At 39.1% G+C, this 576716-nt stretch overlaps 16 protein-coding genes and 1 long non-coding RNA gene across 45 annotated transcripts in view; 7 read left to right on the top strand and 10 right to left on the bottom strand.

The window, feature by feature from the left end:
* The window catches only part of lrmda (leucine rich melanocyte differentiation associated), a 397076-nt gene extending 378539 nt beyond the window's left edge, over positions 1-18537 (bottom strand). Inside the window, exons 1-2 of the mRNA XM_042336602.1 lie at positions 18238-18537; positions 8640-8740 (exon numbers count right to left, since the gene is read on the bottom strand). Of these exons, the coding sequence (XP_042192536.1) occupies positions 8640-8740; positions 18238-18279 (143 nt within the window). The 5' untranslated portion in view covers positions 18280-18537. The remainder of the gene's footprint in view (positions 1-8639; positions 8741-18237) is intronic.
* A 7314-nt stretch (positions 18538-25851) lies between these two features.
* Positions 25852-28456, top strand: znf503 (zinc finger protein 503). Its single transcript, XM_007898510.2, has 2 exons — positions 25852-26413; positions 26951-28456. Exons 1-2 carry the CDS (start codon positions 26171-26173, stop codon positions 28430-28432), a joined length of 1725 nt encoding a protein of 574 aa, XP_007896701.2. The 5' UTR covers positions 25852-26170; the 3' UTR covers positions 28433-28456.
* Positions 28457-117221: 88765 nt separating this feature from the next.
* LOC103181830 (elongation of very long chain fatty acids protein 5) lies at positions 117222-135654 on the bottom strand. Of its 4 annotated transcripts, none has more exons than XM_007898557.2 (5): positions 135551-135654; positions 134582-134683; positions 132696-132759; positions 127980-128150; positions 117222-117783 (listed from the first exon to the last, which is right to left on the bottom strand). In XM_007898557.2, exons 4-5 carry the CDS (start codon positions 128139-128141, stop codon positions 117229-117231), a joined length of 717 nt encoding a protein of 238 aa, XP_007896748.1. In that variant the 5' UTR covers positions 128142-128150; positions 132696-132759; positions 134582-134683; positions 135551-135654; the 3' UTR covers positions 117222-117228. The 4 variants fall into 4 exon arrangements, 3 of the variants coding, with proteins under 3 accessions (XP_007896748.1, XP_007896740.1, XP_007896758.1); XM_007898549.2 differs by lacking the exon at positions 135551-135654 and adding an exon at positions 135176-135270; XM_007898567.2 differs by lacking the exon at positions 135551-135654 and adding an exon at positions 134836-134932.
* Positions 135655-136490: 836 nt separating this feature from the next.
* On the bottom strand, positions 136491-153015 carry erlin1 (ER lipid raft associated 1). Of its 4 annotated transcripts, none has more exons than XM_042336591.1 (12): positions 152951-153015; positions 149423-149545; positions 146414-146495; positions 145721-145767; positions 145234-145306; positions 143723-143861; positions 142987-143060; positions 142220-142278; positions 141911-142002; positions 141657-141746; positions 140644-140723; positions 136491-138763 (listed from the first exon to the last, which is right to left on the bottom strand). In XM_042336591.1, exons 2-12 carry the CDS (start codon positions 149533-149535, stop codon positions 138557-138559), a joined length of 1056 nt encoding a protein of 351 aa, XP_042192525.1. In that variant the 5' UTR covers positions 149536-149545; positions 152951-153015; the 3' UTR covers positions 136491-138556.
* A 1711-nt stretch (positions 153016-154726) lies between these two features.
* chuk (component of inhibitor of nuclear factor kappa B kinase complex) lies at positions 154727-196653 on the bottom strand. 7 transcript variants are annotated; one of them, XR_006085235.1, is made up of 24 exons: positions 196576-196649; positions 190301-190409; positions 188229-188354; positions 186596-186690; positions 185772-185889; positions 185463-185532; positions 184776-184864; positions 180179-180268; positions 178818-178945; positions 177905-178012; positions 177110-177245; positions 175443-175637; positions 174298-174400; positions 172417-172540; positions 168580-168731; positions 166641-166702; positions 166343-166452; positions 163902-163951; positions 162991-163090; positions 161097-161244; positions 160275-160417; positions 159329-159425; positions 156119-158394; positions 154727-155762 (listed from the first exon to the last, which is right to left on the bottom strand). XR_006085235.1 is itself a non-coding variant. In XM_042336731.1 (23 exons), the coding sequence occupies exons 3-23, from the start codon at positions 188331-188333 to the stop codon at positions 158347-158349; spliced, it is 2271 nt and encodes a 756-aa protein (XP_042192665.1). In that variant the 5' UTR covers positions 188334-188354; positions 190301-190409; positions 196576-196649; the 3' UTR covers positions 154728-158346. The 7 variants fall into 7 exon arrangements, 5 of the variants coding, with proteins under 5 accessions (XP_042192665.1, XP_042192666.1, XP_042192667.1 ...); XR_006085234.1 differs by having other exon boundaries at positions 154729-156175; positions 157832-158394; XM_042336731.1 differs by having other exon boundaries at positions 154728-158394.
* An 8112-nt stretch (positions 196654-204765) lies between these two features.
* On the bottom strand, positions 204766-230839 carry LOC121849465. Of its 2 annotated transcripts, XR_006085233.1 has the most exons (4): positions 230780-230839; positions 214334-214378; positions 210275-210447; positions 204766-204825 (listed from the first exon to the last, which is right to left on the bottom strand). It is a non-coding gene; the product is annotated as an uncharacterized LOC121849465 (long non-coding RNA). The 2 variants fall into 2 exon arrangements; XR_006085232.1 differs by lacking the exon at positions 204766-204825 and having other exon boundaries at positions 210210-210447.
* On the top strand, positions 204815-215706 carry LOC103181893 (tissue-type plasminogen activator). 2 transcript variants are annotated; one of them, XM_007898677.2, is made up of 12 exons: positions 204815-204892; positions 208261-208374; positions 209667-209721; positions 210074-210199; positions 210308-210418; positions 211700-211874; positions 212692-212783; positions 213242-213434; positions 213624-213760; positions 214262-214402; positions 214787-214935; positions 215269-215706. In XM_007898677.2, exons 2-12 carry the CDS (start codon positions 208321-208323, stop codon positions 215419-215421), a joined length of 1386 nt encoding a protein of 461 aa, XP_007896868.2. In that variant the 5' UTR covers positions 204815-204892; positions 208261-208320; the 3' UTR covers positions 215422-215706. The 2 variants fall into 2 exon arrangements, with proteins under 2 accessions (XP_007896868.2, XP_007896870.2); XM_007898679.2 differs by having other exon boundaries at positions 204815-204901.
* Positions 230840-231550: 711 nt separating the features above from the next.
* Positions 231551-284341, top strand: vcla (vinculin a). 4 transcript variants are annotated; one of them, XM_042336714.1, is made up of 23 exons: positions 231551-231792; positions 248377-248447; positions 252369-252519; positions 252691-252799; positions 253303-253425; positions 254142-254302; positions 256717-256719; positions 262159-262249; positions 262559-262706; positions 263007-263160; positions 263660-263835; positions 265065-265255; positions 266545-266744; positions 267854-267982; positions 268835-268984; positions 269882-269990; positions 270731-271033; positions 271734-271858; positions 272391-272576; positions 275658-275876; positions 279596-279799; positions 280025-280129; positions 280933-284341. In XM_042336714.1, the coding sequence occupies exons 1-23, from the start codon at positions 231625-231627 to the stop codon at positions 281077-281079; spliced, it is 3423 nt and encodes a 1140-aa protein (XP_042192648.1). In that variant the 5' UTR covers positions 231551-231624; the 3' UTR covers positions 281080-284341. The 4 variants fall into 4 exon arrangements, with proteins under 4 accessions (XP_042192648.1, XP_042192649.1, XP_007896872.1 ...); XM_042336715.1 differs by lacking the exon at positions 256717-256719; XM_007898681.2 differs by lacking the exon at positions 275658-275876 and having other exon boundaries at positions 231552-231792.
* Positions 284342-284612: 271 nt separating this feature from the next.
* Positions 284613-293988, bottom strand: LOC103181902 (adaptor related protein complex 3 subunit mu 1). Its single transcript, XM_007898680.2, has 8 exons — positions 293514-293988; positions 293092-293263; positions 289069-289206; positions 288086-288171; positions 287789-287922; positions 286957-287164; positions 286060-286204; positions 284613-285736 (listed from the first exon to the last, which is right to left on the bottom strand). The coding sequence occupies exons 1-8, from the start codon at positions 293784-293786 to the stop codon at positions 285636-285638; spliced, it is 1257 nt and encodes a 418-aa protein (XP_007896871.1). The 5' UTR covers positions 293787-293988; the 3' UTR covers positions 284613-285635.
* A 599-nt stretch (positions 293989-294587) lies between these two features.
* Positions 294588-383479, top strand: adka (adenosine kinase a). 6 transcript variants are annotated; one of them, XM_007898683.2, is made up of 11 exons: positions 294592-294682; positions 306785-306859; positions 312393-312446; positions 328169-328247; positions 339452-339657; positions 341870-341978; positions 363251-363421; positions 367782-367817; positions 369928-370042; positions 380591-380677; positions 382610-383479. In XM_007898683.2, exons 1-11 carry the CDS (start codon positions 294630-294632, stop codon positions 382732-382734), a joined length of 1110 nt encoding a protein of 369 aa, XP_007896874.1. In that variant the 5' UTR covers positions 294592-294629; the 3' UTR covers positions 382735-383479.
* Positions 383480-391902: 8423 nt separating this feature from the next.
* kat6b (K(lysine) acetyltransferase 6B) lies at positions 391903-478236 on the top strand. Of its 4 annotated transcripts, none has more exons than XM_007898735.2 (17): positions 391903-392023; positions 393795-394712; positions 423941-424049; positions 430906-431021; positions 431686-431767; positions 432180-432312; positions 437244-438148; positions 438918-439039; positions 452649-452764; positions 453915-454056; positions 456935-457096; positions 461162-461255; positions 467601-467832; positions 469259-469418; positions 470533-470796; positions 472902-473223; positions 474484-478236. In XM_007898735.2, the coding sequence occupies exons 2-17, from the start codon at positions 394095-394097 to the stop codon at positions 476901-476903; spliced, it is 5997 nt and encodes a 1998-aa protein (XP_007896926.2). In that variant the 5' UTR covers positions 391903-392023; positions 393795-394094; the 3' UTR covers positions 476904-478236. The 4 variants fall into 4 exon arrangements, with proteins under 4 accessions (XP_007896926.2, XP_042192559.1, XP_042192558.1 ...); XM_042336625.1 differs by having other exon boundaries at positions 391903-392053; positions 437244-437299; XM_042336624.1 differs by having other exon boundaries at positions 391903-392053; positions 437244-437299; positions 438915-439039.
* A 6392-nt stretch (positions 478237-484628) lies between these two features.
* Positions 484629-490860, bottom strand: LOC103181981 (dual specificity phosphatase 29-like). The gene is made up of 4 exons (XM_007898806.2): positions 490686-490860; positions 489002-489233; positions 486849-487069; positions 484629-485261 (listed from the first exon to the last, which is right to left on the bottom strand). The coding sequence occupies exons 2-4, from the start codon at positions 489178-489180 to the stop codon at positions 485017-485019; spliced, it is 645 nt and encodes a 214-aa protein (XP_007896997.1). The 5' UTR covers positions 489181-489233; positions 490686-490860; the 3' UTR covers positions 484629-485016.
* A 3825-nt stretch (positions 490861-494685) lies between these two features.
* On the bottom strand, positions 494686-508729 carry dusp13a (dual specificity phosphatase 13a). The gene is made up of 4 exons (XM_007898777.2): positions 508528-508729; positions 498896-499078; positions 498285-498505; positions 494686-495339 (listed from the first exon to the last, which is right to left on the bottom strand). The coding sequence occupies exons 2-4, from the start codon at positions 499075-499077 to the stop codon at positions 495140-495142; spliced, it is 603 nt and encodes a 200-aa protein (XP_007896968.1). The 5' UTR covers position 499078; positions 508528-508729; the 3' UTR covers positions 494686-495139.
* A 3997-nt stretch (positions 508730-512726) lies between these two features.
* Positions 512727-518777, bottom strand: LOC103181954 (dual specificity protein phosphatase 13). The gene is made up of 3 exons (XM_007898764.2): positions 518382-518777; positions 517241-517449; positions 512727-513912 (listed from the first exon to the last, which is right to left on the bottom strand). Exons 1-3 carry the CDS (start codon positions 518546-518548, stop codon positions 513665-513667), a joined length of 624 nt encoding a protein of 207 aa, XP_007896955.2. The 5' UTR covers positions 518549-518777; the 3' UTR covers positions 512727-513664.
* A 3043-nt stretch (positions 518778-521820) lies between these two features.
* samd8 (sterile alpha motif domain containing 8) lies at positions 521821-550569 on the top strand. 4 transcript variants are annotated; one of them, XM_007898817.2, is made up of 6 exons: positions 521821-521911; positions 531429-532000; positions 537589-537684; positions 538778-538895; positions 539565-539715; positions 546240-550569. In XM_007898817.2, the coding sequence occupies exons 2-6, from the start codon at positions 531435-531437 to the stop codon at positions 546542-546544; spliced, it is 1236 nt and encodes a 411-aa protein (XP_007897008.1). In that variant the 5' UTR covers positions 521821-521911; positions 531429-531434; the 3' UTR covers positions 546545-550569. The 4 variants fall into 4 exon arrangements, with proteins under 4 accessions (XP_007897008.1, XP_007897033.1, XP_007897016.1 ...); XM_007898842.2 differs by lacking the exon at positions 521821-521911 and adding an exon at positions 522983-523003; XM_007898825.2 differs by lacking the exon at positions 521821-521911 and adding an exon at positions 526216-526270.
* Positions 550570-552189: 1620 nt separating this feature from the next.
* vdac2 (voltage dependent anion channel 2) lies at positions 552190-564262 on the top strand. Its single transcript, NM_001292782.1, is given in 9 exon segments — positions 552190-552268; positions 556923-556994; positions 557839-557888; positions 560483-560635; positions 560935-560987; positions 561091-561318; positions 561612-561762; positions 561850-561907; positions 563685-564262. Coding segments are annotated over 8 exon segments (852 nt in total). The 5' UTR covers positions 552190-552268; positions 556923-556927; the 3' UTR covers positions 563777-564262.
* A 4087-nt stretch (positions 564263-568349) lies between these two features.
* Positions 568350-575953, bottom strand: LOC121849483 (neurofilament medium polypeptide-like). Its single transcript, XM_042336992.1, has 3 exons — positions 574906-575953; positions 574699-574823; positions 568350-570426 (listed from the first exon to the last, which is right to left on the bottom strand). The coding sequence occupies exons 1-3, from the start codon at positions 575938-575940 to the stop codon at positions 568989-568991; spliced, it is 2598 nt and encodes an 865-aa protein (XP_042192926.1). The 5' UTR covers positions 575941-575953; the 3' UTR covers positions 568350-568988.
* Between the last annotated feature and the right edge of the window lie 763 nt (positions 575954-576716).

The following is a 576716-nucleotide window of genomic DNA, read 5'->3' as shown; positions in this document are numbered from 1 at the left end:
GCTGTAATAATTCCTATAAATTCCTATAAAAACACAAATGGTGAGCGTGCCGTCTCTCAGTTGTTTAAAAACAACAGAATTTGTGAACACAGCTTCTACTGGTGAAGTGATTTTACTTTCAGCTTCACTGCACTGCAACAGTAATGAGCTACTGTACAACCGTCATCATTAGGAAACAAATTTCATACCTACGTGCTCAATAAAGTACAGAATGATTTACTCCCCGCAGCACAAGCTTGACCTGCCCACAGGCATGGATCATGCAAATGTCACGCTCAGGGCAACTAAAAACAAATCTACTGTGTTATTCTGATCCAAACTAAAACACCCATCAGAGTAGGACAATATAATTGTCATTGGGAATTAAGTGGAGTTTCCACAGCACAGTCCACTGTCTGCCTGCTGCAAACCTCCAGTTAACAAGCCAATTGCTTGGTCCTTCACTTTCCCCAAGAGAGCTCTTCTCTCTGCACTGACTTCACTGTTTAATAAAGATGTTTGACATCATCTTTCAGACTATTAGGTGTGTAATTTTATCAATAATTCAAATGACTCCATGCATATAAATATTTCATTTGCTAAATTGATTTAAAAAATGAACTACTTGTTAAACGAAGCTATCAACTGAACTGGGAGCTAATGTACTGACTATTCATAAATGCATCTGTGTCTCGCTGCAGTTAAAAACTAAAATAATTGAGGTCTTCATGTTTGTACTGGACCTCGACTGAAAATTAGCAGGGCCAGAAAGCATATTAGTATTTAATGAAATAACACACATTAACCTTACATAATATACAACAATTGAATAGCGCTTAGATTTTCACCTTGAATATACATCAAAGACTAGGAATTATACACAATACATTTGATGCTTCTTCTATTCTCGATTATCATTATGCAACTCCATCTGACCCCCATTATGCACTTTATTTTCTGCAGTGGGATTTGCAGATTTGCATTTGTCAGGCATAAAAATAGGATTGAATTGAACAAGGTAAGGTTATATATCTTCCCTGAAAGCATGTTGATGTACCTTCTGCAAATGAAAAGGGCAGACAAGATTTCATGCAATGTTAGTTTCAAACCACTGGTTCATTAAGGATATTAATTCTCTGATAAGTATACATTTTAGCATGACACACCAGAGCTGAGGCTCAGAACAGGGCTTCGCAATTATTAATGTGTGACAGAATCAGACCCTAAGTGAATCAATTAAACTACAGCATTCACAATTTTAACAGAGATAACTGCTTCAGACTACAATTTTCACACGACAAAGGCGACCATTCATGCTCCTTTGAAACCTGACAGGTCAAAAAAAAACTTCGAAACAAAAGCACCTTATAACCATCATCTCTTCGCTTTACTTGTCAGATCGACTTTACTAGTGTCTCCACTGAAATGGCATCACCGTGCCAACTGCCACAAGGTGATTTTTCATGTCTTGTCAAAAAAAATCTTTTATTCTATTTGCTCTACATTAATGTGTCACATTTATTGATCAAGCCCTTTCTACAGCCACAGCAGGGCACTGCGCTTGAACGGGAAGGGCTTTGATGTCCTGATGGTATCGAAGGCCAAGATTCTGCAACTTAAATGCACGGAACACAAAACTTCCCTCCACATCCAAACCCATATTTCTGACATAAACCAAAGACCAACATACCACAACCAAAAAGAACAATTGAGTGCAGTTTATTTTTTAGTTGTTAAAAAAATTGCAAATTTTAAAATGCTAAATTTTACTGTGTTAGATATAAAAAATATATAAAATGGAAATGTTCCACTGAACATGATCCAGATTTTAAAAGCACTTAAAGTCTATTCTCACAGTAACAAGGGGAAGGGAATGAGAATTTTAAACAAGGATCTTGGAGATGCTAGAAATTACACATGAAAACTAGCAGAAATTCAAAACGGAACTTCACAGACCAAATTTTACCTAATATAACGCAAACATGCAAAGCTATGCTGAAAAAAGAAGCGCAGTTTAAAGTAAGGTTGAATCTAAACTGATGAAGAGTTAAACTCTATCATACGAAACAAGAATGATTTCACTATGTTTCACAAAGGCAACCATTAACACTAGAAATGTATAACTAAATGCATGGGTACCATCAAAATCAAAAACAAGTGAGAGTAATAAGGTAAAACAATGTTGATTTATGGAAAACCTGACAGATAGTGTAAAATACTGTATATGAAAACCAGGTTAGCAGAATTGTCGGCAGTGCATTTTATCAGACTAATGAGAAGATGTTGTGCTTCATTACTCTTTTCAGTTTCTTTCACTGACAGTGACATTCTCCCTTGTCCACAGCAAGTCATATGGTTAGTCACTTGATGCTTGCCACAGTAAGGTACATAACACATCTCATTAAATGCTTGTCCAACATTCACTATATTCCCAAACTTGCTGCCACATCGAATGAAATGCACTTTTGCATGTCACTGACTGTAGAACAATTAAGTATTACCAAAGAATTTTAACAGTACTAAACATACCGCTGTTTAATTGAAACACAATTCCACACAAATCCATCCAAAGCTTCCTTTAGAATTCATGCAAGACAAAACCATACAGTTTGTAGTTGGCAGACACCAGCATATTTCCTTTACGGTTACTATTCTCAGTTAGTACAGCACAAAACATCACACTTTCACAATTAAAAGTTTAATTAAATAAGCCATTTACTTTATCCCTCAGTTTTTGAGTCATCAGATTCAAAAGTGTACTGTGTAAAAGGACCTTTATAAAATGAGCAAAAACACATGTTTATCTAATACACCAGGTCATACTCATATCATAGAGTGCTTCTAGCTTTTATTTTGCATGCATATGTCAAATAAGCGGCAGCCATCTTCGAAAGACAGGCACAATCATAAAAATATCTCCCCTATCTTTGAGCTGCACACTGCGAAGATTGGGGACTTCAGTGGATTTAGGAGATGGCCATTTTAGTCTTGCGGTTAATTCAATTCCAAGACGGTGAACTTGGAGTTTTGTTTCTTCATTTAAAAAAATTATAATCATATGTTCAAAAATAATAACAATGATCCTTGCATTTGAGAAAACATCTTTCATGTCAAGGAAGACATGTCAAAGTGCTTCACAGGATTTACTGTGTCCCTGCATTTGTAGACAAATGCTTTTTTGTTAGTGTTCTGTTAGCCTATACAAACAAAATTGCTGCATTTCCTACACACACAAAAAACAATACAACCCTAAATAATAATAATAATCCTTGCATTTGATATAGCGCCTTATCACGTCTTCAAGACATCTCAAAGCGGTTCACAGAATATACTGAAAAGTGAATTGACTTTATATTTTGTGGACGAAACTCAGCAGTCAATTGCGCACAGCAGGAGCCCACAAATAGTCGTTGATTGAAGTGACCAATTTTTTTTTAAGGAATTATTACCCCCAGAAAAGCAATCCACCAATTAAGTGACAAACTTACATAACAAAAAAAATCATGTGAAGCAGCAGATACAAAGGGAGATTAAATAAACCCGTTTTGATTGTGTGTAACTCTTTGTAAGAAGACCTCCCAAAATTGATGAACCTTCGCTGGTGCCAACTGACTTGGCACCTCTTAATTCTAACTAACATCAAGGTTAACATTAATGCTCACCATTAAATTGCAGGGGAAAATTTTGCAGGCTCAACAACATCCACAAACATCATCTCCAATTACACATTTTTACTCATGGTGTTTAATACCACAGTGCTTTTGTTGCATTTACAAAGCATGAGTATGACACCAAAATGGTTTAAGTACACGATCCAAATGGGCTTAGTGGGAATGATCCCATTTGAATCGCTGTGTTCTCAAATCTGTCTGGATCCTAGCATTTCTGAGCAATCAGTCAGCCACCGAATAGGCCAGTACTATTATGAATGTTCAACATCAATAGCATGTAAATAACACCCTCTGGAACATTTTGATGTCCATTATTTTAACTTTTTTCTTTGTATTCACACATTACACGCAGAACATTTTGAAATGCATGCTTATTGAAATGAAAAGGACTGGGCACACGATGACGTGAATTGCTAACCAGGGAAAGAAGAGTCACTTAAAGAAAAGTGTTAAAACACAGTCTAAATATGCCAAGCACACTCACTTAACTTGATCACAGTAAAATAAGCTTTCATCTCCCAAATACACGACACAGCATTTCACGATCTATTAATAATACTCCTTTGGTTTGCTTTCAGAGATCTACAACCACCAATATTTAATTCAGAACCTCAGTCTTTTTATATTCAGTTACACACGGGTAATATCAGGACTCATTATGATGACAGTAAGTATTAGTTTTATGCCATGCATTATCTAAATCCACGAAAGGGGGAAGGAGAATGCAGGAAGTGCCAGTTTGCCTGGGTAGGTTATTTTCATGGTATATCCCATCTCAATACATCTAAAGTACAAAAGAAAAAATATATCTTATCCATCTTAAAGCATTGAAAGCATTCATGTTCTATTGTATCCTGGCTCTGGGCCCACTAGGCACAGTGTTGTTCTTATTCCATATTATCATCCATTTAGACTTGTAGGATGAGTCCTCCCAGACAGAATTTCTATACACAGCAAAATGAGTGGTGCCAAGAGACTGGAGAGTAGCTAATGTTACCCCACTCTACAAAAAGGGGCAGAAAGACAAGCCCGGAAATTACAGGCCAGTCAGCCTAACTTCGGTAATAGGAAAGCTACTGGAGACCGTAATCAGGGACAAAATAAATCTCTACTTAGAGAAACACGAGGTAATTAGAGACAGCCCACATGGATTTGTTAAAGGCAAATCTTGCCTAACAAATCTAATAGAATTTTTTGAAGAGGTGACTGCGAGGGTTGATGAGGGAAATGCAGTGGACATTATTTACATGGATTTTAAAAAGGCTTTTGACACAGTACCGCATAAGAGGATAATAAAAAAACTGGAGGCCCACGGTATTAAGGGGACAGTAGCCGTTTGGATTAGGAACTGGCTGAGTGACAGAATGCAGTGAGTGGTGGTTAATGGGTGTTTCTCGCAAAGGAAGGAGGTGTGCAGCGGTATCCCCCAGGGATCGGTATTGGGACCACTGCTCTTTCTAATATATATTAATGATCTGGACTTGGGCATAGGGAGCACTATTTCCAAGTTTGCAGATGATACCAAGTTAGGTAGGGTAGTAAATAGTGAAGAAGATTGTGACGGACTGCAGCCAGACATACACAGAATGGTGGAATGGGCTGACATGTGGCAGATGGATTTCAATGTAGATAAGTGCAAGGTGATACACTTAGGTAGGAAAAATGATAGGAGGCAATATAGGCTTGGTAGCTCAATCTTAAGGGGGGTGAACGTACAAAGAGACCTGGGCATTCAAGTAAGCGATTCATTGAAGGTGGCAGAACAGGTAGATAGGCCAGTAAAAAGGGCATTTGGTGTACTGAGCTTCATTAGTACGGGCATAGAGTATAAGAGTAGGAAGGTTATGCTTAATCTGTACAAAACACTGGTTAGGCCTCAGCTGGAATACTGCGTCCAGTTCTGGGCACCTTACCTCAGGAAGGATATTAAGGCACTGGAAAGGGTGCAGAGGAGATTCACGAGAATGATACCAGGAATGGGGAAGCTTAGCTATGAGGGCAGGCTGGAAAAGTTAGGACTTTTCCCATTAGAGCAGAGAAGGTTACGCGGGGACCTGATAGAGGTCTTCAAGATCATGAAAGGTTTCGACAGGCTAGATAGGGAAAAGCTGTTTCCGCTCCATTACTCATGGTCACAGTCTTAAGATATCTACCAAAAGAAGTAGAGGGGAGGTTAGAAGAATTTTTTTCACTCAGCGAGTTGTTAGAATTTGGAATGATCTGCCCGAAAGGGCAGTGAAGTCTGATTCGATAACAGCTTTTAAGAGAGAACTAGATAGGTATCTGGAGAAGACAGGTTTGCAGGGTTGTGGGGAGAAAGCTGGTGAGTGGGGTTAATAAAAGTCAGTTGCTCTGTCAAAGAGCCGGCACAGACTCGATGGGCTGAATGGCATTCCATGATTCTATGATTATTACTCATGTAAGAAGAGTTCACATTCGATCTTTATTACAAGTCAGTTTAATCACTGGAAACATCTCCGCTGTGAAACAAAAGGGGTCTGAAGTCTGAAACTCACTTTTACTTCGAATAAACTTAATCATACCTTGCAACGTCCAGATGCTAAAAACTATCACGTATTATCAAAGATGCATCAAAAAATTCTAATTCTATGAAATGTTACATTTTCGAACTTCGAATTGGCGTTAGTGTAAAACAATTTGCTATAAATATGGAAGACAGGGAGGACAAAAGAAACGAAAGGGGTTAAGCCCTACCTGTTGCTTGTTCAACTGATTAAATAAAGTCCCAAGCAACACAGCTCTTCACTCACCTTAAAATCGGTGTCCGATTTGGTACAAAGGCATTAAGTTGTCAGAGTTGTATTATTTTATTAGAAGGTACTAAAATTCTCCCAAAGAACAGCAATGCACATTTCATTTTAACAGCAATTTAAGCTTTAGATCAAATTACATAAATACTCTGTGTATAAATTCTTGGACATAGGATGACCGAGCTGCAATGTAGATCAGCTTTCTTATACAATGTCTTATAGGACAAAAGAAAATCTGAAATGGTTAATAGATGTTTTCTGAACCGTTTAATTACAACACAGCCTTAAATATTCTTCATATACATAGATATATAAATATATATAAAAGACATTCAAGGAGCTGCTTAGAATTTTTTTAGAGAATGGTTATAGATGGTCGAGTTGTTTATTCCATTGTTGATGTACAGATCACAAGCCTCAGCATTTTCCCACAGTTTCTATCTCCATTACTCAAGGTTACCGAGCGGAGCTTGATCAGTTTTGAAATTATTTTACCATTCCTCACAGTCTGCCTTTTACTTAGCACACTTGTGGATTTGTAACTGCAGCATTTGATTTTTTATTGCAAAAGTGGCACCCCTTGAGTGAAACTATTCTTCTGTGAAGGGGGAGAAGTGGGTGGGGAGAAATGAGGGAAGCAAGGTCCTCTGTAGTGTTCAACCTGTCTCTGTAAAATGACAAAGGGAAAGTGCAATGAACAACTTTTTTTGAGGGACTCTGTAATCTAATAACTGAGCCAGACTGGGCTAGAACATTTTAGAACACCTTTAATGACTGACCAAACTGCCTGACTCATTAATGGATATTGAAAGGGTTCACAAGGTTTCTGAGGGTCTTCTCACTTGGTTCTCCATGACCCTGCATGTGAACATTATAATGAGAAGGCTGATCCTAGGTGAATGAGCATTGGGAAGCCTGCCAACTTTCGTACTAATTTGCTACCTGTTTTAGCTGGTTAAATTCCAAAACACACTCTGGAGCCCTAAAACCTAGGCTTAGACTTGTAGGATGAGTCCTTCCAGACAGAGAGTGTGCACTCTAGAATTAGCAAACAAAAGTTGTCCTTTATGGGCTTTCAGTGGCTGGAACTGAAGACCTTTGTGTTTGTACCACATCAGGGTTATTCCAAGTCAAGACATCCGATTGATTCAAAAAAACAAGCAAATAAAATGACAGTATCATGACAAGCGCAGCAGATTACAAAAACATTTTTCATTTGCAATGTAGTTTTTTTTTAAAGAAGTGTAATACCGGGTGTTCTTCAAATTAATTGAGGGAAATAAGAAGTTTAGAATAATTTACAAATTCACCGATATACATTCCTTTGAACTGCATATTTCATCAATCAAAGTAGGGTGCAAATAACAGAGGCCTACACATAAGACGGATAAATGCCTTGGCTGTGTTCTCACTGGCAAATTCAATTTTACAGTGTACTTGAACATGTGATATGCTAACGTGATACAAACAGAGCAGCATTCTAATCACAAAAGGTTGTTTACGTGCTGCTGATCATCACATTGTCACAATTTTCTCAACACAAATGCTTGCTCTGGGCCAGTCCTGAAAGGACCAACTCTCTTTGGAAAAAATAAATTGGAAGATACATCACAAGTGACCAGGTTACCAGAATTCTTACTCACCTGCGAAAGACCCAGAACCAGTGAGCACTGCAGTAACAGGTGAATGATGAGGAGTCTTACACATGGCTGGAAACACACCTGGAACTCGGTCACACACGAGATGTTCTACTGATTCCACAATCATTGGAATCTCAGCTCAATTTTTTTAATCCAGTCTGATATATAGTACATCGTTCCTCTTTCGCTCTCTCTTTCCCTCCCCCCACTGTGAGAATATGGTGACCTTAAGCAAGGACACATATCATACATCACAGTTTCCAATAAAAATCTCTCTATACACAGGTCAGTCTAAAACGGCTCCCCTGCATGCATTTTACATTGAAACAATTGGAACAAATTACTCATTTATTAAGCGCACCAGAAAAGAAGATCAAGAGATGTTAAGATGTTGAGATGTTAAGATATACTACAGTGATTGTACTATGAAATGTACTTGATCTACAGGAAAATTAAGTGCATGCTGTGCACACAACATTCTGTTAATACAGCATGGTTAAAGTCTACATGTATTTCAATAGTTGTTTGGGGTGATGTTGCTCAATGATAGCAACTTACCTTAGCAGAACAAATCTTACCTGAGCAAATTGAAACTAAGATCTAGTCGCTTGGCGAAATCTCCATATTTTGTTCCCAGAAATTCTGGAATAGCTTCACAGTCCTGACCAATGTAAGAAACCTGCAGAAACATTAAAAAACACTGCAGTTAAATTTCAAAGAAAAAAAGGAATTTGATTCAATATTCTTCTGCAAATACGGATTTTTGTGCACATTTCATTCCTCCATAAGACTTCTGACATTTCAAACAATGCAGTTCAATCAATCATGAAAAATCTACACGTGTTATTCTAATGCAGATTAAAAGAAAATACCCGGCTGCTGGAAGTCTAATGAGAGTAAATGTTGGAGATTAGCATTATGCGAATCAGCATTTTAAAGAGAAAGATGGAGAGCTGCACTCAAATTTTTGCCTAGCTTTCTCCTTTGGATGTTGATTGACCTGCTGTACATTTTCAATAGATTCTGGACTGCACAGTGTTCAGCAAGATTTGAATTGAGAAGCAGTGAGAATTCCCCAGAAACATTCATGAGCTCTTCTGATGGCTCACCTTGGGACGTCCTCCCGACGTGAAAGGCGCTACAGTATATAAATGCAATTTGCTGTTGGACACCTGTTTTTGCCTAGTGTGAAACCAAATCACACAGTCTGGTACCTGATTTAGGCCCCAGTCTTGTCTGGGTTATCCAACTTGCTGGGCAGCAGTAGGGAAGCTACATGAACACATGCAGCATTAACTACTAAGGCTGAGTACATGGTCAATTAGACAGTGATTGGAGGACATCAATTTAAAATAGCTACCAAATAAGCAAACAGGGAGTTTAGGAGAAATGTCTTCACTGACGGAGTGGTTAGGATATAGAATGCCCTGCCGGGAGCTGTGGTTGAAGCAGAATACCTATGAGTTTTCAAAAGGGAACAAAATATATATTTAAAAAGGAGTAAATTACATAGGTTTGGGGAAAGTGCAGATAATTGGGACTGAACAGATTGTTCTTAAAAAGAGCCAGAACAGACCTGATGGCCTTCTTCTGTGAGGTAAATTTCTATAGTTCCATGCTGCATGACCACCACAGACGTGACATGTGATTCTCTTCTCAACACAAATTAATAATTGTACAATTATTTGAAACTGATGTGTGTTTACCATACAGACAATGTTATCGGCACATGAGGCAACAAACATCAGTTAAAACATTAAAGGACTTTCAAGTTGCTTGGCATAACTTATTACCTGTGTAATGTTCAATAGAATAATTGCTTAAGAGCAGAGTTGCAAAATGTAGGACTGTGTGTGAAATGTCATGGAAAACAATAGTCTACCACAAAAAATTCAATAAATGAGTAACCAAAAAATTCAGGATAAGTGAAAAATTACAAATTTCTAAGCAATCTATTTCTGCATTTAAACTTCACACATTTAAACACTTTTGAACTTATAAGCATTCATTTGAAGCCAACAGATGCATTTTTTGGGAGAAGAGAGAAATATAGAATTAATTTATTTATTCAGACAGATGTACAAAATTTAATAATGTGAAATTAAAGCATTTCTAATATTTCACACACGTTGCAGTAGTATTTTAGTATTCAACACAAGAACAGGGTGTGAAAATCATCATTATGCAGATACTGTTTGAATAAAACTTTGAAAATAGATAAGTACTAAAAGAGTTAACATCCCATGCACAACTGTGTTTTGTGATGACAAACAAATGCATTGATTCATGAAGAAAGTAATGAACAGAACTGCAAACACTTCAGGGGAGCTACAGAAATATTCAGCTCTGTACGCCCATTCAAGAAAGAACTGCTATGTTCTCCACAATCTGGGCTGAGTACATGATTGTTTCTAGGGCAAGGTCCTACTTCACCCAACCAGCAATTCTTTGTTTAAGCACACTGTCATAACCAGTTGGACCAAAAATAGTCTCATACCCTTAATCTTTCACTGAACAAGGTGTCAACAACACCCGCATAAACACTGCAGTAATTGCTAGTTGTATCCATGCTGTTGTTCATGGGTTTTAATTTCCAGAATTCCACTGAGATCAAAATCAAATTGATCTGCCTAATGTTTATAATTAAAGACTCCGCCTCTGCAACATAATGAACATTTAAGTTGCTCCCAACTACTGCACTCACATACAGGTTGTGGCAATTGAGGTTTAATCACATGTTGCCTTTTCAAGCTACAGAAGGAAGGCAGTGTTGAATAACATGCTGCAGTTCAGCTCCACAGACTCCAGCCTAGGAAGAGCCGAAACCAACCTGCCTCTGCACCGTGACAATTGTCTGCTCTACACGGCTATGGAAGAATGATTAAACCAAAGTCATATAACTAGCAAAAAAGCTGAAAGACAAATGTCAATTCATGTCAGCTTATTGATGTTACCAACGGTAAGAGAAAAGAAAAAAAAGTTCATTAGACAGCCTGCCATTGTTCACTATACAGCCTTTCACACATGAATAATGGCAACTTGCACAAGTTATCAGAGAACAGAATAATGCCCACTCGCCAGCTTCAGATGAGGACAAGTGATGGATAGAACATTTGAGGAAAGGAAATCATTTCATTATTTAGAATTGTCACGTAGCCTAAAAACGTGCAGATCCAAATTAATCTAAAATAAAAACTGCTTCAATTAAAAAACAAACATTTCACAAATATTTCACACATTTGCCCATCAATACACAGTTACTACACTTTACAGTATATGTGGTGAAGCCCTCTGGGTCGGTCTCCTGACATGAAAGGCACTATATTAAATGCAAGTTTCCATAACATACACTTGCCAAACAGATTTGAGATGGACCATAAAGGCAAGTTCTCACTGTCAGCAAATACATACAGGTGATTAATGCATCTTCAAGCCAAATGGTAGTGCATTTATGAAAGTTAGTAAAATTACATCTATTGTACATAACAATAATAATAATAATATATTTGAGTTTCCTAAGTAGCAACTTTTGCAGGTGGTTGATATTTTGTTCACCAGGATAATAATAATAATAATAATAATAATAATCCTTGCATTTGATATAGCCCCATAGCATGTCATTTATATATTTATATTTTAGTAAAATATACAATAACATTGTTTTATGTCCTTAAGAGGACACTCCAAAATATGTTGCTTCTGTATTTATACAATCCAGACTACATTTGCTTAGTTTTTGTGAGGTATTTAATTCCTTAACCTTTTTTGCCTCAAATGGATGTGCACTGCCCCCCACCCCACCAAGAACCTTTCTCTCTTCAGGGTAAAGCACTGAGTGCTGAACTTGCTGTGCCATCTATATCTGACATCCTGACATGTGTAATGAACAAAAGGTCACTGGACGTTGTTCATCCCAAGTACAAGTTTAAATTGAATAAATTGGTACAGAGCTATTAAAGTTGGATTTAAACACTGTACAAGATGATGTGGTTTACTTTCACTTTTTGTAAATTTCCAAAAGTCAACAAACAAAAATACCCAAACAAATGTGTATCCAAAACCCAAACACAGAGATCAATCAGTATCAAGGCTATTCCCAAATTAAACAAACATTCAGCTTCAGATAAAGCTTCTTCACTCTCTCTCTCCCCTTGCCCCCTCCAAAAGAAAGCAGATTTCCCACAGTCAGGTCAAGTGATGGTGACTAAAACTGGGTACCAAATTCCTCTCTGGAGCATACGGGATGCAATATTTATCCTAACAGCAAGTACTTTCTCAATTTGTCACTGAAATGGAACACCTCTGCTCCAGCAGTTCAACCCATTTGAAGCAGCTCAAACTTCCACTAATATTTCTCTCAGTCTGAAAGTTTAAACCTTACGTTCTACTCCAAGCTGTTTCTTGCCACACAACAATCAATCTTTTTTAAAACTGGTTTATCAAGGACTGAAATAGCCAAATTCAATTCAAGTCAAAATCTATCCCTGAGTGAAATGGGTAGATGTCTCCACATAAGCATGCTATCTTCAATCATTCCTACTGGATAGTGAGTTTGAACTGTGTAACAGAATTCAAAAGATCACAAGGTTAATTTGGATGCAGAAGGCCCTTCAGCCCGTCTGATCCCATCATTCTAGACCACCCTACTGGCCTCCTATCACAGTATCAAGCTACTTATTTAAATGAGTCAAATCACGGCTCAACTTCACACCCAACCATTTCATTCCATCCAAACAGCCATTGCACGGAAACTATTCAATTGATTCGTCTCCAACCATGCCTTCACTCTTTCCTTGGTTCGGGGATGAACTGGACCACTGTTAAGTGCTCCAAGAGAGTATTCCGTAGGAAGGTAATTATATACTTGCAATTTGTTTCTGTTGTGGGATATAATACATAATACAAAGATACACAGATCCGCCAGGATGAAGGAGAAATGGGGATATTATATAAAAACTAGACCTAATGCATGCTGCTGTTGACTCTTAAAGGAAAGGGCAAAAAAGGAAGAGTCACAGCAGGCAACCTTGCTACATTCTCCTGGGAAAGTGAGGGAGGTATACCTGCCAGGGGCATGAACTCAAAACAGCCAGCCAAAAGCCAATTTATGAACAGATTTGCAAAGCCAAGTCTTGTGAGAGCACAGCATAAATTGGGTTCCTGCCTTTTATTTTTCACGTTTCAGTGCCTAACTTTTAATCATTTTTGTTCAATATGAAGGTTTAATTAAGGCTTTATTATGTCATTAAAGCAAGTTAAAAATGAAGCAAAAATGAGCGACAAAAACGCTGTGCATCACAGCATTAAAATGAACTTTATCTTAAGGGAAAAGAACTGTAAAAGCAGCAAAACCAGTACATCATCCCTCCTCGTTGATACGAACGGCAAAGCCCTGTTGCAGAATGTCACAGTGTCCTTTCATTTTTCATAAATTGAATTTGTTGTAATAAATCACAGGGTACACGTTTAGTCTGTCCTTGGACTTTCTTACTCTGTCTCTTTCCAACCAGTAAAGATTTTGATCTTGGAAAATGTCCTTTCAATATTGGCACTTGACACTGGAGAGGCCAAGATGCACAGAAACCATTCTGACATGTCAGGCCAACTGCTTATACCTCCCCTGCCAGAACTGGTGAACTAGAAGACTCTGATCAGAAAGGTACTCAGAGAGCTGGGAATGTATCACAACATAAGCATTATAATGATGAAAATAAATTTGTACTGTTCAAACTTTGAAGAGAATTCCCACTCTCTGCATGTAACCATGACCTCTGCCAAGTTAGTGACACTTCACTTTAGAAGGAATTTCTTGTGACATTGATGGATTCCATTTACTATACATAGTGTCCAAAAAGTTATAAAACTGGCATCTCTAGTATAATGCTCACTATAGGTCAAAGCAGGTCGACAATGTAGAGGAAGTGACATAAGTGGCGGATGAAAATATTCTTGGGGAGTGGGGTGGCTGAGTAAAAGTCGGTTTGGTCCCCTTTAAGATAGATGACCTGTTGGTCACCAATGAGTTGTGAGTGGGGCAAGAGAAGGACTGCGGCTGCTGTAGGTTGGGGCTGCTCAGTGGACTGGCTGTGGTATTCCTCTCTCAGGTCCCCTTAAAGAATAGGCTGCAGATAGATTTGGGGAGGGGTGCCTTTGCTCCTTCGGGCCCTTGCCACCCCCACCTATGGGTAGAGACTAAACTTCATTCACTCTTCATCCAGTTTACTTAACCAACCACCACCACTTCATCTCAGCAAATGGTTTCTCCTCCCACCCTGGCCCAGTCACCTGGGGGTACCCCAGTGCTCCATCTATGGCTCTCTTCTTTTCATCATCTATATGTTGCCTCTTGGCAACGTCTTGACTCCTGTGGATCTGAACTCCTCAACCTCCCTGGGCTCTCCCTCAGACTCACCGAACCAGTGCACAATCTAGGTGTCCTTCCTCCCCCATACCTGGTCCCTGACCAGGACCGCCTTCCTCCATCTCTTCCACATTGCCTGTTTAAATTTGCCACCTCTTTCAGAACTCTGCTGCCCGCATACTGACCCAGACCAAACTCCGTACCCCCATCTCACCAGTTCTGGCCCAGGCTCCACTGGCTCCTGATCACCGAATGAATCGACTTCAAGATCCACACACTCATGTTCAAATCTATTCACTCCCTGGCACCTCCCCTACCTCTCCAACTGCCTCACTCCCCAAACCACTACCCGGCACCTCCGCTCGACTGGCACCGGCCTCCTTTTTGTCTCTCGCACCCTCCAATTGACCACTGAAGGTCGCGCTTTCATCCATTACGCCCCGAAAATGTGGAACACTCTCCCTCAATCCCTCCGCTTTGCCCCCTCGCTCAGCTTTTTCAAATCCCACCTGAAAACCTTCCTTTTTGACTGTGTCACCTCCCCGGCCCAGCTCGGAGTCAGGCTCCACCACTGTTAAGTGCCCTGAGACACTACCCTGCGTGGAGGACGTTATATAAGTGCAAGTTGTTGTTGTACTCTCAAATGACCATATGTCACCAGTGTCGATAATAATGAAAGCCTGATTCTTCCAGATTTCCACCACAGTTACATCCTGAAAACTTGCAGATTGCAGAAACTGAGTTTTTCTTCACATTGCTTTTAATACGGTCAAAGAGGGTTTCATATCTCTTTTCAGTGGTTTCTTCACTCAACTAAATTCTGTGAAGAGCATCATATAACATCAATCATTCCATTAACTGAATACCATCAGCTTTGTGTCAACAGTAGGGTTGACTAATGGATTCATACCTAGTCAACAGCAATCTGTACTGTATTTATATTTCAGTGCTCATACTTTCTGTAAATGAATGATCAACTCATGTATATTTGTGATTTGAGATGCTTAAAGGAGCTGCTTTAAGAATAGCATCAAGTAAATGGCACAACCTTAGGTAGGCTTTGTAAAATAGGTATGCAATTTCGAATCATATCTAATCCATCAGAGACAGATTAAAATATCACAGCAGGTCATACTTTGTCCTAAAATCTCACCCAGTTCCAGAGTCCAAAATAGCAAACCTCTTTCTTCTCAAACTGAACACCTGACACCTAAAGTACTTTTGGAAGGGCAAAATCAAAAAGTAAACAAGGAATTTCAAAAACAAATTCAAAACTTTTATGCAAGGAATATTAATGGACATTTTAGATACTGGGAATACAGTGCATTCTTTAATGGTGATCAAAAACAAACCCACAGTTCAAATATATAGTAAAATACTTTGTTCTTGTCAGTGTTACCTTGAGAGAAAATCTTGACCGATCTTGTTAATAATGATACAATTTTTTGAAGTTTTAGTGGTAAAACAGGCTTTAAAATTGCCTTTGGATTTTAAATCATTGTTTAAGTTTTTTTTCTGCTGAAAATTTTCTGGACAAATAAACGAAAACACAGTCTTAAGAAGGTGATTTTAAATCATAAATAAACTAAATAAACTAAATAAATAACAAATTTCAATAAAAATAAATTATATTTGTATCCTGCCTTTCACGTCGAGAGGCCGTCCCAAGGTTCTGGACAGTCAGGGATTTGGACCCGAGCTCAGGGTTGGAGACGGGAAGAGTTGGGGTAGGAGGGTGACCGAAGGCATGGACGAAGAGGAGAGTCTTGAGACGTGCCTTGAAGGAGAAGATGGATGGAGCAAAGCGAAGGAACTGTGGGATGGCATTCCATTGGGTGATAATAACTGTGCATTCATTCAAATCATAAATAAATGAAAACACAATCTGAAGATGATTTCAAATCATCAGGGACTGAATGCTAATTGCACAAAACAGAGACAGACCAAAATAAAATCTACCTTGCTGGTCATATGTAGAAAAGAAACATTGATGACCTTCAGTAAAGTACAGGAAGTGTCACTTCTTTTACAGTGTTTCTTACTTATTACTGTGCCAGTCAAATGGGGATCAGTCCACTTATATTCAATAGCAACAAAAAAATGAGGATAAACATTAAAACATTTATTAAAGTTTTTAATATATAACAGATTTGCGTTTAAGAACTACCTCTTACAGTCAGAAGTTTGTTTCAGTTACAAATCCACATGTGTTGATGTAGTATAAATGTGCAACATTTGTTGCCAGTGTCTTCTTTCCCTCAACTTCAACCTCCACCCATTCAGCCTTGATTTCGCAACACCAAACCCAACAACAACAAACTACATTTGTATAGCGCCTTTCACGTCCCGAGGACATCCCAAGGTGCTGGATATGCAAGATTTAAGAAGGTGACAATAATTGTGCTTTCATTTACAACATACTTTCAATTTAGCGTCAATGCTTCGGCCTCTGCATTCAACAGCAATCTTGGAATGAAGTGCAAAACTGATTACAAGTTACATTTGAGTAGGGTGTTCGTAATGCAACCGTCCACAGTACTCCACTATTACAACTAATGCCAAGTACCGTCCTACAGTATCAAATGGTCATCAAACAGCAACTGCTCACAAATCAGGGAATCTGGCTTGAAATGAGCCAAAGGCTCAAGACCGTACGTCTGAAGCACTTTGGGTTGATGGCTACCACTCCGCTTGTGTCGAAATCGCTTACACTGGTGGGCTCAGAGATCCCTCCTCCCTTGTTTACTGGTGGGAAGAAATTTCCACCTGGATCTAGAGGTGCTCAAATTACGTGGCACTTTAGAAGGTGCAAAAGTTGACAAGTTGTTGAATTCAGTCGTGACTTTGAAATGGGTTTTCTGTAGTTATGAAAAGAACTTGAGCAAAACCAACTTCAAAGTTAAGGCCAATTTAAGCATTTGCCAAATTGTGCACACTCTAAAATGCTCCATAAAATAGGTTATATTGAGACTCAGGTAGACATTTTGCCTGCTGGTGAGGTTATCAGCGCTCACAGTTTAAAGAAATAATAATAATCCTTACATTTGATATAGGACCTTATTGAGTCGTTGAGACATCTCCAAGCGATCACAGAATATACTGTAAAGTGAATTGACTGTATATTTTGTGGGTGAAACGCGGCAGCCAATTGCGCACAGCAGCGTCCCACAAACAGTCGTGGATTGTAGGACCAAATGTTCAATAGAAAGACAGAAACAAATAAGTTGACGTGATCATTATGTTTTTAAAAGTTACATTGAAACAGAAATGTCTCAATTTTACACAAAGGACGAATATCATAAATAGATGAATAGCAAGTGGAATATTGCTGAAGCAACTTTCGTCATGTATATTGGTACAGGACATCAGCCGAAATGTGGAGGAAGGAAACAAGTCATTTCCAAGATGTACCCAACTGCAAAAGCAAACGTTCAACGATGTGAGTGCACTTTTAAATTTGCTGTCAACAAAGCAAAATAACCGAAAGCTCGATTGCAATTTAAAAGTGAAGTCAACAAAATGCGAGGCTTTCCTGACAGTCCATCTGCGTTAAGAAATTCAGCATCTTTCGCAGGTCAACGTGTGGGTTGGTTTTTTTTTCTGCGCGCAACTCATCAGCTGACAACCCCGGAAAAGGAATTTTTTTTTACAAAAAAACTCTTCTCGATCAGGAAAACACAGACACACACACACACACACACACGCAGATACAATGATATTGTGCACCTAAAGTGTGAGATACTAACGTGAAACCTCTCGAGTCATCTCTGTAACGATGCAAATAAAGGCAGGTGTTTAAAATACTTCACACTTACTTGAGTTCCATTAACAACGATCCCTAAATCGTTGCTCTCCATCACTGACGTGTTAATTTTTTTTAGAAAAAGGCTGATAAAATAGCGTTGTCTTATTTTTGGGGTGGTGGGGGGGGGGGTAGGGCTTGTTTCTGGTTTTCCCAGCTTAAGAGAGGTGTTGAAAAAAAAATCGCAGTGTATATAGGTTTCTTTTTTTTTGCACAGGTCGTCTGTTTAAGGAAACACCGTTATAACGGCGGTGCCCGATCTGCACATGTAAATAGACGAGAAGGGGGACTTTGCGAAGGCTTCCGCACTCCCCGTCAGCTGATCGGGAGCGGAAGTCTGGAGCTGACTCGAAGAAAAGGCGGAGTTATCAGAGGAATTGGGTCCAGAAACTGCTCAATTGTACAGAATGCAAACCCCTGGCCAAAGCTTGTGTGTGTGTGTGTGTGTGTGTGTTTATGTGGGGTGGGGTGGGGTGGGGGCAGGTACTGATTTCATTAATTCATCTCTTTTCTCGCCAGTGCCTTGTAATAACTTTATAAACCCTCATGGTCCTAAGGAAGTTACTTCCTCGATGTGAGAAAGCTACACACACACACTCTCTCTCTCTCTCTCTCACTCACAGTCAGCCTGAAACCTCTGGTGGTGCCTGTGTCTGACTTGTGTGCGACTGAGGACATCCCACTCCTTGTCAGAAAGGCAGGCTGTTCAGATATATATATATATATATATATATATATACCCTCTTTCGGGGGTGTTTATTTGACCGAAATCCTACTCCCGTGTCTCTCTCACCGCTGGAGTAAGAAAGTGTTGCGTTGGCTGTAGACTGTACCATCAAATCATGGTCTCGCACCCCCTCCCCACCTCCCCCTGGGGGAAAAAAGGCAAACTTCCCCTTTCCCACCCCGTCGGTGGAGCGCATGCGGAAGTCTGGCACTGCAGAACACTGACCCAATCTCAGCTTCTACTAACTCCTAATGTAAGCCTCTATTACACTGATCTTTAACATAAGTAAGTTAGATGCATGGACTGTGTATGTGCTTCTTTTCATTGGTCACAAAAGAAAAGTGGTAATTAAAATTTAGGAATGAATACGAAATGCCTCCTGTGCCGGGCTGTGCGGAGACACTCGGGCAGCCAAGGGCAGGGATGTCTTTGTAACAGGAGGAATGTGTGTGTGCACCATATGTGCACTTCAGAATAGACTCGACCTTAAATTTGTTTTTAGCCGAGTAGTAACATTTCAGGTATGAATTTTTAGTATTTGTCCGCGCGCCTGAGAAATGCTATATATCAGCATATACAGCGTATCACAGTGTATACATATAAATATATATATATATGTATATTGTTTGCCTGTTGTTTAGTACGGACTGGTCCGAGCGCTGTGCAAGAAAGAGCCAAGTTGCGGGTATGAAGATAAAGAGTTGCCGTTTATACGAAACGATATGTTAATTTGTCAGAAATCGATCGGCTTCTCCCTGTGATAAGGTGATCGGTCTAATTGATTCCGTAGCACACTTTATATTCCCAGGTTTGAGGAATTATCGCGTTGATAAGGCTTCAGACGTTTCTTTTTTTGCTCTTGGAAATCACCGAAGCACCCTCTGGATCCCCAACACAGCAACTTTGTAAATAAATGTTGAATTGGTGTGTGTGTGTGTGTATATATATATATGTGTGTGTTTGTATGTGTGTGTATATATAAAGCTCTCCCAAGCCAGGGCACACTAAGTTGTTTGTCACTTGTTCCTGGCAATAATTATATTTGCATGCGGTGAATGATTCATAAAATATGTCAGCGGAATAAAATATAGGCACGTACTTCAAACTTTCTATTTAAAAATCATGAATTATAGCCACGAAAAATGTGTTCCCATTTAGGGTAATACGAAGTATTTGCTGTCTTGTACTGAGACCCATCTGTCATCTAGACAATAAAGAAAGCCGCTGTTACTTTTTCCTGACGTTTGAAAATTTATGGCCGCCCTACACTGCCCTAATAATTCAAGCATTGTGTCAATGTGTGACAGCCTTGCAGAAAAACAGCAACCCTGTTATCAATCAAACAGCCCTTTGCATATTTTTAGCTGTGCTCTGATCTTCAAGACACGTTTATGTATGAATTATATCATTATGAATCATTCTGCAGATTTACTGTAAGGCGGAACGTGATCTATCACGTCCCTCAAATCAACAAAAGAGGTTTTTTTTACGGTTTTCGGCATTTTTTTTGGGGGGGGGAACCCCGTGCCTTCGCCACTTGTGGAACTTAACTTCAATCGCGGAACAGACACCTTTGGTCAACGAACTTGATTCCCCCGATCGCTCCCTGATCGCCGGCTCGCACTCAAAATGTCAAGTCAGAACCCACAGTCTTAGGCAATAAACATTGTATTTCACCCATTCCTAAGGGGTGGGGGAGAGACCCCCACCCACCCACCCCACCACTACAGGTCTAAAAGGTTCCAGTAAACTCCACATAACAATTTCTGGATCGACACGCAACGAGCTGGTGGCTTGTTCCCCCGTTGTACTTCAGCTCAATAAGCCTTGTAAACTGGGGGAAGATGTATTGCACTTCAGTTTCAAGACACTTTGCCGAGATTCTCTCTCACTCACTTACTCCCTCTTGTCTCTCTCTCTCTCTCTCTCTCGCTGTTTGCGGATCAGTTTCTGAGAATTGTTTAGATTGGCCTAAAACCACTTTTTTTTCTTTCCCTGTGGCAGTCAGATCCAAATCCACCTCACTCCTTCCTATTAAGACGAGCTTTCTTTTCGAAGGCCTTTATTCTTAAAAAGTGGGCAAACGTCACATTTTTAGCGATAGTGCGTTTTATTTTATTTTTTTATGAAAAGGGAAACAGCCAGCAAATTCCTATGTGTCTTTCTTGTAAGTCAGTCCGCATTGCCTTGTTAAATCACGAGCGCCCGCAATGGGATATAAGCGGTTTGAAAATTCACCGTAAATATGATTTCAAGTTACCTTATATCTTAACCCAATTATCCAACCAACAACTGCCCTGAATGGTTTGCTGTAAACAATCTTTAGGGTGAGCTGGTAATTGCAAATTGTGTGTGTGTGTGTGTGTGTGTGTGTGGTGTGTGTATCTTATTTCATGAAATGTTTTAAGATTTTAACAGGTAATTGTTGGGTTGTGTACCCTGGTCAAAAGTTTTGATTCAGGTGTGGCCCGGCGGGGAAATAGTGAATCCTACGTTGACACTGATTTGTTCAGTGATCTGTGTGCTTCTATTAGCATACAATATACTGTGTGGGCACACATCTTCCCAGCACTGCGATTGGAGAAGATGTTAAATAGTTTTAAAACGCGAGCTGCCGCTTATTGCATTTTTTAAAAAAGTAATTGTCTTCTTTTGTTACCCCAAAAAACTCTGAAGTATATATATATATATATTGTATATAATTGTGCTTCCATTATTTCCGGAAACTTTCCCTCCCTTAAAACTTTTCTTCCGAAGGATGGATGGATGCAGTTATAACAATGTACAAGCCATTGTCAGCGCGAATTCAGGTGTCAGAGCCAAGGAAGGAACTGTACAATACTTTTTTCCCCCACTTACAATTGTCGGTGCACTCTCAAAATTCACCGGACGAAAAACGAATCAACATTTTGCACCAAACAGAAGCGGGACAATTGCATTATTCCTTCTCGTTTATTTTCATGGTTTTGCAAAGCGCACAGGTTTCTCTCTCTCTCGTTTCTTTACATCTGACGACGGGCGCATATGAGAGGGACAAATTGAGCAAGTCTCGTAATCTACAGAGTTTATGATCCTGCTATATATATGTATATATATCTCTTGTGAATTTCACAAGAGATAAGACAATTCACGGCTGAGCGAAAACCATTTTATCTGTAAATGTAACCTGGCACTAAGTGATCTAAACTGGAACCTGTGTGAATTTTACCTGGTTTATATCTTTTTTTTAAAAAAAGTATTAATTGTACGCCAAGGAATTTGGGGCATAGTTTCCTTTATAATAACGCTCCGGTTAGAACGTAATCCTGAATAATACTTAACTTAACCAGTCCGAGACTTAAATAAGACGGGTACTGACTACAGTATCAGATCTGCCACATATGAATTCAGAATAGCGTGACACGTTGAACATTAAATGATTTGTCCTTCTCCACCACCACCACCAACCCCCCCCCACCTCCCAGTCCATCTCTCCCCCCCTCAATTCGGTGCAAAACAACTACGATACGACACAGTTCGGTTTCTCTCTCTTTTATAGTTTTTTTTTAAAAAAACGAGTTTGCTCCACTCCTCATTCGGTTGAAATCCATCCCTGGGTTTACAAGCTCTGACCTGACCTGTCAAGCGGATTATCATACAGAGAGATTAATAGGGTGGGCGGGTTGCAATAATAATCGTTTTGTTTGATGTGACAAGTCTGATAGGCGTTGATTTACTTACAAACTGATAGGCTTTTAATTGAGCGCCTACATCCAAGTTTTAGATGAAAGGAAAGCGGCGGCGTTTTGTGTCTGAAAAGCTGCCCAATTGCCCGGGAGTCAGAATACTTATTAGCCGACTACGTGAACGGTCAAATACTTTTACTTCTCTCTCTCTCTTTTTTTTTGTGTGTGTGTGTGTGACTGTATAAGCTGCCACTTTGGTTCAACGATAAATCTTTTCCCATTGTGTGCAAATAAAATCGCGTTGACGGGTTCTGCCAATAGTTAGTTGAGAGGTGAGTTGAGTCGGAAGGCCGTCTAACTAGTGCGCGTATTTTTTTTCTCTCTCTCTCTCTCTCTCTCTCTCCAGATAAATTCAATTAAATGGACTCACTGTATCCCGGAGCAGTGATATAGACGCGTTTGTGTGGATGTCACCCACGCAAATCGCGGACCGTGATTTTTAACCGTGGGACGAGGCGCTGACACTGGTTTTTTTTTGTAGGCGTTGGGGGGGAAACTTCAGTGCACAGAAGATGTCTAACTGAGACAAGAAATCCGAGATACAAATTGAAAAGAGTGGGAATAAATAGGTCACCCTGACCCTAAATGTACTATTCCCCCCCCCCCCCCCCCCCCACCACCACCCACCCCGGTTTAGAAAAGGGCAATGCAAACCTGAGCCTCTCTCGGTCTGGCCATCGTTATTATTTTCTATTTGACTTCAACCGACGCTATTTGCGGTGAAACGCGTCTGTCGCGAAGTCGTGGAAGATTAACGAACGGTGTGCGTTAGTTTGGACGGTTCAAATCCTGTCCTTATTTTTTGCAGCAAAAAAAAGAAACACACGCACTTTGAACCAGGGCATTGCCCTGTGCATAATCCTGCCCTTCCTCGCAGATCTCTTGCTGCGCCTTCCGCACCGAAGTGAGCGCATTTCTTCCCACCCCACCCCCCCTTCCTCCCAACCCCTCCAACAAAAAAAACCCTCTTCCCAGTCCTCTTCCCACAGTCGACTCCACCTAAAGCAATTAATCTTTTAGTATTTCTCACCGGGAGGCAGGACAAATACAACGAGAACAGATAGTCGTCTCTATGGTATGGTAAGGAAAACAGCTGTTCCAAGCAGTTAATGCAAATGAACACAAATGAAGGTACAACGTTTCAATGTTTACTGCACTTCATCCATCAACCTGACGAGCCATTAAAAGAAAGCAGGGTTTTTTTTTTGTGCAGATCGAATTTACTCCCACCACTTTGGGACCGTTCACTTCTCTCCCTGCACCATTACACACCTGGACAAATCTGTGTTTTCCTTTTGCCACAGTATTTAAGCAAAATACTTCACAGGGATCCTATGCACACATTAGCGCGCGTTTTATTGCACTTGCATCAACCTACACATTCATAGAAAACCATGTAACGCACTTACTTCCCAGTCCATCACAGAACACCTTCATTGTTTTTACTATTTTGTTGTGATTTTTAGGAAAAAAATGGAGGTGCAACATTACCGCGCGGTGTAAGTTCTCACACGGGCTCGACAGCTTTTTGGGTGTGTAAGTTTTACTGTGTGAAGGGTTTTCAAACAGACCCGAGAAGCGCAAGTATTCTGGTTGTATTTCTATGCCAACTTAAAAATGGTTTTGCGGGTCGGTCGGTCTGATTCGATTAAAATCGAGCAATTTGTGTGTGTGTGTGTATACATATATTATATATACACAGATAGAAAGATAAATAGATAGATACACTTTAAAAATGGGCCTGATTTTTGGTGAGGATGTTTTTTTTAAAAAAATTATTATTGTTGTTGTTGTTATTATTATTTGCATTTATTGTGGGTTTAAGTTGAAAGTCAATTGGGGGGTGGGGTGGGGGGGGGTAAAGTTCGGTCCGAATTTCGGAGTCCATCTCATAAATTGCTGGCGCCCCCTCAGCACTTTCCGTGTTCTTCACTTGTCAAACGTGTTTTTATCTCCAAGTGACCTTTTGTTAATGTTGTAGATTGTGTGGGCCACCATGTCGAGGCCGGAAACAAAAGCAAAGATTGATTAGCACATACATTTGCCAGTGAAAAGAAGAAAACATCAAACAGAAGTCAAAATCTTTCAACCGTTAATAGTTTTTTTTCTCGAGCACCACTCCCCCCCCCCCCCCCCACCCATACACACACACACACACTACACACACACACAAAAAAGTTGTAACAATATACATTCGGCAAAAGAAAGTTCTCCCATTTGCGAGGGAGCGTAGTGGCTGTCGTTAGATTTATTTTATAAATGTATATATGTATGTGTGTGTATATATATATATAAGAAACTCTGCTAACGTTTGCTTGATTTGCAAAGTGCATTAAATGTGCAAAATCAGTCGGTGTGAAAAAAAACCCGCGACCGCAGTTTAAGCGTCTATTATGAACCTTTTACAGAAGTGACTTTGATCGGGCCGATCATTTGTTCCAGCTGTCAAGTTTAACATGTCAGGACTTTCAACGTGTCAATCTTAATCTTTTTCAAACACCACTACGTGTGACCAACTGATTGATTGATCGGTGATAAGATCTCAATAATACGTCGTTTTGTTTGCGTTGGGTGCGCGGTGCGGGTGGGGGTTGGGGGGTGGGGGGAAAAAAACACCCATCCGAGATTTCTCCGCTCGTCTCCTTCTGCCGAATCAAAAAAAAAAAGCCCCTTTATATTTTCTTTCAAACCGGAGAAAATATATTCAACAGGAAAGTAAGCCATTAATGGCAAGAAGTGAAGGTGGTATAATTCGTTCAAGCGGACTGAAGTGCGGTCTAGTGCGTCCGCCTTTTGTTCGCATACAAATTGAGTTTACTCTGAGAACGATTTATTTCCCTATATTGAATGCCTCTTTTCAAAAGCCGTTCTTTTTCAAGTCACACCAGGCTTGTAATCAGCAACAAAAGCTGACATAAATCAACGCAGATTGACAGGGCTGACAAATAACTGATTGATTGCGGTCGGGGAAATTGACAGTCTGGGGAGGGGAAGGAGGGGAGGGGAGGGCAGTGGAAAGGGATGGGGTGGTGGTGGGGGGGGGGGATGGATGTTGAGTTGAAAGCATGTGACACCCAGATCCATCGCAAGGATTGGCCCCTCATGTCATCACATGTTGGGAGTCTCAAATTTCGCCTCCACACACACAATAACTAACATACACATGAGAGACACACAGAGAGAGAGAGAGAGAGAGAGAGGAAAGTTAACGTCACATCCCCTTGACCCTCCAATCACCTCGGGCTTCGGTGCTCATTGTGTGATTTGATTGGAAGGCGGCAAAGGCTTTAATCTTAAAGTAATTCGGTGTTTGAAGTGTTGACGGCCAGATTGCGTGTTGTATGTTGTGTGTAGCTAAGCGGTGTGGAGCTGACTGCCTCCATCTGATGAGCGCCGTGCGGGCTGTGGCCAGTGTCTCCGTCAGTGTGAGTGAAAACAACCGCAGCGTCTGCCCAACGCCACAGTCCCTCTCGGAGCGCTGGCTGAGTTAGGTCATGATTACATCGTCTCCCGTCTCTACTCACAGAATTACAGCGACTGAAATCGGCAACAGCATCAGCAGCAGGGGCAACGGCAGCAGCAAACCTTTCTACCACTCCGTTCCCCCCTCAGACCCTTTAAGACAAGCTAATCGTCTTCCTATTAAGGTCCTGAAAATGCTTACTGCTCGCACAGGACACATCCTGCACCCCGAGTACCTACAGCCTTTACCATCGACGCCCGTAAGTCCCATCGAGGTACGTGCGTTCCCCATTTCTGATTAATTTTTTTATGGAACAAAAAAAAATGTAAAGCGAGTGGAGAAAGGGGGGAAAAAGTTTGGCTATTCTATACAGTATTCGAATGGGGCGGGGAAACGTGACATTTAGCATAATTCAATTTTTTTTCAAATGTATAATGTGTGTGTGTATATATGTGAGAAAATCGAAATACACGATCGCTAGAACGGCGTCTTCTGTTTGAACTTTTTTTTAAAAAAAAATAAGATTGTGAAAAAAGTGAACGGGATGATTTACTGTAATGAGTTTTTCCCAACCCTCCCCCACCCCCACCCCCCAAACAAAAAAAAACTCGTTTCAGTGTACGTGGCTGTTACATTGTTTGCTCGTCGTATATTCTCGGGGAGGTTTAATAGAATAAGCTGCAGATCGTTTGGGAATTTAGAGTATGAGTTTATTTCTCTCTCTATATATATATATGTGTGTGTGTGTGTGTGTGAAAAGACGGACTTTTTTTGATTAAAAATGCATGTCTTCTGTTGTGTCTGTTGATAGCTCGATGCGAAGAAAAGCCCTTTGGCACTTTTGGCTCAAACGTGTTCTCAGATTGGCAAACCGGACCCCCCTCCCTCCACCAAACTCTCCAGCGTCACCTCAAACGGTACCAGCGACAAGGACTCCGGCAAGTCTGCCCCGCTCAAGCTGAGCGACATCGGGGGAGAAGACAAGTCGAGCTTTAAACCCTACTCCAAACCCGAGAAGAAGGAATCCGGTGGCTCGGGATCTTCCAACGTTTCCGGGGAAAAGTCTGGTTTCCGTGTGCCGAGCGCCACCTGCCAACCGTTCACACCCAGGACAGGCAGTCCAAACTCTAGCACGTCCTCGCCCATGCCATCCGAGGGCAAGGGGGGCGAGAGCCAGGACAAGAAAGACCTGGACGGGGTCAAAAACGGTTCCTCCGACAGTTCTATCCTCAACACCAGCAGCAGCGGCGGCGGCGGCGGCGGCGGGATCAGCCACAGCCGGATTAGCGTTAGCTGTGCCGGGATACACGTGGAAGTCAATCCGCAGGACACCATTTCAGTGTCCAAACCTATCACCTCGGAGACCTCGGTTATGGGCTCTGGACTTGTGGCCCCCGTTTCCCCTTACAAACAGACCGTCTTCCCTTTGCCTCCCGCCAGCATGGCCTACCCGGGAGCTCTGGGGGGCTACCCGGGCTACCCGCACCAGTTTGTGCCGCACGGCGTTGCCCTGGATCACGCCAAGTCCAGCCTGGTGGGAGCGGCCCAGCTGGCCAGCTCCTTGGGCTGCAGCCTCTCCGGCAAACCCAACGGCTCCAGCCCCCTGGCCGGAGCCTCTCCGCCTTCCATGGTGACGGCCAGCCTTTGCAGAGACCCCTACTGCCTCAGTTACCACTGCGCCGCACACCTCGCCAGCACGGCCAGTAACTCTTGCACCCACGACCCTACTTTGAAGTCTGGATACCCGCTGGTTTACCCCTCGCACCCTCTACACGCCGTCCACGCGTCCATGTCCAACAACGGCGGCACCCCGTCCCTGGCTGGACACCCTTTGTACCCTTATGGCTTCATGCTGCCGAACGACCCCCAGCCTCACATCTGCAATTGGGTCTCGGCCAACGGACCGTGCGACAAGCGCTTTTCCAGCTCGGAGGACCTGCTCAACCACTTGCGGACGCACACGGCTTTCTCCGGGACTGAGAAGCTGATGGCCGGCTACCCCAGCTCCTCCCTGGGCAGCGCGGCGGCGGCGGCAGCAGCAGCGGCCGTGGCCTGTCACATGCACCTTCCGCCGACAGGGGGGCCGGGGAGCCCAGGCGGTCTGACACTCAGGAGCCCCCACGCTTTAGGACTGAGCAGCAGGTACCACCCGTACGCCAAGAGCCCTCTGCCGCCCCACGGAGCTCCAGGGCCGGTCACTACTCTACCAGTCCCCGCTACAGGGCACTATTATTCTCCATACGCACTGTACGGCCAGAGGTTAACCACAGCTTCTGCACTGGGCTACCAATAAACAAGACACTCCCAAAAAAAAAAATGCTGCACTGTGCATTGCCGATGGAAGCTTATGTCGTCGATCCAGTTTCGAAACTGTCTGGGGAAAAAAAAATATCAAGTGTGGGCAAACCCAATTTCCCTTTTTTTTTGTAAAAAAAAACACAGAAAAAAAAACAAGTCTACTTTTTGTTTTGCAAAATATGGTTTTAAAAAAAAGTAATCCTCAAGATGAACACACACATAACCCACCCAGCACCACCCCCGTTGAATTGCTTTGGTAATGCAGCTCTGTAAATAGGGTTCTTTTTTTTTGTGTGAAAGTGTTGAGGTGCAATCCAGGTACTCCGCACACAAAGCAAGATTGCATCTTAAAAATGGATTTATCTGGTGTTCACCAAAGGACTGGCTCCGTGAACGCTGTATTTATTTATGTTAGCTTCAAGCGGGGGAAACATAACAAAGTGCATTACTTAAAACAAAAAAAAACCTGATAGGTAAACGTGGAACACAGTGTAGAAAAAAATAGTTTTTTTTTCTCTCCGAAGTTTCTTTTAAATTGCTATGATTGTATTGTACGTTTTATTTAATGTCTCTTGGGGGGGAGGGGGTGGGGAGAAGAATTTACATGCATGTTTGTTACTAAATTTCAACTTGTCATTATAATTTCAAATTGCAATTATTTTTAAGGTGTATTACCATGGAAAGAGAATTGGTATTTTTTGTATGTATTCTGGAAATAAGAAGCAGTGCTATTCAAAAATATGATCGTCTTATTTTGTTATTAAATGAATACTTGATTACAATTTGTAATTTCGGTTCGCATTATATCGGTTTACTATTGTGCAAGGGTTTTTATTTTCTTTCTGCGAATCGTCGATTTTATTAGGAAGTCGTTTCATTTTAAGATCCAGTGATATTTGGCTTTGAAACCTTAATTCAGAAGTTTTTATAGACACATTCTAAAATATTTTACAGCTCATTTCGCCCTTTGTTTTCGTAAAAAAAAATCAAGCCACGGAAGACTTATTTTTAGGATTTCAAAAATAAATCAATTCACATTAATTTGAAAAGGAAGGGAGGTGTGAATTCAGGGAAAACGGCGGGCGTGGGGAGCTCACAGTCCGACAGAAATTAAAACTGGAGATACTACATGCTTTCCTGACTACCACACCGATTACGGTTTAAAACGCTGAAATAAAAAGAATAGGTTGATCGTTTCCTATTTAATACAAGTCCATGCGCAATGTTCTCTGTGTTTCGCTTAACAATTACGCACGTCACGTTTTAGATGGAAAATACATCAGTTCACCCATAACATTGCACTGAAGTGATCAAACGAATAGGAATCTGGAAACTACCTTTTTTTAAAAAACCCAAACATAAAACATCAACTTTTTTTTCTCTCTCTCCCTTCTCTCTACATTGAAAACCTTTGCAGTTCGTTTCCGACTAAAAAAAAAGCTTGCTTGCGACAGTGGGGGAAGAACATGTAAAACAGAGCCCCGTTGAAGATAAATGAATGTTTGCAAACTTAAGGAGGGTTTGGCCCTGGTTAATGGTAAACTAGCCAACTGCCTGGTATGTCCCCACTGCACGCTAATCGATTCTAAACGGGTATCTAACAGACATTTAACAGATCTCGGGTGCATCGTATTGGAATTTGGTTAGTTTGACCGTGGGAAGATTCGGGGGGAAAAAACTAAAAACTGCTCGCCAACTACATTCAGTTAAGACACGATGTTTCTGGTTCACAATTGCTACGCGTTAAACAAATACATTTTATAAGGATTTTAGGATAAATTAGTATCAATCTAAAACATTGTAAACGTCGGGCAATTAGGAGCATTGCGCTTTTGACACAAGAGCCGGTAAAGTACACATGGAAAGGAGTTAATTCCACCTAAACCATCCTTAAATCCAAGGGACGTTCACATAAACTTAATGGGTGTAAATTTCACAAGCACTGTATGGCGCCTGAAAAATTCACCTTGTTACCGGATTAACAGGAAGAATCAAACTCCGTGCGATAATAAATAGCCCCAGTGATCCCTTTTAACACTATGCTAACGGTGTTGGCGTATTCTTGCTTTTACAGAGATGTTACACGGCCAGTTTATTAGACGTTATAAAGGAGTTACGTTAATTGGTGTATTGGGAATGTGTCCAAACCTTTAGGGAAGTGAATCAGAAGGATGTTATGATGGCGGGTGTATAGTACCCAGCCTTTTAAACGAAACGAAACTTCCCTTTTGGTAACTTTTGCCAATCATTCAAGTGACAGGATGTTCCTATGGCGAAGACAGCGGGTGATGTGGTTGAGGTGCCGCTCTATCACTTTATTATGCCGATGATTTGCAATTTTACTGATGAAAGTTTATCATATCTCGAGGACTTATTCGGCAACTCACCCACAGTCTGGTACCTTACTTCCTGCTTTTGTTTCCAAATCAAACACCCCCCTCCCCAACACTCCCCTATGATAAATGAGCTGTTTAGTATAATTACTGCTCAAAGTTGCTTTCCTGTGGCGTAAATATGTTAATTGCAACGGAACCTGTTTCTTTCTAACCTAATTGAAACGCAGAAACTATTTCCAGAAAGTGTTTCTGCCTTTCAAATCGGTGCAGTTAAATTCACCCTTTTTCTAAACATAAAAAATGCTTCTTATAATTCGGAACCCTTGAAACTTGAACGAAACCAAGAACGTGTTCGTTAACAACCTTGTATTGGTTTGTCTTAACGTTGTTTTCTTTATTCCAAATATTCCCAGGCTATTCAAAAGCTAATCGCTTCACCAGTGCCCGATTCAGAAAAATTGCTGCAAAATCGATATTGATGAGTTCCGATCGTTCACTACTCGAGCAACTTCTGGGCACATTTTGAATTAAAAATGCTGCTCAAAATTTTTTTTCCCCAAATGTACTATTCAGTAGCGAGATAAGTTAGCCACCAAATTAATTTCGAATCGAGTACCTGCAATTATAATAATCTATTGAGAGAGAGAGAGAGAGATTTTTTGAAGGTTATTGGGGGCAGTCAGTGTGTTTGCTGTTCGTCTGGTTACTTGGAGGGGGGTGGGGGGTGGAGGGGGTTTGCAAAATAGAATCGGGGAGAGAGTGTAAACGTAAATGTAAATGGAGTGAGTGCGCCAGGTTTCTCTGCGTTTCTCGTTGCTCTGAGCGTCAAGTGTCGCAGCTCTCCCCAAAGCTGACAGCAGCCGCTGGTCGGCGTCACCCGCACGGAGCCGATCAGAGACCAGATCTGCTCCGGAGAAGACAACCAGCAGAAGGGAAGGGCACATCGCATCAACAGCCGAGCCGCGCAACTTCACATCAGCCCCGCCCGGAGATTCAATTCGGCGTCTCCGAAATGTTCGCTTCCAACACATCCGCCGCAATCAGCTCAACAACACGCACCAAAGCTCTCAACGCAATCCGAGTTGGATCCGACGACGCATAAATCTTAATGCCTCTCTTTAACGCGAGTGGGGGGGAAATCGATAAAGCGCGCAAGAAAGCTTCCTCAAATTTTTCAAACCCATTGCTGCTGGATTTGTTATTAGAATCCAAGTCTTTCAATCCTCTCCCCCCACACACACACACACCACCACCCCCACAAATGGCTATCTGTCCTCCCTCCGTCAATCAAAAGCAGTCTTAAGAACAGGATCAACTGTGCAGACGTCCAGCAAAATAAAGTCCCCACTTAAATTTAGTTTCAAAACGTAAATTGTTTTTTTTTTCTTTTAATTAATTGATAAAAAGAAGGGGGGGAAAAAAAGTGACTCGATGCTCTGGAAGACGGTGCGGTCGCAAGAAACGATGAGGTTTTTGAAAATTGAATTTTAAAAATATCTGCAAACGTTCCTATTTACATGAATTAAATATCCAGTTCCCATGGGTGGGGTTGGGGATGGTGGTGGGGGTGGGGGGGGGGGGTGAGGTCTAAGTCTAAAATATTTTACACATTAACATGAATCGGCTTACAACATTGTCATTCCTTTTCTCTGCCGGGTCAGGGAATCAGTAAACTAACTCAAGACATGAATGCAATGCAGTTGGGTTTGATGTGTTTGGTAACATCATTTGACACCTCGCTATATGGGTCAGCAAGCGAATAAGACAGGAAAGTGTTTCACAGGACCCAAGCCTGCTCGTTTGGATTAATTTACATATGTTATGTTGCAATTCAAACATTTCACAGGTAGTGCATGCTACGCTGCATCTGTTTTGACAACGTGTTAATGAATTTAAAAGGCAGTTCTTTTATCGCTGGTCCTCAAAACTTATAGGTTGGCTTCAGCACCTTTTTTTTTGCAACCCGCGCCTGGAGACTGCACAAGGCGTGTGTTTCCCCAATCGGACTTTTGCTCTGCGAGGAATGACGATTTAAGCGTTTAATTGTAAAAAAAAGTTAATCGCCGGGAAGCGAAATCAACGGCTTCAAAAAGGATACACATTCCACCCACTGATGCCAATCACCTCGAAACCGACAGTATGGCAATTGCAGCAATAAACAGAGCGAAGACGGGAAACTGAAGAACACATTGCAAACACTCAAGTGACAGGATGTTCCACGACTGCATCCCAAATCAGTATTATTATAGACATCCTTACGTGCCTATAATTGATTTCAAAACACTCTTTCAATATCACCCATATTTCGGATTTACTTGCTGACCAAAAGAGCAAACGACAGCAACAGCCGAACACTGATACAAGAATTGCAATGAATTAATAATTGGGTTCAGTAAATTTAAAGTTTTTTTTGAAAAAAAATAAAGAAATTAAAACGATAGGACTCCCCCACCCCCACCCCAACCATAAATTCGCCGAAAAAAAAGGTTCTCTCCCCAGGATTTGAAATGCTTCAGAAAAGAAACTCATCCCTTACCAAGCCAAAACCAGCTCGGTTTTGCATCCACCTCTATCATGAATTTTAAAACACTAATGTGCATTAAGATAAAGATTGCATATGCATCAGACGATTATTTTCTTTCTCTTAATGGAACAGTGCCAAGCAGGGGGGGGGGATCCAGATCTCAAACATTAATTACACATTTACATCGTATTTGCTCCTGACGATATTTCTCCTGTGAGAGACCTGAAACTATTAACCATTCTGTTCCAAAGTATTAATTCCACTGCACATCGAAATGTGCGCTCTGTGAAAAAAAAATATACACGTTCTTTGCCCACAGATTGTCATTTTTATATTGAACAGATCGAAAAGGATGTACTGTATTGTATGTGCCTTTTAACTGGTGAAAGTTTTGCGCCACTCCTTCACAGCAGTGCCCTCGTTGCTCCAGTTACTCAATCATTCTATAGATGTCGCTGCTGAGTCACAAATAGAGAGATCACTTACCTTTTAGGCCTGGGTCTTCCTCATTTTCCCAATGGCTGCATCCTCTGCACATGAAGAAGAACAAAGGATTTTTTTTAACAAAAAACACTGTTTAAGAGATTTCTCCAGCACCAACTTATCACATTCTAAGAACTATTCACAATTTGCTCCACTTGCATGATCTGGCCAAAATGGGTAAAGGCCAACTAGATTATTCACCATTAGTGGGCCACTTGCTTACGTGCTTGCATTTGATATGCTCCCTTTCTATTCTGCATTTTGTTTTGAAGAATACTGCGAAGGCAATGTTGAGAAACACCCCCCCCCCCCACACACACACCCCCGCCACTCCCCACCATATCCATGAGGAAGGATAAACAGTTTTCACGCAGTGTAGTCTAAAGTCAAACCTGAGACAACAAAAGAAAAACAAATTGACTGACACAGAACAGCTGGCTCTACACAGATTGCCAGCATATGATGTCTGTTCCTACAATACAGAGAGCACAGAATGTGTAAGTAGTTATCTGGATTGGTACCTGTTCCACAGGCTGGAGGAAAGAAACCAGACTCATGAAACAGTCACCAGTTAGCACATGCAGTCTTGGTGAATAACAAATAAAGCATACAGTAGGTAGGTAGTGGATGCAATTTATTGAGAGTGATAAGAAGCAAGCCAAAGGAATATTGTCAGCGAGGGGTTATGGGTTCAAACCCCACACCAGGACTTTGAATCACATAGTCTAAACTGACACTCTAATGCAGTGCTGGAGGGTGTGGGGTCTTATCTCATTGGAGATGCCATCCTTCAGATTAGGCATCAAACCGAGGTCCCGTCTGCCTGTTCAGGTGGACATCAAGGATCCCATGGAACTATTTGAAAAGTGTAGGCAGTTTCTCCTGGTGTCCTGGCCAGCAAATACCCCAAATAAAATTGGTGTGCAAATTGACTGCCGCATTTGTCCACAATCCACTTGCAGTATATCCTGTGAAGCACTTTGGGATGTCTGGACGACACGATAAGGTGCTATAATAATCACCCTTGCATTTGATATAGCGTCTTTTCACATTTTCGAAACTTCTCAAAGCGCTTCACAGAATATACTGTAAAGTGAATTGACTGTAAATTTTGTGGGCAAAACGTGTCAGGCAATTGCGTACAGCAGTGTCCCACAAACAATTGTGGATTGATTGACCAATTGATTTATTTTGTTTTGAAGGAATTATTACCCCCGGAAAAGCAATCCACCAATCGACTAACAACCGGGTTCCTACTTATTGCCAGGTAAACAGAGTCTTGTGGAGCATGAATATTTCTCCCAGGAATCGAACCCATGTTTCTCGCGAGTGCTCTTACCACTGAGCTCCTGTACTTCTTGTGCTATACCGAATGCATGGATTATTTATTATTATATTTATGGTAAACAGGGCAGGCTATTAGCAAACTTCACCAGGTAATAATTATATGTAGGCAGTTATTTGCTCATACTATGCACCACTTAAAATGGACAATTGATGATTTCTTGTAACTATAACTGGTCAACGTGCTTTAATAAAATGCAATAAGTAGTTGTTAGAACTTTATACCTATCTTGTTGTGAAATAACTGGTAATGGATGGTTATGAGCAGATGGTGTCTGCTCTGCATAATTACTGTTTGAAAAGAGAATGAAGAGATTTACCTGCTCTGCACATAGCATACATTTGGTGTTCACACATGGTGCCTATCTTACATGTTGAAAAGCAAGCAATGGGTAGTTATTAACATAGGTCAGTGGAGAATACACCCACAATGTGCTAGTTAGCATTTGATGCATGGTCCATCCCAGATCATGTTCCCACACAGGAGTACTGTATCGAAGTACTTGTGAGTGAGTACTCTTTAGTGGCTATGTAGCATTCTGTTGAATATAGAAAAGCATCATTAATGTCTCAATGCAAAAATATTTGCAAAATATTATTTCTTCCACAAAATGTAGCTGCATTATAGAAATGGATTGTACTTCCAACTCAAGTTCCCAATTCTGGCTTTATTCAAGATAGCCAGTGAAGGATAAGTGTCTATGCACTTTCTTTTAACATCACTTTCCATCAGCAAAAATGAACAGGTAGGTAAAAATACTTGACTTTTAAATGACAAAGTTGTTTGTTTTATTTAGAATTAAAAATTATTAATATTAATATAACTATATATTTATAATGTAATGATTTAAAATTAACAAATCAATTCCAAGTGGCTACTTGGCCCGAGGCACACCCTGGATGTTAGGTATTTCAAGATTTAAAATGTTCCACATCACTTCTACTCAGTGTGTGATGTGTGTATATAAACGGCGTGCATGTCTACTTTCAAGAATGTTTGTACATCAATTAAAGCTACCAATACTTGAGGGAACTATTGATTGTTTAAACAGAGCTAAGTCTGATATGCACTGCATTTCATTTGCCAAATAAATCCAGGCTGGATAAATTGGAATGCACTCAACATGCATTGGTTTACAGCACGATTGTTGTGATTTATTCTTGTTTTTATTCTTCAAACAGCCAGTGAAGAAACAAGTAAGAGACTATTCATTTTCTTTCTGTCTGCTGCGTATCATCATCATCATCTACCATAACAAAATAAAAGTATTTTCACCCATCCACTTCCTTGGCCAGAAAATAGTGGTTAGCATGAAAAGATTCAAATGGAAAAGAAACCTATTTTTATATATGGGAATGGGGGGAAAACAATGTAAAGAATATAATAATGTCACTGCTTATGAAAGCCTTCCTAAAAAATACTATTGTGTTGGTGCTCTAGAATGACCAGTCCAATCACCAGAGTGATTGAGATATTGTTGCAGAACCCTGTAATTCCCCAAGGTCTGTGTCCACTCTCCTCCCCCCCTGCCCCCCCTCCCCACACACACATGCACAGGAAATAATTCAAGCCGAGTGGAGGTGTATTACACAACTACAGTGAGGCCCTGATAAATTCCATACACAACAAACTGCAGTCTTTGATCTAGGTCATGCATGCAGGTACAGACTGCCTCACAGACTGATTGAGTGTTCTTGAAAATGGTCATTTGTGTTACCTGCACAATTCTTTGAAAAACAAAATGTTATGATTAAATTTACTATGTATAACAAATTAAATGCATGCGAAACTAAGGTAGATACTCAACCATCATACTGATGTTGCTACATTAATTTTATAATAAATTATGTTACTGGCCCAATATATTTGTGATTCTCTATATATGCCTAGGAGCCATATGTCATTATAACTAAGAGTTCTGGCTTACATGTCATCCTCACCTTGCCCTACATTTCATGCACGCTACTTATTGCAACATTAATTGTGTTATGAAAGACCTTTCTTGGCATATAAATACATTTAGTATATTTCTGTTGTAGAAAAAANGATTTGTGTAGAATCTTTGACTTAAAGCTGAAATTACTGCTTACAAACAGAGTAGAACCTCTCTTAACGACCACCTGTCTATATTGCCTAATTATTCTCTGTGCACTGGAATTTAACAATAAGCATTTGACCTGCATTTGGATATTGTCTGTCTCTAAAGGCCATCAAGTCAATACCAAGGCTTGTTGTGTTGTTAGGTTATGCCCTACACAAAGATTAGACTTGACGACAATACAGAAAAGGTAATGATTTATGTTGTAAATGTTGGAATTCTTTGAGCCACATCAAAATACGAATAACATGGTGCAGCACCGGATATGGTCCAATATATTAAAAAAAACTATATTTTTTTCCTACAATTAAGCACTAATAATGGAAATTTAGATTGCAGATCAGTTGGTTTAATATTATCAATAAAAAATATTGGGACATGGTTAGAATCATATGGCTGACATGCATCGCCCATTTGATCTCACATTGGAACGTACAGGACCCACAAGGCCCATCCCAATATTTGAAACCACACAATAGTATTTTTCATATTTCTCAATTGCTGGCAAATTTTACACTTTGTAGACTGCAAAGAGAGTGTGGGGAGGAAAAATTAGAACATGTGGCAAAAAGAATTTGTCGCCAACAAATATTTTAAAATATAAGCAGAGCACCAAACAAAAACAATATTTGGTAAATATTTGGCAGTAGGAAATAAAGAACTTTCATTTTTACAGAGTGTGTATCATCGAAATGTCTCAAAAAACATTTCCTAGGTATAATAATCCTTGCATTTGATATAGCGCCTTATCACTTCTTCGAGATGTCTCAAAGCGCTTCACAGAATATAAAGTGTAAAGTGAATTGACTGTATATTTTGTGGGCAAAAGGTAATAGTTGTCACGTGCAGTGATTGATTTTGTAAGCAAAAGCAGCAACCAATTCTGCACATTGAAGTCCTGCAAACAGCCATGAGATGAATGATTATTCTGGAGGGCAGTGAAGGAAGACTGAACTATAGGTTAAAATTTTATTTTTACAGTTCCATTATTTGACTACAGAAGCATTTCCAACACTTTAAACAAATCTTAAAAGTTGGATCACATTTTTTAAAATTTACTTCTCAAGAATTCATGGTCACATAGTTTGTGAACATTGGATGAGACTTTGGTTGACGAGTGATAATCACACATTATAAATTGACCTTAAGTCATTAGCTTCTTCTTTTACATAAGACAGTTTGGGAACAGAGAGCTCTCCATTCAGTAGCGGTCGCTATGTCAGAATTCAGTTGTTTTAGGTGTGGGAACACAATTTCATTCAGCACATCAACTCTTGAAGATGCAGGATAGAGGAAGATAAGGTGCCATGTCTCACTGCCTCATCGTTTCACCCATTACAACAATGGCTCGAAGTGCAGCAATGAAAAGTAATGAACAGAAGATTGGTGGTAACAGAAGGTGATCTCAGCCAGCCAGAGCTGAACAGCCTAAATCACTGAACATCAGTGAATGATAGCTGGTGAACCAGGATAAACAAACATGAGGGGAATGAAGAGAGCTGCAAGACCACCTAGTCATAATTTCAGATTAGTTTCAGATTAGCAGCGAGTTTCAAAGACATCACTATCTTATCATAAATTTTAAAAACATTTAACAGTTGAGTACCGTATAAAATAATAATGTTTACATTTGATATAGTGAGTTATGTAATTGAGCTGTCTCAAAGCGCTTCACTGGATATCCCGTTAAGTTAGTATTTGTGAGTGAATGCATAGTATTTGTGCATAGTAATGTCCCACAGACAACCATGAAGTGAATGAACTTTTAGGGTCTTGCCCAGAGTTATTCCTAAATATCATAGCATTCAATTATTACATTTTCTTAAAGTGTATTATAGGATAGTCAAGCTTAAAAACACACACGCTTATTTGTGTGGGAGTAATTGAAACATAAAGGACTAAACCAGGAGTGGGAACCTTACAGAAGTATATTGAGAAAGTAATCCCAGAATAATACTCAGATACACCAAAGCAGCAGAACAAGATGGCATAGTTAAGGGTTGTGGAGAGAATTTTCAAATCTCAAAGCTCTTCACAGAATATATTGTAAAGTGGATTGACTGTTTATTTGGGAAAGGGGGGGAGGGGGGCGAATGCAGCAACCAATTGTACACAGCAGTGTCCCACAAACAGCCATGGATTGAGTGCCCAATTTTTTTTTGAGGGATTATCACCCCCGGAAAGCAATCTACTAATCGGCTATCAGGTTCCTACAAGAGACGTGTGGAGTAAGAAAACTTGCCTAAGAGAACTGAACCCGGGTCCTCTCACTTGCGAGGTGAGCACACTAACCACGATGCTACAGGACTCCACATAAGAATAATAATCCTTGCATTTGATATAGTGCCTTGTCACATCTTCGAGACATCTCAAAGTACTTCACAGAATATATATTATAAAGTTAATTGATTGTATATTTTGTGGGCGAACATAAGGAGAAGGAACACAAGGCCAGATATCAAGAAGTATATTTTACACAGAGGGCAATTAACAGCTTGAACAAGTTACCAGAAAGTGTGGTGAAAGCCAGATTGGTGGAATCATTGAAAAAACAGCTGCATTTCGAAGAGGAGAAGGTGGCTATTCAGGAGGAAGAGATCAAATGGGTTGAAGTGCCTTCTACATTCAAACCTCTACTGGTGCCACCAGCTCATCTAGACAGCATGTTGAAAATGTTTTTATTTCATGGTTACTGACTTTAATTCACTTCAGTGAAACGGAAATAACTCGAGTTGTTTTCATTTCAAACAGGTGACTTACGACCAGCAACCATCCATCATACGTGTAACACTCAATTTAATATACTGATGCTTTCATTGGAATTGAAATCTGAATACAGCCATATTGAAAGTTTCTTTTTGCATTGTATAATTTTCCCAGTCTTTTAAATATTTTTAAAAGCTGCTTAAAAGTTGAACTGAGGGGCAGGTTGTTTGTCCAAATCGCATTACATTACCAGGGACCGCTGGCAAAGCGGAGTCTTGGTTACAGTATTCTATACACAAACGCAGCACGTTTGTAGCCCCAATGATGGGAGGAGATGCCAAGTCGACTTCCTCAGAGAGAGAGGGGAAATTGATGAGCATGCTGTGTTGGGCAACACCCGCACGCTCCATAAACAACCTGAATTTAAAGCCAACAGTAGCCGAGACCTGGTTCCCAAACATGAAACATGGTTCCCAAGAAGCCTCTAACCAAAATATATAGCGGGAACTGAAGTGAGGAACAACACTGATTAGAGCTGGAGAAACCTTTGCGGTACTTAATAGTAACTGTGCCACACAGCATCTGTCCAGCTGGGGCATGAAGTGATATTAGGTGGTAAGGATCAGGACATTCCTCCACTTCTTTGGATTACTGCCTGATGTGCCTTCTTGATGCTATATAATAGCCCACAACCATCCACCCAATATTAATGATGAACTTCATTTAGAGTCTTTTCAAGAAATAAAATCAGCACTGCGTTTAATTATTCTATATGTAAATTAAATGGTGCCTTCAGGTTAGTTCGACTTAGCTCGAACTATTTATTTAGAACAAATATTTCAAAAATGTGGCATGAATGCCTGTAGTTATCTTGAAACCTCCAAATAATTTCAATTTCCAAAAGAGATAATTTGTCCTTACGTTTAGGTTTAATTTCTCAGTGCAGTGCATGTTGAGTCAGACATTCACATGTATGTGTGGTTAAAATAACTACACATTTCCTTCTTTTCATCGAAGGGTTTTACCTTATTGCTTCTTAAATAAATCTCTATGATAAATTAAGATGGCATTTCGAAAGCAGAAAGCAGCTTTTGCAGGTCAGTATAAGTTACAATCAAATAGAGGTTTCTAAGACATTTCTAGGATCACTTGGCAAAAGGCTGGGGCATTAAAAAGGTAGGTTGAGATTTGATCTTTTGAATTACAGTTAAGGTAGGCCATCAGAAAGGAAAGCTCTCCAATTCATACAGGGAGTTTATTGCTTAGTGTACAGTCACTCTGATTTATTTGTAACATAAAGGCATGAGTTTGTGCAGCAAAATGTAAAGGGGTGGGGGGGTGGAGAAGTGTACCAGCACAATGCTTTGTGTAAGTGCCACTGGAAAAAAATGTTGTCTGCAACACATAACATTGCACCAGCATTAAAGAAACAAATATTGCTACATATATAATGTGGATACAGATATACTATACTTCATCTTGCCCAAAACTATTCTACACAGGTCAAGTTATAAGACTGTCGACCATTATTTACCCTTCAAATTGAGCAAATCTAGCACAAAAATGTCTGTTCTCCATGGGGATGCATCTATTCTCGATAAAAAAATTCTCTCAGCAGTAATCATTTTTTTTTGCAAGAACACGCTGGACTTTTATAGCCAGGAGATCAAAAACAATAGAGAGGGATAGGGGCAATCTCAATGCAATATTTGGCAGCCTATTTTAAATGGTTTTGACGTTAAACAGAGGAAATTTGGTGACTTATTACTGTGTTGTTGGGAAATTAATACGTTTGATTTGTAACCATCCTGAAGTGATCATATTGTCTGGCTGATTACTTGGTTACCAAAGGTACTGCATTAGCTGATTAATATTAAACTTCAAACAACGAGGCATGTTTCATAGGAGCAAGCACCATCACTGAGGGGATCAGGAAGTTCTTCCAACCCATTTGCCATGTAATATAATCACGCTTGTTCTCTCTTCGCAGGCTTCTGAGAGGTGAAATCAAGGTATCGAGTCCAGAGGTCAGGATACACATATGTATTTAAAGGTACAGGCATACACTAAGCATTCTTTCCTGCTATTTAGTATTTATAAATGCATTTTTACTCTTTGACCAAGTGAACCTGAAACACTGTTATGTTTCCACAGGGAAAGGTCCATATGTGGGCTAAACAGCCCAGGAAGTAAAACTGCAAGAAGCAAATGTGATAGCTGCCTGAGAAAGGAATCGAGGAGAGATATCAGGGACACAATCGTGCAAGGTTTCTTGTTTAACTTTGGAACCAGCGAGATGGACAACAATGGTCTTTTCTGGTCCTGCACATTGCTATGATTCCTATGAGGAAATTTGAGGTTTGTGTGAGAGGGGATGAGGAGGGTGGAGGCTGATGTAGAGAATAAATGCTGGTCTTGCCTAGTTGGGCTGATTGGCCTATTTGTGTGCTGTAACAGTCAAAGAAAACCCATCAGATAAAAAAAAAAAAATTTTCACATTGAGAGTGATTTTACATTTACCGCTATAAGTAACAAATGAACTTGTCACTAAGCTTTTAGATATTATTTCCAAATATGAAGTGTAACAATGGTGAGTTTATACGGTGAATCAAAGCAAAAATCCCAGAATAAATTACGTGTGAGAGGGGCAATTTCAAAGCAATTCCTGTTGGAGCCTGGCTGCCGAGACCACTTTGATTCAGACTGCTGTAGTATAAATACCAGCAGTGCAAATCGATTCAACTCACTCAAGAACCTTTAAGGGACCAGTTTTTAATGTTACAAAGAGTCGGTCACATAGCCAGCTCTTTAATAACATTTAAACACTAACACAGCTTTCAGATGCACAAAAGTCTTAACCCCTTGTGAGAGTAACTGAGAATGGTTTATACATTGTATGTCCAGTTTCCTGTTCTGAACCATTCTACTGCTGGAAGCTTATAGGTTATGTACATTTCAAGATATAATGTTTTATGGTTTTGACACATCAAAAGTTTTAATAAATTACTGTATTTACTGTACAATAGTTAATTACTCTGGTAATGTCATCAAATGGTAACACTGTGATGATTCTACCTTTAATACATATTAAAATAGCACCCAGACTGGTTTCATTCATTGAGATACAAGAGCAAAACCAGACTGAAGCAATATTTTCCAATCAATGGGATTTAGAGTTATCTATAAACAGTAGTTGGGCGTGTAAGAGAAAATACAGAAAAACAATTTTTGTCAACAATTTACAAGTCTTTCTGTGCATCCAGTGAAACATAAAATAAAATTACTTTTAACTAAAAAGAAACAAAATAAGTGATTTATATCACAAAATACATTTGGATTATTGCAAACAGTAAAGCATTCCAACTCTTTCTGGTCCTAATTTGATAAAAATGAATTTGTTGGAAATAAAATCCAAATTTTTTTAAAAAAAATGCTTTTATTGACTACAACAACAAAAAATTTACATTTGTATAGCGTTGGGAGGATGTCCCAAACTGCTTTACAGACAGAGTTATGGACCTGAGCTGAGGGTCAGAGTGGGGGAGGGGGGAGGGCAGGGGAGCAAGCAGGGGGATCGAAAGCACGGTCGAAGAGGATGGTCCTGAGGTGGGTCTTGAAGGTGGCGAGGGAGGGGCGAGATGGAGGGACTGCGGGATTGAGTTCCAGAGGGTGGGTGCAGAGTGGCGAAAGGCCCGCTCGCCAATAGTGGGGCGAGCAAGATGGGGGACATGAAGCAGGCCGGAGCCCGCTGAGCGGAGGGAGCAAACAGGGTGGTAGGGGGTTAGGAGGTCGGAGAGGTACGGGGGAGCAAGACTGTGGAGTGCTTTGAAGGTGAGGACCAGGATCTTGAACTGCATCCTCTGTGTGATGTGAAGCTAGTGGAGTTGGGCAAGGATGGGGGTGATAGGGTCGTGGAGCCTGGTGCGGGAGAGGACACGGGCTGCAGAGTTCTGGATGATTTGCAGCCTGTGGAGGGAGGAGTTGGGGAGGCCGACAAGCAGTGAGTTTGCCTCGATGTAATGAAGGTGTGTATAAGGATTTTGGCGGCCTGCGGTGTGAGACAGTGTCGGAGCCCAGCGACGTTGTGGAGGTGGGGGAAGGCGGAGTGGGACATGGTGCAGATGTGGAGTAAAAAGGATAGTTGAGGGTCAAACAAGACCCCAAGGTTCCGGTCTGGCTTAACAAGGTGGAGTGTGCAACCATGGATGGTGATGCTGTCAGCACCTGAGGTGAGGAGATGCTGACGGGAGCTAATCAGGAGAGCCTCAGTCTTGTTGACGTTCAACAGAAGAAAGTTAGCTTTCATCCAGGACTTGATGTTTGACTAATCAAACTCACTTGATTTACTTTTTATCGTCGATATTGGGGCGAGCAAGGTGGGGGACATGAAACAAATACAGTACATTAAAAACTTTGAGGATGATACCTTTAGAGTCCTATTCTCAGAATATATGGATATATGCAGACAACACACACACACTGTTAAAACATAAAAATGGTTGAATACTGTCCTGGTATATTTTCTTCAGCCTTACACCATTTATACCAACATTGGGGTAAAACAGTGCCTTAAAGTAATTACTTTATAAAGAATGTAAGAATCAAAACCTCCTAATCCAGGACATCTGGAAGCACATTTCCACTAAGCGCAATTAGATAAGGATCTCGACAGCAAAAGGATATTGATGTGAAACAAAGGATTAAATCTCTTCAGACCAAGGCTATACATTAATATATAAATGAATATTAGGCAGAAGGTCGCATACAAGGCAATTTGGCAGAAAACATCATTCCCTTACCAATATTTAATCTGAGTTGCATTATGGAGACCAGGACATTTTACTGTGACCAGCGCAGCCAGACATTGTGTGTAATCATTAGAAAGGGGGATAGGGGAGGGACTAGATCTTAACAGAACAAATTCACTGCTAATAATACCACACAACATTCCAGTAACTTCAAGCAAATACTGGCAACATACAATTAAAAAATGGTTGAAGAGTTGGGCGTCATAAGTTTGACCGACTTAACAGTATCCAGGGAATGACTGCTCCCAACAAAGTTTGACTGTGGCAACACAATAAAAGTCAATTCTAGACTCTCGTAGGTAAATATTCATTCTATGGACCCTGCTAGTATTTTACAGCCCCCAGTGGCGTCAATTCACACCAGTAAAAATAACATAGGATAACAAATAGCTGGCCATGAGTTAGAAGGCCATATTTCAATCAAGTTCTGGCTGGCGCACTCCAAAAGTCTAACTGAAGCGATCTGTAAAAGTCAGGATGGTTGAATTATAGCCTTAAAACAGTCTGACATCAATTTGTTATATCATATAACAGACTCCATATCCTGCTTTTTAAAAAAACATTAAACAATAGGTGTGCTGAGCAAGGATGCAATGGAGGAAATCCTGGGATGTGGAGGAAAATAAAAAAGCTGATAGAAACACTGGAGCGGAGACATGTTGCACTGGATAACAGATTGGAAGGAAACTTTGTATTTATTATTTAATCAATGATTAAATAATGCACACGATTGGATGCTAAACAATGGGCCAACTGGGCTCCCCCTGTGCATCGGTTTCTGTCATTAAATCATCATAGGATTATCAGGAGCCAGTTCACCTGAAATCACACACCCAACAGCCCCGTTTTTGATTATGAAGAGACATTTGGAGGCCAATGCACGAAAGGATGCCTGCCAGGAAATGCTCAGCACAATGAAAATGTAATTTGACAGAGCAAAATGGGGCTTCGGATAGGTCATAAGTGCAAAGATGATTTACAAAACAATTTAAACCAGAGTCAAGGTGTGCACAGAAGTATTGTACCAGTACATTGTCATTATACTTTCACTCATGAGCATGATCTTCAGAAGTCAATCATTCTTGTGCCGTTTACGGATTCTGAGAGTGCAACACCACTCAAAGACAAAGTCTTGGAAATTTATTTTTTAAGAAGCGAAATCAATGTGAACAGAGAAAAATAGTAAACTGAGCATCCACTCAAAAGGAAAACATCTTTTGAAACACAAATAAGAAAGTTAACATATGCACCTCCACATTATTCAATGTATAGGGCTCAATTTGTGGCACATCGCTTCATGCACAAAATCAGGGAAAGAGAGGGAGCGTACATCAAAGCCGTAGAGAATATGGGTAACGCAAGAGTGTTTTTTTCTGTTGACACTATGAAACATAGGTTGCCCTATCCTCAGGAGAACTGAGGCAAGGACTCATGCTGGGGTAATGGTTCCATCGGTTCAGCTGCCCTCAGGTGGTTGAACTGATTCAATGCTCATTAATGAGCCTCAACAATGAGTGTCAGCAGACCATTCAACAACAGAGACAGGCTTCAAAGTGAAGTATGATCCAACACAATGTCCAAGCACACTTGAAATAATAATAATCATCCTTGCATTTGATATAGCACCTTATCACGTCATTTAGATGTCTCAAAGCACTTCACAGAATATACTGTAAAGTGAATTGACTGTATTTTCTGGGAGAAATGTGGTAGCCAATTGCACACTGCAGTGTCCCACAAACAGTCATGGATTGAGTGACCAAATTATTATTATTTTATTTATTTTTTGTAGAGATTATTACCTCCAGAAAGCGATTCATCAATCGACTCACAACTGGGTTCCTACTTACTGCAAGGAAAACAGATGTACCCCAGTTCCTGCTGTATTCAGAAGAAGGAACCAGATATACTTTTTCTCTTGACTATCCAAGGACTTGAAGGCAAATTCTTCTGTGTCCATCACTATGTTGGCTGAGAGCAGCCGAATCTTCAGCTCAGAACAACTGATCAAATATGGGACTGTTCTGGTCAGTATGACTCAGTAACAAAGTGCAGTATGTGGTGATTTTATTCAGAGCCATCGGAAGCATGATTATGATTTATACTTGCAACTATAGCTTAAATTCAAGCTTTGGTTTCCAGTTCAGAGAACTCATTGACAAATTCACACCCAAGTTCCAAATTAACCTGAACCCTCAGGATTGAGCAAAAACATGATGGGAAATAATTAAGACAATAGACAAAAGAAATAACAGGAATCTGGAGGATATACCAGAAGCCAAAGATAAAAACTTGGATGAGAAAGATATACAAGGAAAGTGGATTTAGCTATTGTGCAGGTTTTGCCTGACAGTGCAAACACGATTCTAGAATAATAGGTTGCCACTTTTTTTTATATAAGTTCTGTGAATGACATGGGGAAATAAAGCTTCAAAGAATGCTCACAAATGTTATTTTCTTCTGGCAAATCTACAAAAGAATGGCTGGTTGAAACCCTATTTCATGGTTGTTCAAATTGTAACTTATAGCGAATCTGAAAGTTATCACTCTACCAACAAACCACCACAGTGAATGGCATTAAATTATGCCCATTTGCAAACAAAAATACTACAGTATCTATTTTTATTTTACCGTAGGACATTAACACAATGTAATATTATTTAAGGCTTCTATTAGGATACCACTAGTGGAGATTATGCTGGTAAATGAATTCTTAATAAACATTTTGTTGAGAAATGTACGGCGTATATAAAATGTAATTCAGCTCTTAAACATGGAGCAATCTTAAACAATGATTTATTGTGACATAAGATGTGAGACATTTCCACAGCTTTTGTGATTGCAGTAATGAAGCTGTAAACCAAATAGCATGAAATGAAGCAAGGTCTTACAATTTAATCAGCTCATAAACAGATCTACTGCATCAACCAAATGACATTATTACCCATCTGAACTAAATCATGCTAATCTCAAGAGATAAAATCAACATCATTAATAGTCACATGTCATATTCATCAACACAAAAACATCCCTTTTGACAGATTAATCCTAACTATAACTCCTGGGATGTATGGTAATAATGCTAGTACATAGCAGATAATTCAGCAAGAGATGACAGCCAACACCCACTTTCTGCAGTATTAAACATCGCTTTTACACAACAAAATCTTAGTAAAGTTTCTAATTATGCTCATAATCAAGCAATATGACCGAGGAGGGAGCAAAGCATTTTACTGGTTCTTACTATCTGTACATATAACACATTGCACTATATAATCAATCCAGCAATATATTCAGCTTTTCAAAAAAGCTGCTTGAGATTTTACTATGCAATGCAAGTGGCCATACAACCACTGTGATGCATTCCATCTCTTAGGGTCACAGAAAATACAGCAGCACATATAGTGACGGGGCATTTGCATATATCTGAATGCAAGACTGGTTAAGTGAATTGAATTGTTCTACATTGAATAATTAGTTTAAGTATGCAAAATTCAAGCTAAAGATTGGCTGTATTTTATTAGACAAATACATTCCAAAAAAGATAATTTTTGTCCAACTCAGGTCACTGAATAGTAATCAAAAGTAGGGACCCTGGTGATTTCCCTCTCCTACCTTGAGGCACCAAGACCAGCTGTAGCACTCCAACAGCTGCCTCAGCTGAGGAGAGACGCTAATAGAGAGTAGCCTTCTATTCTGTGTGGCTTACGATGGGCAATGTATTTACCCAGTAAGCTATTTAAGGCATTAAAAACACATTAGACCATCTCTGAAAGCCATATCAAAGTTTGTTATAGTGAGGTTCACATTGCACGAATGTGTTTTTTATTAAAGGGCCACCATTCTATACACCATGTTTATCTTCACAAGACACATTATATCAGGCAAGAATATAAGTCAGTGACAAGAGAATACAGAGAATTTCTTGTAAAGTAGTGTATATGATACACACTAAAGTTTAAATGTTTACTATGGAACTGAGCTATCATTCTTCAAAATGCTAAAATGCACAGAAGCATAGAACTCAAGTAAGCATTGCATGTGCAGCCAGCCAATTGTTTAATGTACAGTATTACCATTGTGCCAAAATGTCAGCAAACAGTCAAAATGATAGTTAAATTACTGTTTGTTGTTGTCAGTTTGTAATAAACATTTTCAGTTCACCTCAGACATGTGAACAAATTATATTGGCAGCCATACGGCTTTGTGATTAGCAATGTAGCCAGTAAATCCTTGATTGAGGAGTGCAGAAATGATCTGAAGCCTTGGTAGCACCGAGCAGCAACTGCTTAGAGCAAAGATAGATAGTAGACTTTTGATTTATGAACACTGCACTTTTTTTTCCAATGGAACACAAACAATTCAAGTGCAGCTCTCAATTGTGCCGTATCTACTGCATAAATGTAATTTATTACAACCCAGGTATTCAGTTGAAGAAGTGTTCAATATAGAATTTGTAAAGGTCACAAAAATAAATTCCACTAATACAATAAATAGCAAACTTTAAACTCTTCTGTCGCTGGGTCATTGGACCTCATAGAGTAACAGAAGACACTTCACAAAATGATGTCCCAAATGCCCAAACATCAGTTATTTATTTCAGTTTTTATTATTCTCTTCTGTTCTGAGCTGCAAAGGAATGTATGATGGTATTATAATAAGTACATTTTGTTCTCACTGATATAGATGCCTTGCATCGCAATATTGTTCACAAGAGTTATAATTCACCACCTAGGACTAGACAAATGAAAAACAGAAATCTAATGTGAAATGTCATTAATATCTTAGGAGCGAGTGAAAATTGTATTGGAATCAAAGCACGTGTGAACTTCAAATAAATTGCTTCAGAAGCTGGTTTAGGTTCCAGCAAGAGATGTGTCAACTTCATAAAACTCCACAGAGGCAGACCCCGTCAGTACTGCTGAAATTCAGAATGTTGCGGATATTTTAATGAAGAGCATTGTCAATCCCGTTTAATGACAGTTACGTTCTCCTGTCAGACTCACATGCACAACGCAAGGAATTATAATACATGCAGCATTAGTGTGCACTGCATAATTATGTTTATACATTTCAGTGCACTAATGCCATCAGATGAATCTCCTGCCATTTGTGACGAATGTGTTTTTCTTTTTGACATATCTGCTTTTCCCCCCTTTTTTTATTCTTGAACGGAGATGTTTGTCTTTTTGTGTATAATTGTGCAGGGTTCATTGAAATCCACATCCCAGACTGCTTTAAATTGCTGCTTTCAAGCCTTAAGAATGTAATGTGACATTATGATGTACGATACCATCTAGATACCTTGAACTACAAGAAAAGCAAGATGCCAGAACCTTAGGGAATTAAATAATCACAGGAAAAAGTGTGCAGTTGTCCTAAGTGGATCATTCTTAATTACTTGCAATCAATTTTTTTTGCTGACATCTTATTGAAATGATTTTCTACATCATTTTCGTCTCTGTCCCCCAAGTTCACAAGTATTTTTGATCTGATTATTGTGAGTAGGTTCCCAAAGGGTAACTCATCGCTGGGTAATTTATTGAGCATAGTAAAAGAATACACATAAAACCATCGATGTACAGTAATTTGATCACAGTTATGAATCAATTAATCTTTGGTTTATCATTAATTTTAAAGTTCACAATTAGTAAAACCCCAAGGAGGATATTTGTGATGTTAAATAGATGTAAATTCCTAATAGTGCAGTAACAATAACTTCATTAGCTCTTAGTAACGTCAATCTGTTCAAACTAAAAGCAACCACGTCATTTTCTAACAAGAGCCAATTACTGACAATGCGGCAGACATAAAATGAGAAGATACTAGTGGAAAGTTGGCTCCTATAGTGAGGAAGGTTGGAATGGAGAAATATTTCTGGAGAATTGTTAGCAATCACCTACACCTCCACGTGGACGTCACCTATTCATGGAAGTGCACTCTCTCTCCCCTGGAGGGTCCACACTGCTTATCTAATTCCAAAGAGCATTAGGCGCAAGTTGGCAAAAACCAAGGCTTGGACATCTCAGAATGTGCTTTGGGATACTGCTGGAGTTTAACCAGCTACTGTTTGGCAGGCTTCCTGCTGTTTGTCCACCTTAACTGTTCAGGCTTTGGCTTGTTGGGTTAAAGGAGTTGTGTGAGAACCATCTGTGCTCCAAGTAACCAGTTTTGGACAAACATATCTATTAGTTTGCTGTAGTGCTGCCAAAATTTAGTTTTGTATTCCTTTTTTATGGAATGGGAGGCGGTAGGAAACTGTAGGAGTTCCTGCTACAGATTTCACCTTGCAAAATCTCTCACACCACTGGAAAGTGCTTGTACGTTAACTTTAGGCGAGGAGAGGATTGGGTTCAACTGGGATAGTGCAGTGACCAAGCAACCGGCCTCATTGTGTCAGTTCATAGGTGAATATGAGTACTTGGGTGAGGTATCAGAGACCTGCCAGAACTCGTGGGTCCATGAATCAGCAAGACAAGAGGAGAGATTTTCTGCTAAGAAACAAATTTGGCAGTGATAAATCCCGTTACCATCGTGCATTAAATTTAGCATTTTCCTGACAAGATGGAAATCCTTGCTGTTCTCCGTTTTTCTTTGATCAGCCATCAAGAGTAACTCCAAATTTGATAGATAGCTGAGACTCAGACAATATGTACTAAGACCAGTTGTGGAGGTAGCTTTCCTCTTTGTATTCTGTATCTGATCTCGGAGTGCTTGATATGGGCGATGGTGTTTCCTTTTTTATTTCAGCATCAATATTCTTCAAGGTATAAAATCCCCCCTCACCCACCATTCCATTTAAAAAAAAGATAAGAAACTAATAAGTATGAAAAAAAACAGGCGCACAGATAACCTCATATTAAAATAATCCACAACAGACTGAAATCAAAAACAGAACAGTCTTATGATAAATGGAAAGAACACACAAAAAATACATGGAACAAAGACACACCAGAAAACTTTGAAAAGAGGTTGAATTCCCCATAATAAAGCTAAACTAATAACAGTTAGATTAGCATCTCCACATGTCAACCCAGGGATTAACTCGAAGCTCTCAGGAATTCAATTGTGCAATGGGAACTATGCAAGTATTCCATAATATTTTTACCAGTGCCAAGCCTGTAGTGGATGAAGATTTAAAGACAGTTGACTTCAGTATCTTTAAGTATGCAAGTTTTAACAATACAAAACACAAAATCTTTGATATTATATATTATACAAATATCGACAGTAGTTGAGGGCAAAAGCACTAAACCATTAACCTAATGATTTCATGATTCTGCTAGTCTGCATTTTTGTTCAGCACAATGCAATGTTTCACCTTAGATTCTAAGAGCTGCAATAAATATTTGTTCAATGTCAGCATTGGACTTAAATTCATTTTAACAATACAACAAAAATTGCCAGAGGCAGATAATCATGGCGATTCTGCACACCCTGACTCTTTAGCGGTAATCAATGCAGAATGTGCTCTATTGGAACAGAACGCTACCTCAACCAACCTTTTGCACCATTTTGTGCAGGTTAAAAGGTACATGGTAATAAACAAACACCTATAAGAATATGAGTTGATTTTCACTGACCGCTAACTCACTCACTCACTGGGAGGTTTTGTCCACCAATACTATTTAGTGCTAAGGTAAAGTTGGCAACCATAGCAATTTTTTAACACAACAATTTGCACTTATTTAGCACCTTTCACATCACTAAATGTCTTAAAGTGCATTACAGAGATGGAGTGGGACCCTAACCAGGGAGAGGGAGATATGACTGCAACTGCAGTGAAAAGAAATAGTATTTTTAGGAGTGTTTTGAAAGAGAAAAGGGAAGGTGCAAGGATTTCAGGAGAGATGTTACATGTATAAGATACATACTTATCCTTAAGAAAGGATTCATGTTTTCTGTTCATACCCAATATCCAGAGGTTACATTTACTGGCAAGCAGATTTCAGAAACGCTTTTCCGCAAAGTTCAGTAAATTATTGGACAATCACCACTCTTCAAAAGAGAGTTTAGACAAAATAAACATTTTGGTTGGTTATTCTGTGAGTTGTCTCAACTGCACAAACGTATCAATCAATGTGAAAGGCTTTTGCCTTAAATTAAAAAGTTCCACCATCCAACTTCCCCCACTCTTGGGCTCTCTCATTTACATCAAGTATTTGGTTGAAGAGGCAATGAGACTCACCTCAAATGTCTCTACCAACAGCACTCCATTTTCTCCTCCCCTTGGCCATGTGCCTGCCTTCTAGATTCTTCTCCCCTCATCGCAGGGTAATGACTAATCACATAATTATGGACACCTGTCATTCCTTCTGTACACATGTGTTCATTCATTCATGGCTCATTGTTCAGCCTATTGTTCAGACTTACACAGACAATCCTGCAACCCTGAATGCCCCATGAGAAAGCTTGCTGGGATTTCAAGAAGCCACACCAGTATGTTTTAAACATCTCACTTACTTCTCTTTTAGGTTTAGGGGCAAGCAGAGGAGTAACGTAGCAATCCCATCCAGAGATACCATAAATCAGACGCCTTGATTTCATTCTATTGAAATGCATATTCAGTCCAATGCGATGACGTACAATTGCACAAAATGACACAGTACAATCTTGTGAAGTGGTTTGAAATGTCCTCCTGACATGAAAGGCGCTATATCAAATGCAAGGATTTTTTTTCAATCCTTCATTTAGTGCTACTTCTGCACAACCGTTTGCAGAAAATGTGCACGCTTAGTGTTTAGCCATTTGTCATTTTGTGATATTATATTGCTTATAATAGAGCATACATCATGCTTTAGGTCATAAATATCCCTTCAGGTCTACGTGCACACTTTAGTCACCAAAGCACATACAAATATTCCCCAATGGACTCCAGCTAATTAGTAAAAGTACTCCTTGATGTGCCGAGCTCTCCACACAATGCATTAGACGATAAAATATGGAGACCACTTAAACACTTATTATGAGTTTTAATAAACTGAATGGCCTCAGTATTTATCAACCATTCAATAATAGGAAAATGACAGAGAAAATAAATGGTGCTCATTGTCGACTACTCAAAGTAATTTACAGTTCCACAAATGCATCCAAGGCCTTCTCATGGTTGACTTATCATGACCGAAAACCTTTGTAATATCATTGGCCAGTCTCATACATAAAGATTGGCCATTTGGTTCAGATGTCAGAGGATGGCCCTTGTTCACTGATACGATACCTCTGCATCAACTGGTAACTTCAGGAGAGGAGGAAAGGGAACTGGGGCAAGGGGGAAAGAGGGAACTCCAAATCGGAATCCAGCACACCAGATTTATCCAAACAATTATTTCACCTATTGGAAGTCAGTCAGTGGCAATTTAAGTTAAATAAATTTACAATTGGTTACAATTTAGGGTGGACTTGCTGTGATTCCAATTTGGATGTTGTTCTACAGTTAAATGTTTGCACCTTATTTCCTATCAGTTCTTACTGTAATCAGAACTGAGACTGACAAATGGATAGATGCAACCAGATAAAGTGTAGCCTCCTCCTATATCACCAAATTATTCTGCAGGGTGGAATATATTATCAGCACAGCACAGAATTGCAGACAAGAAGCAATCAACGTGTTGTTCACCCGATTAAACAAGATTGTAAAACACACATAGGCTGCTGTTGTGTGCTTTCTAGCTGTTGTATTGACAGAGGGATGGGAGTGGGTTGTCTGTCTGCCATCTTGGCTGCAAAACTGCAGGTGGACGCCAAAAGTTTATTGGGAGATAAAGTAGAGATTGTCTTACCACCGTGGAAAAGAAAATAACCATTTATTTTCAAATTTACACTCAACCATCAAATATCTCCTCTTCAAACATTTTACACCTCCTACAAAAACATCTCACATCTTTTTCTCAGCTTCTTAACTCTTCATGAACTAAAAATAAAATTTCAGCCCTTCATTCTCTATCACTTAACACTCTGGCTTCATCTTCCTTTCATTTTTGTTGAAAGCAACTTAGAATTTCTGAGACTGTTCACACTGCACCATATACCCTTAAGTTACCAGCTTTGTTGCTTCTGTATAAACATTATTTTGACTGTGATCATGTCTGGCCATTTTGTTGTGGGCTGAAACCACATCAGAACATTTGCACATTCAAAAAGGATGGCAGAAGAGGTCTGAAAACATTAATTCACTTCAACCTATATAGTACTGAGTTTTATCTTTGGAACTGACCCTTTGAATCAGTTTTACTCAGCCTCCCCAAAGAATATTTTCACCTGCTGCCTATGTGTACACCTCTGCAAGACTGGGCAAGATACAAAGTGGATCAGGAGCAGTCATTTCAGGCTCAGCCACTCAATTTCACTGAAACATCCACTCCGATTGAAATCACTTGGATCAGCACCAGCAATTTATGGGGAAAAATAACTTTGTACCATGGAAATAATAATGGAAAACAGAACTGACAAGGGAGGGAGGGAAGGAAAACATAAATCTTCTAGACTCACAGACAGACAGAGCAAAACAAAAACTCCTGAAGGCACCAAAGCAGAAAAATAGAATTCAATATTTTGGGAATTGTTGGATATTTTAAGTTGTCATCTGTCTAGTGTGTGAATGTCAGTTGGTTGCTGGCCTCTGTGCATCACCTATGTACATGACTCAGATGTATGGCACTGCGGTTCAGAGACGCTGCTGGAAAGACAATGCAGTCATGTCAGAGCAAAGATTTGCACTGAAGTGCATCAAACGCTCTGCCAAGAACAGATTTCAAGCTTAATAAGATTGATGGGCAGGTTCATTTCAGTTGTAGACTGAAGGGAAGAAGTCAAATATTTATATTCAAGCAAGTTTTTAAAAATTCATTCCCTTTTTTCCATTTAAATATTGTATTTTCATAAATCACGGATTACAGTTGGCTTTCCCACTTATTGAAACCAAATTTAAGCTGTGTGTTAATTTGGCTAAATACTGCACTCTTTTCCAGTTTCAGTTTTGTACTGGGTTTTCAAAATGAATCTCAACCAATGCCATTCATTCAAGAAAAAAAGTCACTTCAGTGACACACGCACACAATAAATTAATATTTACTTTGGCCTAACTTTATATGAAAAGGTGTTTCAGATGCTAAATACAAAACTGAAAAGAGGGCATTTAATAGAAATTAAAACTTATCTCTTTTGAACACTTTCAAGTATTTTTCTGCCAAACTTTTATTCTCAACAGCTTGAGTTAAGTTTACTAAAACATAAATGCATACTGTAAAATATATACTGGCAATAGAAAAAAAGAAACTCAGGTCTCGTCTCCTAACATTTATGATGGCAAGTATTGAAGGCAAATTATATTGCATGAAAATGAGCACAAATTGAAGGGAACCTGCAGGGAATTATGAGTGGATTGGTATAGGCTGGAGAATGCAGCACAGAACATGCTCCCACAGAAATCCCATGGAAAGGTAAAGGTCAGATTCTGATATTCTTCTGTTGTGGCTACATTTCCCCAAATTCTTCCCAACATCCAGAACTCATGTGAAATCACATGATCAGTTCGGCAAATTCCTATCAAATAGCAGAAAGTCTTAGTTCAGGAAGAGTACAACTCTTTGCAACAATAACCAATGGACAGAAAAGCTTAAAATAAGTAATATTCTAATTTTTACTGGGCCTTTGGAAAAACACTTGAGAACACTGGGTAGAGGAACCAGAGATACAGGGTGAGGTATAGCTTCTTGAGATAGAAAGAGAAAGTGAGAGAGAGATAAAGAGAATAACAGAACAGTGAGTGGGAAAAACAACTAAAATCCAACATTTTGGGAAGAAAACCAAGCAAGAATGGGTGCAGGAAGTGCATGAAAGTAACGGAGAGACAATTGTCATAGATAAGAAGAGAGAGAGCAAGAGGGAGAAAAAAAACAAAGACAAATAAACGAGAGAGCTGAGGAGACAACTTCTAATTGGTTAGTTTCTCTCCGTCCTTTGTGAATGTGTAACGAAAGATCTGATAATATATTCCTCTGTGCAATTGTTCAATTAGACAGTCCAGGAATATTAAACCATTCAAATTACCTGTCGACTCTTCACAGGAAACTCAGAAATCAGATAACCAATCCAAGCAGGTTCACAGTAATATGTGAAAAAAAATGTGAAATTTGCAATTTAATTGCAACTAAATAAAAGGTATTTATAACTTGGTCTTAGTTACAATCTTACATATGTGGTAGTTCTGTGAAAGCAACATTTGAAAACGGAATTGAATAACTATTTGAGGGTAAATGCGGTAACTATTAAATACCATGGGGTATAATTAGAGCTTCACCTGAAGGTTGCCATATAAATGCAAGTTGTTGTTGCTGCCGTATATTCTTCCCCCTCCTTTTAATTTATCCTTGCGCCATAATCTATGAACCAGCTAAACCCATTGCAAGAAGACAACTTGCATCCAGGCTTCTGCAAGGACTATATTTTGTCCAAGCACCAAAGACAAGTGGAGGATTAGCGCGGGTTAAGCCATCCTCATATTCTGCTTCCTCCCCAAGAGGACACAAGGACAAGCTTGACTCACCTCAAGTTGTTTCTTGAGCCCTTCCTCAGGTGAAGAGTGAACAGTTCATGTTTTTGCACATCGATACTCTGTGCCACCTGCTGCTCCAACGTGCTGCCTTTCAAATGTCACATATTAAATAGGTTATGATAATGATGGGCACAATATTGTAAAATGTTAGGTGTCCAATTTGATGAATTATCAGATTAAAAGAAGCCATAAAAATCAATGCATACTTGGCCCTTTATCCAGAAAACAGAGTAATTGAAAAAAACTCTTAAGAATTACGTAATAACTAACAATCTTAAACAGATTTATTGAAAATCAGATACAAGGTTAAGTCCTTAAATGAATGGTTATAGAAAACCTCTAAATTTCCTGTCTTACTTTATAGGGTATGTGAAATAATTATGCTGGACATGGCAGTACATTAGTGGTTATAAACCTGTTCTGTACATATATAACCTAATCATCAGGATTAGTGGTACATAAATTCACGTAGCAATTTGTCTTCAATGATCTGCATCAAAATAAATACCTACAGTAATTATGGCATATTCTGCAGCAGCAACTAACAGAAGTGTTTACAAAGTTACAAAAAAAATAGATTACTTTATGCACGCCCTATCAACTGTGAAATGTAAATGTAATTATCCTCAGAAACGCAATGGTTTATTTATATTTTATCAGGGATTTACAAACATCATGCAAATTAATCATTACTTCATCAGCCCATTCCAATGACATGCTATATTAACCTTTGCTAAGTGATATGTTAAATGTGTGTGCCTTTCCACTTCAAAGCAATTTGGAAATGCATGCGCTTGCTTTGGCCTAGAGAAAGCGTTTTTCAGGACCAGTGTCTATTTTTAACCAGTGTCTATTGGTGTTATAAATGTCGAGGTAGCTGGAGAACTTGTGATCATTTTGCAAACATTTTGCTTTAAAACTTTGATTAGATAAAACAGGTAATATATGTACCTGACCAGAAAATTTCCTTTGCATTCAAGCTCATCTATCTTTTACAGTCTGTTAGTCGACGATGCGACAAACAGATTTAAGCAGATCCTCCACCTTTTTCTGACACTCGCTGCTGTTTTTTTGTTAAGTCTTTTAATAAATTTATGCAAAAAAAGTAATTAAAACAAGACAAACATAGGTGAAAACTGTGGAGCTCGTTTTACAACTCCTGCACACTAAGAGAATTATTAACAGAAAAATCAGATAGTGTGACATGTGACCATTAGTTGACCCTTACGCAGTCTAAAGCAGCTTGATGGATAAGAGGTATATATAAAATATTCCAACTTTTATGGAACTTTTGGGAATCTTATCTTCCACTCTTTGCTTGGCTACTTAATAAAGTCCACTATTTTACACACTGCACAACCCACATCTGACATCACCTTTTAAAATACATTCATCTATGCTGTGCTCTTTTGTGGGGAATCTGCAGAAAGTTCACTGTTATAGGAAAAAAAACAATTTGCAGATGTGGTTTTATATTCACAATAATATATTATGTATTATGCAACATAACTTCACATCACTCAATCACTCAGTGGAAGATATTTACACTGACTAGACTCGAGTAAATAGATGAACAATTAACACCTTGGCTTCTCCAGTGGTGGTATAGTCTATAAGCTGAAACGTTACCCATCAGATAAAAATAATACACCAAACAGGATAGGCTCCAAGAGAAATGAATGAGCAGAAGAGGTGGCCATCTCCTGTATATGCTTACCAGTAACATACAGAATTGTGGCAAATTGTTTGAAAAGATACTGCAGTTTATTCTTTGACAATATGAATACTTCACTGTTCAATACCAGGACAGCAGAGACTACAGTGAACTCGGCCTTTATGTTGTTTGGTTGTGCACAGCATGTTGTAATTACCTGGCTGACAGCAGTTGAAATGTGTCCATCTTGATTGACCTGGTTTCTCAAACTAAGAAACATTGAGGCTTGGCACAACATGATGTCACTCACCTGACATCCATCACATCCATCTGTCTCTGTGGTCAGTGCACTGGTGCTAATATTACAACCTGAAAAAAGAACTCTTGTTGGCATACATACAAAGCCACTATACTTTACAGCAAGCTATAGCGTTCCCATTGCTTCATTCTAACTCAAGCAAAGAGAGACTATTACCTGAGCCCTGATATGAGATTAATTCTTTGAAACAATCTCTGGTATATGGTAATATGTGCAGTAAAGATCATGTGATTGTGGTTTTGTTCCACACTGAGCCAAATGTTGAGCTGATAGCAGCTGTCATGCGAGATACTGGCAGTCAATGTATTTGTCTCATTGAAGTGCAGCGATGTCCACACTGAAACATTAACAATTGTCATCCCCTCACTGTAGCTTGATGAAGTAGTAATGCACAATCAATTACCATGAAACAGCATATCGTATTGCAGATAAATAACATGTAATGCAGTGTTGATAAAAACTGATCAGCTGAGTATGCTGTACATGACCTAAACAACACTGATTTAATGGTTCACGTGTTGTTTTAAACCCATGCAATAAGGACAGATTGTTGTTTCCCTCTCCGAACACATAAAAGTGGAAAATAATTGTTTATTTAGAGTGGAATAATTTTCTGGTGTAATTAGGGCTGCGGTTCATTGATGTGCACAAATTGGTTGCCACAACACACACCGTCCCTATGCAGTGCAGTGTACTTTGCAGTGTATCCTGTGATACGATGCACCCCTTATACCTCATAAGATTCTTTGTTGCCCTCTTCTTACCTTTTAAGATCGTTCTTTGTTTCAAGCAACACCTAAATGAACGGCACTGCGGAACTTGATGGTTTACCACAAAATAAATCACCGGTGAGTTAGACCTAGGAATTGCAAACACAACGCAGGTCAACAGCCTCTGAAAGAGAAAGAACTAATCAGGATATCTCTGAAGCTCAGTTGCCTCTGAGGAGACACGCCTGACAATTGAGAGCCTATTTGGGAGTGGGCGCTAAACATCCCATGACACTATCTGAAAAACAATGGGGTACCCCTGACAAGCAGTTCTCCACAGTAACTGTTCACTCACACTCACAGCTGTTTTTAAGAATCTTGCTGGTGCAAATAGCTGCTGAATTTGTTCTTAAATGTCATGACTCTGGGCAGAAATCACCTACAAAGCAATTTGAGATAATTCAACTTCATAAAGCACCATAAAAAAATCATGTTTTTTTATTTCCAATTCCACTCCCCACCTCCTTCCTTATATCCAATGATATTTTCCATCATTATTTCTTCAAATTCCTTGTTATATACTGGTGTGGGTTAGCTTTAGCAACCAATTGTGTTAAGGCATCCCACATTATAACAACCGTCAGTGAGAACAAATTCTTCTAATCTCCTTCTTTTCCCTTCTGGTGATCTGCGTTTAAAACCTACATCGAGTCAATCGTGATATCTACCTGCGTTTGTCACTTTCGACGGAGACTAAATCTAGTAAATGTAGGAGGCTAAAACATTCAGGGACGATCAAACAGTCCAATTATAGCGACATTATATCAATAAAATCAGTCAGAGATCAAATCTTTCAAAACCTTGGAAGAAATTACATCTGCAGTCTGCGGAATGAAATTTGCAGTCAAATTATAGCCTATTACCATTTCACACATCTTAGCTTCCTTTGTAATTTTAAAATAACCTGAAGCATCTTGTCATGCAGCAGTATCAATTCATGGGCTGGCAGCTATCTGCTTCCTCATGAATACAGACAACTCTTAAGCCAGTACACATTCTCTTGTCCAACAGCTCTGAACATGAGGTAGCACAGCAAACATGGGGTCACCATCGATGTGTGAATTCCACGGATTGTCCATAGATAATTAATTGTTTTAAGGCACCGAGCTTTGAAACTGAAGTCAATTGAGACTGAGCAATTGAACTACTCAAAAACATGGTGCATAAGATGAGAGGGTGAAGCCATGTGCCAGAAGACAACATGGGCCTTTGATTTGCTTTGAGAAAGGAATATTTTTTTTAAAAAAGGAATCAAGGTCAGCTGACATTTTCTGAGGTCTGTTATGCTCGGGATACATTAGGAATTAACAATAGGTTAGGAGCAATGGAGACATAGAAAAGACAAGAGACAGAAGGGGAAAGTGAATTATAAATTTGGGATAAATTAAATGAAAATCCTTTCCTAAAGAGAGACTCTTTAAGAACACACAAGGGATTGGGAGAAAGAAAGGATAAGTTTAAGCCTGGATTCCTATATCATTTTAACCTTTCGCTTGCCAATCAAACAAATTCTTTTTTCATCACTCTTGGATTTCAATTTCTGTCTCTTCAGTTTTTGTACTTAAGAACTTTATTTTTTTCCCCCAAACATAATTTACTTTTATGGTTCTATCGGGGAAGATGCAGATAAATGAATGGATTTCTCTTTCAAACAGCCCACACAGACACAATGGGCTAAATGGCCTTCTTCTATGTCATGAATTTCTATGGTTCAATACTTGAGTCTAATTTGGAGCATTTCTTCATGGAATTCCTTATAAAGGAATCAGTCACACAAATAGGGTGTCCTTTGGAAGTAAGTAAATAAGAGGAAGTACAGGAACTCTGCTTGTTGGCATTATTCCGGAGCAGAGAGCCCACAGGATAACAAAGACTTCCTGTTAATAAATATCACAAATTAGACTCTACTGGATCTGGAGTTTCTAAATATCTGAACATTAAATGATCACTTAAGGCTCATATGCTTCTGTTTTTTTCTTAAGAGTTTTGTATATTTGGCAACTGAACTGTCACATTCTCTTCAGCAATATTATGACACAAGGGGCTGAATGATTCACTCCATCTTTCTCTCTCCAAGGATGGCCCAGGGTGTAAGTAAATATGTGTGATAAGACATCTGTTTCTTTATTAAGTATTGAAAAAAAAGAAACTGCATTTTATTGAAGTTGAAAGTCTTAAAACATTTTTCTGTAATAACAGTAAAATGCAGTGAGTGCTTTACTAGAAGGAAACAACACTAACATCCATTCTGTGGACTGGAAGTTCCCACAAATAGCCATGAGGTGAATATCTAATTTATCTGGAGGATTGGTGACCAGAAGACTGGGGAAAAGCACTATTTGCTTTTCAAAAATTATAGTAACATGGGATCTTTAATGTCCACTGAACAAGCAGACATGATTTCAATTTAATGTCTTATGCAAAGGATAATGCAGTGTTCCTCTGGTGACAAACTAGGGCTTCAGCCTATAAAGTGATCTCAAGACCTTGCATGGCTCGTGAACCCTCAACATGCTGACACAGAGGCAAGAGGACTGCTAACTGAGCCAGGCTGACAAATGCATAATACGAGCAAATTAGTGTAACATTTATGTGTAATTTGGCCACAATGTTAATTATTGTTGGGGGGGTGGGGGTGGGGGGGAGGCGAATGAAGCAAAAGTTCATAAAGATATCAGATCAGCATTTTTAAATGTTTTACTACATGCAAAATAATTAATTAATGCAAAATTAATAATTCCATGCAGATTCAGCATTAAAATAAGTCAGCAGCAGAATCAATTCATCATAAGAGCAGAACTCATTTTAAGACCAACATTTAGTTTCCACCCCACCCCCTCCCATTCTCTCCCATTATCCCATCATCCCCAACTCATAGACTGCTGAAGAAATCTCTATCCCGCGCCCCTCCCCCAACACACAGACAAATTCCATTTACCAATGGCTAAGCATAAAGTCCTCCACATGCACAAATTCTTGCATTTACAAGGGTCTCTTCGCAGCTTTCATATTCCAGCTACAGACCTACCTCATTCTATGAAAGCTGATGAGGTTGCGATGCTGAAATCACTTGGCTGCCCTGGTTCAGTTAACAGTCACTTATTCATCTGATTCCCCTGGACACATGGGCACCAGGTTTCTGATCAAAAACATTAATAAATCCTTACAATTGATATTGTGTCATATCACAGCATTGATACTACTCAAAGCGCTTCACAGCATTTACTGTAGAATGCAGTGAATGTGTACTTCGTAGTGAAGGAGTAAGGAATACATGAACTGAAAGTAAAGATCAACAAACATTATGACCTTCGCAGCACAATCACTGCCTTGGTCTGTGTTTTTTCTTAAGGAATGACCTCTTTTACGGCAGAGCCCATTAGTCAACCATGGATTCGAGGAACACCAGCCTTGTGTCACGCCAACAGTTGGATATGGAACATTAATGGAGTATTTCACTTGAAGGCAGGTGAAACAAAGTGACCTTAACCCTCTTGTCTAATCATAAGAGCATCTTCTGCTAGCTGATTGTGGCATTGGCAGTGGCCTCAATCAGCACCCACCCCCCACCACAGCCCCCGGGATTGGAGCAAAATGAATGAGAACAAGTAGCTTTGTAGGGGTTGTGTGAATGGGGGGAGGGGAAAGGAAGTACAAAGTATCCAAGAAGCTAAATGTTATATTAATGAACTAGCCTGCTATTGTAAAATGTGGTTATTGTGACGGTGGGGGAAAAAAAGCCTCTTTCAAGTTTTCTTTATATTTTTTCTAAAAAAAAGCTAAGCAGCAAATAGATTTACCAAGCTTCACTTGTAATCACCATTCTGTGAGTTGTGGCTCATTTATGTAGACGTTAAGATGAAAAGCAGAGCAGTAAAAATTCAGTCAGTTCCTCTTGAAGCAGCAACTGAGAAGCATGTTTTGCAGCTAAACAGAGGTCCCTCATCTGTCACCATTGGACAAGGCTCATAATTCATTCATTATTGACTATGTCTATGAAAGGCAATCTTGCAAGTTTGTAGTCCATCTCAGATGAAAAAACACTTTTCTTAAAATGTCGTGCATGGCGCTGACTGCGTACAGTTCATATGATTAATGACTTGCGGACTCATTGTGTAGAGCACCACTAATTAGCTGCAGACTGATTAAAGACATGGCAGGCAAACTTCTGCTGATAACCTGAACTTTTTCCCCTTTCACGAAACGTGGCATGTGGAAGCATTTAGAGTCTCGTTTTAAACAGTTTGGATATCAAGCCTGTAATTTCAAACAAATATGACAAAAAGAAAATATGAAACAAAATCTGGAGGAACGCATGACTACCTATTTACATTACAATGTTATTTCTTACATTCAAGCAATTAGCAAGGGTTCCTTTTCCTCTTTTGTTTCTGAAACTGTGGTGTATTGAATATCCTTGAACAATGTATCAACATGGTCACTGATATATCACACGCCTCACAGAAAGTAGCATCTTGGATCCATCAAAATACTAGAACAAAATGACCTGGCACTTCAGTGCCTGATACACAGGATAATTTATATGTTCAATTACACAAATCTTTGACCACTTCATGAAACCCAAATTTAGGTAAAGATAACTTAAAATTACCAAAAATATTAAACCCAGTGCCATACATAGAAATCCTGTCAACAGTTTAAGCTCATACGTTAAAAATAATGCTTATAATTTGGTACAATGTTGAAATGTCTGAAAGCGCTTCATATTTATTTTCTGCCAAGTGTAGTGACTGTGTTTTGTAAACAAAAATGGAGAGTTGTCTTTGGGTACAGTACAGTTGCCCGTTTCCATACACAGATATAGGTTCATTGTATTTCTTTCTGCTGTAAAGCATTATGGATGGATGAGGTGAACTGATTGCCTTGGCAAACCAAGCTGTGTATTGTGAAAAGTTTCCTATTTCATACATTTAATAATAATACATATATTGGATAGAGAGCCTTTCACGTGGGAATGTGTCCCAAAGTGCTTCACAGGAAGTACTGTAAAATGGAGTGACTGTTTTGTGAGTGAAAATGCAACCAATTTACACAGAGCAATTTCCCACAAAGTGAATGGCCAATAAATTGCCTAATGTTTCAATCTTTCCAGAGGTTTATTCCCATTAAATATCACCTCAACCACCCTCAATTATCCTCTTGTAATTTTTTTTTCAATTTTCAGTACCTCAAAAATGCTTCCTCTGAAAAAAATTGAGTTGTAAATTTGGTTGTACCAATTTATCTGATTTCTTGTACCTGTCGTTTTCTGTCAAAGGCTGGTGTGATATTAACAATCACTTTCACTTTCACCATGGCAACAGCAAAATCTGTAATGGAAAATTCAGAGATTAACACAACTGCAGGCTATAACATTGGACCAAGAAGGTTGCAGTGAAACCCAAAAGAGTCATCTATGATTGTCAAGATAAGAAATACAGTACATAGATTCACTGTAGCCCCCATAATTGAACAGTCGTTGTTCAGTCATACCTGCATCCCCCCTCAAAAAGCTTAATCACCTGACCATCAAGCTGAGATAAACCAGCCCAGACTGTCCACACACACAGACTCAAGGTGACACATTGAAGCAGAGGTCATTTACTCGGATCAGTCTCTGCTGATCTTGTTGATTGGACCATCAGCAAGTTGTCACTGCAACCAATATGTGCCTAAAATTGATCTAGTAGAGCGATGACCTTTTTAGGTCAAATTTTATTTGAAGCGAGATTTTAATCTAGTTATAATGAATCGAAGGGAAATGGCACAGAAAGCATGTACCGACACTTAACATTGTGCGTTCACTTAGCAAATAGCCTTTAAAGCAATTTAAAAGTGTGCCAAAGACATCCAGCGCTAGGTAACCAACTGCATTCCTATTGAATAAATATTAAATATTGCGCAGCTGCTAAATGGCAAATTTTAACAAGATTTTTGGGAGCACCATTGGTGCTTCAGCTTAGTGATGTAGAATGAGACAGTGCGGGTTTTTGTCTGTAGATTTTAATATAAAGAGTTTCCAATCTCAGCATGACTTCAGAGAGAGGTACATTGCAGAGTCAAAGGTGATGCTCTTCATGCAGGCAAGAAACATCAGCAACTCAGTCTAGATTGCTCCTACTTACCAACCAATGGGCAACAGTATTGTTATAAAACTGTATTTTTATATGTTTCGCCAACAAAATACAATCAATTCACAGTATATTCTGCTGTGAAGCGCTTTGAGCCATCTCGACCATGTGATAAGGCACTATTTCAAATGCAAGGATTATTATATTAGTCTCATTTCTCTCTGGGGCAACCTTTTCCCATTCTTTGTCCCATCCTCTGAAGGGACAAAAGCAGACAATGTGTAGAACAAGTTCCACAATACCCACTGAAGACAAAAATCCAGGAATGTAGAAAGCATTTAGCAAAGTGGGAAGCAACAATATCCTGGTTTTGTTGAGATTAACTGTTTCCAAAAGTTAAAGATGGAGGGGTAAGGTCTGTGTTCCAGGCTGATGAGTTGAAGGTCTCCTCTCCGTGTTGGATCCAGCAACTCTACATTGGAACTGTGCTCGCTTACATCCTGGATCCAGGGAATATTTGACACATAATTTAAGACCAGGAGATTAAATTGGTGAAGCAAAGTCCCCGATGGGGTAGACCATTTATGCTGCAAGGAGCAGACTCAATGGGTTGAAGAGCCTTTTCTGGTTCCATTTTTGCCCAATGTTTTGTATGAACAACCTCAATAATAACAATAATGACAGTTTGCATTTATATTTTTCCCTTCCTGCCAGATAGCATCTCAGAGCTCTGCACAATCTCGGGGTTGAACGCCAAGCAAGGGAGAGAGGAGGAGATGACCATAAACTTGGTCGAAGAAATCTCAATGTACTTCATGGTGGATTACAAGGAACAACATAAAAACTGGCTGTGGCTTGTTGGCTCTGACATTGGATTTTTCACTCAGAGAGGCTGAAAGGACAGCTGGTGCAGGAAATGTAAAGCATTCACACTTGTGCAATAAATCTTCTGAAGATGGGATTAGGCATGTTATTGGAACCAAGTGGAAATAGTTGTACCCTGCATCTGGTTGTGCCATACCTGACCTGGCAGCGTTTGACACTGGGTAACAATTTGAAAAAAAAGGTCTATTCCTCGTCCAGTAATCCCTCACCTTGCCAAGTGTAACACAGGAATCTTTAAATATTAATCGCCAGTCATGATGTGATTGAAATATGTGCTGCGGTCATGTTTTTTTTCTTGTTGCTCATCAATGTGACAGCACTGGGAATAGAATACTTTTCCATTTAGCACCCATGAACCAGATATGGTATATTGTAGTCAAGATGGAAAATTAAGCTCCTCTTAATCTGTTCCAAAAAATAACCTTAGAACAACAAATGCTTACTACCCCATTTGGATATTTTAACATTTTCACTTTAGCCATTCCAACAAACATTTTATGATGCACTTGCAACAATTAAGTCAGAGAAGCCTCTTTGTTGGCTGGAGTAGAGCAAGTTACACCAGATGAGGAAATCAAAGATATAAGGAAAAAAATATGATCTTGGTCTCGTTCACCTAAAGATCAGTGAACACAATACATCAGACTAAAGAAGGTACAATAACACTTGCATTTGATATAGCATCTACAGCAGCAAAACATCTCAAAGCATTTCACAAGCAATTGCTGAACTCTTTGTAGGCCAATGCAACAACCAATCTATGCATTGCAATAACCCACAAACAGTCATGAAGTGAACAGACAATTTTATCTGGAGGCTTTTTGGCCAGGGCACCAGGAGATAACTCCCTCTCTTTTCAATAGTGCTAAGGGATCAGTTAACATCTCATCCACAGGTCGGCAATGCAGAGCTGCCCTGAGCACTGCACTGGTGTCAGCCTAGTCTGTTTCTCATGTGGGAGTTGCATGTAACATCGACAAGAGTTTTTAGGGCTACAGATACAGTCATCTGGGAGAAGCATAAAGGGTCAGATAGTTTCTGCTATGGTGGCAGGAGAAAGTGCCTGGGGAAGAGCAGGCGGAGGAGGAGAAGTGAAGAAGGGTGTTGCAGAGATAGGTCACAGCTACAACTCTGTAACTAAAACAGTCACCCCAGGCCATTTGTACAAGAACACCAGGATAACTTGATTAACTGGTACCACTGGAAAGGAGAGAGGGGAAGGGAGGGGGAAAGATACATCTGGTCGTGGGATCATAAAGTAAGTCACAAAAAACAGAGTAAATCAACTCAGGCGGAAGCTGCTGGGATGAAAGGAAATGGTTGTGAGATGGGAGAAGTTGGAGAGCATTAAGGCAAAGGGATGTTTACCAAATATAGTATCTGTTTTCTGTTCTGGTCTAACTTGTGTTTCACTACCTCCAGTCCAATCGTTGGGAGTTCCAGTGAAGCAACATACCCCGAAATAGTAACCTAACCTATTCCCGCCCATTCAAGCACTGAGCAAACAACAACACATTTCCAGATTATATTTCTGATTTTATTTCAGATTTCCCTCAATTCTAATTTTCTTTTATTTAATCTCAACTGAGGGATTGTCTCATCGTTGTAACAATAAACTGACGTACATGCACTGCTGTGAAATATTAAAGTCTACTTCAATTTTTCAATCAAAAAAAAGTTCCAGTCAGGAGTTCCTCAATTCAATTTATATCCCCCCAAATACTATAAACTCATGCATCAAGAGTATAAGTGGACAAAAATATGTTGCTATCCACATTACCAAAGTATGTAGGCTATTCCTTATACGGTGCCAAAACCATTGTACAAAGACTGGAAGTTTAATAAAGTATCTTTATCTTGCTGTTTTTCTCACAATGCCTCAAAGGGGGTCATAGTATGCACATTTATGACCCAGCCGTAAGTGGCTACAGATGCATCAATGAAGAGTACGTTGGGGAATGACACAAATAAAAAAACAGTCAGTTTCTTAAAGCCACTTACAAAAGGGTGGGACACCTTCAAAACAGGCAGTTTTCAAAGCATGCACTTAAAACGAATGGGTGTGGGAAAGGAAGGGGCAAAGAAGGAGGCAAAAAATGTTTACAAAAGGTAGCTCGATTTACTAAAAAGGTAGCTTGGTTCTGTTTTCTGTGCAAAACCTCAGGTTGCACAGAAATCAATCGAATTAGCATTTGTTACAGTGCTGGCTTGTACCCAGTCATGTTGACTGCAAAGTTAATCAAGTTACTACTGTGTTCTTGTACAGATGGCCTGGGGTGACTGTTTTAGTTGCAGAGTTATAGCTGTGACCTACGTGGGAAAATTGGAGCTGTGTGCAAGTTTTACTTTGCCTCTGTGCGAAAAAAAGATTTAGGAATCAGTGACAATGATGGAAAACAGTGGGAAATAAAATGCTCTACATTAGTATAATACATGAAAAATGCATCGGAGATGTGAGTGGTATAACATGTGTTATGCTAGCTGGCAGTCCATTAGGCTTGATAGACATTTCACTTACCTAAGTCAAATGTAACAGTATAATATTCATTAATATAAGAAGGGGCTGTGGAATCAAGCCTACCATCTGGTAACAGCGACATTATAATCTACAACCCATGATTAGGTCTGAGGAGTGAAATTTCACTTTAATCTTTTCAGTGCTCGAAATTTCCATCTGCTCCTACAACACATCATTCCTCTTCAAGATAAATGTGGTGTTTTTTATGTTCCAAAATTAGATCAGAAGAAAGCGATTAATCATGTCAGTGGTTGGGAAAGGAAACAAAGCCCCTACATTTTGTCAAAACTGCTCACTCAGCCCCTCTCTCTCTCTCTCTCTCTCTCACACACACACACACAGACATAGAAAACACGCACACACACAAAACATGTGCACACACTTGTCACACACACTCACTTTTCCTCTCATTCTGTTCAGGGTTACTTTCAAAATTAAGAAACCCCCAAAAAAGGGGGCGTCATACATGAAATGAATATGGGACTACAATTAGCATATAGCCATTTCTCTTCCACACTGAACCCACTACAGCAAATAACAGATGGTGACCTGTTTGGATGTGACACTGTAACTGAAACTAAACTCAAGGAAACAGTCACCGGCTGCAAATTAGTGAGACCACACAACTGTCAGGTGGCGGTCTCCTCTGACAGTTGTAGGCCATTATGGGAACATTGATGTTTTCACAGTGTGACAAAAAAGGAATCCTTTTTTACAGCAGACCTGTCTGTCACATGGGTCTCAAGTCATAACAAATCACTAGCACTCAGCTGAGGTTGAACATTCGGAGCGTCGGGAGAATGATAAATGACCTGCAGGGCTTTGAAGTGCCTTGCCAGTTCAGATGGGTCTGCCGTGCTGACAGAGAAATATACACAACAGCGTAACCAATAATGAGAACATTAAACATTCCTGCCATGTGACAAGCTGACAGAAAAAAAACAGTCGGACATCAATCATTCTCCGATGTAACCTTGACAATTAGCCCCCTTTTCTGATACTCGCTGTCTTTTTCAAAAAAAACGTAATGTGATTATTAGAGAAAACATGTTAAGGGTTGTATTAATTTCTAAAAGTGATTTCCTTTTTGTGCAGCCCTCACACCCCACACCACACCGCACTACCCCCCCCCCCCCCCCCACACACACACTTCCCCCACAAACGTGAACATTTAAAAACAACAGGTGGTATATTTTAGGGTCGCCCCATGACCGTGTATTGCTTCACAGCCATTTCCCCTTGTGGGAAAGCTTTAAAATTGCTAAAGTTAATCAGCAGAGACATGATGACCCCCAAAATGCATGCACTCTCAGGTTTCAAGCATTTGCACGCTCCTTGCTGAATGTTTAGTTATAGGATGAAAAATGAGTTCTATGGAATGAAGACATTTCCCCTTTGACTAGCACATTTGCAAAAGGTATGTCAAGGATGTATTGCAGGGTATGGGCAACCTTTCAAGAGAGTATTTTTGCTTGCTTATTGGAAGAGCAATAAATATCTTGCAGACAGGCCTTCTCAGAGTTACAAAGCCTACCTGTAACTGAGCTGGATAATTAGCAGCCTTGAAGATGATATATGACTTTCATTACCCTTTGGGACTGGAGACTAAATGAGGACAGAGCTAATTGCCGTGCAAAGCAGTTTGGCATGAATGAGAAAAATGCAGGCACTGTCGCCAGCCAAAAAAGGCCCTGTTGCCGCTGTGATCTCATTGCTGGTTTGCCGCAGGAGTTCACTCGCTGTCCATAAATCATAGACTGCTTACAGCTGAAACTGCACTGAGTCATCAACATGCAATAAGCTGAGTGACAGATCCCATCCTGTCTACCTTAGAACTTCAAGCCTCGCGTTTTTTTTATATGCATATATATATAAAAACACACACACACAGCATGTATTTAACCGAAAATTAAACACAGACGATCCAGAATTCAGTGCTGTGTGAACACAAGGTGTTCACACGACAATTGTCTCGGAGATTAGCTTTACAGGATAGCTCCTTCAAGGATTGATTTAGGCCTGTTAACCTCTGCACAACATTGCTTAAAGAAAATCAGTTGGAAATCATTTAAAATCAAATTGGTTTTGGCTTTCACATTCAGTCACGTCTGAGCTTTCCATTTACCAATACTTATGGGTAATATCTTCAGTCTACAACAGTTTGAAATTGGTTCAAAATCAGTTCGCATGTTCTCATGGTTAGTGGAATTTTCTCATTTCCATTTCATTCAGGGACAATAAAACTCAGATTAGGTTTCTGAGGAACATGTCCCAGGCAGATTTGCCGTACACGTTAACAACAAAATTGTTTTTAATCATATTGCCAGCTGGTTGCAACACACATATATATATTTTATATAAAGTTTGATATCCTTATTGCATTTCATTTGACATTTCACACTCACCTCAAAGGATGTGTGACTGAGTCAGATCAATATATAACAACACTTCCATCACTCTGCGAGCATCAACCACAGCACCTAGACAAACAGGAGAATTCTGTCGATGAAGAGCACACAAAAAAAAATCAGGCTTTTAAATCCTTACTCACTTGAAGAGTTATGCATGCAATGTGCACTAGGTGTTGGAAAATAAAACTGTAAAGTTGAAATATGATGGAACGCAACTATAAAAAAAAGGAGCCATTAAATATGAATTCTACAATAAAAAGGGCTTTAGAAGCAGAAACAAAGCAGCTACCGTCTCCCAAGGCCTGGAGCCAGCTTCAATCTGACAGTGAGGGATGACCTCATGACTGCGTCCAACACTGGACCGAAAAGCCTCCATTTACACAAACTCAAATTGTATCCACACACCTGTCAATTTTTTTTGCAAAAGAAAGGCGACTGACGTCATGAAACTATTTTCTGCAAACTATTTTCTTTGCTAAACTCGGACTTGTTGATTTCTAATCCTGCTGAACACTACACAAAATATATTTTGTCAGAATTTTGTCAAACACTTCGATCTATCATGTACTGATTGCTCGGCGATCCTTTCACGACAGCTTTACAAATAATTCCTATCATGAAGATGTGAGGAAAATATTGTTATTATTAATGATTGGTGTGTGATTTAAAGCTGCCCTTTGATAGCAATTCACAGTCACGAATATTTCAGGGAACACTTTTACATTTGAAGAAAGAAGCAGAGCAGCATTGACAAAATCCTTGGATAAATAATACCCCCACCCCACCCATTATGGATTAGTGTAATCCTCAGTAGGGTGAAGGAAAATGCTTAGCAAAAAGTATAAAATACAGGTGCAGTAGGGTGCTGATGATCTGTACTAATTGTGACTTAATCCCCGGTGGAATAAGCAAACAGTGTGGACAATGGACCATCAAGAATACATATCAGTTACAGTGCTAACTAAAACATTGTTACATCAGGAGTTATACCATCACTGTAGAAGCACACTGTGCCTCTTATCTTTGCCACTCACTCACTCAATCACTCGTTCTCTCTGACTGCCTCTCTCTCTTCCTCTGTGAATCAATACAGATAATGTAAGGTACTGCATAAAGGAAATACAAATAGGAGACACTTATCCTCCATGGATGGGTCGGAACTTCCCAAGGGGGAAACTGAAAGAGATCTTGGGATGTGAGTTGACTCATCGCTCACCATGTCAAAACAGTGTGAGACAGCAATAAACCCTTTTGTTGTAGTTGTACTGAAGGTGCATAGTGCTCTGGTCAGGTCACACCTAGAGAATTGCATGCAATTATGGTTGTTGTGTCATAAGACCAGGATGCAAGACACATTTTTAAAAAAAGCTTGATGCTGTTATGGGAGGATAGTAGGGTAAGTATTCTGGAAAGATCATAAATAACCATAATGCTTATATTAGCTATAGCATCTTTCACGTTGGCAGGGTGTCGAAAGCGCTTCATAGTGACTGAGTGTTTTGTGGGTGAATGTGGCAGCCAATTTGCACACAGCAATACCCCACGAACAGCCGTGAAGTGAATTAACAATTTTATTTGGGGGATTGTTAGTCAGGACACCAGGAAAATTCCCTTCCCATTATCCTCATGGCTGCAAAGCAGGTAATTTAGCAAAATATTGGCTTACTCTTTCCCACAGACAGACAATCTGCCTTGTAAAAAAAATCATTTGCGAATATAACAGACAGCACAACTACGTTTTTGTTGTAAAATACAAGAATAAAAAATGGCTATTCTACTGACAAGCGAAGTACATCTTCTCTAACAGCAATTAAAATGGACGAGTACAGCTCTTGTCATCACCTATTGGCCCCTTAATAGGTAAGCATTTGCTTTACTTTGTAACACACAAGGACTGTGCTCTCAAAGCCCAGATTAAGCAGTTCCACACAGTGCAGCCTCCTCCTACAGTTTAAAGGTTTACAAACATGAGTTGATGGTATTTTACAACAAAAACGTAGTTGTGCTGTCTGTCATATTCGCAAATGATTTTTTTTCCTTACATAATTGAGTTTAGTTATCTTACCCCAACTAACACTGAACTGATGATGCAGGTACAAAATGTGGTTCAGGGTTGCAATAAGCAGACTTTTAAATTATACACTGATCTCGAACCATACCATTGACAACAGAACCAAACACGGGAGTGCGGGAGATGAAGTGCAACAAGAGAGCACGCGGAGAAGCAGAAGTATATCTGTTACATAGAAAATACATTTAAGTTGGAATGTTTTATTGCAATGGCATCGTTTTGTATTGCCATTTAAAGCTGCTGGAGTAAAAGTGGTGCCAGGACAGATGGTGGAGAGACTACAGAAGATTTAAACATGACATATGCTGGGTAGCTCCCAGACTTGCCAGATCATTGTCAGAGCCAGCAGTTCAGCGTTTCATATTATGGCGGAGAAAATACTGTTTAAAAATAATCCTCCAGGTAACTATTAGACCAAAATATTTCACCGTTCACGTTTGAGCCAAAGTAATTTTGCAGAGATATCTTTGGCTGAGATGGAGGTCATTAACAGAGCAGGCAAAGCTTACTTCATACAGAGCGGAACAAAGTGGATTAAAAACTTTTTGACGGTTCTCGCCTCTCATCTATGAACCTACCTGGTAGGTTCTGCGCAAGTAAGGAACCTAGTTACGTCTGGCATGATGAACCAAAATAAACCCTAACGACCAGGAGGATGAATTCAACATTTTTACTTGAGGAGTAGACAGGGATGGGGGAGGAGAGAGGAAGTGGAGGCAGCTGGGGGTCAGACACATACAAAGATTCTCTTTGCTGTACAGAGAAGTTTCAGTTTCAGCCGCTGTAAACTCACAAAAGCAGAGTTTCTCAGTCCTGGAGTGCTCTATCTCGAGCTGTCACCTACCTACTTTATAATTCACTTGGACAACACATGGGCAGGTTGGCAGAAAACAAGACATTGGATACACAAAGTATCCAGTTTAGTGCTGCTGAAATTCAACCAGTTAATGCTGCAGTTTTCTGGCACAGGGTATTGACCATGACTTCGGTCATCTTCCCCTCCCCACCCTCTCAACTCCCACTCCCAGATAAATAAATGTAAATTTGTAAAAAAAAAAATTGGCTTAGTTTTTATTGCTGTTTGCCCAGCTAAAATCACCCGACCTGTTGCAGCATTGGCTTTGTGTGGTTATGAAGAGCCTAGTGAAAGAAATCCATATACTTATACGGCCTGTACAGCACAGAAACAGGTATTCGATCAAAGTAGGCTATGTCGGTGTTTAGACTACACGTGAATCTCCACTCCTCCTGATCCCTCTCTCATTCTCCTCTATCTCCTTCTCCCTTATGCATGCAAATGTAAGTTTTGGAAATGTTTAATTTCACAACAGACATTCTGAACGTATAAATGGATGGGCCACAAAGTCACCCACTAGTGATACATCTAATTCCTCTGAATCCCGGGCTAGTCAATTATCAACAATGTTCTGCCTGACTCAGCCACCCATCACTGGGCTCAACAGACAGTGACTCAGGACACCAACCATCTGAGCCAGCTGTGTCATCATGGGGGCAGAATAACCCTCACGAGATCCTCTCTCCCACAACCTGGAGGATAGTCATCAGTTGTTATCATGTGTTTGGATTTCCATGAAGGCAGGAAATCCACAGGGTATCTGCAATGTGGGGCAGTTTGCTGTACCAGGAGGTCATTGTTGCAATACATTTGATTAAGCTTTAAAATTTTAATTCACAGGGACCCAGTTCCACACAAGTATAGCGATGTTTAATTGACTGTGAAAATGTCCCATTTTATAGCATAGATGCTTGAGCTTTGGAATGGTTCTAAAATCACGGCCATAAGCACTTCATTCCAAAGTGCTTATGGGGCACATCTCACTCTCCCTAAACGTATTTCAAAGCCAAGATGGTTGAAATTAAAGTGCTAAAGTGACGTTTTGCTGCTTAAGCCGAACACTCCAATTAAATATAAAGGTGCCTGTCAATTAAGGTGATATCTAACCTGTGGTTTATGCCCACTGGAGCATTATTTTCTCACAAGCCAGTAAACACTGCAGAAATCACAACTGCAATATAGATGGACAGTTCCATTGTATCTGTGAATACTATGAATGTTGGACAGCAAGCCTCATGGCATGGCCTTAATTTTTATTTAATTTCATATCTATTACTTCTATGTTGGATAACACAAAGGTGGTGGGATGAGATTCCCAGAACATCAGAAGAACATCACTGAGGCAGGATACTTTCCTAAAGAGGGGTGGTGAGGGGCAGATCATAAAGCTAAACAGATTAATTCAATCAGTTTAGAACAAAGCTAAACAGATTAATTCAACTTGTGCCACTTCTGTACACTCACTGCTCGCTGGTTATATTGAGTTAGAAAGAACATAATTTCAAAGACATCTTAACCTCGAGCAGGGTATTCTGCTAATCAACACTCCTGTTAAAATAATAATCTTTGCATTTGAAATATGGCCTCTAACATCAAAATGCTTCACAGGGAATCACTGTCAAGTGTTGTGACTGTATTTGTAGGCATTAGATCTTTAGACATGCCACTCATTTTATCAACTTTAAAAAGACAAAGAGTTGAATCTGGTGATCAACCAACTAAGTCCCTAGGCTGATGTTCAACCAACCAACTAAGCAACCCAAGACATGAGCAGGATTTCTAAAAGGCTTTAACCTCCACAACTCGGATCAGTATCCAAGTTGCAACATCTCAATCACTGGCTGTGAATACCTCAGATACAACACCAATAAAAATAGAATCTTCCAGGTCAGCTAACACAGGTCACTACCACCAGCCTGCTGAAGTCTCTCAGCTCCAAACATTGGGATGGTAGTGAGGATGTTGGCTATTTTACAGTATGTGAGACACTAGCATCGGTCAGTTCATCAAAAACGTTAACATTTATGCCCCAAATCCACTACAAACAGTTTGACGGATCTCATGAAGTTACTGTGACTCAAACTGTTTAAACTCAGGCAGGTGATGAGAACCATTTGTGCCTGCACTGGGAATGTTCCCGTTTTATTTTAAAATGTTTATCTGAACCAGCGTGTTTTCTATTTTCCATACGATCCATCCTGATGGCTTCGATCAGTGAGACTTGCCAAATTGTTCCCAGTGGTACTCAATTTTGGGGTAGTTTTCACTGCTGCAGTTTACAACACATCAAATTGAGACCACGAGAGTCTAATTTGCAGCGTTTCATAATGCGAAATACTTTATAAGGAATCCTATTAAAATCATGTCAACCCATGGGAATGCCACTGCGGAAGTAAATTGCGTCTGAGTTGGGGGGGCTTCAAAGTAACACAGTTTCCGTTTTAGTTGCTTGACAGAGAAGCAGTGGATCAAATGGTATCTTTCTGTGCTGAAAGTTTCCAAGTTTCTATTTAAGTTATCAGAAGGAGACGATTCACATTTGCATGACACGCGTCCTCACCCACCGCATACTGGCCACTTGGGCTAGGTATTGGAGGATATCCTGCACTTAAGGAAACCATACATTAATAAAAGAGTCAATGTCTTCACTGAAGGAGGATGAGGAGAGAGGACAGAGGAGAAGAGGGAATAGGAAGGAGAGATAAGTTGGAGGAGGAAATCAGTGAGAAACAAGTAAAACTATTCAGATGAGAAGAATTCTATGTTCAATTCTCAGTTTGTGCCAAGACCACTCAGTGGGAACATTACAACATTATAATTAGCCTTAAAGGCTCAGGGCTAAAAATGGGGAGGGTTGGGGGAGGGAAGGGAAAGAGGAGAAAATAGGTCCCTGTATATCTGCTCGTTATTCAGTGCCCCCCACTCTGGAAAGTGTGTGTGTGTGTGTGCATGTCAGGTGAAGGAAAAGCTGTGATGGTTTTCATGGATGAGTAGCCTGGCAGCACTCACTATGTTGGTTGGCAAGTGAAGAGTGGCAACTTGCTATGGTACTGGAGGGCTGCTGTTACCTGTGGATTCACAGTCAAGAGTCATAGCTGTCAGGAGAGCAGCGAGGTGGCAATTAAATTAGGGGAACATCCCATTGGGGGAACAGTAGCATTTCTCCTATTTGCCACTGGATGGATTTATTACACTCCATGACTTGTAACACTTTCATTATTCTCTTTGTGTAGCAAATGATACTTAATTGGTTTCATGATTCACTAATACTCTCCCCCTCCCCTCTTCAAATCATGGGAATTCTATCACAACACTTTTTAGTGCATGTAGAATTATGACACCATGTTTCTAGTTTGTGTACAATTAATGTTGGCAACGTTCATGAACAGCAAGAAGCTTTCAGGCAAAATACTCCATTGCACATTATTTCGGCAACCTCCACTGGACCGAGCATGTGGCATTAAAGAGACATCATCTTTTCAAGAACATTTTAAGTGCACATTAGAGTTGGCACAACATTATTCATGTAATTCATTTAGGCAGCCACAACCTTGAAGACCACTGTGGAAAGATCGATTTGCCATCTCGGCTGGAATTAGGAATTAGGTCAGTGTTCGCCAACAATATACACAGTTATACCACTTTACAGTCTATTCTGTGAAGAGCTTTGAGACATATAGACAACTGGTAAGGCACAGTATTAAAAGCAGGATTACTATTATTATTTAGAGCAGAAATGCCAGATTACAAGTCACTGGGCTACGCTTTTCCCTTCATCTCTGAACATTTATTTTTTCCTGTTCCTTCCTGACTCATTTTGATTTCTTGGCGGCCTGTTCCAGATATTTCCTACACTAATACCTGGCTACATGATTGCACCGAAGATATATATTACTCATTTTTATGAGTCATTCTCTTTGTTTCAAGGTCAAACAACAGTTTGGGGCTAATGGTAATAGTCCCATGGAATTGAAATGATCTCTCCCTTTTGTGGATTGCCCTGCTTAACCATATTAAATCAATACATTAATACTCCACTGCTGAAAACCAGCTACTTGGTTTATGATGTATTACCCATATTAAGACAACCGCATGTCATTCACACGAATGTCATTCCTCGAAAAGGGAACTGTTGTACCTCTGTAACCAGTCAAGGAATCTAAAACTCTAGCAAATTAGTCCAAGCCAAAATCCATTCGAGTTTCTCAAACTCAGACATTTATTTAAAATTCTACATTGGTTTCACCCCATGACCCACTTTAAAGCCAGAATATTCTTGTTTAACGTCAGTTTCAGGAATTCCAATTCAGTCACAGAAACATTGCTATGTTTTTGCCAGTGATTTTCTTTGCAGCTCATTTTGAACTTTGGAGTAAATATCTCTTTGAAGAGGAATAGTGTAGCGTTTGTACATGAGGAAATTGAAGCAACTGTTCCACCAACATTGACAAGGATTTGAATTGCTAATTTTATATTCTAACAAGTTGTATGAAAATAATAATCAAAAGTAAAAATGTTTTCAGTTCAAAAATTGCCTTGTGCCAAGCCCTGAAGTTTGAAGTTCAGATTGGGTACAGAATTACATGTGTGGGTGCTCGTATCCCTGTTACTCAATCCCATTTCCCCAGTTGTACATCTTAACATGACGGATGAGAGACTTCATTACCACTTCTCTCACCCTCAGTCTGAGGTTTTGGTGCATGGAGATTGATAAGAATGGCCATTTAAGGGCATGCCACCCTGAGGAATATAAACAATTGCAGGTAATGGAGCAAACGGAAGACCTTTGGTCAATTATCCATTAATCCATTAAAAAGTAAAGACTTATTTATGCTCCAATTAAAAGGAACACCCCTATAAAGCAACTCGGTGACATTTTTACACACACATTTATACGTATATATAAACCAAGAAAATTACACTCAGTAGTGCTGGAATATAAAGCTGGGAAAACTAGAGACACATTTTGTCTCAAGTGAAAATTCATTAGGTCTGGAGTCAAACAAAGAACCGACAAATCGGCCGAAGGCAATGAAGTACAGTCCCTAGGTCCAAGCTCCTTTCATTTGAAACTACTCACTGGATTTGTGCTAATCTGTCATATATCCGTCGTTACTTGAGCATATCAAGTGAATAGAATGAAAAGAGAAATTTGACTCAAGGCCATTCCTTCTAAAAGACCATGTACAGTTTGCACTGCCAAGGATTCTCCACAACTCCTGAGGGACATGAAGAGCTCAGTGAAATGTCCATGAAGATAGAACTCCATAAACCGTCACCCTAACCTTCAGAGATAATCTTGTGTAATCTTACAATCTACTTAACCAACACTGTTTTCTACAGATACCCCAAGGGTTCCACAGGACTTGAACTACTTGATCACCTATGCTCAGAGTTATCTCAAAAGCCTTTCGTTTTGTTATTAACCATATATTCATCCAACAACATCTAACTGACATAGTATTTACTGTTTTGGGTGAGAATATTTAATTCACGTATTTACTACTTGGGGGAGAAAAGTAGTTCTAATCTCCAGTCTCATCTCTAAGGTTTTCTAGATTTATACTCATTCTCTAATTACAGTCTAAATTAAACAAATGGCTTACATCTTCAATACCCGTGCTTTTCAGAAGGTTTAAAGAGCTAGATCATATCCACTTTTAACATTCCTTTTGAGAATTAAATCAAGCTAAATTCTTCAAACCTCCTTTCATAACATAGAGATTTATGTCCTGGAATGACTCAGGTCACATTTCTCTAAACTCTCACCAATGAATCAATGGCCTTTTGAGGCCAAGGTGCCCCAAATTGCAGAGTTTTCCGAATATGGCCTTGGCAATAAGTTGAACAGGGCTAAAATAATACATCTCAACTTCGATTAAAATGCCCTGGAAATGTATTTCAGTGCTTGATCATCTTTGTTGACAATAGTCTTGTGTTGACCAGAAATATTCAGCACATAATAATAATAATAATATAATAATAATCCTTGCATTTGATATAGCGCTTTTCACGTCGAGAGGACGTCCCAAAGTATATATATAAATAATATATACACACAAGTCTTTTATCCATTTTTCGCTAATTTGTTCCTCATCCAATTTCTCTCCTTACTCTTTCTCTCCTTATGGCCATGACTCGTGCGAGCATCAGTTCCATTGGTAGCTTTAGTTCTGCAGGTCTGCACCCAAATAGCCATCCAAGCCTGGTTAGAGTGTTAAAAAATTAATCAGCTACAGGATTCATCACAACAAAACTCGACCAACTTCTTACCCAGCATCAACTTATGAACCTTCAACAATGAAAGTATTTGATAGAATAACAAGAGCTGGAATGCAAAAGCTGGAGATGACCATTTGTAACCCAAGAATGCTAAGTTATCAGCTAAAGCACCCGTTCACCTCTCTAGCTGAGGTCACCTAATTTAGCAAAGAGATGAAACATCAGAGCAACATCTTCATTACAAATGAACATCTAATGATTCCTTGTATCAATCTGCATCATCTTACTTTTATTCATGCTAATTTCCATTCACCATTCCTTATCCTACCAATTGATGACAGTTCCCTTTGGATCCTATCAATCTTCCTTGCACATGTCACCTGTCCATTCAGTTTAATATAATCAGCAAAATCTAATTATATTACAAGCACTAAGCTGTATAATTTATGAATTGTGTCCACAGGTTTTCCAGAACTAGTCCCTGTGGAACTATACTAATCACTGCCCATAGAAAGATCTCTTCCATTTGTCACAACCCTCTGCTTTCTATTTGCAAGCAGCTTCTTAATCCAGTATAAATTTGCCATTATGTCCGTGGCCTTATCTTTCTTATATACCTCAGTTGTCAAATGCATTCTGAAAATTGCGATGATAGTCCTTGTCCATTGAGTTGAAAGAACATGTTTCAGTCATCTACCCTTAGCTTCTAGTAGATTTAGCAGTCACTACCTATTGCTTCTCTTGCTACTTCTCCCTGAGGAACTCTCTCCCAGATACTTTAGTGGTAGAGTTAGCCATCACTCATTGAGCCAGGAGTTGGTGGAGCAGGTGTTAGGATATGATAAATAGATTGCCTGTTTGGTAGCCCAAGAATGAGCATGAAAAAAAAAGATAAAACCAAGCAACCCATTAAGCCATCACAGGAAAATATTCTGTACGGATACTCTATTTCCCAAGAATAACCCAATAGAAACATCAGGATCATTTTCTAAGATATCTGTCCTTGTCTCCTCCTTGCATTTTATTTCACCTGATATAAAACTACAGGTGACAATTTAACAATTGCGAGAGGATAGATGAGAAGAAATGTTTAAATAGAAGTCAATGGATACTTCAGCATGACTACACTGAAGATAACACTTAAGACAAGGAGGATGACAATACATAAAAGGTTCTGAAGGCTGTTTATACACAGGAAAATGGGCACCATAGAAGAAACATAGCAAGAATAATGGATATTAGAGGGAATAATCAGTGAGACACCAAGACTTCAACAAGCTCAACAAGCTCTCTGAGATACTAAACAGTCTGAACTGGCCACTGGCACCTGAAAATGCATGCAGATCACAAGACCACACTGTCTAAATCGCATGTTATTAACATTTTCAGAAAAGTGCCTTATTTCTCAATAATAAAAATAACCATTATAGCACACACATGTGACAGAGAGGGTTAACTATGACAAAAAATTCACGAATAAATCAAAACTACTTTAAGGATTTTCACATATTATCAGGCAGCACATCACATAATGAACGACTTAGTGATTGTAACAATAACACAAGAGCGGCTCAGCAGATCATTAATTTCATGACCATGTAAAATAAACAGATACAGTTTTCATGCAGCTAATAAATTTCAAAAACTCAAAGAAACGTCCATCTGCTTCAAATAATTTTTAATTTCCTATTCTGTCTCGTTCCCATTAGTGTATTCCACTGAGATATTTTGTAAATTCTTTAATTTACATCCTCCCATCTGTATTTAATTATGCCTTTTCCATATAAATTAAGTTTGTATTCTTCCTCTCGAGTGCAGAATGTGGCAAACACTGTCCACCTGTAATTACTAGGAACTACTGCTTGTGTTTTATTATCTGCTAGCTTTCCAAAAAAGCCCTTTGTAGAAGCTCAATGGCTTGCACTTAAAGACCAGAATGAAACCCACTTTGGACATATTTTGACTCCGGTTAAAAAAAACCACCTGCTTCACTCTCACAGCTAATCTACCAACGCTGTAAATACCTCAGCAGATGTTCTGCAATCGGCCAGGGATCAGGATCTGTGTTCATGATGGGATTGCTTACATGTATGAAATACACAGACACAGAGATCAGAGGCAAATTACCAATACTGGTTACAAGCCGAACATGTCCTCTCTTTGACCCGATCTTGCTTTTTTTGTTTGCTCTTTATCTGCTTTTCTATCTCTGACTTAAACCATTTTACAGTCAACTTTAAGCTCTGGGCTTAACTTTCAAATTTTCCCTTTTCCTATTAATTGAGGCCTGTCTGTCTGTACATATCTACATGTTCATCTGTAACTGAAACTGATTATAACTTATTGGGGGGAGCAGGGAGGTGTCACATTTAGTCTACATGGACAAAACACAGAGATGTGAGAGACCAGAAGCAAAATCTGGGTTTTGGGAAACGCTGATGTGAATATTTTGCATTGCTTACACTCATGCGCTTGTTTGCCATGAATGTAACAATGTTTAAAGCAGAGATCCTTTTATGTTATCATTGTTAGCTTTACATGACAAATTTCACTTTCTGGTCATGGATTCAACAACAACTGCACTCACTATGCAAAAACTGCGCCTGTTTTCTGTCCAGCTTGTTCAAGCACTTTGAGACGTCCTCCTGATATGAAAGGTGCTGTATAAATTGCATTGTTTATCTGACAACAAATGAAGATGTAAATCTTACATTATAATGTAGACTAAAGGAATCTACATTGAGTAAATGGGATCTAATGTGTGATAGTTCTTAAAGAGATTCCTTCATAAGGAATCCCAGTCGTGCAAAAGGATGTCTTCCAAAACTGTAAGAGAAGCACACCAACTTGAGGGAAATCTGCTTTGAGAAGGATCTATATCTGGAGCAGGCTGGAAAGCCCGACTAAAATGGGATTTGAGCACATAGCATTGCACTGTTAAGGTCCGAGGAGGGCAGCAAAATAACGTTGACTGTTGTTTCATTGCTTTTTGCACAGCTGCACAAACTCTGTCGTTTTGCACCCATTCAGTGGCAGAAATAAGGAATTGTGTCAGGGCAAAGTAATTGGGAACTCCATTGCTGCTGGCAAAAATGGCAACTGCTACAACATATTTGAGGCACTATGGTTTGGATCAATGTTCCAGGCAGCACAATGCAATTTGTTTATTTCTGGAAATGTCATTTATTGTCAAGGAAAATGAAACTTGCTCCATTTATTACTAGAAAATGTTCCCTCAGAAGCGTCTGTTTTGCATCATTTTAACAGCTGTTTTTGTTTGGGGTGGAGTGCAGTATTAGCAAGTTTCCTCCAAAAGGAGGAACAATGGAATTGGGAGCAGAAGCTGACACTTGGTTGATGCTCTGAGTACCTTTCCTTTGTGCAGCAGAAATGAAAAAAGTCCACTGCGGACACCATGGTTAAAAGGACAAGAAAAACTCTGCAGGCCTTTTCAGCTTCTCTTCCATTTAACCAAGCCTATCATCACTTACAATTTACAATTCAATGATTTTTTTGTAAATCTGTTTGAATAACTTTTTCCCTCCCATTTTGTCCACATTTGCTCCTCTCCACTTCTACCTCTTCTTTAGCACCACGGGCAGCTTACCATGTGTCACAGACATCTTTATGACTCTTGTCAATGGCACTCTATATCACCCAACAGCAAACACAGTCTGCAGGATTAAATCCGTTCCCCCTGCCAATTTCCCTTCACTCCTAGATAAAGCTCTCCGACATTGGGAGGTGCTCAATCCAACAGCCTGGCTGAGAACTGGCTGAACTCAACCATGGCCCTCAACAAAAAGCTTTCAGTTTTGAACAAGAGAACTTCGAGATTCCAGTGTCGTGTGAAGGTTGTTCAGTGCTACAATTGAACCTTTATGTTAATTTCACAAGCCTGGGACTTTTTGCTGATGGGAAGGGAGGGAAATCACAATTTTGTAACTCATCCAGTTGGGATTACACTGTGGAAAAGGCCAACCACACTGCTTCTGGTGCCAACGCTTTCTGATGCTTAAAGACTTTCATTTGGTTTTCATTCCACAGTGAATTTATTTTACACTTGAGAAAATAAGTGCCCTGAGAGAGAGAGAGAGAGAGAGAGAGGGAGAGAGAAGGAGAGGGGAAAAAAACAAGATTTCCTGCATCTGTCACCTGCATTGATTCGTCTTCAGTTGTAGATTGTTCCATTTCCTCCTGTTGATAAATTCTGTAACTGTCAAGAGCATCTGCGAATGAGATATAAGATGTGATTTTATTTTCTCTTCAACCACTTAATATCTTACTGTAAATGAAATCTCAATAATAAGTCAAAACAAATGGGACTTGCTCGGATCAGGAACCCAAATCTGTAAATGATCTTTGCTCAGCCTCACCATGACTGGAGGAGGTACAGAACACTGACAGAGATTACAGACACCAAGAAGTTCCCTCCCTCCCCCATCCCTTTTGTGAACAGATACATACTCAATGATGTTGCCTTTACATCAAGGATTTAACTGGCAAGTGAGAGAGACAAAAAGATATACAACATTTTCACTTCAGGTTAATTTACAGTGACTCGAGATTGTGTAGATGCAGAATACTACACAGTCCCCAGATGATACATAAATACAAGTTGTGATTCCAGCAGCATCTTCAGTGACACCTGAATGGGCATTTTAAAAATGATAGTGTCAGATGTACCTTAATTGTCATCTCTCTATATTGATGATCACATTACCTGTAATTGATGTTACGAAGAACATGTTAACAAAAGCTAATTAGCTGGAGTTAATTTACAATAGTTCTATAAATCAATGTTACTCTAAGTTTTATGTACAAGTTTAGGTCAGAATTATCTAGAGTGGAATGAATAGGAATGCTATTACCACCACTGTTATCACTGAGTCGCTCAAAGTAGCTGCTACATCCTAGTGGGGATAGTGTCTGTTAATTGAAATATGGAGAAGTGATCAAACCATAGCGATAGAGCGGTTGGGGCATGTAACATAAAACTAGTCAGGTTCAGGAATTAAATTAACCACAACAGAAGATCAAACCACAAAGGCAACTACGGTCGGTCGCCTACGAGAAGACAGATCAAACACCTCCATCTGTCAATCAAGGGGAATGGATTCCCGCTGCTTATTTGGCAGCTATTCCTACAACTGATGAAGATCCAAGATACTAGACTGAAACGTTCTGAACTAATAGCAGTTGCAAAACACACTGAAGACAAGAAACAGACACTTAGAAAAGAGGGATTTTAATTTACAAAGAAGCCAATACTTGTTTTTAAATTTTGCAATATAAGTATCAGTTGCTTCCCAACTCCAAAATAATCCCATATTGGATGAAAATGCAAATCTAACAACAGATTGTATCATTAAATCTGTTATGAATCAATGTATTTTTCAACCTTAACTCTAAACTAATCACAAGTCATGATACAACCATTGCATCAAATTTGTCACAAAACGCTGTAGTTTTTATCTCATTACGCCAGTAACATGTCAAAAATTCAGAATCCAATCCAAAATAACTTGCAAATACAGAACATCCCTCATGGTCTTGACTTAAATCATAAACTCAGAATCCTTGGAAGTTCTATATCAAGTGGGCACTTGTCAAGGAGCAAAAAGATGTGACATCAAAGAAAATGTCCAAAGCCAGTGGACAATGACGTAACTCAAAAAAAAGCAATGAATTGTTTTGGTAGCACTTGTGTAAAGGCCTTTGAGTTATACCAGTGCGTAAGTCACAACACTGAGTTCTCAGGACATAAAATCCTTCACGAATGCTCCCACCTCGTGGAATTTTATGGTCTGTTATAAGTAATACCAGGTGCCTGTCAAGGAATTTAAACAGTAATCCAATCACAGGTTTCAGGTGATAAGCATTGAATTGGCTCTCGTGATTTATAACATCCTCTATACCCTCTTGTGAATCGTATGAGAGTATTAAAATACAGTCACTATATCACATCATCTCCTACAATCCTCAATCACAGCAAGCTCACCATTACTTTTATACGTGTTTTCAAAGAAACTTGAGCTCTGGAAATTGAAAAGTAGAGGGAATATAATAATAATAATAATAATCCTTGCATTTGATATAGCGCTTTTCACGTCGGGAGAACGTCCCAAAGCGCTTCACAGAATATACTGTAAAGTGAATTGACTGTATATTTGTGGGCGAACGCGGCAGCCAATTGCGCACAGCAATGTCCCACAAACAGTCGTGGATTGAAAATGACCAATTTATTATTGTTTTTGGTTTTGGAGGGATTATTATTAGGCGTGTGGAGTAAGGAAACTTGCCCAAGGTTTCGCCCTGCCTGGAATTGAACTCAGGTCTCTCGCTTGCAAAGCGAGTGCTCTAACCACTGAGCTACAGGACTCCAAAATAGGGGCGAGGGAGTGTTAAGAGAAGTATATAAAGTAGGTCATAGTAATAGATAAGGTAAATCCAAACTAATTTTTCAAAGTAAACCAGGAATTTTGAAACAGAAGATGTAAATAAAATAATGTTTTTAACAAAAGTACATTTAGAACATACATCAGGGAAAAATCTTATAGAGTTACAATGCTCACTCAATCTACCAAGCAAGTTGATAGAGGTAATAACATTAGGGCAACTCAAGATACTGCATCATTAGATCACAAGAGAAATACAAGTCAAGAAGGCCCTTTGGCCCATTTGATCTCATCCTTACAGAGCAAGCACTTTATCTTCTTCCTATTACAGTGTCAAGCTTAAATAAGTCTAGCTTTCTGGCTCCTGCCAGCCTTCCTGGCAACCCGTGTTTCACGTTTCGCCCGCAAAATACACAATCAATCCACTTTACAGTATATCTGTGAAGTGCTCTGAGATATATCGACAATGTGATAAGGTGCTATATTCACAAAGACAACAAATTACATTTACATAGCATTTCACTTCTAGAGGACGTCCCAAGACGCTGGACAATGAGGGGTTTGTACCTGAGCTGTCGGTTGGGATCAGAGAGGGGTGGAGGGTAGGGGTGGTTTGGAGGAGGGAAGATGACCGAAAGCACGAAAATGAAGGTCTTGAGATGGGCCTTGAAGGAAACAAGGGAAGTGGCGAGGCGAAGGAGCTCTGGGATGGAGTTCCAGAGGGTGGATGGAGAAAGGCTGAAGGCCCGACCGCTGACAGTGGAGCAGGCAGGGTGGGGGACATGTAACAGGCCAGTACCTGCAGAGCGGAGGGAGTGGACAGGTTATTAAAGTTTTATTAGGTCCGAGAGGTAGGAAGGAGCAAGACGTGGAGGGCAAGGATTACTATTATTAGTTATTACTATTATTAAGTTCATTATCCTCTGTATAAAGAAATAGTTCTGGTGTCCATCCTAAATAACCTGCTCACAACCTGAATCTATAGCTTCTTTCCTTCTATCTTGGCGAACTAGATCACCACGTTTAATTTTTCTATCCTATTTAGCACCGATGTACCTTACACCTCTATAAGGTATCATTTTTTTTTAAGGTTGAAGAGTTCAAGCTTGTCCTGTCATTATCTTAGCACGGTATACAACTACATATTGAGCCTGGAATATCACTGAATATGTTGCTATGCTTTCATTTCAAAACGCATGCTTGCTGTTGATTGACATATTTTCCATGTATAAGGTAAACTTTCACCCCTTGAATTATAGTAGGAGCCTTGAGTTTGGCACCAAGCATTCTAACATATTTCCTATGAATTCTGAAACCATAGTCTTAACAGTTAGGTAACTAGTCAACTCACAACTCTAGTCTGTGCAGTATGTGTCTTTATGCACATCTGTCTCTATGGAATATATGTGGATCCCATTCATTGAAAATAATCAGATCATATTCCCTGAGGCTTGCTGCCCTGCCACACCTATAAGAGTCTGCTTACAGAGTAAAAACAGTAGTTAGGTGAATTGCTTTCTTAGCCAACGCTTTCATGGGTTTGAAGAAACAGCAAGAAAATATCCAAACCAATTAGACATAGCTTACACATGATAAAGGTGCACACTGGCTTATGGACTTCATTGTAATAATCATTATGTTTGCACAAGTTTTGGAGAGCACTCAATGTTAAAGTAGTTAATACTGAACATGGTTAATATGCCGGATACGAATTGTCAATTGCCAACACGATTGTGAGAAAAAATGAATGGCACGTCTCCTTCCGTGAAGAAAGAACTATTTAGCAAACACCTTACCATGAAAATTGGTGCCCCTGAACAAAGAAAATAAAGTAGCAAAACATTGGAAAAAAAACAGGAATTTGGTTGCAATTAGTAAACTGATTTATCACAAGTGACGCGGAGGTCTGATTTTTTTTGAGAGGAACAACCACTCTGTCTTGTTGCCATATTGTTGCAGTCAAACCTGATCGTTTTCCATGAGTGATTATAAACATAACCATCATAATGGCTACAACTTTGTAAGGTTAACAAAAGCCTCATCTTCTGTATCAACAAGGCATTTTCTAAAGATATTTTCTAATGTGTTGCAGCTGACTCACTCAGTGAACATTTTGAAACCTGCAGGACTAGGAGGACCGAACTCTCAATGTTAAGGAATATAAACCCAGTCCGGGATTCCAGATTCAGAAGCCACAAAATAGAATTTTTCATATTGTTTACTCTCATATTCTGTAAGTGTTTGCAATCATATTGAAAATCATAGTGCTTCCATGCCTAAGGAGGAATGCAGATGATTCACTTTGACAAGTGTTGGTACTTAGTCAGTACCTGGAGGTAGGTAAGTGTCACTGAAGTGAGCAGTGACCTGATTTCCTCTCTCTGTCTGCAGGGAAGACCTGCACTTCGGACATGGTACTGGGAAGAAGATCACAAAGCTTCTCACATGGGTGGGGGGGATTCACAGATATAATTTCAGGTGCTGTTGCTACACTTTTCTTCTTCCTTGTAGCTTCTATCAGCAGTTCCCTGCTATCTGTATATTTATTTATGCGTATTCATACATTTCTCATTTGGTGATCTTTTAAATTTACAGGTCTGCAGGTATTCTTAACTTACTGTGTATCCGGTTGAAAACAAATCCCAAATATCCAAAGCCTGTACAGTCTTTTTCATACATAGAGGTTCAGAGGATTTATTAAACAAAAATGTCATATCAATTACATTCATTTTGGAATACAGTGAAGATGTTCCAAGTTTAGAAAATCATTGAGACATAGTGGTTTCTATAACTAGTTTCTTGCAAACCAGAAGGTTTTATGAGATAAGGAAAAATAAATTAGGACTGTTCATTTAACGAAAAGGTTAATCGGACAGAAAAATGATAGTTACATCTTTACTTGACTATGAAAAGTTGTCATCAATCAGTATGGAATTAACATGGCTTTGAAAACATCAACAGTATCAGCTTTGCAGAGTCAAGAAAACAGCTCCAAGATTTGTGATGATCGTGACGGCACTATCTGTATGGATTTCAAACAGAGAAGACTTCTTCTGAGATAAAATAATTAATATCAGAAAAGTCATGCTGCAAATAATGAGGAAAGATATAACAGTGACTCTTTTTACAAGATTATTTCTCGATAGAAATCCCCAACTTTCTCATTCTGAAGGCAGAACATTGCTAATTGACGATTAATAAACTCCCAACATTTCATGATAATGGGAATCAACCAGGATGGAGATAAGGCATCCTGTAAAACCAAGAAGACGAGACAGAAGCGAGGCTAATACTGACTGAAAACTATAACATAACCATGTTTAAAATATTTGACCAACTGTTTATTAGAATGATCTTTGAGATCAGGTTGCACAACATCAATCTTAACGGGAATAAAACTTTGCCTGCTCAATAATGGCCTGTAGGAGTAACGACTCCTGACAGTTGAAAGAGAACAGGAACTGAAACTTCAAGAGTACAGAAATAGATTCTGATCTAATGCAGAAGCTGAAGGTGAACTTGGGTCGGACAGCTTTACGTTCAGTGCTTTTGAGCAGTTTGGTAGATAAACAGCAATGAGAACCAGCATTAGTTTTGAACGACCAAATAGATCAGGAATTGAATTATTTTGGGGGTGTTTAAAGCAGTCCAATTGCAAACCAACATTAGGAGGAAAACGTGCAGTTTGCTGCATTAGAAGTTGACGGAATGATTAATGATCTTTGGTTCCTCCATAAAACCTTGTAAATGGCTGCGGCTGTCACGGACCCAAAGAAACTGAAGAGATATTTGCTGTCCCGTACAGAAAGTAAAGTGGAAGTGGTACAGGGGAATGATGGTGAGAGAAAGGACACAATGAGAGAGCAAATGGAGGTATGGTACGAACAGTTGCCACATCATCAGCTGTGAGCAAGCTACACCAACCATTGGTACAGCATCAAAACAAAGTCAATTGGTTTTCAAAGAGTTTTGGATGCAGTTGATGCTTTGGTAAAGGGATTTTTTAAAAAAAATCCAATCAATTAAGACACAAGATGTATAGCCAGACCTCCAATCCTCTTGTCGGTATTTGGAACATAATATTTATAGGATAACTTGTTTTTTAACATGGTTAGCTCTCTAAAGAGATTGCTAATTTTATATTTTCAGGGTGCTTGGAATAATTAATAATAATAATACTTGCATTTTTGATATAGCACTTTTCACGTCGGGAGGACGTCCCAAAGCGCTTCACAGAACACACTGTAAAGTGAATTGACTGTATACTTGTGGGCGAATGCGGCAGCCAATTGCGCACAGCAATGTCCCACAAACAGTCGTAGATTGAAAATGACCAATTTATTATTGTTTTTTGGTTTTGGAGGGATTATTACTAGGCGTGTGGAGTAAGGAAACTTGCCCAAGGTTTCGCCCTGCCTGGAATTGAACTCAGGTCTCTCGCTTGAACTCAGGTCTCTCTAACCACTGAGCTACTAATTATTAGTTAATTAACAACTAAACTAAAGAGAAACTAAAATAGTATAAACAACATCGTTTTAAGTTGAATTAAGAAGAAGTCTTAGAAGGATCTGAGGTCTATTCCTTGGTGCAAGTTAAGCCTTTGCCTGTTTGAGCAAGACAGTGACTCAGTTGAAAAGATTCTGTGCTCGAACAGCTCAATTGCGGAACTAAAAGAGTCCTGTAGCTCAGTGGTTAGAGCACTCGCTTTGCAAGTGAGAGACCTGAGTTCAATTCCACGCACAGGGCGAAACCTTGGGCAAGTTTCCTTACTCCACACAGAGCCTAATAATAATCCCTCCAAAAAACCAAAACAATAATATTTTCATTTTCAATCTACGACTGTTTGTGGGACATTGCTGTGCGCAATTGGCTGCCGCGTTCGCCCACAAATATACAGTCAATTCACTTTACAGTATATCCTGTGAAGCGCTTTGGGACGTCCTCCCGACGTGAAAAGCGCTATATCAAATGCAAGGATTATTAGGATTATTATTAAAAACTAGACCACATCTAGATTTAGGGATCTTCTTGTTGGTAGATGGACTGCTGTTAATTAAGCTTTTCGATAAGCAATATCAACACCAGAAGGTACTTGAGAAACGGTAAAAAAATTGTTTTGGGTCTGAACTGATTTGCTGAAACAAGCAAGAGAGGAACATCCTGATTCCTTGCATGAAACTTTGATTACAAGGCAGCCATCTAGCTGCATAACAAACCAGACACAGCAAACTCACTGAAATATACACTGCAAATTGTAGTGATACAGCCAGGAGCGAACAGCATGAATCCACATTAAAGGGAAGAGTTCCAAAATTCCATGATTCCCTCATGACCATCAAAACCAAAGTCACCAGATGAGTAAAGAGAAGAGAGTTGCCAATAAATGATGCTCGACAGAAGTTACAATCTATAGAAGCCAAGATGATGGATCTAGAAGCTAAAAGAATCAAAAGGAAACTTGAGAAACCAAATACATTTGCACTGTCTCAGCTCTAGGCAGCATAGACAAGAGCTGCAGCACGATGAAGACACAGATTCCAAGAAGCCAGCAAACCAAGGACTCTGATCATCTCAGCTTTTATTTAAACAGCATTGAAAATGTCTCAAAGCGCTTCACAAATAATTGCTGTCAAATGTAGTGACTGTTTTTAAGTAATGCTGCAAACACAACAGCCATTTTGGACAAGCAAAAGCTCACAATCGTGAGGCAAACAATTTATCTGGAGGAATGTTGGCCAGGATACCAGGATGAAACTCCTTTTTTTTTTACAAATAGTGTCTTCAGCATTCTTCTGAGAATACGCAGATAGGATGGCTCATCTGAAAGATGAAATCTCTGACAATGCAGAACTCCCCTAGTATCGCAGTGGACTGTTAGCCTGTGAGCTCAAGACTCGGAGTAGGGCTTGAACCCACAACCTCCTGATCCCAGAGGTGATAGCCAAATTGAGATCCAGTTAAAGTCATTTTGGTGTCATTTAATTATATTAGGGGTTGCTCAAGGTAAAGAATAAGAATGATCCACAAACAGCTGTCTAGAATTTGGCATCTTTACTGAACAGAATAAAGCAGAGGTTAAGCAGACATTAAACAGGGATAGCTGTGGAATTAAATCAATATGTAGCTTCCAACAGTGGCCTTGTGGTGTGCAGGTTTGCGAACAACAATGAAAGAATAACTTTTAAAAATTGCAGTTCTTGATTTTTTTTCTGCAAATTACGAGCTAAACAAATGTTAAAGGAATTATGTGCAGGTGTAGAACTTGTGCATGAAGTGACGTATTTGTGTTTTGTGGACATTTGTCTGATAATATCATGCATCTATGTCGTCAGTAAACAAAGTTGTTTAACGTTTCCCAAAAGCTACCTGAATGTAACATATTTTCTGCTACACAACTCCTACTACAAACATCCCACACAATGCTAATGACCTATTGTAACATTATTTACTAAATTGAGCAAAAAGGATTCAAATTTAGGGAATGAAGGAATAAATTGAGAGAGCTGGCTCTCTTTTCTATTTGAACCCCATGCTTCTTTGTTGCCAGGGAAGCCAAGATGGTCTCAATTGCAATGAAGTGCAGTTTCCAAGAAACCAGGATCTGGTTTCTTCCAGCTGATGGGAACCTTACCTACCCCCTGGGCAGAGTTTTCCAGCGACGGTGTGATGTGATCTACATCTGAGCAGAGTGCTCGTTTTCAAATTTCTTCATGCCCTCGCACCTCCCTACCTATCCGATTATCTTACTCCCCACTCACCCACCCGCTGCCTCCGCTCAGCCTCCTGTTCATCCCTCATCTCCTCTACTCCACCGTCGGTGCCCGTGCCTTCAGGTGCTATGCTCCGAAACTCTGGAACTCTCCCTCAAAATCCCTCCACCTTGCCCCCTCCCTCCCCACTTTGAAATCCCACCTGAAGACCTTACTTTTTGATCACGCTTACGGTCACCTCACCCCTCCCTCTCCCCCTGGCTCTGGGTCAGGGACTCTAGCCCCAGGGAAGGGCGCTATATAAATGCAAGTTGTTGTTGCTCGTGGGTCAGTGTGATCTAGCTCTAGGGCAGAGAACTCATGGCTCAGTGTGATCTACGCCTGGGGGAGGTATGTGATGTATTTCAGACATCGCTATTTAAGACTTCCAGTTACTATTAATGATTTCTGTTACAAAGAGTCACAATTTAGACCACAATTCCTAAAACAACAACAAGACAACAACAACAACAAGATTCCATTTATTGAGCGCCTTTCACGTCGGGAGGACGTCCCAAGGCGCTGTACAGTTGGGTCAGGACCCGAGCAGGGGGGAAATGGTCAGGGTAAGGGGAAGGAAGGGAGGGAGCGAGGAGGGGGTAGAGAGTCGAGAGGGGAGCTGAAGGCATGGTCAAAGAGAAAGGTCTTGAGACCGGCCTTGAAGGAGGAAAGAATCTGGGGGCAGAATTCTCCAGCATTCTCAGTTTGTGGGAGAAAAATAACTTCTTGTGCCTATGTGCTGAGCGAAGAATAAGGCAGCTGAACTTTTGGTTAATTCCACTGCCCGTTCATCCAAACTTAAACCACAGTGGAGCCTCATAGCATAGGGGGCGATGCGCTCGCCTCACAACCAAGAGGACCCGGGTTTGATTCCTGGGCTGGGCAAAACCTTAGCAAGTTTCCTTACTCAACACGTCTCTGTTTATCTAGCAGTAAGTAGGAGCCTGGTTGTTAGTCAATTGGCGGATTGCTTTCCGAGAGTAATAATCCCTCCCAAAATAAATAAATCTGGTCACCCGACTGTTTGTGGGACACTGATGTGCACAATTGGCTGTTACATTTAACCGCCACAAAAAAAATACAGTCAATTCACTTTTCAATATATTCTGTAAAGCTCTTTGAGATATCTCAATGACGAGATAAGGCGCTATATCAAGTGCAAGGATTATTATTAATGCATGTACACACCACTTTCCGAGAGCGTTTCTTAACAGCCTACAAAAAATCAGAAGCATCATAATTGAAAATAAAATAATATTGCTAAGTCCAAAATGAGTCAACTGAGCTCGACCTGTAATAGCTCAGACTGATCTAATCAAATCCTCCCTCTTCAAATTCATGCAAGCTTGCACTTAGCGATTGTGCTCATTCCCCGTATGTGCCTCCTTTGAGCTGTCACATCTGTTATGATTATGTTATAATGCCTTCTTCATTGAAATCATCTGGGCTAACCACTCGCTCAACCACAAACAACACAAGATCATCTGTCTCCTTGCTGCATGTTATATACTGGGCATTGAGTCAATACTATCTATTAATGTAAAAGCACACTTGGCTCTGGTTCTGAAGGTTAAGTAATCCATGACGGGCAAAAAGAACTTGCAATTTTTGCTTTAACATTTCAAGATTATTTTTGTTTATGTTTGGTCTTATACCAAAGTGACTTAGATGCAATGTGACATCCATGCAATGGATTTTCCCGATACATCAGTGGTGAAAGCAGAAAACTTCCTCGGTCGTGAATACCCACTAGCAGTTTTTTGAAAGCTCTGTGATGTTTGATTTTATGTAAGATAATTCTTTAAATATACAATAGTTGGCTTTATCATGTTGAACACAATGTCGTGGAATTCCAGTGCTTAAGCTTGACTTACGCCATTTAGTGCATGCTTCCCGATTCCTTTGTTAATGCAAATATAACTGATTCTAACACACACAATCCTTTTCAGAACATTAACAATTTGAGTCTTCCTCATCCCTGCCTCTATCTCACTTGCTGAAGTGATCCCAGCAATGCTTTTGTTCTATATATAATGGCCTTAAATGGGTTTCAATAGGGATACAATATTTGCTTATTTAGTCTATGCCAAGCAGTTTGACAAAAATCAATTCCTTTGTTTGACAGGCATGCTATATACAGTAATTCTTCACTCAATCTGGCTCCAGGAAACCTGTGCCAAGGTCATCACTAAACGTCAAGGCTTTTTTTGTTGACTGTTCATGCTGGGGTAGGACTCCAAATATTTTAGGAAGCACTGTACAAGGTTTGTAAGCTGCAAGCTGATCCCTGCTGGTCTTAGAGAGGAATGGCAAATTGAACACAGTGGGCAGAATCTCCACATTACGTGGCTTTGTGTAAACTTAATACAAATAAACCCCTTTACTACAGTCTTAGTCATCATTTTTAATATGCATCTGTATTAGCTCCTTTCATTTCCACTTGTGAGATAGAGTGGATTCTTGCTTACATTTATCCCTTACAATAAAGAATTTTGTCCTTGTATGGAGTCCTGTAGCGTAATGGTTAGAGTGCTCGCCTCGCAAGTGAGAGGACCCGGGTTTGATTCTCAGGCGGGGTGAAACCTTTGACAAGTTTCCTTATTCCACACGCCTCTGTTTACCTAGCAGTAAGTAGGAACCTTGTTGTTAGTTGATTGGCGAATTGCTTTTCCGGGGTAATTATCATTTTAAAATAAATATTTGGTCACTCAATCCATGACCATTTGTGAGACACTGCTGTGCACAATTGGCTGCCACGTTTTGCCCACAAAATACACAGTCAATTCACTTTACAGTATATTCTGTGGAGCACTTTAAGATGGTTCAAAGACATTATAAGGCGCTACATCAAATGCAAGGATTTTCATTATTATAATATACTAGCTGTACCCGTTGCAGCTTTGCTTGCAACCGAAGGATCCAATATGGAATGTAGATTGACACACAGACAGACTCACAGACAGACATTTCATCTTTATCTATACTCATCTGGGAGGACTCCTGTGGGAGAACTCGGCGCTTTAAAAATGTAATTTTGCTGTTGTTGCTGCGGCTTAGCTTTGCCTGTGTTCTTTATTTTATAATAATATAATAATCCTTGCATTTGATATAGCGCTTTTCATCTCCTAGGCGTCTCAAAGCAATTCACAGAATATACTGTAAAGTTTATTTTGTATATTTTGCATCTTTTATGTACATAACTGTATATTTTGTGGATGAAACGCGGCAGCTAATTGCGCACAGCAGTGTCCCACAAACAGTTGTGGATTGAGTGAGCAAATTATTATTGCTTTTTTCGTTTGTTTTCCTGCCTTGTCGTGAATCGAACCCAGGTCTCTCACTTGTGAGGTGAGTGCTCCAACCACTGAGCTACAGGACTCCTATTTTCTTCCTGCCGCTTGGCTACATGCATGCTCTGTGACGCATGATGCCACCAGCGCCACTTTGACTCAGAGCCACCAGGTCTAACTGCAGCAAAATACACAAAACTGAAAATAACTCATGAACAATAGGAGATACCCGAAAACAAATATGCCCATGTCACTCCCAGGTGCAAGACCTTTCCGATGAGCTATAAATCATGTCTCTACATCAATGGGTTATTGAGATTGTTCTTGAAGCACAGACAGACACTGTCATTTTATTAGTGTATATATAATATAATAAAGATAGAAGAAGATAGATGGAAGAGGATAATAACAATATATTGCTAGATAGTGCTAACACTGACCTCATTTAGTAATCTGGGCCTAGAACTACAAGTCTCATAAATGCCAAATTTTATTTCCAAAAAAAGCTTTTACCCCAAATTAAAGGAAGAATGACACTTACCATTTGGTTGCTGCTTCAATTCAATTAGATAATTAATATCAAAGATTCATCTCCCTCAATGCTGTTCCTGCCAGGAAACCAAATTGAACAGAGAAAAGTAAGTAGAAAGTCACTGTTCATTACATAGTAATTTTAACATAAATCAAGCTTTAAAGTTGAGAGAATAACTTCACCAATATGGAAAAAAACTACTTATAACAGGAAATACTCTATCTCTTCATTGGAAAATATCCAATTTTTTAAATTATTACTATCATCATTATTATCATCAGTGCAGGAATATTAATCTTGTTTGATTTTTAAATCAGGTTTACTTATACAAAGTATTCAAAAGAAACAGAACTGTTTTCTTTTTTAAATACAACAAATTACAATTGTGAGGTCATTTCTTTAGTTGTCATTAACATTAATTAGCCCACGTAGACACAAGCTGTAGCAGCTAAGCAGTTAGCTAAATAACTGTCGCCTTAATTAAAGTCTTCATTACATTTGTTGTATGGGAGGACAGGCAAATGAGCCTTAGATTTCGAACACCATCAGTCACTGGCAGGAAATGCAATTCTTACGAGATCAGATGAATGGTGCAGGCTTAATTCCCAATGGTTTCTCAACCCACAATCTAGCTGAAAACTGACAAAAACTCCCAACATGTAGGGTTAGTGTTAGTGTATTGAAGCATCAACCTTGATAGGAACAACTCAAGCCCAGGTAATCAGTCGCATGAAACAATGCCAACTATCAGTCCTCTGTGAAATCTCACTGCTCATTCATTCCTGGAACTGAAACATGTTTATAATACAATGTGTTCTGGGTAACCGATGCACAATTAATGGGATTAAAAAGAACATTCCTTAGGCCCAGATTCATTAACTTTGCAACATTGAAAAAGCCTTTTATGAGATCATGAAGCCTAGGACAAAGTGAAGCTGCTAAAAATAAAATCTGGTTGGGGTGGGAGGGGGCTGTCAGCTGGGTGTTTTGACACATGTGGAAACCCATCACCATGCTTAAGAGTATCCAAACCAAACTGAGAATTCCATGCATCCCACCTACACATGGAAATTCCTGAGATAGATTGTTGGAATGGAATGTACACAATTAAATATAATAATATAATAATCCTTGCATTTGATATAGTGCACTATCACATCTTCAAGACGTCTCAAAGCGCTTCACAGAATATACTGTAAAGTGAATTGACTGCATATTTTGTGGGTGACAGATGCAGATGGAATGAGAGAAACATTGAAGCCCCAGGATTAAAGATAATATTAACCATTAATTCATTTATTTCAAGTTCTATTTATATTGCTGGAAGCTAAGCAATATCACTTCGAACCATAGAGCGAGTAGAAGCAGGAAGATTGATTTAAACCTCCCACTTGTAATCATATTGGCTGTACCTTGAGGCAAGCTCTGCACGTGTGCAAAACATGGAAGTTGTTTTTTTAATGACATTAATGAGCTAGTCGCATGACTGTTTTTTGAATATCATTAAAACACAGCTCCATAAAAGTTCTTGGGTCACACATTGGGTTGTCCCTTGTCACACAGCTCATCTGCACTTTATAATGTGTATGATAACTTGTCTCCATGGAAAGCACAAATTGTAAATAAGACATTACACCTTCAATCTCAGAAATACATGTTTCGAAGGTAACAATCTTGGCTCATACTCCAATTCAGTGCTGGGTGAGTGTAGCATTGTCGGAGGTCTCATCTGCCTGTTCAGTTTGGAGGGTGAAGATTCCATGGCACGATTCGAAAAGAAGTGGGAGTTTTTCTTTGGTGTCTTGGTCAAAAATCTTCGAGATAAAAATTGATCATTCACTTTATGAGATGTTGCTATTTGCAAATTGGTATCCCCAGTTTCACCAGCCACAAGGTCCAGCTAACATGAAAGCTCTGCCACCCATTTCCTCAGCCTCACCAAATTCTGCACATCCGTCACTGCAATTCTCTCCAGACTCCACTGTCTTCCTCTCTCCAAATGGATTGACTTCAAGAACCTCACCCTCATATACAAATCCTGTAGCTCAGTGGTTAGAGCACTCGCTTTGCCAAGCGAGACACCTGGGTACAATTCCAGACAGGGCGAAACCTTGGGCAAGTTTCCTTACTCCACACGCCTAATAATAATCCCTCCAAAACCAAAAAACAATAATAAATTGGTCATTTTCAATCTACGACTGTTTGTGGGACATTGCTGTGCGCAATTGGCTGCCGCGTTCGCCCACAAATATACAGTCAATTCACTTTACAGTGTGTTCTGTGAAGCGCTTTGGGACATCCTCCCGACGTGAAAAGCGCTATATCAAATGCAAGTATTATTATTATTATTATTATTATCCCTTCACACCCTAGCACCTGTCCACCTCCATGACATGCTTGTATCCCACTCATCTGCTTCCTCCCTTTGCTCAGCTAACACAGGCCTGCTGAGCGTTCACTGACCCCTCGACACCACAATCCTTTCACTTTGCTCCTCTCTTCATCTATCTCTAAATCACACCTGAAAACCTACCTATTCAACCCCACCAACTTCTTTCCTTGACAGATGTTACCCTACATGAAGGGAACTATATAAATCCAACTTGTTTTTGTTGTAAAAACATTTTATGGCAGAATAACTGAAAAGTTAAAATCTATTAAGGTTTAATGATTTAGATCCAGAAATACTTCACTTCTCAACTCATTTCCCCTTACGTAAAATCATGTTTTTGAAAAAAAGGGATATAAATGAAACAGTTCTTTACAATACCACGCTATTACTTTCAATCAGTCACCTCTGTGACAGGTATATCTACAGCTATGGGATTTGGAGCTCTTTTTCTGTTCTCCTGAGGATGATATAGTTTACTTTAATGAATGATTACAAAAGAGGTAACATCTCAAATAATACATAAACATTCACAATGGAAAGCTCTACTGGTTAGGATTTTTATCTAAGGGAATATGCAGCAAAATTAACATAAAAATATATCAAAATATAAATATGGGTGGGAGGAGAAATCATTTACATTTTTATTTATTAAATTGCAAAACCTTTCAATAATACTTTTGTTCACTGCAGAAAAAGATGGTTTGGTGTTCAGGACTAATCATGAAACACTCAAGCATTCAAAAGCATGCATTAGTGTACTTTGGATCATCAGTTAAAGTACAGACCTTGCCAGACAAGAACATTATACTGTATTCTCTGTTGACCTGTAAGTTTTGAACATTGAGCAACATGAATTTATAATGAGAAATCTGAACAATTATTGTAGTTTATGCATCAAAGGCACAAAAGGAAAAATGTCTTCTACAAATCTAATTCTACAATAACGATCTTTGAATTTGATGTAGCACCTTGCCATGTCATCAAAATGTCTCAAAGCACTTCATAGGACTGTACTGTGTAATATAGTGATTGTGTATTTTGTAGGCAAATCCAACAGACAATTTGCACACAGCAATGTCCCACAGACAACCATGAAGTGAACAACCAATTTTATCTGAAGGATTATTGGCCTGTACACCTGGAACAAATGATCCTCCTTTCAAATAGACCTGAATAATACCTTAGACTTTGGTTTCAGATTTCATCCAAAGGACAGTACCTCCGAGACTACAGCACACCTAGCGCTGCATTGGACCTTGACTGTGAGCTCAGATTCCTATGTGAGGCTCAACCTTCTGACAATAGTGCAAAGTTCACAGCAGGTATGCATGTATGGTATGGTCGAAAGCATTAACAGGTTTTGAAAATTCCCCCAAAATTGGTACAACAGGGGTGAACTTTGCTTACTGGATGAATAAAAGTCTTGATACATTGTCTTCTGCTTATTGTAAAAAAACACAAAGAGCTCCATATTCCAGCCCTCTATATTGTAGCTTCATGACAAGAGTCCTCTTTGTCTTAATGCAAAGTATGATCACATTAATTCAAAATAGGTGGTGGCTACTAATTTGAAATGGTGCAAAACTAAATGCTGTGATAAAACAATAATCCAAGGCTGTCTCCATGCTGTCATCATAACACCCTGTATTTTAATGGTTCAGTCTTTAAACTTGCTTTTATTCTCATTTTTTCCCTGCTTTACAATTCAGAATTTCTGAGTTATGATTCCTCCAGCCCCAGAGACCTTGGAGACTCAGTTGCTATCATAGTTCTCTGCTAGAAGGTCGCATGTTTCCATAACTACAACACTCATCCTACTTTTTCAGCTTGACATTGCAGCTGTAAATTTGGGGTTTATAATGAACCTGTGCTCGTTTCAAATAAAAAGGTACAGTGGCAACGATGAAAATCTCTCTCCTTCCATCTAACAGGGATGAACAACCTTATTTCAATTGAAATTATTGGGTCTAATGTGCAGAAATTTCTAAATAGGATTCCTTAATAAGGAAACCAAGTGGAGACTCCTTCCAGTAACGAGAAGTATGTCACGGGGGAAGGGGTAAGCGGGGTCTCCATGGAGCTGAGATGGCTCCAGGGTAATGTGCTTGCCAGCAGATTGTCAGTATTAAAAGAACCGTCTAGTTGAATGTCTCCTGAGCCAGGTGCATACTCAATACACCAGGGCACTGGTGATGACAGGCCAGCCAGCCTGGCTCACTGGCAGGCCTTGGACGAGCAGAATGGGTACCTGGATTCTTCCCACTCAGGGCCTGTTGACCTTGCAAAAAGCCCTAATTGGCAGAGTGGTCCTAGCTGGACAGCAGCGGGAAACTTGTCAGACAGTACTTACAATGGCAAGTCAAGTGGTTTTAGCTATTTAAATTACAGCAGTACCCAATGCTTAATCTGGGGTTCCCATGTCTTGGTTCTTGCCAACCTGAGGTTAATACAATCCAGAATCAGCTTAGCAGTGTGTCCCTCCAGAGAGAGAGTGCGCATTCTATTCCAGACACAGAAAGTTCCATATATAGGTAGGATGCACAGAACTCTCAGTCTAGGTTTGATACCATGAACAACAACAAAATTACATTTGTATAGCGCCTTTTGCATTGGGAGGATGTCCCAAGGTGCTGGACAATCAGTGTTTCAGACCCAAGCTGGGGTGGCATGATAATGGTTTACCACAGGTGTCAGACACCTGACTGACCCCAAAAAATTACTCCGACCTGTGAGAACTCCCCTCCACAGATATATTGCATCAGGAGCAAAATTTGCATCAGTCAGTGTAACATTCTTTTGTTGTAATAATATTTCTTGCATTTGATATAGCACTTTATCACATCAACAAAATGCCTCAAAGTGCTTCACAGGATTTACAGTAAAGTGTATTGCCTGGGTATTTGTGGGCAAACAGATAGGTGGACATAAGAGAAATATGAACAGGTGAATAGTTTTCTTTTTTATATATCGTTTAAAAAATATATAAATTTTTATATATTTTTTAAAATTGAATATTTTTTCAATCCACTTTACAATGTATCCTGTGAAGCACGTTGAGACGTCCTGCTAACATGATAGGCACTATACCAAATGCAAGGATTATTATTTTTTATTATTATTCAGGAAATTGCCACCAATCAGACAATCAAAATTAGGAAATATTTATGGGGTGTATTGCAAAAATATCTGCACTGTCTTTTTAAACACATTACATAAAATACTAATTGAATTTACTGATTAATTCTTACAAAATTGTTTCAAATTTAAGATCAAATTTCAGGTAGCTGACTAGAGTTTATTCAGTTACAGTTTTAAAAGAAAAATTCTGATGAAAAAAATGTGTTTAATGAAAAAAATGCTGCTAATTTGTTGTCCTTTGTAATCTTCACATTCTGAAACCCGGGATAGATGTGGACAATGAAAAAGATGGGATATTGAAGAGATGAAATTCTCACACAATAGCTACAGACTAAATCCAAGGGCAACCTTCCTAAATGCCAGTGAGATGAATTTAATGGGAAGTACAACATCTTTCAAAAATGTCATAAGAATCTACTGTAATGTATTACTGCACGGTGTAAGTTTGATATATTTTTGTTCCTTGGATAGAGCACTGTAGCTACAATTTAATGGACAAGAAATGGGAACAAGAGCAAAAAAAATGTAATACAGCATGATCAGCAAGGTTTCAACAATCACTAGTCAACTGAAGTCTACCCCATATCTATAACTCATTTTGTTTTATAGGCCATTAGGATCTCCAGAGAAGGGCTGTGTGGAGACTGCTGCTTTTTGTTGAAATTAAAATGTCAAAGAAAAAGAAATAGAACAAAACAGGGAATCTGCAATTAATTACAAACCCATAAAAATTCAATAATCAGAAGCCTGTGCTGCTTCAGCTGCAGAGATATCTGATTCAGGCTAACAGGAACAGAATACATTAATCTTTTCAAATTAGTTTTTTAATCTAACTTGAATATACTGTTATGTCCCTGTACCATTTGCCCAGTGTTCCTGTCTAACATGTTTAATACAAAGTGTTTAGTATCGGGGGATTCTCAGACTTCCACGACCTGACACTTTGCTCACTGGTAAGCATTGCGTATTATGGAACAGGGACATGTTTTGCAGATCTGAGGCTAGGGTTATGAGATTCATCATGTGAGTTCCAACCCATCAGTTCTGCGATATCCAGTCGGCCGCCCAGTCTTACCTACTCTGTCTACGCAGAAATAACCAATCCCTTGCAAAGAAAGACAAAAATGTAGACTGCTCAAGTACCTAGATGGTGAACTTCCAAACTAATCTTGTAGGATCTTGAGCCACATAGCCAAAGATCTTGAATTTTGTTTGGTGGGGCGTTGCTGAAATTTTTCTCAATGCTGATATTAAGCTTTGGAGAGGTGTGGAGTTTTGAATTAATATTCCTGTGGCCTATGCTAAACTTTGCCGATCAGCACATCACATTAGATCAGAATCTAAACAAAGAATTGCAATGGGTAATGGTGGTGGTGGAGGAGCAGTTCTCCATAAATGGTTTGAATAAAATTCTGAATTATTTTTGTGATGATGATCCTGTAGGTTTATGTATAGTACAGGAATACTATTTTACTCTTTCAAAAGCAAATTAGATAGATTTATTTTAGGAAATAATAAAGTGGGATACAGTATATAGTTTGGAACATGACACGTGCACACGACTGCCAGGATAGTGGAAGGTGAACTGGATTGAATGGACCTTGGTCTCCTTTTGTCTAGCAATTCTTACGTTCTTATGAATAATGCTGTAAAATCCAACACCTCAAAGACAGCCTTTTCAAGACATAGTTTGCCTGAACTAACCAGACAACAGGCTGATAAAGAGTGGACTTCAATTGATCCAGATGAAGATCTAGAGGGTGTTCTTTAACAGCAATACTACCCAGGATCTGACAATCTGAGTTACCTCCAATATACTGTTTCCAAGCCTGGGCTCTTTCCAGCCTATGCCTGATATCCTCTGGGATTAGGTAAGCAGGATGGTTCCTACAGGGAGAGAGTACGCATTCCATTCCAATGCCTGGGAATTTCTAAGTGTCGGTGGGATGCATGGAACTCTCAGTTTGGTTTTGATATTCTTAAGCATAATGATGGGTTTCCACATGTTTCAGATACTCAGATGACCCCACAAAAAATTGCACTATTATTGAAACACACAAAGGGCATTAATCGTGTAAACAACCCTCAAAGCACTACTTTCCCTGATGCATACATATTCCTTAAAACCAACTTGTTCTGAGTTGACAAGTATATTTTCCCCTTCCTCAGGCATAAGATAAGCAAAGCTTTCATTGCCAGGAGCACCTTATTTGTAACTCATTTTTGATGGCTCACCTTCCCAGCAGAAATTATATGAACTATTGTGGCCTGAGCACATTTCACTACATTTTATATGACAGCATTTCTTTACGAAAGGTGAGCTCAAGGCATCAGTCAGGACCTTTTCCAAAAAAATTAACGAAAACAAATAACAGATGGTCGAAGGACTGACATTTCAGCGCAGTGATGTAATGAAATCAATGAACAACTTTGAATTCCCTTCTATTCAATCATTTAACGGTATATCTCTGAAATGATGTGGAATGCTTTCTCTCTGCAAACTGCAAATGATTGAAATGTCTTCCCATTGACCAAGGAGGCTCCAAAACAAGAAGCACCTTTAAATGTAAATGTAGCATAGATCCACACAGAGTTCCATTTGTTTCCAGTTAATGCTTGACTTAGAAACAGGCTGGACAGTCAATGTTCTCATAAGATGTATTACAATTTACTACATCTCAGTTGATTTAGTTCAGTTCAGTGTTTCTTTATTCCGTGGAATAAAGGTGGAAGTGAAAGCAGTCATTCACATCAGAATGCCAAATTGTTGGACCAGTTGGTTTGAGTATTTTCTTTGGATGAGACGTTAAACCTGTTCAGATGGACATTAAAGATTCTGTGCAATGATTTGGAAAGAAAAGAGAGTTGCTCCCTATGTCCTGGCCAACAATCTCCCAGTTACTCACCCAGGTTATTCACTTCATGGCTGTTTAGGAGATATGGTGGTAAAGGGTTCTGAGATGTTTCCACAGAGTGATAAGGCCCTATATCAAGTGCACAGATTATAATGTTATATGGAGAGAGGATGGGAAAATAAAATGAAAAATGCACTAGACTGCAGGAACAGACTTAATGGGCAGAATGCCATCTTCCAATTCCTATACTCATGTGCCTGGCAGTGAGGACAGACTGATTAACTATTAATATTAATTCTTGCATTCGATATAGTGCCTTTTCACGTCTTCGAGACGTCTCAAAGCGCTTTACATACAGAACATACTGTAAAGTGAATTGACGGTATATTCTGTGGGCAAAACTATGCTTTCATCGAGCTCAATTCTTTGGAGTCACAAATACAGGAATATTCAAGGATATTACGCTTCAAAATTCCAAATCCCCACCCCTATTTGTGAATGGGAATATCCTGTGAATCCCAAAACAACATTTGTGAAAAGGCTGCGACAGGTCACTGTTGTTTTGGATGCTGGAAAGTTAACTTTTAGTCTTAAGTCAAATATTTCTGGCTTGCAAATCGAAAAATTATCCTTTACAACAATGCTCTTTTAATTGTTTTGCTGCCCCAAACCAGCAAACCTCACTGAACCACAGGCGGCAGGTAGTTTGGCACATTCACTTTTGCGGAAATGTCATTTTTAATCATTTCTACTGAACGTACTCGGAAGGCCCCAGTGAAACATGAAAGTCCATTTTATTGCCCTGCTCAGTTTGGACTAGGAGAAATATAGGGTATTACGACAGAGATGTAAACATTGATTTCCACTGCTTTTTTTATGAGGGTAAAAGGCCTATAACTCACGAGGGCTGCAAGCATAAGCAAGTTATGAAGGTTTTTCTTTGTATGAGTGACAGAACAATGGAAGCATACCATCACTTAGTGCAATGCTCTAAAGTACTGTAGGATGAAGTTCAAAATAATTCTAGGCTGCACAATGTGGTGGAACCTTCAATACTCTGGTGAAAGGTCTTGCAGGTTTTATGCTGGAATAAGTCACCAAAGAGCTTGTTAAAGCATGAGTCAGTCGATGGGGACTTTCATTAACTCAATATCTTAGACTGTCCACAAGGGCAATTAATATTTCAGACAGGAATGAACAATCTTCTAGTTTTTTNCTATATATTTTTGCATTGATAGTTTATTTATTTGGATTTCTTCTCCCGTCTGTTGGGAATCTGGGAATTTATCTTTGAACATTTTAAGAAATCGTTCTTCCATTTAAACCGTTTACTGGTAATCACTCCATCATATTTTGACTGTCAGTGAATTAATAGGAGTTATTTAACATGCGTTTAATGCAGTTCATGTTGTCACTGATGTGAAGGGCTCATCATTGAAGACTGCGAAAACTCCTACAAATTCCACAGGACAAGGCTTTGCTTTGTTGTTTGTCTTTCGGAAAAGGCAAAGCTCCCATGAGAAGCTGCATTACACAGATTTAGTTGAGAATAATAAGCCTATAATAATCCTTGTATTTGAGCATTTTATCCCATTGTCAAAATATTTCAAAGCACTTCATCAGATTTTACCGTAAAGTGTAGTGTTTGTGCATTTGTAGATGAATAGACAGGCAGAGAGAGGTGGAATATAATCATGGTGAATGAGATAGAGCGCCTCATTTTATGAAAGTTTTCAACTCTTGGCCCAATAATCCAATGGACTTTGCTGCTTTGCTTTAACCCAGCTCCTTAAAACACCAAATTAGATATATTCGGTTACAATCCAAATTCTATCTAAAACTGAGCAATATTGGAGTCTATCATGCAATGATTTCAAACGGGATTTCTTAATATAGGCTTCAAAAGAGGATTCCTTTTGGTAACCGGAAACAAGCACATCACAGAGCTCCAGACGAATTCCACTCTGACTTAATCTACTTTAGAACACACTTCCGAAGGCAGACCTGAATGACAATCTTCCTGATACCTGTTTGCACCTCAGAGCGGTTGTTAATAAATAGTTTGTCACAGTCATGTTTTAGAGCCTGCCATGTATTTATTACATATCAATGTCAAAGTTTGTGACTTTACTCCAGAGATATAAAAATCTTTTGCTTGTGGCACATTGAAACAGCAAGTTTCTCCGTGAGTGATTAGTGTAATGTTCGGTTGTTGCCACAATTCCACGTGAACTGAATTACCACGAAGTAAACAGATAAGAGAGTGAATCGCCAACCCTCAAAACCAGCCATCTCACACGCCTCCTTACAAGCTGATATCCAGGGAAAATGGTCCAACGCATGGTGTCAGGTCACTAGCTTTTCTGGACCAAAGATAACAACAGCAGCAGCTTGCATTTATATAGCGTCCCTCATTTGGGAAGGTCCCAGAATGCTTGAGGCTGTCATGTGAAGGAATGAGGAAAGGGGAAAGAAGAATACAAAAAGAAAAAGATGAGTAGGAGGCTCACCAAAAAAAATTTTTTTTCAAACACAGCTACATACTGTAGTCAATGGTCAGTAAGATCACAGCATGCAGTCTAGTCTAAGAACATAAGTAACATACGATTTTGCTCGGCAAAAGAATATCAAGGTCCATCCAGTTTGCCTTCTACCATCCTGGCAGTCGCGTGACATGTCGTGTCCCAAACTGTATATTATATCCTAAGATATCATTTGCTATCAGAAATGATACTTTAAATATAAAATATTAAAAATAACAGGGCAATTCATGCACATGATTGAATCCAAGTCAGAACTATTTATTTACTGGATTAGAAATTCCTTTGCTGTGTAGCTATATGACTTAGTATTCAAAAGCTGCAGTAGCATGTTTTTTCTCTCTCAGTTTATCCTTTTACTAAGTTCAAGTCCACAGTATTTTGCTGTGCTGCAGAAGCTTGGCTGATACTCGTAAGCCACACAGAGGCAGCGCTGGTGATCCTCTGTTCAGGCATACACTCCGCAGCCGTACGACTCATCAAGCTCTCCACTTGATGGCAGCACTCGCTCTTTCAAGCCCATTTTTGCCTGCTCGCTTCCTCGCAAGAGCACGTTAGGTATTCAGAGAGGATTTTGTTCACTGCTCCTTCAACAAGAGTCATTCAGTTGTCAGTGAAAGACCAAAGATAAATGTTCTGCAAGCCTTGCACTGCAATCAAATCTTCATCTTGGTTCAAAGAGTTTGAGAACCCAATGGGTCTTGTTGACAGGAACACCAGAATTCTCACAGTTTACTTATATTTCAGCCACCGAGAACAGCTGTCAAATACTGGATTATTTATTAATGGTTTTACATTAACAAATGAAGTGGGGAAGGGTGAAATCATGAGACCGTGTTAATTCTAATTTATATGTTATGTGGAATGCAGCTTTTACAAATGGTAATGATTAAGAGGAAAAGACAATACAATAACAACAATTCATTATTAATGCCTGAAATGCCAATATCAATCTAGCAATAATGAATGTTTGAAATGCATTAGGAGACATTTGTTACTTTCCAAAACAGTATCAGGTCGTATTGAGGTTTTGACAGTCGCAGATAGTTGTGGATACCCTGGAGTCCTGTTGTGTATTGGTTAGAGGGATATATAATCCCTTCAAAAAACAAATAATAATAATTTGGTCACTCGATCCATGACTGTTTGTGGGACACAAACTGCTGCACGCAATTGACTGCCGCGTTTCACCCACAAAATATACAGTCAATTCACTTTACAGAATATCCGCGGAAGCGATTTGAAACGTCTGAAAGACGTGATAAGGCTCTGTATCAAATGCAAGGATTATTACTATATTAGTTGTAAAGCTAAAAGCAACAAGAATGTTACATCGGAAGCTTTCTTTTTCATCCGCAGTTCAATTGTTGACTATTCTGTGAGGCAATCAATGTGACCCTCAAAACATCAGCACAATCTGATACAGTTCTGAAAATTAACCAACATGTCCCGCCAGCGTTTTGCTCCCCAACATTTTTTCAAAGTTTGCCAGTTTTGGCATTTGCGTCCTTTATGAATCTCACCAAAAATTTTATGATCCAATATGAACAAAAACGCAAGTCGCAATTAATAGAACAAATCAAGAAATGTTCAGACCCCTTCTCCTTCCCCCTCCTCCCCACTGTCCAGAGTAATCAACATGAAAAACAGACACCTTGGCGAGTGACCAGAGAACAGATGGTGCTCAAGAAATCAACTCCCTGGCGCGAGTCAGGAGAGTGGAGAAATATAGAGCAGAAAGTAAAATGTTACATTGTCTTGTCTGCTTTATGCTTAATCACACTTTTTGTGGAGGGTGGGATCTGACACATGTGAAAACCCATCACCGTACTTAACAGTATCCAAACTAGACAGCTCTATGCATCCCAACGACACATGAAAATTCCTGTGTATGGAATGTCAATGGCTGCACACCAATCACCTAATTTCCGAGAATATTCGGCTCAGGTTGGCAAGAGCCAAGGCTTGGGGACCCTGGATTGTATATTGGGGTACTAATGGAGTTCAATCAGCAAACATTGTATAGCTTGCCATTGAAAGCATTGTCTGGCAAGCTTCCCCCTGCTTGTCCAGCCAAGAACACCACGCCTAGATGTTGTAAGTGAGTATTTTGAAAGTGTGGCAGGAAATGTTAATGCTCTTATAACTAATTTGCCACATTGTGGTTGGTATACAATTTTAACAACACCCACTTTGTAGTAATATGTGAAAAGATATATTGTAATACAGTAGCTAATTTATGGAGTAATTGCTTTTAAAATTTGTAATAATCAGATAATGTGAACATCCAAAGTGCTTAATGTCTGACCTTTACACTAGCCAGACTCCAGTAGATGGTGATAATGAGGTATTACAGTGACGCATTTAGATGAACAATTGACAGGTTAGCATTTATAGAAGTGATACCGGAGATTTGGGCTAAAAGACTATGCACCTAATTGAAAAATTGCCCTTATTATAAAATTAACAGGACAAGCTTTACAGAATTGAAATGGAAGAAATGTTTGGCTTTTAAATCTCTCCGTGCTTTAGTTAAAGCGGACAGATGGTCGGTACTAAATACCAAGAGGTTTCCTCCACACAAAATACAATCTGTAATTAACATTTTGTAAATTTAGAAACCTCTCGTATTTCCATTAAAAACAAACATGCGCTTTGCAACTTTCAATTAGAAAGTTTAATGAGATTAGCAAGCTACTTCAAGAAGATGTATTGAGGAAGCAGCTTTGCACATGTACATTTTGACTATAACTCCACACATGCAAGCTGGCCAAAAGAAGCAAATCTTTCAAGTTGAACAAACTCGACTCGCAGCTTGTGGTCAAGTGCCATTTCAGAATATTTTGAAAACACGTAGGAGATTTGAACACTCTGCTTTTTTAAATAAAGAGCATTTGGTGTGCTTTACCACTGTAATTGAAATGTGGGAATAAATGAAGCTCTATTTATTCCAATTGTGATAAAGATGGAATATTGCTTGCACACCAAAGTAATGCTGAGGTTTTGTCAAAACTGATTCTATCTGTAATATCTGTTTTACATTACAGACTATGACAGCACATTCTGTAGTTTGTAGCAATAGAAATCTCTGCTATCTGGTACATAAAAAAAGGAATAGGCCGTTCAGCCCATCAAGCTTCTCCGTCAATTTACTGGACCGTGGCAGCTCTTTATGTTCTCAATCCCATTTCCCCACTCTCAAAAATATACAGTCAATTCACTTTACAGTATATTCTGTGAAGCACTTTGAGACGTCTCAAAAACATGGTAAGGCTCTGTATCAAATTATTATCCATTTATACTGTAACTTTCCAAGTGTACATCTACTTCACTTTAAACACCTGAATCCAGTTGTGGATTTATGGGCTTTTAGAGGTAGTGCATTCCACATTCTTACAACTCTTTGAGTAAAGATGTGTTTTCCGGGTTGACTTTGAACTGTCTCTAATCGCTTGGAGCAGCCTCGGAGCTGAACCATGTTTCTCTAGGAAAGCACATCACTAGCGAGTACATCATTTTGTACACACCTAACTCTGAGCTTTGCCAGGCTGGGTTGAGTGGCTCCAGTTGCCAGGCTGGACCAAACTTCTATTCCATTAATCTTAAATAGAGCCTCATCTTGCTATGACATTCTATAGCGAAGGTGCCAAAACAGCTCTTCGGCTGAGGAGGCAAGTCCAGAGTGACAGTAGCATTCATTATAGATAAAAGATGTAACAACAATAATGCTCTTCGCACTTGACATAGAGCCTGATAACGTCGTTGAGATAGTTCAAAACATTTCCATTATGTATATAAGATATACATGGTTTATATTTTGATTCTAAAGCTATGATTCATTGTGAACACACAAGAACTCCTGCTAGACATTCTTCCATCTTCACTATCTTAATGAGCTAACTTTAACCAACGGAATAAAGAGGAAGCTCTGCTCAGCTCAGCATAGATTACATATTCATCACTTCCTTGTACAGTACTGCCTTGTGGAAGACTGCGGATATGGCAATTTGCACAACAAAATGATTCATGCCATGCTAGTGGTAGGTCTTTAAGATGTAAACTCTCTGACAGTATCCAAATGGATTCTGAGTTAACTCTTGAGAAATATGTCAATCAGGTGCAGCAGAGCGAAACAGTGAAGAGGCAGCAATCCGTACTCCGTAGGCATTCAGTGGAATATTTAGGATAAACGGGGTCATAGATCACATCAAAGGTCAAGTGAAAGCCTTCTCCAGGTGTACATTTACAATCCTATTTAGCATCTCATATTCACCTATATAAGATCAAGTGTAGTGAGTGGCTGTATTTGTAAGCAAACAAAAGAACCAAAACTAAAACTGGCTTGTTTTTTGGAGTTGATAAACTGTTTAACTAAAGAATAGAAGTACCACTAATCTTTATACATAATTATGGCCTCTGATGTTTATCCAGGGCCTACTTTGAAGGAGTTAATCAATAAACTATCAGTTACTTTTGCTGACAATTTGTTTCACCTATCACTCTTCTCTTAATTCTTTCACATAAGTCAACCCCTTGATGTGTACAGAAATGGTACTTATGCATGAAGTTACTGCTTTTGAGATGAGTTTGGACAGTGACAGCAGTGAAAACGTCATTGTGCTTAAATCTAGCTCTAAAAATATATAAATCTATTAACTTGTTTAAGTTGTAACTTGGCAGATGCCTTTATATCTTCACGTATTTTTTTCCTTTCAAACAGTTTGCTGTGTTTGTTTCATGAAATGACATCCTATGATAAATAGGTACAGAGTCGCAGATGACAATAGTTTGCGAAGTTCATATCATTGAGTAAAAACAGTGCTTAAAAAGTCACAGAGCTCTCAAAACGTCAGAATTAAAATCAAAATCAAGTTCAACCCAGAAGAAAATCCATTCTGCAAACTCTAATTTTTAATGCCAGAAATGGCGACTGCACATATCTGAAAAGATTTGCTCCCCATTCCTCCAGAATATGTGGAGTGGTGGGGGGGGGGGGGGAATGGGGGAACACCAGACTGGAAGTCAACATAATTTGCAGCCAAAGTATTTATACATTCCTGTTATAATAATCCTTGCATTTGATATAGTGCCTTATCACGTTGTTGAGATGTCTCAAATCACTTCACAGAATATACTGTAAAGTGTATTACTGTGTATTATTTGGGCAAAATGGACCATTTGGGGAAAAAAAGGCACTTGAGTAAGATTATAAATCAAAGCCTGGGAAACTGCTCTGTGCTCATTTGGTAAACACACATGATATTTTTCAGCCAGAGTTAAAGGTCCAAAACCACAGGAAAAGATTTGTTGAGATCAAGTGCACACCTGTGTCATTCTTTGTTTTAAAAACTAAGATCATTTAAGACCAATTTTAATGGTGTAATGCAGACATTAACCAAAGAAAGGCACTCTTCTTTTGCCATCATTGCACTTCAAAGCTTCGAAACAGATGTTGATGCCATTGTGAATGACTGTTAAATAGCTGACCCCTGTGACAATGGGCACTTCCTTAACATGATCTCTTTTCATTGCTGCTCTTTGAAGATTGGGAATCATATAAATAATGCAGTGGGTGCAAATTAAAAGCACTCTGATGAATGAATCATCTTGAGTCACCCATCAAAGAGGGAAAACAATGTTTTCATTTCCGTGCTGTTTACTAAGATATCTCAGTATTTCACAATTCAGAGGACAAGCACTCAGGATACTCTCGAGCTTGTCATGTCATTCCCAGGCAGCTGCCAGTATAGAAAGTTTTCATCCCTGAGAAACCTCCCCCGCATTTTCTACTGTAGTAAAATGCATTTTCCTTAAATGTGCTATTGTGTGCTGGTCAGCACGGTCTTCACGTCGATCAACTATATTTGCTCTTCAGGTGGACTTACCTCATTCCAGGAGATCATAAGTCACATACATCTGATCCAGACCATTTCATCAGGGCTTCCTGAGCAATCGAGAAGTTTCTATGGATATTTCTTTGTGTCTAGCTCTGTGGCTCACTGGAGACATCTGTTGATGCTGTTGGAGGGCACTTCTTCCGCGGTTAGATAAACCCAGATCACATTCAGCTTTTTGAATTGAACCATGAAACACTGAACATGTCCAGCTGGGCCCCCGCTAGGAATCAGGATTTTAATTCAATCAATCCACTTTACATTGTATTCTGTTAGGCGCTTTGAGACGTTTCACTGATAAGACGCCATATCAAATGTAAGTATTATAATTATTATTGAGCTTTTGGTCAACAGGAGGTTCAAATTGAAAGAAAAACTGTGGGAAAAATTGAGGTAATTTTTGTGTGTGTTAAGGTCAGTATTGGGGTGGCCAGAGGTGAGGATCAATTGTACCTTCCAGCGGTCACAGCAGACTATGTAGGTACAAGGAACTCCCTGCGAGCTTCCCAGTGGGCAACACATCTCAGCATGAAATATGTAAAAGCATTGCCACTGTCTTCCTGTCTGCAGCTCAAGCACACATCCCTTCCATTTGAGCGATGGTTCCACCAGTTGGAGGTGTGGAGTTTAAGCAGCAGCTGCTTGCCTCTCTGCAGGCCAATCAAGGTGGATTCCAGGCACTGGACGTACAAACGTGTTTTCACAAATTCGGACTCCAGGTCATGCCTTCCAGCAGCTGTTGCCCCAGGCCTCAGAGTTTCCTCAAACAGAACCTGCATGCTTCAGAGGAGGCAAAATAATTGTCATTCGTTTCCATGGCTGTGTGTGCACAGATTGGCCACCACCTTCGCCTACAAAATGCAGTCACTTCATTTTACAGTAATTGCTGTGAAGCATTTTGAATCAACCTCCAGACATGAATGGCCCTGTATCAAATGCAAGGATTACTGTTATTTATCTCGGACCATGGAATCATTGATTCTGCGAGATAATGCAACTTTAAACAGGATACAAGCTTCTCACAAGGTCAATTTTTTGGGGGAAAAAGGTGTTAATATACAAAGCATCCAATTTTTAACAGGTGCTATGATCACTTTAGGCAATAAACCAACACAATTCAGTGTGTTGTGCAATGATAGCACGAACATTAGTCACTGGGGAAATTTGTTGGGTTTGGATCAGAATAATCCAGCTGCTGTGCTTCAAGCAGGAAATCTCCATAATGGAAGTCAGCAGGATGTTGCTAGCCTGGGTTTACACTGTATAAGTTGGACAGTCAGTTCATAATAATACTACTTATGAAACAATACACAGATTGGCATGGCTGGATATTAGCAATTTGATAATACATTGTTAATGTGTGGTGTGCCTCAATCCCACTCTATGTGCAAATTCAACCGTACTCCAGCACACACGTAAAATAATCTATATTTGGAGCTACAGTGCTCTCTGTTGATTTCCACTGGCCTCTACACAGCTGTCATCAACCATTTACCAATTTGTAAAGTTCAGACTGGGGTAATCTCTGCAGAAACCCCCCATAAAAAACACACACAACTGTTAAAGACAGAACATTAGTACTGTGTCTTTAATAGCAAACTAGCTAAAAATAATGGGTGCATGACAGAAACCGAGTTCAATATAAACGCTGAGAATTTCCATAAGACCTTGTGAAAATATTCATTACTTTAACCAATCAGCTACCCTTTAAACATAATAAACATAAATGTGCTTCAAATCAACATGGTGTTTATAAATGAAGATGGGGACGATTAGGTCCAAAGCTATAAAGATCAATCCTCCAGTTAGCAGGAAATTGAGGGCTTGCTCCTTATGTTTGTGTTGATCTTCACCAAGACAGTGTTGGAATATGATTGGAAATGATCAAACAACCCGTACCATCCAACAAACATTTGCAATGACGACTTACGTCTGGAGGCAAATAAAAATATTGTGTATTTTTGATTACAAATGTCACTCTTAGATATATATGTCTATATGTCTATATGTCGATATATATAGATATATATGTCTAAGATATATATAATTCCAGTTTCTTGGTTAAATCTTGGAACACAGATATAGAATCATAGAAGCTGACATCACGGAAGGAAGCCATTCGGCCCATCATGCCTGTGCCGGCTCTTTGAAAGAGCTATCCAACTTGACCCACTCCCCCACTCTTCTCCTTACCCCATATAATCTCTATTAGAACAATAACAACAAAGTATAGTGCCTTTCACGTTAGGAGGACGTTCCAAGGCGAACAGTATTATACTCAACCCATTTCAGGACGTTTTTCCCACGGACAATGAGAAAGAATTATGTTCAGTTTAAATGCTCTGAAGCTAAGGCAGATGCGTAAGTTACATTTCATGTTGATTTTTTTTTAATGAAAGCTTTGTAATAGAAGTTTGAAAATAGACTCAGCATAGTGAACCCGTAAAAGAGACTATAAATACAGAATCCATGAAAGGCATAACCCCATGCTGCAAGGATCAAGTCAACCAGGAACTGCAAGATTTGCATTTGAGTCATTCTTTGTTTCCATGCAGGCCTCTGGATGGGATTGAGTGCACTCTGCCCATAGTAAAAATACAGGAAGACATGAATTATTGAATTGAAAGCAAGGAACGGTGCAATGGCAGGCCATGGGTAATAGTGATACGTCAGGTCACTCAGGATGAGCATGCTGCAGTGATGGTAGACATGTAGGAAGGAGATCTGACGCTTCTTGTGTCTTAGGATCATGAAGACCGTATCAAGGAGTTCCATGTTCTTCAACAGCCAGTAAATGAAGAAGGCACTCTGCAGCTCTGAAATGGGCTCCTTTTGAAAAATGGATGTCGCACTGCGAAGCCCATTGAGAAAGAGGCCGGCAGTGTACAGGCTCAGGACACTACACGTCATGTTATAGACTAATAGGATCTGCAGAATTTAATAAACACAGGCATTTACAAAGGGGAATGTACGCACAGACTGTTCAAATCACATTCTGTTCAATTTTACAAATGACAGCGCCCAAGAAATACGAATTAATTCAGCTTCCAGCAACACAATTATGAAAATATGCTTTATGTTTAAAGACAAACGGGATGACTTTTGAATTTAAATCTATAAATTATTTAACCAGAGGCTTAATTCCTTTTTTTAGCACAGAGTGTTCCTCTGCTGCAGTGTACCCGATTTTCCACTTGAAGAAACACTTCAGCTGGAACGTTGCATCTCAGCACTGAAGGGGTTAAAATCAAAACAAATCTGTGGAAACATTACTTCAGTGAGTGAGTAGTAAATATATGGTACAGGCTCCCTAGGAAGATGGTGGCAGCGGAAAGTGTTGTTTGTTTCAAGAACAAATTAGATAGATTTCTATTAGAAACTATTATCCCTGGATACAATATACACTTTGGGACACAGCATGTCAAACGACTGCCAGTATGGGGGAAGGTGATCTGGGTGGACCTTGGTCTTTTTCACCTAGCAAGTTCAAATGAAAAGACAGACTGAAAAATGTGGCCTGACTGGTGAGATAGCCATGTTGCTAGATTTATGTAAGGTAAGGTTCTTCTGTAGCCAGTAAGTTACATTCAACGTAACCTTATTAAAAATGGAATCCCTATTACAGAATTAGAAATTCAAAGCAATTTATTTCATTAATAATTCTAATTATTCCTTGTTAAAGGACTAAATGTGAATGTGTTTAAGAACTTCACTTCCCTATTATCTAGCTTCCTTCAATATGAGTTGGAAGCTTTTTGGACTATTTTTCTCAGAGACGAGCAGGTATCTTCCACCTTAAGAGGCAGGATATAGGTTTTCGAAATCGAGTCCCGAGCTACAGACTTGCGAGATGATAGATGTACAGCAAATGCTTCAATAAATTCTCAGCAGATCATAATGCCATACGAATGGCAAAAAAACACATCTCAATGCCCAACCACACACTTTACAAGGAAGCTTTTCTGCTATGGAGTTGTTACAGGGTATTGCTAAATCGTTTGCCTGTTTTTTTTTTCCACATTGCAAGAAGAGCTTTCCTGTTCTGAAAGCAAAGTTCATTACAAATGGATACTTATCTAAGTTTGCTGTGTATACTTGCTTGAGATGTCAAATCACACAACCACTGAAATGCTGAAATACACAGAGTAATCAGTGTACAATTAATCTTCAAAACACAAAATCTAAAAACCAAGGAACAACCCATTTTCACTTATTAATGATCTACAACAGAAAATCATGACATTAAATACGGTGGCTCCATTGATATTGAAAACTCAACGATGCCTTGCCTCAATGGCCATTTCAGATTCCTGGCCTGTCGTTATCTGACGTCCGCATAGACAAATTCCAGCAGGAGTCCCCAGACAGTGCCGAAAAGGAGAAACTGATTGTTCCCCTCCCAATACCGGGGAGGTAAAGACAGTGCAGCACTCCAGACAGGATTAGCGATATTACGAGATTAACAAAATAATAATTTCAAGAATAGATTATTCTTTCAAGAATTACATGCTCTGCTGGTGCAACAAAAATAAAATCAGAAAATGTTGATCGAAGCATCAAGTGTGAGGGCAGTATTCCCACATGTCAGTTGCCGCTCTATTAAAAGGTCTTTAAACAGACTGTGTGTTAGGGGAGTCAAGCTTTCATAACAATTTGCAAACTGCTAAATTTACGTATTCAAGATGGCAATAAAATTGGAAACTCCTTGCACCAGTGAAGCATGTAATCTTCAGACAGAAGCTCTTTGAGGAAGATTACACCTTTGAGCCTCTTCACAAACATTGCTTTGTAAAGATCACTTTGGACTGAAATTCTATCATCTCTGACTGAATGAAATGCACGTCATTGCTATGGTAACAACTTATGCTGTTCCAAACAATGCATCAGTGTTGTGCTACTGCCTTAGAAATCCGGATGTGAAAAGTGGCCTCAACCTCCATTCACACACAAGCCTGCCCTCGTGGCAGACTGTCAATCTTTGCTGAGTTCAGTGCAATATTTCAACTTCGAGGTTCTGCACTGCTCCATCTCTGGACTTGTTGTTTATGGCACCACCAGAACTGCTCAATCGAATTGCTGCCGTGTAACTCAAAGCCAACCAAGCAATGACAAGAGCACCACACACGGGCACAAGCAGGAATTATCACTACATTTAATCAACGCATTATTTGCTTGTGGCTTGCTCTGCAGTGACTCCTGCTGGAAAGTGTACATGTGAATACTGGCTGGGTGAGGATAAGTTCAGGCTGAGCTGTAACGCCACCACCAACAACACAGTTGAATGATCTGCCTGCACTCACTGTCTAATAATAATAATTCTGACATTTGACATAGCGCCTCATCACATCTTTGAGATGTCTCAAAGTGCTTCACAGAATATACACTGTAAATAAATTGACTGTATATTTTGTGGGCGAAACGTGGCAGCCAACTGTCCCACAAACAGTTGTGGATTGAATGACCAATGATTATAGTTTTTTAAAAAATTATTTTGAAGGAATTATTCCCCCCCATAAAAGCGATCCACCAATCGACTAACAACTGGGTTCCTACTTACTGCTAGCTAAGCAGAGGCGTGTGGAATAAAGAAACTTGCCCAACATTTCGCTCTGCCCAGGAATCAAACCCAGGTCTTCTAAGCTCATACACGAGGAACTGAATCTTGGGCAAGGACTTGAAAAATAGCCAGCTTCCCCCCAGGGTATCAGACCAGGAATGAGGGGAAGCTGATGAAGAGGGGGTAAATAAAGACTACATTTTGAGGCTTGAATTCAATCGAGAAAGTTTCCCCTTTTTTAAAAAAACTGGAGGCACTGCACACGTTCGCACCTTTTATTTAAGAATTATTTTTGATGACAAACGCAACGTTAAGAAAATGGGGAAAATGAATGCTGTTTGCTGAACATTCTGCTATTTGTTTGGATCACATGTATTCAAATCTTTCACATGCGCTTTTTCACTTTGTGCCACATACGACGGACCGAAGATATATACTAAAAGCCGAAACACAGAGATACACCTGAAGTTACAAATCAATCACATTATTTGCTGCTTCTGCATTGCTGTGACAAGAAAAATTCGACTTAACTGGTGCCCTTTACTCTCTCTCATTCACTCCACCTCACTTCTCTCTTCACCTCAGAATTTATATAGTTTTAGAGGATTGGTAATAAAACCATAAATCTGCTGGCATTTTGTTGGTACAGGCATTACGCATTTACGAACAGCCGTAAAACAATCAAAGAACTACACAGAAAGTGTTACATAGTCAGATAAAGAGGTGTGATCAGTTTAAATCAAGCCATCTCATCTAAACCTGATAAATTTACCCACGGCCTGAAAACTCATTTTTCCTGGGGCTATTGATTTCTGCAGGGTCCCGGAATATGATGCATTTACTGATTCACTCCTGGGCAAAATGTTACATAGTTATACTGCTAATGGCTCCCCTGCTTCCCATACACTAAAAAAATAGTTTAATTTTAGACTTTAGTAATGCTCTTGCAATGTATTTTTTCTGTTTCCGTTCCAAACAATACGCCTGGTTGATTTATCTCGAACGTGGTGTTCAGAATAATATTGCCTGTTTTGTACAGCGCCTGGCTCCAGCTTTGCTGAATGGGCATCTGTTTTCAACTGCATGATGAATGCTGTTTCGGAAAATTAGAATGTGGAATATTATACGTGAAAATAAAACCCAAAAGGCTGAGAATAAAACACAAAGGGGATCACTGTTCTGATTGTTTGCTAAATAATTTGAAATTCAAATGTGGCAGTGTGGTGCCAAAACACTTTCCAGAAAGTATTGGAGGGGCAACCTTTTGAAGGCTGCCATAGCATTTCACTACCAACAGTGAAAGAATATTCCTCTTCCCCTCTCTTCATCTCCACCAAGCCTGGCCGAAGAAGGCAAGCAGCCTTGGTTGGCAGCTGGGCCCCTAATCGCTGGAATTCCCTTCCTCAATCCCACCTTAAGATCTACCTCTTTGCCCGTGCCTATTGTCACCTCTACCTCCCCTCTTACCCGGCATCCAACCCCACCACTGTGCAGCACTCCGAGATGTGATCCTGCATAAAGGGTGTTGTGTGAATGCAAGTTGTAGTAGTTGTCAACCTGCATGTGTCAACACCCTTTACTTAATAATTAACTACTAGGATACTTCAAAAAGAAGAAAATTATAAACAGCAATCATCCTTGTACTTGTTACAGCACCAGTCCTGTCTCAAAGCCCTTCACAGAATTTACCACAAAGTGTAGTGACTGTGTATTATGCAAGCGAATGCCACAGACAATTTTACAGGCAGCAATGTCCCACCAACTGCCATGAAATGAATGACCAATTTTATCTGGGAGGTTGCTGGCCCAATGCCACTGAAAGGGTATGAGCGAGCATAGAAACAGAATGTCCAGCACAGGAGGAGACCCCTCAACCCACTCTGTCTGTGCCATTGTTATCTCTTTGTGCGTCTTAAAACAGAGAAACACCAGCAAAAACTCAATGGGCCGAACGGCCCGTTTCTGTGCTGTAACTTTGTAGGAGAATTGCTGATGTGCGGCTCGCCGGTGATTGCCCTCTTAACCTTAGCTCGCTCTCCGTGGGGGAAAAGCCAACGGCTCTGGCACAGCAAAGACTGAGTAGCTCACCATGCAACAAGCTCCAGTGAACCCAAGTCCAAGTGTCCCCACGGCACAGCACTTCAGAGAAGTTTGGAAGAGGGTTAATTTTAAAAAAACGAGGTAGATAATTGATAGCCAAGTTTCCTGCTTATGAAACCCGCTGCTAATGTCCCTGTTTAGTTGGCATTGAGTTACAAGTCAGCAGTTAAATAATCAGTTCTCTTTGATGCCGTAAGCAAAAATAAATGTGAAACTGGAGCATTCAGTGAACGCCAGAAGAAGCCCAGAGCTGAATCTGGATTTTAAACTCACTGCCAACAAGCTGTTGTTCTTTTGATGTCCTATTTACACTGCCCATTTAATGCTGAATCACCACTAATAGTGCAGTGTAAATCAGGTTTCAGAGGCATCGATTTGATTCCGAGCCCAGTTTGGAAATTCATTTAATGAATCAGCTGTTGTGAAATAATTTAAAGGAATTTCTTTGAAAAAAGCAGTTGAAAGGTTCGGGGAGAGGGTTGGAATGGCAAGGAGTTGGTTGAGGAATGGGAACTACACCCTCATTTTGCTGCTCTGAATTGCTTTGTTGCTGGAAGTGATAAGCAGTGTAAATGCCCGACGAATATATGCTGAATTTAAGGCCTTTTTTTAAAAAAAACATCCCCAAGATATGGTGAGGTGTCTGTTAAGAGTGAATGTCGGTTAAAAAACTGTTGACAGAAGCTGAAGCTGTACGGTTTTATGTAAGTGGTACGTTAGCCAGTTTTCTTTTGTAACAGATTACAAGTATGGTATAGTGTAAAAAGATTGATGTGCGAAGTTTGACGGCTGTCTGAGAGTCACGGAACCATCATCCAAAACATTGTTGAGCAAAGACAGGCCGAATCCTAAACAAGCTCCGTGTTCTGCTGACTTCAGTGTGACTGTAAAAATGGGTTGCCTGAATGCCAAACCTTATAATAGACTGCGCTGAATTTAAATGCCTTCCAAATCAGCTGCAAAAAATTTAAATTTAATAATAGAAGCATCCGTTCATATCGACTATCGAGACTGCACTTAACCACTGTTTCAGGAAAAATATTTTTTTTAAAGAACAGAAAATTCTAGCATGTTCTTTATAGACTAAATGCAAGTTGTTGTTGTATTTCTGTATTTTGTTTTTAAAAATGGCAATGGTTTGCTGTATCAACTTTGATTTTCTTCAGTCGGGTTTCCGTGCTGCCCATAGCACAGAAACCGCCCTGGTCAAGGTCACCAATGACATCTTGACCATCTGTGACCTTGTCCTATCAACAACATTCGATACGGTCGACCACGCTATCCTCCTCCACCGCTTGTCCTCCCACCTCAACCTTCAAGGCCCTGTCCTTGAGTGGTTTAGGTCGTACCTCTCCCACCGTCTTCATTTTGTTTCCACACAAGGCTTTTCCTCCAGCCCCCGCACTGTCTCATGTGGTGTCCCTCAGGGCTCTGTCCCCTCTTCTTCACCCTCTATATGCTCCCCCTTAGTGACATCATCCGCAGACATGGGGTTAACTTCCACATGTATGAGGATGACACCCAACTCTACCTTTCCTCCTCTACCTTCAACTCCTCGACCACCGATGTCCTCACAGCCTGCCTGTCCGACATCGAGTCCTGGACGAGAGACAACTTTCTTCAGCTCAACGTGCGCAAAACTGAGGCCCTCCTGATTGGCTCACGTCAGCGCTTCCGCACCTCAGGCGCTGACAGCATCAGCATCCAAGGCTGCACTCTCCACCTCTCAAAGCCAGTCAGGAACCTCGGCGTTCTGTTCGATCCTGAGCTGTCCTTTCTTCCTCATATCCGCGCCACAACTGGCACCGACTTCCATCACCTCCGGAACATCACCAGACGACGGCATTACCTCACCCCTCACGCTGCTGAAACTCTGGTCCATGCCTTTATCACCTCAAGGCTGGACTATGGGAACTCTCTCCTCGCCGGCCTTCCCGCCACCTCCCTCCACAAGCTGCAGGTCATTCAGAACTCTGCAGCTCGTGTACTGTCCCGCACCAGGCTTCGGGACCACATCACACCCACCCTCGCTCGCCTCCACTGGCTCCCCATCCCCCAGAGGATCGAATTCAAGATCCTCATCCTCACCTACAAGGCCATTCACGGCCTCGCTCCCTCCTACCTCTCCGACCTACTATCCCCCTACCTACCTGCCCGTACCCTCCGTTCCTCTGGCTCCGGTCTGCTCCACATTCCCCGCCCCAACCGCCCTACCATCGGTGGCCGGGCCTTCAGCCTCTCAGCCCCGAGGCTCTGGAACTCCATCCCCCAGTGCCTTCGCCGCCTCCTCCCTTTCCTCCTTCAAGGCCGGTCTCAAGACCTTTCTCTTTGACCGAGCCTTCAGCTCCCCTCTCGACTCTCTACCCCTTCCTCGCTCCCTCCCTTCCCTCCCCTCACCCTGACCATTTCCCCCCACCCCCCCCTCCCAATGCTCGGGTTCTGACCCAACTGTACAGCGCCTTGGGACGTCCTCCCGACGTGAAAGGCGCTCTATAAATGAAATCTTGTTGTTGTTGTTTCTGTTTGTACCTATCTAATGATACTCGAATTTGACAAAGCGCCTCATCATGTCATCAAAACATCTCAAAGCACTTCACAGGATATATTTTAAAGTCATGTAGCTGTGTATATTTTGTGGGTGAATGTTTCACAAGTGTACAAAAATGTTGTACGTTTGTAGGCACAATGCCACAGTTCCTAAGATGGCTTAGCTTTTTGCCTTGCGTTACTGAATTTACTGCACTGCGCCATTGCCAGTTTATTTGCTTCCTTTCTTAAAATATCTTGCACATTTCTCTACCTTCTTTTACATTATTCCCAATCTAAACTATAGCTGCACAATATCAGTCTGACATTGGTACGCCCTGCGATAAAGCTGCAATACTTGCCTCTGGGAGTTTTGCTGCTCAATAGATTTGTTGAAAACAAAGAGGTTTGATTGAAATTAAATGCTTCTGTTTTCATTTATATTGTCTGGAGAGAGAATCGTTTTGTAAAAATTATTGGTTATCCACATGAGCTCTGGTGGGTGCAAATCTGTCCCTATTTGCAATCCATCAACCTCATTAATCCATCAGAATTTGGTTCTGACAAAGAGCAAATTAGAGCGAGCACTACTGTAATTAATTTGATAACTTTTTTAAACATGAAAACATATTGTAACAATCTGCATATTAACACACCCTGTCTTGCAGTTAGCATGTTCTTACAGATAATTTGTTGCAACAATGTGCGACTGCTACTTAGTAACTCAACACAGCAGCTGATTACAGTTGAGTGAGCAATATAGCAATAAAACGATAGAAATAAATTAGTGTATTACAGAAACACATGTGTCTTCACAATTAATAAATTCCACTCCATCAAACTGTGATTTAATTATACATTATGTATGTTAGGCATGAATCATTCATGTACATTATTATCCATGTGGGAAAATAGCAAATAGACTTATCAACAGGATTCAGATTCCATTTTTTTCAAAGCAAACATCCAGATTTTTTTTTACTCTAGCCACTGAGGCAGATATCTATTGCAATGCACTCTCACTTTTTAATAAATCAAATATAAAACCAGTTAATCAGATCAGCAGTAATAAGGAATGCAGGAGTTTGCATTGGTCTGACAAAAAGGAAGTTTGGACATAGATGCAATGCATATTCTTCAACTTAATTTGCAAAGGAAGGAAAACAGTTTACAGGGTGTTTGTGCCTGAACAAGGACACGGGTTGCGTACTACTCACCTTTAAAGAGAATGCCAACTGGATCCATCAGCTGCAACAACAAAGCTTTGGATTCCCAACCCAGGGAAAGAAAATGTAACCCACATTCCAACTGAACGCATCCCCCTCACCAGGAATGTGCTGGGAGTTGCCAGATGCAAAACGCATCAGCCAGCAGCCAAGTGCTGGGTCCTGAAGGGAGGAATAGAGAGCCCAAGTGCAAAATTGGCCATCCTTGGAAGTGGTGCCTGTCTTGCCCCTGTTCACAGAACACGTGGACAGCCAAGATAAGCCCATTCTTCGGAATAACTTTCCTTTCATTCATCTTTCCCCTCCCCATCCCCAAATCAGATGGCCAGACAGCATTGTCAAATGCTTTGATACCATCCTTCTGACGTGAAAAAACTGCATAAATGTAAATTACAATGCAATAAAGGTGGACAATAATGCAATGGACAGCACTAATATTTACAGCAAAGTGTTTTCACCTCTGCCATTCAGGATTGAATCCCAGTTTGACAGCTTTGAAACCTTAAGTGCGGTGAGATCATGTGGTCTTAATCCAGTTCTGTGTGAAGCAGGAATTGGTACGAACAGGGATTGTCCAACCCAGACAAAAAACCTGCCAGCTCTCTCAAAGATGATCTCTGGCTCATTTTTCTCCCTAACTCTTATCTTATCGACATTGACAAAGAAGCCGCCTCTATTGTTCCACTCTGTTCTATCTTTATGAGCGGCATTACTTACACGCGTGCCGCTTTTGTACAAGTCTTATCTCCCTCGACTCAAAGTCCCCTGTTTCCTCTATTCCTGTTGATGTTCTTCAAGAGATACTACTACAACCATTGTCCTTGTCTTATGCCACACCTTCAGACTCGGTCCCAGTTTATAATTTCTGGGAGATTTACTGCAACTACTCCTAAATTATGATCCTTTGTACCATTCACACTGCCATCCACTTTTTGTGTATTCAAGTCATAGCAGCTGCTGTCAACTCAAATTACTCATCACACTTGTAACAGATCTACGCTCGTCCATCATGGCAACTGCGCTGATAATCTTCTTACATAACTATATAAATTAATTGGCAACTTGACATCTAGCACAGATGTACGCTATAATTTTCAGCAATGCAAGCCACATTAAACTGTTACAATGGTTTCCTCTAGACAGTGATGTGCTGAACTGGAGCAGATTGTCAGTCACCAACCACACAGAGTCACCACTGGCAATGGTGGGAATCACAAAATGATGGGTTGGGGTGGGGTGGGGGGGGGGGGGGGGAATCACAGCCACACAGGTGCAGCACCTCCTAGTGGACACATCAGGACCAGCTCCCATTACATGACAAACACATATTGCTCTATTCTGTACCTCAATTTAGAAGATAAACTACTGTACGAGGGAATTCACTGCAGCCACTTTTAATATTTTACTTCTGAGTTTTCTATAAATTTTAAGGTTAAAAAAAAGATAAAGTGTCGAGCAACTAGAAGTGGTTCCTCCTCTCTCTGCAAATATTTTGCTGTTGAGCAGAAGAGAGCCGAGCCTGTTTATTTATTTCATGTTCAGAGTGGCTTTAGTTCAACAAGGATGTCAAAGCTGGACCAAAGCAACAAAGTATGACAGTGCACATCAACCAAACCTAATTTACGTTAGCTCAGCTGCCATCTTTATAGCCACCGAACAAGAGTTAACCTGACATGGATTCTGCGAGTGAGACAATGAGGTACCAACATTCTCACCTTCTTCAACTCCAGAGGTTTTGTGAATTTCTGCCAGTAGGTGGAAAAGAGGATCATTCCAATGTAGGTACACGCCATTGGAACAGACGGCAAACCCAGGGCCTTGCTGAGAAAGTGCCCTCTGGTGGGCGACATAACATTTACATTCTGCAACTCTTCCATGGTAAGATACTGGAAAGAAATGTAAACAGAGATGTCTTGAAATTCAGATATGGTTATGCTGTATGCTGGGGGGCAATTTTATTTGTTACTAACACATCTTATACTTCTCAGGTGTCAATCTGACTCAGCTGATAGCATTCTCGTCTCTGAGTCTCATGAAGCATTAAACAGAGGTCCCTCTTGCCTGTTCAGGTGAGTATTAAAGATCTCGTGGCACTATTCGAAAAGAGAAGGGAGTTTCTCCTGGTGTCTTGAGCAACAAGTCCCCCAAGTAAAAATTGTTCACTCACTCCATGGCTGTTTGGGATATTGCTGTGTGCAAATTGGCCTCCACGTTTCACGCACAAAATATAGTCAACGTCTTTACAGTATATCCTCCGAAATGCTTTGAGATGTTACGACGACATAAGACGCTATATCAAATGCAAGGATTATTATTATTAAGATGGCAGATTCAAGTCCCACATCAGGACTTTCAGCTCATCGTCTGGGCTGACATTCCAATGCAGTGCAGGGGTGTGCTGCATTGTTGGAGGGGCCTTAGTTCTGTTGAGACATTAAATTATGTTTCCGTCTGCCTGTTCAGTGAAGAAAGTTTATCCCAGTGTCGTGGCCAACAATCCTCCAGATAAAAATTAGTGATTCACTTCAAGGCTGTTTGTGGGACTTCACTGTATTCAAATTGGTTACCGTATTTGCCAACAATCACAACACTTTACGGTAAATTATGTGGAGTGCTTCGAAATGTTCTATTGACGCATCAAATGCAAAAATTATGATTATTACTCGCAGAACACTTTAATGTGCTTATCTCAAGAGGTAAAACATTTACAATGAGGCTTAATGTTTACTCTAATGTATATAATCCCCAGGAAAATTTTCGTACTTATGATCAATTAGATTTCTGCATCTTAACCATTACATTTTATATAGTGCCTTTCATGTTGAGAGGACATCTCAAAGCGCTTCACTGGATATAGCGTAAAGCGTAGTGTGCAATTTGCAGACATAAGCTGCAATCAATTCACTTCTTCTTTCCTTGTACCCTTGAAACGTATTTATTCAAATTTCTTTTAAATGCAGTCATTAAAGAATTCTGTGAAATGTAATGATGTAATTACGTAATGTCATTTGTGGAAAAACACAGCATCCAATTTACTCCTTTTCAATACTGTGGTGTGATCTTTAATGTCTCCTGAACAGGTAGATTTCTGGATTACTTACTTCACAGATCACGGTAAAGAAATGTTTGCAAGAGAGAGATGCATGCAGGTACTTTTCAAGTTGGAATTTCTTCCAGGTTTCAAGTACAGTAGCATTCATATAATTGACAATAATTTTATTTTAAAAGAGTCACTTTTTTATACAAAAGATGAATGAAACACAGTAAATGCTGTGAAGCGCTTTGAGATATCCTCCACACGTGAAAGACGCCATATCAAATGCAAGGATTATTGTAAACCCATGCAGTTTACAAGTCAACAATGGAAAATATTGCGTGCAGTTTACCCCTGCTCTGATTCCATGGCTGAAGTATCTGCAATGCTATGGAAACTTGTATACACCAACACAGCAGAGAAATAAACAGGAAAAGGATTAGCGGATTGTTAATGAACAAGAATAGACTATTGTTTGCTCCTGTTTATGACCTTTATCAAAAACCGATCAACCTAAACACCACCATGTGCCAGACTGAGTAAATTGACTCATACCTTCCAACAATACCTTAGGCCAGAGTAAAGAATCCTGTAATACACTCATATCCAATATTAGACACTAGACATAACTTCTTCAAGATAATTGTACAGCAATGAAACAAACATCTGTCTTAATAGTTACCCTTTCGTAACACACCTATCAGAGAGAATACAGTCCTGTGAAGATCATCAAACCAACGGCAATCTTTGTTGACTTGTGGACCATGTGAGCAGTGTTACACATCCCTCCTTCCCCACTCCCAACACAGGAATTGCTAGATGAAAAAAGACCATCTAGTTCGCCTTCTACCATCCTGCTTGTCACGTGCTACAATAATGGAGATTTTGATAGCAATTAATTCTGTATGGATTAGTCTCCAATCTTAGCTTTGGGAACCTTAGACGCAAAGTTGCTTGGCTCTTCCAAGCATTTTACACTTACAATACGTCATGTCTCAAATTACTCAAATACTGTATCTCAAAATATTATTGTCTGAAAGAAATCTATCTAAATTGTATTTGAATGAATCGAATCAACATTGTATCCAATCAGAGAAAACTATGGCTTCTGGATTTAGCTCTTTGCTACTTCATGTGAGCTTTGCACATGCAAAGTGCTTTCCATTCATACTTCATGCAACTCCACTTTAGCTCTATAACCGAAGAACATGCATTGGAGTACAACCAAAGGAATAAGCATGCATGCTATTTTACAGAATTTTTCACTATCCTAAAATATCAACAGAAAGCCCAAGGTCACCTTAGCCTCACACACCACACACACACACATTGTTCAGATTAATCGGCTTCCAGATAAACATCATCTGTACCAGAGCAGGGACAATATGTTACTTCATTCAGCTTTTGAAATGAAGTACACCTGAACTGGCACGAGTGTCAAGGAGTCTTTAAAAAAAATAATGCTTGCATTTAGTATACTGACTTTTATGTTGGGAAGACATCTCAAACCGCTTCACAGCATTTTACTACACAAATTGTGACTTTGTAGACAAACACAGCAGCTAATTTGCGCACAGCAATCTCCCACAAACAGCCATGAAATGAATGACCAATTTTAGCTTGTTGGCCAGGACACTTCGAGAAACTCTGTACTCTTATCCAATGCCAAGGCATCTTTATTATCCAGGTGAATAGGCAGACGGGACCTTGGTTTAACATTTCATCTGGAGGATGTAAAGTTCAGAGCTAAGGTGAAATGTGCAAGATGTTTTAGATTTGCTCATCCAGAGGATGGCACCCCCGACGATGCAGCATTTCCCGTGCATTGGCATATAACCAAAGGAACGTAAGGCATGAACTCACAACCTTCTGATTCACAACCGACAGTGCTACCTACTGAGCCTGGCTGACACCTACTGTGCTTACAGCTGCTCATGTTCTGCCAAGCTCATGCTACTAATGAAGATGACAGTCAATTTCTATTTGAAATAAACCTAAGAACAGACGTGTTATTTTTAAGCAATGATGGTATTTTTTTCCAACCCTGTCCATTTATCTTTTGCTCTTCTCTTTGGAGGTCATAACTCCACGTTCACATTCAAGAAAAAAAAACTATTTTTTATGGGGTACATAAATGGTGCTGTCTTGCTATCTAGACCGGATATTTTATAAGTTAATGCCGAATTATCACATTAACATCATGTCCTGAGCTTCTGGTATTAATTAGCGGTAATTTTCTTCAATGACCAAAGTGGCAATGGGAGTTATCATTCTCTGAAATAATTCTCTGTTGCATTTTGCTTGATATAATAGGAAGAGGCCTGCCTGCTTTCTTACACAGATTCCACAACCTTGTTTGAAAAGGTGAAGTGGAAGTTCACCAATGGCTGCAGGATACTGAGAGAAAGCAAATCAGATACAAATCATTGCCCTGAAAAGTTCGTGCTCCGCAGCACTAAAAATAAACCCTGGTGCTCACTGGCTAGTTGACATTTAAGGTTTGTTCATTACTTCTGAAATTAAGTAAATGAAACGTTAATTCGTTTGCAAGTAGTTGGTCGGCGTGCACAACTCCTTTAGTGAGCAACACAGTTTCTGGGACGTTGCTGTGCGCAACATTGGCTGCTGTGTTAGCCTACAAACTACACAGTCATTACACTTTACAGAGTATATCCTGCAAAGTGCGTTGAATAAAATGAAAGATTGGCTATTAACAGGCACAGTGACTCTTTTTTTGTTTATCCTAAGTGCTGTCACCGAAAGTAAAACAAAAAAGTACACCGAAAAAACTTACTTATTTCATTCACTTAAAAAAAATCTAATGGCACACACAACTTTTGATTGGGGACAGACTGAGAAAATGTCAGTTTGGCTCAGTTGGTAGTACTCTCGCCTCTGGGTCAGGAGGTTGTGCATTCAAGCCCTACACTGGGATTCAAGCTCATAATGTGGGTTGACAACTCCTTTGCAGCACTGAATGACCACTGTATTGTTGAAGGTGCCACCCTTCGGATTAGATGTTGAACCCAGGTCCCGTCTGATGATTCAGGTAGACATTAAAGATCCTGTGGCATTATTTCAAAGAAAAGCAGGGACTTTTCACTGGCATTCTGGCCAATACTCATCCCTCAACCAAATTCACAAGAACAAAAAAGGAATAAAATTGGCAATTAATTTCATTGCTATATGTGGGACATTAGCGTAGATTACTTGCTGGATTTACCTGCATCATAGCAGTCACTACTCTTCAAAGTGAAGCACTTTGAGAGCTTTAGGGAATGAGGCATTAAATCAATTGCAAGAATTATTACTCAATGACTCTCTGATGTCTGACCATCCCACAGGATGCTGAGGGCTCTAAATAAAAATTCAATCGCAAGATTATTTTGTGACTTACCTTTTTGCTATGCGTTGGAGAAGACACAAGGCAAGGGTAAAAACCGCCTCAGACCAGAGCAGACCTGCAAAGAGGCACATAAAAAGATCCAAACCTTGTGAGAAATTAGATTAGGAAATGGTACCTTGCAACATCTGTCAATTTACAGATAAAGTCAGGAAACACAAGATTTTAAAATCAGAAAATGGTGGTACTAACTGCAGAACTTCCAGTACGTCAGACCAGAAAATCTGAACAGAGAGTTCCTCAGAAGTTATGCCATCACTTCGAGGAGTTCACACAATATCATAAACCATGGCAGCAAATCTAAAGCATCCTATCAAGGTCACCTCAGCTCCAAACTTTCCATTCTTCGGATGAAATATAAAACTGAGGTCCTGTCTGCCTGTTCAGATGGATGTTAAAATCTCACAATGCTACCTGAAAAGAAAAGGGAGCTTCTCTCTCCCAACAAGCGACCCCTCCCACTCCTCAGATAAAATTGGTCATTTTGGTTTATGGGACACTGTTGTGCGCAAATTGGCTACTATAATCACCTAGAAAATGCAGTCACAACACTTTGCAGTAAATCCCGCAAAGCGCTTGGTATATAGCAAAGAATTATGACTCTTACATCCACTTTAACGTACACTAAAAGTCTACATTATTCTTTATAATAATAATCCTTGCATTTGATATAGTGATTATCATGTTTTCAAGACGTCTCAAAGTACTTCACAGAATATATTGTAATGTGACCTTGTAGCCTATCATAACAGCTGAGCCACCAGGTTCAGTGAAGGACCTCATAAAAGAGGACCTCATGACTGCAGAGATGGATGTGAACTGAATTATGAGAGAAGCGTGTTTCATTTCACTGTACGTTGAACTGAGAATTGGGACTGGAGTAGATGACGTTTCACCCACAAAATAAGCAGTCAATTCACTTAACAGTATATTCTGTGAAATGCTTTGAGATGTCTCTGACGACATGATAAGGTGCTATATCAAATGGAAGGTTTATTATTATTATGGCTCAGGTGGAGGATCTAGCTGTGACACCAACTTGGGCTGAACGGCTTTTTATGTTGTCATTTATAATAATAATATCCTTGCATTTGATATAGCGCCTTATCATGTCATTGAGACGTCTCAAAGCACATCACAGAACATACTGTGTATTCTGTGGGGAAACCTGTCCTGAGTGTATTAGTGTACAATAAGTAAATTGTTTCTATCACACTCTTGCAGCCCTATAACTCCCTGGAATCGGAAAAATCCTGAGAACAAAGGTATCTGAATCCCATATGACCGGACCTTTCCTGAACTGAAATCTGTGGCTAACAAATGGATTCCACCAGGAGCACTCAGTGGCAAAGAAAAATGCAGATATAGGGGTTGGGTGCATTCACATTTTGCTCTGCACAGCTTGTGCCAAATAACTTGACTAAGTTTTGCCCCGCCCAGGAATCAAACCTGGGTTCTTTCGTTTTCAAGGTGAGCGCACTAACCACTACAGGACTCTGCTCTGGAAAACCAGAAGAAAGAAGAGAACTGGAAGCACAGTATGTTCATCACCGCCCAACCAGACTTCTCAAATGCCCTCTTTGCCGGTCATCCCAACTCCACCATGCACAGGATCCAGCTGATCCCAAACTGTGCTGCCCGGTCCCCCATCACACCAGTTCTAGCCAGGCTCCACTGGCTCCCTATCGCTGAACAGATCAATTTCAAGATCCTCATACGCGTTTTCGAATACCTTCGTGCCCTGGCATCTTCCTACCTCTCCGACCCACTTACCTCTCAACCCACTGCCTCTGCTGGACTGGCTCCAGCCTCTGCATATAAATGCAAGTTGCTGTTGTTGTAATGTACAGCAATGCACATGGAACCTGTTACAGTCCTACCTGGCCAGGATTTCCACGACTCAGCTTGTAGAACAACAGAAAGTGAAGTCAGGAACTCTCAGCTCAGCTCAGCTCACTCCCAGGTGAAATTTGACTTTTATCCTGAATTAACAAACACATTATCAGGGAACCCTCAAAATACACAGGAATTGGGGAGGAAGGGAGGGGGTTAGGTAGTTGGGTCGACAGTGCAATTTTAGATTTTGCCACGATTTATTAAAGACTTATTAAATCTGGAAAACATTCGTACGAACCAGCCCCCACAAGTCCATCCCTGAACAAAAACCCATCGGTCAATAAAACACCGCACAAGGCAGGAGCTGTGAGCAACACAAGGAAAGCACAGGACAGACAGACAGACAGAGAAACAGAGAGAGAGAGAGAGAGTGAGAGAGGCGCTTCCTTTTTGATTTAGTTTAATAATTCCCGCCTTTACATTTCCGCGATAAACAAAGCAGCAGCAGCACAAAAAAAAGGATCGCGAGATATCCTGCAAAACAGGGGAAAGGCGGTGCAAGACTTATCACTGAAAAAGGGACGCTTTTTAAACAGTTGGTTGCAAACGCTGCACCAAACAAAAGCAGAATAAAGAACCTGGTTTTGCAGTTGAAATAACTCCCCCCCAATACTGTCCTGGAGGCCTGTGAGACTGCACACCAACGTGTTCCCGGAAGAAACTGGTGCATTGACATTTAACCCCTTGTATTGGGAGCACGCAAACCAGAGGCTGCTACATCCATTGCAAACACAAAGCACTTGTGCAGAGTAAGTGGAAAGCGAATGGACTGTGTACGTGGCCCTGACACTGCACTGGTTTGCTTAAGTTCTTGTGCACTTTAGGGGCTGCCTTTGTAGTCCTGCAAGGTAAAGGTGAGACAGGGCAATGAATAATTCAGTGGGAATGGTTGCCACAGCTCTTCTCTGAGCTCCCCCCCCCCCCCCCCAACACCGAAACCACGACTGTCTTACCTTGATGTGGTGGTTCATCCGCTGATCAAGTCATCCCTCGACTGAACAGGATTACACCAATGCACCAGCTCTAGTTCTTCACCCATTGTCTATAGTTGGCAGAACTGGATTGGTGGTGAAGTTGATTAGTGAACTGGTTATCACTGTAACCTGGTATGTGTGGGCAGGTGGTAGGAACTGGGTCCAACTGGACAGAAAATCCTCCCTTCCCCCCCCTCCCCACACACCAAATGCTAACGTAGCGAGATAACCAGAACATTTCAAGTGCCCTTTTACACCCTTTCACCTACAAAATAGTCACTGCACAGTGAAATTCTATTAAACTATATATTATTATTATTATAGTCAAATGCAAGGATTGAGACTTTTCGCCCAGAAGCTGGATCCGAACTCAAGCTCTGGGGGTCAAAACGCTGTTATACAATTTAGTTCCAATTGGAAAATGTGTCACCTTTTCAGTGTTGCTTATCCCGTGCGCTTCACATGTTTTCACTGTGGATGATGTGTTACTGGGAATAGGCACTTAGTCACCAGTATCTCACTCACAGTATCTCAACTCAAACCAGGGTTAGTGAAAGGCTAGAGAAAGAAATGCAAGTGGCTTTCTTGCTCTTTCACTGCACAAACTATAGAACCTGTACAGAATTTCATGCTTGCGATATAGTTCATCTGATAGTTCACTAAGGATAAACTTTCACCTCAACTCGATGAGCAGCAAAGACAGTCTTACAGTATTCAATGCAGAGGAAACACATGAGTGTAAATGTATAGATGACCTGTTGGCAATGGCCATTTTACCTGAACAATCAAGTGGCAAAATACATTTCAGGCTTTTATCATTAGAAATGTCAGCATCTATTTTTAGTTGGAGAATAACCTAATAATCCGAAAACATATCCCAAATAGTTTACTTTCAAATGATCCAAAGAAACTGAGCACATGGTATCAAAATAAGTTTATTTTTGTGACAGATGTTGAAAAAGAATATTTCGTGCCTCTAATTTCACATTACAAAATTGTTCTTAGTGGCTTAAATTCTTTTCTCAAAGCCTCTCTCCAAGAACATTTGATTTGGGGGCATGAATTTAACTCAATAGTCCACAAAAGCATCTTACAAAATGAACTTAACACTTAGATCTTGTGTTAAGTCAGAAATTGGCAGATTTTTCAAAAATGGTGTTGTAAACTTAAACTCAACCAAGTTCCATTAATTCCTAGAAGCATTAAAATAAACTTTGACTTTCCTGAAAGTAATCAGAACAACATTACACAACATTGGAACCCTGGGAAGTGTAAATACCTTTTTATTTGCTTCCCAAATCAAAAAGAGTTAATCTGCAAATATTAATCTGCATTGTATGGCCTGTGTCAAAAAAGCAAAATAAACCCCCTACACCTAAAACCACACAAAGAATTATTTTTGTGGTATGTAATTTTTATAAAATTGTATATTCATTTGAGACAGGCACTGCTTTATACTTTTGAGAAATATTTCATATTCAAAAGAACAGTTGTTCAATTGACATCAAAACCTTAAGAAACATGGAAAAATCCAGTGGCAGCTCAATACAAATGTTTTTGCATATAAAAGCTAAAAGAGCACTACAAGAGGAAAGTAACTACACAGCATGATGTGAAAGGTTTTCATCTAAGAACTGTATCAAAAATAAATTAGTATATGCTTATACTAAATTATCTTAACAGGAGTAGGAGTCTTTGCAGTGGAATGTAGAGTTAATGCATCCATGTATTTGTTTTCAATTCACTTTCTCAACCTATTTAGTAGAAGAGTTCAATCAAATTTATTGATAGATTAATGCTTTGACATCCATTGGGAATGTGGATGACACCTGCAGGCAACTTTAAGGGTTAATCCCAAACTCTGTTCATACAATTGTACCAAATTCAACTATTTAAGTGTTTAAATAATTAAGTCATTTTAAGAGCTCAAAGGGCACCAACACCATTTAGAAATACATGGCAATACTTTTCAGCGCCATTTTGTACACCGTTCTTCATTTGAGGTTACTTTGAGGTGAGGTTTTGTAACATATTAAATGACTAATTAACACTGCAAACATATCACAAAATGTTAACCCACTGGTGCATATGATGGCTTGAAACTGAACATTGCAGAACAGGCTACCCCCACTGAGCCTAAAAAAAGGTGACGGTCCTTCAATAAGACGCGACTTGCATTACAAAAACAACATACGGATGCTTTCTGGACAATGTTTAACTCGCTCATGCTACAGACCAATTTTATAGACCGCCATGAACATCACCTTTCCAGAGTTCCCAAATCCAACTGAAAATTCAGGAAAAATGTTTTATGGATGATATACGGTATCAGCGAACAGGTGGTGAAGCAGGAGAGATGTTAGCTCACAGTTTCAAATAGTGTTTAGGTAACAGGAATACTAAAATAGCTATCATGTTGTAACCCTATTACAGCATTTTTCTATCGACCCGTTATCAAGGTATTAGTCTGTCCAGTTATTTTATTTTAAAGCCTCGTTTACATCTGTCCAAATTATTTCTTCCTTTCGGCTTTATCTAATGCGTTTGATATCCCGACAGATCATAATATTGTGATGTCCCTACAAGCACACAAAGTAATCCCTACTGCCGGCCTTTGTAAATTCAAAAAAGACCTAAACATCCATTTTGTGTCCAGACATTCAGGAGCAACAGGATACATCAGACAGAGCAGCTTTGTTGTGTAGTATTAATGTTATGGGGAAAATGCACACATAGACAGTAAATGTCAGTACTGCGTAGAAATTTCACATGGATGCTATTTTAGCATTCATTATTGTATAAAACCCATTGGGTATCCCTCACCCTATGTGTAATACTTTACCCAATGTTTTAGTGCATGGTTCTTGACCAAAGTTCATCTTATCACAACCCAACAACATTGTGCAATCAGTATTCTGCATTATTTAACAAAGCAGTGTGTCATCTTTGCTTTAAACTAAGGTCCTCTCTCAGAGAAGTCCTTTTTTATTTCTTATTTGGTGTTGCTTCAGATGTGAATCCAACGGAGTCATCACCCTCACTGGAAGCTTGATTGGTCCTCATTCCAGCATTGTGCTGAAAAGCACTGGTATCCACAAACATATCCGGGATATCACTGCCAAAATAGACCTTGCTGTTCGCTGCGATGGCTTGGTATTTGATGAGCTCCAAATACTCCTTAGTTAGTTTCATCTGTTGATTTTAAGAGGAAGAAACAGACAAGAGGAAGATAAAATACTCAGAATCTCTATCAACATCTAGAGCATCAAGATCACAGATTGAAAACACATTATTTGCAATGACTGCAAAGAATTATAAATATATATTAACAATAAATGCGACGGAGAATTGCAATGTTATTACAAGAGAGATGCTGCCACAGCATTAGGTTTTGCCTGAAAGTCTGAATGAGTTATAATTCATGCAAAATTAACTTTTCCAATACATTTAGGGCATCCAATTATTTTTCCCCCTTTAATTTTGTTTCCATTGGCAGATGCCTCCATTCTCTGGTCTCCTCTTGCTGGGAGGTGGCTCCACAGGCAATGTTGCCCTCCCATACCAACAACAATCAAATCTTTGCATTTACTACAGCAACTTTCACATCAGGAGGATATCTCGATGCTTCAGATGATTTACTGTAATTATTTATAGGTGAACGTGGCAGCCAATTTACATACAGCAATAACTATTACCTTCCCCAAGTGATCACAATTCATGCATGAGCCTTAGCAGTAAATGTCAGCAGGCTACTCAACTGTAAAGATCGTCACTGGCAAGCCTGAAGTCTCCCCGGTCATCTGCCACCCGTACACACACGCACGCACACAGTAGAGGGTAATGTAGGTGCAACAACGAGCAACAATAACGTGCACTTATAGGGCAGAAATCCTGGCTGTCTTTGCACCCCTCCCCCCACCCCAAAACCAGGCCCAATTCTGCTTCCCTTCTGCAGCTCAGCTGAGGCAAGCAAACTCAACAGACTGGAATGTGAACCAGCAACATCCTTTCAAACACATATCAGATATGTTTTCTTTTAGGAAGTAATACTATGGAAAATAACACTATGTACATAGGTAGCTTGGGACATATGTGCATGCGACCACCAGGAAGGTGGAGGGCAAACTAGATGGACCATGGTCTTTTTCGTCTTAATATTTCTTATGTTCTTATCCTGGTCCACAAGCTGCATATCGCTTGCCTGTGAAACCCCAGCAAGAGTCATTTATAGTTGATTGCATCTCTGTACCCACAGTGTTGTAGGCTGGGCCAATAGAAAGGTGCAATTTTTCCGTGGAATCCACAACAAACACCCCAATCCACTGCAAACAAACCTGTAAAACCCAGTGAGCCTGGGGCCCCGGGACCTCTGTTCGCTCGTCACCGCTACTGTGGGTGGGGCGGCTCCGGATGCGCATGAGTGGTGTGAAATGGGCTTTCTTCACCCATGGCCCTGCTGCCGTGATTATCTGTGTGTCTCTCTCTCTCTGCATCTGTGAGTTTGTGTGCATCTCTCGCTCTCTCTGTGTGAGAGGCACACAAACTCAGTCTGTGAGTGTGTGTGTGTGTATCTCTCTCTCTGTCTGTGAGTGTGGCTCTCTCTGTGACTATGTGTGGGTGTGTGTGTGTGAGATGGTGGGCCACAAAAGGCAGGAGGTGGTGACCTACTGGAGTGCCGCACCAAGATACTGGCCTTCAAATATGTAGTGGGGGTGGAAATGGACCCATTTAGGCTTTTGGGCCTGCGCTAGTGTTTCCCCTCCCCAGCCCCCCACCCCCGTTTAGTCTTTTATCAATAAAGTGAAAAAAAAGTAGGTTGACAGCAAAATATACCACTCGATAACACCAATCAACACCCCGTAAAATTTGGCGAATTTCCCCGCCCTTGCGAACATTTCCACAATTTTTGCCAAATATTTCCACAAAATTCTATTGGCCCTGGTTATAGGCAACACTTACCACTTTCATCGTAAACCATTCTGCAGCAATGGACTAAGTAAAACTTAAATGTATTTACGAATTATCGACAAGGGTAATCAAATCCAGAGAACATGAAAAGAAAATGTCTCAACCTTATTTGCCAGTGCAGCTTTCTGAGCAGTGTAAAATTCAGCATCCGCCTTCACTTTTTGTCTGGCTAGAAATGCAAAATCTGCAAGCAAAGACGACAATTAAATCTTTGCATATCACATTAAACATGAACGTTCAATAATGATCAGTGCTAAAAAGGTGGAATTAACCAACGAATTGGTCAATAATTGCTGACACCAGTTCTACCAGCAGTGCTGTTCACTGTTAATATTGAACAGGGTTTAAACAGACTCTTTTACAGGGCATGGATTTTAAAATCTTATCTGAACAAAAATGTTTGCCAGTAATCACAAATTTATCTGAAGTACTGTAATTAATAAAAAATGATACTTGCATTTGATATGACGTCTTTCACATCAGTAGCACATCTCAAAGTGTTTCACAGGATATACTGTAAAATCCAATGACTGTGGGTATTTTGTGGGAAAATGTGGCAACCAAGTTGCACACTGCAATGTCCCACAAACAACCATGAAGTGAATGAGCAATTTTATTTGGGGAATTGTTTAACATCCACAGGAAGTTGAGGGTCTCAGTTTAATGTCTCAACCCAGGTTTTAATTGGAAATAAATGATTTTAACGAATTTCAGCACTGGGAGGCCAGCCAAGATTTCTTTCCAAGTAGTACTTCTCTCCTCTACCCCACCTCCCAAACACAAATAATTGTCTTAAAAAATGAGAAAGCAGAAACGCTTTAAATTGGACATTAACATAGGAATAGCTTGGTGAAAAAAGCCTTCCATCATCCTGGTAGTTCTATGCTACATTAAATACAAGGCCTGCTGGAATCTGTGATGGACATGGTGTTCCCAGTAAGTCACGAATTTACACTCCACCCAGCGGAGATATGCGTCACAAATTTAAATGGAAATTGTGTTATATCATATTCAGGTTGTTAGTTACCCAAGGTTACACTGTTTCCAAAATTTAACAGTTTGTTGATAAATACAAATTTTAAGATGCAACCTGATCTGATGTTGCCAAAACACTCACCTTCAATTTCTGAAATCTTTTTCTCAGTTTCCTTTTCCATTACCTTTTGCTGAAACTGAATCGATGCTACCTGAGCAAATTTCTCTGCCTCTGTGCAATAGTAAAAATATTTTTATGTACCAAACTGCACAACATATAATGTGCAAAATCAACTTGACAAAGGTTTAAATAACTTAATGTAAACAGTTTTATTTGTTGATTGATACAGATAGACTTTATAAACATTGTGATATAACAGCAGGATAGAAACATACCAATAATAGCTCTCTTTCTTTCAGTTTCAGCCTCTTTTTCTACAACCTTTTGCCTCTGTGCCGAAATAAGCAACTTGGTCTTCTCTCCTTCCCTGAAATAAATAAAGGTGACAATCAATTAAAAACACACTACAAATAATTAGAAAATAAATTATTTTTGATCTGCAAGATGTAATTTTTTGTTAAATACTAAAAATGCCTTTACGTTTATTGAAAATAAATTTGTGTAAAAGATGAATCATTCAGGGGCTGAGCAAATGACCCGCAGAATTATTTCAAGAGACAGAATCTGTGCACCAATCTACTTACATAAGTTCAAAATTTCTTCGAATCGCCTCTGGTATTTTAGGCTTTGTAACTCGCACTGCCTGATGGGTTAAACATAAAATTATTCAAAATGACTTTTATTAAACAGTGACAAATTACACTAGTTATCCACATTCCATTATCCACACATCTGTTTATTAGGTTGATACTTAGGTGGATTGGGGAACTGTAAGATAGTGGGCAAGGTTACTTGAGACCAAAGTTAGCTATGCTGCGCAATTAAATTTCACCCCAAGTCAGAGATACAGAAAGAGAGTACTCAAAAGCATCATAGTGAGAAAGAATGAGCAAAAAAGTCTGGTACAGTGTAATACTATAGTGGCAGTATATTCCTGGTGAAATAATTTTGTATTTAGAGTGCAGCCAATCTGTATTTTGTTACACCCAATTATTTGATAATTTCTCCCGAATGTAAAATATTTGAACTTAATAAATCTACTTATTATGTTATGTAAATATGTAAAACTCAGCAAAAGTCTCCATAACTAAGAGTATCAAAGTTATCACCTTAATAAACATTAAGTTCAGAAATGTAAACAAAGAGAATCCAATAATAATAACCCTTGCATTTGATATGCTACTTTATTACATTCATGTGGATTAATTGGAGAAGGATTCAGATCAACAAGGACCACATTTGCATAGCACCTTAAAATGCCGTTTAAACTTCTCCCATTTAAAGAGTTTGCATAAAATAGATACCTAACAATTAAAAGAAGGTATTGTAAAGTAGGGAAAGTTTCACCTACCTGTACAGTAAGCCCAGGTGCCATAACATTCAGGTCTTTTTGTAGAGCCAACTTCAGGTTTTCATCTATCTGATCTAAAGTAGAAACCAAGCAGACACACATGAAAAGGGATCGTGATAGTTAAGACAGGCCACATTTTTTTTATAAACCACGTAAAACGAAATATTTTTGAAGGCAAAACTCTCGTCAATTTTCACACAACAATGGCCTGCGAACTGCTATGAAATGACCAATTTTATTATGGATATTGTACAGGTGATTTTTAGCATCCATCTTAAAATGACAGAAGGAACCTCAGTTTAACATGTCATCAAAAGGACAACAGCTCCAACAATGCAACCCATCCCTAGGATTATCGTGAAGTGTCAGCCTGGACTGTGTGAGTTCTATGTTCCTGACATGGGTCTTGAACCCTCAACCTTCTAATAACCTTCAGGTGGGAGTGCTACCAAGCTGCCATAATTAATAAGTAATAAATAATAATCTTTGCACTTGATATAGCACTTTTCATGTCTTCTAGACATCTCAAAGCGCTTCACAGAATATACTGCAAAGTAAATTGACTGTATATTTATGGGTGAAATGTAGAGTACAGATATCAGTCTAATTTTGCCTAAACATTCAGATTGCTTATTAATCTTGCTACTGCCAGAGCTGTATAGATCAGGACTAACTTTTCAGGCAGACTTCCATTAGATTTAAAACTCTACATCATTAAGATTGTAAAATCCCTTACCAAACAATTCAATGTAGACCTCCTGCAAGGTATGGACACTGCAGAACTGGTTCAATTCATGATGAATTTTGTTGAAAATCAACGCCTTGTCATAATCTGCTGTGTAGTTCTTAACAATATCATACACTTTCAAAAAAGCCAAGAGGAAAAAAAACAAATGAACATGCACATAATGAAATCAAGATAATACAGTAAACAGCAATAAATAGCATTTTCAGATTGGAGGTCCTGTTCTCAAAATCTGCATTGGCTTTACTCATCCTATCCTGACCATCAGGATTCACTTCTAGAATTTTTTTTACAGCACAGAAAATGACTATTCAGCACTTCTCCCATGTGACTTTTGGTACTTTGGAAAATAATTTAAAATAATAGGCAATTTTCATATGCTGAACTGTTTCCTCTTGATAAAATGAAGCTCAATCTCATGAATAGAGCGCAGGAGGCCATTCGCCCCATTCGTTTCTGTGCCTGCTGTTTGAAAATCAATTCCACTCCCCTTCTCTCTCCGCATAGCCGTGCAAGCTTGTCCTCCCCAAATAAACAGAATAAAGTACATGCACTCAACAGCTTGCCGAATGTTCAGAGCCTTGGGACGTTCTCCCGACGCGAAAGGTGCTTTACAAATGTAATTTTGTTGTTACCTGATTGCACCATGACTAATGGCCATTCGAGTCAGTTTTTACCGATCTTCACTGATAAATATTTTTTGGTGAAAAGCATAAATAATTTTCACCCAAATTTAATTTTTAAATCTCAATATTGCATATTTATTTTGGCATCCATGACTGTGTGTAGTATACACATGTGTGTGTGTGCATCCTGAAACCCACCCAGCATTCACATACACTTTCATAACTGGCATTGCAGCCAGGCGAATTTCGGGATTAAGCAAATGCTCCAAATTAAATCTGTTTTGTTGGGTTACATTCTCCCCCTCCCACACCTCAATTTTCTCCTGTTAAGACAGAAAATATATCCCCTCACCCAAAAAAGTGAAAATAAAAACTAATTTGTACTTTGTTATGAAAAAAAGACTCATGGTTTTTAACAATAACTGATCCTACTGAGACATGAAGTCAATGCAAATGATAGTTCAAATGTAATCTATTAATGATTCTCTAAGATGCTTTGCTCAGTGCTCAAAGGTTGTACACACATTGGCTGTATTTCAGGGGCTGAAAACAAAACAGTACCATTTCCACAGTCCTAAATCTGATTGCAAAATAGCACTGGCAACTCTTTTCCTTAGTAATTGGTTAGCAGTGATTTTCGTTTTGAGAAACAGGGGAACAGAGATAGAAGTAAAAATCAGCTTTACTGTGCTTGGTTTTAGTTGTGATATCATTCTGCAGTCATTTGAATTATATGATTTACCTGGTTACACACATACTGTAAACTATCCAGTTGTGCCTAAATGTTTTATAACAGTGGTTTAAAAAGTCTGTACAATTACACCAGTGACCAATGCAGAGTTTAGCTCAACTTTCACCAAGCACCTCAAGTCTCACCATGTGCTGACCTGCACTTGGAGCAAGCATATTCACCACTTCTATTCTGTCGAAATAGATCATGACTCCACCACTGTACAAGAGAAAAACAGAGAAGTCTTCAGATAAAAAGCAAAAGCACTTCATTAAGAAACAACAATTTCAACTAGAATAATTCACCAAAACTTTACAACAGCAGTAACTTCAGGCAATAAACCATTGCTCTATCGGATTTACCCATCCAAGTTGCCACAAGATTCCATTGTTGCATTAATCCTGTCAACCATCTTTTTTTATGTATAACATGTATTTTTTTAAATTAAAAAAAAAACTGTTTTGGTGAATTTTGTAGTACATCACATACTTCCATGATAAGTACTTTTATTATATACAAACAAAACGTTCCCATGATTAATCACAACTTGGAAACAAAGTTTAAGGTCTGTACAGTTTAGTATAAGTAAAAAATAAACTAATGATTTTCTACCCATAATACAAAGATTCACACCTTGTTCCACAAGGTACATTTTTCACCTCATCAGTCTGCAATGTTGTCTGAAAGAAAAATAAATGTTAGTCTGGTTCAATTTTTTTAGAAAAATTGCAGTTTCAAGGCTCCTTCAGTGTTAGCAGAGAATATGCAATATTTGATATGTGACTGAGCCAAAGAGGCTATGGATCGAACAATTGGCTTCCATGTTCTCAGGATAGGAAATCGATGGAAAAAGACAGCGACCATGTTTTTTCTTCCTAATGACGAATCGAACTCCACCTAACAAAAAGCTACCAGACCTCCAGTGAACAGATGATTGAGCTCAGCTGTGATGCACCATGATCAAATAACCTGTTGACACTCATGCCTCAACTCATGCAAGAACAAGGGACACTTGGGAGAGGAGTCAAGACGGCTGCTGGTGATTCGAGAACCACATTGCAGCACAGGGAATTGCCAGGACAGCAGAAGGGAAGAAGAAAACAAGAAAAACAATGTTCATATGAATGCTGTGATTCACAATGCACATAAGGGCAATTTCTAACACTTTAAAATCATATCTGAAAAGGTTTATGAAAATAGCCGCATTCCAAACAGTAAAAAGCAACGAGCCATGCAATGCTAGCGCTCATCACAAGTGTAAAGCAACATGCAAGTCACAAGTGTAATGCAGTTCAGATCCACAAGAAATTTAAGAAATTCACAAACCTGAACAGATCGGAAGCTAGTGATGAACGGGATCATAATGTGGTACCCTGGGCTACTTGGACTGATTAATAAAGCACCACCTCTAAAGAAAAGCCAAAAATATATATTTTTAAAATATTAAATGCAAAATTAAACATTCCTCACCAACCAAAACACAAAAACCTGGTACAAAATAATAGATAACATGGCAACAATACATCAAAGGGGACAGTTTAAGTGAAACTCCTTGATAAAGTTCTCTATAAAAGAAGGCAGAGAGAAGGGAGTCTATGTTTAATCCTACATATGCAGTGGTGCAATATTGCAACATCAGCTCCAATGCAATTCAAAGCTGAGAATGACTCAATTTGAAGCACAGAGAGCTGCCTTTAATGCTTGGAATGCACACACCCAAATGTATTTATAAACTCCTGCTTCTTTCAAAACTTTAGGTGCCATGGCATATGTGCAAGAATGAACATGAAACAGCAGGCTTCAAAAGTTTAATTGATTTTGATGTGTCTCACTTGAGCCACCAGGATACATAAAACAAAGAAAATGGAGTGAATCAATAGATTGGATTATCAACTCACAGGGAGGGAGAAAACAAGGTGAATTAAATACAAGGGGGAAATGTGAAGACTGGGAGGAGGGGAAAGAAAATCGCAAATAGGGCAAGCGCACATTTTAAAACCTTTTCAAAATCAAATCTGTAGTTAGTTATTAATTCATTTTCCATTGCTGCAAGGAAGCAGAGCATTGTGGAAGTTGAATGAGAGATAGATCAAATTCTTGATAGTTTCACGACGAGATCAAAAGGACACCGGGCATCAGATCAATGAATAAATCCATGCAGATAAGCATAAGTATTGATGTGTGTAAGAAAACTATTTCACAGTGAATGGAGAAAGCATAAGGTATGGCTGACAGAAAGAATGGCTCTTGGCTAACCAGTTAGGTTAGACACATTTTTCAACATCTAGAATCGAGTTGCTCTCTGGGTTGTTGACAAGCGTAACTTACACAAATGAATGAAACTACATAAAATACCTATAAGGCATTGGAGTGATTTCTACAACGGCCAATACTATTTTTTAGTATTAACAGCATCTGTGGTAGTCTTAACACTGTAGGCAACTTATAGAAAGTAAATGGCACAATACATTGTTAAAAAAATCTCAGAAAGGGATGCAAAAAATACACTGTACTCCTTTTAGAAGTGGTAAGCGACAATTTTTTCACATACTTGAGCAGGATGTATGCTGCAGTGTGACAAAATTTATAAACCTGTCATTTTTGGTAAATCTTTTTACTGTTTACTGACACTGTTTACTGACATTTGCAAGCATGTCACTTACATTGGCCGAACTCCAGTAGATAAAAAAAAGTTGTTTGCAAACGTTAAACAATCTAGAAAGATACAGGATGTTAACTGTTTAAATACAAATTTTCTTAGGAATTAAAAGGGCAACATATTCAGAATTGGAGAATAAAAACAGCACATTTAGGGATCTTTAAAAAGTTGCATTCTAAGGATACGGCAACAATATTAATGAGCAAATTGTGACATTTTGGGTGGGTTAAGAATTTCCAGATAAAACTGAACTATATAAACCGCTTTGTTCCTCTTTCTCATTACCACAACTGTTTACTGACATTTGCAAGCATGTCATTTACATTGGCCAAACTGAATATGTAGAGTTGGAGTGAGAAATGTAAACAAGATATTATTCACTCCAACAAATGGAGAACATAAAATGGGAAAGAATGAAAGACCATATGAATCAAATCTGTGTAGTCAATTTTACACAAGTTATTTATATTGAACATGTATTTTCTGGTTATTTTAATTCCCTTTTCCCTGAAGCAAAATGTGTCTGAATTCCAAATGTCCATCTCAAAATGGCTTGGAGTTGACTTGTTGCATACTGCTTCCAAGAGGTTTCATCGAGCTTCAACTTTTGATCAAAGGTAAACTGTGTAAGATTTACTGAATAACACAACGTACATTCACAGACTTGCTTGGGGATGTCTTTTTACTTCTTTGAAGCAATTTTGCTGTAATTTACGTATTACAATGACATGTGTGCTTAACACTGTGACCATGTGGCCATGAATGTTTTTGGCCAAAAGAAAAATTCAAGGCCAGAGTGAAAAGTTAAGAACAAATGGCTCAATAGCTGATCCCTCGATTTACAGAAAGGATGGCTAAAGTCAGAATTGTTTTTGAATGCTTAAGATTTGGAGTGAGAAATGTGAACAAGGTCAATGAAGTCAGAAAAAAAATGTTCAAATGTTTTTGATCTTTTTGATTTCAAGAGCAGGGAGGGATCAATTCTGGAAAATACTTCCGATTCTGTGGAGTTCAATGTTAACAGGAATCACACATTGGAGAAGTATGATAGCTTAGAGGAAACAAAGCAAAAAATAGTTGTGGCAAAAGATGCAAAGCACCAATGTGTTTGATGGTTTGAACAAAGTGCAGCATGAGTCCTTTGAAAGCAACAATTATTGATCCAACTATCAGAAGGCAAGAATATAATTATCAATGATGACAACTAGATATGGTAAAACTGGTCTGAAATGATCACTTGGAAAGTGACTTGAAAATGATCAAGCGAATAAGACTTTTTTTGCCCAGCTGGCCATCTGACACCCGTGGAAACCCATCCCCATGCTTAAGAATATCCAAACCAGACCAAGTTCCATGCATACCACTCTCCCCCCAGAGACACGCCTGCTTATACTCTCAGGAATTAGATAAGTGCAAGATGACAAGAGTCAAGACTTGGGGACCCCAGACTGGCTTCTAACAGAATTACAGCAAACTCCTGAGTCACTCTAAGGAAAAAGGGCTCAGTAACAAGTCATCTGGAGTGGGGAGTTAGGCATACGTATTAATACAAAAATAAATGCGGCCAGTATATTGATAGTATGGTGAGTTAAGTGGTTGTGACAAGTTAAGCAAGGGTCAAGTGGACAGAAAGGTATACAATGTTGTATTCCTGCAAGTTTGCCATTTTTCAGTACCTGTAATAAACACCAAGATGCCCTTCTTCTATCCTATGTATAGAAGAGTAAAGGAAGAAAGCTACTACTCCAGCAACTGCAGCCACTACTGCTCCAGCATGAGTCATTGTCATCCTTGCTTATCTGCAAGAAAGTGAAGATAGATTTATTGCAAGCTACAGAATAGGCAACGAGGCTCGAGAACTGGATCACACAATACAAAACCCAATGTGGTTTTAACCAACCACTGTTAGAATTTAAGACACCCAAAAATAAAAGTGCAGGCTCAGTAACTACAGCAATCGGAGAAGCAATCTTAGGATGCCTGCCCAACAATCTAAGTGTTCATTTACTTCATGGCTGCTGTGCTTGCCAATAAATACACAGGCAGCAAAATGTAGCATATTGAGACATTTTGATGTGACAGGGAGAGCGGAGGGGCTGGGGAGAGTGGAGTACTGGAGAGGGGATTACGAGGGCGGATGCTCATAGGTGCAAGTATGGACATTGACACAAAATAGTTGGGCTGTTTTGGTGCTCCAGCAAATTATGTAAATCTTCACACTACACCAAATTCATTATCAATTTACAAGACACAAATGCTAATTTTTAAAATGACAATTATAAATTACCCTAACCTAAAAAAAATCCTTAATTGACGGGAATGAGTCCATAATGGAAATAATTACGGAATTGCAATATCCAGCTAACTTATGTTACCAAATGATTTGTTCCTTACAGCCACGGTCTTAAAATCAAAATTGTGCCAGGTTCTGTTTACATCAAATATTGCAACACAACAAACATTATGACTTGCTCGTTTCTCAATTCTTCACTGGTCCTAGAATTTTGTAATAAACAAAAAGCCATTGTCAGTGAAGAATCCAGAGTAAATAATGAACAAAGCAAAATAAGCAAATCAATTTAACAATCAGCTTTTCCATAGTCAACTACTTTTGAGGAATCGGCTTAAAGAGTACAAGTCTTTTTTCTGCACAGTCCAAGTACGTGTCAGCTTCAAGACTGCAACTTCCTGGTTTCTCAAGATCAAATAACTTTATAACTCCAATCCTCAGTGCACTTTTAACATGGAAATTTGAACACAATGAAAAAGGATTGTAAACCGATTATGTTTGCAAATTAAAATGTTAAGTATTAACTGCTGATACTTATTTGTAGTAAAGCAATTATATTGTGCAATATACTGGAGTTTTATTAATTTTTTGGCTGTTAATTCTGGACATAGATAAATGGCTACATCAGAAGAAACAACATGAAAAACATATGGTGAGCAGATTCCTTAAAATCACAACTAATTAAATGTTACCCTGGTTGTCAGTCACACATAATACACGTATGTTTTGAATTTCAGTACTTAAACAATTCAGACTTTATACTTAACCACAAAGTCTGGGCTTAGGGCTCAAGATACTATTTCATCTAAATATCACTTGCATTTTCTGCAACAAAGACGAATTCATACATGAATTATTTTAAAATTTCATTTCAACCAATTATACATTTGATACACAATTTTACAGGAAGTGGGGGAAGGGTAATGGCTAGTAAGACATATGAAAGTCCCACATGCCCAATTGAGTTATGTCATTCGCACCTCAATTTTCCAATTTCATCATGGTCAACATTTTGTACCAGACGTTCTGATCTGTAAACCCCCCACCCCCCACCTCTCCTAAGGGTACTGGCTCAGGAGAGTGTGATTTTCACGGGTAATGGTTATTAACCAGACCCTAATCCAAGTGGTCAATCTTCATGCATAACCTTAATGTTAAGTGTCAGCAAACTGCTGAAATTGGGAACCGTAATTGAGCCTGATTGTGATCAAATGCAGAACCATGACAGATTCTTCCCTCCCTAGCCCAGGGATATGGAGAAAAATTGCAGTGCCACAGTAAGTGTTGTGCTCAACCGGTGAATCAGCTTCCACAGCAGAGATGAAGATTCAAACTGAAACTTTCTGGGTTGTATAGATTAATACATCAGGAGGTTTCAGTTGTATTTTAGATATAATGGACAGCTGGCGCCTTGATAATACAAGTTATGGGGGCGATTGCACACCAGTGTCAGTCATATTTACACTACTCAAACAAGAATAAAAGTGAGTGAGAATGGAATGACAGCGCCAAGCACTTGGGCGATCAGGAAAATAGCAACATTTAGGAGGGAAACAAAGAGCCGTGTGGGCTGAAAATGTGACTCCTATTACACAGCCGAAAAGCACACAAGGACAGAGAATAGTTATCAAAGAAATAGGTTGCAATCTCACTGGCGCTAAAACAATATAATTGTACCTCAGTACAAGAGTACACCACTGATTGTAAACTATTGCTGATTAAATAAAAGTCAAGTGCAACCCTAACTCCAATATTTCACTTAGAAGCTTTCTCCTATGAAACTTTACAATTAAGTTAGAAAAAAAGCCTTGGGAGGTTATAAGTTTAAAATATTTTTTTAAACTAATATTCAATCCTTTTATCCATTTGGCACAGTGTTATATGCCATTGAGCAATTCACAATTTTCCATGTTTACTTGGGATAGATGGGAGCTTCAAAATAAACAGTTGGGTAGTTTTCTTTCAAACTGTTCAAGCTTCAAGAGTAATAGATATTTCCTTCCTGCCCATTAACTTCTTGGGCTTGGCAATGTACTGAAAAAGTCTCCAGTCAGTCTCCAGAGTTGGAGAAGGCTGTGAAATCCTCTGGAAAGCTGGAATACCCTGAAAATGCAGAGCAATTGGCGTCTGTCTAGTCGGCAGGCAGGAGAGTGGCAAGAAAGTGGTGGGATCTGAAGATTTTAAAGAGTTAAAATTCATAAATTGTTTTTCTAAATAAACAGTGCAACCTGAAAAAAAAGGAGGAAAAGTTGAGCAAAGTTTATGAGGGTTCTCCCCCCCCACACCCTTTCTCGACTCATTTAATTTACACACATACACACACCTCTCTGGCTGTTTAAAAACAAATGTGCACTCGCAGCTCAAGGCATTGCTTGTTTGTGTTTTTGCTGCACCGCACATTAACAACAACAACAACAGCAACAATAAACCAGGAATCTGCCATTATTTTTTTTTAAAAAATTCCCACCTCTCACCCACCCTTTCTCCAAAAAAAAAGCTCCCCACGTGTGGCTGGTAAAGTGTGTGCGTGTGGGGTGGGGGGTGTGTGGGGGGGATCTCATTTACAAGTGATTAATAAAGGTCTCCCCCCCCTCCCTCCTCCCCCTCTCCCCCTTCCTCGGTGGTGAAGAGCAAACGCTCTCATGGCTTCAGCAGAGCTTTCAGACGCTGCGAAAGAGAATTGTCCGCGGAGCGCGCGCCGCGCGGGGCCCAGAGGCGGCGGCGGCAGCGGCGGCGGCGGCAACTGCCACGGCGGAGCCTCCCCCTCCCCCTCCCCGGGGATACCCCAACACCCGAGCGGTCCCCCGCTCCACAACCCCCTCTTTCTCTCTCTCTCTCCCCCCACCACCGGCCGCCTCCTCCCCCCTTACCTTCCCTTCCCTCGCACTCACCCCCCCCCCACCCCCGGACTCACCCCAGAGCCCCGCGAGTCCCTGTGCGAAACCGGTCACCGCCACTCCTCATCTCATCGCCCCGCCCGACACCGCCTCCAGAAGCTGGGCCTCTCCCGCCCCTCCCCCCCCCCACACACCCACACACCCACTGACCTGGCCGCCTCCACATCCGGGTCACCTCCACATCCGGGTCACCTCCCCGGCCCCTCCCTCTTCTCTGCTCTAAAAGGGAACGCCGCCGCCGAACCGCTTCTGTTTCTGATTCGTGCCGGAAATTGATGAATTTTTTTTGGAAAAAAAATGAGCCGACAAGTATTCGCACCACAATCGGCCTCACCGGGGATGGGTGGGGGGAAGGAGGGACGTTTGGGTGCACAGAAAGAGGGGGAAATTGCGAGGACTCTCCAGGAGTTTTGGGGGGAATTTTAACGCGGACGAGAAACTGTTTTTTAAGTTTATTATTTTTTTTTGGGGGGTGGGGCAGCGTTGCTAATTTCTCCCCCAAAAAAAAACTGCTCTCCGTATTGTGTGTTGAACAATTTCCCGGTCATTGTATTTGTATTTAAATGTGTCGAATTGCTGACAAACGCGAAGATAAATATATATGTGTGTGTGTATGTGTGTGTGTGTGGGTTGTTTTGCTTACTCCCCCCCCCCCCCCCCACACACACACACACACACACAAACGGATGGAAGAAATGACACAATAATTTCTAATAGTAAAATATAATAATAATAATAATAAAGAGACGCCCTTTCGAAATTCTGAGTTAATGACAAGAGGACAACTGAAGCCAATCATCAATCAAACAGTTCGACTCCTAAACCACGACGTGGCTTTAAAGTCTTAAACCTAAGAGTAGAAACAATTATGAGAGAGAGGGGTGAGGGGTCATTGATCAGTGTCCCCTTCTGGAAAGTTTGTACATAAATGGAGTTGGATGGTTGGTTGGTTGGATGGTTGGGGGTAGCGTTGGGTTGAGCTGTGATGTCCCGCCTCACAAACTGCTGAGTAGCTTCTTGGACTTTGCAGTGTGGGCTCAGCATAAGAGATAACTGGTGACCGATAGTACCTGTGCACCGTAAACAAGGATCTTGAAAAGAAGAGATAAAAGGGGGGAAAAAATGTTTTGATGGTAATTAACCCACCTCTCCCAACTAAAACTGTTTTATTGTATTTGTATTCCTAATATTGTATTCAAAGTAACAAGGCTAAGAATAATAATCCCTCCAAAACCCCCCAAAAAACAATAATAAATTGGTCATTTTCAATCTACGACGGTTTGTGGGACATTGCTGCGCGCAATTGGCTGCCGCGTTCGCCCACAAATATACAGTCAATTCACTTTACAGTGCGTTCTGTGAAGCGCTTTGGGACGTCCTCCCGACGTGAAAAGCACTATATCAAATGCAAGGATTATTATTTGTATAATTAATTTCGGAAGAGAGGAAAACGCTGTCGAACAGAAGTTTGTAATTAGCATTTATTCTATGTGAGTGTCCAATAATTTTTTATGATCACAATTAGTATCATGTTGAGCTGGGTCCATTTGCCTGATGGAAAGAACTCTACTGCAGTGGAGCAGGTAACAGGAATGCCATCCATCAATTAACTGGTAGGATTTAAACACTGGCTTTGCCAATCAGGGAGTGGAAAGTTTCAGGGAGATTTCATACAAATCATTCATTTGAGATCTGCACAAATTGTCTGAGTGATAGTTGGCGATTACAGTATGGAGGGAAACGAGGAAAACAAAAAAAGCAACATAAAACCATTTTATGCAAGTTTTTTTAAAAAAAACTTTTAACAAAATAACCTGCACTATTTAACCATCAATGGATGTGAGAAGCATTTGAATAGAATTCATTTTAATACATTACTCTTTGAGGTTTCAAATGGTAACAATTAATATCCAAAATAAGATAAGTACATTTGAATTATGCAGAAATAAGCTCCATAAAAAACAAATATATAATTTTGCAATATTTTAGATATATACAAATTTGAGTGCACTGCTCGATTTAATAAACACAGAAAATAAAAGAAAATCAACAATTACAGCCTGAACATCATCCATTTAGGAATTTAAAATCCAACAAACCAACAAATTACAATATTAAATGTATTAACAAAATGTAATTTGTTAAGAGTTGATATGCACATCAGTAACAGAAGGTAACAGAAGTCACACAGATAAGTCACCGCATTTTTCATTAAACATATTCTTCACAAGTAATCCATTCAAACTCCCTTACATATTAAATCATATCTTTAGTTTTTGTTGCACTTGATTAAACCAAATTACACATCAGTTTATGTATTCTGAGTTAAAGATACTGTGTCCAACTCTTTGATACAATTGATTGGCCAGTTCAGTGATGTGCAAGTATTCATTTTAGCTACTGAAAGAAAAGCTGTAAGAGGTTTCCAAATTACACCTTAAAAGTGAGGCCACACAAATATAATTGCACAACGTATAATGTATACAAAATGAGAAACCCATTCATTGTGCAAATCACAGACTTAAAGGTGAAGACAGTCACAGATATAAAGGTGAAGTGAACACCGCACAACATCTCTTGATCATTTTATTTGCCCTTTATACAACAGAGGGGGGAAAAAAACATATTTTTAAAAATGTATTCACCCATCAAAGTGCCTAGAACCAGTATTTGCTCTTGTTCCATGGAGTTCACATTGATACAATACACACTGACTTTGTAGAAGTGCTTTGTCTTCACTGTACTGCCACTGGAATGTCCCCCTTATTGCATTATTGTAGACATGCGCAGACCAATCCATTGCATTACAGACCAATTCTGTCATGGAATCTGTATCAACGTTAAGTTTACAACCGCTCAAAAAAAATTGGTAAAGAAAGTATCATTCCCATTATAATTTTGTAACAATTTTATAGTATCTTATTTTTCAAGATCCAGCCTTTGCTGAGAGCACAGTCATAGAAATTTGAAGGTCCAGTAAAGAATAATACAGTATATAAAATTAATCCCATTCACCTCCTGTATGGGTATACAGTAGACATTGAGGATTAGTGATTAGTCTAAAATAAACCACTTGTGATAGGGTTCAAAACTGATTTACACAACCTGCAGTCCTCCAATTTAAATTCTCTTTGTAAACACTATATGTATTTGTTTGCTCAAAATAACCTTTGAATAATATTTACCAAATAACGCCTATGCTGACCAGGAATACGTCTCCTGTGGAGGAATCTAAATTTTGCCTGCAAAAAAAAAAACAAGCATAATCTGCAACAGTTCACGGTAAACTCTTTCCGACACATTAAGAATTTAACTGTTGGGTCACTGAGATGAAAACATTTAACCAATGAACTGTGAAAACCGTTTTGATGCTGTAATTAATACTTGAACCTCAACATAAAGGATTTCAATACATTAGATACTGCTTTGAAGAGCAAGGAAATTGGTCACATACAACCGTCAGGAAAGTATCAAAACACAATAACTCCTGCTTAAAAAAGTTAGCAATTTTTTGTGCAGAAGCCAGATGCAAAGTAAACCACTGCCCTGCCTCAACATCTCAAGAGAGAATGCACCCCCTAATTAAATTAAATCTGTACTATATTTACAGCATTAAAACCGAACCAAAAAGATGACAGAAACAGATGTGGTGCTAGTCACTGTGTGTTTTACTGCAATTGTTAGAACAACTTGTGGGATTAAAATTTGAATCCAACAGTATTGTGTTGTATATGATTAACAGAAATGCGTAAGAATTGATTTTGTGTCAATACTCCACTGAAAGCTATTTATTACATTTATGTGACCTTGTAAGAAACTCGTTATGCCAGAAGCAATCCAGTAACACCAGTTTTAGTGAAATTTGGTTAGATTGATTTGACCAGATCGTTTCAACGCTTTGATCACTTTTCCTGAGGTCCGTTTATATTCAATGTCAGCTACGCTTGACAATGGCATTAAACAAAAACGATTATTCAATCTAAATTCCATTGTTAGCTGGAGGGGGAACAACAGCCTGATATTCAAATGTGTCCACAAAATACCACATTTCTGTGGAGATTCCACTGAATGCAGAGCCTCCCCACCACCCCTAAGGAATTTCATAGATATTTTGTAATGATTTTCCCTAATCTGGCTGTATATTGTGTTCCACATTTTTTTCTCTAATCTTTTAAAATAATTTCGAAGACAGAGGAAATGAGAATTGGGAGTTGGATGGAATTAGAGCGCCAACATTAAAACTACTGTAAAAAGGTTTGGGTTATATCTCCAGTTTTACCTCAAATTCTTGCCATTAGAATATTCCAAAAGCAAAATTCAATTTCTTTTTAGTAATTTTATAAATCATGAATTGTTAAATAAAAATATAGGTTATTGTGATGGTTTACTAAATGCACAATTGCATTGGTTAGCTGCTCTGAATCCAAATTATAAATGATAGTGTACCTCACCAATGCCCGAATGGGTAAAGGCACTAAGCAAATAGACCAGAAGGTACAAGGTTGGAATCTAAGTCTGTACTGAGTGAGCTGTTCTCAGCTGGGTAGTAGTTGGGGTTGTTATACTTGGCTGGGGAACAGAAAATAAACGTTAAGACAAGGCTCTTGCTCGAAATCATTATCCAGAGATTTCTGCTGCTTAATTCACAAGTGGACATCGAATGAGGTCACAATTACTGCCTTTCATAGATGAATAGCCCGTCAACATGCACCGTCAAGCCTTATACACACGGATTGTGGCCACTTGGTAAAGCAGTGGTGGGCAATCTGTAGGAGTGGAACTGTATCCCAGTAAAAAGTGAGTAAAAGGAGTCAAACACGTTTAGTAGAAGAGGAAGAAATATACTGCAGCTGAATAATTTGCAGAAAAATAAAAATTACAGTTCATGTAACACTAACCAATGTTGGACAATGTTGACTACACCGGGTGGCATGAAAAACATTTTGCACTTAGTTCCTTTCAACAAATGGAGCTTCTTAGTATTTTTCTTTCATTAGCGTGTGCATCTGTGCTGTGCCTGTTCTTTTTGGTGTTTTGAACTTAGTTATTGCTGGTTTAAATATTGTGGTAGCTTGTAAAAGAGAAAAAAGTTAACTGTGGAGAGTAAGTTTGGTAAAAATGGTAAAAAGAAAATGACAACAGAATTCTATTTAAACATTTGTAACTGTATCTGGATTAACAATAGATATGCTATGACAATGCCAATAAGTGGCCAAACATTCACAACTAATACTTTCCCATGTTGTCCATCAGATTCTCAACAATGCAATCACATTCCAAGGGGCTGGGTCAGAGTTCAGGTTTCCAGACTACAGAAAGATGATTTCCTTTACATAGTGTTCATAACAGCAAAACCACTTTGACTTTCAGTTGTCAGCATTCAGATATTCACCACCAAAGAGAAAAATTGGATTTAAAGTCCATCTGATGATTTTCCTTCAAGCCAACTCCATTCAAGAGACTGAAAAAGAAAAGTTAATGGCTCATTTTATAACGACTGTAGTTATAATGAAAATTGATTTTTCACCCACTTCATCCATCACATAAGCAAGTTGTCTAGTACCTTATATTGTTTAAGGGCTAAAGTCCAAACTTGCTAACATAGATACAGATAAATCTTCATATTAACCAAGGAACACAGAGTCAGAGTTCAGGAGGTTACAAAATATGAAATGGCTCATGTGCTGAGCAAACACGTTATAGGCTAAGATGTTCATTGCCGAGCAGCTTAATGCACAGTAACCTCTTGAACTCCAACGTCCATCACTATCACACTTTCTATAAATGTTTAAAGATTTTATTATTGCAGAAGATTGCAATTCTAGAGGGCGAACGTTTGATTTTACATACTGCTGCAGCATCAGAGTGGTGAAATCCTGCATGGTCTTAATGTTAGCTCTGCTGACTTGCTAAATAAGACCATGTGTCAATAAAAGTATTCCAAAATTTGATGCCAGTTTCCCCCCTCCCCCAATGGTTTTAAATTACAGTCAGGGGTATGTAAGCAGTTAAATCAATCCTTACAGCTGGCAAGTAGCCAATGTTTCTGTGAATGCATATTTCCAAATGGACTAAAAGAGGTGGTCTACAAATAAGTGCACACTTGTGAAAGCACGAGTGGACATTTTGAAGAAGGTTCGATTGGATTTTCCATGTTTCTGGAAGAATGGCGACCTATATTTGTTTGAATAAGTAACTGCTGGAATGTGGTTATTTATCTCAAAAACAATACTCTTTTAGAGAATAGAATCAGGTTAAAAGAACAAACAGTTACATCAACCAAAACAAAGCTCTGTTACGATTCTAAATGTTACACTATTAAAATGCTCGGAAGTGTTTGTGACTATTGAATCAGTATAAGCCAAAACATAGTTAAAATACTAAACATTTCTTACCAACATGCTGTTCCTCTGTTCCAACAGGGTTTCCTGCATCAAGCTATTCAATTTACTGCTGAAATTTTGGTTCTCTTCTATTATAGTAATTGAATCACTGTGTGGAAGACAAGTGCATCACAACTCCGATTTTGTAATATTTACAGCTTAGCAACATATGAATTTTTTGATATATTTTGATCTTCAACGAATAAAATTATTTTAAACTAAACAGCAATTCCAGATTTAAACAACATGGTTGAAAACAAAAACATTTTGAACGAAAAGCAAATAAATATACATAATACTATATTTATCAGCTGAACAAGGAATCATATTTGTGTACTGTAACTTCAGTACATTTCTGAATGTATGGCAAACATTTAAGAAAACTCCCATATCTGTTTTTTCCTGTTGCCCTAATGGGTAGAGACTCTACCACTAGTTTAGCATTGAGCAACACAGACCAGAAAGCACAGGTTTAATTCATGAGCTGGGTTCACTTTATAGTTACTGACTTCACTGAACTAGGGAGAATGAAATAAAAGTCAGTCGTGGATCCCAATTGCTTTCAAGCGACTCCTGCTGTAAAGTGGAGTCGCTTGACACAGGATCATGCTCAGCTGTGGTCTCCACTGTACATGTCTAAATTGCTTGGATGAGAGGGGGGCTGACACCTGGTTAACTCTTGCCCCCAAGAGGCAGTATCTTCAGGAGAGGAGCACTGAAAATTGAAAGCAAAGCCCGTTGCTAACATTCACAGAACAAACCAAATTTGCTGAGCATAACCTGGTATTGTTCCAACCAGAGAGCAATATGACACCTTCATTTTACACATTCTTTCCACTTCATATATATTTTTTCACAGTTTTCGCAACAGCTATTTAGAGTCTTAAACATCTAAATTGTAAATATTTGAATACAATAGAAATAAAATCCTCCCCTTCAATGGAGAAGGATATTGTACCTGTTTTTCAGCACAGGCATTGAGGTCAACGGGTCAGGCATAGAGCCTTGAGGCATTAAAGTCTCTCCTTGCTGTGTCCATCCTAACCCGTGGGGTGAACCAGAAGACTCAGGACTGCCATTTCCAGGGCCTCGAGCTGTGCTCTGAAAGGAAATCAAAACACAGAGGCTTTTAAAGCTCAAGTCATAGGAGAACTCAAATCTGTAAACTTTTAAATAAAGACCGTAGAATCATACTTGTGAAAAAGTCATAGAAAAGTGCCAAATACAGGAGGCCACTCAGCCCATCGTGTCTGTGCCAGCTCTTTGAAAAGTGCTACCCAAATAAATCCCATTCTCCCGCTCTCTCCCCATAGCCCTGCAAACTTGTCTTCCCCAAATAATTATCTACTTCTCTCTTAAAAGTTGTTATCGAATCCACCACCTTTTCAGGCAATGCATTTAAATCTATTATTAGGTTTTTAAATTCAATATTAATTACTGGAATGAGTAAATGTCCAATTGGAAGGGCGAGGTGAGAAAGACAAGTGAAAAATACAACAGGACTTAAGAAACATGTCAGAACGATTGGGACGAATGACACTCTGAAAAAAAGTGATATTTGCTACATTTATAGAAGGAATAAAAGAGAAAATGGCCAGTTTTTCACCAACGTATCACTGGTTGGTGGCAATTCAAAATGAGATCAAACCTATCCCATCATATTGAGGGTAAATAAGATCAGTATTATTAGAGTACTGACCAAATGTAATGCAAATTTTTTTTACAAATGTCAAAAAAGTACTTTGCATAAGGCTAATAAGTTCAGACTGAAGGTACTTACACAAGCAATTTTTAACAAATACCAGATTTCTTTCTGCCGCTTCTCTTGTAACCTCAGCAACATTTTTTCATTCTCTCTGATGTTGTCAAGAGTTTGCTCTATGTTTGGAAGAAGGTCAATGATTTTCTGTTTGCAGGCCAACAGTTTACTGTAAGTCAAAAACAAAGGCAATGATCAGATAGCTCAAGGTATAAATCTAGTCTTAAAATCATTTGGATTGTCATTCCAAGAAAGATTGCAAAGAAACGTGAAAGAAAGAAGGTAAAATCTTTAGCTGGATTATTAAGGAGGCTTTGCATTCCTGAGTTAATACAGTAAATCTGTTTGCATATTCAAAAGGTATGAAACAGAAAAAGTATAGTTTCGGAAGTGTAAGAAAATCTGGATTTTCTGACTAATTATCTTGATTAATCCCAACTAACCCAAGATGATCCCAGATTGGCTCACTACCTCGGTGATCTGTGCCTTTTCCTTCACTAAACTCACTCCACATCCAAATATAATAGATTCAACATGACTAATATATGAAGCCACAGAGATCTGTGTTTGTATATTCTTCACTAAAGGTATAATTGGCCTGAGTGCCATGTTACTCACTGTTCAAAAACTTGTGAAAGTCATAAAAAAGTGCCAAAAACAGAAATTAAAAATAGAGTGATACAACACTTCGAAATCTGACACCATTTCAATGTAGCAAAACAATTATTGGTTCTCTTGTTGTTACCATAGCTGTGAGTGTGGGTATCCTGTTAATTGGTTAGTTTAGGTTAGTTTCTGTTCTTCGGTGCCAGTGTGGTTGCAAAGGGAATATCTGTTGTGCAGTGCCAGATATTTCTACCACATGGTAGAAAGGAATACAGAATTTTGTATTTGAACAGGATCCGCTAAATACACCATGAGAAACTATAGCACCTTCTAGGTCGAACAATCCACAATGCAAAGAGTATTATTATTTTGTCAGACAGAATGTATTTTATAAATCCTCAACATAAAGAGGATCACGTCATTAAGGAAGCAATAGAAAACATAATTTGCGTTTAATACTCACTGTCATACCATCTATATTTTTAAGAAAAATATATGCCCAGAGAGACCAATTTGTCAAAACATTCTGTTAACTCGTTAACAAATGTTATAAGGGGCCATATCAGGGATTTAATCTGTCTATTTTACTTTTTAAAATAGAAAAGGTTAACAGTAATATCATTTTTATTGTAAAAGTCATACTTATAAAATTAAAACCACTGTTTTGCCCCTTTTAAAACAGCAGATCCTCCAAGGAAATGTATAAAAGATACAATGTACAGGGTGACCAAAAAGTCATATACATTATCTAAAAAAAACATAATTTCTCTAAGACTTATTAGACACTGCAATGGTATCCCGACTTAATGGTCACCCAGTAGTTCATCAATCAAAGTGTTCTCCATCAAGAATGATGGAGCTTATTCTGCAGTGGGAGTGGAGAAATGTTTAAGCAGAAGGTTCAGAAGAGTGTTTGAATCACATTTAAATGTCTTTGTTAAAGTGGAGTAGTAACACTTGGTGTAGTTATTAAGAAACAGAATTTTCAGATCTATTTTTGTTATAAGATATTTTACACATGCCGTGGATCAAAAGCATTTGATTCAGGAAAGCAGATTTATTGCTGGATGAATTAATTATTGACCTCTTGACCAAGCTGATAGCTCACTTCCGTTGACAATGTACGCTGGGTTAACACCATGGCGGCATGATAATCAGGGTGACATCCACTTGGCCAAATTTTCTGCAGCCGTTTATAATTTTAATATTACTAATAACAATCCTATTTATTGTTCCTTTCCCTAATCTCTGCATTCACTTCACTGTAGTTATCTAGAGTTGTAGTTATGAGAACATTAAGTATTTGTACCTGAGATGGCCATACAGCTCCTTCAGCACCCGATCTTGATTCTGAACTGTTTGAACAATGATCTTCACCATATCTGTACTGTCCTCATAGTGGTGTGAATCTAGAAAAAAAGTTTGAAAAAAAGTAGCTTTCACATGCAAGAAAAATACATTGAAAATTCAGTCTCTGATATTTAATATGAATTTAGTAACTGAAAACAAATTATTTTGTTATTGTGAATCGGATAAAACAGACCACCAATCCAAATGGATATTTGTGTTGTAACATTTTGACCCTTTGCCAGGACATGTTAATCATGGCAAGGTGGTTCTGAGTTTTGTATTCAAGAGCCATTTCAACAAGAAGCAGCTCTGTAATATTTAAGCCTCTGGTGCCGAGAAATCTGCCTAATAAACATGGTGTGCTGGTTTGCATTGCACTGGGGCAACAGAAATTTCTACAGGAAAGTATTTGGCATTAAAACAGAGATATATACCAGCAGGTTCTTAACCTTTAAAAAACATAAAATTACTTTCTACTGAAAATATTTACTCTAGAACTTCCTTTGATATTTATTGTGCATTATAATTATAGATATGATATTTATCCAATATCTAAATAGACATGTTGATGCTTATGTGGTCAAGTACACCAGTTAGAATAAATGTCACATCCAGCAAATCACTATGTATTTCTCTATATCAAATAAATGTTCTTTTGCAGTAAATACATGATTTTCACATCTGAAGCCGCAGTCTCTGTTGCTTGAGAACTATCAGTCCAGCCCATCTGTGGGATTAAACAAGGTTACCACCATCTTCTAATTCTACTCTTTCAGTAAATGTGTTAAGAGATCTGCTTAAAATACTGCTGTGTGCACAAAATACAAAGGTTGAAATGTAATCTATAGAGTTAAAAACATGATCCTATACCTTTTGATTTTCCCTTGAGTTTCCTGTATAAATCAATGGCCTTCTGTTCTCTGGAAAGGAAAATTATGATTAGTGAAGTGATTTATTGCTCCAACCTAATCCTAAATCAGTCTAATGAATTGTTCTGTCTGTTAATGGAGGAAAATTTAACATAAATAATTTATTTCATAAATTACCCACACATGTGGTTGATTGCTCTTTTGCTTTGGTGGTGATAGTTATTGATTTTCAGTCTTCTAATCAACCCAAAGTGCATTCAGAACACTTATATTTTGTGAAAATTGAGAACCAATTCTGTTCCTGTTCAATGGCACAATACCTTTTTTGTTTATGGTTAGGGGTCTTTATGCAATGATTATTATTATGTCCTGCTTGCTCAACAATCATTTCTCAACTCTGTGACTTCAAGTCCAGAACAGCCTGACAACTGCAGATGTGGTATTAAATGACACCGGTTATCAACATGCTTTGGGATTTCTTTTTAACCTATAATAAGTCTAAGATAAGAGTGGACCTCAATATTTTAAGACATTCTATAACAACATTTGTTAATCACCTGTGGCCATTCTCTTTGGAAAACAGATAATTGAGGTTTGTATCAATGTAGCTGAGCTGGCCCCTAAGTAACATGCTCAACAACGAAATGTCAGAATCAAGGCAACCCTCTGTGACAGAGTTAGCAGTCTGGTTCCTGAGCCAGGCAGGTCTGAGGTACTCCAGGCCACTGCTGATGATAGACAAGCCAGCCTGGCTCATTGGCAGGGCTTGGAGGAGCAGACTAGACACTGGGGCAGGCATTCTTCCCACCCAGCTCCAGTAACCCTACAAGCAAAAGCCAAAATGGCCAGACTGGTCCTTGTTGAATAAGCAGCAAGAAGCTCGCTAGATAATTCTTTCCACCAACATTGCAACTATAGCTGGTTAAACCAAGCAGTACCCCAACGCACACTCTGAGTCACCAAGCCTTGTTTCTTGCCAACCTACGCCCAATACTCTCCGGAACCAGGTAAGCAGAGTGCGTTCCTCTAGGGAGAGTGTACATTCCACTCCAGGCACAGGGAAGTTTCCTTATGTAGTTTGCATACATATGTGAAACATTGTCTGATTTGGAATACTCTGAAGATGATCAAAACAAATCTGTTGATCATGAAGAGAAGCAATTAAATTACCATTATCAAAACAAAAGCATTGCTGGGTACTTTTTTAAAAAAACTTATTTAATCTTTTGAAGAAGATAAACAGTTACAGGTCAATCTGCCAAGAGGCAAATATGACATTTCTTCTCAATCCGTAAAGATGCCTGAGCCAAAGTGACAAGTGATCAATGCACCATTAGCACAAAACATGTACCAGAGGAATTGTCTGTTGTACAACTCCACTTTCCAGAATAATGATCATATTGTGCAGTTCTAAGTCATGAGTGAGAAGCCTAAATTCATATTTATTAAGAAAAACATGATTGACATAATATGTATTTTTGTTGTGACAGACAGGCAGTGGATTAGATAATCAATAAACATGCTGGGACTCTTCCACCTTCACTGATAGGGTCATCAAGACACTCTCAAGTGCTATAGAGCTGTCAGACATCAGTCTATCAATTTCATTGTGCGTACAAGAGTGGAAAAACACAAAAAGACGAATCTTCCGATGTATTCAGCTTTGCATTAACATGAACAAATTCTGTAAGAGAATTGCTGTATTTACCTTGCAGGCCAAAGCTAAGATCAGTACCATTTTATAAAACAGGTATTACTTTTCTCTCTCACTCACAGGCTGATTCTCCGTGCAGCCATTGTTTGCTTTGACACTTATGCCCTTCAAAGTGCATATGCATACTTCCATTATTGTTGCCATAGCAGCCGAGACGTGTGGGAACTATTAACAATTCTCTACACTATTTCATTTTGTAGGATACTATCACTCTTGTCACTCTTGATTGGAGAAGAACAACATGATTTATAACACAAGAGATTAAACAGAAACTGACAAGACTGATTTTGTAGTGACTATTAACAGCCATCCGTGAGTCACTGGTAGACTTCTGTCACTTACCAGGGGAATAGATATTTTGAATTTAAATGCAATGCATTTGACTGCAACTGGAGAACCAAACTTGCGCTGTTTCTTAATGGGATTCTTACTAAGGATAGAAAGTATCATTCTTACTATGATAAGGAATCCCATTAGAATTCTGATCAACTCTCAGGAATCCTGTGCTGGAAGCAGATAAATTTCAGAGTGGAGTTTGGGTTACCATAAGGCCTTCCCATTTGTATAACTTGAATCCTTTATTTAGGAAACCGTTTAAATAAACGCAATTTAGATTCACATATTTCACGGTCCTATTTAATCTCTCCGATTTCCATAATTTGCACATTTTGTGCTCAAAGTAGTTATCAGCTTAAAATAAATAAATGTTAAAGAATTATTAATCTTACAAGGCTTCCATGACTTCTCCATGACGCCTTGCATATGGACTTCTCTGTAACTCCACTATTTCACTGTGTAGACCTACGATCCTTTCTTCCAAGTGACCAATTTCAGCAGCCTTAAATGTCAATAAAGGAAGAAATTTTGATTTAACATAAGAATAAGATTAATACATTAAAACATCATTTTTTAAAAATTATTGTGCCATAGGAACAAAAATATGAACTTGGGGAAAGGTTAGTTAAATTCACAGCCCCATTCACTCATCTATCTACTTTAGTTAAATAATAAAATTGATCTACTCACATGTCGACAAGCTTCTGCCTTCTCTTCCATCTCTTTCCATGCTTTCAGCATCTTCTCAGAAGCTTAGGAAAAGATATATACTTAGGGATCACCTCAAATTTCAGAGATTTTATAAGATATATGGATTATATCACATTATAAGCAAAGCACGAAAAATGGCCAAATTCTAGGTCAGGTTGCTGCTCACATCTCACGCTGTGAATGCACATTACAATGCTCAGAGCAGGTGGCGTAGATTATGTCATTTCCTGTGTTGCATGCACGCATTGCATACAAAGTGCCACTGATGACACTTCCTGCGCAAAGGAACGTCAGCTACAGCCTGACATTATGAAGTTGGCCATTTGTTGGTGTGGGAAGTCAGCACCAGAAACTGAGTGCGCTGTGTTTCCAGTTATCGCTGGTCCACAGTTGACCCAAACCATTTTCTACTTAAATTAACGCATGTGCTGAAGTTTCTTGTACATGTGGAACATCTGTTTGATATTCACTGTTGTAATGGAAACACATCTGTTGGTCAAAACAGTTTGAAAAAAAAGTAGCTCTTGCAGTACTCATTCAGCAATAAAATATTCACACCTTTGCATCCCAGCCTTGACAAGCATTCAAACAGGCCTGCTCTCATTGAGCATTCTGACAGCTCCGAGCCTGGTTCCAAATATGGCTCCCAACACAGCAGCGGAACATTCCTTCTCAGGAGAGAGAAGCGTTCCTTCTCAGGAGAGAGAAAGATTCCTTCTCAGGAGAGAGAAACAATTCAGGCACAAATCCTACCTCACAGAGCACACCTCTCACCTGCCAAACATGGAATTCCTAACAGTGCTGGACATCAATTTGTCACCCAGATGAACATGCAAGTGTGGCAACAGGAACTGTGTTGGCAAAACACTGCAATTGTTGACTGGCCTTACGTCCACTCAATGTCATAAAGGAGTAAAAAGTACTTTGCCTCATGGTATACACAAGGTCATGGTCAGTCTAAGAATTATTCTCCGTTCATCTAACAGGCAATATTGACATAATAGAAAGCGCTGTATTAAATTATGCCAAAGTAAACAATTTTATACCTTGCATGTAAATCCGCAAGTATTAATAATGTCAGTTTTAGACATTATGCGTCAGTCAAGTCTAATTAATGTGCTGACATACCAACTCTGAAATTATACAGATTATTTTATTAAATGACAAAAATGACAGCCCTCTAGAGCTATAAATATAACTCCAGATTCCAGCATTCAGGGAGCAATAACTAACTTTGCTGTGTTGAAAAAGCTTACTGCATTTTGAATTTACAAATGCTCTGGGTGACAAAATGCAAAGTTCCCAACTGTTGCTCAGAATCTCAGGAGTATTAGTGGACAAGGGGCAATTGAGACGAGGATGGATGGCTTGGAAGAATGAACATCAAACAAAAAAACAGCCAAATGCCTATCTACTGTGTTATATATTTCTATGGTTCTATTGTCCAGTCACATTTCTGGATCATCTTAAATCAATAACAATAACAACAAGCATTCATATAGCGCCCCCCACGCAGGGCAGTGTCTCAAAGCAATCATGCTACGAATGCACAAAACACCAAAAATCAGACCTATTTTTAAGGAAACACAAGATTCCTGCAGCATACACTGGAGTAAAGTGGCTTCACTTTCGGGAGTATAAACATAGCCCTGGCAAACTCTCAAAAAAGAACATTAAGAGCAGATTAGATTCCTTATTAGCTGCCTTTTACAGCTTAAACAAGATTCTAGAAGCATCATGTTGTCCATCTTTGAATCTTTTTATTCAGTGACCAATATATTTTTTTAAAACAAAATAACATGACAAATCAAAAGGATGAATCTGAAATTTGTTTTGTTGTAAAAAAAACAGGAAGATCAATATCATTCTTACTCACTAATATAAATGCACAATGGGAAACAAGCTGAACAATACTTACATATTCCATATGCCATTTGTTCACTGTACTTTTCCAGATCAAGCTTTATGCTACACTGAAAAAAATCCAACTTGGCTTTTAGCTGCTGGGAATTGGAAAACATAGTCATCTTCATTTTTGTCAGGTTACTGTTGTAACGGAGGAGACTCAGCCTGGAAATCAATTACAGCCAAGAATCATTCCAATGTGTCAGAACTTTCACACACACAAAACAAAATATTTACTTTCAGGCTTCCCCTGCAATTGTTTTCAGTAGGAACCCCCCACCACCAAAGTAACTCTTTCAATACCAGTCATTGTACCAAATTAATATTTAATCTTAATAATAATAATCCTTGCATTTGATATCACGCTTTTCACATCTTCTAGATGTTTCAAAGCGCTTCACAGAATAGACTGTAAAGTGAATTGACTGTATATTTGTGGGCAAAATGTGGTAGCCAATTGCGCAAAAGCAGTGTCCCACAAACAGTTGTGGATTGAAATGACCAATTTATTATTGTTTTTTTTGAGGGATTATTATTAGGCGTGTGGAATAAGGAAACTTGCCCAAGGTTTCACCCTGCCGGGAATCGAACCCAGGTCTCTCGCTTGCAAAGCGAGTGCTCTAATCACTGAGCTACAGGACTCTAATAATAATAATCCAATAATAATTAATAATCTTAAAATTAAATTTAAAAATTGTAAATATTAGGATTTGTTGCACGCAGGGGTTTAATCACTGCAGCCAAGATTACTTCTCCCCTCAAACAAAAAACAAAATAAAAAAACTGCTCATCTTATTCAGAGTTCTAAGCTAAGCCAAAGGATATCCTAAGGTTTCCCACATCATGATTCACATTCCAATGCTACCAGTTCCACACGTAAATTTGATGGTTCTACTCTGCATTTTTAACAAAGATCAGAAACATGATTGATAGTATCAGATAAATTGCGTTGTCGTTGGTTAGCAGATTATGGAAATAAGGGACTCCACGGTCATATGCAATAATAGAGCTGCTGAGATAGTTGTAAGCACTTGTTTCTATTGAAGTAAATATACTCATGTCCTCCAAGAAGCACATACCTCCTCCCAGCCAGCAGAGTCACTAGAATAGCTTAGCGCAAGAGTCCGAAATGGTGCGTCTCTATGGTCCTTGAATTACGAGGCCAAATAGCTCACAGTTGGTGGGAACATATCCCATTTCTTCAACGTCCCCCTCCCTCCACTCACGTGCCTTGGAGTTCCTCTATTTGAAAATAGACAAAATCCACTTGGCTTCATCCTCCTCTTCTCCCCCACCCCCCGTCTGCTAATGTCCCTACCCTGCACACTTTTACCCACATTTCTCCAATATCCCTTGCCACCCTCATAAATGAAACCCACCAATCTCCTCCCTTGATCCCCTTCCCACGTAGGCATTGACCACTCAATTACCCCTCCTCTGTCCACTGCTGGCGGTACAGACAACCTATATCTCTATTCCAGCACTGTCCCTATTAATGTCAGTACCCCCTCCTCAAAAAAAAATCCTTGATTCTTCCAAACTCGCCAACTTTGTCTCCTCTATTGGTTTCCTTGCCCTGTCACCTACGGTGCACTACAGGGTTCACCTCAGCCCCATCCTATTCCTCCTCCGCCCCTTTATCTATTTTTAAATCACACCTGAAAACCTGCCCGTTCGACTGTACCTACGGTAATCTCCTATTCCTCCTTCTCTCTTGCTTGGCGACCAACCCCACCAACTTACAGCTTTCCAAGATGTTATCTTACATGATTGCACTGTATAAATGCAAGTTGCTACTGTTGATATGATATTTTTAAGACAAATGGAAAAATACTTCCACACCGAGCTTTAGACTGCATGTGAAATATAAAATGAAAATAATTGTACAACATATTCTAAATAATTACAATAAAGCAAACAGGCAAATTAAAGTGCTGGTAAACTCATCTTTGCAACACTTGTGATTTTTTACATTTTTTTTCTGGCAGATGAATAAAACTTTTTGCAGCTGGGTACACAATTTGAAAAATTCCTTCCTCAGACATGGTTAAATTAATTTGAGATTCTAACACCATTGAGCACAGTGAGACTGTGTCACTGTTCTTTGTGAAGTCCATGAACAGAAGGAGCCAGCCCTTTGGGACTCAGCAGATTCACTCCATTGGTCTCTTCCAGTCCTGTGCATTCCGATCTTCCTAAGGAATGCACAGATGGCTGCACCAAATTAATAAGCTCCTGAGTGCACCTTCCTTATTTTTAAAGGAAGTGTATAATTTGTACAACCAAATTAAATGATGAGAAATGTAGGTATCTGTATGTGTGCATATATAATATATATATATAGAGAGAGCGCGCATTTTTTTTCATGGATGGTTTTGAAATGAATTGAGTTGGTCATATCTGTTGGAATAAACATTTCAAAGATAACCAGGGATTGACACAAAGACATCAATGAAATCTACCGTTTCTTGAACAGACCTTGTCAAAGTATATGATGTGTGGAAAAATAATACAGAACAATCAATTGAATTTATTGCCTTAATCTATGAAGGTTCTTCTTTTAATGTTTTGTTTGTTTCTGGCTTGATTTACTGAGTTTAATTGATGTTTCAAAATAAATCTTGAATTTTATCTTTGCCTTGGGGCAGATGGCAACATTTGAGAATGCACTTGAGGAAACAAATTTGAAAACCTCTTATGAAAAGTAATATTCCTGCAAATTATTCCTTTTGTTAAAGTTGGTTACAAACGGCCCGAGTACACTTGGAGAGTTGGAGATGGGGAGGAAAGGTTAAATCACTGAGTGTGATCATCCTGAAATTAATTTTGTATGGCACCTAATGGTGGCTCACAGAGTTACTGGTTGAGGCCAAGAAACAAGTTGCAGTCACAGCTGATGCTTGCCATGTATTGAAGGCAAAAGAAGCTGATTCTGTACTTTGATTCATGAATAAACTTGTAAGCAGTAAAACTAATCAGTCCAACAATTAGAGAATTTCAAGCTAGATTCTGAGCTTTGAGCGACTGTTCTCAAACTCCACCTTTTTTGGATATGTCATGAAATGCTGCTTATCAGCAAACTGCTTTCATTTCACATGGAGTAAATATAATAATCCCTCAAGAAAAAAAACAATAATAATTTGGTCATTTAATCCACGACTGATTGTGAGACACTGTTGTGCGCAATTAATTGGCTGCTGCGCTTCGCCCAAATTATACAGTAAATTCACTTTATAGTATATTCTGTGAAGCGCTTTGAGACGTCTAGAAGACATGAAAAGCGCTATAACAAAAGCAAGGATTATTATTATTATTATAGTATTATTATTGGAAACACCAGTCCCAACTCGCTGAAATACGCAGTTTAAACATTCGCAGATCAGCACAGATAGCTGCAATGAAGCAAAAACAGGTCCAGTCGTTCCCAACATCTGGACTCAAAGTAAAGGTCATGTTATTTTAAAATCACAATTTAGACAGTAAAACGTACACCCCACTCCCAAATAAAGCCAGAAATCAAGAAAGTTATTGTAAAATAATCTCCCCCCAGTAAAATTAATCTGAAATATTAAAACAGTAAATGATTGAAACTTAATGTAGTTAGGTCTTTTGTGAGTTATGAAGTCACATGTATTAGTATCAACAACAAGAAGATTACATTTGTACAGTCCCTTTCACGTCGGGAGGACGTCCCAAGTTGCTGGACAGTGTACAGCATTTCAGACCCGAGCTGGGGTCAGGGGGGAGAAGGGAGGGAAGGGGAGTGATCAATGGCATGGTCGAAGAGGAGGGTTTTGAGGACGGACTTCTTCCCAATTTTTATCAGTCTTCTTTCCACTGGATTACTTACATTGCTGCTCTCTGTCCCTGGAAAAGTCTGCTATAATCATCCTTCAATCCACAGACATAATTCACAGCTTCACCCCAGACTTTTCTCAGCTGTACATTGGGCAATAATACCTTTGCGTCCCTTACTGCAGAAAACATAATGTTGCAAAGCATTAATTTTAAGCAAATTCACAAAATACAATAAATGCATCATTTCTGCAAAAGCAATTACGAAACAAAAAGATTAAGATTTTAATGTAAGTTTTCAATTTTAATTAATCTACTTTATTTACACTTACACAATCTATTATTAACCTATCTATCATCACCATTTGAATAATTAAATCCATTGTTTGTGCATTCTATTTCCCTTGAAACATGTTATGTGTTCCTGGTTATAATAATAATAATTGGTTATGTGATAAGGTGCTATATCAAATGCAAGGATTATTATTATTACGTTAATCAATAATAAATACAGATTCAACTGCGGAATCAGGGGCAAAGCAGGTGAGTCTGATCTTGTTCTCACCAAAGACTACAACCACTCACCTCGGCAGTGATATTTCTACTTCTACAGTTCACTTCAAAGCATTTTATATGCTTTGTATGAAACATGGATAAACTATATGCCAGTTTATCTTGTACAAAATGTTTATGAAGATGTTACTTTTTTTTAAAAATCAGCCATACTTTCTCAATAGTTTCGAGTCCACATGTGCAAGATAAGCATAGCCAAATACCTAACATCTTACAAACTGCTCCTTCAGATTCATCTAAAGTTCAAGTCACCACTGTACTAAGATTAATTTTTAAAGAATTCTGTTTCGCTTAGGAATTTCTGACTATTCCGGCTGACACAACTGCAGCTGCTGTGCTTTAAAATAGCTGCACTCTTTGACTTTTAAGACTTTATTCTACCAGAAAATCCTTGATCCTTGTTTCAAAATCATGGAGGATTATAAATGGCCATAGCAGCTGCATAATGATTCATCGAAACGTTGGGAGGAAATGGAAAAGCCTTGTTCAGTTTTATAATGATTTCACAAAGAGCATCGGGATCAAGATATATCAAGTTTCAAAACTGAGATGTTTATAGTACCGTGGTTGGTAATTGCCAAGCACACTTACATAGGTTTAGGGTGATTCCTACGTCCTATAAAAGGACCTCAGTTTTTACACTAGGTTTCGGGTTTTAATTGTTTTTTTAAAACGTTTTTCAAGGGAGAATATCAACTTTTCATTTAGCTATATAATTTTCTGAATTTTAGTGACTCTCACTTGTAAATTGCCACAGATGTCACATCCACCCTGCATCTGTGTGCTATGTGCAGACAGTGCCACTAATGTTAGAGACCTCCCCCATCCATGCCTATAGCGCTCGTGCACAGTGTGCAGCAAGTGACATCTGTGGCAAACTTACGACCCAGAAGTTGGCTCTCTTTCTAGTTCAAACCTAGTTTTTTTTTAAGCAATGTTTTAAACGATGTAAATCATTTCCCTAGATTTAGAGAACATTGGAAAATTTGATAAAAACCAATTTTTACTGATTAAATTGACAGAAACTGGCATTGCATTAGGGCAGCATAGGAGCTGCACAGGCCCTGCTCAGGCTGGGCTAACTTCCAGCAACTGATGCATGAACAAAAACTGTAGAACATCTACTTATTGTAGAATGCGAATGGTCTACAATAAGTGACTTTAAACCCATTGTATAATTTTAGCAAAATGCCAGGGGATTGGTCAGCAATGACACTCCTTCATTGGGACAACCGCGGTGTGACCAGGAAAACATCAGAAGTTCAAAAGCACATACAGAATATTTAGCGCTTGACTGGGACATCCAACTGATAAATGTAAAGGTTATGAAGATACTATATACCAAATTTTAGAAATAACTTACCAACATAATTGACATGTTCTGGTAATTTTCTACCAGCAAAAGGTCCTTCATAGACAGAGCTGCTTTTATCAAATAGGTACACCATGTAGCTGTCCCATCCTCTCTGCAACAGTGATAAGATCTCATTTCAAAACAGAGTATTATCCACTTTAAAAAAACAGTATGGTAAATGTACAACAGAACATAAAGAAGATTGTTTTATTCTTCAGACTCAATTAATAGTGCCTATTACATTTCCAGCACTTCTACCCCTGATATTTTCTTAAAATAGTCATTGGTTATACTTCTGATCATTCACAAACTTTAATCTCTTTTTTTACTGTACAAATAGACACCAAATTGCAGCCGTTTATCCTTCACAATTCGCCCGCACAAATACAGTTACACAATAGAGTAAATCCTGCGAAGTGTTGTAAGATGTCCTCCGAACATGAAAGAAGCTATAACAAATGCAAGGATTATTATTAGGATTATTATTTTAGTATACATGAATTCAGTTCCAAGTTCTGCTCCTGAATCTACCTTAGGAAGTATTTTTGTGAATTGAATCAATGCTTCAGCTGCAGTCTAAAATCAGGTTTGCACTGCAGCTCATTTAAATTGTACTTCCAATCTTTAAAAAGTCCTTGTATAATCCTTTCGATTACATTTTTATAACATAATAAGTTTATGACATTAAAGTTCTTGATATTAAAAAACTGACATAATTCAGCAAGTCATGTTTTAACCCACTCAGCTCCAGGAAATTTCAACGAATTTTACTCAGCCTCTCATCATACCAAATCATAGTGCTGGAAATGATGCTGAGGCAAGACAAACATTTAATGAAAAGCAAAAAAAACCTTCTGCACTATAATAGGCCAACAAAGTTGAATCCATTCAATGCTTAATATACTTATTGTCAAGATTCACATATGTGCAAAACCTTCTAAGGCAAGGCACCCAGCTCCCAAGAAATCAAACTCCAGAAGATTAATACCCTTGAGTTGAGGGGGAGAAAATAGAAAACTTTATAAATATAGTTACAAATCTAAAATAGAACAAGGGAGGAAGTTCAATTGTTCTGTCCTGAAGCACTTGTCTTGCACCAAGTGCTTCAATACAGAAATTATTGTTGCAGACCTTATAAATTTTAAAGACCATACCACTCCATCCAGCACACACTGACTGGCAGGTTTACGGGGATCAAGGGAAATTCCAGTCTCCAGGAGTAGTTCTTGATTTGCTGCAGCAATTCCTGTTTCAGTTTCAATGTGCATTTGAAGAGACAGAAGACTTTCGTCAGGTTTGATGAGGAAGGAATGAATACGGGCAGAGGTCATGTTCAATATATGCACGTACTGTAACAAAAAACATATGGTTTAGAGAAGGTAGTTTTCGAACACATATGGTGGAGAAAAAATGATTCTTACTCCCCTTTTACATAACGTAAAGGCCCTGTAACATTACAAAATCACAAAGTCAACATGTGTCAGGCTGAAAGCTTCTTTTAAATTCCATTTGTTCCTCGTTGCAGTAACTGAAGGATGCAACTTTGAATTTGGAGGCAGAAAATGGAAGACAGCAAATAAAAAATAATTTAATTAGTTTAAATTGCATCCACAAAAGCATCCAGAACTGCAAACTTAAATTTTAACTTTCCATTCAATAACATTACACAATTGATAGAACCACCAATACTTTACTGAAAAACTCTCAATTGACAGCATATTTTCACACATTATTTGCATTTGTCCACCAGAGGGCACTGTTAGATCATATTGCACTTCAAGAAAACGTGAAGGGTCATAATTAGTAAAGAAAAAGGCTTTTTTTTAAAAAAATTGTAATTTAGGTTTGGATGTAAATTAAAAGCCCATAAAGATGAAGGATAACATTGGAAGAGTTCAGGGCCAACAATGCCGCTCAGAGTTCATGTCTGTTCATCTGCCAAGAATCAACTGAAAATGAACAGTTTAATCAGGGTAGGATCCTGTACAAAAAGGCATCAGTGAAAATTATAATAATAATAATCCTTGCATTTGATATAGCGCTTTCCACGTCGGGAGGACGTCCCAAAGCGCTTCACAGAACACACTGTAAAGTGAATTGACTGTATATTTGTGGGCGAACGCGGCAGCCAATTGCGCACAGCAATGTCCCACAAACAGTCGTGGATTGAAAATGATCAATTTATTATTGTTTTTGGTTTTGGAGGGATTATTATTAGGCGTGTGGAGTAAGGAAACTTGCCCAAGGTTTCGCACTGCCTGGAATTGAACTCAGGTCTCTCACTTGCAAAGCGAGTGCTCTAACCACTGAGCTGCAGGACTCCACAGTTATACAAAGAATACACCAATCATTGAGAAATAAAGTAAACTCCTCTCTCCGTTATCAATAATATGGTGACTCCACAACAAAGAAAACAGTAAACATCAACTGAAGATTTTTTGGTGGAGAAGACAAGACGCTGCTTAACAATGGGAGAAAAAGTATACCCAAAGGGCAGAACTGAGAAAAAGGTGAAACTGTTATGGACTTGAACTAAAGATAAAAGCAAAAAGACTGTAAATCAAGCATAAATTTTCAAAAAGAGAAGGGTGTTTCTCCCAGTATCCTGGCCAACGATATACCCAAATAAACATTGTTCACTCATTCCATGGCTATTTGTGGGACAACTAGTTTCCACATTTCACCTACAAAATATAGTTAATCTGCTTTGGAGACATCTCAAATATCAACATATAATAAACACATCTATAGTTGTATCAAATGCAAGTATTATTATTATAATCAATGCCATTTCATTATTTTTCTCATCACTATTACCAACCTTCTGGCTCAAAATGGTGTCCATTAACATAAAGCATGTTGCACGATTTGTGGTAGGCTCCATGCTTCCACCTCGTTGAATTGGATCCCATCTCAGCAACACTTGTAGCAATGATTCTAGTTGTTCTGTTATGAAGCTTTGGGATAAGAACGGCATTGTTAACAAAAATGAAAACACTTGTGAGATTCTGAAACAAAATAATTCAGCTTATTAAAAATATTATTTCCAATTAGCTAAAAAATGTGGACAAAATGATTTTATGGAATTATCTATAGATCTATAATGGCTCCTCAATATGTAACTAGTGGTTATTTGTGGGGTTCTGTATTTAGTGGTGAGATCACTCGCCTCGCAAGCAAGAGAACCTGGGTTTGATTCCCGGACAGGGTGAAACGTTGTTCAAGTTTCCTTACTCTACACGCCTGGTTACCTCGCAGTAAGTAGGAACCTGGTTGTTAAGTCGATTGGTGGATCGCTTTTCTGGGGGTAATAATTGCTTCAAAAAAAATAATAATTTGGTCACTCAATCTATGACTGTTTATGGGACACTGCTGTGTGCAATAGGCTGCCGTGTTTCGCCCACAAAATACTCAATTAACTTTACAGTTTATTCTGTGAAGCTCTTTGGGACGTCTTGAAGACATGATAAGTCTCTATATCAAATGCAAGTATTATTATTATGTCAATGTAATATTCTGTTACATTGCACTAAGTTCATTTTGAACACAAGAGCCAGGTACTTATAGAGAAGGTAGAAGGTGAACGTGCATTATTTGAAATATTCTGAATACTCACCTGCTAAGGCAATTGGGCTGTGGTAAATTCATAGAGAAACTTGTTTCACCATTCATCCCCTCAATACCCGTGATATCCTTTGGGCCTTTGAGTTTAACTTTGCTGTGCCTGGAAAAAACAATGGATGCAGTTACCTATTTAATTCTTCCCGAACAAACAACAGTGGTTTATTCTTTCAAGCAAAGACAAAACACAGATTGATGCAAGATTACTTTAACCATTAAAGATCATTTGCAGCATTGAACTGACCATTCAATGATCACATTTGAAGTAGTTCCTTATGTATGAACAAATATTTTCTAATGAATGAATATTGTAAATGTTTAATCACCTTTTGAATGAAATCATAGATCACACAAACAGACAATGAACTAATCTGAGCATTTTTCATGTGGGATGGATGTATTGACATGCTTTATAAAGATGATGGGGATCACTGAACAGGGAGGGAAGGATGGCAGTTTTCCAAAAGCATGGTCTAAAATCGGGTTTTAAAAGACCCTGTGGTTGAAAGCTCGGCCAATGATGATGGAGTGGAGGAAGTAAGAAGCAATAAACTAGTCAGAGGAGTACAGGCAAGAGCAAAAGGCTACAAGAGATTGCAGATTAGGATGGAAATCATTTGTTGTTTATCAGGAAGAATTTGCAACACTTATACTATTGCACAGAAGCAAAACAAAACACAGGCCTATAACAAGAAAGCGCTCACAACACAGTACAAATTGCTACTCTCACTCAAAGAAGCCAGGAGGAATGACGGCTGTAGGACATTGGAAACATGTTCATTTCTGGAGCCAGAGAGGTTAAGGTAAAGTGAATGGGCATTCATAGAACTTCATTGGTATGGCCCTTAATTGACGCAATATTAATGCTCAATTTAAATAGATTAAAAAAATCCAAATTATCTCCTTACCACTGGATAGGCTGTTGATTATGCAAAAATGGTCTAAATCCCGAAATGCATTCAAATAATAGTGTTCCAAAACTCCAGTAGTCCACCGTGACTGTATATGATAGATTCCTATCAAACAATTCTGGAGCCTGAGGTAAATACAAAGACCGGAACTCATTTCTACAAAAATGACTCAATAACTACTATCAAAAAAAGATAAACAGTTGCATATTATTTTTAATAATACTTGCATTTGATATAGCGCCTTATCACATCTTCGAGAAGTCTCAAAGCGCCTTATAGAAAATACTGTGAAGTGAATTGACTGTGTATTTTGTGGGCGAAACTCAGCAGCCAATTGCACACAGCAGTGTCCCACAAACTGTGGTGGATTCAGTGACATTTTTTTNGTCCTCAACCAAAACCCCTACTTGGACAAGGTATGGAAACCTCTCTCTTGCTTGTTGACATATACCATCAAGTTTTCAACAACTTACACAATTTATAAAGCTAAGTACAGATCAGCACAGATCTAGCCAGATTTTATGATACATTGTAATTCTGAATGCAGAAACAAACAATACCAATATAGCTTGCTGAAAGAACTGGGCTTTGAACTGCATTGCTAGAAGCTTCAGCCAAAGTACATTTGGCAGTTCTTCAAATTACTTAACAAATAGGGCACGTTCCAGACAACATAAAATGTTATATTGTAGAGAGTGCTTTGACTGTTGCTCAAGTGTGGTTCCATACCTTGTCCAAGTGCCTATTATTCATATGTGTATCGAAACAGTGAGTGTCAGTCGGCCATTTGACCGACGAGGCCATAACAACTGAGGCCATAACAATCTTGTCGTCAACCAAGATCCCCACACACATTTTTTGCAAAAGAGATCAGTGAAGTGTGTTCACGAATGAGAATGTTTCCTTCTTCTCGGTTTCTGCTGTTACACTAACTGAAATCAGCAGGCAGGGGATCAAACATGAGACTTTTTGGTCTCTATGGTTTACTGCTATCCTGGGCTCTGTGCCTTGACTACAAGGTAATTGTAACTTCTAAGTAAGCATTTTTTTCAAAAGTGTAAAAATAATGGACCTGTAGAATAATTACAATTTAAACTGAAGTATCAAGCGGTTTGAAGAAGGCAAATGATTAGGTGTTACACATGGCAATGCTATGCTGGGAACATTTTATGATACCAAACACATCTTTAAAGCATTTCATTTTCACCAATATGTTAAGAAAAATTAAGTCGTCAAATAATATTTATTTTATATTAAATCAATTCATTAGTTCAAAATAACTAACATGAATGTACAAAAAACATAAAGCATACTCAGGTCATGAGTAAATTTAGAGTGAAGGAAAACTAAATACTTACTAGGTATTGCAAGGTTCCTACAAATGATGTACAAAGACTTCCTTGGTCCAGATCTTTAGCGTAGCCCAAATCAATTATTTTGTGTACAAACTATAAGAAAATAGAAAGATATATTCACTCCATCTTGTCTATTGGGTTTCAATTTCAACATAGATGTACTTCGAAAAAGAAATTTGTACTGTAACTAATAAGGGAAAAGGAGTCAAAGTATTAAGGTAAAGAAGAATGGAAGGGAATATTGCATTAGAACCATCTTCTTTCAGCATGGAGAAAAAGCATGACTGAAGTGTCAATGTTTCTTGGAAACTATTACTTTTAATAAAAAAATTGGCAACTTCTCACGGATAAACATACACAAATAGCGTTCCTATCCTCACAAATCAGATGACCTATGATTTACAGCATTTCAAATCATATTATGGCAAAGAACACTGGAGAAATGCATTTAGAGTAAGTCAAAACAGAGACTATGTATTTTTCACTTTTTTGGAATTGGACGAGTTGTTTTTTTCTTAGAAATACCTTAAATGTGATACACATCAACTCCATGTTAACAAATATTTACAAATTAGGGGAATTATAGAGGGAAAATTTAGATTACAGAAGTAATAGTAAGAAAGACACTTCAGAAACATCGTGTTGAAACATGTGACTGTTGTTTGTAGTATAACTGGCATGGAATGTTTTCTGTGGTCAAGAATGCACAGGTTCTTGTTCATATTTTTGTTAAGATTCTTCGATCGATAAAATCCCAACCTGAACTTTTAAAATGTGTGTTACCTGTGCAAACATGCAGACAATCAGGTCACTCCCTGTTCACCGACTGTTCCCGTACATGGATAAGGCAGAAAGTGAAGTCACTGTTGACTTCACTCAGAGGTTGGCATTGTTTAGTGCAGAAGCCAAAATTGCCAGCTTCTGGGTCATTGAATCACCACCATCCCAGAAGTTGGCCATTGTGGAGCAAAACATTTTTTTTAGGACCAGGAAATGAGCATGCTGGCTGCATGTATGTGCAATGAATGGGGGCCACAACAACAACAACAAGATTCCATTTATAGAGCGCCTTTCACGTCGGGAGGACGTTCCAAGGCGCTGGACAGTTGGGTCAGGACCCGAGCAGGGGGGAAATGGTCAGGGTGAGGGGAGGGAAGGAAGGGAGCGAGGAGGGGGGAAATGGTGAGGGGAGGGAAGGGAGGGGGCGAGGAGGGGGTAGAGAATTGAGAGGGGAGCTGAAGGCACGGTCAAAGAGAAAGGTCTTGAGACCGGCCTTGAAGGAGGAAAGGGAGGAAACAAGGCGAAGGCACTGGGGGATGGAGTTCCAGAGCCTCGGGGCTGAGAGGCTGAAGGCCCGGCCACCGATGGTAGGGAGGTTGGGGCGGGGAATGTAGAGCAGACCAGAGCCAGAGGAACGGAGGGTACGGGCAGTAAAGTAGGGGGATAGTAGGTCAGAGAGGTAGGAGGGAGCAAGGCCGTGAATGGCCTTGTAGGCGAGGATGCAAATCTTGAATTCAATCCTCTGGGGGATGGGAAGCCAGTGGAGGCGAGCGAGGGTGAAAGTGATGTGGTCGCAAAGCCTGGTGCGGGACATTACACGAGCTGCAGAGTTCTGAATGACCTGCAGCTTGTGGAGGGAGGTGCCGGGAAGGCCGGCGAGGAGAGAGTTCCCATAGTCCAGCCTTGAGGTGATAAAGGCGTGGACCAGAGTTTCAGCAGCGTAAGGGGTGAGGTAGTGCCGTAGTCTGGCAGCACTACCTCACCCCTTGCAACGCTTGCACTTTAAAGCCCACAGTAATGGGGCTGCACTGTACCTAGAAATTAGGTAGTCTTCCTAACCTTGGGATGTATCTAAGGCAGGGTTCGGCAAAAGACGGCCCGCGGGCCATATTCGGCCGGCCAAATGATTCTATCCAGCCCATCATTGTGTCTATCAATGGAAAAAATTATAGTTCGGTTAGTCCCAGAAAGTCTCACAAATCTCACATTTGAATCTGACCGGGAACATCAGCCAATCACATGGCTTAGTTGCACGCGCGCTCCCTTAAGTGTTGAATCAGGCTGACGTCAGAAATGTACGGATCTTCAAATTTTCAAACGCGTGCGCAGCAACTGCGGCAATATTTTTCAGCGGCAACTGCGGCAATATTTTTAACTGAAGAGGACGTTAATGCGAAATAAGTTTATCAAAGAAGCGGAAAGTGGACGCTGAAAGCTGAATATTCAACAAAGAATGGACTTCGAAATTTTTTTTTAAACCAGTGTGGGTGGAAAAGTTGTGTGCTTAATTTGCAAAGAATGTGTGGCAGTGCTCAAAGACTACAACTTGAATTGCCATTTGAGAGCAAACATGCTTGCAAATATAAGAGCGTTTCAGCCGAGGATAAAGGAAAGAAAGCTGATGAGAGGGTTGTTTGAATACAAAAAGAGCAAAGCATTTTCACAAAACAATTTGCGTCCGAGGATGAGATTACAAGAGTGAGTTACGTGATTGCACGAACAGCAAACCATTCTCTGAAGGAGAATTTATAAAGGAATGTATGGTTGACTCTGCCTGGATTTTATGCCCAGACAAGAAAAAACAGTTTGAGAACATTAGCTTGTCAAGGCGAACTATTGTGAGACATGTCGAAGATATCTCCGAGAACTTGTATCTGCAGTTACAAAATAAAGTAAACAATATTGCATGTTTTTCACTGGCACTCAATGAGAGTTGTGATGTCAAAGACACAGCCTAGTTGATCATTTTTATTTGAGATATCACCAAATATTTTGAGCTCACAGAAGAATTGGCATCAATGCAGTCAATGAAAGATACAACTGCAGAAGACTTTTTGGAGGCAGTAAATAAGTGCATCTTAAAATTAGGAGTGGAGTGGAAAAAAATCGGTGAATATGACCACCGATGGAAGCCCAAATCTGACAGGCAAAAATGTTGGGTTACTGAAAAGAATTCAAGATCAAGTCAAAGAAACAAATCCAGAACAGAATATTGTTTTTCTACACTGCATTATCCACCAAGAGGTCCTCTGTAAGAGTGTTCTAAAACTAAGCAATGTTGTGGACACAGTTACAAAAGTGGTCAACTACATTGAAGCAAGAGGATTAAACCACAGGCAATTTATAACTCTGCTTGAGGAATTGGAATCCGAGCACACGGATGTTCTGTATCACACGAATGTAAGATGGCTTAGTTTAGGAAAGGTCTTGAAAAGAGTGTGGGAACTGAGAACAGAGATTGATTGATTTTGGGGCATGAAAAAAAAGATTTGTATTTCCCACAGCTGAATGATGCAAATTGGCTCTCTGATTTCACATTTGCGTTGATATCATGGGACACATGAATGAGCTGAATTCAAAACTGCAACGGAAGGGGGTCTTTGTGCACAAGTCATTTATAACAAAATAATTTATTTTAACGCGTCAGATAGGAAACAGGCTGTTTGCCCACTTTCCAACTTTGCAGCAGATTACTGTTTGCGATCAAAGCCTTAAAAAGTATACTTTGTCACTACTTGACTTACATGCCGAATTTTCTCGCCGACTCCAGGATTTCAATTTGATCAAAAATGACCTGTTTTTGGTCTCTTCACCTTTCTCATTTGATGTTGACAAAGCCCCATTTGACCTCCAACTCAAGCTTATTGACCTGCAATGTGATCCATTGCTTGCGGAGCTATTCAAATCAGTGCCGCTTCCCAGTTTTTATGCCTCTCTTAATGAATATACCTTTCCAAAAATAAAGGCTCATGCCCGGAGGATGCTTGTGCTGTTTGGATCAACATACATATGCAAGGAGACATTTTCTGTGATGAAATTCAATAAATCAAAATATAGATCTGTGATGACTGATGACCACCTTGCAGCAGTACTCCGGATTGCAACAAACGGAGACGATGCCTGACTTCAATTATCTGGCTAATGCACTTCAGTGCTTTCATTCTTCACATTCTCATCAATATGTGAATAAATGAATAAATATCAAATAAATGTCTACTCAATGAGTTATTATTTTGCCTAACTTTAATGAATGTCAATAATGTAGAATTTATTTTATGCATGTGCAAGTGTAAGACTTGATTTTAAGCTATTATTAAGCATTTGCATCTATATTAATTTTGTGGCCCACGAAGCTTACTAAAATTCGTGAAGTGGCCCGCCAGCCAAAATAATTGCCCACCTTTGATCTAAGGGATATGGGAAAAATGTGGGGAAATTGGGTTAAAAGTTCTGACCTGACCCATTTTATTGCTGCAGTGACAAGAAGAATCGCCTATTAAAATATAGTAACACAATCTAAAATTCATCACAAGTCAACAAACTATTTTACTAAAAGGCACTTCCTTCTTAAAAAAAATTGACAAAATGGATCTAACTTTTGTAGTTTTGCCTACAATTTATATCCGAGTTGAAGTTTTAGCTGGTTCTGCAAGGATGAAGAAAAGCAACCATGGTAACACACAAATATTATACAGTTAACAATTTTGTCATCAAGAAACTAATCTGAAAATCTGTTCAAAGAAATAAGTTTTGTTTTCCTTCAGGTAAATTTCTCTGCAATATGCATGCTATGAACCTAACAAGAACCTCTCTTGCTTACCTTCCCGTTGGTTTCTTGCAGGACAATGTTCTCAGGTTTCAGATCTCTGTGGATAATTCTGTGCTCATGTAAATACTGGATGCCAGAACCTAACACAAAACAAATGCAAAAATAATTACTAAAATTAACAGTGTCCAAATATCACCATATTATTTTTCAATTGATGAAGTAAATAACTTACAACCTTCAAAGCTCAAAAAGCAAACAACTTTTTCAAGAATCCAAAGAATTTTAACTCTTCTTAATTCACCCATTTGCTTTTAAAAATATTTTTCCTTTGCACTCACCACAAACAATTGAGTATTTTGGAGAATTATCTGCATATAAGTTTCTTTGAGGTTCATGGAGATGACGCTAGGTTAGTTCATCCAATGATTGCCTCCTCTCTTCCAAACAAAATCCAGTTGTCTCTCCGCCCAACAATCCTCTCAAATTGTTAACTCAGGAATTGGGAATCATAGAAACTAACCTCGTTCTGCAATTCTCATAGACAAGGAATTTGCCAAACTACTGCATTCTAGGCTTCTCAATGCGGAATGATTGCTTCCAATATTGGTCTAACTCTTACGTCAGTTGTGTGTTTGGACAATGGAATTTTCAGAAATTATTTCAATCTTTGGAGCATGATATTCAATTTACTAATATTTACTTCATTCCAACTATTTAACTTGAGAAGCAGCTACATACCTACGTCGTGTAACAAGCTGAGAACTTGACTTTCTTTCAGTCCACAGCAGTTTTCAGGCTTGTTCAATAGCTTGAAAACACAAATCACACTATGAATAAAGAATTACCAAAAGAGATACAAGAGAAAAACTCACAGTCTTCTCATCCAAAAGAATCAGACAATAATATATATTTCTCGGTCACTGTACAACCTGGATGAAGAAACAAGGCTCATATTGTAAGGTACAAGGGGAAAATATTTATCTTGTGAAAGGTTAAAAAAAGTACAATATTCTATCAATTCACTGAAAATGTAAACTTAAATGTTACCTTACGCAGGTCACCTCCGGAGCAGTACTCCATGACAAGGAAAGGGACATCATTAATTGCAAGACTCTTCATTTCTACTGGAACTTCACGTGCTGCTACAACATTTGGATGGCTCAACCTTTGTGGGAGACAAAGATAAATAGGGAGGTAAACCTCAAAGTGCGCTCAATATAATTTATGTGTAACTTATACACAAGTGAAAGATGCAGGCACTGTAATGGACCACACCAAAACACAAACTTGAACCTTCACTATCTTATAAGAAAAACCTGGAACAGCTAAAGGCCAATGTTCAACTCATAGCTTACAAGAAAAATAACTTGCATTTATATAGGTGTCCTTCACGTGGGGTAGTGACCAGGAGCTTATGCATGATGATTCTGTTGTTTCTCCGAATAAACTACTCAGGGAGGCAGATTGTGTCAGCAATGGTGAATTGGTAAAAAATTAGATAAACAAATTGATTAAGGAATAAGAAAGATGCAATGGATTATTTCTAAATTTTCTTACTTGAGCAAGTTTACTGGCCACGGGACTGTAAATCTTTAATAGAGAGAGAATATTTGTTCGAGGTGGAATGAAGAGGGAAGTTTAAAAGATAGATGTTTACTTGGCTGACAGAGGTATTAAGTAATATGGCAAAAAGGCAAAGCATTAGGATTTAAAGAAGCTAATGAACTAGTGGAACAGGCTTAATTCTGTTTGTGTTTTCTTAAAATTGTTTTAAATTTTCAAATACTGCAGCTGAATTTGGAGCTGTTGTTTCAACCACACACCATTAAAAAGTGCTACAGTGATCCCAACAAGTTTAAAGATCCACTCACTTTTCCATGATTTGAATCTCATGGCACCATCTCTGTTTGTTTCTGGCGCTCAACTCCAAACGGCAAACTTTCACTGCAATCCTTTCTATGGTGTCCTGGAAGAGACGTTCAGATCCTCAAGTATATTTGAGAAGAGAATGTATGATAATCATTTAAACCATGGAGTATTTTACTTCATTGATTTCTTTTAACTGGAATATGAATTCAGTCTCCCACAAGCCCCACAAATATTGCACCACTGCTGCTGAGAGTTAACAAGCATCAAGAGTGGATAGTCAGACTGGAGCGAGAAGTTGAAAACTGACTCAAATTATTTTTAATCAAATTAGATTATTTGTTCAGTCTTGACTGGACATGTATCATACTTCAAGGAGCTTCAAGAAACACATAATGTAAGATGACACTCCAACGCAGAGACGAGGATGTGTTGCATTGTCGGAGGTGGCATCCTTTAGACGAGACGTTAAACCAAGGTCCTGTCTGTCTGTTCAGGTGGACTTTAAAGATCCTATGGCACTCTTTGAAAAGATAAGGGAATTTCTCCCAGTGTCCTAGCCAACAATCCCTCAAATAAAATTGATCACTCACTTCACGATTGTTGGGCTGTGGGACATTCCTGCGCGTAACTGGCTGCTGCGTTTCACCCACAAAATACAGTCACTGCACTTTACAGTATATCCTGTGAAGCACTGTCTCGATGATGTGATAAGGATATATATCAAATGCAAGGATTATTATTCCCATGCTACTAAAATTCATATAACTGCTGAACACATGATGCAATATTTCTATGGTAGAGTGAGACAGAACTCCATTTGTCTTTCTCAACAACAGCAACTTGCATTTTATAGTGCTCTTCACTTGGGGTAGTGTCTCAGAGCGCTTAATAGAGTTTGATGCTGAGAGGAGAGAGGTGACTGTTGACACAGTGGAAGAGAAACATCTTCAGGCATGATTTGAAGATGGTAAAGAAGAGGCAAGACAGAGGGTTTGAGGCAGGACGTTCTGTGGCGCTATCCGCTGACTTCCCTAATTGGAATCAATGGATACCTCCACAGAACTCTAAACAGGAAAAAATGCAGGCAAATTCAAGCCCAGTCTTGAGTACCTCGAAGCAACTGACCCAGTAAGGCATTGGCAGAAACTGGAATCAGGTTGTTTACTCACTTGGTTGAACTTATGTGACTCAAGGAGATTTGGAGCATTTTCTTCCCATCCATAACCACAAGCTGCAAAGCAGCTGAAAGAGAGGACTTTTTTTCTTGCTTGATTTCACAAAGACTGAGCATACATCACATGCTGGAATTGAATAGGCACTGAGATACATTAAATCATCTCAGCTACAAACCTCAATTTCTGTGCATACTCCATTCCTGTTAGCCAACCACACCACAAAACATGCTCACATGGCCATGGAGTGGGAAGCAATTGTGAATCACATTCTCATTATAACTCTACTCTTTCTGGAGGAGGGCAAGAAAGAATTTCTGATTTTGAACACCATACCCACCACTTCCTCCAAACAATGATTTTCTTTTTCTGATATCGAAATAATACTCCTTGCATTTGACATCGTGCTTTATCATATCATTGAGAAGTTGTATTTTCCAGCATTGTGTAATACTATATTTACCTTATTTTCATACATGTAGACATTTCCAAAACCTCCTGTTCCAAGCCGTTCCTTTGGAACCCAGGCCCCACACATTTGGAGCTGGTTGAAGGGCGTTTTATCCATGCCTAGTCAGGAACTTTACCACTGCAATTAAAAAAAACATTTTAGTATGTTTCATCAGGATACCTGAACTGCACATTTTTTTAACTGTAACTGATCAAAGAGTCGCACAGTATTTGATTTTGCAATAAGACTGATAAGAGTCCGTACAAATCAAATCGATAACTGTGGCATACAGCAACTGATCTTCCAGTAGCACATCGTTTGGTTGAAACAAACATTCGGTCAAAATACCAGACCATAGTAATTATGCACAAACCCTTTCCAAAACTGAAGAACAATTAACTGGAAATCTTTGTTAATTGTTCTCAGTCTGTCACTTTTTACAAAACAAGAGAAATTGTAAGAACTGGCATACTGCCACTCAAGCTATACAGTGCTCTGGTCAGGCTGCTTCTAGATTAGTTCATATCGTGTTAGTCACCCAACATGAGGCGCCTTCGAGGCAGTGCAGAGGAGAGCAACAAGGATGATCCCCAGAAATGAGCTTTGAACAATAATTACATGACCCGGTACTCTACAGTCATGAGAGAAGACATCTCACAATCTTTCAGAAGATAGTATATGAGATTTTAAATGGGATTAAAAAAGTAAACCTATTATAATACTTTAGGATGTACCAAGGCAAGAAAACAAGAAAACATAGGTTTAGAGTTGCAAAGGACATTTTCAGGACAGAAAGAAAACCAGGACATTTTTCTTCACCTAAGGGTAATTAATGACAAGAAAGCTACCAGGAAAGATGGTTGAAGTCAGGACTCGTTTAAAGAAGCTTGATGCTGCGATGCGATATAACGGTAGGGTGAGTATTCTGGAAGAATCAGATCAGATGGTCCAAAGAGCCTTCTTCAACCAAACAAAACTTGTGATACCTGCCTCACCAGGAGAAATGAAAAACTCATATTGAAAAATACCTTTAACGATATCTTGGTGCCAAGCTTGGCTCAGTTGAAAGCCTCTATCTGAAAATTGTGGGTTGAAATTGAAACCTGAGTGCAATGTCTCAGATGACACTCCCAATGCAATACAACTGAGGTGCCAGATTATGTGATGCAATTGAACAACTTCCAGATAAGCCGGTCATTCACCCCAAAGCTGTTTTCAACACCTTGCTGCACGTAAAATAGCTGTTGGATTTTCCTAGAATTTATCCGCTACGTACAACAGTTACGATGTTTGACAGCAATTACAGTAAATTTCTTTGAAGCATTTCAACATGATCACGTGTTGTAATGTGCAAGTTTCCTTCCTTTAAATTAAATAATATTATTGAATTACCCATTGGATTACACAAGCAATCCTTTTTATATATTTTAGTGAATTTCTTCCAATTTCCATTTATAAAATCACAGCTGTTTTTATACTGCAACAAACATGACAAAATATTTTAAAAATTTAAAAACAGGGAATATTGGATTTGAGAGCAGTATAAGTCTAGCTTTCCCCTCCAAAAGTGTCTGATTGTTGACTTAAAATCCTCCAAGCAGCTAAAAAAAATTAATTGATAGGTATGGCTAACCCAAATAAATCTGTAGTGAGGCATGGAGAGTAGGAATTATTAGTCTCTAGACAAATAGAATTTAAAAATGTTATTAGCCATTTAATGTACAAAGAAAACCCTACTTTTTCACATAGCAACCCTCAAGCTTAGCATCACTGCCCTTTCCTGAAATACACATCAAACGTCTTGGAGCATTTGAATAAGTGCAGAGGTGAAAGAGCCCCAAGTGCCTATTCTGGTCAACAGTCTATCCTGATCCCACTTTAGGTGCTGGAAACAAATTTGTTGCTCTTGCTCTGTGCCATGAGTCAATACAAAGTCTGCAACACATTCTCCTATGCTGTATCTACACTAAGGGTTTTGGTCCTCTGATAGAAGGGCTGAATGCAAGTTTGTGACAGGAGTATATAATCGTACTTCGAAGACACGATCCCCAATAAAACCTTGTCTGCCCCAACTGTAAAAATACCTGATGTCTTTGGTACTTCGGTGATGTATGGGGGCTGTGGACACAAGAGAGATCACCCCACAATGTGGTAGGTGAGGTTACCCTTATGCTTTGCTGTTGCTGATTAAATCTGGATAAGAAAAAGCAAATAACTTTGTTTTCTGATGATCCAAACTTCAACTTCAGAGATAAATCAATAGACAAAACCCAGTCCTGTGACTTGAAGTAAGCTTCAGGCACAATTCCACCAGTCAGTTGAATGAATAAGGTGGACCAAGAAAGTAGTGATGTCTATATCTTTCTTTATGTAAACATAGGAGCCAAATAGCCTCTTTCTATGCTGCAAAATTGTATGATTGGGGATTTTTATAAACAGTGATTACAGACAGTCTTCTTACTGAATTTGAAAGAGGGTATTAGGAATGACACCGAGGGACATGGAATAAATTTTGAGGTAACAGATCACATGGAGTCTGAGAAAAGCACATGACTAAATACCAATATTTTTAAAATAATCAGCTAAAAAATAATTGTCATATTTCACGCCAAAAAAGGTAAACAGAATTAGTTTGCGTCACACATGTCAACTTCCTATTGACTGACGTTGCAAATGACATACTTTTTGACAGTGGTGGTGGGGGCGTAAAGCTTGCTGTGCGGAATGGTCTGTGGTGCTGCATTGGGTTTTGGCAGCCGTGTCAGACTTCCTGCTGACCAAAAAAAGTCTAGCGCAGGACACGCCATTTTGCAGATTTCTTCCCTGCCCCAACCAGATGTTTCACAATGGAACATTGCTCAATGCATTGTATTTATTAACATCCATAACTCATTGATAATAAAATGCCATATCAATGAATTATGCAAGGGGTAATTTTTCCAACTGCAATAAATTGTACGTAATGTACCCATTACTGCCAAGAATCTCGTAAGAACAATGGCCTATTCAGTCAGACACCAGACACCTGTGAACCTCAACGGAAGCAAAAGGGATCAAATACATTCTGGGGGAAAAGGAAGAAAATTAGCAAGCAAGAAAAAAAAATTAACACAAATCAGCTCTGATTTCTTTGTGATACTATGTTTTGAAATGAGCGGTTGGCTTGGTTTTTTAGAAAACCAAAGAAATGGAGGGCAATGACTAGCAGTGTTACATTACAGTCTGTACCAGATTGCCTGCAGTTCATAAATGATTTGGAAAAGAGCACTTCATGTAAAATTTCAAACAACTCAAATTTTTATTGCCAGATGAACAATTTAAGAATAAACAGCATTTGAGAAATTCTAGACCGATTCAACAGATGGACTGAGAAACAACAGATGAATTTTAATATAAATATAATAATGTAATACAATGCATATTGGAATACGTCTGCTCAGTGAGACAGCCTTCAGAAGTAGAGTTGAAATGGGATTTTTGTGAAATATTGACCATTCCCTGAAAGTTTGCAATTGGTATCAAGCTGCTTTCTACAAAGCCATTCAAATATTAGGTTGTATATTTGCACCATACTCTGCGACCCTATGACCCCCATCCTCGCCCGACTCCACTGGCTTCCCATCACACAGAGGATACAGTTCAAGATCCTGACCTTCAAAGCATTCCATGGCCTTGCTCCCCCCGACCTCTGCGACCCCCTACCAACCTGCCCGCTCCCTCCACTCAGTGGGCTCCGGCCTGCTTCATGTCCCCCACCTCGCCCATTCCACCATTGGCAGGCGGGCCTTCTGCCATTCTGCCCCCACTTTCTTGAACTCCATCCTGCAGTCCCTCTGCCTCCCCCCCTCTCTTGCCTCCTCCAAGACCCATCTCAAGATGCTCCTCTTTGACCGTGCCTTCGGTCATCCTCCTTCCCCCCCCGCCCTTCACCCTCCCCCCTCTGCCCTTCACCCTCCCCCCTCTGCCCTTCACCCTCCCTGATCCCAACCCCCAGCTTGGGTCCAAAACATTGATTGTTCAGTGGCTTGAAACGTCCTCGCGAGGTGAAAGGTGCTATACAAATATAATTTTGTTGTTGTTGTATCTCAAAGGGAGCAGATAGTGTAACAGTGTATGGATCACTTGTGAGCCCACGTTTGGATGTTGGCCTAAACACAAATTCCTGGGTGTGGTGGAAGCATAACAATACTAACATCTGCTTCATCAAGTTTTAATGTACAAAAGAACACATTTGTGGCTGAGGTCACAATTAGTCATTCGCACTAAACAAAATGGAGGAATTAAAGCTCTGAACAAATATAGCATTACCCACCACCCTATTTTTGACAAAAAAATGATTCATGCCACTGAGTATGGGCAAAAATATTTTACCTGAAACTATTTGTATCCTGTTCCACAGAGCAAAGATTCCAAGCCCTAATTACATTTTTTGCACCAAAAGAGCTAATTCAACTTTGGAGGAATTCAGTCATTGAAACAGAACTTTCAATTCCATTCACTACAAATATGTAATTTTATCCATTAATGTGAGACAAAGACTGAACAAATAAAGAAAAATGGTGTGCAAATGGTGATGGTGGGGAAGTGGTGGTGTTATGAACCTTTAGTATCTAATACAATGACAGGCACAATACTAAATAAATTAACTCCTGCTAATATGAATACCAAAGTTCAACTGCCCATCCTGACTGATAGTTTCTTAGTCTAGAGAGTAAATTTCATTAGTATAAGAGGTTTGCCAGCCTGAGCTAGGCTGTGGTCCCATGAATTGTCCCATACGATTTAAAGCATTCCTTGAAGTTAAATTCAACAGAAAGTAATTTGGAGAAAGCAGAAGGATGCATAAGCTTCCTTCTCAACTGAGCACAATATAAATGAGGGGAGAAGCAGGAAACCTCCCTTCAAATTATTTCCTACTGAAAAATATTACAAAAACAATTACAATGCTTTCATCAGAAATAAACTCTTCTGAACAATCATATATCTCTGTCTTCTGGAAATCCAAGAATACTGTATTCGATAAAATGAAGAAAACACAGTGGGTCTGTGAAAACCATGCTGTCTCATCTTTGTGGACTCTCAAGGTTGAGGTGAGTTTCAGCAGCAACGCATAAAACTAATTGTTGTTGTTGGATTCAACCAATACAGATCCCAGCTTCATACTGTATTTAACTCTTAAATAATGATTAGGTCAAACCTCTGTGTTTCTGCCAAGTCCTCTCAATTCACAAATATACAAACACATTAACCACAGCCTCACCCATTTCCTTGAGCAACTTATCTGAGGGATACCTCAGCCATTGCAGAAATTTAGAATTTCAAATCTGTCTGCAGTCATCATTTGAGAAGACTAATTAAAAATCTACAGTATTTAGACATATTTCACAATTTATCTAGAGGAATTATACTGTTTCTCAAAGGCTTTTTAAAATTCTACTTTAAACCTTTCACATTATCTCTGACTTGTTCACTGCGCCAGGATATTAAAATTCCAAGGATTGTCACGTGATGCTTCATCATAGCTTTCCTCACTTACCTAAAGAGTTTTTCATTAACTGGTTCTCTTAAAGATGGAAGTTAACATCAGCTGTTATCTTATCATACCATGCCTGTTTAACCAACGACAATAACCACAATCGCAGACGCCCACTTCCTATTGCACAACGCTTTTTTAAAAAAAAGCTAAATCATTCTTATTTGGCCTTATTTTAATGCATTATTTTCAGGTCTTTTCAGGAAACTATTTCACCTCCCAGGAGTAGAGTGATATGAGATTTCTCATTTCTGATTCCATTAACTGTACTGATTTTATTTAAAAGCAAACAGTCTTTCAAATTTTAACTATCATCATTTTACAACTCTTCATTGTGCCCAAGAAATTTAAGGTGACCATTTGGTAGTGCAGACAAAAATCAATATGCGTTTACAATGACGACAAAAACTTGCACTTAATATTGCACCCTTCACGAAGGGTAGCATCCCGGAGCGCTTGTACTGGAGTGTGTGAACATAAGCCCACTGGACCACAGTCTCCTTCACAGCCAAAGCTTTAATTTATAAGTAAAACATAAGTCATCAATTGATGCTGTCAGTCTGACCCAGTTGGTAGTGCTCTCGCCTCTGATTTGGAAGGGTGTGGATTGAAGCCTCTGGTCAGAACTTTGAGCTCATCATCTCATTTGACCCTCTAAATGTAGCGCTGGAGGAGTGCTTCATTGTCATGAATGCCATCATTTGCATAGAATGTAGACAGACCTAAGTCCTTGCTGTCTGTTCAGATAAACAATATAGATCTCATGGCATTATATGAAGGGAGTTTCTCTCTTGCCAACAATCCATATATAAAATTGTTTGTCTACATCATGGCTGTTTGGGGGACACTGTTGAGTATAAATTGGCAGCCATGTTTACCCAGTAATACATAGTCACTACACTTTGCAGATAACTCTGAAGTGCTTCAGTCATTTTGATGTGATCACGTGATACATCAAATTCAAAGATTTGTTTTCATTTGTGCTACTTCATTGCTCATCTCCAGTTTAAATCACATAAAGAAAACGCATACACATACTTCCACTTCAATCTTGGAAGCAGCAATTGGTAACAATCTGTACTTTCTCTTATTGTGTTAGTCTTCATATATTTATTCCAAAATATTAATTTTAAAATTCAACATTTTGGTTTGCGTAGGAATTAATAATCACTCTTTGGATTTTTTAGAACCTCCATTCGGAGGCATAAAGATTGAAACGCCTAATTCCTATTTGTTCTGAAGACATTGCATCCTTCAATTTGTTGAAGGACCTAATTGAAAAGATGTACAAGATAAATTGGGATGCAGTTGAAGTACTGCTGTCAAGCTTCTCCAAGATTGACTGCCACAGTGAAATTATTCAATAAGTACAAATTATATCTTTGTATATGTTTATCCAAATATAAATACACTTGTCTATGACAACAAGAAAACTGGAGAAAGCCAGAAGTGAAATTAACAAATTGGTTACAAATACAAGATTAATTCCAGACTAGGAGTACCTTGCTCTCCAAATTATTTGTTTCAACAAGTATTAGTTGTTTATCAATACTGCTGTAAAGTATCAAAAATGTCACTGAAAAGAAAACAAACATAGGAGTGCAACTTGTCTTTACCCAAGGATATATTCTTGCACCTGAAATTTCTGATATAAAGCTCTGGTGCAAAATACTTTTTATGAGATTTACTGGTTTGGGCAGAACAACTATTACTAGAGCAGAGCTCAAAGCCAGAATGCAGACAATCTTGTATTAATCCCAACTCCACTCTGGAGGCCACTTTATTTAGCTCCCTTGCAACACACAATAAATCATAGGTTTTAACATAACTATGACCATTTCTTAATTGAACATCCAACAAAAAAGCATGTAACATGGCTGCTGGCTGTGCTCATCTACATACTGCAAAATATCATCTCAACCAGCATTCCCTTGGCAAACCATTGCATATCACTGTACAAAACCTAACTTGTATCTGCAGTGAGCTTTCCTTCAAAATTAAAACAGCATAAGAGAACATCATCTGATATTGACTATTACAACTGATAAGATACAATATTTATCCAGCTGAGAGGAGGCCTAAAATCTCAATACCAATCTGCTGTCCACAAACTATGTCATTTCCTTGTTGGGATAAATACTGTAGCTCTAATTCTACGTTGAAGTAACTCAGTTAATTTCTCATCCCCTTCCTGATTACTTCTCCTTCTCAATTCGCTCATTTTCTATTTCTTTTCATTCCACTCCTTTTTCCCTTTATAGCAAAGCTGGACTTCACTTTGCTTTTTAAAAAAATGTATTCCCTCCTTCACTGACTGCCCCTTCCCTCCCTCCCTCCCTCCCCCACACACACTCTGTACCTACGAGTTTAGGGCTCAACTGGTTTGCTGACCCTCGAGCAGCGCATCTCTGGGATGTAAAACCATTAAAAAAAACCGCAATAAGTCGTTTAATTGTACAGAAACGAATTGTGAAAAAAAAATCCCCTTTTTCTTTGTTAAGGCTTTACTGAAGCCGATGCTTTCAAGAAGTTGACTTACAGTGAACTTCAGAGCCAAGAAACCTCCACAATCAGTGAGTGAGTGAGTGAGTGACAGACAAGTGACAATTTAGGCCTCATTTTAATGAGCCCCCAGCGCCGCCTCACCATCATCATCATCATCATCATCGCTCCTTTCTCTTTCAAGGCTTCCTACCTACCTGGGCAGTGAGAGGGTTTGGAGAGGCCGAGAGTCAACTGGTGCGACGCTGAATATTTAAACATTTGAGAAGCAATGGCAAGTTTTGAGAGATTATATATACATATAATACATATATATATATTTACACAGGTTCCAGCGAAGAGACTTCGGCGACGTCCCGATTGCGTGCGGCCGGGCGCAAAGGACCCCGGGACTTGTGGTTTTCCCCCACCTCGAAGCCGAGCCGCTCGTTCACTGCACTGCGCTTGCGCGTGGCCCTGGCGGCGCACGCGCACCAGCGCCACAGGAGCGGTACGTTTCCCCCTCCCCCCCCCCCCAGTTCAGTGGCACGGCTCCGGCTGTGCTTTACACATGCGCACTCGGCGACAAGCTCACAACCACTGCACAACACCCCTCCCCCTCCTCCCCCCACAACACCGCCCTGTAGTGACTGTAACATTAAAGGTTTGGTTGTTTTAGCAGTTGTCAGGTTGGCAATCATTTGCTTCCCTCTCCGTCTATCTGCATATTAGGTTTTTAGTCAATCAATAGTTTTGCAAATAAATTACTTGGCCATCCTGTAAAGGTAGAGGCTCACGTCCTTTGGTAAACGCACTGGACGAGAACAAACAGCTCACAGAATGAAAAGTGATACCACTATTATTTTGCTGCTCGCGCCTGAAGCGCACACACTTCGGGCGCGGTTCTGCAAAGGTGAATTATAAGAAGCCCTGGAGGATTGTAACTGGATTGAGGTATAACTAAAAAGCTTGACATTCCTGGAAGAATATACCATATGGATATTATTGAATGTTTGGATCTTACAAAGAATTGGCTTCCAAATTATGAATTAGAATTTTCCACGACCTTAAATTGACTTCCAAGCAAAAACTGGTGAAATTTTGGACCTTTTGTCTAGAATGACAATTATTATAAGGACAGATACAATAAGCATGTCATAGCCTGGGAAAGTTTGACATGACCTATATTAATAATCCTTGCATTTGGTTAGCCCCTTTCACGTCAGGTGTCTGTCCCAAAGAGCTTCACAGGATTTACTGTAAAGTGGAGCGACTGTATTTGTAGGAAAAAACGGCAGCCCAATTGTTGCAATGTCCCACAAAGAGCCATGAAATTGAGGACCAACTGTATTTGAGGTATTGTTCGCCAGGACACAAGGAGAAACTCCCTTCTGTAATAATAATCCTTGCATTTGACATAGCGAGTTATATCTTTGAGACGTCTCAAAGTGATTCACAGAATATACTGTAAAGTTAATTGACTGTAATTCCTATACTCCACTGGAACCTCCCCCTCCTTTGAGCACCTTTCCCTCCAAATTCTCCTTATCTACCGCCACCCCAAGCCCTCCCCCACCTTCATCCCTGACATCTCCACCCTCCTATCTTCCCTCTCCTTTTGCTCTGAACGCTTCCTCATCCTTGGCGATTTTAACCTTCACTTCACCCCCTCCTGCTCGCTCTGCTGACTTTTCCTCCCTTGTCTACCCCCTCAATCTCCCTCCACATCCACTCCGCCACCTACGTCCGCGAACTCCCCCTCGACCTGGTGATCACTCGGGGCCTCACTGTCTCGGACCTCACCATCATCGACAAAGCGATCTCAGACTATCACTTCATCTCCCTTAGCTCAATCCCTCTCCCCACTGCCACCCAACCCACCTCCATCTCATATTGCCCCTGGAAAAAATCTCTCACCTCTCCCTCTCAGCTGCCTTGGAGACATCTGAACTCCTTCCCCTCTGGGCATTCTCCCGCAATGACCTATCCTCCTCGGGCACCCTTCTCCACAGCTCCCTCTCCTTCACTCTTGATTCCCTTGCTCCCCTCTCTTCCCAAACCGTCTCCTACTCAAGCAAATCACCTTGGTACACCAGCCACCTCCGCTCCCTTAAAGCCCAGGGCTTTCCGCTGAGCCCACCTAGCTTAAATCAAACCTAACTGGACCTAGTCAAATACTACCGCTCCGCCCTTGCCTCCGCTAAATTGTTGTTCTACTCCAAAATAATCTTGGAGGCTAAGGACAACCCCAGGCTCCTCTTCTCCATCACAAACCGACTTCTCTGCCAACTGCAAGGCGATGCTGGACTTCCTTGAATCCAAAGTCGAGGGAATCCACTCAGCTGCCTCTGCCACTCCAACTGCTACCCCTTCCCCATCTTCTCCTCCCACTCCATCCCTCCACACCTTTGAACCCGTCTCCCCCTCCTCTCTCGTCACCTACATAACCCGTATGAAACCCACCACCTGCTCCCTCGACCCCATCCCTACCCCCATCTTTACCTCCCAGCTCAATCTCCTTGCCCCTCTACTCACTGACATTGTTAACCTCTCCCTGTCCTCTGGTGCTGTTCCCACCCCATTAAACACCGCTGTCATCATTCTTATCCTTAAAAAACCTTCCCTGGACCTTTCACTACTCCCTAACTACTGTCCCATCTCCTCTTCCTTTCCAAGATTCTGGAACAAGTTGCTTCTCAACTTTGCTCCTTCCTCTCTCGCCACTCCCTTCTCGAACCCTTACAATCAGGCTTCCATACCACCACAGCACAGAAACCGCCCTGCTCAAAGTGACAAATTACATTCTGTCCATCTGCGACCAGGGCTCCTTCACCCTCCTCGTCCGCCTTGACCTCTCTGCTGCTTTTGATACTGTTGACCACTCTATTCTCATCCACCGCCTCTCTTCTCACTTCAAACTCCACGGCGCTGTCCTTGATTGGTTCAGATCGTACCTCTCACACCGCCTGCACTTCATCTCCTCAAACGGTTTCTCCTCTAGCCCCCAGATCATCTCGTGCAACGTTCCTCAGGGCTCTGTCCTTGGTCCCCTCCTCTTCAACACCTATATACTTCCTCTTAGTAACATCATCCGCAGACATAGGGCCAACTTCCACATGTATGCGGATGACACCCAACTCTACCTCTCTGCCTCCACCCTTGACTCCAGGACCACTGCTGTCCTGCCAGAATGTCTGTCAGACATCAAGTCCTGGATGAGAGCTAACTTTCTTCAGTTGAATGTCAACAAGACCGAGGCTCCCCTGATTGGCTCCCATCAGTGCCTCCTCACCTCAGGCGCTGACAGCATCACCATCCATGGTTGCACCATTCACCTTGCTAAGCCAGAGCGGAACCTTGGGGTCTTGTTTGACCCTCAACTAACTATTAATTATTACATCTAACATTATCTCAATAATTTATCTGATAGGTGGAAACAGAATAGAAAGTGAATGAATTTTAGCTAACACTCGCTAACCCTAACTCACTCAGCACTTAAGTTACAGGTAATAATTCAGGTAGGTAAGTTAACACATCAGCACTCATGTGGTACATAAATTGTATGCCCACAGGACTTCTCTACACTTTCTAACTATTCAACTCCAATCTTCAGTTTAAAACTGGAAACAATTATTGGCTCATGTGTAAAATATTGTGAACTAGACAGCCCAATTATAAAGCTGATCCGAGGAATTGTGAATGTGGAAGCCTAGGGGGAATGATTAGAATTTAAAACCACTAACCATTGCAGCAGCAATGACCATATTTAGATATAAATTCTGCCAGCAAACATTGTGATGTCTGCGGCCAGCACAAAGCCTTGCATAACCTTTTAATGAGGAAGCAGTATCCTGACAATACTCATACAATAAATTACATCAGGGACATACAAAGTGATAGGAAATGACTAAAGATGTGATATAATAATATTCCTTGTATTTGATATAGCACCTGATCAGGTCGAGACATCTAAAATGGTTTCACAGAATATACTGTAAAGTGAATTGACTGTATATTTTGTGGGTGAAATGCAGCAGTCAACACACACAGCAGTGTCCCACAAACAGTCGTGGATTAAAATGATCAATTTTTTTAGAAATTTTTTTGAAAAGTGATCCACCAATCGACTAACAACTAGTTCCTACTTACTACAACAACAACAAAATTACATTTGTCTAGCGCCTTTCAAGTAGGGAGGGACGTCCCAAGGCACTGGACAGACAAAGTTACGGACCAAGCTGAGGGTTGGGGTGGGGGAGGTGGAGGGCAGGGGGGGAAATAGGGAGATCAAAAGCATGAAGAGGAGGGTCTTGAGGTGGGTTTTGAAGGTGGCGAGGGAGGGGGCAAGACGGCAGGACTGGGGGATGGAGTTACAGAGGGTTGGTGCAGAGTGGCGGAAGGCCCGCCTGCCAATAGTGGGGTGAGCAAGGCAGGGGATGTGAAGCAGGCCGGAGCCTGCTGAGCGGAGGAAGTGAATAGGGTGGTAGGGAGTTAGGAGGTCAGAGAGGTAGAGGGGAGCAAGACATGGAGGGCTTTGAAGGTGAGGTCCAGGATCTTGAACTGTATCCTCTGCATGATGGGAAGCCAGTGGAGTTGGGCAAGGATGGGATTGATAGGGTCGCGGAGCCTAGTGCAGGAGATGACACGGGCTGCAGAGTTCTGGATGATCTGCAGCCTGTGGAGAGCGGTTGGGGAGGCTGTGGTGAGTTTGCATAGTCGAGCCTCAGTGTATGAAGGTTTCGGCGGCCTGTGGTGTGAGACAGTGCCAAAGCTGGGTGACATTGCGGAGGTGGGGGAAGGCAGAGTGTAGGGTAGAAAGGATAGTTGAGGGTCAAACAAGACTCCAAGGTTCTGGACTGGCTTAGCAAGGTGGAGTTTGCAACCATTGATAGTGATGCTGTCAGCGCCTGGGTGAGGAAGCACTGTCTGGAGACAATCAGGAGAGCCTCGGTCTTATTGACCATCAACTGAAGAAAGTTAGCCTCATCTAGGACTTGATGTCTGACAGACATTCTGACAGGACAGCAGTGATCCTGGAGTCAAGGGTGGAGGCAGAGAGGTAGAGTTGGGTGTCATCTGCATACATTGGAAGTTGGCCCCATATCTGCAGATGATGTCACTAAGAGGGAGCATATAGATGTTGAAGAGAAGGGGACCAAGGACAGAACCCTGAGGAACCCCACATGAGACGATCCGGGGGCTAGAGGAGAAGCCGTTTGAGGAGATGAAGTGCAGGCAGTGTGAGAGGTACGATCTGAACCAATCAAGGACAGTGCCGTGGAGTTTGAAGTAAGAGGAGAGGCAGTGGATGAGGATAGAGTGGTCAACGGTTTTGAAAGCAGCAGAGAGGTCAAGGCGGACGAGGAGGCAGAGTGAGCCCTGGTCGCAGATGGACAGAATGTTATTTGTCACTTTGACCAGGGTGGTTTCTGCGCTGTGGGCGACATGGAAGCCCGATTGGAGGGCTTGGAAGCCTGTTTACTACTAGCCAAACAGAGGTGTCCCCAATAAGGAAACTTGCCTAACATTATGCCCTGCTGGGAATCGAACCCAAGTCTCTCACTTGCGAATTGAGTGCTCTAACCACTGAGCTACATGTCCAAATATCTTTCATTTTTCCTTAAAATCCTTTCATGGTAAATCTATATTCTTCAAGAAAAATAGCAACAGATAAGATCATACACAGCAAAACAAATCTCTGCTCTCTTCTGAATCCTCTCCAACACTTTTAATACTTGGGTTCTCTGTACTATACATAGTATTCCAAATGCAGTCTCCTTGTGATCAATACAAGAGGGAATTGTGCAATGTTTCAGAGTTGTTTAATTAAATAAGAAGAACATGTAATGACTGGTCTGTTGTCAAAAAACAAAAAGCATGTTAAAATTATTCCTGTACTTCAAAGAAAATGGAGAGACTGCTGCAGGGGATGCACCATTTGATTCACGTATCATTTAAAAACAAACATGAAATATTAAAAATGTAAATTTCTGATGAGAATAATGCGAAAATAAATCAAGAAAATATAATGAATAGCATTTAAAATATTGAGTGGCAATTTAGAAAATCTGCTTTGCTCCTACACATAAAACCGAACTGGGTCTAAGTAGTTAATCCAAATAATGTGGGCCATTCAAATTATCACTTGGTACATCGATGGCTCCATAATCTGCAGCGGGAGCAAATGGCCACTTCCATCACTTGAGATTGAGGAAACAACGTCGACAGTTTACAGGAAGAATTCCGGACGCTGGGATTAATGAGGAGGCATTCTTGAAGTACTGTACTGGAATCAGTCAGTGAGCTAAAGAGTAACCCTCTGCTTTGCTAGGTTTCAGTTACAGTGTTAAGAACTCGGAAATCATTACCGAAGAGAATAAATCTGAGTTTCAGATGTACCTTGTTGCTTGTAATCCCTCCTTAACTGAGGTTATTTATTATTCAGAAACTACATTTTCACAATGTTGTCATAAGGCCCAACTATAGGCAGTTAGCATTATTTTTCAATTTGGTTTTATGTTTTCAAATGATCATATTTATTCAAAGTTGATTCACTTTCATTAAAGGGCATGCCTTATACATTATATTTATTTATATATTTATTCATGCAAATGGTCCCTTCACATCCTTTGTGTTTAATGGTAGATCTCATTTCCTTTCTTTCGCTTTTCACTGATGGCTCACTTGTTTTATTTATTTCTCTACGTACATCTGTGCTTACATCTCACTTATTAAATTTTCAAGTATCTTTTCTTTTAAAGCTTCACTTACTTGTTCACAATGTACTCTTCAGGCTTTTAAAACTCAACTTCACATTATCTAACCACTGCTCCTTCCTTTATCTCATCTTTTCTCCTATTTTTTCAGCTTTGGTGGTATTCTGTACAAGACTCTCACAATAAGGCTCCTCACTTAAAAAAGGTATTTTTGCATCATGTATTTTCTCTAAGTTCTCTTCATTGCTCCTCGTGAATTTAAATGCGTTCGTGGAGGGAAGAGTTAGTTTCAATTTACCTGACTTTTTTTTAATTGTGCAGATATATTATTTTTAAATAACTAATTATTGTACTGTAACAACAGGAAAATATTTTATGCAGACACAGGAATTTAAATTCTTGCACTCACTTGTTTAAAGACTCACATTTCCTGGCAGGGTGTTAACTCTCTTGAGGATTATATGTGTCTGGATATGAATAAGTGAAGGTTTCAAAGAAGGCTGGGAAAGAGTACATTAACACTTAAATGAAACATGAACTAACCTTGCTGCTCATTTGAAGTTATCTACTATGAGGACTGAACTACAACCACTTTGTTCACCTTAGGAGGATGTTTCAGAGTGCTTCAAAGGGAATATGCTATAAGTATAGTGACTGTGAATTTTGTAGGTGAAGGCGGTTAGCGAAATTTCGCACAGCAATGTCCCACAAACAGCCATGAGTGAATGGCTAATTTTAACAGGGGGAGTGGAGGGCCTTGGTTAGAACACTATGAGAAACTCCCTTCTCTTTCAAAATAGTATCACGGGATCTTTGACGCTCATCCAAAGAATGAGAATGCAGCATACCCCCATCACTGCACTGAGTGTCAGGCTTGAGTCAAATTCCAAATCCTGACATGAGACTTGATTCCACAAACTTCTGACTCACAGGCAAGATTGCTACTAACTGAGCTTAGCTGACCCGTAAAGACATTTGAGGCAAACAATAATAAATCTTTGCATTTGAAAGAGTGCCTTTCACAAGTGAAATTGAGATAGTAAATGAAAATAAACTTCTCAAACAACAAGGCAAACTGATAAATATACATCTGCAGTGTTTTTTAAATGTATTGACGATTGTGTTTTTATAGTTATCTGGGTTTCAGTGCATGGATTTGTTCATCACCTTCCTACTTTTTCCCCTCTGGTTGATAAGGATTACTAACCTTTCAAATACTTAGGTTGAACACACTAATCTCTCACCTCTGGAATGTTCCAGCAGGTAGTAAGGAATTCTTCTCTCCCTTGGTCTTGTGTATTCTGATAAGGCTCCTCCCTGAAATAAACTTTGCAGCTCTACAGTCAGAATACTTGCCTTAGGCTCGTAACAACAAGCCCATACACACCAATCTACGTCGGCATCAAACTGGCAGTAACTGAATGGATAATAGAAAATACATTGTGAAGTTTTGAGAGCAAAGGAAACACTCAATTCACAAGACAAAAACGTTCGCCACACAACAAGATTGGATTTAAAAGGGGGGCAGGAACCAACCTTTAAAAGGTTCCCATTGTTGGAAATGCGCTACACTTCGATTCACTGTGTAATTAACCATCGTTAGTAAAGTTTGCTGCTTGAAAGCGCAAGAAAGAAATGTTGAGCTTTGCGGTCACGGTTTCCCTGCAGTAAACCCACATTTGGTGATTGGCTGCAATGTCTACGTTTCCAAGGATATGTCACCGAGTTGCTCATCTTTATGGGGGGGCTTCGGCTTGTGAATGTTGATGAAGAGTCACATCGATACCAGTTCTTGATTTAGGTTTCCTCCAGCGAGGGATTTTCCAACAGTAACTCAGCTGTAAGTGGATGAACGCTTCCGGCGCTGAGTGTTTATAAGCTGCGGGAAAGGAATCAAGTCACACAAGCGCTCAGTGCAGACAGAATCAGAGAACACTCGCCTTTCGGTAAGTACAGTAAGTACAATGCTCTCTCTTATAAGTTATGTCTCTTTCGGGTTTGATCATATATGTATTTTGTTGTGTTAATACGTTGGAAAAGACGGACTGTGCATTGCTGTAACTCACTGCGATGTTTTAACAAAGTGGTAAAAGTTGCAAACCGTTGGTGTTTACAATAATCTGATTGACTTAGTGTATTAATTGTTAATACATTTCACAAAAATCCTCTTTTTGTTAAAAAAAAGAATAATGACACCAAAGAATTACCAGTAAAGTGGGTTTGGCGTCGTTACGAATGAACAAAGATGCAGAAGTTTCTGAGTATTGTCAAGTGCAGAAATTCAATTCGAAACCAACCGAGCTATGGATTTTGTATTTGCAGTAACCTTTGTTATATAAAAGATTACTGAGTGCTAAAGAGATCTGTGCTCTGCGTTAAGAGCACTGGCAATTTTATGAATAATGTAATAGAAAAGCTTTAATGGAATTAAGATACTGTGTGATGCATAAAGTACCATTTATAAAGAATAGGTGCACTTCATGACATTCCTGTTACCATAGACTCTTTGGTCGTTGGTCTATGGACTCATAGCCGAAGGGAAAGCACAATTAGCCTTATCACTGGTATTTATTACAGTAATTGGAATAAATACTGAATTGTTTGCTGAGTACTGTACAGTCCGAGTACTGCTGTTGGATCCGGATTGAAATTAACATCAAAAATTAACAAATCTATCACAACAGCCAATTAGAGTATGCAATGATGATTTTAAAATAGTCACGGGTCCACATCTGGATTTAAATAATTCACTGCTTACTTTCAAGTATGTGAATTTGTTCATTGTTTTTCATGGCAACAGTCCTTGATTTCTCACCATATCTGACTCATACTACTATTTTATGAATATCTAATTTCAACATTTCCTGTTTCTGCATAGCCACCATCTGGCATCGGGCCAACAATTAACAATGTTTAATGGAATTGTTAATTTGTTAATTCCTATTTCTCAATGAATGCCTCCTGTGCAAATGTTCATGATGGTTCAACAGCCTATTAATTAACGGCTGAACCACAGTAGAGTGATGCTTCACTACAACTGTAGTTACACTAGACATTATATAAATTATCCTGCATACAATTATGCACGTTATAGACTCCACTGTGAAACAAACCTCAAGGTTGGACTGGTGTGACACTGTGAAAGCGTGTCCTTCTGAACAACTGGTGTTCTTACAGTATGGGTGGGTGCATTACTGCCCATCAACAACAGTAGGCAACAGTTAACAACAATACCCATTGGCTTTGTGTTTGCACAATGCACAATTATTCTGTTATAATTCGAGTACTGCTGTTGGATCTGGATTAAACTTAGCATCAAAAATCAATAAATGTATCTAAAAGTTCAACATGCAGCAGTGAGTAGAGTCATTGTTAACAATATAACTACAAAGACTAATCTTGCTCAGGAACTGGTTCCATTTCTATCTTGCACCTTTGTTTGTAGACGAAGGCCAAGTGGCAGAAATATTAAGAATACCTATGAATTTCTAGGAGTGGTCCAAGTTAAATTAAATTCCTTTGCTCTTTGCCTTTCTGAAATTATACTTTGATAGCCATCGCTTTCAATTTTTGTTTGGCTGTTTTTAAAAACTTACAAAATTATATCAGTGGTGAAGGAATAAAAAGTTTAGAAAACTTCATTTTCCTCTGTACTTTAAAATGAACCTAACAATTATCTGTCACTGCACCGTACACTGGTCCTGACCAATTGAGGAGCAAATGACATATTCTTTGACCTCTCATGGCTGCTCTTGACTCAGTTTTTGGGACTTGTGCAGCTTTGTCCAAAGCTGATCTAAAGTTGACAGAAAGCATTTAGTAATTTCTATAACTAAAGAAATATCTACTCTAAATATGACAAAATTTGTGGTTCAGAAACGCTGCAAATAAATAAATAACACAAATGAATAATAAGCGTATCTAAGCCCTTCACAGAATAAAAAGGAGATCCAAAAGTGGATTGACTGTTTGTTCTGTGGGCGAAAAGGGGCAACCAATTATGCACTGCAGTGCCCCACAAACAGTCAAATAAAGTAAAAAATAATATAGGTCTTTAAACTGGAAAGGCCTACAATTGGAAGGGTGGTGTGAAACAATGATTTGGGGACATTAAGGGGGGAAAATAGTCATTCTTTCCGGAACCAAAGCCATAACAGGTGTCACAAGAAAACATTACACATTGGAGTTTCAATACTCTGACACATGAAAAAATATTGACATATTTAAACTCTGCAGAAAACTGATTTAGTTTACTTTGACTTTGTATTTTTATTTTCTGACCACAATTTCCCAGGCATTGATCCACAAGATTCTTACTCACAACTGAGAATTCTGGAATAAATCATCAAACAGCAAATTTCTTTCTCTGCACGCATTGTAGAATTTTAATCTCAAGATTTCACAATTTTTAAATATAATTTCAGGAGCAATGGAGTAGATTATCGAAATTGAACTCTTATCTAAATACTGTTCAAGAAGCATAGATGATAAAAATGACCCACAAGTTCATTCTATACCACAGGGCTTGGATCTGTTTCAAAGCAGCACATTTTATGGCAACTACATGGCACTTGATATATTATATACTGTGTAATGTTCCACAGCTATAGAATCCAGTGTTTCTTTAGCAGTCAAGTGCTCTGAGACGCTGTCCGGCGTGCAGGGCGCTATATAAATCTAAGTTGTTGTTGTTGTTGTCAACACAAACATTGACAGACAAGGATAGGGCACAAGCTGAAGAGTTCTGGAAGATCTGCAGTTTGTTGAGGGAAAAGTCAGGCGATCAGAGTGTTGATGTAGACTAGCCTGGACATGATTAAGTATGAACAACACCTCAGGCTTAATAGGGCATTATTGGCTGAAATATTAGCGTTGTCATGTGTTTAAAGAAACAACCTTCCTTTATTAAAAAAGTACACAGGAAAACAATCTCTCTGAATTCAAGTATGCTGTTGTTGGAGAAAGTAATGTGGTTTCCATTTCCACTAAACACCTCAAAGAATTTTGCTGGAACATGAATTCTCATATATAACATTAACCCTTGTGCATTGTTTGATCAGTTATGCATGGTTAAAAGCACAAGTTACTGAAAATGATGGGAATCTTTAACACATAGTAACTTGACATTCGTGCAATTAAACACTGCCTTAGTTGCAACATGTCTGGATGAAAGCAAATGTACAAGAATAAAGTGCAGACTTACACAAGGATAGATTAGCTTTTTTCAAAATCATTATTTTTTCATTGCATCAAGCTAATTCGGCCCTTTATAGACATTATAATTGATTTATTCTTCACTGTTTCTGTTTCTCAGAATAACTTCAACAATATAAAAACTAACTGCTGCAGATTCTGAAATACTTTCCCAGAAAGAATGAAGATCCTATTTCTGGCTTTGTTGCTATCATTCATCATCTGTGTCGAGATGGTAAGAAATTTTATTTAACTATGTTGCGATTCCTGTTATTTATTAAACAAAACCTTTTCCTGATGAGAAATCAGGCTTTTTCAAACAATTGATTATTTGGTGACTTTGTTTCCCTGAAAGTTTTAGGATCACTCTGATTCTTTCAGCAGCACGAAGGAAATGTTACTGATGTTTCTCTCCATTTCTTATCAGTTTGCAAGATTAAGCTGTACTCAGCTGAATAAAAGATATCACAACAAAACATTAGTCTCCTTTTGCTGATGTGATGATATTGGTTAAAATCTTGAATTCCAATACTGACGAAGCACTAAAAAATGATATGAATCCTGCATCTATCTTTGTTCTTCTTTATCTAGAACTAACCTATGAGTAAGCTTCAAACCAATCTCCTTATAAAGCCCTTTGTTTCTTCTCATCCATTACAATTTCTTTATTTTCTTTGGCTGAGGCTTTTAAGAAAACTATTTTTTAGCAACATCTATTTGTGGTGAGGACATTTTACTTTCCAATAAGGGGATGCACCATTTTTCTTGTATTTTCTTTTTCATATTTCTCCTGTTTATGCGGAGACCAGACCAATGATCGATTCCTGGGCTACCATGAATACCACTCTTTGGCCTGTGACAAACAAGAGCAGTCTAGTATCGATACATGTTCTGCTTCTTCAACACCTCCCTTCCCAATGTAGAGAAGCCTTAGAAACTGTTGCTTTAGAAACTGTTCACAGATTGTAGCTAATTTCAGAAATTCAACAGAAAATCTCTCAACCTCTATTCTTTGCCACCTGTGCCCCAATGTGCCTTGGCAGTGCTCCACATTTTTAACATTGCATTTTGAAATGCTCCTGGCCAAGCTTCCAGCAAGGGCTGAATGTTTGGTATACCAAGTAGCGAGGAGCAATACCTGTCCCCTTTTAGTCCATGTTCATTATTTTTTCTTTTCTTCTTTATAATATTTATTAACTTTCACCAACTTTAATCCATCCCAATTTTGAATCAAGAGATGATCTTTCTCACCCACCCCCCAAAAAAAATCTCAACTTGACTCCAAGTTTTACAGAAAGTTTTAAAATGAATTTGAATAGTGCCTTTTTCCTCAAACTCAGAAGCAGAGGTAACAGCAAATTGTTATGGCACCTAATCATTGTATAGTTCCGGTATGTTTGTAAATAAATAAGAAACTGTATTATCCTGGGCAAAAGTCCTATGTGTGTTTGAATTTGATTGATTTAAACCCTGTCTACCCTCAACAAAGGCATAATGATTTTATAAAATTAGATTTTTCATTTTCAGATTCCAATGAGGAAGAAGTTGAATAGAATGAAGAATCGTGTTTCAAGCAAAAGAGGTAATCTCTTTTTAAGTGTTAAGTCTGGGCATTTTAAAACATTCCTCATCAGATAATTAGTGTTCATTACCTTACGTTAGTCATTTCTACCCCCCAATATTGAACTCAGCAATATAGTGATGGGCTGCTACCAATGACCTAAAAATACTGAGGATGGAAAGGGAAAAAATGTACATTGCCCACCCGCGATCTCTACCTTTTGGCCCTCCGGCAAAAATACAGATTTAAATAAGAAGCAAGATATTTTGGGTACATTTCTGATTTTGTCAATTTGAATAATTTGTAACCTGATTATGGTATTATTTTTGAATTAAAAACTAAAATTTGAATTGATTTCATATGTCCTTGCCAGATAAATGTGTAGAATCACCAACTGAAATCTACAGAAGAGGCCAGTCATGGCTGCGATTGTATGAAAGTGAAATACAGAAATGCACATGCACAAGGAGAACACTGTGCTACAATGTGCGCACAAAAGGTAAATCCCTGTTTCAAAACACTAATTCTGGTGACAATCACATTTGGGACTTCAATAAAAGATTTTATGCCTTACCTATAATTTGTTCCCCGATTACTATCCATACAGATTGTTCCACAAATAAGTGTTTTCATGGAGGAAGGTGTGCAAGCCAGCTTCACTCAGAGCACTACCTTTGCCTGTGCCCTGCTGGATATCGTGGAAAACACTGTGAGACAGGTATGCCACCATGAAACAAGCCGTTAGACCTGCAAGTGAACAATTGGCTTAATAATATTATTTGTTGCATTTGATATTACCTCATCTTGCTATTAAAGCATCTTAAAGTACCAAACAGAATTTCAATGTTAAGTGTAGAGATTGTGTATTTGTAGGCGAACTGCATTTCCACACAGCATACAGCCATATAAAATTTATTGATTTTAGTGTTCCATTGAGTAAATTTGAGCGACGTATATTTATTCAAATAGTATTGGTGGGGAGTTAAGCAACATTGTGGGTGTGGGGTACAGTGGTGCCACAGGCCATTAGAGCTCTGGAATAACATGCTGGAAGTGTCAGCATACCGCTGAAAACCATTGCACACTTTGAGTTCCTACGCTTTGCTGATTTGTTGAGGGAGAAGGAAAAGTGCTGTGGAGAAAGAGTTGGCTGGGGAGTACAAGCAACAGTCCTCTTTCCTCCTTTAGAATACCTACCATACATAGTCACAAATTCATTCCCTCTATTCTATGTGAACATCCGAGGATTTTAGCTGCATGATATATAATTATATTCATTAATTAAAAGGTAGTACAGATTGTTTTTGCAGTACATTGATTTGTGAGCAGAACAATTTTCCTAATAGAAAGTTGAAACCCAGTTTTACAGATACCCAGATGTATCTCATGCTTTTTTATGCTTCAAAAAAATTATGGATGAGAGAACATAGTACAAGAACCTGTTTAACTCTGAACGGGGTTTAAGGAAATATATATTCGACTAATAGGACCCTCATTTAGATACAGAAATATTATGTTGCTATTCCAAAAATATATTTTAAAAAATTGCCTACAAATAAGCAGTTACCAGCCTCAATAATGCACTGTATCAAGTGCACAGATTATTATTAAATTTTTTAGGTACCTTTGGCATTTCATGTGCCTGTAAAGTATCAAAGCCTATTGGCCATGTTTCAAACGTTGCATATATGTTAATTCAAACTAAATAATAGATTGCCTAATTAGCAATGGGACAATTTTATTCAACTTCAAAAGTACTATACATAGATGCAAAAATCAACTGCCAAATGTAACTGCCTTCAAGACCCATCTCAAGACCCTCCTCTTCGACCGTGCTTTCGACCTCCCAGATTCCCTCCCATGTCCTCCACCCTCCCCGACCCCAAGCTCGAGTCCGTAACTCTGCCTGTCCAGCGTTTGGGATGTCCTCCCGACCTGAAAGGAGCTTTACAAATCTAATTTTGTTGTTGTTGTTGATGTATTTATGTGTTCTTTCTAGATGTGGATACCCAGTGCATTAATGACAATGGAATAGGCTACAGAGGCACAATAAATTACACAGTGTCTGGTACAAAATGTTTGAAATGGAATGCACGTGCTGTTGCTAAAAGAAGGTACAATGCAATGAGGGAAGATGCATTACAGCTGGGCCTTGGGAGCCACAACTATTGCAGGTGAGGCACCGTCATAAAATCGTATATCATAGAATACCAAATGAGGGAAAATTTTCTCTAATGTGGCCCACGAACGTTCACAGAAATCTAAATTAAAAAGGTCTGAGAAAAGTTACACATATTAAGTCTGGCATTGATCCAAAGATCACATACCTAATAGGATTTTTTCTATTGAAAAGCAATTTGTACACATTTTGCACATTAAATCTGAACAAAATGATTTCAGAAGACATGCAATTTGGCTTAAGTTTGGCTTGAGTTTGGAGTGTTATTTACAATGCATGAAAAATGGTCAATGTTCACCCATATTGTGGAGTCCAATAGCTCAGTGGTTAGAGCAGTCGCTTTGCAAGTGAGAGACCTGGGTTCAATTCCAGGAAGGGCGAAATCTTGGGCAAGTTTCCTTACTCCACACGCCTAATAATAATCCCTCCAAAAAAACNAAAAACAATAATAAATTGGTCACTTTCAATCTACGACTGCTTGTGGGACATTGCTGTGCGCAATTGGCTGCCGCGTTCGCCCACAAATATACAGTCAATTCACTTTAGTGTGTTTTGTGAAGCGCTTTGGAACATCCTCCTGACGTGAAAAGCACTATATCAAATGCAAGGATTATTATTATTATATATGTGATTTTCTAGCAATATACAGAATAAACTTAAGTGTGATGCATCCTTAAAATACTTAAGGTTTGGGGAAAGATTGATTGTAAAACAAGTATGATAAACAAAATAAGTTGATTTAATTTCAATTAATATTTAATTAAAGTTTACCTATTGACTAATCTATTTTTGGTTTTTTACTCTCGCAAAAGGAATCCAGACAATGATATCATGCCTTGGTGTTTTGTTAAGGGTGCAAATATCTGGAAGTTTTGTGACATTCCAAAATGTCCACCGGTACTCAGTAAGTGAAATCTTAACATTGCTATTGAAAAAAAACTATTACGAATGATTTGTTAACATTTTCCAGAAACAAGTAGTTGGTGAAAAGGAACTTGAATGTGATTGATAAAGTAATGTGATTGATACAGTATTTACCATTGTGAGCCTCTCTCACAGAGACACACATACAAACACACATTTGTATATGTATTCTAATATATATATATTAAGATTGTTTTCTTAATAATATAATTGTGGATTTTCTATAAGCTCAAATGTAAACCTGAACCTTTATGTTTCGGGCTGTGCTACTGATCTGACCTAACTTTTTCCAAAAGCCATCTCCGTAAATTGGATGGGGTTAGTCTGGATCTAGGCTTTCATAGTGTTTACAAGATGTTAATTGAATGTTTACATGATTTGATAAGCATAATCCAATGAGGTTCACCGTTTTTTAAAAACTTTTCCCCCCTGCATTAGCTTCACCATGTGGTCAGAGAAAGCAGAAAATTGGAAAGATTGTTGGAGGAAATGTTGTCACCATAAAATCTCACCCTTGGCAGGTTGCGGTCTACAGAAAAGATAGACGAGACGAAAATTATTTCTTTCATTGTGGAGCAAGTCTCATTCATCCCTGCTGGGTGGTGACAGCAGCTCATTGTATTCTCCCAAAGTAAGTTAAAATTCATCGTCATGCAACTGTGTTGGATGAATGCTTTGCACCACTTCAGAAATTTTGAGTTACATAGTATTAATATGAACATGAAAGTTCATATTAGCTGAGTATTCAACAGCCTAATTCAACTTTATGACTGAAGAGCTTACCTACTGGAATGACTAACACTATTTTCCTCCCATATAGTACCCTCCATACAGACTATCAGGTAATCCTGGGAAAATCATCAACAAACGAAACTTCTGAAAATGAACAAAAATTTTTTGTGGAAAATATTACTGTTCACCAAGAGTTCGATTCAATGACATACAACAATGACATAGGTAAGACTTAGTTTGTTAAAGTAGTCATTTTGCCTGAAGTGCTGGCAACTTTGCGGTAGGGAATAACATGAATACAGCATGATCAACAGCAGCAACAACTTGCATTTATATAGTGGCCTTCATGCAGGGTAGCATCTCAGAGCGCTGAACACTTGCGCAGTTTGATGCTGAGATGGGAGCAAGGGGAGGTGACCATAGGCACGCAGTCAAAGAGGAAAGTCTTCAGGTGCAATCTGAAGGTGAGCAATGAAGGAGCTAGACGATGGGTTTGAGGCAGGGAGTTCCTGAGGTTTGGGGCAAAGCGGTGAAGCAGGCTGCCGATCGTGAAGTGAAGGGGTGGTCATCAGCTGAGTCAGACTGGCACAAATGTCTTCCAAATCCCTTCAGTAGTTTAGTTCCACAGACTATTGTTGAATATACTGTTGCAAATCAGGTGGAATGGTAGATTTTCCCATCAAAGGTTTTAAAAGTTTGAGACTATTTTCATTCCTTTTCCTTTAGCCCTTTTAAAGCTAAAAGCTCCATCCGGAATGTGTGCTAAAGAATCTGAATTTGTGCAGATGGTATGCTTACCTTCTCAAAACCTTACATTTCCTGACAAGACTCTGTGTGAAGTTTCTGGATATGGAAAAGAGAAAGAATGTAAGTTGAACACTAACATTTATACTTTAATGAAGTAACTTTATCTACAAGTCTCTCCACCCAAAAAAAAATGTTCCCAATGTTTCTCTGTTATGGAAACAAACAAACAGAATTGAAGTCAACAGATGACAAATGTGCAAGGAATAAAAATAATACTCATCAGAGAAAGTTGAATCTAAAGATCTATGAAATGTTGATATCAATATGTCAAATTCCTTTTTGTTATGGATCTCAAAAATGTGTGATTGATGGAGAAACTTAGGCAGACCTGTGCATTATTCCCAACACTTGGTGCAAGGATATATTAAGTCAAATATTGCAACACTTTGCTGAAGACCAACTTTCCTTTGCTGCTGTTTTTAATCAAGTGCTTATTTTTTCCAGTTTCTCCTTTCTATTCCAAACGACTAAAGGAGGCAAAAGTGAACTTGATTTCCAAGCAAGTATGTACATCGGCTGATTATTATGGAAGCCTATTAACTGACAACATGTTGTGTGCAGGGCATCCCAACTGGAAAGCAGATTCTTGCAAAGTACGTAAATTTAACAAAGGTCATTTGGTTTTCCTCACTAAATAGGAGAAAGCACCATTGAGAACCTTTCTTACAGTAAATTATAAATGAAATTCTCCAGAGCTGTTGAACATTTTGATTTCAATGTATGAAAAAGTAGTTCTCATTGGTTTACAAAGCCAAATTTCTACTCATTTTCATCTCTTTAAATACTTAATCATATTCTAATTCATAGTTGTACAGATGCTTTTCAACTTTTTTTAAAAACAGTAAAAAACATAAAATACCGAATTTATCAAAGATATAATAAAGGTGAAGAGGATTTATTCATTTTATTCTTTTTCTTAATAACAGGGAGACTCTGGTGGCCCATTAGTGTGCGAGGATAATGGACGGATGATTCTTTACGGAATCGTCAGCTGGGGAGAAGGATGTGCCACGGAAAAGAAACCAGGGGTTTATACAAGAGTAACAAACTACATCAAGTGGATTGAGCAGAATATGTGATTTCCCATGAAGAGATTGAACTGACTGACCAGAAAGTAAGGTGGTCAATAATAAGCTTAGAATGACCATTTCCAATGAACCATGTTATTGTAGATGGATTACCTTCATCCAACCTACCTCACCTGCTGCAATTTGTTCAAGTTCTGATAATTTTTTGTCTGGGCCAGATTACAATTCAATGATTTTACATCTTTTCAGCATTCAACAGACATTGTTTTAACATCTATAAAAAAAGTCACAATACTTCACAGTAAAATCAAGTAATCCACTTTGAGATGCTTTGACAACGTGATAAGGAGCTCCACCAGATTCAACGATTATTATTATTTAAAATGGAGAAACAGACTGTATCTGAAGACCAAAATATCTGTTTCAGGCCTTTTCTTTCACAATATGTTCACATTCGCAGAATCAATTTATTAATTGAAATTTGGCAGTTATAAAGCAAACCTAAGGACTATATTTTCATTTCTTCACCTGTCAGGATATTTAAAAGTACAATATGCCGCTTGGAGAGAAAGAAAAAACTATTTTGATCTAACTAATGTTTGTAATCAACTAGTGGAAATCCAACTATTAAATATGTTTGGTTCCGCTGTTCCTGAAATTCCAAAAGCTTAACCCAAGTTCCCCATCTCCAAATGAACATTTTCAAAGCCCAAGTCTTCCAAATCAGCCTGTATGCTCCTTTATATCTCCTTTATTTGATCTGGTGTTGATATCTCTACAAAGCCATCAAAATATTTTGAGTATTTATAGTGTTTTATCTATAAAGGCTTCCTTTTTAAGTACTGAAGATTCAGATTCTCAATTAGCGATTTATTTCTGCTTTTATAATATTAATAATCAGTGACAAATATACCATGGTTATGGTGCACCACTTCTTTAATATATTATGATCTTGCTGAATGTTAATATTCCAAAGCTAATAGGGTCTCTAGAACTAGTTAACAGATTTTTTGTATAGATTTAATTATTTTTTATTATTATTGCTATGATTATTATATGTATTTAAGTACCACTTATTTTATTCACCATACAAATAGTCAATATTGTTTATGGGTGAATGAAAAGTAGGTTTTTAATTATGCCAATAATTGATTTTTGGATAAGTCAAACTATGTTTGTTCTATGTAAGTTAAATGATCCAATGATATTTCAGAAACTTTTCAAATTGATATTTTTATATATAAATAAATATACAAATCACAAAATTCATCTGCTTTAATAATAACTTTGTATTGATTCTTTCTATTTTTTCCACTGATTTATGTACAAATGTATTAAATAAAAAATCCTTGAAATTTTAAAACATCGAAATGAGCTGTGCATTTACACTAACTTACTTTTTTAAAAAAAGTCAACCAGATGATTGACACATGCATAAATCCATCACTATGCTCAATAGAATCAAAATAAAACAGAGATTGATGTATACCACTTTCACATGGAAACGTCTGTTTGGAGTGGAATCGCACTCTCTCCCCAGAAGGACCCATCCTCCTTACATATTTCCTAGTACAACGTGCAGGTTGGAAAGAGCCAAACATGCAGACTATTGAGTGTGTGTTGGGATAACTACCAGAGTTTAACCAGCTAAAACTGCCTACCTCAGCATTCAGACCACAGCCTGGCAAGCTTTTCTCTGCATGTGCAGCTCGGGTTATCCTACCTTTTATGGCTTTGGCTTTCCTATATTGCTCTTTTGCAAATAATATTTTGGCCACTTTTTGCACTTTCCACTTTTCATGTCTTTTATGGGACATTGCTGTGTGCAAATTGGCTGCCACAAAACACACAGTTGCTACACTTTACAGTATAACCTGCGAAGTACTTTGCAGCATCCTTCCAACATGAAAAGGTGCTATACCAAATGTAAGGATTATTGGAAGCTAATTTAAACCTGCAGCCTTCTGACCTATATGGATATACATAGTTTAGAGCAACACTGATCAATATTTCTACCCTTTTTACCCATCTTGAGTTGCTTACCATTGAATGTTCCATCTATCATATAATATAGTCAATACACCTTGAACCAAAAGCAGGAATCAGTAAAAACTGTCTACATTCATTGTTTAAAACAGCCAACAGAAGGAAGCTTCAAATTTATCCACACTGAATCAAACCAGATCTGACTTTGTAAACCCCTAATACCAGTCAGTTCAACTTAACTATTTTTATTAACTAAGTACAGTGACAAACATTCTTTTCAGGTTGATTCCAGGGCATAATCTTAGGGAAAACATCACTATTTCATTCCAAACAACAATTCAAGAACTCAATTTACTGCAAATCAACCTTTCCCTGGAGATTTTCATGTAACTAAGTTAAAGTTGGATTTATTTGCTTCTAATAATGACAATACGCAAGTGGGAAATGACAGTCATACAATTCTTATCAAGTTGGACATTGCACATTTGTTGGAAATAAATGTGAAAGAAAAGCAATATTTAAGTCCAAGAAATGACTGTTCGAATGGATCTCATTCACAACTTGCAAAATGTCACCTTCCTTCAGAATATATTTGGCATGATTATCTTGGTTACTATCACAAGTTTACGATTGTCTTTCGAATGACTTCAATAGCCTCCTTCTCGCTCACTACAAATTTCAGCTGCACCCAGCTCCTCTCCAGCTGAGCCTTTTCTGTAGTGTGTGCTATTTACCTGGAGCAAATGATCAGGCTCAGCCAATACTCGTCTGTCTCCTCAAAATAAGAAAGGAAATTTATTAGCAATCATGCTGCATCCTTTTCCAATTAAAGAATAAGGTTTTAATTCTGAATAATAAATGAATATCATAAATTTTATGTATGTACATACATAGACTTTAAAGTGATAAGTAAAAGAATAAAAGATAAGTAAAATAAGTAAAAGACACAGTGCAAAAAGTGGAGGGTTTTGCTGACTACATGTATATATATAGATGTATGGTACTTTGCTTAAAAAAGGTAATTTTTCTATACAGTACAGAAAAAACACATAAACCATCAGACAGGTTACTCGATCAGTGATGACGCCTGCTGCACATCCCCTACCCATTCATTTTCACCATCGGTGACTGAGCCTTCGCCCCTAATCTTTGGAACTCTGCCTCTCATCCCACTACTTTGCCCCCTCCCTATCTATCTTTAATTGAAAGAGCCCTTATAGTATGAATGCTGCCACAAGAACTATTTCTATTGAGGGTAGTACTGCGATTGTACCCCCACACCCACCCTTCTTTCATTGGTAAAGTGAATTGGAAAACTAAGTGGCTATGAATGGAATGCAGAGCTGTGATATTGTGTTGCAAATTCCAAGGTGTTTATAGTGGTAGTAACTGGTTTGCAATGTTATGATACAATGGTTTGAAGTGTGGCACTTAAGTAGCTGGATACAATTTATATCACAGTTAATTACAGTGGGTTACTTAATCCTCTTTTTATCCTTTACATTTAATTGTTTTCATTTTNAAAAATTATTTTAACCTGAAACATTTCTCACTCAACAAAACAATTGTAACTTTGCCTTTGCCTCGCCCCTTCCCTCGCTTCCTTCAAGAGCTACCTCAAGACTTTTTGCTTCGACCACGCCTTCGGTCATCTTCCTACCTTCACCTCCCCTCCCTGGCCCTTGCCCCTCCCAAATCCAAACCCCAGCTCAAGTGCAAACCCTCAACTGTCCAGTCCTCAGGATTGCCTCCGGATATGAAAAGCGCAATATAGATGCAATTTGTTGCTGTAGTATCGAGGGAGCCAAAGAATTTGAAGCTATTTCAAGATTGTTCTCCTGTGATCCAAATCATGCGCCTTGCTTCGAATCTACTGATTAAATCTTATCATACATGCACATGATTCAAATAAACAGGAAAACATAATTTAAAAAGCTTTCAAGCAGTTGACTGATTTTTGAATGCTTTGGCTTTTTTTTGAATACATACAGAACAGATGCTGATTATAATTTGTTACGATTCAACATTCTTCAGATCGATATGAAATCCATGAATATCACGAGGACGAATGCTGAATGTTACAGTTTGGATTGGATTTAAAACGTCTGTGTTGAACAATGATCCCTTTATTTCTTTAATTACCTAATTGTCCTCAGTGAAGGAGTAATAATAATCCTTGCATTTAATATAACGCCTTATCACATCTTCAAGAAGTCTCAAAACGCTTCATAGAATATACAGCAAAGCGAATTGACTTGTACTGCAAAGTGAATTGTATATTTTGTGGGCGAAACGCGGCAGTCAATTGTGCACAGCAGTGTCCCACAAACAGTTGTGGATTCAGTAGCAAGTTATACGGGATAGCAGGATCTTAATTTGCAGAATTGTTGCCCTGGACCAGAGACAATATGTCAAGAAGAATGGTGACATACTGATTGATTCTTGATACGTGTCTATCTAATTCTGTGAAAGCTGCCTTGATTTCAGATTGCAAACATTAAATCCAGTCGAGTGTCAAGATTTCAATTGTGATTTTTAAAGAAAACTACCATGTAAGGATCCCACACCTAATATACTCCATCACATACAGAATTTAAAAATAAAGGTGAAATTGCACTTGCTTTGAATAGAATTTGATTTATCAGATGAAATACTAACATTATAGTTCTAACACAATTGATGTCTGTTTCCAAATCAAATTGTGCAAGTTATTTACCTGTCATGCCACAGTACACCACATTAATTCAACTCCTCACACTTTGTGTAATGAGTGAAAGGACTCTTAAAATACTTTTTGGTTCCAGAACTGGGTTAATAATCCTTGCATTTGATATACACAGGCTATACTGTAAAATGGAGTGACTGCGTATTTTGTGGGTTAAGGTGAAGCATTTCAAAAATATTGTGTTTGGATGTAGAAGAACTCCATGTTTTTCTCTTTAAAAGCTTTGAAGGATGATAGGGAGTTCCAGGTATTATTTCTTGCTCTGACAAACTGCAGTGCAGATGCAGGTTGAGTACTAACAAACACTACCTGAGGTACCTTGGAAGAAGCCAAGCGTACAGCTCTGCTTATGCTAATTAATTGTGAGCAGCGCACTCTAGTTTGTCACGCTTGTTTTATGCTTTTTCCTTATACACTGTAAGACCTTTTTCCAAAATAGCATATAAACCTATAGTTGCTACTTACGTTTTATATATTTCATCAGATCCACTAAGATTATTGTACCCATTTCTGTTTCCAGAGTAACAAAGCACTTTGAAATGTTTCACAATACTGCAAGTTTAATCATGTGATGTTTTCTTGCACTAACTGTGTTCTGGGACTCGAATAAGTGGACTTGTTCACCCCTCCCCCATCTACTGGGGTATGGGTCCACAGCAACACAACTGTAATCCAAGTAATCATTATTCTCATGTGAGCAATGGCAGCCTGCGTCAGCAGGCAATTCAGCACTGAAATCTGATTCTGTCCCTAACAGAAGTCCACGTACAGGGTATTGGATTGCAATCGGGAACCCAAGCTGATGTGGCTCCCTGGGGCTAACTACTGTATCTACTACAGTCCCAGCTGAAATCATATCACTGCACAGACCGGAGATGGGAAGATCAAAACTCGGAAACAAGTTTAATATTTTGCAATAAGTGCAGTTCATAAACAGTTTTTTTTACTCGAGTACTCCTTTAATGCTTCCCACCAAGTAATTATCTGATCTTAAATCAACAGGAATTGTAGAAACCCTCGTTATACATGCCTTGCTATCCTGGCTCTATGGTAAAATCAACATATCTTTCACAGTTGCTGCAACTTGAGTCTCCTTTAACTCAAAGATCAAAAGATTACTGCTTTGAAGACTTTGAAGTTAAGACTACAGCTGAGGTTTCTTTAAGTTGTTTTGTCTAAATTTGATGTAAAATCCACTGAAAACTAATTTAGCTTGGTGAAAATGTCACTGCCTGTGTTCTTGAAGGAGCAAACAATGGTAGACAACTGCAGAAATGTACAATTTGGAAGCCCATTAGACTCAATATGCCTGCGCTAGCTCTTTGGATGAGCAAACATTCAGTTCCATTTACCTGCGTTTTCCCCCATACCTCCTCCCTGTGTACAATATCTTCCTACTAATCTCCCATCTGATCAAGTCTTCTGAAAACCCATGTGGAGTCCTGTAGCTCAGTGGTTAGAGCACTCGCTTTACAAGCGAGAGACCGGAGTTCAATTCCAGGCCGAGGGCGAAACTTTGGGCAAGTTTCCTTACTCCACACAGAGCCTAATAATAATCCCTCCAAAACAAAACAATAATAAATTGGTCATTTTCAATCTACGACTGTTTGTGGGACATTGCTGTGCGCAATTGGCTGCCGCGTTCGCCCACAAATATACAGTCAATTCACTTTACAGTGCGTTCTGTGAAGCGCTTTGGGACGTCCTCCCGACGTGAAAAGCACTATATCAAATGCAAGGATTATTATTATTATTATGTGCACTACATCCCCACCTTTACCTTTTCAACAAAAACAACTTCAATGGATTTGTCAAGAAAGTACTGCCTTTTATCAACCTATGTCTTTCTAAGTGATTTATCTGGTACTTTGGCCTCTATGTTGCCCACAATAATAATTATTGGAGGCAAGAGTGCAATCAACTGAGGTAGCACAATGCATATTAGGCTGATTGCCATATCATGTTGTTATAATAATCCTATAATAATCCTTGCATTTGATATAGCGCTTTTCACGTCGGGAGGACGTCCCAAAGCGCTTCACAGAACACACTGTAAAGTGAATTGACTGTATATTTGTGGGCGAACGCGGCAGCCAATTGCGCACAGCAATGTCTCACAAACAGTCGTAGATTGAAAATGACCAATTTATTATTGTTTTTGGAGGGATTATTATTAGGCTCTGTGTGGAGTAAGAAAAGTTGCCCAAGGTTTCGCCCTCTGCCTGGAATTGAACTCAGGTCTCTCGCTTGCAAAGCGAGTGCTCTAACCACTGAGCTACAGGACTCCACAAGTTTTTAGTAGAGGTATTAAGTTAACAATCCTGCAGTCTTCTCAAACTGCTTTTGTATCCAAGAATAATCAAAAGATTGTAGCTGGAACATCTGCCATTTCCATTTGAAGTATTGGTTCCTGGTCTCTTGCAGGCAATGCTGCATTGCTTCTAGCCACCCCACCCACAATGACGTCAGGTAAACAGCCGGCAAAGGTCCGGGGCAGAAACATTGTGCTGCATTGTATGTGTGGTTTTTTCCAAGGTATTGCTGGTCGTGCAGTTTTTTAGTGGATTGTGCTGTTTTTCCACAGAGAAGTTGCAGCTGCACTTTTCTATTGGCCCAGGTTATCAGCTACATTACTAAATGGAGACAAGAGGAAGGAATATCTGCAGGTATCTATCTCAAGCCACACATATACACTCTCTATTGACTCGTGAGAATAGGAGAATGCTCATAATCGCATGCTTATCTTCTCAGTCAGAGTTCTGGATCTTTTGAGTTATTGAATTAAAAAAGGGAAATATAATGCAATTAAAAAATATATAAAATCAAATTAGATTATACACAGAGTATAGATTAGAAAAACATTGCAACTCAGGAACATTTTTTCAAATATTTAATTAAAAATTTCAATTCACTGACAATTTGTTTCTGAAAAGTATAGTTTTTGAATGTGCATTGTGAAATCTAATATTCCCAACTCTATTGCATACCTTATTATGAATTTCACGATAACAATAATCCTTGCATTTGATATAGCACCTTATCATGTCTTTGAGATGATTGTATATTGTGTGGGAGAAACCTGGCAGCCAATTGCGCACAACAGTGTCTGACAAACAATCGTAGATTGAGTGACCAAATTTTTTTTATATAAAGGGATTATTACCCCTGGAAAATGATCTGCTAATCAACTAATAACCAGGTTCCTACTTACTGCTAGGTAAACAAGAGGCAATGTGCTGTAAGGAAATTTGCCTAAGATTTCATCCTGCCAGGGATGCTACCCTGGGTGGAGGGCACAAAATAAATGCAAGTTGTTGTTGTTGAATCAAACCAAAGTCCTCTAGCTTGCAAGATGACTGCTCTAACCAATACACCACAGGATTCCAGCATAACGTGCTGCAGCATATTGATGAGAGCACTCACCTTGCAAGTGATTACTATAATTTACATATATAAAAGCGATAAAAGCATCAGGATAAAAGCATCACCGACTTGTATTAGAAAAGTTATTATTTATAGCATTGAACTAAATATATTAGTCTGTAATATTTATCTTCTAAAATATATTAATCAATAAATAATTTTGGAATATAAATTATTTTATTATACCATATTAATTGCTCATATACAGTCTGAGTACAGTACAGGTGCAGTAATCTTATCTTGTGTTATGAGATTTCTTTCCATATTAAACAGATGTTATCAAATGCAGCTTACAATATTTCCACAAGAGGGCAATGCAGTCTAAGAAATGCAAATAAATTGTGCGGCAAAACATTACAGCATAAGGAACAAGACTGCTTAATCCGGAAGACAATGCATACTTAATTGTTATGGAATCACCCAAATGTACATTGCCTTTTGGAAGGAGGAGAGACATCAATAACTACTGGTAAAAATGCAAGCATAAAACGCTGTTAAAAATTTCTTCAATGGCCCTGAGGCTAATCTCAGCAAAACTACAGAAAATTACATTAACAATATTAGATATTCCTCATTCTTTCAAAGAATTTCAACTTCTACAAACCCTGTCCCTTAAGAAAATAAAGTCTTGAGTCGTCACACATAACCTGCTTAACATAAAAAAATGTTCCATGCTTAACCCTTTATTTTTTGTAAGCAGATTTCAAATAACACAATAAGCACTGAAACACAATGCAGGCCAAAATAAATCAGAACAGAAAGAGAAGAGGGAGGGAGTATTGAATGCAAGAAGTAGGTTTCTTTCACAGAATAAGAATCATAAAAATCATACATGTGAAAGTAATCTACAAAGATTTAACCAAAATAGGAACATACTAAAGTAAGACAACTTGGAGGGAGCAAAAATTGACAGCCATTTACGGTTCTGCAAATTTAATACTCGATTTGCATTGCATGTTTTCATTGAATTACCATGAAAATGATATACAAGTTAGAGCTGCATGGTCTAAAAATTAATTTTGCAGGAGCCTGGCGGCTGAGCTTACCTGGCTGCAATGCAAATGTAGACCATTTTTAATATTATTAGTCAATCATCTGATCTTTCCTTTAATAACATTAAAAAACAAACCAGATAATCATCTCCAAGCAATGTGGTTAGCAGTTGGAAATATAAATCAGGTTTTCTTGCTGGAAGTGATATCACTGTACTTCCAGCATTCTTATCAGAGAATTATGGAATAAACATTGGAAATTTAGTAGTATACAGATGTGTATACAGTACGATAGAATATTCCACTGATTTTTTAAAGGATAGTAAATCCACAATTATCTGTAGGTATACACCCACACCCAGGAAGCCCCCCCATACCCACCCCACACCCCCAACCCCACCCACTCACCCATCCACACCCAACCCTTCACGCCCTAAACCCACCAACTCCTCCATCCCACACTCCCCCATTCCACACCCACGCCGCACTCCCCACACCCAGCACCCCCATCCCACACCTCCCCACACATCCCCCACACCCACCCATCCCACACCCCATAATATAATAATAATCCTTGCATTTGATATAGCGCTTTTCACGTCTTCTAGACGTCCCAAAGCACTTCACAGAATATATTGTAAAGTGAATTGACTGTATATTTGTGGGCAAACACGGCAGCCAATTGCGCACAGCAGCGTCCCACAAACAGTCATGGATTGAAAATGACCAATTTATTATTGTTTTGTTTTTGGAGGGATTATTATTAGGCGTGTGGAGTAAGGAAACTTGCCCAAGGCTTTGCCCTGCCTAGAATTGAATTCAGGTCACCCCATCCCACACCCCAGACAACCACCACACACAGTTTCTAGTAGGGAGAAAAACACTAATCTGAGGAGTATGCAAATATTTTTGAATATACATTTTACAGCAATTTAACATCTGGTAGCATAAGAGTTTCCCCCCAACAATCACTTGGTGTTGCATTGATCCGGTGAAGCTTGAAATTCACAACTCGTCTCTGCAGGAAAGCAGTAACAATGACTGAAGCCAAAATGCTCAAATGAGGCATCTCCATCAGTTAGTTCTTCCCTTGTTCTATTTTCCCAAACAACTTAGAATTTTGACCTTTTGAACATGCATGGAAATCAACGCAATTTTCACTGTTCCAAGTGTTGGTGTATTTGCATCAATCAGTACAAGCTGTATAATAAATGCTCAACAGCATAAAAATAAACTATTATTGATTTATTTATTTTAAAAATCATTGTTCATTTTCTCTTTGTATTGAATGGCGTTGTGACCTTTTACACTTTCAAATATCATTGAATGGATTCAAGAAAAATAACAGTGTATTTCAAAAAGATGAAACTATTATTTCTGGTGATCAAATACAATGTTTAACTTGGTACACTTTCATCTCTGGTTCATGCTGTATGATCTCAGCTAAAATGATACCAGGGTTGGAACCACTGCAACTAAGCAATTCTAAGGTAGCTAAAGCAAAAATCACCTAGGATAACTTCTTTTTGTAATCCCTTAGCAAGGTGCACTCTGTGGTAAGGACAGGCTTGGCCGTGACACCCCATACCTGAATAAACTGCTAACATTTGTTCTTTAAGATCACACATGAATAAACCTCACTTAGGCAAGGCACTGGAGGGGTGCTGGGCCTTGGGGTACCAAACAACAGCATGACTCAGTACCTTTTGCAGAGAAAGGAAGAGAAGGTTTTAGAAGTGAGAGAGAATGGAAACAATAGCAACTCATATTTTATTTTAAACGGAATTACAAACGGCTACTTTTCAGTTCGGGTGATTGCTCCCCTGTTAAAACATACTAAATGTAGCGAAGATATACTGAAAATAGAAAGCTGAGTAGTCAGAAAACCACAAAATGTTGTCAAACCACTTAAACAAGAAGTTGCTTCCTGAAAACCATCACAGTTTAAAAACTGACCTACAGATTTAGCAAGAATTACTTGTAAGAAGAAGAAACTGCAACTACAGCCTTTATACAGTGCCCTTCACAAATGATAAAATCTCAGAGTGCTTCACAAAGACAGGGTCAGCTGCCAATCAAGATAAGAGGAGGTGGATGAAGAGGAGATGACTACGTTCAATTGAAGAGATAAGTTTTTAAGGCAGGCTTTAAAAGACACAGTAGTTGCTGAGGGCTCAAACACTGAGAATGGTAATATTCTCAGATAGAACCTCCAGGTTCACTGATGTTTTGTCCACTTGCCTGTCAGACATTAGTCAAAGTGGGAAAAGTTGATTTTGATGTCAAATGTATACAGGTAAAACTTAACTGTACATCAGGATGACCAAGAGGGAAGGTAAAGGGAGAACCGAGGATATAGTCTTGAGTTACCCTGCAGTTGTTGATGTAAGGGAGAAGAAACCATTGGAGAGACAAAGTGAAGGCGATGAATAAGATTGGAACCGGCAGAAGAGGCAATCAATGAGGATGCAGTGATAAGCCAGCACAAGTTAAAAGCAGAAAAATACCACAGACAACATTAGTTATATTTAACACAAGAAATAACTGTATGACTCATGTGGTGAATACACAAGTGGATCAAAGTTGCTTGGTCCAGCAACATGCTCTACTGTTGCTAAGTAGGAAGTTCCTTTGAAAAATTATTCACATTCCATTAAGTCATTCCCTTGTGATCAAGGAGGAATATACATCTGTGAATTATAAGCAGCATACAGATATTATAATAAATATTAAAATTTACCCCCCCAAAAAGCAATTCTCAGGAAATGTATGAAAGCTCAATATTCTCAAGGAAAGCATCACCATGGGCAAAATGGTCCAAAAAGGCCTGTTTCTGTGTTGCACTAATGTTCTATGTAAGTTTGTATACTTAGATACACATCATGCATCAACAATATAGATATAGCATCTGCAGTGATGTGTCCTGCAGAATAATAAGTTATTTAAACCAAAAATAAAAGCTCAGAAAACGAAAATGTAAATGCCAAAGAAGTTGTAATTTATCCAAGAGTATTCAGCCTTACAATGCCTTTCATGTAAATATTATTCTGTACAACATCCCCTAAATAGGATTTAATTTTTATTTTATTTTGCTTTATTTTATTTATTCAGATTGTTTCAAGAATGTAACACTTAACTTTAATATAATTCTGTTTATATTTTAAACCCACCTGAAAACCTATTTCTTTGACCCTTCCTTCTGTCAACATCTTCAAACTCTCTCTCTACCCCCCAATCCTTGTTCTGTAAATAATAATAATCCTTGTATTTGACACAGTGCCTTATCACATCTTCGAGATGTCTCAAAGTGCTTCACAGAATACACTGTAAAATGAATTGACTATATATTTTGTGGGCAAAACATGGCAGCCAATTGCATCCAGTAGTGTTCCACACAAGCAGTCGTGGATTGAAGTGACCAATGTATTATTTTTTTTTAAAAAAAGGAATTTTTACCTCCAGAAAAGCGATCCACCAATTGACTAACAACCAGGTTCCTACTTACCCATTAGGTAAACAGAGGTATGTGGAGTAAGGAAATGTTTTGCCCTGTTGGGAATCAAATCCAGGTCCTCTCACTTGTGAGGCAAGTGCTCTAATGACTAAACTACAGGTTATGTAAATATAACTTGTTGTTTATAAATATTTTTTAAATTGCAAATAACTAGAAAAGCCAGTCTGCTTTTACTGGGACGATAAACAAGACAGTCAGTTGATTGTATATATCAGGGGCATATCTACACTCCTGCAAACCCCTTCAAATACAGGGAGCAAAACCCCATTCACAGAGATGTTACAAAAGCAGGCAAGAGAGCACAGCAACAATGATTTGAAAATAAACATATGAACATATTTTTGGTAGAGAAAGCATGAAGTTTGAAAGTTAACAATTTTCATCACTTACAATAAACACACATTTTCTACTGCAAATAGTATGTTTTAAAAAAAACAATGTTGCATTATAGGTCTTGCAGCTACACAGTTCTTACACAGAATTAATCTACAATTAGGTGCTGGATTTTGATTGTTTCATAAAGTTAAGTCATCTTTCCCAAAATCTGGGGCCTTTCTGATTAAAAAAAGATTGTTTGTATCAGCCCTTATATGTGCATATGGTGCTGTTAACTTTGTTTCATTTTAAATCTTGGATTGAAGCCATTGTCTTCAATACCCTCTGCCACAAGGAACCCTAGAAAATGTCCAGCACCCAATTTTCCTAAAGCAGCTGTGTGTGGCTTCAGTTACATTGACATTAATAATAATAATAATTTGGTCACTCAATCCATGACTGTTTGTGGGACACTGCTGTGCGCAATTGGCTGCCGTGTTTCGCCACAAAATATAAACTTTACAGTATATCCCATGAAGCACTTTGAGCCTTTCAATGATGTGATGAGGCGCTATATCAAATGCAAGGATTATTATTATTATACGTTAAAGCTTTGAAGCCATCTAAGGCAATAAAAGATAAACTCCCACATGATCACGAGCAAACTCCAGATAGCAACAAACATTTGCATCATAAGCAAGAAATACAAAACATCTTGCTAATGATCAAAGATTATGGGTTTAAGCATCACGTCATTCTCGTATCACTGCATTAGATTGCTGGAGGAGTTCAGCATTGTTGGGAGAATGAATCCTTTAAATTGAATGGTGATATTGACTACTAAGATGGACGTAAAAGAACTCATGGTACTATACCAAGTTTTTTTATTGTCAGATGGGTGTCTGACACACGTGGAAACCCATGATCATGCTTAAGAGTTTCCAAACCAAGCTGAGAATTCCATGCATCTCACCTACACCATGGAAATCCCAGAGATTGATTGTTGGAATGTGCACTCACTCCCTGGAGGGACGTGTCCTGCTTACCTAATTCCAGAAAGTATTAGGTGCAGGTTGACAAGAGACACACTTTAGGGACCCCAGAGTGTACATCGGGGTACTGCTGGAGTCTAAGTAGCTAATACCGCATTGCTTACCATTGACATTGCTGTACGGCAAACATTCCCACTGCTTGTCCAGCTCAGACTATCCTATCCGTTAGGGCTTTGGCTTGCAGGGTTAACAGGAGCTGAGTGAGATGACTCCCTGCCCCTCGTGACTGGTCTACCCTTCCAGGTCCTTGCCAATGTGCTGTCATCAGCAGCGAAGTGGAATACTGCAGACCCATCTGGCGCAGGAACCAGATTACCGAGACCGCAGGCTCAATTCCGACTATTCGAGAAGGCAGTTTCTATTGGTGTCCTGGGATAACTGGACACATCAACAGGACACAGTCCTGGTGTCTCTGTGATGAATCTTTATAAAACACTGGTTAGGCCTCAGCTGGTTAGTACCGTATTCAGTTCTGGGCACCACACTTTAGGAAGCTTGTCAAGGCATTGGAGAGGGTACAAAGGAGATTTACCAGGATGGTACCAGGAATGAGGGACTCCAGCCCCTTGGGACGTCCTCCGACATGAAAGGCGCTATATAAATGTAATGTTGTTATCAGGAGAGGCTAGAGAAGTTAGGATTATTCTTCTTGGAGCAGAGGAGTTTAAGAGGAGACTTAACAAATTATGAGGGGATTTGATAGGGTGAACAAGGAGAGCCTATTTCCACTGGTGGGTGGGTCAGTAACCTGAGGACACCGATTTAAAATAGTTGTTAAAAGAAACAGAGGTCAGGTGAGGAGATTTTTTTTTCACACAACAAGTTGTTGGGATCTGGAATGCAATGCCTGAAAGAGTGGTGGAAGCCGATTCGATAACAACTTTTAAGAGAGAAGTGGACGATTATTTGGGGAGGACAAGTTTGCAGGGCTATGGGGAGAGAGCGGGGGAGTGGGATTGATTTGGACAGCTCTTTTCAAAGAGCCTGTACAGAAGCGATGGGCCGAACGGCCTCCTTCTGTGCTGTATAATTCTACGATTGATTCTACGAACAGAGGGGTGGGAAGGAGCCGAGGACCAGTCTGCGCCTCCAAGTCCTGCTCACGGGCCAGCGCATCATCAACAACGCCTTGGGAGCACCGCTGACCTCCTGGCGCAGGTACTTAAGCCAACCGAGACCGCCACTGGGAAAAAGACTCAATTCTGCTGTCATATGGCCAGAAATTCCACGGCCACCCGGAGAGTGGAGCAAATATGATGGGAATAAGCTTCGATGTCAGTCACACTGGTGAAATAAAACAAGAGCAATCCGTGTGAAGAGCTTTGCCAACGTGAAGCAGAGTTGGGGGGGGCTCTCGTTTGCCAGTTCGGAGACTACTTTCTTCCACCCAGGAAACACATACCTTGTCGGTGACATAAGATACGGAAGTTCAGTGGTGGCGAAACTCTCCATTTAAGCCTCCAGTTCGGTTGTCGGGTGGGGAGTGGGGGGGGGAGTGGGGACGGAACTGGCCCGCGGGAGAAAGTCATTAGCTTTGCAAGAGAACCACCGACTGAAGTTACTGCCGAGAGTGTTTCAGCGTTGACTGGAACAACCGCGCGGACGATTGATATTTATAGTCGGGCACGGGGCGGAGGGGGAGGGCGCGCACGGGGCAGCCCAACGGTTTGGAACGCCGACCCGTTCAAACAGCGTCAAACATTCCATCCCAACCACCACCATTCCCTTTTAAGGCGAAGAGAATGCCCTGACGTCACCCGCCATCGGGAAAAGACGGAGCGCCGCAACCAAAGCAGTCAGCGCCGCTGAGGGGGCGGGGTCGGCAAACAGACCCCACCCCCTCCCCGGCCTTGACTGACGTCCGGAGTGACAACTCACGAGAGCACTCCCGCCCGCCTCGGCCCGCCATTGGCCGCCAAGTGAACGGTGGGCGGGTGAATGGTGGCGCTGCGTCAGGTTCGGTGGTGCGCGGAGGGGCGGGATGTGCGGTTCTGCATTCTCCCCGCGGCTTCCTGGGGGATTGGAGAAGAGAGAGTGGGGAAAAAAAACTGGGAGTGTTCGCCGGGACCCGGAGAGTTGAGCGCAGTGGAGAAGTCCGCTTCTTGAGAGGCCTCAGAATAAAACAGACCTTTTTTTTTCCCCATTCCCCCCCCCTCACCCCACCGCCCCCCCCACACACACACCTTTGTCGTGTATTCAGTAGCCGTCTCCTTTCCGAAGGGAATAGGTCACACACGCACCGCCACAATGCCTGTGTTTCATACCAAGACGATAGAAAGTATTCTGGAGCCGGTGGCTCAACAGATTTCTCATCTGGTGATTATGCACGAAGAGGGCGAAGTGGACGGGAAGGCAATCCCCGACCTGACCGGCCCCGTGGCCGCCGTCCAAGCCGCCGTCAGTAACCTGGTCCGGGTGAGTACACGAGCCGTCCCGAGTCCCGCCCGTCTCTTGCGGGTCCCGGTGTCCGCGGCCAACTCTGAAGGCAATGCGGTAACAAAGGGAGCGCAAGAGGTGGCAGCGAAACCACCCGCCCGGTGCTCTGGTTACCCCCTTCGCCCACTTGCTCTTTATACACCGCTTCGTCCCGGGCTCAGGAAGTTCGTCAACACGATTCTGCATTGTTTCTGCCCCCCCCCTCCCACCACCGCTGCCCCCCCTCCCTCCCCCCAAAAAAAAATGTTGCTAAAATTTGGTTCAGTCAAACTTCACCGTTTCGGTCCATTCTGCTTTGTGGGATGTGTGACTCACTCTCACACTCACTCTCACACTCGCACTCAAAGTCCAGTGTGTGTATTGCACCTTTCAGACACTCAGTGTCCAGTGATCTGTATGCGGCGATGTCAAGCCGCCTGTGTTGGGAAGGGGAGAGGAGGGAGAGGAGAGGAGGCGATGCAGCATCGTTGCCAGTGATGTGCGATGCATATTGATGCAGCTTTCGTGTTGCATTCTGCCTTTTGGGCAAAACCCGATGAGTATTTGTGAAACGCTTTTGTTTCCTCTTCGCCAAACGGTCGGTTGAGCTCGGGGTCCAGACGCCGCCCGCAGGTTGGCAACTGCAGAAATGTGAAACTTAATAACACTTTTGGGTTTTTCTTCTTCCCCCTTTTTGTCCGTTATGCAGTGCGTCTCGTTTGAAAAACGAACTCTCTGTGACTGTTGAATCATTCAAACTTTCCCTGCACCCCCCCCCACCCCCCCACCCCTCACCCCCCCCCCCCCCCCACCCCCCCCCCCCCCCCCCCACACACACACACCCCAACAAAATCAAGTGGTTCGAGCCTACCTTTTTGTCAGGGCGGATTCAATGACAGATACAGGAAGACTGGGGGTTGGCAAAGCTCAACAGGCACTGGGTACGAGCGTTGTGGATATCAATGATATAAAAGTGAAACTTGTCGAACCCTTTGCATAAATGTTACAATGCAAAATCGACTTTTGCTGCAACTTAACTATCCGGAGGAGCTCTTCATCCCCCCCCCCCCCCCCACCACCACCACAGGCACTACTAAAATTACCATTTCAACACTTGAAAGAGCAGTGCAGCTGCGACTTCTCAGTTTGAAGTACTATGATATTAGGCAAATGAAGCTGTCAGGAAACGTGTCGACTTTGCGATTTTGTTTTAATTCCACGCATGTTACACTTGATATTTGCACATGAAAATAAAGACATTTGGCCTCACATTGTGGAGTTGCAAAAACTTACCGAAAGCCTTTTTAAAACGTTGTGGTTGACTCGTTGGTTTCATTGTGATGATCTCGTTTTCTTAGCTTATTATGGATCAGATAGATGAGCGTATAGAAGAAAAGTGTAGCGTTGAAATATTTGCATATTTTACGTTTTTTTTAATGTTTTTCAGTAAGCATATAAAGAATTTAAGTGTTCCAGATGTTTATGGTGGTGGATTGTCTGTGGCATTTGTTCCTCCATTTGTCTCAGGGACTATTATCTGATCACTTGGCATGGTGATGTCAATTTTAAATTGAATTGTAGAATTATTGACATCAGTAATGGGACTAATTTATTCTTGGATTTTGATGACATCACAAACTCCAAAAGCAAATAACTCTGAAATTAAATTACTACAGTCTGCTCTTGCTACATGGAGGGGGGGAAGCTTGGCGTAAACTTGCCTTGTATTCAGGCAGAGCCTCTGCAGCTCTGATTTAGCAGTGGAAAATGTGAAGAAGAGTATTTTTTAAAAAAGTTGAAGATTTCAGCCACATGCAGAATATACACTGTTCCTACCTGTGCCCTATTGTCATCACAAATACATATACACAGTGATGTTATATATTCCAGATGATGGCATAGGTTCCACTTGTGTAGAACAAATCCTGAGAAACTATCCAGATTTTTTTTAATATTGAATATAAAAGCTGGGGTATAGAGTCTCCTGAGCTTGGGGCAGAGTACTGGGAGCTAACTGGTGTATATCCAACCTGGAATACTTGTCTATGACAGTGGGTGCCTAAAATAGGACCATTTTATAGCACTAAAAATCCTTCATTGTGCTAAGCACATTTTTTCCTAAAAAATTATCCAAAGAAGATTTTATGCTTTGCACTGCCTGAAGTGATTGCAATGTTTTCCATGGTATTTCATTCTGTTCAGTTGTGAACATTTGACCTTTTGGGTATGACTATCACTACTGTTACTTTTTCCATACTATGAAAGCATTGTCATCAGAAAGATCACATTCATTTTTTTGTGTTCATGTGTGTCCGTGGCTTTTATTGAATAGCTTTGCATAGAAATGAGGCATTTGAAAGCCTTGTATAAAAGGGCATCTTGGCATACTCATTATTGCTATGTTCCAATATGTGCAATGAAATTAAGTAATTATAGAACTGGATGTTATTTATCAGTATTATACTGACTTAAGTTTTCATTTGCAGTATCATATCTTTTTCAAACAATTACATTTTCCAAATTAAAGTAGATAAATTGCAGAAAATCTTTCATTAACACATAAGATTACAGAACATGTATTGAGTTTTAAAACCTGTCAGGGTTTTCTACAAGTTAATCCTTTGTTCACATTGAACTTGTATTACAACAGTTTTTTTTTTTAAAAAATGGATTGAATAATAGCTGAGAGTGCTGGCTAGAGTTTTAGAACATTTCTCCAGGTCAGTCTTTTTAATGTTTAGCGTTGGAATTAGCCTTTCGGTATGCTTTTCCATACTGAAAGGCTTTCCATACATTTGAACGTCTCAAAGCACTTCACAAAATGACTGTGTACTAGTTGGTAAATGAGGCAGCCAATTTTCACACATCAGTGTGCCACAAACAGGCATGAAGTAAATGACCAATTTTCTCTTACCAGGACATGGTAAGATTTCAGCCACATGCAGAATATACACTGTTCCTACCTGTGTTTTTTCAAATCATGTCATGGGATTTTTATTATATACCTGAACAGGCAATGCGGACCTCAGTTTAATGTCTCATCTGAAGGATGGCACCTCTGACGATGCAATGTCCCCCCCCCCCAACCCCAGCACTGCACTGGAGTGTCATCCTCCAAGCTCTAAGACCTGCTGTAGATTTGAGCCCAATATCTTTTGAGCTCCTGCATTGAAGCACTGTGTGGTGTCTTTCTCAAAATTCTCAACCATTTGTGATGATTTGCCTTTTTTTCCTCCGTCAGTGACATTGAGGTGAATTGTAGCATGGCTTCGCTTCCTCAGATGAGTCAACTAACACATCATTGAAAAGAATCAGATCAAATTTTGGATCTGGCTCTGTGCAGTACATTTACCTCGAAATATTGGAGGAGATAGTGAACCCTTTATTATATTTAGAAGATGTTACCTTGCACAAAGCCAGCTAAAAGGTTTTGAATCAAGAAGTGCAAGAATGAACAATGTTCCTTGCTATGCCCTACCAGATATGTTGGGGATAAGCCCACAGAAAATCTTTTTGCCTGTAAAAAGTGCAATTGATCCATGGAATGAATAACATTGCTGCTATTTCTATGTCTAAAAAGAAGAAATTGTACTGGGAGATCGTTGATCAGTGATAACTGTTTGTTTAATGGCAAAGATTAAAGCAAGGCACTGCCGAGTGATGAAATATTCCAGTGTATCTTTGTTTGGGTGTAGATTAATTATCTACATTGGATTAATTATTTACAAAGCTAGTTTTGTAGAGCAATTTAGAAGGGTTTGCTTTTTTTTAAATGGAGAGGAGAAGGTTCCTTGCTTTGGGCTTGTGCTTCCATCATTAAAGAAAATTGATGGCGAAGTAATTTTTAAAATTCAGGTCTTTTGAAGTCTTGCTAGAGGATAATAATAAGTGCTGGTAGACTTTTGCTATGTTCTGCTTTTTCCTTTCTGTGTAGTTTTGTGTGCATTGTCAGTTATGAAGTTAGAAGCTGTGTGGTGAAATGGTTGGGGGTGGGAAACGGAGGGAAGTTGTAAACTAGGATTTCCTGCAAGAGATAACATGGGACAGTCATTTTTATTTTGCTCATGCACAATTTTAACAGTGAGGGTGGGAGCATGGTGATGAGGTTCGGCATATCTCAGATACCCAGCTGACCAAAAAAGCCAGCAATGATGAAGAATTAGCTGATTAGCTCAGAAAATACCATCTATGTACTTTTTTCATATTAATGGTGACATTTTGTACTTGCAATGTGTTGCAGTAAGATTGAAAATAAATGTATCCAGTTTAATGTATGTTAAACTAATTTATATAAAAATCCAAATCACGTTTTAAAAGAGTGAGGGTGAAGGAGTACAAGAATGTAACATTTTTTTTAGCAAACTTTAACGAACTTCCATCATTTCAAATTAAAAATTCATGAAGAAATCACACTGAAATAGTTTAAAATCTGTACTTATTTGTCCTAATAACAGACAATCCTTTCAAATGAGAAATAAGAGAAATGAGTGATACCAGCTTGTGATGAAATACTAGTAATAGATCAATTAGGAGAAGTGAATCTGATTCTTGGTGAAAATTGTGGATGAGATTCATAAAAAGAAATTCCTCTTTCATAGCCTTTGGCCAAGTACTGTGTTGGTTTCAATGTGGTTCTCAGTTGATAGAATTCTCACTTCTGTGTCAGAATGATGTGTATTCACAGCCGATGTTGGGACTTTAAACACATATCGTCTTGACTGACATTCCAGTACAGCTGAAGCTATTGCATTTTGGACGTGCAGTCCTTTTGATGAGACGGTAAACCAAGGGCCTGACTGCCTGTTCAGGTGCAGTTAAAGATCCCATCGTGCTATTTGAAAGAAGAGAATTTCTCCGGTATCTTGGTCAACAATTCCCAAGTTAAATAGGTCATTCACTTCATGGCTGTTCATGGGACATTGGTGTGTGCAAATTGTCTGCCATGTTTCACCGACAAAAAATAGTCACTGCAACTTGCAGTAAATCCTGCCAAGTGCTTGAGATGTCTCCTGGCGTGAAAGGCACTAAATTAAATGTAAGAATTTTATTATCCTCTCAATTTGGGCTTGTTACTCCAGAGTTGAAAGGCCAGTTTGTTGCTTTGCAAAATGTTAAGCCACAATAGACAATAAAAGAATGAAGCTGACGTGGTGCATAGGAAAGCTTAGTGACAGAAAGCTGTCATGTATTCAGTGTAGTTCAGTACATTGGGTAGATTTTCAGTGAGCAGGTCAAATATATTTAATTCATGTTCTGACGAACTGCAGACTCACAAGTTCAGCATCAGAGATTTATACAATATTCTACAGGCAAGAATAGTAAATTGTTGTAATTGGCTTCCTCATGTCTTGATTGACTTTTTTACTGAGTAACCCATTGATATTACAGTATTGTGGAAATCTAGCCAGGAATTGTCAAGAATAGAATACATTAAAATGTAGAGTTTGATGGAATGAAGCAAAACGGGTAAAAAAAGGTGGAATACATTTTGTTCTATCTATTAAACTAAATAATAAGTCTTAAAATGCAGACTTGGAAATAGCCTTCTAAGGAAATGTTTAGTTGTTGGAAGAGAGATGCCTTAAAAGGAAAACTTCTGGAGTTGTTTAATGTAAGCTCTTGTAAATGTCTTTAGTCAGTCTTGTATATTAGTTGTTCAGCTGTATATTGTAGGATAACAGCTGAAAGGGAAACTGAAAATGTAGTTTCAAACTTGTCTGAAGTTTAGTGTTTTAAAAAAAAGTTCAGTTCAAGGAACATATGTTTGTACTCGTTCAATAAACAGAATTCATTCAGATTCAACTGGTGTATACTCCTTAAACTATTATGTTTACAGCTTGGTTGCTTTTTAATGCATCCAGCTTTATACATTTCGAGTCCCACCAAAAAGCTTCCAGTATGCATATTAGAAAATCAGTACACTACCACCAAGGAATATCTTGCTACTGTGGAATACTTCATTCCTAAGCCATATCAGGAAAGAATACCATGGACATCATGTGAAAATGAGAAAAGTTAGTTTGGACAACTGCTCACTTTTAAGTGTTTTCTTATCCTGCTAATTTGTATGAACTGTGTATAAAGTATTTTATTATTTAAAATGGTCACTGGTTGATGGTATTTTGCAATCTCTTCAGTGGCATGTCATGTTGTCATTTGAACATCATCATTTTGCTGTGGTGAAGCAATAGCTACTGGAGAAGTAGTTTTCATGTATCTGGAAACAAGTTTTAGCTGCACAAAAGAATAAATCATGAATTTGAATTGGCTTGTTTGAATGCCAGGATCTGTTTGTTCAAATTCTGACTGTGAGCTGAAGTGTTGTTTTATAATCCACTGGAAGGTGTTCTTAGAAACACAGAAATCTACAGGGCAGAAGGAGGCCATTCAGCCAATCGAGTCTGCACTGGGTCACAGAGGAAAATCCCATATTATCCCCACATTCCTTCAAACCTCCTTGAAGCCTTGTCTTGTATGCCTGTCTACTTCCCACTTGAAAGCTACAATGGACTCCTTCTCCACCACCCTCCTCGGCAGGATATTCCACATGCCAACAACTCTGGGTGAAAAAAAAGTCCTTCCAATTTCTCCTTTCCCTGTTCTTGTGGCTATCTTTTAAAAATGTCCCCTAGTCACTGATTCCCTAATCAATGGAAATAACTTTTCCATTTTTAGCCTGTCAAAACCCCTAATAATATTGTACCCCTCTATCAGATCTTCCCTCAACTTTCTCTGCTATAATGAAAACAGATCCAGCTTCTGTAATACTCCCAAGCACACCTTGCTATCTGATTTACAATGGGTGGTATTCCAAGGCTCCAATTTCAGTTTGTAGTAGTATGTTACTTTGAGTGGAATTCGTTTTTTTTAAATTTTAAAATCAATTGCAATAGTGGAAAAAATAAATAAAGATGCCAGCAACGCAGGCCTACAGATCAGCTAATTCAGCACAGATTGAGAGTTCAGCCTGTGATCCTGTTTTACATGGCTTAACAGCACACAGGACTTTACCCATTAGGAAGTTGGGAAAACTGGTGAATAACCTTTTCTAATGGCTCATTGTTGTTCCATATAGTGAGACAGACTTATCTACAGGAAGATGGAGTACCGCAATAAAAGCCTTCCGCTGAAAAATACTGTACTCAGAAGAACTATCAAGAAGAGCGATTGCTTCTTAATTTCTGACATTATATCTGGTTACAAACATTTGGTTTTGTTTCTTAGTGCCAGGCTATATTTTTAAATTGACTTTCAATGCACTTCAGTTTGATATTGGTATCTTACGTTTTATTTTCAGTCTTCTGGATGTCAGCATTTTTTTAACTTCTTAATTCTAAATTTAAATGTTTCCTCTTAGGATATATCACAGGCTCCCAGGCACCAGGCCGCAGAGGATCGCGAGCAGATATTGTTTCACAGTCTATCAGAGTAGCTCCAACTTGGAACGCTTACCAGTCAAGTTGCATCCAAGGATGAGCAAAATTGGAGTTCATTTTCCCAGGCAGAGGAGAAATGGAGGATGAAAGAGAGATGCAGAAGCCAATATAATTGATCATAACAACAAAATTACATTTGTATTGCGCCTTTCACGTCGGGAGGACATCCCAAGGTGCTGGACAGTCAATGTTTCGGACCCGAGCTGGGGGTCGGCATTGGGGAGGTAGGGAGGGGGTGCAGGGTGATTGAAAGCATGGTCGAAGAGGAGGGTCTTGAAGGAGGGAGGGGAGAGGAGGAGGGATTGTGGGATGGAATTCTGAGTGTAGGGGCAGAGTGGCAGAAGGCCCTCCTGCCAATGGTAAGACGGACGAGGCAAGGGACATGAAAAAGTTGGAGCCCGCTGAACGGAGGATGGGGAGGGTCACGGAGCCTGGTGCGGGAGAGGACACGGGCTGCAGAGTTCTGGATGATCTGCAGCCTATTGAGGGAGGAGTTGGGGAGGCCGAGAAGCAAGGAGTTTGCGTAGTCAAGCCTCGATGTTATGAATGCGTGTATGGCAATGGTACTGTTGAAAATATCACAACTTAAAGCATCCAGCTCGTTGTCAATCTGCCTCAATTAGTAGCACTCTTGTCACTGAGTCAGAGGGTTGTGGGTTTGAGCTCCAGGTACAGACTAGGCTGACATTCCATATAGTGCTGCATTGTCTGACATGCCATCCTTCAGATGAGATGTAAAGCCAAGATCTCTCTGCCCGTTCAGGTGGTCTTTAAAGATCCTGAGGCACTATTTGAAAGCAGTTTCTCCGTGTCCTGGTCAGCAATTGATTGTTGACTGTTTGTGGGACATTGCCCTCCGTACATTGCTGCCACGTTCATCTATAGTCATTACAGTCACTGCAGTATGTGGTCTCGATACTTTACAGTACTCCTCTGAACTCTTTGAGACTCTTGACCCCCACATAGTCACACACCACAAAGACACACATGCCCCCCCACCCCCCCGGTGGCTATTGTGTTGTCAAATTAGGTTGCATAATTAGTTAATTCAAATGTGTGCCTACCTGCAGCAGCCCTTGAGAGAACTGAGCAATATTTTACACCATTCAGAAATGCATAGTGAAAACAACTGACTTTTCCATGCAATACTGAGAATTAAAATATGTTTTGGGATTATTCATTTTAATTAAGATCTTTGAGACATCCTTTTGATGTGAAAGGCGCTATAAAATATAAATTGTGTTGTATTTAATTAACAATTGTGTTGTACATTTTTTTAATGGAATGAAAATTAATTGGTTGAACCATAAACTTGCAATGCAGTAATTAAATTATCATGACATTCCTTCAGTATCTGAGGAGAAGATTCTATTTTTATTCCAGCAATTTGAAAGTTGATATTTGATCCAGTGATTTTAAACTATTGAAATTTTTATTACTACAACACATTTGACATCTGTATAGCGCCTTTCATTACAGAAGAACATCCTGGGCGCTGGACAAAGGTTTTTGTACCCGAACTGGGGGTTGGAATCCAGAGGTCAAAGGCAGGGGGGTGGGGATTGGAGGATGGCCGAAGGCAAGATCAAAGAGGAAGGTCTTGAGACAGGCCTTGAAAGAGGCAAAGGAGCGGTCGAGACAGAGGGATTCCAGGATGGAGTTCCAGAGGGTGGGGCAGAAAGGTTGATGGCCCGACTGCCAATGATGGGGAAGGCAGAGGACATGGAACAGACATGTGTGCCCGCTGAGCAGAAGGAGCGGACAGGTTGGTATGGGAGTCTTGAAGTTAGAGCACTCGCCTTGCAAGCGAGAAACCTGGGTTTGATTCCTGGCAGGGCGAAATGTTGGGCAAGTTTCTTACTCCACATGCCAATGTTTACCTAGCAGTAAGTAGGAACCTGGTTGTTAGTCAATTGGCAGATCGCTTTACAGGGTAATAATTCCTTCAAAAAAATAATAATAATTTGGTCACTTCAATCCACAACTGTTTGTGGGACTCTGCTGTGTGCGATTGGTTGCCGCGTTTCACTCAGAAAATATAGTCAATTCACTTCACAGAATGTTCTGTGAAAAGCTTTGAGACGTCTCGAAGAGGTGATAAAGTGCTACGTCAAATGCAAGGATTATTATTGTGTCAATGGGTCACAGAGATGAAGAGGAGGAAGATCAGGAAGGTATTTAAAGGTGAGGAAAAGGATTTAAAACTTGATCCTCAAAACTGAAATGGAGAGCTAGAAGAGGTGGGAGAGGATAGAGGAGATGGGTTCATGGAGCTTGGTGTGGGAGAGAACACGAGATGCAGAGTTCTGAATAATCTGAAGGTTGTGGAGGGAAGAGTTGGAAAGACTGGTAAAGGCATCATTACACAGAGGTCAATTTAATTGAAGTTTTTTTTAATGAAAGGTTCAAGTTTCTTTTCTTGAAAATGGTGACTTTATGAGTGAGGTAATGACTCTAGGCGTTCCTCTGTTCTTGTGAGTCTGTTCTCAGTGACTTTTTTTTACTATGGAAGAGGGATTAATTTGCAGCAGAATATACAGTACTGTTTTTACTTTCTGGTGAAGGCACTGGATTGTGGTCAGTAGCAACTAGGTGTTAAGTGCTCAAATTCATGATGTTCTTTCACATGAAGAAAGCTATTTTTTAAATTTTTTCTGTGGGTTGACTGTTTTCCATTGGCCTCAGTCAACACTGCCTCAGCCATGGCTACTTTGAGAGGAGAAAGAACATCCCGTGTTGAGAGGTCTCATTGTTCCATTCCTTTTTGATCGATTTCTCTTGTTGAAGGCCTGTTTGAGATCCGTGAGTGAATTCATTATATCTACCTCGGACTTTGTGGCAAACTGTGTTACATTCCAGTGTGCCACGTATTGGGCGAGTTCATAGTTGAGGATAAAGTCTCCACAATAAGGTGCGGAAGTGGAGAGGAAAAAACAAACCAATTTAACAACAACAACTTGGATTTATACAGCGCCCTCCACACCGGACGGTGTGTCAGAGCGCTTGGGAAAGGGTGAGAGCAGAGGTACGGAAAATATGGGGGTCACGGTCAAGGGCCCTGCCTACCACGCGATTTGCGTTCTGATTCTACAATACCAGCTGGGCTTACTTTCTAACTTTTAACTTTTAATGTAATAACCTATATTAATATTTTCTAGAAACCTACATATTGGGTTTCCATTGGGCACAACCCAATATGTGTGGTGATTTACCTGGCAAGAGGCCTTTTTGTGGTCACGTTTCATTTAGTGGCGAAGTGTGGCTGAAAAAAGGAAGTGTTAAGAATCCAACTAACATGTCAGTATTCTGATGGTTAAGAAATATGCTGGGATTCAGTGCTTCTAGGACAGTTGCCAATTTATTATCTCATTGTACTTACTGACAGAATTCCTTTTATGTACAAAGCCCACAAATGGCTATACACTGGGGAGACAATTCTGCAAATGGATGTTGCTTGGCAATAGTTCTGGAACATTTGGCTTTTTTATACAGTTCTTAGGAAAATTATCTTCATGCTATTGTCCTTTGTATTACTCACAATTTCTAGTTCAATTCAACCCTCAAAATACTCACATTATTTGTTGCAAAGTAAGCCTAGTTAGAAAGTAAGCCCAGCTGGTATTGTAGAATCAGAACGCAAATTGCGTGGTAGGCAGGGCCCTTGACTGTATCTGCCATATTTTCCGCACCTCTGCCCTTACCCCTTCCCTTCTTCCCAGAACCGTAATAGGGTCCCCCTAGTTCTCGCCTTCCACCCCACCAGCCTCAACACCCAACAAATAATTCACCACCATTTCCGGCACCTTCAGCATGATCCAACCACTAAAAATATCTTTCCCTCCCCTCTCAGCATTCCGAAGGGACCATTCCCTCCATGGATCCCTGGTTCATTCCTCCATCACCACCCACATTTGCTCTCCTCCCCCTGGCACCTTCCCATGCCAGCGCAGGAGATGCAATACCTGCAGTTCACCTCCTCCCAAATCAATGTCCAGGGCCCCAAACACAGTTTTCGAGTGAGACAGCAATTTACGTGTACTACCACCAATAAAGTTTACTGAATTCACTGCTCAGATTGTGGTCTCCTCTACATTGGGAGACGAAATGCAGATTGGGTGACTGATTTGCTGAACACTTCCGTTCTGTCCACGAGCACAACCCTCAGTTTCTGGTTTTTTTTGCTACTTCAACTCTCCCTCCCACTCTCACTCTGACCTCTCCTTCCATGGTCTCCTACCCTGTTCCGGTGAACCACAGCACAAGCTCGAGGAACGGCACCTCATCTATCTGCTAGGGACTTTACAGCCCTCTGGCCTTAATATTGATTTCAACAATTTCAGACCATAACAGCTCACCTCTCCCTCTCGTCTGTGACCTTGTAAATAGAAACAGAATTGAGAAGTGAACAGAAAATATTTATAACATACTGACATCACAAAAGCATTTTTCCTTCTACGCATTCAGTATCATAGAGAATAAAAAAGAGAATTGTTTTAGAATATTAACTTGGTTTTGCTCATGCAAGTTGCCTTCCAAACCTTGGAGTGCAGGACATCTTCCAATCAACTGTGCAACAGAGCAAGAAGACTATTGCCAGGGATGGGTACTGCCTTCCTTAAGCAAATTTAAACTACCATTAAGAATGATTCATTGATGGCTTCTGTCAACCTTGAGGTACAGAAACACAAGTTGGCCTTCAGTTGATTATTTGTGAAAATAAGTTTGAGAGATTGTTAAGAGTCAGAATTCCTGAAGACGTGTCTCTGTGGAAGTGATATGTCTTTCTCTGTTATCTTTAAGAAAGGAAGAGGCTTGTTCTGCCTGTTCACTTATGGATGACAAAGGTTCAGCAATACAATGGTCCACTTCTTCAGCGAAGGCATCTCTGGTGGCAGGTGCACTGAGTTAATTTTATAACCCTGACATACAGCTGTTAGTAGCAAACAAGTTGCAAACCTTTTTCCAGATTACTCACCAAAATACTCCAGGTCAATAGCTTCCCCACTGGGTACTTTGAAGGAGTAGATGCAGATGAATGATACTGACAGTTGGTGTGGAATTATTTATATTTAAAATCCATTCTGTCCTTTTCTTGCTCTGTACCCTCTTCCCTTCTCTTTCCCCCTCCCCCAATGCATCCCTTTTTGGTTCTGGGGTAGAAACCTGCACTTTCTTGTCCACATCTCGGATGCATGTCCCTTCCCAATGGGCAATGGTTCCACCAATTGGAGATACGGAGCTTAAGCAGCAGCTGCTTACCTCTCTGTAAACCAATCAAGGTGGATTCCAGGCGCTGGATGTATGAACGTGTGTTTATGAACTCAAACTCCAGATACCGCTTTCCAGCACCTATTGCCCCAGTCCTCATAGTTTCCTCATCAGCTATCTGACGACATCTGCCTTAAATGTGGCATAATCTAATGTTACATAATAATGAATTAAGTTCTCATACTGCTGTCTGTATAATAATAATAATAATAATCCTTGCATTTGATATAGCGCTTTTCACGTCGGGAGGACGTCCCAAAGCGCTTCACAGAACACACTGTAAAGTGAATTGACTGTATATTTGTGGGCGAACGCGGCAGCCAATTGCGCACAGCAATGTCCCACAAACGGTCGTAGATTGAAAATGACCAATTTAATTATTGTTTTTGTTTTTTTGGAGGGATTATTATTAGGCGTGTGGAGTAAGGAAACTTGCCCAAGGTTTCGCCCTGCCTGGAATTGAACTCAGGTCTCTCACTTGCAAAGCGAGTGCTCTAACTACTGAGCTACAGGACTCCATAGGAAACTATGTATGGATAGATTCATGGACAGTTCTCCTTTAGTGGCAGAAGTTATAGCAACAGTCCAATGTGGTTTCCGATCATTGTATGATTCAATTTAATTTGAGATCTGCAAATAGCCTGAGCATTCACCAGCAGTGTTGCAAGAAATTTGTGATACATTTTAAGTAAAAGTTGCTGAAGTCATGCAGTCTGAATTTTGATCTGTGTTCTATGGTAGTAGTTACTAATTAAATGCTGCATTTCAAAAGTGCCCAAATACTGTATGTAATTTTAGGTTAAGGATTTACTAAAATCGAGAATTCAGAGTGGTTGACTGGCGAAATGGGTGCAATAGAGCAGTATTATTGCTAAAACGTGTGATTGTTCGACTGTTGCATGGTTTTGTACAGCAGAGAGCACAACACATTCTGTTGGTAGTCTAAAGGTTTGTTTCACGGGATCACTTATCATCTCAAAGAGTGCAGATATGTAACAGTGATATAGATCACAAGGAATGAGAAAATCTGCATATTGGGTCAGCTGGGATATTGTTGGAAGAAAAGCAGTTCCAATAAAAATCTCCAGGAGTATTTGCTGGTAACATTTAACCTTTAGAAGGAGTTTGCATCACTTGTGCTGCCTTGGAGTCTCATGAGTTTAAAGTGATGGGGGAGGGTAATGCTAGAAAAGAGAATACAACAAAATGACATTTGTAAAGCGCTTTTCATGTCGGGAGGACGTGAAGTTCTTCACTATTGACCTAAGGGCATCCCAACAAATCCTCCAGGATATTAACTTAATCTTCAGATATACAGTCATTATTTGTGGCATTCCACATTTGCTTTGCAAAATGGAAAAAAAAATGCTGCTTAACCATATCTTCTCCACAGTACATTTTGACATTTGTAGCAGCTGTAAGTGTGGATCAAATATAAATGAAATTAAATTAGGATATTGCAATACTTAAGTGCAAACTTCATGTGAGCTAATGAATTACATTGCAGTCTTAAATTGACTTTCCCCCAATATTTTCAAATTTCAGATGTCAGTGTTTTTTTGATCATTCTTGGGATTATGGCTACTTTTGTGTTTTGTGGTGTAAAATAGAATTTAATGTTTTAATCCTGTTTCAGCAAGCTTGTGTCTATAATAAAACCTACAGCGGGTATAGAATTGCCTTATAAAAATCTAAATATATATAAAGCTTACAACTGGTCTATTGGAGCCTGGATTTGAAATGCAGCATTGCAATAGGCTGCTAACATTAAAAAAAACAGTGAGCACCGCAGGGGATTGTTTTCATCTCCTGTTATTCACATTTATTGCAAATGATGTGGAGGAAGCTAGTCATTTTAAATTAGAAACTTAGACTGCTTGGACTGAGCTCTGCAACCATGCAACTGGTATAAAGGAAATTGATAGCATACTGAAGCCTTTTAGCATGATTTAACCCATGGTCTAATGAATAGCAGATGGATTTGGGTTTCAATAAATGGAAGATTATGTCCATCACAACAGGAAATGAGAGTTGTGTACACAATGGGGAGCTTTGGTGAACAAAGGTGGAACAGGAAAAGGATTTGGGTGTGATTTGATGGCCATTCAGTTACGTTTCCAGTTCACAGTGTACCTGTTCTTAACTAATCTAACTGTTCCCTTGGATGTTTATTGAAGGCATTTGACCAAGTCAAAGAGTCACCAATTCTTGGTGTTCTTGTTAAACTAGACTACACAAATTGGAGAGGTTACAGAGCGTGGAAGTAAGAATGATTCTAGAAGTCATGAAGTAATTCAAAGAACTGAACAGTTTATAAAAGTAATTCCATTCATTCAATATGACCTTGTCAGAATTGCATATTTGAAAATTCTTAAATCCTAAGTAGCAGTGTTGCGTCTTAGTAACGTCTGTTCAGAATTCCCCATTGCACATGATCCCCCTCCTGTTTCTAATTAACTGGTTCTAAAAATAAGACCACTCCAAAACTGGAATGCTGTCATACACTTGAGAATGTGAATGGATTTTTTCTGTGCAGTTGTAGATGTTAAATAAGTTGAGCTGTCAAGGCATTTTAATAACAATGAAATGAGAGATCTGAGCCCGTAAGAAATAATGCCAGTTAAGCATGCCAGTCTTTATAAAGGGCTTTTAAAGCTTTTGGTTTAAAGCTGTCATTCTGTCTACATACAGTAATTTGTTTATAATAAAATAGATGGAACTGTCTGGATATGTCCTCTAACTTGTAATGGTAATTTGAGACTCCTGTAATATACCAATCATACAGAAATGCATGCATGTTTAGGGCAAATACCTCACTTACTAAGCACTCCCAACACATTGGGATGTTGCGTTAGTTTTAACTGCAATTTCTACTGGTGTTTATTCAACATATTGAATAGCAAAGGCAACTCTCAACTGCTCTTTTTAGCTTTCAAAGTACCTGTACTCTCACCCTACACTTCAACAAAAGAAACAAAACCAATTTGATTGTTTTAAGCCGTCAACAGCATCCATAGGGCTTCTGAACTTTTGGTTTTAACCAACCCCCCTGATAAAACATCCATGATACAAAAAAATGAAATCAGTTCTTAGCCCAAAAAACTCTGGAAATACCTGTTCTGATGCAGCTCCGAGGTGAGGTTTTCTCTCCCTGTTCTGTGCAGTGCCTGGTGTACTGACTGTGAATGCGCCGCTCTCTGCCTCTTTCTCTCTTCCGTGTCCATCTGGGAAGCACTACGGTGTATGAGGGCACCTCTCCCCCTCTGTGTTCGAAGGCGCATCTTCTTACTGCAATAACGACACTTGAAGCCCTCCTCCCCCCCACCCCGATTTATAAACGCTCTAAATTTGTTAAAGGAAAATTGCTTTTTAAAAAAAACCCTGCCCCACAATCAAATTAATAAACCCCAAAAATCAGAAACCCTAAACATAAGGTAAATGGAAAAATCCTTAAATGCTACTCTGCTTTTATCTCGAGTCCATGGTTATTCCTGCAATCCATAATGTTCTTTTGTTGATGGAGAGGATGTATTGTAGATGTAGAAGTGCCGATTATAGCATTTTAGGAGAAATACTAAGCTAAAATGATGCCTATAGCCCAATTGTACTGTAAATTTGTTTTAAATATTATGAGTAAAGTTTATGTAGAGCTTATTTTAAAAGAATTCAACCTGAGGAAATAGCTGATGAGCTAGTCCCCGTTTTATTCTGTGTAATTATTTATGTGCCGTAAGATCTTTCAGAAATGTATAATTTTTTGAAATATGAGATCTGTAACCTGTACAGTATAATTTCATTTGATCTGCTTTGTTCTTCAGATTGTCAATTAACATTGCACGGAATGAGTATCATTATTCTAATTATCATTTGTTACTGTCAGGTTGGAAAAGAAACTGTCCAGACGACTGAAGACCAGGTCATGAAAAGAGATATGCCACCAGCTTTCATCAAGTAAGTTGTGTTACTTTTACGCAAACTACTTGTACTAAGCAACCTCTGTTCTACAACTTGATTTATGCATCATCCTGCATTAAAGTGTAATCCATGTAATATTCTTTGATTAATAGATCCTGTTGGATTAGATTTTCAACATCGGGAAAGATGATAGGTATTGCAAGAGGTTGATATTGCAAATGGTTTTTGCATTCAGCTTAATTTATATTACATTTTTGAAAGTAATACTTGTCTCATTTTACTCCCCCCACCACCACCCAAATCACAATGCAAGGTGAGATGTGCCCAATACATAAAACTGGGTTGAACAAATTGGTACTTTTAGTTGAGATTGAGCCAGAAGGTTGAGTTGTCAAAATGGTCATACCACGTAATTCTTGTTACTCAGTGTGCCTGATATATCTTCAGTTTTGAAGCCTGATCATCAACACCTTTTTAAATATCAAAGCATTAAAAGTTGTGATTTAGATGTTTGTGTGTATGTTTTTTGTTGACTCTGTAAAATTTTGTTTAGTAGGTGTTGAGGATACTAGGATAAATGGAGTGGTGTGACAGAATTGGACCGTGAAAGGCTGAAGTTGATGTGCTGTATATAGCTGAAATGACAAATGTTTTTGAGTTAATCTGCGTGCTGATGACAGGACATGAATTCTGTTCCCTTATACCGAGGGTCTTATCTACCACTGAAAATGCCTCAAGAATTCAATCAGAATAAAGAATGTTTCTCTTGTATGTGTGCATAAGCCATGCAATTGAGTAGGTTCTTATGAATAAAGGTCATTTAAAATATTTTGCAAACACTATCATCAGGTTGAATTGTTTGACAGATCTTGTATTTGTTTGGCAAATGTTAAATGACTAACTTGTGACTGGTGATGGTTGGGGAAGGAGAGAGGTAAGCAGGGTCTTCTTGGAGCTGAGCTGGTTGTGAGGTGATGTGCTTGGCATCTGAATGTTGTAACTGAGTTCATCTTCTGTGGGGGTCTCTTTAGTTCAGTTCCTGAGCCCAGGGAATCTGCAGTACTCCAAGGTTAATGACAGTCCGGCTTGATTAGGTCATTGGCAGGATTTGGAAGAACAAAACAGTAACTGGAGGTCTAATGGATGGGTGGTCCTAGCTAGACAAGCAACGGGATGTTTAACTGACAGTGGCAAGCTGTGAAGTTTTAGTTGGTTAAACTAGAGCAGTGCTCCTGCCAACCTGCATCTAATACTTTAAACAGTTAGGTAAACAGAGTGCATCCTTCTGCAGAGGAAGTGGACACTCCATTCCAGATAAATGGTGTTTGACTACAAATACAGTGTAAAGTCACTACACTTCACACATTAAAATCCTGGATTTTATTATATCAAATGCAAGGATTATTCTTACTGTTAACAAAATGCAAAATACTGCAAATGCTGGAAATCTGAAGCAAAAACAGAAGTCGCTGGGAACACTCAGCAGCTCAGGCTGGAGAAAGGAAAGTGAGTGAACACTTCGGGTCCACGAACCTTTGTTAGAACTGGGGCATCTTGAGAGGAAGACGAAGAGGCTTTTAAAGGCTAACAGAGAGGCAGGGCAAAGGAGCAAATGGGGTAGAGGACAGGGGATGATGGGTTAAAGAGGTGTTAATGATGCAAAACAAGGGTGGGGGGGTTGCAACAAAACAGAGTAATAGAGGTGTTAATATTGTAAAACAAAGAGGTAGGGGTGGAGGGCGAAATTGCAGCAAAATAGGCAGACCAGAGAGCGAAAAGGTGTGTCTGGGACCCAGATGATGTGGTAATGGTCACAGGGGAGGGGGAAGGTGAGCTGTTATGCTCTGAAATTGTTGAAATCAACATTGAGGCGAGAGGGCTGTAAGATCCCTAGCAGATAAATGAGGTGCTGTCCACAGCATAAGCTCGAGGAACAGCTCGAGGACACTCAGCTGTCCCAAAAAAGATGTTGCTAAGTATCACAATACTTGTCCAGCTATCACTATCCTATCTGTTGGGGCTTGATTAACACAGTAAAGAACATATCTAGACTTCCAAGTATCACTGAAGAGCCAGACTGGCTGGTGAACCATCTTGGATTCCTGTGGACCTCCTTGGAGTCAGTCACACCCAAAGAAATACTTTTTTTTAAAACCTAATACATTTTTTGAGTGAAGAAGTAAACCCAGAACTTTCTAATCCTAGGTTCAGTGCTCAACTAAGCTGGGGTACCCTGAATGTTTGTAGTTTTTCAATCTATACAAAGCAATAAATTATATTTACTTGAAGCTTAAATGATAGATAACAGAATTCATATGTCACAGCCAAAGAGGCGCTAGTATAATGATGGATGTCAGTTTCATATTACTGTGCACCACTGAACAGAGAAAGATATCTGGAACTGTGCTAACTTCCTGGTATTGTGCCAGAAGTTCAAATAAAGTCTGATAAATGACACTGACCGGTATTTTAATATCACTGAAAGGAGTTTTCAGCTGTTGCACACATCTGATCTTAGCCTGATGGTGGTTTCTCCTAATGTTGTCTCCCTCTGCCATGCCAAATGCTGACACAGAATAACTAGCAGAAGAATTTTGTTTAAACTGTATGGGTGATAATTCCTTGATAAGCTAAAGTAACAGTTGGTATTCTGTACCAAAGTGATCAATGGTGCTATCCTCTACTTAGTCAATATTTTTATGTTAATTGCAATCTATGGTTTGTATACTGTGTGAAAAGGAAAGATGACATGACGTTAACCAAGGAAAGTCCCTTGAACTGCATCTGCTACCCAGTATTACTGTCACTTTGTTCAATCAGCTTTCAGACGTATTGTGTTTTTATTTCTAATTTGCTCTTCTTCCCTCCTAGTTTGAAGGAGTTTTAATTTTTTTTGTGCGACGTTTCTGTGGGTGTGTCCGTGGTTTACAACCACAACAACCACTTGCGCTTATATAGCGCCCTCCATGCAGGGTAACATCTCAGAGCGCTTAACAGTGGCGGAGCCTGACTTTGAGCTGGGGTGGTTGATGGCCGTAAGCGTGGTCGAAGAAGAAGGTCTTCAGGCGGGACTGAAAAAGGGGGAGACGGGCAAGGTGGGCGTATTGAGGGAGAGTGTTCCAAAGTTTTGGGGCCTAGTGGCTGAAAGCGTGACCTCCAATGATGGGGCGGAGGGTGCAAGGGACGAGCAGGAGGTTGTTGCCAGTTGAGTGGAGACATGGATAGTGGATTGGGGAGTGAGGAGTTAGGGAGGTGCCAGAGAGTGAAGGGATTTGAACACGAGAGTGAGGATCTTGAAGACGATCGCTTTGGTGATGTGGAGTCTGGCCAGAACTGGTGAGGTGTGGGTACAGAGTTTGGTCCCGGTCAGTATGTGGGCAGCAGAGTTCTGAATGAGCTGGATCTTTTGAATAGTGGAGCTGGGGAGACAGGTGAGGAGTGTGTTTGAGTAATCCAAGCGGAAGGTGACAAACGCATGCACAAGGGTTTCGGCTGCATTTGGGGTATGGTTGGAGGTGGGCAATGTGGTAGAGGTGGAAGAAGGCGGTCCTGGTCAGGGACTCGATGTGGGGTAGGAAGGAGAGCTGGGGGCAGAACCGGATGCCTAGAATGTGTACTGGTTTGGTGAGTCTGCGGGAGAGCTCAGGGAGGTTGAGGAGTTTAGATCCACAGGAGTGAAGACGTTGACGGGGGCCACGGAGTATGGCTTAGGACCTTGCACATTATTTGTAAGGCCAATTGCAAGTTAGCTTTACATGTTATTTATTTTATTTAACAGGGAACTGAGCAAATATGATTCATTTCAACTCTAAACTTTTGGTGCTTGTGAAATAGTCTGTTTAGTGTTTGATGAATAAGCTCATTATTATTACAGCAACTATTTTTCCTGAAAGCATTTCATCAGATGCATGTTTTTCTCTGAGTTTGCTAAATTTACCCACTATTTGGTATACACAGGGTTGAGAATGCTTGTGCAAAACTTATCCAAGCTGCACAGATGCTGAAAGATAATCCATATGCTGTACCTGCACGTGATTACCTCATTGATGGATCAAGAGGTATTCTCTCTGGAACTTCAGATTTGCTTTTGACATTTGATGAAGCAGAGGTAGGAATTTATTTTAATATTTATTCAGTCTTTTCAGTCTTCCTGAACAAAGGAATAACACATGCGTTTTGTTCAAATACAATACTTTTTGCCAAACCACCAATTCATATGTCCAGTTAATTGCCCTAAAGCTTGCTTTTAGAATGAGGAAATGTTTCTACACTTTACTAGGTACGCAAAATTATCCGTGTTTGCAAAGGGATCTTGGAGTATCTCACAGTCGCCGAGGTGGTAGAAACTATGGAAGATTTGGTGACTTACACCAAAAATCTGGGTCCAGGTTAGTAACTGCACTTTGTTGAAACCTGAAGTTCCCATAAAGTGACATATCATAAAGTATCCTAGTATTTAAGAGGTAAATCTTGGAGGAGAGGGTATGTGCCTTTTCGTATCTCCCAGTGAGCATCACTGTAAAAAGTGGGCAAAGGGATGGGGGGAAGGGAGGTTGGAATCCAGGAACGGAGTGGGAATCTTTTCAAGAATGTTTGGCAGCAAACCAAATAGGTTGCTATTTGTTGGCTAAAACTCCTCAAAATCAACATACAATAACTATTGAGAATAATAAAGGTGCATTTCAGTGTCATTGACAGAATCTAATTTGTATGGAATCTAATTGTATGGAATCTAATCTGTTGTAGATGTTTCTTTGTATTGTAATGAACGCTATATGGTAAACTTTACCTGATTTATAGTCTCCAGTTAAACAATTAAATCAATTCTGAACAAATTATACATCATTTACTTTGATAAATATTTTAAGTTTTTGCTTCCTCTCTCAATTAGGGATGACTAAAATGGCAAAGATGATTGATGAGAGACAGCAGGAACTGACTCACCAGGAGCACAGGGTTATGTTGGTAAACTCCATGAACACAGTTAAAGAGCTTCTTCCTGTGCTCATTTCAGGTAATGAAATTGAATTTTTCCATTTTGAAAATAGGCTGTGCTGTCTATGAATTAACCTTGCTGACTCATTAGGAGTAGTGGAAGAACACGCTTTCCCTGTCCTTTGTAACCCACACATTTTATCAGTCTGGATTAAATAAATCTTTTTCATCCATCGACTCTATTTAAAACAATGAGGACTATCTATACATTGCATTTCCTCATCATCAAATGCAAATTGATTATGTTATTTGGTTATTGTGAATTAAATTTTGTTTTTCAGGATTTTTCACCCCCAAACTTATCAAATTCAAAAATTAATTCAAGTAAATTTGCTTCTTTTGCTGAAAGTATAAGGTGGGACATTTGAATACGGAAATTGCATCTAGGATTCAGAGTTAAACGTGCTGTTTAATGCTTTTTATTTCCAGTTATCGATCCCATAAGGACAATAAAAACTGATGCATTCACAATTGGAAGCACAAAATGTATGCAGAGAATATTCTAACTGACTATCCCATTAACTTCAGGGTAGGATATAGTGCAGTGTTTTAGTTAAGGGTGTTCACATGAAACTTTAAATTAGTGCATTGTTTTGTGTCCTCTGTAACTGTTGCAGTTGTGAATTACATATAGGTATGCAGCATAATTGTAAAATAGATAGAACTTTATAGGTTCAGTATCCAGCATATCATACAATAGTTTAAAGATTCACTTTTGTATTCTATATTTTGCAGCTATTAAAATTTTTGTGACCACAAAACAATTCAAAGGTAAAGGAGTGGAAGAAGCTCTAAAAAACCGCAACTTCACCGTGGAAAAGATGAGTACTGAGATCAATGAGATTATTCGTGTGTTGCAGCTCACATCCTGGGATGAAGATGCATGGGCCAGTAAGGTATGTCTTGAGACTGGGACAGGTAAAGTTCCCAGCACGATGGAAGAGTTTTAATGCTGAATTGCTCATTTACTTATTATGATGATGAAGTAAGCTGCTATTATATTCATTTCTGCATTGGAAAAAAATTAATGGAGAAAAAAGCTTTGAAAGAGTACCAATTATTCTTACCTCTAGAAAGATTGTATAATTGGGATTGTTCTCCTGAGAGCAGGGAAGGTTAAGAGGAGATTGAGGTGATCAAAATTATGAGGGGTTTTGAAAGAGTAGATAGGGAGAAATTGTTTCCTCTGGAGGGTGGGTCGGTACCCAGGGGATATAGATTAAAGATAATTAGCAAAAGAACCAGAGGGGTGATGAGGAGATTTTTTTTTACAGAGTTGTTACAGGCTGGAATGCGCTGCCTGAAAGGGTGGTGGAAACAGATTCAATAATACCTTTCAATAGGAAATTGGATAGGTACTTGGATAGGAAAAATTTGCAAGGTTACAGGGAAAGAGCAGGGGAGTGGGACTGATTGGGTAGCTCTTCCAAAAAGCCAGCACAGGCACGATGGGCTGAATGTCCTCCTTGTGTGCTGTAATATTCTATGATTCTATAAGGAGACATCAACAATAATTATTTTAGCAAACGCAAAGAATCCTCTCGCTTGGCTTGTTACCTGAATGCCTCTATAAGTTATGGGGCGAAGCTGCGTGCAGTTTGGTGTAGCATTATTTAGTTTTTTTTCTCACTGACAATTTTTCTTGTCCAATTTTTCTTTTCTCTCCTGACAGATAGCTTTGGCCATTTTCCTTCTACTGGGATATGGTTCCATGGTACCTCATCAAAGGAACCATTATTTATATATAATTCTTGACCATGAGCATTGACAGACAATTCAACCACAAGGGGGGAGGGGCTTACATGAAGCCCAATCTTAATTCTGCTTTCACCATCCACCTCATACACTTTCCAGAGGAATCTCGGCTTTATCTAGCTTAATGGGAGATGCTTAAGATTTGTCTGGCATTGTTTGACTCCACTAAAGCACAGTACAAGCGAATGCTGCAGCAATATTATGCTTATACTAGGTTTTGGTAGCTTGGCCACTTGGCTAACTCGGACGTTCAGTCTTTCTTTACCCCTTCTGTCCCACCATCAGTAGCTTAGCCTTCGCATTACCCTACCTCCCTCCCTCAGGAGCTTGGGTGACACCATTTGTATGAAGAGCTTCAGGCAACCATCCTATTCTAAATGCACGCTATATAATAATAATAATCCTTGCATTTGATATAGTGCTTTTCACGTCTTCTAGACGTCCCAAAGGGCTTCACAGAATATACTGTAAAGTGAATTGACTCTATATTTGTGGGCAAACGCGGCAGCCAATTGCGCACAGCAATGTCCCACAAACAGTCATGGATTGAAAATGACCAATTTATTATTGTTTTGTTTTTGGAGGGATTATTATTATATAAATGTAAGTTGATATTGTCAACTCACAGGATTAGTTCCTAAGGTTTTTGAAGTATGCAGCCCCATTAAACTAAAGGTAGGTGATCCAAGAGGTTCCTTGCTCCATCCTGTGACATGTCACTTGAAGCTGCCTTGAGATTGAGGGGGTGGATAATGTAAATACACTAACTGCAAGAATTTCACACTGCAAGTTGAATATAAGTAAATGATTATTTGTGTATCTCCTGTAGGTGGAGTTAATTCAGAAAAAAAGAGTTAATGGAGAAATACAATACTTTAAGAAATTGCTTATGTATACAGAATGATACTGCCTACTATCTTTCTGCAAGTTAAGGTTTTCACTTTCCCTTTCTTCTGATCACTTGAATTTTTTTTCATTCCATTTAGTTTTATTCCTTCTCTTGTCAGACTACGGGCAATAGCTAGTTTCTGAATCTTGGATCAATCATTTATAAAGGAAGCATATCACAATAAATAATAAATAATAAAAAAAACGTAGGAATAAATTACACCATCTCAACTTCAAAATACAGTGTAGATAACAAACCTATAAACTACAATATTAATGTTAGGATTTGTTTTAAATTTATGGTGTTGAAAAGTACATTTATTTCACTCAACTTGGAATCAATGCCACTTATCAAGTGAAAAATTAATTTAACTCAAACTCAAAATGGCTGGTATCTGATTCTTCTTTGTCATACATCACTCAATTGCTCCAATTAAAATTACCCAAAAGCCAGATGCACGATAGTTTATTGTGATCCCTTCTGTGTCAATGTTTGTTGGAGCAAAACCACTTCTCTCTGAAACGTATTTTCTAAACTACTTAATGTATTATTATAGTTCAAAATGTTACATATTTCTAGATTTTCTTTGTACTTTTTCTTCTTTGGGATCATTATATACATCTTATTTTTTTACTTTCTTGTTTCTTCATTCATTCTTCCTTATAGAAGGTAAGCTCACTTTTGTTTCTCTCTGCTTTTCTCCTGAAGCATGTTCTGAATGAGTGCTGTGTACAGCCTTGGTTATTTGTGTGTGTGTGTGTGTGTGGTGCAGTTTGCTTCAAATAACATTGTGGCTATCATCTGCTGAATACTGTTCTTAAATAAAATTTTGCCTTGGGTCATGTGTGTTTAGTGTTTTAAACGTGCACATGCCTTTTAATGCTTTGCAGACATTGTCAAGTGTTTGACAACCGAGCAGGTTATAATGTAAATTCGAAAAGTTTCTTCCACTGCCGTAGGCTTATACAAATATTCATGATCTATATCTTCCTCGATGTCAATTGTCAAGAATTCTAAGTAGCAAACTTCTGGTAAACAAACTTTGAAAGAGTTGATGGCAATTAACAAATTTGTTTATGTTTAGATTACTGGACAATACTACAGCAGTAGTTGAGGGGACGTAAACTGTTCTGAGCACCATGGACAATGTGGATGAGTTGGGGGTTATAGAATCAACAAAGTTAAATAGCTGAAAAGAAAGCATGTTTCAGTTACAAAAGTAAAATCCACATTGTACCAACTTTCCATGTTAGGCCCTTCCACAGCAGCCTGTAGCCTGCTTACATCAACACTTGCCTGTAAAACAACAGTGGTCTCAAACCACCGTTTTGAATCAGAATTCACAAATTAAAGTAATGCTCATGTATCAATTAAGAATCTTATTGTGAAAACGTAACATTTTTAGCATTGGAAAACTCGGATCTCTATAAAAGTGCATCCACTTGTTTAGCAAAGGAATGAACGGTATGTCTACAGCAGCCTACCTTGACTGAAATGACAAGACTTTAGTTGTACTTCATAACTCTCCTTCCAAAATGGGGGTACATGTGAGAAGTTTGATTCAGCATCTTGTTTTGAGAGTCCACTGCTTTCCTTTAGTGTCCACTACTAAAGGGAACACATTTAATCAATAAACCAATCCATCTAAACTTTCTAGAAGTATTTTTCTGTCATCTGCAACCAAAACAATGTTCTGGTAGTGGTGATCAGGGAAAATAAACCTCCAAAGGGTTGGCAAGTGCATCTGACATCATCATACCATTTGTGTGATGACATTGTATTTTGTGCACATTATTGTATCCTGCTGTTTCGGTGCTGCCTTTTTTTTCTGGAGACAGGCAGTAGCAGATCCAACTGCAAAAAGGGTTCAGGTAAGTGGAGTGCAGGGAAACCTGGATGCTTTCAATTTGGGTTACCTGCAGCAGGAGATGTGACTCTGCAGACAAACCTGTGAAAGCAATATTAAAGACGGTGACTGATGCAATTGTTTTACTATTAAGTCATCACTGTCTCATGTACTCTCCGGGAAACAGAAATCATTAAGAATGTAATCCCTCAGGTGAGTGGAGGGGAATAGTTTAGCACTAAACATATCTTTAAGCAACTGACAGATTGTTTCATGAATGTTATGTTCATAATATTTATACTCTCATTGCCAAAAGTGCCAAGTGAAGGTTTAAGGCCTCTTTAAACTGCTGTCACACCAACCCAATGGGATTTCTTTTTTCCTTAAACCTACTTTTTAAAATTGTTTTGGAAACTTGTGCAAAAAATTAGTAAACCGATAATAATCTATATACCCAGTGCCAACATTAACAATGTTACCCAATATTTGGAAAAGATGCCGATTTCATTGATTTAACGCATGGAATGTTTTGGTTAGAAAGATGCTTTTCCGATGAGCATTACTGATATATCAAAGCACAAGTTTGGTTGTGATGAACGGGCCAGCATTCATCAGAATATTTTGCATGCTTGACCAAAGAAGGTCATGTTTGAAAAAAGGAAATACTACAGGCTGGAATGCTTAATCATTGGGATAGGATTCTGCTGAAATGTGCTTGGCCCGTAAGAGTGAGCAACATTTCCTTTTGTGGCAAATGACATAAGCAAATATCCAGACCTAACTGCCAAGAGGACTGCTTTGGGTTATGTATTGCATTGATGTGGGTGACCAGTTTGGCAAATTCGAAACATTTGTTGGAAGATCTGATTTTTTTTAACATGCTTACTGTTGTAACATGAACTGATTTCTGGAATTGAAATCCTTTAATTAATTAAATTGGAGAATATTAGCAAGGAGTTATCAGTAGTAATTTGTGTGTGTGTGTGTGTATGATATGCACAAGTCAAAATACTGACAATAGGAGTTCAGTTTGTACCATGTATACCATTCACTCCCAATTCTGCTGGTGGCCCTTCCAGCTCAATGGGAACTGATAATATTTGGTTGCTTACATGTTATGTACATACAGACACTTAAGAACACAATGTTACCCATCCTGGTGAAGCCCATATCAAGTAGGGCAGGAAATTAACTTGAAGAAGTTTGGCAGAATGTCTACCTACTTTCATCCATTCATGACATATGTTTTAGCTGCAGGCTGGATTGAATACAACCGTTGAGCTGCAGGCTATATTGTTTACAATTTTTTTTTGGTCAAATATCCAATAGGGTTTTGTACATTCAAGGGATTTGCATAAATGTCCCATTTTGCCATTCCCCTAACACATCGCTTGCCAGCCCTCAGTGATGGCACATGTGGCAAATCCAGAGGAGGAAAATATAGACTTTTGCAATCTTTTGTTGCACACCATCAGTTGGATTACCATCACTATCCAAACTGCAGTCTTCAAAATGGTTTCTGACACGAGAGGGAAACATTCATTGTGGGAAAGAGGTCTATGTACAGTCATTAATTGAAAGGTAATTGCTCTTATAGGTGTCGAATTGCTTATTTAACAGAGTGAAACATCATATTAAAAATCTATTCCAAACTCACATATGCTCTGTTCAAAACTCCTGGGGGGAAGCTGACTGACCCTGGTATGTGGAACATTTCCTTTGCCAATGTGCCATTTAGTATGTTCTGTCTTGGGTATGTGAAGCAGCATTCCCTCTACTTTCAGATTTAGCTGTAGACCTGGCACAACTAAATTCACAGCCTTGTGCTGCATACTGATTCACTGGGGGTTAGAGTTTGCCAAATTTAATTATGCTGCTGGAGATTCTTTAACTCTGAAGCCTTCTGTACTTTACATCCCCAACCCTTCAAATCCAACAATTGAGATTTCATAACTTGCAGATTCATTCTTTTGTCAAATGTAATTATGCATATCAGAGATGCAGACGTAACATGTATTATTTGGAAATAGAAAGGCAATGTGTTTATTATGATTTTTCTGTCTGAACATAAATTGGATTCAGAGCCTTGGCACATTTGAAATACTTAGTCTGCATTCCTTCAAACTCTCTAAAACATGACATGGAGAAACCTGAATATTTTTACAATTTGATGCAGTGAATGAAATGTTTGCAGTTGTAATTTGTAGAAGTAGAAAGCATCATACAGAATGAGCAGGTTAGAATTATGCTCGCTTTGCACAATTTTTGTGCTACTTCTTTGAAGATAATGTGGTAGTGGGATTCTTTGCTCTTCAAGACATAATACCAATGAGATGTTTTCTGTACTATGTTTTAATGTTGCCTTTAGTTCACGCACAATGCTAACTAAATCTGTTTTATACTTATATGGCTTTAGGTCATAGTTACCAATGATATAATTAACTCTTGATACAGTATATCTACACCAAAGGCAGTGGAAATATTTGTTCCTGTGTTTGCCAAGATAGTTTTATAACTATCTTGTTAGTAAGCTGTTACATGTGACAGAAATCTGTCAGTTCTCAGAATCTGTAAACTGAAAATGTAATCTTCATAATTGAAGTTGACCATCTCCTGGCAGTAAAAGATTGTCCCCTTATGTGAAAAGTTATTGCAAATAAGTGGGTTCATCCTGTTCCTATAGCTCATTTTGGCCCATTTTCATTTCAGTTTCATTTTGGAATGGTTTCAGAGAAGAGACCCCAAATGATCTGGAATATTGTTTTTTTTTTTGCATTTGTGTAGCGCCTTTCAATATTTGTTTTGTGTGATCATTGCCAATCATTTTTGCACAGGGAAGGCAATTGTGGTGGCACGTTTGCACTTGCAGTGAATGTTCAGTGTATGGCGACAGTTTATTGAACTGGTATATTTTTTAATGTAAACTCAGTTATCTGGAAATTAATTTTTAAAAACATTTTGTATTGGAATTCTCAGAGCATGTTCTCAAACATTCATGCAATGTTCTCACGTTATCCAGGATACATGATACAATGTGCGTGTTAGTTTGTGGCAGTGTGTGCCTTGTAGACAGGCTTAGTGACCATTTGTAGTGTTGGGATATGCGGCTGCCTGTTGTAACAGTGTTTGGTGAGTTGTTGGCTGTGCTGCATGGCTTTGCGTCTGCTATATTAGTGAGAGTGTGTTCAGTTGTCAGGAGATAACCAAGTTTCTTAGGGATTGTTGCTGGACAACCAACAAGCCATTGGCATATGCCAGAAACTGGAGAATTTCTCCTGATACGGCTTTAGTGAATACTTAAAGCTCTTAAATGGACCGTTTTCAAAAGCTTGTTGACTAGCATCGAAAGGGTGGAGGGGGTAGGAGATAGGAGGGTCTCCCTGCCACCACCACAGTGGGAATGCACCATCAGTCTGCAGGTAAGAGGAAATCCAGGAGTTTTCTCACATTCAGATGTGCTTGATAATGTTTTTAATTTTACAGAATACCATTTTACTAATGAGATTGGCTCTCTGGGTTTGTTTGAGAGAGGTGGAAGATGGTCCCTCCACTCCTCAACTGAGGCATAGAGTTCCATTTGTACAGGTGCAAGGGGTTGAGGCATTGTGGAGATGAATTTTAAAGTAGATCTTCATGCTGAAGACAAGTCTTTCTTTCAGAGACTTTCTTCGCACTGCTGTTTAGAAGATCCTGAATCATGGCTGTGTTTTCGAAAATGATCACGGAAAAGTAGTTTTTCATAAAAGTTTGAGAACAATTCAGGCTGTTGTCTTGTGGATGTTCAAATAAGAGAATTACGGTATGGTGTAATGTGTTGAACATTATGGCTGAAGTGGAATTACAGAAACGTATCAAGTTGTGATAAATGTTGGTCAATATTGCCTTTTCTGTTAGCAAAGCATGATTTTGAGCTAACCGGGAACCTTCACAGAATCTTGTGACGTAAGTATAGTGTGTATACCTCTATAATAAACCAGAATCTTTGAACTGACTATGGTTAGTAACTGCTATGGCTTTGCAAGGCTTAGTTTACCAGCAGTTGATGTTTTTCACAACATTAGACATAGTTTCCATAACAAGAAGCTCTATTTTCTGCATGATTCTGCCTTTTTTTTAAAAAATAGTTTGTAATTTTGAATTGTAGTGACTGATGCAAGTTGTTTAGAAACATTTAATATTGATGACAGTAGTAAAGACAAGTGGACTGGAGTGTTTTTTTGTTCTGCCTAATACATCAGTCAAATCTTGTGTCCACTCTACAGGATACAGAAACAATGAGAAGAGCCCTAGCTATGATTGACTCCAAGATAAACCAGGCCAAGAACTGGTTGAGGGATCCGAATGCCCTTCCTGGTAATGAATATCTGAATTATTAATTACATTACCATAACTGTGGGAAACAAATGTTAATTTTTTTGTGTATTGGGATTTGAACTACGATACTGCTTCATAAGTGGAGTGAACTGGAAGGCACCTATTTGTTTATGATAAAATATAGTGACCCAGTTTCAGGCCCATAAAACTGCAAAATCAAAAGATCACAAGTTCCACAGGAGACCTGCATTCTAAGTGAAATTGGCACTCTAAGGTGCTTTTAGAACAATAGGGTTGTCCTGTGGTATACATTGATGCCAGATATATACCTTGTCTAATGTGTTTCAGGTGATGCTGGGGAGCAAGCCATCAAACAGATACTGGATGAAGCTGGCAAAGTTGGAGAGCTTTGTGCAGGCAAAGAACGTAGGGAAATACTTGGAACTGCTAAAACTTTGGGCCAAATGACTGATCAAGTGTCTGACCTCCGAGCCAGGTAATACTGACCTATTGTTGGTGTGGGGCCAGGGGGAAAGGAACTAAACATTGTGTACTTGAAATATGCATGCACCGTAAAGTGGTGCAGTGATCAGGAAGCATCAAGATATAATTAATCATAAACTGTGACTTGATAGTTTTATGTAATGACTTAAAGCAGGAGTTCTAACAGATCATGATTGAAAGCAATAATACAATGATCAATTAGTAACATTGATTTTGGCTGCAAATGAGGTTTGTTGTATATATTTGTGCGAGATAATGCTTGTGACATCGTCTTTTATTTTGGAATGAACAGAGGTCAAGGTGCAACACCTGTTGCCATGCAGAAAGCACAGCAAGTCTCCCATGGTCTGGACATGTTGACAGCAAAGGTGGAAAAGGCAGCTCGAAAGCTGGAAGCTATGACCAATTCAAAGCAAGCCATTGCTAAGAAAATTGATGCTGCTCAGGTATCTTGCTGATTTTCAGAGATGGTCTAGTTTAAAAAGATGGGGATTCTTAGAGCTATAAGTGGTCTCACCTTTTGTGTTATCAATTATTGTTACATGGACCTAGCTGTCAACTTGGTCTCTCAGATCCATAAGTGTATGACCTAATGGAGAATAATGAAAGCGTAAGTAGAAGAGAGTGGATGGTTTTATAGGATGATTTCTAGCATGCAACCTTTTAATTCATTTTGTATTGATCAGATTGGAAATAGGGCTATTTGTAATTTTGATGTGTACAAAGTGTTAATCATTGATGTTTTGCAAAATCCTTGATACAAAAATTGCACTACCTGAGGTATTGTACAATGCTGAGAATAGAGGTCATTATGTGAATGGAAAGTTGAAGTCGAGTGCCACAGCAAGGTTGGGACCACGTAAACAGAGCTGAGAAAACAAATGCAATTTTTGATTCACTTTTATTGTACTGTTTGGTTTGACAAACTGTCTTATTTCTGTTCAGAGCTGGTTGGCAGACCCTCATTCAGGCCCTGAGGGAGAAGAACAGATTCGTGGCATTTTAACTGAAGCTAGGAAAATTGCAGATCTCTGTGAGGACCCCAAAGAACGGGATGACATTCTACGCTCTATTAATGAAATAGGAGCTCTCACAGCCAAGCTGTCTGATTTGAGAAGACAGTATGTATCTATAAAATGAAAGGACAAACTCATTCTGATAATTGTGGATATGATAAAAAAAAGTTACTCTTACCTCTGGCAGATTTTTGTTTGTCACAAACCTAAAGTAAGCAACATGGAACTTTGAATAGAAATCTTTTAAATAGAGCCAGTATTAATTTCGCCCACAAAATAAGTCAATCCACTTTACAGTATATCCGATGAAGCTCTTTGAGACTTCACGACGATGTGATAAGGCTCTATATCAAATGCAAGGATTATTATTAGATAAATAATAGCTAAGGCAAAAAAACGTTTTTTTTAGGAGATTGAGGAAAAGGTTGTAAATGCCACTTATAATTTTAAAGAGAACTATTGATTTGAAATGCTATAATAGTGTTAATATGAGAAAGTGGGCTTTATTGGTCTTATTGTTGGATTCGTCTGTTTTTATTTCTTTGCTTAAAGCGGCTGGTCAAAGTAACTTGGGTACATAGAGTGGGATTTTTCTTCCAATTCACTGTTAAAGGGAAAAAGACATAGGAACAGGAGGAGACCATTCAGCCCTTCTAGCCTGTTCTGCCATTTAATTAGATCATAGCTTATCTGTACCTCAACTGATCCTTTCAATCCCAATGTTCCGCTTTCTCCCCATATCCCTTAATACCCAGACCTGCCAAAAATTTATCAACCTCGCTCTTTGAGGTGTGGATGGATCCAGCATCCACGGCCTTTTTGTGGGAGAGAATTCCAGATTTCTACCATCCTTTTGAGTGAAGAAATGCTTCCGATTTCACTCTTAAATGGCCTGGTTCTAATTTTAAGACTATTGCCCCCTTGTTTTGGATTCCCCACCAGAAGAAATAGCTTCTGTATCTACCCTATCAAATCCCTTATCATCTTAAATACCTAAGATGTGTATTTGTGTAGAATTCCTTTCCAATGACATGGTAACTTGTATAAATGCAGTTTTCCTTCAGATATGCATTCCACATGAGAAGTCAGTTCCATTTGGTCCACGTTAGTTTATACTTTTATGTTCTAAAATAGAAATAACTGATTCTTAAAGACATTAATTTAATTTCCATCAATTCTTGTTTTATACACTCCTGTTTAATACTTACAGAAACAATTGTTCACAAAACCATCTATTTCATAGCAAGTGGTTTTTTTAGTCATGAAGTTGCGTTAACTTTGTTAAAATCCGTGTTTTAACATTCAGTGAAAACTTTGACTAATGTGCTTTATAGGGGTAAAGGTGATACTCCAGAAGCCCGTGCTTTGGCGAAGCAAATTGCTACCACATTGCAGAATTTACAGTTCAAGACAAATCGAGGCGTGGCAAATAGTAGACCAGTAAAGGCAGCAGTAAATCTTGAGGGCAAAATTGAGCAAGCACATCGCTGGATTGATAATCCTACTGTAGATGACCGTGGTGTGGGTAAGTACAGAGGAATTGGTTGAAAAGGAAGGGCCTCTTAACCTAGGAGAATTGACATGCAGAAGTACTTGCCAAAATTGGTTTATACTGTACAACAGAAAGCATACCAATACCTGGAATACTTTTCACTGATTGGAAAGGCTTTTGGTATAAAAATCAAGTATTCAGCATATTGGCTTTTGGTATTTTAAAAAAAAGTTTGGATGTTTAACAATAAATAGGTAAGATGAAGACTAAAAGTGATCTTAATAAATGTAATCCATGCTTTGATCAGCGTTTATACTATTTTTGATTGATGAAATGCTCAGTGCATTTTGTTTAATGGGGTTTGGATGGCAATTAAAACATTGTGGATGAAACAACTCTAATGACATGAGAATTAACTGCAAAAGTTACATATGTTACAATTCTAAATTTGTTGTGAAAGCAGTGAAAATAATGCAAATAATATCCCACTTGTGTTAAAGGAGAACAAAAGTGTTGAGAATACTTTCAGTATAACTCAGTTTTGTATAGCTCAGGATAATAGTATATTTCAGTTTTGTTTTCTTCCAATCTGGAGGGACCTGTTCCTTTAAGTGTTCCCTCTCATCAATTATTATTGTGGATTGCCTTGTACTCCCCCCCCCCCCCCCCCACCCACCCTCCCCATAGGCTTCAGATCATCCAGAACTCAGCAGTCTGTGTCCTCTCCCACACTAGGCTCTGCGACCCTATCACCCCCATCCTTGTCCAACTCCACTGGCTTCCCATCACACAGAGGATATAGTTCAAAATCCTGGTCCTCACTTTCAAAGCCCTCCACGGTCTTGCTCTACCCTACCTCTGTGACCTCCTAACCCCCTACCATCCTGCTCGCTCCCTCCACTCGGGGGCTCCGGCCTGCTTCACATCCCCCACTTCGCTCGCCCCATTATTGGCGGATGGGCCTTTCGCCACTCTGCCCCTACCCTCTGGAACCCCATCCTGCAGTCCCTCCGCCTCACCCCCTCCCTTGCCACCTTCAAGACCCATGTCAAAATCCTCCTCTTCGACCGTGCTTTCAATCTCCCTGCTCCACCCACCCCGACCCTCAGCTCGAGTCCGAAACTCTGTCTGTCCAGCACCTTGGGACATCCTCCCGAAGTAAAAGACGCTTTACAAATGTAATTTTGTTGTTGTTATGTTTTGCTAGATAGTTGGGCACTGCAGATATTGGAACTCTTTACTCATTCCTATTTTGCCCATTTCAATCTGGCTGTATGCCCTGCTTCATTCAGAAATGTTGAATATTTGTATCTTAATTTTAGGTCAAGCAGCCATCCGAGGGCTTGTGGCAGAAGGTCGTCGGCTGGCGAATGCTATGATGGGACCTTACCGCCAGGAATTGAGTGGAAAGTGTGACCGAGTGGAACAGCTCGCTGGACAACTTGCAGAGCTGGCGGTTCGGGGTGAAGGAGACGGCCCTCAGGCCAGAGCAGTTGCTGCACAACTACAGGATGCATTGAAGGTGGGAGAGCTAGGAATGTGACTTGGCCATTCGGATTTACTAACCTCTATTTGTGGGTGTCGTTGAAGCAGTTCAGCTCATTGACAACTGCTCCATAATTCTCATGATTTCTTCTGAAATAATCTAAGTAGCATTTATCTTTGTGACCTGTGACATTTTTAATGCTGTGGATCGCAACAATGCCCAACTATGATGTTTTTATTAAGGTTTGTGTGGAAACATTTTGATTTGTTTCATTGATAAGTAAATGTTTCATGTGGATACATTTTTCAATTTACATACATTCTTCATCCCCACTCCCTTGAAATATATATTGTGCACTTAGGTGAAGTAATATCTTAGTTGTAACTAATATTACTAATTTTTCCCTCAATTAACATTGCCAGTTTAATTGAGAATTCTGTTGCATCTGAAGAGTAAATCATATATTTTATTTGTAGCTGAACCAATTGTCCTTGGCCTTTACAGCCAATTCGGTTTAATAAAGTAAATAGGGAAACTTATTTGAGAGAGGATTATAAATGGTTTTGTTTCCACAAAAAGTATTTGGCTGAATGGGAAGAAAGTTTTGAAATTGCTTTCACAATTTCCAAAGATTTTTCTGCCTCTTTTATTCAGAGCAATACCTGGCTTTCTCTTGACAGCTTGCAATAACAACACTAGCACAAAGGGAAACTCACCTTGAGAGGAATTTCAGAGATGAACAGTGCAAGGGCTTAAGTATTACACCAATGTATCCCTTTTATATACTCCTATAATGTTTCAACAAGTGGTTATTTGAGAAAGTTTGAATTTTTCAGCTGATAAAATGCATAGGTAACCCAATTCTCAACTGTGTCAATCCTGGTCTGTATCTGGCTTCTTGGAAGCACACTGCAGTTTTGATTTTCCCCCTCTGTTCTGCGTGGGTCAGCCTTGCATCTGTTAGCTATCTTCCAGGTTAACAATTCACTGAGGTGAACAATTATGGTGTGAGGAATTGCACAATAAACCTAAATCCTACTAACCTCAACTATGTTGACCATACAATTGCCACTGTACCATCTGTTCTCATTTCATTTTTCGAACATAAAGTAGAAATGCTGTTCTCAATTTTACTCTCCCTTCAGGATCTGAAAGGCAAAATGCAAGAGGTTATGACCCAGGAAGTATCAGATGTTTTCAGTGACACTACAACTCCCATCAAATTGCTTGCAGTAGCAGCTACTGCTCCTCCAGATGCACCCAATAGGGAAGAGGTGAGTAAGAGTATTGAGTTTCTAATTCATAAACATCTTCATATTTATTCAAAAGGCAATGACTAATCAGGTTTCAGGTGTGTCAGAAGACCTTGAATATGCAATACCTAATGTTTAGCCTTTATTGTTCAAAGTTAAAATAAAGAGCCCAAGAAGAGCAGATAATTTCAAACTCTGGCTTATTACGAAAAGAACTACTATTAGGTAATTTAAAAACTATATTTGAGTTTGCTTTTTCTGATAAAATATTTAGATGGTTAAGTTAAATACTTTTGTGCATAATCTCAACTGATTACCTGAACTTGTTCTATGAAAAGTGACAAATTATTATACATGAAGACAACCAGTGGGATGTTGTTTTCCACCCACAATCCTGCACCTGACTGAGTTTCCAGTTCCAGCCATGTCACGATGGGAGGCATCTTTCACATGGGCAAGATAACAATAACAACTTGCACTTACATAGCCCCCTCCACGCTGGGTAGCGTCTCAGAGCGCTTAACAAGCCAGGGGGAGTGGGGACGTGGCCATAAGCACAGTCAAAGAGGAAAGTTTTCAGGCGGGACTTGAGAGAGGGGAAAAAAATAACCATTTTTGACATACTTTGTTCCCTGCATTTTTGAAGACCTTGGTTACCAATCCACACTCTTGGGCATAGTTTGAAGAAAACAGGAAAATGTTGTGGGGGGCAAAGATTGTATCTTACCCTTAAATAAAAATACATATGGACATTATCAAACTTTAATGAGGAACGGAACTAGAAAAAAACTAGACTTGTGTTAATATCTGATTAATGGGGTAATCAATGTTTGCTTGTACCTGTAGTTAACTTTCTGCATGCTGTTCTTCCAGGTGTTTGTGGAAAGGGCAGCTCATTTTGAGAACCATGCTGCTAAACTTGGAGCTACAGCAGAGAAAGCGGCTGCTGTTGGAGCTGCCAATAAAAGTACAGTGGAATGTATACAGACAGCTGTGAAGTCAGCTAGAGAGCTAACGCCACAGGTAGATAGATGTTTAAATGCATGTTTAATCAACACTGTTGAAGATTGTATCCTGTAAAGGATACCCTGTTACATTTCCTATTACACGATTATTTTAGCAACAGTGCTGCAAGGAGTGCTGCAAACTCATGACTTTGACCAACTATATCTCATTGATTCTAGAAAATATTAGTCTGTGAACTGAGAGAACTTTTTTCAATAATATCCATCCTACAGAATAATTGGCATGACAAATGACAAATTATCAAGTCACTTAAATAAAATCATATATGTTTTGAAACTCAATGCCTTTTTTATTTTTAAACATTCTGCCTCTCATGAAAGCATTTGACTCCTACTTTCTTTCTTGGGAGCTGCGTGCTTTCCAGGACCTCACAAAAGCCCCAGGCTGTTCGACTGCTAGCGGCATTAGAGATGATGACCTCATGTTAACATCATCTTGGAATGAGTCACTGAATAGCAATTGGGAGCGGGAATCCTGATTAACTTTTCTTCACTCTCACCTAAGATGCTGAGACTATTTGAAGGCCCCCTCATCACCTACCCAGCTGAGATGAACTAGTTTAGCATAAACTGGGCTCTACTTAGTCTTTTTTTGTTTAGTGCTGACTGTGGTGGCACTGCCTTTACCCACTGGATTGTTGGAGATGCTTGTTGTTCATTTTAAACTTTTAATTCTTCCACCACTATTCATGTTTTCCAGCTAGTACAAACGCAAAATACACACCTTACATAAATTAAACTGGGAAAAGGTAAAGTACTGTAAGATCCACTCAAGCTTCTACAGTCTTCAAATTTGGAATCTTGACAATATCTTTTATGCAATTTAGTGGAATACGTTCGGTTTGAAGACCAGTAAAATATACATTTTGTAACTGTGGGTGATTTAATTGTGTAGGTTGTTTCAGCCGCTCGGATTTTGCTGAGTAATCCCGGTAACCAAGCTGCTCATGAACATTTTGAGACGATGAAGAACCAATGGATTGATAATGTTGAAAAAATGACAGGTAAGCAAAAGCATCTCCAAACTATCCACCAGTTACTGAAATATTTGTGGGAAAGAAAACCCTATTGAATTCGGCTGTTTAATCTCTTTGATGCTGAATGTCTCTGGATTGGTGTAAAAATACACTTTCTATTTCAAATGTCAAACAGGTTTGACATAGGTACACATCGAGGCCTTCAGCTGAAAATAGGTGTTGAGATCATTGAGTGTTAATTTCAACTACTTTTGATTGCACTATGTGCAGAAAGCTTAAGCACAGATTGTGTTCAGCCTTGACAAAAATAGAGATGGGAAGTAATACATGTGAGATCAACAGAATGCCTTATAATTGACAGATATTACATCAGTTATTATTTTTGTTTCTTTTCACATATTAATCGTACCTTTCCCCATTCTGGGGGGTGATTTGAACTCTCTTTTGAGATTGAAGTACTTGCCTTTTCATGGAAATTTGCTGATGGTTTCTCCTTGTTCCCAAGCACTATGGAGATTGTAACTCTGAGCTCTCAGTCCACCATTCTGTGACAAGACGCAATGGTGCATTACACTGCAGTGTTTCCAGTTTTGACTATTTGCCTGATTGGAGTAAGATTGACATTTGGGTGCTGTCACTGAAATTACTTTAATGAAGTTGAACATTAGGCCTATTTAAAGCATTCATTGTAGTGACTTCAATGTATCCATTGATTTGAATTGACACATCAGTATTATGAAATAATAATTCATTTCTGTGCTGTTTAGGTTTAGTGGATGAAGCTATTGATACAAGGTCTCTGTTGGACGCCTCTGAGGAAGCCATTAAGAAAGATATTGACAAGTGCAAAGTAGCCATGGCCAATGTGCAACCTCAAATGCTGGTTGCTGGGGCAACTAGCATTGCACGTCGTGCAAACAGGATCCTGCTGGTTGCCAAGAAGGAGGTCGAGAACTCTGAAGACCCCAAGTTCCGTGAATCAGTGAAGGCAGCATCAGATGAACTCAGCAAAACAATCTCACCTATGGTCATGGATGCTAAAGCTGTCGCTGGAAATATTTCAGATCCTGGTAAAACACATTGGCATAAATAGTTAATTTTATATTTGTTTTATATTATTAAATTGGTGATTTGGGATTATCTGGCTGCATTACTGAATAAAATCAAGAGCAACAGATTTAAGTTCATTACCTCTGACATTGCAGATAAGGTTCAATTTTATGTAATTTAAAGATGTTAAGTGGTACACTGGATTAGTGGCATTAAACATTTGTTCTTGAGGTGCATAGAACAATTTAAAGAATTAACATCCTGTTTGCTCTGTAACAGCAATGCCCTGTATTTGGTGTTTTGATATAGTTTTGTTAACTTCAGATAGAAATTTTTGTTTGCATTCTGTTTTTATGTTTCATGAGTTAGCTAACAAAATCCAGCAATTCACTCCTAAAATCAATTTTTTTTAACAAGTAATCAAAATGATTGGGATGGGACAATGAAAAAGCATGTCAGAGTTTGTACCGTTATCAGAGATCAGGAATATTTATGTGCCCTCGTGTTGTTGAAAATGTTTTACCATCCTTAAGTGTGATTCCATCGTCACCTTTAAAAGACGATAGTGTTGATCAACATAAATGGCAGAATGTGATAATTTGATAGTCTTTAAGTATCGATTAAATCCTTTCCTTTGGAATTGTGCATTATTTCAAAACGTAGGCTTCATTTCTGGTATTGCTTATTTTATATTGTTCTCTTACCTGTGACACCGTGTAGGTCTGCAGAAAGGCTTCCTGGACTCAGGATACCGAATATTAAGTGCTGTGGCAAAGGTTCGAGAAGCTTTCCAGCCTCAGGAGCCAGACTTCCCTCCTCCACCTCCTGATCTGGAACAACTCAGTGTATGTCATGATTTAATATTTTCACGTAGCAACAGACAATTGACATTTGTTTTAGTCTGTTTTAAGAAACGTTGCTATAAATAGTTAACAAAAAGTTATTGTTAAGTTTTACCAGAACTTTTGAGAAAACATCTGTAGTTCAACAAAGGACTTCAATTATCTGTAGAATTCACAGAAATAAATCATCTGGATAGTTACAGTTGGAAATATCCTTTGCATTCCTATTAAAAGAACTGTTTACAGTATTGTGTTTGGGGCACATTTTATAACAGATATCAAAGGCAATTTAAAAATATTTTCTTTTAGAAAGTCACTTTTATAATACAGGAACTAAAAATGAGTGTTTGAAACAGTAGTTAGGATAAACATGGCAAAATAAGTTTTCTGCAAATAAAGGTCTTTCTGGAAGCATTGACTGGGTAGCTGGTAACTATGGGCAGGCCTGCCCTGAGTTGATAATTTCAATTATAGTAAAGCCTTTTGATTTATAAATTTAAAATATGTCGGCTTGAACATAGTATTTTTTTGGCAGGTGAACGATGAGGCTGCCCCTCCCAAACCACCACTTCCACTGGGTGAGGTTCCTCCACCACGGCCACCACCCCCTGAGGAAAAAGATGAGGAATTCCCTGAAGAGAAAGCAGGCGAGATAGTGAATCAGCCGATGATGGTGGCTGCTAGGCAGTTGCACGAGGAAGCCAGGAAATGGTCCAGCAAGGTAAGGGTTTAAATGGTTGTAAATGGTCAGCACCTTGGGACGTCCTCGTGACATGAAAGGCGCTAGACAAATATAATTTGTTGTTGTCGGGCAAAATATGAAGCGTGTTCTAAGGCTTGAGAGGTTTAACCTTTTTAGCTGTTGTAGTGTGTTGAATGTGAATTACCTTCTATGTTTTCATTTTAGTTTCTTGCTACACCATCATTGTTCATTCAAAACACTCATGTGGAGATGTTATCTGAAGTATTTCCTGTTTTGGCAAAATTGTCTTCTATTTGAATGATGATTTTATTTATTCCCCAGAGTTGACTTATTTTATGTTATCATAGGAAGAATGGTTTTACATGATTGTTGCTCTCCTACCTCTAGATGATGATAGTTGAAATTTTGGTTCCACACAGAAAGATTTTATGATATCAATCAAAGATGGGTGAATACATTATAGCCTGTATTTGTCAGGCAGGGGTATATACTGAGTTCAAATATCAAGTGCACAATTATTCTTTTTGTATAAAATGGTCCATTTTTTAAAATCAAAATGCATAAAGTCCAGATATTTTGAGTATAATTAAGTCCTGATCACTAAATAAAAAGATAAATTGCATGTCCCGGGGTACTGGTCTCCCGATGTACAATGGTTCTTGAATGGTACTAAAGAGTTCTTGGAGTTGCCTGGTTGTTTTGTTCCCTTATTTGGCTTGCAATTCAATCAGATTGATACTGCCAGTGGTTGTGAAAAGCCTGCAGCCCAAGTTCGACTATCCATGTTGAAGTAAATCTTATAATAGTGGGAAAGAAAAGCAATAAAAAGGTCTTCTCAGAATTAGAATTTCTTTTGATGCGTATGAGAAAGCATTTTTCTGTTCCAGAAAATGCAAAAACATTGACCCAAACCTATCCTAAGATATAAATAAGAGCAGGATTTTATCAAAACATTAAGATAAACAATTTAGTAAAAAAAAAGTTCAAAATGCATGACACCCTCTTTATAGTTTTCCAGAAAGCTTGCATTCTATCTGTACTAAAGTTATTGTCGGAGAAAAGGATAATTCTGCTAACTATTTATTCTCATTATGCTGCAGCACATTATGTTGTTTATCCGGTGCCTAGGGTAGGGTGTAGGTGAGTGATAATGTAGGGGAAGTAAACTAATATTGTGCCATGTTAAGTTGCATGTAACATTTTTAAAAAAAAAACAAATGTGAGAGTTACTTTGTAAAATCATAAGTTAAACTGAGTTTGACACAATATGAGAAGAGTGCATTCTAATTGAACAGTGCTGATGAAGTTTGCATTTAATTGGGGTAGGCGATGAAATTGTCTGTTTTCCTTCTCCCTTTTCCCCCTGGTCCTCAGGATGACCAGCTTAGTACTAATATTAAAATTATTGATCTTTGACTTAAAGTAACATTACTTTTTCTCAGATTAGTTTCTCATGCTATACCTACCAATTTTCTCCAGCTGAAAGTGGTTAGAAATAGGTTCTTCATTTTGAATGAATGGATTGTTCAGTTTTTTTTCCATAAATGGGATCTTTTTACATTTGAAAAACAGATATTTCACATTCCTGGATAGCGTTTGCTCAAGTGACATGACTGACTAGAGTAATAAGCTTAGATTTAATATAGCATTTTATCATATTGATAGGTCTCTGAAAGCTTCACAGATTTTTCTGGAAAGAGTAGTGACTATATTTGTAAGTGAATGTGGAAGCAATGTCCCAGAAATAACCATGAAGTGAATGATCAAATTTGTATCTGGGATATTGTCTGGCAGGACATCAGGAGAAACTCCTTTCTCATTTCGAATAATGCATGGAATATTTTTTTTAAAATCAGCCTGTTAGACATCAAAGAACACGCAGATAGGACCTGAGTTTATGCCATCCAAAGACAGCATTGTTGACCATGCAGCAATGTTCCAGATCTGCATTGGAGTGCCATTCTCACCTATGAGCACTAGTATAATTGATATCTAGCTGTATAGAAGCAAGGTACTCGCATGTTTTCAGCTCTGTCCAGATAAATAAGATTTTTAGGTAAAACTTGCTTAAAGCTTTCCTGTTCTTTCTTGAATTTATTTTCATCACTTCATGCTAACTCTAAAGTTGCCTTTCTCATTCGTCAACGTGGAGGCTTTTTACTCCTCAATAATCTTTAGTTTAATAGACTATAATTTTAATTGCATCCAGATTTTAATTAATGCCTTCCATTACATTACACTGAATTTCATTCTGGTTATAACATTCGCCCATAATTCCTATTTCCCTCTGACCATTTATGCTCCCTAACCTATATTATCTTTGCTTTCTGTTCCGTTATGGGTATCAGCTGTGGTAATCCCTTCTGTGATCCATCCTCTCCTGTATACTATCCACTTTCTTGGAGCTCACAATTATTTCTTTGCTCAAGCGTCTTTTTAATTTTAGTTTCCTCCATGTAGTGCCTGCACCTTATTAGGCAATGCAAAAATGCCAATCCCTATGCTTGGTCTGTTCAGTATCCTCCTGTTCTATCATGTGTGAAGGCCAGTCAGTAAGTGTGCAGAAAGGTGATGCTGCTTACTTGCACTTCCTATTTATCAAGCCAGCAGTAAGTTTAGCCATCATATAATAAAATAAGAATAATCCTTACATTTGATATAGCACCTTTCGTATTGGGAGGACATCCCAAAGACCTTCAGAGGATAGAGTGACTAGGTATTTTTCAGGAATACAGGAGCTAATTTTGTACACAACAGTGACTCACAACATCTGTTAAGTGAAAGACCAATTTTATGTTGGGGATTGTTGGCCAGGTCACTGAGAGAAACTCCCTTCTGTTTTTGATCTGTGCTATAGGATCTTTAATGTTTACCTGCATTGGCAGATGTGGGCCCTGGTTTACAGTCTCATATAAATTATCAGCTGTTATTCCCATCTTGATTTTCCCTGAACCCGCTAGTGTTTTGTGTTTTCCTTCCCTACAGATCAAGAAGATATCTGGTTACTAAATCAATTCAGTTCCCATCCATCTCTTGTCTTTCTCACTAACTCTCTCACTGTCTTTCTATCCCCTCCTCTGCACTCACTGCCATTTAAAGCCTGATGTGACAGATGAGGCTAATGAAGCTGTTGATGTAGATGTGTATGATGATGATGATGATGATGATGACGATGATGTTGAGTTGACTCTTCCCTCTGACAATGAAGATGAGTACGAGCCTGAGCTTCTTTTAATGCCTACAAATCAGCCTGTTAACCAGCCAATTCTGGCCGCTGCTCAGGCCTTGCATCGAGAAGCAAGAAAGTGGTCCAGTAAGGTACTCGTCAGTTTTCCCCCTGCGATTGGTGCCTGTGCATCCAGTCATTCAGAACATTGACCCATTTGCATCACTGTCGACCTTGCTGGGATTCATGATCCTTTAGTTAAAAGGTTTGTCTGCACTTCTTGACAGAACTGAGATTGGCTTCACAAGTTCCTCATCAATGTCAGTAGTCAATTTAAGAGGTAACTTTGCCAATTGGGAGGCATTTTGCAAACTGAGTGTACCAAGGTCTCTATGGTTGACATTGAATCTGATGAGTCTTCATCACCTGTGAAGCCATGGATTACAGTTTCTTGATGACTTCCGGATTGCAAATTATTGTAACTATTTCATGAAGTCATTTCATTTGTCTCTGCTGCATTAACACCTCTTTTCCCCTCCCCCACCAAAAAACCACCCAAGGCTCCGGTAAAATATAACTGTTGCTGATAGCAAAAGGACTGGCTTGCTCTAACAGTAATTGTGAAAGGAAGATTGTCTGCAGAAAAATATTAATTACTTTTTGTTATATGAAATGCTCTGTAGCCTTAGGGCTTCAAGAATGGCGAGAAACTGAGTGGAAAAACAGTGTTTTACAATATTAATATTGGGGCAGCTTCAAAATAGACCTAGAATACAATGGTACATTATCAGATTAACACCCATTCCAAAATTTTAACACAAAATTACTCTCACAAAAATTTATTACACAAATAAATAGTTTTAAAACTTTGGACAAAGTGTGATATTACTGAAATTTTAAATTTGAATCTAGTGGTAAAGTGTAAGATTTTAACTTGGACGAAATTTCAGTACCAAATAATACTGTTCTAGTGAAAACTCAGTTGCACTTTATCTTTATTCAAACGGTTATATGTGGCAGAGTGGATATTAAAGTCCACTTTATCACTGAGGTCACAAAACTGATTTAATTGTACTTTCCCTTATTCTTTTGTGTAGTAGCCCTCAGAAGTCGAGAAATTGGCATATTTATCACATGAAATGAAATTGCTGGCAAAGTCACCCAAAGTCTGAATAATAAATGCACTGAAATTAATGGAATTTAATCCTGTTATTGTATAAAGCTTGTTCTGCTGAAAAGTAGTTCCTAAATAAGTGGGAAATACTTTTAACTGCAGTTAGAGAATCTGCCTTCTGAAATGCTTTTCATGATTTATATCCTATTTTCTGTTCCCTTCCCCTCCAGAAATATTGTACTGAGAAATATAGAGTAATTCCTAAGAGAGGAAAGCTCTTTTGTGTACAAACAAAGCAGACTCTATCTTTTCTAGTTGGAAAAGGCCCACCTCGAGAAAGTATTTGAGCCAATTTATAGCCAGCTGCTATTGGCTTATCACACTAAAATGTAAATTTAAATGAGAAGGCAGTGGGTACCCATTAGGTCAAATGGCAGTCAGCCAGAGACCCATTGGTTCAATTCACAATCAAGTGTTTCTTTTCTAGCTGGAATACAAGAAACTGACGCGGTAGCTATGAATGGGCTTTTTTTTCTTGCATAAAACATTTCTTTCCCCATGATAATTCAGTGCTGTATTTCCATCTGCTCCCTACCCCGCAGCAAATTGATTAATTCTTAATTTGTTGCTGAATCTGCTTAATTTTATACAATTTCTGAACATCAATTCAAATAATTCAAGAGAGCGATTCAAATTACGTATGTGTTTGATGTTATGAAATAATAGGTAGCAAAGGGAGAATCCAACTCTAGCATTTTAGTCCAAATGTGGACAAAATTATAACAGACCTTCTTCCTTTATATATCTCAGCAGTACTAACAAAACACTTTTATTGTTTATGCCATCAAATAAAGTTCAGCTTTTAAATATTGCTTGAATGCTAACCAACTTACTTACCCGAGTGTATTGTTATCAAATACTTTTTTTAAAATTGGAAGATATATTTGTGTTTTAAGAGCCATTTGAAAAGATTATATGTGCTTGTTGCACTTCTTGTTGTGCATGTTTGAATGCTTGTTTCTGATGTCTATTTTTGTTCCGTGATAGTTTGTAATGGGTTGATTATAATATTTTAAATTACCTTATATTTAAGATTATTGTTACCTTATTTTTAAAACTTTTACCAGTAAAGTGGTTTGGGAGTTGCAACACTCTTGCTCCAGAAGATTTAAAAAAATGCATTTTTATGGTGGGAATATCAATTTCTCTTTATCACAAACCTTCAATAGCAATAATTTCACTAACATGTCTTCTAATAGCAAGATTATTTAGTTTCATCCAGTGGATGTCAAATATATTCATATTCTTTGAGAACAAAATAAGTTTGTGCTCGTCCCAATAGTGTAAGACGGAGCCATACATTCCAGTCAGGACAACACTAAAATTAGTTTTAGCATCATCGTGTGCTAGCAAGAGGAAGAATTAGCCAAGATTCCTGATCACAATCCTGCGCCACCTGCTGGAAAATTGACACTTGTATGGACATTGCGTTGAGAACAGAATTGGGCTCATCTTTGTAGCTCTACATAGCTGAATACACTGACAACACTCTGTGTGTGCTGAGAGTAACACAGGAATGGCCACTTGGGCAAATTTCCCCGTGAAACCAAATGCTTTAGGAGAGGCAAAGGAGGAAAATTGGCTAAAAAATAAACTTTCTGTGTTGTCAATATTACCAACCATTTTTGAGTGGGCGAGTTGATCTCATTGAAATCCAGTAAAATTAAATGATGTAGATGAGATAAATTTAAGAAAGCAGGATAGAGGATAAACTGAAATGTAGAACAAATATCAAAATAAATGACTTTAGTGGAGTTATAAGCAAAACCATTGGTGCTATTCAAAGGAAAATGAGATCCTGTGATGAATACACATACTAGAAAGGTAAAATTTTGTGGGCCACATAGCCTTTTGCAATCCTAACTTGTACTCTTATGTTGATTGTATCCTGATAACTTTCAGTCCTACCTCATTCATTTTTATTTCATCACTGTAACAATTATTGGAAAACTAATAAAACACATATTAATTAGCTTGCCTTATTAAACTTTCATTAACCTTCAAGTACATGCACATAGTGCTGTCAATATTTTTAAAAAGTCTTTAATACTTTGGAATTAGTATTTTTGCATCCCAGTAGTGCGATGTATGGTATCTTTGCAATCCTACCTTTTTATGGACCAGTTTGTAGCTTAGTGCCACTGTTTTCAGATATAGTTCTGAAATTACTTTGAACTATTTGAATTTATATAAATTGAGTTGTGTTATTTATGACCACTTAAGTTTTAAAACTTTGGAATTTCTTAAGAGTAATGTTCCATTATCTTTTATCAGTGAACGACATATGCACAGGTGCACAACTTATATTTGGTACCTCCAAAATTAAATAGAATTTGGAGCTTGTTGAAGTCCAGGGTTAATAGTTTGATACTGTCTGGGACACTTTAATCTTTCTATTGAAAACATTAAAATTTAGCTGCATAAAATGTTTAAGGGGGAAGTAAGCTAGTTTTAAAACTTTGAACAAAGGATGATATTACTGACATTTAAAAATACACTATATGCAGAAATTGAGACAGATGATTAAATATCCTAATAATACTCAGTGTAAAATCCTGGGCATAATCGAGAAACCAATTGGGCAAATCACCTAAGATGGAAAGTTCATTTGTACAGTGTATGTGTATGGTTGTTTTAAATTCTTGATATGAAATCGGATTAATATAGCAAATTCTCATTTATGATTTCATTCACCAGGGTAATGATATCATTGGTGCTGCTAAGAGGATGGCCTTGTTGATGGCAGAAATGTCACGATTGGTGCGTGGTGGCAGTGGAACCAAACGTGCCCTTATCCATTGTGCTAAGGACATTGCGAAAGCATCGGATGAAGTGACACGACTGGCAAAGGAAGTTGCCAAGCAGTGTACAGATAAGCGCATCAGAACAAATCTTCTGCAGGTATAGCAATTGAATTGAGGGTTTAAGAATGGAATGAAGGTAATTATGAACTAGTCTGCAGGTGGAGATGGTGGTTTGGGTATTATTATTGTTATTATTATGTTCAACCTTTAGCCTCAAGCCATTTATTTGACATCCATGCTTTTCTGTGAAATTGTATCAAATATCATTGATTTTCTATGTTGGGCTTATTTTCCTTTTGCCCCCCCCCCTCCCCAATCACAGGTGTGTGAACGTATCCCAACCATCAGCACACAACTTAAAATTCTCTCCACTGTCAAAGCCACTATGCTGGGTCGCACAAACATTAGTGATGAGGAGTCTGAACAGGTAAGATGTAAAACATTTTTAACATTGTTAATGCAAAATTAAATATTTTGCACATGTGAAGTGCTATATAAATGCAATTTTTTTTATTGTAATGAATATATATTGAGCCTGTTAAACTAAAAATGTAGTTCAGTTTGTCCATTCTCACAGTTGAGTTGATCCTTCAGTTTATCAAAAAGTGAGTTACTATCAATTTAAACTTGATGGCAACTTGTGAAAGAATCACATGTCCCTTGATAGATTTGACACTGGGTATATTTATTAACCATGGAAGCAAACATATTATTTTCAGGTAAAATGGCTATTGAAGATATAAACTTCCAAAATTTGTGTTGCTCTTGTGTTGAGTAGATCATGTGTGTCAGCCAGGCATAGTGGTAGCACTCTTACCTCTGAGTCAGAAGTTTGTGGACTTAAGCCCCATGTCGGGACTTGGATTGACATTGTCTCAACTGATACTCCAATGTACTGCTAGTGGCGTGTTGCATCATTTGAGGTGCTGTCTTTCGGATAAGACCTTCAACTGAGGTCCCATCTGCCTGTTCAAGTTGATGTTAACGATCCAATAGCACTGTTCAAAAGGAGAAGGGAGTTTCTCCCGGTATCCTGGCAAACAATCCCCTGAATTAAATTGGTCACTCACTCCATGGCTGCTTATGGGACATTGTTGTGAGAAACTGGGTGTCGGGTTTCGCTCACAAAATACAGTCAATCCACTTTACAGTATGTCCTGTGAAGAGCTTTGAGATGTTTCAACAAGGCGCTATGTCACATGTAAGAATTATTATTGTTGTTCTTATCAGGCTACCGAAATGTTGGTTCACAATGCCCAGAATCTGATGCAGTCAGTCAAAGAAACTGTACGAGAAGCAGAGGCTGCTTCTATCAAGATCAGAACAGATGCAGGATTCACCCTCCGTTGGGTACGGAAGACTCCATGGTATCAGTAAACCAACAAGTTTGCAGGTCCCATTCATCTTGGTACAGTATCAAAGAATGGCCCAAAAGAACAAAACGCTCTAGAATTAGAGTGTGGGGTGTGTGACGCAAACCAGAAAAATAGTACTATTTTATTGTTAACATAATTGCTCTAATCTAGAGCATATACTAACAATTTTTTGCTTATTAATTAACAATTAGGATTGGTATATTCATCTTGTGTGGACATTTCTATTGGACTCAGAAAATTTGCAAATATTTTTCACTTCTACAGAAGTCAAAATCGGGTATAGAATTACCAGTTTACCTCTATGGGTGGCTTGAGATTGAATTGTAGTTATTCATCCTGTTTGAAAAATTATGATTGGCATTGGTGGCCTGGGAAAAAGCTTTCACTTTTTTACCTTGTGCTACTCCTTCAACTTGTGCTCACAAATGAAACAAAAATTAATTTAAGTCTTCCTTTAGTACTGGTGATCAAAGTGTAAGCTTATGACTGATGGGCAATTATAACTTAATATGAAGTATGAGTTTTAGCTTTCTTAAAAGCAGGTATATGAATGCAAGCTCTGTACACCATTTTTTGTTACAAAGTTGATCTTCCTCAAACCCTAAAATTTTCTTACATTGCTGAAAGTCATTACACAGAAATAATCTATGCTTGCGGTGGGTGGACCTGGATTGGCATACCATGTAGTTGGGCAGTGTAGCTACTTGGCTGATTCCTAACACTGTACATGTCACCATATTTCAAACTCTTTATTATTTAAGATTATTGCAAATATTATGCCAAAGATTGTGTATTTCCTTTTTGGGAGAACATTTTGGAATGGTTATGCTGAGATAGACATGCTACCTATCATGTAACATGTTCCTGGGGAAGCAAAACTTGCATTGAAATCATTTTGGTTTAATAGCTCCTAAACTGCTACAATTGTGCCACAGTGTGGCCGTGAAGTATAAACAACAAGGTTCAATACTGGGATATAGTGCAGAGCTAATTAAACCTTGAGAACCCCTATTCCAAACTGGAATCACACGTTTTTGTATTATTGTTATTGGTAGATAGTTCACTTCTGTTTTTTTAAATAAGTACAATATTCTCTGGGTCACTTATACTTAGAATTGACATAGATCAGAAATTGTAGTTTGATAACTTGATATTTTTTTGAAAGAAAAATGCCATCTCTGGAACACTGCATTAATAACTTAAAATCTGGACTTCATAAAGAGTGCATTCTAAAAAAATCAATATTTAAAACATTTCAAATCTGTAAAATTCATTTTTATTAAATTTGATTATTTTTCAAAATTAAATTAAACAAAAATCGAAGTTTATCCTAAAATAACAAAAGTTACACTGTAAACTGTAATAAGTTGTTTAAACAAGCTGTTTCTAATTGAAGTTAGGTAGCAGATATTCAATTTAAGACAGAGCACAGGAAATGTCTCATCAATACAGTACTTCTGGGTTTCTGTGCAAAGAAAAAGTAAGTGAAGTCATGGCTAGTGTCAACTTTTTGTTGAGATCATTCAATCATTTCTTGGACTTTTTCTAATGGGAATTGTGAAATTAATGCTATTTAATATAAAGAATATATAACATTGTCACATACAAATTTCACTTAATGTGTTTTATAACGTATCATTTCATTTTGTGTTCAGACACTTTTCATCATAGTTTGAATGAACCAGTATTGTAAAATTGCTTTAATCTGAACTGAGTATGAGTGCATTCAATGAAGTATGATCTATACTGTTCATATATAATAGTTCTAATGGATATAATTTACACATGTTCTACTTATTTGGTGTCCTGGCATATTATAAAATGCGGGAAATATTTTCTTAAATGTTTTTCTTTAAATGCTCTCAGAAATCTTGTAGCATTAGCTGTTCTGTTAAAATTCACTTCTATTCAAAAAAAGTAATTGATGGATTTTTTTGAAAAGAATTTCTAAAAATTAACTTTCTGAACTGTAGAATGGCAGAGGTTGATGCCACTGATTATTTGAGTATTTATACTCCAGCACCCTTAAATGTTCTAAACTGGTAAGTTATGTTCCCAATAATGAACATTTTAATTTGTGGCCTTACTCATTTCGAAAGAATTCAGATGACAATAGGGATTCAAAATGAGATTTTTATACTGTGCTTGCAATTCATCAGGAACGGTGAATATTTATCTTAACACATATCTGACTTTGAAAAGGAGTCAACTTTAAGCATGACTGCAGTTGAAAGTGTAATAGTATTTTAATTGTTTCCTTATGGGGCTTAGTTCTGCATCATGTAAGTTCACCAGCTCACTTTTTTTTGTCTGAAAACTGTAGTTAGGCTTAGTTTAATTATATAATGTTGGCTACACATATGCGCATTCTACCATCTTTCAATCGCATGGAGTCTGTTCAATTTGATCCATTGCAAGTGATAAATAAGCTGACAATGGTTCTCTACTGCTTGCTACCTTCTATTACTTTCAGCACATCTGCTGGCTTGTGTCATCTAACTGCACCTTGGCCGGTTTCACTCGATTCTAGAAACAAGGGAGTAATGAAACTACATGTAACTACTTGATCTTTGTGCGAAGGGGTAAATGCATGACTTTACTACAGCTTGAATGTAAATATAAACTCCTAACTGCTGTTGAAGCAGAATTGAAGCCCAATCATGAAGTCATTCCTTTTTGTATTATTCTTCTCTTGCTAGTTGAGAACACTTCTTTTGAGCAGTTTACTAATTTGGCCACTTGGACAACGTCTTAAAAATTATGTGTAAAAGCTCTATAGATTTGCAAATTATGACTTATTCACTACATGTACAAAGTCATTCAATGGTGGAATTAGTGGATTAAACGACTGTCCATTTGGACACTGCTCTTCCATTACATAATTTACTCATAATTAGCAGGAGAAAGATGTACTGATAACTAGTGGCCGCAAATAAGTGATCAGAGGAAAAACAAATATTCTGTAACTGGAATAGAAGCAAAACAATGTAACCAAAGGAATTATCAGTGTTTTGTTTCTCTTAAAGAAACTACCCAATTTTACAATGGGAGAATCATGAAATATCTACTTTGTTCTTTTGGCAGTTACAGAACTCATTTATAATTGAGTTATTTTGGTCAGTGCGTGCGTGGAATTTTGTTGTGGTTGACAGGAAACTGAAACCATCATTGGGAGTATTTCATTGGTTCTACTTCAGTTAAAGTGCAGTTAGTAGTTGCATTATCAGTATCTGCAATTTTTAAAATAAAGTATTTTATAACTTTTTGATGTTTTTTTTTCTTTTTCCATTGATCCACCATTTATCTCTTAGAGGTAACACATTTAAAATTGCTGCTTCTAGTCAAATGCAGGACCGTTTAGCTTACATTGACCTAATTCTAATTTCATTTGGAAAGAGCTTCGCTGCACATGCTTTAGCCTTTTGAAATTAAATTGAATATTTGTTCTTATAATAGGTAATGTTGTAAAAATGAAGAATAGCTGCTGTCTTGCATCATGTGAAACATTCAGACAAATACTGGATATATAAAATGTGACAAGTTACCATTTTATTTAAAATTAACTTTGGAATGCTTAAATTTCCACAATATCATTTTCATCACTTGATTTAAAACTATAGATGCTCCAATGCTTCGATGGAGTTCTGGGCACATAAGCGTTCGAGTGGGGGGGCAATGTACAAATGCACATTGCAGTTAGAATTCCTTTAAGATACATCAGTGAAACTATCAACTCAAAAACGCATTCAAAACTTGCACCTTGGCATTTCCACATATTCAGCTAACACTGAAGTGTACATTGGAAATCTAAGACAATTGAGCAACAATTCAATATACAAAGTGTTACAAAACAAATTATAACCAACTATGCATAGTTTAGATCTGACTAAACATTTTATGCTTCCAATATATACATTTGTCAACACTACATTTGCCACGTGTATCACACTAGCTGATAGTTCCCTTTATTTGGTTACTGTTGCTTTAGCAAGTAGAAAATTCACTGTTCTAAAAATGTAAGTTGACATTTACAAGGACTTGCATTGAACTCTGTTGGAAAATGTCCACTGGTTGCTACATGTACTGTAAGATGAATAGTTTACAAGCAATTACACCATAGATGTGAACATAATTGGAATACTTCATATTCAATGAACATGTTTCCTAGCACAATTTGGCAATATTCTATCATTTCTACAGCATGGCATCTTAAGGCATTACAATATGATTCTTATGGCACTGAGATGTATTAACTACAGCATTTTTTATTAAGTTGTAAACTGTCTAAATGTGCACTTGTAATGAGCAAGAAGACCTGGGAAAATACCCATTTAAAAAGTACATAATACCACTTAATTATTAAACAATTTTATGATTAAGGCAGTTGATCACAATGTTTTAGAAATATTACTCTCATTTTACCTGGAATGAGTTCATTTACTTTAAAGCAATTTATGAAAATCCTATAATTGACACGACAGAATATTTGCATATATTCCAAAATTACGCATTATGCTTGATTACAAATCATCTTTTAAGACTGAAACTTTTTTTGCCTCATGTTCTGACTTGGAAGTTCCCAGCTTTGGTGACGTATTTCACACCTTTAAAAGGTTTGTATCTTTCTCCATACATGTCCAGTCGATTCACTTTCAAACCTATATAGGCAGGGAAGTAAGTTAGTTCCAATACTAAAATGTACCTCTGCTTTGCAACATGCTGCAAAAAATGTTTTACCTAATACGTAACCAACTAAACCAGATTAACACCTGAAATCATTACAGCATATTTAAATACATTAATCTACATCTGAACATAAGTTCATGCTTACTTTTTCTTCAATAAACTCTGATTATATAAATCTGTTTCTGTAGCTAATAATTCTTGGATTTGATAATACCTCATTCACATCAAAAGGTCTCAAATTGCTTCAGTTCTTTGTAAAGGTCAATAACTATTGAGAGCCAAACCTCATTCTTACCTGATACAGCAAGCTGTTGAATCCTAAATTGAATATTGAGAGATGGATTCTCCTCTGGCTTGGGAGCTCCAGACTGTAGCCTGATCAATCCCTTCAGACTTGGTAGCTTTGGCAGGGTAATCTTTCCAACGTCCCATACTAACAACTAAGAGAGAAAGTGTTAGGATTTGAATGTGGTTTCCTCTTATCAACTTAAAAGTGTGAATTGTTCAAAGCATTGTGATGGGATTCCTTTAACAAGATACAATCTACATTTAAATATTTTACTTGGAAGAGTTTGTTCAACTCTCAATTTAAAATTATCTGATTAGTAACCAAAATAAAAGTCCACTTTCAGATTTATTTTCATTTTTTGGGACCTATCCATCAAAAGATTTTCAGAATATCACCAAAAATTACAAAATGCTCAGGGACTCTCCTGGGGGTGGGGGTGAGTTAGAGGGGGATGTTTGGGGTAGAGTTGGTTCTGAGGAACTTGCCTGGTGCAAGCAGATCATTCCTACATTAAACGCAGTGGTCCAAGACACTGTTGATGACCGCCCAGAGAGCCTGGTCAGTACTGTTGACTCTGCAAGCCAAAGGCCTAAAGGGTAGTGTCCTAGCTTGCCAGTATTCACAATGGTAAACTGCATGATTTCTGCTGATTAAATCCAGAGGTACTCGTATACATGCTCTGGCAACTTCACCAAGCTTTATTTCTTGCCAACCTGCGCCTAAACTCTCTGGAATCAGGTAAGTAGTGTGCATCCCTCTGGGGAGAGTGCACACTCCATACTGTTCAAACAGGAAATTGTACATATGTGAAACCAAATAGTTTTTATTTGGAGACCCAACTATATTGATGGATTTCTGATACTGGCTGAAAAAATGGTTAGAGCTAAGTAAGCTGAGACTCACCTTGGTGACTGGATCAAATGTGTGATTTCCTTGTACTGCAGTAAGGTTCACATTCTGCACAACTTTAGGCATATGAACAGTAACAAGGACACCCTCCACAGTCTTTCCCATTGTCTGTTTTGGACCAATTGTTATGTCAAATCGTCCTGTAGATCCATTTTCGTGGAAACTGATGTTGTGTTTCACATAAACAGGTAGAGCTACCAAACTGAAAACACAAATAATGAAGTTTCCAATATTAATGTCTTCCACCATTCCGTTTTTGAAGATTTATTTATAATTGAGGTTTTCATTCACAATCTGCACCCATATATATTAGAGTCCCATTATAACAAGGTAGCAGTAATTTCAACTAGTATTATAACATGGCACAATCTCTGATCTGAGATCTTTGTTCCAATCAACCAGATCAGTACAGACCCAGGACAATCCATGGTTGGTTAAGTTGTTATTATTGGGAAAAAAACAGCACAATGTTACTTCATTAAGCTGAGGGACAAACAGGCATCCTGCACTGAGGCCTCTGGCATTCCTCAACTAACCACTTATGAAGTTCACAAGAGCAGTGACTTGTCCTCTTCTTTCCAATAGCCAATACGAGTGTGAACAAGATCTAGCTTTGTGGAGAGTCAACGATATATTCAACCCACTCACTGCCTGTTATAAAAAAAATTCAACAATTTTGGATATAATGCAATCCTATGAGTCAGAAGCCCTTGTGTAAGGTACTCCTTGTTGGACAAAAAATGTACAGTCCACTCAATGAACTAATTCAGGTATCAAGGAAGTGCTTTAATTTGATATTTCGAAAAAGTAGAAGATTTCATCTTACTTTTGAGAGCTGACATGGTAAGACATCAAACGAAAGTTTCCATCTGGAGGAATGAATGACAGAACTCGCTCAGCTTCCCATCTTTTAAAACGGACACATGGGTGAAAACTAACATCATCCAGCAGTCTTGGATTCTATCAGTGATAAAATATGATTTACAATTACATTTTGTCATCACTATTTGATCGTTGAATACATTAAGACATTTTTACAAAAATTCCAGTGAACATATGTGAAAAAGATCCGTATTTGATAAGAGTTAAATAAATATGCTTCTATAAACCAATATTTACTTACCATAAAGGAAAGGGTGAGGTCAGGCATTCCACTCAGCTTGATACAAGCATCTATAACACCCTGGATTTCAGCAAAGACAGTTGATCCTGAAATAAAAAGCAACCAAATAGATTAAAGTGAGACTCTCAAGATTAAATGAGGCAGTAACATTTAAAAATCATAATGGAACTAAAGCAATGCATAAAAAAGCAGTATGAATGGTTAAACTAACTGACTCAAAATAATAATAATATTCTGTGTATTTGATATAGCGCTTTTCACGTCTTCTAGACGTCTCAAAGCGCTTATGGAATATACTGTAAAGTGAATTGACCATATATTTGTGGGCGAAATGCGGCAGCCAATTGTGCACAGCAATGTCCCACAAACAGCCGTGGATTGAAAATGACCAATTTATTATTGTTTTGGAGGGATTATCATTAGGTGTGTGGAGTAAGGAAACTTGCCCAAGGTTTCGCCCTGCCTGGAATTGAACCCAGGTGTCTTGCTTGCAAGGCGAGTGCTCTAACTACAGGACTCCACAAATAAAATGCATCTATTTGTGATGAAACTTCTAACGTTTCAAACTTTCTTACCTGCCTTAAATTGTCAAGTGTTCCATTTTAACTTACCCAACCACAACTTGCATTTATATAGTGCCCTCCAAGCCGGGCGGCATCCCAGCTACTACTGATCTTTACTTAAGAATGTTTTTACAGCTCCACTGCTTCCTTAAACCATTTAACCATACAAAGTTTGTGTCTTCCTCATGTGGTAGTACAGATCACAAATATTTTTCTAGTTTTATTTGTTTTGCCCAATCCCGAGACAACAGAATACAATCAGGAGAGAACAACCAGCACTCAGTCAGTGCCCAGAAACTGGATGGATTATAATTCCAAGCTTGTTACCTTTAGTGCAAGAACAGCTTTTGCATCTTTTAACTGCCCCATGTGATTGATTGTGAAAATTTTCACTGGCATAATGTTAGGAATAAATGTTACCTAATTTGTCAATTATGGCATCAATTTCTTCTGTAACATCAAAATATGCTTCATTGTTGGTATATTTTACTCTTGCCGTTCGCCAAGGAATATTAGATAGTTGTCCCGTGGGAAGGTGGTCTCCTACATTACTGCTTCCTAAAAGAAACAAGAAAAAGTAGAGTTTATTAGACAAAGCGAGCCCCCTTGGGTATTGGTTTAATATTGTGTCACATCAAAAAGCTATTTTAATAATTGAAGGGTGATATTTAAAACATTAACTCAGTTTAGATGCTGATTGATCTTCTGTAGATTCCCAGCTTTTGCTTTTATTCATTTAATTGTGGGATGTTAATCAACAGAAATTGTTCAAAGGGGAACAAAATCTGCCGTAGCACTGGACATGCAGACCATGCAGCTGATAGCGCTCTCGTCTTTTGAGTCATAAGGTTGTGGGACCAAGCCCTACATTGTGGCTTTGAGCTCGCAGTCTAGGCTCCAGAGCAACCGAGGTGGCAACCTTCACATTAAACCAAGGCTCTCTGCCTGTTCAGGTGCATATTAAAGATTCCATGGCATAATTCAAAAAAAAGGAGAGAGTTTCTCCTAGTGCCCTGGCCAACAATCCCCCAGATAAAATTGGCCTGTCATTTCAATATGTGTTAGTAGCACATCGCAGTGTACAAACTAGCTGCCCCATTCACCTTCAAATACAGTCAGTACACTCCACAGAAAAATCTTGAATCTCACAGTCACGGCCACCCACTCGATTTGGTGATCACCCGGGGCCTCAGTGCCTCGGATGTCACTATTACCGACAAGGCCATCTCTGACCACCACTTCATCTCCTTCACCACCTCCACCCCCCTCCCCACCTCCACCAGACCCACCACCATCTTCTACCGCCCTTGGAAGAAGTTACCCCCACAATCCCTAACCGATGCCTTGGAGTCCTCTGAACTCCTCTCCCTCTGGCCTTCAACCCTCACCGACCCCTCTTCTCCTCTCTCCCTCCACAATACCCTCTCCTCCACACTCGATACTCTTGCCCCCATCACTTCCCGCACTGTCCCCCTGGTACACCACCCATCTCCGCTCACTGAAAAGCCAGGTGTGGGCTGCTGAACGCACCTGTGTCAAATCTGGCCTAACGGTCCACCGACAAATCTGGCTGGACCTCCTCAAAATTTACCGCTCCACTCTAGCCTCGGCCAAGTCGTCCTTCTACTCCAGGATAATCCTGGAGGCGAAGAACAACCCCAGGCTACTGTTTTCCACCACAACCCGACTCCTCCGTCCCCCCCGCCACCCCGCGCAGGTCATCTCCTCCAACCTTCACTGCGAGGAGATGCTGGATTTCCTTGAATCCAAGATCAAGGGAATTCGCTCCGCGGTCACTTCCCCTCCAACATCCACCAACCCCCCCCCTCCTCCCACACTCCGACTGCTACCCATCCTCCCCTACTCACTTTGTACCCGTTTCCCCACCCTCTGTCACCAAACTCATCCTATCCCTAAAACCAACCACCTGCTCCCTTGACCCCATCCCCACTCCACTCCTTATCTCCCAGCTCCACTTTCTTGCCCCACATATCACCGACATCATCAACCTGTCCCTCTCCTCTGGCTCTGTCCCCATTCCTTAAAAACTGCCACCATCACGCCCACCCTGAAAAAACCCTCCCTTGATGCGTCGCAGCTATCAAGCTACCGGCCCATCTCCAACCTCCCCTTTCTCTCCAAGGTCTGGAAAGAGTTGTCGCCTCCCAACTGCGCTCTTTCCTTTCCACCCATTCACTTTTCGAACCCCTTCAGTCAGGTTTCCGTGCTGCCCATAGCACAGAAACTGCCCTGGTCAAGGTCACCAATGATATCCTGACCATCTGTGACCAGGGCTCCCTCTGCCTCCTCGTCCTCCTCGACCTATCGGCAGCATTCGATACGGTCGACCACGCTATCCTACTCCACCGCTTGTCCTCCCACCTCAACCTTCAAGGCACTGTCCTTGAGTGGTTTAGGTCGTACCTTTCTCACCGTCTTCACTTTGTCTCGACGAATGGCTTCTCCTCCACCCCCCGCACTGTCTCATGTGGTGTCCCTCAGGGCTCTGTCCTCGGTCCCCTCCTCTTCACCCTCTATATGCTCCCCCTTGGTGACATCATCCGCAGACATGGAGTTAACTTCCACATGTATGCGGATGACACCCAACTCTACCTTTCCTCCTCTACTCTCAACTCCACGACCACCGATGTCCTGACAGCCTGCCTGTCCGACATCGAGTCCTGGACGAGAGACAACTTTCTTCAGCTCAACGTGCGAAAAACCGAGGCCCTCCTGATTGGCTCACGTCAGCGCCTCCGCACCTCAGGCGCTGACACCATCAGCATCCAAGGCTGCACTCTCCACCTCTCAAAGCCAGTCAGGAACCTCGGCGTTTTGTTCGACCCTGAGCTGTCCTTTCTCCCTCACATCCGCACCACAACTGGCACCGCCTTCCATCACCTCCGGAACATCGCCAGACTACGGCACTACCTCACCCCTCACGCTGCTGAAACCCTGGTCCACGCCTTTGTCACCTCAAGGCTGGACTATGGGAACTCTCTCCTCGCCGGCCTTCCCGCCACCTCCCTCCACAAGCTGCAGGTCATTCAGAACTCTGCAGCTCGTGTACTGTCCCGCACCAGGCTTCGGGACCACATCACACCCACCCTCGCTCGCCTCCACTGGCTCCCCATCCCCCAGAGGATTGATTTCAAGATCCTCATCCTCACCTACAAGGCCATTCACGGCCTTGCTCCCTCCTACCTCTCCAACCTACTATCCCCCTACCTACCTGCCCGTACCCTCCGTTCCTCTGGCTCCGGTCTGCTCCACGTCCCCCGCCCCAACCGCCCTACCATCGGTGGTCGGGCCTTCAGCCTCTCAGCCCCAGGCTCTGGAACTCCATCCCCCAGTGCCTTCGCCGCCTCCTCCCTTTCCTCCTTCAAGGCCGGTCTCAAAACCTTTCTCTTTGACCGAGCCTTCAGCTCCCCTCTCGACTCTCTTCCCCCTCCTCGCTCCCTCCCTTCCCTCCCCTCACCCTGACCATTTCCCCCCTCCTGCTCCCTCCCTTCCCTCCCCTCACCCTGACCCTTTCCCCCTGCTCGGGTCCTGACCCAACTGTGCAGCGCCTTGGGACGTCCTCCTGACGTGAAAGGCGCTTTATAAATGGAATCTTGTTGTTGTTGTTGTTGAAGACTTTCAAACTTGATAAATCGACATGATAAACAAATTGTGATTATTATTACCTTAAGATTAGTTTAAATTTCTGCTCCGTGCTGAGTTAGCCGATCTCAGCCATAGGTAGCAGTTGGGGTTGTATAGTTTGGCTTTAGCATCCCTTGGCTAACAGAGGGGAAAAGTGAGCTAAAATCTGCTGATTTTTGCTGGTAAGGGGCTTGTGAAAAATGGTTGGGAACGAGATTGGCTGTTGAATAGTACAGCAAGTACAAAGGTAGCAAACTGCCTCCCTTCGGTGAAATTTTCTATACAATACGATTCACAATAACATTTTAAACGTGTTGTGGAAACAAAGCAGAACAAGGCTGCAGCTTCATTGTAAATTGAGGCATGATAGCAGATAAGGACATCAGAGTGACACCCCGATCAACAAGGACAGAAGGGTGTTTCATGCACAGTTAGTTGATGGCCCTGAACAGCCCATGAGAAGCTGCCGCCTGTGTACGGGTAAGGGACAGGTCGCAAATTGATGATAGGGATCCATTATATGATCAACCACAACAACTTGCATTTATATAGTGCCCTTCACGCTGGGCAGCACCTTGGTGCGCTTAACAGCGGCGGAGTGTGACACTTCGCGGGGGGCAGGAGGATGTGATCATAGGTACAGTCACACAACAACATAATTACATTTCTATAGCACCTTTCACGTCGGGAAGACGTCCCAGACAGAGTCACTAAATATACCATTTGATGTCTCAAGAGTGAGTGGAGATATTTTTTAAATGAATTGATATTGTTCCAATAATCTGGAAAAGTTCATACCTGTAATAGTATTGACCACAGAACGAAGGATGGTTGGGGGTTTAATCAGTTCTTTTAAGATATTGGATTCGGTTGCCAATGGGAAACCGTTATCTAACATCTCTTCCAGAAGCTCGTACACGATCACAACATTATCTTTAACTGTAACTTCGGAGCATTCTCCAAAATAGTCCTGGCGAAACACAGAACATGACATTGCTTAAGTTCAAATGCCAACTCATCAGTTTTAAAACGACTTGAGACCATCCCGTGCTAAGTGACATTATTTTCCCAAACCACTGCATCACGTTTGACACACTGGGATTTAAACTTGAACCAGACTTTTATGCTTAAAAAGCTGACAATTAAAACAATTAAACTATTTTTACATTGTCTGCCTCCCCCCCCCCCCCACACACACACACACACACACACACACGAACCTGTATAGTTTCTACCACTCGATGGAGGAACTCGATGACAAAGAGAGGAGGCACTTCGGACTGGATGACGGCCACGAAGAAGATCCTCTCCCGGTATATGTTGACCAGGTAATGGTGAGGAGTTGGGATCACAGGGGGCACGTTGTCCGCCTCCACCGCCTTTTCCTGGGCCTCAAAAAAATAATCGCACACCGATCGGCTCACCGCGCTCTTCCAGTGCTTCTCCAGGAAGATGTCCCCCGAGGAGTTAACGAGGAACAAACTGTGGATCATCTTCGCGAGAACTGAGAGCTGTTCTTTCCTTCCCTCTCTGGGGGCCCCGATGAACCGGGATGAAAAGGTACGTCGGTCGGTCGGTCGGTCGGTCAGTCAGTCAGTCCAGTCCAGCTCACCGAGCCACCGCACCGTTACCGACATGGACTCTGCCCACCCACCCGGACGCCACCCACCTCCTCCCTCGCTCCGTCCCCTCCGTCCCTCCCTCCGTCCGGTCCGTCCGTCCGCCGGAAGCGCCCCCCCCCGGGCGGCCCTCCTCCGGCCTGGGTGGGGTGGGTGGGGGGAGGGAGGGGGTGAATCCTGAATTTCTCGGGGAAAGCGTTCAAATTGTGAACTTCATTTTATTTCCGCCGGAGAGGGGGAAGTTTAACTCGGGAAGGAACTTGTTGTTTTATTTTTGTTGTTTGTTTGTCGCCATTGTGTAATCAAGCGATTGGTCCGCTGCGGTGGCGCGGGTCCGGTCCGGGTTGTGGGAGGGGATGAGAAGCTGTTGATCTGTAGTATATATTTATATATATATATATATATGTGTATAAATGACACAAGTTACAAGACCTGTTTCAAGTGTAAACGTGACAAACCGATGTCAGTTTCAGACCCGAACAGACGGTGGTGGGTGAGAGCTGAGAGCCGACAGAGCGCGTTCCCCGCCCGGCCCTTTGGGGGCGGTGTGGGGGTGGGATGTGGGGGGGTCAGCAGTCGGTAACGCTCGGAGCTCGAGAGGCGGCAGTTGGCCGCAACGTCACCGAGTGAGGCTCGAGCCGCCGCTTCCGGCTGGTGCGCAAGCGCACTGCCCGCCTCTCTCCCCCTCGCTCCCCCCTCCCCCTTTCCGTGCCCATCATGGCAGACGGACCTCAACCCGCCAAGAAAGCCAAACTCCAGCTCAAGCTCAGGTACAAAACCCAACACACGTACGCAGGTGCACAGTGCAACCGGGAACGTTGGCTTTCAGTGTCTCGCCCTCTTCTCTCTCTCTCTGTCTCTCTCTCTCTCTCTGTGCGGAGAAGCGAATAACGCGGCTCTTGCAACCCGAACCCTGGCGTTTGCCGCTTTATTGTGGATTAAAAAAAAATCCCCCCCCCCCACCCCCCCACCCCCACCCCCACCCCCAGTTTAAAACAAATCGGCCCATTCATTTTAACAGCTCGATTCATAGAAAGAGAGCGAGAGAAAGACGGCAACGGGTGAAGAAGTAGAATATGTGAGTGTGTGTATATATATATGTGAGTGTGTGTGTGTATATGTGTGTGTGTGTGTATCGAAGAAGCGACGTTAAACAGTAACCCGTAGTGCTTTATCAGAGAAATACTTTTTTTTTAAAAAAATCTAAAGCGGATTGTGCTGTACTTGTGCTGCACATTCCTTGTGAAGTCCCGACGGTTGATTTAACATCGTCAGTCGCTTCTCGGTCACCGCGAGTTATTTTGAATCGCACTTCGCGCGGCGGTTGGGAGAACGGCGACCTTTCCGCTCGGATTTCGATCGAGTGCGGGTCGGGTTGAGTGTCTGCTGTGCGCGGACTTCATTCCCTGCCCTCCTCCCTCTTCCCCTTTATTCCACCTCCATTCAAGTTTCACAGAGAGGAAGAGAAGGTGAGGGGAACGCACATCTGATTTCAAATTCAAAATGACTGGGAAGGGCACCTCCATTTTTTTTTAACCGGCCCAGAAATGCAAGTGACTCCGCAGGGCCCACGGATTCCCCGCTTGTCCATTCCCCGAGACCGAGTTTGGTAAATGCATTTCAGATGCGGACTTTATAACCGATCTCACTTTGCAGTGTGTGAGAACCTCCTCCAGTCTTCAATGTACCAGTGCTGAAACTCACTCGAAATCACGTCGTCCGGGTTTGCGGTGCATTGTTTGGGGGGAGGTGCTGTCCTCCGAATGAGACGTTAAACCGTCTGTTGAGAGATCCCATGGCACTCACTGTTCAGAGAGAGAAGGGAATTTCTCCCTCCATCCCGACCAACAATCCCCCAAACGAAACTGGACCTTCAACTCCTCGGCTGATGGCGCGGCGCTGTTGTGGCTGCAGCGTTTTGCCCACAAAATCCATAGTCTTAAGTCCACTTTGCAGTCTATCCCGCGAAGTGCTTTCAGACATCGCAACAACAACATAAGGCGCTCTGTCAAAGGCGAGGATTCTTGTACGATTTTGAATTGAAACAATGACTCGAATTGTAACTCAGTGATTTTTAGAGAAAATAACAATCCTTGCATTTGATAGAGCGCCTTATCACGTCTCCGAGACGTTTCAAAGCGCTTCACAGAACATACTGTAAAGTGAAACAAAAACAGAAGTCGCTGGGAACACTCAGCAGGTCAGGCAGCATCTATGGAGAGAGGGAATGTGAGTCACTGTTTCAGGTCCACGACCCTTCGTTAGAACTGGGGCATGTTGGGAGGGAGAGGCTTTTGAGGGCTAACAGATGTGGGTTAGCCCTCAAGGAAGGACAAGGAAGACAAAGGAGAAAATGGAGTAGAGGACAGAGGATGATGGGTTAAAGAGATGTTAACAATGCAAAACAAACGGGGGATTGTTGCTTAATATACTGTAAAGTGAATTTACTGTATATTTTGTACGTGAAACGCAGCAACAACAACTTGGATTTATATAACGCCCTCCACGCTGGACGGCGTCTCAGAGCGCTTCACAGTAACGTATCCCGGGGCCGAGCCGGGCAGAGGGGGAGGAAGGTGACCAAAGATGTGGTCGAAAAGAATTTGGGGGACAAGGAGGAGGCCAGGCCCGGTGGAACGAAGGCAACGGGCACTGTTGTGAGGAGAGAGGAGGTCAGAGAGGTAGGGGGGGTGCAGAGGAGTGGAGGGATTTGAAGACGAGGGTGAGGATCTTCAAATTAATCCTCTGGGACAGGCAGCCAGTTTAGTCTGGCAAGGACTGGGGTTATCGGGGAGCGGAGTTTGGTGCAGGTAAGAATGCGGGCGGCAGAGTTTTGGCAGCCAATTGTGCACAGGAGTGTTCCACAAACAATCGTGGTTTGAGTGACCAATTAAGTGAAATTATTTGTATTTTTTGGAAGGGATTATTACCCCTGGAAAAGTAATCTGCCAATTGACTAACAACTGGGTTCCTACTTACTGCTAGGTGAACAGAGGCGTGTGGAGTAAGGAAACTTGCCCAAAGTTTTGCTCTGCTGGCAATCAAACCCAGATTTTTTTGCTTGAGAGGCGAGTGCTCTAACCACTAAACTATAGGACTCCATATTGCGACAAAGGTTAAACATGACACATTGGAAAGAAAGCATAATTACCACTTGACTGAACAGGCAAATCCACTTTTTTGTTGTCTAGTGTAGCAGGTGGCTGGTGTGATCTTGGAAAGCTTGTGGCAAATTAGCAAAGGTTTACAATCTCAAAACATAACTTCTAAATGCACACTTCTAAAAAGTATTGTGGTTTTATAAGTGCAACAGCAATTTAGGAACAATCTTACCAAATGGTTCATAATTTCACTGCATGCACAGGCCGCAGAAGCACAAGTCTCATAGCAATAAATCTCGTAAATCAGTTTCATTCATTCCATCTGTAGCAAGCCAATTCATTAATTAAACGGTACAGACTGTTGTCAAGTAGTTAATGTGGGACTAAGAACACTTAAATTTGTTTCAGACTCTTCCCTCGTTAAAACTCATGGTGCTTGAGCATATCCGTGATCCTCAAACTGCTCTATGTTCACTGATTATGGGAAGGGTTCATACTTGCTGGGAATTATGGGTGAACCTGAAACATGTTTAGACAAACAGAATTCAATCATAGTTTTTTNGTTAGAGTTGGACTATTCCTATCAACAGTTTTCATTCATGTCAAACAATATGGGCAAGCTGAGTTGCCATAAACATTAAACACTCACAACCTGAGCTAAGCCCACTGCCTTTCCCACAAATACTCACGCCCCCTAGCTCCCAGCATCATTTTGTGTTACACATTTCCCATCAAAATATTTCCTAGCATTCAAAGAAAATATTCTTGCTAAACATCTTGTGTGTAAGTGAATCCTCACCCTGAAATACAGGGTAGTGAGTAACATTAAATTTACATTTTCGTTTTGTTAGTTTCTCGTAAATTTTGCAATTGTGAATCTGATGATTTAATTGCAAAGCTACTAGCCTCTGAACATGAGTAACATTTTCGATTTTACAGTGTAAAAGAAAAGGGATATTAAAGTATCTTACTTTTACTGCATACAGTAGACATCCAAAATGCTTGTCTGCAAATTGCTGTTAAATTTAATGATTTCTCCACCTCGTATGCATGAATATTTGTAGACAACCTAAAAAATTTCAATTTCTCAGTACTTTACTACCAAATAGAAACTCCTATGATTTCAGTTCATATTCTTTAGCATTTTTCACAAGTAGCTTAAACAGTTAAACAGTCTCCACTGGAGGGTACAACTAACCTCTAGTTTTCCCAAGTTTATGCTATATTCTGATTGTACTATTTTTCTGGTTGTATTTGAGTAATTTAGTTATGAGCTTAGACTCTTCAATGCTAGAATTGCATTTTCCTGTAACTACCAAGGTGTCTTGGCAACAAATAATAATAATCCCTGCATTTGATATAGCGCCTTATCACATCTTTGAGACGTCTCAAAGCGCTTCACAGAATACTTTCAAGTATAGTGACCATATTTTATGGACACAATCTTGAATTAATGGTATCACAACCATAATAGCATTTACCAATATTTTTATACTTTTAACTCCACCATTCAGAGATGTATATTTTCATAAAATGTTCATTTTCATTCCCACTATGTGACTATCTGTGAATATCCACTATGATTGATCTGGTCGAGTAGTTTAATTTAGAGCATGAATTCCTCCCTCATCCATATTCACCAAAATATATTGGTGGTTTATTTCATTTCTGTTTTTGCACATGTGCTACATAAATTATTAATGGATTAGAACAAGAATTTAGATTTATATTGTGCCTTTTACACCTTACATTTATACTGCTCCCTCCTCTCCCAGAGCTGTCATACAGCTGACTGGGAGCTCTGGGAGGGAAGGGGACAAGAAAGAGGAGGGAATTGTGGAGTGTGTCTTTGCTGAAGAATTATAGCAATCCACCCACATATTTTGTGTTGCTCATAATACTGTTCAGGAAAAGTTCCTGCTTCGTCTGCTCGTCAGCTGTCCAATGATTATTATTTGAAAACTTCTGATTATTCTTTGAAAAAAACCCACAGGCAAGAGTTTCCTCAATATTGCCTTATTTGTTGACAATATTTTTTGAATATTCTTGCTCTATCAGTTACTAAGCACAGTGTCCTTTCACCTGGGAACTGGTTTCAAATAATTCTTCTCGGTTTTTTGGAAAGATCCTCTTTCTTTCTTGCAGATTGGGTTCCTAGCAAAATGAATACTTTCATTTGGAGAGGCATAAAGTATGGCTGATCCAGGAATTAGCAATGTTACATTGATGCAGTAGAGGGTGCTCTTCTGAGTTTGATATTATTGGGCTGTGAATGTGCTTTTTGCCCTGTATTTAGCCGTGTTATAAATTATCTGGGAAAGCTAAAACTAAGTGACTGCACATTTATTCTCAAAAAGAACATTAAATTATATATCCCAAATCTACACAAATAAAGATTTGCTGCTGGTTTAATATATTGCATTAACTATATTACACTGTACTCTCCATTCAGTTCACTTTTTAAAATCAAATGATCAGACCCCCAGCGTTTGTAGTGGCACTTGTTTGTCTTCAATTATTGCAGCCAATTGATTTTACTTCAGAATTTGTAAACTAAATTTATACGCAGCCTATTAAACTTTAATATGCCTCTGTTCTCGCTGCAGTAAACTGGCGCCTGTGGGGAAACATTTTTTCATGGTTATATAATAACCCACGCCCCTCAGTGATTTCAGAAAGACCACGCACAAGAACTGCTGCCATTATATTATTGTAGAAATGTTCCAGCTGCTCCTCTCAAACACAAATATTTACATCAGATTGTAACGTTTCAATCTGATATTTCACGATGTTTTAAAAACAATGTCGGTATCATGTGAACGCTGCTACATGTATTGAACTAATCTATTCAACCGCATTATCACGCAAAGAAAATATTCGCTCTACCATATTTCACGTTGCACCAGGGGCTGTTTTAGAGAACATTTTCCCCGGAAACATTTAAAACGGTTGGTTTTAATTCTAAATATTGCTTCACCAGGAATAGCCACTTGGTGTTGGTTGTCCGCATGCAGCATCTTGCCATCCATATGTTTCAAGCACACACGAGTAACCCAGTATGACAAGTCTATTAACAGCGTAGCTCATTTCGAATTGTACAAGGCAATTATCCATAACCTTATGGATGTTTAAAAAGCGCGTTTAAATCTTAAATCTGCCAAATTCATCCCGATCCGCTTATTTTTCTGATGCTGCGTCGCAAATCGATGAGTTGGCGACAACCCAGATGAAGCGGAAAATGGTTTATGCAGCAATGATTGGTGGTGCGCTCTGTCTGTCAGTGTCGGTCTGAGAGCTGCAGATGTTGTGAATGGAAGAGAGCGATGAATGGGCAGTGAAGGAGGCGTGGTTTCCGGTTCCAGGTTACTTTGATATGCTTTGCCAGTACATCTAGAGATTCAGAGTACTGCCACTGTGGATCTCAGTGCTGTCTGTTTACCGGCTGCTGCCTTTTCATCCATCCGTCAGGTTGAGGTGCTATGCCATCCTTGACGTAAGTCTTGTCATTCGATTGTCAGTGAGGTCCAGGGATATTTGTAATTTAGGTCAATATCGTCTTTGATTTACTGCAGTGTATGGCCTTTTTGGTTTTCTGGAATATATATTTTGAAATGAACCCACTGTCAATCGTTGCCGTAAATCGATTTACCGTGGGCGGGAATAAGCTCAGCCCAACAGATGTACATTTTTAGTGGAACCGATATCCCAGCCGCTGTAGTCCGGATAATTCGTGCGCAGTCTCGTGTCGGGCATTTTCCGGATAGCGTTAGGCACCTGTTGCGATAAACCAGCCACCCTGCCCTCCGATACTGACAGTGACACACCGCAGTGAGAAGGAATCCTTGCAGGTTTCCCCACGTGTCGGCTGTTCTGCGCTAACCTGCTAACGCTGGCTCTCTGGGTGGGTGGAATGCGGGGTCGAGTTTCCCCGCACGGTTTTCACATGCACAACTCCCAAGCAACGCCTGGATCCGGAGAGATTGCTTCCTGAGAGGTTTCGAAATGCGCGCAGAGGGCAGCCGCCTTTATTTGCGCTCGGAATCCCTTAAGAGAATCACATTTCCCTTTGCTCGGTCAATTTGAATTGAATCAGTTTGCGCGAAAGGTTGGAGTTGGTCGGGATACAGGACTCCGTTGGGTCCCCGTGTGGAGAATGCTCGGGCAGATGTTAGTCGTTGCACGTGTCGGGTTGCTGGTTTATTTGGGATATTTGGTTTTACTTGTAGAATTATGTTTCTTAGCTGCCATAACGTTAAACACATGTTTTGTGGGGTCGGATCGTGGTCCCTATATTGTGTTTGACCAACGTAGGATTGGGTCAACAGTCTGCAGCACTGTAGATTTAAATCCAACCCTTTCGTCAGCGATTTTCAATTGGGAAGTAATCTATTCTTCCAAAAAATGATAAACTACTCTAATGCGCTAATTCCTGTGAGTTTCAATTTTGAACAAAAATACAACAGGAAGTGTTTTAAAATTTCAGAAGGCATTTACGAAAGTTCTATATATGATACTTTTTTNAAAAAGCCTAAAATTCAGGGAATCAGTGACAAATTAGCGAGTTTGCACGCTCTCACCCTGTTCATAATAAATAGGCTTGGAGGAAAGCATTTGAAGTGCTCTGAAACGCCGTCCGGTGTGGAGGGTACGATATAAATCCAAGTTGTTGTTGTTGTATTGTTGATACCAAGTTATGCGGCAGTTGAATAATATAAAAGTAATTGATTCTAGAGATGCACTAGATTAATTAAAGCAGTTAGGTCAAGAAATGTAGGTAGATGTAATACATATAATTATCAAGATAATGCATATTGCAGAAACTAAATAAAATGCATTCACAAAATGAGGGGGTTGCTGAATTGTTGAGGTACTGTCCTTCAGATGAGATATCAGCGACGGTTCAATTTGATCTGTATTATATGTTCAGATGGACATGGAATTTGCCTCATTTTACTTTGCAGGGGAGATTGAACCCCTGGTACTGATGGTTACGGAGAAACTACTGCAGAGAAGATTCAGACAGCTCTACAATACTTTTAGCTTCATAATAATAATATTATAATAATCTATGCATTTGATATAGCGCTTTTCACGTCTTCTAGACGTCTCAAAGCGCTTCACAGAATATGCTGTAAAGTGAATTTGACTGTATATTTGTGGGCGAAACGCGGCAGCCAATTGCGCACAGCAGTGTCCCACAAACAGTTGTGGATTGAAAATGACCAATTTATTATTGTTTTTATTTTTTGGAGGGATACTATTAGGCGTGTGGAGTACGGAAACTTGCCCAAGGTTTCGCCATGCCTGGAATTGAACCCAGGTGTCTCGCTTGCAAGGCAAGTGCTCTAACCACTGAACTACAGGACTCCACAGGACTTCATGTACCCTTCGTAAGATAAACGACCTTCAGGAAAGTGGCAGTAATTATCTCTGATGACGACAGCATCATGGCATATTGGTTAATACTTAGATTTCCAGCCAGTTCTCAGTTATTTATTAAATTTAGTTGAAGAAAAATGTGTCCTAAACCATAAGAATAGCTGATATGAATTAATGTTTAAAATAAAATCCATCTATAAAGATAATTACTCTACTATAGGCAAATCAATGGAGAAGCCCACTCTTAGGGTTAAGGCACATTGATTGATTTAACAGATCCTTCTCTCAGCTTCATCTGCTCTGAATAGTGTTGCCTTCAGATGTAGTGGGGTAACTTGAATGTACAAAGCTGTGCAGCAATCCTGTGATGTGAAAACAGATCCCAGTTTTTCACATCTATAGTATTCCAGTGAGTTTTTGAATTTGATAGGTAACTTAAAATATTATTGGCAGCGCTTTTATTAAAGGGAAGTTTCCTTTGCACTTGAATTAAAAATGGACTTTACATTACGTGAAACAGAAGTGTGGAATTGAATACTCAATTTCTGCAGATAACCCAATATTATTACTTAAAGGTTGGCTGAAGTGGCTGAAGGACCTCTCGCCAATGGTGGGGCGGGTGGTTCGGGGGACGTGGAGCAGGCCAGAGCCGGCTGAGCGGAGAGAACGGGTGGGTTGGTAGGGGGTTTGGAGGTTGCAGAGGTAGGGTGCGGCGAGGCCATGGAGGGCTTTGCATGTGCGGTCCAGGATCTTGAACTGGATCCTCTGAAGGATAGGGAGCCAGTGGAGTCGGGCGAGAGTGGGGGAGATAGGGTCACGGAGTTTGGTGCGGGAGAGGACACGGGCTGCAGAGTTCTGGATTATCTGCAGCCTGTGGAGGGCGGAGTTGGGAAGGCCGACAAGCAGGGCGTTTGCATAGTCGAGCCTGGAGGTGATGAAGGCATGAACGAGAGTTTCAGCAGCCTGAGAAGTGAGGTTGTGGCGGAGTCGGGCGATATTACGGAAAGTCGGGTGATGTTATGGAGCAATTAACAACAGACAGCTGTTCCCTGGGAGTGATGTCTGTGCAACATGATTTCTGGTTACGCTGTTGTCATTTTATGACAGTCTTACAAGCTCATACAAGATTTTAAACAATCATTTTGTTGTAAAATTAAATGTTATCTACTCGGTGTACTATTGGAAGAACACTCCTTTATTATTCCAATGCTCTTCTTGCCAGTCTCCCCAGCTCCACCATTCATAAAATACAAATAATTTAAAGCTCCGCCACCCATAATGCTTACCAATATCAAATTCTGTACCCCATCACCTAAGACCTTCCCAGGCTCCATCGGCTTTCTATTGCAGAAAGGATTCATTTCAAAATCCTCACACTTGCATATGAGTCACTTCATGCCCTGGCACCTCTCCAAACTTTTCACTACCTGGTGCCTGCTCCGGCCTCCTGAATGTCCCTTGTCCCCTCCGCTTCACCATTGGTGACGGTGCTCTCAGCCACTACACCCAAAACTCGGCATCATGCTCCATCTTGCCTCCTGCTTGCTTGTCTTCAGATTACATCAGAAGACCTTCCTCTTCGATTGTGCCTAGAGTCACCTCTCCCTGGCTCAGCATCAAGCTCTGCCACTGTAAAGCTATCCCTTGTGAAGTGCAATATAAATGCAAGTTTTTGTTGTTGCTTCACTGTTGAAGATGCTGTCCTTTTAATGACACATTAATCCAAGATCTTATCTACTTTTTCAGTTGAACAGCATTGTTCCCACTCACTCTGTCTGACGTAGTTTCATGGATGGGGACAATGACAAATAATTGTTCGTAATTGTTCTGGATCTCCATTGTATAACTGAGGGAGATGATAATTTTGTTTCCACCCCATCAGGCCTCTGCTGAAGTCACTTTCATGAATGCTACACAGTTGTGTAAAGAGACATGGGTCTGTTTAGCAGAAGTCAAATCTCTCCACGTTTAAAGTGGGGTGGTGGTGGCAGCGGTAGATGGAGATGTTCCTGTACTGTATTCAGTCCCTTCCACCATTTGGAGGTTTTGCAAAATTATTGTAGCTTTTGCCATTTATTAAGATCTAATTTCAGTTATCATCAAATAAGATGTCTGCTAATATCATAGGTGTCAGCTTGGTTCAGTTGGTCACATTCAGATTGTTTGTGGGATTATGGGACTGTGTTGGTTGTCACCTTTTCCAACAAATATAGTCACAAGCTCTTTTAAAAGTGAGGATTATTTATCAATAGTTTTGAGACGCAAATCTCTGAAATGCACATTTAATCAGTAGTTGATGGAGATGTTAAGCAGTTTCCCATTGGAATACTGTAGTATGAAGTGTGCTGGCTTTTAGGAATGCAGTGACCACATTTCAGACTTTACATGGTTTTCTGTTTGTCATGAATCTGCCAAATTCAACTTCCCTTCCACCCAATGTGGCAATTTTTTCCATAAACATTTCTTGTGCAAAAATAAAGCCAGTTTTTGATTTGTCTCCTCATTTTGTGTGAAGCAAGCACCTCCTATTTTGGTGCAAGTTACAACAGTGAATCTGATGGCTATAATTTGCTCTTTGATTCATATTGTTCTTCCCTGTAGCAAAGTGAAGAATCCAATTTGTCAAATTTAGGTTGATGGTTGCAGCAACAATCAAACCGAATGCTGTTCATTCATAAAATAAGGTGGAAACTAGTTTGCTATAATTAACAAGCATTTATTTTCACTTTCAAAATAAAATCTTTCCAGTTAAGAGGCTGAGATTCCATACCTAAGCAGATTTTTACACAGTAATATCAAATTTGCTGACTTGAGCAGTACTGTAACATCAGTGCCCTTGATATGTACCATCAGCAATTTTTTATTTATATCACCACAGTGTTCCGGACTCCCCAGCACTGTATGAGTTAGCAGCAAACCTGTTCCATTTCTCTACTGCTGTAGCTTTTGTTCAGTCACGAGAAAGTACTGTATAGTTGGAACAATTATTCTCCTCCCTAAAAAAATGGATATTCCTGGAAGAACATGGTGCAAGGGAACTTTTAAGTCTACATTTTCTGTATACCAATCCTGCTTTAGCTCAGCAGTAAAATAAACACAATAGCTGAATCTCTGGCATTCAGTGGCTACTATGTTTCTTGTTCTGAAGGTGCTGAGTTGAGGGGTAGAAGAAGAATTCTCTGTCATGTCCAATGTTGCAATGTACTTCACAGTAATAACTGTAAAGTGTCATTTCTGTTTTGTTGTCCATGTAAGTGACAGCCATTTTGCACTCAGTAATAAAATCCCACAAACAGCAATGTGGTGAATCCCCAATTTCTTTGGACACTGGAAGAAACTCTGTTTTCCTTTTTGAACAGTGCCATGGGATCTTTCACACCCTCCAAATACAGGGAAGCAGAACCTTGCTGTAATATTTCATCGAAAGAATAGTCTATCCATAAATGCAGCTGCACCTCCACTTTACTTAAGTGAAAGCTTAGGCAACAAGCTCAAGTGCCAATGGGGGGTTGAAATCACAATCTTCTGACCCAGAGACAAGAATTCTATGAACTTTTCAAGATACCCTCTGATATCTCATTGCAAATGCGAGCCCAGACTTTGAGTATCTGCACACTTGATCACTGGGCTTCCTAACTAAATATGATTCTGTTCACACATGGGTGCTGTCTGCAGTAATAATAATAATAATAATAATAATAATCCTTGCATTTGATATAGCGCTTTTCACGTCGGGAGGACGTCCCAAAGCGCTTCACAGAACACACTGTAAAGTGAATTGACTGTATATTTGTGGGCGAACGCGGCAGCCAATTGCGCACAGCAATGTCCCACAAAGTAGATAGTGATTAGCAGTAGAAATCCTTGCTGGCCCTATTTGAACTACTTGCCTTTTCAATACCTTTGAAACTTTTTTTTCACATTTGAAAAAGATTAACCTCCCCTTGCTAGCTTGCATTAGTTTCCTCAATGATTTTAAAAACATTTTACAACTTCCTTATGTAATGACCGTGGGCAAACTGTCTGACATGATATTCTGTGAGCGCTTTGGAAGAGATGTGTTTGTCTTTCAAATTGTGTATTGTAACTGGGTTCAAATCCTAGATCAGGACATGAACTCACATAGTCTAAGCTGACACTCCAAAGTAGTGCTGTTGAATTGTCGGAGGTGCCCCTAATTAAATTGTTCATTCTTTCATGACTGTTTGTGGGACTTTGCTGTGCACAATTGAACTGTTAAGTTTCCCTACAAATGCACACTCACTGCGTTTCACAGTAAATCTTGTGATGTGCTTTGAGACATCCTTCTGATGTGATAAAGCCCTATACCAAATGTAAGGATGATTATTATTGTAACCGAGGCATAATCATGCTTTTCTGCTTTACTTTCAGTGAAAATGTGCTGTTTGGCATGGGAAATCCCCTTCTTGACATCTGTGCTGTCGTGGACACAGATTTCCTTGAGAAGTAAGTTTCCAATTTATATTGATTATATGAGTCTAGATTTATATTTGTGTGGATGAAGGTTTAAATAAATACTTTATTTTGTATACCATGGTAAAATAGTCATTTGAATCAGAGTTGACGTGTTCTTGTGTGGGCTGTCAGGTGGAACATTGCAGAGCAAATCTGCCAAGAACACTGTGCGCTTGAATATAAAGAAGAATGCTATAACTTTAAACTTTTGATAGCATATATTTATTAGTTGTATTGAGTAAATATATTCTGAGATAAAAGAGTAGGTATTATGGTTAAATAGAATAGTTGGTATGGTTGAATTATAACATTTCACTGTACTTATGAAGTTTTTGCTTGTTTAGTGTAACCATCCATTATGGTTAACATTTAGAAAATCTCATACTATTCAAAGTGTGTTAATCTGAAATAATATTATGTTTTTTATTTGGTGCTTTTTCCCACAGTTTTCTATTGGGTAAGCACAGTTAATTAATTTGCAGGCAATGGTTGTAATATGGGTGCATCTTCAATGTATGGTGGGAAATGAAGTTAGATTATTTTGGTTGAAGGCTGGGAACATTGCCAGGTCTTAGAATAATTTTATGTTTCTTAAAAAAGGAGTAATTTCAACTGCAGAATTTTCTGTTTAAGCTGCAGTAGTTAGGGAATGACTGCAATAACCAATCCATTTAAACTAATAAATAAATACATCTACAAATGGTCTGAAATGTTTACAGACTCTTCAATTTAAACTTTTGATTTTGCAGGTGACCACATGAACAAATACATATACTAAATATGTTCCTGACAAATGTTTTCACGGTTGGTTATGGATAATTATCTAATTGCAGCAATTAATACAATAACAAATTACATTTGTATAGCGCCTTTCACTTGAGGACATGCTGTAAATACTGTCTTGATTAGGAAAGCGATAGACTGCAAATCAATTTCTATTGCTGGCCCCATATGGAATATTGCCCTTGAGAGGGTACAACAGTCAAGATTGTTCCAGATCTTCTGAATTTTATTTGTAAGGAATATAAAGAAGAATGGTTGAGGAAGTTGGCTCTGTTCTCCCTAGAAAGAGAAAACTGAGAATTGTCCCACAAAATCCTTTGATGTCTCTGATGTGGTCAATTTAAATTTGGAGAAATGCAAGGTACTATATATTGGTAGTAAAAATGTACAAATTATAGATGGAACGTGTTTTTATTGGCTGGGTGGGGGGCTCAGTTGAAAGAGATTTAGAGGATTTTGTTGACATGTTCACTGAATCCAAATTGAGTGAGGGGACCTAAATAATACAAACAAAATACTATGTTGCAATGGCAAATCAGTTGAGTTCAGATCACTGGAAGAAGCTGGTTGTCTTGTGGTCTGAGGCCTCACTTGGAATACTGCATACTATTCTGGTCTGCAATTTAAGGGGGCTGTCCATGCCCAGGAGGTATTGTAGAGGAGAACAATAACGTTAATCCTAGTGTAAGAGGACTGAGCTGTGAGGAGCGAATAGATAAATTGGATATTTCAATCTTCAATAAACTCCAAAGAGAAGATTTTCTTGAGTTTATATCAACTGAATAGATGAAGTAAAACTGGAATAACGCATTCGAACATGTTAACCAAAAAGGAGAGGGCTGTGAAAGGCTGAGTGATGCTGGAAAGTATTTCTTAACACAGGGAAAGTTGTCACTTTGAATGGGTTGCCAGGTCACATGGTTGAGGCCAGGACATCGGACTCATTTAAGAAACGGCTTGATGTTGCAATAGAAAATGGTAGAAGAGTTTGTGTGCTGGAAAGAGAAGGTCAAACACGTCTTTCATCTTTATCTGACTGGTGATCTTATGAAAACTAGAACCAAAATAATCGTTAAGCAAAGTAAACATTGGTAGAACATTATTCCTCAAGTTACTGAGGAAAACTTTAACCTTAGTGAATTTCTAAACTGGATACTTTTTAATTTTAATCTAAATTTGATTGTCCATTTTATTGTCATTATATGTTGTTTATTTTGACTTTATTTTTAAATACTGCATTTTTTTGAGGATTACTTTGTAAATTGAAAGAAAAAAATATTAGAATTCAAACAATGAATCTAAAGCTTCATTAACTGGTGCATTTTGACAGTTTTTCATACAATGGGAAAATTTCTAAAACCAACAACAGCACTCTATTTGCATAACAATTCTTTTATTTTAAGGACCTTCTACTCCTATCAACTACTGTATGTATTAAAATTGTATCTGAAGCTATGCTTCAATATAAGATTCTCAGCAATATTCACTGTGAGCCATCGATTCATTATTTGCTTATATGCAAGTTTTTTTTAATTCATTGGAAGATGCGACATAATAAATTATTTAGTAGAGCACTGTTTGTGAGCTTTGAATTATAGATGTGCTGTCGAACCAAATCACCCTTTGACCAGGTTGAATTATGTATTCTGTTCTTAATGGAATGGAATACAAAGCAGCTGTTGCAACATCTTGTTTGTTCAGATGTGAAATCAAGTTCACTCTGGCCTTGAGCCCAGCCACATCGTCTGAGTCAGTTCCTTCATCTTTCATTTTAACAAGGGAGTAACTTATTTTCCAAAAAATGTATTGGCTTTATTAGTACATTTCTAAATTATGTTGAAGTAAATTCTTTTAACTTAATTTACAAATGCTTTAAATAATGTGTGCATGCATTTATTGGATTAGTTTGTAGCTTTAACTGCAGTTGACTTAAATTTTATAAAAACTGTAAAGGTGAGGGAGTAGCTGCCAGAATGTTGATTTAGAATGTTTTTTTGAGGAAGAGTCGCAATGTTGTCTTTGAATGCACTTACGCTTCATGTTGCAGGCATTTTTCCAGGTGGATCCATTGTGACTGGCATGGACCATTAAACCTGGTTAATCATGGTGTGGGAGGGGGAGACATACCAAAGGATGATTATGCATGATGAGGTTTGAGCTCCTCAGCTGGGGGCAAATACCCTTTTTGAATAGTAAGTTTGTAATAATTTGTTGCAATGTGGTTTGCAAAGTGTTCTGCACTGTCAGAAGTTTTGAATCATTATTGGGTCTAGTTTACTTTTTTGAAAGATCAAAATTGGAGACGTGCAATGGTATAAAATATCTCATTTGCATATGAAACTTTCATTAACGTGAAGGTTTCAGCCAAATACAAAACATCAAGCTTCCGTATTAGTTCTGAATGTGCAAGTAGCGTGACATTTGAGTGTATTCATGGCTAAAAGTCTTCTAATTAAAAATTAATGCACTTTTTGTTGTCATTTGCATTTTCATGGAGAAAATGCGTTTTAAATCTCTCCCATAGAAGGCTATTTTACATAAAGGAAGAATGTTAATGTTTTTATTTGTGCACAATTATCATAAATGTATAGTCAAGAGTGTTGCAATTGTATTCAATTGTGTTTATTAATCTTGTATTTCAAGTTTGAGGCAGGGACAATGGTGACAGTGGAATTGGAAATGTTAATGTTGACCTTTCACTCTCATTCTTCACATCCAATCCTAATAATGTTTACATTGAGAAATCTTGGTGAAGCACACCACAAAGAATGGATACCAGATACATCTGAAAGTAGTGGTTAGGTTTTGTCAAATTTGGCTGTTAAAACCCTGTAGATGGAAAGGGCAAGGACTTCCACAATGTTTACAACAAGGTTACATTTGTATAGCACCTTTCACATCGGGAGGACGTTCGAAGTCCCTGGACAGTGTACAGCATTTCAGACCCGAGCTGGGGTCATGGGGGGAGAAGGGAGGGGAGGGGAAGGGGGTGGCCGATGGCATGGTCGAAGAGGAGGGTCTTGAGGCGGTTCTTGAAGGAGGCTAAGGAGGGGGCGAGGCGGAGTGACTGGGGGATGTAATTCCAGAGGTTGGGGGCAGAGTGGCTGAAGGATCTCTCGCCAATGGTGGGGCAGGTGGGTCGGGTGGGGGACGTGGAGCAGGTCAGAGCCAACTGAGCGGAGGGAACGGGTGGGTTGGTAGGGGGTTAGGAGGTCGCAGAGGTAGGGTGAGGTGAGGCCATGGAGGGCTTTGTATGTGAGGACCAGGATCTTGAACAGGATCCTTTGAAGGATAGGGAGCCAGTGGAGTCAGGCGAGTGTGGAGGACATGAGGTCAGGGAGTTTGGTGCAGGACAGGACACGGGCTGCAGAGTTCTGGATTATCTGCAACCTGTGGAGGGAGGAGTTGGGAAGGCCGACAGCGTTTATCCTGATTACATCAGAATGAGGATTTATTCTGATGAAACCACAATTGTTTTTGTTTAATGTCACATGAGAGTTTGGTGCCTCATTAAAATATTTGGTGATTATAAAAACAGTTTCTTTCCAGAATGCTGCCATTCTTTTTGTCTTCCAGATGTTGGTGTGCTTGAATTTGGATTCCATTTACTGTTCTGTAGATTGAGAGTTTTAGCCAATGGTGTATGCTGACTCAACCGCAGTGCTGGGGAAGTGTTGTGTTGTTGGAGATGCACTTGTTCAGATGAGACAAACGGGTTCATTCTGCATGTTCAAATGTTAAAGAACCATAGCACTTTTCAAAAGAGAAAGGAGTATTTTTTTAAATTAGTTTTTCCTCTCCTTAGAAGTCTGCACGAATTCCCAGCAGAAAGTGTCCAGCTTCAGATTTCTGCCCATGCTGCTTTTGACCTGATTTTTGAAGAAGTGGCTTTTGACTTTTACTTCAGTTTTCTCTACCCTCTTCTGGCTTTTTTCCTTGATCTTTTTTTCTTCTCTCTTCCCCTTTGAGGCCCCCTTTCCCTGCACATGCTGAGGCAGATACTGACTGTTTGAGGAATTACTGGGGTGGGGAATTAATGCTTCTATGGACTAGGTGTCAGAGGGCTTGTGCTGGAGGTTTCTACACCATTTGCTTAAAACAATTTGTTGTCACATAATATTGCAAATAACAAGGACTAGTTGGCCTTATTTGGTTCTCAATAATTCTGTTCATTTTCCAACATTACAATACATGCATTGAATTGTAGTTTGCCTACAAAATACAGAATCGCACACTACAACAAATCCTGTGAATCATTTTGATCATAGTTATAAGGTGCTCTATCATTAATTAATATATATTATATATATTATTATGGTGTTGTAGATTCAATGTGTTGAATGCTCAGAGGAGATGAACCAGAATGTACAAATCTTGCAAGGAGTAAACATTTATAAATCATTTTTAGATTTTAAAAATGAATATTATTGTGCAGTGTGTGTTTTCCTCTCAAAAATTACAGTTGTTTTGGATGAGACATTATTTGTTATTCATAGCAAAAAAGTTATCAAGTTTGTATATTTTGAATAGATTATCTTGAAAAGAAATCTTATGCAACCTTCTAGCCATTTGGGGAATTAGTACCTGCAGTTTATGTTGTTTGGCATTACTATAGAGAGGGCATGTCTGAATCCGTTTATATAACCTACTCCTGTTGCTTTGGGAGGTTGCTATTTATGCTTCCATTTTAGAGATTGTGTCTTTATACATTAATGTGTTATGTGTTCATCCCTGTTTGAAGGTATGGGCTGAAGGCAGATGACCAGATCCTGGCTGAAGAGAAACACAAAGACATGTAAGTCCATTTTAACTGCACAAAACATATTTTTTAAACTTTCTTTATGGAACCTTTTTGTTTATTCAGCATCTCTCGTACAATGCGATGATCTAGTATTGGCGAGTACTTTTTGCTGGAAGGGAAAAGAGTGTTGTCTCTTTATGATGCTGTGATGTGAAAACTTTGTGTGGGGTATCACTCCAGTCCATGCTTTTTTTTGGTCACCTGTGTTTCTGACACATGTGGAAACCCATAACCAGGGCCAATAGAAAATTGAGAGGAGTTATTTTGTGCTATTAAAAGGCACATTTTCCTGTACCTCTTTATTTAAGAAGTGCTTAGCATGCAGGAGTGATTGTTGCATAAACTGATCTTCTTCTCAAGTGTTAAAATTTAACGTGTTTAATGTTGATACGAGGTCACAACATACTGGACGAGTCAATAACCTTTTAATCTTTATATGACTGATTATTTCCCAGCGCTTGGATTTCAAGGCCTTCTGTGAATCCCATATCTCCACAATCCTTACCACGTGTGGCTGAATATCATGGATCTGTTGCCTCCATGTTATCTGACAGTCCCTTTGTAAACCTTGCCAAGAGTAACTGACTATTATGTTGCTTAATAGCCATCATAGTATGAAAAGCAGCATATCCCAGAGCTCCAGTCCACTGGCCTGCTCTGAACATTAAGAGATTGGATAGTGTTTCACTGTAATTGCAGACAGCACATCAATTTAACAAGGTTAACAGGAGCTGAGTGGTCAGCATGTCAATTTAACAGGGTTAACGGGAATTTAAAGGGAAATCAGCATTATGATAATATGAACAGCTATGATTCCTGTTTTGATATGACAAGGTCGTCCCTGCTCCCAGTGACTGGTTTGCTCTTCCAAGTCTGCCGATGAGTTAGCCTGACGATGCTGTCACTGGAGAACTGCAAACCTGCCTGGCTCGAGAACTGGACTCACACGACTGCCATGGAGAGTGAGCTCAATTCTGACATTCCATTGCCAAAGATGTCGCCTTGGTGCTAGTTCAGCTCCAAGGTGACCTCTCTACCTCTCTCTCTACCCCCCCCCACCACCACCACTGCCCCACCAAAGAGGATAATCGCTTCGTGCTCCCTATGTAAACAGCAATAGGAAACGGTCTGCTGCACTGAGATGGAATGCGGTGAATAATGCATGTCGTTTTTCTGTTTCAGTGCACAATGCACGTCTTTTTTGCTTAAAAATGAACAGTCACATAACTAATGAAGTAAACCCAAAGGATAGTCATGGTGGTCGGGGGTCATCAATTTTAACAGTTTTATTATATTGCACCAAATAGTTTCCAACCATGACTTAGTGTTTTCTAATTTATTTAAATTGTATTTTATGTTTTGAGGGATGGAGGACAGTATCTGTTGACTTTGTCAGTGCCGTAGTTCAGTGCACGGTGTTGTTGACTTTAAATATTTTTTTTGTCCATGCTTTAGAAAAAAGGCCTCAACTGATTTGGTTAGGGAGAATATGTGGTGCACTGCTGTTTGCATAGCACTTTAACTCTACTGTTAGTTAGGAACGTTGAGCGATGATCCTGACTTAAACCTCTGTTTCACAAAACATAGCCTTGGTTTACAGTGTAGATTTTTTTTACTAGAATTCTTTTTATCTGAACTTCCAATGAGGTTTGTGTAAAAGTAATTAAATTATTCTTATGCCTGATATTCAAAACTACAATCTGTCCTTTTTCAAGTGAGCTGTTCATATCAGCATATTGTTTTTATTAGATCCAGCACCTGCACTTTTTCTTCCATCTCTTGTAATGAATCCTGTGTGCAAGCAATGCCTGTGGAATAAATAATGTCATTGGTAAACATTTGTTGTTGATAAGGTGTACTTTGCTTTTAACCTTGAGTAAATAACCTTCAAAATAAGTATTTGCAAGCTGTTTCCTAGAGCAAGGCCTGCCATGATGACACGTAGACTTCCATGTAAAGACTGAAATGCTTGAAGTGGGGGAAAATAGTTTATAAATTGCAGTATAATAACTGATCTTTTTCACCAGAGTTGAAATCCACCCATTGGAATCAGCCTGCCACAGGCACCAATTTGTAGAGCAGTAGAATTGCTAATGGTTTGTGAAAATAGTTTCATTTCTTCATATTAAAATTTAGGTGGAATTTGAAGAGAATGAGTGCTGTGTATTCCTGGTGACAATAAGGCAGGAGTTAGGAGTTTTTATTTAAAACACAACCAGTCAGCAAGAAATAGAAGATTTTCAGAGATCACAAAAACGTTCCTGATTAAAACTTGTGGCAGAAAACAAGTTGAGCTTGAGTTGGGCCTTTTTTGAGAAAATGTTAATGGAAAGAAGCAACTCAACGAAAGGTTATAATACCATAGGCAGGAAGAAGAAAGGGAATTTACCATTGAGGCAAGATAATTGTGATGATGGGTGGAAATTGGGGTGCAATGGAAAAGGTATGTACGGTCTTGTGACTGGGAAATAATAGTACAGAAAGCGATAGGAGGAGAATGGGCATAGAAAGATGAGGGCAAGTACTATTAAAAAGACTAACAAATAAAGTGGACATTGGAACAGCTAGATTGGGGAAAGAAAAAGGTGTCACTGGGAAGAGAGCATAACCTGAGGGAGCAGAGAATGTGAAGAGTGCTGTGCAGAATAAATCGTGAACAAAGAGAGTGGTGAGGGCCATTATTAAGATGAATCAAAAAGATTTTTAAATTAATGATTCAGAAATAGATAGTAGAGAGCAAAGTAATCATGGGGGAGATGCCCACCTGAAAATGGCTTTGTGGTTCAGAACTAAACCACAAAGCCATTTTGGGGGATTGGTTTGGAAATATTTGGTGTAGTACTTTTGGCAAAAACTGCCAAAGCTGGTTTCCATTTAAAGCAATGATATGAAATCAACAACAACAAGGTTACATTTGTATAGCGCCTTTCATGTCGGGAGGACGCCCAAGGCGCTGGACAATGTACAGCATTTCAGACCCGAGGTGGGGTCAGGGAGGGGAGGGGAAGGGGGGTGACCGATGGCATGGTCGAAGAGGAGGATTTTGAGGCGGGACTTGAAGGAGGCTAAGGAGGGGGTGAGGCGGAGTGATTGGGGGATGGAATTCCAGAGGTTGGGGGCACAGTGGCTGAAGGCTCTCCTGCCAATGGAGGGGCGGGTGGGTTGGGGGACGTGGAGCAGGTCGGAGCTGGCTGAGCAGAGGGAGTGGGCGGGTTGGTAGGGGATGAGGAGGTCACAGAGGTAGGGTGGGGCGAGGCCATGGAGGGCTTTGTAGGTGAGGACCAGCATCTTGAACTGGATCCTCTGAAGGCTAGGGAGCCAATGGAGTCGGACGAGAATGGGGTCACAGAGTTTGGTGTGGGAGAGGACACGGGTTGCAGAGTTCTGGATTATCTGCAGCCTGTGGAAGGAGGAGTTGGGAAGGCCGACAAGCAGGGCGTTTGCATAGCCGAGTCTGGAGGTGATGAAGGCATGAACTAGAGTTTCAGCGGCCTGAGGGGTGAGGTAGTGGCAGAGTCGGGCGATGTTATGGAGGTGAGGGAAGGCAGAGCGGATCATGGGTTGGATGTGGAGAAGAAAAGACAGTTGAGGGTCGAACAAGACACCTAGGTTCCTGACTGCCATGGTGGTTGATGCTACCAGAGCCTGAGGTGCAGAGGCGCTGGCGCGAGCCAATTAGGAGGGCCTCAGCCTTGTTCACATTCAACTGTAGGAAAGTTACCCTCATCCAGGACTTGATGTCTGACAGGCAGTCGGTCAGGACAGTAGTGGTCCTGGAGTTGAGGGTGGAGACAGAAAGGTAGAGTTGGATGTCATCCACATACATGTGGAAGTTGTGGATGATGCATTAAGGGGGAGCATGTAGATATTAAAGAGGAGAGAGCCGAGGACAGAGCCCTGGGGGACGCCAGATGTGACAGTTCGGGGGCTGGAGGAGAAACCGTTAGAGGCAACAAAGTGGAGACGGTAAAAGAGATAGGATTTGATCCAGGCAAGGGCATGTCCGCAAAATCAAATAGCACAAGTTGAAGTAAAGCTCAAGGTCCTGTTCCGATTTACAAATGGTTTACATATAGGTTTGCTTAACCTAGATGCGGACCAATATTTGATGGGATATTAACCTCCTGCTACTCAATCAAGGTCATGTATCCAGCAGTCTAATGAAATCTTGCCAACCATGCAGTGGAAAAAAAAGCTGATGACTGTTTTAATTTTCCTATGAGGAAAATATTGTGTGTGTATCAAGTTCAACTTTAAATGTAGAAACTACCTGTACTGTTAGCTCAAATCATTAAAAAATGAGGTAGTTCTGAAAATATTACTGTATTTTGTACTGTGGAATTTCTGAGCTTTGGCTTGGACTTAACAGTGCCAGAGAGACATTGGAATTTGTTCAGCCAGAAATTTGCTGCAGGCTAGAAGGGCTATTTATACTAAAGAAGACAAACGACCTATTTGTAAAAGAAACAATTACACTGATGCTTAGTCTCCCCTTTGCTGTTTTAAAGCAGTCAAACAAAACAATTGTTTAATAGTGGTTTGTAAAATTCCCATGAACTAGCAAGTTTGTGAATGACATGCTGTATATAGAGAGGTATCACTTGTCTTTGCAGTGAATCATTTGAGTGGAGCACCACTGTGTAACTCATCACCAGGGTCAATAGAAAACTGTGTGGAAATTTGAGCAATTTTGCGGGGAGATTTTTTGGTGCTGTTAAGAGGTACACTTTACTGCCAACTTTGGGCCTCTAATTGCATTTTTTTTAAAAAACGCTTCTTTCCATTTCCTCCTCCCCCGAAAAAAGGGTTTTGATTCCTGTTTTGATTTGGTAAAAATGTAACTATCTAGTATGGTTCTAAACACTTGTGACTTGACTTGCAATTATGTTGAGGACACTGTGTCCTTTCACTTATTTACATTCTGTCCATAATCGTTCATGAATGTGGTTCACCGCTTGATTTGATAATTCTGAGAATACTTTTTTCAGTTTACATGGTAGTTGCAACTCCAAATGTCAATTTTAAAGAAATAGTGCTGCAAAGATATGTTAACTGAAGTCCGAAGGAAAAAATGAGATTACAATCTAGCAGTGCCTGTTTCTATTTATATTGAAGAGATGATGAAAGCTTGTTGGACAGTACAAATCAATACAGACATGATTGAATGTGCTGTTGACACTCGGATCTTTACAATGCTGACTAAATAATGTATGTGGCTTTAAATGCCAGGTCTGCTTTAGATTTATATCTTTCATTCCGCAGTTTATTTGCTTGTGTGGGTGCAACAGATTTTTCTCTTGATAAACATCTTCGTTAGGAAAACTTTTTTTTCCCTCTCTGTTCCAATTTTTTCTGCTTTCCTGAAGGCATCTGAATCCTTTTATTTTCCTAGTAGGGTTGTTCCACTGGCACCAGTCACGCTCGAGAACCTCACCCAAATGAGCATTATTCATATATGAACTTTGACATTAAGTTTTCCAGTCAGCTATTTGACTGCAATGAACATCATTGCCTGCCATATACTGTCTTTACCTGAAAAATGCAAAATCTATAAGCCTACAGGGAGATGAATTACTCATTTCTGTCACCCCTACCTCTTCCCCTTGATTTTTTTCAAAAGATCAACTAATCTAAATTTTTAAGAGTTTAGTTCCTCAAAAATGAAAAGCATCTCTAAAAAGTCTTGTTTAATCACATGAGCTAAAGCAGAGAAAATTAATTATCCTCTTTATTCACAAGTTGTTTAAGCTCCCCTCAGTGGATTGGATAGAAACTGCACTTTGTGAGTGAAGATGAGACGACTCCATGTGGCTACAAGATGTGTGACTTGCACATGTGAGCTTGAAAAGGGTGTGTCACAAGTTTAAGTCGTGCTCCAAAAAGAAAATCTTTTGCAGCTTTTGTGATAGTTATTCAGGAAGCCTTTTTGTTTTGAGCTTTACTCCTAAATTTGCTTTGCAATTAAACCTTGGTGGGATAGGGATATAAATAAAAACCTAATCGTATCACACTTATTGGTGGGAATGAAAAAGTTTCATGCCTGAATGAGTACAAAATGATTAGTCATGTGAAAATATAACTCACTCAAAGCCTTCTTATCCATGCATTAATCATAGTTAACATTATATTCTACTTGGAACCTTCAGTCCAAGTAACTAACTGTCTGTCTCACTCGTAGACTTTATGTGTACTGGTCCTTGGTATTGAAATGGTCTAAGAGATATGTATATTGTAAGTAATTTTCAACGAAGCACAACAAAATATTTGGGTCAACATATGGAATGCTGATGCTAGAAATACTAGAGATTGCCAGAGTTGAATTCACGTCAGTTAAACAGGTTTTTGATGTAAGGCAGTTTCTCATGGTTAACATCACCAAAGCCAATGTGTAAATCATTTTACAGAACTTTTAACACTTTGAAACTTCACACATGAATTTGAAACTAGTGTTTTTATGTTTTTATTTTCTGGCAGCATTAATCAAGATAATTTTTATGATATTCCTAATAGTTTTCTAAATCTCTCTTTCTCTCCCATGTTTCCTGTAAAGAGAAATAGAGCAGATACTGAGATAAGAAAAAGAATAATGTACAACTGAACGCATAGGATTACTATGGATTACTACTAAGTCTACGTGTGCATGCAAAATGCAAACAAATATATGTAATTAGCAAATCAGTTGTACTTTTTGAGGTCCTTTTTAAATGTTTCTCTTCCTCTCACCACTATACAAGGGTGGGTCATTGTATTTATTTAAATTTTCACCACTGGTGAAATGCTGCCACCTTTTGGATGCTATGTTAGTTTCAGTATTGATGTGTTTGTGGGTTAACAGTAAACATATGATGGTTTTCAAGGCCATCTCAGTAGAAAACCCAGAAATATAGACACCACATCATCTGTTACATGTGGTATAGATTTTTTAAAAAAGAAAAAGATGCTGGGGAGTGTTGAAAGGAGTATGAATAATTTGAATGTTGAGTGAGCTGCAATTCCTAGTGGTAAGAAAAAATGTGCAGTTTTATAGCTCCTTATCACATTGAGCACCTCAACTTCCTTCAGAGGTAATTACTATCAAGCTGCCATAAACAATAGTGAATAACCTAGTAAATGTTTGCTTAAGGTGCACTGTGTTTATGTATGGAATCCGTATCTAAATTAAATAGTATATTCACATCATGACTTGCAAAGAGTTGGAGGTAAAAATACATTCATCTGAAACCCATCACCATATTGAATTGTATCCAAGCAAATCTAAATTGCCATATGATCAAGACCACCACAATGAGGAACAGAAAAAGACCCTGCAGAAATCATTACAACAAAGTTTGTGGTATAAAAATGTGTTACTGTACTCGATGCTGCAAGAGTTAATGTCAGCACCAGCTGAGAATTCTATTTTTTTTAGGTGTTAGTCTGGCTCAGCTCATAGCACTTTTGCCTCGGAGTCAGAAGGTTGTGGGTTGAAATCCCAACCGCACTGTCAAACTGACATTCCAGTGCAGTGTTGGTGGAACACTACAGTGTTGGAGGTACCATCCTTTGGATGTGATGTTAATTATCCTCTTCATTTCTATGTGAAGTAATTGTGGTTGTGAAATTATGTTTTGCAACTAACCTTTTTCCCCCCAATCTAAGCATGCCAAACTCTAGTAATAAATTGAAAGTTTGGTATTAAAATTAGTCTTTTAGGAGTAATCAATTGCAATCCTGGGATACTGCTTATCACATTGATGTATCATTCATCCCATTATAAGGAGATTTTGTTTTAAAAACTGGTTTTGCACCATAAATGGCCATTTTGTTTGGGTAAAACTTAATTCATGAAAAACGATTTATTCTGGATTTAAAATGGGGTGGAAATAACCATTGAAGTTCACATTGCATGCATACTGTAGCAGGTTTTGGAAAAGTGAGGACATTACATGCATTGCATTATGTGCACGGTATAACTGATTCTGTGTTCTGAGAATAGCAATGCAAGTGCACCGAGTCTGCGTTCCATGTGTTGCAGTGCATCATAACAACATAAGAAATGCTGGACGAATAAAAGACCAAGGTCCATCTAGTTCGCCTTCCACCTTTCTGGCGGTCGCATGCACATATATCCTGAGCTACCTGTGTACTATTATCCCACAATGTTATTTCCTAAAAGAAAACTAACTAATCTGCGTTTCAAGGAATCAACACTTCCTGCTTCAATTGTCTCCCAATGGAGCCTGTTGCACAGGTTTACTATTGGCTCACTGAAATAGTGTTTGCATAGATTTGGTCTGAATTTATCCCCCTTCAATCGCAGACTGTGTCCTCTGGTTCTACTATTCTGGACTAGTTGAAACAGCCTGTCAAGATCTATATTGTTTAGCCCCTTTAGAATCTTAAAGACAGGAATCATATCGCCTCTCAATCTTCTCTTTTCCAGTGTGAACATATCTGTTAAGATGTAGTTTCTGCAGCAGAGGGCGACAAAGACCTATTATTGCAAACCGTTGCAGTTTTTGCATCTCAAATCCTGCTAACCCAGTTCTGTACAGTACCTTCGTAACAGTTAAAGAACACATTTTGGTACAGATTAGCTGTCGTATTTTCCTACATAATATTCACTTAGTGAAACTCAAAATGTTGCGTTTCGGTCACAAAATGTACTATCAATTCACTTTACAGTATATTCTGTGAAGCACTTTGAAACATCTCAAAGACATGGTAAGGTGCTATATCAAATGCAAGGATTATTATTATAAACAACAAAGAGGTGAGCAGCCAAATTAATTTGAATTGAAGGATTAAATTTGAATTAGGAGCGAAATCTAAAACAGGATAACAGAGAAAAACTGCATTTCTTTCAAAATAGCGCTGGCAGGGTGGTATCTTTCATTTCACCTGATCCACAAGACATGGAACCTAAAATTAATAACGCAAAGAATATGATGAAATAGAGAAAGAAATAAAATTGTATATAATATGGAATAATAAATAGGCAATTGTGGCAGCTCACTTGTGCCAGCAATGTCCCATGATCAGCAAATTATTTACAATTGAGGAAGAAGAAAGAGGAAAAATATATAGATTGTTTAAAATCAATGGGGGAGGAAGAGGGGGAGGAGAAACAGGCAACTATTATTATGTAGATGCTCCAAGAACCATAAAGACAACGTGGAGAATTTATTTTAGTCTACATTCCCCTCATATTTATTTTCAGTCATGTTTCTGCAGCAAATCTTATGCACTTGGTTCAAAGGAATGGATTCAACTTCTTGTTTGGAGTCTTTCCCACAGATACTCTGCTCTTTGGGGAGTTTCAAAAATATTCCTTGCATTTGTTACACAGCCTCATCACATTGAGTGCCTCAAAGATCTTCAAGTTTTTTTTGTAAAATGTTGTGACTGTATTTGTAGGCAAACATTTTAACTCTGCTATTTCCATGGTTTAAGTCAATAGCTTACATCTACATCTCTGATCATTTTTAAAGACCTAGATATTTTGCCCTCAATCTAATTTTTCTAATGAGAACAAGTTCAACTTTGTGAGCTTCTTGATAATCTAGATTACAAAGTCTTGAGTCCTCATTACTTCTCTTTTCTGCAAAGCTTCAATATCCATTTCAAGGTAGATTGTTCAAAACTGCATGCAGAATTCTAAATATGGCATTGCAATGATTTATGCAAGGTTAGAATATCTTCCTTTAACTTTGTCAAACGCTCTCAAGATGACAAAATGCAACCTTCAACCCAATATTTGATTAACTTTATTGATAGCATCTTGACATTTAATCATACTCTAATTCTTTTGCTTCCGACCTCTTCTAATGCACTCCTGCAATTTTGTGCAAATTGTACCATCTATTCTGATGTACATCACCTCTCTTTCTTCTCCATCTGGTGTATAATTTCTCTCTCCTTGTGGATTAATTTACAAACCCTTGAGGTGATCTAGAACCTCTGCCTCACTCTTGTGAAAGTCCCGAATCCAGTCCAGATTAAAACCTAAAGTAGAGAAGGGTAATCCACGATTCTTCACATTGACATAGTGAGCCTGAATTTCTGAATGTTTCAAATATTTGTAAGAGCAGATTAATTGTCATGTGCTGAAGGTCAAGTTGACAAGTCTTACTGTATTTTTGATTTGCTAAAGTTTAAATTATTTTGTGCAGTAAATAAAGTAGCATCGACTTAATGGATTTCCACCAGACCTTTCATGATTATCAGCATACGCTGATTTCTCAAGTTGACAAATTTGCCTTTCTGTATCAGTTTTATAATTCATGGATACTGGGAAATACAAATTCTTCAAAAGCTTGTTGGAAGTCACTTGACATATCAATGCATCATTTCTGTATTTAGCAATGGGAGAAAAATCTGATTACTAAAGGAATAGCAAGAGAAGTATTTGCAGCAATAAAATGAATAATGCTTAGAATTCATGAGACCTGAGATTGGTTGATTTAGTTTAGAAAAGGTATTAAACGTAGGATCCTTTTTGTCTGAACAGTTTAGTGATACACTATCTGAAGGGAAAGCAACGAACGGCGATAAGTTAGCATGAGTGTTGGCAATTGTAATGGAAAAAGGGAAACTGGTCACAAGATCACAAGTGGTTTGGATAAAGAAAGCTCTTCAGCCTGTTTGATCTCATCCTTTCAAAATGTGACAATCCTACTTTCTTTGCACCATGAAGCTATCCTGCTCTCAACCACTCTTCCTGATAAAGCATTCCAGCTGTTGATTACTTTGTGTAAAGAAATAACTGATGGGACTGGGTGTGTGGAATTGCACCAGTGAATATCTGTCTGCTCTGATTGGGATCAGCTGCTCATTCAAATTTTACAGTGGTTGATCACTCTAAACAGTTTTCTTTATTTAAAGTGCTCCCAATAGAAATAGAGAAATCTTTTAACAGTGCTTAGCTGGGACTGAACTTTTCCTGGGATCAGCTCTGGATTGGGTTCCAGGCTGTTTCAATTTTGCTTCCTCCTCTGTTAGGATTAAATGGAATCAAGCTCCTTTCTGTAACATACCTAATGTTTAAGGAAGTGAATTCCATGTCTGACATTGAAGCGAGGGTTTATCGAGAGAGCAGAGAGCCCAAATGGTGTGAAGTGAGAACAGAGTGAAGGAATTTGATGAGAGTAGGAACTCCTTGTTTTTTACCAACTGAAATTTAAATGGAACAGTAACAAGTCAGTTGGCGGGTAACTGGTATTAAGTGTTAATTGTTAGCTGACCAATTGAAACTGGTTCTGTCTGAGGAGTATATAGTGTGGAGATTTGCGAGAGCCTCACTTGAGCAGAGAGCCCAACAAAACTAAAGTATGATAAGTCTAACTCCATTGGTGGGAGATAAGGAAACTAGTAATGCTAATGAAGTAAAAGGGAGAGACAACGAACAAATGGAACTCCACTTGCATTAAAGCAAGAAGTCTGGCCAACAAGATGTGCGACCTAGAAGGTCTTGCAAGAGGTGACAAGTTGGACATCATTAGCATCACAGAGACATGGTGGAATGATTCCAATCATTGGAATGCAAATCTGGAAGGATTCACATTGTTTTGGAGGGACTCTATCGAGAGAAGAGGAGGTGGTGTGGCAGTATATATAAACTGCAGTATTGAGGCACAAATGAGAGGATAGAAAAAAGGAAAGGGCAGTCACAGAATCACTTTGGGTAGAATTAATAGATTAATAATCTTTACGGAAAACGATAAAGTCCTGGGGATCCTGATTAATAATAAATTGAAGCTATCGCAACAGTGCTCGCTAGCAGTGCGTAAGGCAAACCAGATCTGGGATGTATTAAAAAGGCAACGTTGGGCCGAATTAGTGGTGTAATAATGCCACTTTAGAAATCATGGTGCGACCGCACTTGGAATATAGTTCTGGTCACTGCAATATAAAAAGGATATTGCAGCGATTGAGAGGATACAGACCAAAGTGATTGAGGGAATAAAAGGACTGGACTACGAAGGAATGATTAGATATACTGGGCACGTTCACACTGGAGAAGAGGAGGTTGAGGGGCATTATAATTACTGTATTTAAGATTCTGAAAGAAATAGATAATATCAAACATGATAAGCTGTTTTATCTTCTACTGAACAGTAGAATCAGAGGACACGGCCTACGATTGAAGGGGGGTAAATTCTGAACAAATTGTGGAAACACGACTTCAATGAGCGAGTTGTAAACTTATGGAACAGGCTCCCTAGGAAGACAGTGGAAGCAGAAAATGTTGTTTTTTTTAAAAACAAATTAGATAGATTTCTGTTTGAAAATAATATCTGGGGATACAACATATAGTTTGGGACACAACATGTCAAGTGTTGGCCAGGTTGGTGAAGGGCAAACCAGGTGGACCTTGGTCTTCTTTTGCCTAGCAAATTCTTATGTTGATCACCACTATAGGCAAATCATTTTTTTTATATAAAAGTGCTATATGCATCACGTGCGGTGGGTGGATCCATGAGATTGATGGCTGAAGGCCTTCTTCATTCGAGTCTCTCTTTGCATCTTGTGAGGAGTACTTTGAAAAGTGTGCCTTGTGGGTTTTCTTCCCCTTTTAATTTTTCCTCTTCTCTCCCTGCCTTCCCCCCCAACCCACTTGATTTTTAACTACTTAAAATCTGAGTGGGTGAGTGAGGAGTGAAATTTAGAGTTGTCCATTCAGTGAACCTGTGGTCAATTAGTGACAGAATTTAAACCTGTGATTGGACAATTCTGTCTATATCTACTTGAGGATGGAAAACCGATAAAAATATTCGGAAGCAGCAAGCTATTTTTAGCTGGTGGCATTTAAACTGGAATGAATGCCTGGTTGCTTAATGAGTCATTGGGAGGAAACTGGTCTCTTTCAGTTTACAGAAACGTAATGACATGATGGATAAACAGCCCTCAGCAATAACAGGATAATGAATGAAGGTCAGAATTGTTTGAGACCTTAATTTTTTTTTAAAAATTAAGTGTTATCACAATTAATTTTTAAGGACTGTCCAAGGCTGTAGTGAAGTTGACTATATGAATTTTGTTTTGACTTACATTATAATCTTCCTTATTTTTATCTTAAAATGTCATCTTTGCTTTTGGCAGAATGAATCAAATTAGAAATGGCGTCTGCAATTTTACTGCTTATGCTAGTCAGAGCGTAACTGATCTTGCCTTTTCATTGTATCATTGTATCGTTATAACATATTTCATGGACTGATATTTACTTAGCAAAAAAAATCTAAATTGAAAATGTGCTCACTGGCTTCTTCAAATCACCAGCTGACATGTGGGAACCCAAAATACTCGACTTCTGGGTCAGGAGGTTGCTGCCACTATGACTTCCTCAGTGCTTGTATCAGTCTGATCAGCAAATCATATTGTATCAATGTGTGGTATAAGTAGCTTATTCGGCTTCTAAGCCAGGCGGGTCCTCAGTATTTCAGGACACTGCGGATGATAGCACAGCCAGCCTGGCTCATCGGCAGGACTTGGAAAGGCAGAACAGTCACTGGGAGCAGAGAATCATCCCACTCAGCTTCTATTAACCCTGAGAGCCAAAGCCATACCGAGTCGGGTGGTCCAACCTGGACAAGTAGCAGGAAAGCTTGCCGGGAGACAGTGCTCTCAATGGCAAGCTCTGCGATTTTAGCTGGTCAGTCTCCAGCAGTACCGCAACACCCTCTGGTTCCCCGAGTCTTGGCTCTTGCCAATCTGTGCCAAATACTTTTCGGAATTAGGTAAGTAGGATGAGTGCCTCCAGGGACAATCTGTCTCTTGAATTTCCATGTGTAGGTGGGATGCATGGAAAGTTTGGTTTGGATACTCCTAAGCATGGTGACGGGTTTCTGCAAATGTCAGAAACCCGTCTGCCCAAAAAAACATAAGTAATAATAATAATCCTTAATAATCCTTGCATTTGATATAGCGCTTTTCACGTCGGGAGACGTCCCAAAGCGCTTCACAGAATATACTGTAAAGTGAATTGACTGTATATTTGTGGGCGAACGCGTCAGCCAATTGCGCACAGCAATGTCCCACAAACAGTCGTGGATTGAAAATGACCAATTTATTATTGTTTTTGGTTTTGGAGGGATTATTATTAGGCTCTGTGTGGAGTTAGGAAACTTGCCCAAGGTTTCGCCCTCTGCCTGGAATTGAACTCAGGTCTCTCGCTTGCAAAGCGAGTGCTCTAACCACTGAGCTACAGGAGTCATTGATAGAAAGGTAAAAGTTTGACTAATACAGAATTCTTGGAGAAGACTACAGTTAGTTGAAGATACTATTTTTCTGTAGGGCTAGACTTGATTACAGTGTGTGGTTGAGGACAGGCCTATGCCTATGTGGAACATATCCCAGAACCTTCAGCCTATGAATGATGGCCCAGAGAGATACATAAAGCATGTCTTCTGTGGACTACAAGTAAGGGAGAAGTGGACTGCAAGTGGTTGCAAGTCTATCTTCTGAGTACCACAGATGAAAGTGAAAAGAGAATAGTTATTATATTGATTTGAAAAGTTTATTGTGGTCAGTGATTTACTGATGAGCCCTAGCCTCTTTTTCTTCCCAGAATTTTAAGTAAAAGCTGCTGAGAATAAATGAATGAGCAGTCAAAGTTTAACTTGCTTAGTGGTTAGAGCACTCGTCTTACAAACGAGAGGATCTGAATTTGATTCCCGGGCAGGGCAAAATGTTGGTCAAGTTTTCTTACTCCACGCACCTCTGTTTACCGAGCAGTAAGTAGGAACAGTTGTTAGTCAATATAGCGGATCGTTTTTCCAGAGGTAATAATCCCTTCAAATAAATAAATAATGATTTGGTCACTCAATCCACGACTGTTTGAGGCACACCGCGTCTCAATTGTCTGCCGAGTTTTGCCCACAAAATATATGGTCAATTCACTTTATATATTTTGTGAAGCTCTTTGAGAAGTTTCGAAGACGTGATAAGGCGCCATATCAAATGCAAGGATTATTATTATAACTTAGTAAGTCAATTTGGTTAGTTAATCTTTCATACAATACCTTGTGGTTAACCAGTACTGTGTCAAAATAAAAAAAGATGCCCATTGAAAATGCTGCACATTGTATTGGGCAAAAAGATGTTAGATACCTGTATGAGAAATTATAATAATAATACTATTATTATTTTATTCTAGATATTTAACAGTCATGTTGTACCACTTATCTAAATTTTCAAATTAAATTAATCCGTACAGTTGTACAGATTGCTGTGTTCTAAGCACCTAATGAGGATGAATTTATCATCTCATGATGAAGATTCATGAGAATCTGACCTTATAAGATCATGGTCATCACTTTCAAAGCCCTCCATGGCCTTGTTCTCCCCTACCTCTGCGACCTCCTAATCCCCTACCAACCTGCCCGATCCCTCTGCTCAGTGGGCTCCAGTCTGCTTCATGTCTCCCGCCTCGCTCGCCCCACCATTGGCAGGCGGGCCTTTAGCCACTCCGGCCCCACCCTCTGGAACCCCACACCGCAATCCCTCCACCTCGCCCCCTCCCTTGCGTCCTTCAAGACCCGTCTCAAGACCCCCCTCTGCCACCCTCCCCGATCCCAACCTCCAGCTCCGGTCCGAAACACTGATTGTTCAGCGCCTTGGGATGTCCAACTGATGTGAACAGCACTAGACAAATGTAATTTTGTTGTTATTGTTGTCTTGCTTACAGTTGTAAAGCTGAACCATTGCTATATCTGACTTTCTCTTGCATTTCCTTGCAGGTTTGCTGAACTTGTGAAGAAGTTCAAAGTGGAGTATCACGCTGGTGGCTCTACCCAGAATTCAGTCAAGGTGGCTCAGGTTTGTGTTTATTTAACCCGTACTCTTTAACAGTAGGTAGTGCTTTGAAACAATTTTGTTACAATGTCAGTTACATTTACAAAAAAACTTCCAAGTGGAAGATATTTACAATAGCTTATTTATCCAGAAATATAACTTACTGTACTTGTCAATACATGGAAATTGTCTTCAACACATAATTTAGATTACGAAGTTGATACTAATATGCCAATTTGCTAAGAATCATATTTTAGATTTATCACTGGCAAATATAAACATTTATATGTTTTGCTTAAATGTTTAGGAATTGTAAACCTCAGCAGTTTAATCATGTATAATGCTTTGCAATCTACATCTTTATTTTCCCAAATAAAATCTATTTCATGTTTACTTAAACATGTTTACAGCATTTGATTTGATTGTTTTGTCTGCTACCTAGAGGGCTTATTCATCAATCATAGTTTGCTTTTATAACTTTATTTTTTTAATGTACTAAATACAACTGTTTCCTCCAAATTGTATTATAGCCTTAAAATTGTACTATTTTGTGCTTAGTTAATTGGACTAGGATGGATGTCGCATGTTCCTGTGGTTTGAGGGGGTTGGTGGGGTTGCCTGTAGAGATGCATTTATATGCAATACAATTTACATTTATGGAGCACATTTCATGTTGGGAGGACAGCTCAAGGCATTTTACAATGCTCCCGAGTTGGGAATGGGAATGAGAAGGGGAAGAATGACTGAAAGATGCATGTCTTGAGACTGAGTTTGAACGAGGGGAGGGAGGGAGTGAATCGGATGGAGTTAAGACCATACGTTCCAGAGACTGGGGACAGAATGACTGAATGCCTGCCTGTAGATGGCGTAGTGGGTAGGGCGGAGAAAGTGAAGCAGGCTGGTATTCATTGAGCAAAGGGAATGACCAGGTTAATAAATAATAATAATAATCCTTGCATTTGATATAGCGCTTTTCACGTCGGGAGGACGTCCCAAAGCGCTTCACAGAACACACTGTAAAGTGAATTGACTGTATAATTGTGGGCGAACGCAGCAGCCAGTTGCGCACAGCAATGTCCCACAAACAGTCGTAGATTGAAAATGACCAATTTATTATTGTTTTTTGTTTTGGAGGGATTATTATTAGGCTCTGTGTGGAGTAAGGAAACTTGCCCAAGGTTTCGCCCTGTGCCTGGAATTGAACTCAGGTCTCTCGCTTGCAAAGCGAGTGCTCTAACCACTGAGCTGCAGGACTCCAAATGTTGGTAGGGTCAGCAGATATACAAGCAGACATTGGGTGAGGAACAGGTTTGGGCTTGTCTGTAATTTTTCTCTTCTCTTTCTCCTCCTTCCCCCCCCCCTCCCCCCCCGCCCCCACCAACTATTTGCAGTCAAAATAGTTTGATGAACCATCTAGGCATGGTATTGGAAGGTGGCCAGGATTCATAGGACCATACCCCAGCATGAATCTGTGCCTTGAGGAAGAGGATAGTGGGAGAAAATGTTTGTTTATACATGTGTGAACAGTGGTGGTGGGGGTGGGGGAAGGTTTGGCGGCCGTGAATAGGAGGAAAACCGATCCAAACCTTAGGTTTAGCTCTCCTCTTGTTCTGTCACAATACATTGTCATTGCTGTCTCGCAGTTCAATTAAACCTGCAGCTGCACCCATAATTGTGTCCAAATTGCACGAATTCTTGCCAGATAAAATTGTTTTGTTTTAATGAGAAAGCTGTTTGCCAGATATATAATATTCCCAACTGGCCTTTCTTTCGAAAAATTCAGAAATGGCAAGTAATAAAACTAGTCTTTCTGTTCCTGCTGGTTACATTTTGCACAAAGAAAACTGAACTATTCCAGCCAAAATATGTGAAATTGTTTCCTATAATATGTTAGGTTTTGGGAAATCGACAGAACTTGTCAGTTACAAGCGTCAATTAACGATCTCTGAGAGAAAAATTTAAACCAGCCCAGGTGGTTAGTTATGGTTGTCTGTCTGTGAAATCAAACCGTTTGAAGAACATGTTTGTGGTTTGGAAAAAATAATGAGATTAAACTTTTCTCAGTGCTGTTCAATGCAGACAAAAAGCGTGTGGGAAAGAGGGTGGAAGAGAAAGGAAGCTAGCTTTCTGCAGACATGTTCAGCTTTCTGGTAACCCACTGCATAACTAATGTTTGCTTCAGCCACATCTAGACAGCAGATGGTGCAGCACTGGCTGATGAAAGCACTGCATTAAAATCAACGCAAGCGGGATTTCTGGTGTTGAATTGAAGCAATCGGAAACTCAAGTGCCTTTTTATTCAAAATTCCATGGATGGTAAACTGATATTATTGAAAGGAGCAGTATGCTATTTCTCTTTAAATTTAGATGAGTGTAATGTACAGTCATTTCTCCAGCGTTATTGTCTTTTGAAAAATAATTTTGTATTGTGCACTGCAGCTCGTCCTGCCTCCCTCCAGATTACCTGGAGTGGCAAACACGATGATGGGCCCACTATATCCGTCGCTATAATCCACATTTTTGGGGGACAAAGCCTTGCTCTGCCCATGTTCAAAAATGTTAAGCCTGGAGTGACAGTTTAAGAAAAATCATCTAACTTGATGAAGGCTTTACAATATATCGATTGCCATTGATGGCAGTTCGCATACTACCTTTTTTTAAAAAACACTTTGCTCATCTTCCATTAGCACAAACTGCCTATTGCATCTCGTACCCAATATTCTTTGTTGCCAAAAATGATTATCTCCTGCTTATTCTTAGCTTACTGTATAAAGAATCTCTAAATATCATTCATCTTGTAACCAGTGCTTTAATAGTGAACGAAGAAATAGGTAAATAGGTACTTGTGATTTGCAGCTACAAAGGAACTATTCTCGGGTGCGGGGGTGTAAGCGGAGTTTACCTCCAAGTCGAATGCTTGGCAACAGAATGTCGGAATCAATTCAGTTCTCTGTGGCGGTCTTGGCAGTACTTGGTTTCTGAGCCAGGCAGGTCCACAGTACTCCAGGGCACTGATGATGACAGATCAGGTAGTCTGGCTCGTCGACAGGATGGGTAGACTGGTCACGGGGAGGGAGTCCTCCCACTTCGCTCCTATTAACCCTCAAAGTCAAAGCTCTAATGAGCAGGGTGGTCCGAGCTGGGCAAGTAGTCGTAAGCTTGCCAGACAGTGTTTTCAATAGCAAGCTATGTGGTTTTAACTGATTAGACTCCAGCAGGACCACAACCATCCATCCTCTGGGTCCCCCAACATTGGCTCTTGTCAATCTGTACTTATTACTTTCCTGAATTACGTAAGCTGAGTTTGTCCCTCAAGAGAGAGTGCACGTTCCATTCCAGATATAGGGACATTTTCTATGTGTAGCATAAATATATGGAACTCAGTTAGTTAGTTAGTCAGTCAGTCAGTCAGTCAGTCAGTTAGTTTGGATATGCTTAAACATGTTTCGGGCACCTTGCTGACCAAATAAAGGAATGTTTAGTTGCTTTTGACTTTTAAAATGTCATTCTTCATTTCTTATGTTGCTGTCACTTTAATACTCTAAAGTACAAGGTAACTAAGCACAGATATTTTACTATGCTCAGTTTCTTGGTCTTCTTTTGAAAAATTGTACTGTAATATGATATTGTAGCCAATTTTTACATCAGTTGCTTCTGAGAACAGCCTGCTTGATCACTCCTTCAACTTCAACGTCATGTATATTATGGCAATTTTGGAGCCATAGTTTGACATTGTTATAATTTTATTGAATGTTTTAAAAACAAACCAAGCAAACAGTATAGCTTCTCTTTGTTCACCCTTCAAAGTTAAACACAAGAACAAGCCTCTCAAAAGCTGAAATTGGGTGTTTTGAGACATGAAAAGCATTGTAGCAGATTATCTTGAAGTGCAGAGCATATAATAGTGAGGCATTTCTTTCATTTAAACTGGTTCGTGGCTGGTTCAAATGTTAATTTATTTCTGAGGTTAACTAATCGGTGTTTTCCTGATGAATATTATTATCAGTCAGGGAAATGGATATATAAATAAAGGAAGATCTTGAGCCAAAATCACTGGATAGCAACAACAATTTGCATTTATGTAGCATCCCAGAGCGCATTGATAACTTGATAGGTGAGTTAATGGGAATCTATAATGTTACCCACATCTATTTCTTTTTTGAATCTGTAAAACCAGGAACATACACTTATCATTATTAATAATTCTTGCATTTGATATGGCACGTTTCCACTACAGGATACTGGCTTGGCGGGGTGGGGGAGGAGGGGTGTGGTTTCGGGCTGGGCAGAAGAGAGAGTAAGAGATCCACCATCCATACATATGTTAGAGCACTCGCCTTGCAAGCGAGACACCTGAGTTCAATTCCAAGCAGGGCGAAACCTTGGGCAAGTTTCCTTACTCCACACGCCTAATAATTAATCCCTCCAAAAAAACAAAACAATAATAAATTGGTCATTTTCAATCCACGACTGTTTGTGGGACATTGCTGTGCGCAATTGGCTGCCGCGTTTCGCCCACAAATTTACAGTCAATTCACTTTGCAGCATATCCTGTGAAGCGCTTTGAGACGTCTAGAAGACGTGAAAAGCGCTATATCAAATGCAAGGATTATTATGTGGCCATTTAATGAGCTAAATGGTAAACAGACTGTTAAAATGATCCCTGTGTATTTTCTTTCTAAAATTTTCATACATTAAACTCTTTTAAACTGCTACTTTGCTGTCAGGTCAGATACATTAGTCCTGGCCTTAAGTCGACATCCATTTCAAGTGTTTTAAATAGACTTTTTTCATCAGGCACATGGTTAATTTTGTGAAAACATCTGGATATTTAACCTGGTTAACATGAAGCTTATTGAGTTGTCAATTAACTTGATAAGTAACTTCCTCCAATCAGCCTTGTGCTGTGAATTGTGGGTGTCAGTGACGGTCTATTAAACTGCACTTGAGCAGTTAGCATCTTTGCATTTTGTTCTTTTATCAGTTTGTCAGCAAATTTAGTATTGTACTGTACTTTCACTTCAAGTTTGAAAAATGCTATAAACAGTCATGTCAGTATCCTGTAGTGGAAAGGTGCTATATCAAATGCAAGGATTATTAATAATGATAATTGTTTAAATGATCCCTGAATTGTCAACAGTCTTGTTTTCATTTAACATGATGATCCATCACCTTATGTAATTTAAGTTATCTTGAGTGCATCTATGTATCTTGTTGGTCTCAATTTGTTAATACTACATTGTTTTTTCCATCAGATTTGACAGTATGGCTGTTATGAGACTGGCTGATGATTGTAAACTCATAATGAACCCCAAAATAATTAAGATCGCTTTACTAGATTTGCCAAACATTCCGTTGAACTTTATATTAAAGGATTGAAGCTACTTATAGGAATGATTTCAGTTTATTATCCTTGGAAACCGTATTTTACAATCAGTTTAACTCATTCATTTCTTTTTCCCTATGAACATGATACAGTGAGTCTGCTCGGACTTTTGAGCAGATGGCAGTTCAGGAGAATTGGTGTTCTCATCTGTTGCGGGCCACAGTATTCTAGCAAATCTATTCATTAAAAATAAGGGAAATCAACACAGATATCCTGAGAGCTGAGATGTGTTTAAGAATGTTACCAGCTGTTTTGTTTGATTTACAGCCAACAAACATCATCTTTGTCTTGATTATCCACTGTAACCTAACTGCAAGTACAGGTTTACGAACAATCTCCTGACCTCTACAAATGTGTTCTGTGTGTTTCAATTAAGCAGCTTAGGTTCTGTCTTCTGATAATTGACCCTCAAGTACTTTGTTGAGATCATGAATTTCCTCTTTGAGGAAGTTAGGGTGCTGGATATCTTATTAAAATTGCTCAGCTCATATTTGATTTTCTGAACGTTAACTGTGTAATTATAGCATGAAAAATAATTTAGTGGTGTGAAAAAGAATCCTTTGAATACCGCAGGAAGATTTCAGATCTAGGTAACATAACATTCAGGATTGGAAACTTCAATTTGTTTTGCCATGGGAAATAGAATATTTTAAAAGCTGAAAAAACTTTCCAGATGGGTGAAGTTAAATTTGCCTTATGCAAGTGAGAGCATAAATTTATTAAAATGATTATTTTCTCTTGATCTGAATAACTCCAAGGATAACTAATTTATCTTTAATTCATGCAGATTAAATTGAGGTAACCTGAGGAAAAAACACTCTGAGGCATAACGCGTGGGTGTTGTTCATATTCTTTTGCAATTACATTTTTNAATATTTTAAACTCTTGTAGTAGCTAAGTTCCACTTTGGAACACTGATAAGAGTGACAGACCTGCCTCAGAGTTGATGCTGCTCCCTGTTGAGATGTGGAGCCAAATGTTTTTATTTCCTTTTTGTCTTTCAAAGTGGCAATATAAGCACTGTTTTATGCTAGCCGCCATTTCTTGTTGTGGGTTTTGCTTTCCTGGCTGATATTGACCTTCCTTGGAGATTGGGAAAGTCTGACAGCGACCAAATGAATTCTAAATTTGCAACAGGATTGTTTGCCACCTAATGTAAATTGGTTGAATTCCACAACACCAACAAGCCAAATTATTGTAATGCTGCTTCTGGTTGATAATTTTCTACACTTAATGCCTTTATGCAGTGGGATGTCACTTTGGTGAGGCATTAACTTTAACCTTGATCACTATAATTGTTTTGACAATGGGTATTTCTCATCTGTAGTTGTGAATTTACTAATTGTACAAAAGAATTGTATAGTTGTTTGTGGGTTAAGCTGCATTCGTTACAGTGTTTGAATTTAATGTATAAAATTAAGATTCACTTTTGGTTCAACCTGCAGGAAATTATTTTCTATTTCTCCAGATTTCAGCCTCCACTGAAAAACTTTTGGGGAATGATTCCATCTGATGCTTAACCAGACCAAATCAGTACTATGAACTGGGTGTAACTTTCTTGTCTTGAATCGGATCAGAACATACTGTTTATGTAACTAGTTGGTTCCTTGAGATAAAAAAACCTTTTAAAATGTATAATTCCATGTTCATTTTATTATATATCCTTAAATCTATACTTTGTCTTGCGGGTTGTTTGTGTATGTGTGTATTAAAATTCTTAAGAATATTAAGTGTTATGTTTGGTGCATTGTCAAGGACATTGTTAACTTCAGGATGACATTTGGGTTTTGGAAAGCCATTTAAACGTAGCTTTTTGGCTAAGCAAATATTTGACCAAAAGTACTTAGCAGCTCAGCTATTCAAAACCTGAAACCAGTAATCATTGTTGGGAATGCCTTTCATTGGACCTTGGAACTCATAAAATCTTAGCTAGAGGTCTCCATCCAGTTGATCGCTGCTAGGTGTCCTGTCTCGCATGTTCAATAAAGACAAGAGGAAGGAGCAATATTTACTACAGTTTAAACAATAACGTTTATATTTTTATTTCGAGATGGATCAAATACTTCATGCTTTGTTTTCAATTGGACTAAATAGCTATGCAGTTCTTCCGTCCCTTCCTCTTGTCTTTTGAATATGTGCGAGAGGGCCAGTTAGCAGTGAATGACTAGTTGGAGGCCCCTGGTCTGAGCTGACACTCTGTTGCAATGCTGCATTGTTGGAGGTGTCGTCCTTCACATGAGAGTTTAAACCAAGGTTTAAACTCTCAGGTGCCTGTTCAGGTGAATGTTAAAGATCCCATGGCACTATTCAAGAGGAGAAAGGAGTTTCTCTCATTGTCCAGGCCAACAATTCCCCAAATAAAATCAATCATTCACCGTTTTTGGGACATTGCCGTATGCAATAGGGCTGTGGGTTCACCTAAAAAAGCACAGAGTAACTACATTTTGGAGTAAATTCTATGAAGCACTTTGAGCTGTCCTCACACACCATTATAAGCATTATTATTATGTAATTTGAGATTCCAAATGGATTTGAAATATGTAAAAAAACTTATTCAAATTATTGTCTTTATTATTTGAATATTGCATTAAATAAATGAATGATGCCTTCTGTTTTTCTTTGGTCAGCTGGATGGCTGACCTGTGCAGAAACTATCATCATGGTTAAGAGTATCCAAAGCAGACTGAGAGTTCTATTTGTTGAATAAAATCTTTTAGGATTAGCAACACAAAAAGTAAATTTAACAAGTGAAACTAAATATTTGGAAACTACTTTTTTCTGTCTGTCTCTTACCTCTGGTGCTCTGGTTGAGTTTAGAAGCTCATTGTGTTTGGAGGTTAGGCTACAAAATTTGCAGACATCAACTTGTTTGATGTGGTTTCACAGGAAGCACATTTAGTCCAAAATACCAACAGTATGTTATGATTATGATTGATTTTAAATTATTGCGAAGTATTTTGCTATGCTTTAATTTTCAGTCAGCCTTTTAAATACGGTAGTATTCATTCAGGTAATAAATATTTGGCAGCATTTCCTTTGAACAGTCCATCATTGAAATTACAGCACAGAAAAATGCAGTTTCTTTTATTAAACAGCTTACATTAGTAAAACATTCTTTTGACCCTATTACTGAATGAAAGACATTTGACAGGAGCCATACTTGGCTGTTTCATTTGTAACTCCAAGCTTGTGGAATTGATTTTATACTGTTTTATTTATTTACACTGATTTTTTTGCACAATGCTGCAACATTATAACAACTGGGGGTTAAAGTATAATTCATTCTATCATGTAAAGAGTTAAAAAAATAGTCACATTAAATCTAGTTCATCCAGTAGCATTATTTTTGACTTGTATTAATTGCAGTTTGGTTTTAAATTCATCTTTCAGTTCCTCGTCGAAATGCTGAGTTAAATTTTTTAAAATTTGTTGACGGGAAACAGTGTGGTTGTGGCTGAAAAAATTACTGTGGAATAAATAACATGTTAGTTTTTATTCTCTAAGTGGCCAGTATATAATTGTAAATTCATTCCTTCTGGGAATCGATAAGATTTTCTGACCAATAAACCTTGGTTGCAACTAAAATCGTTATCTAACATCCATTTTTTACAGTTCGTTCCATAACAAATAGAATAAATTGCATTCAAGATTGATTTGCTTTAAATTGACTTGCCGGTGAACAGAGTAACATTTATTGCTAGTTTCTATGATCCCCATATGTACACTGTGACTAGTTATCACAATGTTACAAAATTCTTGGTTCATCTGCAAAGAATGTTGCTATTAGGTTACATTCTGCAAAAGACTTGTTGATTGTAGACTTTAGGTCTCTGGTTATCTTCTGATGATAAGGAATACAAAGGCATGGGCACTATTTTATTATCAGATTTTAAGACGTAAAAAGCGCTATATCAATTGCAAGGATTATTATTATTATATTAACATTCTGCTTCACCATAAGTCAAAGCAACCTCTATTGTACATATCGGCTTTGGGTTCATTATTTCCTGACTTAAATGTAGACAAAGCAATTTTATAGTGTGTTATATACTCTCACAGGTGATGCTCAAGCCTTAAAACCATTTTATTGAGTTGCTTAACCAAGAACATTGTATATGTTATAAAGGCTTTGGGAGTCCCTAATTGGTAGTACAAAGATTCTAAAAATATAGATTCTCAAAGCCTACATTTTCCCATATTGGCTCAGTAGTTAGACTTGGAGGGGTAGACTGGGGGTAGGCTTCCCACTCAGCTTCTGTTAACCTTGTAATAATAATATAATAATAATCCTTGCATTTGATATAGCGCTTTTCACATCGGGAGGACGTCCCAAAGCGCTTCACAGAACACACTGTAAAGTGAATTGACTGTATATTTGTGGGCGAACGCGGCAGCCAATTGCGCACAGCAATGTCCCACAAACAGTCGTGGATTGAAAATGACCAATTTATTATTGTTTTTGGTTTTGGAGGGATTATTATTAGGCGTGTGGAGTAAGGAAACTTGCCCAAGGTTTCGCCCTGTGCCTGGAATTGAACTCAGGTCTCTCGCTTGCAAAGCGAGTGCTCTAACCACTGAGCTACAGGACTCCACACTGTTTGGCTGGCCAAACAAAGCAATCTCATGATCAGTTTGTACACTAAAGCCTTATTGGATAGGGTGCTCCTTCCAGAACAAGCAGTGGGAAACTTGACATATAATGCTTTCGATGGCAAGCTGTGTGGTTTTCACTGGTTCAATTCCAGAGGCACCTCAACGCACACTCTGGGGTTCCCAAACCTTGGCTCTTGCTAACATGTGCCTAATACTGTCTGTATTAAGGTGTGAACCTCCAGGGAGAGAGTGAACATTCCATTCCAAATTCTGAAGCATGGCGATGGATTTCTGCACGTGTCAGACCCCTGGCTGGCCAACAAACAAAGCAATCTCATGATCAGTTTGGGTAAAGAAGGCCATCGGACCAAATCTCCTCCTGAATACCCGCCAAATTGGGTTTTGTCTTTTGTCTCTTAATTTGGTGCATGGAATTGCTCTTGTCAGTTGCATCTTAAGAATGGAAATTTTGTCTCATCAGTTAGACTTGGAGGGGCAGACTGGGGGCAGTCTCCTGCCTGCATCCCCCATACAACTTTTATTCACTGGCTACCCAATCACGAACCACTACTGAGCTAGGAAATTATAATTCAACTGTAATTTCAGTGGATTTTTATGCTTCTTAGATACTAATCCTAGAATTTTTGATAAAACCTGCTCTGGTAAAGTTATCTATCAGGTTGATGGAGAGTGAACATTTTATATTTTTAATAGTCTGTTAAGCAAAGTGAAGCATGTGTCGTTCCTGCTCATTTCATTCCATACATGATTGTCTTATTCCTTTTTGGTCTAATGTTTATAATGAAAACTCAAAGATCATTGCATAAAGTGTTGGTATAATTATTCAAAAGGAAGTCATGAAACAAAGAAGCTGGACAACATTTCCATAGCACTAGCTCACTTTAATTGATATAAGGATGAACATTGTGCCTATGGGAAAGCAAAGCTAAATTGTCTGAGTAATACATTATTGATTAAGTGTTCATTGTCTGCGTAAAATGGATTATTTAATCCACGGTGATTCGCTGCTTAATGTGCTTCTCACCCTATTAGAATTTCTGCTGAAGTGCACCGTTGTCTGACTCGATAAATGTCTAGTTGCTGTTGGTAAAATTCAGCTAATAGGATACCATATATTTGTCAAAATATAGTTGTTATATTGTACTGTATTTTACGAAAAACAAAATTATAAGATGCCTGAGAATTATATTGTACAAGAAATTTCTGATTGTTTTCTTCTTATTTGCAGTGGATGATTCAGAAGCCTCATAAAGTAGCCACTTTCTTTGGGTGTATTGGAAAAGATAAATTTGGTGAAATTTTGAAGAAGAAAGCGGAGGAAGGCCATGTTGATGCCTATTACTATGAACAGGATGAACAGCCAACAGGCACATGTGCTGCCTGCATCACTAAGGACAACAGGTCAGCCACTACTTTGAAGAAAGTTGGTTTAAGGTTAGAATACTGGCTTTTGAGTGACTAACTTTTTATTTTTCCTTGGTGGGTAAGGGAGGATTGAACCCTTCCTTGCCTTACCACTCTTTAATTAAATAATGAAACTTCTGAATATTTTCATATAATTTGGAGAATAATGATTAATGCAGGCTCTTTTTGCAATTAATAATTAATAGCCAACCTTAATTTAGCATTTTGTGCTACCATATATTATTAGTATTTCAGCCCTATATCTCCTCCCTAATCACAATATAAGCCAATATGACATTAGCTTTTGCCTCCAGGTTTATTTGCTATGTCCACTTTTACCCACCCCTGCCTTGAGAGTGCCGATCTATTATGGGCTGCATTTCCTCATGTAGTGAAGATTCCCTGATAGCTTCACAAATGCCATTCCTCAAATTGAACCTGACATCACATTTGAGTAGTGACATGCTATTCAACTGTGGTATCACCACAGAGTTACGCACATTCTATCCCCATCTAGCATTCATACAAGCACATGAGACACTGGGTAGTGATCAGCAGTGGAAATCCTAAGTGTGAGTCAATCTTCTCTCACCTCTCCTCTATTTCCCTCCCTCTCTTATGGATTTCTTCTTCCCTCTCCTGTCTCTCTCATTCCCTCCCTCTCTCTCTCTCCCACCAATCCCTTCTGTCACCCATCTCTCTCTCTCTCTTCCTACATCTTGAATCTGAAATTATTTTGAGATCAACATACGAAGCAGCAGAATGGCTTTCTATTCTATTCTATTCTATTCTATTCTATTCTATTCTATTCTCTCCAAAGGAACTTCCCACTCTCCAAACGTTCATTGTAATTTACAGTAAAATAGGAGAAAATGAAAAGCCTACGTCAACTATCTGAAGCATGACATCTTTCCTGTTTTCTTATCCAGGAGAGAATTTCCCCCTGCTTTCTAGGGGAAGTAGTTTTTTGTATGAACACCACTGTAAGATGTCGAGCCAACAATGGTGGTAACTATTTTATTCAAAGTAACAGTAGAATTTAATCAATTTGTGAAGAACAGATTAATATTATTTGTATGTTATCTTACTTTAGCAAATATTTCTAGCTTTTATAAAATATTTCAACAACAACTTGCCTTTATATAGTGCCCTACACGAGGGGTAGCATCTTGGAGCAATTAACATTATTAAGTGATACAAATATGAAGTATTTTCACCATTGGTTGAAATTGATCAATCTGTGGGAGAAATAACAGAATTCCTATTCCTGATTGCTTTCCAGGGCCTTGGGATTTCCTTCTGACATGAAAGGCACTTTACAAATCTAATTTGTTCTTGTTGCTATGTAGTGAACCCTTTTGGAAAGATCATGTGTGGATGTTAAGTGAAAATAGGATCAAGCTGTAAGGGTCCCACAGTCAAAACTCACAGATTCAATTTTGGGATACACAAGATATTTATCCTGTAGATGTCCCCTGAATGTGATGGAGATAGCTTTCCCTTTCCTTCCCCCCCAACTTGATTCTCAATAGCCATCTCTAAGAGGTCGGGTCAGCCAAAAGTTTATTACATTACAGTAAGTAAACCTTTGCATAGCTAAACAAATTTGGAAATGAGGAATATTGAGGAAAAATGTGAGGAAATCAGATTAATTGTTCTGCACTTAGGAATTGCGACACTCACACTTGATCAATTTTGGTAACCAACTTTTTGCTGAACAAAAAAACTTGAGTATTCTGTTTTGCGCTATCAGGCAGTTGAATGCTTCAAGCTGGAATCTTGTGATACATATCCAGCTTCAAGGATGCCATCACTGAGATTAGATTTGGTGAAAATAGTCAACCTCCAGCATTTCCAGGGAACATTCAATATACTGAATATTGCTTGTATTGCTAAATTGACTCCCATAGTCTTGGCTTGCAAATGCGCGGGGTGGGCTGTTAATACCTGTGAAACTGTATTACTGTAAGATTTGCTATCTAGAGGAGAGGGGAGAAAGGATAAATTTAAAATTTAAAATTCAGTTTGTCATGTTAACAATTAGTTTTTCTTAAGAGCAAGCCTTATTTTTCACTGTTTTGCTCATCAACTGGATAATATCTGCAACATTGGTGACTCAATACTGCAATCCAATATTCTCCTTTTTAAAAACATGTCATTTTGTTTTGCAAGGCTGTCAAATTCCGATTTGGTACTAGATACGTTAAGTAAGTTTGTAACTAACTTAATTTGCCTATTTTAGGTCCCTTGTCGCTAATCTGGCAGCTGCAAATTGTTACAAAAAGGACCAGCATCTGGACAAGAAGGAAAATTGGCAGTTGGTGGAAAAGGCCAAAGTTTATTACATTGCAGTAAGTATCCTTTGTACAAAGCTGAAATGATCAAATAAAATGGTGAAATAGGCTTGATTAGCTGAATGGCTTACTTCCGTTCCTGTATTTCTAAATTGTCAGTTTGGTTCCTGTATTTCTAAATTGTCAGTTTGGTATAGTTGACATCAGAAAGTTTTGAGGCCGGTGGATTGAAGCCCCAGATTGCGACTTGGGATGGTTGTCCATTCTAACACTCCAGTGTAGTAATGGGGGAGTGCTACCTTTTAAATGTTGAACCACCTGATTGTTCAGGTGGATGTTAAAGATCTCGTAACACTATTTAAAGAGAGAAGGGAGTTCGTCCCGGTATCCTGGTTAACAATCCTTCATATTTACCTCATGGCTGTTTGTGATAGTTGCTTGAGCAAATGGTTGCTGTGTTTGCCTACAAAAAATGGCTGCACCTGACAATTACGTGTGAAGCATTTTGAACTATTTAAGGTATGAAGTTGTTTGAGAGTCAACGGTACCTAACCACTTAATTGAACGCCCCTCCTCCCCCCCAAATTCTGGTGTTTCAGTAGGTTTGCTTTGCTCGTTAAAGAATTCAAAGTATTAGTACAGGAAAAAAATCTTTTTTTTAACAATAAATGAATTTCTGAAAAGATACAAAATTGATCCATGAAGATTGGATCTTTGAGACTGTTTTGAAATTGCAGAGCAATGTAAAGCTCCCTTGGTGGCAGTGTTGATTTTACTGAAATGATCACTATTGCCCCCCAACATGTTTTTCATGGGGGAATTCACTTGTATGCTTTTAAAAATACAATTAGACGAATAGCTATTCCACAAATGTTATAGGTAAAGATATTCTTGACCTTGGCAGAACGTTCTGTCTAACAAATGTGTTTGTTGAGAATGCAAATGTTTATGAGTAGGTGTATTAATAGCAGTTTCGTTGCTATTGTAGTGTTGCCACAGATTTTTTTGCAGTATTGGTGAGAGACTGGTTGCCCACATATCTACAATTAGTATGCATGTGGGTGTCTTTTGAGAATATATACAGAATGATGTAGTGGAGTGGGGGTGTCAACTAAAGATGACTCACCAGTTACAGATTGAAGGGTCTTGAAGCAGTTTGAAATATCTGCTGATTAATGTGAGATTTGTCATAGGTCAAACCCTCTAGATATCCATTTGGATATTGATCTCCTTTTAATAAAGTCAGCATACAAGTGGAATTAGCTATTTTTTGTGCTAATATTACAAATTAAAAGACATCATCTTCCTAATCAAGTTTACAAATAATTTTGACCCAGTTCTAAAAGTATATTTTTAGTTGGCAACAGTGGAAACTATTGCCTGATCTTAGCATTGTGAAGGACAGTTTTAGAACCAATAGGAAGAAATATTTCTTTACACAGAGGATAATCAACATATGCAACTGGTTACCAGGAAGAATAGTTGAAACCAGGACGTTAGACTTATTTAAGAACACATTAATTAGATTAGAACACAGTCAAGTTGATATTCTGAAAGAATACATTAAATAGGCTGGAGATGGAGTTTGAGAGGGTGGGACAAAATGCCTGAAAGCTTGCTCACTTTCAGAGGTGATGGGGTGAATAGGACAGGGGACATGAAGTAACTTGAAGTTTAAAGTGAAAGTTCTACTTGTTGTATTTTCTGCGTCCTCCAGTTTTAAATCGGTCTGGGACCTTATAATTGGCTGTGAACTAAAACTTGTGTTTTAAGCTAGGACAGGAGACTGACCATGTTAGTTTGACCCTGTTATGTTATTGGACAGTCCAAGTCAAATGTAAAAATGAGTCCATTATTCAAAGTTCTGAGTGCAAAATGAAAACTCAGGAATGGCATAAACAATTGAGCATAATTGTTGAAACTAAAATGTTGGCATTTGGATGGTTAATACCAGAAATCTGGAAAAAGGTTGCATTGCTATGAAACATCAAACAGTATATGAAGTGACATTTTTCAGTAATTTACTTCTCCATTGCAGTGGCTTGATGTGAAAGTACTGTGAAATCTGACATAGTATTCTCTGGTTCTTTCCTTTCTGGGCACCTTTTGCTAATAATCTTTTCAATGTGCATCTTGGCAATATCAGTTTCAAGTCCTGTGATTTGCAAGGCTGTGCCAGATGATGTCAGGCTGTCTAAAGCCACGATAACACAGGCTGTCTGAAGCTACTCTAGCACAATAATGTAAAGTGCAGTCATGGAGAACAATATGATCTTGTGTGTCATGAATGTATCTTAGTATGATCTAAAGATGGAGACCTCTGACATGTCTGGCAAATACAAAACATTCACAGTTATCGTTGTGAAGCTCTTCTAGTTGATTGTATGCTGTTATATTCCTCTGCTGCAGCACAGTCACTTGATCACTGTTTTCATTGAAAATAGAGCAGCTGGTGTTAAGTGTGGAAATTGATTATACAGTCAGTGAGTCCATTGAAAATAATGTTGCAGTTTCTTTCAGCGAGACGGCCACATTGCTAATGTTTCCTTCAGCCTGGAGCCTGTTAATGCTCACTGCTGTGGTCTGGACAACCTTCATCGATCTTGGTGTCAAGGAAAAAAGATTGGCACTTGAGAACTGTCAAATATATATACTCCAGCCTGTTGTATCTACACTGGCAGCCTTATTTTATGCCACCCAATGAAGCATTTTGGCTACAACCATTTAGGGAGAAAAATCTCTAGGTGACTCAATTTCTGTTTAATACAATTTGGGATAAATTAATTTAAAATATATGAAATGAAACATGTTTTCATTGTACTAATTGTGCTGTAATAAGGGAGATAATTTTCCTCTTTAATCTGCCACTTAACACCAGCACAACTGTTTTTAATCTTAGATTTATTTTTTCAGTATCAAAGCATATTAAGATGTACATTTTTCAATAACAAGGCAAATATTATTGCCTCCTGAATGGTTTAATATTTTGTCTTATCAGTAAATGAACGCAATCCCATGGTTTTTAATCTTCAAAATCAGTTTACAGAATAAACTGCTTTAGGCAAATGATTTATGCTGCGTGGCAGCTACATTCTTGATGCTTGTTGCTATATCATGTGATTGAGTAAACTGCATTATTAGAGCACTTATTTAGCCAATCTAGCAGCAGCAGAGGCAGCCGTGATGCCATTTTTCAAGAAGAAAATGTTGAATCAGAGCCAAAAATGCAGTGGCAGCTGTTGCCAGGAAACGCTGGTCTGCAGCAATTAATGAAAAAGCTAGTGATAAAATGAGACAGAATTGCATGTTTTCAGAAACCGTTTAAATTTTGATATCATAAGTACAATATATTCATTAAAATGGCCAATTTCACATTCGAATTTTATGGCATTTTATGTTGTGATTCATCTTCTGTCAGATTCTCTTCCTTCCTCCCCAACCACCACCACATAGACACGTAATCTGTGCAGTGCTGCAGGCTCTTTTCTCTAACCATCCAGAGTAAACCTTGTAATTTGATACCCGCTGACAGATGCATTTTCTATTCTGCCACTCTGAATTAACCTATTGTATCCCAAATTTTCCTAGCAGCATCATTATATTTCTTACTGTGATTCTCCGTGAGAGGTTTGGTAAGATAAAACAGATGCCAAAGCACCAGTTTTTTTTTCCTCTGCTCATTTACTACCGCACTATAATTATCATCCTTCACCTCCACTTGTCCTCTAAATGGCTTGTGTAGCGTGCTTACATTTGGCACCCTTCCTGGCTTTGCTGACGCTATAAAATGGTGTTAGTTTTCATGTGGGAGGTGAATAATCTTGCTAATAAGCCAATCTACTACAGGGAAACTTTGTTATAATGCAGAAGGCTGGATCCATTGTTTCACCAATCGAGTTATAAATGAGATGCAGAAAAACGGACAACATCCACTGATGTCTTCCTTTGTGAAGTGACGTCAATGTTGGTTCCTGCACATGAAGGAAGGGGAAATGCAACAGTAAAATAATTCTGTTAATGATACAAGGAGCAGCATATTCTTGCAATGTTACATAATTATAAAACCAAGCAATTTACATTTCTGTAGCTCTTTTTGACTAAAGTGTGGTCAAACGGATAGGTCTCAAGGTTTACTTTAAAGGTGAGACAAGAGGCAAAAGTGGAAGCTTCTACCAAAAATGGTAGATATAGAATTATGGAATGTTGCAGGACAGAAATGGCTCATAAGTTCAGCACTGGTGGTTTTTTTTCCATAAGATAGAAGGTAGAAATCTTAGCAAATGAGGTTTCAGCAATTGTAACAGCGTCACCAGGCGAGTTCAGAATGCCATCCAGGTGAGGAAAGGTTGCTGAGTTGCTGTCAACTTGGATTATAACCCAGGCCAATAGAAAAGATTTGCCCACAAAATATACAATCAGTTCACTTTACAGTGTATTCTATGAAATGCTTTGAGACGTCTCGAATACCTGATAAGGTGCTATATCAAATGCAAGGATTATTATTATTAAACATGTGGTAATATTTGCCAAAAATTGCAAAGAATTTGACAAATTTTGCAGAAAATTGCAGACGGTTGATTGGTGTTATTGAGAGATGCATATTGTGAGACAACACAGATTAAAACCATAGGTATATATTTCATGAACATGTAGTTATGTTTAAAATAATAAAATACTAGCGTCGAGCAAGCAGCGCAAGAGTCTCGGAGCCAACACATTGTTTGTACAGGTCTGTTGTTTGAAGCAGACACCGCCGAAAAAGTGCGGCCGTACTTTTCTTTTGGCCTAGATTATAATTTAAATACACTTTGAGCCCAACCGTGTCGAAATGAAATGCTGTTTAGGTAGTAGACTCTTACTCTAAACTAGGATAGAAATGAGAAATGGTTACAGACTAGATGTCTACCATTAAACAAGAACCATATGGGTTTAACAACAACAACAACAACTTGCATACATATAGTGCCTTTCATGTTGTGAGGATGTCCCAAGGTGCTGAATAGTCAAGGATTTGCACTAGAGTTGAGAGTTGCAATTAAGAGGGGTGGAGAGTGTTGGGGTGGAAGAATGACCAAAGGCATGGTCATAGAGAAAGGTTGTGAGACGAGAAGTCTTAACCATTTGAAAGGGTGGGATGAATGAGTTTGGATTTCCTAAATGGTTTTATATTCTTTTTACCAAGGCTACAGACCTGAAAACATTGTCTTTAGTTAAAGACAGAAAGGTGTGCGATGTACTGCAAGTATCTAAACTTGCCAGTCTTGGATGTAGTCCGTATTCCAAGTTCCATTTATATTTAATTAAAATCGGGCTCCTAATGATGAAAACGTTTTATCTGTATCCTAACTGCTTTTGCAATCTGTAGTGAGCACATGGCTCTCTGGAAGGGAACTATTTGAAGTGAATCTGGTGTTTTGGAATGGGTTGCATGTGTAGTGATACCCACCCAACCAAAGTGGGTCCGAGGGACACACTTGCTACCTGTATTTTTTATAGTAAATGAATAATTTCATTGACATACCTAGGTGGATATTTTAGTGAGTCGAACTCATCAATTTCACATCAAGGTATTTAAAGTTTTATGGTTTTATTTACCTCTTTTAACCTGTTGAAGTGTACAAACATAATGTAACACTTCCATCTCATGGTTACCACCAACATGGACTAGTTGGGCCAAATGACGTGTTTCTGTGAGGTATCACTATGAACAACTTGGATCAGAGCAAACTGCTTAGAATACTGTTGATGCAGGTGGTAGTGGTTGAAAGGGGGGCGGGATGGGGGGTGGCAAGTGGGGTTGATCTGGCAGCATGTGGCAAAGGAAGAGCAGAGCTCAGTGAACTCTCTCTGGTGCACTGAGATGATTAAATACCTGAGGCAGTCAAGCCTGCAGTACAATTGACTTCAATGTGACTTGGAAGGGAAACTAACTGGTACCAAGTTTTACTTTTTCAATTCCAACAATAACCAACTACAATTTGGAATCCCTGATAGCTTGACATCTGGAAACCTGCATCTGTGTTCTTGAGACAAGCAAGCAGAGTGTGTTCTTTGCTCTTGGCAAACAAACTCTTTTATGATTTACTTTTGTAAGTTGTCAGCAGATGTATCTGGAGATTCCTAGCATGACCAGAGATTTCCACGCATGTCAGACTCCCAGGTGGCCAAATAAAATGAACTCTTTCAATCGTGGAGAATGGAAAATGCTGTAGTTGACCCATTTTTTTTGCACCTGTTGTTACCTCCAAAGACTTCCACACCAGCTATTGCAAGTTAAATGCATGTTAATAATCCCACTGCATTGTTTCTGAACTCTCATATAAGAAGAGCGCTAGTGTGTATTTTCCATTTCCAATCTCCAGCATGAGTATGTATGTACCATTTCCTACCAATCATCTTTGTGTTAAACATGAGGCATTAAACATGAGAAATTATGACTGTACTACATGTGGACTTGTGCCTGTTAGGAATTGGGCTCAAACTGAGAAATTGAGTTCCAAAGTGCCCAAATTTATTTTATTTATGACCTTTACAACTGGCACAGAGTCACTGCAATTGCTTTGTTCTAGACTGGATTCTGGTGTAGAAAGGGAGGTGTTCATAAACAATTCTGTCAACTATTTTCCAGCACTATACATAGCATTATTTGTACAGTGTACATTAATAGTGTTGTCTTCTTGTCATAAAATTGCTTAAGCGCTTCCCAATTCTCGTACGTTAGACTGGTACAATTCCTTTTCAGTAGAGATCATTTCAAAGTGGCAAAACCTGGATTTAGTCTGAATACAGGAATTATTTTGAATGCTTAATATTAGTTTCTCTCCACAGTTTGGTTACTACGGGAATATTTATTGGTTAAGCAAGTGGGTGAAAGTAAAACACTTGTTAAATCATCATTCAATGTTTTCTATTATGCCCATAGATGGAATGGAAAGCGTTTTATAAAATCTTCATGAGGTGTTACAGACTGAACAATGCAGTCAGTGGTTTAAACAAACTGAGCACACATCACTCTGATGTAAGGTTATATGTCATTCTGTCGCAGTAAGAATTATACCTCATTTGTTCACATCTTGCATTATGTGCTTCAAGGAATGACTTTTCTGTCACAAAAAAGTTTGTCTAATTAGGCTTGTTAATTTGCATAGGCACACATAGGCTACTTTAAATAATCAAACCATGCTTTGTATCCCACCTAATTTTCTTGTATGCTTAAGCTGTTCACCAATACGGCCTTTTCACTTTTCATTCAGTCTTTTATTCTCTTTTCTTTCCCCTCCTCCCTGAATATCATTTCCACATGTTGCAGTTTCAATCTTGCATAGAGTCTAGTTTGCCATTTGGACAGTTTCATTCTTTGTTGTTTCACTTTGTTTAAAAAGTGATTTGAAATACTGTAAAATTAAACTGAAAGCTGGTTGCTACCACTGCTTATTAAGTTATTGGAGAATGTGGGCAGATCAGAGCATTGGATTTCTTTATTTTTTGGCTCGCTATAGCTTTTATCCCTTCCCTTGACATCCTTCCACCCCCTCTCCCGAAGGCTCTTATCCTTGCTGGTGTCTGATACCATAGGTCTCAGTAATCATCTAACACCTCATCCAGTGTAATACTACAGAGGGCGCTGTTAGCGGGCAACATCACAACCAAACCCAATGCTGATCTTAGCCATTGTTTGCATATGTCAGCTTTCTAGTAGCTCTTTAGATAGCAATCAAAACTGGCTGTTTTTTCTTTCTCCCCTTTCTCAAAGTCTAGGCAAAGCCAATTGTGTCCAAACAACTGGCTTGGATCGGCTAACTGCTCAGATTGTGAATCAAATCTGTGCTTTTATGGTCTGTATAACTTGGGAAGTGCCTTTACCCACTCGGCCATTGAGGAAGCCCTGTTGTTATTTAGTCTTGATTCTTTGGGTATTCTTCCTTCACCACTTCTCTCGTTCTGGTTTACTGTCACTGTGATTTCCCCCAGCTGTATCCTCCTGTTTCCCTTTAAGTGTTTCGCAAACAGAAAAGATTTGTGTTTGACTTTACCATAAACATCTGTGGTCCCTTAAATCAAACTTTCCTCACCGTTTTTTCCTTTAGACTTGGCTATTTAACCCCTGCGCTGCTGTCAAATTTGCAGAAATTCTTCATTTTCAGTGTGAAACAAGAAAACAAATAGAGTAATAAAGGTACTTAAGTATCAGGTATTACCTTTACTGTGGTATTAACCAAACATAGTCATTTAATCCAAACATACATTGAAAGTTTTACTCAACCCTTGTAACTTTTACTATTTTGGGATGTCTGATTTTCCTATGGCTGTGATCAGGCGCTTCTTGAAGCAATTTCTATTGACTAAATTTTGTAATTGTGCCAGTTTTGTAACAAGTGAAAAGATAAAAGACTGCTGATTGATGGTCATACAGAAGATTGACAGGGACACGGGAATTCACAAGAACCTATAAAACTCCAACTTGATTGAAATCGGCCTGTGATTGAAGGCGGGTAAATTCAGAACAAATCTACGGAAACTACTTCAGTGAGTGAATAGTAAATTTATGGAACAGGCTCCCGAGAGAGATAGTGGAAGCAGAAAATTTTATTTTTTGAAGAACAAATTAGATAGATTTCTGTTGGAGAATAATATCTTGGGATACAATATATAGTTTGGAACAAGACATGTCAAGCGATTCCAGGATGGTGAAGGCAAACATTAGATGGATCTTGGCATTCTTTCACCTAGCAAATTCTTATGTTCTAATGATTTATGTGAATAAAAAAGGAAGTGAGAAATGTGTATGTAAACGCATTAGAGACCTCCATAGAGAGATTACAACCTGAACTGTAAACATGCCTGACACTGTTGAGGTCTAAAGTGCACCTTTGTAATAAAAGTAGCATTGAGCTTTTAGTGTTACTTTTTATTTCCACACAATTTTATTTCTAATCGTGTGGTCATTCAAATCTATTCAATAGATGAAGCAAAATATTTGAAAGTACAGTATTCAACAATGCATTATTATTTAACAATCATGTACACCGTGTAAAGCTTATTTTTCCACTCTCAGGAACTTTATTGTCTTGAGCTAGACTACACCATAATATAGTACTTAGGTATTACATACTGGTTTGCAGCCAGTGAATTAAAATCGAACACTGTTAATTTCAAATACCATGAAACAATAGTAGGGTTTTTTTGTTGCCGAATGATTGGGTGATAGATTCTTATTATTTTAGAAATGTAGTTCATGTGTAAAGTTAAACACAAAGGCAATTAATGTCAATGAACTCTTCCCTTTCAAAGGTTGCTATCAGGAAGCAATATTTTCTTGAAAACTGAGATTAGTCAATTGAGGTTAGTTAATCTTTTAGTTATTGTTGCTTGTCTTCAGAGTTCAGGAAGCAGTTAAATTTACAACTGCCTTTGAAGAGATCACTTCGTTCCATCCCAAAGTATTTCCTGTTATGGTGCTAATCGCAGTCCATGGAACAAGAACACTGTGTTTCATCTGTGATGTCCATAAGAGCAAACAATCTGATACTGAAATTGAAACATTTATAAAAAGTGATCCCTTAGGTTTAAATTGGATGCCAGCAGGTTGTGTTACAAGAAGGTATTCGACTCCATTGTATGTGATTGCTTTTCTCTAACTATGTAAAGATCACACCCTCACATTGCAGTTTGTAGTCATTGGGCTGACATTGTTTTGAGGGTGGTGGAGTGGAAATCAAAGTTTTGCAGCAAGGGTATAATTATCTGTTAGATGGGTTAAATCTGATTTAGGTAACTAGGTCACAATTGATACACAAGCTTGGAAAAAGAGAAATTAATTGTTATACTAATTATCAAGTATTAGTTTCATTTCACATTTGTTTTAAATCTCAAATAAATATAATTAAAGGCAATTTCTTATTTGTGTTGTCAACTTGGTTCAGTTGGTAGCCTATGGGTCAGAAGATTGTGGGTTCAAACACCACGTCAGGGCTTTGAGCCCACTGTCCAGGCTGACACTCCAGTGCAATGTTGGGGATGTGCTGCATTGTTATAGTCCTTTGGAATAAATGTTAAACCGAGGCCCCATCTGCCTGTTTAGGAAGACGTTAAAGATCCTTATGGCATTATTTGAAAAGGGAAAGGAGTTTGTTGCTGTGTCCTGGCCCACAATTCCCCGGATAAAATTAGTCAATCACATCATGGTTGTTAGTGGGAAATTGGTGCATGGAAATTTGGCTGCCACATTTGTCTATAAAATGAATAGGCACTCCACTTTAGAGTATATTCTGTGAAGTGTTTTGAGGCGCCTTCCTAGCGTGAAAGATGGTATATCAAATCCATGGATTATTATTATTATCATTGCGGATTAGGAAAATTTCCTTGGTTAAATAGGATTGGATGTAAAGAATAGGTAATGGCACTCTGCAGTTTACAATTGTTTACGCATTGTGTTGCTTTTAGATCAAATTCAATGAATGCCCAATATAGCTTAGGTGTTTAAATCTGAAAAAATATGCATTCGACTTATCTTGTTTTGCATTATCTACATCCTTTGCCAAGTTTTATTTCTCTAAGGACTGTATCATGCTTCTGTAACAACATGCTAAATTTTGGGGATAATTGAAAGAATATGTTGAATTCAGTTTTTTTTCTTGTGTTTTTTTCCCTCATTTTGTGTTTTTGAAATGTTGTCATTTGTAGCTACTGAACTTAAAATATCTTGTTAGTAATGTGATTGCTGATTGTTTAAAGTGTGCATTTCTTTTCTTCCTCTTTCCCCTCCCCAAATCTATTGAATTCAATAGAGTGAATTTTATAAACAGTGGAATCTTGATTACCTGCCTAACCAATTATCATGCTTTCTTTTCTGACTTGGCTCTCAGTTTCTGCACTTATTTAAATTGGTGTTGAATTTAATTTTAAACACTTGTACCTTTAATTTCTTAAAATTCCTTTAATTTCAATGCAGGCTGAGCTATACAGACACTCCAAACGTCCCAACCTTGGGTCTTAACTGCAATGCTGCCCCAGACATCCAATGACGCTTGTTATGGTTGTGAATTCTCCAGATTGGACTTGATCGCATCCATTGTTTATTAAACCACCTTCACTTTGTCCCTTGAAACGTTTTCTCCTCCCGCCCCCGCCCGGTCACCTGTGGCATACCCCAGGGCTCCATCCTTGTCCCCCTTCTCTTCCTCATCTGTATGCTCCATCTGGGCGATGTCATCCGCAGACATCCATGGATCACACACAAATCTATTTCTCCTCCTCCAACTTTGACTCCAGGTCCGCTGATGTTCTGTCGGCTTGTCTGGCAGGCATCAGGGACTGGATGAGCGCAAACTTCCTGCAACTAAATGTTGACAAGACGTCTTCTGTCCCGCAGATCTCACCTCCTCAACCTCCCCGGCCTATCCCTCAGACTCACCGAACCGGTGTGAAACCTAGGCGTCAGGTTCGATCCACAGCTGTCCTTCCTTCCCTACATTCGGTCCCTGACCATGACAGCCTACCTCCACCTCCACCACATTACCCATCTCCGACCGTACCTTACCCCGGCTGAAACACTTGTCCATGCGTTCGTCACTTCCCAACTCGACTTCTCAAATGCCCTCTTTGCCGGTTTCCCCAGCTCCACCATGCACAGGATCCAATTGATCCCAAACTCCGCCGCCCGCATAATCACCCATACTAAACTCTGTACCTCCATTACACCAGTTCAGGCCAGGCTCCATTGTCTCCCTATCGCTGAACGGATCGATTTCAAGATCCTTGCACTCATTTTCAAATCCGTTCATGCCCTTGGACTTCCCCACCTCTCCGACCTGCTCACCCCCTCCGAACACACTACCCGTTGCCTCCGTTCAACTGGCTGTCTTGCCCTCCGTTCCCTCCGGTGGCTGTACTTTCAGCAACTGTGCCCCCAAATTGGGGAACACTCTTCCTCTATCCCTCTGTCTTGCCCCTCCCTTCCCCATCTTCAGGTCGCGCATGAAGACCTTCCTTTTTGACCGTGCCTAGAGTCAACTCCCCCGGTTCGGCGTCATCCTCCACTGTCAAGCACTATGGGACGCTACCCTTCATGAGGGGTACTATATAAATGCTAGTTGTTGTTGTTGTTCCCTGCATTAGGTATCAGCATCTACGTTGATCAAAATTGCTTGCATTAATTTCCCAATTCATAAGTGTACCGTGTACTGTTTCCACACTGTATATCTGTTTTGCATTTAAATCCAGACTCTGCTAAATTACTATGTGGGATTAGTTTGGCACTCATAATCTCCTGCTATGAAGCAATTGCCAGTTTTGAATCTGAAGGAAATTCTTCCCAGATTTTACTGTCCTTGAAAATTTAACTCTTCCTAGTAGTGTTTTATATCACCAACAGACACAGTTGAATTGCGCACTATTGCATTTATTTTTTTGGCTCCATACCCCTGTAATGCAATATCTAGAATCTTTTAGATTTCGAGTAGATCAATCTAATGTTAAAAATGGTGCAGTGGGAATTTGGTGGATATGCATAACACGTTTTGAAATATTTTAAATGTTTTTACTTGGCATGTAAAGACTATAGCCTCAGAAAGTTACTTAGCATGTGGCATGTTGAACTCAAAAAGTTGATGATTGTGTATTAGAATTCTCCCCTCAACTTATCCATCTATGTGTGTATTTGAATAATTGCTGCACACACATATGCCCAGTATCTTTATAATTTGATTATAAGGAACGCTATATAAAGAGATATGTGAGTGATGGGCTTGCGGAGCCCAATGAAGGAGTATGCGGGCTCTGGAGTTCTGGGTGGTCTGGAGCTTGTGGAGAGTTGAGCTTTGGAAGAAGATGAGTCTTTAGGTTTGGGTGAAGTTGGATGAGGGACGTATTAAAAAGGAATGAAGTTTTGGATGCAGTTGTGAGAAACTGAATATCGGCATTCAAACACTACTGGGCTAATAAGCTTAAGGAGCCAAATGTATACATTTCCAGCAATATAATTTTCTAGATGGCTCCTGTGTTTTTTACTTGTCTACTGGCTCGTTTTAAGTTGTGATCTATATTGGCTAATACATCTTTAGGACTTGAGCTAAAGGCCAACCATTCATGTTACTTACAAGCTTGTGTCATGTACCATATTGAAATGTTCAGTACAACTTTTCTGTTTTGATTTTACGCCCTTAAGTATAATTCTCATGAGGACCATGTCTTAGGTTCTGTTTTCAATAAAACAACCATGAGGTGGGCAGTTCATTTCAGTAAAATAGATCATGCTATTCAAATTAATATGTTGCATTTAATTGACTACAGCTCACATTCATATGCTTTAAGTAGATAATGCTTTCAACAACAACATGGATTTATATAGCCACCTCCACACCGGACGGCGTCTCAGAGCGCTTCACAGTAACGGATCCCAGGGCCGAGCCAGGGGAGGGGGAGGAAAGTGACCAAAGGCGCTGTCGAAAAGAAAGGTCTTCAGCCGAGACCTAAAAATAGGAAGAGAGGGAGAGAGGCGAAGGAGTAAGGAAGGAAGTTCCAGAGTCTCAGGGCATAGTGACTGAAAGCACAGCCGCTGAGGGTGGAGCAGAGTACTCGGGGACAAGGAGGAGGCCAAACCCGGTGGAACGAAGGCAACGGGCACTGTTGTGAGGAAAGAGGAGGTCAGAGAAGTGGGGGGTGTAGAGGAGTGGAGGGATTTGAAGACAAGAGTGAGGATCTTGAAGTCGATATTAATTTCACTACTGAATTATCTCAGTTTGTTAGAATAAGAATCACTTCAGTTACTTCTTATGGAATATTTAACTTGTTCAGCAAAATGTATAGCTACGGAAGATTTTTTGTTGGCTGTTCAGTTGATATACTACATGCTGTATTTTCTTTGGCTTCAAAACAAATTATTACACATGAAAGTAATTACCGTGAAGCCACTAAGACGTTTTGACATTATCAAAATACAAATAAAAATACAAGTTCTTTTTTCTCTCCCCTGCTGTCCTAGAAATCCGATTTTAAACGATAGACTTGCCTCATAGACATTTTGACATATTTTGTTATGTCAGACTAAAGTGCATGTTGTACAATATGTCAGATTGGAGCACAAGATTAAGCATAATAAATGCAATATGTGCTTGGACTTCTAACTGTTACTGGAGTCTTGCTGAGAATATTACAAATTGGTGAGGTTGCATCTATGACTTCTATTTCCTATGAAATCATGTGTGAGCTTGTAGTGGAAAGGTCTTCCATTTTGTTTCAGCTGATTCTGTACAGATTTGTATTCTCTAGTCTTATCTAAGTACCAGTATAACATGAGATTGTTTTATAATTAATCTATTTTACTGAAACAGTTACTTGATGATATTCCAACACAGCAGAGTTGTGAGTTGTTTAGAGTTGGGAAGGACAGTTTTAGAACAGACCTGGAAATATGTCTTACCCAGAGGCTAATAGCTGGAACTAGTTATCAAGACTAGTTGTTTTGGCCAGGACCTGTACTCATTTAAGAAACCGCTTGTTACTTTTATGGGAAGTCTAAAGGGTGAGTATTCTGGAAAAATGAGACTAAATTGAGTAAAGGGTCTTCATTCGTGTATGATTTCTGACGTGTCTGACATGGGCATCGGTGCACTGTGATTGAATTTGCATCTTATATATCCAATATATACAGTGGATTTTTCATTGTTTTAATTTGATAGGGACTACTAATGATAGTGTTGCGGGAATTCACCTCTCCTTTGACAATGATGTAATTTCTAATGAAACCAAAGAGAAATTTTGTTTTTACAAGTGATTTGTAATTGCCTTCAGTTCATCAGAACTATTTTAGACATTTATCTTTTAATTTTACACATACCTGTATAAATATGTGCACTCTTAACAGTAGTCCTGTACTTGTAGTTACAATGACTACTAATCCAAAATCTAGATAGCCACTATTTTCTTGAGGTCACAAACTGTTTTTATACAAGATTATGAGTACACCCAATTTGTCCATCAAGTCTGTTTCTCCCCAGACCATGTTCAGTTTGCCTTTGCACAACTTTGATTTCCAACCAATTCATGCAGTCTCTACTGGTAAATATCCACTGACTACTGGTAAGTATCCAAGAGGATAAAGATCTGGGATATTTCTCTCCCGACTTCCAACAAGTAATCAAAAATCCTAAATAGATTCTGGATTTTATAACCAAAGATTATGGAATATTGAAGGAAGGATTTGCTGCTGGAGTTGTTCAGAGCACTGGCAAAACATCATTTGGAATACTGTGTTCAGTTTTGTATGTCCAACTTTACAACAACAACAAGATTACATTTGTATAGTGCCTTTCACATCGGGAGGACAACCCAAGACGCTGGACAGTGTACACCATTTCACCTTGGGAAGTATATGGCAACCTTGAAAGACATCTACTATTCATCAGATTAATAACTAAAAAAAAAGGAAGTTGGTTGCAGTGAGAGATTAGATAAACATTGGAGTTGAGGCAGAGAGATAATTAGCTTAGCCAATGCAATTGTAATGGAATATATCTTAATATTAGAGCTAAATTGGTTTATAGTTAAATTCGAGAGGAAAAAATTCCACAAAATTGGAATTTTGCTCATTATCCAAGAGCACGTGCAGAATTGCATGTTTAAAGGAGAGATGGCGACTTGCATATGAAGATACACCACAAAGTCTTTCTTGAAGCTTAGTAATTTTGTTTAGTAATTTGTTTTCTCAGTTGACTAACCTGCAAACTCTCATTATCCATGTCCCATCATTGAAAGACCAGAATCATGTGTTGTCTTCATCTTTGTTTTTCCAAATCTGTTTTTGTATTTTCGAGCCCAAAGTCCATGAATCATCTTTGTTTTTCTTTCCTATACTTTTTGCAATGCATCAAAATCCTTTATAAGGGTTGGGTGCCCAAAATCGCATAGTTTATATATATTCAAATGACCTAATTATCTTATTATGAAATCTTTTCTGACTTGCCTCATTACTCTTCCATCCATCTTTCCATTTGTCTGCTTTATGTGTGATTTCTGATAGAGGCAACTTGAATACAGTTGTTTATGGAGCACAGAAAGAGCTACCGTAGTCAGTATCAATTTTTAGACCTGGTGCTCAGAATAATTGTAGAAAGTATGGATGATTAGCTAACCCATGTGCTCTCAAATGAAAGAGTTGTGTTATATTGTGACATTTAACACATTGTCTGAAATTATGTGCATGTCCGTCTAGAAAATAAAAACAAAGTGAAATTACAAATGCACAGGAATTTGTAAGAACATATTTGGAAAATTAATTCTAAATGTACTTATAATTTAGATTATTACAGCCAGTTAGTTGATTTGAAAAGTAGCTATAAAGAATGGAGAAAATTATTGTAAGTCTTGTCTCTTGTAGAAAAGAAGATAAATACTTTTACAAGCAAGCAGCCAGGACTGCTGGCAGCCAAAATAGTTTCTGGTTTTTTGCAGCATATGGTTGCTATTTTGGTAGTATTAAGTGATTGATTTTATGGCTTTCAGACTCTGCTCCATGAATTTCAGGACACTTTGTTCCTTCTGTTTTTAGGTCATTTATTGCAAGTCTGAGTGTATTAAAATCATCCATTTCTGGTTGTGTAATCAACAAAACAAATTAGTGAATGTGCCACTAAGGATTAAGTGCCACCTTGGCAGCCATTTTCTAGGACGGATTAAATGCAGTGAATCTTGAACAGTTTCTGTGTTGGTAGATCCTTAGCACCAAACAAGCAACATGTTTTAAACTGTTGTGAAGTGCTGTTTTAAAAAGTGAGGGCATGGGAGGCTTGCAAAAGAAAACTGCTTAATTCTCCTAAAGCCTGTTTAATAGCAAATTATTCCATCCTGTCTCAGATCATCATCTGAAGACGTTATATTGTGTTCTCTGTTTCGCTCACTGGCAGAGTCAGGCAGGCTCTTGACACACACCTCCCCATCGCTTTGAAGTTGGCCAAACTGACTCGCTTACCTGTACTTTTATGTGATCATGTTGCCGTTTTCAACCCCCACAGCCCGTCTTTCATAACGTTGAACATTTCTATTAAATTACATCCCCTCTTAACCTTCTCTGTTCCAATGAATGCTGCAGTTTTTTTTTCTAGTTAATTTGATTTACATTTTGCTTGTTAACAGCCTACCTTGACAAGGGAGAGAAAACCGAGTCGATCTTAAGAATCAGGATTTTGAATCCTTGTTGCTTAACAAAAACATTGCTTATGCTCGATTCCTTGAATCCTAGGTGGGACTTTATTATGTTTGTCTCAGACAGACTTTTGAATACAGTCTTTCAAAAGGAATTTATGTAGAGGAACAGCAATGCAACTAATATGTCTTTTGATCAACAAAACCTCGTTCACTTAAATCAGATTTGTATTCATTCTGGTGATTAGCAACTAAACAATGATTAAAATGATTTGTGCTTCACCACCACAAATCTCTACAGACTGGGTCCTGTCTGTTTAACAGTGCAATTATGGGCAGTAGCCACAATGTAAAAGCGTTAGATTCCCAGTTATTAGCATTGTGTGTTAGCCTGGCAATTGGTAGCACTCTCGCCTCTGAGTCAGATGCTTTTGGGCTCCTCCATGTCGGAACTTGGAATTTCTATAGCGTTATCTGACACTTCAAATGCAATGCTGGGGGTGTGCTGCATTGTTGGAGGTGCTGTCTCAGATGAGATATTAAAAATCAAGATCCCATGGCACGACTGGAAAATAGAGGGGAGTTCCTCCCTATGTCTGGCCAACAATTCCCCAAATAAAATTGGTCGTTCACTTCATGGCTATTTATGGATAGTTGTGTGCAAATTAGGATGAAACATGGTGGGGGTTGTTGACCAGTATCCTGGGCGAGAAACACATTTCTCTTTTTGAATAGTGCCATGGAATCTTGAATAATTTCCATTTGAACGGCAAATGGGACCTCAGTTAACGTCTCATCCGAAGGATGGCACCCCACCCCAGTGTGCTGCATTGGAATGTCATCTTAGACTATGAGTTCAAGTCCCGGCGTGGGATTTGAATTCACAACCTTCTGAATCAGAAGTGAGAAAGCTACCATTGAGCCAGGCAGACACACATAAGTGTGACGAAGGGTCGTGGACCCGAAACGTTGACTCACTTTCCTTTCTTCGTAGATGCTGCCTGACCTGCTGAGTTTTCCCAGCTCTCTCTGTTTTTGTTTCAGATTTCCAGCATCTTTTGTGTTTTGTACACGTAAGTAGTTTCATTCAATGGTCGTACAGTGTTTGCTTCCTCCGTTCATCAGGCTCCGGCCTGCTCCATGTCTCTCGCCCAACCCGCCCTACCATCAGTGGCCAGGCTTTCAGCCTCTCTGCCCCCAACAACAACAACAACAACAACTTGGATTTATATAGCGCCCTCCACACCGGACGGCGTCTCAGAGTGCTTCACAGTACAGAATGAATCCCGGGGCCGAGCCAGGGGGAGGGGGAGGAAGGTGACCAAAGGCACGGTCGAAAAGAAAGGTTTTCAGAAGGGACCTGAAAGTAGGAAGAGAGGGGGCGAGGCAAAGGAAGTGAGGAAGGGAATTCCAGAGCCTCAGGGCATAGTGGCTGAAGGCACGGCCACTGAGGGTGGAGCGAAGGACTCGGGGGACGAGGAGGAGGCCAGACCTGGAGGATCGAAGCCAACGAGTGCTGTTTTGAGGAGAGAGGAGATCAGAGAGTTAGGGGGGTGCAGAGGAGTGGAGAGATTTGATCCCCACACTCTGGAACTCCATCCCACGGTCCGTTCGCCTCGCTTCCTCCCTTGCATCCTTCAAGGCCGGTCTCAAGACCCTTCTCTTCGACCGTGTCTTTGGTCTCCCTCACACCTCTCTGCCTTCGCTCACCCCTACACCACCCCTCCCCCATGCTTGGGCCCCAACATCTGACTGTTCAGCACTTTGGGACATCCTACCGACGTGAAAGGCGCTCTACAAATATAATTTTGTTGTTGTTGCTGCCATTAATAAGAAACGAATGCTTGTGGCATGGTGATATCATGCAAATGATGTAAGGTGACAATATTGCACAACACTTTCTTTAGTTATCCAAGAGATAATTTTCTATGTATTTATAATGTGAAGGGGTGTTCTATTGTTTCTGTTCGATCAATGAATACCTTGTAAACTAAGCACTTACTTAGTTATTTGTGCTTTGTCTGTAGCACTCTTTGTGATATTGTAGACACAACGACTTATTTTTCTTAAATCTTTGCAAGTACACATGGTGTGATTCTTTTCATTTGTTGAGTATTTAATCCCAATCTGTCTGAATTTGTGGAATCTATAATCCGAAACTGAAATATAACTAATGTGCTAAAAAGAGTGACTGCATTTCCAACTCAGAAGGTGGCACTAAAAGATTGGATCAATAAACGTGGCCGTGCTCTAAAATTAAAATACCACAAAAATGACAGGCAGAGGAATAAATAGGACAAAAAACATGATTAAATTGTCGGATATGTCATGCAGAGAAAAAGAGATTGCAGTTAGTCCCCCTAACAGCCACAGAACAAATTTGTCAGCAATAAAACAGATTAAAAAGAGGTTTCAGACTATATGTTATAAAATTTCTAATTATTCATGATGATTTCCTGTTAGATTTTTTCAACCATTGATTTAAGAACTGACAACTGCTGTGTGAATGACAGAAATTTGTTGGCTGAATTGTGCTATTATGCTAATCTTTCAGTCAGTTTCATAAATATGAGATTAGTCATAATGAATCTTCAAAGTATTGTAAATACAATATTCATCAGAAGATTTTTAAATCTTGTAGATAAATGTGCAGTAAGTATGCAGCTGAGAGAAAAAAANCTTTGTGTTGGCGAGAGGAGTTTTTTTTCTGAAAATCCTGCATTATAAATATCAATATGAGTGTAGAAATATATCCTGATACTGAACTGGTAAAGAATTGTTTATTTAATAAACAGTTTATTTATCTCTCCCTTCTCCTTACCCTAATGTCGATTGGATTATTTCTCTTTTACTAGAAATATGGTTACATGGCTAGCATTGCCCACTAGTAACTTGACCCAAATTGCCATTAGAGACCCTTGACAGTGAATGGTGGTAAGCTATTCAACTGAAAGGGGTATAATAAATAAATCAATTCTGCACTTGTCCAATGTTCGTCTATGACTATCGCATTCAGGGAATCACCCTTTAACGTACAATTCTTTTGTGCAGTTTCTTAAATTCAGATCTGTCGTCGTAATCTAAGGCTCTGATCAAGTAACTTTATTGTGTTGAAAGTGGATTCCTCTGCGCTGATCGCAGCTGAATATACTCACTTTGGCCTCTGTGGTGTGGAGCGCCTCCATTCAGCCACGAGGGACTGAATGGGACATTCACAAGCAGCTGGAGTTGGACTGTCATTCAGTGAGGGGGCGGAGGAACAGGGAACAACAAGGGGGGAAAATTGTGATTGATTGATTGATTGCTTGCTTGCTTGCTTGCTTGCTTGATTGATTGATTGATTGATTGATTGATTGATTGATTGATTGATTGATTGATAGCTGAGCCACTTGTGAATGGCTGGAGTGCCATTCATAAGCGGCTGCAGGCTGTCAATCACCTCAATACTGCCACTAATTGCTCCATTCCCGCCCAAAAATGGGAACGGCAATGGGAGGGATGAAGTGCTGCCACTGCTGCTCTACCAGGTGGGAAAATACTGTACTGTATTTTGCAGCCAAACAAAGGTAAATATATTTTACTAAATTGTGTGAGAGTATTTTAACTTTAACTGGTTAGTTAACATTGCTTCATTACATATTATTACATGGTGGCGGCGGCGCTCCTCTGCTGGGCGGGAATGGTATTTCAGCTAAGCTCAGACACCCCTTAAGCCTTGACATCTGTGAAGCCAGACCAAACGGCTGTCGTGTGTGTGTCCAGCTTTGACCCAGCTTCCACTGTATTGTCATACCTTATTTGTTCACATCTTCCATTGTAAGTTGTTGAGCTCAAGTGCCAATATGAGGCTTGAACTCTGACCCAGAACCAAGCTATTAACTGAGCCAGGCTGACACTTGTAGGATGTATTAAGTATTAGTCAGCTTTTTAAAATGTGGATCATTGTTAATTTTATTATTCAAACATACTAATTTGGGATTAACTTGTCTCTTTTTGCTGGATACCTGAACAATGGTTACTGTAACAACAGTTTCAAAGTGTGTTTGTTCAATTATTTTGATATGGAAAGGATACTGACATGAAGTCATGAGTGCAATCTGATGCTAACTATTCACATTTGCAATTATTATTGCACAAAAAAATTCTATAGTTTTGTGGGCCATTACTCAACATTTTTTGTTTTTTTCCAGGGATTCTTTGTCACAGTATCACCGGAATCCATACTGAAAGTAGCATCTCATGCCGCAGAGAAAAATAAAATCTTCAGCCTGAGTCTCTCTGCACCGTTCCTATGCCAATATTTTAAAGAGGACCTGATGAAAATTCTCCCCTATGTCGATATCCTGTTTGGAAATGAGATGGTATATATCCTTTTTCTTCAGTTGGCAAAATATATTTTACTTAATAGTCCTGTTTGTTGGGTGTATTTGCTTTCACTTTTACAATCCATAAATGAATCTTAGCACGAGTTATATAACAGAATGTAACTGTGGTTTCTTTAGCATTACCATACAACAGTGCAAAAATAAGGATAGTGCAAGAATAAATACGTTATTTTTATAAAAATTTTTTGACCTTAACCTTCGATCTCTAATGGTTAGTAATTATGGTTTGAGTCACCAAACGGTTTGACCATGTATTTCACAAAGACACGCTCATCAGAAAGGAAAATCCATTATAATTTCCTGATCGCTCTGGGAGTTTCAAGTAAAGTTCATCTGGAGTATCAAATGCAATGTAACTGACTGCTAGTGAACGAGATATTGGTTAATAATCAGATTTTAAAAACTGTTTGAGAGATTAGTATGACTGGACTCACTACATTTGATATCAGCTTTTCATAGGACAATTATCATGGCATGCACTTCTAGGGTCAATCTACTTGGTCCGTTGACTCTTAAGTCAAAGATAATTGTTGGTAAATGGATACAATATAGCTGAAAGGGACACGTGAAAGATATTGATGATGGCTTTTTATTTTAAAAATGTTAAAAACATGCTTGCTTAACTATTTGCTTTTGTAAAAGATGTACAATAAAGGATCATAGGCAGGTAAATGTTTAGATTGACTGAAATAAATGAAGGTGTTCTAAATTACAGTGAGGAATTTCACAATGACTCAGTTCCTACGAAATAGCTATAGTTTTTATCTAGAACAGCTGCAAGGTTGGTAAAATGATTTAAAGCATATTCATCAAAAAGGTACCAGTATGTGATTCACATAACTATATACAGCAAGTAATCTTTGGAATTGCCTTGAAGCAGTTGTACATCCTTGCACTACACATCTTTACAACACATCATTGACATCATTATAAGCCTTCCTCGCGCAACACTGCACTTCATATTTCTGCACAGCATAATAGATTGAACAATTTTGACACTGAAGAAGATATTTATATGAACTTCTCTGGGACACGATAATGCAGTTGTTTCTAATTATTTAAAATTCCAGACCAATCTCAGGCCAAAATAAGTGGAAAATATTCAGCTTCTTAAAATAATTTGCTATCACACTGTAAAATAACAAAACATATAAAGCTATTAGTTACTATTTTAAGAGCTCAAACCAGATTAGAAAGACTGGATTTTAGTAATAATCTTGTTATTACTAAGTTCTTTGAGATTTTTTACAATGTTTCAACAACGTGATAAGGTCCTATATCAAATGCAGTGATTATTTATTTTTGTTATTTAGGGAGTGGGCAGGAAAAAATTGAGAACTTTTTCTAAGTAGATTAGGTAGACTATATGATACAGGTTAATGCTTGACGGGAAAGAACGGGCATTAGTGAGCTTCATTTCCTGATTTCTTACACTTTTTAACTGGACTTTGTTTTTGTCAACATGTTAAAAGTAGATTTCGAAACTAATTCAGTGTCGCAAGCACCAGGACTTATTGCAAATTTTTGAGCCACGACTTTCTCCTTTTGCAAAACGCAAAATACTGCAGATGCTGGAAATCTGAAATAATAACAGAAGTCGCTGGGAACACTCAGCAGGTCAGGCAGCATCTATGAAGAAAGGAAAGTGAGTCAATGTTTTGGGTCCATGACCCTTCGGCAGAACTAACGAAAATATACCTTTTTACAGTCCTGTACAACTTTAAAAGTTTGGGTATCAGCCTGGCTCAGTTGGTACTGCTCTTGGCTCTGGTGCTCCTAGTATCCAGCAATGCCAGTTTAACCACCGAACAGTACTAAAACTCATGTTTAGTTATCCCTTCCTGTGATGAAGAACATGACCCCAGCTTGGTGCATTCCGATAGCTTAACTGTACAGAAAGACTCTGGAGCTCACATAGTAATGTTGTTTCAACTTCACAGCACAGCAAGCTGAAGCTTCAGTGCTTTGTTCCATGGTGTTATACATTGCTGCTTCATTTCAAAAACTTCTTCCCAATTTTTGGCCCAGTGGAGGCCTCTGCTACTATGCACTGCCCAGCAAAATAGATAACTAATTTCAGCTACTATTGCTGCCTCTACTGCTTTGTGATCAGGCTTTGATGATCCTGACTCAGATCTTCCCAATTGATAAGTTATAGAAGTTGCTCCTTTTCAAGTTAGCTCTTTGACCTCAATATCAACTTCCATGTGAATATTTTTTATTCAGACAAGACAGAACATTAAACTTTAGTGAATTTAATTACACGTTGTGTGACATGACAAGCAGAGGGTTTGAGTCTTAAGAGATAATAATGAAGCAATAACCTAAATGCATGCAAATCGGTGTTTTAAAATTGTAACAGACGTATTCTCTCTGGTGACTGTTTTAACCAGAGGCAATCATTTTTATATTTCTTCTCCTTTTGGAGCTGCAATATACTTTTAATTGCTCACATTGTAAATTAAGAGCCACTGCTTTAGCTCCTCTGACTGCTTCGACATGTAAATGTACAGGTAATTAGGGATGAACGGCATTCTGTGGTATTTACAATTTTCCAGTGCTATAGCGATGGTTAATGTGACTGATCTCAATTGAGGCATCGGCCTCCGCTAATATAATTCTAAATATTGCCCTCGGGCACGGCAGTGGTGACGCGTGCATTGTTAACTTTAACAATATTAAATGCTTGCATTATACGAGCAATTGCTTCTCCTTCATGTAATGCCTTCAGCTTTGATTAAACTGCTGTGCTTTGCTTTGGCAATGTGAGCTGTACAATAAAACTTTCCACAGAAATTTGGCTTGTAGTTTTTAATTTTAAAGAAAACTTTCCATGAGCCAAAGTTCTCTGGAAAGTTTTGAACACAGTTGTCTGTGTTGCCAACTATTACAATTTGTAAAGTATGTGAATTTCAGTGCACTCATAACCAGTAGGTATGAAGATGCTCGAGCCACTGTTGACAGTGAACTGTGAAACCGGTTTTGTGCCATCTGTACTTGAGCAACTGGTTTTGGGATTTGAAGGAGCAGAGATGACCGTTGACTGGAGGGGGGTGATTTTTTGGGTGCAGAAAACATTTGAGTTTTGTGTATCTTACAACCTGGTCTGTTGTCATTTATGGCTTCCTCTGCTTCTTGGTGTCAGAGAAGAAGAATTACTGTTAAACATGTTTAGCAGAACAATAACAATCCATACAAGTGCCCCACCTTTGTGTCAACTTGCATCTTTGTGCATGAACAGACTTGCTGGATGGATCATAGCTCTGTGTGTAGTACTTTGATGTGCAAGAGCTTTGTGTGAGGTGGCCTTTGGGCAGTGTGAAAGGGTCTGTCATCTCTCATTTATGTGATCTGAGATTCATTGTTTTTTTTACATGGTTGAGTTATTTAAATTATCCCAGTGGTCATATCTGACCTATTGAATTGTTTAGAAATCAACTGAGCTTCACTTTAACCATCACTTGATTGTCCACAAATAGTGTTTTGCATATCCAAATGAGATGTACAATTTAATAAGGTTGCATTTATTAGTAGCTTGCACTTTACCTATTAATTCTACAGTGTTTCTTAAAATTCTTTGGTGGTATATTTTTGACTGTGTGTCGAAAGTGAACACAGCAAAAAAAGGCCTTTCTGTCTGTCTATCTCACCCTGTAAGATCATTTTCAGAAACTGCATTAGACTGTTTTCATTCCCATTCTGCCCTGACACTACCAAGCCCATTTCTCTCTATTCTATAATATATGGCCAGATTTTCTAACTGTTCGAAACCTCTCGGATTGATGTGTGGCTTAGAATTGTTTTCACTTTTGAATGGAACTTTAGGTTTCGCAATGAGTAAATGCTTTATGACAGTAGTTTTTTNCCTCTCTCCTTTCAAGAGCAAAGGCCCTGATCTTTGTTACATAGAATGCTTTGCTAGTATTCCACAAACACCAAAACACAAGCAATGACCAAAAGGGATTGTGCTGTGAATTATATTGAGCAGCTAACCTCAATCATGGCTTCTATATGACATCCAATTGAATTTTTGTGCAAACACTGGCTTAGGCTAACCTGGTCAAGCTTATACCAATCAGCAGAACCCAAGAGGATAGTGCTTTTTAAAAAAAACTGTTCTGTTTTGTAACCTGATCCTGTATTTTAGCTCCTTTGCAGCTGTTTTAAGAATAAATTGAATTTATCAAGCAGGATGAATCAACCACCACTGTAGTTATGTAATGGAGCAATGCCTAGGTTAATTGGCTTCAGTAAGCAGTGTCTCCGTATTTCTATATTGTGTTATTTTCCTCAATTGCGGCAGCACTTTATAATTAACTGCTCATTTCTTTTGCAGGAGGCTGCCACTTTTGGTGGAGAGCAAGGCTTTGAGGTAAGTTGACCCTCAATTGCACACTAAACAGATCCTAAAGGATTTTGCTGATAATGAAGTTCTTTGGACAGTGATTGATGTGCTATTATACTCTCCAGTCCTTGCAATTGTTGCTATGGTTACCTGGCAGTCATCCTGGTTTCTTTGTTCTTCCAGCATGATGTATGACGCACTGTGCTAGGCCTGCACCCAACATCGCTTACAGATGTTATTTATTGAATTTTGAAAAGGCTCTTGGGAAGCTAAGAGCTTGAGCACTGGTTAAGGCTTCCTCTGCAGACAACGTGTCTGTCATTTTGACTATGAAATAGCAACTTCTTTCGCTTAATTTTATTATGAAAAGATTCTTACGCAGGTAGAGCAATTTGCAGTCCATAGTGGAAGACTCTCAATACTAATGACTCGCTTGCTATTTAATGCAAGCCTGAAAGATTGTGTCTGGTTCTCTAAGAATGCACATATGCATTTTTGAGGCATTATACTGCTAAGTGGGACAGCTACCTTTTTGATGGTTATTCAGAATGAAATCATCCAGCGGTGGTGCTTATTTTGAGCATTTAATCCACATATTGCCCTAATCAGTGATACATTCAACTACAGGTAGCAGAACATATGCAGCTGTGAATTTCATTAGCTTGGGGCTAAATGTAATTAGCAATACAATTATTAGTGCTCCTGTAATAAATTGCCATAACTCTTGATTGAGCAGAAAACTGGAAAGAATTTAACAATAAACCAAGGCACTCACTAATTTTACATTTGTAAAAGTATTGTTTTTCAAGTGTTTTCATGCATCTTATTTTCATTTTTGATAAGTAAAATGTGTGCCCTGACTTTAGTGAATTAAGTGCTATTATAGTCAAGTGCTTGGATCTCCACTTATACTAAATATATGATATTATGCGCATTATTGTTTAACTATTGGACAATGGACTAACTCTGTCAGGTTGCTATTTGGGAGCTGTACAGAAAGTAAGGACCAAAGATGTTTGTGCGTTTATATTGCAGAAAATAAGGGTAAAGGCTTAGTACATTTTTACGCACCTGTTCTGAGGGTGAACTATTTGGGAGCATTGGGCCCTAACATGTAAATGTCGCCTTCCCAGTGGTGTATTATTTAAATCAGTACCCATAGATTAGTAAATTAACCTTGATAGACTAATGAAATCGTGCAACAGTTCGTGATGTTTGCTGTTAGAGTGTCAAAGAGCAATAGACTGGAATGATTAATATTAGGAATGATATTGCCCTTTTGATCAAATTTGCTAACTTCTGCAACACCACTGCTCAAAAGAAGCACAATGTGAGAAATTGTGCAGATCTTATTAAATCACTGGGTTGAGAAAAAAATTTAATTTCCCATGAAAGAACAAACTTTTTTAAGAGTTATTGTATTGTTTCATGGCAAATCAAATCCTTCCTCTTCAAATTTAACATGACAAGCAAATTGTCACCATTTCAATAGCCTTACAATTGAACATGTAACCTTGCAGGTAAACTAGAAAAGTTTTATAATCACCCAGTGCCTCCAACAACAGAATATGAGAATTCAAGTTTGAATCCCACCTCAACTGGTATTCCACCGTAGTCATGATGAGTAGTGCTCGTGGGGCAAAGTGTGTAGTTACTTCAGAGGGTATTCTTCCCCTGAAGCACATCTTCTGTTGAAACATAGCAATACTGACTGTAACAAGATAGATGGTAGGTTGTTCAGGCAGTGCCTGCTGGATAATCAAGAAACTGAGGTGAACATCCAATGAGGGACAATTAATATTTAAGTGGAGAGAGAGATGGTCGATCCATCCATTTACAAGTTACTGTGATATCTTTTATTTGTCGAGTGTTTGTTTGCTAGAAATCATTTCAGCTTAAATCATGTGCCGTTAATAAAATCGCAGCTATTCATTCCAATGTTCTTCCATGCTATAGAAGCCTCAGTATGTTCTCTCATTAGTCCATTAAACAGTTACCACAGCAATATGCAGCATCTGTATGACCCAGAGTTACTTATGTTCAACATTATAATGTAGAAGAACTGTGAGTTCCCAAATTAGTCCCAATGTGTTTTAATAAAATAATTACATAACCCTATTTGCATTTCTGCTAACAGACCGAAGATATTAAACAAATTGCCAAGAAAGCACAGGCTTTGCCAAAGCTGAATGAAAAGCGACAACGTATTGTAGTTTTCACCCAAGGTAAAGAGGACACCATAGTAGCCACAGGTAAGGTTATCGTGTTAATACGACTTCCATAACCAATTTAGATTTGTTATTCTGGAACAAGAATGTGGGTTGCATGGCTAACCTCATGTTAAAAGAATGCTGAATGTGAAGTGGAGAGAAGCAGGAATGCAGCAGTGTCAAACAATGTAGCAAAAACAGTCATGATTAATGTTGAAAGAACTATAATGCCCCAGGATCAGCTTTTTTAAAAAAAGAAACAGAACTTCCGTGCTTCAATATTTTTTATTCGCAATGGAAAATGGATGTCAATAATAAAATACAATTAAAGATTTTTCTACCCCCAAAGGCAACACACTTAATACCACATGATCTTTCATTTTGTCTGTAATTCATACAGGCATCGAGGTGCAATCATTCTCCTAGCTTTGAGTGTCATGTTAAGTCATTTAATAATGATTAAGGACATAAAAATGCATGGCCTGTAGGGCAATCTCAATAGAAATACCAATTTATTAGTTTTTTTTTATTTTAGATGAGGCTTCCTTGCCAGCTGGCATTAAACTGCTTAATGAATGCAAGAAGAGAGTTCTCTTTAATTTAACATTCAGTGACACCATCGACCCGCACAGGGCACAAGTAACACACTTATTAAACCACTAATTAGGCTCATTGTGCTCTGAACCTTAGCGGTGTGGACGACCGATAAATGATCACTGGTAAGGTTGCTCGATTTTTACAGCTGATAAGTATGAGGCTATGGACTTTAATTTCTTTGTGGCTTATAGCCCCAAGTCATTAAACCTTAACAATGTGTTATTTGTGTCTTCCACTGAACTGGACTGACATAATTTTAAAACAGCTTCTGCATGAAGTGAGTTAGGTAATAAAGATATATGCAGACAGAGCAAGCTTCGGATGCTTGGTAGAAGCCAGATCAGCAAAAGGAATGTTCTTACAGATACAGTGGCTTTCGCTCTGGGTCTGCTTTAACACCCTCTGAATGATCACTTTGTAGTTTGAATAATTTGTCGTATAATATAAGATGGAATAGATTGCATTATTTACTTCTAACTATAGAATATTTAATACAATGTGGAAAGTTATGCATTGCTTTCTATGAATAAAATGCACAAGTAAGTTCAGAAAATGACAAACCACATATGTTTGACCTCTCCCCATTCTCTTCAAATTTGTTTGTTCGCCAAAAGTACAGTGATTGTGTATCATAAATGCAGACTGTTTGCAAAAAACAAAACTTCTGGAGGTTACATTAATGTGTTCATTTGAACTGAAATGTAGATAGCAAATAAATCATTCTACAATGTTATTTGAATGTCGAAAGATCAAAATTGCACAGCACCAAATAAGATGACCATCAAAATTATAATTTTGTTGTCCCAGTACTTCAAACCAGTTGAGTTGCTGTTGAGTGAGATTGGAATTTTTTATTCAATGTGAAGTTCACAGCGGTAAATTCAGAAGAGGGTGAGAGCAAACAATTGACACAGTTTTCTGCCTTCAGTTGACACTTTAGCAGTCAGTTCTTCACTCAGAAGGCTCTTCCAGATACCTAGAGTTGCTTTTCATTTGTAGAAATACCTTTTTTTATCATGAGGGTGCAGGGGAAAAGGCAGCTTTTATAGAGGTAAAGGATTCTATGATAAAGGGAAATTGGGAATCCAAGTTAATTATAAATAACATTGTGAGGATTGGGTTTTATTCTAAAAGAATCTTTGTCATTTTAATTCCAACTCTATTTTGTTTCAAATGTCAAAATTGGTCAATAGTGGGCTGTCTCCCACTTACCAGTAATGACATTTGTGATGCAAATCAATGGGGAGAAATTCCGCCTGGGTCTAGATTTCCTCTGTTTATTTAGCATTTTAGAGTCTTCAAAACTTGGGAAGTTGAAGTTTTAAGAATTTTAAGCAAGTTTGCTTCACAATTATGATTTTGCAAGGATTTGCCAAATTCTGGTCACTGCAAAGTATTGCATAACTAGATAAATCTGGAAGCAGGTGGAATTTCTCCCTTTTTAAAAAAAAGTATGAATTGTAAAGCACACAATACCTGTGAATACAGGAGGGGACGTGCAAAGGCCGTTTTTCTCTGCTTTTTTCTGGCTCAGTTAATAAAGTCACTACCACGTATGGAATAGAATGCTTCAGATTAAGATAATAATATTAATCCTTATATTTGTTATAGTGCCTTATCACGTCGACGAGACGTCTCCAAGCGCCTCACAGGATAGACTATGAGATTTCAAGTCCCGAAGTGGGGCTTGAACTCACAACCTTCTGAGTCAGAGGCGAGAGTACTCTGACACATAAAATTTAGCACAGTTGGTAGCATTCTCATCTCTGGGTCAAAAGGTTGTGTGTTCTACCCAATCTCAGACAAGCACAGTGGACCAAATGGCCTCCTTCTGTGCAAAAAATATGTAGTTTTATGTTAGATTTCAGCTCAACAGTGCAGTACTCAGACGTCATGGGATTGTCAGAATACCATCTTTTGGATTATATGTTATATTGAAGCTCCGGCCTGCCTGAGCCCAGGTGGATCTTGAAGCTCCTGTTATTCTTTGGCAGATTCCTTCTTTGGCAGTGATGCTACAAGACCTTGGGGGTTGGGATAAGGATGGACGGGTTGGTTGGGGACAGAGAGAAAATCAACCAGGTTTCTCTTCCTGATTGTTGTCAGTGACCCCCAACTCAAAAGTGAGTGTCTTAAGTATTGGGTGAGGACAGGCTGCTAACTGTATTGCCTTTATAGTAGTAAATCCTGTCAGGGCATATTGTTTGGGCTTGTGCATAAAGAATAAACATTTCAGTAAGTTGCTGGAGGGTGACAGTGCCTTAAGAACAATATTCTAGAATCTATTTGCATCTTCAAAAGAACAGAGGAAATTGGGAGAAAAGGATAAATCTTGAAGATGTCTTATTTTTTGCAGTTTTAATCTGTCATTTTATTTGTTGGATGTATTTGGGAGGAAAGCAGTTAGACAAACTAGATAAGTTTCCTTGTTTTTCTACCAGATGACACTATATATTGAAAAGTGAAAACTTGTGGACTTTTCTTCTCTCCAATATATCACTAATCTCCAACATTGTATGGGTGGAAAGTGTATCTGGAATTATAAAGTGCCGAAAGCAATAAGACTATCATATAGTAGCATGAAGAAACTGCTGGGACATAAAGTAGGATTTCATGCAGGGCAGTGGGGAGAGAGAGAGGAGGTCAGATAATTTATAGAGCAAAGCTTTCCTGGGCAACACATTCCTCTTACAAGCAAGGTTGTGAATGAAATATAAGGATATATATATATCGAGAGAGAGAGCGAGAGAGAGAAAGTTTAAGCACGAAACCTATAACATTGTTGGAGGTTAGTGATGTATTGGAGGGAAGAAAAGTCCACAAGTTCATTTTAGTACATTTGAGACATGCAGCACTTGGAATTTAGTGGGGTAATGATATGAGACTAATAACAAGTGATATCCTTCCAGTATGAAAATATAATGAGTATGGGATATAGATGATGTGGCAATGCTTAAGTTATGATCTGGATGACGATCCAAGCTCAGTATCTCAAGGTCTTCAAAGGTGAATTGCATCATTGAGTTTATGTAGTGCATGTTACAAGTGATGGGTGGTACAAGTGGTGGTGTTCTTCAGCAGAAACTGTTTCTATTTGCATATGGGTATACAGTACATACCTATACTTCCACGTGTGGAAAGTGATTTGTAACTTAAGCCTTATTTACTTCTGGCAGCAGAGAAAAGGGCACAGTTGTAGTACTTGGTACCAGGGGAGAGAGAGTGTTGCAGACAAAACAGAGGGAGGAAATGTGATATTTTCATTGGCAAGTTGAAGTCGCATATCCAAATTAATGCCAATATAAAACACCTTGTATGTCTCATTTATTTCTTATTTACTGATACTGATCTGGAAATGTATAAATTAACCCAAATGTGCTGGTTTCAAGGCATTACATTTTTTAAGTATGATCCAACGTCCAAAATGCAGTATAGCCGAGATACAAAACACCTTAGAAATATGTAGCCCCATAGAGCTGCTATACAAGAGTGGTGGATATGCAGAGAGGCAATACTACTATTAACTTTTATTAATACTATGTTACCTCTTAAACAACTTATTATTTGTATAAGGATTGCATTGTTTTGCCAGCTGACGTGTTGCTTTTAATTTTTGCTTTCAGTAAGGAGGCGCATATTGTGTTTGTGAAAAATGCTTATTGCCTACGATGGCTTTTTGGCTGAGCTGTGAGGCTATGCCAACTGCTTGTGTTTTTCTAATTGAATATTTGTCATTGTTTAGATGATTGAATATTTGGAGCTGGAGCTTGTTCAGCACAATGCCAGCAAGCTCATATTGAACACAGTTAATCGGTGGAGGGTTAACTGTGAACTCCAGCTCAGCTGGATTACATACATTACCCAATACATGTTTTTCTCCAGCAAAGTACTCAAAATATGTCATAGTGTTTTGTTTGTTTTGATATTGCAATAAACTCAGTGGTTGTGCAATAGGATTAAGCTACCAAATGAAATGTCAGTGCCATCTGGCTATGTGTAGTAATTTTATGAAGCCAGCCATAGCAATTGCTCAATTACTGTATAAATTATCTAATGTATTAGCACAACCCTACTAGAATACAGCATGGGATAAAGTGATTTTGAGAAAAGACGAGGGAACTAGTTAATGCATTAATTTGTGCCATAATAGCTTTAAAAAACATTGCACTGATTGATTGGGAATGAGAAGTAGTATGGCATAATAATACCAGACTCCTAACTGCAGTGACAATGGCTTAAGGTTTAGGAGGATGTGACATCCTGCCACAAGGAAACAATGTGTGGCAAGACCTAAAGAAGGGAAGAAATGTAAATGTGAATAACATGTGTGGGAGAGATGTTTTTAAAATAAATCTATTAAAATCTATGGAATACTTGATTCTTTTATAATGTAGATCTCAGCAACTGTTGCATCACTTATGTATTTTCATTGCACCGTTGCAATCATCACTATCAATGGTATAAGTATAAAAGGTACCTTCCATCTGGCATGTTACACATTGTATGCAACCATCTATTAAAATAAATCTATTAAAATAGAAGTATGCTACTCCAATCTGTATTTTAAACTGAACTTATGTAATGAGCACAACAGTCTTAAGAAACTGGTTCCATTCAACCAGTGGCTGAAGATCCTATTTTGATGGGGTCACCTGTAATGAGAAACAAGATGCTAAATGACTTTCAAATTTAATTTTATAAATGGAGGAAAGAACAACACTTTTCACAGAGCACTATCTAGTTTAACCAATTTACTACTGAACCATCTGTACCATTGACATTTTGTGTATTTATTTTTTGTGCAAATCCATTTTTAGTTCTTGTAGTTTGATATTTTTTGTAAGTGCTGTTCCACACATTCAGCACAGCCCCACTCATTTCAGGCTTCTTTTATTGATAATCATGTCAAATGGAAGCAACCGCAGAACACAATGTAAGGTTATGAGAACCACCCGAGGGCATTCTGCACCATTAAACATCAAAGTGGTGTGCAAGAACATGAAAGTTCATTTATGTTTGCTGCGATTTTTTTATATAGAAGTTTTCTCTAACCTGCCAGCTTTCTCCAGATCTCTATCGGTTCCATACTTGAACTATAAATAATTATACACATCTGATCTATGCTTTTGAAGAAGGAGAAATTGTACACACTACTGTTAAAATATTTTTACACCTAAATAAAATATCAAACTTAATTTTGTATCATAAATATTACTGTGCAAAAATCAGAGAGTTTGCTTTCCTTTAGTCTGAACTAACCTAGTTTGGATCAATTGGTAGCACTCTCGTCTCTGGGTCAGAAGGTCATGGGTTCAACCACCATGCCAGGAATGTTGCATTGGAGGTGCCCTCCATTGCATGACACGTTAAATCCTTTGGTCTGCTTGTTCAGTGAATGTTAGATCATATGCCACTATTTTGAAGAAAAGCGGAAAATTATTCTGGTGTCCTTCCATATTCCTCTCTATAAACAGATTAAACGCGGGCATTCATCTCGCAGCTCTTTGTGGGATGTTGCTAGCATAGATTAGCTGCTGAGTTTGCTTCCATCATAATATTGTGTGAAGCACTTTGAGACATTTCTGCCAACGATGCTATATTTAGAAGATTTAAAAGAATAGTGCTTTTGCTCATGCCTACTTGAGCTTGCCTTCCTGGAGAAGCATCTCCTGGGATTGACTGGCTGAAATCAGGAAATTGTTCGTGAGAAAACAAATGACAAAATGTATGCCCTATACCTTACAAGGCAGAGTTATACAGCAACGAGGGCATTGCCTTTCCTCTGAAGTGTTGCATTTACTAATTTGAACTATGGCCAATTTTTGTTTTCTTTCTGGGCCTTGTTCATAACCCTGAACTTTTATACATCTGATCTATTCTTTTGAAGAAGGGGGTATACAAATTGCTATTAAATCATTTTTACACTTGTATAAAATGCCAAACTCAGTTTTGATTTATAAATCATACTGTGCATAAATCAGAAGTTTTGTTTTCTTGCAGCCTGAACTGACTTTTTTTCAAATGTGCTTTGTACAAACACATTTATGGCTTTGCTGTGTCTGTTTTTCCAAGGATTTGTTTTCTTTGAATAGGTTTTGTATCTAAATATAGGAAGATGGGAATGAGAGATACACCCCTGGGGCAATCTATTCCCTAATCTAGCAGTAATTGTTCAAGCATTACAAGTGAAAGGTGGGTTTACATGCTCCAAATAAAAGACTAACTAAGCTTAGTTGAACTTGCTACTAATTATCTTTGTCCTGAGTGATTAATTACCAAATAAACTTGCATATTGTGCTAAATATTTTAACCCTAACCATGCATATAATCTTGATCTACAACCTATTTGCAGTAGATTAATGTGAGAATTAAGAAATTCTGTTTTATCATCTTGTGGTATCTGTTCACCTAAATATAATTTATCTCAGGTTTATTGTGATTAATGTTGCATTTACATTGCTTGATTGCATGCATGGTTGTTTTTGTGACACCAGCTGTTGTATAGAAGAAAGTAGTTTCTTCATGGATGTTGGAAGCTGGTGCTACAGAATCATATAAAGTTGTAATTACCATACATTGCTTCTACTGACGGCAGTGCTAAAAGGTAAATGAGTTGCTCGCTGTTTTCTGAAGCGATGCCAAGACCAACCTAAAGAGGTGATATTCACCAGCAGCTCCAGGGGTATAGCTCAGCAGCAGCAGGACAAACATTACTACTGGAGTCTTCTTGCACTGAGTCACTCAACCCAACCTTATGGTTTTTCTCTTACTTGCCTGTACAGACCATCCCTAACCATCTGGGAAAGTTCAGCAGCCAGAAAGAGTTGTGTATATTGTCTTTGAGATAATCATGCTTAAGTTTGAGGAATTCAAGAGTTTTATCTGTTGCTTCAGCTCTGTGCAATATAAACGGCAGATTCCACTGCACTGTGTACATTGGAGTGTATTACAGAACAAAGTAGGATAGACAGCATGTTTTATCTACAATAACTATTTTTGCTCTCAAAATTACATTTTTAGTCATTATGTTGACTTTCACTCCCTGCTGTGAACCTCTTTCCCACTTTGCTTTTGTTTCAGTATGCCTTGTTTTCCCTTGATTACTGTGATGCTAAAGAAAGACTTAACTGTTTTTGGAACAAAGTAACATCTTCTCACAATATTCTATTTAAGTTTATTCTTCCCAATTGGTATTCTTATGATGTTAAGTGGAGGCAGGCACTTTTCTACATGAAAGGAGGGTAACACCAGGGTAAATCACTCTGGTCCATTATGTATTTCTGTGTAGTTGGTTACAATTCGGTGTTGTCAAAGGCACAATCTTTGTGCATCCTTTTGATTGAGTAACAGTTGCATGATACCTGGTGTAGAGAGTCTTGAGAATTTGAAGTGAAGAAAGTAATGTTAATTTCCGGGCATTATTATTTGAGGAGGCAATGAAACAGTATATGAGACCAAACTAGTGCACATAATTTTAGATTTTCAGACATTCCACAGAGGAGATGTTTAAGGACGTTTAAAGCCCATGTATGTATTGGCTAATTTGCTTGTGTGATTAAAAACCTAATACGATGCAGAAAGTAATGATTAATGGGGGTAAAAAAAACTCCACCTGGATCAGACTTACAGAGTTCCACATGGACTTGCCTATTTGGATTTCCTTACTGCTCATGTTATGAATGACTTGGGAGAAAAGTAGTCCTCGTAATATATAAAATTTGCCAAAGGCTCCAAGGACAAGTCTAATATAGAACATAATTCAAAAATGTGTACACTAATCAAGCAATTGGATAAGGAGTTATGGAATACTTGATTCTTTTATAATGTAGATCTCAGCAACTGTTGCTTCATTGCATCGTTGCCAATCATCACTATCAATGGTATAAGTATAAAAGGTACCTTCCATCTGGCATGTTACACATTGTATGCAACCAACTTTAAACTTGCAACCTGCTTCTTTACCTTTAAATTTCAATGGTTCAAGGTAGTTGGATATACTGTCATTGTGTCCTATTATTGAAAAGTGTAAAATAATTTAGAACAGTGAACAGAGCTTTTTGGTGAGCATTTAAGTGCACATGTGCAGAGGTCTGATTCTGCTAACTCGAGTGGTATATGAACAGGCAGTAAAACCATTACTTTTCATTCACATATGCTCTTTAAAAAATGATGGTGCAGGTATGCAGCTAGACATAAATTGTATAGTGCCCCTTTGGACTCCAGATATGGTATAAACGTCTTAAAAGGGTAGTGCTTTTGACTACTAAAGAACTTACTGGGAGAATTCTTTTTGCACAGAGGTTTTTATAGAGTATGGAATGGATTAACTGGAACAATGTTTGAGATGGAATCCATAATAGTGTTTAAGAGGAAATGAGAGAAATATCTCATCAGTAATATAAAAGGCTATAGAAAAAAGGCAGGACAGAATAGGACTAAATGGATAGTTCTGTCAAAGGCAGCACAGGCACGATGGGCTGAATGATATCCTGTGCTGTAAATTTCTATCGTTAGAGTATGCAGCTGTGTAAAAGAGATCGTTTATAACTTTCTAAGCCCAAGGGCATAATAATTTTTGTCTCAAAAGGTGGAACCATTTTTAACTTTATAGTTCCAAACAATGGGAAATTAATCTTGGTAAGATTGTTATTGTAACTAATTGGTCGATTCCCTTGTGAATTAAGTGTAATTGCAAAAAGTTAGATACTTTCCCCGTGTCTTTTTTTTTGTGTGTGTTACACTCTATAATAACTTGTCTCCTGTAGTAAGTAACCTGTTAGGAAGTCAGGTAAAAATGAATTCTGTTGAGATGTGATGATGATTGAGTCCGTTTGCTCAACCTAACTCTTCAGAGACATCATTAATTTGTCTGCTTGGTCTCACCCATATTAATTTATTGATGTTTTTCATAGTGAAAGTAGTTCTTACAGAATAAAATTTGAGCTCTGTTTTATTATTTATGATCTATAATCTGAAGAATTATCACAGCAGTACTGTATTTTTGTTACCAAAAGATTGAAGATAATGTTGGAGCAGGTAGAAATTGACAATAAATCTTATAACCGAAGTGCACAGCGTGAAAAGGAGTTCTTCCAGACATGTTTGGAGAGCTGCTTCTGCTCAGTAAGTGAAGGAAAATACAGGGTAGCTATACTTGCATTTATTGCATTGTGCCTTATTGCATCAGAAATTCTCCAAGCGATTCATAGTGCTGTTAAGTGTAGTGACTGTTTTTGCTGAAGATCAGAAACACTGTACTAAACTTAAATGGTAACTGACTATATGCTTACAATGGCATTGAATGCATTTCCCTTTTACTTTATACTGCATTGGAAGGTGAGGGGAAATAATTCCACTTAATAACCTTGAGTGAATTAGCTTTATTCCTTGATTCGTATTAAGGGAGAATGTTAGCCTAATTTTGTGCATCAGAGCAATTAATTTATAGGCCAACAAAACACATAAGAATATAAGCAATTTGCATTTTATAGCTGGGGCAGGGCAACAGTAGTGGCTAACATCTATATTTTTGATATATATAGATTTTATGGAAAGCACCATCTTAATTATAATTGTGCTTAAGGTGACCTAACAATACATTCTTGTTTCCAGTTGAATAAATGTGACAATGTTCAAAATTAGAGGCAGCTAGCCAAAGCTTTTGCAACCTAAAACAATATTGTCGTTTGTCCTTTTTCACAGGAGATGTAGAAGCAGTACCAGTTGTATTGTCTATATTACAGACGCAACTTATCTTCTGTAAATACTGATCAGTACTTGTCATTATCTTTTCTCTTTGACTGACTATTACTAGGACATGTTTAGTTCTTACCTTGTAGTTGTATGTGAATCCATAAAGTTCTTAATAGAAGAAAACTGAGCTTCAGAAGAATTAAACAATGATCACAGTTCTATACAGTTCTCATTTTAAAAATGAAGAATGATAATTTTACTAATATTTGGGGATTTACATATTGTTTTTCTTTCCTACAGCTGATAAGGTGATGTCCTTCCCTGTCCTACGAATTAAGCAAGAAGATATTATTGACACGAACGGAGCTGGTGATGCTTTTGTAGGAGGTAAATATTACTGTTCTTAAGCATGTTGTGTCATATACGCCCATTATGCAAATGCAAGGATTATTATTATTAGTGTTGCATTTAGTATTAATGCCTGGATATTTCCTGCACATTCTTTTCATTCAATCCAGGACAAGAACAACAGTCCATATTAAATATTACAAAATCTGATTGTTCCATGAAATCATGACTCAAAATTTCCATTCTGTTTTTAATATAAACATGTACCTGAGTGCTAATACACATTTGTATTGTGAAAATTCTAATAACCAAAGGTTTTCTAGTGTTTCTATTGCCTTTATTTTCAACCCTGGATATACATGCAGATGTTGTGAGAAAGCAATGATTGCCCTCTGTTTAAAGTTCATTATTACAGTTGCCTATGGCTGTGGAGTTTCAGATACTCATTATTGTGTAGAAGTTTCTTGGACAATGTTTCAAGTACGAAACACCTGATTGTCCAGTGCCTTGGGATGTCCTCCTGACATGAAAGGTGCTATACAAATGTAATTTTGTTGTTGTTGAAGGTAATTTTATACAATCCTAGGTTCAAAAATATTGTGTTTAAATTGATTTTGATTTCTTCGTGTTCAGTACTGAAGAATATTTAACTGTTGAATAGTGGTTTATAAATCACCCATGTTCCAGATTTCCTGGACTTCATTTCATTCCATCTTATTTACCCTCTTGCTCTACTTACAGCTGTGTGTTGAGTTGATTTGTAACCGAGGCATCAAGTTGTTGTTACTGAACAAGCAGTTGCACTCTAATAAAGCTTTAAACATGTTTACTCAAACTCAGTATTGATTTAACTGCAAGGGAGGGAAGTTGGTGCTCAGCAGTATGTCAGAGTTTAGCTTCAGCTTTAGGTTCATCTTGTCATGGTGCTAGTTATTGAAGAGAGGAAAACGGATGGTTGATGATTATATAAAAGTATAATCTTTCAAAGCCTGACATTGGGCTGTGATTGTTTGTTCCATTTGATTTAGAAGGTGTAATATCAACTAAATTCTATCATTAAGAACCTATTATTATTTTTAAAAAATCAAAACTTAGTGAATAAATGTATTATAATGACTTGATCTTAAAAACCTGCTAAAAAATCTAATTACTTCTAAGTAGGCAATGATAATCACTTACTCTGGTCCTAACCAGATCAGTAATTGGTGATTTTGGAGTAAGAAGAGCAAGTAGGATAGATTAGGTGAAAAGTAAAAGCTTTAGACCAGATGAGAGATAAAGAAGAGGGTGCCTTTGCATTTGGAGGGATATTTCATAGTGCCATTTAGAAGGTCAGGATTTGTTTTCTTGTTTGATCGAAGAGGTGAAAAACAGGAAATGGAATCATTTCCTTTCTCCAATTGTTTCCCTGTATCTAATGAAGATGCTGACTCTGCCAGCATATGATTTCAAGGCTGACAAGTGGCTCATTCTCCATGTGAGTTGGTACTTGCTTTCTCACAACATCCACATGTGTATTATCTAGAAGTCATTCCTGGATAGCACTCGGGTGGAAACAATGGTAGATTCTATCCTATCCATGGATGGGGTTGTTTCTAAATTGGGAACTTTTATATTAAAAAGAATTTGTGGCCAGCCTTTTCCTTCAATTTTCTCGCTTACTTTCCTTCCCAAAGGCACTGGCTTGTACTGGGACCAGGTCACATAACTGCCAGGTGCTCTCTAACTGAGGCAGACCAACTGACACAATGAATGGCAATGAATTTACTATAGAGAAAGCCAGGAAACATTCTTTTCTAAATAAAGTTCAGCTCGCATGTCACCTATTTTGCTGCCTTGTGATTTTTTTTATCATTGCATCATGCAATAAACTACCAAAAACATATCACCCGTGAGTGGTAAAGTTACTTTTGCAAATTTGTTTACGGATTAAAACATCATTAATGTTCTCAATTTGCATTTTCTTTGTAGGGTACCTTTCACAGCTAGTCTACAACCGACCTCTTGAGCAATGCATCCGTGCTGCTCACTATTCAGCAAATGTCATCATCCAGAATTCAGGTTGCACATTCCCAGAAACGCCTGACTTTCATTGATGTTTCATTGAATTCGTGAGATTGGGGAAAACTATTCTGTTTTAACTATAAGACACAGGGTTGCCACCTATTTAATAACTTCTCCTAAGGCCTGCATTGAGAAATCTGTACTTGGTTTTTATTCATTTTATTGTCTGTCTTGTACTATTAAAAACAGATTCAGAGAAAAATCTGCACATAGTATTTGTAACAAAAAAACAAAATACAGTTCTTTCTGTAAGAAACCATCTAGTTTAGATTTCAATGAATGTTGATCAGTTGATTATAATATCTACTTTCTAGGAATTATGATAGGTCAAAAATGCAAAGTAAAATAATTATTTGACCATTGTCTATAGAACACTTCAATGTGGATGTCTGTTTTGTTTTATTCTTGACAGAACCTTTATCGAAACTGAAACTAATAGTGAGTTACTCATTTCAAGCTGTCTGTTTGCTAGTAAGTAGTTGAATGGTATCATTGTGAAATAATCCCATTTTAGCAAGTTGCCTTGTTTTGGGCATTCTTCATATAATGAGCAGACTTGTATGTTGAGAAAAACTGAAAAGAGGTACAGAAATATTTATGCAGGCTAATCTATGCTATGACATACCAAATCAATCTGTAAATGCACAGTTTTTAAAATCTTGATGTTCTGTAGTTATTTGGGCATTGTAGTATTGTGTTCAAACAAACTGCTGTACACTCTGAAAACATTCTTATCTTTATAATTTGTTTTTGACAATAAACAAAGATTCTCAGAAATATTTTCTTGCCTTGAATTATTTTCCTTTGGCCAGTTGCGTAAAGAGATTCTAAGCAGATATTTTTAGTATTTGAAACTATGTCCAGCATAGGAACAGGAGTTTGCCATTCAGCCCATCGAGACTGCTCTGGTGTATATTAGTTTAAGATTAAATTGTTTTAATCCCATTCCCCACCTTTTCTCTACATCACCTCCAGAGAGTATCCCAGGTTTACCCAGCCTCTTTCTGACATTTCTCCCAGGACAGACTATCCTAGGGTGGGGAATACAATACTCTAAATTCAGTCTAACCAGCATTCTATCTACAAGTCTATCTTTAAAACAGCCTAAGCCTTTCCTATCATAATGTACTCTAGACTTGTTGAGAGCAGTAAATATCCAGATACAATACAAAATTACATTTCTGAAGCGCCTTTCATGTCAGAGGGACATCCCAAGGCGCTGAACAGTCAGGGATTAGGACCTGAGCCAGTGGGTGTTTGGATCAGGGAGGGTGGAGGGTAGAGAGGGAATGAGGGTGGCCGAAGGCACGGTCAAAGAGGAGGGTCTTGAGGTGTGCCTTGAAGGAGGCAAGGGAGGGAGCGAGGTGAAGCGAATGTGGGATGGAGTTCCAGAGAGTGGGGGTAAAGAGGCTGAAGGCCCGATGCTGATGGTGGGACATGGAGCAGGCTGGAGCCTGCTGAGCGGAGGGAGCAGACAGATTGACAAGGGGTTAGCAGGTCGGAGAGGTAGGAGGGCCAAGGCCATGGAGGGCCTTAAAGGTGAGGATGAGAATATTGAACTCAATCCTCTGAGGGAGCCAGTGGAGCCATCCAAGAGGGTGTGATGGGGTCACGGAGCCTGGTTCGGGAGAGTACACGAGCTGCAGAGTTCTAGAAGATCTGCAGCTTGTGGAGGGAAGAGTTGGGAAGGCTGACAAGCAGGGCATTGGCATAGTCAAGCCGACATTAGCAGTTACTGGGATTTCATACACTTCCTCCACAATTCACTGCAGATCCTGATGTTCCACTAAAACTGACATTTTCACATGTAGTGTTTTACACCTGTTAGATCTGAGATTGCAAAAACAATTATGTAATTCATAGAATTGTAATGCTGTGGCCTTTGCTCTAATTTCAGGATTAAAGCTACGAGAACCTATTTCATTAATGCACGACCACCTACAGGGAAGAAAAACCTTGCTCTGTTTCACTGAGCTGAATTTCATACTGATTCATAGAGTTCAATTCACTCTTACCATCTAGTCGTTCGTTTCATGCTTTGGAATATTAATGAGCTGAACCAGCACTAGATTCAGACATCCTGTTGCTAAAGTTTTGATGCAGTAATAACGTATTGGTTGTGTCTAAATTAATGATGCGAATAATAGGTTATTCCCTATTGCTGAACTAATGGTGTCATAAAGGCTTCCTCTTTTACTCTGTTCAGATTGGATATCTCAAATGAGATGGAAAGTGTGTGGATCATGTTTGATGCGACTGAGTTCAAAATACTTATTTTCTGGAATCAACCCAATTTTAGAGGTCAATATGAGTGTAGTATGTAAATCAATGGGTTTATAACACCATTCATAAATAGTAAACTCCAGTTTAAAACATTGATTAAACTTTTTCCTTATTGTTGTGAATCTCTCAAGTGTGCATGTTTAGACTTTTTTGCCTCAGTTATTCTGGTGATACAGTATTTGATGTTGTGAAGAGTTCCATTGTAGCTTTACAATTTGGATTTTGTAACAGTTCTCTAAGCTTTTTACAATTACTATTTTAATTTATTTTTCAAAATATCTGATTTATTAACCTACTTAGTTATGTAATTTATTTGAAAAATAAATGGATGCATTTAACAACTCTTGGCATCAGTAATAATTAATATTACAATTAAACGCAATTACACATTTGAGTAATCATGAAAATTAAGAGGGATGCCTCAGAATTGAATATTAAGTGATTATGATATATAATTTTAGAAGGAAATACCATGCAAAAAATGATGTTAGTTACTGAAGTAAATGTTTTGTGATACTGTATTTCCTCTTGCCTTAAATTGTTGAGTTCTAATCTTTTGTATGTTTATTGAACCCTAGGATTTTATCAATTAAAAGGCACTGGATGTCAAACAGAAGTTAAAAACAATGATATTGTTTGCAACAGCTTTCAAAGCTCATTGGAATTTATGGGGGAAAGGTTATCCTGCTATTCACTTCAAATTTTAAAAGCAGGGCGAAACGTTGGGAAAGTTTCCTTACTCCACACTCCTCTGTTTACCGAGCAGTAAGTAGGAACCCAGTTGTTAGTCAATTGATGGATTGCTTTTCTGAGGGTAATAATCTCTTTTTAAAAAAAATTTAAAAATAATAATTTGTTCACTCAATCCTCGACTGTTTGTGGGACACTGCTGTGCACAATTGGCTTCTGCATTTCAATTCACTTTACAGTATATTCTGTGAAGCGGTTTGAGATGTCTCAAAGACGTGATAAGGCGCTATATCAGATGCAAGGTTATTATTAAATAAAGAATTTTTTCTTCCATTGAGACCTGTTATTTCTAGTTATACTGGACCACTTGAGTTACACATGTTACACATGTATGCTGGAGATGCTCCATTTAGTGACACTGAACTTTGATGCTTCAGACCAGTTTGGAGGCTCGTACGGAGATGCCTGAGATGGGAAGTTTTGGTGTACAGGCTGAGCACAGAATAGTATTCAGGCAGCACTAACATTTCTTGGCTTGGGCATTTCCAGGTCCGTTTGAAATTCTTACTTGCGTGCCAATGACTAGATGAGATGTATGTCGGCCAACCTTGTAAATGTTACCATTGTACTGGCTCTGGGTGCCACCAAAGCCTTAAAGTGGCAGGTCTGCATGGGAGAGGAGGTGTCTAAATTGAAATTGGATACATTTTGCCAGGTTGTATCATAACTGCATTCCTTTTCCCTTGCAAATTATACAAATTGAGTACTATGCACAAAAGTTACAGCCCTAGGCTTTCATTCTTTAGTATTACGCCAATAAAAAAACGTCAGAAAGCATAAATTATAATTTTTTTAGAATATAAGTACTAGTGACAAGTTACAAAGACAAAAAGTTGGAGACTGCATAGGAGATTGTAGATTTCACTGAATAACTTATGAGTGAGTTATGTTGGTCTCCTTTGCTTGTGAAATATATGTTGTAATTAGCATCTCCCCATTCGGTATTTCAGTTGTACTGTACAATGCATGTTTTCCAGTTTTGTGTTTTATACCCCATTTAAGATTCTGGTAACTTTTTGTACCAGAGTTGTTGAGTGGTATTTTTTTTCTCTCTAATGGGGAATGGGATATGATGAAGTAAGGCAATTATTAGGCGTGAGCTACAGTGGTTCCAGCCGTTCACTCGCTGATGGTGAAAGCCATTACACAGCTGTTTGAATAGTTTCCAGCTGCTGGTGGTCCCTGGAAAGTAGTTTTGTTTAGTTGTGTTCTCAGATATCTGGAATAAATTCCCTGTCTCACATGTATGTAAATTTATTTTTGGTGTTTTGGGCTCTATGGTATGAAATATATAGATTCATATAAAATGAGGACAGTACTTTTTGAATCCAATTGGTCAAAATATATATGTAATTCTGTACTGTGTAGTATCTGCGGGCTTAATATTTAATATTAATATTATTCCTTGCATTCGATATAGTGCCTTATCTCATTGCTGAGACTTCTCAAAGCGCTTCACATAATAATACTGTAAAGTGAATTGAATGCGTATTTTGTGGGCGAAATCTGGCAGCCAATTGCGATAACCAATAATAAATAATTAATTTAGTTGGAACACCAATGGCAGTGATGGCCTTTTCACAGCAGTTTGATAGAACTTGTTACAAAAAACCCACAACAAAAGACATAATTTATCAAAACTGTCTATTCTCCACGATAAAAAAGAGTTTGCACTTTGGACCAGTTTATATTCACTTCTACATTCCAATGGAAAACTTTAACAAAATAATTGTTCATTGCTGAAACAGCAGGATGTAACTAAACTTTCAAATGTTCTACATACTATGGAGGTATGGAGCTATTATCACTATCTGTTTCACGAGAAATTTACTGATTTCTACCTTTGTATGTCACATCTAGAGATGTTTTGAGGAAACTTTCAAATTTGTACTAAAATGGAAATTGTGTGTGTGGAAGATCTGATGTGACGTAATTCAAATTTTATGTAATTTGTATTCTTTGTGTATAAAAAACTTCACCAAACAAATCCACACTTCAGGATCGAGATACTGCAGGCGGATTAGTATATTTTTCTAGGTACTTTGTTGGTTCCAAATCATTTGATGTTTTATATGTAGAAAATATACTTATCCCTTTTCTTTCTGTGAAAGGTCTAACTTTAAAGATTTTGTTACAATATGTAAGTTAAACATTTCTGTGTATCTTACTAAGAAGCACAGGCAGCTTTCACAGTTCTTTTCCGACTGAGACTGCCCTACTCATTAAGGCTTTGACTTGAGGATATCCATCACTGACTCGCTGATCAACCGTCAACAATGACTGGATTACTGCAGACCTACCTGTCTGTGCCTGATATCTCCTCAGAGCCTGTTTAAACACTCTTACCACCACTACCCTTCCCCTCAGGATTTGTTCTACATCAACCTCAAAGGGTGAGTGGACCCACTGTAATTTTTAACCAAAAACCTTCACCAATTAAAGCTGTGGGAGATGTTATAAATTCTGTTTAAAGAATAATCCTAACAAGTTGACAAACTGTTTTAATACTGTAGCAGGTGAGGATTTGCCAGTTGTTTAATTAATTCTTTATCGACTACAGTTCTAATAAGTATAATTTGGAGCAAGTTGCAGACGGTTCATGTTTTATTTCTCCGCGTGTATAGTTTAATATACCTCCCAATATGAGACACCAGTTTCTCTTACGGTCAGCTTCAAATGGGAGAAACTGAGGGTACCATGTGATGTGACTGAACTACTAAATACATTGAGTTAATTTCATCAAGTATAGATTTTGATGGGTAACACCCAGTGATTCTGTTTGATTCTGATAAATCAAAAAAAGCTGCTCACACACGGAAAAAGGGACGACTGATATTTTTTCTATGATTTTGATTATCAGCTGCAAATTTGGTATGGGACGGAAAATGTCCATTTTGTCTTAAAAAAATGAATTATCCTTGTGCAGCAGCACTATCCTTGTATTTCTGCAGCAGCTGAATGGCTTGGATCATGCAGTTACTCAAACACGGTCTCAATTCAATCTCTCTATGAACTGTGCTGAACCCTCATTGGTCAAAATATATCTGTGTTCAGATATACCATTAAGCATTTGTGGGCCATTGACCATAAGATCCATTTGGTTAGGACACCCATGGCAGTGATGGCCTTTTCACAGCGGTTTGATGATACTCAGGAAAAATATCACTGGAAGACAATAATGTATCAAACCTAGCCCTGTTATTGGCAATAATAAAACGGTTTTGCAGTTTTGAACCCTTTATAATATTTTTCATACAAATTGCAGCCGTAAATAAAGTGGTGCAGTGCAAAATGTTATATTGCCACATAATAGCTCCTTCCCCATACTGAAAATGGTACAATCTTCATATCTCGATTTGAACAGCAAACTACTTGACTGTATAAGAAGGGATTCGAACTTTGCAGACTGCATCTTTTGAAATAATCACTTTACTATAATAATGCAGCAGATTGATGCATTTTTTCCTGCGCAGTTTAATTGAGTGGTTTAAACGTTCATATGTTTTTTAAACAAGTTAGTATCAGTGTTCTGCATCTGTACGCAAAAGAATAACATCTGCAACAAAGCAAAACAAAAAGGTTTGAGGAAATAGCCTCAGAGTTAATGACAGGCTACTTCTTCTAAACACTCGTGCTACCTCGCTCGTATGTTATGTGCCATCTGTTACCCTGCATAAGAAATTAAGACAGCTGGCACATAGAATGAGATCTGAGCCAATCACCCATTGGATCTCAAGCTGCCCCCCTCCAAGGTTGTTGTATGTTGTCTTGTGAGTTTATCAAAATGTTGAAAGAAGGGGAAACGTACAGCAGCACAAATATAAAAATCCGATGGAGAGATGTGCAGTTTCTTAAAATGTTTTAAGAAAAACTAGGTGTGTATGCACTGCAACAGAATGGTAGAATTTACAACACAGAATGGAGCCATTTGGCCCATCTTGTCGGTGCTGGTGCCCTGAAAGAACTAATCATTCAGTCCCCATTTCCCTGCCCTTTCCCCCCACCCCTTAATATTTTTAACAAACATTGCTCCAGTTCCCAGTTTGTGTGTGTGTGTGTATATGCGTTTCTTTTGGGGGGGAGAAGGAATTCCAATATTTGCATTGGGGTGGGAGGGAGTGGTGAATGGGTGGAGAAGGAGCATTTGGACTATGAGTAACCGTGGATGGGGGAAAGAGACAAACCATTGGAGGATGGCAGGTTTTGGTCAGGACAGTGCTGCTGCTTTTGGGAGTGGGTGGGGGGGGGGTGTGATGATGCTCACAGGCAGGTGGTGAGAAGTTGGGCGGGGGGGGGAGGGAACAATTTTGCAGTAGTGCGCACTCTGATGCACCCTGGATGCTGCCGGTGCTAAGGCGGTGGCTGGAGTCGGAGGGAGTGGAGTCAGGGCGGTGCTCAGCCCCCCAGCGGCATTGTCGTTGTGGCGGTGGTAGGCGGAGGAGGAGGAGGAAGGCACGTGTGTCACCACCATCCGTCACCCATCAAAACACACACATATCAAAGCAGGGAAGCCTTCATCGGCTATAAATGTGTGTATTCACAAATAAATGTGTGTGTGTATATATATATATATATAAGCCAATAACCGACTTCAACACCCCACCGCCTGACTGTCACCTTCGAGAAGATTCCAATTGACACCTTCAGGGAGGATCTTTTGGGGGCAATTACATTTTTTTAAAAAGACAAGATAAATAACACCTGCTACTTCCGGGGGTGGGGGTGTGTGGGGAAGTCTCTTTTATTTTCAGTTGATGGTGTAGTCGTGGTGTTTGTTTATAAACGAGATAAACTGATATACAGATGTTTCTTTCTCTTGTTATCATTTGCGGCAGCTGCGTTTACAAACCTTCAGAAATTATTGACATGTTTCCTCTCGCTTTCTCCGCAAAACACATCACCTACCCTCTCCTCTCCCCTGAAGAGGAGATGGGAGGGAGGGGGGGGGGGGGTGGGAGAGAAAAAATAACCAGGCAAAAGAGAGAGCCTTGCCACAGTTTTTTTTCCAGATGAATAATTAATAAGGTTAATTTGCAAAAGAGGTGAGAGGATGGGAGAGAGATGCTGACTTAAAGCAGTGGTGGTGGTGGGGGGGGGGGGGTGTTGATGTAACAGTAAAGAGTAAACAGCATTAGATACTGATACCAATGTAACCCTCGTCCATTTCACTGTAAATTTACAGTCTCTCAGATTTCCCCTGTTTGTCCAGAACCACGTTAGGGGGGGGCAACACCCCCCACTCCCCCAAAATCACAGATATTCAAAAAGACATTTAATTTCCTTCTTTTCACAGTGTTTTTTCTCTCTCTGTGTGTGTGTGTGTGTGTGTGAGAGCGAGAAGGAGGAGGAGGGAGGGAGTAGGGGGTGGGTGGGTGGGTGGGTTGGATGGGGGGAGAGGGAGAGAGACTGAAAAATTAGGGAGGAGAGAGGGAGGGAGGGAGGGGAGAGGGAATGCAACATGGGCTTGTGCAGTAGCAGAGCCAACAAGCTATTAATTTTGAGTATCATTCCAGGCACTTGACATTTTATTCAGTGATTTGTTTTAAAATGATTTCCCCCCCCAAAAAAAAATAATTTTTTTTTATATAAAAAAATGTGGGATGATAAGATGGGGGTGGGTGGGGGTGGGGGTGGGGTCTCACAGTGCAAACATGCTTGTGCACTGTTGGGTGGGTTGGGTATCTGGATGATTGCGGGTGTGTTTTCCTGTGCAGGGTGAGAGCAGGGAGGAGGCAGTAGGTTAAACATGAAATCGAGTCCTTCTTGGCTTTGCCCAGTGCGCAAATGACATAAACGCTGTCACTCAGCCTAACCTGGGGGCGGGGCCAGGCCGAGCCCCAGACTGATTGACGTGGCGCCAAGCCAATCACGAGCCGCGGCGGGCGAAGGGTGTGGGTGAGTGACGCGGCGACGGGCCACCGAGAGGCCCGCGGGGCGGGGGGACGGTGGGTGGGCGGGATCGCGGCCAGGCTCTGGGAGACTGGCGTGGCGGCGGGCCAATCAGAGGGCGCCGCCGGCCTGGGCGGGGTCAGGTCCGCTTGACTGACGCGGCGGGCGGCCATTGAGAGGCCGCCGCGAGCTGGAGCCGCGGTTAATTGACAAGCGGACGGCGAGGCCGGGGCCAATGGGGCCGGGACTCGGCGGGGAGGCGTGACTTCCCGGGGGGGTGGGGGGCGGCCCGAGCAGCGAGTGAGGTGGAAATGGGACTCCATTCGGCTGTAATCAGTGTCATGTCGGTTTCGTGTAAACTCCGGTGTTCAGACATCGGAACAAAATGGCGTCTGCGAGGTAACAGCGGGTTCTCCTCTCCATCCGAGTGTGAGTGAGTGAGCGAGGGCTCGGGGCGGGGGGGGGAGGGAGGTGTGGGAGGGGAGGGGGGGGGGGTGGGGGCTGGTGATCTCCTCCCAAGGCGTCAGCGGTTGGCGCTGAAGTCGGGAGCTGCGGGAAGCCATCCCTATCGATTTGCGGTGATTATAGTTGGTGATGAGATGTGAGTGCCTGTCCTCGCGTGCGGTGCCGTGCGGTGCGGGTCTGTGTGTGTCTCTGTTTTTAAAGGACTCTTTAAACGCGATCGTTCTCGGGAGCCATTCCTGGCGTGTGACCCCCCCCCCCCCTCTCTCCCCCTCTCTCCCCACTCCCCCCCCTCTCTCCCCCTCACTCTCTCTCCCCACTCTCCCCCCTCTCCCCTCTCGCCACTCCCCCCCCTCTCCCCCCCTCTCCCCACTCCGCCCCCACCTCTCCCCCCCCTCTCCCCACTCCCCCCCTCTCCCCACTCCCCCCACTCCCCCCCCCTCTCCCCACTCCCCCCCCCTCTCCCCACTCCCCCCCCTCTCCCCACTCCCCCCCCCTCTCCCCCCTCTCCTCCCCCTCCCCCCCCCCCTCCCCCCTCTCCCCACTCCCCCCCCCCCTCTCCCCACTCCCCCCCCCCCTCCCCCCCCTCTCCCCCTCCCCCCCTCTCCCCCCACTCCCCCCTCAAACGCTGCTGCTCTGATGCGGTATTCAAAATACAAATCAGACTGACAGCGGAGGGGGGAGGAGATCGCGCGGCTTTTTTTCGCAGGTTGTCGAGAGGGCCTTTAAGTGATCGCACTGTTGCGGTCACCAGGTGGACAGTGTGTGTATGTGTGTCTCTGCGCGTCCCCTTTCCATTTGGACCCCAATTATTTTTGAGAGAGAAAAGACAACAATGTTTGATGTTTTGCTCCTTTGAGGGCAGACGGAGAGGAGAAGAGGGAGAGAGGGAGAGGAGAGGAGGAGAGAGGGAGGGGAGAGGAGAGGAGGAGAGGGAGAGAGAGGGAGGGGAGAGGAGGAGAGGGAGGGAGAGAGGGAGAGGAGGAGAGAGGGAGAGAGAGGAGAGGGAGAGGAGAGAGGGAGAGGGGAGAGGAGGGGAGAGGGAGGGAGAGGGGAAGGAGGAGAGGGAGAGGAGAGGGAGAGAGGAGAGGGGAGAGATGGAGGGAGAGGAGAAGGGGAGAGGGAGAGGAGAAGGGGAGAGAGGAGAGGGGGAGAGATGGAGGGGAGAGGGAGAAGGGGAGAGGGAGAGGAGGAGAGGGGAGGGAGCACTCGCGACAGGCGATGCTCTCTGGTCCGGACGGGTTTTTTTTTAATCTATAAATGCGCGAACGTGGGGGGAGCGACCGAACGCGTGAAAGTTTCTCGTCCGTGAATCCTTCAGCGACGAAAAGGGGAAACGGGGGCGAGAGCGTTGCGTTTTTCCTTCGAGAGACGCTGCATTCCCGCCGTGTGTGTGGGCTCCCGATGCGGTGACAGCCCCCGGGGTTCGGGGGAGATGGCGAGAGGGCGACCCGCTGCAGTGTGCGGACGTGCACGTGTGTTTACACTCTCTCTGTGGTGACATTCCGATGTAAACACGAGAGGCTTCAAATCGACCAACTTACTTCCTTCGGGTTGGATTACATTGCGACTTTCAGAGGACGGGTTTTGTTACTTTTTTTTTTGCGCGTGTGTGTGTGTGTGTGTGTGTGTGTGCGGTTTGACTCTTTTCCTCCCGCACCGCTCTTCGGTGAGTTTTGCTGATGTTGGGTTTGCCTTTTCCTTTCAGTGCTTCTCCTCCCGCGTTTGTTGCCGGTCCTGGAAAGCCGTGCGGTTGGATCTGCGAACGATTACTTCTGTACCCGTGGTCAGAAGATTAACTGAACGCAGCCTTTGGTTTCCAATGGGTGTTTCATTTTGACACGTTACAGGTGCCGCCGTTCAGACCCTGTTGTGGTTCATGTTTCGGTGAATTATTTCACTCCTCAGGAATACCTTTCAGTGAATGGCATGGAATCGATCCATCACAAGGAGGAAGAATAATTTCTATGGCCGACATTCTGCTTGAACAACATATTAATGGTCAACCATGGTAAAGCTGGCAAACCCACTATACACTGAGTGGATTCTTGAAGCCATTCAGAAGGTTAAAAAGCAAAAACAAAGGCCGTCAGAGGAGAGACTTTGCCACGCAGTGTTGTCTTTGCATGGACTGGACAGAAAGACTGTTCTGGAACAGTTGGAACTTAGTGTGAAAGATGGCACTATACTTAAAGTTACAAACAAAGGACTTTCGTCCTACAAGGATCCTGAGAAACCTGGACGCTTTACACCCATTAAGCCTTGCAATCTTTCGAAATCCACACAAGGATGTACGGCGAAAAACTCCAGTGATATCTATAATGTGGACTGGAATAAGCTCCTCAAAAGAGCAATTGAAGGATTGGGAGAACCAAATGGTTCTTCACTGAAGAACATAGAGAAATACTTGAGAAGCCAAATTGATTTGGCCAGTATTACCTGCAGTTCATCATTTCAACAGAGGATGAGACTAGCTGCCAAACGTGCTGTAAATAATGGGAGATTATTGAAGGATGGACCACTTTATAGAGTGAATTACGGGAGTGCAGGAGGCAAAGGAACAGCAAAATATAACACCTCTTCATCTCTCCCACCAGTCAATCTTCTTCCTTATGAAAAAGAAAGGGTAAGTTTGCCTGTAATTTGGGAAAGGGGAAGAGTTAACCGATCTGCAGTTTTCAACTGTTCATACAGAAGATAATATATGTTTTACATAGATTTTCAGATAAAGCGAGTTTGGGGAAAATGTCAGCAATTAATTCATGATCAAAAATAGTGAGTCACATTCAAACCCATTGAATTGTGTGGAGCTGTATTTTTCAGAGTGAGGTATTTTATCTGTCACTTTAGACTAAAATGAGCCATATTTGACAGGTTTGATACAGGTATATTCCTGGATTATTTGATTTTCTGTGCTGGTTGTTCATTGTAAAACTGAGTGGGCATTTGAAAGCCCAAAACCTTTGATGATGTATCACTGATGTTAATAGCACACAAAGAGGTATTTAGTAAATGGATTATTTAAATTAAATGATCTGATTACATGCTGAGCAGGAGTTAATCCCTATCAAGCTCCACTTTCTGGGAGTGTTTAAATGTCAGAAGTAGTCTTGTGTGGGTTCTTAAGAGGACTATGTCTAATTGCAAATGGTTATTTACTGTGTTTGCTGCATTATGAAAGGCAGTTTGGCCTCTAGGGGTCAAAGGTAAAATAGCATTAAAGATGACTTGAATGAAAGTGTACACTTTTTATCCCTGACACATTTCAAAATGTTGGACCTTTTGAGGCTGTTCTAGTTTCCTGTTGCTGTACAGCATTAATGTGAATGGAGTACTTAAACTTGTTCACTGTAGATTTTACAGTGCTCTTATGGAAAACATGACAACTGCACACTGTTCTGAATATGTATTCAGGCTGATGTTTTCCAGAATTAACTATCATGCAAACCAGCATTTTGTTAATGTATTTGGAGATACTGCTGTACCACTTTTATAATCCCCAAGTTAAATAATTGTTAAATTGTCCATGTTTTGCAGCAAATGGCTTCAGAGTTGTCTTTACAATCTGATCGGTGGAAGATGTGTCATAGGGTGGATTGGTTGTGGAATTTGCAGCCAAATTCCAGATACCCCTTCTGGCAAATTATAAGCTTAAAGACTCCATTGGCACATCTGTAATTGGTCAGCTGAGTTGATCATTATTTAGAAATCTAGCCTGAGTCACTCGATAGAATTAATAAACTTCTACAGAAGGTTAATAACAATGGATGATCTCTGCTGACTGCGAATGATTCCACAATATGAAATCTTCCAAAAGATATTAGTCCAGTAACAGTGTTACAGGTACATAGTTGAAATCTGCATTGGTTCACGTCAATTGTAGTACCATTCCCAGCCGCTGATGGCGTGTGTCATTTACTTCTGCTCCAGAAGAAAAATCGTGTCCCGACACACAACATTTTCTATAGAAAATAAACTAAACTCTAATTGAATTTAATTAAGAACAAAATAATATATATTCAGGAGGTTTTTAAAATAATCAATTTGTGGTTCTGTGTTACTTTATGCAAGGTAAAGATTCTTGAAGCAACCATAAATTTGCTTTTAAAGAATGGGTCACGTATGTAAAATTTTTGTGCAGAACGTAAATACTCCTCCCCTTCTTATAAAAAGGTTGGTGCAACTCAAAAAATGATAGATTACCCTCCTGCGGTGTGTGGGGGGTGGAAGTAAACAGGGTCTTGTTGGAGTTTAACTGCCTCTGAGGTGATTTGCCTAGCAATAAAATTTCAGAATTGAGCCAGCCCTCCGTGGAGGTCTCGGTCGTCTGGTTCCTGAGCCAGGTGGGTCCACAGTATTCCAGTGCACTGCTGATGACAGCACAGCAGCCTGGCTCATTGGTAAGACCTCGAAGGGCAGACCAATCAATGGGGACAGGGAATCATCCCACTCAGCTCCTGTTAACCCTGCAATCCAAAGCCCTAATGGGCAGGGTGGTCTGAGCCGGACAAGCAGCATTAAAGCTTGCTGGACAGCGATATCAACGGCAAGCAGTGCGGTTTTAGCTAGTTAGACTCCAGCAGTACCCCAGCGCACATTCTAGGGTCCCCAAGCCTTGGCTCTTGCCAACCTGTACCTAATACTTTCCAGAATTAGGTAAGCAGGACGCGTCCCTCCGGGAGAGAGTGCATATTCCATTGCAACAATCTATCTCTGGGAATTCCATGTATAGGTGGGATGCATGGAAACCTCAGCTTAGCACGGATACTCAGTTGGCAATGGGTTTCCGCATTGACCCCCAAAATATAGAATAATGGTGGGAAATGTTTAAGCTTTTTATCACAGTAGTTATGTAAGAAAGTTATTGTTTGGCATTGTTGGAAATAGTGTGATCTATAGTATAGAAATGTGTAAATGCAATAGTGTTTTTAAAAGCTAACAATTCCCACCTTCTTCCTCCATGGATTTTACTATGTTTGAGTATTTAAAGAGAAATACAATCAAAAGCACTACCCATTATTTATTCTTTATACATATAATACGTTTACAGGCCTCAACTGAACAGCTATTCTGTAGTTACTGAAGAGGTTATCTTTTATGATATGTATTTAAAGAAGCAATCTTAAGTTATCAAGGCTTCCAAGATGGTGAGGGAGCGGTTTTCAAAGTTGACTCCATTGATCATTTTTGCAGTGTAGCTGAGAAGATGATACAGTTGGATACCACTGCATTTTTTGTATCCCAATGATGCTTTTTTGGCATTAGCAATGTTGGGCGTTCTGAATGGTGTTGCGCTTTGAGTTGTTTTTGAACTCTACAGCTGCAAGAAGTGAAGTGAAAGTAAAGGTGATAAGAAAGATACAAAACCTGATTGTGATGGAGTACCATGAACTTGTAGAGGGTGGGTTAGGGACAACACCAGCACAAAACAAAGGGTGCAATGTAACAAAATAGATGAGAAAAATTCCTCTTTGGTAGATATGCTTGGGAGCTGATGGGAAGTTGATGGTTATAGTGGAGTCTGAAACATAATAATCCTTGCATTTGATATAGCGCCTTATCACATCTTTGAGATGTCTCAAAGCCTTTCACAGAATATACTGTAAGGTGAATTCACTGTATATTTTGTGGGTGAAACCTGGCAGCCAATTGCGCACAGCAGTGTCCCACAAACAGTCGTGGATTAAATGACCAAATTATTTTTATTTTTTTGAAGGGATTATACCATCATGTTGAGGGAAAACAGTATGATGATGGAAGACTAAGGGCTTAAAAAAAAAAGTAGCATGGAATCCTCAAATTCGCTCAGTTTCTTTGTTTGTATTTATTGCTTAATCAGCGCTCAATAGTAAATTTACCCAAACACCGGTCGGTACCTTTTGGGAGATTGACTGGTCTAAGGAATTTCAGCACTGACAATTCTACTCACAGATGAAAGAAGCTCATTTCACATTCACTTTTGAAGATGTCTCCCTGTGTAAAAGTAAAGATTAATATTTATTTTTCTCCCTTTTTTATCAGTGACTTTTATTAACTAATGGTCCTGCTGTCTATTGATTTGTAGCATTAGGAGGGAGATGTGAATTGAGGCTTGTTATTGAACTTCCATGCACTACTGATTTGAGTTGGTGCATAGTATCTATTAAAACAATTATGCTTAAAATTATACATTGGCATTCAGATCTCTATCAGAACAGACCACTTACTGTAGCTATCTGAGGATGGAAAATGTTTGTCCAGTTGTGTGCTGGAACTGCTTAGTGTTGTAGACTGCTTAATGCCTTTAGTTCTACCACCAACAATCTTACATACTACATAAGTAATTAATTTTGAGTACTGGACTGTATGTTTTCACCTGCCAATAGCCTAAGCCTTTTTTGTCAACTGGTGGCTGGTACGTTGACAGATGTTTTTAGGCTCACTGTGGCATCTGTCACTCAAGCTGACCTGAAAACACATTAATAATAATAATATTGGAGAGAAATGAATCCTTGTTATGATTTCATAATTTTAAAGATACAAAACTCATTACTAAAAGGAAGTCAGTGCAATAAAATTACATTTTAAAAAACAACTTTACATAATACATTGTTTTATTGTCTGATTTAAATCAGCACCTTCACTAATTGCTAAAAGTGAGAGCTGTCAATGATATCAATGTTATTGTAAGGAATTAATATTGCAAGCCGCACGTCTATAGTCTTATCTTTCGTGAGGAGGGGAAGGTAAGAGGGATTTAGGTGCCTTTGAGGTGACAAGAGATTGCAGATGAAGGGGGAATGCATCTTATTTAACTCTTAATGGTGAACCTTGTGATGTGAGTCAGGTAGTTCTGCTTATGCCAGGCACAGCTATGAATAAATCTGTATTTTTATAGTGCCTGTAACATGAAACATCTCATAGCGCTTCACAGTAATTACTGCATTTAATTCCTAATGGGGAACTCTTAATATTGCTGGAATGTTCATAGATAATCCTAACCTGGAAGATGTCAAATTTTTGTGGTTAATCACAGATTCATATGGCTGCTCTGGAGATTGTTTTGGCTAATCAAGGATTGGTATTGATGATTGCTGTGGAATACTTGCACTGAAGTTTGAAGTCGTACAAATCATTTGAAAAGTGGTGGAAAGAAAGCATAGAAGACTGAATTGTGTTGATCTACCCAGAAAATAAGATGATGCAGATGAATGTTCTGCATGAGCATTGACTGTTAATACAGATGTTTTGCTTTACTTTGTTTGACATTCAATGGGACATGTACATTGTGTCAATTGTCTCACAAATAGCTTGTCTGCTATTTTACAGAAGACTAGAAACACCTAATATGTACAGTATTTGGATATGGTGTTCATGATCTCATTGATACTTTGGGAATGCATGTATTCTGTTTGGTAGATGGGATATTAATAATGAAACCAACATCTAGATGTTGGTGAAGGAAAAAAGTGTTCATTGGTTGCTTGTGATTTTCTTAGTCCATTTTCTGAGTAGGTATTTTGCATTTGTATAAATATGCTAAAGTATTTTTCCTTCATCTTTAACCAGTAGTTTTAAAGATGATAGTTAATATACATTATACAGCAGTGCCACCATTAATTGTGTTACCAATAGATAGCTAGACATTTAATTAAATATATATTTTTTTAAAGTTGAATTTTCAAACGGAAATTATATAGTGCCCTTCAATATAGAATGACTCTACAAGTCAACTGTGGACCAGAAATGTGGTACACTTAGCTTCTGGCAATGACTACCCAGTTTCCCGCGCCAAAAAATGTCCGACTGGCAGGTTGCTGCTAATGTCACTTCAAGTGACAAAAGATCATTACTAAGACTGTAATTATTTCTTCTTCTTCATCACATGCCATCTATTTTTTTCTTTAAAAGTGGGAATGTTAAGAATGAACACTTTTGTTTTAATTACTGATTGTAGCATCCTTCTGTTAGGGGTGAAGTTGTTGCAAATTTGACCTCAGGCAAGAATTTCTTTTAACTCTTGCTCAGTCTTCATTGAAAGTATGTACTAATAGAACACACTCTTTGCCTTTCCATCTAAGCATGATTAAACACAATTTTATTGTATAAAAGATATTTTGAAAAATGCTTTATTGAAATCAAATAACTTGCATTCTCAGAAAAAGATTGCCAGTTGGTTCATAAAGGACACTGCCAAGCCATTCATATTAGAACACAGGGAATATTTAAGTAGATGGGGAAGATAAGGCCATGAACAAGGATTATTTCCATACTAAGTCATATTGTGAAAACATTGTTGCAGCTTGCTGGTGAAAGACATCCTACCCTTTAAACTAAAAAAAGCACATGGTTTTCAGATTGGTTCCAAGGATTGACAAGTCAAATCTGTTTCCAACGACACTGTCCCTTGTCACAATGGATTGAGTCACGTATCGCATCTCTGTGGACAAATAGAACACTACATTTGCTGAGAGTCATCTGAAATTCAAGGTCAGTTACTAAATGTCCCACTAGAATTCAGTCCCACTAGACTCTAGACAGCCAAATCAATATCGAGATCAGGCTCAAGAAGGTTAAACATTTCAGAAAGTTGATCCTGAAAATACTACTAGCCCCATTGACATACGTGCTTAGATTCTCAAAGCTGTGTCTTTAGGAACTGTCTGCTCCCTTGGCTCATCAGGCTTAGTATCCAATATGAATGGAAAGTGTTAAACATCATGCTCATGCCCCAGCAGGAATCGGAGACAGTCGGTGAACTGCCAACAAAGTATCATTCCTGCCAATAGTGTCCAAGTACAAGAAGATCATTGTGACCAAGAAGCAATTATAACATCTCATACACAACAACCTACTGACTGGCCAATTTGACTTCAGGGCAAATCAGTCCTTTTGTGACTATTTTAATCCCATGGACCAGAATAGAGTGATTGTAACTTTAGGATTAAAATGCACCCCATGCAATGCTTCTCTCGGCACCTACCAAGACATTAGAATGCTCACCTTTAACTCCTCTAAGGCCTTTGGGTGGTCCCATGATACAGTCTGAGCCTCCACATTCCCACATTAAGCAAAAGTGAAACAAGTCACCCGAGCACGTGACATGCACTAGCAGCTGCTTTGACAACAGCATTGGTGCTGAATTCTTGGGATCATGGGTATGCTCACAATCATAAGAGGGAAAGACCAAAAATCAGTGGAGAGTATTATTTACAGCCAACAAAGGATGTTTCCATTGCATGCACGTTAACTTATCAATACATTGCCATGATCATTGCAGGGTCATATTCATTTTAATTATTCATTGAATCTGCTGATGGCATGACAAATCTTTGGCCAGTTTATACAGTGATCTTTAGGTGAGTACTGTAAGTTCCTTTCCATGGGTTTAAAATTTGTTGGTTTTTAAATAATGCAAAATGTTACGTCTGGCATTTATTACAAGCAGTGTTTTTTGCTTCTATATTCAGCAAAAGGTAAATCCAACAAAATTCTTAATTTTACTGTTTTTTTAGGTTATTTCATCCAAGTAAAAATTTTGGATACTTTCCAGATTCAACCATTTCTATTTCATTGAAAATACTTGGATATTTGGTTTAATCTTGATTAAAATCTGAGCACATGACACTTTGGGAACCATTACCTTTTGTTGGATGAAGAAGAGCAAGTTTGTTTTACAAAACTTATTTTTCTAATTCTGTGGGTGGGCCTTGTTAACCCTGCAAAGCAAAACCACAGGCAGGGCAGTCCTAGCTGGACAAGCAACAAAAGCTTGTCACACAGTGCTCTCAATGGTAAGCTATGCAGTTTTAGCTAGTTAAATTCCAGTAGTACCTCAACACACGCTCCAGGATCCCCAAGCCTTGGCTCCTGCCCAAACTGCACCAATACTCTCCCAAATTAGGTTAGCAGGGTGCGTCCCTACAGGGAGAGATTGTGCATTCCATTCCAGACACAGGAATTTCCATGTGTAAGTGGCATGCGTGGACCTCTCAGTCTGGTTTGAATACTCTTAAGCACAGTGATGGGTTTCTGCATGAGTCAGACACCTGGCTGATCAGAAAAAAACACTCAGTTTGTTTGTGCACTTTAGGGTACAAGTGGGTCACCAGGTTCAACTACATCAAAGCAACTACTTTCCATGATTAAGGAACTCATGTTTCAATGTGCCTAGTAGTTTTTAATACAATGATTGGCCTTTTTATTCTGTTTCTGTATTAATATGGCAATGTTGTCTGCTGACACCGGCCACTTAGATACTGTTGGATTTACTTTTTGCTGAATATAGATGCAAAAAACAAAACACTTGCAGAATATATGTACTTAAGTCACTTTGACCAGTTTCACAAAATCACAAGTTTGGTCTGGTTGAAGAAGGCCCTTCGGGCTGTCCAATCCCATTCCTCCAGAACACTCACCCTACCTTCCCTTCCCCTTCCGCCTCCCCCTCCACCATCACTGCATAAACCTGCAGATTTATGCCATAAATCAAGAAATATTCAATCAAGAAAAACCTAGAAAAACTACTGATCAAACACGTACTTACCTAGACTAATCCAAATGTTTGGGGGTGAGTGGGAGGGCTGCTTCTTGAGTGGACTGGAACTGGTCGTAGTATGGCCAGCATTGCTGTAGGGGGCATTATACAGTGCAATAGAAGGGCCCCTTCTTCCACATAATGTTTGGGCATTTGAAACATTTTGTTTCGTGAAAAGGTTGAGTGTGAATAGCAACTGAAACTAGTTTTTTAACTGCCCGATATATCAGGGTTTCAAAAACCTTGTGCTCTGGGGATGAATTGAAACTCTCCTAGAATTTTTTAATTACAACAAACAGACAGATCTTTTAAATGAGCTCAAGCTGTTTTCTGTGTTTGAGAATGATTCAAATTACTTCATAAGTGCTCTTCCTGTTCCAGAAGATATATGTTGTATGTTAGTTCATAGTTTGCACAGTTGGAACAAAATCATTTGGTAATCCTTGGGCGGAATTGAATTATATCTGAGTTATAGATTGGATTTGTCAAATTCTATAGTGCTCTTGGAGTAAAACTGAGCTAATGAACAACTTCTTTAAATCTCCTGATAGGTCTTTATTCCAATAATCTTTATTGGTTTTGCTACATGGAATTACATAATTCAGATGACAATTGCTGAAAGATTACACTTGTTTTGTATGTTTTTGTTACATTGTTGCTCATGTAAATATCCTAGGAATTGTTTTTAAAATAAATAACATTTAGGATAGATTTTAAATAAAGGTTTGAAGCACTCTGGAAACCTTCCAAGGCTTGCTTCAGTCATTATGTAAGTTTACTGGTATTCAAACAGTTTGCCTCGTTTTGGTCGTGTGCTTCCAGTTTGAGCTCTCTGGATTTTTATGTTATTTGTGATCTTGTAACTTTCTTTTGGATGAGCCGGGTGGAGAAAGAGGTAGAATCCTGACTTCAAAATTCAGAATTATTGCTTTTCTCCAATGATGTTTTTCTGATTCAAGTACAAAAGGAAAGATAATATCTTTATGATTTTCATAACAGTTACGTAGAGGAATTAGAGCTTCTCTGATAAGCTGAGAACTGACATTTTTGCTATTAACTGACAAGAAACTTTGGAGCGTTAACATAGCTAACATTAAGAATTAAGTTTTACCAGCATCCCCACCAACAATCCATCTTAAATTGATAATTTACCTCATGGCTGATTTGGCATGCTTCCATTCGCACACGACTGTTGCATTGCCTATGGTAACAGTTACCACACTTGACAGTAATTATCTGTGAAGTGTTTTCAGACGTTTTGACATTTCACTATAAAAACAAGTCTTCTAACGGTTGGCAGTTAAAACACTGCATTATATGAAAAATATTAGGTTTGTCTTTAATGCCCAAATGGAATATTGTTGTAGCATGTGCAATTGATTCAAAAATGAATGGACTAGCCTGAAGACTTTTGAAATCCTTAATTGAAGACACAAGTGGTTCCAAGAAAATATCTGAACGTCTGGTTAAGTATCTTCCAGACTTTTATGAAAAGTAGAAATATCTTGGATGTGAGAGCCCACAGGTGGTACAAAATCACAACAAAGATTCCGATGAAGAAGGCTCTTTGGCCCATTTAATCTCATCCTTGCAGAATACGCACCCGACTGTCTTCACATTACAGCTTCAAACTGTTTCTCTAATGAGTTACAAAGCCCTGGCCTCAAGTACCCTTCCTGATAGAAAGTTCCAGTTGTTAGTTACCCTTTGTGTAAAAAATATTTCCTGATGCCTTTCCTGAAATTGCCCTTCACATTCCTGAACTTGTTCCTCGTCTTGCTGACTAGTCTATCTGAGTATAAGAGTATTTTATTGTTCTGGCTTTGCTTTCTGAATCTCATTTAGCATTTTTATATACTCTATAAGTCCCTCTCTGATCTATTTTCAAGGCTCATATCTAGTTTTTTCTCATAGCTCACCCCTCTAACGCTGGGGATCATCCTCTGCATTGGCTTTAGATCCTGGGAATGTACTCATTGCGACAGCTACAGCTGTATGCAGTACTTAAGGTATAGCATGACTTGAGCTTAAGCAGATTTTGTATAAATCTGAACTCAACTGATTTGGCAGTGTCGCCTACCATCCTTTTTTGCATTGTTTATTGCTGCCTCCTACAATTTGGCTGAGGAAGTGAACAAAGGATTAGCTTGTAATTCACTGTAAAGAAGAGAGGTAAAATGACATGTTTGTAAGTAGATCTAGATCAGAATGAGTATTTTGCCCGCCACTTGAAAAAGTTGATCCTAACATTGTAGCAAACGTGGTGAAGGGGACTGCTTCAAACAAAGATATTGTGAAAGTCTTAGCCCAAATGATGTAATGCTAGCAGCTTTCTTCACCTGTTTAATCTAGTGTTTCTTGATGAGACAAAAGATGGAGGTTTATGCCAGTCTCTTCTGGGAAAATGTCTATCCTTGGACAGATTGAAGAGCAACCAATTGCAAATCATGTCACCCATCCATTTTGAGGGTGATAATTAGGATGTGGAATCTAATTGTGAAATCTATTGCAGATGTGATCTGATATGCGTTGAGATATAATTGCCAAAATATAGTACTGTATTGAATTAACCATGTGGAGATTTTGATGGATCCTTTTTATATTAATGTACTGTCAAGTCTGGATGTCCATTCATTTTTTTAAAAAGTAATTATTTGAAAGTTTATCCGTGTATTCAACATTTAAGTAGAGCACTTTACTACTTAATTGACCACAGTTCCAACTGAATAGTGCTGTTTTGATGGCCAATGCCTATGCCTTTGTGTTTAACTAAATGCTGTATAATCTAGTACTAACCACAAAAGGTCCGTGGATCATGAACTTCGTAAAATCAATGTTTTATAGCATATTAGGCTGATTCCAAACTGAGTAAAGCAACATAAAATTTGTCCTGAAAATGCTATCAGTTTTAAGTTCGTATTCAATTTTCAGACAATTTCTCCCAGTTAGAGCAAATGTTTGTCATTTATAAATATTGCTTATGTCAGGCATCAAAGTGAGTGGATTAAAAATGTACTGAGATCAAAAGGAAACTGCATCTTCTCATTGAGTACATGTCTCATATTTAAATAAAGTCTTGAAATGCAGTTGATGGGATTTAGTCCAGCTCTGTTGTATCCATTATGGTTTCACAGGCTTCTTTGTAAGTACTGATAGTCAAATAACTTATGAACCCAGTGTGATGTTCTGCATATTAATCAGCCGCTCAGCAAAGATGCAAAGCAACTTTAATCTTCTGTAAGTAACTGATGCAAATGATCCTGTTTAATTATTAAAACTGCCTCTGTGTCTTTTTGCTTGTATAAGTTGACCTGACAGGAATATTCTGTGAACATTTAAAATCAAACCCCAAGTACTTGACCTTGTTCAAACAATTGTAATTCAGTGAGTTTGTAGTCTTTTTGATTGGAGATGGAGAATAATGTATCCCAGTACTCTCTCTACTGCTAGAGCTCTATAATACCATGCAATCTTATACTGCAGAAGTATATTTTAGATGAACGTGGATTTTGAACTGTAGTTTGATAGAAAATATTCAAGAATTTCAGGACCTGAAACGCTGATATCAGTTATTGTAAATTATATTGCTCCCATATTATCTCTTCACTTCATTATAAAATTTATATCTTTTGTAGTGTTTTTTGTTGTATTTTGCATATTTTTAAAATAATACTTGGAAAGGGAGATTGTGCGCCACAGGATTTCTATGGAGTGCAAAACTGAAATTTGAATATAGTATTATTGTAGGGAGCTATTTGTTATGGCTGACTTAAATTCACATTACTTTTACTATAATTCAAGTTAGTGAATGTCTCCTTATTCATTGCTAATTAAATATTCATTCCACTTGTACAGCTACAAAACATGATTTCAGATTCCAGCAAAAGTTGATGCATTAAAATGAATTGTTAGATTAAACATATAGATCATGTACACATGTGATTGGCCAAATGGAGAATTCCAAGAAACTGATGAAAATATTTTTTCTCCCCTGACATGGAAAACCATTCGTTGAACTTCTTTGAAACTACTGACAAGATACAGTATTTATTGTGTACCTGTTACTTTAAAATGCATTGTTCGAGAAACAGCGAAAGAAAAGTTGAGATGTAACAAATCTAGGATTATCAGATGTGCAACAAATGTTTTTAGAGATATATTCCAGATGCAAGTGAATTAAATAAAAGCTTAACTTAATTCTGGAAAGTTGTCCCTCCCCACTGGCTCATTCTTTTACTATAATTCAAGTTAGTGAATGTGTGATGTGGTGTAAGTTCACCATATAATTTAGAAAGGTCCCATCTTTGAATCCCTGGATAGTGAGTTAGCTGGTCTCAGATGGGGTAATGTTAGAGATACTATGGTTAGCTTCAATGTCATCGTGTTACAGAAGGAAAATTTGGGTTCTTGGCTGTGGAGTCCTGTAGCTCAGTGGTTAGAGCGCTTGCTTTGCAAGTGAGAGACCTGGGTTCAATTCCCAGGAGGGTGAAACCTTGGGTAAATTTCCTTACTCCACACACCTGATAATAATCCCTCAAGAAAAATAACCAATAATAAATTGGTCACTTCAATCCACGACTGTTTGTGGAACACTGCTGTGCGCAATTGGCTGCCACGTTTTGCCCACAAAATATACAATCAATTCACTTTACAGTCTATTCTGTGAAGCGCTTTGAGACGTCTAGAAGACGTGAAAAGTGCTATATCAAATGCAAGGATTATTATTATTAAGTGATCCCCAATAGGATATATGATTGCGTGGGTGTCTATAGTATGAGGCAAGAATGATATTAGGCTTGTTTGTAAGGCTTCCCGTGTCCCTCGCTGATTCATGGTAAAATATTACTTAAATGAGGTATTGAAGGACTATTTTTATGATTTGCTGCTTTCGGGAGACAAGAGGCGCAAAATTGTTTTGAAGAGGGAAGTGAAAGAACTGGGGGCCTGCATTAGTACAAATATTTGTTTAAGGCCTGAATAATTAATTTACTTTTAGAAGGCAGTGGTGGTTAGACTGCTGCGGGTATGTTGTCTCGGTTCCTGGGTGGATGAAGTGATGCGTGTCAAAAACAGTATTGAGAATGATAAGTCAAAGCAAGAACAAAGCTAAGTGCTAACACCTGAAGATGACTGAGAGAGGATGCAGCAAGATAAGGCAAGGCAATGGAGGTTCAGGAGTGAGGTGTAATTGGTTGTGTACAGATACTATCAATATAGCTGTGTATTATTTCCAAAAACATGAATATCAGATGTGAAACAAAGGCAGATAAGCGAATACCCTGACAGAGTGGATCCAGCAATATCTAAAGAACTAAAGAAAAAATATGAAAATGTAGTGGGTAAATCTGAATTGAGATGCAATGGGTGGTATTTTGGTTGTTTTCACTTGGGCTTGGAGAAAATCAGAGGAAAATTGACGTCAGTGAATGTACTTTAAAACTGCTAAGAATTGACTTTGTAACTCACTGAGAATTTTTGTTAGCTGGAAAGGCTTGTACAGAAAATATTTTGTACATAAACTAAGAAGAAATTGATCTCCAAACCATAAAAATACAAACTAATTCATTTGAAACCAATTTTGGAAGGGGAAGCATTACTAATTGCATAAATATAGGTGACTAAATTTAATTGCTAACCTACAAATGGGAAACAATGTTTAGGTTAAAGAGAATAATGCAAATGTAAAATGCATGAGAAAGTGTTGAAGGATTCACTGAACCTTTAACATTCAAGTCGCTACTGATTTGATACCAATGCAATTCACAGCATTTATAATAGGTGTTTGGAAAATCTGCACCATTTATAATCTCTCAAAATAAATGTTAGTAAAATGTTAAAACATATTAAGGTCAGATTCCAATTGTCATAAAGTGTATAAAATTTTGGTTGGGCCATTGTCTGCAAGTTTATCCAACTGAGCAATATAGAAGTGGAACATTCCAGGTTCGATCCCTGATTCAAGTTAGTTGATTTCAGTGGCACTAGGAGTGGGTGCTCAAAAGTGTTTCATTGCCTCTACTCCTGATCATTTTCCAGAAACCCCTGTTGGAGTTGTGCGTCTGTGGCCATTGCAAGGAAGAATAAGATTGGGTTTGCTTGCTTGTGATCCCTCTGAGGCCAAATAACAGTCTGCCACTCACTGCATATGAACAATAGCAACTGAAGTATGATATAATGGTGCAATAAGTGCCTATGGAGTTATACTCCAGCAGAAATAAAAATAATCAAACATCACAAAGTGTGTGGTGCTTCTTCCATGCAGAGTACACACGCAATGCACAGGAACTAACAATATGGAAGTTGGTCATTTTTCTACACTTTGCTTCGCCTCAGAGATATTGGACCTAGATGTTGGCGCCGTAAAGGGTTATTCTATATTTTCCTTTGTGCTGAATTGCTTTCTTGGATTGTATTCCTTGGCATGCGCTGTGGGAAATTCAAGAAAGCAGAATATTTAAACTATTTTTGATGTTTGGAAAATTTGTATCATATTTTAAGATCAGTTGTGGTTTTGTTTGTAAATAAACTGCCACATTCACGTTGATCAAAAATTGATATCTTGCTTATGAAAATATTTCCAAAGGAACTTGTAAAATTGTAACAGTGTATGAACTTTGAGTTTGGCACCATTCTACAAATGTGAAGGTATCTTGTTTGAAACTAATCAATTTGAGTGTTCTAACCACAAAACTACAAGACTCCACTGTCCAGTATATATGTCAAAAATATTTTGTCGAATCAAATTTGTGTTTAAAATGGCAAATGTAGCTGATGTCAGCAGAAATAAACAAAGGGCATTTTTTTGTGTTGTTCCAGTCAGGATTTTATTCTAGTGGATATTCTTTGTAGGAGATTTTGGGGTCTTGCTGAAACGTTTATATGCAACAAAAACGTGGTCTGATGTATTATTTTTCCTTTGACATCCTAATTGAAATCCTGTTCATTTTGTTGCTACCAAAATGAGTTGCTGCATTTTGCTCAGCAGGTGAGTTCCATCCAGCTTGTTTCTACAGTACAAAAGCCCAGAGGGACTCAAGGCATGAACAGCAGTTTGCTTTTGACAGCAGCATGTCCTTGTTGGTATTGATTGGGTTGTTCAGTGGAGTGAGAAACATTGATTTAATCTTAAACTGGTAGTTATGTGATAATCTTGAAGATGAATGGATGTCAAGCGAGATATTGGTGGGATGAAATCAAATACACTTGGAGTTATTTATCCTTATATGGCAGCAATAATGCATTAGTAGTGCTGAATAGTAGTTGCAGCTGCTGGATTATTGATAGCATCATTAACTGGGCTGGGAATACACAATGTGAGCAACCTGCCTCATGCACAGTAACTGCTTGAGCTACTGCAAGTTAACTGTTATTTTTATAATTTATTGTATGAAAAAAATGAAATTACTGGGAATGTTGTCATGACTGGTGTAAAAATTATTGAAAATCTAGCATTTTGTGGGAAGTGGCTATCTTGTCACAGTTTTATTAAGAATAATCTTTCTAGATTGATGTGTAAAGGAATGTCTTCTTTTAATTGGCATTATGTATGTATTCTTGGGAATATAAGTCTCTCAGGCCTAAGTAATCTATGAACCTCTGGGTGCAATGTTCTGATGTTCCCGGCAAGTTTACTTGTGTGTTAGCAACCTTTTCCCTTTGGATTGTTTTTACTCATCAGGCAGGGGTTGATCTGGAGAAGATGTGTTGTCATTACTCTACAGTGTTTAGGTTTTCGATTAGCTGAAAATAAAACCTTTGGAGAAGGTTTCAAGTCATTGAAACCCAATTTTTAAAAAAAATGTTCCAGAACATCTGGCAGGAATCGAGGTGAGTAAAATGCTTTCAGGTTCTGTGTTTTTTAAGTCAATGCAGTGAGAAGGTACTGTAGATTAGATTTTTAAAAACGTTTTTAACAAATGGAAATTCAATTTATTTGGATAACTATTTTAACATTTACTTTAGTGTGAGCATTGATATTACAGTAAAAATAGCAGTTTTTGACTGCATGATCTTAAAACTTCCAAAACCAGCCAAGTATTTTTATATTTTATCAGGAAAAAGTGCATTTTTAAAATTCATGGTAACTACATTAGTTCCAATAGAAATAGCTCATTTTAGGGTCAGCTGAAAACATTACGGTGACCACTTTGGCATATACAGTAAATTGAAGTGCTGTCCTCAATTTGTGAAAAAAATCAATGCAGGTAGGAATATCAACAATACAACCCAATAAAAGCAGATATCACTCCCGTAGAGCCATAGATCCCTAACAGCAGTTTATATAAGACTTAAATAAATGTTTCCCTGAGCAAGATCAAACAAAATGCCAATTTTGGCACGCATTGAACCTGTGCATACAAAATCAAATCAACAAATTATAATATATTCTTTTACATGTACGCTTTCAGCATTTGTGCCCCCATTCTCTGGAACCCTATCCTGGAGTATCTTGGACTCACCCTTTCCCTTGCTTCCATCCATGGTCCACCTCAAATCCTTCCTCTTTAACCACACTACCCGCAAACCCCCTAGAGCCCCAGCTCAGGTGCATACCCTGGACTGTGCAGCCCTTTGGGACATCCTCCCAATGTGAACAGCACTATATAAATGTCAATTTGTATTTGTATTGTACCCATCAAAATAACGCAGTGACTTCATAAAATTGATGCACATATAGAACATTCTTAAATGAAGAAATACTGCTAAGTGTATGGTGTAAAATCCAGGAAAACAATGAAACATTGGGAACCATTATTAAAGCCCTTCTTAATAGAACATTATAATTAAAACTGTAGGCTGGTCTTCATTTATGTTTTAGGGAAATAGTTCACAGCAACAATTAAGGAAGAGTGTGGACTTGAACACATGTTAGAAGAGAATTTATATCAGCTGATATTAAAACTGTTAATTCAACTAAAACAATAATTTGCATTCAACTAAAACAATAATATATAGCGCTCTCCACGCAGGGCAGCATCTCAGACATTTCTAGGTTAAAAGAATTACAAGTTAGGCATGCCTCTTGGAATGTGCCATGTTTTGAAATGCCCTGCAAGGTCAAAGTATTAAAAGTACTTTGAAGTGAAGAACCTTTATCGCCAATAGTCATAATTTCTTTATGTTTTTAAATCAAATAACAAAAAAGGAAATATTAGAAATGAGCAGTAGATGAATCAAGAGCTGAAGGAGAAAGATACTTTAATATTCCAGGCCTGATCCTTCTTGACAAAATGAGTTCTGATAAAGAATCACAACCAAAATGTTAACCAATCTTCCTCTTTCAGATACCAATTGACCTGCTCTGCATTTGTAGCATTTTCAATTTTTATTCATGAGTCTGACCACTTTGATTGATTATCTTTTTGTGGGCATGGTTGTTCCATGTTTTGTTCATTGATCATGCGATTTAATGTGATTGATACTTGTGTTGGCTGGAAGTAATAGAGAATCAATGAGACATTGAGGCAGAGAAGTAATGCCAGGGAGGAGAGCTCTGAACAATGATGAAAGGTAATTAACTCGGGTTTTAGAGGGGAAAGGAAAGTCCACCAGGACCAGACATAATACAACTAGACAGAGTAAAAGGGGAAAAGGATATTCATCAAAAAAAATCCTGTTTACGATCGTATCATATTTGGTTTCATCATTAGACTAGAATACAAATTGTAAGTCTGACATGTGCAAGTTTACAGTTGGAATAAAATTTGACAATCAGCAGAGAGATGTATATTTTAAAAAATTACCTATAATAAGAGGCATCTGGCTCATCAGATCAAAAGCATCGTGCCTAGCAAACATATGAATGGAAAGTCTGTGTGATATTCTTTGCATAGAAATATAAAAGCCACAACTTCAATAACAGGCTGGCTGGCTATGGGGAGGAAAATGAATGAAGAGAGTTATTTAAAACGCGGTGTGAAAAAATCTTACTCAAAAAAAGAATATCGAGTCACTCAAAGCTAATTTGGTGTATTTTTACATGTATCACGATTAAAGACGCTTATTCAGTCAATTGCGACAGTAGTTAGTTAAGTTCAAGAACGTTTATTTATTGATCTTGCTAGTAGCTATTTCCAAGTTTTCCCAGCTGTATAGCATGCTGTTTTTCAATTCAATATAACTTTAATACAAACTCTTTCCCACTTTTTTTTAAATGCTTAATTAACTTTTGTTTTACATAGATAGTTCTGAATTGAAACTCGGGAAATAATCTGTTGTGCAGGGACAGAAATGCGTATTTCTGGTTTTGCAGGTTCTATATAGATTTTGCAGGGCAGTTCTTGCTCTGCAATCGGGAAGGTAACAACATTTCTGCTGTTAAGTATAAGAAGCAATCATAATGACCTAACTGTTAAGAATTCTGAGTGCAGAGACAAGAGTAGTTGCAGTCCTTTGTGTGCTTCAGCACATGTAGCTAAATGATGAAGGTGGACTAGTTTTCTAACAGTTGGCTGTTGTGTCCAGTTAGCAGAGCCTGATCAATCAATGTGATGCCACCAAGTAATCTATCGCCTATCGTATGTTTTTTGTGCACAAACCAGAACTGTTTGCTTATTGAACTCTGCTTTTAGCTTATTTAGAATAATCAAAATGTACTTTTTAGACCATTTGTGTGTCACTCTACTTTGCTGCAAGTACTAATTGTTTGTTTTCAAACCAAACTTCCTTATCTTATCAAACTCATCCCTCCCCGCTCCCTGACAGTTTATTCTCTCTCTGGGGAGAGGAGTGGGCTTTTCATGACAATACGAGCTAAGATTCAGAACAAACAAAAATAGGGGACTTTGAATCTGCCACCTATTATTGCACCTTCAACATATAAATATAAATACTTGCATTTGATTTAGTGCTTTATCTCGTCAAAATGTCTAGAAGTTTTTCACAGAATTAATTACTTTGAAGTATACCAACTGTTATGTTGGCAAAAATGGCAGCTAATCTGTGCCATCAAAATCCCACAAATAGCAATGAGATGAATGGCCAATTCATCCATTTGGTGTATTTGAGTTGCGTTGGTGCACAAATTGCTAATTCAATTGCCACTGTACAGCAAATGTAAAACAATGTGATTTTGTATTATTTTGTTACATTGATAGTGCTAAATGTATGAGATATTAAGATAATTTTATTTGTTTTGGTGTAATTTTTTTCAGATAACAGAATAATTATGACAGCCTCTTTGCACACTTCACCAGTGGAATTTTGTGGGAATTACTTGCATTCCCATATCTTTTTTGCCAGTTTTCTTTCTCCACTTTTCTTGAAGTCATTGATTCATGCAAGGCCATAACAGTTGTCCTTGGTACCCAAGAGGCTACTACTTTTGTGAAAACGTCAGTCAATTGTGGGGGCCATTACAACCAATCCTGAAGTCCACACTCACGCAAGCGCTCTCTAAAAGAATCGCTAAATAAAAATTGGGAGCCTGAACTTTGGGTGCCTTTATTTCCCCTCCTACCCCAAGGGATATTGAGGTGAATTTTGCAGCTGCACTGTTGCTGTCATCTTACGTAGCATAAACCAAGAATTGAACATGTGGCCTTCTGGTCTATTGGACAGCTCTGTTATGTAGATGGCCATTGGAGGAGTCCTGTTTGTAATTCTTGCAACAATGCAAATTGTGGCTTTATGTGAGTGAAGGAGAGAGATCACACTTAATTAAAAAACATTAAGAATCAGTGTGTGTAATTAGCGTAGTGACAATTCGTACCCTTCACTGTTCAAAATTAAAATTCATTTAAAGCTGATTTGGCGTTTCTATTTTTATTGCCCACCAGTGTATTGCAGGCAGCAGGCTTTTTGTTTGATCTTTTACACTGTAGGGTAATGAACATTTGTCTCAAGTGCACTAAACACTGAAGAGGATAAAGGCAATTTCCTGTTATAAATTACAGAGGTAGTTACTTAAGGAAAATATTTTTTTCTCTGTACAGTCTGTGTAGTATGTGAGGTATAGTTATAGCAGGTCAGTGTTATTGGTCATTCTTTATTGCTCTGCGTGCCCACACATTTAGGATCATATAAGTTTAGGTTTATTAATTCATGAATGGTACTGCTGAGAAAATGGCAAGATAGTGCCATCGATGCAAGCTTTTGCCATTGATCAGATGTGCGACTGGGATCTGAGCCTCACGTACAGGAAGCTGACAAGTAGTTGTGAGGATAAAGACAGAGCAGTAATCAATGAAGTAGCTATTAAACCATTTGTGAAGTTCTCCAAAGCAACGTTGAAAAGCAATTAAAGTGGAGGGGGAGGGGTAGTGGAGGAAGGAAACTATTTATAACCAAAGAAACATTGACAAGCAATTAAGGTTTTTTTTAGGAAGGTAGTAGGTGGATGAAACTATTTCTGGCTACTATTTTTAGTTAGTCATTGCATCTGGAGTTTAGACTTAGTAAACGCCACAACACTACTTCAAAACTAAATAGGTTTTAGTAATTTGAGCAGGTTGAATAAAGATTCTGAAAGATAATTCTCTCTTTCTGGAACAAATAAAAATTATTTTATCATCTTGTTACTGTGTCATTGAAAATAAATTCATACAGCGCTATTAGTATAGTAACTGGGAATGACCAGAGTGATGGTATTTGCTCAGCAATGCAGAATGACCTTATCACATCACCCTTCACAGTAACAATACATCATGAATTTTGACATAATTGGCTCAGCAAGCATTCAAAAGATCACAGTAGATGATGTATTTGCAAAATTCTGGTGGAAAGATAGAATAACCTTGAAGAGCAAAGGTAAAAGAATATTGAGGGAGTTGTGAATACGGTAGGGCCTATATATTCTTAGGACCCCTATTTTAATTTTGATCTTTTGAGGTATTTCTCATTTATTGTTGCATTGTGATTAGAGCAGATTTTATTAACTGTTCAAGCTGGCCTTGAAGTCTCTTTCCTTTCTTTGGATTTTATGACAACTTTTTAAAAACATTGTTAGTATTAGATTAGATCGCACTTATAGAACTGGGTAGCAGAGTGGCTTTATTGCCATCAAAGCTTGTTATTAATTTCCCAACAACAATCAGCCCATTTCCTGTGGAGAGCCAGTACGTTTTTAATGAGTAGTATAGAATATGATGTCTTCTCCCGGGATCCTGGCCAGTGGTCCTGGCCGATTTGCGTGCCACAATGTTGTGGGACATTTCATGCTGAGATGCATTGTCCATCGGGAAGCTCAAACCCTCGCTTGTTGGATGTCGAACGACCAACTAGTGACTAGCGTCCTGGGGATATGTGTGGGGAAGTAAGAGGGGTTTCCTTGGAGCTGAACTGGTTCCAAGGTGACATGTCTGGCAATGGAATGTCAGAATTGAGCCAGCCCTCTGTGGCAGTCTCGGTAGTCGGGTTAGTTTTCCTAGGTATTGCTGATAACAGCTCAGCCAACCTGGCTCATCGGCAGAAACTGGAAGGGCAGACCAGTCACTGGGGCAGGGAGTCATCCCACGTAGCTCCTGTTAATCCTGCAAGCCAAAGCCCTATTGGGTAGGGTGGTTTTAGCTGGACAGCAAAGGTAAATATAATAATAATAATAAGCCTTGCATTTGATATAGCGCCTTATCACATCTTTGAGATGTCTCAAAGCGCTTCACAGAATTGACTGTATATTTTGTGAGCAAAACACAGCAGCCAATTGTGCACAGCAGTGTCCCACAAACAGTCATGGATTGAGTGACCAAATTCATTGGTTTCAGGGGAGGTCAGAGTATTATCAGAATGGAAACATTCATATCCCAACAGAACAAACTAACAGAAAAACAAGACTGAACCTATTTACCAAAGCGGGAGAGGATCTGCTCAGCTACGAAAAATTTGTTAACCAAAAAAAACTTTAAAAATCAGTTTTAGTAACTTAAAGTCAATAAAACCTTGAGGATGTAATATAAGGGAGTCAGGATAATTTGATCAATATTGAGGCAAGTTTGAAGGAAGATTCCCAAATGGTGACTGTAACATGTAACCAAAGTAAGCTTGCTAAACAGCAATATCAATGGCAAGCTATGTGGTTTTAGCTGGTTAGACTTCGCTAGTTTTAGCGGGTTAGCAGTATCCCATCACACACTCTAAGCTCCAATTCCGTAAAGTATTAGGCACAGGTTAGCAAGCCTTGGCTCTTGCCAATATGTATCTAATACTTTTCGGAATTAGGTAAGTAGGATGCGTCCTTCCAGAGAGAGAGTGTGCATTTTATTCCAACAATCTATCTCTGGGATTTCCATGTGTATGTGGGATGCATGGAAATCTTGGTTTGGATACTCTTAAGCATGGTGGTGGGTTTCCACATGTGTCAGACATCTGGCAGACCCCAAAAATATTTGACAAGAGGCATTTCTTTCGCTTTCTCTTTCCCTCTCTAAACTCTTCTAGATAATGACCCAGACACTATTCAGAGAGAAGTAGAGGATCCACAAGGAGATGATGACTGTAGTACGATAACATTCAATTTGACTTCTAGCATTGAATATCCAACTTTAGATTGGTAAATTTCAGGGATATAAGGAACAAGTTTAGTAACATGCTCAATGAACATTATTCAAAAACATTATTATGCAGAATGCAAGAGTATACAGACAAATTTACTGTAAGTAAACATTCCTCACTGACCGCAGTACTCTTGACTATATTTTACTGTGTGATAAGTAGCAAAGTATGGACTTAATGTATACATGCATATTATGATGGTCTAGTTGACTATGTATTGAAGTTATGTTAACTTCAAAATAAATTTACATTTTATAGCTGAAATAAAAGTTGGAATTTAAAATTAGGAAGTGTGTGAGTTATATAATCAGTAGCCCAGAAGTAATTGTTCCTTCTTTGTTGAGCTAAATTTAGGCCCCACTCAAACATTGGCTGTACCAATACTGTGATGCAAACGTGCTCATTGCAACATTTTTACTGCTATCTGGTTCTTATCCCTGTCAACAGCTTGTAGCTGAAAAGCCCTTGGGATCAAACTGAGTTTCCATCAAAATTGCCTTCATTTGAGACCCAAGTGAACCGAATAATCCAAGTTATAATTTAGTTTGTGCACCGTGTTGTTAAGTTTTGGACATGTCTGTGGACCACCATAAATTTCAAACAATTTGACTTTTGAGAAGTGGTGGTGGAGGGGGAGATAAAGTCCAAGAAGTGTTATTTGATTTGCTTCTGTCAAACGAGCATCAAAGTTACATTGCACCCTGTCTCTCATTGCCACTACTCTCCTTTCCCTAAAATCATAATGTAAAAAGGATATATAGTTATGTTTAAATGTCACTACCAATATAAATATAATGAAACTGAATTTTATATTTAAAACTTGATTATCCTTCAGTTTACAATGAAAAGATCCAAAAGATTTGAAATTGTGAGTAGTCTGCAACATTTTACCTATAATTTTATAGCCTGACCTGTAAGCTCTTAATACTGGATGTCATTAAGAGTATCCATTGTTTTGAGCCCTCTAAGGTTAATAGAGGACCAGTTTAAACGTTTTTGAAAATACACGTACAGGAATTTTTATATAGTTAGAGTCCTTTGGAGAGCAAAGCAGATGGTGCATCTGCCTAGGCTGAGCTCCCTGGGCTGAATATTGGTAAGTGCTGAACTATTCAAATTAACATTTTTAGTATTTTAAATATAACTAAATGTTCAGGAAATATACGCCTATAGTTGTAATCCGGGTTGTTTCACAAAATACATCTCTCAACAACACAAATCAACCTTCCGCAATTTCCCGCAAAATTCCCCAAAGCCCTCCGCCCCGCAATTTTGGACAAATATTTCTGCATTTTTCTATTGGCCCAGGTCATAGGCCTAGACTTGTGCTTTTCCCTAGGGAAATTAACTAATTATCAGCACTTGGCCTCCTCAATCCTCCTACTTGCAAAATGCTACGATGGGTGCCATCCTCCTGACCCACTGCTAATACTACTATTAGTTGACCATCATAAGGGACACACAAATAAACTTATAGAGACTCTCACCTGACCCTTTACTGGTGAGAGGAGGGATATGAATATTTCTCTTATTTCTTTTCGTGGATTTTAGTGGATGCTTGGTTTGGTGTGATTTCAATATGGTTTCTTGGAATTTACTTTCATTTGCTTTCTGTGATTAGCTCTCTTTTAAGTGATACTCTTGTCCCTCAGTCAAAAGATTGTTGTTTCAAGCACCATGTCGGAGCTTAAGCTCAGAATCTAGGCTGATACCCCAGTGCAGTGCTGGGGGAGCTGCGATGAGGCGATGTATTGTATGCAAAGATTACTATTATCCAAACCTTTCTTAATTTTATATTTTTCATTGGGGGGGGGGGGATAAATGCAGTCTTTAATGTTAGGCCAGACATATGCTCATCAACATAGGTGAAACTACTCAGTGAGACATGTAAAGCAGATTTGCATAAGCTAAGGTGAAAACTGTATTTTTAGCAATTTAATAACGTAGAATCACCAAAGGAGAGCAGTAGCGACAATACTTCTCATTTATTGTCTTCCTTCAGTAGTTCAGTTGATTGCACATTAACTATGTTTTATTTTCCAAATGAAATTATTGGGTATCATTTAATACAACACAAAATGTAATTCCATCAGTTATATATCTTTACTATGTATGCTTTAAGAGTTAATTAGAAAAGTTTTGAGATTTATTTTATATCAGATTTATTTCTTAAAAGGTCTGTGTCTTAAAAGGTCTAGGTTATGGTGACCTTGGAAAGAGTAATGACAGATGAGTGGAACGGACCATTAATGATTCATTTAGGATCTATGTTTTTCTCACTTTATTTCAAGTTTATTGTATTTCTTAGAATTTTATTTTCCTGCATGCTTTGATTGGTTCCTTTGCTGAAAGCAAGGCCACATGCCTCATGTTTTTGTGCACAGCACAGGAGAGTTTGTAAAGCAGATGAATTGCTTTCTGTCTAAGCATTGTAAGTGTACAGTTCTGTTCCGTTGACAGTAGACACTACAATAATTCTTATGTTCAAACCAAAAATTTGACACAGAAGAAAAGTGAATTGAGTGTTATCTTCCTTTAATGTACTTTTGAAAACAAGAATGAAAGCCTTAGGGGAATACTTTCAGCCTATTAATCTTTCCCTTCAGTTCAGAAAGATATTCCATTTCAATGCCTCTTCTGCTAATATTTCATGGCTTTCATGCAATCAAGCCTTTCTAAAGCACTGATTGGCAAGTAGGTTAAGGGAGCTGTGCTGGATACTATCAGCTCACGCCTGGAACTACATCATTGAACTGGCTCTTGGTGTGACCAAAGACTTAAAAGTGACCAGAGCTTCAGTGATGGTCGATATTCAGGGGTTATTCTGATTATAACTTAATTTCTCTGATAAGTTCAGAATTTTAAAAATCAAAAAAAATCTATCTGACCAACTTACAGTTTTCCCCCCAAATTTTAATTTTTGTGAGTCTCATGCGATTTGGCTTATATGCCTCTTTCAGCTGTGCTGCATAACCAGTGAAAGTAGAATAAATGGATAAATACTTTCGCAATATTACATTTTCTTTCCAGTGGAAAAGCTAATTTTTTTCACCCAGTGTTTCAGATGTATTCAGTTTTAAAAAAATGAAAACGGAAAGAAAACCTGGAAACTAAAACACTAAATGGATTCTCCTGGGCACAGAAATTGAGTTTGGACACATTTTCTTTGTTGATCTCTTGTGTTAAAGAAGCAATATAAACACCTGGAGTGGCCTCTTGAAATCAGGAGACTTGAGAAGACATTGGTGAAGTGGACTTTATACTATATGAAACATGTGCCTGTATGAAACTGATATTTGGGTGGTTGGTTTGGGTACAGATTGTCTTCCTCCAGGGAGAATGTGCATACATATTCCATTCCAGACATAGGGAAATATCTGTGTGTAGTTGGCATACTTAAGTAGAACTCTTTCTGGTCTGGATACCCTTGAGCATGGTTATGGGTTTCAAATGTATCAGACACCATCTGACCAAAAGAGTATAAAACTGATATTTTTGGATACTTTTGGGTACAGTTTGTTTTGCATCTTTTAAGAATGTAAAAAAATAACTATGGTGATTGTTATTCCACGATGCAGGTGGTTGGTGGCTGTTACCAGGTGGGGAAAATTATTGAGTTGGGTCTACCTAACAGCCCAGTTCTGAATTTGCTGGACATTATATGAGATAGGTTAAGGCTGAATCTTGTCAAGCCTACAAGGAAAGTCTGGTTAGTCACAATTGAAAATTCAGTGTAGATTTCTTGGTTAATGTGGAATTGAGCATAGTTTATCTGAAACAACTGTCCCATCAACCAAAGAGGAACAGGTTATTTCAGGATTTCAGGAAAAATATGAAATAAAATAAGAAAAGAATGGTTCAGTGGAATAAAAAACAGTTCCAAGACAACAACAACAAATTACATTTGTGCAGCGCCTTTCACTTCGGGAAGACATCCCAAGGTGATTTTAACAATAACAATAACAACTTGCATTTATATAGCACCCTTTCAAATGGAATAGCATCTAAGAGCATTGGAGGAGGCAATTAATCTTAACAAGGAAGCATGTTTTATGTGAATGAATCATGTTGGAGAAATGCCAGACACATTGAATAGGTTAACAGTTCACTAACTATATCTTTTGCATAGACAATGGCGTTTTAATGTGATTTGTTATGTGTTTGGAGGAGTTTGTAATAAATAATACACAGGAAAGAACAATGACAGCAGTAGACGCGTATTAATTACAATTGGACAAATGCATTTATTTTTCAGGATGCCAGAATTAGAAAGTAAGTTATTTTTGTTAAGTGGGCTGCCAGCCCTAAGTTCAACAGAACTGTCTTTGTCAGGGCAATTGGTGTGTGTGATTTTATCAAAAGAACAAGGGAAGTCAATCGAGAGAGAAATTAGAAAAAGAAAGAGATGAGGAAAAAACTATTAATATGAATGAAATGAAGTAACTGAATCCCTTTCATCATGATCATTACAGGACTTGGAAAAAGGGAGAATCAAGTGTAATTGTTCTGCAAAACCCACTGATCGTAAATAGTTGCATTAAAGTCTTCAAACACGTGGCAGCAACTTTAGCTGTGTGGTGTAACCTCCATTTAAGTTGCAATATTGTGATTTTAGATTAATTATGTAACTCACAATCTCAGGCATTTCCCGCATCAACAGAATTAGTTAAAGTTAGAGTGTTTGTTCTGTTCTGCTATAATTTAAGGTTATGATGAAGAGCATTTACTTTCTCTAACTGGTCTTTTATCATTTCTGGATGTCATAATTCTAAGATACACATAAGAAATGAGTATTGTTTGTTTTTCTTAACTCCAGTTTGCCCACTCAACTCAATCCTCGGAGTAAAAACAGTCCAGAGATTTTAAAAAAACAAGTAAGCGAGTGTGTGTGTGTTGACAGTAATGTGATAAGTAATCTGACCGAGAGGGTCAGATGCCCGAGACCTTGAACAGGAATTTTGAGCACTTCATCAATATCAATTCAATCTCCAGGTTTGTTATTCTCTTGGATCACACTTTAACATGTGTTGCTTTGTAGTATTCACAAATCTAATGATTTCTTCAGCTGTTTTTGCTGGCACAAGTGTCCTGGCAGAGAGAAATAGATCACAGGCTCCTTGCTACCAAATCATGATTTGACAGCAATACTGTACCATGTGATTTAACCAGCAATAATCTTAGGACAATTCCACTGAATAATAAATGAGAATATGATGGCCTCTATATATTAATATAATTACATGCTGTATTTAGCAAAGTTATGTTTGGCTTTATCAATGATGGAACAAAACCGCATGAGGATTGTTGTTTGGTGTAGATCCATTATGTACAGAAAGCTGATTCTTGGTGTATTTTTTTGAATGCTGGAACTATGAACCATAAATAATTTTCAAATATCAGTACATATTCTACCAGAATAAATGTGCAGGTACTTATTGAGCTATTTGTGAGATTAGAATAGCTTTCACATTTTCCACAATATTGACTGATTTATATTGACTGAGATGCAGGTTACTGACCTTCCCCTCAGAAGCAAAATCATCAACTGATAATGCTGTCTTGGTTTGAATGAAAATTAAGCCAGGTTCAATAGCCTCACTGCAAAGTCACAATCTATAAAAATCCTAAACAGTAAAACCTGTGTGGATGTGTTAAAATCAGCTAATTCACTTGCTTTTCTACAAGATCGAGTTCAAGATCCTCACTTTAAAATCCCTCTAATCTTGCACCATCCTACCTCTGTGACTTTACCAAACTTACCAACCCACCCACATTTTCTGCTCGGCAATGGCCTGCTTCATGTCGCCTTCCTGCTTACCCCACCATCAGCCATCGAGCCTTGAACCTTTCTGCCCCACTCTCTTGAACTCCATCCTGGAGTCCCTTCTGCTTGTTCCATCCCTTACCTTCTTCAAAGTGTATCCCAAGACCTTCCTCTTCAGTCATCTTTTCACTCCCATCCCCTGGTTCCCATCCCTCCCAAGTCCAAACCCCAGCTTGAGTGCAAACCCAAGACTGTCCAGCTACTTGGGGCATCTTAAAAAAAAACTGCATTTATACAGCATCTTTCAAGTTGGGGTTTTCAAAAATAATATCTTGATTATTTTCCTCCTGGGAGCTAACAAAATTTTGTCTAATTATGTCAAGTGACCAGTTAAGATTTAATACTCGAGATGGACCGGTTTCAGCTTTTATGGTAGACTGGTTTAATTGTGGTAGACTGCTCAACTATGTTCTACAACTCAACCACACTCTAAATACTGTGCCAAAAACAGTTGAAGTGTTCCACCAGGTACTAGAGAACTGGAGTCTCAAACCCTATGAGAAACAATATAACAGGCTGGAAAGAAGCCTTCTTGTAGCTATTTACTGATAATGTTTCATGTAAACAAATATTGCAATTATTCATCTTTGTTTTCCTAACATATTTAGCACTGTTACTTTGTGAGAAGGAGGGTAATGTATCCAATTTACCAATATTTCATTCAGTATCAATTCATTTGGATTTGGCTCTGATTTTGTACAAATGTTTTTTCTATATAATTTTGAATCCCAATGTGGAAGCTACTTATAAAAAAAAGTCCTTAAAGTGGCTTGCTCTTTACTCACAAAGCCAAAGCATTAGTGACAGTTCCATTGAAGCAACATGTGGATATTCTGCTGATTTGTTTACTCTGTATCATGCGGGTCAAATTGTGGTGAAGCTGGCTTATGCTAATGTTTTTGGAGAATAAGCAATTTTTAGGATGCATAACCATTTTCTGAACTTTATTAGAATCTTACACTTGCAGCATAGCAAAAAGAAGGAAGCCATTGACTTTCATGTTTTTCCCCCACCTCTTTATTTCTAGCCCCGTGCAAATCCCTTCCCAATCTGCAGCTTCTGTTTGGGGACAAAGGAGCACAATCGAGAGAAAAAGCCAGAGGATCTCATCTCCTGTGCAGACTGTGGTAGCAGTGGTGAGTTGAATTATTTATAAATCAGTAGAAATTGTAAGATTTTTTAAATCATAACTCACATTATGATGCTCAGCGGGCATTGTACTTCAACCTCAGATTATTTTCTGCAATGTAAAGTGGAACGATTTTGTCACTACTGTGGCTTGCACTTTCATATATAATTATACAATGTAGTTCCATGTGAAATAGAATGATCTGATAATTAATTGTATGTTTTTAAACCTTTAAAACTCTTAATTGACTGAAAATTTGGTTAGTTTTGGAGATACACAAAAAAGAGGAGGCAGATGAGTCATTAAAATCCCTTTATACTGCACAGTTGGCACTAGAATGAATCAAGATTCAACTTGGCAGTGTTAAATTGCCCCACTAAGAAATACTAGGAAACATTCTGCTACCTCATCCCATCTGGCTTTGATGTTGCTGCTGGTCATGCTTCCATACCTACTTGATTACATTTCAAAAGGTCCATGTGTTCTAATATTGAATTACTATAAAATTGCTGAATCCTTACCTAATTTGGCCTATTACAATTGTTCCGAATACAATACTTTTACCCAAATAAGAAATTACTTTTAATGTAAACAATTGACCCTTCTTCAATATTTCACAGCTATGGGGTTCATTACGTATTTCACATGCACATGTCAAAAAAAGCATTTTCGGTTACAGATTTGTTTTTACATATTACAAACTCAAATGAGTATTTGTAACCTTAGGAAAGCTGATTTTCATTGGAGGTAGAGATGGGATTGAAGACTCCTTTGTTTGCCTTCTTTCGTTCTTAAAAGAAGAGGCAGACTGGACAGTTTCAGTCTTACTCTACTGAATATGAGAGGAAAGGAATCATTTCTAAAAGTTTCACTAGTTTAGCACACCGTGACACAAAATAGCAAGGGTATATATATTGTCCCATGATTTCTTTCATGGCACATTCTAGTTAAGAAACCAGAAATATGCTAAGTGGAGACCAGTTGATTCCTTGAAGGGTGGAGGAAAAACTCTAAATGTCTCTGCAATTTGTGTTCTTTCATTCTTCTTGGAAAATTTATTGAAAGCAGTGTTGTCAGAGGTTTGGGGGAGAATTTCTGGCCTTGGGTGGCCAAAAAAAATACCTATCAGGGAAAAATCCCACCTGAATCTAGGTTTATTTGATTTACTTGGCATTTTAGGGGACTCTTGAACTCAGTCGTAACTTTGAAAGCTGCTTTCTGCCATTCTTAAAAGAATGTAAACATAAAGCCAACTTCAAAATTCAGGCTGTATTTAAGAATTTGTCAAATTCTGGACTCTCTAAAATGGTACCTACCATGAATAGATTAAATCTAGACCCAGGTAAAATTTCATCTCACATGACTGAAGCAATAAAAACGCATCTTGCAAGAAGTCCGTAAAAAGCATTACTGTATCTTTCATTATATAACCCATTTAATTCTAAATGTTAGAGTACTTACATGCTGAGAAAATCATCATAAGCTTTTTTCAGAACTCCATTATATGTAGTTTTCCACTGCTATGTATTTAATTGCATCATTAGATGAGACCTGTAATGGCTGGAACTAGAAATTGCAAAAAGAAATTTTCTGTGATCAGATAATGGCAATAAATGCAAAAGGACCAATAATTTACATTTACAGATGACATTGTCTTTTGAAGTGTTAGCATAATGTCACTGCTGTTATGCCTAATCTTCATCAAATATTCTTTAATATAGTGAGTTGTTTATGATGCAACAGTTTTGTCCTGTCCGCTCCACCATTCAGCCACTAATCCCCGAAACTCTGGAACCCTCTCCCTCAATCCCTCAGCCTTGCTCCCTTCCTCCCCTCTTCCAAATTCTGTCTGAAGACCTTCTTCCATTTTGATCGTGCTTACGGTTATCTCCCCCCTCCTTATGGCTCGGGGTTAGACTCTGCCACTGTCAAGCTCTTCAGAACGCTGCCTGCATCAAGGGCGCTATATAAATGCGTTGTTGTTGTTTTATCATTGGCAATAGAGAAGAAAATATCAATATGATGCATATTAATTTTTCTTTTGGCTTTTTGTTTGCTGTTGGTGCTCCTAATCAAACCAATGAAATTTGACTGAATATTGTATGTAAAGTTTAAATCTAATGAACTGAAGTTTAAGACTTAATTGGGTAAAATAGATCTCCAGTAGTCACTTGAGAGGATATCAGGATTTGTAGGCAAGTCTTTACATGACTTTCATGGATTGACTTACATTAGAATTAATGCTGATACTCTTTCTGCCTCATTAAGATCAAATTATCTTTAATTAGCTCTGCAGATGTATTTGGTGATGCGCAGCTTTCTGGAAGAATGCTGAAATGTGGAATAATCTACTTAGTCAATGCATGTGAATCTATTTTACCTGACTTGCAGAACACTGGAGTGTTTTTTCCAATCAGAAATATCAATCTACATATTGTTTAATATACTGGGGTTCATCACACACCTGTTAGTTGTTTCAGAAATCTGTATATAAATATCATTTTTATGCAGTGTAATTAACAGATTTATTACTGCAGTTGTTTTCAGACATTAGAGTTGTCTTCCATTATGTGGGTGTTTTTTTATTTTCAGTTGGATCAGTGAAAAAAGCCAAAAGGGTATTGTTAATGCAGAATATTCAAATGCACTCTTGCATGAGTTAAAACATTTTGCTACAGAGTGTTTTTGTTTTCTGTGATCTGGTTTATCATCCAGTGTACCAATTTGGGAAAATGTATCCTTTTAAACCATAGGGAAGTCCACCTAGTCTAACTCTTCACAAGTGTTGATTAGAATATAGTTGAGTAATGACTCCTTATACGACTTCAATGTCAAATGATGTTTCTCTATTTTCGCATTGCAGAAATTACAAACACTAATTAGCTACAAATATCTGAACAATGCACGGACTGTTGGAGATTGATTTAACTGAGACCGAGTACTCTTAATATATCAAGTGTCGAGTCGACTCTTTTTTAGTCAATGGAGTCTATTATGTGCTATACCTTAACCATGTGAAAGTGCGTGTGTACAAAGGAATTACAAGTGCTCTTAATTTTTTTAATTAACCATTGGAGAAGTTTTTGTTAATTTTATAATTGATTTTCATTGATCGTTAATTACGTAATTAGCACATCTGCAATTCCTCTGTAAATTTGTGCTCACTCAAGGATTCTCCATAATATACAGACATAAATATACACATGGTTTTAAACAGTGTATAATAACCCCCTGTCATTCCTTTATATCTGAAATTACATGTCTTTTTAAATTCCATATCACAATCTCTTACATTTTTGTTTTTCTGTCAGCTTAATATGCACCACTTTCTTTTGTTCACTGAGGTCGTGATTTTTTTGAACTCTGTATCCTGTATAAATCATTCATTTTTAATCTGTTCCAATGGAGGTAAAGTACAAGGTACTCAGTTGAAAATACATCAACTTTTAGACATGGCTGCACTTTTTTTCAGGAGTGCTTTTCAACATTGTTTGACTGATCTATTTTTGCACCCATATATGCCAAATACTTCACAGGTAACCATGGTTCCAAGGGGGCATTGCACCAATGTGCTTCTAAGACTTTATCTGTACAAGCCCTTTTGACAAGCACAACAAGAAAATTGGCTCCTTCTGTTTATCACACTACCTTACTTTTGTGTATTTTATCTGTCACTGACCTGCTTGAATACATAAATGCATTGACTATTGTGTGCTTTTTGTTCGTGAATCAACCAGATAACAACATTTTAGAATACTTCCTCTCCTATCTTATCCATAAACCCAATATAAAGTTAGGCTTTCTACCATTTAGTGAAAACTGGCACAATCCATAAAGGTACTCTGCATTTCAGTTGATAAGAATAAGACAGAGAGAGGCAATTGGGGGTGAAAGGAAATGCACAAAAGAGGTTGTTTGCTTGTATATGTGCAGGTCTGTTTATGAGCCTGTCAATTCGTTTCACCTTATATTTGTAGACACCAAAGCACTGTAAAAATGATACAATTGCTGACATTAATTATTAGACATCCACCTGTGAAATTAGGAATGGAATGCAGTGTGCAAATGTGCATCTAACAGCCTCTAATTTATCTTGCAGATTTACAAATGTTTCAATAAAGATATTTGCCTCCTATCTAAGAAAATGCTTTAGAAAATAGGTAAAAAAGGTTCAATCTATCCGTAAATATTAACTTGTCATCTTTGAAAATAAAGATGTATTTTCTTTCCAATTGAGTCACACATAAAGTTTTACCCTACTTCTGAGATTTTAAAAATTGCTTTCTTGTTCTTCACAAGAGTACCTATAAGTACTACAATTAGATGATGGTTGTCGTTTTTCTTGTAAGTGCCCAATCACGTGTCTCTTATTTGGGATCAGACATTATTGTCAAAAGATTTCTATATTTTCAGTGAAGTACAGTTTACTTAATGCACTTCTTAAAACCGACTCTGCAATTTTTGTTTCATTCAAGTGTTTCGTAAAATACTGAAATGCTGAAAAAGTAATAGTTTTGACGGTAGTGATAAAAACAAATGCTGTTATTCTACTTTCCAGATCAATCCTAGTCCTTGCTAAACAATAAAAGTCATTGAATATGTGTTTACAATAAGAGCATAAATGATTTTATAGTCTGTGTTGAAATGTTGTACCTCAATGCATGCACAGTTCGTTTCATCAGTTGGCTTCCAGTATAGACTTTGGATTTCTTGCACTTGTCGAGCACCATCAATTTCACTGTGTTGACCCATAATATTCTGAATATTGCTTTCTTTATGGATCACTTGTGCTGTGGCAGTCTTGCCTAAGTGTAAAAAAAAGCCACACTTAGGTTCTCACAGATTTTGAGCAAATTATGTATAGAATTTAAAAATGATTGCATTTAGTTTCATGAAGGGCTCAACATTCTATTTTTTAAGAAATAAAATGTTTGCCACAAGGCATTTGCAAACAGTCTTGTGATTTTACTTGCCTGGATTTTACAGAGGGCAGAAGTGAAGCAATGATTATTAATGTCACCATAACAGCTTCTGACAGGTTTTGAATTTACTGTTTGAAATGTAAATCACAAGTTGGTGAGATGACAGCATAATAGCTCATTTGAAATATTTTTTAAATTACTTATCTTTTTCATTTAAAGTAACTAGCAATCTATTTCTAAAGCTGGCACTGTTTTAATGAAAAATGTACAGTATTAAAAAAGACAGACATTTCAGTCATTTAGTTAATTGATTCAATTGACGTTTTAGGTACTTCTGTCAGTATCTGTCAAACACTTTTAATATTTTTCCTGGCCCTTCTTCATGTGTGTACATATCATTGTATCTGTCACTATTGCATCATGTTTTAGGTAATCATCAATAAAATAAACCTCTGCTCTGAATCCTTACCTGCTCCTGAACGACGTCTTTAAGACAATAAAAACAATGTCATGAAAGGCAACAGATTATCTCTGTAATATAATTATCATTTTGTGCACCATATGCTTTGCTTTTCCTCTCTTTAATCATGCCTTTTGGAGCGTGCAGTAGGTTATGGAAAATCTCTGGTTTGCCTGTTGCCACCCCACAATAATTCCTTTAGTATTTCTTTGCTCCAAGCAACAAACAGAATAAATTTCAAGAGGCATCTGTCTTTGTTGTTATTGCACTGGCAGCACCATCTTATGCCTGATAGCATGAATTTAAAATACACACCTGTATTCTCTTAATGCTTGAGCTGCCTTTTTATTCTTTTTTTCAAAAAAAATGTACAGCTATTTGAAATTACAAGGATTGCTTTAGTTTTTTTAAATAAAGTCATGAATTGTGAAATGAAAGCTGTTTTCAAATGTATGGCTTATACACTCGTAAGACAAAATATTACATGTTATTACCTGTTTATTTCAGATACAGGTAGTTGTACGTTAAATATTTGAACACTAAACACTACTCGAGAATACATTCTGAATTAAATTTTTCACTTCCAGAGTTCCAGCTTGATATTCCAAAGTTAATATTTTTTCCCCCAGTCGAGTACTATGTTTTTTTCAAAAATCCAATTTTCCTCTTTTCTCCTAAAGTTACTGAGTGACTTTACACTGTAGTCCCAGGGAAGCAGCATCCCTCTGGTACCCAAGTGACTGATGGTACAGTGTGATATCCTAGCTGAACAATTCTGACTTTCCTAACATCTGCACAGATGTGATGTCAGTAGAGGCTCAGGATAACTATCAGTATTAGGAACCTTGGCTCAATTTGTTTCTCATTAGGCCCGAGACACTGCATTGACTGAGATCTGTTTGCTTATCTTAGACCACAGGTCAAACGTGGGAAATTACTGACCTCAATGTTTTAGCACCATTCCATCACATTTGCCCACTGGGCCAGAGAAGCATTTCTGCTAATATTTATACTTAAAAGTGTGTGTGTTTTCATCATTTCACTTTTTAGATAATACATTGACTACACTGATCGAGCAGTCTGATAACTTGACTCAATATCACAATGTAACTAGTATTGGGTTGTACACAACAGTGATCCAGATAAGCAGCTCTGTGGTGAGGAGGCATTTGGTCTCTGCTTGTTGTTTCCTCTGTCGGTCTACTGATGTGAGGAATTAAAGTTTGCTTAAAAACAATTTGAATGCACCTGTAATATTCAGGTTAGGTTCCAGAATGCAAGTGAGTAGAAAATCTGATCAGGTTTATTGCAAGTAATTCTTCCCATATATTTATTCTGTCAAGTTAGATATCTAGTTCATTGGTAAACTTCCTTTTATAAAATATCACTTGACAAATCAAGTGTGGCTTATCTTATTTGTGAAAAAAAATACTCGAATGACCAGAAAAAACTTTCAACATCAATTATTCTTCTTTTTGAAGGGCACCCATCATGTTTAAAATTCTCTCCAGAATTAACAGCCCATGTGAAGACATTAAGATGGCAATGTATTGAGTGCAAGACTTGCAGTGCCTGTCGAGATCAAGGGAAAAACGCTGTGAGTATTTAAGCCCTCCGGGATGCTACCCCTTGTGAAGAACGCAATATAAATGCAAGTTTTTGTTCATTGTTAATCTTTCCTTCCCAATATTGTTATAATTTTCCAAGTCAATTTTTTTTAATAATGATCATAAACAATTCTGAAACACAATTTTTTTTCCAATAAATCTAGAGGTCTCAGGGCAAATTCTTTCCTTTTTCCACACCTATAAGTCCCTAAGTCTAATACCATTTTCAAATAATTATCGCTTTTGGTCCAGAGAACAATCTTTCAATGCATATTTAAAAGGTACACTATATTTTACAGATTTTTTTAGAATCCCATCCAGTTTAATTCTTAATACATAATTAAATTGCTAGTAGGTGAAGGGGTTCACAAATTCGCAGAGAAAATATTGTAATTTCCCTTTCTTTGAATATTTAACCAGCAAGTGGAGCCAGAAAGATTGTGCTCCAGGTAGGAAAGTGCTCAGATTTAAATATTCCTCTATAAATTCAAATTCGCATTTCACTGGTCAACTTTTTTGTAAACCACAGGAGATAGGAGAGCCTTTATTGTTCTTGTCATTTTAGCACTCGCAAGTATTGAGTGTAAGTAATAATTTGGAAACTTGAGTGAATTCATGCGATTTTGAAGTAATTGTACTTTCTTTCCTCCCTAGGACAACATGCTTTTTTGTGACTCCTGTGACCGAGGGTTTCACATGGAGTGTTGTGACCCACCACTCTCCAGAATGCCAAAAGGTATTGTTGAACAATGAATGGCTTAATGGTTTTAATAGTTCTTGTTTTAGAAATATACTTGACTAAATAGACACAGGTAATGGATCCGTAAAAGAATCAAAACTGATCCAAATTGACTATTTTGGATTTATTTGTTTTAGACCGTTCCATGCCCTTTATTAAAATGTTCCTTTGCATACGGTGACTGAGGGAAGAGAGCGCATTCAAGTCTTTGGCAGTCGAATGGAAATTCTTCCTAATTTGTCTCCATGCGTTGTAAAATTTGGTTTTAGGATTTGGAGAATTCGACCTTTGCGCTATCCAAGACTGTTTAATTTGTAGATCAGTTCTTGTAATGTAAATATTAAATATAATACATGATGCTGAGAAAGAACTTTCACAACCAAGCTAATGTCTGTGTTCTTTATGATAGGAATGTGGATCTGTCAAATTTGCAGACCAAAGAAAAGGGGAAGGAAGCTACTACATGAAAAAGCTGCACAGATCAAACGCCGTTATGCAAAACCAATAGGACGCCCCCAAAACAGACTAAAGCAAAGAACTGTGTATGTTCATCATTTTCTTTTAAACATGGAACACAAATGAAGTAAACTTGCACTACAATATTTTAAAGATGTTGATACTGTAGTTCTCACTATTTTTTGTGCTTTTAAATGCTTCTGCATACTTGTATCTTTTAGATAGGTTTCCAGGAAAATGGGACAGTTTTAAGAAAAAACAGATTGAAGACAAGATTGAAAAATGTAACTGTCCATTTCATCATTACAAACCTCTCATTTTAATAGCATTTCTCTTGGGTCTAACGGAAACACTGTTACTGTAGTTTGTTGGTCCCCATAGTTTTGTCATAATTAGGTAGTGTATTATAATTGAAAATTATTCAAATTTACCTTTTTAAGGAGACTTGAAAAGCAAATGTCAAACGTGGTGTTTATATAGAAATATTATTTGATGCCTCAAATAGAAAGGAACCTTTATGGACAGTCTGTTCCACTGTACAATTTTGACACATTTCACTTATTTTCTCTAGAATATTTCTCAATGCACTCTTTTGTCTAGAGGTTTTCCTTGAAGCAATATGATTTTTTTCCTCTATAAGCCAATAGTGCTTTAGCTGGACAAAGTGAACAAGTTTTATGGCCTTACAATCTTATGGTCTTAAAGTAGATTGTACAGTTTGTTGTTATTTACCTGGTAACTTTCACAATTTAGAAATTGCACGTTTCACCCTTCTATTTAACCTAAAGCTCTAAAAATATCAATATAACTTTTGTAATCTGTTTCTGCACTGCAGACATCGAACAGTCAACAAGAATAATTTCCACTTATGAACTCCCTCAGCTCTGGTGCCCATTCAGAAATGTCGAGCGCTTTAGGACAATCTCCTTAATTAAGTATAAATTATATTTTATTATGTAGCGCCTTCCAGGTAGGGAGAATGTCTAAAAGTGCTTTACAAAGACTGAGTGAGAATTTGAGCTGAGAGGCAGGGGGAAAGCGCCTTAAGGTGCAAAGAGATGTATTTTTAAGAAAACATTTGAAAACAGAGAGAGTAAGGGGGAGGTGGAGGAAAAGAAGGCGATTCTGGAGTTGGCAAGGCATGCATAAGGATTTCAACATGGGGGTGGTGAGGTATTGACAAGAGGTGGGCAGTGTTGTTTAGAGGAAAATGGACTTGATCAGAACCATGAACTGTTGAGAGTCAGACAAAATGCCAGTGCTTTGCACAGGCTCTGGGAGTTAGAATGAGCAACCGGGGTGATCGGTACTGTCAGTACCTGACTGTCATTAAACTTGAAATCTAATCTTAAAGCCAAATCGACGTTAACCTCTTTCCAACAATGCCTTTGCCTTCAGTTTAATCTGTACATTCCCATTATTCCCCTCAAGACAAGCTCACAGCTCAGACAGAGTAAAGCAGACGTACACCTCTTTCTCACAACTACCTTGTTTTTCAACACATCTTCATGGCTTTTTTGATCATAATAACAGTTATTCAATTCATGCACCATTTCCCTTTTGATCTGGTTCAAAACCAAAAAATTCCTAACAGACATACTGCATTGATTAGCTCTGCTGAAGGTAGACGTAAATTGAATACATAATAATAATAATCCTTGCATTTGATATAGAGCTTTTCACGTCGGGAGGACGTCCCAAAGCGCTTCACAGAACACACTGTAAAGTGAATTGACTGTATATTTGTGGGCGAACGCGGCAGCCAATTGCGCACAGCAATGTCCCACAAACAGTCGTAGATTGAAAATGACCAATTTATTATTGTTTTTGGTTTTGGAGGGATTATTATTAGGCGTGTGGAGTAAGGAAACTTGCCCAAGGTTTCGCCCTGTGCCTGGAATTGAACTCAGATCTCTCGCTTGCAAAGCAAGCGCTCTAACCACTGAGCTACAGGACTCCAAGTAGTGCAAAAATACTATTAGGTGTGTGCTAATGTTTGTGGAACTCGACACTGGTATTTTAACTTAATTTGATGGGGGAGAAGAATAATATAAGACTTTCACCTGCACAGCTGTGTGAAAGAAAATAATAATAATAATAATAATAATAATAATAATAATAATAATAATCCTTGCATTTGATATAGCGCTTTTCACGTCGGGAGGACGTCCCAAAGCGCTTCACAGAACACACTGTAAAGTGAATTGACTGTATATTTGTGGGCGAACGCGGCAGCCAATTGCGCACAGCAATGTCCCACAAATAGTCGTAGATGGAAAATGACCAATTTAATTATTGTTTTTGGTTTTTGGAGGGATTATTATTAGGCGTGTGGAGTAAGGAAACTTGCCCAAGGTTTCGCCCTGCCTGGAATTGAACTCAGGTCTCTCACTTGCAAAGCGAGTGCTCTAGAAAAATGACATCTGCCATTGCCTAGATGCCTTTCACATAAAATCTGTGAATTTCACCCACAATTTTTGCTTTAATTTTGATTCATTCTGCCTTGCCACATCAGATCGGAATGTGCTCCTCTGAGATTTTGTTGGCATTTCTCAGCTTTCTTCAATGCTTAATTTCTTCTAGTGTATATGAAAACATATTCTGTATAGTTTTGTGTGTATTTTTCTCATTTAGTTATGTCCTCTATCTGTATATTGTTCAACTGAAAATATTCCATTCATTTACATGAATATTTAGCCTCCCACAAAAATGCCTCATAACAGTTGACTAACTCAACTTTGGGATGCTTTTCCTGAATGCTTTGAACTAAACTCCTTCATTTAAGTCAAAACCTGATCTCATGAATATGGAAATTATATCCTGAACTCCCCCCTAAAAGAGGTATTTGATTAAAAAAAATCCAAGAAAGCAAGACTTGATATTATTCCATAGACTGTTTGCTACCTAGCAATAACCACCCTAAAAATAATGGCAACTTCACCCTCATGGGTATCAATGCTTGCTTCGTCCTCATAAGCATCATTGCCAACCTTTCTCTTACATCGCACATTTTTCAAAGAAAAAAATGGAATCATTTATTCAGATATTCAGCTGCATTCAAAACCAGAACAAGAAACAGAACTAGATTTTTCTCCCTGGTGTCATTTAGATCAGATAACTCAGTCTTATTCCAAATGTGATACAGGTTACAGATTTATAATTTGATGGATTGCAGTCCAGATGTTTTCCAGGAGTTACAAATGCAATTTTTTGAAATTTGCAAAAATACAGCTACATGTCAGGTTTGCTCAGAGTGCAAAGACACAGTCCTGAGGCTTCAAAATTCCTTGGCAGCAGACCTTATTTTTCAGTACTATGTGTCAGGTCTTGAGTAGCTGGGGCGTTCACACTTTGTCACTAAGACCTTATACATAATTGACAAAGATCGCAGTGTGTATCTATTCAGACGAGTTTCCAACCACATAAACAACTTGCCAAATCTTACAAATCCCTTAAAGGTTACATCCTCTTTCATTTATCTGTTTGTCTCCCTCTCTTTCTCTCTTTCACCCTCTCAATTCAGTCAATCATGTCTGAAAGTGCTGTCTGGAAAGCTGAACAAATTATGTCTGTATTGTGTTCCCTCCTATCAGTTTAGAAAGTTTCTTTATGAGACAGGTATTTCACTGAGAATATTGCAATGGTGTGTGAATTATCACATAATACAAGGAGAGGGGAACATCAGATTAAATTCATTTAAGTTATTTACTATTCGGCAAACACTTCTTCTCATTGAACCTTGAGGCGATGATGTTGTCCAAATGAATAACAAGATGACCTGGATATAAGCAGTGAGGAATAATCTAGGCCTTTTACAGACTTGGAATGCAGATCCTTCATAGCTTCTTCCAAAAAAANCCACAATTTATAACTCTTATTTGGCAAGTAAGGACAGTGTCTCAGCAGATGTTCTCCACAGACAAGAGGTCCATTCTTGTTATACGTTTGAGGTGTATTGCACATTTATGCGCTCTCCCGTATTGATTTTTGCTGTTTGTATGTCCAAGAGTGGCTAAGAGAAGCTTAAAACTAACCAGCTTTTTTTTTGGTGAAGGGTCACATCCAGAACATTAAGCTTTCTTTCTCTTTCAGATGTTCAGTGTCCTGTTATGGATTTCCAGCATTTTCTCTTTTTTAATGTCAAATTTCTAGCATTCCTACTTTTTATTCTTAAATAGAAGAAAAATAACTATGTACAGAAATTGTAATCTTAGAAAATCACTTATATAATATCAATCGTAGATATATTATTACGATTGACTGGTATCGCAATATCTCCCAGTGCTTTAAACATATTGCAGTGCACTGTTTAAATTGGAAAAATGGACATTTCAATTATTTTGCTAATGTTTTGTTTCTGGAAAAACAACACTTGAATAATGAATGTATTGTAAAATTTCTAATGTGATTAATTAAGATTATGATGATTTGTTGCATTGAAACTGAATGAAGGATGTCACAGTGATGCAGCATGTTGGCGTGCTTATACACTGTGCCACAAAATACTTGGATGCAGAATTTATACTTGTGAGGTCTCCATATGGGGAATGTCAGATTGTGAGCCGCATCTATTGGAGGATGTTCAAAAGAGGAGAGGAACTTCCCTTGAGGGAGGAAATGTTGGAGGATGAGTCGATCTGTACTACACTCACATACCTCCAATTTTCTATACTTAAGGTGGCATTGCAAGTAGATCTATTGCCCTACCCCTTCCAACGGAGGAAGTTGTGCTATAAAGGAGAAGCCTAAAGGAATGAGGAGAAAATAGGCCAAAAAAATGAAAGAAAGAAAAACAAACCAATAATTATATATGAAAATGTACTGAAGTCAGCACTAATATCAAATAGAGAGACTGTATTGGAAATCATAACTGGACATTTGTATTTGTAAACCAAATATAATTGGATAATCTGCATTTTTTTTATTTCCCCCATAAACCACTCATTTTGGAAACCTCCCAAGTAGCATTATGTGCTCCTTTATAATGAGTAATGTTTTTCTTTGTACTTTTCCACAGATCTGCAGCCAGTGATGAAGGATCCATGACAGTGGACACAGGAAGGGGGTCACCTGGTAGGGGTCAAAAGTCTAAAGTCTGTACCACACCTTCATCTGGTCACGCTGTGTCTTTGAAGGACTTGAGCAGCAGATTGACTGATACAGACCCAACCCTGGCTGGCGCCACTACTTCCACCTCCATATTCAAAGTTAACAAGAAAACTAAGGGTCTCATTGATGGCCTAACTAAATTTTTTACACCCTCACCCGATGGCCGAAAGCCGAGAGGTGAAATAGTAGACATTTCAAAACACTATTGGCAGAAGAAAAAGAGCCCTCTGAAACAATCTGGCAATTTTAACTCTAGCATGTGGTCAACAGGTATCTCTCAAAAATTAACCCCACTCTGTCAACCCTCTCCCACATTCCCTAGTCAGAGCCCCACTTCACACAAATCCAGCACTTCTACCTCTGCTAACTCCCCCCAAAGTTCTTCCAGCCAGTCAAGTATACCCTCTCTTAGCAGCCTTCCCAACAGCAGCCAGCTAAAGGGACTCTTTGATGGACTTTCTCACATTTATACAACTCAGGGAGAGCCTCGCAAAAAGGGACTTCCCAATTATGCACCACCTAAGCGTAAGCAACATAGGCCTGAGTTGTCTCCTAGATCCAAAGCCTGCCCTCATTTCCGAGAAAAGCAAGGTGTTAGAAGTAGTAGCTTTGTGTCCCCAGCTTTTTCCCGTGGCTGGAGGGCTTCCAGGAGGCACTCCTTTAAATCTGTTGTGTGTTTCAAACGAACTTCTTTCCTTGTAAAGCACAAAATATTAGGCAGATTAAAATATAGAATGACCCCTCAAATGGGGACCCCCTCACCAGGGAAGGGGAGCTTGGCGCACGGAAGGATTAAACGTGATCAGGACGATGGTAAGCAAAGGTCAAAGCTCCAACCCAACCTTCGTCCCGTCCAATAAAATTTTACTCTTATTTTGTCACATAGGTCTTAGCTTTTCTATTGTTCCTTCTTCACTTTTGTAGGAAAGCAAACAACAAAACATCTTGTCCATTTTTCTTATGCTAACTAAATATCTAACATTGTTTTTTCAATAAACGTATCACAAATCAAGCGTCTTGTTTTTAATTTGCATCTGTAGTCGCACTAGGAAACCGAATGCCTGCATAACCCTGCTTACAGCTTTGTAGAATCGCATGACCAAGCAACTTCCCATGTTTTTCCTTCACTCTCTTCCTGTCCTTTCCCAACACTAGTTCAGCCAATGTGATTTGTGATTTTCAGCACCCAGTTTTGGTAACAAGAAATGGCAGATGTTGACAGCTGTGATAACTTGTAGGTCTTTCTATTCTGCACTTTACTCATTTTTTTCTTCTGCTACATTCCTTTCTTTAAAGTGCTTTAAACTTTGCTGGATATCAAACATCAAAAATGACGGTTAAAACTGTTTAATTGCTCTGTGTTGCTCCTGCTTTCACTGCATGTCTTGTTTATTTCTTGTGATTATTAGCAATAAGAACTGTTAGATGTAGAATGCTAATTTACCAGACCTTAATAATAAAGCATTAATGGAAGTGATATGCTTTATTTAGAGCTGTTAATAGAGCATGTAATTAAGTGCATGTGATGGTGGTTTGCTCATGTACTTGAACATTTATCCTGTGCTGCTTTGGTGAACAGCAGACAATGAAGAAATGAAAAACATCAAAAAGGAAAGCACAGAGGAACTTGCAGCCAGCCACACAGACAATGTGACAGATGAGGACTTGGAGATGTTCAAGCAAGCACGGGATCTGTCACTGCAGGTGAGGCCTATTGTTTAACCATTTGAAACAAATTTCACGACTCTAAACTGTGTTACTATTCTGCACATAGATTCATATGATTTTGTTCTGCATTTGCTAAAATATTAGCCTTTGTACGTAATGAACATGTTTGTTACCTACCTACATTTTGCCTACTTCATTGGTGTCTCAATCACAGATACGTTGTGAAGCCATTGCATGAGTCCATGCAAAAATGGTAAGTTTTAACAGTAAATGAAATGCAAACATTTTGGTGCATCTTCTATCTATCTTCTTCTATACTGATAATAAATCTATCAATCTATCTTCTTCTATCTTATGGGTCAGATAACTTTCTGAAAACCCCTCAGGCTTCGCTTTCAGGTTGTATGGTATCATCTGACCTCATGTATGTTGTAGGCTTTTACCAGCTTCCAAGACAACTTTGTGTTGAACTTGTCAGCCTGCTGTACCATCTTATGTGAGTTATGACATTGAAATGAATAGAGGCTTAACTGTGGAGACTAAATATAAAAGGAGGGCAGTCTAAAAGGAATGCAGATGCATTGCATGAAATTTTATTTTATTGAAAAGTGAAGGAATTAAAGGATTAACTGGAAGGCAGGAAGTGTTCACATGCTAATATATGAACTAAGTAGTTCACGCTTGGGCTTCGTGTGAAAGGTTTAGGCGCATTTTAAATTTAGACCAGTGGCTAGCTAATGTGCTTTAACCCAAATAGTTTCTTTTGTGGTATAAATTCCATGAAGTTAATGGGAAAAGGTTAAGTTTTTTAAAATTGTTACGATTTATGAATTACAGTGTAAAATTATATTTGTAATAATTAAGACCGCCTTTGCTCGGTACTCCAGATGTCATTGCATATGATTTATTGTCAAATTTGTTCATGAAGAAACCAAGAGGTTGTCCAATATAATGTTATTTTTCCATATTTAGCATTTGGCTTTCTTTACATTTGCTCACACCAGTATTTTCTTGCCATTGTGATAAATGTTATAAATGTTTGAAATTTGTTGAAAAAAATCCTTGCAGCAGAATGAATCAAAATTCACAGTGAATAGATGCATATAGATGTTACCAAGGACAGGTTTCAACCTCAGTCAATTTATAATTACGTGGTAGATAGGTGTCACCAATTATAATAGTAAAGTAGGTGCCAGCCTGAAACACTGTCACTCGATGACAGGACTTTGAACTCACACGTTCCAGGCTGATGCTCCATTGCAGTGATGGCGATCTTGTGCTAACCTTTAGGTGAGAAGTTAAACCAAGGTCCTGTCTATCTTCAGGTGGACATTAAAGATCCCATGGCACTGTGTTCAAAAAGTGAGTTTGTCCTGGCATTCTGGCCAACAAATAAAATTGGTCATTTGCTTCATATCTGTCTTGGGATATTGTTGTGATCAATTTAGCTGCTGGGTTGACCTGCAAAATATGCAGTCACTTTGCAGTATATCCTGTAAAACCCTTTGAGGCGTCCTCCTAATACGAAAGGCGCTATATCTTTCCGCATGTGTCAGACACCCAGCTGACCAAACAAAAATGCAAGGATTATTATTAAATGGGCCTGCACTACATTGACCACAGACAGGAGTTGAAGAGGTGGAAAAAATTATTCAGCAAAAATTATTTCCTTCCTGGAAAGAGCACTTGTTTTTGCAGCTCATCCTTTTCTAATAACTCTAGGTCCTTTTCTTTAGAGTACAATTTGCTACACTGGCCATGAAAAAATGCCAAAATATTAAATCAAGCAGAATTCAGAGAGTTACAGATGAAGTTCATTAGCTCATGCCCTTTAGATACAAAATTACTCGGTTATTGTGAGTACTTGATTAGCAACTTAGATGCGATGATTCTCCATTGAGTAGCAAATTACTTTCAACTTTAAACTAAGGGAGAAGATAAAAGAATAAACTTGTTCATTTGAGAGATTAATGAGGATGGCCATCCATACCTAATAGCTTAGAGCAGCATATAATATATTGACACAGCAGGTGGTGTTAGCCAGTATGTTGATTGCCTACAGAGTATCCCTGACTGGAGGCCAGGTGGAAGGGATTGAACTGGCTCATTACACAAACCCATATCAGTGTGAACCGATGGGCGAATAAGAAACAGGGAATCTACCTTCCTTTTAGGCTAAGGATATTGCAGAGTAGCCTAAGAGTAAAGGGAAAATAATACTTTAAACATTACTGAGTCTCACTCTCAACAGCGATCAAAAATAATTCAGTCAAATTTTGCTATTCCCAAATCAATTTGGAGGAGTGCAAAAGAAACATTGCTATTCATATTAGAGAGAGCACAGCCACCTATGCTACTAGAGATCTTAATATAGAGGATTAAAAACACATTGCAAATGTGGTATCTTTGGATGAAGGGCAAAGTAAGAATGTACTGCCTATACATGAATTAATAAATAATCATTACATTTGGTATAGCATTTTCTTCCAAGTTACTTTTTCTGTCATTTGTCCTCATCTTAATTTAGGGGAGTGGGTAGAATGTGAAAAATGGAATATGATATCGAAAAATGTGGTGGTGAGAATTGGGTGTGATTGATGCCCTAAGTGATAGATTTCTCATTGGAGTAGATGAACAAAGATCTGGGGGTACAAATGAGATTACGTGCAGAGAAATCTGTTAAAAAGACAAACAGGTTGCTGGACTTTATATACAGAGCTAATGAATAGAAAAGTAAAGAGGTTAGGACGCTGGTTAGGCCACGGTTGGAATATTGTGCTCAGGTTTGAGCGACACATTGAAAAGATATTAGTTTTGCAGCATCGCTTTACAAGGATGATCCTGGAGATTAAAAGATATAGTTATGAGGAGAAGCTCCATAGGCTAAGCATCTTCCCACCGGAGCAGAGAAAGCTGAGGATAATATGATAGAGGTGTTTAAATTGATGAAAAGATTTGAGAGAATTAATCATGGAACACTATTTTCTCTCGTAAGTGGAATCGATGACAAGAGGGCATGAATTCCAGATTGTGACGAGGGAAATAAAAGGAGAGGATCTAGAGGACTCCAGAGGGTTGTCAGGGTATGGAATGATTTGTCAGGGCTGGCTGTTAGAGCAATCAACTGGGGCATGTAGGTGAAGTACCTTAAAGAGTATATGGAGAGAGGAGGAAATCAGAATGGATGACTATTTGGAGGAGCAAATACCAGCACAAAATAATGGGCTGAATGGCTTCCTACTGTGTCATACATTTCTCTGGTTCTGTGTAAATCTTGTTTGATGTATTTCAGGCAGTTGAGTCATCAGATAAACCTGGAGAAATCCCAGTTGTTTAATGCTTTTTATTTATCAGAGCCTGTATCCAGACAGATGTCCTATATTGGAAAATGATTTTCTGAACATTATGGTCTGGACTTTTTCCCAGGGTTGTGCATTTTCAGGTGACATTGTTCCTGCAGTTGTTCGGTCTGTTAGCCTAAAACATGATTTTATGTGCAATGCCTGTTCACTAATAGTTTGTATTCTCCTACTCAAGGTGGATGGTGCCTCAGAGCCAGAGTCGCGAGGCAACTCACCCACACTCAAAAAGATGATGTTTGACCTCCATGATCCCATGTTCTTAGTTTGCATACCAGTCTTTGGTACTTCCAACAGTTTGGGTATTTTTATCCACCACGCCTGTACTGCTGTAATTTTAGGCTTTTTCTTGTCCTGTCTGAAGAGAAGAATTTAGGGCAAAGGCAGGAATAGGTGCACGCTGCAGAGCAGTTAGCCATGGGGAGCATTTTTCTGTCCTGTCGTAGCTTCCACTATCCCCAGAAAGAAATCTGCAAGGTATCTCTTGAAATCGTTGGATCCACCTTGATGCCTTGTCTCTTAAAATTATAAGTGGAAGATGGCTAAGAAACTGTATTGAAACAAGTTCTTCAATCAATAGCTGTGATGATGGTTTACCTGATGATTGACTTTGAAATTATCTCCAAGCCATTGCTGATACTAGCTGATCAAATCACAAAGCCTTAAGAACTGAACTGCCATTTGATTAAGAGGCATCAACAACTGAGATTTGAAACACCCCATGCTGTAAAATGAAGGCATTCTAAAGCCAACACTTGGAATATAAGTAACTGGCCTGAAACTTCTATGCAAAGAAAATTATGCTCATAACTGAAAATGTCCGTTCTGAAGAATTGTTCCAAAAACTTCAATCTTGCCTCACAGGCCACTACTGTCGGATTTGATGAACAAGAGTTCCTCTGCTTTGCAAGGAAACATATCTTGGCTTAGGTTCTCGTGCTAGATGTGAATTATCTGACAACTGGCTATCCGGAGGAGACAGCTAGATGCTTGAAAGGGGTGAGGAGCCACCGTGTTGAAGGATATTTCACTTTACTGGTTGGAAAGATTAAATGCAATCTATCAAGGACAAAAATATATTTGAACCTGAACTAAGAAACATACTTTATATTGAGCTTTTTATAAGTGGGATTTCAGAAAGGTTGTTTTTTTTTGCAGGAATGCATGGTTTTGGCACATACCATTAAGCACTCTGGGATGCTGCCCTGTGTGAGGGGCACTATAGAAATGCAAGTTGTTGTTGTTGCTGCTTGATTTTCTAACAGCCTGGTCTGTTCAGTGGCATGTAACCATTTCAAATCTAGACTGAAAAGTGAGCAACATCAGCAAGCATTTTCTGAGCGAGAGTGGTTTAGCATATTTTCTCTGTAGGAATATATCTGTGCAAGCGGTTTCTCCCAACAGCATTCGGAGAGAGAAGTGATTCACAATGCAAAATTAATGACACCAAAAATAATTTTAGTAAGTATATAAATAAGTATATAACCCTGGAGGGGAAATCAGTTATACAATTAATTAAAAAGAAGGGATCAGCCCTATCCATCAGCTCCCACATCTATTTTTTTATTCCAGTTGGCAATATTCCAGTATTCCTTCAGAAAGTGCAAAAAAGGTGATGAGGTCATTAATTGTCCTTGGTTTTAAGTTTCATTGGAGATCATAAATGTAGTTATTCAAATGGTCTTTCAGAGAGTAGTGGAAACTGTACCATCTGCTCCTTTTCTTTGGTGCACACCTATTCCAGTTGAACAGGAGGAGCTACTAAACAGGAGTGCACAAGGATTTTAAGGTTGGCTGATCAACATGTCTATATGAATATATACTTCATAACTGAATTGAAAGGAATTTCCACTGTGTACATGGATCATGAAGTACATCATTGCTTCATTTTAATTTAGTTTTTTTCTCATTTTTTTAAACTACTGTTTGTAGATTTTTTAAAAAGCAACTTATTATAATAATAATAATCCTTGCAATTGATATAGCACTTTTCACATCTTCTAGACGTCTCAAAGCGCTTCACAGAATATGCTGTAAATTGAATTGACCGTATATTTGTGGGCAAAACGCGGCAGCCAATTGGGCATAGCAGTGTCCCACAAACAGTTGTGGATTGAAAATAACCAATTTTTTTCTTTTTTTTTTGGAGGGGTTATTATTAGGCATGTGGAGTAAGGAAACTTGCCCAAGGTTTCGCCCTGCTTAGAATTGAACCCAGTTGTCTTGCTTGCAAGGCGAGTGCTCTAACCACTGAGCTACAGAACCCCACGCAATCAAAGCAACTTCAATTGAAAGGTGCTTCAAGTATCAAGTGAAGAGTAAACTGAAGGCTTGGGGAGATGTTCAAATTTAAACTCCAGTCAATGAATGTGAATTAGTAGCCAGTCTCTAAAGTATACAGTGTTTACCTAGCCTTTTGCCATGCAAACTGTAAAGGGAAGGCACCGTTTCATCAACAGTAAAAAAAACACCTTTTGGGTCATTGTACAATGCAGGTAAATATACGTTATTTTTAAGCAAATGGATCTGAATTTGTCAGGGATCATATTTTGGTACACAGCTTGTTTGAAACATTCTTGGTATCATATTTTAGGATTTTAAATGTGCGTTCTCCTTTTATTAAATCCTTTTCATGAGGATATAGTCCCACAGTTGAATTGCATTACTCTTTATAATTACTTCTGTGTCCCATTCAGCCTTCAAAGCTATATCCCACAGAACTGTGATATTAATAAGGATACTGATAGCAACCGAGCAGAATTATCCATAGCTCAGGTATTCATCATATTGCAGCTGCTCTCTTTCTCATCTCATCCTTCCCCCTCCCCTATTTTTTATGTGTTCTGTTTTCAAAGTGGTACAGGAGAATTGGGGCAGATTGACCGGATAATGCAAAGTTTATATCGTGACTGAGCAGCGCTCATAATAATAATCCTTGCATTTGATATAGCACTTCATCAAGTCATTGGGATGTCACAGTACAAACTAAATGAAGAAAATCTCCAGTGCAAGGCAATGTACCTATTTCTCAAGCAAAATGGAAACAGAGATTGACTAGCTGGGGCTGAGAATTGTATTCTCAGGGAATGTTAGAAATGAGAATTTAAGTGACGGGCCAGAAAGAAAAAAAAGTCTATCTCCACCTCTCAAAAGTGACTCAAGGTCATTGGTTTTAAAACACCAGGGGACAACCACATCTGACAGTTTCCAAGCAAGTCGAATTTCATCTTGTCGGGAGCATAAATAAGAGAAACTAACTGGCTGGATGCACCCTTTGCTTTCCAGGATCTTTCCCCAATATGCAAGGCAGTGATATTTTAGAAGACAGCTGTTTGGTGTGTGCAGATCATAGAGATACTGGCAAATAATAATAAAAATAATATTCTTTCCATTTGATATAGCGTCTTAGAGACATCTTAGAAAATACTTCACAGAATACTAGGCAAATGGTACCATTCAGTTAGGAAAACCATCAATTTTATTTCTGCTGCTTTATATATGCAACAATACTCAGGTAGCTTCATTCATACTGGACCTAAGGGTATTAAACATCTTCATATTAACATGCAAGAGCTTGGTGCTCCTGCTGCTGCAGATAAAGGCAGGCGATGTATCTGTGAAACTAATTGATGCTTGGTGCATATTTCCAAAAGGAGTCAAAAGAGTCCACCACAGCAAAAAGGTTCAGTATCATAGAAGACCTTACATCTTGACTTCCAGAATGTTCTTGACCGTACTTTCTCCGATTGTGATAAATGTGTATCTCTCTATGTTTAGATGACTGGCTAATAAGAGCTCTCTCTCAAGATGTCATATTGTTTACCAAGATGTTAATTGGGATTTATAGTAAATCAAAGACATTCTCAGGTAAGGTGTGTGAAAGACTTGTCCTTTGCACAACGTTTGTTCTAAACTTTTCAAGGCAAGGTATTGTTACTCTTCAGAGTTTCAGTGTCAAGCTAACTGTGATGTGTAGCTCCCAGGACTGATGACAGCAACTAGATTCTTTTTTGACAAACCAAGCTCTCCGGGGATAGATCTTATAGCGACCTCCCGGACTCAACAGTCATTGAGATTCTGATAGAGTGGCCTTCAATAGACTGCCAAATCCCAAGGATGAAGGTATATTTATGCCCTCCTTTCTGTCTGGTAGTCCAGAACAATCCAGATTTGAGCAGTCTTTCTCCTGAATAGTTATTACCCAAGAAAGTCAAGAGCTTTGGACATTCTGACTCTGAGCATTGATCAACCCTTCCACAGTTCAGATGGACAGAATTCAGTAATATAGATAAGAAGGTTGATATCAAAAATCTACAAAACCTCCAATTGATAGCACGATTATTGGGAGGGCAAATGTATCTCGACTTGGCTCGCTTCTCACTAGTTTTAAAATTGCTGCCACTTTGATTTCATGGTTGATACTCCAGTGCAGCGTTGGGGGTTGCATTGCATTGCAAAAGATGTGTTACTTTGCATAAGGTATTAAAGTAAAGTCCTGTCTGCCTGTTCAAATGGATGTTAATGAACCTATGACATGATTTAAAGAGAGATGAGTGTTTCTCCTGGTGTCTGGTCCAATAATCCTTCTTTTAAATTGGTTATTCTCCCCTTGGCTGTTTATGCAAATTGGCTGCCACATTTGAAAGAGTGAAATGTAGTTGAATGGTGGAGCTATCCTATCTTTGCTGCTTGGACAGAGCAGTTTTTAAATCAGCTGTGATAGTTCCAAAAAATGATTGAGTTTCACTTACCTGTCAGTAAATCATGTTTTTCACTTAACACTGCCAATCACTTTGCTGAAGCTTCACTTTTATCCCAATGAAAGTAGGTCTCACTATTGATAATCACAGAGCTTTAGCTTTCTGAAAACAATAAAACTAAGTATTTGTCAAATGAGGCAATGTTTTATTTTCTATGGGAACAAAACTTCAGATAAAGTGGTCAATGAGCACTGAGTGGTGAATTCAATACTAGGTTAATCGGTGCCAAGGCAAAAACTATCAGGGAAGCTTGAAGTCGTCTTCTACTTTGCTGTGGCAGCTTAATGGATCATCGAGTGCTTTCTGTAAAATAGCTACTGGAGTAAGATGCGTGCTTTCATTAAACATAATTGTTTTGAATCTGAAAAATCAAAGTTCTTTAAGACTTTGATCATATATGTCGTAGAGCATTTATGTTTTAAGAGTTCCACTATCAATTTCTGTACTACTTGATACCATTCAGATGTGCTGAACAAATAAACAAGAATGTTATATTATTTACCATTAATATAGCCTTCCCTGTTCTTTGACAGTTGTTCAACCTTAATATCTAAAACTTCTGCCCAGCCTTCTTTTCTTTCAGACCTGTTACTGATTGGAACTGTTAATTTTGATATTACATTGCATTATGTTACATTGATTGCCTTGTTTTCCAAGGTATCTGTATAGCCTTTTCAAGTCAAACAACTTATTTATTATCTTATTCAGAATATGATCTGATAGATTCCTGGTAGGGAAACATTATCTGATCAAAAATGGTAGCACAAGGATTTTGTAACCTAGGTGGTAATTTCCTGTTTTCATGTTTTCAAAGAAAACAGAATCCATATCTGTGGAAGGTGGTTATTATCTGGTAGCTTTGTGGGTGGTAATTCAGAAGTAGAATAACCAGCAATGGAAGTGTGTTTCTGTAGACAAGACTTACATCACTGGTGTTTTTTTAAAAACAAAACATGATGGAACTTGTATAGTGAAATAAACATTTCATATTGTTATATTTGAAATGCTCATTTAGAACATATTCAGCCCCTCTTCTGAAGGAAGACTGATTCTACTCTTCACATTTGCTTCAACAAGATGGAAACTTGCTGGAGCTGGGGTTTTTTTCCTGCTGGACCTGGAACTGATATACAATCGTTATATTCACACGAGTTTCGCTTCAGTTTGGCTCAAAATGTTGCTCGAATTCATACACTAGAGGGTAGAAGACTTTGGCTAATGTTTAATGTGGGACTTCAAATTGTTGTTGAATGCAATTCACTTTTAGGATTTGCTGCCTTTGGCTCCTCATAATCTCCTGCCATTGGACCTCTGTTGAGAAGTCTTGTGTACTTCAGTACAGTAGTATACCTTTGCTTGTGACAGCGTCTTTCTGAAATCTTGTCCTGAAATCTCCAGAATCTATCTTTGGAAATGCATGAACCTTTTTGACCCCATCAGTTTTCAGTAGCAGAGATAGGCAGGCGGTTGGGATCTATTAAAATTGGCAGTAATCACAAAAGGATGGCGAGAACATTTTCCATTAATATTCTCTGGAAATTACTTAAAATTACAGTTATTCTTGCATGACCTGTTCTCTGGTGAAAAGTCTTTGGGTTTTGAGTTACATTTGCTTGTGGAACCCCAACACAAACCATTTCCCATTTGTTTTTGGCCATAGCTCCCTCCACAGATGTCAGGTGAGACAAAAGATTAGTGAGGATGAGCTGCAGGGAATCAGTTGCTTGAGGTAAATTACCCAAATAATTTGCTAGCCCAGTATTTCACAAGGGATCTCATTGGGGATCTGAAGCAGCATGGATAGGTTGGCAGACTTCAATTACAGTATTTACATTATTTATACAATTTGAGATGAATTGTTGGTCTTATCAAGCCGACAGAATAAGACACCTTTTCTCATTTTGTATGGAATGTCAATACTAAGCACTCAGGTTTACTATAGCAATGATGGAAACAGCGGAAATGTCCTATCATTGTGTTGAGAACGTTCTCAATCCTAATCTCAAAAGAGCACGACCTAATATTGAGTAGTGTTACATATGATGACACCACTAATTCAGCTGTCAAACTTCTTGACTTAAAGATTTCTTTTATTTGGTGTTTTTTTGTGCTCAACAAAGTAAGGGTTGTCAACCCTGGGAAATAGATTTAGTCATTGACCAAGCCCAGGTTACAAATAGCAGGCAGCAGATACAGAATAAAGATCCTTTTATGCTGTTGCAACAACATACTTTACACTGATCTTCAATAGAGGACTCTGTACTATATTTGTGTTTTTCCATTTCTCACGCCAGTTATCCTTATGGCCTCTTGATGAGGCATTTTATCAGTTTATCCTAAACTATGAGCAGTTCTTCTTGATGATCCCGCATTCACGTGGAAATGATCCGAGATTGTCCAAACTCATTTCATAGAACCCTTACAACCATGAAGGGTGGACAATCTCATCGCATTTAGATTGAACTGGATTCAAAGTCAGGTTCTTGAGATGAAAGGCAGTGTGCTAGCTTACATTACTATCTGGTCTGCTGCACAGAGCAGAACTTCATACCCCAGGAGGCAGATGTGAAGGGCACTTAACACCGTATATGCTGGTCATGAGATTTGTATATTAGGTAGCATAACATCAATAAGTGCACATAAACTTGACCATTTATAAAAGCTTGGAAAAATCAGATTCATCGGTTGCCAATTAGATTTCCCTTTGTCTAATGTAGATTCCAATCATTCAAGAGTTGTTTGACTGCCTGAGCCCACTTCATCTTGTCTCAGATCAAGTGGGTAGTTTGTACAGGTAGGTAGGTAGAAACTACCTATGGAATTTGGACTCATGTGAGTCTTACCACCATGACCATGGGGTGGCAAAAATTGAGGAAGTTAACTGGTTTAAGTATTTTTCAGTTGCCCAAACGATAAGAGATTTGAGAAATATTCTGGTCGTGAAACACTTCAATAAGATCCCAAAACAGGGGTATAGGGGGGATCTAGGTCACTGGGAGTTCTAGTGAACCTGCTTCTCAGAGTGTCGTCTTCATTGACACAATTACATATGGTACCACAGCATGCTTCCTAAGATTCAGGTGCAGTAATCTTTAGATCCAACAAAAACATTGATATTCTGACTCGATGCCCAAAGGCAGTACCACACATTGATTGTTGTCTCACATGAGCTCCATGAGACAACTGCAACTTAACCTCTTCGCACAATGGTGAGACTCAACTTAAAAAGAGGCTCTGTTACTGCTGGGAATTTTCCATCAAAAAAAAAGCCTGTTAGCAGTGTGCTTGCTGCTAATGTATTATTTTCCAGAAGAATTACTCACCTTGGAGAGTAATGCAGTTCACTTAAAATATTGTAACTGACTATATGTGTCAATTACAGCACTTCGACTCAAATTCATAATGAAAGGATAGGCTTGTATGATTTTCACCATAAGCAAAATCAGGAGGGTGTATATGTTCAGGGCATTATTGAGGGAGAGATATTGCATACACTGGTCAACACTTTTAGGGTAAGGAGTATAATCATACTGTTGTGAGGTAGTCTCATCAAGTTTGGAAAGTTGAATGTTTTGAAGTTTAGCACAAGCAATTGCTTCTAGCTGTTTTGTTTGAAAATGCAGAGCCTCTTTGTCTGCAGTTATTCAAGGGGCTTGATATTCCTTTGTACAGAATTGTTCTCTTTGTTTCTCTGAACCCCAATGTAATTTCCAATTACAAGCATGAGAGAGCACATTGATGCTCATTCCGCGTCCCAAAGTGATATTAGATTTAAGATGCTTCCTATCACTTTACAAATCTCTGAGAAGAGAAAATTCTCAGCTTTGTTCCAATTCGCATATCTTTGTTAGTTTGAGAAAAAAATCATTTCAGGTCATCCACATTTAAGAATCAAAGAATTTCCTTTGTGTTGTTTAATGTCTGGTTAAAATCACTTACCTTTCTCTTGCATCCAATATCTCTTTACAAGGTATCAAAATCCAATTATTTGCTGCCTCTAAAACTGTTTACACAAACTATTGGTCTCTTACCCTGTGAACCCAATATGCTTACCTTTGAGATGGATTTGATTTGTGTAAGCTCATGTTCCACCCATTGAAATAGATAGCTTTTGATACAGTGCTTGATGATCCATTATCAATGATTGGTTGTCCATTTTCATGAAGGGTGAAAATAATATAAAAATATATAGTATGCAGTGGATTCTTTTGCATTTGGAAATCCCATCCTGTTACACAATGGCAGCTGGTGACCTTTTTGACAGGAGAGGCAATCTGAATTTGTCTAACTAAGCTGTCTTGTAAAGGGCAATGAGCCTATTGCGCACACGTAATGTATTGGCCTCTCTCCTGCTGGCCTTGCTCCTGGTACTGCTTTGCTCCCATGCCAGTCCTGCCTTGCCTCGCTCCTGCACTCTCCAAATTCTAGGTGAAGCAGTGCCTCACCTGACGAGTCAGAACTGCTGATGCATGCCGAACAGATTCCAATATTGTTAATATTGTACTTTTGATTACTATAGAAATTTAGCAATGGGCAATATTTGTTGAGCCACAGTTCATAAGAGATGGGCAGATTCCAGTCAGAATTTATATAATTCAGAATTTTGGAAATTCACATTGGTTGGTGATTCAAATCAGGAAATTGCAAGCATAAATGAACTGCCTAGTCAACAATATCTATGCTGCTGACAACATTTTAAGTATTGTGATGTTTATGTAGAAATCTGCAGTTGTGGTTGATATTGACATTGTTGTTGAAAATAATGTGTCCTAAGCTTTTAACACATGTGCTCTCTCCCAAACAGGATGATTGTTTTAAAGATGACTTTGTAAATCTGTACCTTTGCACTGATGTCTGATTTTGACAAAAAAAAACATAAAACAGATCAGAGTGGGCTTCAAAATTTCATTTCAGTGAAATTCATTCTAATAGCGAATACAATTCTTCCAGCCAAAAGGGAATGATTGTTATTTTGTCATCTTTGTATCAGAATAGCTCTGTAATCTAATAATAAAGTATAGGTGAAGGTGCCCAGGTACATGCAACTCGATTTTATTTTCTCTTTTGCTCACATGAAGACACTTTTAATGCGTTGTTGTGAAATTTGAATTTTAGTATTTCATACTTTAGTGCAGTGAGAATGCTTTTTAAGATCAACAATTGATATGACTCATAGAAAATAGCAATTAAGCAGCTTTTCCAATTACCTAATTTTCTCTGTCCTGGTTTCAAAGCATTTCCTCTTGTGTAAAATTGGAGAGCAAAAAGAACGTAAACCTCGTTTTAAATTAATCATCCAAATATACAAGACTTCCCACAAGTAAACACCAATGTGTTGCTTTTCTGTACGAATGTGGGCATTTTGTTGATGCGGCTGCATTTGAACATGCTAGTAATAACTGCCTCCTTGAAAACTATGAACTTAAAAAAAGCTTTGTCAAATTCAAATTAGATTTTGAAACTGCAAATTTATTCTGGGTTCTTTTGCTTTTGATTCATTTTCTCTCTCGCTGATTTATTCAACAGAAAACTGGAGTTACAAATACTGTTGACCCACTTGCTCGGTATCCATCTGTGATTGAATTTGGGAAGTATGAAATCCACACTTGGTATTCTTCACCATATCCACAAGAATATGCAAGGTATCACTTCATAAATTGTGTGTTTTTTTGGTCATGAGGAGCGTTTCTGTTTTTTTGTCTTGAGTGTAGTTAACTGCATTGAGCACTAACTTGCATTTGATTAAAGAAATTGGTATATAGTATATTTACTGTACACAGATTTTTTAAAAAAAGCTTGATGCTGTAATAGGACAGTAGGGTGCTCGTGTATGATGAGATCAAATGAGTCAAATTAACTTGTTCATCCAAACCTCTCTTGATCGTGTCAATGACCACTTCAAGTCATATGAGTCTTTAACTGATTTTATGTAATTCAATCGTGGGGTGAGTTACAGCCTTTCCTCTTTTGTGCCTCTTGAGTTTGATTCCAACCTTAATTAAAGGGCTGCATCTCTTCTATTTGAAAGCTGCCTCAATCCTAACTGATTGGTCTCATGCCAACAGTATCTCATGATCTAATTTGTGGTATTTCTTGATAAATAAAGGTGTACTTATGAAATCTTAAAACATTCAATATGATGAAGAATTCATTATTGAATTTCTTGATACCAGTAAAAAAAATGCTCCAAACCATAGCTGACTGTGTTTTGTTTAAAAAATATTTTTACTTCCTAAAGCATTTTTAGGAAGGCAAGTTCTATGACCAGAATTCTCCAGAGCACAACTAATAAAAGTAGTATCAAATATAGCTAGCTGCTAAGTGTACAATCACTACACTTTACAGTAAATTCTATGTGAAGCCCAACATCAAAGGGATGATATCAAATGCAAGGATTATTAATCTTATTATTTTGTATGTCTCACAAAAATATTCCAAACACACATATGCTCCTGGTATCTTCCTCCCCAGCGATTGGAGAAAATACAAGGTCATTGTGCTTTGGTGGTCAAAAGAAGTTGCAATTCCATTCAGTGTGCTATTTATAGAGTGAGATGCATGCCATGTCAAAGCTATGCTGGGTTTTGAATAGTCTAAAACTTGCAGCTTAGCCTGAGGATTGATGTATGGAAAACCTCTAAGAAATGAAGTCACCGAGCTGATTATGCTTTCTCTTATTGACCATCCACTTTACAAGTGGCAAGCTAAGGATGGATTTAATTTGTATTCAGTCACTCATTATTTTTCTCTTCTGTAACAAGGATTAACATTATTTTCAAACATTTTTTGCAGACTACCAAAGCTTTACCTATGTGAATTTTGCCTGAAATACATGAAGAGTAAGAACATTTTGCAGAGGCACACAAAAAAATGTGGCTGGTACCACCCGCCCGCTAATGAAATTTACAGAAAAAAGGATCTGTCTGTGTTTGAGGTAAGTGGAATCAAACAATTTATGTCCTGGCATTTTAAATATAGCAAATGCCAGAGTGACAAAATGCAAATTGGAAACTAGTTTCATATTGTATGTAACTTGAGTGTTCTGAATAATTTTACCACTAGATTTGAGATATTGTTGCTACTTTACAGTTAACGTTTGTACAAACATTATTTTTGTAACTTGAGATAATTATTAATTAAACATCAATTTTGCAACAGATTCATTTTATATCATTCTATTCACGGTGAACTTCTGTAGAAACGAATGCAGCTTTAAAGCATCTAATCAAATAAATTATAACAAATTTAAGTAGATTTAATGACAGCAAATTGGATAATCCTTGATTTGCAGAAATGTTTTTGTATGTTAATGCAATAGTAGGTACTCAATTTAAACAGTTTACGTGCCATCTTCAGTGAGGCTTGCAGATTGATGGGCTGTTTCTTTTTAAAGGTTATTGTTGAGGTTTTCTGTTATAATGTGTTTTCCATGAACTTGAGTCTAGTTTCCCTTCAGATGATTGTATTTGTATCCAAGATATTTTTCTTTAAAATTTGGATGTTTTGTGGTGCAATCTTAATATCAGCATCCAATCATTTTCTGCTAGTTCTCTATATTTTTTTTGCTGGTTCCAGTGGTGCTTCCATTCTGCCAGTACCCAAATGGCCATTCTTCATTTGTGAGCTAGGAACATTAAGTCTGATTGTAAAAGTTTTTACAAATATATTAAGAGGAATAGGTTAGTGAGGGTAAATGTAGGTCCACTTCAGTCAGAGATGGGAGAAGTTGTAATGGGGGACAAGGACATGGCAGAGTCCCTAAATGAGTACTTTGCATCTGTCTTCATCCTGGAAGACACAACAAGTCTGCCAACAATAGAGATGCACCAATGGGATAAGGACAGGGAGCAACTCAGGGAAATTTTCATTAGTAGAGAATTGGTGCTTGGGAAACTGATAGCACTAAAAAGTGACAAATCCCCTGGTCCGGATGGCTTGCATCCCAGGGTTTTAAAAGAGGTAGCTTATGAGATAGTGGAGGCCTTATGTCTGATCTTCCAAAATTCCTTGGATTCTGGAACAGTCCCCGAAGGCAAATGTCACACCACTATTTAAAAAAGGTGGAAACGAAAAGATGGGGAACTATAGGCCAGTTAGTCTCACATCAGTGATAGGAACATTTTTAGAATCGTTGATTAAGGATGTGGTAGTGCTATATTTAGGGAAGCACAATATAATTAGGCCAAGTCAACATGGCTTTACAAAAGGGAAGTCTTGTTTGACAAATCTCATAGAGTTATTTGAGGATATTTCCAGTAAACTAGATAAGGGTGAATCAGTGGATGTGGTCTATTTGGACTTCCAGAAGGCATTCGATAAGGTGCCGCATAAAAGGTTAGTCCAAAAGATAAGGGCCCATGGAATTGGGGGGAGCATATTAACGTGGATTGGGGAATGGTTAACGTGTAGGAAACAAAGAGTAGGGATAAACGGGTCCTTTTCAGATTGGCGGGATGTGACTAGTGGAGTGCCACAAGGATCAGTCCTTGGACCTCAGCTATTTATCATCTACATCAACGATCTAGATGAGGACATCGAAGTTAATATATCTAAATTCGCGGATGACACAAAACTAGGAGGAAGTGCTAACACAGAGGACGACATTAAACAAATGCAGGGAGAGGAGGCATAGATAGGTTAGGTGATTGGGCAGGTAGGTGGCAGATGATGTATAATGTAGGGAAGTGCAAAGTCATCCACCTAGGTAGCAAAAACAGTAGAGCGGGTTATTTTTTAGAAGGGGAGAGATTGGAATGTGTTAGCGTCCAGAGGGACTTGGGTGTCCTTGTACACCAATCACAGAAAGTTAGTCTGCAGGTGCAGCAGCAATTAGGAAGGCGAACGGTATGTTAGCATTCATTATGAAAGGATTAGAGTATAAGAGTAGGGAACTCTTGCTGCAACTGTCTAAGGCCCTGGTGAGACCACACCTGGAAAACAGTATCAGTTTTGGTCTCCTCATTTAAGGAAGGATGTACTTGCCTTGGAGGGGGTGCAGCGTAGATTTACCAGGGATGAAAGGGTTGAGTTACGAGGATAGGCTGACAAATTTGGGCCTATATTCTCTAGAATATAGAAGAATTAGAGGGGATCTTATAGAATCCTATAAGATCATCAAAGGGCATGATAGAGTAGATAGTGGGAGATTGTTTCCCCTGGTTGGAGAAACTAAAACCAGGGGTCACAACCTTAAAATCAGAGGCCAGCCCTTTCGCACTGAGTTGAGGAAGAACTTCTTCACTCAAAGGGTGGTGAATGTATGGAACTCACTACCCCAAAGGGCTGTTAAAGCTCAGTCTTTGAACATATTCAAGACTGAGATAGATAGATTTCTTATTGCAAAAGGGATTAAGGGATATGGGGATAAGGCAGGATCAGGTTATTAGCTGGAGTTAGATTAGAAGATCAGCCATGATTGAATAGCGGGGCACGCTTGAAGGCCGAATGGCCTACTCCTGCTCCTATATGTTATGTTAAGACAGTTGGAAATCAGTGGGTTCTACATGAATAGCTCGTAAAAGTCATCACTTCCAGGCTGATCATATTCTTACCCATCAACTACAGAAGCATACTATTGAAGGTGACCCATGATTGTTGTGGGTTTTCTGGATGATTTTTTTCCCCTCTCCAGCCTGATGTGCTAAGTCCAATTATAGTGCTCCAGTTCAAATCAACTAACTGAATAGAAATAAAGAAATCAAACCCAATGTTTATTAGGTGTAATGCTATGCTAATTGATCCCATTACTTACTGACCATCTGTGAACTACAGCAAATATTCTGAAAAATTATACATTATAATTCTATTTGCAGGTTGATGGAAATATAAGCAAGATCTACTGCCAAAATCTCTGCCTATTAGCCAAACTTTTCCTGGACCACAAAACCCTTTACTACGACGTTGAACCATTCCTTTTCTATGTGTTGACTAAAAATGATGAGAAAGGCTGTCACCTTGTTGGATACTTTTCAAAGGTAATTTTCTCTCTTTTAAATGTTATAGAATTGCAAGAAGTTTTTAGGTTAGTGATCTGGCATGAATGCTGGACGAGACACAAGATTCCCTTGTTTATTTTAAGATAGGATATTTAATCTACTGAATTTATAATTTTGTGCTTTGAGCCTCTATTATACACAAAAAGAAATTGTCGTGCAACTACTGTATTGTTGTACTTCCCATGGCAAAACATTTTTTTTAACTTAAGGGTTATCATGTATCCATGCTTAGTATGTTATGGTAAGATTAGAAATGTTCAACATGTTCAATATGTACCGAACCAATTTACATGTATCATTACTTTTCACAATGAAGGGAAATAAAATTTCATTTAGAACAATTTAAAATTTTAGCTCTGTTCACTTGAAAAAAATAGCACTAAATGTTCTGTTAAGTGGTTTATCCATTTGTAATTTTTTCAACTGCCCATTTTTGCTTAGAAATGCAAAGTGATTAGATTTTTTTCTATTTTAGTGGTTAAAAATCATGCACTTGATACAGCAAGACCATTTTTTATATTCTGTGCTGTAGGACTTAAAAGTATGCCATTTGACCCATTTTATGTCTGATTATGAATAGTCCTAGAGGAAGATGGATGATTTACTATGCTTCTTAGCCAATTCACAATGGATGGATGAATTCACTCAGCTACAGAACCACCATTTATTTATGTCAGAGCAACTGCTTCGAGTCAGAAGTACAGCTTTCAGAATCAAATGGCAGTATCTTAAAATGAGTGTGCATTTATATTCAGGTTTTAGCAAAAACAAGTCCCTTTTTGCTCTTTATTTCACCTAGTGCTGAAATGATCCTGATGCAATCTTTATTTCATAACTACTCAATCTGTTCAAAAATGTTTCAGCTTGAAACTTCAAGCACATAGTCTTACCTGAACCTTTCAATTGCAGGTTCATCGTAGCCCAGTTGTAAATAGCATTCCGATTATCTTCCTGAAATGTCTAATGAATATGTATTCATATGCTATATGAATAGACACATGAGTTCATTCTTTAAGACCTCATTTTATGTAGTGTTTTGATAACAAAGAATACAATTGATTTTAGTAAATCTGACTATGGTATCTTTGGCCTACCTAGGTAATGTACACTCCACATCTCTCACTGAATTCAGATTTTACTTGTGGAGATAGCAGTTGAACCCTTCTTAAGCACGCAAAGACAATTTATCAGCCATAGCAACTTCTGTATATAACCTGATGACTTTCCAGACATCTATATTTGTGATAAATGATTTTTTTTGTGTTCTTAAATCATTATTATATATAAAAGTCATTGTGAGTAATCTCTTCCTCGTCCTCTAAAGTGTAATTGTTGCTTGCACACAATGTTAGAGTGTACTTAGCATCAGAAGATGGTTATAACATTTGCCCTAGATAAGTCTATAGTGCTGCACTCACTCACATATTGATGGGTATAGGATCAGCAGCTACATAACATTATTTGTACCAGTATATGTAAAACACCATTATTTACATAGTTTGTGAGAGTGTTTTTTAAACTGATTTTGATTAACATTGTGGGTATTTATACCATTATATCACTTTTGTTACATTTACATGTTACATATTCGGTTGAAGATTAAACCTAGAAGGAGAAACAAATTAACTCCACTTACTGGCTTCCCTGCTTCACAGTACAAAATGACAGTGTTGCCCAAGTGAACTTTATTTCATTTCACCATTTGTTTATTTAAATGTGACTTGTGCTGGATTGAAACTTGATGAACATTAACCCTTTGTTTGTTGGCTGTACATTCATTGGGAGCAGGGATACTTCTCACTCATCTATTAATCCAGCAAACCAAAGCCCCAAACGGTAATGTAGTCTCCTAGCAAGACAAACCAAGGGAAGCTTGCCAGACGATACTCTCAATGGAAAGTTATGCAGTTTTAGCTGGTTAAACTCCAGCAGTACCCAAAGCACGTTCTGAGATACTCAAGCATTGGCTCTTGCTAATCTGCATCTAAGACTCTCCCAAATTAGTTAAGCAGGGTGCATCCCTCTAGAAAGAGAGTGTGCATTCCATTCCAGACATGGATATTTCCATGTGTAGGTGGTGGCAGACATATGTGGAACTCACAGTCTGGTTTGGATACTCTTAAACATGGTGTTGGGTTTCTGTATGTGTCAGATCCCCAGGGTTGGTTGTAACCGGTATGGATATGTTTACCATATGAACTCTGAACGCTGTGAAAGCTGCCTTTTTCAGACAGAAAAAAAGATATTCTACTTAACTGTTCATATTGGTATTCACATTTAGTCACCTTCATTTCTGTTCTCCCCTAAGATCGATATCTGTTAGAGTTGTACTATGCGCAAATTGAGACCCAGAAAAAAACATATTTGCTTATGGCCAGTGCTTTTGAATAATTTTGTATAAATTCATTTCAAGCGTTATACTTGTAAAATACTATATAATATGCCAAGTCATGAACCAGCCACAAAGAGTGCTTTCTAACAACCAGTGGTCATCACTGATGCTTTGCAATGTGCAGTACCTCCTAAGTAGGGTGAAATATCAAAGTGCTTTAGTAGTTGAGAAAATTATTTAGATCTCCTTAATAATTGAACATTAGTATCTCTAGTATTCTTTGTTCCATGAAATTTGGCAGCCAAAAACCCTTTTCAGCTGTACAAAGTTGCATCACGTATTTTAATTCATGTGAGAACAGTCTCACATGAATTAGAACTTCAAATGTCACAAGGAAGAAACGAGCATTTCATAAAAATAGATGCTATCGAGTTATTTTTACAGCACACAATTTATTAAACCAAGTTGAATCAATACCCTTGATTCTGGTCTTTCTTGGCACTCCCATTAGTTTTGGCCAGAGATCTGAAAATCAACCTAATCATTGCATTAACTTGTAAGGAATCATAAATTCAGTCTTAATTTGGAAACCAGCCCTATGGGAATGGTGCAAAACTGTTTTCCAAATGAAGACTGAATTTAAGACTTTTCCACAATCTGTGCAATCTTAAATGTCAAGACTAAATACTAAATGTGGCACGATGTAACGATATTTCTGATGCTGCACATTTTTTTTAAATTTCAGTAAAAGTTTTTTTTACCAAATAGAGACTAATTAGAATATTGTATGGAGACTTTACTCTGAAGCATTCCTTTAAAACTCATTGTTGATCATCACAAAGTAAAAAACATTGGGCACTTTGCTGGTTGCCTTGCTTAATTGCTTGTTGTCATGGACTTCAAATCTATTTTTAAACAAAAAGATTTTGCTAAGTTAGGTCACATTGTTCTGCTTGGAGGAGTGTTAGAGGGACAAAGATACCTCGTAGCATTCTCATTGATATTTGGGTTTTAAATTTGACGATTAAAAAACACTACACCTGAAGGTAAGTAATCTGTCCTTTCACTGTATGGTGTAGTGGAAAGTCTGTTGATTTTACATGACATTTATTGCTGGGAGCAGCCAAATAAATTAAAGTTCAATTAATGCAGCATCTCACTCTCATTTCCCTGTTGTACATTGAGCACGTATAAGCTTTTCCATTGTACTGAGTTAGACTACTTATTACATATATATTTTGCAATTGTTTTTTCAGGGATAACACAATATTTACAGGGGTGAATCCTTTTTGTTTGCAGTCTTAAATGAATCCAGTTCATAGCTGGATGGTATAATTTCATATTCTGTTTGATAGAAAAGCTAACCCATTGCACACATTTAAATGTGTTAAGTACAAGGGAATCTTTCACCCGAGGCTGAAGTGCACACTACTCATTTCTCAAGAAACAATGTTTCTGTTGTTATATTGAAAAGATACACCCAAAAAATATGGTCTGGATAAAGCCTTGGACAGTAACAATTTGTCAAAGAGTCGAGATGGCAAGTTGGGTTTTATTGAGAACGATAGCAAAGGTTTGTTATATATCATTGTTATTAACCATTGGTGTTTGCCTAGATTAGTGTGACATTTTACAAGGACAGTGGTAGGTGGTGTATGCTGTCTGCATCAGCAGCGCACTGACAAACTAGGTCTTGTTTCTCCTTCCCTCAGGAAAAGCTTTGCCAGCAGAAGTACAATGTCTCCTGCATAATGATTATGCCCCAGTACCAAAGGCAAGGCTTTGGAAGGTTCCTGATTGATTTCAGTAAGTACTTTGCTTTGTTTGAAACCATGTTCTTTGTGGACGGGGAAGGGGAGCAAGTGGTTGGGGCATTAGTTCTTCTAACCAATAAAACAAATGGTAGACGTGTGTACTTTAATCTTGATATGTCCGCTTTGATTTGTACATCATCACAGGAAAATAAAATTTAGAGGGAGTACATTTTCTTCAAAGTATTGTCTGCTAGATGTAAAGGGGAAAAATATCAATAGAAAATAATTTGTTGTTTCTAATGTAGAATCCTCCCAATAATACAATGGTAGGAATCATGTCCTGCTGTACTAGGCAGTTTGAGGAACTTCAGTTACTTCGTGGAGGGGGAATGATTTCCATGTTTCAGAGTTTAACATGAACTGCCTGAACCTAGGAAGCAGGACGAGGTGCATCTGAAGTACTGTATTATAGCAAGAATTTCTCGCCCTTAATGATGACAAATGTAATGGTGATTTTTGATTTTCTGTATCTTGGGAGCAATCTGCATGGAGGTTAGAAGGTTGGAGGAGCCTGGCGGGAGACGTGGAACAGATTGAAGGCCTTAACGACCCAATCCGTTGGGAGGAGGTGGACTCCGCACTGCGGTGGTTTGCTAATGGCAAGGCAGCAGGTGCGGACGGCATTATTGCCGAGTTCCTAAAAGGTGCTGTGAGGGGACGGATGGAGAACGGTGAGGATCCTACAGATCCAAGCCAGGGACCTCCAACTCGCCTAGGAGCTGCCCTCCTAGCACTTCTTGTCAAGACTCTCTCTGAAGCATCCACTCCCATCAGTGTTCCAGAGTGCAATTGGGGTTTCTATCCATAAGAAATGTGACCATTGTGAGACCAAGAACAACAAAGAGATCTCGCTGATTTCTTAAAGTGTAGTCGCTGCATGTTTATCACACTCATTGGAGGCTCATGGTTTGATCCGAAGGGAGCAGGATGGTTCTGTTCTCATGAGAAGTGTGTGGGTCAGGTTGTATCTTTGTATGAGATCTCAGAATGCAGAAACCCACCTATGTTGCGTTCATTAACTTTCACAAGGCTTTTAACCCAGTGCCTCATGAAGCTCACATGATGAAACTGGAAGCCCTGGGAGTACACGGCCAAATCTTGGATTTCATTTGGAATGTGTATTCCAAGATCCATGTAAGGGCCGACAGTGGACTCACTGAGCCCATCCCTCTTGAAAGGGGGTAAGGCATGTTGGATAACATCGAAGGGGACATACTTGGGGTATCTGCCTCTCCGGCAGGAATGCAGCATTTCCATTTGCGGACGATATTGTGCTGCTGGAGGACTCACCTGGGGACCTTCTGTGCTGCACCCGGCATCCTGAACTCTGGGCCAACAGGTGGGAGATGGTGGTGGGTTCCCCAATGCAGAATCCTGGTTCTGCTCAACTCAAGGGAAGGCATCAAAGGTATTGATTGAAGATGCAATAGTCCCAAATGTTAATTCTTATCGGTACCTTTTGCTGTCCTGAAGGACCGGGCTGAAAGGGGTGAAGAACACTCAAGTCATAATCATCTCTCTTCAAAGACAGTGAGATCCCAAATAACAACAACTGGATTTATATAGTGCCCCTCACACAAGGTAGCATTCCAAGAGCGCTTAAAGCTATGCAGTTTTAGCTGGTTAGACTCCAGCAGGAACTTATTGGGGTCCCCACGCCTTGGATCTTGCCAACCTGCACCTAATACTCGGTAAGCAGGATGTGTTCCTCCAGGGAGAGAGTGTGCATTCCATTCCAATAAATCATCTCTGTAATTTCCATGTATGGGTGGTTTGAATACTCTTAAGCATGGTGATGGGTTCTTGCAGGTGTCGGACACTTGGCTGACCTAAAATAATGGATCGTGGGACAATCTTGGGCATTCTTTCCCCTATTTAAGTGATAGAATGTCTTATATTTTGGCATCGTAATATGTTGATAAGGAATCTGGAAATACATCAAGCTGACTCGCGGAATCTGTGCTCCAACACGATGTACCTTCAGAGCGCAGTTCCTGCAATATGTGTGATGTTCTTCTGGTCGTAAAAGTGTTCCCAGTGTTTATTAACACACACTGGACCCCAAGTGTCACTGGTTTGGGAGTTCACTGTTTTTCTACATGGAAATTCTACCCTTTTAATTATTCTCTGCTTCACTTGAGAATAAGGCTGTCAGAGCATATGCCAGCACATATGCAGCCAGTAGGCTGAAACAAATGAAAAACAGAATGCAGTCAGTTTCATCATTATTTTCCAAACATCAAACACGGCAAAACTTTTACAAATACATTACTTATGAGGGTTTTTTTTAAAAGAAACTATCAAACCAATTGTTTGACACATATTTAGTCCAAAACTTTCTGTTGATTTGAAAGATTGTAGTAATAAGTTTACGGGATAACTAATGGCATTTTTTGCGAAGCATGTTTTAAACATGTGTGTTTTGTAAAATGTAGAATGAATAATACAATTTAGGTGGTGTCAGTTACAGGTTTGTTTTGATGTTAATATTAGAAAACATCCATGTTTTCATTATTCAGCAATAACAAAATCATTCTAACCTAATTGCAAAAATGTTTTAAAAAATTGTTTTTGATGATAGTTTAGGTAACTAGTTTTTAGTAATGATTTCTTTCATGGGCTGAATGAATGAATGCCCCTAATACACAAAGCATTCTCAAGTTCTCAAATTGAAGCAATTGAGAAGCAGTGGTATTAAAGCACTGTTGGATACAGAATGTGCTACTGGCGGTCTTCCCAGACAACCTCTTCTGTGTCCTAGGAGCACATAATTCAGCATGCAAATATGTGTGCCCAGTACAAAGTAACGGAGTGAAAAACAACTTACTTTCTTAGATATTCTGTAGGAACGCCTCAAGGTCATCTGCATGGGCCCCTGAGGGGCTGAATGAGGTCTTAAAACATTTTGGGTAGAAACATTCCAACTTTGACCTCTTCATTGCTGTCACTTGACTTGAGGTCACAACAACCACTACATATCTCTGAGAATATCAGCTTTGGCATTAAGACCAGTAAGATTTAACTGTTCATGGCAAATCATGCATGAAATAAAATCATATGAAGGCTTTGATTTTGTTTGGTGTGTAATAAAGCTCTGTGCTGTCAGTTTTTCTGAAACATGGCCCCTGTGCTGCAGATGGGAGGGCCTCACAGATGCCCTGGGAGACTTGCAGTGCCCAAGCTGTTCCCATGTTCTGGTAGCAATTTGGTTTTGTCACAGCTCCTTTGTCTGTACAGGATTTTCAGCAGGGTGATGAGATCTGGAATATGTGCTTTGGGTAGGCCGAGTAGGACGTTTGATTTTCCTCATTGCAGTGAGACTCACTGAAAAGATGCAGGGGGTCTGTAATTGTAAAAAGGTGTGTGTACCAAAAGGAAAGGATTAGTATATTGTTCAGGAGTAGAGTTCTGTAATCTAAGGAGCCTCTGTTGAATAACATGGGCAGTGCTAGGTCAATCTTGTTCTGCATATACACCTCCTATGTCTTTTACTGATTTTTGTTTCATATTCACAACAGAGTAGTGTAATTCTTTGAACATTTCACAAGTGGTCTTGATTATGATGTTTTTTTTAAAAAAGGGGTGATGTACAATTATTGGAATTTAAAAGATCTTGAATAATATGGATCACATGTAATCTTCCTAAATACAATATTTGTGGTTTGATTAAACAAAATTCTGTGTAATGTACAGTACATTATAGATGTATTTCATGAGTAAATTACTCTTAATTTTGGCTATACCTGTGGTAATCTGAATTTGAAACTAAAAATTGCAGTACCCATATAATTTTTTTTATTTATCTAATTGCTTGTTCCCTAGTCACTTTTTAGTCTGTCACATGCGAAAAACGATAATCATGCTTTAGAGAATGCAATCTGATTGAGAGCTCCAACTACATGCAAATTTCCCTGTGTCTGAAATGGAATGAACACTCTCTTCCTGGAGGGACACCCCCTGCTTACTTATTTCTGAAGTGTATAAGGTGTATATTGACAAGAGCTAAGGCTTGGGGACCCCAGAGTGTGCGTTGGGGTACTGCTGAAATTTACTGAGCTAAAACCACATAGCTTACCATTGAGAGCACTGTCAGGCAAGCTTCCCGATCCTTGCTCCTACCACCCTACCTGTAAGGGCTTTGGCTTCCACAAATAGTAGAAACTGAGCAGGAAAAATCCCTGCTTCCATTTGCCTTTTCAAGTCCTGCCAATGAACCAAGCTGGCTAGTCTGTTACTAGCTATGTCCTGGAGTACTGCAGGCCTGTCTGGTTTATAATCTGGACCATTTCAGACCACCATAGTGGGTTGACTCGAGTCCGACATTCCATTGCCAAGCAGTTCACTTTAGAGCTACATCAGCTCCTAGGAGACCCCACTTAACTCCTCCCTCCCCTCCCCCCCAGAAGATAGCCGTTTGATATCCAACAAGCACGGATTTGAGCCCTCCTATCCGACTGAGTGGCTCTGTGTGCAAGATGGTGAGTGCAATGCACAAGATCCCCCAGGTGAGTTTGCCAACACCACAATATTATCTGCAAACAGAAGCCTACAGTTCTGTCAGAAATGCCTGGAACAGATCCATTAAGTCCTTTCCCCTTGATTCCATCCAATCCATCATTGGTGAACACATCAAATAAGGCTGTTGTACAGGTTCTGATTTATAGGGAAAATCTAAAGGATCGGGCAGAACAAGTTTTTGTTCATTGGCCATACTCATTCTGCCTGATATTGGAATATAACGATTCTGATATCTTCTCATACATGTGGTTTTTGATCATTATTTTTTTTCTATCCAGTCCGTTGCCAGCTTTTCCAGGTATTCGTGAGATTCCTGGCATCATATGAACAAACCTTGCTACTTTTCCCTTTGCACAACTCAAAAAGAAACCTAGGTTTGTCAGTTCTGCAAACTCACTTTCACATTTTTAAAAGCCGATCTCTAGGATTCTAGTAAAGCGAAGCTGGTGAAAATAATGAAATGGAAATAGTTAAGACTGAATTAAGAACATTTGAAATCAGAAAAGAAGACAAAAATAATACAAAACATGAAGGCCAGTGTTAACTACTTTGACTCTCCAATGTGTTCATTGACCTTTTTCCCAGGACTTGAATTTGTCCTTTTATAAAATATTACAAAAAAATTCCACATTGTCTTTCTGATTTTACCATGTCCTCCATAAGATACGTCCTCCATAAATGTAAGCAATCACTTCACTGTGTTATGTATTGACCTGTGTAGTGAGATTAATCACAGGCAGCCAGTCGTCTACTTTGTACCATTTTCCTGCTGTCTTCTGAAGTGCATCTTGAGAACAATGACAGCTGTCAGCTTCCATTAATTATCCAGTGTGGTTTGCTCTTTACTTGTAATTTAAAGATGCCTCTAGTGTCTTTAACAACATGAGCTATATCCAAAGACTGTATCATCCATGCAAAGAAGTGCTGAACAGAGTGTTTTGAGCCTTTGCTTGTTTTCTATGCTGAAGTACAGTGAAGGCAGCAAAACAAGCTACACACGTGTTTCACTGACCCCTGACTTCTTGTGAATTTCTTCCAGCAGTTTTTTAAAATCTTTTTTGCTTTTCAGTTACAATCCCCTATTTCTGTTTTCTTTATCATTCCTCCTCTACTGTTGAGACAGTCAGAGCCTTGGCTTGATTTTCACCAATATTTTAAGAACAAAAATGCCTATTGCCTATATTCATCGTTTTGTGCACTTTACAGAATCTTTCCTGTAGCTGCAATACAAAATCCTGTGCCAGAATTCTCTAGGGCTGACATCAATGGCACTTCATGATTAGTCATTGCTGGGATACTTGATTCAATGAGAGGGAGGCCTATCATTCTTTTCCTCCCACCCCATCCAGCAAGAGTCCTCTGTCTTCACAAGACTATCTCCCCCTCCCCACCACCACACACACACACCTTATGCCACACTGTATGTCCTGACGAGGTCCATATTGTCAACAGATAAAAATGGTGTGTAGAGAGACTATTTCTAACCATTTGTCTGTCAATACCAGTGTGTGGAATGGTTTTGTTTTTGATTCAACCATCCAAATTAAAAGCACATTTTACATGCCATATATCATAAATGTATACAAAATATTTCACAATGGGAAGAATAAATGTTTTACATTAAGTATATATGAAAAATATATTATTTCACAATGTGCTTTATTTTCTCTACACCTCTTTGAGCCAAGCACCATTTGCTGTCTGACCATACAGGAAGATCGACTTCTCCTTGCCTCTGTCAATGCTGTGAATTCACAGGGCACTGGAAGTAACATCCTCAGTGACCTAATGAACCATATTTTCTATGGCATTTACATAGGTTACTTACTTTCAAGGCGAGAGGGACAGGCAGGATCACCTGAAAAGCCACTGTCTGACCTGGGAAGGCTTTCGTACCTTGCATACTGGAAGAGTGTGGTACTAGAATACCTGCAGCAGCATCGTGACAAGCATATCAGCATAAAGGGGATTAGCAGAGAAACAGGGATGTGTCCACATGATATTGCCATGACTCTACAGCAGTTGAGAATGATTGACCGGCGAGATTGCAAGTAAGTGTGCTATCCAAGCCATAAATTAATGAAAAGGCCAATTGTAATTATGCATTGTATACATGAGGGAGAAGGGAATAGAGTGGTATAGGTGAGGGGAATTGGATGAGGGGCTCGTATGGAGGATAAGTGGAGTATACTGCCGCAGGAATGGTTGGGCTGAATGACTGTTGAACTTTCAACCATTCTGCCCCTGCTCTCTTGAACAGCCTTGCCCCCTCCTTCCCATGACTGAAACCTGCAAGACCTATCTTTTCCATCACACTTTTGGTCACTTTTCCCCTTCTCTCTCTTTAGCTCAGTCTCAGTGAGCTGGGTGAAATGCTCTGAGATATCCAAGGCACTATATTTGTGTTCTTATTAAGCATTTCTAATAAGTTTACATAGCCTAATAGGAAGGCTATCTTTTCTCAATAGTCAGTCCCCTGTTATAATACATAGTGGAAACCAAAGTTATACCTACCCACTTTAAATTGCTCTGGACTGAGGAGAGTTCTCTACATCTACACTTTAAGAACTGCCAACAAATGCTAGTTCATTTACAACCACCTCTTTAATAACATTTAAAATGTTACGGGTAAACCAATGGATCAGACATTTAACTGCTTTTGTACTGGGCCAATGGCAGCAATTTTATTCTTTCAGTGTAGTTGTGTATTGAAACAATACAATACAATGTATTTCAATGTTATCTTGGTAATCTTCTAAAACAAAAACATTTGTTCACAACTTGCTTTTGTACAAGTGACGTCTAATATGCAGTGATTTCTAACGGGATTCCTCTTGGTCAGAAGATTGAGGGTTCAAACTCCGTGTTCGGTTAAACTGAACAGTATTTGAATAGAGAAGGGTGTTTCTCTGGAGTCCAGCAATCCTTCAGATAAATTGATCATTGGCTTTTTGTGAGACATTGCTGTATGCCAATTGGCTGTCATGATTGTCTGCAAAAATAGTCACTGCACTTGATAGTAATTACCTGTAAGGAAAGTACTTTGATTTATCAAATGGAAGGATTGTAATATATGCACCGCATAAAAGCAATGTAGAATTGTAGAAGCACCTCTGACAACAGCAATGTAGAATTGCAGTAGGTTAGGTGATTGAACTGGATTGCGTTTGTTTAAAGATACTGCAGGATAAAGTTATGGTTAGTTGACCTAACAAAGTTCTACAACTACACCATCACACATAGGAATGTTTAAAAATGTTTTAATATTTTCATATGACTAATATTGAGAATTGATGTGACTGTATCACAACCTCATTCATCACTCAGATTGCTGTCTTTGTATCGACAGAACAACAGCAGCTCTTCAGCTGGTTTTATCAAAGCAGTTTCCAATGAAGGATTTTATTGGTAGCATAAATTAGATAATTCAGTGAACCCATCGCAGAGCTGTGACACAAGGATATGTTTGTTTGATAGATTTGTTATCATTCGACGGGAAAAACTCATTCAACAACACGTGGAACGATTGCAAGTTAATCCACGCATTAACAAAGTAGACCAAGAAAGCCTTCGATGGACTCCGTTAGTAGTTTCCAGTGCTGCTGTTTCAGAGGAAGAAAGAGAGGCTGAAAAAGAGGTAATTTTTAAATGACTTGATACCTTGAATAATACAGATCTGGAAACACTTGACATTGTTTAATTTCTTCAGTTCTGGCCTGAAAGATTTATTTTTTTATTTTTAAGCAATTGGGTGGAGGGTATTCTGGAAGGATGAGGTCAAATTGACTGATGGTCTTCTTCATTCAAAAATGATCTTGGGATCTTATAATGTAAAGTCTTATGTTGTTGAATTCCTTTCTGCAAACAATAGTAACAGCAGTGTGATTTTAAAAAAATGTGTATAAAGGAAGGAGAGGTGTTCTGCCAATAGTGAGAATTCATAGTTGTATGATGCAAAATACTCCCCAGCTCAGTCTCAGTCAGCTGTGTGAAGTGTTTGGAGATATCCTCCCAAGGCACTATATCGTGTTCATATTAAGCATTTCTGATGCGCTTACAGAGCCTATTTTGGAAGTTTAGGGCCGGTTATCTAGAAACATCAATCCTTGCAGCAACATTGGGAAATAATGTTCAGAGCAGGCACTCAGAATCCTCATTCATTTTGATATGTCAGCAACATTCAAGAAACCTAGACACAATTATGCCAAATTTGCTTTTATTAATTTCATTCATAGGATATCCTCACAGTACAGAATTCTTTTTCGAGCATACCCATTTTAACAATAATGCTGACTGTAAAGTATATAAACTTGTATGTTGTTCCAAAGCAAAAAAAAGTCAACTTATAGAAATAAAAAGGAAACAAGAAAATACTTCCATTGTAAGTCCTAAGAAAATGTGTTGTAATTACATCAGATGTGATAGTGTCAGTTCTGCTTAATGTAGTCTTGAAAAACAACACAGTAAACAATCAATTCAGTGTGTCTGAGGAGTCTCACAAGATTGGTTCTTGTCAGTGAACATGTTTACAATAAAAGAGAACCTCAATCAATTCACTTTATAATTAATAGTTCTAAATTTTCTGTGAAATGTGATCCTTCTCAGGCTGCTCATTATAACTGTTCTGAACAGGCTGCTAGCTGATTGAGTTTGGAACAGTTCCATTAAAACAGTAGTATTTGACAGAGCAGATGTTAATTTACCACTGAATGATGTAGGTTCGTAACCTTGTTATCCACTTCCAATTTTAGGCTGATCATCTGATGGAACAAGCTAGTTGCTGGGAAAAAGAGCAAGAGCTTTATAGTGAAACGCAGGCCAGTAAGCATTCAACTCCAAGTGCACCATGTAAAAATAGATTAGTACAGTCTGAATGTCTTTCTGCCAATGGTGAACCAGTAATGAAGTGCACTAAAGAAACTAGTGAAGAAGATGATGATGATGACAATGATGATCTTCAGCCCAATTCACCGCCAGTGCTAACAAAACCACAGCTACGAGGACCTAAAAGGAAGGTGAGCTCAAAAAGTGAAACTAGTGTTTCATTTCGTGGAACAATTTTTGCACCTTTTAAAAATATATATTTTTTAGCTTAATAGCTGAGAAAATAATGGCACTTTAATTTATGCTATTTCGTAGATGCGCAACTTGAATTTCCTTTTGGTAACAACACCTTGCATTTATATAGTGCCCTTCATTCAGGCAGTGTCTTGGAATATTTAACAGGAAGCAAGTCACACGAACCCAAGGAAACTACATTCTGATGTAATATACTTCCAGACCTAGAGTTTCCATCGATAGTCAGGAATTCTAATGGCATTTCTTATTATGGAATGCCACTGGGAAATCCCACAAATTTAACATCAACATCTCTAACTTCATTAGGACACCTTAGTTAAATAGCAATAATTTGAGTCTTCTTTTGGAGGTGACAAAAGGGCAAATTGGCTGCAAATGAAATTTCAGTTCAAAGCCAAACAGTGATTTGCAAAGTCTTTATATCTCTCTCTTTTTCTCTCATGTCCTCACCTCATTTCTTAGTGAGCACAAAACAACAGCATAGAAGCGTTCATGTTTTCACAAATGACAGTAAATTGGTAATCTCACTCAGAAACATAATGATGACTTGTAAGGAAATGGAAAAAAACACACTGGTGCAGCCTCTGTGTTTCCAACATTGTGGTTTAACCAATACCTCAAAAGGTATGAGTTAAAGCACTTATAGCTTTTGAGGTTTGGGTTAAAGTACATTACTGGAACCACAGAAAGACAGCTTAACTCAGTGTCTAGCCATGCTATAACTAACATGGTGTGCTAGAGACTGCTATTTTGGCCAAATGTAAGAAATAGATCAATGCTGATTCCTCAGCCAAAAGAAGTGTCTGCAGCAGTAATAACACAACACTGTCAATGAACTCAATAGGAAGTAAAAACGGAATATATGGTGAATATTAGCTGAAATCAGGATGAATTTGTTCACCTCACTGTTGTTTTGAGGGCAGAAATTTTACTACAAGAAAAATCACTTGGAGGTTTTTGAAAGGGATGTTTGCCCTGTTTGCTTTTTTTCACGTGAGTTTAGAAGCATATTTATTGAAGCTTACCTACAAAATACACAGTTGGTATACTTTGCAATAAATCCTGTAAAGTACTTTCAGATGTTCTCCTGAGTGCGAAAGCCACTATAGCAAATGCAAGGATTATTATATATATTAGTGCAGAATGCACAAATGTGTGGTGGTGTTATAACATGATCACAGGAAGAATTTCACATCTCATTACGGCTTATCAGTTCTTTATGGTGGATGTGAATGTTCGCTCTACATAATTTAAATGAATACTAAAAACCTTTAGCAAATTTGACATTCTCCATTTTATTATTTGAGTTTACATAATCCTTCTGGGCCTCAGAGTCAATACAATATCGCCCTCTGGTGTTTCCAGATCTGTGAGTTAAATTTCTCAGAATTATTTTTATTTATGGTCCTATTTGTCTCAAGTTAATAATAATTTAACATTCATATTTGAGCTAAAGCTGGAGTCTTCTCTGTTAAAATTGTGCTGGATTACTTAGAATTTCACTACTCTACAACTGGCTTCAGCAAATCAGTAGGGAGAGAGCAGACAATACACCATGCATAACATTATAAAAATTGTAGGGAATTATAATCTGTCAGTGTCATTCTGGGTAAAAAAAACTAGTGAGCTAAAATATTTGCGAGATTGGCAAAAGGTAAATGACAAAATCTAACATCTAACAAAATCTAAAAAAAAAATTGTAAATAGCAAATCTAACATGTTTTAGTTGATCTGCTGCAAGTCATCAAATCCCCAAAATATTATTGTTAACTATTCAAGTCAGTGTTTCAGTGTAGTTCAACTGTGACTGAAACATATCACAATTTGGCAGTTACGATTCTCGCAGTTTAGATAAACCCGAAAGACTAAACTTATATTTGATGTAAATGGTTTCTTTTGAAGGTGTCTTTAAGTGTTTTGTTTATTATAATTCACTATGTTAAAGGATTGCTATTTTATATATTCATTCCGAACTCAATTTGTTTCTGTCGCAAAATGGCACAAATATAGTGTTTCCTCCTCTTATTTTCTGCTGTTTCAGAGGCTACCCATTCACCGAAAGAAGAGGGGTCGCAAGCGCCGAAGACATAACAGCAGTGTAACTACAGAGACAATTTCAGAAACAACTGAAGTGTTGCATGAAGCCTTTGAGAACTCTGATGATGAGCGGCAAATGCCCTGCCTGGAACCTACTTGTGAGGAAGAGGAGAACGATGAGGAAGATGAAAATGATGAACTAAAGAATTATTTCAGGCGTAACAGTCGCAGCTTGGGTTTTGAAAAGCAAAACACAAATCCAGAAGACGAGCAAGAAGATCACTGCAAGAGTGCAGACGAAACTCCTGAGAAAGAACAACGTACAGGTAAAAGATTGTAAAAAGAAAATGAGAATAAACTATTAAAAGCGAAGATTTCACTTGTTTTTAACGTAGCTTGAGGAATTTGAAAATAGAAGGAAAGTTAAATTAACGTACCTGATTGTTAAATCAGGGAGGAAAAGAGTAAAGGGAATCATCCTTTGCTCTTAAATATACGGTCAATTCACTTTAAGGTATATTCTGGGAAGCGTTTTAAGGTATCTCAACAACATGAGAAGGCACTATATCAAATGCAAGCATTTAAAAAAAAAACTCTTATCTCCTCGGTTTATTTCTACTTTGGGGCTCTTATTTTGGAGTCGACATCAGGAATTAGCTCTATAGGGAATTTTGTGGATTGGCATCTGGGCCATTTATGGATGATAATCAGGAAGGATCTCAGCTGGAAAAGTTAGTACCAGCTGAGTAAACAGCATTATTTGGCCAGTATAGACATTATTCCTGAAATCACTTGCCTTCACCTTTCCTTCAATCCACCACCCCCACCCCCAACACACAAAGTAATTTAAAGGAGAAAATATGCTGGAAGCCTGAGTAGATAGATTAATTTAATAGATACTTTGCGTTCAGCTTTGTATTTTACACAGGAATCATTCTTATCTTACTGTAATTTATTACTTCGATTGCCTTTGTTTTCTTCCTATGAATGTTTAATTTGTTCATGTTTTGGGTTGACATTTATTGGAGCGCAATGTGTTGAGCTGCAAAGTGGCCTCTGGTCCCCCTCAGAATTCTAGTCTCTTAAGGCTATAGGAGGTGCTAGATTGAGGCCCTATGGAAAGCAAGAAATTATTGAAGAGAGCTGCATTGAACTTTACAATGCTACCGGCTTAATGTGCCCTATCAACAATAGGTTCTTTAATGTTATTTCCACAATGGTGAGGTTTCCTTTATTTTAACTTTTTGCCAGTACAAATAGAACTGTGGAAGTAGATATACTGCGAACGGCAAAGTTATTCAATAATAATAATAATAATAATCCTTGCATTTGATATAGCGCTTTTCACGTCGGGAGGACATCCCAAAGCGCTTCACAGAACACACTGTAAAGTGAATTGACTTTTTGTGGGCGAACGCGGCAGCCAATTGCACACAGCAATGTCCCACAAACAGTCGTAGATTGAAAATGACCAATTTATTATTGTTTTTGGTTTTTGGAGGGATTATTATTATATTCAAAGTGAACATCCGCAAATGTTCCGATGTGTATAATTACGGTATGTTGTTTTTTTTGTTTTTCCTCAGATAAAGTGAATGGTGATATCTCTTCAAAAGAAAGCATTGAGGAAAACTCTGTCCACCCTGAGCCTATAACACGAGTTGTGAAACGCAAAAAAGGTTGGCCAAAGGGAGTGAAGCGTGGTCCAGCTAAATGGAGACGCAAAGCCGAGAATAAAACTGGGTTTAAACTCAACTTGTACACTCCGCCAGAGACTCCACTAGAGCCCGACCAACTGGTTACAATGGAAGAGAGCCAAGTTGTGGTTGAGAAACACAATGATTCAGCACCTGTGATAACTGAGGAAGAAGAACTCGAAGAAGAACCAGAATCTCCAAAGAAGCCCGACTGCAAATCGAGTGCAGACGAGCCTTTAGAAGAAGCAACTGAAAAGGAGAATGGTGAAGTGAACAAAATGCCTCAGGAAGAAGCTGAAAATCTAGCAGGTGAGCGTGAGGAAGAGGAGGAAGAGGAGGAACCAAACCAAAATGAGGATCATGATGCAGACGATGAGGATGATAGCCACATGGTGTCTACTGAGGTAGGAAAGGAAAATCCAGAGGAAGAATTCAAGGAAGATTCCCAAAGTCAGGAAACCTTTTTGGGGTTAAATATTCCCAATAGCGCGACAGAGCATAAAGATGAAATGGATCCCCAAAATGACCGTGTGCCAGATTCTGATGAAGATCAAATGAACGATCAAGGTGGGAATTCAGAGCATGTACCGGACTCTGATGAAGATCACACAGACAACCGGGATCCAAAAGACAGTGGCCAACAGTCCCCAGAGTTCAGAGCAGAAAACATTGTAACTGCAGAACTTGATACAGAGACGGTGCAGGCTGTTCAGTCATTAACACAAGAAAATAACGAGCAGGAAAGCAATGAACATGAAAGTACCTACCAGGACTGTGCAGAGACACTGGAGGCGTGCAGAAACCTGCAAAATTATACTCACACAGAGCAGAGTCCACAAATGACCACAGTGGATGACTGTCATCCATCAGATCATAGCAGTCCCATTTCATCTGTTCATTCCCATCCTAGCCAATCTGTTCGCTCTGTCAACAGCCCCAGTGTGCCTGCTCTGGAGAGCAGTTATGCTCAGATAAGTCCTGACCAGACTGGCATTTCTGCACCATCTTTACAAAACATCGAAACCAGCCCAATGATGGACGTTCCTTCAGTTTCAGACCATTCGCAACAAGTTGTGGACAGTGGCTTTAGTGACCTAGGCAGCATTGAGAGCACAACTGAAAACTATGAGAATCCTAGCAGCTATGATTCTACAATGGGTGGTAGCATTTGTGGAAATAATTCAGCACAGAACAGTTGCTCTTACAGTAACATATCTTCTAGTAGCCTTACTCAGAGTAGCTGTGCCATGACTCAGCAGATGACAAACATTAATGGTAGTTGTAGCATGATGCAGCAAAATAGCATCAACTCTCCACCAAACTGCAGTGTTAAATCTCCGCAGAATTGTGTAATCGAAAGACCTCCCAGCAACAATCAGCAGCAACTCTCACAGTGCAGCATGTCCACCAGTTTCACACCAGCAATACAAATGACAGACATTTCAGAAACTGGGAACTCAGCTATCAGCATCTATGAAAGGATGGGCCAGGGTGACTTTGGAACTGGTGGCTATCATCAACCATCTGCCAATTTCAGCCTGGCCAAACTGCAGCAGCTAACTAATACAATCATGGATCATCCATTGCCTTACAATCACTCAGCTGCTGTTACTTCCTATGCAACTAGCGTTTCCCTGTCCTCCCCACATACAGGCCTTGTCCAGCTTTCACAGTCTCCTCATTCCTTAGCAGGGGGGCCTCAAGCACAACCTACAATGACTCCCCCACCTAATCTAACACCTCCACCAATGAATCTGGCAGCACCACATCTTCAGCGCAGTATGGCAGCCCCTAATATTGGGATCCCTCATACCCAAAGATTGCCCACACAGATGGCAGCCAAAGGCCATGTTGCAATACGTTCCAAGTCGGTGCCCTTACCACCTGCTGCTGCTGCTCACCAGCAGCAGATCTACAGCCGTGCCTCACCAGCAGTGGCCATGCAGTCAGCTCCCCGACCTCTGGCAATGCAGCGTGGCATGAACATGGGAGTTAACCTAATGCCAGCGCCAACTTACAATGTCAACTCAATGAACATGAATATGAATACACTGAATGCTATGAATGGGTACAGGATGACTCAATCCATGATGAACAGTGGCTACCATGGAAATCCTGCTTACATGAATCAAACTGCTCAGTATCCCATGCAAATGCAAATGAGCATGATGGGAACTCAGCCATACAGCCAGCAACCGATGCAGACCACCCCACACAGCAACATGATGTACACACCACCAGCTCACCACAGTTACATGAACACTGGCATGCCTAAGCAGTCTTTAAATGGCTCCTATATGAGAAGGTAATTTTTTGTTGGGCATATGAGGTACTAAAAGGAAATTCTGCCTGGCTGAGTGCAAGAAATCCATTTCTGGATTTGATGGCTGAATTGTCAATAGAAAACAATTTTAAAGAAATTATTAATGGCACTTTGCATTCAATCTGTTGACAGAAGGAAGCCTTATTTATTTTTTTTTAAAAATCAACATCGGATGGGGTATTGTTATCTTTGTTGTTCAACTGTACCTTTCCTTTCTGTGCTTGGCTTGAACAGAGTATGTCTTAGAAAGAAATATGGAGATTGAGGCTTGAAAAATTCGATAAGAATGAATACTGCATTTATACGCAGTAACTGCCATGCAATGGAAACTTTAAATGTGCCTAATTGCCCATAGAAAGGATTTTGAAAGTTATAAAATAGTGAAGCGGAAAGCTCAAATGGTGGACGGCTTTACCAGACTTGTGGCTGGAACTCGGATGCTTTCGTTCTTTGGACTTCTGTTATTATACAAGTGTATTGGATTTTGTTGAGCTGATGCCTAATTCAGCATGCAGCAGAACATCATTGGAATTTGTTTGTGACAGTGTGTCCTTTAGTAAAACAAAAATGTGTTGTGTTTAACAGCAAGCCATTTCTTATGTTTTGCCTTTATTAGGTTTTACTAGCTTTGAAGTCAAATGAAAACTATATTTTTGTTAATTCTGAGATTGTAAAAATTATAAAAGCTAGACCTTGAGTTCATTTGGCAGTTTTGAAGGGGTTACTTGCAAAATGTTAAGTGTAAAATTGAAATATTTCTTTTTTGTAACCTTTCTTTCCTTCAGTGAGGCAGCTTTATAAATGCAAAGTATTCAGTTTGACAAATGAAGACACAAATTTGGTTTAACAGCATATCTGAATATTTGTACCTGTCAGTCTCATTTAAAGCGTAGCTTTTCCTCCAAGTTCAGTCAGCAGCTGAACATGCTGTCGTATATGTTCAGAGTTATGTTGGCCCAATGATAACCACCTTGAACTATTCATTGGCATTCCATCAGTAGATTTTTCTATCTTTAGAGAATATCGAAGTTATATTTTAACAAGAGCTTAGAACTGTAGTGTGTGAATAGACCAACATAAGCTTACAAAACGCATGTAAAAAGCAAAAGTATTTGTGACTGTTTATATTTCTTCCTTTTTGTAGCCTTTGTACTTGTACATGGTGACTGTAAGGACTGAGAGGAAAAAGCTGGATACATGTATAAAATAGGACGCAAACAAGTGAGATGCACTTGTATTTATCAGTTATCTTTCTAGTGAGTCACCTCAAAGGACGCTGTACATTTTAACATGGAATAAATTATGTTGAGCCATTTCCAGATTTCCTGTGCTCTGAAATTTTTCAAGTTGTTGGTAAAGTATGTAGAAATAGCAACATATGTATTAACAATATTGATGTACAATAATAATAATAATCCTTGCATTTGATGATAACCTCGAGGGGAAAAAAACCCAAAAGAATACGCTTAAGTGAGTGTGTTGCTACTTTCTTTTATATTCTGCACTTACCAGAAAATTAGATATAAAAAAAGATCAAAACTGTTGGAAATTTCATGTCAACACTTCCTCTTTAAGAAATACCTGTGTTCCCTTTGTCATACCTGTTCCACAGGTGTAAACTATGCAATATTGAAAAGATGCATGTCCCTTTAAAAGCCATTTTAGACCTTTTAAGGCACTCGTGCTGATATATATTTTCTTTTCCTGTTAGCAAAATATACTTGTAATATTCCTGTTCCAGGCTTGTATTTTATTTTAATCTGGGGTTTTGAATGTTTTTCCAACTATTACATTATATTTTTAAGCAAACTGGTCTGTCCATTCATCTCCACATACTGTTGGATAATGTAAGCTATCCAGCCATCCTAGGCTGCATATATGTAAAATTAATCATTCACCATAGCTAAGTGTGAGACATTGCTGTGTGCAAATTTGCTGCCAAGTCCACCTAAAAATACAAAATACACTTTCGAAGAGGTAGGATTTGAGATTGAATTTAAAGATAGAGAGGGGTTGACAGTGTGGTAGGGGAGGGAGTCCCAGAGCTTAGTGCAAGGAACTTAGTGCAAAGGTTTGGCCACCAATGGTGATGTGGGGACAGTGGGGAACATGCAGCAAGCTTGAGTTAACTGAGTGACGGGGGCAAGCAGAGAAGTAGAGTAGGAGAAGATTGGAGAGAGGAGGTGCCAGAAGTGGATGGATTTGAACATGAGGTTGAGAACCTTGAAGCTGATTCACTGGGAACTCATGGAGAGGACTGGGGTGATGGATGTGGGAGTTTGGTGCAGGTGATCAAGTGAGGGGTGTTTTAGGTGAGACCAGCGAGGAAGGCATGGGAAAAGGTATGCCCTCTTATACCGTCATGCAGTGGCATTGGGTGTAAGAGATTATCTTATGTCTTTCAAATTCAATTATTCTCTTTGTTTGCAAACCGTAGCAGTTTTCTCTAAACTGCAAAAGGCTTTCCAGTTATGGTACTGTAAACTGCTGCCCTATTAGTTTAGAAAGCAAAATATTTTAGAGAGCCAAGTCTATCTGGAGGCAAACCACAGGCACATTTATTGAGCCTTCTCTTGGCAGTATTCTTCCTCAAAACCAGGCTTCATCTACAGGCATCTCTCCTGCTCCAATGCAAGATTACCTGCCTGTTCCAGGATGTGAATAAATTATGATTCTGAGGCTTGTGAGATTAATTGCATAACTCAATGACAGATGGAAATGGCTCCCTTTTATCACTTCACAGCAGGAAAGATGAAGTAAAAATGAATAGTGTGCCAAATGTTAATTACTTGTTTGCAATGATCTTGCTGACAACTCTTTTCTGTTATTCTATGAAAGAAACACTATTTTTAGTTTTCTTATTGGATGGATAAATCCCACATGCTTGCAAAACTAAGCTGCAAAGATGTAATTGAAAGATGCGCTTAGATTGCTGAATATTCACATGTATAATATTGCATTTAAATTCTAATCGAAATATTCCCTACATATGACTATAGTGCCATTCACACTGAGAATATCACAATACTGCATTTACGGGTAAAGTGTAATGACTATATTTTGTAGGCAAAGACCCAATCATAGTGCCCAACAGAGCTACGGAATACCTTATTATATAATGTACCTCTACCAAAACAGGCACACTATATAATAAGATAGCAATGTCTCACCAAAGCATATCTGTTGACCACTAATTGGTAGTGACTTGGAAAGCCATAAATTCCCTATTTTGAAAAACTAGGGAACACCTAGAATAATGGGTTAATTTCCATGGTCCAAATTGCAAGTATATTTTCCATCGTAGCCAAACAGCAAGAGAAGGCAACAAGTATTTGCATCAGAGCACATGCTCTACAATATATTATTTGAATTTGTTTAGCACCTTATCAAGTTCGCACAATGTTACTTTGGTGTGTAATAACTGTTGCACAGACAAACATGCAGGTATAAGTGATAAGGCGCTATATCAAATATATAATATCAAGGTTGTCTGCACCAGTAACATTGCACAAATAATGGAACCAACTTTAGATGCAGGCAAACAAGCAAATGTCTTCTGCCATTTCCAAATGTTGCACTTATCTCCAGGTCCCTGTTTTACCACGCCCCCCCCAAAAAAAACAGTATTGTGTACCACAGAATTGGCCACCAGGAGCTTGGCCTCATTACTGTTCTCCATGGTGATAAAAAACAGAAACGCTGTGCAGCTCCTGGGTCCTGGGAGCCAGACCATCCAACAATAAACAAGGCTTCAAGCTGCCCCTCGAGGACATCCATTTGCAGAGGATGCTAGAGGGCCTGTTCAGTGTTCTCCATCGAGCCTGCCTTACTATGCAAGGTGCCACCTGTACTCAAAAGATGAATGTTAACAGAACTGAGAACAAAACTTACACTACTGAGCAGGAACAAAGCACTTGGACTTGTTATCTAACTCCATTTGGTGGTAAGTTGTATTTATGATCCTCAACATAGGTGAAACTACTTTAGGAACACAAGGTAAGCACATCAACCATTCAGATTTGCATGCCACATGGCCTCCTTAATATGAGAATTAACTACTCAAAAGATCTTGTAGAATATGAATGGAAACTAGCCATAGAATAATGGATTCCTGTTAATTTCCATGCTCCAAATTGCTTTCCACCGTAGCCAAACAACAAAAGAAGGTAACAAGTGCAGAGTAAAGCATGTTGTCAACCGATTCCATTATCATGCAATCATCTATCAAACTGGCATGCATGCTCACCCATTCCCAATTAGAATAGGGTGAAAGAAAAGAAGAGAAAAAAATAATTTCCAAAATTCATGTACAAATTCATGTACCTCATGTACAAATCCATCCATTCCTGGCACCTCCTTATCTCTCCAATCTTCTATTCTACTTCTCTGCTTGCCCCCGTCACTCAGTTACCTCAAGCTTACTTCACATTGGGAGGTCCTCCCGACGTGAAAGGCGCTATTCAAGTGTAATCTTGTTGTCGTTGCATGTTCCCAACTGTCACTGCGTCACCATTGGTGGCCAAGCCTTCGGTTCCTATAGACTGAAGTCTAGTTTTAGCCTTAAGCCTATTACATTAACGTTTAAGTAAGTGCAGAATTTTGGAAATGATTAAATTCAGCCATAATTTGGAAGGATATTTACTGCAGGAAGGAACTGCAGAAATGTTTCCAAATTAGGACTAAATTTAAGAATTTTCTAAAATTCTGCAAAGGCTTAAACTTTTAAGACTTTTAATGGTATTACATGATGGATTTCTGGTCTCTGGCCCATAGTTTATACCTATAATTTTAATTGAAATCTAATTCTACACATTTTCTTTCTCTTTGACTTTCTTTAATTGCACCAGTGATTCTTGCCAGTACCAACGTGGAGTTTCTCTGATCACCAGTGATATACCTGAACAGGATGCCATCCCATTGTTGCAAGAAGCTTGGGCAATACACGACTTGAAGAGAAATCAATAACAAGGAGACATGAACTTGAATTGTTATTAAAAGAGTTAAGGGTGAAGCTAGAAGATGCTTTTTTCATGCATAGGGTTAATAGGCTGACCATGGTAAGAATGAATGGGAATTGGAAAATTTGAAGCAGAATATAAAAAGTGTTTGGAAAAATCAGGGAACCTGGAGTGGTGAACTAGCATAAGCTTAGGTTTATGGACCAAATAGTTGCCTCCTACACCTTAAAATTAGAAATTCAGCTTCTGTGAAAAAACACGAGTTGAATGAATCCAAATCCGCAATCTGAAAGCAATTCCTATTTTGTGCTAGAAAACATAAAAGGAACTAGTATACAGTCATTGCAGATGCAATGAGCTTTGTAGTTGTGGGTGGCTAAGCATAAGAGGGATTTATTTTCACACATGGTTGGCCAATTCCATTTTCCCAGCAGTCACAGTAAAATTATTTTGTTTGTGGACAAAATGGAGACTGCGTCTGTGAGTAGTTTGCTCAGTTAATTTGTTAGTGCAATTGAATGGGCTTTTAAAAAACTGAAAATGCTGGAACACCATTGAAATTAAAGGGAAATGACTGTGTGATAGTCATATATTTTGATGTGCATCCATCGATTTAGTTAATTTACCAACTTGAATTAAACATTTCACTTTGCTCCGCACTTTTGCTCCATCAATGGAGCTGGATAAAGTGATGATGAAAACATTATACTACAGAAATAAATTACTACATCAAAAGCTATTGACATTTAGATAAAAAGCAGCCCATAACATTTTTTGACTGGTGCTTATGGAATTAAATGGAAAAAAAGTTAATATTGTTTAGGTAAGTTTGTGGTTTTTCACACTGATCTTTTGTTAGCACATTTAACAGAGAAATCCCACTTAGAAATCACAATTTTCAGACATGTTGATCGGAAATATAAACTTGAACTTCCAATGGCCTAATAGTTTAATTTGATTACATCTACAACAATCATTTCTTATTAAAACTATCCATACTTAGCCAGAATTTAACATAATCAGGTTTACGTGTTACAGAATTGAAATGAACTCCTTGAAGCGGGTTTTACTGGTACTAGTTGTAACTAGGTAGAGTTTTGTAAATTTAAAAACCCTGTAGTTACTGTGAGAGTACTGAACGACTGGGCTCAAATCATTGATATTCCAGAGTAACACAGGCTTCAGCAAGCCCAATGGATCCCTCTCCTCACCAGGGAAAGAGTTTCAAGTGACACCATTATCTTGAAGTGTCTGGGAGCAAGAGATGGGTTTTCTTTTACAAATACTCAATCGATGACTGTATGTGTACTCTGTGACTAATATAGTGTACAATGTCATTTAGAGCTGAGGTTTTTGAGGATTTCCATTCTTCTACTAGCAGTTCCAGCCATCTTGCCACATGGACGTACAAAGGAGAAAATTTAGATTAGTTAATTTTCCAAATCTAAACGACTAAATGCCAAAACCATTCTTAACACATTACACTGTCCAAGGAAACATCCTCTCTCATTTGTTGGTTTGCACTACATGTGCTGTCACAAGTTTAAGCATCCAAATAGCTTTTCTTCTTTGTATGTCTATATGTGTTGCTTCTAACAAGAGCTACGAGTGGATTGGGTTTGTCTGTGGAGTTTCCATCCACTTGTTAAATGTCTCAAAAGAAATTTTAATCTGAGTTCAGTGTAAATCCTCGACCAATATGTCACAGTAAACAGAATGCATTAATCTCAAAAGAATGGATTGAGATTAAATTGTTTAGCTAAGAATAAGAACAAACAGAACCATGTGTTTGTTACAGGCAAATCAAGTTGCTTTTATTTTTTGAGTTTCCTGAGGATCGTTACAAAATGGTTTTGCTTGCTTCAGAAACAAGAAAGCCTGAGATGAGCAGTGGGACATAGGCAGAAGAATACTTTGTAATATTTGAACGTTTAAACAATCAAAATCACCCTTTAACAGTCCTCAATAATAATAATATTGAACCATTTGGAGGCATGCCTACATTATGCACTGCAGACGTAAGTGACACTTTGTTGCAGCGAGAGTCCCCTCAGTTATCGGAGCCCCAAGTGCTTTTCAAAAAACCCTCAGAGCACTTGGTATTGTAGTAAATAACAATCTGTGGAGATTTGAGATAGTGCTTGTGCATGTGTCTGGCTACCAAGTGCACTCCAACGCCAGAGTGTCACAGACTGTTATTGGAATCGTGTATCTCTTAAAAGCTTGATATCATTATTGTGGAGTCCTGTAGCTCAGTGGTTAGAGCACTCACCTTGCAAGCGAGACACCTGGGTTCAATTCCAGACAGGGCGAAACCTTGAGCAAGTTTCCTTACGCCTAATAATAATCCCTCCAAAAAACAGAACAATAATAAATTGGTCATTTTCAATCCATGACTGTTTGTGGTAAGGCTGTCGTGTTTCGCCTACAAATATACAGTCAATTCACTTTACAGCATATTTTGTGAAGCGCTTTGAGACGTCTAGAAGATGCGAAAAGCGCTATATCAAATGCAAGGATTATTATTATTATTCAACCCTACATTGTAATATGTCTATTATTATGGTTAAGGGCTGAATACACTACCAACACTTAAAAAACATTTGGTAATGTTATAAGGTCTCAGATAATATAATGTACTTGCATATACTTACCCATATGGTTAAATATATTATAAAGCTTTCTTTTTTCTGTCCATACCATATTAGATTATTCTTTGGAGATATTGTACTCAAAGACAACAAGACATTTTATGGAAAAAACATTTTGTATTTTGAAAACAATTGCTGAAAAATATTTGGAATATCAAAGCACAATGTTATATGTTAATTTGTATTAAAAAGATGTTGAAAACTCAACTGTGTCATCTCAATACAGTGTAGCCAACAGATAGTCAAAATAATAATAAATATGTGCATTGAAATAACTTGAGTAATTTCAGGACACTTTGAAATTCTGATATCATAATTTTAGGTGTGATTTGGCACTGCAAAACAGTTGTCCGAATAACTATTTTGTCCTTGTAAAACAAACTCTGCGTATTGTGGCAGAAATTAATTAAATTAAATTTAAACAGTTTAAATTTGACATCTTAAACTGAATTAATCCATATAAAAGGAGTCCTACTGTGTCTGCGGATTGCTAATATGCTTCTTTTTCTTCACCATTGTTTTTGATCCCATTCCTTCTATTGCTTCTCTCTATTGCCAGTTGTATATCAAGGGTTCTCAGTTGTTTCAGGAAGCCGCGGTTTGGTAAAATGCATCTCCGTTGAATTACTTCTTGAATTGCATCTACCACTGTCATATTCTTATATATCATCAGATAAGCCAGAACAAGTGTGGCTGACCTGCTTCGACCCATAGCACAATGTACCAAAAGTTTACCTGGAAGTAAATAGAATGAATTAGATCTGGGACAAATTATATATATTTTTAAATCTTTCACTCCTATCACAAACTTACAGGAAAGATGCACCCAAAATACAGGCACTGGACTCCGATGCACCCTAGAGGTGTCACATCTACTAGATGAACGGGGTCAGAGCTCAGGTTCTAGCCAATCGACAGGGAGAGAATTGTGGACAAATTAAATCCTGTATGTAATGTGAAATATTAAGGCTTTGTGATTTAAAGGCAACTTTGTTTCTGTTTTTTTGTTCATTTAAAATAATAATCCCTACTACTTTCAGGTCCAAGTTCGGTTATGATCTTTAGTTATGGGTTTTCTTAAGGGAATTTGCAACTTTGTAACCTCTGCTTAGACTCCGTACATTTGTGTGGTGCTTGAATGAAATAAGTATCAGGCTCAAGTGTGATGTCCGTCCCTACACCATCCGTTTCCCCTGCACCGTCAAATAGCCTGACGATGGTCATTGTTTACGCTTCCACTTGAAGAATAGCCACTTGGGCAGAGCTGTCATTTAGTACCCCTAGAACTATATCACAACTGTATGGCAAGGAAATATCTTTGATAAATTCAAAGGCAAGGAAATATCTTTGATAAAATCATATTCTAAGACCAACATAGTATCTAGCATATCAATTATGCTGCCTTTAAATAAGCGCTTTTTTGGTTTATTACGTTGAGATTGATAAGTTACCACTGTAACATACAACCTAATGACTTCTGAGATGTCTTTTCACCAGAGGTAATGGCTCAGTCCTGACTGGCTTACTGCTACTATTAATAAGAAAGCTATGTTTCTTCTGCACTTTAGTCACCTAAATGGACTTAATGTTTTCCAGTGAGTTGTCAGCAGGACTTGCCTCTAGGGTGATATAATTTGAAATCTGATATATAATGGTTATCATTTATATATTGACGTAACTGATTCCATGATTCACAGTAGAGTAGTATTACGCTAATGTTGCAGATTAGTCTTGCATCAATCTGACAAGTAAGCAATCAGGGCTCTTAATGTATAACTAGGTTTGGATCATGACACAGGTGGCTACTTGAGAATATTGTGTTTTCACAGGACAGATTCTGGTAAGTATTATCTGCACTCAAAATGTGAGCTTCTCAACGATGCGTCAATGTGGGGATTTTCTCTGATGATCCAACTCTTTCTGTCACTGTACTTGATCTCAGATTCAGTGTTATTCATCAGCTATGAAGTGACTGTGCATTTGTAGGCAAACACAGCAGTCAGTTTGCTCACAACAGTGTCCCACAAACAAACCATGAAGTGAGTGATCAATTTTATTACCTACAGTGACTGCTACACAGTCACTACACTTTGCAATAAATCCTGCAAAGCGATTTGAAACATCCTCTCAATAAGAATACCCCTTTCTCTCTCTCTCTATATATATATATGCAACAATTAATGTTATTATTTATTTTGGGGCCAGAATAGTGGGAGGAACTCCCAATACACCAGTTCAGACAATAGATGTACATTACTTGGATATTAATAAATTGCCCGTGAGATTTTATTCTTGTAGTTAAATGTGACAAACATCACTTACTTCCTTCTGTGCTGAGAGCTTTATCAATGTATGCGGCGGCTGGATAAAAGAATTCACTCAGGTTAAACCGAGGCAGATCTTCAGCCTCAACCCCATAGTAATCGATAGGCATTTCACTGTAATATTCAGCTCCTGTGTCCACATTCCAGCGACCATGAGCTGCATTTAATATGTGAGTGAAACCAGTCTTTTCAATCATGTACCGGTCCAATGCAGTGGCTCTGTGAGACATAGATACAACATATCTTAATAGAGCTTCATCCAATCAAGGTACATGTACTCAATGGAAAATATTTTGAAACAAAACGGCTTCCTCTCCCCTATCGCTCCCTTTTCGTTGATAGTCAGTTCTCTTGGTGTAGGTTTGAGCAGGTAATCTGATCCTACACCTTTGTGAATGTTGCTCTATAAATATGGTCATTAGGAGATGTGCTCATACAATAATCATCTCGTATTTGATTTGGTGTCTTATCACAGCATCGAGCCGTCTCAAAGCGCTTCACAGGATATACTTGTAAAGTGGATTAACTCTGTATTTTTTAGGTGTGACAGCCACTTTGTGCAAAGCAATGTGCCGACAAACAGCCAATTTTATTTTGGGGGGATTTGTTGGTTAGGACACCGGGAGAAATTCCTTCTCTTTTTAAATAGTACAGTGAAATCTTTAATGTTAACCTGAACAGATAGATGGGACCTCGATTTAACATCTCATCTGAAGGACAGCACGTCCGACAATGGAACACACCCCAGCAGTAATGGTAGTCAAAAAATACAATCAGAATATACTCTCACCTCCCTGTGAAGAGATATCTGCACTCTTTGTGTCTCCCTGGCCACAAGGGGGAAAACTCACATATGTTTTGTAAACACATGGAGGTTTATGGAAATAAAGAAACAGGATTGAAACTGCTGATGTGTTGATCATCACCTTGGACAATTAACACATTAAATGTCACAATTCACAGCAATATTTTGAAACAATTTAAAAGTGCCTTTGTTCTTTATATAAACGGATAGGACTGTAAAGATTCAATCTCAATCACTCAAGGTGGTAGCGTCATGATCTCCACAGCAAGAACGTTCCTTAGTGGATTTCAGTGCTCTATATTTTTACTTGACATTAATGGTATGTATCTTTAATACAATATGAATCTTTTAACTTCAGACAGCCAGTGTATCCTGGTGTAAATTATACTGTAGCAACATTGTTTGTCCTTAGACATAAAACTAATTAATTTCATGGTGTGACCATATCAACATACTTTTATTATTGGCCCCTGGGACACAAGGCTGTCACATGATGGACCAAAAACAGATACACCGCAAATATCAATCGACAGACTTAGTCCAGACAATCCTGACTTTACAACCACTAAAATATTTATAGTCTGTCTGCATTGTATAATTTATGCCAAAGAATCTATGGGATATTTTGTAACTGTCATCAATTATAATCAAAACCAATGGTGCAATGTTAAAGCCACTGCTTCATATTACATGCATTATCTACATGATAACATGTATTTGATTTTAAATATTCCCCTGTTCCTGACAAAAACAGTTGATGGACAATTTATCTGAAACCCTCTAATTACCCTCTAGTTTCTCTATCTTCTACCTACCTTAGTAACTCTTTAAAATCAATGACAAGAATCATTCAGATAAAGAAATCCCTTCTGCCCATTTAATCTCATCCTTCCAGCCTACCAACTCTATCATTCTTCCATCACAGCATTAAAGTGGATCTGTAAATTTTGAGTCTTGTATCCTGGGGTAATGTAAGGCAATCTTGGAAAAGATCAAGGTAGTGAATCTTCCCCAGAAAAAAACGAATGGAAGTGTTAGAATGGGAAGATCGGGAAACATAGCTTGTTCTTGAGACACATACTCCTACCACCTGTGTGTTTTATTACATGTACTTTTTAATTATTTCTCTGGAGGTTAAGTAGGTAGATTACAGGACAGTGTTGCAGAGATAAGCATGTGTAAACTGCATGGTAAATTATGACTTAAAACAACTGCTAGTGTGTTGGTGGGACTCAAAGTGTAGTGATATTTGATTTGACGACACAAGGAAATGATATATATGTATTATGTTGTGTATAACAGAACCTTTATCTGACTGAACAAATAGAGTTCAAGTCCCAACTTACTCGTCTCCTATGTAGATGCCCGGCCACACTTCATTGACATGTGTATACTTCGCAGACCCTTTCCAGAAGAGACGCTCCAGCTCAAATGCACCTGGCGTTGCATAGTCATCATTGGGGTCAACTTTAACGGCTGAATAGGCGTTTTTTTTCTTCTGGATCGGGATCCCTGCGGAGGACATCCCTGTACTTTGATGCTCTGAGGTATGTGGTTACTTGTTTAGACGCCGTTGACCTAGAATTTTGGTACAAAATAATCTAGGGTAATAAGATGAAGTCAAAGACCTCTTGTTACAATCTGACCTCTTGGAATGGCTTACGTTTCTATGTATCTCACAGTTCCTCTTCAGGATTACTTGTTTTTAATTCTATAACAACAGATGTAATATGACCTCTGCAGTATACAGTATTGTTATAAAGAGAGGGGAAAGCAAAAAACACAATAGATTCATTGTGTAACAAAGGGGTCTAATTAACAATTTCATCATGTGGTACAATCCTCTTCAGCACATCAATCCTGTGCGTCTCCTTTTCTTGGGTAAATTCTTCCTTTTCCCAGCCTCTTGAGCCCATTATCAGCATTGAGCATGCATCACGGTTCACCTCCTTATTCCTTCCCATGAATAATATACATTAACTCCACTCTCAGAAGAGCTTACTACTACTTATAATACCTTCCTTACCACAGATCCTAGCAGACAAAAATCCTCTTGTCAGCGCTTCTTCCCCCACCCTTTGGAACTTCAACCCACAGTCCTTTCGCCTCGCCCTCTCCCTTATGTCCTTCAAGATCTTCCTCTTCGACCGCACCTTTGATCATCTTCCTACTCATACCATCCCCACTCTCCAACCTTCTTGATCCCTATCCCCTAGCTCGGGTTCAAACCCTTGACTTTCCAGTGCCTTGGGATGTCTTCCTGATATGAAAGGTGCTATACAAATGTAAATTGTTCTTGTTTTGGGTCATGAATTTTTTTAAAAAATCTGTAACAATGAAATGTATTGGGAGAGTATGTATGAAAAGCTTTAAAAAGAGGGTGAAGGATACTTCACTATCACCAGTTTATATTATTAACAATAATAATAATAATAATGGATATGTGTTGAGAGCACTTTCATTTACCTTTCTTACGGTTAGAACAAGGGTTACAGGCAGAATGTTGTCCTTGACACTGACTAAATAAGAGATTTGGGATTCTTTGAAAGCCACCAAATATGAGTACGGAGTATTTCAGTGTATTCGTCATTTACTACAATTTGGAACAGGTTGCCTCTAAACTCTCAGAACCTGCAACTCAGATTCTATCCTGCGCTTCTCCATAAATTATCAGCATTCAGTCCCATGTGCTCAGTCACTGGAGTACCTGCTGAACATGAGCTTTTGCGGCTTGATTTAGATGAACAGATTTGAAATAAGTTTAAAGCTATAATTAGGACGCAACTGCAGTTAAAGCAATAAGCTTCAGCGAAGTGTAAAGCAAACAATTTCTAGTATGGAAAATATATTTTGTAAACTGTACACGATTTCTGAAAGCAGTCAAGAGTTTTCTTTTATAAAACATTGACCAAAAGGAACATGCAATCATTGCTGAGCTCACAGATATGTTTATTATTCGAACAGTTCGACAGAGATAAACACAAACTGTAAAGCAGATGAGCAGAAAGCTTGTCCCTCTTTGGTACTTACAGAAAGGTTCTGCTGAGCGTAGGTCTGTCACCAGGCTTCAGGTATTGCTTCTTCCTCCTCTTGCTCTTTCTTTCTCTCTCTCCCTCTCTCTCTGGTGTATCTCAATCTGGTAGCTGCTAACTTTGACCTTTGCTGTGGTTGTGGCTGGGGTTCGGTCCGGGCAGGATTAACGCTGCACAAATGTAGTATTTGTAACTATTTTTAACCCTGACCTGAAACCTTAACCCCCGAGGCTGTATTCTGACTTCTTCACTGTGGCACTGCAAAAATCCACATCACAGCAGACAGTTGTTCCATTTCTACTCAGCCACTAAACAAGTGCTTTAATTTAAGGCATGAACTCAGATGTAACAAAGTTTACAAACTTTAATCCTGTTTAGCGAATACCTCTGACAAGTAACGATAATAAATAATTATAAATAATAGAAATAAATATAGCGCCTCATCATGTTGTTGGGATATCTCAAAACGCTTCACAGGATATACTGCAATGTGCATTGACTGCAGTCTAAGAGAGTTATTGTCTAATGAGAAAAGGTAAGGGTGCTCCTGAAATGGTGCAGTTGGTGAAGTGACTGCCCATTGAGGAACCAGGCAGTAAAGTCCCTGACAGGGTCCTGACTGAGTTTGTTCCTCACTTTGTGCGGAGTGCAGAGTCATAGACATGTTGCAATTGGCCATGGCAACTTAGAGTAAAGAGAGGAAAATATCAGCCAGCAATTCTCATTCTTGACAGCTGTCTAGTCATCCATATTAGAAAGTGCACACGTGGATTTAGGGTGCGGGCAGGACTGAGTTTACTTGCAATGTGATTTATTATGGTTCAGAAGCAGAGCGGCACTTGAAGAGACAGAAGCTTCACCACCCACTAAAGTGATCTTGCCTTTCCCCCGAGGTTACGTTACTGCTAAGCACTGAGAATGTTCATTGGAGACCATCTCCCAAGTTAAACAGCTAACGCCGTACGAGATATGAAATCGCTGAGATCATGGGGTCAAGTGACTCATTCAGAACCATATGTATTTGTGTGCATTGAGATCATTCCAACTTCCATATAAAGCAAAGGCAAAAGTTAAATACTTCAAACAAAATGATAAAATAACTGCAAAAGCCAAAAGAAGATAAAATACAATACCTACATACGTAATTCGTACCAGAATTATCAGTGTAGGATTTTGCATTGCATTACTATTCATATCTGCCAATGTGTGTTTGTGTGTATTATGCATATGTGAGTGCATTAATAATAATCTAATAATAATAATAATTCTTGCATTTGATATGGCACATCAAAACTTCTCAAAGAACTTCACAGGATTTACTGTAAAGATTAGTAACTGTGCATTTGTACTTGGAATGCAATTGGGGAAGCAGACATTTACATATGTATGTGCACTTCTCGTCTCTGGGATCCACATTAACTCTTTACACGATGGAATGTCTGTCTTATCACCTAAATAAACGATGAGTGTTAACTCTTTTGATTTTTTTCTTCCCATTTATTAGATCCCAAAGGCAGTGCTTGTTGTACTCTGTGTGCTCCTTGGGGTAAATTTTCAACCCTAACATTTGGCATATAGGTGAGATGATGGCAACTTTCGTCAACCATCCACTTCAGGCACAACTCTCCCAATCCTGTGTGTGTTTACAGTGTGTGCGTACTAAATGCATTAATTAAAAGTTGTAGCTCTGCTTCAGTATAAAACAAATTTTCCGGCTCTTGCAATTGGAAGGTTATGTCCATTTGCATGCTTGAATCCTGAATATGCATGCAGTAATAAAAATAATAATATTAATAACACTTATATATACATCCTGCGAGTCCAGTGATTTGTAGTTTGACTTCCTGGACAAGGCATCACTGACATTGAGACATGACTTTCAATTTTTACATGTGGCTGGAACTGGTCCATGTCAATTACATGCATTGATACTTTTAGTTCTCGCCTACCCGTTTATGCACAATGGATATAAAAATACCATCAAGGCACAATCTAAAAATAATAAAGCCACGATGATAATGGCAATGTGTTGTAGACTAGAAATGAAGCTGGATACCCTTCAAACTCCCCGGATTCAAAACCCACCGTAAGACCCATCTTTTTGGCTGCACATTCAACTCCCTCCACCCCAACCACACCCAGCTCCTCCACTCCAGACAGCTGTGTAAAGTAGTTTGAGAAATCCTCCTGACCTGAAAAGCACTTTACGATGTACATTTTTGTTGTTGAACATTATTTACCAATAGAGAATTGCCATTACTTTATGAAACTGCTGTTCGTTGATTCACCTGGGGATAGGAAGTGTTCTGACAATGGAGAAGTGAAACTGCACCATTCTGAGTCAAACTTCTATTTGTGTTGGCAACAAGCAAAAGTACAGTCCATATAAAGACCTTGCAATGTGTGAAGTTGACAAATAGCAAACGGTTGCACGGCAACAGCTAAACATGATCCAAGTGGATATTTTATGATGAGGTATCAGTTTAACGGTCCCAGTGGCCCGAGGGCAGTTGTGTTGAGCAGTTGGTCACGGTTATTTAATAACCCAGTCCTTGCTGATGTTTTCAGTTGTCCAGCCTGGGCTGGAGGAGACTATTGAGGTTTCAAGCAGTGAATAAAAAAAAAGATGATTGTTCCTAATTAAATGATCTCAGTTAACCTCTAGTGCAGGAAAGTATGAGGTCTGGTGATCTAGAAAGATAGAACCAGGTTGACATCCATGGCATCCATGACAGGTGAGAAAGATTCCCTGCAAAGGGATTCCAGACTTGAGCTCCTTTTACAGGGAGACAGATATCCATCAAAGATTGACAGAACTGGATTAAGAATGGCACCTTGGGCAATGTTGCAAGAAAATAGTGAGCACCCATGGAATTGTATCCCAACAAGTGCCTGAAACCTAAGGACAGGAACTAGGAAGAAACCTGGCAAATTATTTGGTGGGGGGTGGGGGTGGTAGGGATGGAGGGAGGGAGGGGGTGCTAGGGGGTTATTCTGGTCCATAAAGTAAATACCTATCGACCTTGTCAGTGTGTACTTTTAACCAGCAAATCTGCTCTCAAAGCACGTTGTCCAGGTCATAATTTTACTTATGGCTTTTACTGCTGTTGAAAAAACACTTGCAGCTTTTTTTATACCCCACCACTTCTTCAAAAATAATTCACTGTGAATACTTTATGCTCAAGTGGGGAAACTGGTGAAGGTATGCATATTAGAGAACCAGTGTTGTGGGAACAAACAAATATCGAGTCGTCTCAAACGAGTCTATTTGGCTATGATCACTGAGTGTTGCCAATAGGAACTCCTACTATAATCCCAATTTGGAAGATCTGCCACATTTATAGTGAATGGAGCAGAATAAGCCCCTTTGTGTTCAAGAATTTAGTGGTGAATAAGTTCCGGACTTATCAAATGGTTCACATCTCTGCAATAAAATAAAATGACATGCACTTTTACTAACGTTAGTTATTAGCAGCAATTCTATCGAGCCTCAAATCCATCAAACATTAAGTCTGTGGAGAATGTAATTTTAACCTCCATGTGGGTATATTGATATAAGAGCCAATGCCAATTTCAATGTTGGCTTAAAATAAGGGATATAGGAGCCAAAGTGTTAGGTGAGAGAGAATAAAGTAGATTTTTTGGTGGTCAAATGGAAGTTTCATGTTTGAGTAAGGAGGTATAGTGGAAGGTAAGATAACATTTGTATAAACCGTGCAAAGGTAGGTGTATCACAAGTTGTTATATTTTTTAAATGTTTTGAGTTGTCTGATATAAGGAAGCAGATGTGTTAGTTTTGGATATAACAACATTTTGACATACTGCAATGTGTGAGCTCATATTTGAATTGAACTTGATAGAAATATTGTGTGTTAGGATTATTTACCTCCGACTCCCTCTCACCATACATTGAAAGCCTACTTGAAGACAAACCTCCAGTTTAAGTACCCGGGCAACAGTGTGAAGCACTTTGAGACATTCACCCAACACGAAAGGAGCAGAATAAATAGAAATTGTATTTATATTGTATTGAACATTAGTTGAATGTTTGTCATTGGTAGTTAATTACATTATTAAAGACAATTCCTTCTGTACACATGTTACACATGGTTTAAATAACATGCATAATAGACCCCAGAATGAAAGGGTGCATATATGTCACTATTATTATCCACATTGTGAACATCTGATCTTAGCAGAAATTATGATTGAATACACAGGGTTTCCATAAGTCTCAGTACTTTGAAAATCAACTCAAACAATAGGGCTAAGATCACCAATCAAACCTCTTCAATGCTATAGGCAAGATTAAATAACTTCCCACTCCAGTGGGCAAGTGGGACTGAACTTGAGTTCAAATATAAAGTCCAGCGATTAATTAATTGTTTTATTGCACAGCATTCCTTTCCAAGCAGATGTTTTGCATTCACTTTAAGCTGTGACAAGTTGGAGTTATTGCTTCCTTTCTTGCATTAGGGACCTGTCAAGCTCCTGCAGTTGGCCGAGGAAGCCAGCATTTGGTGATGTATTTCTGTGAGGGCTCACGGCTGTAATGGCTTCAACAAGAGTCATCTTTTCACAGATCATTAAAAAGGCAAAGATCAGAGTGGCTGATCGACTCATTCCCATAGCACAGTGAACAAACACTCTACCTGGAAAGGAAAATGAACATCCATGTCATACACCGGATGTTATACTTTGATTTCCTGAAATGACATTACATACAATGTATGAGAAGACCAAAATTTAATTTCATTACTCACATTTTATTTCACTGCACTTGATAGAGACAAGTCTGAAAAAGGGGAGTTTTTATTGTCCTAAATAACCCTCTAGAGAAGGACATTTCTCCCTGTGTCCTGTCCAACCATCCCCCAGATAAAACTGATCGCTCACTCCATGGGTGCTTGTGGAATATCGCTGTGAGCAAATCGGCTGCCCCTTTCATCCACAAAATAGACTCACTTACAATATATCCTGTGAAGTGCTTTGAGATGTTTTGGCAACATGATAAGAAACTGTATCAAATGCAATATAGGGTTATTTATTATTGACCATAAGTATTATGGTTTCCAGGCTCTTTGTGTTTCTGATTAACTAAAACATTAGTTAAAATGTTTTTGCTAAAATAGCAAAATATTTTTGAAAGAGTTTAAAGGTACAATGTGAGGGATTGCGAACTGCAGTTGGTTAATGTATTTCTACTCTGAGATCTGGGTTGTAATTCAGAATGATAACTTCTCCTGTGTTGGCTGTAAATAAAATGACTTGATCACAGATAAAATTTACCTTAATTGAACAATACTCAATTGGAGGCACACAAAGTCTTGCCCTTAATTAAATACCTGTAAAATGCCCGCTTTGCTTAAAGTTAAGAAATGACCCATTTAAATGAACTTACAAATGATTTGGTGACACAGTTCTAATTTTAAACTTGTCTATAGTGGGCAGTGAACTGGAGCCCAAACACACAGTTGCGGATTGTTGACTTGGGCGCAGACACTCAAGCTAAGAGGTTTGGCTTTGATTTAGACCAGAGGAATATGTTACACATGGGAGCTAATTAGATCAAGTTTCATCCACACACAAAGGCTTTCATATATCCAATTTCACGCATTACAATTGAATTGTTTGCTGTTTGCTCAAGTTAATTTGTATTGAGCCTGAATCATGGGGATTAACCACAAAACAGCTTGAGATGGTGCTGAGTATTTGCATTGTGGCCACACTGTAAATATAAAACTCTCATCGCCTTGTGCATTGATGTCATTATCTTCACATGCTGATCCAGCTTGTGTGACTTTCTGTCATGAACGTCCAAAGATAATGCACTTATAGACATAAGGCACTCTATGAGCACTCTAATGGTTATGCATGCTGTTTATATGACATTTGTGTGTAGTCTACCCAGGAGAAAACAGCAGCTATTAAGGAAGCCCACATGGTAGATTGCTAGACAGAAGGGATGAAGCATTTTGATGGCCACATCTACAATTATTCTAATACTCCAAACAGCAAGAAGTATTGTCTTTACTCTAACTCCATCTGCTTGCAACTGCCTGACGTTTGCCAGGGTCCCAAGGCATTGGCTCACTCTCACTCATTCAGTGCCTTTGTCCCGGACTCCTTTTCTCGTCTATTCTTACCATATGTCTGCAGTGTGTGTTTTATTACACAGACAGGGATTAGACTTCCAGCAAATCTGTTAATGACTTGCTAAAAGATAGCCCTGTGGAGGGGGAGGGAGGTGAAGCCATGATTCTTGTTATATTTTGACTGTCTTACTTTTCATCTCTATCTTTGTTTTTTGGGGGGGTGCATTACAATATTATCTCAGCTTTACACATTCTATACGCTATATCCACCTGTATACTTGAATATATTTTTCAGTCCCCACCCAAATGCATGTTTTTCTGCTAATTGTAGTATATTCAAAAAGATCTCCTCTAGTGTTAGTTACTTTTCCATAATATTAGTTGCATGGTGCAATATATTATAGTTTTTATTTTTGCCTTAGTCTTTCCTATTTTTAAACCATCCTCAGAGGAATACAAGAGAGAAAAGTGAATAGAAGGGTATGGAAGGAGGTAGAGAGAGGGATGTAGGAGGAGTGGAGGCTCATATGGTGTATAAACACTAACATGGACTAGATGTGCCAAATAGCCTCTTTCGGGGTGGTATAGTCTTTATAATTCTATGAATGATGAGTATGTTAACACTGAGACAAATCAATGTGTCATTTGGCTGAACCAGAACTTTAAACAATTAAGAAATGATCCCAAGAGCTCCTTTGATGGCTTGTTGGGAAAACTGTGTTGAATTACCTGATCTCAGCAAGTTCAGCTGTTGAGATGCTACAATTGACCTCAGAGCCCCTGGATTTAAGAAGAGAAAAACCCCTACTCCTGATCACCATCCAGCCTGTAAGAAGACCATTTTGTCTTAAAATGTGCGATTGCGCAGAATTATGGAACATTTTCAACTCCAGTTTTAATTTGGAAACTGGTTCTCTTTAAGAACAGTGGAAGAACAGATTCCAAATTCAGGGTGAAATTAAGAATTTTCCATAATTCTGCACAGTCTTCAATTTTAATACAAAATGGCTACGCGTGCTAAAGCTAGGTAGAATTCCAGACCTTCTAAGTGTTGCGGATCCTTTGCTTCTATGAACATAACCGACTTCTCATTAACAGCAATTTGTGACTCTTCCTGAGACAGGTCTGTAGAACAGCTGGACCTATCTTTTGGCATCTTGATACCAGTGAGAGCAGAAAATTAGATGCTGGGTCACTCAAACTGCCAACCTGTCTGTACATGGACTATCCCTCCTGTGCTGAACCCAAGGGGTAGCTGCTGACCCCTGACACAGGAAGACGAGCTGTTTTATTATACTTATGTCAGGCAAAATTCCGATTTGTTCCAATGTGTCAAGGGCCACTTAACCCCACGGGCATCACAAGTATTTCTTAATTACCTGGTCTATTACAAATGGAAATAGGACAGAAATGAAGGACAGCCGGGGGAGGAAGCCATATGGAGCGAGGGTTCGCTGAGCTTCTATTAAACAACATTGCACTGTCAGAGAACAGCTACTTACCTCCAGGTGTGTTCAGACCAGCTCGGATGAATTTTGCAGCTGAGTAAAAAAAGACACTGAGATTGAAATCCGGGCTATCAAATGCCTCAATTCCATAGTAATGTATTAGCATATCCTTATAATAATTTGCTCCTGTATTGATGTTGAACTTTCCATGGGCACTGTTGAGGATGTGAGTAATCTTCAATCTCTGGAGAGTGGCTTTGTCTCGAGCAGTCCACCTGGTAAAAAGGGCAATCAATTCTTTCAGTCTTTTGGTGGCAAATGGCTTGATTGATCAATTTCACTTCCCACAGGAGTAAATGGGATGAAAATTGCTTAATGTTTTTTTAAAAAACTCAATGGTTAACGTGCTATCCTTCTAACCAACAGCCATGAGCTGGAATTCTCAAGTGTGGATGACTGGCTTTTGTGAATCAAAATCAATGAAAAAGATATCAGACTGGGGGTGGGACAACGGAGAGCAATAATATGAAAAATAGGTACAATATATAAAAAATTAAAAAGAAGCGATGGCCATTTTGTAAGCAACTGAATATTTTGATTCTATTCCTAGCCTCTATGTGGCAAGGGCAAGTAAGCTTTGTGTGGTATGTACTGTATATGCTTACGCATCTCCCAGGTAAAGGTTTGGCCAGACTTGATCAACGTGCCCAGATTCTGCTTTTGTCCAGAGGAGGCGATGGAGATCAGATAAATTAGGAGGTTCATAATTGTCTTCACTTTCGTTTTTTAATGCAGAAGGTAGTTTTGATCTTGATGCAAATCCCCTGTCTGTCTCTTCCCAAGACATTCTGAAACATGATGCACACCATTATTGTTATCTTTCATTCTTGAAAACTATACTTTCTTTTTTTACATTTTAAAATGTAATTTATTACATATACCAATTACAGCCACTGAAATGTTGACTCTCGAAATACCTTCACCAATTATGTGTTATTATTGTTCCTCACAGTAGAAGACTCAGTGTGTCTATTAAGTTAACATTGCCTCCACTTGGATTCCAAGTGCACACCGGAACATTCAAAAGTACTCCAATTAGATCTTTGACCTTTATTTTGTCTTGTCACAGGCCTAAGTCTGCATTGCATCTCTTTATAACCAATATGTTACCCACTTCCTTCAGGCAATCATTAACAATTCAATACCTCTGACTTTTACATAGAAATGGGTTATGGTTGACAGATGGGCTGCAGTCTGCATTGTGCCTATTAAGTTATTCTACCTCCCAATTTAAATGTAATGGCCCCAGTGATGCTTTGCTTCCAATTTCTCTTCTCTAATCTCAGCTCAACATTTCCCCCAAAGCTCAGTGCATGGATAAGTGGAGTGTGGTCCACCTGCATTCCTTTACTTTGGCATCTACATTTTGACCAGGGTTTTGAAACGCACAGGAGGGAGGTGTGTATGTGGTGGGGGGGTCGGGGGGGAGGTAGAGTTACAGGGGGTTATCATTTGGTGAATGACGAGTGAAATTCGTTCAGGAATTCCTTATACCTCAAAGTAGCGATATACTGCTCTGTGTTACCTTTAGTGATGTTTCATTGTGGTTATGTAAAGGGATTTTCATTATTATGACAACGTGCACTAATGTTGGCCTCCAGCAAGTGTTAACGACAGCCTACATCATCAAAGTAGCTGCACTTGGTCGCACAAGGAATTTTTGCTTAAATTTAAATTTAGACTTTACTTTCTCATAGTATACCATTTGCATAAAAGAAGTGGCTTTAGACACAATTTGAAATATTCCCCTGATGCACCAATCTTTCTTTCACAAGACATGCTCTGTCTATTATAAATTGCAGATTCACAACAAGATCAGAAGGAATTATTCCTTTTCATTTCTTATTGTACAACCACATTCATTCAGTCTGGGTGCTCGAGTATGAAAACCGTGTGTTCAGACAATTACATGGCAATCTTTTCCCGAATAACATGTATACTCACACAAAAACCTGATTTGGATTCTGCCTAAATGCAAAGGGTTTTTTGTTGTGCATCAGTCTCCCTGGGTATCTCCACTGATTCGCTTTCTCATTGAAATCTAATCTTAGAAATGCTCTTGAGCAGACTAGAGGGGAACATTAGGCTTGGAACTCAAAGGGTGGTTGTTGTGTAAAATGAAAGTGGTCACATTGGTGCAGTAGAACGTTCTTCTCAGGTTCGTATTAAGACCTTTGTCTTTGACTGTGCTTACGGTCACCATCCCCTCCCCATGGCCCAGTGTCAAGCTCCGCCACTGTTCAACGCTCTGAGATGCTTTCCTGCGTGAAAGATGCCATATAAATGCAAGTTGTTGTTGCGTTAATTCATTGTTCGTGATTAGGGGATAAGGAAGTGCTAACATGTTCTGTAGGCAATGCGTTTGCTGTTTCACCACCAGCAATTAAAGCAGACCTAATGAGGTAGAAATCATCACTCTCAACTTGCAGTGGTAGAATTCTCCTGCTTAATCATTGCCATACCTTCCCGAATTTTGTATCTGCAACACACACACACTTGTTCCCCTGTATATAAAACCTCAGAGGTTAAAGATATATTACTAGGGTAGTTAGAAAGCAGTTAAAATTTGTGACAAACTTTTGCTGTACTTTATTTGGGAGCATTGTTGCTAACGTTGGGTACAGAAAGTGAAAAACTATTCTGTTCTCCTGCAGAAGCTGAGAACCCAGATTTACACAGCCAAGATTTTTATTAATGAAAGGAGATCTGTTGACAGATAAGAAAGTTTTGGAGCTTTGCTAGATTTGGCAGGCTTCATAAATTAAATAGTGAATGCTGTGCATTCAATTCTTGGCTTGTCTCACATTTCTAAATTAGGGTGCTGTCAGCTTGAAATATCATATTTATCATGTGCACAATTAATGAGGAATGCCACTATATTTAGGCAATAATGAACAATAAAGCTTCCTCAACAGTTGTATTTAGAAGAAGAGTTCATCTACACACAAGACAATGTCAAACATGGCAGAAAAATAAACTTGAATAGACACTGATGTGCTCAACAAAGCCGAGAAGCATAGATAAGTGCTGAACTCAGCAATTGAAAGCAATCGCATTAGGCTATTTGGGGTTTGGAAGAATTTGACCCTTTTGAGCTCTTTTGTTCAGAAATTCCTTTCTGGAATGATAAAGACAAAGTTGGCGACACAATGGCACACTAATGGCAGATGTGGATTTATGGCTGAGCATCTCGTATGTTCTGGAATTCCAATCACAAGATTGCCATCTTGAGGAGCTTCCAAATGGAGAGGAACCTGGTGCTTCCCTTCCCAAAGGGAACGATGAAGAGAGTGTTACCTTCAGGTTGAACATCCAATCCTCCCACAGCTAGTTCTCCAAAAGCACTGGATGCCTGACCACTTGGCTGGGATATTGGATGATATAACAAGTTCATTGGACTAAGAAGAAAGAAAAAACTTTAAAAAGATTGCTCAATGAGGCAACTTATTTTGTAGGTGTCTGCTTCACTGAGCTATGATAATATTATTATTTTATTAGTATTATCAAATGGACAGAAGACTTGATGAAGATATCATCAGATATCTATATCAGATGCAAGAATTATTATTATTTTTATTATTATCAAATGGCCAGAGCACCCAAAACTGCATCAGAGAAGAGTAGGAGAATAGGGTTTTGTGAGGAATCATTCAGTTTGGGAAATCATATGAATTGGCTGCAATTATGTAATTCTAATATTTAAATCTGATAGCTTAAGTGAAGATGTTATACTTGGAACAGTGACTCAACTCAACAGGTGACTCGGCTCTGTTTACCCCGAGCACTATCAGATGGTTATTTTTTCACTTCCCTCTCTGCAAGTTGGACGTCTGCCCAGGGTGAATGATCCCGATAATGTATCTTTCAGGACATGATATTACCCATGAAGCTATGGCTGAACAAGGGTGAAAGAACTGGCTGTCATTGAAAAGGGTGTTGGTTTTCATTTTTTTAATATTATTTATTTGTTTGTTTGTTTGTTTGTTTGTTTTTGTTTCTTTCTTTCTTTCTTTCTTTCTTTCTTTCTTTCTTTCTTTCTTTCTTTCTGTCAAATACTCAAGCATCCAAGGTCTGCACAAGGGTTTACCCTACTTTCCAGCAAGGCTTACTGGACAATGATCAGAAGCAGGAAGACAAGCCAATAATTTTCCTTCATCTCGCTCCTTGGCTCAGAGATGATATAGCCAAATTTAGCAGCCCACTCCTGTCCCCTGGTGAGATCCACAAATTCAGCGTGGATCTAAGATTTAATCTGAGCCTTTCCTGGTCTCCTTGGCTCAGTGCCACCAACAGAGAAGTCTCTTCAAGAAAATCTTTCTCCCAACTGATAGGTTTATTATTATCACAACCTCAGGAAAGACTATTAAACCTAAAGAGAACATTAAAGGCCTATGACAAAGGGAACTTTCTGAGTACAACAGAAAGAATACCTCACCAACTCAACAACAACTTGCATTTATTTAGCACCCCTCATGCAGGGTGGGGTCCCAGAACGCTTGACAGTGGTGAGGCACAACGCTGAGCTGGAAGGAGGGGGAAGGTGATCATAGGAACAGTTGAAGAGGAAGGTCTTAAGGGCAACTTGAAGATGGAGAAGGATGTGGCAAGGCGGAGGTGTAGAGGAAGAGTATTCCAGAGTTTCAGAGTAAAGTATCTGAAAGCCGGCAACCGATGATGGAATGGAGGGCACGGGGGACATGCAGGAGGCCGGAGCCAGTCAAGCAGAGGCAGCGGGTAGAGGATTGGGGTGTAAGCAGGTCGGAGAGGTAGAGAGTTGCCAGTGCATGAAGGGATTTGAAAACGAGTGTGAGGATCTTGAAATCGATCCATTTGATGATAGGGAGCGAGTGGAGAATGGCTAGAACTGGTGTGACAGGTGTATGGAGTTTAATGTGGGTGAATATGCAGGTGGCAGAATTTGGGAATAAACCAAAGTATCCTTAAGAGCTTCATGGATAATTACTGTCAAGTTTGGTGACTGTATTTGTCGGCAAACGTAGCAGCTATTTGTGTCAGCAAGGTCCCACAAACAATCTCAAAGTGAATGACACATTTTCTGGAGGTTTATTGGCCAGGATTATGAGGAAAAACTCTCTTCTCTTTTCGAATAGTGTCAGGGGATCTTTAATGTGCAACTCGTCCTGCTGGCAGATGGTTTAAAGTCTTTTCTGAAGAACAGCACTTTGACAATGAGTGCTTCTCTGGTACTCTACCGTGCTGCTGAAGTATCACTCCAGATGATGAGGTTAAGTGTCGACAAGGTGTTTGTACCCATCACCCACAGCTGAAACCAGATTGTTGTTGGGATCCCTCCAGAGAAGTACTATTTGCCCTGCTGGAAGATCATCTATTGTGAGATTCCAATTGATGAAAAGATCCTGGATGCAAATCATAACCCCCTGAGGGAGTTTTACAGCAAATGACTGAGCAGGTTGGTACTACAACAAGACGTTTGCAAGAATAAGAGCATTTGTGGTAGGATAGGTAATTCATTATGATACACGGCACAACATAAATCCTAACTAGAAGAAATGGCCTGTAGATAGCGGAATGGAAGTTACATGTATAAAAGTTATTTTGCAATCCTAACACTTTGACATGTGTCTTTTATGTAAAAGGTTCCATATCAATTTAAAGTTATTGTTCCATGAGTTACATGAATTTTGTGGTTTCATAGCCACTGTGCCACCCTCTCAAACTCTTCCCCAAATCCCTTGGCCTCTCTTTCCTGCTCCCTATCATCTCTGCGAAGCATTTATCTGACATGAAAGGCGCTATATAACAACAAAATTATATTTACATAGCACTTTTCCCATCAGAAGAACATCCCAAGGTGTTGAGGTGTCCTTCCGACGTGAAAGGTAAGAAATAACAACAATACTTGCATTTGATATAGTGCCTTTTCACGTTGTCGAGATATCTCAAAGCACTTCACAGGATGTACTATAAAGTGGATTGACTGTGTATTTTGTGGTTGAAATGATAGTTTACATAAATAATAGTTTAAGGCTCTTAAACTATATGCATTTCATAGGAAAGAAGGAAGCTTGTTTGCTGCTTGCCCTTATCAATGTCAATTTGAGAATGGTTTCTGTGAGGTACTTGAAATTTACCTCCAATTCCTTTCCTGGACCTACCCCAGGATTGGCAATTTGCCAAGCCAACCATCATCAGCTCAAGTGGACATTTTACCAACTGTTAACTTTCTGAAAGTCCAAGTCAATGAATATTCTGTCAGCAGAAACCAGAGCAGCTGTTTCCCTAGCTCTTTGGGATTTTCTTCCTGAGAGTGAGCTGATTATTCTAAGGCCTCTCTGAGATTCACTTGATCAGAGGACACATTTCATGCAATATAAATTGCTCTCATTCATTCCAATTGACCTGTGGCAAGATCCCAATCCTTGTGGTATAATTATAAAATATGAGCCCTCAATTTCACAAACAGCTGTGCCAAAAAGTAGCAGATGAAAGCCCAACATGAGAGAAATTATAGGGGAAAATTACTGTATGTGAGGATGATATTTTCCCCTTACTGACATCAGAGTTTAAGATGATAGTCTAGATGGGCACTCCAATACAGTACTGGGGGAGTGCTGCATTATCAGAGATGTTATCTTTCACAAATATTTTGAAACAGGATTCAGTGACACTCTTTGAAAGGAGACAGTTTTGATATGAATTACTTGCATTTCCCCTCTCTGTTTGCAATTCAGTGCTGAAAATTCAGCTGTGGAAACACAACTTACCTCTATATGAGAAACTTTGAATTAGGTCCTATAAATGTCTTACTTATTAATGCTGCCTATTCAATTTCTCGTATTGGTGCGGCTACCAAAAAGACCAAACGATCTTTTCGCAAGCACCGGTAACCACTTAGTTAATAAAGACCAGAAACTGTTGTACTTTGCCGAGTGTTTACATCAGGGTTTCCACTGCCAAATTGTGTCTTTCTGATATTTACATTTCAGAAAGGTAACTTGACTGGGTATGTTGTTTGGAGGCTGAAATGATTAATTATAGATGAAGAGTTGAAACCTCTGAATTATGTACACAGACCACTTGAGGGAGGCGTTCTTTCCTGATGAGATCATAGCAAAGAGATTGTTTTCCCTTTAATAGTCTACACAATAGGGACATTCAGTTATTATCAGGTTATTACACAGGGTCCTGTAGCTCAGTAGTTAGAGCACTCGCCCCGCAAGCGAGAGACCTGGGTTCGATTCCCAACAGAGTGAAATGTTGGGCAAGTTTCCTTACTCCACACACCTCTGTTTACCTAGTAGCAAGTAGGAACCTGGCTGTTAGTCGATTGGCAGATCGCTATTCTGAGGGTAATAATTCCTTCCAAAAAAAAATTGGTCACTTCAATCCACGACTGTTTGTGAGACACTGCTGTGCGCAATTGGCTGCCGGGTTTCGCCCACAAAATATACAGTCAATTCACTTTACAGTATATTCTGTGAAGCGCTTTGAGTCGTCTCAAAGACGTGACGAGGCGCTATGTCAAATGCAAGGATTATTATTATCAACTGTTTGTTTTTTCTGTTGTACCCATATCAATGATCAGTGTACTGTATGTTGTAGATTTCTAGCAGAAGTCTATCTAATTTCTTGAAACAAACAATATTTTCTGCTTCCACTGTCTCCCTAAGGAGCTTGTTCCATAAGTTTATTACTCACTTGCTGAAGTAGTGTTTCTGCATCCTCTCAATCGCTGCAATATCCCTTTTATATTGCAGTGACCAGAAGTTGTTTTTTTGCAATTAGCAATTTTATCATAACATAATAATAAAAATTCTTGCATTTGATTCAGCGGCTGCAAAGTGCTTTGCAGGTCATTCCTGTCGAGTGTAGTGACTGTGCATGTGGAGGCAAATGCAGCCCACAAATCATCAAGTGAATAATCACTTATGGAATAATCACTTATGGAGGATCGTTGATCAAGTCACCAAGAGAAACTCAATTGCTTTCTCTTTTCAAATAGTGTCATGGGATTTTTTTATATCCACCAAAGTGATGGATAGAGCCTGAGTTCAATGTCTCATTGAAGCATCACAGCCCTGATGATTCAGCCTACCCACTCCAGTCCTGGAGTGTCGACCTCCAATTGACATTAATCACAACTTCTGACCAAGAAGCGAGAGTGTTTGAGAGTGAAACAACCCAAAGACACTGTTTTCCACTGTCAATCACCTCCTCCGTGCACCTCCTCTTGCTCCTCACATCAAACAAGTGCGAAGAGGTTTTAGACTTCTTTGCCTCAAAGATCGAAAACATCCGCTTGGCTGCATCATCCTGACCCCATGTCCCCTTCCACCCCACCCACATCCACACTGCCTGCTCTCTCCACTACGGCCATTGCCACTTCCCCCTCCTTACACTCCTTTACCCCCATTTCTCCCTCCTCCCTATCAACTACGAATACCCGCATGAAGTTCACTACCTACCCAGCTGCTAGTCACTCAACTCGCTCTTCTCTCCCCCTGCCGGCCGACACGGTTAACCAGTCTCTCTCCTCAGGCTCTGTTTCACTCCCTCTAAAAACCGCTGTTATTACACCCTTCCTCAAAAAACCCACCCTCGATACCTCTAATCTCTCCCACTACCATCCCATTTCCAACCTACCCTTCCTCGCTAAAGTCCTGGAACGCATTGTTGCAGGTCAACTTTGATCACACCTCTCCTTCCGCTCCCTCCTCGAGCCTGGTTTTCGCCCTGCCCACAGCACAGGGACACCACTTGTCAAAGTCACAAACAACAATCTGTGAGGGCTCCCACTGCCTCCTCATCCTCCTGGATCTCTCTTCCAAGTTCGACACAGTCAACCACACTGCCTCTCCTCCCTCTTCCACCTTAGTAGAACTGCACTCGCATGGTTCAAGTCCTACTTAACCAACAGCCTCCACTTCATCTCTTCAAATGGTTTTCCCCCTGCCCCCGCCTGGTCACCTGCGGGGTTCCCCAGAGCTCCATCCTTGGCCCTCTTCTTTTCCTCATCTATTTGCTCCCTCTGGGCGATGTCACCCGCAAATGAGGTAAACTTCCACATGGATGCGGACAACACACACATCTACTTTGCCTCCTTCAGCATCGACTCCAGGTCTGCAGATGTTCTATCAGCTTGACTGACAGACATCAGAGCCTGTATGAGTGCAAATTTCCTGCAACTGAATGTGCTCAACCACCCTGGGCTCTCCCTCAGACTCATCAGATCAGTGCGCAATCTAGGCATCCGGTTCGACCCCCAGCTGTCCTTTCTCCCCCACATCTGGTCCCTGACCAGGATCGCCTTCGTCCACCTCTGTCACATTGCCTGCCTTCGACTGTACCTTACCCCAAGTGCAGCCAAAGCCCTCGTGCATATGTTTATCACTTCCCTCTTGGATTACTCTAAAGCACTCCTCGCCGGTCTCCCCAGCTCCACCATTCAAAAAATCCAGCTCATTCAGAACTTTGCTGCCCGCATACTGACCCGGACCAAACTCTGTACCCCTATCTCACCAGTTCTGGCCAGGCTTCACTGGCTCCTGATCACCGAACGGATCGACTTCAAGATCCTCACACTCGTGTGCAAATCCATTCACTCCCTGGCACCTCCCCTACCTCTCTGACTGCCTCACTCCCCAATCCACCACCTGGTGTCTCCACTCGACTGGCCTCCTGCTTGACTCGTACCCTCCACCCCACCATTGGCTGTCGCGCTTTCAGCCACTATGGCCAAAGCTCTGGAACACTCTCCCTCAATCTCTCCACCTTTCCCCCCTCTCCCCTTTTTCAAGTCCCGCCTGAAAATGTTCCTCGTCGATCATGCTTACCGTCACCTCCCTCCCACCCAGCTCGGAGTCAGGCTCTGCCACCGTTAAGCGCTCCGAGATGCTATCCTGCATGGAGGGTGCAATGTAAGTGCAAGCTGTTGTTGTTACCACTGAGCCAAACTGACACTTTATTTTGTTAGTGAAGACACAATCTCTAGTCTTGCAACTTAAAACAAAACACGAATCTCTTAATGTTTAGAATAAAGAACGATGGTGATCAAGCGCAGTCGAATTTCGATTTTAAAGCAAATGTACACTTGCCTGATGAATGATTATAAGCATAAAAACTGTCTCTCTGCATTCAGAAAACCTACAGTAATCTCTGCAGGCAGCTGAGCTAATTCTGTGGACCACAGTTAAGTCAATATAAATAACTGCTCCGTTCATCTCTATTTCTGTTGCTAAGTTGTTAGTAAACTTACTTCGTTCAATTCTTATTGAAAGCTGCGAATCCCTTTAATGTGTTGTCGTTTTCTGTTAGTGTTCCACGCTCCACTGGGTAAAGAACACCACTTTGTGCAGAGCTTCTCACCAGGGTTTACCGAGCCAGAACATGTGAGAGGACATTGCGTCCGTGTCTGAAATAATTATCTATATTAATTCTCAGGCAACTGCCAAGATAAAATTGCTGCCAGGAAATTCGGAATTTGGGGGGTGGTGAGGGCAGTGATTGGTATATGAATGCTGGGACATCTTCCTCACGTGAAAGGTACTGACCAAATGTAATTTTGTTGTTCTTGACTAAACCATGCAAATGCCAACCCAATCCAGCTCTATCCACCTCTGAAACCAGCCGTGTATTTTGAAAAGGCGTGTATACCATCATTTAAGTGGTCGTGAGTAGGAGGAAGGGTTTGAGATAAAGAGACACTGGAAAAATGTCTCCAATATTGGGGTTATATAGAGTGATATAGCACAGAAACAAGCCATTCATCCTAAATCGTCTGTGCTGGTGTTAGTAATTCATGCAAACTCCCATCCTTCTGTTCCATTCTCCTTTACACTTCTATTCCCTTTTCCCTCCTGTTTGCTTCAAATGTTTCTCTTAAACATATTGCTGCTATTTGCTTCAACCACAATTCCTTCTAAACTCCCTATTAGATCTACAACAACCTGCTCATATGTATTGTTTCCCACTCCTCTTGTTTTGGATTCACTAACAAATATAAACAACCTATCAACACCTAATAAGTAATAATAATAATAATCCTTGCATTTGATATAGCGACTTATCACGTTGTTGAGACATGTCAAACCGTTTCACAAAATGTACTTTGAAGTGAATTGTCTGAATATTTTGTGGGTGAAGTACATTTACAACTTCAGAATGTATGGAATAGGAACTGTTTCAGTGGTCCAGAGGCAGACTGCTTCCGTATATACAGTATCTTCCCTTCCCTGCCCCATTCCCTGTGAAATCATCTGTGACTCATATGTTCAAAGCTCAGTATTTGTGGTGAGAGCTGGAAGTCAAATAGGCAATCTGGCTATATAGATATCAGTGTTGAAAACAATATGGGTGGAGGGAGTAGAAAAGGGTTCATCACCAGCACAATCAGATAATTCCTATTCGATACTTCACGAGTTTCCAAGTTGACACCATTTCTAGTTGATCCCAATTCCATGAGCGACTGATATGATGACATATATCAATATAACTTGCATCACTTTGTTACGTGTTTATAAGGGACACAAGACTTTCCTGTGTAGATAGCGCCCCTTGCACTCAGTGTCAGGCGCTGTCAGATTGCTTTGCTGATGGGTTGAACAAATGGATGCTACAGGCTGTTGCTCGACCCTTCGGATAATGTTTTCAAAGAGCTGCTGTTGTACCTTCTTTGGGCACTGGTGCAAGTGACAAATATTTGAACTGAAAAAGCATGGACTAAATAAGAAATGTTACCTTTGCATCTAACGCAAAAGACAGTCGCTGGAAGTTTATAGCACAGTAGGAGGCCATTTGGTCTATCGTGTCTGTGGTGGTTAGCTCAGACTCCAATCTTTCTGCTTAATATTGATCCAACCTATTCCTTGTAAAGATCTCTCACTCGGTCTGAGGTCTTGTTATTTAAACACTCGGATTCTGTGGAGTTTATTTAAGAAGAGCGTGTTACGACTCCTCATGCACCTGTGCAAACGAGTGATAAATCTTTACTGCTTGGCTGTAACCCAGGTATCACAGCTAAACATAACATGTCAATCAAGGGATGTTGGCCAGTTTTCAAAGTTTATTAAAGAATGTGTTTTTCTAATGCAGTCGCTTGCGGTTACAATATGTCTTCAAACAGAGGGGGCCACTGACAGGTCTGTTATGTGATATTTCCTAACAAGATTCTTGAATAAGAAAAAACAATTAGAGCTCATGTTGATTTGCGTTACAATTTCTGTTGATGGAACTTTGGAAGTGCATGGCGTCGGAGTGGAGTTCGTGTGGGTCAGTGAGGCAGACTTCCCATGTGACTTCCTATCCTCCTGACGTGAAAGGCGCTATACAAATGTAATTTGGTGTCGGTCGGTGGACCACACATCCTGTGGATTGGAGGGATAAATTTCCTCCGGGTCGGTGGGACAGGATTTCTTATTTGTGTGAATCTGATTCCTTATTAAGAAATTGTGTTAAGAAATACCACAGATTAATGTTGTTCTTATATTGTTTGTATCCCGGCCCCTCCCTCCGTTCAACAAACATCAGCCTGCTTCATGTCCCTTGCCCCATCCACCATAACTGCTCTCTGGTCCCTCCCTCTCCATCTTCAAAACTCAACTTACACCTATCTTTTCAACTGAGCTTTTGGCCACCTTACACACTCTTCCCCCCGCCCCACCTCACCCCCAGCTCGAGCTCCCAGTCAGGTGAGAGAAGCGCTTTAAGACAGCCTAACGACGTGAAAGGCGCTGCATAAATGTAAATGTTGTTGTCGTCGTGCGTAGTTTTATGATTATTATGTTATGCTGCAGCATTCAATTTCAAATACAATAACATTTAAATAAAAGGGAGCATAGCTCCTCAGCATCTGAATTGTAAACAAATCCCCCGTCCATTGAAATGAGGTTTGTCACCCATCTCACTCCCAGAGCTTACCCTTGCAGACTGCATTTCTGAAAGGTATAGGAAAGGAAAAGTAACTTCAGCGTGCAGTGCAGCAGAAACAGCCTGTGGTTATTAGCAGGGTTCATGCTGAGGCTGGGCTGCGTGATACTGAACCGTGATGGCAGGAAGCCAGGTTTACAAGTCACTATCTATAAGGAGAATCGAAGAAAATGCACAAATCAAAACTTTTCTTTTGCGTGTGGAAGTCACAAGGGAAAATATAATGTGCCAAGCACTCAAACCGGTCCTGACAACCAGGTAACTCGGCCTTGGTGTCTTAGAAGTGTTTTCCTTCGTTATTGATTAAATCTGTGATGGGCATTTTAATGAAACACTGACTGAACTGAACTGAACTCGTGGGCAATGGAGAGAACTGGCGCTCTGTGAATAAATGATCCCGGGGTCTTGGTGTAAAATGACTTTGTGCCAGAGCTAATAAATGTTTGTTTGACTTGTGTTAAATCGTGCCTTGCAGATGTGTCAGACGAAACCTTGGCTTGGGGAGAGAGAATCCCTGAGCTGTCTGAACTCTGGACCAGTGGGGGCAGCATTTGTGATGTTCGCTCTTGTACCTCGATGAGCCTGTCAGGTGAGGAGGCAGGTTTTTTCCATCTTTGAGGAAGGGTTGACTTGGGCAGCGGTCACAGGACTGTGCGGACACATTTTCCAGCATCTCAGTGACAGCGGAGGGAGCGGGGAGTGGGGGAACACAGGTGAACACTTGTAGTGTCTGAAATGCCTCATGGTCTTATCCCTCCGACCATTGTCTCTAAATGTAAGATCCTTCCAGAAATTTACAAAAATATTCAATGAACTCTCAACTTAGAAGCCACTTTCCTTCACTTCCTTTTATTCTTTTTGGCTCAGGTTCACTGGTGCTGATTGTAGCATTCCTCCAATTGCTTCCTAGTTGAGATGAGTTAACTCCATTCAGACCAACTATTGAACCTGAGACCTTCTTCGTGTATACCTACTGCCCCAGAGAGTTGGTCTGTGTGGATCAGTACTTCACCATGTAAGTGCACTAAGCTACTAAGACAGTGAAACAACACACAAGGTACAACAACATTAATGATATAAAGAGTGTGTGGCAATTTTTAATTCTTTTTAACCAACCAACATTCCTCCTTCCCCACAAGTATGCGTGTCAGCCTAGTTCAGTTGGTAGTTAGTGCTCTTGCCTCTGAGGCAGAAGGTTGTGGGTTCAAGTCCCACGTCTGGACTTGGAATCACATGGCCGAAGATGACACTCCAGTGCGGTGCTGGGGGAGTGCTGTGTTTTTGGAGGTGCCATCCTTCAAACAAGATATTAAATCGAGGCCCTGTCTGCCTGTTCAGGTGGCTGTTAAAGATCCCATGGCACAATTTTAAAAGAAAAGGGAGTTTTTCACAGTGTTCTGTCCAACAATCGCCCTAATAAAATTGGTCACTCACTCCACTGCTATTTGTGGGACATTGCTGTGTGCGAATTGACAGCCACGCTTGCCCACAAAACACAGTGACCACACTTTACAGCATATCCTGTGAAGCACTTTGGGACTTTTTCCTGATGTGAAAGGTACTATATCAATTGTAAGTATTATAATTAGGTAATGTGGAATAAGGATACTTAGAAGAGTGATTGACAGATAATTGGGTATGAGAGGTGTTAAGAGGTGTAGTGAAAAGGCAAGGCATTGGGATAAAATCTTTCAAGGTCCCTAAATAGTAGTTCAGGCTCAATGGACTGAATGGCCTCCTACTATGCCTGCTTTTTTGTGTACACAGGATATGTGCTGGCACATCAACAGGATAACACCATTTCCCTTTAGAAAGAAGGATGTCCCACTCCTCCCCCCCCCACCTCCAACATCACTTCCCCTTGGGTCAAAGAAACATTTAAAATATTTAATAAATAGATTTGGAAAACATCCCAAATTAAACTAATAGTCCCAGAGTTAACATGCGATAAATCAGCATGGCTGCAGGGCAGTGGATCACAAAACTCCTCCAACCATGGAGCCTGTAAATGAAACAGACACAAATAGATTGTGACAGTCAGGCTACGAGATGAATATTTTTCACTGTTTTTTTGAGAATGTGTGCAAAATTATCTATTGAATTTAAATGGAACATTACAGCCATCCAGTGGTAGTGTGTGTAGAGAGTTGCGTGCATTTGCTAAGACCGGGGGAGGGGATGGGTGGGGTATGCCACAATCTGTCATTTATTGTCACCAAATTCATGACATAAAAGGGTGTTCCACTATCCTGAGTACATAATGTTATGATTTATCTTTCTGTAAGTCAAGGGTGAAATCAAAGATAAATCTCTTGGCAACACGCACAGTGGAAGCTCATTTTGATTAAAATAAGAATTGAGGTGGAGTCTTTATCTCTGTTTATGAAACAATGGGATGTTGAGTTGTCTGATTTAAGGCCCGGATGCGGGATAGGATGGTCAATCCGGATTTGTGGTATTTTGAGCAGTTATGAGGCGTTGCCCGATGAGGTCTGGTGGACATTCCTGAGGGATCTCCGAGCATTCCTATCTTCCTTTAGCTTCTGGTCCAGCTTACGTAACTGCTTTAGGAAACCTCGATTGGGAAAAATGCGTCTGCGAGCGGTCACTGTCTCGATTGCCTCCGCCAGCGAGTGACTGTGATATACCATCAGGTAGGCCAGCACCAAAGTGGCAGATCTGCTGACTCCGACTGCACAATGCACTAGGAGCTTCCCTGGGATATACATTAAATGCAATCATTAGTCTTCTTAATACAGTCATTAGTCTTCTTAATACTTCTTAGTGTCAGCCTCACTCAGTTCCAGAGTTCTTGCCAATGGGTCAGAAGGCTGTATGTTTAAGCTAACGCTGGGCCTTGAACTCACATAGTCTATGCTGACACTCTACTTCGTTGTTTGGGGGCTGTGATGCATTATCCGAGATGCCATCCTTTGGATGAGACATTAAACTGAGGTCTTCAGGTTAAAGATCCAATGGCCCTATTCGAAAAGAGAAGGGAGTTTCTCCCAGTGTCCTGGCCAATAAATCCCCCAAATAAAATTGGTCACTCACTCCATAGCTGTTTATGTGACATTGCTGTGTGCAATTTGGCTGCCATGTTTGCCTATATGGCAAACATTCACTGCACTTTACAGTATTATCCCAGGAAGCACTTTAAGACATTTTACTGATATGAAATATGCTATACACCAAGTGCAAGCATTATTAACTAATCATCGTTACAATCCGTAACTGTTTATTTTTGCACGTTATCGCAATATAGTTATTATACTATACTACACAATATAGTTATTATACTATATACTATTATGAAATGCATCCTTGTTTTAAATCAACAATGTTCAGAAGATACCAACAGGGAAGAATGAAATGATTGCGTATCATTGGGTCCTCAAATATTTACCACTTACCACAAATTAAATCATCACACAGCAACAGCACTTTACTTTCCTTCATAACGGCAGTGAATAAAATTTAGGTAGATCTGGATCGCCCTCTGCTGTTGGATTACTGGCTCAGCACCTGAGTTGTTTCAAGAGCAACATTAGCTAACCTTTTTAACCTAAACCTGTTTGCAACGCAATGTCTGAATCAAGCGCCAGCCTTCTTTGGCGGTTTCAGTCGTCTGGTTCCTGAGCTGGACAAGTCTGCAGTATTCCAGGGCACTGCTGATGACTAGACTGCCAGTCTAACTCATCAGCAGGTCTTGGAAGGTCGGTCTCTCCCTCCCTCCCTCTCTCTTTCTCTCTGTTTGAGTGTGCTGTGATCTGGTCTCTTAGACGGCCTGGGCACATTGCTTAAAGCTTATATTTTTAGAAGGTATCAATAAAGGAAAATCCACATTTCAAATCGAGTCAATTCCATTCATTGCTTTTATCCATGTAATAATGATAATAATCCTTGCATTTGATACAGCGCCTTATCACGTCTTCGAGACGTCTCAAAGCGCTTCACAGAATATACCGTAAAGTGAATTGACTGTATATTTTGTGGCAAAACACGGCAGTCAATTGGGTACAGCAGTATCCCACAAACAATCATAGATTGAGTGACCAAATTATTATTATTATTTTTGTTTTCTTGAAGGGATTATTACCAACCAACCGACTAACAACCGGGTTCCTACTTACTGCCAGGTAAACAGAGGTGTGTGGAGTAAGGAAACTTGCCCAATGTTTCGCCCTGCCCGGGAATCGAACCAGGTCCTTTCGTTTGCAAGACGAGTGCTCTAACTAATAAGCTACAGGACTTCTATAGTAACTATAATTATGAGATCTTCTACACAAACATAGATATCACATTGGGCAATATATCACTGACCATCCACCACAGAAATGTCAAGAATCCATATCCTTTGTCAGTCAATTCATGATCATTTGGAACCAACACTCCACTGTTGGATGAGGATGAATGATTTACAATTGATACTTTGTTATATTTTGCAGCATTAAATCATTTATAGAAGAGGCTGTCATTATTATATGTAATTAAACTATCATGTGCCATGTAATTTTAAATAATAAATGAAAATAGGCCGTGACTGATTATAGTTAGAAGAACGGTTCAACAATTGTGCCAGAATCAATTGAAAGCGTCTACTAATTTTGATGTATTGTTTGTTGTATGTAATCGAGGTAGCTTTATTTTATGCATTGTATTTTTCTGTTTGAGTTTCTCCTTCAACAATGTTGTTGAAAACTGCAACATTTCAGAGGTAAGAGCCTATTCTTAACTTTAGGCACACAAGCCTCTATTTAGCTAGCAATAAGTAGAAGCCCAGTTGTTAGTCGATTGGCAGTTCACTTTCTGGGGGTAATAGTCACTCAATCCATGACTGTTTGTGGGACATTGCTGTGTGCAATTGACTGCCACATTTTGTCCATAAAATATGCAGTCAAATCTACTTTACAGTATATTTTGTGAAGCGCTTTCAGACATCTCAACGATATAAGGCGCTATATCAAATGCAAGGATTATTATTGTTGACTATTTCCTTGTGTAGTACTATTGGTACTGTTCTGTACCTCCAAGTATGACACCTACTTGGTGAACAAGTTCACCAGGGTTTAACTTTTTAAAATTACAAACATCATTGTTTTATGGGCTTGGAGTTACTATTTACAGTAATTAAGCTTTCCTGATGTTGGTGTAAGGTTGGTATATTTTCTGTGTATTTTCCATGATCCCCCAGAAAGAAGTCGCTGCACATCTGACAACAGTCTCAAGTGTTAAAACAGTTTAAGTACACCTGTTTTTCTCTTCGTCCTCTCCTGCACAGAATTCAGTAGCCCAGAACCAGCTCGAAAAGCGGTCTTAATAATAATTCTTGCATTTGAATCACCCAAAGTGAAACATCTCAAAGGGCTTCATACATTTTTGCTGTCAAATGTTAATCACTGTCAGCAAACACAGCAGCTATGTGTGCCAGGACACAATCATGAGGTGAAAAACCAACTGATACGGAGAACTGTTGGTCTTGCCAGGACTCTGGGAGAAACTCCCTGCTTTTTTTATATAGTATCACGGGATCTTAAAGTTTACCTGCAGAACAGACAGGTGGCACCATGGTTTAACATCTCATTTGACATAACCCATAACCTCTGATTCAGAGCTGAGAGTGCTACCGACTAAACCAAGCTGATGATACCTTTTCTTAACCAATCGAAAACCAAAAGATTTTTTTGAAAAAAAAGTGATTAGGTTAAGATAATAAAGTTGCATTTGAATTCATTTTTCAGGTTGATTTTCATAACCAATTTTACAATGTGTGTATTGTCTGGATTCTGTAGGATTTACAGTATTAATAATAAGAATCCTTGCATTTGTTATAGCGCCTTATCACGTCTTCGAGATGCTTCAAAGCGTTTCACAGAATATACTGTAAAGTGAATTGACTGTATATTTTGTGGGCAAATTTTTTTTAGCTGTTGACATGAACTAAGACATCACAATATGAATTTAACTTGTTCTGTGACGCACACTATCTGATTAAAAATAGCTGGAGAGTAAGGCTGGTTTTGAGATTTCCGATGATCTCTTACCTCCTGGGGTATCAAGTGCTCGATGTATGAATTCACCTCCAGAATGAAAATAGGCAGCAATATCAAACCCTGGTAAGTCACTGGCTGCTATTCCGTAGTACTCCACACTGGTGCCATAGAAATCATCACCTCCAAGCATCTTGTGTGCAGCGTTTAAGACATGAGTGATGCCCATCTTCCAAAGGCCAAATGTATCCTGGGCTATCGTGCTAGTGAGACAAGGGGTAGTAGGAAATATATTTTAATCGCACTCACAATATCCTTTTTTTTTCTTTTAACTTCCCTTTTAGGAACTTCTTGCTTTGAGATGAGGAATATTGATTCTGTTAAACTGAACATTCCCGTTTTGACAAACCGGGGACAGCATCAAGCCCTATTAAGAAGACAAGGCCACAAGAGGGCATCGTCTCATTTAATCTCATCCTTCCAGAATCCCCACCCTACCGTCCTCCCATTGTTTCTAAAAATCAATCTAACCATTAGGCTTTAACATACAGATGTGATTTTGAGGCACTGTAATGAAAGCTTCATGCAAATTGCTTTATATTAGTTAGTGTAGTTTGCACGCAGTGTGAAATGATCCTTTGTGCCAGAGAACAAAATACTGCTTTCGGGAGCGTTGGTGCACAGAGATTTATAGACAATTGAATGACGCTGACACTAATACAAAACAAATTTTCCGCCTTGAATCCATCACGTACTGGCAGGCACGTGATGAACTTTAGTTTTGTCACTTCTCTAATTGTTTCATCAAAACATTCTGTTATGAAACATCACATTTTTCATCCATAATCTGATGTCCTTTATTATTTAATATTCTGATACAGTTATTTATAAGCACACAGAGGTCTGTTTGCTAATCTTAATAAAAGGCACAGAATAGTACTTGGCTACATCAACAAAACTGTTACATTATTGAATAATCTTACCACCCCTGCTTATTGTTTTTCTCTATGACAACATAAATGTCTAAATAAAGAGCACCCATTTTGAAATCACATGGATGATTTACCATAAAAGTACATTTTAAATTTGTTATTAGACCCTCTCAATACAAACATTATCAAAACAATGTTTTTCAGAATGACCCAGCATCAGCCTTTGACGTCAATGATATGTGAAGCCAGTTAAGTCTACTCACATATCTCCTAGGTACAGGTTAGGCCAAACCTCGTCAATGTGGTGAAATGGGAACTTGTTGCTCTTCAAGATCTCCTCCAATTCTGCAACAGTGGGAGTGGCAGAATCTGACTTGGAGTCTTCAAGGGAACTGGGAATGTTCGCTGAGTGACCTGCTACACCTGACATTTCCACAATATAGAGTTATTTGCTTTTGTGGTTGAAATAGACCCTTCACTCTGCGATTTAGAGAGCTGTCTCTCTGTCAGACTGACATGAGTCTGAGTGTGATGCCTCTCAACAGGTGCAAATCCATGTGCTCATAAGCAACGTTGGTCAACTCGATATGCAAACAGACTTTAATAGATTCCAGTAAATTGCTGTTGAGAGGTCAACGTAATGTCAGAAATCCAATAAATGCCAATGCAAAGTTTGCCTTACCAAAATAGTTCTGTAGCACAGGAGCTTGCTCAATGTCTACTTTTGCTATTCTTGAATAACAACAACTTGCATGTATCCAGCGCTCTTCACACAGGGGAGCGTCTGGGAGTGCTTAATGGCGGCGGAGCCTGATGCCTAGCTGGGGTGGGGGAGCGGGAGCAGGTGATTGTAAGCGTGGTCAACGAGGAAGGTCTTCAGTCATGATCCAAAATAGGGGAAGAAGGGGGCAAGGTGGAGGGATTGGGGAAGAGAGTTCCAAACCTTCGGGGCTGGCCACCGATGGTGAAAAGGAGGGGATGAGGGACAAACAAGAGACCAGAGATAGCCAATGATGGTGTATTGCAAGGTCGTTCGAGTGGGGAGAAAGCAGGACAGAAAGGTAGGGAGGTACCAGGGTGTCAAGGGATTTGTTTACGAGTGAAAGGATATTCAATACAGTACAAGCTGAGTATCAGATCACCCTGCTGTTACCAGTATTATTTACTGCGACTGTCTGTTTATTATCAAAGATTATATTGCAAATGCTTTAGTTGACAGTGCAAGGCTCAACTGGGTCAAGCATTTTGTTGGATGACATTCTTGTCTCCTGAGAGTGTTTGGAATGGGTCTGGGAGATGTGCTGAGGTGCCAGAAGATTCATAGCGAGTTTACTCGGGTAGCAATTTGCTTAAAACTTGCTTTTTCACCAGTTTCTATTTTTATTAGTAACCTGGGAGTCCCTAATGGTGTCAGGTCTTTTCCATTGCCCTGCATGCTAATTCATTCCTGGCCTACCACACAAAAAAATCTACTGACACCCCCTACCCACCCCATTAAAGTTTTCACAAACACTTAATTTTCCCCTGATCCAGACGGTGTTTGTTTGCAGACGGTTCCTGTCCGAAGCAGTCCCAATGTTACGCAGCTAACTCAGGATAGGCTGGGAAATTCAATCTGAAATCTCCCTGAGCTACTCAGTGAGCTGTCAGTGCTGAGGATGAGATGCAGCACAGTGACATGGCCCAACCTACAGGCACAGACACTCACTAGATAAACACAATGAGTTTACAACGAGGATGCGCTGCAGTGTCAGTCTGCATGTTTCAGTCACTCTCTGAGTTTACAATGATGGTGTATTGCAAGGTCACACACTGGATGCCAATAAATACTAACAATTTAATGATAATCCTTTTATTTGATAGTTTCTTTCACTTCAGCAGGATGTCTCAAAATGCTTCACAGGATGTACCTTACAGTGCAGCAACTGTATTTTTGGTGAACATAACTAATTTGCATGCAGCAATATCTCACAAGCAACCATGAAGTCAATGACCATTTATTTCCGGAGGATTGTGGCCAGGACACCAGCAGAGATTTTAATACATTTTGTCCTAGCCAGCAATCCTCCAGAAACAGTTGGTCATTGACTTGTTTGTGAGATTTTGCTGAGTGAAAATTGGTTGTCATGTTTGCCTACAAAATACACACTTTAAGGTGAATCCTGTGAAGAACTTTGAGACATCCTCCTGAAGTGAAAGACAATGTGACATGGAATCTTTAACTTCAATCTGAACAGGCAGGTGAGAGTCCTGTAGCTCAGTGGTTAATACACTCACCTTGCAAACGAGAACCTGGGTTCAATTCCAGGCAGGGTGAAACCTTGGGCAAGGTTCCTTACTCCACATGTCTAATAATAATCCCTCCAAAACAAAACAATAATAAATTGGTCATTTTCAATCCACGACTGTTTGTGGGACACTGCTGCGCGCAATTGGCTACTGCATTTTGCCCACAAATATATGGTGAATTCGTCTTACAGTCTATTCTGTGAAGCGCTTTGAGACGTTGAGAAGACGTTAAAAGCGCTGTATCAAATGCAAAGATTATTATTATATTATCTCAATTTAATGTCTCATTCAATCTCTTGTGCGTTCCCCAACATTGCAATGTTGGTATCCTAAACTATGTGAGTTCAAAGTCAATACGGCTCAAACTGAGTTTTACTCTGTGGGTACATTTACAGGCTCAGTCATCAACACAGTGAAGTTACACTGACTGGCTATGGACTCCTATTTGTCGCTCGTGCCCTCTGTTCCACCATCGACGGTCACGCTTTCAGCCCTAAAACTCTGGAACACTCTCCCTCAATCCCTCCGCCTTGCCCGCTTCTTCCCCGTCTTCAGGTCGCGTGAGGTTACATTGAAGGTGTGTTACAGGCTCAGTTGCACAGTGAGATTACACTGAGGACAACAGGCTCAGTCACTGAGTGAGATTACACTGAGGACTACAGGCTCAGTCACTGAGTGAGATTACACTGAGGACTACACGCTCAGTCACTGAGTGAGATTACACTGAGGACTACAGGCTCAGTCACTGAGTGAGATTACACTGAGGACAACAGGCTCAGTCACTGAGTGAGATTACACTGAGGACTACACGCTCAGTCACTGAGTGAGATTACACTGAGGACAACAGGCTCAGTCACTGAGTGAGATTACACTGAGGATTACAGGGGCTCAGTCACTGAGTGAGATTACACTGAGGATTACAGGGGCTCAGTCACTGAGTGAGATTACACTGAGGACTACAGGCTCAGTCACTGAGTGAGATTACACTGAGGACTACAGGCTCAGTCACTGAGTGAGATTACACTGAGGACTACAGGCTCAGTCACTGAGTGAGATTACACTGAGGACAACAGGCTCAGTCACTGAGTGAGATTACACTGAGGATTACAGGGGCTCAGTCACTGAGTGAGATTACACTGAGGACTACAGGGGCTCAGTCACTGAGTGAGATTACACTGAGGACTACAGGGGCTCAGTCACTGAGTGAGATTACACTGAGGATTACAGGGGCTCAGTCACTGAGTGAGATTACACTGAGGATTACAGGGGCTCAGTCACTCACTCATTCACTCACTGGGTAAAAACATTGTTTACAGTGGGAGGGCGCTGCACATGACACCGCCGGCCTGAGGGCGGCGCTGTTGGGAGCGGGCGAGTGCGGTGTCGCAGGTTGTGAGCGGCGTTTCCCGGGTGACGCGCCGCTCTCCCCGACAGCCCAGGCCGCTCGGGGCACTCGCTCACAGCGGCGGGGAAACCGGCCACAGCCAGGGAGGGCCTCCGCGGGGTAAGTCAGGTCCGGGGCGTGTGGGGAAGCGGCTGTCGGGATCTGAAGGGTCGAGGCGACCGGCGCGGTTTGGCCGCCGCTCGCGCTCTCTGATGGTTCTGGGGAAAGGCTACTCCGGAGGTCAGAGAAAGAGACGCACTCACTAACACACACTCACACACACTCACTAACACACACTCACTAACACACTCACTAACACACACTCACACTCACTAACACACACTCACACACACTCACTCACTAACACACACTCACACACACTCACTAACACACACTCATTCACTCACTAACACACACTCACACTCACTAACACACACTCACACACACTCACTCACTCACTAACACACACTCTCACTCACTCACTAACACACACTCACTAACACAGACACACACTCACTCACACTCACTCACTAACACAGACACACACACACACACACTCACACACACTCACTCACTAACACACACTCACTAACACACTCACTCACTAACACACACTCACACACACAGACACACACACACTCACACACACACTCACTCACACACACTCACACTCACTCACTCACACACATTCACTCACTCACTCACTCACACAGAGACCCATACACAGACACACACTCACTCACTCACTCACTCACTCACACTCACTCACACACACACACTCACACACAGACACACACACTCACACAGACAGCCACACACACACACACACTCACTCACACACACTCACTCACACACAGACACACACACACTCACACACACTCACTCACTCTCACACACACAGACACTTACTCATAAACACACACAGACACTCACACACACATTCACACTCACACACACACACGCAGACAGAGACAGAGACACACACAGACAGAGAGAGACACAGACAGACAGACAGAATGGGGTCACGGATTTGGTGTGGGAGAGGACACGGGCTGCAGAGTTCTGGATTATCTGCAGCCTGTGGAGGACGGAGTTGGGAAGGCCGACAAGCAGGGCGTTTGCACAGTCGAGCCTGGAGGTGATGAAGGCATGAACGAGAGTTTCAGTGGCCTGAGGGGTGAGGTAGTGGTGGAGTTGGGTGATGTTACGGAGGTGAGGGAAGGCAGAGCAGGTCATGGCTTGGATGTGGGGAAGAAAAGACAGTTGAGGGTCAAACAAGACACCTAGGTTCCTGACTGACACACAAGAGAGACACACATACAGAGACACTCACACACTCACATAGAGAAAGACATATACACACGGACACACACACATACAGACACACTCACACAGAGAGACATACAACACACACACAGACACTCACAGAAAGAGAGAGAGAGACATACACACATTTTCACTCAGAGAGATACACACACAGACACTCACATATAGGGAGAGACACACACACTCGCAGAGAGAGAGACATACACATACAGACACAGTGAGAGAGACATACAGTCACTCACAGAGAGAGAGACATACACACCTACCCATAAAGCGACATGCACAGAGACATACACACTCACACAGAGACATACACACACACTCACACAGAAAGACATACACACACAGACATATACAGACATACAGACACAGAGAGAAAGACACACATACTCATATAGAGAGAGAGACACACACACACACTCATACAGAGAGAGGGAGACATAAACACAGAGACACACACACCAGCACTGCAGAGAGTGAGGGTCTCTTACTGGATTGAATGAGTTTGAATGAGTGTGTTGAATGAGGGAAGGAGGGATTAAAGAATTTGCTGGAGGGAGGGAGCTGCTCATGAGGGATTGTTTGCAGAGTGAGGGAGGGAGAGGGACGATAACCTATGACGATAATTCCGATGATAACGGAATTGAGACTTAGTGAGGCAGGGTCTCTTGGAGGGAATTGATGCATTTATTTGTCTTCAGTGAATCATTTTTTGAACCACGTATGAGATGTGTTGCATTTTCCCTGTTTATTCTTTCTCTCATGGTGACTGTAAAATGTAATGACTGAAATTATCAGGAAGTTTGGCTTCATTCGTTCACCCAGCGCACACAGATTTTTTTCAAAAAACACGTTTTACTTGCTTATTATCAATTCACAAAAAATTATTTGTTGTGAACTTTGGCCATTTGCCAGTTTTCTCCCTTTATTTGGATTGAATAATTAGTACGTTATTTAGAGGCTTTTAAAAAGTAGAGACCTTTAAAGAAAGTGATCTCTGCAAAAGCTAAATTAGTCCTCGTGTGAGAACTGATAACTGGAAAAGCTGGTTTCTCAGGCTGAATATGAAGTTCAAGGTTATACATTGCGACAGAGATGGGTCAGTGCTTTGAATCATGCAACCTTGTATTGCAATTATATTCTGCTGATTGAGCAATGGTGATTATCTCAAAATGCGGAAAGCTGAGTTCAGTTCAGTCAAGATAACCCTAAAAATTGGTTCAAGGACTGTAATCAGATCAGGGTTCTATTTGAGCCTTGATTCGTGCTTTGCAGAGACAGTGTTTTGATGTTGAGACACAGTTTAGATCTGGTCAGACAGCTTTTTTTTGAAAAGATTGGAAGAGAGCCATTGTACAGTCTTATGATTTGGATACACTACAACAAGAATAAATCAATTTAGATAGCAGCTTTCACATCGGGAGGACGTCCCAAGGCACTAGACAATCAAGGGTTTAAACTCGAGCTGGGAGTTGGAATCAAAAGGGTTGGGGGTGGGAGGATGACTGAAGGCATGGTCAAAGAGTAAGGTCTTGAGATGGGCCTTGAAGGGATGGAATTCCAGAGGGTGGGGCAGAAAGGCCCGACCATTGATGGTGGGGTGGGCAGGGCTGGGGACATGGAGCAGACCAGTGCCACTGAGCTGAGGGAGCGGGCAGGATGGTATGGTTTTAGTAGGTCGCAGAGGTGGGGAGAAGCAAGATTGTGGAGGGCTTTAAAAGAGAGGATGAGGATCTTAAATAGATCTCCTGAAGGATGGGGAGCCAGTGAAACTGGGCGAGGATGGGGGGTGATCAACCAGGATATGAGCTGGAGAGTTCTGAATAATCTGCAGCTTGCGGAGGGAAGAATTGGGAAGTCCAACGAGCAGGGAGTTAGCATAATTAAGCCTGGACGTGATGAATGTGTGAATGAGGGTCTCAGCAAGGGGAGAGGCAGTGGCGGAGGCGGGCAATGTTGCGATGGTGAGGGAAGGAAGAACGTGGCAGAGCATGGATGTGGTACTATTGATTATTGGAAAGTGAGAGACAGAATTTTGTTTTTGAAAGGAATCTAGCTCCACTGGATGGTTAAGTGAGTCCATCCAGTGCGTAGCTGAGTTATATAGATTGTGAAGGTTCATGGTTTCATTCCCGGTTTGTGCCAAGTTAGCTGATCTCAGCTAGGGTGGTATTTGGTGCTCTACAATTAGCTTTAGCATCCCAGTTCAGTGAGGGGAATATCCATCAGGGTTCCTGAGCCTGCGTCCCCAGGTGGGGTGGATGTTGGTTGAGGCAGGTTGAGCTGTGATGGCCCCTGCGCTCAAGTAGTCTTTGACTCACGTATAAAGCATGACCACTTTGTAGAGGTACCAGACAGTGCACAGTGCCGGTGAAATTGTCGCACAGGGGACTTCTTTTACTTAATAAGTAAAGCAAAGTGCAGTGGGAAATTTATACGGGTGGGAAATTCTAAAGCACACTGAATTCTTTCAAAACACGATTAATCTCATGGAATGCGAGTAGATCAATAGAGAATCTGGGTGCTAAAACTCTCCCATTTCATTAATAAAACCGCTGAAACATCTGGAATTGCTTTAGTGCTTTAATTGCAACCTCTTTTATCTTTCCTACCCTTTTTTCCCCCTAACGTTTCTTTTCGTAGCTCTTTTTAGAAATTTTCACTTGCCTTATGTTTTGCTTCCAGCTTCTGTGGTTCATCTTGGAATCTGTGAGGTTGTCTTTACAGATAAAAGCCAATTTGCACACAGCAAGGACCCACATGAAACTAATGTTCAATTTTATTTGGAGGATTGTTGGCCAGGACACCGGGAGAAATTCCCTTCTCTTTTCATGTAGTTTAATGTCCACCTGAACAGGCAGACAGGCTTTGGTTTAACACTTCAACCAATCATTTTTAAATGACGGCTAGAATTTGTATTTATATAGTGCCTTTCATGCCAGGAGAACGTTGCAAAAAATGTCATTGGTGGTTCGTTGTAAGGTAATCTGTGTTTGTACAAACCTGTTTGCTCACTTACATTTAAGATTCAGCAGCCAATAACATTGAAGAATTGATAATATAATTAGAGTTATCATAAAAGCTATAGTTTTGTGGGGTGTGCATTTGCTGGCATTGATTACTGTCATTCAGCTGGATAGCGTGTGGTTGAAGGTGAGATCAAAATTTGGCTGCAGTTTATGGCACTATACTAGAACCCACTACAATCTGAACATTGTTGATGTGGAGAGGGGTGATTGTGTTGCTCGGGTTGAAAGATGTCTGTTTCCACCTGGGACCTCGCTGAATCATGCGTCATGAATGGTCCCAAGTTCCCAATGTAGCCACAGTATTTTCTGGGTGAGGCACTTGTGTTATGTTGGGATTTGGGTGGCGTGAGTTTGTGGTTTGCAGCCAATGTTTCCTGTCATTTGAGTATTGACGGCAGTATTGACGTAGATCCCTGTAAATTTGGTTGCAAAAATGGGTATGTAAAATGAGAAAATACTGACTTACAATGCGAGGGTACTTCAAATTACAAGGCAGTGATGACACTTCATTGATCACTGGTTCATTCATAGTTGCGAAGGCAGCAAGACTGAGCAGGTTTTTTCATTCTTTAACTTCAGTGTTGCCACATCTCTGTCTCTTTAACAGAGATATATTGTTTATCAAACTTCTCCGTCCTAGTGACTCACTGGTAAAATTGGTAATGTGCACAGATAGAATGTCCCACCTCAATAGCAAGACTCATAATTGAGCCACACGTTTATTTGCCACTCGTTTTCAGTAAAACTAGACAGGAACTGGCTTGTCAACCCAGAAAATTTATAGTTCTGCACCTTATATGTACTTAGTTGATTAAAATTTCTACAGAAGAAGTTTCTGGATGAGGGAGTAGAGTGCTGTAAGTAGAATTTGTATTGTAAGGCACTGAGTTTTCAGTGGAGAATCTCATTACTAAATATTATTTGCTTTCAATGTGTTAAATCTTTGTTAATTAAAGTGGGATTAATTCAAGACTTTAAAATTAAGTGATTGAAATTTGTTTATTCTGTGATATTAAAAAAAATTATACAAAAAGTCATGTGTCGTATAACTTTAGTTGAGGTATCAAATCATGCCTCTAATGGCATTTTGAAGTTTTAAAATGATTAAGTATTGAGAGGAATAATGCAAAAACAAATTAAATAGACAAAAGTTTTCTATAACTACCTGTTCTGATGCTGCATTTCTGTTCTTTCACGTTCTTCCAATGTGAAAGGCACGGTATAAATGCAAATTTGTATTATGTTGTATTAGATGGAAAAATAAAGGCTCCTTAAGATATAGAGTAACAATCTTCATAATACTGTAGGTAATTTTGGTAGTTATTTTCAAGACTCAGAAATTTCAGAATTTTTAAATTAACTCATTATGTTGGACTCATCAATCTAATAGAGTTGTATTCTATTTTGTAATTCTCATTTGAATTGCATTGTTGCAAAACAGGTAGGGATTGAGCGTAAAAGAATGCACCGCATTTATGTAAAAGAATACAACAACAAAATTACATTTGTATAGTGTCTTTCACATCGGGAGAATGTCCCAGGACACTGGACAGTCAGTATTTCAGTGTGTCGTAAAATATGTCGTTTCATAAAGATTCATTTCCTCATCACAAAAGTAATTGCTTCAGAATCTGAGTTGTTAGCAAGTGCCTGGATTTTATGTTCTTTATTACTCTAGCACTTTATCAGCAATTTATGAAAAGTGGATTCTATGGATATTAGACAGATATAATTTGAATAAAATCAAAAATGTCACGATTGGTTGTCGTAAAATATATTCTTTCCATTATTTTAACCAAATGCTGTTCCTAATTTTAATATACTTTGATTAGAACTCGCCTAGTTTACGCAGTATCTTTTATGCGACTAAAAGCGTTTATATAATAGTTTACTGAGGGAGTTGCTAAACAGCAGCTATAATGAGAACGGATTTGCCAGTTGTTTCCAACAGTAACAGTTAACAGAACTTTTTAAATACGTCTTACAGATTTACTTATAGGTTTGTTGTATTCACTGTCAATTAGCTAAATTCTGTAATATTGCCAGCTGATGTAATAATATTGCCTTAACCACATTTTTGTGAATCAATTCTTTGTATCAACACAGATAATTAAACGCACTTGACAACGCGTGAAGATTTGGGTTGTTTTCCAATAAGGGGAAGATTTTTTCTGTCTTACCCTGGGTAAAAGTAACTAAGATTAGATGTTGTAGGCACATAGGTAAAATACAGTGCATAACCTCTCCTCCAGGCACACTAAAAAGCTACTGAAAGGGTTGAGCAATTGCACAGAGCTTTGAGTACAGTACAGTCAACAGAGTAATTCTTTAATTTTGGTAATTAGTTTGCAAGAATTTGGTGCGTCACTAAACTATGCCGATTAGAAAAGGATCATTAGGCAAATGTTCCATCATGCTGTACTTCCTGTGGTGTTTGCTTCATTCATACTGAGTGTATATGGGATTGGATACTCGTATCTGTTTTTGGAACATACTCCTGTGTTCTATTCAAAAAATTTGTTGTGTTTCTGCTGGCATCTTAGAACGTGAAGCATCAAGCATATCACAAGATCAGGTTGTTCTGTTTCATTATCACTCTTAACGTCCCAATTCTCTGAAAAGAGTAGCTGCAGCTGACCTTTTTGTTAGAGATAGCAGAAACTCTTCTCTTGCCAAGATCACTAGAATCTTGCTCAGCACGGAGCAAAATGGCTCAATGTTTCTCGTTTCCCTTTTCTGGCATTCTTATTTTCTGATGAATCACCCTTGAGTTTGGTGAATCTTATCAGTAACTTGAGTGTCTCAACCAGTAAATAAAGTCAATTATCAATGTTTGGACCTTGCAAACATTAATAATTGACATTATTTTTATAACTTTTCTGTCAAACATGAGATTTCCATTATATTTCCTCCTCCCCTTCAAAGTAGCACAATTGGCCTGCTCCACATCCCCCGACCCACCCACCCCACCATTGGGGGGAGAGCCTTCAGCCACTCTGCCCCCAATCTCTGGAATTCCGTCCCCCGATCACTCCGCCTCGCCCCCTCCTTAGCCTCCTTCAAGTCCCGCCTCAAAAGCCTCCTCTTTGACCATGCCATCGGCCACCCCCTCTTCCCCTCCCCTCCCTTCTCCCTCCCTGACCCCAGCTCTGGTCTGAAATGCTGTACACTGTCCAGCGCTTTGGACATCCTCCCGACGTGAAAGGCACTATGCAAATGTAATCTTGTTGTTGTTGTTGTTGCTATCTGGCTTCCCAGTTCTGGGTGAGCTTTTTCTTGGCTCAGATGTAGCAATTGAAGAATTAATATTACTGTGATGTAAAATGTAGGTCTTGCATTGGAAAATTTGGAAGACTTGATGAGGGTTCCTTTCAATATCTCCAAGCTTTGCGAAGTTTATTCATTCACTGACTGTGGGATTATTTTTCTGAAGCACATGATCTTTTAAAGATTCTTTAACTATTGAAAATTACCTGAAAATTGACTCTGGTCACGTATTACGCACCAGCCTGGCCCAGTGGTAACACTCTCACCTCTTAGTCAGAAGGTTATGGATTCAAACCCCATGTTGAGACTTGTAGTGCTCCAAATCCAAACTCAGGGCAATGATGAGGGTGTGCACATTATCAGAGGTGCCGTCTTTCAGTTGATATTGTTAAACCGCGGTCCTGTCTGCCATTTGCATGGATGTTAAAGATCCCATGATACAGTTCGAAAAGAGAAGGTATTGGTCAATAATCCTCCAAATAAAAAAAAGGGTCATTCATTTATTACATGGCTGTTTGTGGGATATTGTTGTGTGCTAATCTGGCTGCTCTGTTTCGGCCACAAAACACACAGTCAGTCCGCTTTACAGTACAACCTATGAAGCATCAAATGCAAGGATTACCTTTGTTATTGTAATATCACAACAGGTCAGACATTTTGAAAACAGTATTTGGAATGTTGTCCTTTTTATGTCTCAGAGAGATGGACTTTTTAAAGAATGTACTGCGTAGAACGTTTTGTCTGTAAATGGGAGTCAGAGAGAAAGGAAAGGGTTTGTAGCCATGGTCAGATATTCCTTGCTTGCTATGAGCTAACAAGGGATGGAGACATTCTGTCTCTGACTCATGGTTTATTACTTAATTATGGTTTATGACTGAACGTCAACAAGACCGAGGCTCTCCTGCTTGGCTCCAGACAGTGCCTCTTCACCTCAGGCGCTGACAGCATCACCATCCGTGGTTGCACACTCCACCTCGCTAAGCCGGTCCGGAACCTTGGGGTCTTGTTTGACCCTCAACTATCCTTTCTACCCCACTATTGACAGGCAGGCCTTCCACCACTCTGCCCCACCCTCTGGATCTCCATCCTCGCCCCCTCCCTTGCCACCTTCAAGACCCATCTCAAGACCCTCCTCTTCGACAGTGCTTTCGATCTCGCTGCTCCCCCCCCCCGTCCTCCACCCTCCCCGACCCCGAACCCCCAGCTCGGGTCCGTAACTCTGGCTGTCCAGCACCTTGGGACGTCCTCCCAACGTGAGAGGTGCTTTACAAATGTAATTTTGTTGCTGTTGTGGTTGTTGTAATTACTTTGGATACTTGTGTGTAAGAGAGTTATCCCGTTTGGGTGGATGTTAAAGTTCACAATGCTTGTTTTTAGCACGAAGGTTAAGAGGGCCAAAGGTTAGTGTTGGAGCACCCTGATATTTGCATAAAACTGTAATTGTTGGGACTTTTTTTCAAAACTTGAACATGTTTTAATACATTTTCAAAATGTATTACATTTGTTGCACATGAAAATGTTCTTCCTGCATTAACGAGCTTTATATCTACAACACTTCCGTTTGTAATTTCTAAAAATAAAATTGTTTAATAGTATATTTTCATTAAACTACATTAACTTTTGGTTATAGACTTAATTCAGTAGGTAGTAAAGGGCAACTATCTTAAAAGGAACATATGCTATTAGTCTTTCTGTTACAAGCAATGTTTTAGATCAGGACTGCCTAATACAAAACAGTCTTCATGACGTGAAAGGGGCTATACAAATTTAATTTGTTGCTGTTGTTGCCGAATGAAGTGGGATTTTGTTGTACAAACTTTTTTTGTAATACAAAACAGTCTTCATGACGTGAAAGGGGCTATACAAATTAAATTTGTTGCTGTTGTTGCCAACTGAAGTGGGATTTTGTTGTACGAACTTTTTTTGTCTGAGAAGTGGCTACAGCAGAGTCTCTTTGTTGTAGCAGTGGAATATTGTATAACCCAGTTAATTGGCCATTGTGTTTTATTTTTCAGTTGATCATGCCTGGAAACAATTTGAATATCAAGCGCTGGACCAGCAAAAATACAGCCAAGTGGTTAAAGGAGGAAGGCTTCAGCGAGTATGTAGATCTTCTATGTAATAAACACAGGTTGGACGGTATTGCCCTATTAACTTTGACTGAATATGATTTGCGCTCACCACCTTTAGAACTGAAAGTGTTGGGCGACATTAAAAGGCTTATGGTATCTATCCGGAAACTACAAAAACAGAACAAAGACCTGTTGGAAGAGATGGGCTATAATAATGATGAGTGGCTTGATGCTACCGTCAGACACTCAAATTCTATACAGAACACAGACTGGCTGTGTAATGGCGTGGAACATTTGATGGGTGCCTCTGCCGGAGGCTCGATTGATGAACAGCACCAGAACGCAAATGGCAAATGCAAGCATCGAAGACTTGACCCAGAGTTCTGGAAGACTGCTCTGGGCTCCATTTATGTTTTCATAGTATTTGGCTTCACATCATTTGTCATGGTGCTAGTTCATGAACGAGTCCCTGATGTCCAGACCTATCCACCTCTGCCAGACATATTCCTGGATAGGTATGTATTGTCTCCATTTTATTTCATGCTTTTAATAAGTAACTTTACTTCCAATAATGAGGCAGATGTGTGTGTCTTTTAATTAGTAATCAACTAATCCATCAAACCAGCAGAAATTATTTCTGTAACCAAATGATTCAGACACACAATGAACTGCTGAGTTTGGCTTCACATCAAGAGCGATTTCAGTGCTATGTTATGTTGGACTTTGCCTCAGTGCAAGGCATTTTACTTTATTCTAATTGTAAGCCATAAAATAGCAACTTCTCCGTGAAGTATTAAATTGTTATGGGGGAGAAAGGATGACACCATTATACAAGGCTTTTTACTTAATTAAGTTTAGAAAAGACTCGCTCACTCGGTAGGACTTGCCAGGCCAGACACCAGCTGTGACTAAGAGGTAATGTGAGCAGCTTGCTCCATAGCTTCCATCTCTGCTGCTCTAAACCATCTATTGAGAGGTGTGGGAGTCTCCTTGTAACCAGATTACATACAACACACCGAGCAATGGGAATCCTGCTCCGAAAGCAGACTAGATCTGGAAAGGAGTTTGTGCGAGTCAGGTGATATACTGGTAATTTGCAAAGTAAGGAATCCCATTAGAAATAATAATAATAATCCTTGCATTTGATATAGCGCTTTTCACGTCGGGAGGATGTCCCAAAGCGCTTCACAGAACACACTGTAAAGTGAATTGACTGTATATTTGTGGGCGAACGCGGCAGCCAATTGCGCACAGCAATGTCCCACAAACAGTCGTAGATTGAAAATGATCAATTTATTATTGTTTTTGGTTTTGGAGGGATTATTAGCCACTCATCAAGACATCAATTTCCTTCTTAGCCTTTTAGCGGAAATTATTGAATGGTATCAAATCTACTAGCTGTCAGAGCAAGATAATGGGTAATTTAATGCAGACTTGTCTCAGCTCATTCTTGGACTTTACTGATGGGTTGAATCAAACTTGTGTTAGAATAATGTACAATAGTGCAAAATAAAAATTTGTCTCACATTATGTAGACAGCCAACTTGTTCAGTAACATGGAAATTCCATGTTAATTCATGGTGTCTAGTGGCCTCCAAGTGCCGATGCAGAATGTAGCATGTTCTCCCTTTTTTTAATATCATTATAATAAGTGGGATTATATAACTGGGATGTAATTCTGCAGCAGGAAGGAGGCATACGTTTTGGGTTTTAATGCATTGCTTTTTCTTGGCTTGAGCAGAGCCAATTACCAATACAAGTACTAGTGTGGCAACACTCCAGATAGAAAAACCATATGAAAGGAGAACAGGACATTCAGTCCATTCAGCTCAGCCCTTCAGCAGCTATTCAAACACTGGAGTATTTGTTCATTCTATCCTGCACCTAAGCTATTCTCAAGCATATCTAGGTTCCTTTTTATGATTTCATGGAATGTCACTGCTTTTATGGGACCATTGCACAACTCTAACCATTGTAAGCAGTAATGTCAAAATCATTTTAGCCTCTTAACTATCTGTAGAATAATTTTTTTGACCTCCTATGCTGTCTTTACATTCGGTAGATCTGCTGTGCTTGATACTGTAAAGTGGGCGATGGCATTAAATGTTTTAAATGATAGGTGTATTGCAGCGGTAGAATATTGAAAGAGTTTGGCCTAGATTTCATTACAATTAATCAAATGAATACCTGATCTAGATTAGGTAATTGTGGTTTAATAAATGTGATCACATTCAATAGGTTGAAGTAGTTTCTCCTTGACCACCAGAATGACCCAAATGTGTATGTTGCTTTGATCCATGCATCTGCAGACAGGCTTCTAGAGAATTACACTCCATTTGTTTTTATTGGTCAGCTGGTTGTCTTGACACTTACGGAAACCCATCACCACGCTTAAGAGTATCCAAACCAAACTGAGAATTTCATGCTTCCCACTAAACATGGAAATCCCAGAGATAGATTGTTGCAATGGAATGCGCACTCTCTCACTGGAGCGATGCATCCTGTTTACCTAATTCCCGAAAGTATTAGGCACAGGTCAGCAGGAGCCAAGGCTTGGGGATCGCAGAGTGTGCATTGGGGTACTGCTGGATCTAACTAGCTAAAACCACATATCTTGCCATTGATAGAACTGTCTGGCAAGCTTTCACGCTGCTCGTCCAGGACGGATCACCCTACCCTTTAGGTCTTTGGCTTGCAGGGTTAACAGGAGCTGAGTGGGAGGATTCCCTTGTCCAGTGACTGGTCAGTCCTTCCAAGTTAAACATCAGCAATGCCCTGAAATTCTGTGAACCCACCTGGCTCAGGAATCAGACTACCAAGAACGCCACAGACGGCTGGCTCGATTCCGATATTCCATTGCCAAGTATGTCACCTACTGTATCTTCGTGAGGGAAACCGAGGAAAACTTGATTTTGTTTTACATTGCTCATATACGTGGGAGCTGGACCACCGTATTTACAGTGGTCACAACAAAGTCTCCAACCTTCTGACTGGATGGAGATGTACAATAGACAGTGATTTCCAAGAAGTTTGGGGAGATATATGTTAACAACAACGACAAATTACATTTGTATATCGCCTTTCACTTTAGAAGTCCAACGTGCTGGACAGTCAGGGTTCCGCATTCGAGGTGGTGGTTGGGATCAGCAAGGGTGGAGGGCAGGGAGGGTAAGGACAATGCTTATGTTAACATTCTTTACTGTGAAACAGTTGTATGAATAATTTCAACATTGAAATGGATTATATGTGTCTTCCATATCTTCTGGCTGGGATTGTGTGCATTCTGAGAAGTTCCCTTTTTTAAAATAGAACTGTTTCAAGCAACATTTTTTTAAAAAAAACTGGTAATCAGCATCAGGAATTATCTATTGCTGAATATTGCAAAAATCCAAACACATTTTCCACGAATAGCCAAAGGAATGAAATGAATTATCAATAGAAATTTATACTGCACGTACTCTTTTGTTGGATTACAAACAGATTTATGAGCCTTGTTTTACATTCAGATTCCTGTTGCAATATGCTACATATTCTGCTTTTATTCTAAATATTGAGTTCCATGGATTGGTGGCTGTATCAGCAGTCTGATCCTCACATATTACACTGTAGCTGACAGTTCGGCTGATTCCAGCAGAATAAGTAGGAAAGACAAAATGAAATGTCAGAAATGGTTCCACGGCAAACTGTATAAAAAGGATTTGAGGGTACGAGTACACACTTAGTTTATGAGTTGATTGTGGAGGGTATGGAGGAACGGTTGGAATTTATATTAGAGTAATTAGTTCCAATAAGTAAGCAAACATCAGCATTTCCTTGATGTGCCAAATGGTCACCTTCCATCCCGGGATGTCTATGATTGGTTACTTGGACAGGTCTGTGGAACTTATCTAGAACATCAGCAGAAGACATCGAAGTTGGTGAGAGAAAAAGAGAATTGTTGACAGTATGAATAGCGCACACTATTCTGGTTGAAAATTTCTTTCAGAGGGAAAATGTAATATTGATTGGTTTTGATGCTTCTATGGAATTATATTGAAATGTGCGGAGGAGGAGGATTAGTGGTACAGCTCACTACAGAGTGGCAGCTGACTGTACAGGAACAACTTCTGTCCTGTTGAGAGGAAGTTCCTCTTAACACCGTTTTACTGACTGCACACATCTGTCGCTCTCTGATCATTACATAACCAAACACTGGGCTGCTTTTGACATTACTCTTCACAATTTTCAGGCCCAAGTGGTATTTACAATGGATGTCCTTTGGTTTTTAAAGACAGTAAGTTGCAAATAGCATTCAGCCAAGAAACTGTTTTAGCCCTTTTAATTATTAAGATAAGTAGGTGAGGTCAGTGGATGAGATATTTCTGCAATAATTTATTAACTTTGCCAATAAAGAACTAAATGCAGTATTTTCTATTTAAAGTTATTTCTTCATATTTGTGGTCAGCTTCCAGTTGTAAATTCTCTCTAACAGCTTTGTTTCCATTTTGAATAACTTATTTTAAAAATGTTCTGCATCATACCATTATTATAATAAGTGTCATCCTTGCTTTTGACATAGTGACTATAACATCAATACATCTCAAAGCACTTCACTGTTTTCAGTGGCTCTATTCATAGGTGAATCTGCACACAGCATTATCACACAAACAGTCATGAAGTGAATGACCAAATCTTTTTTTTGAATACTTCTGTGGGATCTTTAACAGACTAATATGACATTGGTTTATGGTCTCATCCAAAAGGACAACACCTCTAACAATGCAGCGATTCCCCCAGCAGCACACTGGAGTGTTAACCTAGACCATGAGCTAAATACTAATGTGTTTGAACCCACTGAGACTTAAATGACTGAGAAATGATAGTGCTGCCATCTGAGTTAGAATAACACATTTTTACGGAGCTGATGCGTTCAGTTGACTTCTTGAGTTCTTTTATTTTTAGCTTTCATGAGCAAGAACTGTATTTTCCCTTTTATAAACAATGATTCAGTTCTGCTTAATCTTTCCTCTAACATCTGACCCACACGTGGTGTGTGAGATAATCACTTGGCTCTTAATGTCCTGGCCTTTTTGTGGGGAAAACATGCTGTGCTGCATTGTGTGGGTTACAATGTTTAATATGACATTTCATTTTAAAGAGACATTTAATCCTCTGGCACTTTTTAAATTGGTTGCTAAATTCTCAGTACAGAAGAGGTAATATTGTTTCTTGAGTTTCAATAGTTTCTTGAGCAGTGCTGTGGTATAGCTGATTTATTTCACAATTTTGTTGAATCTTGATTTCAATGATTCAAGTCTACTACACCAATAGTATGATCTAATCTGAGCCATGCCCCAATGGAGTTGCTAGAAAAGCATCTAGATTGGACTTCTGATTGACCTACTGTTTACTTAGGATACTTTTTAAAATATTTAAACACAATTTTATTTATATTTAGATGATTCTTCCAATCCTTCATTTGTTAATTTTAGGTTGGATCAGCCTTTGACATGGGTAATATTTCAAAGAAGTTTATATTGTCCCCTAATCAGAATTCAAATTAATTGACTGCTCTTCTCATTGTTTATGGGACCCGGCTGGTGCAAATTAGCTGTCGCATATGTTTATATGTTTATATTCACTTAAATATCTGGTCAAATATATTTTGTAATGTGCTTTGGGACATTTATTTTAATATGAAAGGTGCAATATGTGGCCGTTGTTCATTCTGCTGCATACTGGTGTTCAATGGATGATTTTTGAGTATGGCTCTCTAGAAAAAAAGGAGTCCTTGAAGCTCATCTAGTGAATAAAACCGGGTGGTTCAGCAAGCATATAGGTGCAGATTGTAGTTTATCCAAAATGTCAGTAATGATTAATAATGGGGAAAACTTCCGTGGCACAAACTCATTTCACTATTCAGAATTTCAAGATCCTCACATTCTACTATATACTCTACAGTACTGAACCATACCTACACAGTCCACAAGAATATAAGTTTGCATAATAGTAGGCGATGGATAGTTTTAAAAAAAGCCAAATTGAAAGTATTTTTCATGTTGTAATGTTTGCTGATTTTAAAACATTTCTGGATATGTAACCTTGTACAATGGTCTTTTGATAGTGTCCCAAGGATACCATGGGCTTTTGCAATGGCTGAGGTTTGTGGTGTTGTGCTCTGCATTATTTGGATGCTGGTGTTGCTGCTTCATAAGCACAGGTAAGTTTTTTCTTGGTCAGTTTTTTGAAGCTGTATTATTAATAACGTTTACGTATTGCACGTGTAACTAGTGGGCACTGGAGCTGTGATATTATTTGTGAACCGAGAAAGTTTCTCCCACAAAACACGCAGTCAGATCCACCTTACAGTATATCCTGTGAAGCGCTTTGAGATGTCTAGACGATGTATCAAATGCAAGGATTATTATTAATAAAGTTTAACTGGGGGGTAGGGAATTGGCGCTTCCATGACAAGACTTTTATGTGTTAAATTGAAGCAAATAAGCAGAGTAAGCCTTGAGCACACATTGCTGCCGTGAGTTGCAGTTACTGAAAATGTGGCAATATTCTCCCGAAATAATCCACTGGGGAAAAATTATCCATCGTAAAAGGGAACACCGGGAAGCCTGGAAATGTGAAGGCATTTTGTGATTTTTTAAAATTAATCCATAATGAGCAATGATGTGCCTCTCCAGGGAAGGAAAGAGAGTGAGAAAGCTCTCCATGTAGATGGGGAAAGAGAAGAGAGCTACCGAGAATGTAAGATATGCAAGAGAGAAATCTTCATGCTGCCTCTTGGCAACCTCATCTGCAAGCACAGGATTAGCTTCCATGGGTACAATGCCAATACCCATCTCAGTCTCTTCACCAGTTGTAGGACTGTTTGATTGCCTGTCTGACATCAAGTTCTGGATGATGCAGTTTTGCTTCTCAGTCAAAAGGTTGTGGGTTTGATCTCCATGTCGGGACTTTGAACTCACAGTCTTGGCTGACCCTCAAATTAAGTGCTCAGGGTGCACTGCATTGTTGGAAATGCCATCCTTCAGATGTGACAATAAACCGACGTCCCATCTGCCTGTTCAAGTGGATGTTAAAGACCCATGGCATTATTCGAAAAGAGAAGAGTTTTTTCCTGGTGTCCTGACCAACACACACCAAATAAAAATTGTTTCATCTCTGCATACCAAGTGAATGCAAAAAAAGGGGTATTTGAATGTTCAACATTTTCATGTTTTTCATAAAGTAAGTTAAATTGTAGACTGAAGTGCACTGCTTACTAACTGTTTTTGGCTGTTTATTCCAATGAACTGTAGGTCTATCATATTCCGTCGCATGTGTAGCCTGATGGGAACAGTGTTCCTCTTGCGTTGTGTTTCTATGTTTGTCACCTCACTCTCTGTGCCTGGCCAACATCTGCAGTGTTCTGGAAAAGTAAGTTTCATTTAAACTACGCCAAGCTCAAAGTTGAGATAAGCAATTTCTCGTAAATCATTGTTGAAGTAGAGCTCCTTGATTTTGAAAATATTATGTATTTTAAGATTGTGTAACTTCTGTATTATGTTACCAATAAACGTAACATTTTAAACCTTTTGCATGATTGAAATTTCGAGTCCTGTAAGGAAATGTCTTGCTGTACTTTTTTACTCAAGCAGCAATGGTAGGGATTTATGAATACATTGTGGAGGCCTGAAATTTCTCATGATATTAACTTTAAGACCATTATCCTTAAATTATTATTATCCTAAAATTTAAGATTGTGCAGAAGTTTTAAATTCAGCCTCATAAAAAATAATTTCCCCAAATCTGCTGTTCCTTTTGAAAGGCTAAATCGATAATTAATTTTGGAGCTCTGGTTGATGGGAGAACTCACTAGATAGTACACAATGCTGCTTAAGCAGATATTGTTCTAAATGTAAAATTCCAAGTAACACACTTAACTCTTTGTTGTTGTATGGGCAACAGCAGAACTGCCACATACAGGTCATATTAACAAAACACAAGGATTATTATATGAAAACCATTGTCAGCCCTTAAAAGGAATGTAAAGTTTTGCTAAATGATTGAAAGATGTTTCTGTATTTTTTTCTTTTTCTCTCTTAGCTGTATGGGGACATGTGGGCCAAGCTTCATAGAGCATTTGCAATTTGGAGTGGTTTTGGAATGACACTGACTGGAGTGCATACATGTGGAGATTACATGTTCAGTGGTCACACAGTTGTGATTACTTTGCTTAATTTCTTTGTCACAGAATGTAAGTATTACATGCATCACATTTACCTTCAATAATTTTCTATATTGCAGTATCTTATAAATCATATTGTTCTACTCTACCAGTAATCTTATGTGCAGTTAAGAGGAGTTTTGGACTCCACCTAGCTATTGTGGTAAAATAAATGTTACAGGATTTTGGGAATGTGAAACCTAGCCTGAGATTAAGACATTTGAGGTGTACAGGTCATTAATGCCAGGAGGTTATGTCCTGTGGGAATTCTGCTAGCTCAGCTCATCTGTTGCCCACAGCCAGTTGTTCTCAATGTTATTTTTCTGATACCAACACTCCTTTTAAGCTCCATTGAATTGCATTGATTGAACACAGAATATGGGACAGTGAAAATTCGGATGATTGTGCTGTGTGCAATTGGCTGCCATTGAACTGCTGTGCGCAATTGGCTGCTGAGTTTCACCCACAAAATGCACAGTCACAGCACTTTACAGTATATTCTGTGAAGTGCTTTGAGACTTTACAATGACGTGATAAGGCACAATATCAAATGCAAGGATTATTATGAATATTATTTGCTCTTGACCTGATTGCTGTGGGCTGAAGTCACAGACTATCTGTGAAATGCAGCAATTTGCCACGGGTCAAAATATTTTAGCAAATAGTTAATACCCATTTGTAAGCATACTTTTTTGAAAAATACAGCATGAGCAATGGGAGTTTGTACCATAACAATGATTGCTCGGGTTTGTGTTTATTTTGTGTTGATAGTCTATAATAGTTTTTTTTAAATCAGAAGAGTCTCAATCTTTCTTGTAGATTTGTATGTTTTGTCAAAGATGGGTTTATTGAGTTAATTATGTGGGGGTCTTGGGTTGTTCAGTTTGTACAAAAGTAGCTTTTGCTCTTTATGTCCATTGTTCTGTGTTTCTAATTCTTTTTGTTTCTATTGTTTGAGTCCCTCTACTTATAATTCTTTGTGTTTGAATGTGGACTGTTTTGTTGGCCTAAACACATGTGCTCTTTGTTCTGCTCAACGGTTCCTCTGCATTTATGATTTTGTTCCCTCCTCTTTCCCGCCCTGTGTCTTTTCCATTTCTGCTCACTGCTCACTTTCTATAAATCCCTGCAATTGGTTTGATTTTATTTATGTAATAGTTTCTCTCCTTTTGGTACTATCACTTCCACCCTCGTTCAACATATTTTATTTGCTAACTCATATTCTTTCCTGAAGAAAAATACACTGACATACACATCTGGGTTCAATTATCCAACTTTTCTTGGAAGACTACTTTAGGAGCTTAGCACTGCGAACACCTGGCTTGAAATCTAGTTTTCATTTAGGGTAGTTTCTTATCTAAATGAGAAGGTGGGAAATCCCATATTAGTTTGCCTTTTATCCTATGGGATAAGTAGCATGATTAATGGGAATGCAACAAATAAATATAGCTGAAGGCATTGTAAATGCTCAAAGTATTGTCTATGGATTATTACTCGTGGCTGAATCAAATCAATGATATACCATTTACCATCTGGTATCCTATGTGACTAAGCAGGTTGATAACAGTTTTGTTTCTGCATTAGAGAGGTTCTGGGAAGATTTCAGAAGCCAGGTATTCCCCTGTCACATGGTTTATTGGAGGTTTGCTCACACATCTTCGACAGTGACCCTGGTGTGAGACCAGCTTTTTCGTCTTCTTGCAAGGGAGTGCTGAGTGGAATTAGGATTAAATTAATGTCATTGTTTAGAACATTGTCATTGTTCGGAAGCTGATTTGATAACAGGTTTTAAGAGAGAAGTAGATAATTATTTGGGAAGGACAAGTTTGCAGGGCTATAAAGAGAGCGCGGGGGAAGAGGATTGAACTGGATAGCTCTTTTCAAAGAGCTGGCACAGACGAGATGGGCCGAATGGCCTCCTTTTGTGCTGTATAATTCTATGAACAGTGTACGACCTTTTTCCAACTCCACAAAAAACTCAAGGGAAAATGCACACGTGTAATATGTAGCTGGAGAAACCTTCAATGATGTGTTGATGGTGTGAATGCAGGAAACAAAGTTCTGGGTAGCATTATTTAAAAAGAACTAAATGTTGATCTCTTCCAAGTGTAAACTTCACCCTTTCAGTATATAATAATCTAGTGCGGGAGATGACACGGGCTGCAGCGTTCTGGGTGATTTGCAGTTTATGGAGGGAGGAGTCGGGGAGGCCAACAAACAGGGAGTTTGCATAGTCGAGCCTGGACGTTAGGAATGCGTGTACGTGTGTTATTTAGTACTAGATTGTGAAGTAACTTAATATTGTTTTTTTTTGGTGGTTGAGTATCACCTTAAATCTGCAGTGTGCAGTGACATGTTTTCTCTTCCATGTTGATCTTTTTCACTGCAGTGATGGTGCCCATGCTAACTTGGGTAACAGAACTTTTTAAAAAATTGAGTGTGCTTCTGCATGAACTCTGAAACTCAAGCACCCTCTAGTGTCTTTGTAGAATTCTGCAGGCCCTAAGTTGCAGTCGCTTGTGATATAATGGTGGCCTCAGAGTGTAATATCCTCATTTTTCCAATATACAGAAATTCCTTGAAACACAAGTTTAAATCTAGCCAACAGTCTGTTTCCCCAGTGAGCAGGTTTGTTCAAGTCTAATGTTATTTGCTAAATGACTTGTCCATTCCAATACCTTGGTTCCTGATTTGTTCTCTGGAAATGTTTGACAGTTCCAGAATTGAAATTTGATGCTTGCAAGATTTTAAACTAATCATTGGTGTTTGAGGACAGACTCTGGGTGAATGATAATAATTGATAGTATTTCATTTAAAGAGAAAATGTGCCTCACCTTTAGTTTCCCTTAAATTCAATGGTTTCAAAGCATTATGATTATTTTAGGGAATATTTAATGGATGTTAATGGCATTGTTGGGCATAGTTAGTCAATCTGAAAGCATAATAATAATAAAAATACTTGCATTTGATATAGTGCCTTATCACGTCTTTTAGACGTCTCAAAGCGCTTCACTGAATATACTGTAAAGTGGATTGACTTTACATTTTGTAGACGAAACGCGGAACCAATTGTGCGTAAGGGAGATGGTGGGAGATGAAGGGCATCAACCTATGTTCCTTCAGCATCAGTTATGTGTATGCGAATTTCACAGACTTGAAATAAGCAGCAATATTCATTAATAATAATCCTTATATTTGGTATAATGCCTTTCACGTCAGGAGGTCGTCTCAAAGGGCTTCACAAGATATACTGTAAAATGTCCTGATTGTGTTTTGCAAGCGTTCTTGTTTCTAATATTCTTGTGGATAGCTGTAGATTATTTACAGCATTGTTGCAGAGCTTATTGTCCTCAGTGATATTTTGATTTCATACCCATGAGGATATCTGTGCCAGATAAATGCAACATTTTCAGCATTTCAGGTGTAACCTCCATCCCACACAGATCAAGAATAAGTGCGTCAGAATTAGTCATCCCAGCTGCCATGCTCTTCTGGAGAGGAAACCTTTTTTNCATTTTCAGTTTTACCAAATGTGAACCATTTTGCTGTGGCTTGCGGAGAGCTTCCAGTTTCACTGCTGTCATTGAATAACCTTAGCAGAACGCTGATTCCCTGACATTCTGCTGTGGAAACAAGCTGTTTGCACTGAATGTCCTCTCCTGCAGTAACGCCCCTCAGAATCATAATGAGCATTTAAATGTGACCTTGTTTTGTCCCCAGGGAAATATCTTTACATATTGGTACATGCTTTTTTAAAAAATGTTTCCCTTTGATCAATGTGTATTTGTGGAAATGATTTCCTGTTTCTCTCCTCTGACCATCATCAGCTGTAGCGGGCAAGCATGACCTTCATTTGTGTGCTTTGCCTCGCAATCAGTAGCTTCCTCTCAGATGATAATGACATTTTGTTAATTGATCAAACAGACAGTGAAGTCCTCAGAAGGTCAGCCTTTCTGTATATGCAAATTACCAATTGGCTGATGATGGTTCATCCTGTGTGGATCTAAGGATTGTTCCTTTGTTATTTCAAAGCTCCATCTCAACCCTCTTTGTCTATCATTTTCAAGACTATCTTCCACTACTTTTCCTGTAATACTTTTATATTCTGCCTAAATTCTCATTTCATAAGTCTAGTTTAATTTAAAAAAAGAACATGTTTGTTATAAAATGTTTGATGTGTCAGCCAGGCTCATTTATTTGGTAGTACTCTTGCCTCTTCGGATGAGACATTAAATTAAGTTGTTTACTCAGGTGGACGTTAAAGTCTCATGATACTATTCAGAAAGAGATGGATTTTTTCCTGGTGTCCTAGCCAACAAATCTCCAGATAAATCAGTCATTAACTTCCAAGGTTGTTTGCGAGCATATTGGCTGCTGCATTCATCTACAAATACAGTCACTGCACTTGACAGCAATTACCAGTGATGTGATTTGAGACGTTCTTGATGTTTTAGATACTGTATAATAATAATAATCCTTGCATTTGTTATAGCACCTTATCAGGTCTTTGAAATGTCTCAAAGCGCTTCACAGAATATACCCTAAAGTGAATGACTATTTTTTGTGTGAAATACGACCAATCTTTAAAATATTTTTTTTGAAGGGAATATTACCCCCAGAAAAGGAATCCGCCAATCGACTAACAATCGGGTTTCTACTTACCGCTAGGTAAACAGAGGCATGTGGAGTAAGGAAACTAGCCTAACATTTCGTCCTGCCTGGAAATCAAACCCATAGCCTCTCGCTTGCCAGGCGAGTCCTCTAACCACTAACCTACAGGACTATTTTAGATGCAAGGATATTTATGATTAAAGGTGTTTTGTATCTGCAGTAAATATCAGAAGGATATTTAGTAGGGTATGAAATGAAGGCTAGATTTTTTTTAATAGAATATTTCTCTTTTTCATCTGAGAATTTGTTGCAATTCTCCCAGTATTCCTTATTTTATAAAATGTTGACTATTGCAAGATTATTGCAGAGCACTTCTGAGCACAAGTGAACACCAATGCATGTTGTCCATGTGATTCAAACTCGCTTGGAGCATGTTTACTATTCAGAGGATGTTGTAGTATATGCCAAAATAACCTCCTGAGTGTGAACCCTGCCTTTTTATTAAACAGGAAGTTAGTTTAGATGAAAGTAATTCATAGATTTTGTGCCTTTTTGTTTCAATAAAAAGTAAAAGACAGAAAATTCTGAGCAACTCAAGGTCTGTACAAACTGTTTCCCAAAACCTATTTGTTCTTTCATGCTTCTTTTCTAGTGTTTTTTTCATGCTGTTACTGTTTGTAGTAAAGTGATATTTTGTACCATGTACACCTTGTAAGTAGCTTTTTCAATTGTAGGCAACCTCTTAAATGAACTAGATGATTTACTGCAGTTGTTTTAATTAACTCCATTTTTACATTATAGACTTGTGCAGATTTAAGGTGAGAAGAGCATAGGAAAGAGAAAAGAGCATTCATCATCTTGTTCTTTCTTTCATGATTCTCTGTTCTGTGGAGGATCATTGCTATTCTGTGGACACTAGCTGTTCTGTGGATCCATCTCTCTCTATTTCCAGTGTTTATTTGCATGTGTACTTATTTGTGTGCTTTGCTTTAAATATTTATTAAACATGAAACTGCTAGTGTCTCCCAACCTGTCAACTATCTACGGGTGTACAGTTTCCAAGAACAAGGGTTCACATCTTCCAAAAAAAACATAAAATAGGATATGCAGGAATTTTTTTTTACGTAAAGGCCTTGTATCAAGTGAAACAAATGACTCTCAGATATGTAAATGGTGGAACAAAAAGGCTACAAAGGGCTTAATTTATCGATGGATTTATTAAAGAAATCTGTAGCAAAAAAAAATGGGTGAGCTCAATGGTCCAATAATCTAACTGCCTGAAAATATCTTTTATCCATTTATCACCTTAATTTTTTTTCTGGTGAACATTTTAATTCAAGTAAATTTTTCTTTTTGTTCTTGTGATCTTAAGCGCCCTGAGACATTACCCTGCGTGAGGGGTGCTGTATAAATGCAAGTTGTTATTTTTAAGGAATTGCATGACAGATTTCTATCTAGACTCATTCACATTCAGCCAAAGCTTAATCTTTTTGTTAGTTTTCAGGACATCTGTTCCAAATGGCTCTTTCCATTCTCCCCCAACTCAAATGACTTATTCTGACCCTTCTGACGTAGTGTTTAAGTGCAACCATCTCTGGATTCTAGTTCTCTGTTACATGAATTATAAATGTTTCTCGTTCCATATCTAATCTTCAAGTGCTATTATCTTGTTTGTTATAGTTTGTATTGGAATACATTTACTTTGGGGACGTAGTAGAGATTTTTCATATTTTCATGTGTTTTTAAGACAAAAGATTTTTGTTTTTAACTTTAAATTAAAACAAATAAAGTGATGAAGGAAATAAATACCAGTATTGATTCGTAAACTTGTGAATGAATAAGCAAAATAGTTTGAGCTGCTCCATTTCTAAATTCGTCCTGGAACTAGCAGCAATTTAAAATAAACTGAGCTCTTAACATTTTATTTTCTTCCTTCCTTCCAGATACACCAAGAAGCTGGAACTTCTTGCATACCTTGTCTTGGGTATTGAACTTATTTGGGATCTTCTTCATTCTTGCTGCACATGAACATTATTCAATTGATGTATTCATTGCATTTTACATCACCACCAGACTCTTTTTGTACTACCACACTCTGGCTAATACTCGTGCATATCTGCACAGCCGAAGAGCACGTATTTGGTTCCCAATGTTTTCATTCTTTGAGTGCAATGTCAATGGTGCTATTCCCAATGAATATGGTTGGCCATTTTCTACTCCACCATTATTAAAAAGATGGTTTGCTTAAAAAGTCACCAACACTAAAGTAACCAGCGATGTAGTTTTTGAGAGTATGATTATTTATGGGGGGGTGGGGGAATGAAGCGTAAGAAGCAGTTTCTGGTTTTCTATCCAGACATAACTCTATGGCTTAAGCCAGATACAAATGTGAAGTAGAAGAGAGAACCTGGTGTTTAACTGATGGTTTGACAAGTTCTCAGTTGATCCTAAGTGGAATTATGTTCTGCTTTCCCAAATGGGCCAACAGTCTTGATTTAGAGATTCTCTATCTTGATTGCCTACTCAAGATAGTGACTGTGCAGTGTGTTGACTGTGTTTGTCAACAGGTAAACATTCTGCCCAGTCAATTTGCAGAGGTGAGTTTTGATAGCAGAGACAAAGAAGGAATTGCAGTCTTGGAAAAGTATCGCTGCTGAATATGACACTTTGATATCCTGAAGAGGAATATTAACAGAGAAATTAAAATTAATGAAATGCTGCAATGTCCAAAAGGCTAATGTAAGAGAAGGTCTTTGAAAGAACTTTTGTATTGGCAGGTTTTTGAAGATTCCACAATGTGTTGAGGATGTTTACGGTATTAAAAAAAACTATTTTGTATTTTTTCCTAAGATTGTTTTATTTCAGGGAAACAATGTTTTGCTCATCTAAAGAAACACCGCATAGACTAGTGGGGATCAAAAATCAGGGAAAATCTAAGAAGGAGCACCTCCATTCACAACTTCAACTTTTGTATTTCCTTAAACACCACATTAGCATTTAACCAAAAACTCATGAATCATCCATTCCTGAAGCAATAAAAAAAATTGTCTCGTACTAGTCTGTTTTGGAATAAACGATCTAGTATTGGTCCTCACCATTTTTGTTTTAAAACCTCTATAACTGTTTGTGACATTTTTCGTAGCTTCATCTCTCAATACAAACCTCAAAACATTACATACAGTATTAGCTGTGTGATGCAACTCTGCTAGAAACCATGTCAGCAACTTGTAAACAAAGAAATGAGACCGTTTTTTTGGATATAAAAAATTGTTCTCAATTCAGAGTTGTAAAGTTATGGACTCAATCTGCGATCTGTCTATTTTGCTTAGAATTCCCAGTTCACATATTTCTGATATAGCATCTAAAGCGCAATTAGGCACAGCTTACAAGATCATTCAGCAGCCTTCCTCGGCTAAGTAGAGCATGGTACTGTTTGATAGTTTAGGTTGTAAATCCCATTCTTATCCAATATGTTAATCCTTTGACCTTTGGAGGTGTTATTGTGGCACTAACCTGCAAGTTGTATATCACAAGCACTTTGTTGACTTACAGGGTTTGCTCCTTTTTGCTTGGTTTTGATAATTGGCTCTGCATTATCCGTAAGACAGGTAGATTTTTGATTTAAAACAATAAGTGTTCTATTTAATGATATGCATTATTACATGGTATTTTACGTATGTTACTATCTGGCGATAAGACTGCATTGTTATTTGTGGGGAGACAATAACCTTTACATGTTTTCACTACCTGATAAAATTTGGAAGCATGGCATTTTTATCTCCATTAAGAAATGTATATACATTTATAAAGTATTTTACATCTTTGACGCTGAACCTGTTAAAGCCAGGTACAGTATTGATGTACTGTGAGGTTTACTGAGTAAAGGAATGATCTGGATTAAGAATTTCAAAATTGCACTTACACTTGCGCTTTCCATTAGTTTACATTTTAAAATGAGTCGTGGGTCAATTCAATGGTGTTTGACACTAAATCTGTGCCAACTGATTTATCTTAGTATTAATAGGCTACAATTGAATAATTTGTGCTGAAAACCATGACAAACGATGTACAACTGCCTGATTAATGTGTATATCTCACACAGTAGCTTTTTTGAGCCCCAGGTCATTCCGTTCATATTTGTCATCAGTTACCACAATAATCTAAAATGAAAGCCAAAATGCTATAATTGGATGAGCTTTATTTGCAACAGCCTTGTAGACTATATGCAAAGCTGGATCTGAATGGAGATTAAATACTGTGGAAATATTGGATTTGATTCCTGAATGTTTACATTACTGATGATTGTAGCTGAGCAATGACTTAAAGTTACAATTGATTTATTTTGCTTAACTTGCTTACCTTTTTATGCTTTTTGAACTTGTGGGTTGCAAATCTTTTTGGTAGCAAAGAGTACCTGAATATGAAGACCTTGGAGGGATGAAACAAGTTCTTGAGGATGTGAAAGAAATTTATCTGCATGCACTGTGGACTAAAACTATTTGAAGGTACCACATTTACAAGGCAAATTTATCATAACTGGTTTGTTAATAAATGGTTGTAGCAATTTCATATGAAGTCAGCCATTCAAGCTGCCAAATGTTTTGATAATGAATCATTTATTTTACTCTTGTGCAAGTGTCTCCTTTTGGTTGACGTAGTGTTCCCAATGGACAAATTATTGTCTTTTACTTGCCAGAAAATGTTTAGCTTTTAAGATTTTTTTTGTTCTGTGGATCTCTGTGTTTTGAAGATGTAACTTTCTAACCCTCTCATTCTCTGTTGTCCAGGTAGCAGACACTAATTGGTGCTAGAATTGGGCTGCTGCTTTAAAAAATTATGCAAATGTGTTTTGTCTCCTTTGCACCATTAAGTTGTTTTTTTTCTGATTTCCAACCCTATCATAGATTTAATTTCCTTGTCTGCGATAGAGTTCCTTGTAAATATTATTATTGTAAAACTTCACCAGCTGAAGTTACAATTGAATAAATATTCCATTTACAACAGTACATTTGGTTTAATCATAAAATAAAGCCAAAGCCAAAGGGCCAGGTTAGCACAACATGCAAGACCAATATGCTAAATGGATGTATTGTAAATGTTTAATACATTCTAAAATCATTTATTCATTAATAGATGTTAAACCACAAAATACATGAAGGCTTACATTTAACTGGAAACCTGTTGAGTCCTTTGTGTTTAGGAATTAAACAAGAAATTTGAGTTTTTTNAATGGTCCCACAATCCCAAATTTATAAAGAGCTATCCACAGGCCTAAACTGTCCATCAGTTGTCCATATTGTTCTGCTTTTGATTTATAGCAAACTAGAACCAGATATTTTGTGTAGGTAGACCTACCCTTTGCTATCTCCATGTTACATCCTAAAGTTATGTTTCAGTGTTTTGTGAAGGGAGAGGACTCCACACAATGCATTGTTGTCCTATTATGTTGTCATGAGAGTAGAACTTTATGATGTATTCTGGAGGGGACAAGAGGGAGTTTCTGTGTTAAATGCTTCCAATCCATTGTGGATCAACATTGCTAAAGCATGAAAATAAGGTGATTTGAAGGCTTGTGATACAATTGCAAATTATAATATTTAAAATTATAGGACAATGCAGTGGAAGGCATTTTCCACATTCAGAATAGCAAAACTGGAAAATTACTGTCCTGTATTCTAACGTTGTTTTCAAGGCTCTAACACTGGAATAACATGCTTTGTATATCCCATTGAATGTATTGCAGCCTGTTAAATCTTGCCTATTTGTTCTTACTTTATACAATTGCAAGGATTCAGTATCAAAAATTCCAAAGTTTGGTCTTATAAAGTCTCTTTGCTCCATGTATGACAGCACAATGCAAAAAAAAAGGCTTTCAAAAAAAGGTCACAACCCAAAAGCAGATGTTTACTTTTTTAACATACATTTTTGCAATCATCTGAATGGAACACTGACATTAAAAAGTGTTCCATTATGTTGCTTTTTATTTTTCAATACTGTTCAACTAATGAAATAAGCTTGGAACAGATGCATTTGATGTTTATATTTATTCAGATCTTTCAGTTTTGTAACATTGCCTGTAGATGATCCCGTTGAAATTAATGAATAATGAAAACTATTAAAACAGCAGTTTTTTTGCAGAGCACTATCGGTAAGCTACATGTAATTCCGCCTTCATAGTGATGGTGTTTGTTGCATTTACTGAAGTTTATTAAGCATTCTAAAATAGTTTTGTGTAAAGCAACTTGAAAATAAAGTTCTACATTTAACTAAAAAGTTGTCAAAGTGCTTTCTTTGTCTCAATTGAGGAATTGAGACACTTCCAGGTCTATCAGATGTGTCCATAATGTATCCCATTGGGAATGGCACATAATTTATTGGGAATTTATCGTGTTCAACTTGTCAAATCTCAGGATCTGGAGAATGAATGGAAATGCTGACCTTAAGTCGAGGTAAATGGATGGTATACTATTTCTCTGCCATTTGTTGCACTTTATCCCAATAAGAAGCACGCCATAAAGGTTAATTAGCACTCCTTTATTATTACAATATTTGTTTGCCTACAAATACAGTCAATACTCTTAATAATAAATTAATTGGATACATCTCCTTTTAATTCAGAAGATCACCTCAGCACTTTATAATATTAACTTTCAACATATAGCCTATTTGTTGTTGAGTAGCATTTTAAGGGCAACATTTGGCTTTGTGATACTTTTCAAGGTGATCTTCAAATTTCCTCTATTCAATCTTTGTGTTAGGTAAATGTGTGTTTTATCTGTAACCATTCTATGTCTGCACAATCTATTGCACAATCTAGTCTTAAAGTGACCTTGGAATCTGGATTAGTGCTTGTACTAAAAATGTCCTTTTTGGTGAGAGAATTAAGGCTGATCAGTGGAGTTGTAGATTATTACAGTACCTAAATCAATGATATCTCAACTAAATGAATATGCGAACTCTGACAACCCTGAGATCTTTGGAAATTCCTGCCTCAGTAATTCCGCCTTGCCTCTCTTGAAATTGCACCCGAATTCCTTTCTCCCCGTGTTGCCATTGTTCAGCACTCTGGGAGACGTGACCCCGCGTGAAGGTTGAATGGACGTTGCTGTCCCACGTCCTCGGATCTTGGGACGCATCAAAAAGTATTCCAACAGCTCCAAAAAAAAAGGAAAGCATGGCAGCAGTCTGCTTCGCTGTTGACTCCTACTTTCTTACTAGCGCTACACAGCAGCCTCGGCGGCAGCCGCCGCCGCAGCCGCAGCAGCAACAACAACAACAACGTGCAGTTATACCGATCCATTGGGGCTAATCGAAAATAGAAAGGGTGTCCTGGCCGACACCCCGCAAATAAAAATGGATCGCTCGCTCGCTATAGGGCTGTCTGCGGGGGGGGGGGGGGGGGGGACCACGGACATTTGACGCGCACAACTGGCTGCTGCGCAAAGGACACAAGTCACTCCACTTTACAGCGCATTGCGGCCGACACGATGAGGCGCGTTACCCAAATCGCAAGGATTATGATCTTAAAAGGTGGGCTGGGAAAAGGGGAGTGGGGGGGGAGGGGGAAGAAAGAAGCAACGGTCGAAGAGGAAGGTTTTCAATCAAGTGTCATGTCATATAAAGAGGGGGAGGGGTGGGGGGGGGGACAAGGCAGAGTGGTGGAGGTCTGCAGCTCCCGAGAGGTGACGCTCTCCTGTCCTCTCCTGTCCCGGGGCCACACCTTGTAGCCTCAGTGCAGTCAGGACCCCCCCCCCCCCACTCCATCCCTCGGCGGCGGCCCTCGGAGGAGCTGTCCAGCGCGCTGCCTGACCGCAGAACGCACGAGCCACCGCTAGTGCGCAGGCCCGGGCCGGGCACCGCCCCGTTGGCTGGTGCGCAGGCGCGGCGTCGTTCTCCTTCACTTCGCCCTTCCCCCGGAGAGGAGACCGAGCGACTGACTCACCGACCGCTCCGCTCCGCAGACACCCGCCAGGTGAGCGGCCACGGCGCGCCTCTCCCCCCCCACACACACACACACACACCCACCAGCCACGCTCTCCCCTCCCTCTCCCTCTCTCTCCTTAAACATCGCAACTTTTATTCGTTATTATGCGCCGCCGCCGCTAGGCCCGGAGCTCGGGCCTGTCCTGGGTGTTGACCCCTCGGTTGAGAAGCGAGTGTCGGGTATAGAGAGAGAGAGAGAGAGAGAGAGAGGGAGGGAGGGAGCGCGGCTGCTTCATGCCGCGGGCGCTGGGGCTGCGATGAGAGGAACGCCCGCCCGCCCGCCCGCCCCCGGGTTGTCACCCGCTGCGCATCGCCGCCTCCTCCCTCCCTCTCCCTCCCGAGGGATCCGCTCCGCGTGGTTGTCCCGGACTCTGCACCGGGCGGAGCCGCGGCTTTATTAAACGATCAAAGCGTAGTTTCTCTTTCTCTTTCGACCCTGGGCGTGATGTGACTGTGGGGGGGGGGGGGGGTTTGCAAATGACGGGAAGATGTCAAGATGGCGCCGGGATCGCCGTCCAGCTTTAGGGGGAAAGCAGGAGCCCCGAGGCTGAGCCCAGATGTCGGGACAGCCTCTGGGGAGGGGATTGAATGTGTGGACTTGAGTGTCTGGGGCCGAGAGCGAGCGCCCGTCTGCGGCTGAAACCCCTCTCATATGAAGGAGCAAATAATACGATTCAAGGTGAATGCCGTGACCTCGACCTTCCCCCTTAAGTGCCAAGGTCTGCATTTGCCTACACATCGGGAGGGGGAGAAGGACAGACGCCCCCATTCCCTTCTATGTTTGAATTTCGCGTACACAGTCCGGATTGTGCATCCTTTTGTTTGAAGACTATTTTAAATGCCTTGATGCGTTTTGCTGTGTGTGTGCGTGTGTGTGCGTGTGTGCGCATTTTGGGGGTGGGTCTGCTGTCTGTGTGCATCTTATTGTTTGCGTTGTTCTGCTCAGTTACGCTTACATTTTTCCCTACATTAAAAAAANGAGGAATGCTGTAAAATCCTGCGATCCATTGACAGCGTTGGACCGTGTATTACGGGCTGGGGCGTTGTTGCAGATTGAATGTCATTGGATTCTGTAGGGTCAGCCCTGTCATTTACGTCGAATGATATTTGTAATGGCTGTCCTGAGGTTGTATGTAGTACAACTTGTGAGAATACTATTAATAAATTTGCAAACCAGCACCAGCAAATTTTATTGCTGGTTTGTATTGAAGTGAACACCTTGACATATCGAGATTTTGACTTTTTCATTGTGTAAGGCAGAACCTTTTAATTTTCCAAATTTATTTTGCACAATTGTAGGTGCCCTGAGACTTGGTGGGTTTAGACAGGACGCCGATCTATTCCTAAATATTGAGCCATACCTTCCCTAAAAAGCAGCTGTAAGCTGATTGATTTATTGCTTTTGACACTAATGTAAAGAGCATCCCAGTTGGATGGGCACAGCCCCATATTGAGGGCAATCTTGTGCACTGGAAGAAAGGATCCACCTACTTTCATACTATTTTAACTAATTTAACATTTCAATTGTTTTCATTCTGCTAGCGATGTTTCTGCTTACTTTAGGGTTGGAAACCATTCAATTAAATACAAGCTGTTTATATTTTGGATAACCCCTCCTGATTCCAATGCCTTGTTTGGGTGCAGACTTAAAGACTTCATTGTGTCAAATGGGATGATTTCCTCAATTAAAAAAAATCCTGAATTCCCAGAATGTTAGAAATCTTTCTATGAAATTGAATCCATGAATGAAGGGAGTTCAACCAAAACATGGACATTCTACACTTTTATGGTATATAATACAGTATTGGCCACCATTCATACTTAAAACTTTGAAATGACTGGATATTTATGAAGCATTCATTTTGCATATTTAGCTTGTGGCTGAAAAATGTGCTTAGAATTCTGGAGACCAGCAATAAGCCTTCATTTGAAATTGAACGGATGAAGCTACAATGTGCTGTAATCTTAGTTTGGTTCAAGTTGAAAGTTACTGTGATAAATCATGATTTTCTGCAATATCTTTGTGACTGAAGCAAAGCTGCTTCCTTCCTTGCATGTGATGCAGATTCTGTAATCTTGTTTACTGCCATGCCATCGTGTTTTATTTGATCAGTTGTTAATTGAAAAGTGCCTCTAAAGATGGTAAATTAGGAAGTGGAATGATCAAGAATACAGTTGCACATGGATGTGCAGCTTGGTTTTCTTTTGAATGTTAATGTCCCAGTTGAACTTTTAACTTGTTTTACAAACAAAGGGATTGATCCCAGTTCTGCAGTGACAAATACAAATGATACTTGTTTCTCCTGAGAGACAGTGACATTTGTCTTGCAGTTGGAAATGATTTAGATTTTGTATTCTGTTTGACTGTTGTGTTCTTTCCTCTACTGTTCATTTTAGCTTAGCAACAGGAAATACATTTCAGAATATTAATCCACTTTCAACGCTTATATCTTTTTCAAGCTGAAGCAGAAAATGCAGGACTCTGCCTCCTGCGACATACTGTTAACTGCATTTGTAGTTTTCAGTTTCAGCAGACGGACTTTCAGATAACAAACTCCTGATGCAGTTCCGTGCAATATTATAAAATGGTCAGTTGTGTTATGCACAATCCTTGAATTCGAATTTCTTTATTTGTTTGGCCAGTTGAAGAGATAGTCTATGCCTACGTAGAAAGCTTGTCTATTATTATTATTGAGACAACTCAACGATGTGGTAAAGCACTGTATCAAATGCAAGGATTATTACAGTATTATAAGATTTATGGGTGAAAATGAGAACTCAGAAACTTTAGATGCAATTAAAATGTTACAAGAAACAGTTTTTTAAAGTACGTTTTTAAATTTTTATTTGACAATCAGACCAGTGGAATTTGCGATTTGTCATTTGAATTGGCAGGCATGTTGTAAAATGAAAATTGACCTTTCCTTTTTTTAAAATCAAATAATGAAGATTTGTTTTGAACATGTTTTCTGAAATAGATTTACAATAAAAACTGCTTCTTATTGCAACTGAGTAACTATTCAATATTGTCTAAATTGAGGCAAAAAGCATGTCTGGAATTTGATGTTGGAATTTAACTAGCTTAAAGTGCACAGTTTACCTTTGAGAACACTGACCAGCTTCCTACTTCTTGTCCAGCTCGGATCACTCTACCTGTTATGATGGGCTAATGGGTGCCAAATGGAAATAATCTCAACCCACATTTTTTAGTTTGTTCCTCCGCACGCGGCAAATAAACCAAGCTGCCTGGACTGTCATCAACATTACAAGGCGCTTAGTGAGCAGTGTAACTCTTGCCCACATAAATATATAAAAGCAGTACAAACCCAGTAAATTAAAGTCAGTGTATTTAAACTGTATTTATTATAAAGAACATACTGACTGTAGACTATAATGGGGTATTTTGAAAGTGATTCTAGGATGCGGAAAAATTTAATTACTTAGAGCTATGTTGCCAGGTTGCATTACTGGAGAAAAGCAAGCTTTGTTGACTTTCAAAGTAGTTAATGTCACGTCTGTTCATTGCAGCAGTTCGGGTTAGTTTTCATGAACTCTTCATTTTAGTGCCTTGTTCATGTTGAGGTATCATTCATTATGTGTTGTGAAAGATCAGATTGATAATAAACTCTTATGCCCGATGACATTACCCTTTAAGATAAGGACTCAGTAGTTGGGTTTTCATTAATATTCCCTGTAACATTTGGTCGGGGGAGCCTATAGCTGATTCATTTCTGTTGGTTTTATGTAATTGAGTCTTGAGATAGCATATCTGTATAGATTGGGTGAGAGATTGCAACAAAACAATATATGTGAATTGCTACACAGCTTGAGGCGGTAAATGTTTTTTTGGGATGGTAGATTTTTACCCAGCAGAGGAATTTCAAGGGGTCATTTCATTTGAATATCAATAGGCACTTACATTTTTGTAGAGTTATTCAGTATTCGCTATTCTGCAATTCCATCAAGCTTTAAATTCTCACATCTGTCATTTCAAGAACTAACTGGAATAATATAATGAGTCTATATAAGTGTTTCTTGGCAGTAATTTGTTTGAGGGTGAGCAAATGCAATGTTTCACCTGTAAATTATATAGACCTTGAGGTTTCCATGTGGGCAGTTTAATATTTGGCAGCAAAGAAGGGATGACGGAGAGCACCAGGAGGTTTGACTGAGGTGAAATGCACTGAGATGTTGCTTATGCATTACTGCATGAACATGTTTCTTAAATGAGTGCAGTGCCATCACCCACAAACCCATCCTCTTCGACCTTTAGCCTTCTGTTCTGTGTTTGGAAAATGCTCTGAGATGTCCTTACTTCGTGAAAGGTGCTATATAATTGCAAATTGTTGTCATGGCCTATATTCATAGTAATGAAACAAATAACCAATTGATGTTTTATGACGAGCTTGTTTGAGGGAAGAATATTCCTTTAATTTAGTGCTACAGAATCTTTCAATATCCACCAGATCTGACCCAACGTTAATTTAATTCACTTTTAGGTTTATCAGAAATTTCCATTTACTCAAGTTATCAGGCAGTTGAACAGAATACCAAATACCTTAAAATGGTTTAACAAATCTGTTTTGCATTACTATTTGAAACAATATTATTTTTTTTTCATTATTTATCTTTTTCCTCTACAGATATAATGGCTGTACCTCCATCATACGTAGACCTTGGCAAGTCAGCCAGAGATGTTTTCAACAAAGGCTATGGTAAAGTATTTCTACCCTATTTAGTTTTAGTATTTGAGAGAACAATTTTAATTTCACGTTGTTCCTCCTTACCTCATATTGACCTAGCAATCCTCTGTGTTTTTGAGCCCATCTGTGGGAAGTATGTGAGTGGCTTAGATGATACTCCGAGATGCTATGCCACGCAAAGGATGCTATATAATAATAATAATCCTTCCATTTGATATATCGCCTTATCACATTGTTAAAGATGTTTTAAAGCGTACAATATTCACAAAATATACTGTAAAATGATTTGCATTGTGCAATCCTAAAGGAACCATTAACATCTAGGCTTTCAGGGCAGCAAGTAACTTTTAAGGATAAGATTTCCATTTCTGAGCTTTTGGAGGTGACTAAAATATTTGGAGACCTGTTGCTTAGTGGTCAGAGCACTCTCCTCGCAACCGAGAGGACCTGGGTTTGTTTACCGGGTAGGGCGAAACGTCGGGTAAGTTTCCTTACTTCCCACACACGTCTGTTTACCTAGCAGTAAGGAGGAAAACGATTGTTGTCGATTGGCGGATCACTTTTCCGTGGGTAGTAATCCCATCAAAAATAATAATAATTTGGTCACTCAATCCACGACTGTTTGTGGGACACTGCTGTACGCAATTGGCTGTCACATTTCACCCACAAAATAATCAGGCAATTCACTTGACAGTATATTCTGTGAAGTGCTTTGAGATGTCTCTTAAGACGTGATAAGGCACTAAATCATGTGCAAGGATTATTATTATTTCACAGTAGCGTTCTTTCTGGAATGGCAAATTTTGTATAAATACAAAAGATCTAAAGTGAGTTTAATAATTTTTCTGTTCCTTAGGTTTTGGGTTGGTAAAGCTTGAAGTGAAAACCAAGTCAGCAAGCGGAGTGGTAAGTTTATTTTATATATATATATATATATAAAAATAAAATATTACATGTATACATGATTATTTTGAACATTTTTTTGTCAGGTTTCTATTTAATGGACAAAATATCTAAAGCGTTTTCCCTAAACAGCTTTATTTGCTGTTTGCTGAAGAAAAATGTGAAGATTTAGCAGAACTTCGTAGCATAATAACTTGAAAGATATATGCAGAATATTACATATGAGAATATTGTGTACAGATATATTGTTTTTTTTCCCCCTGAATGTAGTTCACACCGTATCCATTTAGTTTAGCCCACAAAATATACAGTCAATATACTTCACAGTATATTCTGTGAAGTGCTTTGAGACGTCTCAAAAACGTGATAAGGCTTTATATCAAATGCAAGGATTCTTATTATTCTAGTCTCATTCTGAGGGATAAGGTTTAGGTTGTCAAGCTTGAGATCGTGTCAGTCTCTAAAACTAGTTGTGCCAGAGCTCGGGCGTGGCAAGTAAAACTGCAAAGTATAACGAAGGTTAATTGCATGTGAAATATGACCACCTACTCTAGTGTGGGACAATTTGAGGCAGTAAGATAGGTGTGGTTCTTGCATTCTGGTGAAATTTTTGATCCAAAAAGCTGTTTCTCCTTTTCACGAGCAGGACTTGAAGGGGCAAATCAGTTACTAGGGTCTGATTGTTCCCACTCAGCTCCTGTTGACCTTGCAAGCCAGAGCCCTACCAGTTAGGGTGGTCAGCATCTAAAAGAGTTCTGCTTTGTGTGGAACCATCATTATTAAGGTCCTAAGAGTCAGACTTTAAACCATTTTCCTTTTTCAACCCTGAATAACTCATCTTGCAACAAAAAGTTGGTATTTTCATATTTAAGTTAGATTTTTAACTTGATTGGTAATAGAATAGAATGTGGATTTGAACAACTGTTGGTGCTTGTTTTTCCTTGTGTGTCAGTATGCAGTGCCCTGGCTGTTTGTCTATTGCACTTGGTGCCAGCCAAATGCAGCCAAAATTCAAGCAAGCCACCCTCATGAATTACATTCCATTGCTTTAAAACACCCGGGAGCAATAACAAGAACTGATTGAGCTTTGCTGGGTTTATGCAATGGCTCTGCTGGCAACAGCACTTTTCTCTGCAGCCATAGACTTCTTTCTGCTTGTATCTGAGCAGCAGGCGTAGGAGTGGCCTGAGCAGTGTGACGACAATATGCATTCTGCTCAATCCAGAACGAGGAAATTAAAGTAGTCTTTATATGCAGCCTTTCATTTTGGAGGAGAAGATGTTTGTTTTAACAAGCGTTTGGTTGGTTGACAATTGGCTTTAATGCCTGGGTTTCCAGACCCCGATTATTGACAAGGTAACATCACTGATGTGACTTTCATACCAGCAAAAAGGACTGTAGTTAGTCTTTAAAACAACAGTTGTTGGAGAAGTAAGCAATCAGTGGCATTCCAAGAGTTAAGTTGCTTTTTCAAGGTATCAGTTCTGAAGTATTCAGTGAACTATCTATGATATTGGTCCATGTCATTGATGTGAAAAATTTTTCTGTATGAATACCTCAAGCCAATGACCTGCAGTGTATACAGATTAAATGATATGCAGAATATTAACTGGTCCTTCAAACCTCTGATTGCTGACGCCCTTATTTTTGGCAGTTAAATAAGCAAGTACTGATGTGTAGTGTAAAAATAGCCATGTATATTCACGGAACACAGGATGAGGCCATTTGGTCTATCAGTCTGTTGATCCAGTCTCCTTGTTAATAATAAAGCTTGCATTTTGATACAGTGCTTTTCACGTCTTTTAGATGCCTCACAGCAGCTTTTTATCTTCAAGGCAATTTCTCATTTTTTTTGTTCTAATCCCACCCTTTATTCTGAATCTATGGCTTTCTGGGATTGTGCAATCCATAACCCTGGTGGTTCACTTTTATCCTTCTCCTGTTCTGGATTTCCCTGTGTCATTCCCTAGATGACATGTCAGTATCATTCATTATTTTAAACACCTCAGTCAAATTACCCCTTGTAACATCTACAACTCTATAACTAATTTCTTTAATCCCTGGTGAATCATTGCAATTTTTTTTCTAAGGCTGGTATTCCTGAAATGGGGTTCCCAAAATGGAACACCATTTGATGTCTGACCACGACCACAATCGTATGTCCTAGCTTTTATTTTCAAAAAGTTTCAAAAGAAATAGTCCTTTGTCAGAGATCATATGCACTCGTTTTTTAAACTGTGGCGACCCTTCATTTTATAGACTGAGTTGGCTAACGTGCAGTGTAATGGGTAGCTTAATAGTGAATAAGTATATTTTAAAATGATAATCCAAAATATGCAACTAGTGGGTTAAAATTTGGATCAACTTTTGGGGTGATGTGCGATTATAATGAGGGAAATCTCATTTGGTGGCAGATATTGCCTGTGATGCTGACCAGAATTTCTGTGCGTGACTTTTTGATCTGAAATTGGCAGACTTTGTGTACAGGCAGCAGTGAATAGCTGTATTGGCTCACTTGTGCAGAAGCTTTAAGGTTCCAGTTGCACATGAATTGTCAGATTCAGAAGACTAAATGCCTTTTTCTCTCAATTTAACAGGAATTTACAACTTCCGGTTTATCAAACACTGAAACTGCCAAAGTATCGGGAAGCTTGGAAACTAAGTACAAGTGGTCTGAATATGGACTCATCTTCACAGAGAAATGGAACACTGATAATACTTTGGGGACAGAAATTGCAATTGAAGATCAGGTAACTATTTTAATAAGATTGGCACTGTGTCTTATTTTGTATTGAGTTTTACTTTGTAGATGAGGAAGTGTGCATTGTTGATCAGTAAAAAGGAGAAACCTAGGATATGAACCAGCTTATCATGGGATATGATGCTGAGACAAAAGTAAGCACTACAGTCCAATTGAGATTTTGATTTTTGCATTTTTTTTACAAAAACTCAATTCGAGGATAAGTGAATAGTGTGTGTTTTACTTAGCTCAGGAAAGAATATATTTCCTTATCGGATCATTCACTGTAACATTTCTCTTCTTTGTTAGCTTGCCAAAGGTCTGAAGTTGACATTTGATACTACCTTCTCACCTAACACGGGGTAATTATAGCACTGTAATTCGCAACATCTTTAACATGAATGGTCTATATGTTAGATGCTTCTATACAATAAATGTTTACATTGACTCATTTTGCAATTTCAGGAAGAAGAGTGGCAGAGTCAAGAGTGCTTTCAAGCGTGAATATTTGAACTTGGGTTGTGACGTGGACTTTGACTTTGCAGGCCCAACCATTCATGGTTCAGCTGTAGCTGCTTATGAAGGATGGCTTGTTGGTTATCAAATGTCCTTTGATACAGCCAAATCAAAACTGACCCAGAACAACTTTGCAGTGGGCTACAAAACCGGCGATTTCCAGCTACACACTAATGTGTAAGTTGTATTCATAGTTTTAAAGATGGGATACCATACAGATATAGCCTGTGTAGAATTTAATGTTGCTGCTAACATCTTAATGTATTTAGTAGCATAAGTGCAATTAAAGAGATGAGGGCTTCAGTTCAAAATTTTTCTAGTCAAGCATTTAGGTAAGTGACTGAGTAACTTGTAATTTGAAGAAATGAAACTAATTCGGGAGGGAGGGGATTTCCTATACCTCTAAGTAGAATCTTTGCATCCGTACTTCTAAAATGGTGCAAGTGAAGTGACCCAGTTTAAATCTCTAGGAATGATGGTGCAGAGTTTGGAGGCTCAATCTACCAGAAGGTCAGCGACAACCTGGAGACAGCTGTAAATCTTGCCTGGAGTGCGGGAAACAACAGTACCCGCTTTGGCATTGCTGCTAAATATCAGCTTGATTCTACTGCTTCCATTTCTGTGAGTTTGGTTCTCTTTTTCCGCTCCAATTATAAAGCATTTGGCCGATAGAATATATCCTTGCTGAATCTCATTAATCTGTTTCAGGCAAAGGTCAACAATTCCAGTTTAATTGGAGTAGGTTACACCCAGACTCTTAGGCCAGGTAAGTGACCAGCCATCTCTTATCTTTCCAGAGTTATTCATGATGGGCCACCATTCAATGTAAGCATTTTCTCTGCTTCTCGCCTGGGAATTTGGCATGGAGTAGAATTTCCAGGAGCTTGGAATCTTTGACCAACATTTGCTTATGCAAATCGATCGCTCTATCCCTGAGCTGGTTCCAGTGTAGTTGGGGCGTGGACCTCTTTTACTGCGCATGTATGCAGCTGACTCTCCTGCTAATATGGCAAACTTCCAGTCCACACTGACGACAGCATTTCCTACGTTCTGCATGTTTTTTTTAAAAGCCCAGGATTGCAGCCTTTGTTACAAGATTGGTTATGATTTTATGGACCCCAAAGACCACCTTATAACAAGACACCACTGTAGAAACAACTTGACCACCAGTAAGACATGAAGTTTGATAAAAAAAACTTCCCCGTCTGTATTACAATAAAGAATTAGGTTGGGGAAAATTATAAATGCTAAAATGACATCTGTTGAGAGCACATTGTACACAAGGACAACTGACATCCACTCTTAAGGATGCTGTTACGATTTTGAAAAAGTGAAACAATTTACATCTGGCAAATTCCAGATGTAAATCTCACCTGAGCAGCTGAACTCTGGCTCCACTGGTTTCTAAGGGGCCAGACAATCTCCCGCTCTGCCTTCACTGAGCAGCTGGTTGTTAGTCTGAAGAGCACATAGCTACTGCTCTTACATCGAATAGGCTGCTGAGCTGAACCCAAGTTAATAATAAAGAGACAGGAGATTGAGAAGCATTGAAAACAGAACTCCGAGATTGTCATCAGTTTTGACTCGCTTTATTTGCCTGCACTGGTAGGGTGTAACAAAGATCAAATACTGTTTCAGAGCGTTATATATTCCTAATACATTCCAAAACTACTCACCACAAACTGAAAACGTGTTGATACCCATTTCCATGAGATTCAAGTCAGGTGCTATGTAAACTACTTTACCTGCAAGGCTGAGCCCTTCCAGGCAATAGTGTGTCTCAACGTTGCTAAGGTGGAGCATCCATTTTAATAACACTTATTCTGTGTCCTGTCAAAGTTAAGCTGTGCTGCTCTAATGAGGTAAACAATACGGGTGAATACTTGAAAGCACCATTTTCTGCAGAATTTATCCAAGATTATAATTGTATGTGATATTAGCAGTTGTATCAAATAATGGTCACCAATCGTCAAATGAACTGATTATGAAGCTGTTTGAGATGTTTAATTGTAGTCTGCCGAGACATCAGAGGGGATTCTTAAAAACATTTTTTTAAATACGTGCTACCAGTTATGTCTGTGCGATGTCCATCCATCAGTTAGCTTGCTGCTTCCTCCCCCCTGCTCGGGTCCTGACCCAACTGTACAGCGCCTTGGGACGTCCTCCCGACGTGAAAGGCGCTCTATAAATGGAATCTTGTTGATGTTGTTGTTCCTGCTTGACACTAAAGGGAAGGTTTGGAGACCGTGCTTTCTGTTCAAAGCAGTATTTAAAGGGAAATAAAACAAAGAATGAAGAACTAAAAAGATTCAGTGAAAGAGCAGGGAAATAATAATAATAAATTGGTCACTCAATCTATGACTATTTGTGCGACACTACTGTGCACAAGGATTATTATTAGAGTAAATGGCTCCAGTGAGAAGCTACCATTAGAAGGGCTGAATAACTCCCTTAGGTACTGATGTTTCTGTATACATTATATATTACAAAGAGCAAGTAATTTGACAATAAAGTATTTTTACGCCTTGTTACCTTTTTTGCAGGTATTAAACTCACTCTGTCTGCCCTCGTTGATGGAAAGTCAATCAATGCTGGGGGCCACAAACTTGGCCTGGGTCTGGAATTGGAAGCTTGAGATATCCACCTCCTACCTTCAATGACAAAGGGATATCGGAAGAAAGCAGCATTTGGCCTTATTCTGTATTTCCAACATGACCAATGGGCGTTTCTGAAAGGGATGTTTCGAATCAACCACGTACTTGTATTTTTAATACTTTAAACTGTCATTTTGTTTTTTGAGTGAAATTGGTTATGTCGCAGACGATACCGAAGTCGTAGGACACTCATTTCTATATTATTTAAAATCTATTTAACTGTTATTACACCAGTCTCCTAATAATGAAATTGACCTTTACAAACTCAGTTGTGGCTGCATGTTTTTTGGTTTAATGTCTATTTTGAGACGTCGTGGTGTTTTCAGTCCACCTACAGTTGGATAAATTGAAATTATCCACGTTGCAATTAAAATTTTATGGATTCTCAGTGTATAGCAAATTATTCCAAAACTTATTTTCGATATCCCGAACCCATAACGACTGATGCTGAATAAAAAGGAATAAACACAGTGAGTTACGAAGTTATATTTGTTTTACTTCCTTCTCCAGCTTATCTATTTTCAATATGTCAACGGCAACTATTTATCATGTGCCCAGTTTGAGGGTCACTGGGAAAGGAGGAATTCTCAATACTCAACGTGGATTGAAGCCCTAAAATAAGAACATAAAAATTTGCTAGGCGAACGAAGACCAAAGTCCATCCTATTTGTCTTCTGCCATCATGGCCGTTGCTTGACATGTCGTGTCCCAAACTATATATTGTATCCCAAGACATTATTTAACAGAAACCTATTTTGTTCCATCTTCTCCCTAGGGAACAAGTAGTATGTTTACTACTTGCTCACTGAAGTAGTGTTTCCACAGATTTGTTCTGAATTTACCCCCCTTCAATTGCATTTCTCAACGTTTGGGATAGAGTGGTGTATGGTAAACTGATATAATTGCAAATGTCAGGTCGTAATTGACATTACATTAGCTGTGTTCAGTCCCAGCTGAAGGATGTTTGATTACTCAGTGCCTTGATGGATACCATTAGAAGTCACTGAAACTAGTTGAATCTGCCCCATGTACAACAACTTAGATTTTTTTNAAAAAAGTTTGTGTTATCTTTGGGGAATAAGAAGAAGCAGCCATCTTTTTGAGGCAGCCTGTCCATCTATTACTCTAAAACAATTGCAAGATCTTTGGTTACAGACATTAAAAGCTTTGCTTCTGTGTTGACTTCAGTTGATACTGGAGATAATGTGATAAGCAGACCAACCCCATTTGCCATCCACAAAATCTGGAGATTGCATTGTAGGAAGGTTCACTCTTAATAGATAATTAGAATCAGGGTTTGATCTTAGAAGTTTTTTTTAAAAAGCTGTAATGTGAACAATATCTGTAAAAAAAAAAGGGCAGGGAAAAGAGAATGTGTATTTTTAAATTGTAAATATTTCATTCCCTAATATGGAATCCCTCATCCAGAAATTCTAAGAATAAGGAGCCCCTGATTGGAGGGTTTTCTTTACATTAATTTTGTGTGAAACTTGTCGAACGAGTTTAATAATAAACATAATAAATGCAAGTCGTTTCTTGCCCAACATGACAGCCAGTTTTTAATAATGTTAATTGATTAAACTCGTTTCCAAACTACAGCTTCATATCGAACTTAAATCATCGTACACTCCATGTGCTATTTTTGATTTACCCCCTCAATGCTAACCTGTGAGATTCCTGGACCAACTGAGTGCCATGCTTTAGAGCAGCAGATTATTTGCAAAGCTGCTTGCTATTGCAATGGAAAGACAATAGAGAAGGTACTGTATTCGAAGAATGAGAAGAAATTGCTCAACAGAACCTTCATTCAAGCCTCTTGTGATCCACTGTGCTGTGAGCTTGGGGTGTGCTGTTATTGAAGGATGAAATGACATTTGGAAATTCTAGAGCTGAGCTGCTGGCTGCTTGAAACTGCAGGTGTAACTCGTGTTCAGACTGCCTGAGCTATTGGGTTGCTTATTTTTCTATACCGTTGCATCACAAATGTGATATAAGACATACTATTCTGTATATTCTGTTGTGCTGCTAAAGTGGCAATGACCATTTCAGGTTATGTATCATTAGTATAAGTGGAATATAAGTAAAATAGTGGCATAGAGACTTTACATCTACCTGAACAACCGAAACGGGTAGATTCGGCCCATGAAATTATGTTTAATCTGAAGGCTCGTGCCACAACACTCGTTGTTGCACTGGTGTGCCACCTTAAATTATGAGCTCAAATGCTCGTGTGGGCTGACAAAAGATTGTAGCTGATTGATCTTTTAAGCAATACTGCCCATTGATGTCATTAATTGTCAGTGCTATGGCTGATAGTGCTATCTAATTGAAACAATTCAATGCCACAAGGAGTGACTATCTGCTGTACATCTCAAGCGTTGAATTTGTAACCGTTTTGATTGATGGTTTGCTCTGAATGTGCATCTCAGTGTTAGCGTTGAATGGTACACATCGGAAAGAGTCATTCATTATACTATCAATAAACCAGTCTGCAGATATCAACAGTAAAACATCACTGGTGCCCATTCAATAACAATTAAATTGTGGACTTCTGCGATTACAGTAGAAAATTGATAGCGATTCAGATTGTACATCTTGAGGTTTATAGCGTGTGGTACAGATATGTATTAAATGCATAGGTTCTTAAAAGAGACAGCAAGAAATCAGAGAAAACATTTAGTATTTCCGAATAATGTGCAGCTGCATGTTAATAATGTCCTGGCTATTTAATGTTCAGATCATTTGGAATGGGAAGCCTGATTGAATTTTTCTATTCATTCCTTTCACTCATGCAAAAACGCTAAAGTCAATTGTAACATCACAATCAATTCCTAAATCAGATCAGCTAAATCAGAACAAATTGGTATTCAAAATGTCACTAGTTAATCCTGTGAAGCGCTTTGAGATGTCCTCCCAATGTGAAAGGCGTTATATCAATTGCAAGAATTATCTTTATTATTATATTGTATCAGCTGAGTTACACAGAGCCATTCTATCAGCCTTGTGAAACCTGTTTTAATCATATTGGTGTAACAAACCACTGCATCTGCTCAACCTTCTTGTGGGTCAGCTGTTTGTTAAGTGAAATTGATCAGAAGTGGTGTACAACGACTGGGTCTACTATTATTACACACCATTACTTAAGCCTCAAGCGAAAGAGAATTAGCCAGTAGGTGGCACTAAAGACTGTCTTTTCACTCATGATGGATTTATTTTGTGGAAGCTGAGTTCTTGATCAAAGTTGGATATTCAAAATTAAAGAGGCCAAAAAAACATGTCCTATATCCCTATAAATTGGGCTAACTTTTTTTAAAAATATTTTCTTAAAAAGAGAATTACTGTGCTTCAAAATTTGATTGGTTCTGCCCGTTGACATAACTGGGAATGCCCGTTGACAAATGTGGGAATTAATCTTGTTTGCAGAAGGAATAATAGAATTTAAGGCAATGTATGAATTCAAAGCTCCTGTGACTCAGAAATCTCAATCAAACTTATTACAGAAAAAAACCCTTTGGATTATAACCTAATAGAGCAGCACATTGTATAAGTAGACTTAAGAAACTCTGGTATGGTTTCTCAATTCAAAAGAAACAATTTAAAATAATTATTTTTCATATGAAATGCACAGCTGGAAGCATCTTTGATAAAGCAAGATGTGTTTACTATTTAAAGTAAGGGTAAGTGGAGACCCATCAAGTGGATTATCACTTGTTAAGCATGAATGGAAAATATTCAGAATTGTATTGTCGATGTGTAGGCTATGCCAAAAAGGTTTCATAATAGGGTTTTAATTCCGCTACTATCGACATTTTTCAAAAAAACATGTTTAGCATTTAAGTGATTGTCCGGAAAACCAGCAATTCTATTTACAAGATCTCAGTTTAACGTCTCAACCAAAGCACATGAACTCCCCACCCCTTTTTCTTCTTTGCTTCATGCAAGTTGCCACTTTCACCTTCAGCTAATGACACCACAAGGTGGTGCAGCAGACAACGTGTTTGAGCTGGATCTAGAGAGATTGAACAGAAGGTTTATAGTGCTCTGTACTAATTATATTTTAAATAACACAGCAACCCATTTACCCTTACACAGGATGTATTAAAAATTCCTCTGTGAAAGTCCTGCCATTATTTTTTCCTTGTTATCATGTGGTGCTGAGGCCAATCGAAGCCTCTGAGATCAGCTGAGGCACAGGAGTGCAGATAGAATTTGAAAGTGAATAACATTCAAAATGCCCTCCTCCCAATGAGGGTAAAATAGATAGTGCCGGGAGGTGCACGGTGGGGACACTGGGCGAGGACAGTCGTGGTAGGTGATGGTTCTGCCCAGGAATGGTTTGCTGCACCCAATGCCAGTATGTGACCAGGGTCCATAGAAACGTATCCCCAGCAAGAGTCAACTCTTTGCAGAGTGAAAAGTAGGGGCATTTTACTCTGCAAGGATTAAAGATTAAAGGGGCACAATGCCCTACATTTATTATGTGGTACAATTATGCAATTGTTAGATTAAAGATGGACCAGTTTTTTTCAAAAAAAAGAATGAAACACATCCAAGTTCTTTAACAGTGCATTTTAATTGCATTCATTTCCTCCCAGTAATCTGTTCAAGTAGCTTAAACATCTGACTCCACCTTTTTACATTACCATGTATTTAATTAACAGGACAATGGTATTTTTTCTTGTGGACTGTTTTCTACAAGGCAAAACAGTTTTACACAACTCAAAAACATTGTCAATCACCCCCACAGCGATGGTTAATTCTGCAAGTATTCAAGCGGCAGTAGCATTCAAATAAGACAATCTATTTCACCGTGTATTTCTGTGATTTACTTTCTGGTAGCTTTGATCTTTTTGATGTTCAACGTGCTTTTTTTTAATTATCTGTTCTATCGATGGTCTTTTTTCAGTGCTGATTAAAGCGTTGGCTTTTCTTACTATTTTAATGACTCCATGGTATATCTTTGCTTACTTCTTTCATCATATAGTTTGAGCAGCTGAAGATTTTCCTTCTGCCATTTTCTTTGGTCTTGCGTCTAAATGTTGCTTCAAAATCGTTTTTGAGAATTCTGCATTTGTGTAGCTGCACAATTTGTAATGATCTCAGATCCTGTTTTTTAATGGATGGACTGCCTCACTCCGTATCTTTGCTTCAGTCACATCTATGACTTTTGAACATTCTTTACCTCTGAAGATTTCAGTGTTTTCCATCACTGTCTTTGCTCTCCTCTTTCTTTTTGTCTTTCTCCACTTCCTTTTCCTCCATTTTCACTGCTTCTTTGTCCACCTTTGGCTGTTGGTCAGATTGTGTTCCCTTTACTTCTGCTGTAGCTTTACCTGTTCCTTCTCCACCTTGTGGTTCCTCCACTGGTTTATCGGGTTGCTTTTCATCTGTAATTTCCTTGCCTTTTTCTTCACTAACAGATTCAGGTTTGTCTTCTTGGCTCTTTGTTTTTGTTGACTCCTCTGGTTTCTTGTCTTGATCAGCCGAAACCTCTTCACCCTGATCCTGCTTTGCAGCATCTCCTGAATCAGTTTGCTCTGTCTGAATAATCACTTCTTTTTCAACTTCCTTTTCGCCTTTAGCCTCCTCTTGCGATTCAGTGACTTGCCCATCAGCCACAGGTTTCTCTTTCACTTCACTCTTCTCTTCTTGTTCATCCTGTTTTGATTCAGCCCCCTTTTTCTCCTCAGTATCTTCTTTTGTGGCTCCTTTTCCTGCCTCACTTGTGTCCTTTTTGGTTTCTTCCTTTGTTTGCTTGTCCCCCTCTGCTGCAGGTTCCTCTTTTACTTTACTCCTTTCTCCTTGTTCACCCTCTTTGGATTCAGCCTTTTTCTCCTTAATCTCTTCTTTCGTAACTTCTTTTCCTGCTTCACTTGTGTCCTTTTTGCCTACTTCCTCTGTTGTTTGCTTGTCCTCCTCTGCTGCGGATTCCACTTTCACTTCACTCCTTTCTTCTTGTTTATCTTCTTTTAATTGAACCCCAACGTCCTCTTCAACATCTTCTTTTGTAGCCCCTTCTCCTGCCTCACTCGTGTCCTCTTTCTTGTCTTGTTCCTTTGCTTGCTCTTCCACCTCTGCCGCAGATTCCTCTTTCACTTCACTCTTTTCTTCTTGTTCATCTTCTTTTGATTCAGCCGCCTTTTTCTCCTCAACATCTTCTTTTGTAGCTCCTTCTCCTGCCTCACTTGTTTCCTCTTTCTTGTCTTCTTCCTTTGTTTGCTCATCCACTTCTGCTGTGGATTCCTCTTTTTCTTCAATTGTCTCTTCACGTTCACCTTCTTTTGATTCAGCCTCAACTTCTTCCTCAACATCTTCTGTTGTGGCTTCTTTTCCTGCTTCACTTGTGTCCTCTTCTTTGTCCTCTTCCTTTGTTTGCACGTCCTCAGACTTTTCAACAGAGATGAGGCCAGGCATTATTTTGGTGTAAATAGCTTCAAGCTCCGCCATATCAATCTCCTTTGTTGTTTCGCTTACAATTTCTTCCACAAACTTGTATTCCGGAGCCATCTTTGTCTTAATTGGCACGAAAGATGACAGTGTAGAGAATTGTGGCTGCTTATATGTATGAGATGGAGGAGTGAAGTCACAAGTAGCGGAACCAAATCTTGTCTCCTCACCTTCAAGGAGTTTCCTTCATATAAAAAAGAAAATAGAATTTTGGGCTGTAAAATACATTTAACTTACATTGTAAAAGTGAACCCTGTTAAATTAGAAGTGAGAGAATATAGTTCCAAGGAAGGTAAGCTTAAATTATATTATATTTGTCAGAAAAAAAATTAAAAAGCCATGGTCACCTTTCAGGTTATGAAGGTCATTTATAATCTTCTCCAGATTTGCAGATAGATTGTTTTGCATTGAATTCCCAATGATGAATATTGAAATACATTCAGAAAAAATGTATTAAATCAGAAATAAACTCAAAACCATGAATAGTGAGGCCTTTTTTTAAAAAAAAGTCACTCTCCAGTCCTCAGTCCAATGACTATTGTTAGTGCATTAGTCTTGACAGGGAGTGTTGGTAGGGTGTTTGACTGCAGTGGGAATCATAGTCAAGTCTGATCCTATCTTTTCCAATTACTCACATGAACATAACTTTCAGAAAGGGGGTCAATGGATAGCGATCAGGAGCAATGGTTGATTCAAGCACTCCGAGATCCTACCTACTCCAACCCAGAGATAGAAGTTAATTCAAATGCTTTTAAGAGGAAGCTAGATATAGACATGAGAGAGAAGGGAATGGGAGGGAGTAAGGAGACTCCTGAGACTCATGTGGGGTACAAACTGGTTAGGCTGAAAGGCCTGTTTCCATACTGTATAAATCTATGTAAATGACCCACTGTTATCCCAGCGGAGATCAAGTAACTTAATACAGGACGAGTCTGCCTCCAGTCTGAATTGATTTGGCTGCTCACTGGATAAGCGTGCGGAGTCACTATTCTAAATAGTTTGCTGGTTTGGCTGGTAGCAAAAGCAATTGGTAGACAAACATTTGGGGGAGGCTTGAATTATGGTAAAAACGCAAACCAGACATTTAATTTTACGAGTGCTATTATGTTTGAGAAATTTCACTTTAAATTTTTGTGACATTGGGTTAAAAAAAATTCAATTTAAACCAGCCTTCCCTCAATATTGACACAGCTTCTCATGGGAAACATGAGGGTTGAATTCTTTATAAGTCAAAGATTTTCTTTAACAGCAATTTATAACCTCATCCATATTTGCTACAAGGATAGTTCACCAGGAGACAGACTGTATTTTCCTGTTGTTAATTTTCCCCTTTTTTCCAACCTGAGTTGGAATATTAACAACAGGAAAATAAAAGAGGAAAATAAAGGAGGTTAGCTCACTCGCCTCACAATCGAGAAGACCCGGATTTGATTGCTGGGCTGGGCAAAACCTTAGGCAAGTTTCCTTACTTCACCCACCTCTGTTTAACTAGAGGTAAGTAGGAACCCGATTGTTAGTCGATTGGCGGATTGCTTTCCGAGGGTAATATTCCCTCAAAAAACAAATTTGGTCACTCAATCTACGATTGTTTGTGGAACACTGTTGTGCACAACTGGCTGCCGTGTTTCACCCATAAAATACATTTTACAATATATTCTATGAAGTGCTTTGAGATGTTCCAACAACGCGATAAGTCACTGTATCAAATGCAAGGATTATTATTATTTGTGATTATAATAAAACACAAATTGCTTTACTTGGAAAAAAAACCTATCATTTGGAACATGGAGCTACTTGCTACTTGCTGACTCTGCCACGCTTGGCATATTGAGCAGAGTTTAATGAGAAAGCCTTTGCTGCAGTTCCCTGCTGCAGGATGAGTCAGCTCTGTCAATATCACTGCATTGTGCTGAGACACAGTGCAGAAAGCTCAGAACTGGTCTCAGTGGCTGAACCCTGGTCAAATTAACCCCATTTAATCCAGGCTGTGCTGATGCTAATTTTTTAAAATGTTTTAATCGTTTACATTTTCATTGAAACCCTGCGGTATTAACCCTTTGCCATCCAGATGTTATAAAAATTAATTTCTTTCTGAATTCCTCTATACCCTAGCATTTATTCAGCTTAAATTGCGGGTGCTCCTAGTACGACAACAACATTTTGCATTTAATATAGCGCCCTTAACACAGGGTAGCGTCAGTGACAGTGGTGGAGCACAAAGCCGAGGTGGGAGGTGACCGTAGGCACGGTCGTAGAGGAAGGTCTTCAGGCACGATTTGAAGATGGGGAAGGAAGGGGCAAGGTGGAGGGATAGGAAGAGTGCTCCAGAGTTTTGGGGTATAATGGCTGAAAATGTGGCCACCGATGGTGGAATGGAGGGCACGAGGGACATGCAGAAGGCTGGATGGAGCCAGTCGAGCGGAGGCAGCGGGCAGTGAGTTGGGGAGTATGAAGGACAGAGAGGTAGGGAGGTGCCAGGGCATGAAGGGACCTGAGTTTGAAGATCTTGAAATCAATCCGTTCGGCGATAAGGAGTGGAGTCTGGCTGGAACTGATGTGATGGGGTTACGGAGTTTAGTACAGGTGAGTATGCGGATGGTGGAGTTTTGGATCAGCTGGATTTTGTGGATGGAGGAGCTGGGAAGGGCATTTGAAAAGTCAAGTCAGCAAGTGATGAACGCATGGACGAGTGTTTCAGCTGCATCTGGGGTAAGGTATGGTCAGAGGTGTGCACCTTACCCCAGACTAAAAGACAGTGTTAAAACTTAACAGTAACCTTTGCACAATTCTGCTTCTTGGGTATCAAAACATTTTTTTTAAATCTTTACTTCCCCATCTCTCTATTGGTACGTCAATATTTGCTGGAGTTTGTTTTCACACACTGAGTGCCTGTGAAATGACTGGGAACCTGTCAGAAAATATATCTAGGCTTCAACGTTAATAGACTGCTTTCATGCGGTTTTGCTTGCTAATTTGAAACTGTTTTGTCCCACCTCTAGCTGACAGACTGCTAGATTAACTCTACGTGATCATAAAAGAAATTGGCAAAAGAAAAAGTGCAAAAGAAATAGGCATAGATTCTTCAGGAATACTGCAGTTTTAACCCCTCCTCATCTAGATATTTTAGAAATTTCAATCAGTTTTCATCGTCAGTTTACAATAATAATTCTTGCATTTGATTTAGAGCCTTACCATGTCATTGAGATGTCTCAAAGCACTTCACAGAATATATCGTAACGTGGATTGATTGTATTTTGTAGGCAAAATGCGGCAACTAATTGCGCACAGCAGTATCCCACAAACAGTCGTGGATTGAATAAACAATTTTTGTTTTTGAGGGATTATTCCCCCCAGAAAGTGATCAGCCAATCAGCCAACTACTGGGTTCCTACTTACTGCCAGGAAAACAGGAGTGTGTAAGGAAACTTGCGAAGGTTTTGCCCCACTCGGGGATCAAACCAGAGTCCTCTCGCTTGTGCTAACCAGTATGCTATGGGACTGCACACCCAATTTGTTATGCAACCAATTTGTTCATTCTGCTTAAACAACAGTGCTGGAAGCACAATTAAAGTAAAATGGTGAAAGCTGCAGAAGCTTCACTCCATCTGCCTCTTATTCTGGGGCACCTTTTGATGGACACTTTCTAAACAGGCCAAAATACCACCCAGAACCAGAACTCTGAGCACATAGCGGTAATGTCTTTTTAACAACTTGATGCTATTGATGCAGTGCAAATCCGTGCTAAAAAGAAAATCAAATATCTGAATTTATAACCTGCATCTTCAAACTTTAATCCTCAAACCTTACCAACCTGGCCCTCCTTTCACCCAGCGAGCTCCAGTTGGAGTCATGTCCCCCATTCTACTCATCTCACCTTTGGCATGTGGGCTTTCGGCCTTTCTGCACCCACTCTCTGGAACTCTATCCCAGAGTCCCTCCAATTTGCTCCCTCCTTCACCTTGTTCAAGGTTCATCTCAAGACCTACCGCTTTGACCATACTTTTGGTCATCATACCCTTCCCCACCATCCTCAACTCCCACCCCCAGCTCAGGTGCCCTTGCTTGGGATATCCTCTCAATGTGGAAAACCCTATATAAATGTAAATTTGTATTGTACTGTATCTAATTTATTCCCTTACTATTTGAAAACAATTTGTCAGATTGTTTCCCAGGAATAATGAGAGTTATTCCCAGGAGACAATCTGGTATACTGACAAATTGTTTTCAAATAGAGAAAATAGATTAGAGGTTACACTACTTTTATTTTATTCATTACTTTGAGGGCTACAGTACTTTTATTATTCCATTTTCATACTCATAGCTTACTTACTGTTGTATATATTTTATCTTGCCTGGTTTAAGTCAATTTGGTTTTAGAATGCATATTAGGAGTTTTACTCCTGCAAGCGTCACATCAGAAACTGTACATCAATGTGTTTGTTATACTTAATCCTACCTGTAGGAGGCAATCTCCACATCTAAAGCCATTTTGACATTAAGTAGATCCTGGTACTCTCTCAGGTGATGAGCCATCTCCCGCTTTGCATTTCTTAGTTCATTTTCCAATTGTTGGATGGTATCCTGCAAAAGACATTTTTTATTGTAGATTATGTAGTTACTGAAAATTTCAATCAATCATTTTTTTTAAAAAAGAAAGAATTACCTGATATTGAGACACTTCTGCATCCTGTCTCTCTTCAGAATCGTTCAGCTGTTTCTCCAAAGACTCCTTCCTGCATCTCACGGTCTCCAGCTCTATGCTCTTGGACTGGAGCTGCCGATGGTACTCATTGATCTCTTGCCTGGTGCTGCGCATCACTTCGTTGTTGATTTCCGCAGCCTCGTTCAGCTTGGCCACTCTGTTTGTGTACCACTCCTCTGCCTGTTGCGGGTTGCAGTTGCTGAATCCTTCCATTTGCGCTCGAATCTCCCTCAGAGCTTCACTGAGATCAGGCTTGGCGAACTCCCTCATATCAACACTGACCAGCGAGGCTTGAATCTGAGCCAGCAAGTCAACCACCTCCTCCTCATGTCCTTTCTTGAGAAACACGATTTCATCCGTAAGCGACTGGGCTTTTCGCTCCAGCTCCGATTTAATCAGTTGGGCGTCTTCTCGCTCTTTCTTGTGATTTTGAATTCGTATTTCGGTTTCGTGTCGAACCCGGGCTTCTTCCTCATACTTTCCCTTCAGCTGCTGCAGATCTTCCTCCAGGTGATTGTGATCCAGCATAATTTGTAACTTCTGGCTTTCGGTTTCTTGGATCAAGTTGCGTAGATCTGCCATTTCTGGTTCATAGATGCTCGCGAGACTGGATTGGGAAGTTTGTTTCTGCCTCAGTTCCACTATTTCCGCCTCCAGGCCCTTGTTCTGCTGCTCCAGGAACCGCACTTTGTCGATGTAGCCGGCGAAGCGGTCATTGAGCCCCTGCATCTGCTCCTTCTCATTCATGCTGGGCACTTTGTAGTCTTCATTGAAGAGACTGGAATGACAGAGCTCCATGCTCTTGACGGCTCTGTGAGCTGCTGGGCTGCATCCTCGGGAGGTGGACCGGCTACTGCGCTTGAAGGATGATGCAGAGCCGTTGTGGGAGCTGAAATCCACAGATGAGAATCCCGGGTTTCGAGTCAGTGTCCTGGAGGAGAGCGAGTGCACTCTCCGTGCAGGAGAGCTGCTGAGAGGCTGCCATCTGTAGCTCATCTTGCTACTGCTGCTGTGCGGCCTGTAACAATGCGGAGTCACCGCTCTCCTCTCCCTTATAAAGGCAGCTCAAGTGGTGACTCGGCAAAATTGATTTCTTTTTTTTTGCCTACGTAAGGCAACCTGCCGATGCTCCAGCTCTTGCCAGCTTTGCACTTAAAATGGCAATATGCAGACATTTTTCATCTTCCCAAACCAGTGCCTTAATCTTATACAAATTCATGAAGAATCAATTGTCATTACTTGAATGAATAAAATCGTGCAGCCGTTGAATGTTTTCCATTTTGGGGATGTTCACCTGTTTTGTGTGTGAAGCATCTCATCAATGCTACACTGATTCTCTGTGGCTTTTTGGTCCATCTGGTGCAAAAGGAGTTCTTGATTCTAGTGCCTTGTTCACGCTGGATTTAAGAGCTTAAAACTAGAGTCTCGATGGAGAAAACCCACTGACCTGCAACAAGCTAATGCAGGTCAGGCAACTTTATAGGCAATGTCAACACTCTGAACTTCAACTAACTCATTTCCTGAATCTGCGTCACATTGAATGCTAAGAGTGACCCTCTTCCTGGCCCTTACCACAAGACAAATTTAAACCTTTGGATTTATCCTTGCAGCGTACCATCTCTAATGTCTTCAATTTACAGCCTCAAACTATATAATACATACAATAGCCACAAATATAAGGCACAACTACAGGGTTACAAAAAGTCATGATACCATTACAACGTCTTAAAGATATAATGATATTTTTGTTTTGTTTTTAGATAATAGGGTAG

Source organism: Callorhinchus milii, unplaced genomic scaffold (assembly GCF_018977255.1).
Source record: "Callorhinchus milii isolate IMCB2004 unplaced genomic scaffold, IMCB_Cmil_1.0 Scaffold7, whole genome shotgun sequence".
Lineage (NCBI taxonomy): Eukaryota > Metazoa > Chordata > Chondrichthyes > Chimaeriformes > Callorhinchidae > Callorhinchus > Callorhinchus milii.
Note: the sequence above shows the minus strand (reverse complement) of the source record. Positions and strands in the feature narration are given on the sequence as shown.

Excerpts from the sequence above, each read along its gene's own strand:
- znf503 (XM_007898510.2), top strand. The coding sequence starts at position 26,171 with ATGATTACATCGTCTCCCGTCTCTACTCACAGAATTACAGCGACTGAA. Across the intron at positions 26,414-26,950 it reads CGCCCGTAAGTCCCATCGAG|CTCGATGCGAAGAAAAGCCC; the intron begins GTACGTGCGTTC and ends GTCTGTTGATAG.
- LOC103181830 (XM_007898557.2), bottom strand. The coding sequence starts at position 128,141 with ATGGAAGAGTTGCAGAATGTAAATGTTATGTCGCCCACCAGAGGGCAC. Across the intron at positions 117,784-127,979 it reads AACCTCTGGAGTTGAAGAAG|ATCCTATTAGTCTATAACAT; the intron begins GTGAGAATGTTG and ends TAAATTCTGCAG.
- erlin1 (XM_042336591.1), bottom strand. The coding sequence starts at position 149,535 with ATGACAATGACTCATGCTGGAGCAGTAGTGGCTGCAGTTGCTGGAGTA. Across the intron at positions 146,496-149,422 it reads CATCTTGGTGTTTATTACAG|AGGTGGTGCTTTATTAATCA; the intron begins GTACTGAAAAAT and ends GCTTTTCTTTAG. Across the intron at positions 138,764-140,643 it reads AAGCTGCACTGGCAAATAAG|ATGAAACTAACTAAGGAGTA; the intron begins GTTGAGACATTT and ends TAAAATCAACAG.
- chuk (XM_042336734.1), bottom strand. The coding sequence starts at position 188,333 with ATGGATAAAACGCCCTTCAACCAGCTCCAAATGTGTGGGGCCTGGGTT. Across the intron at positions 177,246-177,904 it reads CAGCCCAATTGCCTTAGCAG|CTTCATAACAGAACAACTAG; the intron begins GTGAGTATTCAG and ends CTTATCCCAAAG. Across the intron at positions 160,418-161,096 it reads ATTTGTTAAAAATTGCTTGT|AGCACAGCTCGAGGCCCTGG; the intron begins GTAAGTACCTTC and ends ATTTCCTTTCAG.
- LOC103181893 (XM_007898677.2), top strand. The coding sequence starts at position 208,321 with ATGAAGATCCTATTTCTGGCTTTGTTGCTATCATTCATCATCTGTGTC. Across the intron at positions 208,375-209,666 it reads TCATCATCTGTGTCGAGATG|ATTCCAATGAGGAAGAAGTT; the intron begins GTAAGAAATTTT and ends TTTCATTTTCAG. Across the intron at positions 213,435-213,623 it reads GCTCATTGTATTCTCCCAAA|TACCCTCCATACAGACTATC; the intron begins GTAAGTTAAAAT and ends CCTCCCATATAG.
- vcla (XM_042336714.1), top strand. The coding sequence starts at position 231,625 with ATGCCTGTGTTTCATACCAAGACGATAGAAAGTATTCTGGAGCCGGTG. Across the intron at positions 231,793-248,376 it reads CCGTCAGTAACCTGGTCCGG|GTTGGAAAAGAAACTGTCCA; the intron begins GTGAGTACACGA and ends TGTTACTGTCAG. Across the intron at positions 248,448-252,368 it reads ATGCCACCAGCTTTCATCAA|GGTTGAGAATGCTTGTGCAA; the intron begins GTAAGTTGTGTT and ends TGGTATACACAG.
- LOC103181902 (XM_007898680.2), bottom strand. The coding sequence starts at position 293,786 with ATGATCCACAGTTTGTTCCTCGTTAACTCCTCGGGGGACATCTTCCTG. Across the intron at positions 293,264-293,513 it reads GAGTGGTAGAAACTATACAG|GACTATTTTGGAGAATGCTC; the intron begins GTTCGTGTGTGT and ends GTGTTTCGCCAG. Across the intron at positions 287,165-287,788 it reads TACCATGTCAGCTCTCAAAA|TTTGGTAGCTCTACCTGTTT; the intron begins GTAAGATGAAAT and ends TTGTGTTTTCAG.
- adka (XM_007898683.2), top strand. The coding sequence starts at position 294,630 with ATGGCAGACGGACCTCAACCCGCCAAGAAAGCCAAACTCCAGCTCAAG. Across the intron at positions 328,248-339,451 it reads ATTCAGTCAAGGTGGCTCAG|TGGATGATTCAGAAGCCTCA; the intron begins GTTTGTGTTTAT and ends TCTTATTTGCAG. Across the intron at positions 380,678-382,609 it reads TGGTGATGCTTTTGTAGGAG|GGTACCTTTCACAGCTAGTC; the intron begins GTAAATATTACT and ends TTTTCTTTGTAG.
- kat6b (XM_007898735.2), top strand. The coding sequence starts at position 394,095 with ATGGTAAAGCTGGCAAACCCACTATACACTGAGTGGATTCTTGAAGCC. Across the intron at positions 452,765-453,914 it reads TATCCACAAGAATATGCAAG|ACTACCAAAGCTTTACCTAT; the intron begins GTATCACTTCAT and ends CATTTTTTGCAG. Across the intron at positions 454,057-456,934 it reads AGGATCTGTCTGTGTTTGAG|GTTGATGGAAATATAAGCAA; the intron begins GTAAGTGGAATC and ends TTCTATTTGCAG.
- LOC103181981 (XM_007898806.2), bottom strand. The coding sequence starts at position 489,180 with ATGTCCTCCGCAGGGATCCCGATCCAGAAGAAAAAAAACGCCTATTCA. Across the intron at positions 487,070-489,001 it reads GGCATCTACATAGGAGACGA|AGCCACTGCATTGGACCGGT; the intron begins GTAAGTTGGGAC and ends TATGTCTCACAG. Across the intron at positions 485,262-486,848 it reads AGCTCTCAGCACAGAAGGAA|GTAAACTTTTGGTACATTGT; the intron begins GTAAGTGATGTT and ends ATTTACTTCCAG.
- dusp13a (XM_007898777.2), bottom strand. The coding sequence starts at position 499,077 with ATGTCTTGGGAAGAGACAGACAGGGGATTTGCATCAAGATCAAAACTA. Across the intron at positions 498,506-498,895 it reads AACCTTTACCTGGGAGATGC|GTGGACTGCTCGAGACAAAG; the intron begins GTAAGCATATAC and ends CCTTTTTACCAG. Across the intron at positions 495,340-498,284 it reads TGGTCTGAACACACCTGGAG|GTAGAGTGTTTGTTCACTGT; the intron begins GTAAGTAGCTGT and ends TTTCCTTTCCAG.
- LOC103181954 (XM_007898764.2), bottom strand. The coding sequence starts at position 518,548 with ATGTCAGGTGTAGCAGGTCACTCAGCGAACATTCCCAGTTCCCTTGAA. Across the intron at positions 517,450-518,381 it reads AACCTGTACCTAGGAGATAT|CACGATAGCCCAGGATACAT; the intron begins GTGAGTAGACTT and ends TTGTCTCACTAG. Across the intron at positions 513,913-517,240 it reads AGCACTTGATACCCCAGGAG|GGAAGCTCCTAGTGCATTGT; the intron begins GTAAGAGATCAT and ends TGTATATCCCAG.
- samd8 (XM_007898817.2), top strand. The coding sequence starts at position 531,435 with ATGCCTGGAAACAATTTGAATATCAAGCGCTGGACCAGCAAAAATACA. Across the intron at positions 537,685-538,777 it reads TTGCTGCTTCATAAGCACAG|GTCTATCATATTCCGTCGCA; the intron begins GTAAGTTTTTTC and ends AATGAACTGTAG. Across the intron at positions 538,896-539,564 it reads ATCTGCAGTGTTCTGGAAAA|CTGTATGGGGACATGTGGGC; the intron begins GTAAGTTTCATT and ends TTTCTCTCTTAG.
- LOC121849483 (XM_042336992.1), bottom strand. The coding sequence starts at position 575,940 with ATGAGCTACAGATGGCAGCCTCTCAGCAGCTCTCCTGCACGGAGAGTG. Across the intron at positions 574,824-574,905 it reads CAGAAGTGTCTCAATATCAG|GATACCATCCAACAATTGGA; the intron begins GTAATTCTTTCT and ends TGTCTTTTGCAG. Across the intron at positions 570,427-574,698 it reads GTGGAGATTGCCTCCTACAG|GAAACTCCTTGAAGGTGAGG; the intron begins GTAGGATTAAGT and ends TTTTATATGAAG.